The sequence below is a fragment of the Bacillus rossius genome, chromosome 10, assembly GCF_032445375.1.
Source record: "Bacillus rossius redtenbacheri isolate Brsri chromosome 10, Brsri_v3, whole genome shotgun sequence".
NCBI classification, from domain to species: Eukaryota; Metazoa; Arthropoda; class Insecta; order Phasmatodea; family Bacillidae; genus Bacillus; species Bacillus rossius.
This window is the reverse complement of record NC_086337.1, coordinates 33,545,241-34,030,693: the sequence shown is the minus strand read 5'-3', so window position 1 is coordinate 34,030,693 and position 485,453 is coordinate 33,545,241. Positions and strand designations below refer to the sequence as shown.

The 485,453-nt window shown below is 36.2% G+C and overlaps 4 protein-coding genes across 4 annotated transcripts; 1 reads left to right on the top strand and 3 right to left on the bottom strand.

Moving 5' to 3' along the window:
- Positions 1–19,938: 19,938 nt before the first annotated feature.
- LOC134536315 (alpha-(1,3)-fucosyltransferase C-like) lies at positions 19,939–21,045 on the bottom strand. The gene has a single exon (XM_063376067.1). The coding sequence runs from the start codon at positions 21,043–21,045 to the stop codon at positions 19,939–19,941; it is 1,107 nt and encodes a 368-aa protein (XP_063232137.1).
- Positions 21,046–44,462: 23,417 nt separating this feature from the next.
- LOC134535645 (alpha-(1,3)-fucosyltransferase C-like) lies at positions 44,463–46,029 on the top strand. The gene has a single exon (XM_063374831.1). The coding sequence runs from the start codon at positions 44,499–44,501 to the stop codon at positions 45,672–45,674; it is 1,176 nt and encodes a 391-aa protein (XP_063230901.1). The 5' UTR covers positions 44,463–44,498; the 3' UTR covers positions 45,675–46,029.
- Positions 46,030–59,332: 13,303 nt separating this feature from the next.
- Positions 59,333–441,401, bottom strand: LOC134536314 (hemicentin-1-like). The gene is made up of 13 exons (XM_063376066.1): positions 440,960–441,401; positions 289,207–289,339; positions 278,074–278,282; positions 131,772–131,882; positions 100,720–100,926; positions 90,103–90,254; positions 79,276–79,420; positions 66,335–66,465; positions 65,050–65,209; positions 64,211–64,504; positions 62,085–62,393; positions 60,177–60,467; positions 59,333–59,574 (listed from the first exon to the last, which is right to left on the bottom strand). Exons 1-13 carry the CDS (start codon positions 441,051–441,053, stop codon positions 59,333–59,335), a joined length of 2,478 nt encoding a protein of 825 aa, XP_063232136.1. The 5' UTR covers positions 441,054–441,401.
- Positions 441,183–449,248, bottom strand: LOC134536313 (uncharacterized). Its single transcript, XM_063376065.1, has 3 exons — positions 449,233–449,248; positions 447,142–447,769; positions 441,183–441,579 (listed from the first exon to the last, which is right to left on the bottom strand). Exons 1-3 carry the CDS (start codon positions 449,246–449,248, stop codon positions 441,183–441,185), a joined length of 1,041 nt encoding a protein of 346 aa, XP_063232135.1.
- Between the last annotated feature and the right edge of the window lie 36,205 nt (positions 449,249–485,453).

Here is a 485,453-nt window from a genome sequence, read left to right as displayed (position 1 = left end):
ATGAAAGCTGCAAGTGCGTGCATTGCGTGTTCATTTCATTTGATGAATTTGTTTCCAAATGCGTTACCTTATTTTGGTGCGCTTCTTCTTTCAATGGTGTTTTGACTCGAGTATTATAGTAATTGGTTCTTGATTTGACTAGAGTATTATTCCAACCGGTGCGTGTATATAAGCGAGTCCTGGACAGCAGGTCGCTCAGTTTGTTACTGACGTCGTCGGTGTAAGGATCACCTAGTTTGATTCTACTGGTGCATACGTCGTGTAATTGCCTGTTCTTGAGACTTCGATGGCATCTTTACCATCTAAAACGCCGAACTTGATGGACGACGCACCATCGTCTACGGGAACCCTGACGTCAGCTACGGTGGAGAAGGTGCAGATCCCGTCGGCAAAGACGACGTCATCAAAAGAGGAGATTTCAACAGTCGCGATACCGTCAGCAGGAGAGACTTTAATGTCGGTGGTGCTGACTACGCAGGAAAACTCGTCGAACTTCGTTTCGCCCTCGATGGAAACTTCAATGACTGGTGATTCAACACCGACTAACGAACATCGGTGCTGTTACTGTGACAAGATTTTCACAAACAGCAGCAATACTCGACGACATGAGAGGAGAGAATGCGCTAAGAACCCTTATCGTAAAATGTTTGTTTGTGAGAAATGTCACAAGCAATTTGCAAGACAAGATAATATGAAAACGCACATGAAGACATGCAAAGGACCTGCTGTGCGGCAGAAAGTAAAGGTTTCGGTGCAGCAACGATGTATTGATGTTCATAAGAGTATGCCTGGAGATGGTGTAACTGCTGCAACAACATCATCTGGTTCGGGTCTGAAAGGATCGTCTTCATCACCACGGTATCCTTGCAGCTACTGTGATATGTCGTTCGCATTTTCTCATGATGCACGAAGACATGAGCGGAGTAAATGCAAGAAGAATCCATCTCGTATAAAGTTTCGCTGTGATGGGTGTCATGAATGGTTTACACGTATTGACAGTTTGCGACGACATGTGAAAAAATGCAACGGTAAAGTCCGTGTGTCTACTGAAGAACTACCTGTAGAAACTTCGACTCCTCGCTTTAGATTGGAGACTCGTAAGAGAACAAGCAAGAAAACCGATGTGTAGCAACCGATTGGTATGACGTCTGAACATGAAAATAAACCTAAGACTGTGTTCGGCGCATTACAAGTGAATGATAATGGGTTCTACTTGGCGTAGTCTGCATTTCGTGGGACATTGAAAGACTACTATTATCCAAATACGTTAGGTGAGTCGAAAGACATTTGTAATTTTCTTGATGATATCAAAGAGAACATAATCAATCAGCTTACTGATGATGTAGCAACAAACGGTTCATTAAAATACAACTTGTGGTTGGACTGTATATATGGAAAGCCGTATCCATTCGAAGACGAAGTGAAGAAGTGTGCATTCAAGACATCGGCTGCAGTAATTTACAGTTCTAACGATGTGAAGCATACTGTTAAAAACGGTATCCAGAAACTCTGTCAAGAAGAGGAGGACTATGTCTGTAAAGGTTCTGGCTGGACTCTTTCTAGTATAAGCCGATTGGAGCTAAGAATTAGTCATTTCACGCCGCTGCGGACCTAAATGATTATAAGATTGCTGGCTTTCGCAAGTGTTCGTGTAGTAAAGTAGAAATTATGTAATAAAGTTTATTTTGTGAAAGAACTTGTGTTGTTTTCTTTCTCGAACCTGCCACTATTATATTATGTTTATTTTTTTCCATCTTCATTCCGAATCGTGTCAAGGGCCTGAGTCGACCTAATTAATCATTTTATTGTTTGCAAATTTATTTAATGAATTTGTAACTTTTTCCCGAATCTCTAGCAATATAATTACGAATTTTCCAAGATGTTGGTGTTGATGGCTTATAGGATGATGGTAGTAGAGGTTTTAAAGTCTCTTTAAGAATGTTGAAGATGGTTTATTGAAATTATTATTATTTTACATAAAATTAGACATTATTGCATCGATCAGGTATCGAACAAAGGACGGGAATCCAGCGATTCAATAAATAAATTGGTGATTTATTTAATAAATTTTGGAATCTTTCCCGAATTCCTAGCTAAATAATTATGGATTTTCAGGATGGTGGCCAAATGACAAGATGGTGGGTGTCACAGTAATAATAAATGATTACTGCACTCTAGCGGGTAAGAATTAAACTAACATGGCGTGAGCGCACTCTCACAAGATGGCTGCCTCCAGCAGACGAAAACAAGATGGCGGCCACCAGCAGACGAAAACAAGATGGCGGCCACCAGCAGACGAAAACAAGATGGTGGTTGATGTTTACATCGAATTTCAAAGTTCGAAAAAAAAAATTCAAATCCAAGATGGCGTCCGTGACACAAAGTGCAACGGTGACGTCACGATTCAAAGTTGGTGGAAATTTCTAGAAATACAAAAAATGGTGGATGGATTAGCATGGATTGGCATACAGATTAGTATGGATTAGCATACAGATTAGCATAGATTAGCATACGGATTAGCATAGATTGGCATAGATTAGCATAGATTGGCATAGATTAGCGTAGATTGGCATAGATTGGCATAGATTGGCATAGATTAGCATAGATTAGCAAGGTCAAAGGTCAAGTCCTGATAGCGGCTTAACAGTGGCTTGCGTTAGGGATGATTCAGCCACTTTTAGGACTTTTCTATCCACTGGGATTTTTACGGAATAAAACGGGAAATTTTCCCTCGAAACGGGAATTTTTTCCCTCGAAACGGGAATTTTTCCCTCGAAAACGGGAAATTTTGAGTCATTTTGAGTCATTTTTGAGGAATTTTGAGGAATTTTGGGTCAAAAATGACGTCATCCAAGATGGCGGCCGGCTCCTGGCTCCTGCGCCTGTGCTTGAACCCCCCTTTTCCAACTACTCTCGCTTCATACATTGCTAGGGCAGTGTTTCGGAATGATCATGAGACAACATCTTGAATGCGGGCCCGCCACGCGTTGCAAACTCGTCTCGTGAGACAAGGCTCTTACGCTTGTCATTTTCAAAGGTCGACCTCCCTTCTCCCTTCCTGACCAGCCTTCCTTCCAACCCGAATTACGTAGTTCACGAGCCGCGCGAACGCGATCTAATTACGCTAACTGGAAAGTTTGACGTCGCCGGACGCCAAGGCCGCTGCCGATGTTTTTTTATATGATTATATAAGTATGTATATGTGTGTGTGTTCCGCCAGGGCTACCGCAGCGCCTCTGGCGGTCGTGAAGTAGAAACACGGCGCGTTGCTCGCTGGCTTGCGTGAGCGCAAGCAAGCCAGTTCGCCAGAGCTCTCCTCTGGCCGTTTTCCGCCGAGGTTGATTATTCTCCCAGAGGTCCGACTTTGGCTGCATATGCAACAGCAGACCCTGTGCACATAACGAACCAGTCCTGCGCCTCGGTTACAACTCGCGCCCGGACGACTGGACCGAGCTCGTCCGTGTCTGCTAACCTGAACAGGTCGTCAACTCCATTCCCATAAAGTCCCAAGAGCATCTTCCGCAACGACCCGAAGGCATACGAAAAGGCAGTGCTTTCGGGAAAACATTCCTCGATTAGTTCGTCCGGCATAGGACGAAATTTCCGGGAGTCTGATTTATTTTCTGAGTTCGTTCTTGTGATCAAAATGCGGGACGCGTCAACTCCAAAATACTTCAATACGTTTCATGTCCCCGGTCGTATTTACTCTATGAACTAGTTAACCACTTGTATTAAACCCGTATTGGTTACACTGTCTGTCACAAATAATTTTTTTCTTAATGGACTAAAAGATGAAAACTTAAAACACACAGTAACAAGGCCACAATAAGCCGATGTAAATCATCATACGAGTAGATTGCACGCAGATTTACGTGAAAGTAAATGGTAAGAAACATGTCAAAGCACAGTGAACGGATAATCGGGTCTGGAAAACATTCCTGGTTTAGTTCGTCCGGCACAGAAACGACATTTCCTGGAGTCGGCTTTTTCTAAGTTTGTTCTTGTGATCAAAATGCAGAACGCATCAACTCTAAAACAGTTCAGTAAGTTTAAAAGTTTCATATTACTGGGAATATTTACTCTATGAACTAGTTACCCACTTGTTTTAAACCGTTCTTTGTTATACTGTATGTCACAAATAAATTTTTTTAATGGACAAAAAGATGATTTAAAACACACAGAAACAAAGCAAAAAATAAGCCAAAGTAAAAACAATTACGAATAGATTGCACGCAGATATACGTGAAAGTAAATGGTAAGAAACATGTCAAAGAACAGTGAACGGATAATCGGCTGGCAAAGCAGTAGTTCAGAACGACGTCTGACTGGCTGTTTAGTGTTAAAGAATAAACAGTCCTTTGCGAAAAAAAAAATAAGCAATATATAACATGTTCTTGGCACAAGTTCGTTTCATATTTTACCGACTGTAGCAAAAATGATCAACATGTAAATATTTTTTTGTTTTAAAATGTATGCTGACGGTATTTCTCAAACAGAAGTGATTCTATAAGTATGATTCACAACACATTTACTCGATTACAGAAGACAATCGGTTTAGGAGTAGAACATACTTTATGTTAACTGCCGTGTATCCGCACACGTTCGCGTTTGTAAACATGCATACTTAATTAAATCTGTTCACTTGAAGTAGTTCGGTGGTCCGCGTAACCTCACCCTTAGTTATGGAATTCGCACTGATTGCACGAATGCAGTAATGTAGCTCAGCTGAAACAAAATCACTAGAACCATCTGCAATAATCAAACCCACTAGACTCTCTGAGTAAGTGCAAGCGATGCCATACGCGTGGCCGATCCACCAGACTGCGTTTTCAGACATAAATCAACGTCAAATTGTAAATCTTCTGATTAATCGGTTCATTTGCGTTTCTGAACACTATTTGCCTTATTCAATTTAACATTTAAGAAATCCTGCTCTACAATACACACTCAAAATATAAACAACGAAAGCAAAACCCATCGACAAGGAAAAAAATGACACCAAAAAAAACTCAATGCAGCTTCTACATACTGTCTTCTTTGCGATGAATGACGACTTTATTAGTTAAACAAATAAATTTGGTAGTTGCAGGATTTCTCCGTTTATTGGAACTAAAAGGCCTATAATAAAACAAATTGTGTAAAATATTTTATACCTAATATTTATTTTTCAATGCGCAATGTTTTTTGGAGGACAGGTGATGACTCGGGCTAAGACACGACTGGCGCCTCATTATTGGATGGTGCGTCATTTTTTGATATTGGGTGGAGCTTACTTCCACTCAGAGAGTCAGCAAACGTTTGTTTGCAAATTGAACTTAATAAAATAAAAAAAATCTTGACTTTGAAGAAACAAAAAAAAATCAAGTGAATAATTTTTTTTCCCTAACACCACCTCTGCACACAAACAAGGGATATTATCGAAGTGGTAAAAAAAATATGTGGCATGATTATTTTTTTTTGTTTTCTCTGAAGATGCGGTGGGAAGCAATGGAATTTAACACTAGGGGACGTATACTCTCGAGGCAGGAGCTCGCCGAATTTTGAACCTTCAGCGCTGGGCATCTCCTACCAAGTTCTCCTCGGCTTGGTCCCCAAAACCCCTGGTCATCGTCGTCGTGTCCCCCTACCCCTCTAACCAACCCTTAACCCCCCCCCCCCCCATGGCCTTACCAAAGGACCACAGCAACGCTTCTGTTCACGGCAACGCCGCTCAAACAGACGCCCACGCTCCAACGCCCTACGGACCGAGACACGGCCCTAAGCTTGAATATTAAGCGAGAGCTTAGTTAGCACCTTGACCAGCGGCCAATCCTCCCGTCGCCCCCCTCACCCTTCTCATCCTTCTCCCCAACCACAGCAAGGGGGAGGAGGAAATAAACACTTCGCCACGTCTTGCGTGAGGCGGGGAGGAGGAGTCACTTCGCCGCCGCTCTGTTTAACTTGGCCGTCCACGTGGCTAGAAGACGCCTTGACGCCTGGTTTTTTGGTTTTCGAAAATTCTGTTTAAATTCATTCAGTAAGTGATTACAGAGGCAACGAGGCCAAATACATCCAATAATGAAAACAATAACAATAATAATAATACACACAAACCTGGTTACACGAGTGTCGCAATTTCAATCGTAAAAGTCTCTTCCTGCGAAATTGGTTACGAATAAACAAATAAAAAAGGATAAAATGATATACACGATGCAATTACACTATAAAACATGCAGACCAACATGGGGAAAAGTATAATAAAAAAAACCGCACCACGTTGTGGCGCTTGGACTGACCACTCACCCCTGCGATGTTTATTGGGGAACTTTAGAATCTTGAAGGGTGTACAACCCGTAAAAATTTGAAGTTATACTTCTTTAGGCGAGTTATGAAAGAAAAAAAATAATTAGAATGAATTTTCAACAAGCGCGTGCAAAATGCAAAAAAAAAAAAAATTGACATGATAAAAAATTTAAATATAAATAAGAATCATATGTGTGCACTTCAATCATATGTGTACTTTAGTGATTATAAATATATAATACTGAGCGTTTATTTTAATATATTTAATTTTATGTAATTTATACATTACCGACTTTATTTAGCCTATAATATAACTCCAATCCTTTTATTGTTTTATTTATATTAAATACTTGCATGAAAAATTAAAGTAAGTTTTTGATTATGCGTACTAAGTACAGGCAGCCATTTTTTGTGAGAATGGAATAGAAATATTCATGTAAACATACAGATACATGTAAATTTGTACATTTACAAGAATATAACTTTATCAGTACAAAATATTGTTCGCAGTATTACTATGTTCGGAATATTACCCGGGAATTTATGCTAAGTATATGAAGTCCCAGTATCTACTTCCAATAGGTAAATTTATTCGTAAACCGATTCCTGATTAGCTTTCCAGTATTAACTTCACATAATATTAAGCACGGTAAAAAAATTGAGTCATAATTGTTTAATATTCGATTATATTTTCTATTGTGTGAAAAAATGCATGACTTAAAAATGAATTAAACTATAAAATTATGCGCCAATTTTTGTAAGGAATACTAGGTTCTATCTTGGAAAACGTATTTAATATATGCAAAAATAACCATAGCCATGATTTGTAAAACAATTTTCAATATTTTTTTTAAGTAAAAACGATTTTTTAGCAACTGGTTCCCAGAAGAATCCTTTGTAAAAGTACCGAAAATTTTATTCTGAGAAGTGGATTAAACAATCAAGAGAACATAAGCTTGCATGTTGGAAATTCTTTAAGAACAAACTACAATAGGTGTCGTTTCAAAAGTCAGCCGTACGTCTTAAATGTCCTACGCTGCTAAATAATTAAAACTGAGAAAAAAAATTTTCTCTAAAAAATGCTCTCCAAAGTGATTACTACTTTATTGCTTCGTATGTAAAATCGCATCAAACTGACACATTATGACGGTAAGGTCAAATATTCAGAATGTCACGATTAAAATGTTTGTATAAGAATTCCGTGCAAACTACTTTTTTTCATAATCAAACAGAAAATAAAAAATTCGACTAAAATTTAAGTTTTATAAACAGAGTTAAAGGTCTTTTTATCCTAAAACATATTCAAACATTCAAAGTATAAAATAATAACATAATAAGAGTTAAAATAGAGCCTTTAATGCATGAAGTGCTTAAAAATGTTTTTGAGATATATACTCCGCCCTCAACCCCCAGCATAACACGGTTGCGATCTACTTATGTAGCGCCACTTAGATTAATGAAGTAAAAACGCATAAGTATCAAGTTCTCGTAAGAGTCCAGTGATTTCTAAAATTATATACATATTAGCACATACTGCCCATAACTATAAAGATTGTTTGTAAAGATAAATAGAATAGTATACCAGATAAAACAACATAATTATTATGTGACTATTAAATAATTTAGCGTTAAAAATAATGTTTTAATGGATCACATTTGATATTTTGTAATGGTAAACTTTGATATTAGTTAAAAATCTAAGGTAAATCACCTTTTTAATTGGATACTAATTAATACTTTTGTTAGTGTAATAACTTCGCAAATAACTAATTATTTTTGAACGAATTTTGAAAGTCGAACTTTTTTGTGAACCTTTTTAAGATCTACAATCTGTAGTACCTACATTAATTTTATGTATCTATAAAATATAGGTCAGCGTAAGCCACATAAGCGCTCTAAATGTGTCTTTTTACGACTTATTACAAAACATCGTAATTTTTCTACTATCTTTAAACATAATTTAAGGTTTATACATATGAGCTTTTCAAAATTAATTCTTGAAATGATGGTGGAGATCGCATCAAAATTAATTGTGTAGTTTAGAAGAAGGAAATAATCAGACAGACGTGGATAGCGACTTTGTTTAATATATTTAGAGATAAGATATTCAGTGGGTTGGGCTGTATACATCTTAGTATCATACACAGAAGTTGACTACAACGATACTAAATAATTGCAAGTAATTTCCGCAGAATGATAAAAACTCTATAAGGACGCCACGGTTTAATTGTGGCACAATTAGTAAACAGCTTTCTGGATCAGTACTGGTCATAATTGAAATTACTGATTTGTATTTATAAAAACGAACGTAAAATTTAATGAGGAAACGGTGTATAGAGAAAATAAACCCAATGCAGTCTGCCTAACTAAGTTTAATGAAATTCATTTAATATTATTTGTGTATTTCGACACAGTGTCACCTAACCACATTAACACAACAGGAAAGAAATACACAAAGGATAGAAGTACATGCAGACACACACGACGCAACGCTCGGAAACTATGAATAGAATTTAAATAAAATTATTACGTCTCTGCCCCTGTATTTATGTCAATTTTTTTTATATACATCTCATACACATACATTCAAGTTGGTTCGCGTATCAATCTCAAGATTTACGTGGGGCACAAACGGGATACACCAGTCCAACAACTAAATTTCGAAACTGTTCTCGTGAAATATGTTGCAATTTTAAAAAAAAATTCTCTTTGACGACTATAACTATCATTTAAGTCTTACTGAAATGTTTGTTCTCGACTGGGATTTTCAGAGTCGATGTCACATGTTTTAAAACGGACCAATGGATTGTGGACAATGATTTAAGTCAATTGATTTAAATTTTTTACCGGGTGCAAAATGTTTAATATTTCAACTTATTTGTCTTTAAACTTCAAAATAAAAAAAATGTAATTCTAACCAAATGTAATTCTGTACAAACCCTGCCATAATATAGGCTACATGTCAAGGGAAGGGTCTGTATTCAACTACGTTCATGCAATTGCTGATTTCAGCTTACCTCAGCCACAGATTTAGAAATTATTTTCACCACACATGGATCCAGTATCATGAGATACTTCTCCCAACGAACTATTTTCCATGCATCCCACTTTACCTAGGCCGTAGACTCGACGGATAACTAAAAAGATACATTTCCACAAATGTATATTCAAAACTGCACCATGATACGTCCAGACACCATGGAGGCCGGTTGGAGAAGACTCTTATGATCCTTTAGTACAAAGCAATAAATTTTTTCAAGTCACCATTCAAAACGATACAATGACGCTATTACGCCATACACAAACAGTTTCCAGTCTCTTAATCAAACGTAGATTCATAACAGTTTGTAGTCCAAACAGATATAACTAAAAATAATTACAAACTTATTACTTTTTAAAATAATCTCATTAAATTTGAGTCAGATGACATTTAAACATTCTTATAAGGAGATGTGGGTTGGACCACGTCGCGCAGCACAAATTTCCAAAAAAATGTCTAGATTGTTTCATGGCAACTTAAATACAAACACAAAAAATTTTAAAATTAAAAAAATTAAACTAATATAAATTTTTGGACGTGACTTACTGCACATTGCACATTTTCTCCCAAAGATATAATTTCCATAACTGTTAAACAAAAAAAATTGCATTAACCTACTCGTTGTAACTTACGTTTCATCAGAAATACCTTAAAAAAAATATATATATATATTCTTTGACTTTAGTTGTTTACCTGTGCTTACCTACGTATGGGTAGTATAGCCTACTATTGCCCTATTTATATAAACAATGAATATAAATAGTTATTTATCTAAAAATTAAGAATATCAGTTCAAAATCTTTGTAAAGATCCTTTTAATACTCTAGGTGTTTTAAATCAAAATAGGCTATATTTCCCTTTTGGATACTTTCATATTCTTATAACAATGCCAAATATTCAGTATCATCTTAATTTAAAGAATTATTTTTAACAACAGTTTATTTTTAAATGCTTCTAAATAAGTGTTATTATTTGAAAGAATTTACTAAAATATATATTGAAACCATTTATTACAATTAATGAATGAATGAATGAATATTTTATTATTATATAACCGTAGCCCCAAAATATTATCTTTATGAGTGCTAAGTTACGTGAAACAATAACGTTATGCATGACCGCGCTTTCTTCATTACGGTATTTTTCAAATAAAATAATAAAAAAAAATTAATTATATGAACACAATCTGTTGAAGTGTACCCGATTCCATGTGAACCTACGCGTGTAAATTAAAAAAAAAAAAAAAAGTATTTTTTTTTTTTGCTCTGATTGTGATGACACGGGCAATGGAACACGACCCAACCTCCAACACCAGATACATGATTGATATCGATCAGGACCAATATTGTTTTCAATTAACGCCATTAGTTACACCGCCAATTTTTAAATAACTCTGACGGATCTGTGAAACTTTTCACGTGTAAAGGGAATTGAAATTATTTTGGAAAAATGAATCTCTCTACCATGCAATATTCTTCGACGGAGGGATTGAACAAATAATGGCATAGTATTTAAAAAAAAAATGGGCGTAATTTTTTGAAAATTTCTGTATAGAAAACAGTATTTCAATCCATTATTAAATTTCATTCGAGATTCCATACACGTCTTTTTTTTAATAACTGAAGCATCATTGGAATTTTTTGTTCAGTGGAAACACACCCGCTTTTGTTCGTATGGACAGTATTCCATTATTCATTTTGGTACCGTTTAAATGAGAAATAGCACAAGAAGAGTTACACGACTATATTACATATAGCAGGAATGTGGTGCTATTTGATAGTATATTTATATTTAATGCAAGTTATGCGGGTATGTAAAGTTCTCAATCACCTTCCTCACTCGATGTGATAACGTAACGAAAATGTTAAAATATGGAATTTTTCATTCACCAGCTATTAGTAGTTTTTTTAATTAACGACATACCAGAAAGCTCGGAATAAAATATACGTATCTAAAATGACATATTTTTAGATAATAATAAATGTTTTATTGTTTTTTTTTTACTACACTTTAGTGAAACAGATATTACCTTATTTATGATTCCCTCCTTGGTCTCAATAAACTGTACGCAATGAATGCACTCTGACACTTTTATTTTTATTCTAGTACCTGCGTGGGTAATAATCTACAATGTCACTGACATATATGCATCTTCCTCCGCAGCCATAAACTGATATCATGGAGCCGGTGAATTACGACCTCTCGTGTGACGTGCGAATATTTTGTGACCTCGACAAACGGAAAGCGACTGTGTTGAAACAAACTTCTCCGGCACGTCACAAGAGTACATATTTTTCCAGACTCGTTTGGAACGAAAACAAACTCCAACAAATGCCACGAGCGTTAAGTGGCAGCTTGGCTTTCATATCTCTATTATTTTTCTTTTTCCGTCAGACCAAAGCAAGAGAGAAGCTTAGCTTAAAACGGCAGGATATAACTAAGCCGCAATTTCAAAATAAGTCGTCTGCAACACAAAAAAATGGGTTTTAACAGCTGTAATATTTCTACAGAAAAAACGTATATTTTTTACATTGGATAACAAGCACACATTTCTATTTTTTTAACTAATACAATTACGCGTAAATGTATCAATCTAGCTACGTGACAAGAAATAATTGTTTTGCTTAGTGTTCTAGTCAGTTATAAAATAATACACTCAATAGGGTTCCTTCTATTTAAATATATTTCAAGATTTAATATTTTAACTTCATTTATCTTTGCACAAAATTAAAAAAAAATAAACAAAAGTTTACGTAGCCCATTTATTTAAATTTTTTAAAATAATAGCAACATTTCGCAGTTTTCATAAATGTACATAAATAACGTGTTTCATATTGCTCACCAATAAACTGGATAAAATTAATTGATATCGTAAGAATGTACTTACGAAGAATATAAAAGATTTACTTTTCTTTTATTCATGGTATTTTTTGACAAATTCTTTCAATTTTAAACAAGAAAAAAATTACATAAATGCTTTCTTTATCAAGCATAACTCATTATCAATTTTTTTTGCTGCAACATATGGCAACCAGGGCGGCAATGGAATTCGCTGCTGCCTCACGGGCGAGTTGTACGCCAGTCCTATACAAGAAGTGGTGCGAAGTTAATAAGTAACAACCAGCTACACTCGGGACTGGATTTGGCTGGAAACTTCTGTGCGGGAAACCGAAAACAAACAAGACAAGAGCTCCGTTGAGGCAAAGCTTCCTTTCGCAACGTTACGGCAAGGAAAACAGAAGAAACTTCACCCCCGTGCCAGCCTTCGAGAAGTTGACATTGTTTCCCCGCGTGTTGTTTACTTTGAGCGTGGATTTAGTCAGGTGTTTCCCTCATTCCTTTTGCTCCTTTCACTTTTCTCCTCAAGCCTGCTCACCACTCAGAATATTCTTAAGCCCAAGGCTCGCACGTCCTCCTACGATATTTTGCTTTCTTTACAGTAGGCTACAATCATTTGAGGGCTTTCCCTGTAAATTTATCCCGATAGCTCTCGTATATTTTATATTAACGTTCAAAATTCTTCCAATATTAGTCTTACTACCATATCACAAAAGTGCCAAAAATCACTCAAAATATTTGTTATAAATTATGAACAAACCCGTAAAATTACACGCCTCAAAAATAAATTATCCAGTGAAATATTTGAGGCTAAAAAAATGCAAGTGAGCTATAGTAATACATTGACAGGAAAACCTATTAGTTGTGCGACTATATTGGACAGTAAAGTTTGAGGGTTAATATTGTACGAAATATAGCTTTCAATTTTGTCTGCCAAATAAGATAGGACAGATCACCTCAATTTTTTTTTTAATTGAGTCACAATTTCATATATGAAATTTAAAATAATGTATCACATTGAGAGACTAAAAATTCTTCATTTTTTAAAAAATTATTTACTGAAATAAAAACACTTTTTTATCTCAAGTGTTCCTGTTCAATATAAAAAAAGTGTTCTGCGATATTGTTTTTTGAAGTTTTAGATATATCAATTACTTTCTTAAATTAAATTACATTCAATACAAAATTTATATTTATTTTTAGATCAATAACATCGTTAATATCTCATGTATTCCTCAAAAGTTGGGGAGAAAAACAATATTTCCGTTTCGGTTCTTATTGACTGATTCCGGGAAACATACAAAAAAATTAGAAATACTCCCACATTCAAACTTGTCAATAAACCATGGCTACGCTATTGACGTCTTAGGTGTCGTCATAACACTACGACATTATTTGATCAACTTTATTGGAAAAAGGTGTAAGCGAAAGTTTCACAAAGTGAGAGGGCATCTAGTTTTACGTTATAATCAATAAACAAATGAAAGAAAAATTATTGTCCATAAACAGAGTTAACATAAAATTATATCAGAATAAATGTCGTATTTTCATATATGTTTCAAATCTTTTAAGTAAACTAAAGCGAAAAGAAGATAAAAAAAATATGTGTGTTTTAGGGAATTGGAAAATTCAGTATCACGCAAGTATTCATGACTAGAATTTTTTATGATTGATCATATTTATTTTAAGGAAAAAATCTAATATATTGTCAATATAGTTTAACAAAGAACTTGTGATATTACTTTCACTATTGGTCACAGAATATGATGACATCGCAACAAAAATGTTTGGCTTTAGGACACAAAATAAAATATAAAAATATATATTATTTGTATCTGTATTTATTAATAAATTTGTTATGATGTTAAACGATAGCTCATATCATCGTAGTAACAACTTTCATTCTATTAAACATATTACCCTTTGTTAATTAATAAAAATACCTCCATTAAACTAAAATACATGCATTAAACTAAAGTATCTAACGTAGTTTATATTGGTACATCCGGGTACAGGTTCCAGGCCCCGGAGCCGGGAGCCGGTCAATGACCGTCCAACCCCTGACGTCACGGCGGCTAACTTGTATGACGTTGGCGTTGCACTTTTATTTACGGTCACGATCTAGGTTACTAGAACGTTGCAGTTTTTCGTTACAGTCGCAACCGAGGATTCTAGATCGTTGCACATCTCGTCACGGTCGCCTTATTGAATTCTGATGCCACGTCCGCCATATTGGAGCTGATATCACAGTCACTTTTTTTTTCTATTCTGACAGCAAGTATACGCCATCTTTTGTTGTCCTCTTCTGGTGGTTGCCATCTTGAAAGACATCACAACCGTGATCTTGTATTTTTCTTTTTTTTTTTCTGGAGGACGCCTTGGACATCTACATCATTGTTTCTGCTGTTCGTATCTGGAGAACGCTAGCATTGCTCTGTCTCATGCACATAAGGTGTATGTTCTATTACCTGTCAATGTTGTTGTGGTCCTTATCGACATACTTAAATTTTATGCAAAATACATTGGAAACGCGGTGATTCAAACCATGGTAGCTATGACCTCTTTTTGTTTGAAAACATTCGCCTTTGACCGCACCGCCATCGAGATATTTACCAGTCCAAGAATTAAATAAGATATATAAAATTGCACACATACCTGAATTGTAATATTTTAAAATTAAAAACTAACAGCATCATCTGGTAGAGTGCGCTGCCGCCAGATTAGTTTCATTTTTACCCACTGGAGTGCAGTAATTATTTATTACTGTCGTGGCCACCATCTTGAATATCTGAATTAACTAGCTAAGAATTCCAAAAATTATAAACAAAAACCACCCGTTAGAATTTAAAGAAAAAAATACATTATAATAATGCCAAGCGTGATAATTGTATACGCAAATTGTATTTTCAAATACAATTTTTGACGCGAATCTCACGTAGTTTTCTCACCCGCCACTAGCATTCACTGCCGTAGCAGCCACGAAAAATATCTAATAATTCGTTTCGCAGACTAAAATTGTAAACTATATAACTAAACGGCTCCGATAAACGTGAAAAGACAGGAAAGAATACTAAACCCCGGTTTTTGGACCTGACTTTCGACAATAGATTTTATTAAATTACTGCCCATCTTGTTAAAATTCACTAAACAGTTAATACTTTAAAGTTTCCCCTTGGCTTCGTTAAATTTGTTTTGCTAGATGGCAGCACTGTGTTAGCACATTTACGTTCCATGCGACTTCAGTTCTATTCACGAAATTATTCCTACGAAATACCGCATACCGAGAGCTTAAGATATTTACAGATCAAAAATACCATCGTTGAAAACAGTTACTGCAATAACAAACGGTGTTTCTTTTTAAATTGTAAACACCAAGATTCGCCATATGACTTAGGCGTTCCGCAAACATGGGTGAGACCAACAGCTGGACAGAGAGTGGGTTGAAGAGTCATCCGTGTGGTAATTCATGTATGACAACTTAGCAGTTGCCACTTCGAACAGCGCTCTAGGCGTGTGGGCAATAACTGTTATCGCCTATGGCCCGGTCGTTGACACGAGCATGATATACTCAAACCAAAATACAGGCAAGCATAAGTGTAGGAAGTTCTCACGTCTGGGGCGTGACAGCTTTCCTGCATATCTCAACTTGCCCTGGAACGTGATTTCTTTGATAATTATGAAAATCTATAAATTTTAGCTATTTTCTGTGACGGAATATATTTTTTTTGAGTGTTTGTAAAGAAAAATATTTATTTTCTAAATTAAGCAAACAATTCAGTAACTTTGCAAAAATTCTTTTAAAACTACAAACTTATTGGTTTATTACATTTTAAATTTTAAAAACGTCGTGTTCTCTTACTATCATTGAATTAGGTAAATAATGAAACGGTTACATAAATAATTTTATGATTAAAGTAGCATAAATGTAAATTCTTTACGATACTTTTGACAGCAACACGTGACATCTAAGAAGCTTTGTGAAATTTCCCCAGTGACTACCAGCTTACGGTTTCGTTTCAATATTATTGTAATTTTGATGATTGTAAATTTGTGTTTCATATTTAGGAAAGTAATCGGTGAATATTCACTATCTGGTAGTTAGTAACTCAGTAGTAATCTGTGCCATACTGGAAAACTTAGCTAGATCATTTATTATTTATTTTCTTCAATTGAATCTCTGAGAATATTTATTCAATCATATAGAGTATTAAATTACCGACAGTTGTTTACGTTGTGTGCCCATCGTAGTGGCATTGTTGTCTATTTATTTTGATTAAAAATTTTAGAAAATATTTTTTAAGAATTTTGTTTGATATTATTTCCATTTGTAGTTTGTTTTTTTATAATTTTTTATTGTCATTGTGTATTATGTTCTGTTAATATATGTATGTATGTTTGTAAGTATCGAAAAAAAAATTAACTAGTTTTACCACTTTATTAATGATATCGCAGTTTTAAATTTTGAAGTAACTTTTTATTTTTAGTAATATTATTTTTCTCTCATTTTTAATTTCACTACAATGTATAACTAGTTTGGTAGTTAATGTTTGCTATGCGAAAGGCTTGAGTCAAATATATTATTTGCTGTTGAGTTATTTGTGTGTTGTACTTTGTATGTTTTATAACTCACCAAACATAATAAACCAGATGAGAGTAAAAATTATCAATTAATTTTTTTTTATAAATACAAACAAACCCTTGCCCATTATATACCTAACATTTATTAGCAACTGTTAAAAGTAAAGATCCAGAAGAATTAAATTATGATTCTGGCACATGCTACTTGTAACTGAAATCAAAGTCCTTTACAGCCACTAGGGAACATTGAGATATGACATAGTTAAAAGGTGACGGGAGTCAGTATAGATAACAGAGGTAATGGATATTGCTTGATTATTCTGGGGTTTGAAAAGAAGAATTTTTACAATTAAAGGGAAAGAACAACGGAAATATAAGAGAGTAAGACAAAGAAGCAGTACAGGTTCTTCATACCAGATTTGTTATAGTTGCGAGCATTCATCGTGTATTTTATTTACTACTAGCGACCCTTATATCATTTTTAATTGTGAATGTTCAGAAATAAAAAAAATATAAAAAATAATATTTTGTATTACCTACTTTGTATTGAAAATATGACACAAAATTGCCAAAACTTTTTTTTTATGTTGATACGATCGCTACCAAACTTTACAAGATCACCCGCTGGGCTAATCTGATTGCCTTAAAATTTCCATCAAAATCGGTTCAGCCGTTTTGGAGTCATAGGAAACACACATACGCACGTCGATTTATATATAAATAGATTTCATTCTTATATTGAATTATTTTTTTTTATTAAAATTCTTCATAACTGGTAATGCAGAGGATTTTCCTCGACATGCGTGTTTCAATTTTGAACCTTAACTGTGCTCTTCAATGTTAAATTTTATCGATTAAGTGACTTATTGAAGTAACACTGCTTTAAAACCACTGAGTTACGATTTGTCAGGAGACGACATGCTATTACGTAGTTGAAGTCACTTTGTAACCTAACCATCGCCATATTGTTCCACTCAAAACATTGCAAAAATGGTATATTTGATGAAGTCAGATGATTGTTAGAAAGTATGAATTATAATATCTGTTGTTAAAAACAGTCACTTACGTAAAAAAAATTAATCTGTTTACACAAAGCAAATACTATACTTCAGACAATGTTTTGGGCTTCTAACCAATATTGCGCAAGAATTAACTGGATAAAATAAAACGGCTTCACACATTTACCATGTAGTAATGCAGACGTGGCCAAATGCACATATAGAGAAGTGTTAAATTGTTGCAGTTGTATGTACTCAATGGATGTTGCTTTTAGCTATTAGCAATGACACGAATAATAATAAATATTGGCCATTTCAGTATTATTATGGAAAAAGTATTTAAAACTACCTGTACAGGCCACGTTTTGATGTGGGTTAGTCTGGTTAAATGGAAAAGAAAGAAAAAAGGAAGCACACGTTTCTGATATTATTAAATTCACAATTAAGTGAAACTTCTTTGGGGATAATGAGCCGAGGCTGAAATTGCAAAATAATTTTCACTTCTATCATGTGTAAGGAGTTACACGCACTCATCATTTTTTTCAATTTAATTTATTAAGAATTAGTTTTTTTGTTATATCAAAACATGCGCGTATACGAATCCAACATTTTGTCAAAATTTCAAAGCGATCGGTGAATATGTTTTGGAGATTAGCTACATTGTTGAATCCTAACCCGTTCTTTACAGTAGTTTCTTAAGAGGATAAGTGATCCCATTTTACAACTGTTTTTTTGGCAGATTTTATTTTTTTTATATTTATATACTTTTGAATTTTTATATTATATTATATTATTATTTTGTGGACACTTAATTTATTTCTGCCAAAATTATCGGTAAATTCACCGATGCATTTAATATACTTATTTATATTCATAAAATAATTCGTCAAATATTTTTTTATCATGCCAATATTTATATATATCTTCAGAAATTCTTTTCATTTGCACAGTACTGAGGCAACATAATTTTTTAAAAAAAAATTCGTGTATATTAAAGTTTTTGTTGTATTCATAATTTTGCAACGGATTCCTTTGGCGCCTTACAACAAACCTCATTTTTGTTAAATGACAGAAAAAAACTGTATTCTATGCGGGAATCCAACAGTTAACGGGGATGACAGCAGCCACGCCTGATCAGTTTGCCAATCGCTCGAGAAAAAAAATCATACTGCAAGCATTTATATATTTTACGGTCATGGGGTATTTTAAATAACGTTAACCTTAACGTACGTACTTCCGAAAAAAAAACTATTATTTATGACCGAACCTAACCTTATACTTCCGTAAACTTCGGAATTTATCGGGTTCTGGTTGAAGTTTTCGTCTCCGAGAACTGTGGGCTATAAATTCTAAGTAAAACAGCGTGTGTTGATCGAGTTGTACGATTATATCAGTCTCAGATAAATAAAATGTGTCGTGTAATGCTTTCAATAAAATAAGTAAGAAATTTTTAATTAACTTTGGACGTGACAACGTCTAATAAATCGATGAACGCTGGCTGCACGCACGAAAAAGTATTTCGTAACGCACATTGTCCCGTTAGAATCCAAGATGGAGGGTGTGACATAAAAAAGTTTTATTAAAATTTTATTTATATTGTAAATAAGAATTTTATAATTTTTTACTAATAAATAACATTTTAACTCTCGCCGGTGATCGAACCGTTACGCTCATCGTACGCTTGCGCCGCATATATCTCTCTTCCACTCGATTGGAACAACCATCAATTTGACTTTTTCGAGGCACTTTAAACTTGAAACAATCCCATTCGTTTTCTACTTTTCCTATCATCGTCCTATCCTTAACAGAATAACACAGATTGGAAGAAGTTAAATAGCAAACATGTATAAAAGTTTTAGTTAAAATAATCTCTTCGTTAAAGTAATAAACATATTTGAATTAATGAGTGCAAATAAAAGTAAATTAACAATTAAATTTTAGATTTCATTTCACTCCTCTGTATCCACACAAAATAGTGATATTTCAATAAAAATTATTTAATTTTATTCATAAAAGTATGCAATCATTTCATCAATGTTTTGTTATGACGTTGTCACTTTAAACTATCGTCCGTAAACCGACTTTACAGACAACCAATTTTTTATGGCTATCAAATACTTAGGCCATAAAACACTAAAAGTTTATTTCCAGGGTATAAGATGTTATGGCATGTAATCGTAACACGCATTGTTTTTTTTTTTTTCAGCGTGAAGGGGCATTGCGGCACACACCCGCGCCACTGTACCACTCGTGGATGCTGGGGTAGCTCTTCGGCGGCAGCGAAGGGTCGTTGAGCATCGCGCACAGCTGGCACATGGCGCGCGACATCGGCGCCCTGTCGACCCGGTACGAGCGCTTCCAGCTCAGGTACTTGGCGTACTCGCGCGGGTTGGCGTCCAGGTACTTGAGGTGCTCCGCCAGACGCTCGGGGTTCGCGAAGTCGTTTGTGTCGACGTACGACCCCGGAGGGGCGACCTCCCGGTAGTCGGCGCCGCCGTACACGACGGGCACCACGTCGTGCCGCATCACGGCGAAGAGCTTCTCCGTCGCGTAGTCGCGGCACAGCGAGTTCTCGAACGACAGGTAGAACTTGTACCGGCGGTCCAGCATGCGGTAGCACTCCTCCGACATGCGGCCGCGGCACTTCAAGTTCCCGCACTTGCCGTACACGTCCACTCGCACGTGCTTGCGTAGCTCCTGCACGTAGTCCTCGCGCCTGCTGGCGGTCTTGCACTTGGACACGAACCACGCCACGAGCCCCTTCTTCGCCGGAGCCAGGGTCGTGTTGTCCGCGCGCCCCAGGCTCCCGTTCCTCGGCAGGAAGATCCCGTAGGGCCGGTGCACGTCCGAGTCGCGCCGGTACGTCATCGTCCAGTTGAAGAACCCGGGGAAGTCCTTGAGCCGGGTGCGGTACACGCCCGGCGGCTCCATGAGGTAGAAGACGTACCTCTGGCGCGGATTGCGGCTCGCGCGGAGTTCCTCCAGGTCCCGGGAGTCAACCCGCAGGTCCCAGCCGTGCAAGACGACGGCGTCGAACCCGCGGGCTCCCGCCGGAGACCCCGCGGTCCGCTCGGCGACGAGGCAGTGGTCGACGGGGCAGCCGGCGCGCGCGAACCCGCGCCTGCCGGCGCCGAACCCCCACATCCCGGCGCGGAAGAAGCGGTTCCAGAAGAGGATCTTCTTCGGCGGGGGCCTGGGGGCGGTCCGCCGCTCGACCCCGCCGCGCTGCCACGCCGAGCTCAAGACGTACAGCGCCGCCCCCGCCGCCGCCGCAAACAGCAGCGCCGCCGCCACAGCGCACCGCCCCATGGCGCGACTCTGCTCGCCGCAGGTCCGCCTCGCGAGCGATGCGCTAATCAGCGAAGCACGCCGGTGACACGTTAGCGCTATCTGCACTCTCTCTTCCGGCGAACACCGGGCGGTCGTAACACGAGCATTGCTTTGTGCTACCCAACTGGCGGGAGCTTCGTGTTCACGTCGCTTTATGTCTTTTTTACCGCATAAAGACTCGTTAACCACGGAACAAAACTGATAACAGCCGTTAACGTTTGAAAAGTCTTGCTGCTGCAAATAATTACTCCTGTCGAGTCACTGATTTTTATTATTGAATTAACTTTGGAAAATTTCTAACGATACTGACAATTGACACTGTTAAATGGTCATATAAAATTTGTCTGTCTCGTAGTTAAGGAACATTTTTTAGAATTTATTGGGATGAATAAAAATTGCTATAACATACAAACTTTAGAACCAAAATGGCATTTCCTGGTCCCTATTTCTTTCCGTTAAGGCAAAAACACATCTAAAATTTAAGCTTTATTACGTTGTGAACTTTACGTCACACTCTTGTTTTGATGCTAGCCGCTCTGACTTGGCAATCCGGCGTTTTGTTAGAATGTAGGATCGTCTCTGCTGTGAAGGTGGTCGAAACGTTTAAAACAGCCACATTGAGTATTGAGCCCCATTATATTAGGAGAGTTAACATGCTGTAGCTTTCTTGCTAATCGGCTGTGTTGTCACATGCAGTGTCACTATGAATAATTCAAATTTAATGTGTTTTTGTGGGTTTTATATGGTAGTGTATGTTTAATATGTTTGATTTAAATGTGTCATTCTGTTAATAGCCTTCATTGTTGGATAGCACATAAAACAAAAGAAAAAACATTTAAATAAAACTAAACTAATTTATTTTTAGTTAATCTATAACAACCAGTAATGGTTCACATATAGTAAGTGAGTAGCGAAATAAGTAACCAGATTTAAACTAAACCTTCTGGAGCATAAATAGTGTTAGCAACTTTAAAAGCCACGATGTAAATCCACAGGGGAAATTTGCTTGTTTACTACAAAAGACGCCCAATTTTCATGGAGTCTCAACACGAGCTGACATACTGATTCTTCCATCCATTTGGAATATCATTAAACCCTCTGTGATACTGTGATAAACACGGTGTTAAAACAATATCCGAGCAATTCGTAGTTTGTTTTGATCTTAAGATAGAATTAATTTTTCTTTTGTAGGGTTTCACATTGTCTCATCGGTTCTTTACTAAAACTTTTTTTTAATCTGTATAAGGTTACGCAATTTATCATAATTATGAACACTTATGTGAAATTTTACTGCTGTTAAATAGCATTTTGTAAATTTCTATTGAGAAAATTTGAGACAAGACATAAATAAAAAGAAATTTATCGTGATAAATTTACAGGAAAATCATTCGAATGATAGAGAGGGCAAAAAAAAATTAAAATTATCAGTTTGGCTTGAGAGACCGAGAATTTAGATTGATTTTGATCAATAATTTTTAAAGTAATTTCGCAGGTAGTTGGCTAGAATTATTTTTATTTTTATTTTTAAAAGACATAGCTGAATTTTAAACTGTTTAATCAACACGACAGTAAAGTACAAATCACAAATTAACATGATGTAAAATGTTTTCACTTTACAAATATTTGTTAATGTTAATTTGCATTTTGTTTTACCAACACTTGAGACAATCGATAGTAATTCCTTGGAACACCTTTACTTGACGTTCCTCGAATCATTCTTGCAATTGGGAACATTGATTAAAATAATTTTTAAAACGTATTCCATTGCTTTTTGAACTGTTTGTCATAAGGAAAACCTGAAGAACTGACACAGAAAGATAATTACACAATCATACAGAAAAACAGCCAAAATAAGCCAGCAATGAGACATCTTTGCGTCGCTGTATTGTCAAAACATTTATTTGTATTGTCAAGTGTTTCGTCCAGATCATCTTTTTATTATAATCTTTGCATTCCTCTGTGTTGTCTAAACTTATTGCTTGTCTGTATTTAATGTTTTTGCTGCAACAGTCTCGTTTTTTTTCTTCACTCCACTGTGGCCGCTGGTGCTGTGATATTGTTGTCAATAATTATTTCCGCGGAGTTCTATCTGAGTTTTCTTTACATTTAATATTTACCATTGGCTTATTTTGTCTTGTTTTCTGTGTGATTGTGCATTTATCCTTCTGTGTATGTTCTTCAGGTTTTCTCTAAGACAAAAAGTTCAAACTAGTTCGAAATAATGATCTAAATGTACATATGTGTTTGTGATTTTTTTTTTCTTTCTCGAAAAAATTACTGGCGGTTATAAATCTGTGAAACATATCACAATACAATGGGTGACAGAATATACCAGCAAAGAGTTAAAAACAACCAACCGTTGTTCAGCCACGCGGGAAACCAGCAGTTGTAAACTCCATTTATAATTCACGTGCATCTGCGTTGCTGCGGCGAGGCCACGCGGGAACGCACAAATAGTACCGTCCAGTTATTCGGTCCGAAAACCAACGCGACTTAATCAGTAGTGCGGTTTACAACGTCCTGAAGTTGGCGTGAGCTGTATATTATTCGTATTTATTTAAATTCTTTCGGACATGGCATCAAATCTACTTGCCGAATTTCTAGAATGTCAACAAAAAAAAGAGTTTAAGTCAAGTTTAGACTTGTACAATTTTTCCTTATAGAGATTTAAATAGTATTGTTAATTCTATTTAAAAAATAATCTAACGTTGTAAAATTTTTTAACTTGTGGTGCCTTTTACTACAATGACCACATGATCTTCCTGTTAATAGACTGTTGACTTTAACCTATTTTTCCCGTTTTATGACTTGTACGGTTTTAACCCAAAAGCGTCATAAAATGTTAGTGATTGAACAAACGCAGGCTAAACGTATCGTTCGCATCGAGGCAACTGAAGTCGAAAGGTGGTAATCAATAGAGAATGGAGAACTTAGAATGTAGAATTAACGGGTTTTCAATTGGCGAGGAGAATTGGGAGCACCCCAACTGTCCACAGAAACGCCAATCACATTTCCCACTTACGGGGATACAACGCGGGAAAGAATTGGCAGAACATAGATATGTTCAAACTCTGAAAAAGTTATTAACCTACAAAGGAAAAATAAATTCTGGAGCTATTGAAATATATTTTATAATTGGCTGAAGATTATAATAAATCTGCATAAAAATTGCAATACTGCCTTTTCAAGTTAGTTAAGTTAGCAATAAATACTACTGGTCGGCGAAAATCTGTTGTGACGTATGTGAGCATCACGTTACTATCTCTGCGAGTCTCGATCGCACATGGTTAGTGAAACACTTTATTTTATCACAATAAATTTAAATATATATTGCAATTTAAATTTTTTCATTAATTTTCGTTTCTAGCTCCAAATATTAATTAACTCATAACTTTATTTTCAATTGTAATGAAAACGTATCTATTGGTACTATTTTTTTGTACCAGTACAACATATCGAAACTTCAAAGACTACGAATTGAGTAGCGAGATAATAAGGACAGTTTTCAACTCTGCCTACGGGAGTAAATGAGATTTCTTCCACATTATTCCCCCTCCCTTCACTCCTACCTGGTTTCGCATACCAGTGCATGGTAAACTATCTCGTTGTAAATGACGCTTGACAGGGACAGTGCTTCGTTCTTCAAAATTATTCACGCAATGGGGAATTTTGATTTAATGCCTTTTTTTTTTTTTAGACATACACCAAGGCAATGTTGCACTGCTTGTCATGGAAAAAATCCGAAACAAATTTATGAAGTTATAAAATTCAGAAGTGAATTCTAAAACGAAGAAATTTTTAATCTTCATTTTTTTTTTTTTTGTAATTTTTCCATGACAAAACAGTGCCAAACTGCAATGGCGTGTGTACAAAAAAAAATGCATTAAATCAGAGATAGTGCTTGTTTCGATGGTAGCTTTTGCATATAAGAGGAACTGCGATGTTAATAAAGGTGAGCTCCCTACCTTGCGACGCAGAGAAGTCGTCCGTCGCGTCCGGGCGGAGCTGCCCCGTCTGACGGCCGGTCGACTGCCGCACGCCACTCCGCACTGTTGCATGTCCAAGTGTCCACTGTCTCGCTGCGGCCACGCTACAGGGCATTCGGCCTGGCGATCGCGACGCCACTTCGAGCCAGCGGGCTTGACCGCGAACACACGTTCTGCGAAGCATGACTCGGTGACCATCGATGGTCGCGGTGATTCCCGCAAGGGGGGGGGGGGGGGGTGACACCAACACACGGACCGTTGATGACGTTCTGACGGTATTCAATCGCACGTTTTGGACGCGGTATTTATCGCAACCGGTGCTACGTGATATACACCACGTTTTTTTTTTTTGACGTGACAACGTCCAATAAATCGATGAACGCCGGTTGCACGCACGAAAAAGTGTCCCGTTACGCACATTCTCCCGTTTCGCTGTGTCCCGTTACGCTCATTTTATATTGATCTTCGCTAACCTAAACCTCCTATCACTGCGACCGAGTCCGTGGCGTAATTCTGTTCTCATGCATTTCAATGTAACATTTTCGTTGCTCTTTGCTAACCCGTTCCTCCTAGCACTGCTGCAGAGTTCGTGGCGCAAATATATTATTTTTGACTGCATTTTGGTGTTGGGTAAGCCATTTTCCTTCACATCATACTTGAAACACTCCCATTCGTTTCCTACTTTTCCTATCATCGTCCTATCCTTAACAGAATAACACAGATTGGAAGAAGTTAAATAGCAAACATGTATAAAAGTTATAGTTAAAATAATCTCTTCGTTAAAGTAATAAACATATTTGAATTAATGAGTGCAAATAAAAGTAAATTTGTCAATTAATTTGTGGATTTCATTTCACTCCTTCTTTGTATCCATACAAAATAGTGATAATTCAATAAAAAGTATTCAATTTTATTCATAAAAGTATGCAATCATTTCATCAATGTTTTGTTTTGACGTTTTCACCTTAAATTATCGTCCGTAAACCGACTTTACAGACAACAATTTTTTTTTATCCGCTGGTAGCCTTGAAACGAATGAGAGAACATCGATGTAATTTTACTAAAAAAAAAAAAAAAAAAATGTTTTACATAATGTGAGATTTTAATGGCACGATTCTGTTTCCCATCCTAGCTGGGAATGTTGAGGAGCCAAACCCATTTAAAATTAAGTTTAACGTGGACAATATTTGATGTAAGGAGCAGTTACAATAATATTTTCATCAGTGATTTTTTTATGTTTGCTATGGCAATACGCAGGTGTTGCTACATTGACGATACAAATTAGTTTTACTCCATTTTTAAATGTGTTTTTTTTTAACAAATCATGGATGGATTAAATTCCCGAAATAAAAAAAAAAACATATCTTAAAAAAGTTATATCGAATTTATCTTCATGTTTCACTGACACAATAGTTTATTTAATGCACTCATTCATTATCAGTGGTTGCTGGCCCTTTGACGTCACTGATTTAAACCGTGGCTCACAAGTCTCGCTGAGCATATTGTCTTTGAATGATTTGTGCAATGGGAGTGCATGACTTGATGTAAGCAATTGGAAATACGCCATTGCTAAGCCATTGTGTTTGTTTCGTCTTTTCGTTTTGCTGTGTTTTTGTCTCGTTTCAACTGTTGTGCTGAATTTTTTGGGTTCGGTATTTTTGTGCTGTCATCCTTTGTGGTTTTTTTTTCGTTCTGTTAGTCCATTTTTCTTTGTTTTTCTTTGTTTGTTTACCATATTCCTGTTGTGGAGTATTGTGTGGTGTTTATATTCTGAAAACAGCAATTTTTTGCTTAATTTGTGTTTTTGTCATTTGTGTTTTTTGTAGTTTTCTTCTACAGACATACATGTGCTTAGCAATGGCGTATGTCCAAAAGCTTACATAAAGTCTCGCTGAGCATAACGGAACACAGCCCGCATGTTGGCTCGTGATAACCTAACGCGGTACGTGTTTCGGTGGAGCGTGGAAGAACACCGCAAGTCTCCGCGAAGGTTTAATCAGCCCGTTGAGTCGAGTAGTTGGTCAAATCGCGGCGTATCCGAGCGAACAAGAACGCCTGATGCCTTTCTGTCGGTAAATTTTCGCGCATCAGAGGGCTCTGTCGCGACAGACTTTGTTCGCGTGGCTACACTTTTGCCACTCCAGTTGCAGCGGAGACTTAACACTACGAGCGAATCACCGCCCCTATCACCGCAGGCGCGGACTGCGATCCGGTTCGACGCCTGTCCGGACAAGAACTTCGTCTGTGACGGAATACAAAGTTTTTATCGCGACAAGCGAACATAAATGTTCGTCCGACAGTGTGGCCGCAGCATTAGAAACTACAGTAAAATTACGGTCTTTTTTTTTAAAGAAGATTTCATCACAAATAAACGAACAGTTATTTGTAGTTCCAGGTTACTACAGTTTCGAAGAAACTACTCCGAATTGGGACAAAAAAAGCCTGAAAAGACAGCACCATTAATCAAATACATTTTTTTTTTTAAAAAAATAAAACTTCTTTGGGTGCGAAAGATTAAAATTTCCAGGCCGAATTTTAAACCAACTTTTCGTTAAACATTGTTGTGAAACGTTTCTTACGCGAAAATGCCAGCGAATTGGTACTTGGTCAAAGATTAATACTAACGAGTCGAGGTTTTAATTGCTAAAGAAGTTTTACTTTAATCACGATTAATGAGTTAAGGTCCTCTTTTTTTTTAAATTGAAACTTATTTGCGTGCGATGAAAGTAAAATTTCAAGGATGGATTTTAATGCAACGTTTTCGTAAAATATTGTTGTGAAACTTTTCTGATGTGAAAATTACAGAGCATAAGTACTTGGCCAAAGAAATGTACAAACGACTCGAGAATTGAATTACAAAAGAAGTTTCACTTCTATCATGTGTATACAGAGTTGCACGTGCTCTTTTTTATTAGATAATATTTACATTAAGAGTTAAATTAATAAACTTTATGTGTCTGTCATCAAATTAGTCACCCTTACATTAAGTTTACAATATACTCTCTTCTCTGGAGCTCAGATCGAGAGTGGCTCTGTCTACTGGTCATCTCTAACGTACATTCTGTCCCAACACACCACCTCGCAATACTCATTCGTCCGCCGCGCACACAACACCATCCCACATGCACCAATCTTCGCACACCAAGCCCAACGCTTGTCGTCCGCTTTCGATCACCAAAGGGCCCACACACTTTCTTTACGTTACTGTCCTTGCAGGTCAACGTTGCCATTTATAAACCCCGCAGCTCCATCTCTGGAAATGTACCGCAGCCCTCAGAACTGTCGCGTATGCACAATCTCCGACTTACCACTGGAAGCTCCCAACAAACGGCGTCCTAGTTACGCCCCAAAATGGGGCTCTAGGAACGTGCCGAAACCCTCAAAAGACGCAGGAAAATCTACGGATTCAATGGGAAAGCACTTTGTAAAGGGGGGAGGGGGTTATTTTGGTGCCGCTGCTAATTGAATTAGGCGTGTAGCAATGATGGAGGGATGGTCTCGACCTGCATCGCGTCCCGGCCTCATGCAGACACGTGAACATGCCGGCCTGTCTCGTCGCTAGAGTCCTCGTAACGAAATGTACACCGTGATCATTCGGGCGAATTCTTGTTCAAAGAAATTTAACTAATAACTCAGTAAATCAACGACGAGAGCTGTAAACCGACAAAGACCCTTGAATAATTGTTAACCAGCGTTAAAACACCACTGCAATTGATTCATACTTTGTACGAATTATTTTGTTGTATCATTCTTCTATCTCCTCCTACGTCATTAGGACGCACAATTGCCGGGAAATTGAGATTTTCCAACGTGTTTCTGCCTATGTGTAATATTTTTGAAAATTAATCATTATTCTAATAACTTATTTTTTGGTGAATTTTGAACTTTTTTCTTTAAAATCGGATAAAAACTAAAGATTTTCAAGATGGCGCCTTTAACATTAATTGTTACAAGTGGTGACAATTCAAAATGTCGGGTGTGGAGTAAGATGTTTTTATTACTTTTTATTGAGAATTTTTTAAATATATTAATAAATTACTGATATACTCTCGCCGGAAATCGAACCGAGGACCGAAATCGTTTAAATAACTAAACCTTTAAAGTACACAATTTTTAAAATATTTTTTGGAATTTTTTCGGAATTTCTAGCATTGAAATTACGGATTTTCAAGATGGCGTCCATAAAACGAATTGCAACAGTTGTGACTTAATACAAGATGGCGGTTCTGTCTCAAAAAATGCTACTATTACTTAAAATTAAATAAAATTACAAGTCCGAATATGTATGTTATTTTTATTATATACCATCGTACTCAACCAAGATGGCGGGCGTAACGAAATATGCAACATTTATATAATCCAAGATGGCGACCGTAACGATAAGTGCAACAGTGGATTTTAAGTAGTATTTTATTACATTTTTATTATATAATTTGATTAATTAATTTTTTTAATGATTTTTAAAAAAATTTCCGATTTTCTAACATAAAAATTACGGATTTTCAAGATGGCGGACATGACGTCATACTAGGTGACGATATATATTTACTTTGACATAAGTGGTGCGGGGAGTCGGTATGCCAGCAGCTTCCTTGGAAGAAGGTTCTGTCGACATTTTAATTTTTTTTTGCCCTCACTGGGTTCGAACCGATGACTCCAGCTCCATGTCGAAAAAGTATGTTTTTTTTAAATATTTTTATTAAAATTTTATTAATTGAATTTTTTATAAATTTTAAAATTTTTTCATTAAAATCGGATAATAAATAAAGATTTTCAAGATGGTGGCTGTAACTGAAATTTCAACGGTGACGTCATACTCCTAGATGACGTCTGTGGCTTAGAGCGGCTAGCTCTTAGGACTTTTAAGCCGCTTTTAGGAATTTGTGTTCTTTCTAAGGCAACAGACTTTTCAGGTTTTTCGAAATACCAATTTTTGAATTTTTGTGGAAGAAAACGTGAAATATTTCCTCAAAACTGGAATTTTTGAGTTATTTTGAGTCATTTTTGAGGAATTTTTAGGAAATTTTGAGTCCAAAATGGTCGCCGTGACATCAGAGGTCGGTCGGCACCACTCACCACAGCCTGAAACCTGTCCTCGGATGAACTATTATATACTACTTGAGTGCAATAATAATGAGATATTGTTATATTTTGAGTTAAAATTTTCTAATTTTGTTTGTGGTTGTAAGAACTTAAAATGTTTCATCAACGACATTCAGCATTATGTAGTTTACGTGCACTAGAAAAATACCATGTCGTTCGCATACAATCATGATACGTCATAGATAGTTCCTCTCTCAAAAGTATTTAACAGAAAAAAAATTGTTAAGGATACATTACGTCTTGCCACCAGTAAACACTTGAAAAAATGAATTGGTAAAAGGAAAATGCTTTCATAAATTTTATGTAAAAAATATATTTATTCTCTTTTAAAAATAACACACGTTTTTGGAAACATCTTATTCTTTCAGTAGAACATTATTCGGATGACATTTTCGGTATAGTCATTATTATACAAAAAAAAAGTTCCTCGCATCACACACAACAGTCAATAGAGTTCTATTTTTTTTTGTTTGCATACACAGTATATTAACGGCCAAACATATTAAATCTATTTGGTAACCATTCTCGGCGAATGCAACACACACAGTTAACGATAGTGTCCGTTGTGCTTTCCCACTGCTTGGAGTCGGCTTCGCTGGGGGTTTCCTCCGCCTCTTCCAGTGGGATCTGCCTTCTTGAAGGCGGGATCTGCCTTCTTGAAGGCGGGATCTGCCTTCTTGAAGGCGCGAGTCAGTCAGAAGAAACGTTTCGCGCTGAGGTCACGGAATGTGCTACTTACCTGCAACCAAAAAAATTACGTTGGTTCAGCATCTCCATTTACAAAATATTTCTATTATTAAACTTGTAATTGTAACCTTACCTACTTTTTAAGGTAGGTATAACATATGTAGTAGACAAAAAGTGTCAGCTACAAGTTTCTTGTCTACAAATGTCAATAATCCAGAGTTCCTAGATAGCCTAAAAGTAAATGGCTTTACTAGTGAAAATTCACTTGTCGTTACTAAATTACAAGAGTCATTCTATAAAACAATTGTAACTGTTAATTTTAAAAACACTTGTGATATTTCTACGCGTTATATAGCAAACTTGCACTTTAGTGAAACCAGCACCTGTTCATTGCACTACTGACTACGGCCCTGTGAATCGCGGTGCTTTTTTGCTCAAGCCACTTTCTGCAATGTAGCTGTTTCTTAAAGAGACGGTGGAATGCCAATAACATTAAAAGCTTTTGCGACTGCTCCCCATGTACATCCGAAGGATGGCCCAGTCATGCATGACGAGAAATAACCGTCTAACAGACTGTCCCAAAGGTCCAGACGGTCCCCATACCTAAAGGGCATTATTTGGCTTTTATTTTCGGAACCTTTAAGGGCGAGCATGTATTTTAGACACCTAGAAGTTTATTTTTAAACTACAGGAATGAAATTCAACATTGTAACAGCTAATCAAATGTTCTAATCAAATTATCGTAAGTGCAAAGAACGATCAAAACTTTCCTGGGTTCTTGCAAAGACCACTGTTGAAGAGTGTAAAATACACCTTTTGTAGATTGGTCGCATAGGATTAGATGAATACAATATCGACAAAATTGTACTGCATTTCTTTTGCTACAGCAGCAAGACAAACAACTTGCTTTGTCCGAATCCATTTTTGTACTGGCGGAATGGAGTGGTGCATTCGGAGTTGCCCAGAGAAGAATTAAATTAATATAGTTCATATACATATTATATTTTGATAATTCTATTCCCTCAAATTTTTATCACAGCTTCTCTACTTCTGAAAATTTGTTGAAAGAAAAATTATGATGTTTTATACTCAAGTCAAAATAAGTATTTTATTTCAATGTTTGATTGCCTTTTCACTTGGATAACCCTGACCGTAGTATAATCATATGTAAGCTCCTAATAACATATATTTACAAATGTTACAGATGTAATGCAATTTTAAGGAAATAAGTATATTAATAAATATCGATTGAAGTATTTTATATTTTAAATTATTATTTATTTTCATGTTCGGATTTGGTTAGCGAAAGGGTGGAATTGTATTCCAGCCATCGCCAAGAGCATGTTTAACCATGGCGTGCCTGAGAGTAAAACGCGAGGTGAAACTGCAATGGTTTAGCGTTTCCTTCTGCGTCGTGGAGATCAAGAGACAACTGGACACTCAGTGCTTGACCCTGGAAAGGAAATATTCTAAAAGTGTAAAATCTATGACCTGATCAGTAAGCCAACGCGGGAAATTTGACTTACGAGACTTTTATTTTATAATATTTGGCTCGATTAAATATTTGCTACTTTGGTATTAACAAATAATTTGACACATCTTTAATTATTTTCTTTTTCATCATCTTATTATTCGTGACATGTTTTACGTACCGAACTTAGATATCGCACGTGCCTGCAACTTGAGCCCACAACCCATCGCAAAGAAGAAAAAAAAGGCGTCCATTCAACTGAAATACGCTTTGGCAGGCCATCAGGTGAGATATTTTGGTGATATCATAGCCAAATAAAAATTATTAATTTGGAAAAAATATGTTTAACGGAGTGATTAGCTTGCGTTGTAAAATAAACACTTTACTAAGTTTTTTTAAATATTAATTTATGAACGGTTTCGCAGTAACAGTTCTTTTCCTAACCAAGCCCATATTAAATAAAGTACATTTTTTTCATTCTTTAGGTTGTGGTAGCAAGATCATTAGTTTGGGTAAGTTTAATAAAAATCCAATAAATAAACAAAAAATTAAATAATTGAAATCATGATCGGCCCCGATCTGAAACTATCTTCTTCTATAAATCTTCACTTGCAAAATTATTTAATAAGATTCAACTGTTTGGACGTAAACAGAGCTGTTTTTAACTAACTTAAACTGAATGACTACGAAATCGATAGAAAATACCTTTGTCGCCCTGGTCGGTAAGATGAATTTCCAGACTATGGCAGTGGTTTAAATCACGTTGAAAACACCTTCCAATGGATGCGAAACCGGGTCTCTTCAAGCAGTAGCTTCCGTCCTCAGCAAAACTCAAAGAGCCACTGAACTGACCTCACCATCACTCTATTGTCAATCTTGAAACCTGTCACACATGAGCTTGTTGTGAGTGACATTCACACAATACCAATAAACTGACACATAACTATGCATCATTGATGAAATTCCAAGAAATTTACATCCCATAGCACTATTTGTTTTATTCTTTGTACACATTTATGATACGTTATATTAAAATGAGAAATGGAACAACTATTAATTTAAAAAGAAAGTATTATTTATTTCTAGTAAAAATAATTTTAGTCTTTAAATTTTAAATAATTTTAACGCAAAATTTAGCTAAAGTTTTTCGATCCACATAAATTAAGTATATATAAAATTCATGTTTAATTTGGATGCTGCGAGAAATGAAAATATGCATTTAATTCACTGTTTCTGGTTATGTGCATAGGCTTTCCCATAACAGGGAACGAAAACGCTAAAAAGTGGCTCAAAAATTATTCCGAAATGACTGCTGAAAATTGAATGCGGAAAATTTCTAGCCATTTCATTGCAGTCTGCATCGACGCCGGAGAATTGCTAATGAGAGGGTCTGCGTCGAAAATTTGCATTACAAACACGCGGCGTGCAAACGAAAACTGAATAATGGATAATCAAAATTCGAATGGTGTTGTGTGTGCTGCGACCGTAGCACAGTCCAACCGACATTCTGAACTGGTGACCGTAACAGGTCACAGCGTTTGCTAAACATTATTTTCCCCTCCGAAGAAAGCCAACGTTTGGAAAAATAACCTGACACTTCAGGCAAATTAAATGCTTTAAACACCGTGAATAGCCCAAGTTGAACGATTTACAATTATTTTTTTTTCCCGCACAAGTCGTGCAAGTAATATATATTTTTTTCCTAAAAAATTATATCATGTTTGACTATACGTTTATTTGTTATCAATAAAAGGGTTATTCGGGATTTCGTAGCAAAAATAATTTTTTGCAGGGTAGGGATTTGGAAATTAGAAAAGGCATACTATATTTTAATAAGTTCGAAATATTTTTATTTTAGAATTGTTATTTTATAATCTTATTTAATTCGACTATCATCTGTTTTCGGCTTAAAGTTCTGGGAGAATTTGTATACTGTCAAAGGTATCGAATAACGAGAGGCCTACTCCTAATTGTAACAATAAACGTTTATTTATTTTTATCCGGCAAACAATGTGCCACTTATGATTGGTATCTCATACGCTCGAGTCACTTTTTTATACCAAATAAGTTGAGACTTAGTAGTTGGTTAATCATAAGCCATTATTTAACTTCTAGGTGAAATTTTCTCGTCAATTGTTTGTATATATATAATGTACGAAAAGGACTTTTCTTGTCTTCTCTAGTCTTAATTATGAATTACTTTTCTCTGAATAATGTGAGTAATAAATAACACTCTGTTAAAAACAATACCTTTACAAATACAGGTAAGAGGCCAGTAAAGTGTATAGTACAACATCTATAAGTTTATGTTATTTTCACAGCTAAACCTGATAATTCTTAAGGCTTCGTTCCACTTAAGTACCTAATATATTTCTTTTACAAAATTGTCATGTTGAGACGAGTCTCTCGACCTCTATATTTTACTACGATAAAGGGAAACCAGTATGTATTCAAGACTCTATTAATAAAAGATCTATCACTGAGAGACCGATTCAAAAACCCTTTGATATAATTTTCACCTGCATGGTGCAAATATGAGGCATTCCATCTGGTGAAAACTGTATAAATTGACTTTTAACGTTATTTCTTTCTAAGGCTAAGGCCTCACGTGCGTGTTTTCACGCTGCAGCTGTAGCGTGTCTTCACGCAGCGTGAGATTCTGAGCTTGGCCTATGGCCACACGTGCGTGTTTTCACGTTGAAATCTAGCGCGTGATTTCACGCATAATGAATCTGCTACCCGACCACACGGGCTTTGTAGCGTGAACTGACACCACCTCCGTTGTGCACGCTTAATTGTGAATTTATCGAGCAAGAGCCAACATTTGATTTGTTTTTCTTCGTCTAACTAAGCCCATTTTATTCTCCCAAAACAGCCCGCTGTTACTTAACAACCAAGATTCTCGCATCTTTTCTCAGGTCTTTAAAATCTTTTACTTTTGGTTGTCATACAGACACAGGTGTTTTCGTACTTCCAAAAATGATGAGTTCGCTGTCTAGATCCATTACGCGGCATTACACAGTGTGGAACACCGCAGTATCAGAACAGAACGCGGCGTGTAATTCCCGCACGTGTGACCAGATATTAAGACTGAAACGCTGCGTGAAAACACGCCGACGACGGATTGACCGCGGTGCATTCTCGAGCGGGGGCGACCTTGAAGACGCGCCTTAAGGGGCCCGCCTACCTGGGCACACATACGGTGTGCAGAGCTTCAGGAAAAACAACGCGATTTCAAAACTACTCAAGATATCCGAGTAGGGACTATTTACGAATAGCATTTAAGAGTTCGCTGAGGACCGAAAAGTACTTTTAATTTCGGATTAAGTTTTTAAACTGTATTTTTAGAAGCTTTAAAATGCCTAAAACGCGTGTTTTCAGAGTAATTTTTAGGTATAAAACAATCCGTACAGATTCTTGAAAGCACTTAAGGGGCTTGCATAACACCTTTAGCTTCATTTCTCCGCCATATAATGTTATGGTCACCGCTCAAATTTCACATTTATTCTGTGTCGAGGAGACGAATGCGCGCCAGTTCAGAGACTTGCGCTTAGAGGCTATACCGCGCTGGAAGCACCAGCGAGCGTCGCGCTTATCATCCCGCCTCACTAACACACATACACCCCTGACGAGGCGGGCCCCTTAACTGTCCTCTCTCTACTCGGCGGGGAATTACCCGCGGCGTCTGGCCAGGTCTCATTCCCCTGGCTGCGGTTCATATTCCTGGCGTGATTTCACGCAGAACCTCTGCGTGTGGCCTTGGGAAGCCTTCATTTCACATACGAGAGAGCCAAACCTCCGATCATGCATCTTCGGGTTTTTTATTTGTTCATCGTAAAAGGTTAGGTTAGCTACATTATAAATACTTTAAATCGTTGTGGATGGTTGATTTGGTTAGGATAGCTACATTAAAGATACTGCTAAATCATGTAAACGGTTTTCTAGCCCTGGATAGCTACATATTAAAAAGTTAGGTATTTGCTAAGCAACCATGAAATTATTCTACAGTATTTTTAATGTAGCTATACTTACCTAATATAACCAACCATCCACAATGTTTTAAAGTATTTATAATATAGCTAACCTATCCTGATCGACAGCCAAAATTTAATGCCACACCGGTTTATACAATGAGATAGAACCGGGAAAAAAAAGCGAGCATGAACTTCGGGGAACTTCGGGTGTGGCTCTCTCGTCTGTGAAATGAAGGCTTCCCGCGTGGCCTTAGCCCATGAACTGCATGCGCGGTTAAGTTTGACCGTCGGCGATGGGACTGTGAAAGTATATATATACTGTACAGAAGTCGCCAGCCCAGGTTAAAATTTCTAATACGGTTTAGAAGTAGTTGGTTAATTCACCGCCGCAATCGCCACCATCTCTAGGGCATCGACGACTTGTGGGGGTCCCTAACGGACAAGTGTCGAACTCTTCAAACACCCCTTCCCCACCCTCCCTCAAACATGCGTTGTCCTCCACCCACCCTCTGACCCACCTCTCATCCCTACAGTTTTGTGACGCACAAACTACCCGTTGAACGACCTTGAGCTGCAGTGAATGTTGGGTGGTGGGAGGTGCGGGGGAATGACAGCGGGCGACAGTGCTGCGCTCTAACGTGTAAATAACAACCTAAGACGATACAGGGCGTTGCGGCAGCGTCCTGCAGCGGTGAAAGTTCCCAAGATGCTCATCATACGCTCCTGAAAAAACGTAGAGTAAATCCTATCCACTCGCGACTTCTATACAGTATATATAAATATTCAAAGGTGAAAGTAAGGTCCAGGAGAGCCTTACCTCGGCGCGCGGGGGCTGGAGGGGGGCAGGGACCCTCTACAGCCGGGTCACTAGTCAGACGCTGCTCTCCCGCTTGCTCGCCATTAGCGGCGTGTCGACGCCGGCTTCTTCGTCGGCCAAGGGCGTCGGCGGCGGCGCCGCTGCACACAACAGTAGCTCTCATGCAAGTGAGGCAGGGTCGGCCGGCTGACCTCTCGTTCCTGACAGCTTAAGAGAATGCGCGAGGTGAGGTGAAGGAGCGGTGACGGAATGAGAATGGCGGGGGCAAGCGGGAAAGCCCCGAGTAAACCCAGGCCACACGGCATCGAAACCCCAGTTGCCGATGGCAAGAGGCGGGTGTTCTAACCAATCTATCTATCACCACGCCACTTTTTTTTTTTGGTATTATTATGAAATAGAAACATTCATTCTCGCACTTACGGAATTAATGTATAATCATACATTTTTATTGATGTCCCACTCAAGCATGACTTGATGTAAGTTTTTGGACGTACGCCATTGCTAAGCACTTTCTCTGTAGAAGAAAGCTAAAAAATAAAAAATACGCAAAAGACAAAAAACACAAATTAAGCAAAAAAATTGCTGTTGTCAACAGGATAGAAACACCACAAAATATTCCGTTACAGGAATGTGGTCAACAAACAAAGAAAAGAAAAAAGAAAAATGTACTAAGAGAACGAAATAAAAAAAACCACAAATTATGACGACACAAAAATATTGAACCCAAAAAAAATTCAGCACAACAGTTCAAACGAGACAAAAACACGACAAAACGAAAAGACGAAACAAACACCATATTTTTTCCAAAACAGAAACAAGCGACGTTTCGGGAATTGCTATCTGCTCCCGTCCTCAGGCAGAGACGCACATGGTACGAAAACATAGGTGCGACTGATTAGGGGCTAGAAAAATGAGGGCAATGGAGTATGTCGAAAAACTTACATCAAGTCATGCACTCCCATTGCACAAATGCAAAGCATATATATATATATATATATATATATATACATATATATATGAATATAACATACCATATACCACTCAAGCATATATATATATATTAAACCATTGGTAAAACAATAAAAATAATCAATAAAATTTAGTTTTTTTCCCGATTGCATTATGCGTGATTAACCTGGAACGGTTTACACACTTTATTTAATGTATGTACTGGGACAACGCAGAGCATAAATTCTCGTGCAAGAATCAGAATCCAGTGATATACGAACATCTTTTTTGTAGCGACGGTTGCTTTCTTGTAAATGTACAAATTTACAAATATTTGTAGTTTTTACACGTAGAGTTACATTTACAAAAAAAAGCACGTTTAGACCACGCAAGACAAAAGTGAAACTTCTTGCTTTTTATGTATAGATAGAGATAAATTATTTTCATTTTCGATCAAACTATCCACATAAAAATGAATGATAATTATGAACTAAATTGCACAAATCAAAAACTCGTTACCACACTAATATATAAATTGTATATTCTTTAAATTAAACAAAATAAATATGGCAGCGTCAATAGTCAGCCGTTACGAAAACTGAGGAGTAGACAGACACAAGCAGCGTTACGAGAATTCCGTAGCATCGCTGCGGCGTCATTTCTACCTCTCCCTGCCGTCTCCCCTTCCGGCCGTTACAACTAGCATATAAAGCATGATTCACCTACATACCTATCCCCCTTCCCTCCTTTTTTTCGGTGTTCCCATTCGACCGCTAGTGCATGCGTTGGACTGACGCACTCTCCTCCTCTACCGGTTCCCCCACCACGTGCGCAGCTATTACCCTCGTGCTATCGGAATTTCCGTAACGCTCGGAAATTGTAGCCCCCTCAGCAAAGAAGTTTCACTTTCAAAGAAAATTGGTTGTCTGTAAAGTCGGTTTACGGACGATAGTTCAACGTGACAACGTCATAACAAAACATTGATGAAACGATTGCATACTTTTATGAATAAAATTGAATCATTTTTATTGAATTATCACTATTTTATATGGTTACAAAGAAGGAGTGAAACGAAATGTACAATTTAATATATATATATATATATAAATTTACTTTTATTTGCACTCATTAATTCAAATATGTTTATTACTTTAACGAGCAGATTATTTTAACTATAACGAATGGGAGTGTTTCAAGTTTGATGTGCCTCGAAAAAGTCAAATGGATGGTTGTTCCAATCGAGTGGAAGAGAGATAGATGCGGCGCAAGCGTTCAATGAGCGTAACGGGACAGTGAGCGTAACGGGACAAAGCGTAACGGGACAAAGCGTAACGGAACAAAGCGTAACGGGACAATGTGCGCAACGGGACAATGAGTCATCCTTTTTTCGTGCGTGCAGCCGGGGTTCATCGATTTATTAGACGTTGTCACGCCAAAACAAAAAAAACTTACCTTGCAGGAGCGGGGCCGCGATGCCCTCCGACGCCTCGGACGACGACGGCGGGCCCGACGAGGAGGACGAGGCGGGGAACGGGACGACGACGACTCCGCCCCCGGGCCTGTGCAGTTGCGGCACGCCGCCGCCGCCGCCGTAGCCGGCCCAGTGCTGGCGCGGCAGCGTGCACGCCGCCCCCGCCGGGAACACCCCCTCCGCCCCCGGCCCCACCAGGCTCTGCAAAACAGCACACCGCGCGCGCCACGGCGTTCAACCTTCCGAGTCTCTCCACTCCTCGCGTGTCTCTTGCGCGAGGAGCCTGAGATGTAGCCTACATCAAGTCATTGTCCCTGCCCGAACACGCCCGAATGTTCACCTTCGGCCAACCTCGGGATCTGTTTCACTTTTTGCGCAGGAAAAAAAATGAATTAAAATATTTAAAAGTGGTCGGTTAGGTTAGCTACATTAAAACACTTTAAAACACAATGGACGGTTAGTTAGGTTAGTATAGCTACATTAAAAATAAACAGAGATATATAAATATATATACAAGTTCAGTACAATTCCGCGCGGGGAAAAAAAATGTTTTTCTTTATCTGCGCATGCGCGTAGTCACCACGTTTTAGAAAAAAATTGCCGAGGACCAAACACCAAGTGAGAGCAACCTAAGATGTACATCAAGCTCTGTCCCTGCCCGAACACGCCCGAATATTCACCTTCGGCCAACCTCGGGATTTGTTTCATTTTTGTGCAGGAAAAATGAATTCAAATATTTAAAAGTGGTCGGTTAGGTTAGCTACATTAAAACACTTTAAAACACCATGGACGGTTAGTTAGGTTAGTAGGTATAGCTACATTAAAAATAAACGGAGAAATATATATATATATATATATATATATATATATATATTATAAATAAACAGAGAGGTTGGCCGAAGGTGAATATTCGGGCGTGTTCGGGCAGGGACAGAACTTGATGTACATCTTAGGCTTCCAGTCTTGCGCCTCGGAGGTTCTCAAACTAAAAACATAAGCGAGTGCGCAGCGTGGCCGTGCGCACTTGTGCCACATCGGTGCATGATTGAAATCTCACCGTTGATTTCAGCCCCTGAACACGACATCTCTTGACAGTGTTCGTACATTACTATACAAACGGGCGTTACCACAACGCCGAACGTACAATAACGCCGAATACCATAACGCCCAATGCCAAATTGACCACAACGCTGACAGCTAGGAAAAACTGCTGTGTACCACAACGCCGAAATACAGTAACACCGAAAAATGTTGTTGTGGGTTGGGAAGGGGGGAAGGGGGTACAGGAGCAAAATTAAACACAACAGAATGAATTTATGTGCTAACCTTACCTAACCTAACCTTTGTGGCAGTCCTGCAATGACATTTTTTGGGGGTTAATGTATTTCGGCGTTCTGGTAGTTCGGCGTTGTGGTACACAGCAGTTTTCTGGCTGTCGGCGTTGCGGCCAATTTGGCATTTCGGCGTTATGGTTTTCGGCGTTATTGTACTTTCGGCGTTGTGGTATTTTGGCGTTGTGGTGCGTCCCCCTATATTAACGAGCCAATTTATCAACATATATATTTTTTTATATATAGAGCCAGGAAATATTTTAAAATATTCAGATACTTTATGTGCTATTGATTTTTTTGTAAATAAAGGCAATTATTAATTTTTAAAGCTGGAATTACATACACCTGGGCATTGTTATATCTCGACAGTTTCTTGCCACAATGTTATTGATAATATTATAAACAGTCTTCTTGTCCCGCCAAAATTGCACCGTACTCTATCTGCTCCCGTCGGCTGTTGAGCCGTGCGTCCGTGAGAGAAATAAAATGTATTCATTTCTTTCCTATGCACACGACTATCTTATGTGCTATTGTGAATCAATATGTTCGGAAACACGGCGGTCAAATCTTGTCCACACGACCTACTGTTACTGTTACGGTTATTATTACAACTGAAAACTTAGCTTAAAGACACTATGTCCACTGCTGGTCAAAATGCACAAATAACCACAAACTTGACACCTTTTTGACGTTCTTTCTAGTTGTATTTAAACCAAAGTACTACGATATGTCAAAAATTGACATAGTTTTAGGTATAAAATTGTTGAATAATAATTTTGAAACTTTTTAATCTACTTTAAACTGCTTTCATAACAAAATGTTCTTATTTGTGATAAATTGTCTAATTCTTCAGAAAAGTATATTAATATAAATATCTAACAATAAATTTATGTCTTGATAAACTAAATGCAAAAATGAATTTCCTATTCTTTTAGTTATTCTCTCTTTAAGAACAACTGTTTATCCATGAAATAATGTCCAAGTTATAAATATTAATAATATAAACTGTAAGCGTTGTAGAGAGTTAGTTCAAGGTCACAATTAAATAGTAACAAATACATTTTTAGCTAAGCGCATGTGCGAGTAATGATTTGTTTGTTTCTAGCTTGCAGCGCCACCTATGTTACAGGAATGGCTCTTTACCCAATTAGTAGAGAGTGAAACTGTAAACTTTATTTGACAACAGGATGGAGTCCATCCCTAATGGAATTTCTTTTTTACGTGAGATAATGAGCATTGAAGTTTCCTGGCCGTTGGATTGGTCGTAATGGTCGAGATGACAGAGCTCATTTTCGCTGGACTCCAAGTTCACCTGACATACGCCATGAGATTTTATTTTTCCTTTGGGGCTTTATAAAAGAATGTGTCTACGTTCCGCCGCTACCTAATGATTTTCCAGAGATGAGACACAGAATTAGAGAGGCCATTGCTTCCAAAACTTCGAAATTGTTGACCAAAGTATGGGGAGAATTGGGCTTTAGGTTGGATGTGTGCCGTATAAATAAAGGTGCACATATCAAATATTTGTAGGATAAACTAGGTTAATAAACAATTTAAAGTAGGACATAATTTTATGGACATTCTATATATTAAGGTGATTACAGATTGAAGGTCCCTGTGATTTCTAAGGCAGGATGAGTTTGTGGTGGTTTACCATTGCCTTCCGCGGGATTATTTTATAAAATACTAATAATCTGCGATATGTCTATGCTGTGAATAGTTTCTTATTGCTTACTACTTGTAGATATAAAATAAACTCCCAGTACTCAGACAAGAGATACTTTATATAAAGTCATATTATAATATGGAGAATTTGGTATATTCTATGCTGATTATGCAAAAAAAATGTTTCAAAAACTGTGTTATATAGCCTTGTCGACATCTATGTCATGGTGATAACGCTGGACGGAAGAATGTTGGAATGATTTATTTCTGGAGAAAACAGGAATATGAAATTGAGCAGACTTTTTATTCCAGAATATTTTTAACACTTTTCTGAAGAATGTTGTGCAATCCTCATAACTTTATTAAAACATTATTACACAATTGCAATAACTTGCCTGGCTAAAGCAACTTGTGTGAGATAGCTAGTAGTCCATTTTTTTTTTGCTGTATTAATAATATTAATACTTACAAAGAAATGACAAAAACTTATTGTAAATATTTTATTACGTATATGAATTAAAAACTACATAATAGCCAAATAGATAATTATTAATTATACTCAATTATTAAATCTGATAAAAAGTAAAAAGTAATTCATGTACCGTAACATAATTACATTTTAGAAAACTAGAATTACAACTTTAAATATACATATGTATAAAATTTTCTGTAAATTATTCTATAATGCAATAGATTTTTATTTCGATGTTTGTTAATCTTACAGTATACAGTCTTTGAATGTATATACTGTATAGAAGTCGCGAGTGGATAGGATTTACTCTACGTTTTTTCAAAAGCCTATGATGAGCAGCTTGGGAACTTCACCGCTGCAGTGCGCTGCCGTAACGCCCTGTATCGTCTTAGTTGTTATTTACACGTTAGAGCGCAGCTCTGTCGCCCGCTGTCATTCCCCGCACCCCCCATCTATCTTTCACTGCAGCTCAAAGTCATTCAACAGGAGGGGGAAGGGTGGTTGAAGAGTTCGACACTTGTCCGCTAGGGACCACCACAAGTCGATGCCCGAGAGATGGTGGCGATTGCGGCGGTGACTTAACCAACTACCTCAAAACAGTATTATAAATTTTAACCTGGGCTGGCGACTTCTATACAGTATATATATTCAAAGATACAGTCATCGACGAGCATCGACTTTATATGTAGGCCTACCAGAGAAAATAAGCCCGGGGTTTTTTCGGTTATCGCCGTGATTCCATTTGACAATTTAGTAAGAAATAAAATACATTCTGGCTACTTAAAAAAGCTGTCTATCAGTAACTGCTCAAATTTCCTCTCAAGTAAAGCTTTCTTTAATCGTGTATAAACTGACAACGTATTAGAAAAAGTTGTTCCCTTGTACGGCATTTGGCAGGAGTTATTTTGTGAATGAATGGAAGACTGAGGTCACGGAGGTGAAGGTCAAAGGTCAAAGGTCAAGAATACGACCGTAACGAAAATTCCAATGTTGACATCGTCCAAGATGGCCATTGTGACGTCACAATTAAAGATGACGGGAGAACACGCAGCGCTGGCTACTAACTCCTGGCCTCGGAAACACATTCATACACTACTGATGGAATTTTAGTGTAATATATGACCTATGTGTTAACCCAGGTTATGAGCTAGCTACGTGCCATATCTCAACCAAATCCGTTCAGCCTTTCTGGCGCGACTGAGTAACAAACAAACATATTTGCTCAGACGTTTTCGTATTTAAAATATTGGCGCGACTAATCTTCATACAGCTACGATTTGTTTTGCTATCCAATTACTAACCGACTTAAGAATACACATCCTCTCCATAGACTAATGAATAAACCAAACCATACTATATTTTATAATAAATGTAAGCATACAGTCCGTCTCACCAAAACTGTTATCTCGCTGGCGATAAAACACCATTTACTTTTCCATATATCCCTTAAGCTTTCGAGATAGCCGGCTCAGTTGAAGCGTGGGGCTCCGCAGAGGAGCGTCGAGCTATGAAGAGAAGATGGTTAGCGTCGGGTGTTTTGGTGACGTTCACAGTGTTCATGCTTTATCTAAGCTCGCGGGTTGTAAGAAATAGGGTGGCGACGGTAAGGTTGGCCGGCGAGAAGGATAAAAACCCAAGATCGAACCGAGATCTGAAGAAAATTCTCTACTGGAACTCGTTCTTCGGGTATGAAGACTACGCATTCGGGTTCGGCAGGGCACCGTTCGTGAAGAACAATTGCCCCGTCGACAACTGCCTCGTCACCAACCGCCGAGACGTAGGCCCGAATCTCGAGGACTTCGACGCCATAATCTTCCACGCGTGGCAGCTGGGGTGGATCACCAAAAGGGCTTTGTCCGCCAGAAGGCGCCCTCACCAGAGGTACGTGTTCTTCCTGCTAGAGTCTCCCAGCATACATCGCTCGAGGCTGGACCACCTGACCGATTTCTTCAACTGGACCATGACCTACCGCCGGGACTCGGACATCTACAGGCCGTACAGTCTGTTCGTGCCGGTGAACGAATCGCGCTCCTACCTGGACCTCGACCAGATGCGACATCCCGTTTGGGCGGACCCTGTGAACGCGACTCCCGTGGAAGTTCCCTCGGGGAAGACGAGACTGGTGGCTTGGTTCGTGTCCAACTGCCGCACGCCGGGCAAGCGGGAGCTGTACGTCCAAGAGCTCAGCAAGCACGTGCAGGTCGACGTCTACGGCAAGTGCGGGTCGCCGGAGTGTCCCTGGCACAAGAGAGGAGAGTGCTTGCGCAGGTACAAGTTCTACCTGTCGTTCGAGAACTCGCTGTGCCGCGACTACGCGACGGAGAAGCTCTTCTCCGTGATGCGGCACGACGTGGTGCCCGTCGTGTACGGCGGCGCCGACTACCGGGAGGTCGCCCCTCCGGGTTCGTACGTCGACACCAAGGACTTCGCGAACCCCGAGCGTCTGGCGGAGCACCTCAAGTACCTGGACGCCAACCCGCGCGAGTACGCCAAGTACCTGAGCTGGAAGCGCTCGTACGCCGTCAGGGACGACGTAATGGCTCTCGCCATGTGCAAGCTGTGCGCGATGCTCAACGACCCGTCGCTGCCGCCGAAGAGCTACGGCGACATACACCAGTGGTACGGTGGCCCGCCCGTTTGCCGGTATCCGGTGTCCAAATGGAGTAGGTATCGGAGAAGGTAACACAACAAGCTGAACAGCGAAAGCACCAGTTTAGTTCCTTGGATTCAGGTATTAGTTAAAATTGGTTCTTATTTATAACCAAAGACCAAACCTGATCGTCTTGGCTGCAAGGAAACAAATACTTATGAACGGCAATAACTGTATTATAAAGTGCAATCTTACTAAAATAAAATATTTTATTAATTGTTAGCGTAAACAAATAATTTGATTGTATGTAGGTACTTTTGTGGTTTTGCATTTAATTTAATTTTTTAACTTCTAATATATTTTTTGTTGAATCTGTTATAAAGTATAAATTATTTTTCGTGGTTAAACATTTACAGATTTTGTGACGTTAAAAGTAAATATTCTGTTACCTCGTTTCTCCATTTATATTAAAATTAATTAAAAATTTTATAAGACAGTAATGCAGCAAACCAGTTTGCACATTTTTATATTTAGAAGTATTATACACATAAAAACTAATATTTTCTTTTAAATATAAACAACGTAGTGAGTTCTACCACTATAATGTTTTACAAAAGTATTTATATGATTAAAAGTATGTTAAGTTTTATATCTCAAATTCAGTAATTCTACGGAGATAATTGTCACAATGTTGTGCATGGATATGACCAGGATGATTGAAGTTACTTTGTTTGACACAGGCTTAAAAAGATTGTAATAGCTTTTATACATTCTAACTAGCCACAAGTATTGAATAGTTTGGTTTGTTTGTGAATTGTCGATATATTTATTTAATATCTCAAGTAATTTTTTGACGATTGTTCACAATTACCTGTTTTATTTTTTATATTGGCCAGTAAGCATTGAGTTAATATTTTTTAAAAAATAAAACAAGTCAAATTATTCTACAAAATATAGGTAAATAAATTTTGCTTCACTGCACGATAAAACATTAAAGGTAGGTAGTTTATCTCCTACAACTACAAATGAAATAACTCTCGAATGTGCATTTCTATCTGCACGTAAAATAAATAATACTTTAAAAAACTAAACAAAAACACGCTTTATATAGAAAACAAAACTAAAAAATAGAAAATAATTTTTTAAAAATTTGAATTAAGAACAGTGTAAAAAATAATAAATATAAATTAATAATAGTGCACATTAAAAATGTATTTTATTTTAAAAAAAGCATGGGGTGCGTTTTAAGATATTATCGAAATGATAATCCTCCTCATATATGTCAAAATATTTATAACTATTGACACCATGCACCCACGCTTTTTTTAAACAAAATACATTTTTTATACACACTATTATTAATTTATATTTATTAAAAAATTTTACACTATTCTTAAATCAAATTTATTAAAATTTATTTTCTATTTTTTAGTTTGGTTTTCTATATATGGCGTGATTTTTTTAGATTTTTAAAATATTATTTATTTTTTACTTTTTAGTTTAGTTTATTTATAATTTAAAGTTTGCAAATGTCTCACAAAATTTTTTCTCCTATTTGTTCCAGTCCGATTCCACTGTAAGTTTCATTTGCATGCAGTTGTACCAAACTACACTGGAGTATTCTAAGAAATGTTTTAAAATTTATATTTTCTTTCTGTCTTCTTTGATTAGGAAACGTTCACATTCTTTGTTGAAATCTTTAATCCACTGGTAATCATTTGAGTTTCTGTCCGTGAATTTCTCAATCATGAAATCTTTTGCAATTTTTCCCAAATTTTGAGTGTCAGATATAGTTTTTTTTTTTTCCTTCAAAATTTTTTTAACCGTTTTTCCAATTTTTTATTTGATCCACTAGGTATAGATTCAGCAATTTTTGTTTTTTCCTCAATTTCTTCTAGGTAAAAATCTTTAAAATGTAAGTTTTGCTCTCTATCCAAATATGTTTTTGATATAGGTATCATCTGTCAAACTTATCCATATTTTCCGTGTTTGATGTCTTTTATTTAATGATTTACTGACCTTGGCATAATTTGGAGTATTTGTAACTGCTTGGTGTAGATTTTCAGTTTGGTGTTCCAGTGGAATTTCAAAAATCTGCCCATCAGGTGTAGCTATTGAGGTTATGCATATGGTGTATGTTTTCCCATATGATGTTTGTTTCACGTCAAAATCAAACCTCAATTTTTCCATGTTTCGTGAAATATTTGCAGAAAATGTTGTTTTATAATAACGTTTCACTCTTGGTTAATTGGTAAAATGAAACAAAGATGTAATTGTGTTTCTCTATTTAACGAAAGAAACAAAATTTAAAGCCCTTATTTTAGGTTTTTTCCCATATTTTTACAAATATAGATAATATACTCTTCAAGAAAGTATATTGTTCACAATAATCATAACCCACTCTCACTTTTCATTTAATTAAATGTCACAATATTTAGTAGGCTTTGTTTATATCGCGCCAAAGATAAACTGAAAGAAAAGAGTTCGCACATGAGCGAAATGATTTTCTTTACAATGTATGAACTCTTTTCTTTCAGTTTGTCTTTGGCGCGATATAAACAAAGCCTACTAAATGTTGTGAAATTATATAAATTGACAAAAATCTTATTTTGCAAATTGAATAATGGAATAATCTTATCAAATTAGTGTATTGTCTTCGGTCCTCGATAAATCTATTGATGTTTGAATGAAATCTGGCCGTTTAAAGTGGGTCAAAATCGCACCCAAAGGAGTCGGTTACAAACATACAATCAAACAAACATACAGGTGAAGCTAATATAAAGCGTGTAAAATTTTATTAATTTTTATATGCATATATTGGCGTTTGCAACTAATTAGTTTCTATTACTAGGACAAACAGCACATATTCAGGAAAGTAGACGATTTTAGGTAGTTTCCTTAATGACTATGCAATTCAAATAGTTTAATACGATGCAATATACCAACGTAATTCCATAAACGTGCAGTAAAGACCCCACTTGGTTATGAATAATGCAGGCCTTTACAATATTCTAAAGTGGTATCATTGTCAATCTGTCTGCACCAAATATCTACATCTGGGGCATGCTTTGTGTTAATAAAGGTAATTTATAAACAGAAATAAATCAAATATATACACGTACATGTTAACAAAATAAGTCAACTAAAGTTATTGCGAGAGTAAAAATAATTATTTTCGTGTATTCCAAATTCAACTGAACGTATTGAAAATTGTAATTAGTTAACAAAACAAGCTCTTCAGAAAAATCTTAGTAAATATTCCCTATTTAATAAATCCAAAAATGCCATATGAATTCTACGGGTCAAAATATTTATAACTTTTTCTGTAATTGTCGAAAAAAATTAATAAATTGAGTGTGTACAAATTATAAAAATAATTGCAATATTATCTTCCTTTGGAAATAACGTAACCAAAAATGTATTTGTAAAATAAAATTGAAACAGCAAGTATTAAGAAAGTGTTTTTTTTTTTAGAAACTAATTTCTCATTACAAAATATTTTCAAATAATATTAACATCCATACACCTTTTAAAATAACGAAAAACTCATTTAATCTTAAAAAAATTACAGATTATGCATAAAAATATTACCGAAAAAATCAATATATATATAATTTTTAAACTCATGACACAAATAAATATATATATAGCGATGACATTACGATAAATTCTCCAGCTAAACTCTACGGCCTTACCTACGGTTTACTACAGAGTTTCCTAATATCAGATAGTGATTATTCACAGAATATTTGCCTACATATTAATAACAAATTTACAACCATCAAAATTACAAAAACATTGAAATTACATAGTAAGCTGGTAGTCACTGAAACGGGTCATTTCAAAGAGATTATTAGATGCCACGTGTTTCCACTGTTTCTACTACTTTAAATCTCAATAAACAAAATATTGTGGCAAACGAGGCAAGCTTGAAAAAAAACAACTTTAAACTAAACGCAAAACCGTTTAGGATAATTTTATACATTGATTTATCAAATTGACATAGAAATTATATTTGTGTACCAATCACGAAATTATATTTTTAAAAATGTATTGTTTTGGCATACCAAAATAACTAATAAACTTAATAAAGGCAAAACTATTGTTTTTGAAAGAAAAATATTTTTTTAATTTTTTTTTTTCAAGACATAACATGTAAAGTACTGAATGATTTATTAATTAGATTTTCAAAAATCACAAACTTGTTTAATGAATTATCTAATTCAGAGATATGAAGATAGCATACATTTTTTTTAAAATTAATATTGGCATAAAAACAATACATTTGTAATGCTGACAGAAATTCTGACAAATTTACTGAATTGTTTGCTTAATTTAGCAAATAAATATGTTTCTTCACAAACACTCAAAAAAATATATTCCGTCACTGCAAATAGCCAAAATTAATAGATTTTCATAATTATCAAAGGAAACGGGTTTCAGGGCGAGTTGAGATGTGCAGGAAAGCTGTCACGCCCCAGACGTGAGAACTTCCTACACTTATGCTTGCCTGTATTTTGGTTTGAGTATATCATGCTCGTGTCAACGACCGGGCCATAGGCGATAACAGTTATTGCCCACACGCCTAGAGCGCTGTTCGAAGTGGCAACTGCTAAGTTGTCATACATGAATTACCACACGGATGACGACTCTTCAACCTACTCTCTGTCCAGCTGATGGTCTTACCTATGTTTGCGGAACGCCCAAATCAAATGGTGAATCATGGTGTTTACAATTTTAAGCACTGTATTTTATGGCAGCAACTGTTTTCAACGATTGAATTTCTGATGTGTAAACATCTTAGCTCTCGGTATACGCCATTTTGTGAATGGAATGGAAGTCTAATTACCGGAAATGTGTAACCACAGTGGCGAATTCGTCAAAATGGCCGAACTAAGTGTAGCATCATAAACCCACATATAGTAACGTTCGTTAACATAAGGGTACATACAAAACTTATTGTTGTACCAAATGAAACTATATAACAGTGAAACTACGAAGGCATTTATTTGATTAAGAAAAAAGTTCATAGTGAAAAGGAATCTTATGAGTTCAGAAAAGTACTTCATTGTTGATACACCAGGTTATTTATCGTCGAAAGTATTCGGTTTTACTGTCAAGGCTTGTTTTCCACTTAATACCGTGGCCTTTAAATTAAATGACTCTTTGATTAAACGTGCATCGGTTAAGTAAACATCATTACTTGTCGGGAACTGCAATTGTTCACACCATCGTTGAGAGAGAAAATAATTCAAAAGCCGCTTCTCTAGGGCTTGGCTGAAAGTATGATGATCAGTTAGTGGCACCCACGTAGCACAAGAGAGGTTCCGTATGGGCTACAATAAAAGATTCCAACCGCTGCCTGAGACAGTATACCATCAACTATGATTGTTTTTATGTTTTAACCTCTTATGTAATACCTACTTTAGACACAGTAACTACCTTATTATTTTGTGTGCGGTGTAGAGTTAATTTAATGCGTAATCATAATTACTGATATTCACACAGAACATAAATATATGTAACAACCTTTCCTCACTCAAAGCTGTGTTGTTTTCAAATAATTTATAGTTATTTTAAAGCACACTTATCTCTTTAACGATATATTTCATCACTGTGAGCAACAATTTTCCCGCCAAAGAAACCTCCCAGACAATACTGTGCACAATCAAAAATGCCAAACTTTTTTTTTTGCTAATGATCTATGGACTATTTGATCTTTCACAGATCATTTTTAATTTGCTGCCAAGGGAGCTAACAAGAAAAATTCAGTAGGTACACAATTGTTTAAGATAGGAAAACACACAATACGGCAAAATCCAGCTTGTGAAATTTTTTAGTGAAATTTTTTTCCGAGTAAGTTGATGAAGTGGGGAGGTAATGGTAATTGCTTATCTTCTCACCAACAAGTTCATAAGAGACGGTGGTATGTTCAAAACATGAATGAAGACCGTGGAAAGTTCAAATCGTTTATTTGAACCAGAAAATGTACAAGTTCTCGCGTTTGTTCCACGACTTAAAATCGAGGAAATGACAGTCTAAAAGCTAAGCAGTTAGTGGGAGCCAAAAAAATTTTCTTTATGTACGGTTTTCAAAAAATTTAAACTATTGAAAATTTATAAGAATTTATACAGTGTTTTAAAATACATTGTACATACGTAAAAAAAATTATGAAAGAAAACTATATTGGCACCAGTTACCGTATATGTATGTCAGTGAAAAACCTGAAGAACAGACAAAATAAAATAAATATACAAATAAATACCCAAAACAAGTAGTTTAATTCAGCCGATGTCAAAAGATATATAACAATATCGCAGCATAGACGAACAAGATGGGCAGACAACGACTAGACAGTTGAAAAAAAGATCAGTAAATGCAAAAAAAATAACTTAGACAACACATCAGCAAATAGAGGAACACAACGATGCTACTAAGCAGATAATCTGGTCAACATACAGACTACAACACAGACACCGTATACCGCTACATAAGTTGAGTTACGAGCTTCAATTCTATGGTGATATTTGCTTGGCTTTTATCGTGTATTCCATGAATTTTAAAACATATTGTTTTTATTTTTATTTTTATTTTTAATAGTAAAATTCTGTCAAACTGCCAGTACTTAACGTTATCGCAATTTATTTTCGCACAAAAAAAAACTTCTGCTTACGTACCGACATACTTATCAGAAATATCTTATCTGTTTAACATTATTTAAAATATTTTATTGTAGAAAAAAATTGTCTCTTACGGCTATATTTCACAAGAATCTCAAATAACAACGATAAAAAGAAACTGAAACCCATACTCAGTTTCTGGAGGATGTAAGACTGTGGCCACAGCACGAAAACTAAGCCTGCGTGGTCCTTATCCGGGAAAAAAAAACGTCGCTGTCCTGGCTACAGGTTTATCGATCCTTGCCGTGGTGTTAGAGAGAGAGAGAGAGGGACGGAGGGCTTGATTGCGCGAAGCTAGCGCAAATTCATACAAGTTCCCGATACCTGGTGAAGTTTTGTTCGTTCGTTCGTTCGTTCGTTCGTTCGGCGGCGTTTTCACGTCGGCCGTTCCGCGCGCAGAGACGCTTCGTGGTTCCGAAACTCCTCGGCGGTCGCGAGTTCGAGAGCAGAGCGACTCGGCGCACGCGGCGAGCTATCGATCACGGCCGCTGCACCGGCTGGGGAAGCCTACGACGTACATTCTGTATTGCACAGACCCGAATACTCACGTTGGTAAGCCTTCTTTCAACAGACGAGAGAGCCGAACCACGAAGTTCCCCGAAGTTCATGCTCGCTTTTTTTTTTTTTTTTTTCAGTTCTATCTCATTGTATAAACCGGTGTGGCATAAAATTTTTCGGTCGATTAGGATAGGTTAGCTACATTATAAATACTTTAAAACTTTGGGGATGGAGGGTTATATCAGGTAAGTATAGCTACATTCAAAATACTGTATAATCATTTTATGGTTGCTTAGCAAATAACTTTTTAATATTTAGCTATCCGGGGCTAGGAAACAGTTTACATGATTTCACAGTATCGTTAATGTAGCTATCCCAACCAAATCAACCGTCCAAAATGTTTTAAAGTATTCATGATGTAGCTAACCTAACCTAATTGACCATTAGTTATCATTAGTTGTATATTTATTCATTTACAATGAACAAAAAAAAAAAACAGAAGATGCACGATAGGGAGTTTGGCTCTCTCGTCTGTTTTGAAAGAAGGCTTGCCAACGTGAGTATTAGGGTCTGTGCAATACAGAATGTACGTCGTAGGCTTCCCGCGCCGGTGCAGCGGCTCGATACCCGCGGCGAGCTATCGATCACGGCTCTCCCCGCTCAAACCGCCGCCGGGCCCCGGTGAAGGGCTAGGTCACGCCAGGCGGAGAGCCATCAGCTCTCTCCGACCGACGCTCGATTACCTGGCCGCGGTCAAGTTACCGATGTGGTTTTTTTTTTTCTCTCCCCCGAGTACGACCCACGGTTCACAGTTATGAAAGCCACAACCACGACGTCGAACTGATCCCGAAGTTTACCGAAGTAAAATATGAGGTTACGTCAGTGTTTAAGCTGTAGTCATAATGCTGCGACGGACACGAAAAACAGGGTCGCCGTAACAACACCACAGAATACCCGCCCCAACGGCCTGCTACAAGTAGATAATATTTCTGATTCCATCGCGTCATGCCGCACGACGGAAAGAAAACCGGTAAATCATACAAAAACCGAACTTCAAAAATATTCACCTACTTCGAAAATCTTTACGCTGAAAAAACGAAATTTTCAGTTCACGTGTGGGTACACTCTCATATTTGTAGTATCCCTTCAACTGTTTACATAAAAGAGCACATCATCGTCTTAATGGTTAACGTTTCTGTTCAACTTTTAGTTGATATTTAATTTTGATTCTCCGTTTTAGCGAACAGCCGAATTAATTTATCTAACATAACTATATCATGCTTCCTCATATCTAAAATAAACTTAAAATTATTTATTGCCAGAGACGACTAAATGTTATGTTTTTATACACGACAACTGTCAACAGGAGATAAAAGCTATGTACAGCGCCTGTACTGTTTTTAGCTCATTCTATACTGCATTTTATGGACGTATTAGACATATCAGACATATTAGACAGCCATATTAGAGTACGTATTGTTAATGTTGTCGTGGTATTGGTGGCCCTACGCTATTATCTCTGTCGTGCTGGAACGATGTACGACGTGTAATAGCTATGGTTTGTCGTGTGTATGTCGTCGCATTGTGACTCCAGCTTGATAATAGTTGTTTTTTTTTTTCGGGACGGCATGTTAGTTAGGTTAGGTTAAAACAAGTATAATGAAAAGTTGGTTAGGTTAGGTTAGCGTTATTTAAACTACTATGTGACCGACCGTCAAATATATAAATCTTTGCAATATGGTGATTTTTCACCTTAGATCGGTAGAATTCGGAGAACTTGGGAACTGTTCGGGTGTGGCACTCATCCCTGTGATATGTAGGCTTTCCTACTTTTCTAATAGCTCAATGCTAAATCAAATCTTAGGAAATTAAATATATTTTTTTAAACTATTGTATTTAACTTATGTTTTAGGACCTTGACTGTTTTAATGTACATATTTTAAAATAATGTTACGATTTACCGCGGGGTTCGTAAAGGGTAGCCCAATTAAAGATTTTGTCTCTAAACTGTTTTATTTATTGCCACTACTTATGGCACTTACAATTAATCTTATAAAATGGCAAATAATCAATTGCACTTAAAAATGTTGCTTCCCCAGTCACTCGTTTTCACACACCGCACAACTCGCTGGGCCGCACCTCTGACGCAAATCTCGTCGCAGCACCCTTCGTGGATCTCCACCGCGGGACTCTGTCGCCACACTCCACCGCCGCCGACGCACTTGCTTTCGCCGAGGATCCACTCAACGCCCTGCTCGGAACTTCGCTCGGAACTCCACCGCGGGAAAACTCCCGACTTCACTGAACTGAACTTACTCCCAGCCCTGGAACCTTCGTCCAAGGACTTCACCACTCTGTTGCACCCGCGGCACTATCGCCCCGGAAACTCCGCCGCGGGAAAGCTCCAGCCTGAACTCTCTCTACTTACTGCCTTGCTGAGGCCGATGTCCTCTTTTTATGTATCAGCCGCCATTTCTGGAACTCACGAGCGCGGCCGGGGCCAGTCGCGTCATTCCGTGCCGACACTACGGCAGAAATATCTCGAAATACGTGTCGGCAGCTCGCGTAACTCCGCAGCTGTCAGGTTTCAGTAACGTGTCAAAGGCAGGGCGCCGCGCGGGCAGTGGTGGGAAGGAGGAAGGAAGGCGACAATCCTTGTTATCTTCCAGGCGCGCGCGACGCATATCATGTTGCGGCAGCTGCCAGCTAACTCTGCACCTGCACGTGTCCCGGCCTTGCTCACGTTCGTAACAATAAATTTAGGAAAACCTCAAATTGTTAGATACCACTTCAAAAAAGAGAAACGGAATTATTGCAAATTTTAATCAAATGTTGCACGTGGTGAATCTTGACAAAACAAAGAATGTAACATGTCGTTGAGAAAGTGATCGTTGTGATGGCTGCAAGGAATATCATTCATTGAGCGGGAATTTTGTGAATTATGCGTGAATTTAATATTTACTATGTCCGGCAAAAAGACCTCCCGTATTTGGAAAGGGCGCTGCGTGAGTTGTGGTGGGGATACGTCGATGGAGGGGATATCGATCGATAGCGGTAAACGTGCCATTGTCAGTAGGTGTAATGGCGTGGCGTAGTGAACATCGTGCGTTTGTTGTGGAGGAGTTTATTCGTAACGGAAGTTCTGTGATTAATACTCAGCGAGCATTTCGCATTCGGTTCGAACTTGGCCGACATGATTCTGTTCCGGATAGAAAAACTATTCACGTTTGGGTATCAAACTTTAGAGCAACAGGTTCTGCACTGAAAAGAAAATCGCCTGGCCGACCTCGGACTGTTACAACGCCGGAAAATGTGGCACGTGTGAGAGCATCCATCCAGCAATCTACAAAGCGTTCAGCACTTAAACAGGCAGCTGCCCTAGGATTGTCTGATCGGAGTGTAAGAAGAATCCTGCACAGAGATATTCACATGCACCCATACAAAATGATGGTTTCCCAAGAACTAAGTGAGAGAGATTTTGAAACTCGTAGAGCTGTGTGTGAGGACATTCTTCAGAACATTTCCCCTGGTGCTGTATTGATTTCATCTGATGAGGCCCACTTCCACTTGTCAGGTACTGTAAATAAACAAAATTTCCGCTACTGGGCAGCAGAAAGCCCACAGGAACTTCACCAACGACCACTTCACAGCCCTCGTGTGACAGTTTGGTGCGCCGTTTCAGAATTCGGTGTGTGGGGTCCGTATATTTTTGAAGAAGATGGGCTTACGGTAACGGTTAATTCGAATCGCTACTGTCACATGATCGAGACCTTCCTCTAACCTAAGTTAAACTAGTTTCTTAGAGACCATGCAGAGGGAGAAGTCTGGTTCCAACAAGATGGCGCTACAGCTCACACTTCGCGGCGATCTCTAGCAATTATGAGAGAGTTGTTTCCTGGACGTCTTCTGTCTTTGCGAGGAGACATCGCCTGGCCCCCGAGATCGCCTGATTTATCACCTTGTGACTTTTTTCTTTGGGGACATTTAAATGCGCAAGTTTATAAACATCGTCCCACAACCCTGCAAGCACTTAAGGAGTCAATCACCCAGGAAGTGGCTGCCATTCCACCGGAAATGACATGAAGAACTATGGAAAACTTCCGGGAAAGGCTTCGTCAATGTGTCAACAATGGAGGACGCCATTTATCTGACATAATGTTTAAAACCAAGTAGTTTGAAATGGCATAGTATTTGTTGTTCACAATTAAAAGTATTTTTTCTGTATCTTTCTTCGTTTGTTTGTATCTGCCTTTTGAAATATGGGAGGTCTTTTTGCCGGACCCTGTACTTCAAAGACAGGAGACCAAACAACATTGATATGCTTTTCCTCACTTTCCCATCGCTACATCCGCTAAAAAAAATGTTACGATGCCCTGGAAAAAAAACTGCAGGGCTGCTACGGCACATGCTAACGAAAGAATCCATAATTATGTTTGTCATATAGATGTTTATGCATATAATAATTATTTACTGTTAATCTCCATCGAGATATAGCATTTGAATATTTAAGTTCATTAATAGGAAACACAGATCATTTGCTGACTTGCGGCACGTTTATTGTAAATCAAAAGTGTCACAAAGCCACCATTATGTTAGACAAGTTTGCGATCTCGTAGCACAATTACAAAGAAAATGGAGTAGATTAAATAGAACTGAGTGTCTACCCACTACTAATATTTTAAAAGGATAAATATTATAAAAAAAATATTTTTAACATTAAAATAACATCTTACAATCAAAAAGTATTTAAATTAAGACATTAAAAAAATAATAAATATACATGCCTTAAATTAATTTCTCTTATTCAATGTTCTCCGAAATATCACCTCTTAAGTTGTTACACAAAATAATATTATTAAAAAAATAAAAAATTAATGGAATCCATTAATCAGTTTTTTTGTTTGGTTAACGGATATTGCCATTATTAGTTATTTCTGCATTGTTACATTTGCGTCCGTTTGGAAACAGAGGAAAGGTGTAAAAAATTTCGAGATTTTGTTTAAGTAGTACTAAGCAAATTAAGAATATACTAATACTTTAGAGAAGAAATTTGATATCTGTACTCTACATTCAAATAAATATGCGATTATATCCAAATGTATATATGTCTTAAAACAGTGGGAGGTCTTTGTAATAAGGTAAACACATTAAATTATTCTAAGCATAGATTCAACTATAATAAATGAGTGTTAGTGTAAACGATGACATAAACATAGTTAAAATTAAATAGGTGCGTGTTTAAAACATTTTTTAATTATATATCTCATAAAATGGTTGGTAAATGTGATTTATTTAAGGTAAAATATATACTCAAACACTCTAAAACAAAGATTATAAAATCAGGTCCTCAATCCAAAAATTACTAAATCCTATGCATAAATACTTTAAACTATATAATTTTAGAATTTTTTTCATGAAATAAATGTTTTATGCACCTTACAATTAATCGTGTTTATTTATTTAGTAAACATGTTTGTAATTAATTACGTACTTTTGTTTAAATGGTGAGAATTTGGCAATACCCTGAAACTGCGTGAGTGTAGCCGCGTTTTACTAGCAAGTGTATACTAAATAAACTCTTTTTTAAATAATTATTTCTTTTTAATAACTTTGAATACATATCTGAGTCCGTAAGTTTGGTTATTTTAAGCTAAGCATGCACAGATTTTACTTATAATCGAATAAATATTTAAAAAAATGCTGAGCCGGGAGCCAGTTATTTTCGAAGTGCCCGCCGTGGGATGCGGGATGATTGTGTTTTGTTTCTTAACTGTGTTCTTCCCCTTCCGTTCAGCGTTTCTTCTCCCTCCCTACTACCCCCTTCTGATTCCGTTCCTTCCCCTGTGCGCATGCGTACGAATGATTTGATTTGGTTTTGACGGCAGTAATACATATGTATCTCAGAATCAAGGACAGGCAAACACCTACTGGAATGTAATTAATTAATGGTTCAAAGTAAAATGTTTTGCCAAAATTAATAGAATATGAGACAGTGATAAATTAAAAACGTCACTTGTATCATTCTCCAAGATTCACGGAATCAAGGTTAAGTGATCGTGCAAAGTAGTAGGTGATCCAAAGATGTTTCTTCAGCCTGTGCTCGAAGGCAGCTAGAGTACTTAGAATGCCTTTTCACCAAGTCCAGTTTTTTCGAGAGCCTGCTATACAAGGTTGTATGGCTGCGTGTGTGAGGGATCCACACAATACACTGACCTTGTCCCGGGAATAAATTAAGTTAATAACTTCACGACCCAGCAGGAAATAGAACACAGGTTCTTTGACTCATCAGTAGGGACACCAGTATTTCGCGAATAAATTTTATGTCAAGGTATTTCACAAAACACTGTAGCTTTTTCTGAGAGTCATGGCAAACTTTCAGGGTGCAGCAGTACGGTGACCACATTCTCATTGGCCCCGTCAAAAGCGGGACGACACCTCTCAACGACCTCAGCCAATAACCACAGGAGAAAAGCTACAGTATTTTGTGAAATACCTTGACACGAAATGTATTCGCGAAATACAGGTGTCCCTACTCATCAGCCAAAAGCTCTGAAATTACCAGCAGAACAAATCTCATAAATCTTTCAGTTCTTTTGGTTTCAGGACAGTGCAAGAAATAGGCACACTCACCATCTTCTGCTTGGCGCCGATGCTGTTGAGCTCCTGCAGAGGCATGCCGTTCCTCAGGGTGCAGTAGCCCGGGTAGCCGTGGCCCGGCAGGTCTTGCTGCAGCAGGCTCCTGGAGGGCGACATGGTCTCGATGGTTGATATGTGCTGCCGCTTGCGCACGAAGTCCGCGTGCTCCTCGCTATCCACTGCGACAACACGTCTGCTCTTACCATCGACTATACCACAACTACCACGACCAGGGTCGAACAGGAAGCGAACTGTCACGAGCTGTTTCGGGACAAACCACTGTAAACTGAGAGTCAGCACGGCCGAAATAGGATTCCCAACGTGGATGCTCTGGAATGCGAGAAACCGCACCGCTTCGCTAAGCCAAACAACTCATGGATGGTCAAACTAAATACTATAAGAAATTGGACTGATATCGAAACTATCATAAGCTAATTAATAAGCTTTAAAAAAATTTAAATAAAAGGGAATTTAATTAATTAAGCTGTTTCCGGACATGCATTCCCTCACACGTACCGATATGTTTGCTAGTCACCACTGCAAAATTCAATACGATGTAATTATGTACTGTAAAAATATTATCTCTCTCTCTCTACATGTTTGTTATTCACCGCCCAAGGGCTGCAGGGATATAATCTCTAAACACATGTTTACTAATCACCGCACCAGGGCTGCAGGTTGATACTGTTGGCCGTACAGGTATAATCTCCCTCGCTACATGCGCTGCAGAAATGCAGGTAGATATTGCTGGCAGCACAGGTATAGCACGCGCGCCACTCACCGCTGCAGGGCTGCGGGATGATGTCGGGGTTCTTCTCGTCGCTGTCGCCGCTCTCGTTCCCCCCGGGGTCCAGCTTGCTGACGGGGCTGCTGCCGCCCTTGTCGCCGGAGCTGCCGCTGCTGCCGCCACAGCGCTGCTCCGCCGCCTTGTGCCTCTTGCGGCGGTCCTCGTTGCGAGAGCACTGCAGCCTCAGCACCAGCACGATCACCACGGCCACGATCACCAGCGCCGTGAAGATGCCGACCAGCACGCTCATCATCGGCGTGAACCGGAACCCGGTCCTCGGCCGCTCTGTTGACAACCAGTCCCGTCCCAACCTCTATGGTACTAATATGATATACCAGAATTTACAGACTTTCGTTTTTGTAGAATGATTTAAAAACTTTTTTAAATGTTATATTAATATAATTAAAAATACCACTTAGATTTAAAAAAACAATGCATGTTTATGGTAAATTAGTTTTTTCTTTCTTAATTGTTTGAGAAATATTTCGTAAATATAAATGCGGTTTAATAAAAATAGTGTCCTATATATTTCCTTTTTTATTTATTTTTAAATGGCTTAGGAAAAAAACAATATAGTATTTGATGTTTATTGAAAAACAAGCTCATATTGCTCGTTAGATTACTCGGAGAAGACCTGACTCCTTCTGGAAAAGATACTAGACTTTGAAGCGTCGCAGCTGCTGCATTGTTAAGCTACGGAAAAGCTGCGATAAGGCAGATGATAAGAGTTGAATAGCTCTTTTTGTCAACCAGTACAACCTTCTACTTCCTCAAAGCACCGCCTGATAGTTAAAGCATCATCTACGGGATTTAATATTTCCTCAAGTAATTTAAATTGCTAAATTCTTGCAAACTGTTGTATCTTCTAATGAGTTACACTTCTACCACAAGCGAGAAGGGGGGGGGGGGGGTTATGACCTCATTATAATTGAATCCATACTCCCAAGTGCTTATGCCATGGAATTGGAATTATTGGGATCTCAGTGCTTCGGAGAAATGGTATTTGCAAGTGATTCCGCTTTGTCATAGCATGGGATTATGAAGGAGCTTGTGTGGATAACAGTAGGGATTCCCACCAGTCTCATTTAAATTGCCATGATTCATGTCCAAGAAGTATAAATTCTCTGCTAGGATTTCCTTTGCAATCTCTGATTAAGACTGGTTTAAATTCATTATGGTATTGGTTGGCTCCTATGCTGAGAGGCAGTTAAAGGTGACATTTAGTGAGCACTAACCAGAGAGAGTAAGGATGCATTGGATGAGATTTCAATGGATCCAGTTTTCTTTGGATGGCTGTAAGGGTATCAAAGTGGTCGTGAAGAGTGATTAAAGAACCACTGTTTCGGTCTTTTAATGTAAGTAAATTTACTAGGTAGCCAAAAGTCTTGTCGGAAATTAAATTACGACGTACATGGGTGCCCAATGAAAGTCTGGCTCGAAAGTCAGCTGAGGATGTATGAACGATATTTTGAAAAAAAAAAGAAAAACTGAAATTTAACAAGTTTTAATTGTTTTTGTACGAAATTAGAAAAAGGTAAATCATTGGTCCATGCAATTTTTTAATTTCAATTTCATTACGAAGAAAATGTACTAATACGTTCAAGAAAATGAAAACAAGAGCATGGACAGGAATTCTAACTGAAGTCATCCAACCACGAGCAAATCACTTTGATCCATTGGACCAAACAATAAAAACCATCACAGCACTCTACACTACATCTGTAGAGCAGCCATCTGACCACCCTTCAGACACTGCTGCTGGTCCCAAATCCAGTGACAGCACCACCCTCGAGACCCCGTCAGTCTCGCCAGCACCACACTGGCATGTCTTGGAAGAGTTGGACGCAGCTACAGGGTAAGGGGTAGAGGGTGCACGGTGATGCAAGCGGGGACGAGACGCACCCTTCTCGGCCGTGAGCTGCTTCTCGGGCAGCCGCAGCGTGGAGGCCTGCGTGACCACCGGCTCGCTGCGGCCCTTCAGGTTGAACGAGTACACGTAGACGAGGTAGTGGCTGGACGGGTCGAGCCCGGCGACGGAGAAGCGAGGGTAGGAGCCGGTCATGTTGACGCGCACCTCGTGGCTGCTGGAGTCGCGCACCTCCAGCAGGAAGGACTGCGGCAGGCCGCCGTTGTAGCCTTCCTGGCAGCGGATCGAGAACGACGTCATCGACGAGTTGGCGACCGAGCAGTTGCGCACCAAGTCCGGCCGACCTAATTTCAAATGCAATCAATTATTATCGTTTCAAAAATTATTTTTCTATTGCAATGTTTTGGATGTTATACACAGTAATAAACCTCAAAAAGATAATTTTAAGTTTCAAGTCAAAAACTTAGGAATAAACTGTGAGCAGAGTTACTCTATACTAATACAGGTATAATTTGTTTACATGTGAATTAATTCAAAGAAAGGTAAGAAAAAAATGTTTAGATTGTTTTCCATTGAACAATAAATTAATTTTTTTTTTTGAAAAATATCCGTCACTTGTTCGAGGTAACAATAGCATGGACTTTTGCACTGAGGTTAAAACGATGTTAGGTTTTTATGCCCAATTAATGAGATTTATGTGATTGTCATAGTTACGGTACTTATGTTCTTACCAAATTGTGTTTCGCTTCTCATTGTCGGGCTTTCTCTTAATTCTAAATAATCAAAAATTATTCATCATCAGAAAAAAAATGCTACATGTAAAATACAGATGTAATCCTTGTACATCCCTCTGATCTCTTGTTGGAACCAATTGTAAGTATTATCGCATACCACCGGCTATCTGTACATAACTGCTGCTCTTGTGGTAAGGTATATATAGGTGTTTACAGAAAGCAAGCCCACACAGACAGGTATCTACAGGCGAGTTCACACAACCCTCCATCTCAGAAGATAACAGTCATCTCAACTTTGGTCAACAGAGCTAGAGCCATTTAGAAGACAATGTTGGGGAAGAAATAAAACATCTAGCAAGTGCTTTTCAAGCAAATGGTTTTTCAAAATTAGTAATTAAGGAATGCCATGAAGTCACCTTGACAGCATAAGAAAGAGCATCTTCCTAATAAAGATTTCATTACTTATGTCAAAGGAATATCAGACCAAGTGGCAAGTTTCTTAGGAAGTATGAAATTCACACAGTTCTCAAACCTATAAATAAGATTGAGGGGTCTCTAACATCTGTGAAAGACAAAACTCCAGCCGATAACCTAGCTGATGTATAGAAGATTCCATGTTCTTGTGGTAAGGTATATATAGGACAAACTGGCAGACGAATAATCACAAAGGTTAAAGAACATATCAGCGACCATAAACATGGAAACGCATGATCAGCTGTAGCAGAACACTCATGAGAAACAAGACCGCATTGATTTCGACCAATTCCACACCATAGCCAACATCCTACAATACAAGAAAAGATAAATTCGAGAATCAGTAGAAATTTTAAAACACCCAGCAAACATAAATAGAGAAGATGGCAAAAAATTAGGCAGAATATGGGATCCACTCTTCAGAAAACCTCATAACCTAGCTCTGCATATAAAAAAAATTCAGGTAGCCTCTGGTTGACCAACCAGCCCTGCCAATCAGAAGAGAAGAGGCCACTGATTTGCCAGAACCCCCAGCCAATCACAGAAGCCCAGCTACGATTGACCAAACCAACAGGCAAACCAGACGAAAGGAAGGCTGTGATGGGCCCAGAGCTGCAACCAATCGGAAAACACTACTCTCAGGCGAGAATAATAAAGGCAGAAGAACTTGTAATAACCTCAGTAGATAACTCTACCCTGATGATGGCGACTGCAATGTGAATCGAAATGTGGGTGATATATTCGCCTTGGACACAGCTGCAACCCAGAAACCAAGCTACTTGCAACATTTATATCTTGTTAATAAAAACATATGAAGTACACTGAAAAATGATACAAGGGCAATATTCTTTGCGCCAAAAAAAGATTACTGAGTTGCTAATTAAAATGCCATGCCAAAGATGTCATCACTAAAAAAAAATCATGCAGTGATCACGTAATCAACGTGAACTCACCAGCGGGGATGATGTGAAAGACGCAGGGCTTGCGCTGGTTGCCGATGGTGTTGGCGGCCCAGCACAGGAGAGTGCCGTAGTCCAGGTCCGTCATGGGCGTGTAGGAGACCACGCTGGAGGTCCCCTGCAGGTGGATGTGCGCCGATGGAACATCCACCGCCTCCGCCGAGTTGTTGAACATCCAGCGGAAGGTGACCTGGGAGGGGTTGGCCTCCACCTCGCACGATATGTTCACCTTCTCCTGCTTGGCCACGCCGTGCACCCTCGTCTGGCTGGGTCGGCACGTCGGGGCATCTGCGAGCCACATTCAGTGACGTAGAAATCGTACATCGATAAAAAGAAATGTTGGCCCTGAAAGCCCAGAATCAGATTGGAGGACGTCCAAAGTGACATGCAACACAGTACATGCAGTAATGTACAAAGTGTTTTCCCGTTAAGAGAAAGGTTTGCCCTGAAAACCCAGGATCAGATTACAGCATGACCAAATGATGTGTGACACAATACATGCAGTAATTTAGAAATCGTTGATCCATAAAGGAAAGGTTGGTCCTGAAAGCCCAGGATTGATTGTAGCATTGTAGCAGAAGTATGGAAGTGCTCCAATCGGGCCAGGTTCTATCAGAGTGAATGGTTTCAGGCCTTTTGGGTCACCAAGTCCATCAGAAAGATTGACTTAAGTTTGGTGGGTCCGAATGTGTTGTTTGCCTTAAAGTCTTTAGGATGGGCGTGCCATCTCCTGTATCTATGTCTCACCGTGTGCCAAGTATTCACAAAAGGTTTCCAGGTTTTGGCACGTAACAAGCACTCCTCTGTCTGGGGTGTTGAATTCTTGTACTCACACATGACGTTCAGGTAGAAAGGTGCGCTCTCGCCGTCCCCCTCGGTGTTGTAGCCGACACACGTGTAGTTCCCAGCACTGGCCCTGCTCACGCCCTGCAGCACTAGGGACTGGTTGCTGATCAGCACTCTCTGACTGGTGTTGTGGCTCAGGGTTTTTTTCTGCAACACATAATCTTTGATACACGTAGAAATACGTTTTGCTCTCTTGAAGACAAATTTCGCTAAGAAACAAAAATATTAATAACCATCAAATATATTTTGGTAATCTGTTTACATTAAAAAAGATCTATAATAACGATAGTTCATGAACCCTTCTAATGTAAATTTTTCATTGGTGCATAAAAACATCAAACCGTTTAAAAACACCAACTTTTTTTGTAAATATGTTACTTATTTTTACATGAAATTTAAATAATAAATTACTTTTCTATGTTTTTATCTACCAAAAATATTTTAAAATTTTTTTGAAATATTCTTGGTTTTATAAAATAATGTTACTGTTTGACATAATAAGTGAACCTACAGCATTTCTTAGAGTAGTTCAGTCTCTAGAAATCATGATGAGTGTTACGCTAAAAAAAACTATTAAAAAGGTTTGGTGCATTAACAAATTTGTCCTACTCTATGTTACAGAAGTACTATGGTTTTACATAACGAAATTTAAATAGAAAATGCAATTCATTAATAAAAACCAAATTCCAGTTCTAGGCTTTTCGTGCAATGCTTACTGAACTTTATTCTATGAGATTTCCTCGCGAATTTTTTTTTTCTTTTAGGTGACGTAACACACATTTCACTAAGGTATTTTCGGTGATATATCATTTCATTAAATACATTTTACTTTTAAGGAAGAGGGAAAAGGACTGAGGCCCAAGTCGTTTTATATTTTAATTCAAGGAAATAATACTTTTATTTTTTTTATAGTTGAGGTCACATCCCTTGAAAACATTTTTAGCTTAAAGGTTTACATAAAGGGTTTTTAAATCCCACATTTTTAGTTAATCTGATAATTAGAAATTTTTTAAAAATTTTTATACGTCTAACAAACTATGGTTTAAAAATATTAATCAATGTAAAAAGAATATTTTTAGTGTACGTATTCCATTTTTTTTAAATATCTAAGCAATATCGACGGTATTATTGTTTAAGTCTGGGTTATAAACGCCTTTAAGCAGTTTTTATTGACACACTGACTGTGAGAAATAATTCAAAGATGTTTATAAAGATTGTAAAAGCAAATCCGTTTAAGCCCGTAGTGAGATGTCCATGTTTATGGATACTCACATTGTGCCTCCACTCAACCTTGTATATCGGTGGATGGGCATTGATCGTGCAGTCAAAATAAACGTCCGTCCCTTCTCGGATGGTGTTAGGGTTGAGCGACGTGCCCAAATTTATCTTGACCTCCGGAACATCTGGAACCCAAGAAAGTAATAATTATCAAAACAAGGTCTTTATTTGAAAAAGTTAACAAATTATTTCATATGATGTGTTAAACACTAATTGGTATACCCTTTACCTTTAAAGTTTTTAAAACTTTACTAAATGCTATCTCCGTACATTACTTTGTGAATAATACTTTAAAAGAACTTTAAAAGAATGTTGACTTTAAGACTTTAAAAGACTTTAAAAGAATGTTGGGTTTAATAAGCAAATACAATACTTATATGTAATGCTACTCCCGCAAAACTGCGAATACTGCCTGATAACTCATGCGACCCCAGAAAAAGAATTACTGTGGACTTACTAGTTTATGCTTCCTCTGAACTAAAAATTTTGGTATTACATTTGTTCCTAAAAGAGAATTCAGGAAAAATAAAGATTATGCAGAAAACAGCTGTTAGAATTTCACATAATGTTCAACGTGAAGTTAGGTAGTAGGCAAATTGATGCAATTTACAAAAATAAGTGTTCATTTAAAATGATTTCGAAAAAAAAAAATTAATCTAGATTCGTAAAGAAAAAAAGTTGCATCGAGTTCAAAAACCATTACATCGATTCTCAAAACCAAATAATTGATCTCTCTCCTCTACTAAGGGTTGTTGCTCTTGGTATATATTTGACTTTTGAGTGGAGGTAAAAATTCTAACTTACAGAAGATCTCTCCCTGGAAACATATTTTGTTTTCTGAGGTCATGTGGCTTGAAAGAAAAATATTACAGGAAGAAATTGGAAAACAACAACCAGAATTTTTAGTTTTGCTGATGAAAGAGTTCCGGGAAATTGCCTTTACCCATTAACTGAGCTTATGACCCGAAATACATAATGTTGGGTTCAAATAGTCTCTATGGCATGACACATTTTTAAAGTTTAATTTTGAAAGTTAGCCTTCGGTAAAGCAGATAACACTTGTGAATGAATTTGTAAAGACCATTACAAAGTATACATTGACAGATTTACTACAGCTGCAGTCATTATCAAAAACGTCTTCAATACTAAACATCAGTCACTTCACAGGATAAACTAATTGTAGCAGATAATGACTAGTAACATCACGCGTTCCAATTAATATACTTAATAATCTCTTGACACAGACTGAGAAACAACTCACATCTTGAACCGGTGGGTCTAGAGTCATGAAATGTTGCATAGGAGTTACTTATATAACGTAGGTGAGCTCTGAGAAAGGATATTTTAAAATTCAGCCTCTAAAGGGGTCAAATAGGGGAAGAAAGTATTTTACGGAAGTATGTCATTTTTGAAGTTGGAAATATGGAAATAGGCGTTTAAACTTATTTTTGTAAAAAAAAAGTCACTTGTAAAAGCGTTTTTGCTAATTCATCAAAGATGAGGATCAAATACTTTCCCATCGAGCACACGGCTAGTCTACTTTAAAAAACTCTTAATACTGATTGACTGATAGACAATGCACGGCCTAAATCTGTGGACCTAGAGATTTGAAATTTGGAGCAAATATTCCACGGGTGCCCTAGGGGTACACTAAGAAGGGATTTTTTTTTTAATTACATCCCTAAAAAAAGAAAATGGGTGGTAAATTGATTTTTTAAAAAGCTACTATGATGTAATTTCGTAAAGATACTCAAAATAAATAAGATAACACGTTGACGTTTCCTTCATCTCCATGACCACAGCTATTGGATTTTTTATGCATTCTTCGTCACCATTAAAAAATTTTCGGGGGCGTTACATTAGTTCCCAGTGGGGGTTTATCCCGGGCAACGCCGGGTACTTCAGCTAGTTACAAATAATGCTTTAACGAAGCCAAGTTTTGCGAATTATAAGAAAAAAGTTGTGTGCTGCCGCTGTCTTTCTTCTCCTCGGACGCATAGGCCAATCGAGTGGAAGAGAGATAGATGCGGCGCAAGCGTACAATGAGCGTAACGGGACACAGCGTAACGGAACAATGTGCGTAACGGGACACTTTTTCGTGCGTGCAGCCGGCGTTCATCGATTTATTAGACGTCACGTCAAAAATTATTTGGCCTGAAAGTTATTTAAACAAATATGGCGTCTTCCCATTTATATCTCTCCAGCTTAAGTGAACTGAGGTCCTAGCTCTGAACTCTCGGGGCATGCGTTCAGAACAAGCTGGCATCGCTGTGTCGAAGGAGGGGATTGGACACGCCACAGCCAAGAGGCAAGTTCGTATGGTCTGGAGCGAATAGCAGCCCGGCTTTGCTACAACTCACCAGCCGCATTTCCGCCCCGTAAAGTACAGCCTATGTCGTTGAATACGTCTCAAATTTGATCCGTTTTAAAAGTATAACGACTGTTGTTCTGTCAACGGTGTACGTGAAACAACTCGTTGATGCGGTTGTGTTCTGAAACTAACGCCATGTGTTGCTTTGCAAGTGAAAGTTTGGAAATGGAATCTATTGGCATTCCTTTTGAGAACTGTCATACATGTGTCAAGTTATGTAATGTTTTACACATAATTAAAGAATTAAACCTACATTCAAACACATGCCATATTTTTATACTTGACTGTTAGAGAATTATATTTTACCCAAGAAATCCGTGTGCAAATATCCAGCCAGTTATTTTCCGTCCCGACTTACTTGGGAAACGTATTCTTGTCGGGGCCACTTGCATAAGTTGTCACAAAGGATGTAACTTTCCGTAAGAGAAGTTTAAATTTTTCAAATTATATAAAATCTGCTGATTTCTACTGTTTTATCTGCTGTGTGAGATAATTCAAATGTTTTATACTAAAAAAATACTTTATTTCTACTGTAAAACTATCGATGAATTTTGTGACTACTAAACCATAGCTACTAAAAATTACATAAATTGTATTAAAGTAAAATATTTTTAATATAATTAATTTAAGAAAGCAAAACACCTAAAGAATGTTCTGAGTAAGATGTACACAACTTAATTTAAAAGCTGTTATTTATTTACTTGTGAACCCATCTTGACAGTCAACAGTAATTTCCGTGAATTATCACTCGTTTCTCTGGCGAAATTCAGCATCATGTAATCAACACTGGGATTTCAAGGAGGGCTTATCTACCAGGTACCAGATAACCTGGAATTTCAGACCCCCGACTATTATCAAGTGATAAATGGTTGGCGCGATATTAGCCAAGAAGGATCAGGCCATTAAAGTGGAATTAATAGAATAATAAATTTGGTTTTTCCTCACAGTAAACTCCTCTAATTGGAGAATCTTGTTTTACTCCAGTCTCTAAACTTTATCTCTGCTCCTCAGCCTAGATATCATAGAACTTCATGGGTCAACCTATCTTTTTATACAAAACGTGCTTATACACAAATATTTCAGTATATATTATAATTATGTGTAGCAAAGTTTGCAGTATGATATATTTCATTCTTTATATTATGACCACAAATGTTTTTTTGTAGATAAAATCATTTTTGGTACGTTTTCTCCAAACTAATTATGTTTGAAAATTTATTTAAAAATGTAGTTTTAATTTTTTGGTTTATAATTTTTTATTATTTTTATAGTAATTATATTTTAGTAACATAAAATAAAAATTTTCAGAGGTCCAGCACAACTAATATTCTAGTGTCGGTTAAGTTTTAGCGTACATAATCGACAAACTACATACTTTTTTTTACTTATCGTCTTTGTCGAAAATATGTTTTCTTTAAAGGTTTTAAAAATGCATTAACCTATAAAGATTAACATATGAAAATTACTCTACTTAAGAATTTACAATGAAAAATTGGAATTACTTTTAATAAATAAACTAATAAGTACAATCTAAACATAGGATTGCATTTTCATCAAGAATATTTATTTTTTATTGATCTATTTTAATATTTTATTTAAAAGGTTAAAAATGTATAATACTTGACAGTAAAAAAAATATTTTGTATTTTGGTTGTGTTCTAAAGTAGATACAAATATTGTTATAAACAAGTCTGTAATTTTGTGTACTATTTTACTGCTATAGTTTTGCTCAAATGCTAATTTAGCTGATACCATAGGTTCTGTTTTTCTTTTTGGCTGTTTAATCAATATTACTGAAATTTGTGCAGTTTGCAACAGTATGTTTCGCTAGTCGCTTCTTTGTAGGCAGTTGACACAAGGCTGTATTTTACGGTCGACAAAATGACTAGTGTGTTAAGTTGCTAGTTGAAGTTTAACTAACCACTTCCTGTAACTCGAATCCTTCATACTACAAATAATTCCGTATTGAATCACAATACAAATATATTCACATTCGTGATGATTTTTGTACATTAAAATATCACGTTAAGTAAGGTTTTGTTGTATATATCTTCCTGATATACTGTTAAATAAATACTAGACAAAACAATGAAAAATATCAATTAACTGTAGGAAAGTAAGGTTAAAAATAATATTTTATTATTTCTTTCTTATTTGGTATTAAATTTTACTACGTGTTTTTTGGACTGTTTGATGTTGTGTATTCCAAAATACGTACAAGATATTTTAAAAATTAAATTTTGTAATGGTCTTAATTAGTAATTCACAACAATATTTTGCATATTTTTTCTATTGCACTTTATCTTAGTGCCTCATGTGCAGCGAGATAATTTGAGACAGTAAACACACAACCACAGAAGAATCGGCCATGTTTTATAGTGAAAAGTTATTCCAGCAATGAAGTGAGGCATAAAAAAGGCGCAATTTACCCAAGGACTGCTGGAATTAAAGAACACGGGACTTCCAGAATAGTAGCCGTTTATTTCGGGACGTTTCTACGAGTTCTGTCACCAGTCGGCCACATAATTTGCTTTAAATCGTTTCGGTAAACTGTGGAAGGTTAATGTAATGTTAATCCAAAGATTTTTCGTTTTCTCCTCCGATGGCGTCCGAGATTCTGTTACACATGGCGCGATGGTAAATAGGTTGGCTTATTATTTTTTACGTACGATTGTTAGAGCGAAAATAATTAAGTACTAAAATGGTGTGTAATAGCTGAATCTATTGCAGGCTTCCGACTGTGGTTTGTGTATGGGGTTCAATGACCGACAGCTATCTTGGATGAATTTTGTAAAATGGTAAATTTTCATTAATATAGTTTTCGTATGTTTATTAACGATACAGAAAATCTTTTCTAATGCTTGATTATGTTCGCAGATAAAATTATGTATCTTACTGAATATTTACCTCAATTTTACCCCTTAGAAAAATAATTTCTCTAAATGGTAGAATTGTGGTAGGTATTATTCGTATATTTATTATTGGTACAGTATGGTTTTTTTTATTCAAACCCAATATAGTTTTCTTTGTATGAACATATTAGAAAATATAATTAAATATTTAAAACAACATTTAACTCTTTTTGACGCCTTAAAAGGATGAATTTCGCAAAATAGTTGAACTGTTTGTTGGTAGTTTTCATATGCTTATTATTGATGCCCAATATATTTTTTTTGATTCTAGATTAGTTCGGACATATAATTAAATATCTTATAACCTTAAGTACCCCTATTAAGGGTTGAAATTAGCAAAACGGTTTAGTTGTAGTTGGTAGCTTTCGTATGTTTATTATTGACACCCTATATCATATTTTATGGATGACTAGATGTATAAATATATTCTTCTAACTTAATACAATATTTATTTCTTTTTTTCTTTAGGGGTTGCACTTGGCAAAATGTAACTACAGGGGTTGGTTTTTTTGGAATGTTTATTATTGGTAATCAATATATTCTCTTATGCTTGATCAACTTGAGAGCTATAACTATTTGATTAAAACTATATTTACCCCTTATTTACCCCCTTAGACGTTGAACTTCAAAAAATGATAAAATTGTGGCCCATTGTTTTTGAATGTTTATTATCGGTACTCAATCTTTTTTCTTGTGCTTATTTAGCTTCTGAGATTTAATTAATTATTTTTAAACCTAAGTTACACCTTTCTTCACCCATTAGGAATTGAATTTCGCCAAATCTTAAAATTTCTAATTGGGTGTTTAGTTGTGATTTACTTTGGTACCTAATACCTTTTTTTAATCTTGATAAGCTTTGCAGATAATACCATAATTGCCCCTTTTTTTAATCATTTACAGGTGGAATTCTTTAATCATATATAGCCTAGTGTTTAAATTAACAAAAATAATTTATCAAATATTTCATCAAGTAGTTTACGTGTGATGCCGGAACAGACAAACTAATAAAAATTCCAAAATATCCATTTTTAATACCATAGAAGTAACAATTTTCAATATTTATATGTATATATATTAATTTCATCCAAAAGCTTTATTATTAGTATATATGTATCTACAAAGAACAATAGTAAGGTTAAGTCTTACATGTTATACTGATTTGATTTGTTTTCCCCGTCATTGATATTATTAAATTTCACACGATAATACGCTTTGTTTTGGTTGTCTGTCATTATAATTTTGAACGGATATTTACCTGGTGTAATAAATTGCGTGCAAAATTTAGCAAAATTTATTTTTTAAACAAATAATGGCACGACATTTCACAAGTTTTATAATAATTAACGAATATCTGTTTAAAATATCTGTGTGAGAACAATAATTTAAGAAAACCTTTTTTTTTGTTAAAATTAATATAAAAATATTTAGAACCGAGATAGAACTAAAGTAATTATTTAACATGTATTGCGTACGATTGGAGTGTGCATGTTATTCATTTTATATAGTTAAATGTGTATAAATTTTACTATTTATAATTCTGAAAAGAAAAAAAAAGAATTTAATTAGTTTCACAATTTTGGAAAATATGTGAAGTATGTATATATTAAAAAGGTATTGATTTTTACAAAGTTAATGCGACTATTAAAATTAATAAAATAAAAAAAATATCGCTTATTCATCTATCGTCTATTTTAAAACAATTCGCATGAAAAAAAATACACTCTGAAAAACATGTACTACATGAACGTTTATACAAGAGAACATATATTTACACCTGTGAAAATTTTCACACACAAACAATCTTCACAAAAATACCTATGATCTTCTTAAAAAAAATTTAAGCTGTGACGTGTCACTTTAAAATGTACTTATAATGTACCTTTAAATAATAATAATAAAAGTTGCACGAAGAAAGTAAGGAAGAAGTGTTTAGATAAAATTATACAAATGTTTCTTTATAAGAAGTATTAAATTTTTTTCGCCTGCATAATATTCATAAAATGTTGTTCCTGATATTTTAAGCAGATTGAATTGTTGTCACTTAGTATAAAAAACACAGATTTTTTAATGAAAGAAATTAAACTTTATTCAATACCAAAAACATTGTTAAAAGAGGCAATCTATTTTCCTCTTGAAGTAGCAGTAAAGAACGCCAGTCACACAACTGTGGTGCTAGCAAATTGAAAAAGTGCTGGTTAAAGTGACTCGAACGGAAACAGGAGGAAGAAGAAAAATCGCCTTTCCTCGGTAACAACACGTTTGATCGAGTAAGGCGCAGTAGAAGGCTTAGATGTCTCGTTCGAGGAGATATAAGGCTTTCTCCGTATCTGCTACAAAATCAATACTGGTGCTTCTTCAAGATCGGATATTCTGGTATCGTTTTACGGTGAATGTTCTTGGAAAGTTTCCAGCCACTAAAAAAAATCCTTAATTAACTTTGCATTACTCATACTTAATTTAATTTTATAGTATATATTAAATTAATTACTTCTCTAAAACTTAACACTACATATAATAATTAAAAAAACATAAAATATTTCGCAATAACTTAATTTTTCACAAAAAAATGTACATGGCTAATCATCACGAAGCAAAAAAAATGCAATAATCAGTGAAATAATAAAATTTACCTTTAAATCGAAGTAAATAATGGGGGGAAAAGGATCATAACCAAACATTTTTTTATGTAAGCAAATTTTTTTTGTTTGCAAAAGTAAAGGAGCATTAAAAATATTCTTATAATATATTCAGGAAGTTTTATTTAGTTGCTGTAATTTTCGATGAAGCCAGCTTTCCGCTAATTCTTTTCTTTGTAAATTAAATTTACGAGATCAAGGTGTAGGCCTATAGCTAGAGTTTTCGAGGATATTATCTTGCTCATTTGTATTATTTAAAAGAAAAACTGATGTAAGATTTAAAACTGCCTGCTTATCGAGCTTTCGATTAGTGTTTTTGTTTATGCCGGGAGAATTACTAAGTTAACACAATACAAATCAGTATTTTTTGGTTTAAAAAAAAAAGTGCCGTAGAGTGACGATATATATATATATATATATATATATATATTAACTTATGTTTGAAAGAAATGTTCAAGAAGAAATGTCAATAGTGAGACGAGAACATCTGAACTTAGTGCCCGTTGTAGTCTCTCCAATGGTAACTTCGGTGATGAATGTTCTGCGTTAGAGAACTTCGAGTAGTTGAGGTATTCTTTCCATTCGTGCGAACTTAAAGGGGTTTCAGCCGGCGCCGAACAGTCTTATGACGGCTGCAGTGGCAAATTCCATGACGGACGGTGGACTCCGGGCTGTAAATCGACAGCTCTCGGACGGGCGTGGAGCGGGTTTGTCCGGTCTCCGGACGGACATCCTGACTAGGCACGTATCTGGGACACCGACGAATTTCGTGCTTTCTTTGCCGACTTTAACCCCGTATACTTCCCTACCCTCAACACCCACCTTTTTTTTTTTTGGTCCTTTTCTCCCTCGTCCTACTCGAGAAAATTGCCCGATAAATCTACCAGTCACAACTCATTGTATTTCATTCCACAGCATTCCCTCTCCCGCGAACAAGCAGAAAGGAAGGTTAGAGAAGAAAGAAAAATTCCTCCACGCCCTTCTCCTCTTCGCAAATCCCACCTTGTCCAAACAGTTCCGATCGCCAGATTCCTTTTGTCAACCCTTTTTCGGACGAAAGAAAAAAAAATGGGTTAGGTAACAGCTGCGCCTAGGAGGTGGAAAAACGAACAAGGGACTTTTCGGCAGCACGACACGAGACATGAATGATTTGTTTCGCGCGGGACAGTGGGATATCGAAATTGATATCACGAAAAGATTGAACTGTAGGAATTCTTGAGAAAAAACATAAATTACTGTTTTTGAGGCTATAAAAAAAGAATACCACAGAGACATTTAATTTCGAAGAGATGAATAATTGTTATTGATTATGAAGGCTCAAATGTAACGAACGTTAAATAAAATTCGTTTTTTTTTCTATGTGTTAAAACCATCCCTAGGTGAGATAAAGCACAGTTTTCATACATAAAAAAAATTCTGAAATTATATAAATATAAAAAAATATATATTTTTAAGTGAGTTGCCTTATCCCGATGTGTGTGAAACCTTAATTGGAAATAAATCATATAAAGGAAACAGCGAAAACCTCTTCAGATAGTTCTTGATGAAACAGCAGGTCATAAGACAAAATATATTCACTTCGAATCATTGATTGGCTTTAATGCTTAGAATTTTTTTTTTCTTTTCAATGGTTTCCGTTCGAAAATGAGTGCGACATAAACTGTGTGGTCTATCGTCACATTAGAGCGTTCGTCACATGACAACCACTTTGCCAACTTGAATGTTTACATTGAGGCGTTTGCTACGCCTCCATTAGTTTCACTTTTATAATTAATTTGTAGTTTTAACGTCTTTTGTATTATTAACGTCTTTTTAAATTGATTTGGTTTAGATTATATTATATGATATTATAGATAGTTTGGCGCTTGTCTCAAACTCGCCCTGAAGTATGGTTAAAAAAACATTACGGACATTAGCGGCTCTGCGTTTGTTTTTCCACGAGCCAACACCGCGCCGCGCGCGGAGCGGTGTGACGTCATGGGGAGGCGTGAACGAGCGGACCACTGCGGCTGGCTAGCGGACTGACGGGGCTAGCGGCTGGTTGAGTGCACATCGGCTTGCGGGAGCAAGCGTCTTGGGCTGCAGCAAAATGGAAGCCAGTATTCCATTCACCAACGCTTCGAGCAGTGCCCAGCCCGGGGCTGTCATCCACCACGCTGCATGGACAAAAAGTAAGCCTCGACGCACTTGGTATTAACAATCAGACATCGGGTTGAGTTTTCGATGGAACGAAAAGAGAGCGACTATAGTGATCACAAACTGAGACCTTGATAGCATCAGAAATCGTTAACGCCGCGAACTAAACTCTATTGCTTTTTCATGTTGGGCTGTGCGAGAAAACTACATTTACTGCAAATGAGACTTAGACGTTTTTATGCTGTGGTGCGGGATGTTAGGCACGGATTATAGCGTCACAACTAGAGACCGATTTGACGAAAAGAGTTGGGGATGTGCAAAAAACATTTAAAGACAACTACGTTATCCATGATTACTTTTAACGGAGTTGTTAGGGAAAATCTAAACTTTCTTAAATGTTTGCAAAATTAAGTGTAAAATGTAGTTGTAATGATTAGTTATATTAGATGTGTTTTTTTTAATGCAAGATTGCGATCTGCAAATTTGTGTCAGTTGTCCTGTAGTCAATGTACCAAGCCAATACCAAGCCGTAAAATTAAATAGCAAACAGGCAGTGATGCACTTAATTATTTTCCATGCCGTCTTTTCCCACTTAGGGGATGTACTTTTCACTGCATTTACCCTTTTTACCCAACTGCGATTTCTGGCTTTAAACCCGAGCGCCTCAAGTAAGGCCTCAATATTTCATTCCACTACAGCGCTATAAGGCCCCTGTCATGCGGGCTTAGTATGCGCGAACTCTATTACAATGTGTAGGGTAGTCAGGGCCGGCGAACCCATAAGACGAGTCAGGAGACCACCTACGGAAGCCACATATTAGGGGCGGCAAAAAGGGAGGGGAAAAAAAATTCCAAATGTTAGTAAAAAAATTTAATGCAAAATTTTGCTTTCAACATTTATTTGTGTATTCATTTATAATTTTCGTTTTATTAAATTCATTGCTGGTCTTCTTATATTTCGTTTTACAGAGCATTGAAACTGATTTTATAATAAAGCGAATGTGAGCTCTGCTGAATAAATTTATTTGTGGAAAATATCTTGTTTGAGTGACTTTTTTTTTCTTATATACATTTTCCGGAAGATTGAATTCGCAAAGGTGGTCACCTTAGCTATGGGAGGGGTAACATGACACACATAATTTTTTTTTATTAAAAGTTAATTGAGTAAATTGTTTATGAATTTTTTAATTTTTCCCAAATATCTCGGATTTTCAATATGGCGGCCTAACGAAAAATGCAAAGTTCTAGAATCCAAGATATAGGGTGTAACATAAGCAAAATATTTTACTAACATTTTATTTAAAATGTAATAAATTATTTTTAATTTTTTTAATTTATAAAATACACCTTTTTTTTTTTCGGGAATCGAACTAAGGGCTGAAATTGACTAAGTAACTTAATATTTGAAGTAAGTATGTTTTAATTTTTTGGTTGTTTTTTTTTTTTTGGAATTTTTTATCAAAAATTGAAGAATTCCAATTTTACAGGTAAGGTCATGGTCGTGACTCGGTAGTTAGAGCGGTTTGCTTTTTGTATTCTTAAGCCTTTTTTGAGATTATTTGGTTATTTCAAAGGCAAAAATCTTTTGAGGTATTTAAATTTCTAATTTTAGAATATATTTTTTTAGGAATAAAATGGGTATTTTCCCCTCAAAATGGGAATTTATCTCTCGAAACAGGGAATTATTTAAGAATTTGGGAAATTTTGAGACCAAGAGGGCCGCTGTGACGTCAAAATACAATATGGCGGTATTGGCTCCAGCTCCTCGCACATGTACTAGGGCCAGTCAATTTGCCCATTTATATACTACTGCTTCTGGCCATGAAATCGGTTTAAAATATTTGGATTAAAGTTGCTTGACTTCTGGTTTAAAGTCATGTCGAAGTCAAAGATTTCACGGACGTTTCGGTTGACCTTGCAGTTGCCGTTACCAAAGGTAGCAGTTAGTTTCCTGATGGTGGTGACTTCAAGGTAAAATATTCGCATTCGATGCAGCTTCACCATAAAGGTATTTTTGTTTGATAACCCAGCTCTCTTAGCCGTTAGGCCTTACCGGCCTGGGGCCCCCACGGGTGTGGGTACGGATACACCGTACACGCAAAGGAGGTGTTATGACCAGAGGTTGAGGCTACCCGTCTCAACATAGTCACCACGATCCTCCCCCAGCAGCGGTGCCAACGTGGAGGCAGAGGGTTGCCACTTGGGTTGGAGAGGCTATATATTCGCATCCAACACCCTTTCCGCGAACCTGTTGGGTCATGTCTTGGATACTAGAGCTGGCAACAGCTCCGACACTTCAAACGACAATCGCCTTCCTAATCGGATAGTGGTAGCCACAGAGTTCAGGCAGAGGGGACCTCGGGGTCGCCTTAGTCTCCTCACCAACTACTAGACAAAGGGGGCTCCTTGTCGAGCAGTTTACAGCCCTTTTTTTTAGGCCCGGGTGCCCGACCTGCGACACCACTCCCAGATAGGTAAGGTCCACTCCCGCCTCGACGCAGCTACATAAGTAAGTCACGAATAAGGGTTTCCCCCCCCCCTTTTCTTTGATAACCCAGCGCTCTTAGCCAATCAGCCCTGCCGCCCTGGGGCCCCCACGGGCGTGGATGCGGATACGCCGCATACGCAACCGGGAAGAGCATTAGAGCTTTTGGCTATGCAAAGGGGCTGAGGCTACCCATCCCAGCTTATGCACCACCTCCGGCCCCCTACTCCACTCAGCTCACCAGCAAGTTGGATGCTCCCAATGCCCTCTGGAGTCATCACTTCTGGTGCCTACCCCAGTCTCCCAGTCGAGCAACTCCAAACAATTTCCGCAAAAAAAAATCTACGATTTTCATTTAACTGAAAACATGCAAACGTCTTGAGTCGCTGGACTCACACTGTATGTCGAGCTTCCAGCCGTCCTCCAGGGCCTCGCTGGAGAGGACCGTGTTCTCGGCGCGGCAGGACAGGTACCTGCCGGCGTCCTCCTTGGAGGGCCGCAGAGTCAGCGTGCTGGTCGTCGTGTTGCCGTCGCTGGCCGTCTGAAATCAGTAGAGACCCGTGAATTTCGCGGATTCATTTCGTGTTATGCTAGAATTCAAATAATTATACCTCAGTGCTGCTTCTGTCATTGGTTCTCTGTTAATCTGGAGGACCGAGGGCCAATTAGAGAGACCCTCACTCATAGAACTGTCGAATCACAGGCCCACCCAGTCGAGACGACTCACAAGTCAACAGCCAATGAACAGTGGCATTTATCCGAGTTTGTAGAGGATATTGGAGTCTATCCTGGAGGTCATTGAACCCGCGAAATTCACGGGTCTCTAGCAATCAGTCACACGGCAGGGCTCACGATGCGACTTTGTCCGCGGAGCCACAGGCAAAGCAATTTGCTGAAATTCCTTCAGCAGGCGGTATCCGAGTTCATCCCGAGGCCGACTTCAGCAGTCGACACTGCCTGCGAAGCTGTGTTAGCTAGTAATGGTTTTTACGAGTCTGTGTTATAACTAGGGGCCGGAAAAATTCGCGGATTCAATGACCTCTGGGATAGCCTCCATTAACCTCTGCATTTCTCAAGTAAACACGCGTGTTCATTTGGGTACTAAATTGCGAGGCGTCTCCAATGGGTAGCTTGTGATTCGACGCTTCTTTGGTCGATAGTCTCTCATTGGCCCAGAGAGCTCCAGTTAAACTGCGAGCCAATAGCATAACCAGCAGAATTGTACACATGTTTGAATTTCAGCCTATGACGAAATAAATCCGCGAATTTTTTCGGTCTCTAGTTATAACTAGAGACCCGTGGAATTCGCGGGTTCAATGACCTCCAGGATAGACTCCAACATCCTCTACACACTCGGGCAAATGCCAAACTGTTCATTGGCTGCTGACTTGTGAGTCGTCTCGACTGGGTGGCCTGTGATTCGACACTTCTTTGAGCGAGGGTCTCTAATTGGCCCTCAGTCCTCCAGATTAGCAGTGGACCAGTGGTAGAAGCAGCGCTGAGGTATAATTATTTTAATTTTAGCATAACACGAAATGAACCCGCGAATTCCACGGGTCTCTAGTTATAACTATGGGACATGTATAGGGGCAGGCATTTTTCGCGAATAAATCTGAACGCCTACTAGACTGCAACAAGGTATACGCGCACCAGTGGTTTCTTACGTGTGATTGGCGGCCGTCTGCGAGATAAATAGTTGACTTAGTTGGCTGAGCCACTCAGGGCGCGTTTGCTTCCGCACTGACCCACTGTGATTGGTGTTTTAACAATCGTCGTGTACCTGAAAGAAAGTCGCCCAATCACGAAACACACACGATGCTACACTGTTTTAACTTTTAGCTAGTCTCGGAATCTTTTCACGAAATATGCATGGCCCCTAGACATGTATTATTTCGGGAAAATATTCTAAGACAAACATTGCGTTGAAACATTGTAACACTATATGTGTTTAACGAATGGTTGAGATTCTTTCTGATTTTGACTGTCTCAGTACAACCTGGAAGTTTGTTCTTACTCCTTCGGGAGAATATTCCTGTCATATGAGGTGTTGAAGCAATTTTCCGCACTAGTATCCGAGACAGAACCCAACAGAACCACGTGAAGGGTGCATGGATGTGAATAAATAGCCTTTCAGCACCAAAGACACTCACTAACACTAATTCTACCCCTTTATTTTTCACCCCCCCCCCCTTTCCCAGCAACAATGGTTAGTTTTATCAAAAATGGTTTCATAAAACATTTTTAAATAAAAAATATAAATTTTTTAAACAATTCTAACGTATTTGATAATGTTTGTGCTAAGAGAGTTATGATTTTTTTTTAATTACTATTCATTATAATTTTAACCCATTGCAGCAACAGTTCGTTTAATCAAAAATAGTTTTAGACAAAAGTTTTAGATAGAAATTATAATATTAATACATCATTTGCACAAATTCGATATTTTGCCTACGAAGGGAGTTATAATTTTTTTATCCTTTGTGTTTTCAACCCCTTGCAATATATTTTTAATTATTTTTTCTGCAGCTGCACGACTTACGTTGAGCCATTTTAATCCATTTTTTTTGTTAAAACGGCTAGTCGCAAAACAGCATAGGGAATGCATGGTTTTGATTTAAGTTCAAAACCTGCTTAGTTTTTTTTATGAGAAATGAGTCTGTCTGGAATAGTTTAAGATTACATGTAACCAGTGGCCGAGTTCATATATTACACTTTATTAGGCCGGCTTGACCTATAACCGTGACCTCAATCAGTATACGTTACTGATAACGCACGTTGCTGTTGCTTGATAGAAGTACGTACGTAAATACTTTCCATAAAAAACATACAAATTATGTAATCTTTTAATATAATATTTTGAAATCAGAAACTCACGAAGTGGGACTCATTATGTTTTATTCGACAGTTGTTTTAAAACTATCACATTCAAATCTTGCAGGCAAATATTTCAGGCAAAATTTTAAACTGATGTCAAGCGTCGTTTATATTTCTGCTACTTTTTTTCTGTAGAAACTTCTAGAATGTTTCCAAATTCCAGTGATTGTTTGAACGTTACACCCGCTCAAGTAAAGTTAGTATATATTCGTTTATAATTAGTTGGTTCCAAAAGTTTTTTCATTAATAACCTTCTACTCCAGCAGTGAAAATTAACAGGTGTAAGGAACAACAAAATCATTTTTGTTTTCGAACGGTAATCTAATTTAACCTATCCAAGAGTTTATTTTTAAATGTCAATAAACATTTACGAGTACCAACTTTTGAAACATTTTAGGTTTTCATTAAAATTTAATTTGTTATTTTCATTTTTCGCTTGCATTGATTTTACTATTTATCTGCTTTTTAAACATCTGAGCGTTTCTCGGACTTGAGAAAATGTAATGTCGTTATTCTGGCACGCATTAGAAGACCTTTAACCAACGGCGAACTTTACTATTAGAATAAACATAAAATTTAATGCACTTTTCAACTAACGGACCTCTTATTAAAGATGAGTTCGTCGTGGATTCCAAAAAATAATGTCCTTCTTAAAACTTCGCTGGATTTCAGATTCCAAGTTTTGTATTCGTTTTCAAACAAAAATTAACATGCACGTGAAACTGGCAAAACTGTTTACTTGCTGTAACTTAAAATTACTTTTAAGCTTTTGATTTACCACTGCCAGATTTTTCTTGTTATTTCATGTCCAACGTAATTAACAATTCACGAAGATATTCGTAAACTTACGAATGTCACAGCATTATCAATAGGTAACTTCGTAGATTTAAAGTGGATGTTTTTAAAATTGTGCAAGGGTCTCAAAGGGGTGTTTGATATCCATTTGGCTGGAGCCGAAGAGGAATAGTCTAAACACACAGGAGGCAGCCGACGAGCAGTTTGTCATTTCCCCGAAAATGTCGACGACAGCCCATTCTGGCCTCGTGGTACAGCGGAATAGTTGGGCATCCCAGGTTGCACGGCGAAGCCTGAACGTGAGAGACTTCAAGGAGGATGAATGTCGTCACTTCGCGAACAAGCTCAACCCTCGCCGCGGTGACGTACGACTGTTCTTCACGACCGCGACAAAGAGCCGGTTCTGTTGTTTAGGGGGCAAGTTTAGCGTGTGAGCGATCGGGGCGTCAAACTTGGCACGGCCGCCGCAGTGCTGCAGGAAGGTCACCAAACAAAACCCCGAGTATTCCGACGAGCGAGGCACGACCCCGTTTAGCCGCAGTCACAGCGTCCACGGCGTCACGTAGCCCGGAGCACTACGTCACTGCTTCCTCCTTCCTCGCGTTCGCCTGTACGTCAGGCGCCATCCATCGCGAAGCGTGAGTCTCGGCCAAGCACGCAGGGAAATGGGTCGACGACGCCTCGCCTAGACTCGTCCATACGTCTGCATAATACAAGTTGTCCACAAAAAGAACGTCCCTGTTTCAGTGGTACATCATTAAAGCTTAACTTAGACTATTTACAACAAATCATACATCAAAATGAAGATAAAATAACATAGCTATTCTTGCGGCACACATCCAAACTATAAAGTAGAATTATTTCCACACTTTGGTTAAAACGTCCTGTGTCTCAACTCTTGCAAATCGGTAGGTAGCGGCGAAACGTAGCCCCAATATTTTTTAAAAAAATTCAAAGGAAAAAATATCGCTTGGCGTTATGTCACGTGAACGTGGAGATCCAGCGAAAAGAGCTCTGTCGTCTCTACCATTACGACCAATCCAACGGTCAGGGACTTGGACGTTCAATCATTCTCGTACAAAGAGATTCATATGGGGAGGGGTTTCATTCTGTTGCCAAATAAAGTTGGGTAAAGAGCCATTCTTTCGCGTTGCATAACGAGAAAACAACAAAGCAGTTTTCACGCATGCGTTTATCTAAAACTGTTTGAGTTGCTTTTTAATTGTGACCTTGAACCAACACACTACAACGCTTAAAGTTGATACAAATACTTCAGAATTAATAATAATTTAAATATTAGTTTCTATGGTGGTTCTTTAAAAAGAAAACCTGATGTGTTTAAAAAAAATTCTTTTTAAATGGTTGTAAGCTGGGTGCCACAGCTGGTTATGTATTGACATATTCTTGTTTCAGTGAATGTTGTCATCAAACCCACGTGGATCTGATTACTAATGATTTGACCACAAAAAAAGGGTTTTACGATAACAAAATTGTTCAAAGTTGTTATTTTTTTCGCGGAATCGATTAAAAATGAACTAGTTATTAATAATCAAACAGAAACTCAAACACAGAAGGTTTTTATGATTTAAGAACTTCTAAAATGCACCAATTGCCGTCCTTCGAACGGTATTGTTTTGACTACTTATTATATTGGTCCAAAAAGTCGATTTATTTTATAATAATTACTGATATAGAACGAACACAGGATTCTATGTACCTTGCCAAGATATTCATCACTGTGTAGGTAAAATAATGTTTATTCAGATATTTCACGGTTTCACGACAATGTGCTTGGGTGATTGTGTTGTTTGGTGAAGAAATAATGTGTCTTAGAGCATTTTTAATGTAAAGTTAGTTTAAATAGTGTTTTACAATTGATGTATTCACATAAAAATTATTTTTTCATAGACGCAGTTTGGTGAAGTGAAGGTGCATGTTGGCCATTTTCTACTGGACACACTTTGCGTACAATGTTGGACTAAAAAAAAAAATGTGAGCAAGTCTTTCAATATTCGCCAGATATGTGTAATAGGTAGATACCTGCAAAATTCGCGGATTCATTGACCTCTAGGATAGACTCCACAGTCCTTTAAATACTCGCGGAAATGACACCTGTTCATTGGCTACTGACGCGTGAGACGTCTCAACTAGGCTGTCCGTAATTCAGTACTTTCTTGGTTTAGTGTTTCCCATTGGCTCACAGTTCCCCGGATAAAATGTGGGCCAATCGCAGAAGCGGTACGAAGGTATAGTGGTTTTTATGCTAGCCTATCGCGAAATGAATCCGCGGATTTTGCATGTCTCTAGTAATAGGCTATATAACCTCGGTAACGAGCAAATTCATGTGTTCTCATTTTGCAAATACACTTAAAATGCAAAACTCTGACTTGAAAGTGAACGTAGTATACTTAGAAAATATATTGCCGAGTTTTATAAATATACGCAAAATATGTATTCAACTGTGTTTCCGGACGCGAATCAGACGTAGTTTCCAGACGCGTCGCTAGAATTCGCTGCTGGAGCAGCTACGTCAACTACTGAAAAATTTAATTAGCAGATCGAAGTTTCAAACTATAGAATGAAATGGCTGAAAAAAAAAACTAAATCCTGGATTTGGACGTGAATTTCAACAAGAAATATTTATTAAAATTCTGCTCATCTTGTTAAAATTAATTTAAAGTTTAAAAATTTTAAGTTTCCCTTTGGTTTTGTGAACTTTGGTTGCGGTCACCCGCCACTGATGGCAGCACCTTTGGTTATATATTTCCGTTCCATTCGTGAAATCACTCCTGCCAAATGTCTGTACCGAGAGCTGAGGATGTTACACGTCTAAAAAAAAATTCGACTTTTGCAGCTCACGCTTCGGGTCTGTAATCCTTACTTGGTCGACGACGACGTCCTCTATCCCCCCCCCCCCCACTTTTTTTCTCCACACCAAGTGTTACACCTCTTCGCCAGTTCCTCTTCGCCTTCCGTCGTAGTGAAGGCCCTCCACGCGTCACAAGGGCCTCGGCGGTCCCTCCCAGGTTCCTGTAGGGCGCGTAGTGGCTGTGGCACGTGTCCTCGCATAGCCCTTATGTTCCATAGCTCTCTTCGAACACCCCTCCACCTCCCGGGCCAACCCTTCACCCACCCTACGTGGTCGCGTCATCTCAACGGGTTACATGTTTGGTTTCTTCGACACTATGTGATCTCCGATGACTAGAGACCTGCAAAATTCGCGGATTCATTGACCTCTAGGATAGACACCACAGTCCTTTAAATACTCGCGGAAATGACACCTCTTCATTGGCTACTGACGCGTGAGACGTCTCAAATAGGCTGTCAGTAATTCGGCACTTTCTTGGTTTAGTGTTTCCCATTGGCTCACAGTTCCCCGGATAAAATGTGGGCCAATCGCAGAAGCGGTACGAAGGTATAGTTGTTTTGATGCTAGCCTATCGCGAAATGAATCCGCGAATTTTTCATGTCTCTACCGATGACATGGGGCATGTATTTTTCGCGAAAAAATCTGAATGTCCATTAGACTCCAACAATGTATACCAACATCAGTGATTTCATCTTGTGATTGGCGGTCGTCTGCTTGAGAAGCCATTGCCTTATTCGACAGAGCCATTGAGGTCATGTTTGCTTCTGCGCTGAATTGCTGTGATTGGTGTGCGGACAGTACGCATGTACCTGAAAGAAACTCGACCAATCACGAAACACAGACGATGCTAAAGTGTTTTTACTCCCAGCTAGTCTCGAAATCTTTTCGCGAAAAATGCATGCCCCTACCGATGACTTACGTAGGCACTTTCTACAGAGGCACGTAAACAGTGACGTGTACCCGGAAACATTTCACGCGTATATTTAACGTGCTCGGCATGATTTTAAAGATTTTTCAAGTTAAAACTTCGTGTCTAAGTTTCGTATTATGGGTGTATTTGAAACATGATCACTGGCGAGTACTATAACTAGGTATTTTACACTAATTTTTATACATGCAACCATTATATTTTGACGAGAGCTGACGATTAAAACCTAAATGAACGTTCTATCTTATCCGAGTCAACAGTTATACTGAATGGAAATCTTTAAACGTAGCAAAATGACCTCAAAATAGCGGCGCTTCCCCCTCCACCACGCGCGATGCTTCAATGACATCACCTAACGTAACGAATTCTTTGATCCTTTAGCTATCCAGTGGTGTAATTAAATTTCTGATGGAGATGATAGATTTGTAGCTGCAACACCAAACTCTATCCCCCAATTTTGTTATCATTCGTTTTTTGAATTGCCTCGCACTATGGAAGCAATTTTTAAAGACGTATTCACGTCAAAAAAAAAAAAAAAGCTCATATTTTTGTTCTTGCATAATGCCTGTGTCTATGGGATGAACAAGCTATTCCCATCGGAGAGAAACCGGGCGAAATAATAATAAAAAGAGAGAAAGAAAGAGTTGTAGACGGAGAAAGCTTGATGAGTGAAAGCTAAGTGACGAGTCTAGAATACAACCCCTTTGCGCCGCCCTGAATATCGTAGTTTTTTATTATCCACGCGAAGCTGAAACCATGGGGCTGTTTAATGCAAGAGAAGTGATTGAATGGGAGGTGGCCTTTTGGCCTACGGCAGGATATTCCTGGCATGATGGCTGCGCCTCCCGAAACAGGCTGCAGTTCGTTACACGAGCGATGTACGTAATTTTCGTGTGCATTCGAAAGCGACTCGCTACTCGTCGGCCGCGTGTACGAATAATTAAATTAGGTCATTTCAGGAGGTTGATGATTATGATTGGAACGGCGCGAATGAGCAGTCAAGAAATGTAGTGGTGAGGGAAACTGTATTACGCAAACAACAAAACACACCCACTAACTGATACGTCCGCCAAGTTCTTCAGTTGTGGAAATAAAAGAGTGCGTGTAACACAGTACACGTCATAGAAGTGAAACTTCTTTGGAATTAAAACCTCGCCTGGTTAATATATCGTAAGGGGTAAAGCAGCAGAGAGAGAGAGAGAGAGAGAGAGAGAGAAAGAGAGAGAGAGAGTGAGAGAGAGAGGGAGAGAGAGAGAGACTATATCTAAATAAATATTTCTCATTGTTTAAGTGCTTACACCATAACGAAAAAAGTGCGTGTTACTGTTTCTTCAAACAATTCTGCCATTTGGAACACGCCAAATCTCTGAACGAAATTTGAAATATATATTATAGGTAGCGCTATCTATGCGGAAAATGCAGGGACACTCTCAACAGCGCTCTCTACGCTGCTGGTTGAACAAGGAGGAACGCGAGCGCGCTCATCTGTCTCTTTTTGTTCTATTTTATTTTTTTTGGCAGGGGTCAAATCATCGCACAAAGAGGAGATCAAAATCTAGTATTTATATCTCTTGCACCTAATATCTATTCGCTGTCCTTGTTGCGTCAGAAACTTTTCACAGCAGTGTTTTACGAAAACGTTGCATTAAAATTAGACCTTGAAATTTTACTCGCCTAAAAAAACTTCACTTCAATTTGTGTGAGGCATGTGGGTAACATTAACACTTTACCAGTACCATAAATTTAAACAATGCAAGTAAACAAATAATGACAAAAATGAATAAAAAATATTTTTAGGACCTCGTTGGAGATTTCCGTTAGTTATGAGTAAAATAACTCTACTTTCTTGCAAAAAAAAAATAGTACCGGTCTCCTTGACCTATATCATAGAAGATAAATAATACAATCTAACTTTAAACCCGTAGCGATTGTAAGCAGCTTTTATAAAGCAAACTAGCTAAAAACCCACGGCTTCGCTCGCACAATTTCTGAGTATCCTAAAGTCTTACTATTAAAAAAGCTATGTGATTAATTCCAAACATTTTTACTAAATAAATATACAAAACAAATTGTTAAATGCATAAAATATTTATTTCAATACACAAAAGTTTAAGAATTATATTTTTGAAGTAGTTATACGTAGGCCTCCTTTTTTTTTAGTATAGATTAACTATCTGATTTTAAAACTACTTTTTCAGAGTGTTCGAAGATATATTGTACCTTGATGAAATCACACTTACCTCCTTTTCATTTCATGAGGTAGACAATTGAAATAATTTTAATCTGCACCTAAATGATTAAAATAATGATTATGCTATCGTTTACACTCAAACTTTCATTTACTATATTTAGAAGTAATTTTAGAATTATTAAAAATAATCCTTATTAAAAATACCTCCACATCTTTATTTGAAATATATAAAAAATTATCGAATTTATTATACAACATATTAGTAGACTCTTAGTTTTTACTTAGTTTTACTTAAAAAAAATCCCAAAAATTTTTTACCCCTCATCTCTTTTCCCACAGGGATGCCAATGTAAAAATTAAGAACTAAGTAAATATGACAATATCTACTAACGAAACAAAAACCAAACAGAACACTTTTCTTTCTTTTAACCGCATATGCGAACTCCAAACAATTATAATAAACTTATATTTATATTCAGTCCAAAACTAATTTTGCCAATAATGATTTAATAGATACCATAACTTTTTTATTTTATAAATACATAATATTAACACTTGTTAAATCTTAAGAGGTGACATTTTGGTAAAATGGTGAATAAGAGAAGTTAGGTTGACATGTTTTATAAAAATTATCCCCTATTCTTAAAATAAGTTTGGCATGATCAGAATACATTTTTTTTGAAAACTATTTTCAATATTTAAATTGTATTTTATAGTCAGATGGATCACAAGGAGTAATTACTATTTCTTTGAAGCCATCAAGATGGTGCCCATTTCTTCACCAGGTGATAGATACCATGCTTATTGGACCCCGAATTCTGGCAAACCAGGTCGTAGAGCCAGTTTCGGAAAGTGGCTGCACTGTAATAAGTAGGCATGGGGCTATTTATAGTCAGAACATTCACTAGCAGTAATCACTGACTAATTAGAGCCATCGAAATGGTGGCCATCTCTCATCCAGGCAATGCTATCATATGGCTTGGATCCCGAGGACTGGCACAGAAGGTTGTAGTGGCATTCTTGGAACAGCGGTTGCTCTGGCCCCAGTAGTAATAGTTTTTTTAAGTCAGAAGGTTCACAAGGAGTTCTCCTTTAAGCCATCAAGACGGTGGACTGTCGTACACCAGGCAATGCATAAATGCAGTTTGAACCTCGAGAACAGCAAGTCTTAGCGCTAATCATAGAAAAGCATCTACTATGGGCTCAGTAGTAATGGTGCGCTTTTTGGTCAGGAGATTCACCAGAACTAATAACGGTCTGCTTGAAGCCATTAATATGGTGGCCATTTCACCACCAAATTACTGACTCAGCAGATTTTTTTTCACCAGTATTGAGACAGCAGCTGAACTGTTCCACTCAAATTTGTGCGTTTTATATTGAGAAGGTGTAAAAGGATTACTCTCTGTCTATTTGGATGCTTCTAGACGGTGGCCATCCCTCCACCAGGTGATGCTGGCTGGTGGCCTGGACCCCGAGGACTGACACAGCAGGTCATAGCGCCGGCCTTCAGAAAGCGGCTAAACTGCCCCATTATTAATGGTGTGAACACTCAAGAGGAATACTCACTGTCTCTTTGGATCCTTCTAGCCGGTGGCCATCCCTCCACCAGGTGATGCTGGCAGGAGGTCTGGACCCCGAGGACTGGCACAGAAGGTCGTAGCGCCGGCCTTGAGACAGGGGCTGCTCCGCCCCCAGTATCCGCACGTCCAGCGGTGCAACTGCGGACAAGAGACGAGTTGCTGACTCCTAGAAGCTAAGAAGTTATCTTTCGTTAAAAGCAAATAACCTTCTTCTGTGTTTACATCTATTTATATATATTTCGTAGGCTTTATTGTCATTGCTTATCAAAGAAAATACGCTGTAGTAGTGTTCAATGTGGTGATTTAATTTTTAACCAGGAAATTATTATCTTCTCTGTTTTCATTTATTTCATTCTGTACGTTTAAATAGATATTTAAAATTATAATGTGAATTCTGTGTTTGACTGGCACCTTACTTTCAATGCCTTTTTATATTGGAATTCCAATAGTAGTCAACAATTCGAGGCCTGGTGTTTTGGCGCACATTTACTAGTGGAACATACATCAAGCTAGTCTTGGTTCATTTGTAAGGAAATAATACATTTTTGTAGATTTTCTGGCGTATCAGGTTCAGTCTTATTGCTTGGTGATGTAAAAAATTCTAGAATGGAGATCGTTCACGGTTAGGACAAAAAAAAATCATAATATGTTTTTTATCTATGCATATGATCTCTTCTGAGTTTAGTAGCACAGGCGTGGCCTCAACCCGAAAACACAAGAAGTAGTTAATATGTCGTATATTATTAATTTATCAATGATGAAGGTACGCAAAATTTTATTGTGGTAAGTTGAAACACAGTCGTTACTGATGTGTTGTAAGTGGTGATTTGTTTGTTGTTCTTGGCTGTAGAATCTTGTAGCTCGCACCAGGAGCTATCTAACCCCGCCGAGTTAGATAAAAGTAAAACAATGTGAACTATTTTTGAATAAGAAATATATTTATTTAAAATAATATAATATTTTAATATTTTATCAGTAATTTTTAATGTATTAGTTAAGAAGCCATTGCACATGAAATTAAACGCAAGGAAAAGATGGTAAAATCTTACGTTAAACTCCAGGTAAGTAACAAATGGTTCCCTAATGACTCCGCATTGCAAATTAAATAACGTGAACAGCACCCAGCACCACACGACGCAGATAAAACCGCGTTAAATATAATCCGCCCAGTTAAAGAAACGGAATGAGGTCGCATATAATCGCAGCGGCGAGGAAGAAGGGGGGAAAAGGAAGGACATAATTCAGCTGCGGAGGAGTTCTTGCGCGGCGTGTGGGACCGGGAGGCGGCCCTCCGCTGCAGAAGCTCGGGTCGTGCACGAAGGAGGCGATAACGTTAAGCACGGGCAGTTTGAAACCAGGAACAAACGCCGCAGGGGAAACGACGCTGCCGGCGGTATCGGCGAGGGGGGGAAGCGGTCGTAGAAACGGCCCGGAACCTTCCGGGAAAATGCGGTGTTTCGGGGATGTGACCTCGCGGAGGTCCTTATTCGGACACTGGAAGTTACTGCGGTTTCGGCGCGTTCGCCGATACCGGCGAGTCAAGGCAAGCGCAGACTACGTCGTTGGGACGCACCCCAACGCCGCAACGCCGAACGTACATTAACGCCGAAAACCATAACGCCGAAACGCCAAATTGACCACAACGCTGACAGCTAGAAAACTGCTGTGTACCACAACGCCGAATTACCACAACGCCGAAATACATTAACCCCGAAAAATGTCATTGCAGGACTGCCACAAAGGTTAGGTTAGGTAAGGTTAGCACACAAATTCATTCAGTTGTTTTTTATTTTGCTCCTGTGGCTCCCCCCCCACCCCCTTCCCCACAGCAACATTTTTCGCCGTTACTGTATTTCGGCTTTGTGGTACACAGCATTTTTCTAGCTGTCGGCTTTGCGTTTAATTTGGCATTCGGCGTTATGGTATTCGGCGTTATTGTACGTTCGGCGTTGTGGCATTTCGGCGTTGTGTTAACGACCCCTACGTCGTGCATAGCGACAACAGCAACGGCTTGTATACGCCCATGTGATGGTCTCATTATTTCATTCAGACGTAAAGTTAACATATTTCCATGAATAGTTTCGAAATGTTTTTATGTTGGCATTTCTTATACTTCGTAATCCTTCTTGCATTAAATGCCAATGACCCTCCAACAACAAGAAAAAAAAAATTTTACGAATATATTATTGTGAACAAATAAATGTATTTTTTTTTTCAATCTTATTCAACCTTGACTGATCCAACTTGAATGTAGACTTATTTATGATGCTTGCTTTTGTAAATTAAAAATATAGAGGTCCTTATAACGTCAGATGTAGTGTGTCTCGAATTTGACAGTTATTAAAAAAAGTAGCAACAAAGTACTTAATTATCAACCACCAATTGTAAAGCAACTTTCAGAATACAAACACTGTTGAAAGAACAACACCGGCAGGATGATATGTGCTAATTTTGAGAACTATCTGATTTGAGAAACTTAACATAATACAGTTAAAAAACTTTCGGTTACGGTCAGGTGTTACGTGTGTTCCTTTAATGCTTAAACGTTACGAGAGCACTTCTATGACAAGTAAATTTTACATCTTTTATGGTTTTAAAACTCAATATTGTACCAAAAATATTTTGAATATTTTGCTGCCCTTTGGAAACAATGAACTTGATTTTACTGAATCATTTGTGTGGAACGACTGCTTAATGACTCATATGAATCTGGCAGAAAATAGGATACGTTCATGGGATGGCCGTGAAGAGATGGTCACGCAAGGTGATTAAGAACCAGAGTTCCTGGTAAAGGAATACGCATTTGTACTGAGAGAGATCCCCGCAACAAGAGGAAAAGCGAATCTAGGACGCCCGTAAAAGTATTCTGGTATCCGAGGGCGGTATTCCAAGACGTTCGGGTAACGTGGCAAATAAGCACTGCCTTGTTGGGTTACAAACCGTGACCTAACTCGCGGGCCGTATTCCAGAACGTGTCTAAACTGAATCCCAGTTAGGTATGAGATCAGCAACCGTTTTAATAAATGATGTCCTGCACGAGGCAATAAACTGGTTCCAGCGCATCTGAGTGAACGTTTCGCATACAACGATGCAATACTTACGGCAAAAATCCTAGAGACAGCAGCACCATTTGCACAAAAATTGAACCACCTTGCTAGTTTCCTCAAATACTTTTTAAGTTGCCATTTTTTTTGACGTGACAACGTCTAATAAATCGATGAACACCGGCTGCACGCACGAAAAATAGTCCTGTTACGCACATTGTCCCGTTACGCTGTGTCCCGTTACGCTCATTGTACGCTTGCGCCGCATCTATCTCTCTTCCACTCGATTGGAACAACCATCGATTTGACTTTTTCGAGGCACATTAAACTTGAAACACTCCCATTCGTTTCCTACTTTTCCTATCATCGTCCTATCCTTAACAGAATAACACAGATTGGAAGAAGTTAAATAGCAAACACGTATAAAAGTTATAGTTAAAATAATTTCTTCGTTAAAGCAATAAACATATTTGAATTAATGAGTGCAAATAAAAGTAAATTTATCAATTAAATTGCATATTTCATTTCACTCCTTATTTGTATCCATACAAAATAGTGATAATTCAATAATAATGATTCAATTTTATTCATAAAAGTATGCAATCATTTAATAAATGTTTTGTTATGACGTTGTCACGTTAAACTATCGTCCGTTAACCGACTTTACAGACAACCAATTTTTTTTAGTGGTCATTAAAGTGTAAAAAATGCATTCCAGGATAGTCTCACTGTCATAAAGTTTCGTTTGGCACACCAATACGCTTGAAATGTACCCCGATGTTCACGAAAGTGACTATACAAAAATCAATGGCGCCAGACGCGGGTTCACTATCTGGACGAAATCTACGAAAGGTGAGCTTTGTGTATGCGCGTAAGTTTGGGCAAACAGACATGTCACGGCTAGGACACCAAAAAACGAAACGTGAAAATAAGGGACTGTTCGTGTCCTCTCGTGCATTAGTAATATGGTTTAGGTCTAGGTGTAGCATATTGAACACCTAATTCCGTATTTTGTGTCTTGGAATACCGGCCCGAGTTCATTGTCTTGCCACTACGCCTCGTAGATCCACTAAAATAGATTCGTGGTTCGTTTCCTCTTTTACTGGAACTATCCTGTCAGTCATTAAAGAGGCCCAAAAGAATTTCTTCTAAATAATGGGACAACAAAAGCATATCACCGCTTAACAATCAATCGCAAAATAAAGCCCTTTTCAAAAGCTTTAAGAATTATTAAACATAGGTAGACCTGGTTTTTGTATATATATATTTTTTTTAATTTAAAAAGAACTAAGTTATTTTTTTGTCTACAGACTATCAAAGGATTTTCATAGGGAAACAATAACGAAAATAGGAGGTTGAATATTCGAGTTCGGTTTCTAAACACGTCAGGATGTAGAGCCGTGTAACGGGGAACGGTACAAAGTCAATCGGTCCGGAACTGCCTGTAGCGCCACTTCCACTGTACACGGCAAAGCGCTCAGCGCGGACTGCCTACTGGCTTCCATCTCACCCCCTCTGGGACAAGAAGAGGGTTGGACGCACGGCAGATAAATTGATGCTATCTGCAGGATCACACGCGCGACAAAGTACAAAGTGAGGTTGAAGGCAAAAAAAAATACAGGGAGGGGAGGAGGGGGCGGTGTGATACCGTTGGCACCAATTACTTAGTGCCCCATCAAATTATACACGTGATGCTGCTCCGGGGTCGTATATCGACGTCTGACCTCTCCTTTTCCGGTCAAACGCGGTCGTCACGCACTATCCTCTCGCTCCGACTCCTTTGAGGTAAAAAAAAATTGCTTTGGACACGAGTATGAGTCTCCGTTGGTTAGCCTGCATTATTGTTGATATCCACGCAGTTTTTTTTTTATTTTCATCTAATTAATCTCTTGATCGGATTTCTTCAATCATGAGCAGTCTGAACGTCAACACGCTGAAAATTGAGCTGCAGTGCATAATTTAAGTGAATATTTCACAGATGTTGTTATGGGTAATCCATCATTAGTCAATCTGTTGCCCATACAAGTAGAATAAAAAAAACGTTGGCTCCTTATTTTGCTGTCGTTTCCATGTTCTCCAAGCAAATAAAAAAAATTCGTACAGTATTTCTGCATTTTATGACTTTGCTTGTTTATCAACTCGAACTTTGCCGTGGAGTTAAAAAGTAGTAAGGGAGTGATTGTCTCGTGTAGATACTGAAGTGATTTTGTGTTTCGGAACACACCCCACTCAGATGACCTAAACGAAGGCTGGGTTACAACCTGCGTTTAACGGCTGTAAATAATTAAATATATGAGAATCGTAGAAATTTTGTGTTGTGCTTATTCTTGTACAAACAGTTTAACTAAAATCAGAAAGGTATTACTTTTTTTTAATACAATAACAAAATAACGTATTTAACCTTTGTATCTGGCTTTACGTATATTTAATTTTGTTAAGTTTCAGAAACGTAAAATATTATTTTAATAATGTGTTCTTAGACAATAAAATTAGAATGAAAAACCATTTTACACATGCTTTCACTTCACTCAAAATATAACATTTCAATTAAAGAAAACCAAGCAAACTATTTTACTATGAGACAAGATGACTTCAAAGCGACTAGTAATAATAATCCATTTCCAGGTTTAATGTGATTTCCTCTGAATATACCTTTGTCATATAGGAAAAAAAAACAAAGTAAATTATTTTTAACAATCGTAAATTATCTATCCCTTTTAAGTCACAATGCAAAAAAAATGATTATGTGAGAGCAAATTAAGTCAAATAATCTACCTAAATAACACCTAAATTGCGTTCTGAGTAAAATAAAATATATTCTGTAATTTTTTTTGTATGAAATACGTGATAGTTTTGAAATTTATTTCTGAGGAAGACTTTATTGTGTTGCGAAATGCATTACATTGTCTATCGTACAATATTAATAATGTGAAACACTTGAGAATGAGTCAATAGTTTTACAACACTTATGCCAAGTTTAACGCCGCGCCGCCAGCAAAGCGAACGACCGCGCAAGCAGAAGAACCATCAGAACTTGAACCGTGTGACGGGCAGCTCAAGCCTGTCTGGTCCTCGGCAATAATTCTGAGGCAATCACACGCGCCACCGCACCCACGATTCGTCACTTGGCGCGCGAAATTGCGAAGGGATCAAACGAATTATCCGTCGCACACCGCCCACAACATCTTCCTCCGCCCCACGGGTAAAATCGATTGGATTCCAACGCTTAGGGCTGTTAACAGCCGAGTAAGCCCATGTTTCATTTTATTTTTTGACTAGATAGTGCCCGGCATGCGTTGCAATGCCTCATTCAAATTTTTATGATTAGTTTTAAGTAGGTACACATGCACAAAACATCTCTATATATCTCTCTATACCTCCCTATATATCTCACTATATCCCTATATCGCTCTAACTGTATATATCTCCATATATCTAACAATATCTCAATATCCATATATATCTCCATAGCACTATCTCGCTCTATCCTCTATATCTATCCTCTATATCTCTCCATCGCTACCTCTATCTCTGTACGTCTTTCTATCTCTATATTTTTCTCTATCCCACAATATGTCACTCTATTTCTCTATATTTCTCTGTCTATTTTATCTCTCTCTTTATTCGCGTGCTACCATTAGAATTCGGACCATAGAAATGATGAACTGTCATTAAGCACTCACTGATGATTATCCGATACTTATCCGATATTTTAATAATGCCATATTATAGTAACTTTAAAAGTGTTCGAAAAATTAAGTGTATTACTTCTTAATGAATTTGAACAAGATTAACAGTATTTTTATAAAACTCGTCGTCGGAAAGTTTATATGCAAAATGAACAACATGAGAACACATGAGGTTAGATGTTAACACAACACTGGCAAGTACTGGAAAACACGCTCGCTTTTTTAACAAAAATATATCAACTTATTAACTCTACTTACGTTTTAATGCACAACTACAAGCAGGAAAATCCAGCATTTTTATTGTTACTGACGCCAAAATATTTAATCTCCTTCCTTTTAATATCACATTACATTTCCTGATCATACAGCAATACACTATAAGCACAAATGAAAAATGAAATTAAGAGGATTAGACAATAGTAACAAAATCTAAATACTTAAAGTATCACCTTTACTAATTCATTAAATAAATGTTTCATAAATGTAAATATTGTTAAATTACATAATATTTAAGATTTCAAAAATTCAAAAAAATAAAATATTGTATCAAGTTTTTAATATGAATTTTTGTGTTAGTTTACAAAAGCAAGTTACTTTTAGAATGCCAATATTCCTATTCAATTGGGTTGGATATTTTTCTAATAAAAATAACACTGTTTTCTTATATCTCCGAATCATTGAAAAATAAATATACTTTTAATAATATAAACTTCTTCAAAGCTAAAAGCAGGCCAATGATTTGAATTTTTTTTAAAGAAAGTAGTTAAAATAGAGTTGATTAATTAGACAGTCGTAAAATATATAATTTTTAAAATGTTTTCATTAATTTTGCATATAAAACATTTTTAACATGACTAACTCATTAAATGTTAAAAGTTTTCTTTCTCAATTTAATAATCTTATAGAAAATTTAAATATCTAATAAATAGATTTCAAGAATTCAATAAGAGTGGCCTACAAAGAAAAAACTTGTATTAATAACATGTCAATTGCATTTATATATAATCGTCTTAAACATACGAATATAAACTAGCAGTAAAACCAAAACAAAACTACAGATATGTAAGCAATTATGTCATTATTCAAAATACCTCACATTTGCTATATTATATAACCTTTTATATTAGTTAAATTTATAGCAATAAGATTAATACCAGTTTAAAAAACCAAAACATGACACTAGCAAATGGTATTCACAAGATACATAGACGTGCACGGTGGCCTCTATCGGCTGTGTCCTGTTGTTGTTTCTCATTAGCACGTGAACAGTAATAGCAGTATATTACATAAGGAGATAGCAGCAGGTGGTACTCACAGTTCATGTCGACATGCACGGTGGCCTCCAGCGGCTGTGTCCTGTTGTTTCTCACTAGCACGTGGACAGTAAAAGCATTATATTACAAAAGAAGATAGCAGCAGGTGGTACTCACAGTTCAAGTCGACGTGCACGGTGACCTCCAGCGGCTGTGTCCTGTTGTTTCTCATTAGCACGTGAACAGTAATAGCAGTATATTACATAAGGAGATAGCAGCAGGCGGTACTCACAGTTCATGTCGACGTGCACGGTGGCCTCCAGCGGCTGTGTCCTGTTGTTGTTTCTCATTAGCACGTGAACAGTAATAGCAGTATATTACATAAGGAGATAGCAGCAGGCGGTACTCACAGTTCATGTCGACGTGCACGGTGGCCTCCAGCGGCTGTGTCCTGTTGTTGTTTCTCATTAGCACGTGAACAGTAATAGCAGTATATTACATAAGGAGATAGCAGCAAGTGGTACTCACAGTTCATGTCGACATGCACGGTGGCCTCCAGCGGCTGTGTCCTGTTGTTTCTCACTAGCACGTGGACAGTAAAAGCATTATATTACAAAAGGAGATAGCAGCAGGTGGTACTCACAGTTCAAGTCGACGTGCACTGTGGCCTCCAGCGGCTGTGTCCTGTTGTTTCTCATTAGCACGTGAACAGTAATAGCAGTATATTACATAAGGAGATAGCAGCAGGCGGTACTCACAGTTCATGTCGACGTGCACGGTGGCCTCCAGCGGCTGTGTCCTGTTGTTGTTTCTCATTAGCACGTGAACAGTAATAGCAGTATATTACATAAGGAGATAGCAGCAGGTGGTACTCACAGTTCATGTCGACGTGCACGGTGGCCTCCAGCGGCTGTGTCCTGTTGTTGTTTCTCATTAGCACGTGAACAGTAATAGCAGTATATTACATAAGGAGATAGCAGCAGGTGGTACTCACAGTTCATGTCGACATGCACGGTGGCCTCCAGCGGCTGTGTCCTGTTGTTTCTCACTAGCACGTGGACAGTAAAAGCATTATATTACAAAAGGAGATAGCAGCAGGTGGTACTCACAGTTCAAGTCGACGTGCACGGTGACCTCCAGCGGCTGTCCTGTTGTTTCTCATTAGCACGTGAACAGTAATAGCAGTATATTACATAAGGAGATAGCAGCAGGCGGTACTCACAGTTCATGTCGACGTGCACGGTGGCCTCCAGCGGCTGTGTCCTGTTGTTGTTTCTCATTAGCACATGAACAGCGATAGCAGTATATTACATAAGGAGATAGCAGCAGGCGGCACTCACAGTTCATGTCAACGTGCACGGTGGCCTCCAGCGACTGTGTCCTGTTGTTTCTCATTAGCACGTGAACAGTAATAGCAGTATATTACATAAGGAGATAGCAGCAGGTGGTACTCACAGTTCATGTCGACGTGCATGGTGACCTCCAGCGGCTGTTTCCTGTTGTTGTTTCTCATTAGCACGTGAACAGTAATAGCAGTATATTACATAAGGAGATAGCAGCAGGCGGTACTCACAGCTCATGTCGACGTGCATGGTGGCCTCCAGAGGCTGTGTCCTGTTGTTTCTCATCAGCACGTGAACAGTAATAGCAGTATATTACATAAGGAGATAGCAGCAGGTGGTGTTCACAGTTCATGTCAACGTGCACGGTGGCCTCCAGCGACTGTGTCCTGTTGTTGTTTCTCATTAGCACGTGAACAGTAATAGCAGTATATTACATAAGGAGATAGCAGCAGGTGGTACTCACAGTTCATGTCGACATGCACGGTGGCCTCCAGCGGCTGTGTCCTGTTGTTTCTCACTAGCACGTGGACAGTAAAAGCATTATATTACAAAAGGAGATAGCAGCAGGTGGTACTCACAGTTCAAGTCGACGTGCACGGTGACCTCCAGCGGCTGTGTCCTGTTGTTTCTCATTAGCACGTGAACAGTAATAGCAGTATATTACATAAGGAGATAGCAGCAGGCGGTACTCACAGTTCATGTCGACGTGCACGGTGGCCTCCAGCGGCTGTGTCCTGTTGTTGTTTCTCATTAGCACATGAACAGCGATAGCAGTATATTACATAAGGAGATAGCAGCAGGCGGCACTCACAGTTCATGTCAACGTGCACGGTGGACTCCAGCGACTGTGTCCTGTTGTTTCTCATTAGCACGTGAACATTAATAGTAGTATATTACATAAGGAGATAGCAGCAGGTGGTACTCACAGTTCATGTCGACGTGCATGGTGACCTCCAGCGGCTGTTTCCTGTTGTTGTTTCTCATTAGTACGTGAACAGTAATAGCAGTATATTACATAAGGAGATAGCAGCAGGCGGTACTCACAGCTCATGTCGACGTGCACGGTGGCCTCCAGCGGCTGTGTCCTGTTGTTTCTCATCAGCACGTGAACAGTAATAGCAGTATATTACATAAGGAGATAGCAGCAGGTGGTGTTCACAGTTCATGTCAACGTGCACGGTGGCCTCCAGCGACTGTGTCCTGTTGTTTCTCATTAGCACGTGAACAGTAATGGCAGTATATTACATAAGGATATAGCAGCAGGAGGCACTCACAGTTCATGTCGACGTGCACGGTGGCCTCCAGCGGCTGTGTCCTGTTGTTGTTTCTCGCCACGCACCGGAGCTGCGAGTGCAGGTCCTCTCGCCCCAGGTTCATGATCACCAGCTCACTGCGCACTTGGTCGCCGACATCCCCCGCCTCCTCTTGGGCGCTCTGCATCTCGTCGTTCCTGTACCACAGCACCGTAGGCTTGGGCTTTCCTGCAACAGACATATTATAATTTTTAAAAATTTTTTGATCCATTTTGGTCCGGTGTTACACTTTACAGTTGAACCGGTGATGCTCCTATTGCAGGAAACGTCACGGACACTACCATGAGCCGGTTTCTCCTGATTTAGAGTAACTCCTTGTCTCCCTTTTCTATCTTCATTAACACATGCCATGCCATCATTGTCTTGCATTTTCACATATTTTCCGCCTACGTTGAGAGATATTGCACCACGCACGGGATTTTTTTTTTGCTTGCCAAGACTTTATTTGTTGTTTGCTTCATTAACAGGAAGTTACTTCTTTGCTGCTACATAAAGTGGAATTTTTTTAAAAATATATATTTATAATTATTTAATTTCATATCATACTTCTAATTAACTATGGACTACTATATTTCTTATTTCACTCATATCATTCTTTTACATATAAGGTTAGTCCATTAACTCAAAATAACTTAAAATCAAGGAGTGTGTGAAAAGTTTTGATAAAATTAAAGTAATGAAAATAAATCTGCCATTTTTATTGTTAAATAAAATTAGTTTGCGACACTAGCTGTTTGAAATGTTATATCGCTTTGTTTTGTGTTTAATTACTTCTTTACGTAAATTTGTTTTAAACCAATTATAATTTGTAAGCAAGCGCACGCGAAAATGTTTACCACAATTTTATTTTGACATACATAAATCTGACAACATCATATCACTTAATTATGTCTCATGATTAAGTGTTTAACGCCCCGTCTTTGTACGGCAGACGCTGCAGCGCGAGCCAATCAGCGTTCAACTACAGTGGCCCAGTGGTACAGATGCGCCGTTTACCGTTTTAAATCGGAGAGCCAAAGATTCACTTGTCCCCGATCATTTCCGGAACGCATCCGAAGTTTTCGCCTCTCGCTTTGAAGTAGTAAGAATGACGATAATTTTGCGTGACATTACCCCTTGCATGGTAGACTCTTTTTTTTTAACCCTGACATACTCTTATTTTTGACAATCATCTTGTTCTGTGTTATCCTGCTTGCTAAATGTAATGTTTTCTTTGTGTCTATGCAGGCTTTTCCTGGGTCTAACTTAACTATAGGTAGTGTTTAGTCTGGATCTAAGATATTTAAATGGATAAATCGGTGCCAAGGCTGGCCAATTGCCTCTTAGTACACAATGCATGCAATCCTTCCTAGGGTTCCGCGGAACACCTTTTAGGAATCACTGCTTTAGAAAACCAACCAAATTATAAATATCTTTGACGCCATGTTCGTTGCAACACAATATTTCGGTTAATTTACTATCAATATTTTTAATTTTGCGATTATATATTGTTCTGACTATTCAGGTTTAAAATATATATTTCAAGTTAGTTTCACTATAATAAAGTTTAATTCGGCATACCAACACGCGTAGTACATCCCCCGATGTTCACGAGAGTTAATGTATACGGTTGCATGTTGCCATACATAGGTCTGCTATCCTGATGACATCGGGTCGTGGCTATAGTAGCTTCAGCATGCATGTGCATTAGGACTTTCTACCGGTTAATTGTTCGTTGTGTAGTATGCGCTAATTTCATTGTATTTCTTGTGCACACTAAAATTTCATCCTCAACGCACCAAAAGAACGCAGTTGATGACAATTCTGGTGTAGGAGGAAAGGTTACAGGTTCAACATTAAGGCATTTACATTCGAAGCGTTCGATATTCCTGATTTTCGGCTAGCCCTGAGAAATTAATAGCACCATCTTGTTAAACAGAATTATAGATAGGTTTTAAAAACGGGAAAATTTTTTTACCGTTTTTTCCTTAAAAGGAATTCTTTCGAATGTTTATCACGCTCGGCATTATTTTAAAGAAGTATACCTTCACTTTTGTTTCTGGGTTTCATTATACGTTTATTTGCAACATGAGAACACATGATTCAGCTCGTTACCGAGGTTATATGTTTAAGCATCACTGGCGAGTACTGAAATACTCGCACACAAATATAATTTTTATTTTTAATTGGCTGATCTGTCATTACCAAAAACTAAATTTAGTAATGATTACCTGAATGACTGAAAATATACCACCTCAACAAAGAAAATAAAATACATTGGTGCGAGAATCTGATTTATGACACTTTTACCTTATCCACCTTATCTAACTTTACTTTTACGATATCAAAATAAAAACTAAAATAAAAAGCGATAGAAGTGAAATTTTTTTGCCAATTCCAACCTCGACTCGTAAGAATATCGTAAGGTGTAAAACGGCAGAGAGAGAGAGAGAGAGTGAGAGAGAGAATGAGAGAGAGAAAACAATTTTATAAATAAACATGAATTAACATAATAATTGCTCACTTACTGCTCTGAACATTCATAATTAATGATCACCAAATAATGATTAATTAACAATAATTATAATTCACTGTAAAAACAATCACGCCATAAAATGTTGTATTAAAATTTTCAGGGCGCCTTATAAAGCACAAAAACAATTATAATAAAAATTTATGCACGTTTTAAACTCTAAATCAACTTTGATACATTTTATTCTCAACCAAATGTAAAGTATTACTTATTGTTACTCAGCAAATCCGTTTATACAATTTAATAACAAGAAAACCAAGCGGGGGGTAATTTGGATTTCATTTAATTTTCAAGATCCTCACATTTGTATTTACTTAAAATTTGATTAAAATAGAAAATGATAAACATGAATTAACAAAATTATTGTTACTTCAAAATAACAAATCAGGATATCAATAATTTTTGATCAATCAATATTGATTAATTAACAACTACTACTCACCTTTGAAATACTCACACCACAAAGGAAATGTTTTTAGTATATATAAAATGTAGGACTGAGTATAATATATTAGTTTTTAATTTAGTTTTATATTATGTTTAGGTTAGATGTGATCTAGTATTAAGATAGAATCTTTTTTTAGTCCGCAAATTATCACCTTATCATTGAGTTATAGTGCAACAGATTATATCAATACGATACATAGATATACTGCAATGCATTCGTAGGCACTGATAATGTTCTGCCGTCAAAGGAATGAAAACTAAACTGCACGGACCTACCTCACGGTAATTATTTACATTATAACCGTATAACCACAAAATAAAAATAAAAATAATTATCATCATCCAACGCACAGGATTTGCTTGAACATTATTAAATCTAGTTACTATATTCTTAATTGAAACCTTGAAATTTTACTTCTTTCGTGCTTCAAAAATGTTTCACTTAAAACAAACTGAAAATCCACTACATGAACGAAAGCGGATAATCCTAGTGTCTGAGTTACAGTCAATGAACAGAAATTTCCTTTTTTTTTTTTTTATCGCACACACGACCGCAACGGCAATAACGGACACACGGCTAAGGATCTCCATCCAATTGTCCTCTAACGAGATGCCGCGTGTTCTCACGTTATGGTAGATAAATTTTCCCCCCTCCCCCCCCCCCCCTCAACAAAAAAAAAATTCCCTGCTGCTAACTGAGCAGTGGTTCCTGTTCGCTGAACAGACATAGCGGCCTTTCGAAGTTACGAGAAAAGGATATTATGTATATATATATATATATATATATATTATATAAAGATTTGAGTTAGATAAACGGATGAGCTACTCTGAAAAATATAATTACGTTTATGAATGACAAGTTAATTATTTTAAAATAAAACATTGCGTCCATAATTAGTTTTTTTTTTTTTGTTTCTGGATTTTCTAATAATGTATTGTCTAACATAACACCAAAATATACTTTGAATCAACTGCAAATTAAATATTACTAACAATTCACTGAAATATGAGTTATTGGTTTCCAGGAAGACATTTATCCACTTTTAAAAAACTACATAACTTTCGTATTCCTGAAATATCATTCTGTATTTCATACTTAAATTTAATTAATACTTCGGCTTTCATGAACTTGAGTAGTATAGAAAAGGGGCTCCGGGCACAGGCTTCAGGCTGAGGTGCGAGGTGCCGAGCCACATCTCTGATTGTGAAGTCACGGCGGCGCTAGCGTACAATGAGCGTAACGAGACACAGCGTAACGGGACAAGTAGTACCGTGACTTTGACCTTGACCTCGGCGGCCATCTTGGATCCGCCAAAAGTTTTCTTTGATATCATAAAAATACAAAAAAATAATAAAAAGTTTAAAATAAAAACAAAAATTACAAAAACAAATTCTGCTAGCTTGTGACCATCTCATTGTAGTGCAAAGTTACAGTAACAGTTCAAGCCAGATTTTGTTTTTGTATTTTTTGTTTTTAATTTTAATTTTTTATTAATTTTTTTGTATATTTATGATATCAAAGAAAACTTTTGGTGGTTTCTCCGTGTGCTTCCGATTATTCTTGTAAATATTATGGTAGTTTTCTCCGTGTGCTCCTGATTATTCTTGACAATATTTTGTTGGTTTTCTCCGAGTGCTTCTGATTATTCCTGACTAGACATCTTATGGTTTTCTCCGAGTGCTTATGGTTGCAGATGATAAATTTATCTCTGCATGAAGGGATTTTTTTACTTAATGAGGCATGACATTTTATTCAAGGTTGCATTTAATTAGTGAATTTCTGCTACTTAATAAACGCTTGTAATATTTTTATCAAGTGGAAATTAAAAAAATATCATTACTCAGTCAAATAATAATAATCTCTGAGAAATCTAAGAAGCACTAACAGGAAGGACGGACTCCTTCTCCTTGGAGTCTAGTGAAGCCATCCTTCTTTTGCGATCGTTAGTGAGCATCCCGCATCCCGCATAAAAGAACTAAATATTATTTACCTGCAAGCAACATGTGGCGACATCTGTTGTTGAAAAGCAGAACTACATGCATAAAGTACTTTTGCATGAGATATATTAATTCTCGCTGATGAAATATGAAAATATTTCTATTTAAGTATTGGATCTAATTTAAAACACTCAATTGGTATCTGGCATTAGTCTCAGTAACTAATATGAATTCTGATTTGGGATCTGACGCTGTATCGAAAGAACATAGGTGTAAGTTTTGCAGCAAAGAGTTTATCTTGAGAAAGAATAAAAGACAACACGAGAAGAATGACTGTGTTAAAAATCCACTACGCAATATGATAAGTTGTGTTCGATGTAGTAAGTCGTTTACGCGGAGAGAGAGCTTAAAAAGACATAGCAGAACTTGTAACGCCAAGCCTGCGTACAAGCTAGAGGACAACGATTAATCTACTAGACTAAGGAAGAGTGATCTGCATTACGACAATAATTTTCCTGGCTCTTACGATCTCAACAAAGAAATTAAATTGAAGGAGGTTGATGATTTATGCAAGAATGAAGACAATGGAAGAATCCTTAATGTGAAAAGTGAGAATATATTCCAGCCGAATTTAAGTAGATCTTTCCTACTTTGTAAAAAAAATGATGGACTCCTAAAAAGGAAGCATGAAGACGATTTAGACACTTCGACATCATCAACATCGAATTCTTACGGTAATCTGGGTGAAGACAATGCCTTCTACGGTGATTGTTACAGTGACTCTGAGTCTGTTGACAAAGACATAGACTGTGATGAAGCACCTAAAGCTGACAAGATCGAAGAATTTTGCTGTGTCCTGAGACCGAAACGATGGAAAAGTCGTGATATATTAAATAAATCTGATCAAGATTGTGATGATCACTGTCTCAAAAATGAAAGTTACCCTGAGATTGGTGGTAAAACGGAAGACACCAGAGATCATAATATTTATTATAAACATGCAAGGAAGATAGTGGTAGAAGAGAATGATTACACATCATGGAAAGATCCAAACATATTGGTTGACCGGCTAAGACTTCTACATGGTTCGCTTTGTGCAGGAAACTATTCGTGCATCAAAGAAATATCCTTCATACTTAAAGAACTGAGGAAAGCTGGCTACATACAATAATGGTTTGTTTTACTTGCATTTGTATAATGTAAAGAAATAAAATAAATAATTTAAATTATGAAAATTTAATGTTTTTATTTCTTGTATTCTGATTTCTAACTAAGACTTAGTTCTCGTAACTTGCGCTTCATTTTTGCCTTTTTGTTGATGGAAATCCAAAATGTGCTTCCTTTTTTGATGATGCTTCCAAAATGTGCTGCCTTTATGATGGTGCAATAAAATGTGCTGCCTTTTTGATTATGGTGCTTCCAAATGTGCTGCCTTTTTGATGTTCCTTCCAAATGTGCTTCCTTTTTGTTGATGTTGCTTCCAAATGTGCTTCCTTTTTTTATGGTGCTTCCAAAATGTGCTTCCTTTTTTGATGTTGCTTCCAAATGTGCTTCCTTTTTGTTAATTGTGCTGCCTTTTTGATTGGATTCTTGGTCCTCTAGTAAGCGTAAAAACATGATCCGTTGGTTCAATTGAATATAATTAGCTGACGATGAGGAAGGTCGTGAGGTTCGGAAATAACAGGTCTATACGTCTGACATTGATTATGACCCGGTCTCTAGGTCCGAAGACGCGTTGTCTATATGTATGTATGGCTTTGTACATGAACGTTTTAGAGGTTACTCAGATTATCGAAAAACTAGACTTTCATGTTAGGCTTATCGGCAAAAGTATTTAATTCGTCGAACATTGTCGTACATTGACTTGTGTTTTATTTTTGAAGAGAGAATGATTTATAAACTCCGCGAAAGGTAATGGAAAAACAGAATATTAAATTTATTTAATATTTAGTTAAACTTGTTACTGTTCAAGTATCGAATCGAGCGCAGGAATCCAGCGATTCAATATGTAAATTAATTAGTGATTTTTTTGATGAATTTTGGATTTTTTCCCGAATTTCTAGCTAAATAATTACACGATTGCAAGATGGCGCCCAAATTTAAAAATTGCGGGGGGCACCTCGGTAATAAATGATTACTGCACTGTATCGGGTCATAATAAAATTTTCCAGATGGAAATGTACTCTATAAAAACGAGTACACACACAAGATGGTGTACTCCAGCATATGGTAGCTCCTGGTAGCATGTACTGAACATAAAATGTTGGATCCATGATAGTCGACAAGGACAAAGTCAAATTTAAAGGTGAAGCTCAAAGTCAAATTTCAAGGTCAAGGTCAAAGTTCAAGGTCAAATTTCAAGGTCAAGGTCAAAGTTCAAGGTCAAGGTAAAAGTTCAATGCCAACAGTTGAGGACAAAGGTATGGTAACCAGAAAATTATACTAACATGGTATCAGCACACTCTAGCAGACGAAAACAAGATGGTGGTCTCCCGCAGATGATGACAAGATGGCGGACATGACGTCATACCAGCTGACGATATATATCTTGGTATTGGTGGCAGTAGATCAGTCTGTAGGTGGCTTCTGTGGAGGAATATTCTGTTGTTTTGTTTTGCTCTTAGCGGTTTTGAACCAAGGACAGGAATCGAACTAATCAATCAGTATTCCAATGAGTAAATTTTTTGATGAATTTTGGAATTTTTCTCTAATCTCTAGCATTAAAATTACGGATTTTAAAGATGGCGGCCGTTACGAAAAGTGCAATGGTGTTTTTTTAAGATTTTTACTATGTAAATAAATTGATTAATTTTTTCATGATTTTTAAAATTTTTCCCGATTTTCTAACATAAGAATTGCGGATTTTCAAGATGGCGAACGTAACGATAATTGCAACAGGTATATATTAATACATGATGGTGGTTCAGTCTCGAACAGGTGGTGCTATTATTACTTCAAATTAAAAAAATTACAGTTCCGAATATGCATGTTATTTTTATATATACCTACCTTATTTAATTCTCAGTCTGTTAAATCTCGCGATGGTCGTGCGGTTAAAGGCGTGTGTTTTCCAACCTAGAGATTAGAGCTGCGATGGTTCGAATCACAGCGCTTCCAATATATTTTTCATAAAAAATTAAATTTAAAATGTCGATAAGGACCATAATAGCTATGGTAGGTTATGGAACATCAACCTTATGTTACGAGACAGTGTGACGCTGGCGCTCTCTAGGAACAAACAACAGAAACAAAGTCGACGGCATCCAAGATGGTGGCCTCCAGCGGAACAGAAAAAAACATGAGCGACGCTGGTGCTATCTAGGAACAAACAACAGAAAGAAAGTCGACGGTATCCAAGATGGCTGCCTTCAGCAGAACAGAAAAAAAATCAATATGGTGCCCATGACGAAAATTTCATCAAGAGTGAGTGGGGCGCTCGATTTAAAGATGGCGGATCCAAGATGGCGGATCCAAGATGGCGGATCCAAGATGGCGGATCCAAGATGGCGGATCCAAGATGGCGGATCCAAGATGGCGGATCCAAGATGGTGGATCCAATATGGCCGCCGAGGTCAAGGTCAAAGTCACGGTACTACTTGTCCCGTTACGCTGTGTCTCGTTACGCTCATTGTACGCTAGCGCCGCCGTGACGTCACAATCAGAGATGTGGCTCGGCCCCTCGCACCTCAGCCTGAATCCTGCGCCCGGAGCCCCTTTTCTATACTACTAACCTGTGTATAAGTTACTAATTTTAAATCCACCGGCTTCAGTCAGTAAATAATCCGTGCAAAACGTTTTTAGTGAAAAGAATATTAAAAAAAAAACTACTTTCGAAAGAAATTATAATTAATTTGATGACGTTGAGTATTTATTCTATGGTGTAAAATTATACTCTCAACTGAACTTATCTGCGGTAATTTAAATGACATTAGTTATTCATACTATTTATACTGATTTCAAAAAGCAAAATTATATGAAAAAGTATTTATTTACAATCAGACTATGTTAAGTAAAGTATTTCTTTAAATATAGTCTTGTTATCATATGATGTTGTATAGTATTTTTTAATTTATACTTTTTAAAGTTTTTGAAATTAATACTAAATTATTTCAATATAAATAAAAGTGTAAATTCTCGTACGTTCAAAATCTTAAACCTCCGAAATTCCTTGAACGTTTGCTCTGAAATTTCGACACAACTTTGCATTCGAATGCGCGCGTGTTTTTATGTATGCCTATGCAGGTAAAAATACAAATAAAATATAGATAGGTTAAAAAAATAATTTTTTTTAAAAAAAATATATTCATGGCTACATACAGATGTCTAGAGAGATATATAGATACAGGTATATAGAGGAGAGAGATAGAGAGCCATAGAAGGATATACGTAGAGAGATAAAGAGATGTGCATAAAGAGAGAGATAGTGCCATAGAGAATTAGAGACGGATAGATGCCTTTGTATCTGTGTATCTACTTCAAACAAATTAAAAAAGAAATTGGTTTCAGGAATCGCAACGCATGTCGGGCGTTAGCTAGTATAAAATAATTGTAACATATTAAGCTCGTGTCAAAAAAAAACTCTCAATTTATTTTATTTAGATAGTATACTTTACGTGAATATCAGTTTTTGGTGATCTCCACGGCGGTGGTTGAAAAGGGGGACGCACCAAAACGCTGAAATGCCAAATTGACCACAACGCCGACAGCTAGATAACAGATGTGTACCACAACGCCGAATTACCACAACGCCGAAATACACTGACGCCGAAAAATGCCATTGCAGGACTGCCACAAATGTTTGGTTAGGTTAGACTAGGTTAGGTTAGACTAGGTTAGGTTATACTAGGTTAGGTTAGACTAGATTAGGCTAGGCTAGGTTATGTTAAGCTAGGCTAGGGTAGGATAGGCTAGGTTAAGTTAGGTTAGGTTATATTACGCTAGGTTAGGTTAGGTAAGGTTAGGTTTGATTGTGGTATTTCGGCGTTAAGGTACATTTAAGAAACACACACAAATTCATTCAGTTGTTATTACGGCGTTGTGGTACACAGCAGTTTTCTAGCTGTCGGCGTTGTGGTCCAATTTTGACATTCGGCGTTATGGTATTTCGGCGTTGTGGTAACGACCCGTTGAAAAGGTGACCAGACGCGAGGCAGAGCAGGATAACGGCGCGACGTCAGAGAGACCGCGCGCGGGAGCGGCGAGGCAGAGGGCCTGGAACTACCCCCCCCCCCCCCCCGTCCCCTGGAGAATCCAGGCCAAACACGTGGCGCGCTCCTCGTCCCGTGCGGGCTCTGCGGGAACCCTCTCGGCGCGGCGACTCACGTCCCGTAACGCAGTCGCGGCCACGAGGAGGAGGGGTGATGCGTGTCCCTCCAACTCCTTACCGCGAAGTCATGAGAAGACAATTTTTTTTTTTTGACGTGACAACGTCTGACAAATCGATGAACGCCGGCTGCACGCACGGAAAAGTGTCCCGTAACTCACATCGTCCCGTTACGCTGTGTCCCGTTACGCTCATTGTACGCTTGCGTCGCATCTATCTCTCTCTCCCACTCGATTGGAACAACCATCGATTTGACTTTTTCGAGGCACATTAAACTTGAAACACTCCCATTCGTTTCCTACTTTTCCTATCATCGTCCTATCCTTAACACAATAACACAGATTGGAAGAAGTTAAATAGCAAACACGTATGAAAGTTATAGTTAAACTAATCTGTTCGTTAAAGTAATAAAAATATTTGAATTAATGAGTGCAAATAAAAGTAAATTTATCAATTAAATTGTAGATTTAAATTCACTCCTTCTTTGTATCCATACAAAATAGTGATAATTCAATAAAAATTTATTCAATTTTATTCATAAAAGTATGCAATCATTTCATCAATGTTTTGTTATGACGTCACGTTAAACTATCGTCCGTAAACCGACTTCACAGGCTACCAATTTTTTATTTTTTTTTTGCAAAACATCAGTGAAGACAAGTATGTTACTGTGCGGGAAGCCACGAAGCCCACGGCTAATATCGTCAGTGTGTTAGTGTCAATAGAAATGTAAGTTTATATATATATATATATATACACACGCGCGCGTGTTAGAATTTTAATTTTATTTTTTCGTTAGGTTGGCTTTATAAACGATTTTCAGGCCCTATTCAAACACGGCGATAATCACGCGGTTTCGGCATCGCAGTTCACGCACACGAGCATCTTCGTGATCGTCGAGACGTGACCGCCGGGAAATGGAATCGCGCGGTGCCCGCTACGATCATGCTGCTGTGGCATCCTCCTACGAGAGCTTTCAGCACGTGTTACACCGCGCGGTTCTCACCAAAGAACTGTTGAAGAGGGGGGGGGGGGGGGGGAGGAGGGCGTACAAGTGCGACTCTCGCAACGGAAACTGAAACCCGTGTTTCCGCGCGACATGTGACGCTATCTCTTGTTGGGTGGGCCCATAACCACTACCAAACGAAAAATACTCTCGGGAGAGAGGTTCTAATACAAAGTTTTAGGTTAATAATTTTTTTCTACTTGGTAAAAGAGATTTCAAACATGTGGGGAAAAAAAATTAATGTGTAATAAAAAAATTCACGTTATTTATAAATGAGTAGGATATGAAACAAAAAGTCCGGTATGGCACACAACAAAATATGTGACCATCAAAAGAGAGTGAATTAATTTTCATTGGTTTGTTTGCCTAATAATAGCTTAAGCATTACTTCTCAAAATCAAATGTAGCTGTGTTGGCGACATATAATGAAAGCTACTATCTAGCGGGTGGGCCCGAAACTACTTCATATAACTAGGTCTCAGTTTTGGGAATTCGGAGTATCTCCCCCGTGGTTCGGGCGTCTACACGCTTCGAAACTGACATCGTCCGTCGAACGCAGCGCACTCGTATCGCACTTACGGACCGCGGTCGGCCAGCGCTGTCTGGACACACAGGCCGCCATTTTGCGGTTCAAACAGCACGGTGTGCAACCGCACCGCGTTTTGAGTTCAGCTGTTTCAAACCGACAACCTCCGACTGCAGGGTCGCTGCGGAGCGTGAAGTATTTTTTTTTTTTTTTTTTTTTTTTTTTTTTTTAAGGTTCTCGCAATTGCATTGGCACGCGCCATCGCTAGATGTCATATGCGTGTTTATCAGGCTGCAGACCCAATGGACACTCAGAAGTAGGAAAGGTTTCCAGAGTCTTTTGCATCCAATGCGCGATACATCGTAGGTCCCGCCCTTTGAATAAACACTGCTGCAAATCGCGTGCACAAGATGCGCTTGAAACATTTTTTGAGTCCTTCAAACCAAACAGTTTATTTGCCGATTTGACGAGTTGAGTCGAAATTTGACACACAATCTTCGGCTGCAGGTTCATTACAATAACTTAAGTTAAAACATATATGACGTCAACACAAAGGAAAATATGAAAATGAGATAAAGATTTAACCCTCAATTATTTCAATGAAATAATTTAATGAAAGCCGCAAATTGTGTTTAATTGAATCTTATCCTTTCAATTTTCAATATTAAATAGATAAACTATTTTTATAAAAAAATTGTTCAGCTGCAACTTCAAAGGGTACACAAACCTTTGGGAAGAACTTCGCACCATAGGTCTGACGTTTGTTTTCAACTTAGTTTTTTCATGAAGATCTTGCAGCATATGTTTGTCCGTTAAATTCTGACTCACTGTTTATAACTCTTAATGTGAGCACAGGTATAAAAGGGTTCAAGTTATTAAATCTTTGAGCACTTCGTGAGTTAAAATTTTCATGCAGTAAGTGTTTTAAATTTCATAACTGATGCATTCAAATATGCTGAGAGACACATTCTGAGACAGTAACAGGGTGGGGCTGTGCCTACCTTCTAGAGCCAGCTTTATTTGCCAATAATAATGCATCTCATTAACCAGCTTCAAATGAATAAAGTATGGCTCTAAAATAACAGTCACCGAATATGCTTAAATTATCAGTAGTTGTTTCTTTAAACACGTATTCTAACTTTATCATTAGTGGTGGAAAGTATGTACATTACGTGGCAATTTTTGTTTAAGAATTTAATGTTATGAAAATAAAGGATCTAAAGTCCTTGGATAGACTAAAACTAGTTTTCAACCATCATCTTTTCAAAATAACTTTTATAGAGGCAGGAACTCTGAACCACCTGCCTGCCAAGTGGATACTGCAAAACACCCAGATCTCCAAGAGAACGAAAAGCAATTACCAAATGTATTTTCCGTCCCGTCTTTCACGTGTCTCCTGTGTTCGCCCATGTACATGATAACGTTAGTCTATGGCGCCTACCACGGAAATTTCCACTCCTGTTAGGTTATTCATCCCGTAGCCAAACTCGACTCTTTGCTCTCTGACTTAAAGGATCCGTCAAGGAGATTTTCGCGCGGTACTCGTTCACGGGCAAAAACCCCTCGCCGCTGCCGAGAAATAATAAATACCCTCTTCGCCGGGGGCAATAAGGCAAAAAATAAAAATAAAATATACGAAGGTAGTTTCACCCCCCTCCCGCGAAATGAAGGCGAAATGAAAACATCCATCCGTCTTATTGCGGGGGAAGCAAGCGTGTTACGCGCGCGGGGTCGTAAACTGCCAGGGTCTCTTCCACCTCCTTCGTGACAGAGCGGCGCCTCGCGAAGGGAAGTCTCGCTGCTATCTGCCTTTCTCGTTCTCCCTCCCCCCCTTTTCGCTGGCCCCACCTAAACCCATCCCCTCTCCATCCTTCGAGCATTAATAATTCAGCAGACTGTAGCTCCTTATGATATCCACCACCTCACCTCCTCCCGCCCAGCCCATAAGGCGAGGCCTGAATATGTGATGGGCAGTTCTCTCCTCCCAACAAGCCAGGTCGGTGGAAGCTCTTCCGTACCTCTTTGACTGCTCGCGTCTCGAGATTAGAATGAATGTTGCGGCCGATCGGGTGGCAGAATAAAAAAAAACTGCTTTAAGTCGTGCGGTTGATATTGCATCACCCGAAAAAAAAATTACGTTCTCTCAGTAGGTACATAAATACATATACGCGCAGGATGATTTGTGAAGAGCTCTTTTGTCAAGTATATGCTAGAAGGCTTTCAAAATGTTAGAAATTACAGTAAGTTACGGACGTTTCAACGAATAACTCGCCTGAAGTAAACGAAGAGTTATTCGTAGTTTCAGAGGACTGGATATTCGTATAAGCTGCCAGATTTTTAATTCTGAGTTTACTTTGTCTATTTTATCCCGTTAAAAACAGGATAAAAAACGCACGTGGATGAAATAATAGCGTTCTTTCTGGAGTCTTAGCAAGTTTTTGAAGTTTTCCTGATATTCCAAGATTATTCTTGTGGATTCATGCCCAAAGCAAGTGAACTTTAAACCCATAAATAAACGAAGATGACGGTGAATTTACGAAGATCCTTGGATAATTAGTAACAAGCATTCTTCGTAAATTTGAGATTAATACTTTTAATGTGTATCTTTCATCATTTCGAGAGACAAATGCCGTACAAAAACACCATTCTTTTTAGTTCAGCGAAACAATTTTAGGTCTTGTTGTTTATAGTTGAGCATCAGAATGGTGCCCGAAAAGCTTAGAAATAAAAAATTCAGGAATATTTGTGTCTGCTTCCATACATTTGGCTCTACACTCAGGAACTCCTCTAGGCTACACACGAATGTCATCGATTACTGCAGCCGCATGATTGGTGCGTCCACAAAACAGAATTTCTTATTCCATCCCCATAAGCAAGAATATTTTCACTGTAGAGCATTTCGGATTCGTCGAACTAACCCGCCAACATTATGAATAGGATCGGAATCAGATCTCTGAAACGTATGTTTGCTTCAAATGATGTAAGGCAAAAGCCTCTGGGTGTCGGTGACGCCTTCTGAATATAGATTTTTTTTAACCAATTATTTTTCCAATTCCTTGAATTACCTAGTGCGTTTGATATAACACATGAAATAACTGCGACAAGTCTTGTGGTTAAAGTATTTAATTACAGTAAACTAACAACATATGCCCTTAGTTGTCATTTTTGTCGTCTCGATTAGTTGTTTGTTTTTAATAGGTCCTCTGTAATTAAATTGTTCTTTTTACTGTTGTTGTTTATTTTCTTTCTTTTTGTTTTTAGATTTTTGTTTCTAATCTAAATTGTATGCGAATGAAGGGTTTTTTTTTGCTGTTGTGGTTTTGTGGTTTGACTCCGCAATTTTCTCGATGGCTATTTGACAACTACGGTCTCTCTCTCTCTCTCTGATAATATCATAGGTCGGTATCGTATTTTTTTTGCCTTATGAACTATTCAATTAATTGTTTTCTCTTATTCTTCGTGTATTTTTTGAATAACTGACAACGCGAAAAAAGTAACGAAATTAATTAATGTAAAACGATGTGATATCAGAGTCCTGTCTGACCCAGTGGAGATGCTGTTCGCCGCGGTTTCACATTAAAATAACGTGCCACAAGCACTTTTTGGTGGAGCGGCTTCGATTCAGCTCTGGCACCGCCATTAAGTTTGGCACTAGGTTTATTATTAAGGCTGGTGCCACACCATGCGGTTGAGCCAGATTGGTTGCCAGTTTCAACTCTGTAATTTATTCAAGATAAGGGGTGAGAAAACCGCAGCTCGCGAACCAAATGCGGCTCTTTTCATAGGATTTCACAGCTTTAAAGCTCACAGCAAAAAAAAAATCATACCGACCAAAATCAAACGGCCCAATCACAGCGCATTTCCTCAACCTCTGCTCGCGCCTACCATAGCACCGCCCACCAGCACACTCGACCAGGTGCTTTTTTTTTACTTTAATAATTAATTAATTTAAATAATTAAGGTTTTCTTGTTTTATCAGAAGAGCCTTTATTTTTAAGACTTTATGTTGACTCTGCACATAAAATATTTTGATTTTTTTCTCGTTTCTTCTTTATAGTCTTAAAATTCCACGAAGATACATGTCGCAGCTCTCTAATAATTTGGAGAATGTGTTTAATTAATATCTGGCTCATCACACTTGAAAGTCAGCCAACCCCTGTTCTAGATCAGTAGTTCACACGCTTTGATGAATTTACTACGTGTATTCTTGAGGGAACTTAAATTTGCTATTTGAGAAAAGCGATCGAAAGAATATTCAGCCAAAAATCACTGCGGAAATTTGAGCCTCAGCTCAGGAACGCACAATGTGACACCAGCCTAATTGGTCCGAAATCTCTTTTCTCATAACTTTCCTCCGTTAAGTCTGACAAATTAATTTTTGTTGTATGAATTTTTGAGACTGTTGCACCTATTATTACTGTACTTCTTCTATACAACTTTTGGATTCTTCCTTAGATTCTTCGGAAGTGGAAATAAAACATTAAAATTAATCATGATTAATTTTAAGCCGTCCTTAATCAATTCAATCCTCATCAATGTCAACTGTGTATGTCAAGTGCAAAAAAAATCCATCAGGAATTAATTGGGAATCGGGGCAGTTTCTCCTTTAAAGGTCAACGTTTTGTAGCAACTCCGCCATAACACTTTTGCGGTATATTACATCGAATATCGTTTGAGATATGAATGAACTTTATTTTTGTTAGCTGCTGGAGCCAAATTCTTTGATATGTAAGTATGTGATTCCTATACAACAGTATTTTATCATCTTAAGAATCACGCGTGCTGTGTGATGACTTCATTTGTTATTTTTTTTAACCAGAATTCGATGAAGTTAAAATTAAATAGACCATCCTTTTAATTTATGAGATATTTTTAGAAAAAAAATTAACTTAAATATTTTTGTACGCTGATGCGTTGATCGCTTTCAAGCTAAAGAGGTTTTTTTTATGTAAACCGATTTTTTTTTCTGTTTTTCTATTTAGAAAACTACACTAGGTGCTGACGTGGGTATTCGTTTATATTCAAAATGAGATATTTGCCACCATTTGAGCTGTGTTTTATTATTTAGCGGTGGCCTCGTGTGTGTTTTGACTTGTCAACATTTACCTATTTTTATTTAAGCATGATTTTTTTTTACTCGCGCAGTAATGCAGGGAGAAACACAATCACGCGGGGATATTGTGGTTGTTTAGCGTACCATAAACTGGAGCAGGTGTGGTTAAACTATGGGACTAATGCGTAGAGACCTGAAAAATTCGCGGGTTCATTTCGTGTTATGCTAAAATTCAAATAATCATACCTTAGTGCTGCTTCTGTCATTGGTTCACTGTTAATCTGGAGGACTGAGGGCCAATTAGAGACCCTCACTCATAGAAATGTCGAATCACAGGCTGCCCAGTCGAGACGACTCACAAGTCAACAGCCAATGAAGTTGGCATTTGCCCGAGTGTGTAGATGATATTGGAGTTTATCCTGGAGGTCATTGAACCCACGAATTTTTCCGGTCTCTACTAATGCGTCATAACTGAGGTGTGTGTTTCAGCGGCGCGCGCCGGAAGAGCGACTCCTCGGGCGAGTTCCTGCCGCTAGCAGCTGGAGACAACACCTTGGGGTGAGCGGGGTGCTCGATTGGAGGTGCGGGGTGCTCGATTGGAGGTGCGGGGTGCTCGATTGGTGGTGTGGACTGCGTGGCCGGGAGAGCAGCCAGACAGCCGGGTCGAGTCGCCCTGCCAGAGCCACGGACATTCGAGCGACACCCGGCCACGACGTATTTTCTGCGTCGTGCGCAAGTCTGTGCATGAAGACATTTTGACCCGTCAGGGTTTTTTTTTTTTTGACGTGACAACGTCTAATAAATCTATGAACGCCGGCTGCACGCACGAAAAAGTGTCCCGTAACGCACATAGTCCCGTTACTCTGTGTCCCGTTACGCTCATTGTACGCTTGCGCCGCATCTCTCTCTCTCTCTCTTCCACTCGATTGGAACAACCATCGATTTGACTTTTTCGAGGCACGTTAAACTTGAAACACTCCCATTCGTTTCCTACTTTTCCTATCATCGTCCTATCCTTAACAGAATAACACAGATTTGAAGAAGTTAAATAGCAAACACGTATAAAAGTTATAGTTAAAATAATCTCTTCGTTAAAGTAATAAACATATTTGAATTAATGAGTGCAAATAAAAGAAAATTTATTAATTAAATTGTAGATTTCATTTCACTCCTTCTTTGTATCCATACAAAATAGTGATAAATCAATAAAAATGATTGAATTGTATTCATAAAAGTATGCAATAATTTCAACAATGTTTTGTTATGACGTTGTCACGTTTAACTATTGTCCGTAAACCGACTTTACAGACAACCATTTTTTTTTCCCCACAGACAGTGACGTATGCGTGGAGCAGTTCAAGCATTTCTTTGCGCCCAAACTGTTAGCTGCTGTAGTCAAATCGATGTCACATTTGCAAGCATTATACATATATAATGTGTGAACCATTACAATTATATGCCGAGATTGAAGATTAATTTCACGTAGAGCTTTACTTTACTGCTTAGCTCAGCGCAGTAGCGCCGCGCAAGCTAAGCGCTCACTTCACTGCGACCACACACTCGCGCCGCTAGGGTAAGCATGACTTGCACACACACACTACAGGTCTCTCGGTGCGTCCCTGCTTTTGACGTGAATACGTCTTTAAAATGGCTTCCATATTGGGAGTCAATTAAAAAAAAAAAACGAATGATAACAAAATTGGGGGATATAGTTTGGTGTTGCAGCTACATATCTATCATCCCCATCCAAAAATTTAATAACACCACTGGATAGCTAAAGGATCAAAGAATTCGTTACGCTAAGTGAGGACTGTGACGTATCACGCGCGGTGGAGGGGGAAGCGCCGCCATTTCGAGGTATTTTTTTGCGTTTCCATTTAGTATAACTTTTGACTCGGAGAAGCTACGACGGTCGTTTGAGTTTAAATAGTCAGCTTTCGTCAAAATCTATCGATTGCATATATAAAAAATATAAGTTTAAAATAGTTACAGTGAATATAGATGTTGATAAAATAAAAAAATAGCGTATTTTATATTTTGTATAGAAAAAATATTACCTGTTACGAACACGTATTCACGTAAAACACACGGCCGTGTTCACGACACAGCCACACGCCATTTTTTTCCAGCTTGCAGGACAGATTTCACGAAAACATTCGTTACGTTCCGCGGACGAGTGTTTTTTTTTACTCGAATTTTGTTTAACGAATGAGAAGTATGTCGAGACTTGCAAAAACGACACTTTAAGTTCAGGAGTTTAAAACACTAAACTCTTAAAGAACATTTTTTTTAAAAAACTGATTAAAAATATTACAACCTTCAGCTAGTGGTCACAGAGACTCTCTCTGTACCTTCAATATGTTGCATTTTCGTTGATCGCACACTCGTGTCATATTTGCCCCGAGGTTACGAGAAGAAAATAAATTTTTCACTGTTACGAAATGGCAATTCCCGAAGCCATTAATTAAAATCTCATGAGAATCTTCATAGTGAGACCTTTAAGAAATTAATTCAGATTTAGTGGTATTTATAATAATACCGTTTTAGTGTTGTTTAAACAAAATTGGAGAACTGCACTTTGCAAATACATTTGTATTTTTTATAGAATAATAAACTGGATAATATTTTGTAGAGAGACAGTACGAAGCTCTGTTACTTATTTATTATGTTCCTAGGAAATGTTGCTCTCTGTTATTTTTTTAACCGAAACGCGAGTAAGAGTTTGTATTAAGTTCAGTTCTCTTAAAATTTTTGCATTTTAGAATTTCAGTTCTGATCTTTCTATTCACAAAGGGGATTACAACGGGTTGTTTCACATTACAAATTATGTTTCGTAATAGTGGTGGCTCATAAAATAGTTTATATCCCGGAGTCTTCATTCGTTACGCAATCATCGCTGCGGGAGAATTAACATGGTGTGGCCAGGGTAGACGTTAAAAAAACCAATCGCACTACAGATGAATAATTATATTCAAGCTAGAACACGCATAAAATAATTTCATTAAAAAATTTACTTTGAAATAATTTTTTGGTTTACATTTATGTAAGTTTTAGTTAATGTCTGTACCTGTGCCAAAAACATAATATTTAATTGCCTTTTGAATGCGGTTATTCGTGAAACACGTAAACCAGTGCAAAAGTCTCGGGAAAAAATGCAAATTTTGCCACTGTATTTTTTTTTTTTTACTTTGTGGTACTCTTCTGCAAAACAAAAAGTTTGCTTCTTTTTCTTCACAAGCTTTCTCTTCCGCACAAGCTTCTGGAAAAGCTTCCTGGATTTTGTCTACTTTGAAACGGTGTGCCTTTTGCCAAACTTCCTGTATAACGTTGTATAAATCACGGATCTGTGAGGGGGAAAAAGGAACATCAAATCCTATTCAAATATTTAAGCATTTCCGATAGGCCTACTTTTAAAAGTAAATGTTTTGTGAGCTTTATCCGAAAAGATTTATGGTCCTTCCCACTCTGTCAGGAAAACTGTTACTAAAGTCACTTCACTGAAAATGCTTGATGTAAATCAAGGATATGACCAACGATTTCGAGAAACTAAAAATGTTTAAAGTTAAACGTCACATCACGCCTTCATCACCAGACGTTAAAAATATTCATAAATAACTGCAAGTTTTTCTTATTGATAGCCAGATATGAAGCTAAAGTTGCCAATTTAACCATCTTTCCTATGATCTAAACAATACAAAATATTACTAAATCTATTCTCGTGACGACAAAAATATAAACGTTTCAAAATTATTTTTGAAAAAATCCACACACATCACGCAGGTATTTTAGAAACCTTATTTTTAATGCCTGTAAATAAAGTGGCCTAAATAATTACGCCTTACGTCTTACGTGAAACCAACTGTATGTCGAATGGATGCAGTCAAAACTACCAGGGTAAACTATACCACAAATACAACCGATGTTATATAGAGCGTAAATAGGTTTTTTTTTCCAGTGAAATTTGCCAGCAACACGACAATAAGTGGATATATTTTAATTAATCCTTTTTTGTTTTATACCATTATGACAATAAGAGTTTTCTCTCTTGACAATGACGGTGCGAATTTTTTTATATAAACACGATTAATTAAATGAAACCTTTACAAATGGGCTGCACCTTACAAAACCTAAGTTTATGTTAGTTTACATTCAATTTATTTTGGTTTTGTTTAATTTATTTTACTAAGTTTCCATTAAAAATTACTGCCAAAAATAAAATAAAACGTGTGTTTTTACACAGGTCAATAAATCTTTTTATGTTTAAATATACTCATAAAATTGAACATGCATATAAAAGCTTATATTCACACATATATTTCGTAATAGTCCCAAACAAAATTAATAGGGAATACGGATATAATTCAGAGCTAAGAATAAAACATGTTAAAAAAAATAACACAAAACCAATGTTGAAGAAAATTTTCCTCTAAATATCAACAGGCTATATACAAGTGGTAATCAAATTTACTACGTCATGTAAGCAAGCAATTTTCTTTGTACGGGAAAAAAAAAATTTATATATATATATATATTTCTCAAAAGGTGAAAATATTCAAAATTGAAGATGAATTGTAATTAAAAAAATAATAACTTAAATAGAAATTTTCATCATATTTTATCGCCATAAAACCTCAAAATTTATAGATTAACTTATACTTATAATAATTATATAATTTTAAACAACTTTTGTAGATGAAACCAGAATGAAATATACTGACTGACATAGTCTAATTAAGTTAACACGTGCAAAGCGTTTTTCTTAACAAACACCTTAACATACATTAAAGTCTTCCCTCTTATGAAGCAAGCAATGCTCATATGTCGGAGTTTACACACACACACACACAAATATTTGAATCACGTTGACTTAACAGCGTATGTTCTGACAACACAAAGAGTTCTGCAGTTATTTTACACCTGATACTTCCAATGACCTGAAATCCGATAGTATAAGCATTAAATGTGGTTCGGGTACGAAAATTGAGTAGACAAAAAAAATATTTTTTTTTTTAAATAAGTGGAATTGGATCCATGCTGGTCAACATACAATTTCTGGCAGCATGCGAGACCATAATTCTTTACCTGGCACAAAACTCATTTTTCCCCCACCACCCCCCGGGAATTTTTTTTGCAGGACTTTTTTTTTGTTCACCCCTCTTCGCCCCTGTGCAGACTGCCAGAAACAAATTATGTTCTTTCAACCGCGTCCGACGCACGCGGACGCAGGTAATAAACAGCCTCACCTGGAACCTTATACTCTGGGATCTGAGCCAAGCTACACCCGCGGACGGGGCTGGGGGGGGGGGAGGTTTTGCTTTAACTCCGTTCTGTGCTCGGAACGTTGCTAAAAAAAAATAGTACCAATTTTAAAAAAGCCATTCCGATGAATGTTATATTGCGCCTCTAAACTGCGGCGCAGGAACCGAAAGAGATTTGATATTAACGTGTGTTGGATAATCATAAATAATTGATACGCACTGACCAGAATACATTTTTTAATCAAAATAAAATGAAATAACGCAATGAAATGAAACAAAAAAATACTAATAAGCATCTACGTATGATGATGTAAATACATTCAACGTATAATGTAAAAAAAGTTAAATACAAAATGTCGGAATTATTCGAAAATTTTTATATTCTCATTTTCAATGCATGATTTCTATTCAATTTAACGAAAAAAATAACACAGAATAGTTTAAAGGTAAAAAATAAAAATAATTACGGGCAATATTAACATTAATAGTTTCTAGTGTATTTACTAGTGTGGTTGTTAAAATTTTCTAAAGCGTCCATTAGAGGATGATTAATAACAATCTGAAAAATTAAACAAAGGAAAAACAAAGTAACAAAAAAAAAAGTGTCGATGAAACAAGTAGGTGCGGGGCCGCTATTGCTGTTAGATGGAAATTTTGATAGTACACAAATATTTAAAACTTATGTACACGTGTGCAAGAATGCGAGTGTACATACATACATACATCGTTAAGGGATTGCTCCCCTTTTTGGTTTGTTGACCCAGCCCTCTTAGCATCAGCAGGGGACGCACTACAACGCCGAACGTACAATAACGCCGAAAACCATAACGCCGAATGCCAAATTGACTACAACGCCGACAGCTAGAAAACTGATGTGTACCACAACGCCGAAATACATTAACGCCGAAAATTGTCATTGCAGTACTGCCACAAAGGTTAGGTTAGCCTATGGTTAGCACACAAATTCATTCAGTTGTTTTTCATTTTGCTCCTGTTCCCCCCCCCCCCCCCCCCCCCCCGCGCAGCAACATTTTTCGGCGTTACTATATTTCGGCGTTGTGGTACACAGCAGTTTTCTAACTGTCGGCGTTGCGGTCAATTTGGCATTCGGCGTTATGGTATTCGGCGTTATTGTACGTTCGGCGTTGTGGTAACGACCCGCATCAGCCCTACCGGCCTGGGACCAACATGGACAAGGATACGTAATACGCCGTACACGCAACCGGGAGAGGTGTTAGACCTTCGGGCTATGACCAGAGGCTGAGGATACCCATTTCAGCATAGCCACCACCACGCCCCCCAACAGCGGTGCCACGAGGTGGCAGAGGATTGCCATTGGTGCGGAGAGGTTGTGTATTAGCTTCAGTGCACCCGTTCCGTGAACCTGTTGGATCATGTCTCGGATTGCTAGAGCCAGCAACGACTCCGACACCTCAAGCGACAATAACCTTCCCCGTAGGGGCAGGCCCACTCCCGCAAGTATGCGAGTGGGTTTTTTGTGTTTTTTTCCGACCCGAAGGCCGGCTTATCCTCTACCTCCCCTCCCAAGTATGCGCCCTTACAGGGTAATTTGGGAGCTAACCTACAGATCTGTAGTTAAACATTCCAGAGCCTATAAATAAAGCCAGAATTTTACAAGGGATTGCTCCCCCCTTTTTTTTTTAACAGGAAAGGTGTTAGAGCTTCAGCTATGACCAGAAGACTAGGGCTACCCATCCCAGCATAGTCACCACCTCGGCCTCCTGTCTCACTCAGCTGACCAGACAGTTGGCTGTGTCCTCAGCCCTCACACCTTATCGGCACTGCTGGAGTATGCGAGTGTACAAAAATGAGACGTATTTAAGTTTTCGAGTGCGCAAGTATGCGATTGTGCTGTAGCGCAAAAAATGCCATCATTAGCGGCTACTGCCATCCGTGTTTGACGGCGAAAATATTCATAAATCCAGTATTAACTTTCTGTTATCATCCGAACGTTAAATTATTTCTTTTTTAAAGCTCTGGCGGCGTCATGGCTTTGACTTAATGAATGGACGTAAGAAGAAAAAAACGCCGTCTGACTCAATACTCGGATAGAATCTAAACTTCTTTGGCAATTCAAACCTCGAATCGTAAGTAAGTATATCGTAAGTGGTTAAACAGCAGTGAGAGAGGGAGAGAAAGAAGGAAAGAAGACAATTTTATAATAATGTTTAACTAACCACAAATATTACTCACTGTTGGCAAACCCACGCCATAAAAAAACTGTGCGTGTTTCTGTTTCTTCAAACAATTCTGCCATTTGGAACACGTCAAATCTCTGAGAGAAATATTAAATTCATAAGAGGTAGTGCCATCTATGCGGGAAATGCAGGGACTGTCAACAGCTCTCTCTACGCTGCTGGTTGAACAAGGAGGAGCGCGCTGGTAGCAAATATACAATTCAAGGCATTCACAGCTGACTGTATAGAATACCTATATCTATTTTCTGAAACAAGCGCATGCCCACACTCCCTGTCTTATTTATTTCGTTCATCTCTCAGTTCTATTTTTTTTTTTTGGAGGGGGATAAATCACTACTCTAGAGGAGAACGTAAACGAGTCTAGTTACATATATATAGCATAGTGCTCTCTTTATATTTCTTTTGCCAAGAACCTTTTTCTGTACTTTAAGCGTCAGAAACGTTTCACAACAATGTTTCACGAAAACGTTGTATTAAAATTCGGCCTTAAATTTTTATTCTCATCGCGCCCAAAGAAGTTTCACTTTAATAAATATAGATAGTAAAACTAGCTTTTACCCGCGGCTTCGCTCGCGTTATGTCCTTAAGTATCAAATATCATTGCAAAGAAAATAAAATATGGTAATTGTTTTTTATTGCGTGACTGGAATCATCAGTATTTAAAATTCTAACACCCGATTTAGCTTAAAAAACTGAAAACATGTTTTATTGAAATATGTTTCACTATTACAAAAAAAATGTAATCCTAACATTTTAAAAAGTTCAAAAAAGTTGAGTAATTAGATCCACATCATTTTCACTAAATTACAAAATTCTCTTGAAAGTAAAATATAACCTTCAGCATCAATGTCCAAACAACACTCACCGAAAAAATATACACCTAACCTCAAAAATTTAAAAAAGTTTAAGTATTGCTTGGCGGTGACAGAAAAATAAAATTGAATAGTAAATTGACCACCGGTATTATATTATTAAATTAGCGAATTATTTAATTTACTTATTGAAACACCAGATGGCGTTAAATGTCATCCAAATTACTCGAACTCGCAGTCAGACGATCATACAAACAAATATCAATTTTTTTTGGAAAAAAAATATTTTTTTTTTTTTTAAATAAAAAGTATCCTATGTTACTTCTAATACCTTCAAGAAAATGTGTACATTGTTTCATGATGATCGGTTAAGTAGTTTTCGCGTGAAAGCGTAACAAACAAACTTACATTCACATTGATAATATTAGTAATAATAATATATTTGGGAAACTCACAGGTTAAACGTAACGAATTTTATAAAAGCAAAACACGTTGTTGAATGTTTTCACTCTCTCTCTCTCCTACACAATGTAAAGAAGTCCATCGAGATACCGGACGCGCTATTGAGGGGGTTGACGGGAGGGGGGGGGATATAATATGTGCGCGGAGGGTCGCTGCGCCGCTTCAGGAAGGGAGTTTCAAACTGATTAAACGCGGGGCGCCCCGGATGAAGTGCCCTGGCGTCGGCGCGAAGGTACTTAAGTGGGTTGGGGGGCCTCCGGCAACACGGACCCCACTCACGACGGCTTACCTTGTGCGTGCGCGCGCGGAAATATTAAATTACAACGCCCGCCTCTTCGCGCGCGCGGCAAACATGCGATCCTGACAGGGCAGCCATGCCAACATCGACGCTAAAAAAAAAAAAAAAAACTTTCTTATGTAAAGGCTCAACTTCAATCTGAGATGTATAGTCTAGTAATCACACACTGACTTTTTATCTGTTATGTATCTTGATATTTTTTATTTTAAAAATTTATTATATTAGTAATGCATATTAATAATAATGTAAAAAAAAAACAAAAAATACATGCTGATAAACACAACATTCTATAGCTAGGTACAATGGATTTATATATTTCCTGACTGCTCAAAGTTAAAGTAACGAGTAACAAATTGAATTTAAATTACAAAGCTACATAAAAATTTTAGCATCTATAACAACAGAAAAAAATTTGCCAGGTCCAGTATTAGTGAATACTGCGGGAACTGGTACAAATTTCGCTAGACTCAACAGACCCCAGTAATATTTCCCATATGTTTTTATTCAGTAATTTAGTTGTTTTTTTTATGATTTGCCCGACCTACAGTTCTGCCAAACGCAGATTTTCCAAAAAAATATAGTGTTACAATAATCTGTTTTAAAATTTTGTAATCGCATGAATACATATTTTATATCCAGCTGGAGTATTTGACTCAACGTAATCGTTAATAGACTTCTTTCATGTGGGATATGGATAAAAAAAATTTAAATCTCACGTAGACAGTAGATTTTGTTAGGAAAGTTTAGTATAATATGTTTTCTACCTATTATTGCTAATATGGAGAGTATGCAATATTTTTTTGTTCGTCCATTCGAAGCGTTAACAAACATCTGCGCGCCGACTATAAGAAAGCCACGTATAGTTTTACCATGCGAAAAAAAAATTATGCTTCCAAATTAATTCCTGCCACACAAAGGTGTTCCAATAATACTTCATTGATTATCATTGCGAATGCAGGTCGGATGTAAACTGCAATTGCTTGAGATCAAATAGCGTATTTGAATCACTGAGTATCAAAAGAATGCAAGCATCAACAATGTAATAGCCGTTGCCAGGAGATTAAGTAATCATATACAATGAAATCACGAAATTTTCATAAAGAACATCGAGATTTGAGGAGGGAGGATGGATTATTTTTTTTAACCTATTTAAACTATTTCTCTGGTTTTGTAAGTCAAGTCTGAAAAATGTCATTGAGATGTGAGTAAAACCGTAGAAATTTATGAGAACCAAACGAAAAAACCCACAAAAAAATGGCAACTCCTCTGTACATATGTAGATATATAAAAGACAACAAAAAATAAAAATATATATATTCATACTATATATAAATACATAGCTATGGTGAACGTAAATTAAATTGAATCTCACTTTTCAAAAATTCTCTTAAATAAATTTTTGACTTGATTAATTAAGGATTTGGGTATGGATGGTCATTTCATAGTTTGCGATTTTTTTGTTAACTGTACTTCTAGGCGCTACAACATTTGTTTTGGTGCCTGGTGAGATGACTCAGATAAGTTGACAGTTTCAATAGATTATTATATATTTATTTAAGATTTCTATGAATATTAATTTTAGCTTCATACTTAGTTATGCAGAGAATAAGCTTATTTTACCTGCCTAAGCCAACTATGTAGAACGTTGAAAAATATTTTGTTATATACTTTTAGCAGTTCATGACTTATGTAATGCTTATAGTTAGCGTAAAATACGGTTTTAATGTTCTTCGACAGAAATAATAAAGATAAGTTTAATTCAAAAATAACTAATGCATATACCACCAAAACATATATTTTTTTTTGTTTTTAATTTAACTTAGGAGTACTACAGACGAATGAAGTTCTACGTCAATTAAAGGAAATAACCTACAATTATATAGGCAACTTTCATATTTTTAATGAAAATTTATTAATTATAATAATACTACCAGAGTTTTAAATCTCTCGTTTATCAACATGACTAGCAAAATAATTATATGTTGAAAACCAGCAAACTATAAAGAAATCACTGGTTTCCACTAACTTTATTGTACTTGTAATCGTAATATTCCTTAATTGAATTTCCATATTTTAAATTTTGTACTGAAACGATTAATTATTTGCTCTTATTTTTAAGTATTTATTTTGATTTATTATAAAAACCGCTAAACACGTAATTTTCAAACACAATTATTGCCTGCTTTCAAATAAAATTATTTTTAAAAAAATGTTTCGTTCTTATTACTTCTAAACGTTAGTAGCAGTCGGTACATAACGCTAAAATTAATCAAGTTCAGTAGGGTTATTAAGATTAAAGACGATCAATTAAATACGACTTACAGGTCTATGTATGGTATGGGAAAATTTTAAGACCTATTGCTCCCTTAATCTCCAGCTTATATCCTGCGGCACCCCAAATACAATCCAATGTGTGGTTCATAGAGATCGTGGGCTTTCAAGGCCATTGTCTGAAGTTGCTTGGCTTCGGTATTCTAGTCGCGTCGAGGGTGAAGATTTCTCTGACGTTTCGGTCTAACTTGCAGTTGTCATCTTCAGGGTAGCATTTACCTACTGGCTGGTACCCTTAAGATGGCGACTGAAATGACGACCGAAACGTTAGTAAAATCTTAATATTTTTCTGTTTACGTGCCTCGACCCAACAAGATATTTGTTACAAAAATTTTCACAACCATTTTTACAGCATCAACCGACAATCTCGAATGTCTAATTTTCATTTTCATTCGTTATTGTATCCGGATTTAACTGTGCCGTTAAGGATTTCCAAGCTTACGCTCTCTTGCGTTGCTAGTTACGTCACGTCAGTCAACCATGGGTGCGATGGTGTGATACGTAAAAGCCGCGGCACTCTTTGTCGACGCCTGGCGGCGCCTCTGAGTACATTTCACGGAAACTTCAGCGAAGAATTTAACTGAAATAAACGAATAGTTCTTCCAACTTTCAAAAAAAGTGAATCATCTTATAAACTTATGCCGATTTGTATGTTTCGTTTTAAACAAAGGTTAACACACACGTGGACAAAATAACAGTGTTCTTACTGTAGTTACGTAATGTTTTGTCAATTTACCAAGAATATTCCTTTGGATTCATTTTTAAAGCAAGGGAACTCGGTGTCCGCAAATTTGCGAAGAAAGACGTAAATTTGTGAAGATCCCTGGATAATTTGTAACCAGTTTTCTTCGCAAATTGAAGGTGAAACATTTTAACACTGCACTTCGGGAACTCCCTGGCAGAAAACCATCTAAGAATTTGCCTGGAATGGTTTCTGAAAAACGAAGGGAACCTTAAATCATAATAGCCTGACCAGTTTTCGAACCCGGGTTCTCTGGAAAGTGAGTACAGTGTCTTGCCACTGAGCAATCTTGAGATATCAATTTTTAAGACTGGTGTAATATGTCCTCCAGAGAGCTATAACCTGGTATCAGCTTGTTTAAAACTATATAAATAATCATTTAAATATTATTTCATTCAAAATCTTAAATTTCCGAAAGTTCTTCACCATTTACTTTGAAATTTCACAAAATGTTGCGTTCGAATACGGGCGGGTTTTTATATACTTATGCCACGCCTATGACAAGTTAAAAAAGATAAATAAAATATAGATAGGTTAAAACATATTATTTAATATTTTTATTGCTATAGAGACATACATAGATTAAAATAGGTACATAGAGGAGATAAAGAGAGAAATATAGAGAGAAACGAGAGATAGGTGTAGATATGTTGGCCTATATGTAGATAGATATATAGTCAGATAGAGAAAAAGTTAGAGCGATGTAGATATAATATATGATATATATATATATATATAAAGAGATGCTTTGTTTTTGTGTACCTACTTAAAAAAATTAAAAAATAAGATTGATACATTGCAACCCATGCTGGGCATTAGCTAATAAATAAATTTATAAAATCTTACAAAGCTGGTAATGCACACATTTTAGGAACTCACGTGCCAATTTTTTTATTATTTAAGTTTTCATGTCAGCATTGTTTACGAAGGGATTTTCTTGTTAATTTAGTTTGATGGCTGTCCAGCATTTGTATTTAGGTCACAAATTATTATAACCAGATATTTGTTTTCATTATTTTTGAGGTGTATAGCCTATGTTTATGCAAGGAATCAACATGATTGAAAAATTGTGTGATATTTTACATAGTTAAATGAATTGTATTAGATATGTGATGAGAAAAATTATAATTTAAAATAACCACTTTAATAATTTGACAGGAAATATCGTGAAATGACATTTATGACATAAATAAAACTAAAACTAAAAACTTGGGAAGTGAAACCAAGCGTCAAAAAAAAATGCCTGAAAGTGTACACAGTTAATTCGCAGGAATTATCAGAGTGAGTAATTCAATGGCTGCATCCAAACACTAGCCTAATGGATCCCTTGCCCAAGGTAGCCACTAAAAGTGCATCGTAGTGGTCGCGGCCATCTTTGTGTTGCTTCCGAGTTCTCACAAGGGATGCTAGTGCATCCCAACCGGCGTGCCCTAAACTAGAGGTTTCTAGGGATGCGATACTCACATCCACTGATGCGTTCCAACATACATTAGCTTCGGAATCGTGTATATTTTGTTTGGATATAATATTACACAGATTTTTGACATAATATTTTTTTAACCTTATAAGTGTCAGTGATAACTATAATAGATACAAATAAAAACGTTAGTTAAAATTACCGAATGACGAACTTAAATTATAGCGATATTTAATGCCCAATATAAGTTTTTTTAATATTTTGAGATTCATAACAAAAATTTTATTTTTATCTCTAACAATTATATCATATAAGCCACATTATTATTATTATTTTAGTTGGTCGTTGTTTTTTTACGTTTTCTTGAATATTCGTAGATGTCATGATTCAAAACGGCTGCGTGTACGTTAATACGACCAACTGTCAATAGGTGGTGCTTGTCAAAGTATTCGGATACCATTCTTCCCTTAGAAATGCATCCTTTACATTGTGGCAGAATTTGCTAAGGGATACCTATAGGCTTGTGTGTGCTATGGAAGCATCCATGTGTATCAGGATACAGCCAATATTACGATGTATGTACTGGCTTGTGCGATGAATCAAGGGAGTATTTAGAAAGGTGTGCAGATTAGCTGGAGTGCACTGTTACCACCAATGAGATGTACTCACCCCCGTGTACGACACAACGCAGTTTCAGTGACGCTCCTTCGGCGTAGGGACCAACCACCGAAGTTCGCTCGACGCCATTTTCGTCCAGGATTACCAACTTTTGAGGTGGCACTGAAAAAAAAAACCAAAAACAAAATTCCTTTCGGCTCATCCTACAGACACAACAAATATCAGCACTTTGAAGCAGAAAGGGCTAAATGTCACTCTTGGCAGTAAACGATAGTCGTAAGAAAATTGTTTCAGAGAAAATTTTAGTTAAGATTAATAAGATTAACAATAACTGTAAACGGAATTTACAGTATTGCTACTAATAGGGTTGTTATTTTTTTTCCTTCCCAACTCCTAGTTAATTTTATCGAAAAACCATTTCAAACAAAATTGTTGTTAATACTCTAAGTAGGTACAATATTTCTAAACTTAGGTAATATTTTTCATAACTTAATAAGGAAGTTAAATGAATATTCGTATTTTTCATAAATCTTTCCCTTTCCCGAATTTGCCCATTAACGAAATCGACCAAAATGTTCAACCTTTTTATTTAATATGTCAGTCTGAAAGTAATTTGTGCAAAATTGTGGCCGTAATAGTGCCATAAAAGTGATATATATAGAAAGTTTTGAGGTGAAAATGGTTTGGGCGATTAGTGACCATGGGACGAAAAACTAGGTGTAAATTTTCTGGAAGTGTTACCATGGTAACAACTGTCATTGGTGGTCTTCCTTCTAAATCTACAAAAAAAATGATTTTAGGTCTGTTAAAGGAATATTCATTCTGTAGGTTAGTTGATTACACCCTTATTAGCATAACATTTATTTATTTTTACTTGTAACCAAGAAACCATGACCATAACTTCGACGTTCTTGGCTCATTAACTTCACATACCTACTAAGATAGTGAAAATTTCTACTCCCTTGAAACTACGATTATGTTTTTATAGGGCTCAAATTACACTGTATTAAATTTAAGTGGGGATAATTGGGCAGGTGCTACAAGGAACATCCATAATTTGACACCTGAAAATTGTCAAATAATAAGCTAAACACACAGAGATTTATCTGTATCAGACTGGAAAAGATAAATAAAACATTTTTTTTCCAAAATGTAATCAAAACATTAAGCTGTCATAACAGAAGTATCTCTAGCACAACCTGTCCAAAAAGCGTCTCATTAACTTAAGCACTTGGAATATCTGCTTGATTTTTTTTTTTTCTGAAACATGACTCCCCAATAAGGAAAAGTTTCTATAGACCGATTTTTTTTACACGTTTCTAATAACCTAACCCGTTGGTGTGCTAGGTTTACTAGCTCTTAAAGCGCGAAGAAGATAAGGGCGACTCTTGCTCGCGCATCACACGGCTCTTCGCCTCTACGCGCCTAGGCACCGAACTGGCGTGCAGTCTTCACGCCGGTAACGCGGCTCTATGGACTTGAAAATTTAACATTATCTGATGGTGGAATATTAAATATTAAGTCTCCCTGAAAATTCCTGTCCTACTTTCAATATTGCGCTAAATGTTTCATATTAAAACTTCCCTTAAAAAGTATCTGTTTATAATGGAAATATCAAAGAAACTTGAAACAATTGCTATGAGTAAATTTTGTAAAGTGATTTACTGCTATTAAAGAAAAAATATATATTATTTTTGAAGTGAGCATTATTGAACTGATAAAAACAGAGACGATTTTATTTCTGGTTTAAATTTTCATTAACTACTCAAGCTGTGGCCAATATTTGTTAGTACAATATTACTTGGAAACAAGCGTGTTGAACGTTTACAAATTAATTTACCTATAAGGGTGCCGTCTGGTCGGGGTGTATGTGTGTTAGTGAGGCGGGATGATAAGAGCGATGCTCGCTGGTGCTCATAGCGCGGTGTCGCCTCTAAGCTCAAGGCTCTGAACTGGCGCGCAGTCTTCTCGTCGTCACAGGAAAACTGTGAAATTCGAGCGGTGACTTGGCAGAGAAATAAATACAAAGGTGTAACGCAACTACCTTAAGTGCTTTCAAGAATCTGTACCGGTTGTTTTACGCCTAAAAATTACTCCGAAAACACGCCTTTTTAGCTATTTTCACTCTTATAAAGACAAGGTTTAAAAACCTAACCCGAAATCCAAAGTTCTTTTCTGTTCTCAACGAACTGTAAGATGCTTTTCATAAACAGATCCCCACACGGAAATTATCTTGAGCAGTTTTGAAATGGCGTTGTTTTTTCTGAAGCTCTGCACACCGTATGTGTGCCCGAGCAGACGGCGACCTTATAAAAGTGCAGTGGCTCTTAAATGTTGTTCGTAACCAAACATCTCTCGGAAATTTTGAGCTGTTTTTAAACGGCGCGTTGACGGCCAGAGCTGTCGCATCCTAGCCATGAGTCTGTTTGCACTCTCTCATGACGGCAGCTGAATTCACGGAGTTGGGAAATGTCGGGAGACGGTATGCTGTGACGTATTTCAGGTCACTTTCTTACCTCGTCATCGCCGTACTGCAAGGTCCAGAACATCGCGGGAATGATGCTTGATCACGACTGATGAGGTTAGTTGGTATTAATTAAAACATCCATCGTTGAAAATGGTTCACTTCCGGAAAATACTCATTCAAATCAGTTTCCGAAATTCAAACAATCATGCTTAATCACATTATTTGAATTATTCTTCAAACAGGTGAGATTTATTCAATACATACGCAATCTCTGGCATCAGCCAAAGTTTCTTGGGTGTCTCACTAACATGGCGCAGATAAAGAGCTAAAATTTAAAAACTGGTTTCACTTAGTTACCATGTAAAAGGGCCGTGTCCAAAGAAGGCAACGGGTTAGGTTATCAGAAACGTGTAAAAAAAATCGGTCTCTAGAAACTTTTCCTTATTGGGGAGTCATATTTCAGAAAAAAATAACCAAGCAATTCATTTTAAAAAAAATAAACACAATAGGTAAATATATGTCTCTCGGCCCCACCTCCTTCGTTCCACCCATTTATATTTATTAAAAATATATACGAATAAAACATTATCTCAAAAAAATGGGTGCGTGTACTTAGGTACGCGCGTGAGAAGTTATACTTATTTGGCATCATTAAAAAATAGTTTTTAATTGCATGCAAAAATAGTGCGTGGAGTCCCTCCGCGCGGAAGAAGTGAAACTTCGTAATGTGAAAATAAAAAAAGGAAGGGGTAGAAATTGATTTTTAGTGAAATCATTCGCACACCGAGAATAATAGGGCCACATCTCAAAAAAACTAAATTTTACAGGAGAGGAATAATTGAATGTTTATTCTTAGCCTCAGCAATCAGGAAGTGCATAATGTCGGCACTGTTTCTATGGCACAAGTCAAAATATGGCCATGGTGTATTCCAACCTACCCTCAGCTGTACGAATAATAAGGCCGCATGTCAACATGTGGCTGTATTATTCTGATTTCTGTTTTACAAATTTAAAATGTAATAAGGACATATCTCATCTCAGGTGAATATTTATTGTACTACATATATGGCCTTGTTTTACCGAATAGATATTGCCATAGGCATTACAAATATACAAAAATATTAAAAAAAAAATTTTTGAGATGTGGCCCTATTATTCTCGTATCAAATGAAACTAATAATACAAAGGAAATAAATTTGTAACGATTAATATATTTATTTTTATATAGAGAGATAGAGAGACACCTATTGAATGTCTATAAAACTAACTTTTTTATGAGAGCAGATTTTCATTAAATAAATCATGAAATCATTCAACGATAAAAGCTGTTTATTTATTTAAGCGGACGGGTTCGCCCCAAGGAGAAAATTGACGCGGCGAGACCTCGTGGACATAGAGAAATGACACACACTCACTATTTATGTGTCTATGAAACATGATTTTTTTCTGCAATTTGAATTGTAATATACAAAAAGGGTATTGAAAATTGAAACAAATATGGCGAAACTACAAACTGTCAGGATCTTTATTTTTTTTTTACTCTCTACTTAGTTCCTTACAATAGCATTCACTCTCGCTCTCTCTCCTTCTATACCCCCTCCCCAGGAGCGTTAAACGTTTAACACAACCTTGTTGGAAGTCGCATTAGAAGTATAACTTCAAAAATCAGATAAACACTTTTCCATTAAAAAAAAAGTACGAAACTTTTTTTGATAGTAGTTTCCAGCTTATGATCATGTTTTTTTTTTTTTTTTAATTTTTGAGGCCTACTTCTGACCTTGCAATACACTTCATTCAAAGACATTAAAAATTTCTCTCCCCTTCCCACCACTCACTTCTAAGAATAGTTGGCACGCATCCGTCACGTAATTATTCAGATCTGGCCACGCATTTGGTTGAAAATCGATCTTTTTAGATCAGCCGCAACGCTCTCTGACGTGGCGGAAAAAAAAAACCTGTGCTGCCTGTTGGCCGCCAATCATGATCATGTGTCGACGGATATAACCTCCACGAACAACAATATCCGAGTGTTTTTTTTTTCCACCCTGAAGAGTTCGTTCCTCGTCTCCTGGGGAAGGCTCGCGTCAGTTGCGCCGTTCATCCCCCAGTGACTCTCACTTCATGGGGGTGGGAGAGCGGTCGTCGTCGACTGCTTCCCAGGGTTGTTTGCCGACGGGTGGGCGTTACTGGGAGAAAGTCTGCGGGGTGTGGCGTGCGGGAAGGTAGCTGTCCCAAAGGGGTAGAAGGCAGGACCTGTTGACGACAGATCCAAACCCAAACCTTTTTCCCTCTCCTCTCATCTCCTCGTCGACCTGTTTTTTTATTTCTCCCCTTCTATTTCCTCCCTTCTCCCCTTCCTTTCTGACACCATCTTTCCTCCCCCTGGCAAAGCAAATATTTACAATTTTCCCCCCTACTCCGCAAGGAGAGAAATAAATCCTTCTGTCGGTTCGGAGGTTGTGTTCGCGCAAATGATTATCGTCACTCAACTTATTTATGTTACTTACTGGTGTCTGACACGAGCGCAGTTTTCGTTTTTTATTTTAGTTTAAGGAGTTTTAATATTGTTGCATTCGTGAAAACCAAATTTGTCCAGTTTATCTGTGGCATTTAGACATGTTATTAGTACCGTAACAGTTTTTATTTGTAACAAATAAGTTTTTTTTAATGTTTACCTTGACATCATTTTTATGATGTGTTTGTAATATCAGGCTAGTTTCTTGAATCAACCATATTTTAAGTCAAAAAATATGGAAAGAAAATTATTTTCAACTTCATTATGTTCATTTACAACATTATTCGTCCATGTGTCAATCACAGAGTTCGTTTTTGTATCAATTTTCCTTTTTAAATGAATGTGTCTTATTAGCCCAGGGAGAAAATCTACACACTGAGCGAGTAAGGTACAAAATTTCTAAGACTTATTAGTGAGGCGATGATAAGGTCGTGTTACTGGACATCGCAAACGAGCAACAGAGTAGGAAATTGTGGTTTCTGAGATTCTGTAGATTCTAACATACAGGTAATTCAGTGTGCGAAATTTTAAACACCCTGCTCATAATGTAAGTACACAAATTTAAGAAGGCTCAGAAAACTACAACTGAAAGACTTATGGGGTGAGTTAAGATGAAATTAGGTTATATTTTGATATACCCGAAAAACATTTAACTTTGCTATGTAGTGATGCATTGAGAGAAAACTGGTGTTACGAATTTGTAAGGAGCGTTATTGTATTAAGCAATAAGTTCATTTTTTATGTTATTTTTCTTATATTGTACCATACCAAAAACGAAAAACTAATTTTTTGGAGAAAAAATTGAGTAATTTGAAAAACATTTTACGTATTTTTTGTGTAATTGATTTAACCACACCAACTTTTCTTTACTTAAAATAGTAGAACAAATTTGAACTAGTCTTTCAGTACTCGAGATACGTCGACTACTGAATCATTTGACGAGCAAAGCGAATTTTTATAAACTTTATAATGAAACAGCTCCAATAACAGTGAAAAACACTTGAAATAATACTATACCTGATTTTCAAAAAAGGAATTTTAATTAAAATACTTCCTATATTATTAAAAAAAATGCACTGAACAGTCATTAATATAAGGTTTTATTTTGCTTTGTGAAGTACGTTTTACTCCATCCACCAACAGACGGGCAGCACCGTGGTTGCACATTTCAGTTTCCATGCGAACTTCGCTCCGTTCACGAAGTTACTCCTAGACAAACGCCGTACACCGATGGCTAGGGACCGGAAAAATTCGCGGGTTCAATGACCTGTAGGATGAACTCCATAGTTCTACGTACTCACGGTCAAATTTAACCCACTCATTGGCTTCTGTCTTGTGAGACGTCCCAACGTAGCAGCCTGTGATTCGATATAGCTTTGGTTGAGTGTTTCTCATTGGCTCAGAGTCATCCAGGTGAGTTGTGAGCCAATAGCAGAGGCAGCACTGAGAAATAACTATTTGTTTTTTAGCCTATCGCGAAATGAATTCGCGAATTTTTCCGGTCTCTACCGATGGCAAATAAGATGTCACACATCCAAAATACTGTGGCCCACGAACGCGAAATCATTCGGACGTCTGACTCTGACTCGGTGAACTGCATGTTAAACATCCTCCCCCACCCCCACACCTTTTTACATGAGGCAACGCCCTCCCCCCTAACCCCCCGGAAAACCCGACAAACTGCAAGGGTCGACAAACAGCGAGCCACCGCGAAGACGAGCAAGCGCGCTGGTTGGCTGTCGACGCGCGCCGTCGAAGTTTAACGGGGCAGGTCGCAACCCTCTCTGCAGCGGGGATGAACAAACATTCCAATGCGTCCGGGTGAGTTCAACCGGCCGCTATACAACTAAATATATTTTTAAAAAAAGAACACTCTTGCACCTTGTCAGAAGTTTGTATTGAAATTCTAACTCAAATATCAAACAGATTAATTATTGAATTTGATTCAATTATTTAAATATTAAAACGAATTCTTGCTAAGCTTCTCGTCGAAATTTCGAAACCCTAAGAGTTTTGACGAACTTAGATTTAAAAAAAAAGTGCAGTGAAAGCATTAAAAAAAAACATTCTGCAAATGTAAAGCAAAAATAAACATAATCAAATGTTTCAGGTCCAAATAAATGCTCTTATTTTGTTTTGCTTTATGTGCTTACATCTTTACTTAAAAATTATCTTTAGTAAAAGGTTCAAAAAATTAAGAAATTACTTTTGCTCGGCGTTAAATCATAGTAGGAAAATTCCGAAAGCTGAAAATATTCAGGAAAAGAAAGATAGGAGAACGAATTAGAAAATAATAATATTGAAAAATAAAACGATATAAACTACATGCAAAAATGAAATCACGTTTCGAATATTCTCCGGAACAATAAGAAGTTCTACTCATGGGACAAAGTTTTGATCAGCGGGGTGTAACTCAAATGGGAGAATTGTGTAGGACATTGTGATCGATTATGATTCCTTGAGTGACAACTTGGAGCGCTAGCGATGAAGACAAACGAAGTGAAATGTTGATAGTTTTTTTTTATTTTGCAAAATGGAAAACTGGAATTCAGATTTTGATTTATGGCAGTGAGCGACTAAAATAAAATATTATTATTGCTTCTCATGGTCGTGTAAAAATTCTCATAATATTTAGCAAAAATGAATCGTAATTATTTAACGGGGAAGAAATGTGCAGCCTTATGGTGCTCGTCAAATTCGAAGGAGGTGAAATTTTTTCGTTTTCCGAGGAATTCAAAAGAAAGGTAAGTTATGTAAAAACTATTTGTGTGCACATATTTTTTTATCACTTGAATACAATAAATATATGCGATCGTGTCCCTTAAAAATTTTCGTGGACCCTGAGAATATGTTGCGAAGGCTCTCTCATAACGTGATGCAAGGTTAGCAACGAACGCACGACACGTTCTTATTTAACTGATCTGATTTCTTCGGGTTTCTTGTTTGCTTATTGCAAAATTTTGTTGGTATCGCGAAACAAAATAGACAGGGTGGGCTCATTTTAGCTTCGTGATACCATTAAAATACATTTCCGAAACAACACATGTTATAAACATTTTACTACGTGAAAAACAAAATATAACTATAATGCTACTTATCATCCACTCACCATTCGTCTTTTAATTTTCCCTTCCCACGTTAATTCATACTCCGACCATAGTTTCTCTTGTTACTACCTCACTTATTTAGTTGCTTTTACATTCATTCTTCTACACAATATTATCTTTCCTAAAGTATGGGAGCTATACTAACCTAACAAACGAACCATAAATTTTTGTTTTTTTTACTGTAGCTGTTGCTACACTGACCTAACAAACCATTAGTAATCTCTTTACGTTTTTTTAATTAAGCTATACTAACATAACAAACCATCCTTTAAGTTTTTAGTTTTTTACTTTAGCTATACTAACCTAACAAACTATTCATAAAGTTTTTTACCACACGAGCTAGTCATATGAAGCCACACATACCCACTAACCTTTCTTAACTTAACAGAACTCAAAATATACTGATATCAATTCCTCTTATAAAACAAAAACTTTGTGTCTTTTCACTTATTATAAATCGCAATACACGTAACGTCGATTTCCTATTCACCACTACGAATGCAAAATTTTTTTCTCTATTCAACAAAATGTCCTCATCACAACACATTTCTTTATTTACTTGTTAATACACGTTAACTTCACATTCACTGAAAGTAATTTATTCAGTTCTCTCCGTTTTTCAACCGCCGCCACGTCTCCTACTTACACCACAATCGTATTTTTCTATACTAATTAATTTCATTGGCTTACGTCCATGACGTCATACATTTCCCCTCCATTTAAATTAAATTATTTACAGGACTGTTGTCTTGGAATCTGATTTAGTATTATTACGGTAGTGTAATTGATTCTGCTGGTCTCCTGTTTAAACTCCACTCTTAGTCCGTATTATAATTTATTGGCCTACTACGAATTCACAAAAATTAATGGAATGTTCTTTTTTTTTTTTTTTTTTTCAGATACAAGAAATGGTCTGATATAGCAAAAAACCCAAAGTTAGATGTTGACCTGATGACGTCTTCTTATCTATGTGCAAATCACTTTGAAAGTAACCAGTTTCGTGACAGTAGCAAGACTACCTTAATTTTTGGAGCGGTTCCAGTAGCAGAGCCCAGTTCTGATCAGCAAATAGAAGAGCCACTACCAACAGGAAATGACAGTGTTATTTCTGAAACATTTGTTCATTCTACTCCCAAATATAGACACAGTTGTGCAACAAAACTTGTATTTACAGAGAACATTGAAGAAACATCAATTAGTGAAACATTGTGTAGTAGTCTTCAAATGCAAATTTCAGACACTTTGCCAAATGTGGATAGTCTCTTAGAGTCTCCTAATGTAAGTGAAGATGCAGATTCCATTAAGAAGAAGAAGAAAACAGTAATGAAAGACATTAATTGTTCACGTTTTAAATACTTGACACCCAGGAAAAAACTGTTGGTTCGAAGATGCCAGAAAAAGGAAAGGTCATTGAAATTGCTGCAAAAGAAGTACAAGGATAAGAAAATTACTTTGGAACAGATGTGTGCTGTAGATAGTGATACAGTTAAACTTGCTGAATATCTTTCAAAATCAGTTTCATTGACAACAGCCCGGTTTATTGCATCTCAGGTTCGGTGTTCCAATGTTAAGTCGCAGGGCAGAAGATGGAGTGACAATGATAAATTACTAGCATTGGTCATTTACAAGAGGTCACCTAAAGCATATGCCTTTTTGAGAACGATATTTGTACTTCCTAGCAAGAGAACGTTGATCAAATTGTTGAATAAAATTCCTTTTTGTGCTGGTATTGATCAACGCATATTTGCATCACTCAAAAGTAAACTGTGCACTGCTGATGCCAGTGATCGTACAGTTGTGTTGACATTTGATGAGATTTCTATTCGAGAACATCTTCAGTACGATGCCACTACAGATAGGATAATCGGATATGAAGATTTAGGGAGTTTGGGCCGAACAGAAAGAGTGGCAAACCATGCTCTTGTGTTTATGTTGAAAGGGTTGAAAGGTAATTGGAAACAACCAGTGGCATATTTTTTCACAAGAGATGGAATGCCAGCTGCAAAGTTAGTAGTGATGATTAAGGATGTTATCGCAGCATGTCATGAAGTTGGTCTGCTTGTTGCAGCAACTGTTTGCGATATGGCTAGTAGCAATGTCAGTGCCCTGAAAAGTATGGGTGTTACAACTGAAAGGCCATATTTTATTTTTAATGACTTAAAAATTGTGACAATTTTTGACCCTCCACACCTGCTGAAATGTCTTCGTAACATGTTGTTCAAACATAATGTTCAAGTTAAAGTGAGAATTGGTGGACAGATGTCAAGTGGGACTGCAAAGTGGCAGCATATTTTAAATGCTTACGAGATTGATAAAAAGCAGACATTCTTCAATCTCCTATACAAATTGACGAAAGAACATTTAAATCCTACTGGCTTCAAAGCGATGAAAGTTTCACTAGCTGCACAACTTTTAAGCCATACAGTTGCTGCGACTATAGAGTGCTTGGTTGCAAATGGTAAGTGCTTTTCATGTTTTCACTGTGTTAGCTGTTGATATCAGTATGTTATGCAGGACATTAAGTTGTAAAGCTGGTAGGCCTTTTAAATAAATAGCATGTGTTGACGTCGCTGCTGCATTAGCAACTTTCAGCTTGAAAATTAGTGCTGATTAAATTACCATACATATTGTGGATAGGCCACTGTTTAGGACAGTTAAATGAACACAATAGTTACCTAAGTGAGTAAATTATTCTTCACCATGTAAGATTTAAAAAAAAAGTTCAGCATATCTAGAAAATGCTGTGTTTTATTTTCAATATATGCATAAATGTGTGATGGCCATTGCATATGCACAGCTAGTATGTTATACATTATGTTTGTGAATATATATGTCTAAATATAAATATTTTTGTGTTGTAGGTGCTATGTCTTCTGAAGCAATCTTTACTGCACATTTTGTCGGCTTCACAAACAAGTTGTTTGATAGTGTAAATGGAAGCAGTATGAAACCATCAGGAGCCCAGGGTTTGAAGTGTCAGTTGAGAAAAGAAAGGGAAAATCTTCATCTCAGTTTTTGGGATGCTGCAGTTGAAGAGGTAGACAGTTGGCAATTTGAAAGATTGAATGCCTACAAGCGTTCATGTAGTAATGACTCCAAATCTGCACAGTATTTTCGTCCGCCTTGTCAAGATGGCTGGATTATCACTCTTCGTGGTTTGAAGGAACTGTGGAGTAACCTTAACGAACAAAACTTTCTGTCTCTTAAGGTAAGATCTGTTAATCAAGATTCTCTTGAACATTTGTTTGGGTTAGTTCGTCTCCAGTGTGGGTCAAACAATAACCCAACAGTGCCACAGTTTGAAGCTGCCCTCAAATCTTGTATTGTAAATGGTTTGGCAACTGAAAAGTTGAAAGGTCACAACTGTGAAGCAAGTGTCACTTCATTTGAAGTTCTTTTAGATAATTTGCATAGCTTTCTTTCCGATACGTGCAGTACGTCGGATGTACCTGTACAAATAGCTGAATCTAATTCCAAACTAGTTGTCCCGAGTAAAGATGTTGATAATGGTATGAGTGTTTTATCAGTTTCATATGTTAGTGGTTTTGTTGCCAGTAAAGTTTTGGATGGAAACACCTGTTGTAACTGTAGGAATGCTCTCTCCACAACAGACCCTCAGGAATACATACACTCAGCAATAATGTTTAGGGAATATTCTGTACAGAAACATGGTTTAACATACCCAACCGAGAAATTTGTTACAACTATTGGCAAAGTAGCAAATTTGTTTGATGATGTTTTGCCATCTGTAGCTTCTAAAGATGGTGTTAGAGAGACCTTTACTAAGGTCATTAAAGAGTGTGTAAACTTCAGGTGGCTGCAGGAAATATGTGAAGTCCACTATGAAGAACTGTGTGAGAAAATATGTTATTCAGTGTGTAGAGTATCACTGCCCTGGTGGTGCAAAAAGAAGAATAGAGAAATTGCAAGAAGAGTAAGTGACAGGAAAACTAAAGATAGGAAACTCAAAATATTACAGCACACATGAACCTTGTTGACACATAGGAGTAGAACATTTCCTAATTGTAAGTATTGGAAGTTGTTTGGAAAAAAAAGGTTCTGTTTATAAAGTGTCCATATTTTTTGCCAAACATCACTTGTCACATTACCAAAATTTGTTGTGGTAGCTTCAGTTCTATCAGAATTACTAACAATTTTTGCAAAACCTTGTGTTCTGAATAAAGGTGCTACTGCAATATTTTTAAAGCAGCTTAAATCTATAAATGTCTAAAATCCGAGATAATTACAGTACACAAGTCAGACTACTGACAGTAATTGATAATACGAGGTTAAACTTCTGAAAACATTTAGTTTATTTAAATACCTACTACGTATTTTTGTCTATCATTAGAGGTTGTTATGACCATTTTCAATCCAGTTAAATATTAAAACAAGATATTCAAATAGTGAAGCATCAAGTGAGAAGATAGTGTACAGGCTGTATATTTATACAATTTAGTGGGTAGTGCCACATATCTGTTATCTGGAGATCAGGATTTTTTTTAACATAAATATTATGTCAATAATATATTTAGCCTGTATTTGAGTGCTTTAACTAGCTGAACTAATGAAGATACTTCGGTGATATAATGAAGTGTAAGTGTTAAATAGGCCTATATCATATTAAACAATTTATTGTTTTTTTTATGTGTGTGTGTGTGTATGTGTGTATAAGTAATTAGGCCCTGCTGATATTTTTCTTTGGATTATATTAACAAGTAACATAATGCCACTTGTAACTGATTGTCGTCACCTGGGCTGCCTCTGCTTCTGTAGATGATGATGATGATGATACTGGAAGTGATGTGCCTGGCGCCAAATAGCGTTGCAAACGTGCGCTAGTTCACGTAGCTCAGGGGTGTCCGTGCCACGTGGCACAGAGGCAGAGTGTGAATTAAGTTTGACTGAGAGAAATGAGAAGTCCGGCAAATGCGTTTTCGGTTGTTTATTGAAAATTCAGACAAAAACGTAGTCAGACCCGCAGCAGAATCGTTCTGGAGCGGAACTCGCCTGTACCCATGTACTTGATACGGTGGGGTGTGGGGCCCTTTTACGATCTTACACTGAAGTCTGTGTGTCCAGCGTGCGCATACATAACTACCCTAACAATTACACTACACAAACAGTTACCCTATACAGATGTACTTCGTCACAGTAGCGCGGACAACCCGCCACGGTTACGTCGGGGCTGAAGGCCCCTACAGTCCCGGTCAAGGTCTGGACAGAGTCCACCTCCAGACGCGGAAGAAAGTTTAATTGAGAGAGTTTACATGTTTAGCTCGTAAGCAACCCAGTGCGGGGTTAGCTGTGATGCACTGAGGCGCCGCGTGGTCAAGATGTTAGCAAAGAAACACAATTTACGTATTACGTGAAACGTCCCACGAGGGGCGCAACATTATTAGGTTACGAGGTCCCCGGGTTATGATGTACTCGGATGGGGTCAGCCACGGAGCCGATGAAAAGCGATTCAGAAGTACTTACACTATTGCAGCTACATGGAAGGTGATAAAATGCGGGAAGACTCCGTGCTGTGCGAGCGGCATCCGACCCCTTGATCCGCTGCCCGACACTACACCCGGCGCGTTTCTTACGCACACTCAGCATCCATGGCCATAACGGGCTATGCGAGCAAGGGGGAGCACCGGCTGCGGCGTCATGATATCACACCTTTTGCCAATGTAATCTTCCAGTTTTAAAAAATTCAATGGAATAACTTAACAAAATTGGTATGGAAAACTCGAAAAGTTAAAAAATATAGTTTCTGTGCCAACCAAAATGATTATTTCCTTTTTATAGGAAGGAACAGTATGTGATGCAGTTATTTGGGAAGGGTAAACACAAGTACTCAAAGATATGTACTACTTGTATAAAGTAAACGCACACACAATTTGGATGACACATATTTCCAAACTGTGTGTGTGTATTTACTTCCTACAAGTACAAATCTGTGAGTACTTGTGTTTCTGTCTTTTTATTATGTAATAAGTTGCCTAGCGGCCTTTGTCACGCCATGATATGAAAATGTAATCATCATTTCATTTGCTACCTGATTATGTATATACTATGACTAAATTGTACTCTTGTACATTCTTGTACATTCTTGTACACAACACTAAATTAAGGTGCAGTAACAATTAACATTTAATTTGAGAAGTGAACACAGCAAAGTTGCATTTTTCATGGATGTTTTACTATGTAACTTAGTTGTATGGTTGAATACTGTATAACTATTATTCATCATAACTAGTTATACAAAATTGAATTTACTTACATATCTTAATTTCATTTGTAAGTAATGGGTGAAAAAAATATGACCACAGATATAGTCCATGGATTGCATATATATAAAATAAATGTAATTAATCATTAAATGTGAACGATAAGAACACACTATTAATTGAAGTAATAATATAGTGTTACATGACAAATAGGCGTAAAACATGAAGCTGTGGAAATGTTTCTTCCTTGTTACCTACCAGACATCATACATAAAATAAAGGACAGCAATTATTTACAAGTTTGTTTTAAAGGTCTAATGTATGCTCAAATTATTGTACATATGTAATTAAATAATAAACTTAAGAAAGTAGTGTGATGTTTTTATCCTTGCAGCAAAATTGATATTGCCAGACTTCGAGTGCTTGCAGATATGGCAAAACTCTACAAATACATCCTATGTCACTATTTAATGTAAATAGACTCTATTGAATTTACTTTGACATTGCCTTTTCTTTTACATGCCAATTTACTTGTGTAATCACAATGCAAATTAATTATATTTTTGTGATCATGATGCTTAAATATGTTGGTAGGAAAATTGTACAGTGTAAGGCATATTTTCATTGCATTTTGAGGTATAAGAAATGTGCTGAACTTATTTTAATATCAAATTGTGTACTGGTTAGTGCTACACGTCCACATTTATAGGCCAAACAAAAGTGTAAGGACTGTCAAAACATTTTCTTATTTTTCATAAAATTCATGAAGAACAATGTAAGTGTAAGTTAGGCTATGTAGGTTATATTAAGGTTTACTTTTTATTATATCTGTCCATCTGTTCTGTTAAATTGGATTTAGCAATTCTTGTGTATGGTTGTATCAAAAGATATGAATATATTCATAGAAGTACTGTCTGAAAATTAAATGATGACAATTGTGTACTCTATTTGTTTAATTATTTTTGTTATATACTCCCTGCATTTTGTTTGATATAATTTTGCAACATTTTTTCTTATGTGTTTCGAAATACATTTGTGCACTGGAACCCAACGAAGGTAGTCAGAATTTCTAATTATAATGGCCGAATGACAATATAAAAACAATTAGGTTAACTTAAAACTCGACATGGCTATGATCACCAACGTTAAATTTTCTATCCCGCAATTCTCCTACATATTTGGCGAGAAGCCACCGATTGCGCCCTCGTGGTGCAGTGATCGACAGACTGGTGAATTCATGCCACTGTTTCCTCCACGCAGAGAGGAGAAGTCACATGACCTCACCGACCAATCACACGCACGCTTTATTCACACTACACATCACAAGCCAATAAGAATACACGACACAGCTTGAAAACAGTTTTCTACACATAGAGCCAGGGACTTTACATTCTCTCTCTCACACACACCGTGAGACAGTAGCTATCACTCAGTTCCAACGACCAGTGGGGAATCCCAGCTTTTGTCTCTGTTGGCAGGGAATCACAGTTTCTATCTCACTTGCACTTACAGGCCTCTTATGACTCTTTCTTTCTTCACATCACCTCAGACACAGTGCCTTGTTCTAGAACCTTATGTAACAGCAATCATAATACAAAATTAAACTTATTTAGAAAAACCTGAAAAAGTAGGCCAAAATAGGTAAAATTCCAGTACAACGACTTATTTGTGAATAATTACATAAAAAACAGTAATGATTAAAAATGTCTGTTAAAATACAAAGCACATTCTTAAAACACATAGCATGTGTAATATCAACCATTAAATATATAAAAATGGGAAAAGTATTTTTATTGAGACTTTTTAAGAATTGTTTACATTCATGAAAATAGTTAGAAGAATATTTAGCTAGGAGGGCAGAGGCAATGTTACATACTTCAGACAGTGGTATGGTGAAATTTCCTTAAAGTCGTGACTCGAGGAACTCCGCAATAGGTAGATTAGTATAAATCTACCTAAAATTAGATAAGTGTGTTTAAAAATTCAATTGGTAATGAGTAATCACAAATGACTGCATGAACCCCAAGAAAAACTGTTTACATCAATAAAATGTATATTCGAGTAATGGTACTTCAGCCATAAAATACTACAGTGTAATTAAATTTTCAGAATATATATTTAATATAAAAAATATATAATAATTATATATATAATATAATAAATATATATAATATAATAAAAATATATATTATTTACAAGCACTTGTATGCTTGTAATTTTTATGTATATATAAAAAAAGATTCACTTAAATATAGATATAAATATATATATGTATATATATATGTGTATATATATATATAAATTTGTAAGTTAATCTGTTTTACATATACATAAAAATTTAAAGTATATGAGAGTTTGTAAATAATTAATATGTTACATTTAAATTTATGAATAAAGCATAATTTGGAATAAATAGTAATTTGAATTTCCCGCCGCCAGTGCCGTTTTTTTTTGTTAGTAGCGCGAGTGACAACTTGGAGCGCTAGTGTCGAACATAGCGCACAGAAAATAGCATTGAGTTTCCCATCTTTCCGTATAGGTGGATAATCCTTGGTTTTGATCGAGCTTTGCAGACCCCACGGAGAGGCACGACAAGCCAAAGTAAACAAAAGAATTTTTTTTCCCCTCTATCCCACGGGGTTCCACTGTTTACGGAATGGCCACGCTCGATAAAAGCTAAAAGCTGTTTGTCCCTTCTCCCACTCCCCCCGCTCTTTCCACCTGTTCCCTCACTCCTCCACCATCCAGCAACCTGCCCAACAACAAACCCTCTTCGCCACCCCTACCCGATCTTTTCCGAGGCGCCCTGGACTGCTTTTACAGTAATTTTCCCCGTGCTGTTAGTTCCGGCAGCGCGTCGCAGTTTGCAAGAAACGCCTTTTTTGCCTTCCGCTGCGAAGAATCGCTTAACCTCCACAATCTCGCACAACTACAGCACTCCTTCAACCTCCACTTTCACGCTTCGGTATTAGGAAAAAATATCCATCGTCTGGTACAAAAAGTTTTTTACGTTAATCTTATAAAATAAGTACATTTTAAGTTTCTAAAAACATAATAATATTCTTAATTTAATTTTTTTTATTCCTCCATGTGTCACTTCTTTAGTTATTCTCCAGGAGGTATAAGTCTATTCTCGTGGCAATTGGTTAGCAAAACAAACCCAGTGCTGTATAATGGCAAACACTAGTAGTTTTTTTTTGATATCTTGGAAGGAGATAGCTGGCGAGATTCGTAAAAATGCCATCACAAAGTGAGAATCTTTACACAAAAACTTGGCTTTGAAATTCCCTTGACCAAAAAGAATTGTTCTGTTTTCCATATGGAATCGAGATTTGGTTTGTCGTTTGCTCACACCAACTTCCTTACTTGTTATCTCCGTGATTTTTCTCCAATGAAAGGATTGTTTGAAAAATATAATTACAATATTAGACCACAATTTAGAGATCTTATAAAATAAACCAGCAGTATTAGACCACAATGTAAATCTTACAAAATGACGTTAAATTTTGAGGGTGGGTGCATTAAAACATGAAGCAAATAATAGAAATTTAAATTTATAATGCAGTCAGTTGTCGAATTTGCAAAAGATTAATTGCAATGATTAAGATCATGACTCAAGCATACTGTGTTCGTTCGTCATATTGTCGTTGTATCGTCCAGATTATTTGTTTAGTCTCACTCCTGGATTCATCTGTGTGTAGCTGTTTTTTCAGGTGATATTTTTCTTTTGTTAACATTCACCGTTACAACAACTGTCTCTTCGTTGTCAGCGCACTGTGTTCGTATGTGTTAAAATATTTTCTACACTGAATTCCTTTCACAGACTCCTTTATGTTGTCCAAAATGTGTGACATTTGACATCACTTGATACTGGAATTTTTTCCCGTGGGTTTATGTTGTCAGATCCTGACCTTTTTCCTCTGACAACTGGCGTTAACTAGCAATGGCGTATGTACAAGATATTACGTCAAATATAAACCAGATAACTGCATAAACAAATAATGTGTAGTCTTATTTATTTTACAGTGTGATATGACGTTACTTCTCAAAATAATTTTATTTATATTTCTTAACAGACGATTTTTTTTTCGTTTTCAAGAAATAAAAGTGAGTTATATAAAAATTAATATCTAGAACACGAGTAAAAAATTAACCGAAAAACTTAAAAGTTAAGTGAATATAAATATAAAAGTAAAAATTGTGAAGGAATTATTTTGAAACATTTAACGGAAAAGTAAAATTCTCTACAAGCCATCATACCTCAGGCCACAATATATGTACCACTTGATAAAATGGTATGCTATTTACCGTACCTTAACTCCTGAAACATATTTCGGTCAAACCAAATACAGGTTTTTTTTTTTTTTTTCATTTTGAAGTGATATTTACAGAGACGGTCGTACAAATATTTTTTTTTTCCTTGGATTATAGATCAAACATCTGTGAAACTTAGTTACAAATTGATCTTCAAAGTGGTATAAAACTTTATTGTATTATCTATTTATCATAATTTTTTATTAAAATATAAAAGAGCCCCGAAATTGTTTTTTTTTTAACACAAAATCACTTTTTAGGAACCCCGTTATCATCATCAAAGTTATCAGCAGTTTCCTGTGTTTGCGGTCTTCTATCTTTGGTGTTAAAGACCCGTGCTAAGCTTCCACTGCTGTGTCGGGCCGAGAGCGGTGTTCTCTGGTTTCCTTTAACCCTTAATGAGGGAAGGCTCCCTTGACTGGAAAACGTACACCCTTATATCGGTCCTTCTCGGCTTGAAACTCGCCCACTGAGGTGCTCGCGTGAAATTGCTTTCAATTAAGGTTGCGCTTCGAGTCTCTGGTATTTCACGATTACCACTGTTGTGGTCGGCTAAATGATACCTTTCATTTTTTTCTGATATTGTTTCTTCTCTTTCATAACCAATATTTGCATGGAAGTTTGTATTTTTAGCGGGCCTCATCCTGAGTTTGCTGTGTGCACTCTAAATATCTCTCTTTCCAATACACTAGTTCTGCCATTAGCGTTGCATTTCGTCCGGTAAAACTACATCGAAAACAATACTTTAAGCGAAACACTAGAGTGTGTTCCTGTGAAAAAAAATTGTCACGGTGTTTTTTTTGTTTCGATGTAATAAAAAAAAGGTTTTCAACTATCTGAAATAGTTATTAAATGTAATACAATAATTAAATTAGGTTATGTAAGCGGTACATACATAGTAGTATTGGTAGATGTGTATGGTAATGATAGAAATGGGAGCTCATCGTATATTGGTTGCACTTGGTTGTGAAAAAAATGTGGTTTTATTGTTATATATCCGGCTCCATTATCGTAGCGAGATTAAATAAACACTGGTTTTTAGTTCTAATGATAAGCTTTTAAATTGGTTTAGCATTTTTTGCTAGATAATCGAGCCATAGAACAGACAAATATTCAATAATAACATAGAAATTCAATAAAAAATAATTAAGTAATAAACTATTTTAATTCAAACTATTTTTGACTCGATAATAAAAAAATATACCTAATAATACAAATTTGTATGGATTAAGTGCGTGGTTTTTGCTAAAAATAAATAAGTACATTTAAGTTCTTATTGTATTAATATACATTATTATTTTGCTATGTTTAAAAGGTTCTAACCAGGCATCGGGGGGCATACCTGCATAGAACATATATTTTACTGTATTAATTTGCCATTTCAGGGTTTTGATTGGTTGGTGACATCCTGTTAAACACCTTACGTTTAATCTTTATAACTACTGGCATTTATTTATATTTATTGTAATAGTTTTATGTTTTTTTTAATATATGATTATGGAAACAAAATAGAAACAGCTGAAACACAAAGAAATTCAAAAATAAAAATAAAAATAAATAAACAAACGGTAAACCTCCTACAATTTAGGTTTCACTCGCCGAGTTAGTTTCTTCATTTCCTTATCATTAATGTTAATTAATGAAATTTACTGTTAAATAATTCCCAAAGCTCTTTTGCATTGGTAATTGGGCTAGAAACACACTAACCAGATTAATACTTAGTTCTTTGGAATGTAAAACGCTATAATAATTAATTATGATCACTTTCATGACATAGTACAGCTGTTAGATCATGATTAGCACATTTGTGAAACGCATCTTTAACATTGTGTGTTGTTTAGGAAAATATTTAAATGATGATTTTGAAAGAGCTACATTTCCTTTTCGTTACTTGCAACGAAACAGTATTGATTCAAACCTTTTTGCCAAATAATGCTTATATAAATAATTTAAAATTTTTGGCTCGGTTTGTGCTATAACACGATTTAATTGAAACACTTCCATGAATAATGTTTTGCTGCTACAAAAAAAAATACAAAGCGTGATTTATTTAGGATTCAGTATTTACTTAATATTTGAAAATAACAGCCTTTGAAAAATATATATACATATATACTATATGTACTCACGTATTACCTATCACTGGCAAAACAGTACGCGCCAACAGTAAAATTATTTAAATTTTACCATTACGTATGTGCACCAGGTAGACTGGTACTTCTGTGGTCGTGAATTAGCGTTGGGGGGGGGGGGGGAAGGTTGTTCACTAACCTTTACCACTTAAGAATTCCAGCATTACCTTTTACCTTCCTCCTAACAACACTATTAATCACTCGGTATTCTTTAATCCCGGTTCGATAACGAAATAAATTTTAAGGCTAAAGGAAAAAGCAACAGAACAATGTAGCCTCCTTGACACTCAACTTTTGCAAAGAGAACAGCCACAAATTTTACAAAATTATCATTAAGTTACATTTTGTTTCCGCATTCACAATAGCTTTCTCTAGCTCACTAAAAGTCCGGATTGTTTTAAAAACACTTATTTTTAACAAATTAATAATTTTGAATTGCAGATAAATAAATTATGAATATAACTTTTTTATTGTAAAACCTTAAAGGTTTATTTTGCTTTACGAGTTATGTTGTTTACTTATATTGCTAGTAATTATTATCTTCTACACAGAGAGAAATGCAAACAATCTTTATTGAAATTCATATGATAATAATTGTAGTTCTTAGATATTTAATACTTACATAGTCCTTAAGACATTAGCACATAAATGTTTTATTACATTAATGAATACTGTCATGATTTTAAACTCTGTTTAATGCTATTTTTTTCTAATTTAGCTACTATGAACAATATAATAAACTCCAGAAAGTTATTTTAGGAATATTTGCTTATCTTTCTCATATTTCACGTGTTACTTTATCTCAGTTTTGTTAATTTTTTTCATCGTTCCATCATTTTATCTCGATAGTTAAGTTCAGTAGCGAGTTGACGTCATCTTCAAAACCCAACCTTTAGGTTACGGCAGTAGCTTGAGAGATAATATGACCATATATCTTAGAGAATTGCCTCGAAAATATTTGTCAATTAATTCTGTCAATGGAGTATATTTTATGATGTTTGAAACCCTCCTAATGTGTGAACTATGTCTTTAAAAAAGTAAAATTTGTAATATTTCGTGTTAAAAATTTTAATTGCATTCAAACTATTGAAACCAATATTGCGTAACTCTGTTCCTATTTGAATATAAACGGTAACTAAGTGATTCATTTGTCATAATAAATCAGTAACATTATAATTAGTCCGGTCAATTTAGACATCCGAGGGTACAAAAATTCGCACCCAGCTGAAAATTGGTAGGAAAGTTCAAAACACCATCATAAATGTAATCTAAAAAGTCCTCATCAATCCGATTCCTGGGAAAAATTTTACTCGGTGTCAAAGGTCACAAAAACGGGTTTTTCACGATTTTCAGCAAAACGGTAATTTTTATCATAAAATTAGCTAAGACAAAAATTGTAGATAAGATAATTATCTATAAAAATGTCTAAATACTTTTTTTCCTAAGAGCCACCAATTTTTATGTATAACGATTCAAAAAGTTGAAAGAGTTGTAATCGTCATAATATGCACACGTTTACACGCTACCTTTGAGGTAGTGTACTTAGCGCGTTTTTTTTTTTAATGTGGTTTATCCGGTAGGCCTATTCCACGGAACTGTTGTAATTCTGTTTAATTTGAAACTATTGAATAATTAAAGATATTGGCAAGGGTTGAAAATGATAAAAGTGATAAAAGCGGTGTAAATTGAAAAAAAAAAGGAAATTTATCAATCTGATTCATAATTCTCTAATACTTCTGCTTCCTCTTCTCCTTGTTCTTCTTCTTCGTCCTGGGTGCAAGTAAATTGCCCCAAAAATTAAACATAGCATATCTCCTCGTTAGTATCAAATGAATCTTCAATTGTTGGTGATTCAACATTGGAGCACGACCGGTCTTGACAATTTTTACATGCTACAGAACAAAACAGTCCAACTTTTTTGCAACCACATTCAGCACTACATTCCATTTTACAATTGCAAAAAAAAAAATTAAGTTTAGCAGTTTATCCGGCGCAGATTGGAGTAAAGTTTGAACTGGTTCTAATGTTTTGTCGACCAACTTCCAACCCCAGTCTTTTGAGTCTAGCTGATACCCAAGCCACACTTAAACTTGGTAATATACCCGATGTTAAAGTTACACTGACCGATAGATAAATATTTTTACTTGTATTACAGCTTCAGTGATGTATACACATGGTGTATACATATTATGACAATTACAACTCTTTCAACTTTTTGAATCGTTTTATCTCAAAAACGGTGGCTCTTAAGAAAAAATCTATTTAGACATTTTTATAGATAATTATTTATCTATAATTTTTGTCTGGGCTAATTGTATGATAAAACTTACCGTTTTGCTGAAAATCGCGAAAAACCCGTTTTTGTGACCTTTTAATCCGAGTAAATTATTTTCCAGGTATCGGATCGATGAGGACATTTAAATAGATTTAATTTATATTGGTGTTTTGAGCAATCCTAACAATTTTCAGCTGGGTAACTTCACTCCAATTTTTTTGGTCTAATTTGACCGGACTATATTACGTAGGATAAAAAATTACATTATTTATTCTTCTTTGATACGAATTAAATTTTTCCTTGTACAATAACGTGCTCACCTTCTACATCTCGAACTTATGGCAAACTTGTGTCTTAGGAATGATCTCCAAGTATCCTAGTGCCTAGAAAACAAGTAGGCCTACTCGTATACCAGCTTAAGTGATTAGTGTTTAAAGCGTGGTTTCACTGCCATTCTTGTACATGCTAAGTGCAAACATTGTACAGTGAACTCTTCATAACATTATTAGTAAAGAAGATTTGTATTCTTTTTAACGTGTAGAATTATTTCAACGCTGTTTCAGTTATCAATTTACACAGTTAATAGTCATAATTGCGTTTTAAAAATATTAAAATGTTATTTTAGATACATAAATTGTGTGATCTTTTGACTACAACCTAAAACCTGTTTTATGCATATCGTCTACCATCTTTATTGCACACCAGCAATAATTGTAATAAGTGATTACTTTCTTAGTTTTTTTTAATAATTTGTTCTCAAACAAGAGGTTTGCGTGTACTAATATTAAAACGATAAGTTTCTCGAGAAAACGTAGTTGCACTGCAAATGATGTTAAGAACATCTCTCTAATTTTAGGGGAGCAGGAGATTTTTCTCTGCGATTAACGTTTGTCTCTTTTTTTTCCAGCAGCAAAGGAGTCCGTTGATGCTGCTTTATCTTGTGCGTGAAAATCTCCAGCTGCACGATAATGAGATATTTTTTGTCTCCCCCCCCCTTTCCACTCTCTCTCTATCTCTCTCTCCCTCTTTGTTCCTTCTCTCACCCCTGTCTAGTGTCTATAAAGTTCATACTGGATGCACAGAGAGCATGCGTTTTGGTTCACACGGGAATATCATCTGCTGTTATCTAGGAACAGGAGCACTTTAACAACCAACCAATCTGGTTTCATTTGATTCTGTTGACTCGGGTTTCCACCGTGGAGCTCTAAATTTAATTTAACGTATTGTTTTTTTTAAAGAATCACATATTTTGAGCATTTTATAACTTAAATAATCTCTCTATAATAATAAAACGATAGAGTTTGTATGTTGGTCTGTAGTTCATGCTACGCGGGAACTAAAAGGCTTAGTTCCGTGAAATTCGGTAAGTGATGGTAGGTGGGACCTCGCACGGATTTATTAAAAATTCATTAATATTTTTTACAGTTTTTTTTTGTTCTTGATTCTCTGGCTATTTACATTGGCCATGCTATATGCACTTTCGAAACTTAATCTAGTCGTTCTGATAGTATCTTAAACATAGTACTGACTCAGTATTAATGAAATAAATATTTTAGGCCCTTAAATTTTTCTGTAGGATCTAAGATGGCGGTTATTTTTATTTTATTCCGGTTATCTTGGTTGTAAAGGCTTCTGTACTAAGCTAGTTTTTTTATAATTTTGGTTTGAGGCGGGTCAGTGACATTTATAATTAGCAGAGTCCTGCATGAATAGTGCCATAGCGAAGCACGGGTATATTAGCTTTTATATATGCTGTATATTAAAAAAATAGTTCAATTAATGTTTGATTTTCGCGACAAACAAATACTTTTCAATTACTTTCATCAATAACGTTTCACATGCCTAAAAATTTTACAAAGATAGAACTAATTTTTTTTTTTTTTTTTGGTAGCGTTGAGTGAACTGGAAACATATCATTGAACCTGTTAAATTTTTGCCTACTATTCACCCAGCCTTTTATCGTCGAAGGTCAATAAATTTAAAAAAAAAAATTAACGTGCGAAATATTGCCTGTGGCTTTATTTTTATCTCCTCCTCCCATGCAATGTTAAAAAGTCGTTTTGCCTAAAGTCATTTGGTATGCAAAAAAATATTCTTCATCAAGATGACTGAAAGATTAATGATTTTGCAAAAAAATTAAAAAAAAGACTTCATCAAATGTTAAATACAAGTGACTCCACTGGATATTTTGTGTGGCCCGAAATACGTCTCGAGCCACTGTTAATATTTCACCTCAGGGGCGGTAGTGCTTGCTTAGCGCTTCGCCTCCGTGTTCGTTTCAAGTGCGCTTGTAGGGGTTGTTGTGCAGTTACGAGGCGAGGCTAAGTCGTCAGCCATGGAGAGGGCAGTTTGCATAATGCACGCAACGACGCCCTAGCGCAAAGCGCGTTCGTACGCGGGCGCCTTTAACTCCGGGGCGATTTCCAAGTCGGCGCTAGCCAAACCAACAACCAAACCTTTTTTTTTTTGCTTCTTTTTCTGTCTGCTCGCGGGTGACTCGCTAATGTCTGGCATAAAATTTTTTTTATTACGGGCCTCTTAGCTTAGCGGACGTGCGTGAGGATTGGGAAGAGGGGGGGAAGGGTTAGGAGGTTATTCCCACGAGCAATATTCCACCTCGCTTCCTGGTTGTCTGCGAGAAAATATTGCCCTTCTAGTGGAAGTTTGTGGGCTCAAGTTTCGTGCGAGGAAATACATCAGACACCACGTTTATTTTTTTCTTTACTTTTGCGTGTCGTTTCGACAACATGTCTTATTTAGAACCCCAAGTACGCGGGAAAAAAAAGTTTAGTATATATTTGCACCTTTCTATCAAAAGTATAAAAAAATAATTTATTTATATACATATATATTTACAATTATTTGTGACAATAATTTAGGTAAAGACAACTTCTAGTTTATAGGTAGCTTTATTTAAACTCAATACCGAAATGAGACCAAAAAAATCCAGTAACATTGGTTGTCCTTGTTTGTAATTTATTTTTATAACTTAAAGCTTTATTTTCAAATATATAATAATCTAACTTACTCAAAATCAATTTAACTGTTTTTGAATTAAAGGTATTTATTATTTATTTTAAAAAAATAAAATTAAAATTAAATTTTTTATCATCTTAAAAAAACCTTTGAAGTAACATTAAAGAACAATCGTGTAAGAGAGATAATGATAAATAATAGTTTGTATCAACATAAAATTAATATTCCGCTGAAAAATGAAGTGAAAACGGCAAACATTGGAATTGAAGTTCCAACCGATCTTCAGTGTTTTATATCCGAACGGAATTGACCAGCTTAATGTGGCCTGACATTTCATTCCATGCCTCGCATGCTGTTCGCAATCATCATGTCGCAGTCGAGGACTATCGCGATGCCCTGCGACACATAATTGCCAGCGGATCGATCAACGACCCGCTTTTGTGTCGGCGGGAGCGACGGGTTTTGGTAACCAACAACACGCCAGCACGCCGATCGTACCTCCGCTGCGTTTCTATAGCGCGTCTCACCCTTAGTTAGCGCTGTGCAGTTCAGTTAATTACACTTAGGCCGGTATTCCAAGACACACATACAAAAAAAAAATTGGTAGTCTGTAAAGTCGGTTTACGTACGATAGTATAACGTGACACCGTCATAACAAAACATTGATGAAATGATTGTATACTTTTATGAATAAAATTGAACCATTTTTATTGAATTATCACTATTTTGTATGGATACAAAGAAGGAGTGAAATGAAATCTACAATTTAACTGATAAATTTACTTTTATTTGCACTCATTAATTCAAATATGTTTATAACTTCAACGAAGAGATTATTTTAACCATAACTTTTATACGTGTTTACTATTTAACTTCTTCCAATCTGTGTTATTCTGTTAAGGATAGGACGATGATAGGAAAAGTAGGAAACGAATGGGAGTGTTTCAAGTTTAATGAGCCTCGAAAAAGTCAAATCGATGGTGGTTCCAATGGAGTGGAGGAGAGATAGATGCGGCGCAAGCGTACAATGAGCGTAACGGGACACAGCGTAACGAGACAATGTGCGTTACGGGACACTTTTTCGTGCGTGCAGCTGGCGCTCATCGATTTATTAGACGTCGTCACGTCAAAAAAGTGTTTAGGTAAAGATCGCAGGCGTCGCGGCCATTGTCGTGAAGTAGCTTGGCTTCTGGGTTGTAGCCGCGTCCGAGGTGAACATATCACCGACGTTTCGGTCGACGTTGCAATATCCATCATCAGGCTAGACAGTTAACTCGGTCGTCGGTCGCCTTGGGAGCGACTACAACCCAGAAGCCAAGCTGCTTAAGGGTTTAGGTGTTGGTTATGCTACACCTGTAACCTGACCGAATTCGTAGTGCACGATAGGACACGGCCGTTCCTTTTTTTTTCAGGGGAACGGATTTTGGTGTCATATCCGGTGCCGATCTGTTGTTTGAATTCAGCAAATGTGCAGAGTTCGCTTTTCCGTCCAAATGGCGGACCCTTGCCTGGTGCCATTAACTCGTAAATAGCCTCATTCTTGAACGTCTGGGGACATACCAATAGGGTTGGGTGTGCCAAATGAAACTTTATGGTACCGAAATTATCCTGGAACATATTTCGAACAATTAAACGGTCGTAACAATAAATAATCGGTACTTAATAAGTACTTGAGAAAATTAAAAAGGCAGTTGATTATATATATATATATTTTTTTCCCCGATGGTGCTGATGTCTCTAGTATATTTGCGGTAAAATTTTTATAGATGTTTGCGTAAACGTACGCTGGAATGCGTTGGAACTAGTTTCTAGCCTCGCTGGGATTCGGTTTGGACACGTTCTGGAATACGTAACTGTGAGTTAGGTTGCCATTAGCGCTGTCCTGATGTCGGCTCTCTGGGAATTTTCTGTTTGGTCTCAGAGTTGTGACGGAATTGGTTAAGCGACTTGTGACGCTTGTAGGATGGGGTTTCCTCTGAGTAAACCACAGGTTAGCCGAATGGAAAAAAACTTAAAAAATTCACGCGGACTACTGCAACTGTCATGATAATCACACCAGGTCGCAAGTGTTGTCTTCGACATGTAGCCAAAGCTAAGTCCTATACCTACCATGTCAACCAAAAATAATAGCACGGAATATTTATCGCAAGTGGTTATCAACATATTAGAAATTGTAAGATGGAAAGGCCTTTGTTCCTCTTAAAACAAACTTATACATGAAATCTCACTTTCACAAAGTTGATGATTTATTCATCTCCTGGCCACGGCTATTGCGTTGTTTGATTTTTTTTTCCATTCGAGGCGCGTCAGTGGCGTACCCCCGAAGAAGGGCGTTATTATAAGCAGTGCGACAGTGTTCTGCTCGTAGACATCCGTAGGGAAGGAAGCAAGGACACATCATCCGATAAATAAATAAATCGTCATATCGAAAAAACTTTGCTACCTTCAAGCAGAGGCTAGCAAGGCTACTTACTTAACCAAATGAATCCTTGTGCAAATGTTTGTGTGACTGGTATTAATGCAACGATATTATTATTTTTCTTTAGATTGATAACGTGTGATGTTAATTTAATTGCACTTTTAATTAAATTGCAGCTGATTTATGATTTTATACAATTTTTATTAATATGTAAATAAGTCATCGGGTTTTAGTTTGTTCTAATGTTTAACACCCGAATTTAAACATTTAACCTTGTGTTAGTTTTCTTTTTAGCATATTACCCAACCTATCCTAAACGCTTACTTTTAGGTTTTAAGTTTTTTTAAGCAAGTGAAATTGTAGTTAATTTAAGAACGTGGTTAAGTTAATGAAAATGTACATTAAAAATTTTAATGATCCTTTCAGTACTTGTCTGGGTTGTTAAATCATTTAACCATGGTAACGAGCCAAATTAATGTGTTCTCATGTTGAAAATACAAATAAAATGCGAATCTCGGACACGAAATTTAACGTAGGAATCTTTAAAGTAATGCCGATCGTAATAAATATATACGAAAATTGTGTTTTCAAATCCATTTATAGACGTGAATCCTAAGTAGTTTCCGCACCCGTCGCTAGAATTCGCTGCCGGAGCACATACGTCGAACTACCGAAATCATTCGATTAGCGGAGCGTGTACGTTTGAACTACGTAACGAAACGGCGTGCTAAACCTTGGCTTTGCACCTGATTTTTGACAAGGAATTTTTATTCGAGTTTTACCCATCTTGTTAAAAAAAAAAAAAAAAAAACTCTGGTTCGCGCCATCCGCCCACAGATGGCAGCAGCGTGGTTACACATTTCCGTTACGTTCTATTTCCGTTTCAATAGCGAAATTACTCCCGCAAATGACGGTGTACCGAATGTCCAAGACATTCAATATAATGGAATAAAAAAGAATATTATGGAACGTGATAATCGTAGGCCTGCATAAGACGACGACGCCAGTCCGGTAGAGACGCTATCCGGGTGGGACGTCGACTGGGGAGTCGTAACTCATGCGACCAGCCAGGGAACAGTGAAGTATGGACGCCCTTGCCTCTCGGCTTGTTCGACCTGGGCGTTCCGCAAGGTAGGGGAGGAGAGTAAGGGGGGGGGGGGGTGGATGGAGAAGGAACTAATGGAGAGGGCAGTAGGACCTGGTGAGTAATGCTACGATGGCGTCGCCGTTTGTTTTCCGGGAGTTAGGCTCCCTCCATACCCCCACCGCACCTTCTAAAAAAACCATTCCGCAACTACTTCAGTGCGATTGGAATCGGAAGACTGCGAACGAGCGGAACTCTTTGACGAGCAACAGGGCCAAAACGATGTAGAAGGGAGTGGGGGGGAAGAGATATCAGGGATTAATGTGGTCGTTTAGCTGTGCCGCCAAATAGTTTGCAGAGCTATTACTGTGTTAATACGGCCGTATCCTTCATTATTTCGCATTAAAAATTTCATGCTTTTTTGTTTTTGCAAAATTTCACTAGACTTTATAATTACATCACCTTAAAGGTAAATCAACAATAAAAAACTTCAATACCTATGGTTTTCACGTTAGGCAATTCATTTATATGTGAAAAATAATTTATTTCCGTGACTGCTAAGATAAAATAAAAAAAATTATATATGTTGTTTTTTACTTAATTTTTAATATTAAACTTTGGAATAAGTTTTAAATGATTTTTAAAAATAGTGTTCCTCGATTATTTTTCATAGTCTTACCGATAGTCTATGGTAGAAACTGCGTTAGTGGAAACATTTTAAAAGACACGTTCATTAAGAACTTTACTGCATATTTACTTTGTAACGTACAAGTTGTGCGGTAGTTGACTTTTGGTATGCTATTAAGCAAAGTCGCCTCTAAGGGCGGTATTCTAAGACGTTCGGGTAAGGTAGCGAATAAGCACTGCCTTGTTGGGACACAGCCGTAACCTAACTCACGGGCCGAATTCCAGAACGTATCCTAACCGGATTCCCGCAAGAGAACAGATCGGCAACGGTTTTAATATAAGGTGCCCTGCGCGATGCTAAAAACTTGTTTCCAACGCATTAAAGTGGACGTCTTGCATCCATCGATACAATTGTTATGGAAAAATCCTAGAAATTTCAGCACCATCGCAAAAAAAAAACCGCCTTTATAATTTTCTGAAGTTCATTTTAAGTTCCAATTGTTTCTTGTTGTGAACATTAAAGTGAACAAAATATACTCTAGGATAGTCTCGCTAGGATAAAGTTTTATTTGGTACTCCAATACGCTTGGTATATCCTCTTATGTTTAGAAAAATTAATACATAGGCATTAACGGTGCCAGAAGACACGGGTCTGCCATCTGGATGAAATAAGCGAAAAATTGAGCTCTGCGCATGCGCGGAACTCGGGCAACGAATCGGCTACGGATACGTCACCAAAATCCGTTTCCTTAAACATAGGGACTGGCCGTGTCCTATCGTGCACAAAGTATACGCTCAGGATAGGCCTACAGGTGTAGCATATTCAACAAATCGACCCTTTTTTATTGTGTGTGTTTTGGAAAACCGGCCTTAGTTCACTGGTTCTCACACGGCAAGTGTAACATTGAGTTGCTATCATATGCATTACTTCATTTTACGAGGGAAAATTGTTATTTTTCTTCAACCCCCCCCCCCCTTCCCCGCAAGGTTCGCACGGAAATACGTTGCCGACGAACGCATTAGCCAATCCGCGGGGGAAATTGTTATTTTTTTTTTTTGTTTTCCCCTCGCACGCGCCTGTTCGCTCCATGCGTCGCGCCGGTCCGCGGGACGAATGGTGTCTCGCCGGGTGCGAAGAGGAGGGCGGAACAGGGGTACGATGGGGCGTGACGTCACGTTCTTTCACGGACAACCCCCATCCCTCCCCCCCCCATGTCAACCCCCCTTAACCAGGGGTGAGCCGGACGCGGTCGGCACGCCCTAGAATACGCGATGAGGTGTGAGGTACGACGCTTTCCTCCTTTCAGCCAGGGGCGTGTTACCACCCATCGTTCAACTGGCCACGAGACACGCCACTCACTCTACCTCTCACGATAGTCCAGGAAACAAAACACCGAAAAAAGCCCAGATCAAGGAAAAAAATTTTGGTCCGTAGCTGAATTTTTGCAAAGTGTTAGGTCGGTATTCCTAAGACACAATAATATCAGGGTTGTGGTGTTGAATATGCCACACCTGTACTCCAACAGAATTCCAAGTGCACAAAACTGCTCCCGAACCCTTTTAGTATAGGACACGTCCTGTCCCTTACTTTTAGAGAACTTTATTTTGGTGTCCTACCCGTGGCCTATCTGTTGCCCAGATTCCGCGCATGCGCAGAGCTGTGTAGTCAGTTCACGTCATGAAAATGAAGATATTTTATAGTTCTGAGTGTACGGCTACACTAATTGTACGGGAAAATACGATTTATTCATCACTTTTGATTACCTTGTGAAGAATAATAAACTAAGAAGTGGGTCACCCAAAGTAAAATGTCAGAGAGCCAACAATAAAACCAAATATATAAAAAAAGTTATGTTTGTCAAGTTATTTCATAAAGATTAAAAATTTGTTTGCTTGCTTAAAACAAATTTTCTGCTAACTTACGTATTTATAGTTTAAAATATATAAAATCTTATATTTAATTGTTAATGAAAAATTTTCCAAAAATATGTGAAAGTTTTTTTTTTCATAGGAAAATATATTACATTTTTAGAAACAAACCAACTTAAATTTCAAATTTATCTTTCAAATGATTATGCTACATAAAGAATATGTGATATTCAATTCGCTCAAGAATGCTACGTCAACGTGAAAGTATATTAGAAAGACGCTATTTATCCAATACCGATATTATCACCATAATTTATGTTCATTTAATATATTAATTCAAATTTAAAATGATTTAATTATAAGCTATTAATTTCTTTGAGATAAATCAAACATGAAAAAAGTATTACATTTAAGAAGTAATTCCATGAAGATTAACTGAGGCGAGTATTTATTATATTAAATGACATATATTTCCAAGCAGGTTAAAACCACTGAAACATGAAATAAAATTCTGAGTTTAACCACTATGCGTTGAAGAAATTCTAGCTTGCACTGTAAAAAGTGTTACAAAATTTAATAAAGAATTTGTGATTATTATATTCGTGCGTAATAATTTTTTTGTATTTTAATTTAACACACACTTTTCAAAAAGTCAAATGTGTAGGTTAATTAAAATTAAATAAAAACACATACGCCAGTTATACATGTGCTGTTATGTAACGCATGACGAAAAGAACACCTCTGATTCAACTTACCTCAAGAATAAGAGCCAACCCTGTGAAATATATACTATTTTGCTGTATAAATTCATGCTTTAAAAATGGTTATAATTTCAAAAAAAAAAACCTTTTTCCAATGAATATTATTTTTTCATGCACGTTTTTTTCTGGTTAAAATAATTTTAATCACATAAGCAATACCAGGTTATTGGTTTCTTGCCACCAGGTTATATATTAGGCTATCGCTCTTGCTAAATGAAATAATTCATTATTTGGTAGCAACGGATAACCGAAGCAAGGTGCAACTAATTTTTTTTCCGTAAGTGAAATTATTCATATTAATGCAAATGGTTATAATTATTGGGTCAAAATAATATTTTTTACCACATATATGGCAAAGGGAGAAATTCAATAACCCTGCCTAAATGAACTTAAACATCTTATTGCAACAAGATGCTGTTGTTAGATGAAAATAATTTTTGTCAAAAAAATCATTTATTTTTTTTATCAAACTGTTTCATTTTTTTGGTCAAAATAATTTCAGTCTTCAACGAACTTATGCACTTGCATGTGCAATAGAGCCCAAATAAGTATTTCCAGCTTAATTACTAAATTCATTTTATTGCAAATGATTAAATATGTTCGTTGAAAATAAACTCTATATTCAGTGAAGAAATGCATTTACATGCAAATTGATACGTTTTCAGTTTGAGGATGATTTAAATTACCAACTCAATTTTGCCCGTTCCTGGCAAAATTCACTTAAATTCCACTTGTGGAACATCTGTTTTCAATATAGGCCTACTTGGTTACGTGCACTAAGTTAAATTTTTCACGCAATTCAATGAACGCCTTTCCGGGAAACAAAATGAATGCCTACCACAGATAATCCTTTTTCATCCAAAACTGGCTAAAACATTTTAAAGTTAACTGTTTTTTCGGGAATGTATATATAGGTATGACCATTTACATGCATTAAGCTTTTAATGCATTGTTTAAAATTACAGTATGAATAAAAATTGTAACTCAAATAAAAGGAGAGTTCTTCGTTTTTCACAATAACCGAATCTTCGTCAACACTACGCCGTATTTCGACTTCCGAGTTGTATTTTTCATTCTAAGCAAAGGTTAACACACAAGTGGATAAAAGAGAAGTGTTCTTGCTATAGACGTAACCGGTCTTTTTAATGTTTTATCAATTTACAACATATATTCTTTTGGATTCGTGTTCAAAGTAGGTTAACTCAGTATCCGCTAACTTACGAAGTCATACATCTACGAATATTTCTAGATAATGGGTAAATAGCGTTCGTAAATTTAAAGTGAATATATTAAACAGTGTGATGGTGCATCCAAATCAATTGCTGTTAAATGGATACATATATTACTTTTTTATTTCCGTTAAGTCATAAATCTTGATAAAAATGAAATAGCTTCCATTATCCATAACAACTGAAGTAAAAAATATTTCCATGCAGTAAGAGGATGCCATACCAGCAATAAATGAACAAACGGAGATTTTTTGTTAAAAATAAGTTTCTTTATCGAGTATAAAACACCGTAGAAGAAACACTATCTCCGGGATAATTTTTGTAAATTTTAAAAAATTTCTGATATTTTGCCTGGAAAAGATCTATAAAACGCAATTGAGATAAGGCTTTTAATGGCTAACATAAACCATATGCCACCATGCCTTATGTAGTCTTCATAATCAGGGCCATGTATTTTTCGCGAAAACACCTGTTCGCACATTAGTCTACGAAAAGTTTCGCCTGTTCTAGCGATTGCTCCCTTGTATAATTGGCGTCTGTCTGCAAGAGCAGTCATTGCCCCGTTTGACCGGGCCAATTCATGACGCGTTCGCTTCAGCACTGGATAGCTGTGGTCGGTGCGCCGACAGTATGGACATGCACATTAAATTAACACAGCCAAGTTTTCACACGTTGCATGTCTGCAAATATTTTTTTTTGCTAAAAAAAAATACATTGCCCCAGTCACAAGGAAATATTTATTTCGATTGAGCTTCTAAAGAATAAAAAAAAAAAATCCTATTTACTTTAAGAACCTCTGGTGTTTACTAACGACAAAACAAACGAAACATCTGCTTGGCGTTACTTTGCCCCCACGCACAGCTGAAATGGCACAGCGCATTCCACTTCCGCATTGCAGCTTCAAATTGCTATTCACGTTACTCCCCCTCCCCACCTTTCCACGCCCTCCCCCTCCCCCCCCCACCCAAACACCACACCACCTACTGTAGTCCGGCCGGAAAGCTGGACGGGACGGAAATTGCGCGTTGCGTTCGTTTTAAGGCCGGTCCTCGCCCCCACGGCTCCGGCCTTCCGCGCGCATCGCGAAACTATTCCAATTTTGGAGAATTTAACGGTCAAAGCCGCAGCCGCACCGCGGCTGAAGGCCGTGAGGCTAGAATCTCTCCGCGTGCGAGGCGCGCAGCGGTGGGAACTAGAAGGGGAGGGGGGGAGAACCGAGTCATCGACCTGCAGTCAAACACCAGGAGCCCATTTCACAAGAGTACAAGTACACTTGAAGCCGTGTTCACGCCCATTTTATATATATATATATATATGAACATCGAAAGGCGCCGTAGATTTTTCTTGAAAACGTCGGGTTGAAAATCATAACAAGCGTTTCGTACTAACGGGTAATGACTTGTAATTTGCTAATGGGTTGTCCTAACGAACAAGGACCGCAGTGGTTAAGTGGTCACGGTCATATATATTTCGCCATTTTAGGTGATCTGTGTTCAATTCATGCCAGGGTCCGCACCTGAAATTTTTTACAATAAAGGAAATGTCATATATATATATATATATATATATATATATATATATATATATATATATACTAGATAATGCCCGGCATGCGTTGCAATGCCTCAATCAATTTTTTCTGTAATTTTTTAAACGTATACTAAGCATCTCTCTTTATCTCTCTAATTCTCTATCTCTCTATGTATATCTCTATAACTCTCTCTATCTTTCTATTTATATCTCTATCTCTCTATATATCTTTCTAGCGGACCCGACAGACATTGTCCTGCCCAAATGTACTTTTTCTGAGATATGGATATGGCGGTAAGTATTTCTACGCTGGACATTTTGTATCTTCTCATTATGCCCTCCTCTTGGGCACGCCACTGCCGTTACCAAAAACCTTTCCCATGGTTACGCAGAAGGCAACAACAATGCAAAATCCCGTTGCCATGGAGGCTAATTATCAACAATGCTTAGTTTTTTTGCTTTTAAAGCGTGTTTTTTTAGTTTTTCTTAACTCAGAATCGAGATAAAATATCCAATTGTGAATCTAAACCATCCTCGAATCCCCGTGAACTCACACACAAAATTTCATCAAAATCGCGTACAAACAGACAGACAGTAAAAGTACTGTTTTATTATAGTAAGATAGATAGATTATTCTTACATGTTCGCATCCATGCAGTTTATGAAAAATCAGCATGCATAGCCCCACACCTATAACTATATGTTTCTGCTGCCCACGACTTTTTCCGCATGGAATTTTGTATTATCTTGCACCATTTAGAAATTTAAACATTATAACATAACAGTTGATACAGTTGTATTAGTTTTCTTATGTTCAAAAATGATAATTTTTCTCACCTCTATTTTAGTCTTTGCAATAAAAATATGTTACTACCTAAATTTCGAGTAAATATGTTTCTACTTACAAATGTAATGACGGGAAGACACTTCTTAAAATGTCTTTGTAAACCACATTTACTGTTTTTTCCGTTTTGAGCTAGAATGTAAAGATTGTCTGCATTACTGACCCGCGAGCAAGCTACATACATTTCAGAGAGAGAGAGAGAGTGAGAGAAAAAGACACCTATTGAATGTCTATCTAACTAATTTTTTTTATGAGAGCATATTTTCATTAAATAAATCATGAAATCATTCAACGATAAAAGCTGTTTATTTAATTAAGCGGACGGGTTCGCTCCAAGGAGAAAATTGATGCGGCGAGACCTCGTGGACATAGAGAAATGACACACACTCTCTATTTGTGTGGCTATGAAAAATGATTTTTTTCTGCAATTTAAAATGTAATATACAAAAAGGGTATTGAAAATTGAAACAAATATGGCGACACTATAAACTGTCAGGATCTTTATTTTTTTCTTACTCTCTACTTAGTTCCTTACAAAAGCAAAACTTAATGGCTTCTAATAATGCGTTGCAATTTTTGCTTTTAAAGCGTGTTTTTTTAGTTTTTCTTAACACAGAATCGAGATAAAATATCCAATTGTGAATCTAAACCATCCTCACTATTTGTGTGGCTATGAAACATGATTTTTTTTCTGCAATTTAAATTGTAATATACAAAAAGGGTATTGAAAATTGAAACAAATATGGCGACACTATAAACTGTCAGGATCTTTTTTTTTTCTTACTCTCTACTTAGTTCCTTACAATAGCAAAACTTAATGGCTTCTAATAATGCGTTGCAATTTTTGCTTTCAAAGCTTGTTTTTTTAGTTTTTCTTAACTCAGAATCGAGATAAAATATCCAATTGTGAATCTAAACCATCCTCGAATCCCCGTGAACTCACACACAAAATTTCATCAAAATCGGTCCAGCCGTCTAGGAGGAGTTCAGTGACATACACACGCACACAAGAAATATATATATAAAGATATATATATATATATACGAGTCAGTGTGTTGTTCCTTTATTTTCCAATTTCCAGTCATTAACTCATTTTATCATAGTCGCTAATGACCACATACTATCAAATCTCTTCAATAAAACTAGCATTTTCTGCATTTCCGAGCATATTTAAATGAGGTTACATCAGACTACATCTTTCGGCGAATGTTTTTACCATCTCTCTTTTTGGGGTCCTAGCAGTGGCGGCCCCGCGATCTCTTCTCAGTGACACCGGAATCAGTTTGTAACTTGACACACAGCTGATTCGTAACGATCACGCGCATGCGCCTACGCTGTTACGTTGACGACGCAGGAAACACAAAATAACTACGCGAGAAACACGTACCGACACGATCCATCCGTTGTGGGCCCAACGGTTCTTGACGCGTTGTCAGTTTCGCAGTTACCAGCGATTCGAATCTGACGTTTTTTTTTGTCACACAAGAAAGTTCGGCCGACTATCACTGTAAAGAGCGAATGGTCGTTTTTCCACGTTAAAGTGTTGGCGCCGAATACGACCAACGGCGTGAAAATGTTGTGCTTGCGCGGGAATTTCCGTAAATGTGGACGTGGCAACGCACGCAAGTGGCAACGCACGCAAGAATTTTTTCCCCCACATTCAACACGCACGTTCCAGACTGAGTCAGGTTTTTTTTTGTCAGGAATCAAAAATACCTTGATGTGGCCGCCTCTTAACTTCCACGTTTGTGGATATACAACTTGAGCAACTACACACGCCACACGAAGAAAAAAAAAATTATCTGGAAATAATATTTTTGTCATTTGAAGCGCAAACATTTGTGTTGAACCCGCTCGACGAAAATGTTTATCGGTGTTGACACTTTATAGCAACAAGTAAAATTTTTACAACTTTGTAAAAACATACAGTAAAAAGGTTTTCGCAGAAGCACTCTTGCTAACTTGTAAGGACAAGTTTATTATATTAGTTTTTAAATGGTCTAATTATTGGTTAAAAAAAACTGCGGGTTTATGACGATTGTATATCTTACAAAACTTGTAACTGAAACTTGTTGCTTGCGACACCTAACTCTAAAGTAGGTAGGTTACAATTACAAGTTTTTTTAATAATTGTCCCCTACAGAGTTAAAATAACATAATTATAAAATTAAAAAATAACACTAAAAACTATTTTTTTTAAATTGACTTAAAATTATAAAATAATTTCTCCTAGACAAGTAAAAATTTATAACGCCGTAAAGATTTATAACGCTATACAGATTTCCCTAAAAAAATTGTGTGTTATTTTAAACACCAATGAATAAACTTGGAAGATTTAAATCGTTAAATGTGGGGAGTATGCGATCGTTAAAGAGTGAAGGGAGCATCTCCCTTGGAGAAAACTCTCACAACATTTCATATCATTTGCAGTGCAATAAAATTTTTAGTGACCTATTCATAGATCAATTATCTTTTGCACGCACCTTTGCTGGCGGCTGCGCGATTTCAATAACTAAGTAATCAGGAAAGTGTCCAACGTTATAATTTGAAGTGAAGCATGATCCCGCATGTGTTTTCCTCCCTTCGGACTTGGACTCGGCCAACGCATCCTCGAAATTCAAGTTAAAAGATAAAAAAGAAAAAAGAGTGCATTATCATATTAAATTTAAAAAGCAAATATTCCTTAAGAAAATTGTTTGTCAACTTCACATAAACGTAAACATTGTGTGTTTCAATCTGCAACTTAATTATCTATTTATATATACATTTATTTGTGGGGCCCCTAGTCATTAAATTTGTATTAAGAATAATTTTAAGAAAAAATACCAATGTTTAAAATACTCCTGTCTCTTTTGCATTATTCTTGTTTTATAAAAAAATATATGGCATGACCTCCGAATTATTGTATTTATCATTATATGTAAATTCATTTATTAATTTTTATTTTGTGCAATCTTGAGAATTACCTACCTATTTTATTATAGTTATTTTTATAATTTTTTTATGTGGGGAGATGGTAGGTCAGTCAGCCTTATTTTTTTCTTACGATTTTACTCTACACTGCAGGTTGCAGAACCATAGAGTCTAGGGTCCGTGGAACTTCCTTGAAACAATTTTTTTGGGGAGGTTAACCTAACCAACACATAGGTGTGTGGAAGAAAATTAACAAAGATTACTTGATACAACGTTATCAGGATATTTCCGGATATTTAAAGGTGTTGCTTTTATTTTCTTCAAAAGTAAACACTCAAGAATTATCCAGACGTGTAAACAAATACTTCTAGAACTTGTTAAATCAACAGCCAACACATTTTCTCTTCCAGGCACTTGCCTTGTTTACCTTGTTTACATGGGAAGAGATAACATGTAAGTCGTAATCTTGCGAGGTGTTTACGAAGATTCTGTTATTTGTAACTTACTACAAACAACCATGAATTTATTTAAGATGCATTACTTGTTGCAAGGTTAATTTAGTTACTATAATTTCTAACAGTGAAGAGATAGATGATCAGTGGGGAGATCAGTAATATAAATAACAAGGAATAAATAATTGTCAAATGTAATAAAACATTACAATTATTTATTTCTTAAAATGCGGTTTTGAAATTTTAGGCCACATAACACATAAGTTTTTAATTAACATATCAAAATTAGTCATACATTGAAAATAAAAAGAAATAAAACTTCTTATGGACCAAAATTAGATTAAATATTTTTATTAGTAAAGTGCAATAAATGATCATATTGAGAGGACAATACTAGAATAAAATGAAACGTTGTCACTGTTGAAAAAAAAAATTAGAAAAATGTCAATAAATTATTAATATTTTTTTTATGTCGTATAAGTCCGTATTTTAATTGGTGGATTTTTTGTTGAATGGACACGTAACCATTTTTTATACAAATAAAATGAAACTTTTCAGTAAAATTGATTTTGATATTTTGTGTCCAACGAAATTCAGAGCATAACCAAATAATAAATTACAGACTTACCCCTTTATTTTTTACTTTTAGTAAACTAAGTTGTCTAATGTACTTATATAAATTTTAACATATGTAGCGACAAAAGTAAACACTTTCAATTTTATAAGTTGACTTTTATACGTAAATTAAATACTTTTTATGACTATTCCTACAAAGAGAGTAAATCGCAAACTTAAATAAAATTATTTTGAGGCATTAAAGAGATGTGGGTATAAAAATAGAAAAAAAAATGTATTCCTGGGGATTTAATAACTTATATTTTTAATATTTAATATTAACCTAATGTGACTTAGAAGTGAAAAAAATAAATCATATATGTAACCTATTTGGAAATAACTAAAGAAAAATTCCAAAATAACTGATTGACCGTTAAGTACATGGTTGAGGTAGACATTAAACAAACCATTTTTGAAAGCACTGAAAAAAAACAGTAAAACATAAATACGAACTGATATTCTACGTATGTTATGCATTATGCTGATATTTTATAACGTTTCATGTTTACATTCTTAAGAAAAACCTGTGATTTAAGTTAAAATATTTATGTATCTCAAAATAGTAATAAGAACTAACGCAAAGTTTTCATTTAATAATTTTTTTTCTCTGAAAATCTTTGATGATTAAAACGACAACCATCTTAAGGTGACTTGAAACAAAACTTTTCTTCAAATAATAGGTTAATATTTTTTCACAACTATTGTTATAAAAATTATAATGTGTATTGTGGTTGTAAACAAAAACGTTTGCGATGCTATATAAATTTACTATAAAATATTAAATTTGTATAAATTGTACAGTAAGATATTTGAAGAATGTTTTTCGAAAAAAAAATACTTGTGAATCACCTACCCAATTTTAAATGAATGAGAATTATAGTATTTAAACCACATAAATATTCATTAAATATTTTTACGGATATATTTCAATAGGCTAGATAGAAATAGCTAGTTGCAAATAAAAGCGAAAACACGCTCACAATTAATTAGGAATTGACTACGTTTCCAGGTCAGTAAAGCACAATAAAATCCCAAACGGAGAGAGAAAATTCACTGCGTCCCAGATAATTAGCAATTAAAATGTTCCCCATCAAAACTTCTTTAATAATGAAATCTCATTAAAGGGCTGCAGTGCTAATTTCGTACTGAATATTTATGAGAACAGTCATTTTGGGATGTTTGAGGACATTTGTTCTGTTGGGTGACGAAACCATTTAAAATATATTTACGTTGTCATGATTACTTGTATGTAAAAAGTACTGTTCATAAATATTAAAATTACTCTTTTCCCAAATATAATCATATATTGTATATTCATGTTACTATATGTCTAAGGCTGGGTTCACAATTGAAAAAATAACAGTAACAGTAACAGTATGTCGTGTGCATAGGATATGAACGCCATGTTTCCTAACCTAACGATTCACAATAGCAGAAAGTTGGTCGTGTGCATGGGAGCGAGGACGTGCGCATAGGAGTGAATTGAATATATTTTATTTCGGTCGCGTACGCATGGCACAACAGCCAATGAGAGAAGAGCAGGGTGTTTTTTTTTTTTTGGCGGGACTAGAAATATGTTTATTTTTACTAACCATATTGTGGTAAGAAATTGTCGAGATAATAATAGTACTATCGTTAATTTGAAAGTTAATATGTTTATTTACTAACACTGCTAACAGATGTCGCATAGTTCGCGAAATTTCATTGGCTGAAACTAACAGTCATAATTCAATTGTGAACCGATTTCGCAGTTCGCACAGGTCGTGTGCACAGGTCGTGTGCATGGCTTGCTATGCACTCGCTTAATTTTTTTTAATTGTGAACCCAGCCTTAGTTTAACACCAAATTATTTACTCTGAAGTGAGGAAAAAAAAATTTCTGAAGCAATTATTTGCAATGCTACAGTTGTTCAATAAGAATTCTTTGTAAAACAATGTGCAGGCATGTACACAGCTAAAGATATAACGTTCTGAAACACATATAGTTATACGAGCTCTTCATTAAATACTTTTAGAAGCATGCAACTTTAAATCGAGTGGATGTTACAGGAGCCAGAACGTACGTGAGTCAAAGGTAGTATGTTCGTATCTTTGTCAACTTGTCGATCGGTTGGCAATTAAAACTAACGTAATATCACTAAGCTCCATTCATGTAAGCCAAATTAGTAAGTTCGTGTGTAAAAGTTTAGGTAAATCTACAAAGTTAATGTATTCAAGGAACATAATATGCGTATTCGGAAGGAATTGAAATTAAATAATAATTTATGTTTTTGAGAGATTTTCTGAAACTGTCAAAAACGCTATTTTCATACATATGTACTAATTCATTTATTCATTGATTTATTTTGTAAAACACCACTTTCATGAGAACAATTAACGGCTTACATCATTTACCCACTAAATAACGTAAATATACGAAAACCAAAGGTTACAAATTAATAACAGTTCGTAAATTTGAGGATATCTTATTTAAATTATGGATATTGAGTTTAACGTTCAAATATTTTATTAAACCTTCCAATGAACATGAACATAATTCCACGTGAAATTTTTGATGTTTCCTCTGCTTGAAATGGGAAAAATTTAATTCAGAATTTTTGAATGAATCGTATTTTCTACCAAAATTAAGTTATGTAGACACACGAAGACTAACTTTTGTTTGTTACATGTGCGTTTATCGTTTAGAATTTCTTTAAAAATAAAAATAAATAAAAAATAAAAAACTAACGGAGGCGTGGACGACCGCCGCGCCGCCACGTAGATTTTAGTCAACTGAAAACGCGTGGCGCTGCCTTGAAAGTGCGGCAAGTTCGGGAACTAGCTGCCGCTCGCGTCCGCCGTTGACGGCGCTCTAGGATCTGCGGATTCCGGAGCAGACGGGCGAGATAGGGAGAGAGAGAGAGAGAGGGAGAGAGAGAGAGAGAGAGAAACAGATAGAGAGCTAGGGATGAAGGTACGGAAGCCGTGACTGCGTCAGCGAGAAGAAAAGACGTCGGTTGATGTCGGCCGTTACCCCCGATGTTCATTTGCGCTCTTTGCCCTTCTCCCCCCCCCCCCCTGCTTCCACGAAACCCCTCCCACCTCGCTTGATGGCTTCTACAGCCGACCCGTCCTGGCTTTGACGCCGTCGCGTCGTAGGGACCACGCAAACATACTCAGCAGGGAGGTGAAAACGTCGGTGCCATATCATGGTACGAGGAATTCAAATTAATGGTACACTATCCAAAAATAATGGTACACAAGCAAAAAATAATGGTAAATTTTTACGAAAAAAAAGTATTCACTGAAAGATAAACAAGATAATTTTATGACGATACTAGATATGATGTTCATACTTAAGTAATATTTACTAAAAAAAAGTCACTAACTAGTTTTAAACACCAACGTAAAGTAATTAAAATATTTTTCTGTGAAAAAAAAAAAAACAATCTGTAAAACAAAGCGGTTAGCGTGTTCATTTAACGTTATTTAAAAAATAAGGAAAGTAAATACAAATATAATTAATTTAAAATTAACGATTATTTGGAGCAGGCTGTGTGCAATTTTAGAACTATATTCTACACTAACAAGATTATTAAAAATTAAAAATATATCTTGTTTAAATTTATTAAAGTTTCTGCACACCTTATACGTCATTCTTCTATGGTATCACTAAAATATTAACCTGAAACTTTTTTTAAACAAATATTATAACACTAAGTATATGTCTGTAAAATTGTTTATGCTTAAACGACTGAAATAAGTATCTAAATTATTCCTACAAACTAGTCTAAACCATATGGATCTGATTCGACATTATTATTACATAATATTATATTAGTATGTTATTAAAAAAGTTTTAAAAAAATTTGCCCTTAAGCTCTACAAGCTCGCACTCAACCGCTGTGTTACCGAGCCTAATGGGATTTTGAAGAGACAATATGTACTATAATCTTGGTAATGCCAGTTTTATTCCGTATTCTATAACTCGAGATTACTTTTTACTATGACTATTTTAGTTAACCAAATACCTATATCCAAGGGTAATTTCACTATCATAGTGTTCAATGTGGCACACCGATACGTTTGGTATGTTCTTAATGTTCATGAAAGTGACTGCATACTGGTTTATGTTGCTACACGTGATTTTGTCATCTAGACGACTTTGTGCACCGAGCCGACGAATTTCCTTTCATTCGACTTCCATCCCATTCACGAAATTACTCCTATCAAATGCCGTATAGGTACCGAGAGCTAAGATATTTGCAAATCTAAAATTTGCAGCGTTTTTGAAAAACACTTTTCTTTTTTTTTTTTTTCAATATAATAATTGTAAATCTCCATGTTTCATGGATGTCAAATAATTAGTTTTTTTTTTTTTTAGCGTACCATGGCTGATTTAATGTAGTGTGGCACACGGTACACAAGACTCGATAGTGGTACACGTACCAAGATACCGGTACGTTTATCAAGCCTATCAGGTTTGTAGTCCTTCCATTCCCCCCCCCCTCCCCTTCAAACCCCTTCAATCTGAAAACGGCCGTAGACGCCCGATGCGGCACTTCAACCCTCTCCCTCGCTGACTGCGCGCTCGTAATCGGATTACGAGAGGGAATCTTTCTCGCTTCGCTTCGCTGCGGGGAGCAGACGGCGCGGCGAAGAGGTCACGTCCCGCATCTCATTTGGGTCGCGGGCCAGGTGCCCGATATCTCTCGTGACGTCAACGATTCCGGCGGGTGGTTTCCTTCGATTGAAACTCGGGTCTCGCAGCTGAATGTCGTACTTACCTCAAACCAAACGTAAAAAAAAAAAAGGTACTTATAATATGTATATATAAAACCGAGTCTTAAAAATGAAAGAATCGATTTTTAATTTGTTTTCTACGTATCGATTCTTAAAAATGAGAAACTGTCCCAGCCTCCACTAACATAATTTTCTGTTTACTGTTTACTGGAACCCAGAAATCCTAACTAGCGCAAAAAAATATTTTATACGTAGTAATTTTTTTTTTGTAAATTTAAACTCACATTATGCTAATTGCAATTTTGATCATTCAGCGGACCACCTAGAATTTTAATTTAAAATCATCGTCAGCTGTACATTCAATACAACTGACTATGTTTACTGTAATATTCTTTTGGTAAGAATTAGTAAGGTGAAGAGATAAGTTTATAAATGGTAAACTATTCGTCCCCTCTTATTAACATTTGAAGGCTAAACTTGACAGCTATATGTATATAAACAGTGTCAATATTTAAAGTTATGTACAGTCGTTAGCACTATTTTAAGTTTACACTTGTAAATTACAGATCCGAACACATTGTTTATTATAAGGCTCAATTACATAAAGACGAAAGTATTTATATATGTTTGTCATACCTATTTAATTGCGAAAAGTTTTAGATCGGGATAAAACTTAAGCTTTTTTGTTTAGCGTTTATTTTTTCGCAACTTATTTCTATATAAGAAATCATTTAATATTTGGAATTTTTTCCCAAGACATTAACAAAATACTCTAGATTTGTTAAGCAATAATAGTGTATTTTAAATGCAGCTTTTTACTTAAGTATTTATATTTTAAAAGTTTACAAAACCACGTCGCTCATTGTAGAAACTTTAATTTTGTAAACAATCGGAGAAATATTTTGGTAATTTTCAAAGAGTTATAATATCTACCACGTACTTTACTCATAATCTCTTTTCCTGCATAACTGGCGATCTGGAGTAGTTTGTTTTTTTTCTGGGCAACACCCTAATTCCCCACAAGTTAAACGTGTCGCACTTTGCTGTGAGCCAGTGTGGGATTTCTCTGGACATTTCACCCTCACCCTTCTTATCATTTTATCAATGATCCAATGTCGTCTCATCATCGGGCGAGACGTGCAGAGACAGTCTCCAAAATGTTGCACTGTGAGCAACAGATTGCAAGAGACGAACGATAAAAAGACATCACAGTGGGCAGATGAAAAATACATAAAGTCATATTGCAGCCATTTCTTCCATACATCAAAATATGTACGCTGGACTCTTATACACAGTGCCAATATTTATGCTGATTTAAATTCCTGAATTTGTTTTTATCACAATACTTTTTGCATGCTTTTTATGGTTATTTTAAGCTAAAAACAGCGCTTAGCGTCCTAATGTTTCATTCTAAAATTACGTCTCAGAACCGAATCCATGGCTCGAAGTTTCTTCTTTAATGGATTTTTACGGCGTAAAATAAATCTGATAAAAATGGAAACTATATCGTTTTAATGCGTCTATAAGTTTCATATTAATTGAAAAGTTAATTTCGTTCCTTTGATATATTAGTTTCATTAACATGTGCTCACTTTCGAGAGAATGCAAAGTGAACATGATTTAAGAAGAGACTAGGCACCGCTTATGGTCTTTATCACCTTCCTGGAAAAAAAAATTAATATCTACAAATTACATACAACGATTCCGCGAAGTCAAACCGACGTTTTTAAAGCCTCTTTCAACACCGTCACGCGGAAACGGAAGCTCATAACGTCTCCGTTAATTTGCTGGCCCCCTTCCCCGACCGTTTCAAGCGGAGACCTATGTTTATAGCGCCGGAAAAGGGCCTGTTGATGAGCTGCCCCTGCCCTCTCTTATTTGCGGCCCATGATTGCCCGATGCGAATTTGCATATAAATTGGGCAAAAAAGACCCACGCCAAACATACTTTTTTTACGCTGTTTGACCATCACGGATAGTAATTGCTCTTTCAGTGTGAGTTCAATGCGTCACTTTGTAATAAATGCAGTTTTTTTTCCAAGCTGAAGTATCCATACAAAAAAAAAACGCTGTCTTTTATTTTTGGACCCGTTTTTCTATTTTATTTGTAAGAGCCGATATTTGCAAGCCGCAAAATCAATTTTACTAACTACTTTGTAAATCTTTTTTATTTCTTAATATGATCCAAACAGTTTTCGCTACGAATAAATACGTTAATAAATAGGCCGCTGATCAAAATACTGTGGTGTCTGATTTGTTTCCAACCAAAGGAATGTTAATGTTCCGGTTTGTGTGTCGTTTCGTAAATAAATTAATCTTGACAGTCGAATTTTGTTGGATTTGTTAAATTCCAACCATAAACTAGAAGAATCGACAGTTGTGTTGTTTAGCACAGATTAAAAAAAATAATCACCTTTTAAATGACGAAAAGTCTGGTTTAAAATTATTCAGGGGTTTTGTAAGTAAACATATATATATAAAATAATTTTCCTCAGTTAAATTACTTTAAACACAAACTCACAAGAATCACTTTGTAGTTCAAACCAAACCTTCAAAGTTTAAAGCAAAATAAAAGTTTTTTTTTTTTCAAGTTGTATATATTTACCTGGTTTGCAACAGAACACTTTAACTGGATGTCAAGTACCTTGCGTCAGTTTTACGGAAATCCATTTAAGTCTAGCTATAAAGATATCTTAGTTTATCGGAGGTAAATGATTCGTTGATAAGTCCATATCAATGGTTATTTCTGAAAGTACATATACGAATGACGAACGTACAATGGTTGTGAGGCATATCATAGGCGGATTTTTTTTTAAAGCCATGAAATGGGGTACTGTGATACTCTTAATTATTCAGGGGGTTTAAGATTAATGATACTATTTTTTCGACTGAGGTAAATTTCAGTTTTTTTTTTCAAGTTATTTTCTCAAGTCTTCTTCACACACCGTTCGTTCGCTTGGCGTGTACGTGGCTAAAGCGGTGATCACCGAGGCTGTTATCAAGTTCGATTCGTTGGGAAGCAAGGGAGGGGGGGGGGAGAGAGAGAGAGAGGAGAAGGGGAAATGTGGCGGACGATTCTGTGGGCTTATATTTTCATTATTTTAGTGTCGTTCCCTCCTTCATCGTTAAACTGTATTCAATTATTATTTAGCCTTTTGTTTGCTATATAGAAAAAATAATTCTTTTCCTTTAAAAAAAGATTCCTGTGGAACGCTTTTACCAAGAAATATTTAATAGTACTATAAGAGATATACGGTAAATTTGTACATTACTGGGGTATTGTTATTTTCGCATGTATGAAATATGTTTTTCGAGATAATACCGAGTATTTCTTACTGAAATTGCGCAAAATATTATAATTTACTTGATGTTTCATTCAAGCATAATTTTTTTCAAACCATGAAAAATATAATGTTTTATTTAATAATTTGACTTTAATTTGTTTTTAATTTTCTAATTAATGGGCGCAATTAACACTGGAAAGCTATTGAGGGAACGTTTAACAAATAACTTTGGATAAATTTCCGGACAGGAAACCGAACCCAGTAGAACAGCGAACATTATTATGTAGAGATACAGTTTTATTTTTGTGTAAACGTACAAATTTACAAATATCTGTCAGTTTTCGTTTACGAACAAAAAATAAGTCAGTCATGGGGACAACCGACAGAAGTGAAAACTTTAAATTATGTTTGTTTTTAAATGTGTAATATCAAATTATTTCTACGTCAAATGTACGCAAGAAAATGATTTTCGTATTAAATCACTAGCATGTCGGTGACGCGAACCCATAAGTTTTGTACCTACCAATAATAACTTTAAAACTAGAAAAAATTTAGTTTTTTTCTTTGAAAGAATAAAAAATCATTAACTTAAATCTACATATAATCAACATTATCTCTAATAAATCAATAACCTGACATTTGAAGAAATTCACATCGTAAATAAATAAACAAAAGAAAAAAAACATAACCTCAACTTAACTACTTACTAAAAAATTATCAAATACTCGCAATATGTACCACACAAAAAAAGGTTAAAATTTCATTGGAAAATAAAGATAAAATTAAAAACTTGTATTTTTAAAAAATACACCTAATAAATTAAGTTTTATCCTTGAAATATAAAAAAAAATTAACACGTCACGTGACCATGTCAATGACGACTTACGTGAATTTACTCCCTATCCAAACCTTCCTATAGAAGTTTTCACTTGAAAAAAAAAATCGTAACGTGGTGCTCACGTCCAATAGCTGGTTGTCTCTCGCGCCTCTCGTGGGAAGACCTCGCCTGACGGGGGAGGGTGTTACGTCCGCGGTGGAAGGAAAGGGTAGTTGATCACAATGCTTCGTGAGTGGGAGAAATTAGCGGCGGCCCCCGCCTTGGCTCGGGCCTATGCCCGACCCCACAATGGGCGATGCGGCCGACAGATAAGACCGGACCCTAATGGCGAAGGGCGCTTGGGTAAATTCCTCCTCTCGAACCACACGAGGGTGCGAATAGGTTGAACGGGCGTACAAACCTCGACCGGGGAAATACCGCGGGCAATATCTGTTTTAACAGCGTTAACTTTATTTTTTATTTTTTTTTTGGTAAAGGGAACCGAATCATTCATGTAAAATTACAGTATATTTGAAATATTTGCACGTTTACATGAAAACAACTCTAATCACTACTAACAAGTATGTTCCAGTAATACCGGGTTCGGATTCTTACCCGGCCATTTATGCTTTGTGCTGTCCCAGCACCTACAATAGTTAAAAGTTTTTTGATAACCGTTGCTTGAATAGCGTACCGTTATTAACCGCACACATGAATATGCAGAATAAAACTGAGTAAAGTCAAATGATTGAATATTTGAAAATCTTTTCTGTGGTTTAAAAATATTTGGCTTGAATGAAAACATTAATTAAAATATAAAATTATGCGCCAATTTTCGAAATAAATTATCAGTAATATCTCGAAATACGTACTTCATATATGCGAAAATTACCATGGCCACGTGTTTTTATATTGTTACACTATCTTTATTGTAGTATTACAAACTGGTTCCCAAAGTAAAATTTTGTAAAAGTATATACAATTATTTTTCTGTGTGTGACGAATTTAGGCTAGGTTTGTGAACCACGCAACGAACGTATCGACGCAACAGCGCAACACGTAACCATTGCAAGGAAAAAAAAAAAAGTGATTGCATATTAAGCACGTGGCCTGGAGACAAATTATTACCATGATCGATAAAAGCCTGCTGTACTGCCCAATGAGCCTAGTATAAATACTGTTAAGACATGGTCTCATACGCCATATTATTATTTTTTTTTTCGTTTTTTCGTCATTACTTTTATTTAAAAGCCACGGCAAAATTTTTAACTCGGTATTACCCTTGAATTTGTTGTTCTTCCACAAGTAATTTCAACAGGTATTCGCTTAGTGTTACATTATCGGGTGTAAAAAGGCGCGCATTACTTGCGGGAATTTTTACACCCATAATATTAGACTACGTGAATGTATTTTGAAATTACTATCAACTATGAAACTTTATATTCTGTATATTTTTTGAAACTGCTGGCAATAACTGTAAACCCCCCATCGGTTAACTCTATATAGATGACTGGCTGCACATTTATTTACACATCCTTTATAAATAATATATATATATAAAATACTGGAGTTTAATTAATCTTGCTAACGTTAATAATATTTGAAAGAAAAGATAAAATACCAAAATATACATACTAAAAATAATTAAAAACGTGCCACGTTAACCTTTTTAAATACGAACATGTAGCATAAAATAAAAGAATATAATATGTATCAACACCCTAAACATAGCTGTTTGGGACAGAAAAAAAATTTCTATCATCCGTTCAATGTTAATTTACAGCCGCAAGAGAATCCTTTGCTTCTCATCTCTGGATACTTTGCCAGCTTTAATTGGATAATACGGTTAATATAATTAACTCAAACAACAAAGTATTTTCATTTTGTCCCTTTTATATCCTAAGGCGTAACGATAGCTCAAGGGAAGCGGAAATTAATTACTTATTTAATTTAACTGCTCTATACAGACATTAACAAATTTTAATCATTTGCAAAAGACAGGTTTTATTTAAAATCAACGTGATAAAGGCTATAGGTACATAGTTAAAAGAAAACCAGCTTTAATATAGCAACGGTTTCTCTTGTATGTTGCAGCTGGAGATGTAGCAGCCACGTTTCTCTTTATTTTCTGAGCCCCTTTTTTGTGAAGGAGGATGTCCAGTAAAACCATTAAAACATTTTTTATGTGTAACTTTTCATTTGCATTGAGTTTTAAAAGAAAATTGTCATATGAAAATCTCAGGGAACAGTAGACTCTTGGAAATCCCATCGTTCACACATGGAAATTTAAGTAGTGATTCTGCTTGAAAAAAAAAGAAAACATAACATTTTATTATTTGGTTTTTGTTTAATCGTTTTTAATTTTTCATAGGTCAATTTGTTTGATGTTTTCATTGAAACGAGTCATAAATAAACATGTATTAATGTTATTTATTACATGAAGCAGACATGTAAATTTTATATTGAATACATACGTACAACTAACACGTGTGCGAACCGGCATTAAGTATAGACTTCTTGCAAATACGATTTCTGAACTCCCATGATATGGAAAATATAACATCCGTTTAAAGGGTTATAACTCGTAGGGATAACACCAACAGGTTTTCGATACGACCAACCATAACTGCAAGGTGTTGAAAGCACAAGGGTGGGAGTAAAAACAAAATCATAACTCCCTTGGTAGTCTCAACACCGATTTGGTACAATATGTGTGTTTGTTAATCTTTAATTTTTATCTAAATCTTTTATCTGAAGCAATTTTTTATTAGACGAACCATTCTTGAAATGGGTTGAAAAAATTCGGGTTAGAATCAAAACAAAATTCATAACTCCCTTCGAAGAGGTACTATAAAATCCATTCAAATTGTTTGTAAATTTTATAATTTTTTCCTAAAACTTTTGTCTGAAAATTTTTTGATAATATAAGCCATTACTGCAATTGGTTTAAAAACCCTGGGCTGAAATAAGAAAATAAATAAAACTTACCTATCATGTAATCAAACGAATAAATGTTAATTTTTGTTAACTTTTTAAATATTGTTTAACATATTTTGTGTAAAGTAAATTTTATATCACAAATCTTTACTACACGGGGTGTGAAAATCAATGGTAGAAAGCAACATGTCATTACTTTTTTAAAACAGATATACTATCAAATACATTATAATATATTGTAAAACTCCATAAATTTATCTAAAACCTTTGGCTGAAACAATTTTTAATAACACGAACTACTATCGTAACAAACATAATATAACTTTCTTCGTATCATATTCCTTGGAATTTATTAATAACCATCTTAATATTACCTTAAACCTTTGTCCAAAAAATTTGGTTTATATGACCACGCATCAGTGTAAGAGATGAAAAATTATGTTAATAGGTCAAAAATAATTGCGTAACTACCTTAGTAGGCAGAGCATAAAATTCATTAAGAAATGAAATGCTGGGGGCGTTAAGTTAAAATTATTCAAATTATTTTCACTGCATGGACTATGAGAAAATATTAAATAGATTTTTTTTTACATTGGCGAACATATTGGATATTATGCAGGCTACATTAAGTTCTTAAACTGTTCCAAGAGTTTATAGAAGTTTCCAAAATATTTCCAGATGAAATAGGTACTTCGAAATCTACACGCCTGTAGGCTGTGCCGGAAAAGGTATTTTATTTTTCATTTAAACCCTTGAAGGGAGGTGTCCGAACCCATCGTATCTTTCTCCCTGGCTACGTCTTTAACCTTAAAAAGTGTTCCTTCAGGATATATTTTTTAATTTTTATTTTTTAAGTGATCCTTGGTGCCTCAACCTGATGGCTTGACTGACGCGTAATAGGGGCGGGTAGGCCCGTCTTTTCAGATGCTGGAGTGTGCATCCGCGATGACGGATGGATCGAAGGTACTTGTTGCCGGCCCCACCGGAGGCCATTTCTTGCAGGATTGGTGAAACGCCGTTTGGTGCTCAGGGTCAAGCGAAAAGTACAGATCGTAAAATAAAATTTGCCTATTTGTTTCGGAATATGCCAAAAATTAAAAAAAAAAAAAAATACATAAATTTTTATACATTTGTGCTTCTTCACCTATTGGTCCGCTGTTGATCTGGAGGACCGTGGGCCAAAAAGAGACGCTCAGACAAAGAAGTACCGATTCGAAAGTCACCCTGTTGAGACGCCTCACCAGTCAGCAGCCGATGGACATGCGACGTTTGCCCAAGTAGGCAGAGGACTTGGAATACATCCTAGAGGTCACTGGACCGCCGAATTTCCCCAGTCTCTAGAGATACGGTGTTACAAATGAATCAAATAAGGAAAAGTAACGTTTGCAAAATCTCGTTTACTTATGCTCAGCCAGAAAACTGTGTTAATCACTTACCAAAAAAAGTAAGCTTAAATATTTTTTTTGAGAAGTGCTATGTAAAGGAAATCCATGCTAACTGTCGTGTCATTAAAAGTTTGCCAAAAAATTATTTCTTTTTATAAATATTATCTATGTCCATATTTATAACGTTTGAAGTTATTAAATATAATGTGTTGAAAACCGGCCCTCAGCCAAAGTGTAGGTTGGAAAAAAAGTATTAAATAAAAAATACATAAATAAAAAGAGTAGGCAGTCTGAACTAAATAAAAACAATTTTAACGGCAGTGATTTTGATATTCGTCAGTAGTATATAATAGGGCATACTGCGGCAGGATGCAGGATGTGGATTGCGCGGATTGTGATTGTCTGTCCGCCATCTTGGATTGTGATGTCACGGCGGCCATCTTGGACGAGCGTAACGGGACACAGCGTAACGGGACACATCGTAACGGGACACATCGTAACGGGACATAACGCAACGGGACATAACGCAACGGGACACGGCGTAACGGGACAAGTAGATCACGGCGCCATATTGGATCCGCCATTTTGGATGACGTCATTTTGTTTTCTAGAAAATTCCGACATTGTGTTGTCCGCCATTTTGAATGATGACGTCACCGTTGCAATTATCATTATGGTGCTACTGGAGGTTAAAAATATTTAATGTGAGGTCTAAATTTTTTTGAAAACGTAGTCACAGCTACCAGTTACCACAAGGTTAGTAAAATCTTGAAAAAAAATTATTTAATGTTTACTAAAACACGTTGGGCATGTTCATGTGGCTTTATGCAACCTGGCTTTTTTTTTGGCCTACTTATGTCATATAAAAATTTCTCATGGTGTAATAAGTTTCAGTGTTCATTTTTTTATTTGTGCTTCAGAAATGAAAGATATAGTTCTATATAAAATCATTAAACAAATCAAATGAAACTTTTTAATTTGCGGTTTGACTCTGATTTATTACACATTCGCTTAAATATGTGTTCGATACAAAATCAAACTAGCAATATAGTAATGGAAATTTTTTTAATGGTAATGATGTAATAAAAGGAAGTTAGATAACCAATTTCGGAGTTAACCCATTTTGAAAATTTAATAATGAAAACATTCAGATTAAGTTTCTCCTTACAAACGCATGAAATGTTCGCTTGACTAATCATATTCATCATCAAGGACACATTCCAATAAAAATAAGCATACATAATTTCTTTGACATAAGAGGACAAAGGTATTTCAACTGCTAAAATATACTTATTTTACTATTTCCTTTTCTCTCCAAAAAAAATGTATATCTAGTCAACAAAAAAATAAACAATTGTCAAATGCCTGGCAAATAACTTTATTTACCATTGTTTTGCACGAAATTGACAATTATCGAAGGAAAGAAATTATTTGTAAACAGTGTACTGAAACTGAAGCTCGTTAAAGCCATGCAAAATGGTCAAATATAAAGAAAAACTATAGGATATCAACTTATAACATGATATCTATGTTGCCTCAACAAGGATTATATAACAAAGACATTTTTCGCCCCGTATGTAAATACGTCGCGATTGAACACCCGGAAGTACGACGTTTATTTTTTCCAACTAGATTGTTCCGACATGTAAAGCGACTAGCTTCCATTCCAGTGACACGGAAAAGCACGCACGTCACAAACAAAAAAAAAGTAAAGGAGTTGACTGGTTAAATATTGCACGAATGCTCGATCTGATGTGAATGCCTGTCATGTGGCTGAAACACAACGAACACGTGACTTCTGACGGGTTGGATGATAGCATATCCTCTTTAATATTTTTTTTTGTCATACAGAATCGAAAAAAAAAATACACTTTCCTCTTTTTTTTCCCTAGTTCTCTCATTTCTCGATATGAAATGACTTCCGAGAATATCTTTTGTTCGCGAAATTATTGCGGTAACAGTTCCGAGAATGAGTTTGAATATTTTATAATTGTAATTGCAACCCAAAATATTAATTTCAATTTTTTTTCTTTGAATATTCTACGTTTCTGGGTTGGAAATTGTCAAATTATTTTCAGGTACTTATTCAATGCTATGCTCGTTGAAGATTTTGGGGCTGAGAAACTAAATGATGTCGTTTGATGTGAAATGAACGATAAGTTTTTTCACATCGTATACAATTTTCTGCTCTATTGAAAGTATTCAGTTCAGTCAAAGCCTCTCATGGGAAAACGAAAACAGTTTCTTGATATTAGGATCTTTAAGGTATTTTTTTAAATGCTCGTTATGATTTCCAGCAGTTGCAGCGGTGTCTATTTACACAAACACACATAGTTGTTTCCTAAAAACGTAATCAACTTCAGAAAGTAAAGTGTGGTTAAAAACCAAAGTAAAAAATAGTATTTTTTAAAAATAAACAGTTTATTATTTCAGGCATTGCACACGCATTGTAGGTATATTTCTTATAACATTTATATTTGTTTAAACTTGGCCAGCAATATATTTTTCCTATAATAATAAAATCGCCTAGCCAACTTTTTGGTTCGTAACTATATATATATATATATATATATATATATATATATATATATATATATATATATATACACACACACACACACACACACACACACACCACAAAGAAATCGTTCATAATTTTGCTATTTTGTTGTCCAATGTGTATGAAACTCAGCTCAATTGTGTTTTTTTGTCAAGTTTGCTTTGTAGCCAAAGCTAGGTAGTAGTTATATATTTTTATTTATATTTTAAATATATTTAAACATAATTATTGTAATTATAATTTTGCTATTTTACTATATATATTCATACATAATTTATGCATTTTTATTTAATTCATATAAATATTCAAGTATAAATACAGGAGTATTTATATTTAATTTATATCAAGAACAGCATCCCAAGTGTTTTCTTAGTACTAAAAACTATTAAAAATAGGTTAGATGATAGACCTACAGTATCTTTAAGCGTGGTGATCCAACCTCTTTACACACATCCTATAATAAGGACCTTACATCGTGACAGGTGTCCTCATTTGCATATTACAAGAAATGCTACGACTAAAATTTTTTCTTTAACTTAAATTTTATTTTTTTTTTGCTTTATTGAACCAAAATCATAACTTGGAAGCTTTAAAAACACACAAAATAGTTGATAAAGATTTTTTTCCAGTTCGTCTAATCACAGGAATTTAACACATATGAATAAATTTCAAATTCAACGTAATTGAGTTGAGAAGGAGGAAAAAATTATAGTGCTGAACATCTTTATTATTAAAGTAAATAAAATTTATTATTAGGTAGAATATCTTCCACATAACATTACGATAGGCTCTGATTATATTATTCTGATCTAATAAGTAAAGAGAAATGTATTAAAAATAAAGAGGGCAAAAATTATTTTCAGCTGATCATTAGTTCGAGAGGTAACGTCCAAAAAAAATTAAGTCATGGTTCTGAGGTGTTTTAGCATGAGCTCAAAAATATCACCTAAAAGTGTTTGCATACCATCATCCAACGTTAAAATTATTTAACTTACTTGTCATCGATGAAGCTCCTACAGCAAAATTTTTCAAGTGAAAATATATGTAGGTTGGACAAAAAATGATGTTTTTATTACTGACTAAATTTATTTTAATTGGTCATCATATTGGACTAAACCTTTTTAAAAATTAATTCTGTGTGGAGTAGACGTTATTCAAAAGATGTAGTTACATGTTACGAATGAACAGCAAAAAGAAAAAGAAAAAAAATCATAATTTCCGTAAGACTTGGGGCAAATAGCCTTATGTATGTATGATGATAGCGCGCCGAGCAAACCCCTCAGCTGAATTAAGCATCTGCCCGCGGCAAATGCTGGGCCTACGAGATCCAGCTGGGGGTTGGAATCTTCGAGACGGAAGCACTGTGCTCGTTGGTAAAGAAAAGGCACTTGCGGGGTGGTGGGGGAGGGAGAGACGAGGAAATGACCTGAGTAATAAGAGATTCGTTCCCTCGCTAGGGGGGTGAGGGGAAGAAAAAAAAATAAGGAGGGGTGAGAACGAGACAGAGAGAGAGAGAGGAAGAACGGCAAGTTGGAGAGTTGAGCGTGCGTAAGTATGCCCTCGGGAACTTCTTGGGGAAACTTACGCTCTTCTTCCTCTACAACCCCCTCCTCCCCTCCTTCTCTTATAACAAGTTCTTCATTCCAGCATTTCCCTTCTGGGACGACGCGTGGTTCATCTTCCCTGCAACGTCTTCCGCGCGCGCAGTTCATTCCGTTTTCCAGCTGGCAAAACAACTGCTGGCGTAGCGAAACGTTCCCATGCGTTCCGAGCGCCGCGCGAAAGTTTTCGTTCCCAAAACCCCACCCGAGGTTGAGCAAATATTCACGACGCACCGTTAAAGATGTTTTCCAGAGAGACTTTGCACTCGTGATGAGACAGCAAGTGTTAACCCTCTTGCCCCCTCCTCCCACCATAACTTCCTCATCCAACACTAGCAATGTGAAAAAAAAAAAAAAAAAAAAAAAAAAAAACCTTTAAAGGGGCTGACCAAACCGAAATTATTTTTTTCCCTTTTTTATTCTGATTTTCACAAACCAATATGTTTAAATTTTTGTAACAGCTGTTCTAGTTTACTTTTATTAACGACAGTGGTTAAGATGTTCAGAAGAAAATTAGATCAAAATATTACTGGTTAATATGTTCATATATATAAATATATTAAAATTCCAAAAAGAATCTTTATAACACAAATGTGATGATGAAATTTGAACCTTTTTCTCCAATTTAACCTACTTTACACGTACAGCTGATGCATATGTAAACAAACGGCCGCCATATTGGCTCTCCCCTTTTAGCTTAATCCACTTCGCCTGGATTCGGACATTATGGTCCATCTTTACATTTCCCTAATCTCTTGTTTGTGTCGTAATTTCATGTTGTAGCAGCATCCAGTGCCCTTTCCCCTCTGCGAGATAGTCCGTGCGCGGGAGTGCAGACATATCCTCGTGCTGCTTGCCATGAATCAACTTAACATAACATTGTCTTGTTTATGAACGTTTTGAAATTCCTTATTAATTTTTCCCATAACATACCTTAAAAATATCAAGAAAACAAAATTTTGCATCATAGTGAAACCTACTTGTTGCAAGAACGCGGTATATTTTCTAAATCTTTTTTTTTGTAAAGAAATCTCTGTAAATATATTTTCCGAGAGATATTCTTATTATATATTTTATCATTAAATATCATTAAAAAGTAATTTATTCAAAAACATCATTGTGTTTGTAGAAGATACGCTATTTACGTACATGTGGTTTCAGACTTTGAAATTACTCTACAGCAAAGAATCACAGAAACCATGCTTGGAAACAAAATATTACTTTATTAATTTGTTTCGATGATATTAAACTTAAACTCTGTCTTTTTTCGTTTGAACGAACGCAGCAAAGTTGAATGCAGATGCATTGGTTTCAATTTTTAAATAGTTAGTTCGATGTTAATTAGTTGAAGCAGTGTGAATATGCCATTTTTTTTGTTCGCCATTTTAATAACGAAAATCTTGGTTCAAATCTTAGGACCGATGGCAGCAGAATTAACAGAGTTTAAAATAAATTAATATGAACCCAGTGGTCATGACAGTGATGCTTCTGCTATGGCCTAATTGATTAAAAAAAAGAAAGTGACTAAATGATTAGGTTTGGTGAGAAGTTTAGTTTGGGGGGAGGGGGGGGGGGGGGATTTGTGGAGGCGAGTGACATTACAACTTCTTAATTCTACTAGCTAACGCCCGGCGTACGTTGCTCTGCATCTTTCAATTTTTTTTTGTAATTTTTTTGAAGTAGGTACACAGATACAAAGCATCTCTCTTTATTTCTCTAGATATGCCCCTCTATAAATCTCACGATTTTTCTCTATATATATCAAAAATATATCTATATCTCTATCTCTGTACATTTCTATACATCTCTATTTATCTATATATCTCTATCCATATGTCTCGATATAACTCTTTCTGTTCATCTCCCTATACATCTATGTTTCTATCTATATTTAGATCTATCTCTCTATTTTATATATATCACTCGTTTAACTCTATATATATATATATATATATATATATATATCTACACATATGTATATTTCCCTCTCTATATCTCTATCTCTCTATGTCTATATTTTTCTATCTATATATTTATGTTTACAAAACGTAAGATGAACACATTAAAATTCATATATATTTTTTTACCTATGCTTTTGTCTATCTTTTTCATGTCACCGGTGTGACATAGGTATATAAAACACGCGCGTATTAAATTGGAACGTTGTGACGAAATTTCAAAGTAAACGGTGAAGAATTTTCGGAGATTTATGTTTTTGAACGAACAAATATTAATATATTTTTATTTTTAAATATTAATGGCATAACAGCTATTTTGACTGTCACCAGTGAGCCAACTATCCCCCTTCCCCCCACCTTTTTAAGGTTGTATATTATATGTAACCCATAGTCCTTTTTGTAATTGTAATTGTTGCTGTATGGATAAGCACCAAGGAGACGTATTGGACAACAGAAATTACATACCTGTTTTACCCGGGTTCGAACCCACAGCCCCCGCACTGGAACCCTGTGCGTTGCTGACTGCATTACAGAGGCTGATACCACCCAATCACCGTGCTGAAGTGCTTTAAATAAATGTATTTAAAGTAAATATCCCGAGATGTCTGATTTATTTTTCTTGTGGAAACTTATTGCAAGTAACCTCAGCAGTTGCCTGTAAAACCGTGCTTTTAAAAGTTTTTATAGCTTCATTTAGCTGGGAATTAGTTAACTTGCCACTGTAAAGAATATTTATGATATTTTATAATTCTTTTTGAATTTATTAAATAATCTGTATCCATGCTATAAAACGAAAACGCGATTTTATATGTTTAAAAATATTACAAACTCAAAAACCACATCACATAATTAAAAATTATTTCGCTGTTATAAATCCACGTTTTAAACATCTATATAAATCTGGATATCTATTTATTATGAATTTCTGTTTCCGTAAGATAATGCAATCTCTCTAATTAAAACCAGTACGATGATTGCATTATTTGTTTATTCTGATTAAACCGTTACAGATGTAACTAAAAAACCTGTACCGGTATTTGGTGCACACGTAAATCTAATATGTATATTTATCTAATATAACTTTACATTTGTTTTATAGCATACATATTATTCACCAGGTAACTTTTTTTAGTTCTTAATCCAGTATTACTTTAATTATCTTTGCCTTTTTGTAAAAACACACTATTGGAAAAAAATTATTTGAATTCTAGACAAGAAAAAATTATTTGTGAGAACTTGTCATTTTTGAATATATTATCTTGTTAATAGGAATTATTAAATAAAATTTCGCTGTTGAATATTGTTATCTATCACTACTAGGCGAAGTACCACAGCTAGACATTTTAAAGGTATCATACACGTTTTAATGTAAAAATTCTCATTACGTTATTTAGTAAAGCGGTGTTTGATTTATTATACAAATAAAAATATAAAGCAGTCATGTGGTGTTTGAGAAACCATACTTTAATTTACTTTTGACGTTATTTTTGGTTTAAAATTGCAATGGAAATAACAAGTAGACTTAAGGTGCTATTATTTTATAATATTCAAGAATATCTACAATTAAACGAATGAATCCTTTAATAGAAACAAGAAAATTCAGTAAATATAAGCTTAAAGTTCACAAATTTAACACCCTTATTCATTTGAGTGTGGTCGCTTTTCGATTATCAAATACAAATTCTATAAATTTGATTTACGGAGTTTTGATAAACAAACCCAAATAAGATTTATACACTTTTAGATTAAAAATTGTTTATAAGCACAGAAATTCTTGAATTTAACTACAGCAAATATTTAACAATATACATTGTGTAGAAAATATAATATATATTTTCTATTTTTATCAGGTTACATAGATTGTTCAAAAATAATAATTATCCATGGCGTGCTGGTGTGTAAATGTGTTTTCGAATGTCTTACTTTAAATGAAAAACTTTTAAGTGCAGTAGATACCATTTTAATCATTATCTTGGAGAAGTTTTCGACAATGCAGAACTTTAATTATCCCGTCACGCAAGAGTCGTTCACGTCGCTTTTTCTTTGGGCGTTCCTAGACGACACGAAACCACACAAATAACTTTGACGAAATCAGAGACAAGTACTCACAGGATGTTCACGGCTTAGGATCCTCGTCGATCTTGATCGCTTGAACACATCGCGCTCACGTGACGTGTCAAGAATCACGAATCCAAGCAAAGGAGTGAACTAATTTCAACTTACAAGCTCCAAGTTTGTTCATCAGATGAGTTTGGTAGTTGAATTAAAGATTCGGAGTCCCGTCGCTTGGGGTATGATAGTTAGACGCATCTTTGCTGCCGCCTTTCATCACACACTCTAGAACATTAATTCGTCACGTCCCTAAACGTGTAATGGAAGGTATCCAGGCGGGCGGGATGGTTAAGTGCGACCCTCGCTGGTGCTTCTAACCCAGTGTCGCCTCTAAGCTCAAGGCTCTGAACCAGTGCGCCGTCTACTCGTCGTGCATATAGTTAAAACTATGAGATTTGAGTGGGAACCACTTTATTATATAGAAAATTTAATGCAAGATTTAATGAAAATCCTTCCAGCCTTGCAAAAATCTCTACTGTGTATTTTATGACTAAAAATTATTCTGAAAACCCACGATCTATCCATTTTCACACTCTTAAGAATAGAGTTTGATAACGAAATACGGAAACGGAACCACTTATCGGTTCTCAGTTCATTCTTAAATGCTTTTTCGCTATTAGACCCCACTCGTATATCTCGAACAGTTTTCAAATCACGTGACTTTTTTCTTCTGAAGCTCTGCACGCCGTATGTTTGCCCAGGCAGGCGGGGAAGACATCAGTCTGTACAGTTATGTGGGAAATTCAATATGCATTTAAGCGAATGTTAATTAATAAAGTCGCGACTGACTGATGCGTCGGAGGTGACGGTGCAGATGTGGACATGCAATTTGTTTGGTTCGCGTGACCTATGACGTCATATGCTGATGGTGAAATAGCGCGGAGTGGATCTGTTCCACCAGATCTGGCGAACTTGAACTTTCGAGTCAGACAGGTCGGTCAACACCATCAGCATCTGGAGTCATGTACAATATTCGTTAATGAGAATCGAGTTGGTCTCTTCTTTTTTTAGTATTTTATGTGTTGTTGTAGGCTGAGTGGGTTGTGAGTGTGATCACTCACCACCAGGGGCGCTTGCGTCGCTGGTAACAAAAATCCAGACCCGGATAAAAATATGAAAGCGGATCTCTAGTCCAAGTGTCCAACCCCCGCATGGTAGACGTCACTGAAACCCCTCTTGAGAGGAAATTTTCGTAAAATCCTTTTTTTTACCGTATGTCTACGCATCAAAAGAAATACACGTGTCAAATATCAGTCAGTAGGTATTGTAGTTTCGGAGATCCTGGAGATGCCCCCGTGAACCCTTATTAGATAAGGTTTTTGAAAACAAAAATTAATAACTTTCTCGTATCACATCGAATATTCATTGGTTAGTTAGAGTGGAGGTTGTATGGTTAGAAAGATGAGTATTTTGATTTTTTAAGACCCACAAAAATCTCGAAAGGAGTCAATTTTGCTATAAAAAATTTAATTTATATTTTTGTATTATTCTAACAATTAATCATTTTTAAAATTTCTAATCTGTGTGTCTTATGGTTATGAAACCCCGGAAAACCCTTACTTACGCCCATGTAAACCCTAATAGTAGTAGATTATGGGAAAAATTAAACAAATAAATATATTTTAAATAAATTTATATTAATGCCCAACTTTCATAAATTTAGTACATATTGTTAAAGAAAAAAGTCGAAAAGTTTAAATAATTTACTCCCAGGCAAACTCCTATATGGTACTATTATGTGAAAATAATTATTAATTATTATATTCTATTTTAAAGAATATTCAAGCCAAATAGTTCCGGAGAGCTCGTCAAGGAACCGTTACTCTCCTCTTCTCTCTCTCTCTTTCTCTCTCTCTCTCTCTCTCTCTCTATATATATATATATATATATATATATATATATATATATATATGTATGTGTGTGTGTGTGTGTGTGTGTGTGAACGCGGAATATTCGAACGTCTGACTCAGGGTTAGTGAATTATATGTTACCCATAGTCAAAAGGTACCCTCTGCACCTTGCTGCACCTTGCTGCACCTTGCGCAAGAGCATGAATGGGACGGGGCAGAGGGTGGGCAGAAGGGCTGGAGTCGGCGTTCTAGAGTTTCGCCCCTTTATGGGCTCCGGCGTAGTTCGCAAGTTGCCGATGCACGGAGGAGAACCAGGAACGATAATCGAACGCCCGAATGCTATCTGGCGCTAGTGCGGGCGAGCAGAAATTGTCGGCGGAAGCTGCGCCCGAGGGCAGGATTCGCTTGCTACGGGTTTCCGGTTCATCGCCGGTGGGGAAATCTCGGCGAGGGGACCCCGATTACGAAGTTGATGACGTCACTCACCGGCGAGTCGTGAAGCCCCAAAATGAGACTAGAAACCTATGCATGACCAGCTCAATGCCTGGTAGCACTTACCACACCAGTGCAGTGAATGGCAGAGTGTGTGTAAAGAAAAATTGACATTTTACTGTCGCGGGACCAGGTATGCTAAGGTTAATGCCTCTGTGTGCTGGCTTACCCGCTTTACTCGTCTGCACTGCGAGTAGGCGCGCTTCCTGGCGCGAGACACGCCTGATCGCTTCGGAGACCCCAGAGACTTGCTGCTGTTGCTGCTGTTGCTGCTGTTTGCTGTTTGCTGGACAGTCTCCCAAGATTTTCCCGCAGCCGCTTTGGGGGTGACTACAAATTTTTCTGCGTCAAGCTGACGACGATGAAATCAAGCTGCCGCTGTTAACTCGTTTGTTTCCCAGGCGGCGAACTTAAATGCCGAGGGCTCAAAGAAACCGGCGCCGCGTTACAAAATAGTGATTAGAACTGAATGGCGATTATGTGGGAAGAATATTAAGTAATATAGGTAGTAAAACAATGTGTCAATAAAAACCTTTTTTTACAAGTTTATTTTTAATGGCCAAACTTACTTTATTTTTAATAGTCCTCGTATATTTATCAAAATAGTATGAAATAATAGACCCATAATATTACAAATATTTTTCAAGTGATTTAATGAAAAACATTAAAGTGTTTATATATTCTACACTAAATGGGGTTATAGGAAAAATTTAACTCTTTCGTGATTTTAGAAATGAAAACTGAAAATTCTTCCATGCAAAGTGCCAGAAAATATGTAAAAAATATATATATTTTTTAATTATGTTTTTTTATTGTGTAACTTTAACTCTTAATAATAAATATTTTATTATTTTCAATGACTCAGGCATATTGTTTCTAAGATTTCAGGTTTTGAGACCGTTTCTTTGATCAAACTCATTTCAGTTACGATTTCCTTAGTGAATTCTGCTCCCACTGGTGTGACTTCATGATGTTTCTTAGCAGAACAATTTTACGCGTTACAATATTTTAAGTTAACATGCATGCAGGCTTTCTTAGATGTTTGCTCAAATTTGAAATCGTTTATGTTGTTCGATGCTAAGTCATTTGCTGTTCTCTAAATAAAATCAGTTACCTCTTTATACCTAGATTTTATTTGACAGCTTAATATAAATGCTTGATTGAAGGCATCATCTCAAAATAAATTATTCATTATTTTGTTAGTAAATGTCAAAGTTTTGGCTGGTTATAGACATGTCTATTAAAAACTATAAAAAATATTTAATAATGTTGTCAAAAGAAACAAGGTATAGTAAAACAATATTAAATATAAAATCTTTCCATGAACATAAGTTACAAAATACGTAAGATATTTAAAATAAATTGTTTTCTCATTAAAACAGAATAAGGAAAAAAATATTTCTGCTTTATAAGATTAAATTTCACTCACATGTTACTATTGATCATAAAGTAAAAGTCATTTAAGCGTTAAATATATACCTTAGACATCAAATAACAATATATTCAATAATTGTAGCAAAAATTAAATGTTGCTGTTGGTTCCATTATTTAAGTAATAATCGTTTGTTATAGCTTAAAAACTGAGTTTAATAGCTATACTTATCACTACGTGCTTGCATTGATTTTTTTACCAGCACTTGATGAAAAATTTTCCAATACTACTACTGAATCTACACAAAAAAATTATTGCAAACATTCAAAAGGAATAGGATTTAACCGTGAAATAACTCGCCTAGTGCCAACTGAACGAAATATCTCAAAACATTTCATTTTAAGCTAACAACAAATGCTTTTTAATGTTTCGATTGGCATTTCAACAAACGAGAATTAAAGATAAAAGCAGTACTTTGTAAAAAAAAACAATATAACATGATAACTTTAATTCAAATTCTTGATAGAAAAACTGCTAGATTAATACACAGGGGTTATACAGTTTCACAATATCTTAGGATTAACACAATGACCGAGCGAACGCACAATACCAGGTCGGCCGCCGCGACGAGATGAATGCGGGAACAATGCCAGACAGCGCAGGTAGTCCCGACGAGCATTGTGGCTTACGGTCGGGTTGATCACGATCAAGATCACGACCACATCACAAGGAAATATTAATGTCCGAACCCTTGGAATTACAGCGGCCTCGGCCCCTAATTACATCACAAGGCGAGGAATCCACTGGCTGAGCAAACAAAGGGCATTGTTAACGCGAGTCTCGACAACGCGCCGAACAGACGCGAACAAGACGCAAGCATTCAACCTCGGGAGCTTACTTCAGATTACTGCGTGCAGCGATAAACAGGTCAATGTTCATAGTTCACGGAAAGCTTGCTCTCCAGAACTCTGTCAATTAACCTGCACTGGAACAAACGTTGATTCCGAAATTGTACAAATTCCGGTGAGCTGCCATACTTCTGAAACAAGCTGAAAATTAAACGAACCTTTGAACTTATTACCATGTAAAACCGAGAACCATCAATATCCATACTTAACGTCGATGTTGATTGCAGTACAAGAGGGTACACGTTACACAAAAATAAAATAAAAAGAGGTTGTATGTAAGAGTTTTTAATGGGCAGTTCAAGAAAGTACAGGTAAAAAAAAGTGTCGGCCTTGTAACGCGGTGAATAATTTACTCACGTGTTTTTTTCCCTCAAAATCAGTGTGCTCTGAGGTTTGAAAAGAATAGACCTGGCACAATTAGAAAATAACAAAAATACCCTTTGGGATAGCTTCCAATAAAATAAAGGCAATTTAATATTAATGATTCCATCGATAAAATAATTTAAGTTTTTAATGCTCACTACGCTTCTTTATTCTTTATGCTGTTGTACAAATTAGCAGGTAGGTCCCTACGTGAGTAGACTAAGCTTAAGAAATAATAGTGTAACACAATATCCTTAACTTTTATTCGGAACTAGCTACATGTCTCAGCTTCACTCGGGTAGACAAATATTTTTTAAAAGAGTAAAATTTCTTTCGAAGAATCCTAATACAAAACTGACACTTATGTTATTGCTAATTTTCAAATAAATACTAAATACAGTACACAAAAAAGTAAGAATAGGTAATTAATATGAATAAGTTAAGACAAATAATTGGTCTGTTTTATTTTACAGACAAATATGTCAATATTCCTGAGTACACTACATTTGTTATTCTATTTCTGAGTGGATTCAAAATACACTGATTCTTCGCAAGTCCTGTTCTAGATAGACCAACATACAGTTGTCAATGTGAACAATCGTTCTTTTCTCATATCAACATCAATATATTTGTATGTTTTACCGTGAGATATGTTCACTGTTGATCGCAAATAAAATTTTGACTGAAAATTGAATTCGCTGAAATTGAAAAGTTAAATAGGTTGGGATCATCGGAAAGCGATAATTGTGTGCCATTTATTTTACCAGCTGTTGTGAGGAAGTTGGTTTCAATTTTTTTTTGTGTCTGAGAGCCTTTATTTGAAATCTTGTCCCAGTGCACAGATGTTAATGTTGTTTGTTACGCATCAATAAAATTGGAATTATAAGGTTTATTTTTAGGCAGTGTGATGGAAATCCTTTTGGTTCGAAGGAATTGATAAATTATTGTTTATTATTAAAACCACACGTCCCTTAGTTATTGGATATCAAACTCCATTTTTAATGACAACGCACGGTTAAAATGTCCACAATAGCGATTGCAATATCATACTACCAATGTTTAAAGTTTTAATAAAAAATTTTATATGTTAAGGGACCATAACTATTTAAATATTTAAATTGAAACATAGCCTATGACCATTATTTAAACCACAAGAAAATTAAGTACGGATTAAAAGGGAACTTCTTATAACGGAGGTTCGTGGTCCACATAGCATGTTGGAGCATTGAAAGCTCCTTTTGACGAGCAGTTGTACCTTTCCGAATGTCCTGCATCCACGAATTCCTCCTCCTACCATTATACCTTTTCCCTTGTATCTTCCCTTCAATGATGAGCTGCAATATCTGGTATCTCTCGTCTCTCCTAATGTGTCCTAGAAATGAGGTTTTCCTTTGCTTCATAGTGCGCTGCAGTACTTTTTGCTTCTTCATCCGATGAAGAACTTTGATGGTTGAAATTTTCAGCGCCCAGGGTAAGCGTAAGAGACGGCGACATAGATTAATTTCAAAAGCATCAATTCTTTTCTCTAGTTTTGTCAAGTGTCTAACTTTCACACATCTCTTTGGTGTAAGTTTATTTTTTCTGATATGCATGTCTTCAAGATAAACATTTATCAATGGTGTACATATATCTAAACTAGTATTTTTTAAAAAAAATAATTATTAATTTCTAAGTATTTAAAAAAAACATAACGTACCTATGTCCATCTGAAATAATGTAGCTTTTTAACAGCAAAAGTAATTCTGGAAATTGGTTCAAAAGGGTTTGAGCTTACTTCGAACAAACAAACTAACATTCTCTCTTTGTAATAATAAGTACTATCTGATGCACTTGTGCTTCGCTACGGCAGTCACACTGCTCATTATGCATGCCTCTCCTCGTGGATACACCACTGTCACGTCTCGAATAAAGTATTAATAATGAAATTTCAGCTTCAACGGGTGGTTTTCTCGAAAACACAAGCAGACAGTGTGACCTATCTCGTGTTTCGAAGGTCAGGAGCGCAAAATTTCGTCTAGATCGGAGTACAGAAACAAACAAATAAACGGATACTCTTCTACTTTATATATATATATATATATATATATATATATATTTATATTTATATATGTATATATATATACACCCTCTATATTTTAACTGTGTCTGGTGATTAACGATTCTTGAGTGGCATTAGCCTCAGGCCAGACTACGAACATGGCTTCAGTTCAACCAAGGGCTAGTTAACTACTGAGTTCTTAAGTATTTATTGCAAGAAAACGTTCTGTCCTTAAAATACGAGTGTGTATACGAGGCCAAGATATAAAAATTGTCGCATGGCTATTTTTTGATTGAGTATAAATCTTATAATTAGTCATGTCCAATCACAGCAATAACCCTTCCAAAGCCAATTATTTTTATTTATAGAGCGTGGATTTATGTTCACTTAAATATTTAAATACAGGAATTAAACATTTAATTTTTAAATAAATTATATGAAAACATAAAAGTTCTGAGACCACAAATTTGAAAAATTTACAAAGCCATTATCTGAATTATTTAATGCCATGTTTTGCAAATACATCCTTCTTTATTTCGATGGTCCCTCCTGAAAAGTCTTCCCGGAGCTGTCTCTGAACCTGTCCATAAAATATGTCCGTGTAAACGAGTGCAGCGTCTCATGATTGTCGTTGGGGTAGTTTATGATTGAGTTCTTAGGAATTAGCAGTTACAATCACAACTGGCCTTACAGTATTACTCAGAGAATGCGAGATAAATGAATGATGGTTGTAGGGATGTGGTTATTTTTTGAGGTGAGCGAAGCATAACAAGAAAAATTAAGGCTTAAATGGAAACTTAAGCAGCTAATAGAGCCTAAATTGGCCGCCAGAAGGAATGTAGATATCAGGGTGTTAACGCGCCAATGACATTCTGACCAAGATTTCTGGAAAGTATGTGATTCCGAATAGCTTTTAAGAGTCATTACACTTGTATGTACAAGTTTAGTTTCATGGCTTTTTTTTTTTTGGACAGTGAAAAATTCTAAAAAGGGTGTTTTGAAGTGCGTTTTTTAGTATTGAAAAATCTAAACATAGTTTTGTAAAAAGTAGCGGGACGTATGCATGGATACTTTGTTTTTAATTCTCCAGCATAAAGTTATAAGGTCAACCACTTAAAAGTCCCAAAAAGGCGCATTACCGACGAGGAGACGCCACACCAGTTCGGTGCCTGGCCTGTAGAGACGAAGAGGCGCGTGATGCGAGAGCCAGTGTCGCCCTTAGCGACGATCATAAACAATAACCCTCGTAAACTAAGAATATTGTTTTTTTAAGGCCAGGAATAGTTGTTAAAAATGTTTAATAAGCATTAGATCGTAAATCAGCTTCAGCGGACCGTTCTGCAAGCAAGTGTGTTTCACTGGGCGTTTCCGAGGAAATTTCCAAGTGCCGTCGCTGAGCGAGTAAAGGGGTGTTTCGAGATAAAGTACAGTGGTGGGGGGGTTTGGGGGCAGCAGATAAACGCTTGTCAGACCGCCGTCAGCGAATAATCAGCGGGATAGAGCTAGCCCGGGCGGGTCCAGGGGGGGGGGAAGGGTGGGTGTCGGTGGGAGGTTCTGGTGGGTGTTGGAGAGGACAGTTGACCAGGAGGATGGGGCAACCCTTTATGACGGCTCGCGGGCAGCTGCGTCGCGTTTTGTTTCTGCGCGCGAGAGTCCGTCTATTCACGTCGGGGAGACAAAAGGTTTTCCCCGCGCATGGCTGGGGGAAGGGAAGGGGGGGGGGAGCTCACACCACCACCAAGTGTTGAAGGAGAAAGAGAGAGGTGCAAGGGGAGAGAAGGCCAGGGTCGAGTAGCAGTTTCACACGTGCTGCGGCACAGAACTCTGCCGGGTCCGGCCGGGATCAAAAGGGACCTGGAAGGACCGACGAGAATGTAGCCGACGCTCAGCGGAACAACTGGCACTCCAAAAGGCCACGACAACCCACACTTCCATACGCATACCCCAAAGCGAAACAATTCTGGGCGTGGTGAGATCGTGTTTTGATGGATGGTACGTTCCATAAAGAACTTACCTTTCGTGAACTTAAAAAAAATCCCATCTTTTAAATGATTCTTGCGATGAGAAAGATTGATATGGTATATTTAGGCCATACCTACTACATTTTTTTACAATAGTTTTTATAATAATTATTATCAGGAATGGACAGAAAATATAAATACATAAACATGCGGAAACAACGCCAATATCAGCTGATGTCAAATGTTACATGATGAAAGACACCGTGAATTCTGTGGAAATGATAACTTCAGAAGAAGAAGAAGACAAAATACAGAACTACGAGACAGTTGTAGCAAGAACAGCTAGTTCAAAGAAGAAACCAATCCGGCCGAAAAAAATTGCGGCAGGTTAAACCGATGATGAAACTGAAAACCTAATTTGGATGACATAACGATGACAGCACAGACAAACACAGGAGACATTATATGATAAACCTTTGCAACTGTTTTAATGGCAACCGGCGTTAACTAGCAATTAAATTAGTCCAAAATATCAAGTTAAATCAAAATATGACAATATTTTCGAACATATATTGTATGTTAAAAATGATGTTACATATATCAGACACATAGTTTATGAGTTAGAAAATGATACAACTAATGTGTCTAATACACAATTAAAATAATTATAATAAAAGTAAATCTCTCATCTTTTTTATAGGAATCTAAACCCCAACGTTCGGTTTCAACAAGCAAGTTAAAAAATAATACAAAATATTGCAACAGGATTGGGAATATTATAGAAGTTGACTCTGAACTGGATTATATGAAGCATTTGACAGATGACTTTTAATTGAATGGATTCTTAAAAATCAGAATTTAGACATCTCATACAAAGGACCATAAATATTTATTCCTGGCAAAGGTTTAATTTACTGAATTAAAATATTGTTACGAACGCGAGAGACCAGACTGTGATGCCAGGCTCGGAGCTGGCTGGTGGCCCCGCACGGCCACTGACGTCACGCGCCGTCCACTGACGTAAGGCATGCCACGCGTGCCTGGCAGTATTACAAGGGTCGTCGCTACCCCCTACCCCCAACGCTCCCCGCGCATACGTAGTCTTTCCTCGGCGCTGTTATCTATCGCTGAGCGGTCTTGGAAATTCCGAGGGGCCGCTGCGCGAAGTGGCGTGAAAAAGCGACGCTGTTCTCGAGGTTTCGGGCGTCGGCTTGGCCTGGGATGACGCGACTCGTCACAGCTGCTCTCGTCGGTTCCGGAAAGATGACCCACCAGTACTTGCGCAGCGACGTCGGCCTACACGAGAGTTCCGTGACGATTGTCGCGTGAGTGCCGGGTTCCCAGAGTGAAGGGAAGTGCGACATCGACGAAGAGGGTGAGAGACCCCCTCGAGAGTGGCGCGACGTGGAGCGACGGGATCGAGAGAGTGCGACCGAGTGGCGCGAGACTGTGTGTGTGTGGACAGGCGCTGGGTAAGGGGCGAACCACTGTCGAGCCTGGCTCCAGTGAGGAGTGCAGAAACTGCGGAACTTGACAGACTTTGAGGGACTTGCGAATAAACATTTTAAGTGTCAGTTATTTGTGATCCGATTTTTTAAGTATAATTAGTAATTTAAATATTAGTAATTAATAAAACTTAACTTTAGTTAAGTAAAACCCAGTTCTCCCCACATAAAAACTGAGTGAAAAGTTAAATACAAATTATACAGATGTAGTTTAAAACCTTGATGAAGTCTTGAGAAACTCAAATGTGGTAAACTTTACTTAGAATAATCAACGAAACGAAAAAAAGAAAACATCGTCGACAACAAACACAGAAAAAATACGATTTCACCCAGAGCATACAACTCCTTTGAAGTGAGTCCTGGTATTTTATAATATGAATTAAAATCGATACAAATTATATTTGATTACACGATTAGCTATATTCGAGAATAAACATATTCCAGTAGTAAAGAAAAAAGATACATGATCTTAGCAAACTTAGAACACCTATGCTTTAAAAGGTGCCAGTAGAAATAAACACACACAGACAAACAATTGACCCGACAGATCAGCATACGGAATCCATAATTCACGGATTGGCCAATAACTTATATAAAATTACTTGAGCTAGTCACTGAATGATTAAACCATCCAGAAAATTAGGAGGAAAGTGGCTTGCTATTCCATACAGTTTAATTTATTTAGGAAGCACATCATCCATCATATACAAGAGAAAAATTAAGCCCTGGAAAATTTATAGGACCACAGTTAGACACTGCCACCCTAAAGATAGTGACTGCGATGTTGACAAACTTTGGTGGACTATTCTTCAGTAGTATATTGTATAAATCATGCATTATGTGAATATGAATGTGAGTGTTTAATTTTATCGTGTTGAGGACTTAATTACTGAAGCTGTTAATTTCTAAGGATAAAGTGTTACATTTAGAAATCATGGACATAATTTAGATACTTTAGCATAAAATCGTTTCCTACAGCAGGTACTTGGATTACTATAGGACGATCGGTACGATTAACAAATGCTATTGTGGCCATACTGGTGATATAGTCAGACAAATAACCTCTCACTAAAACGATCTGGTAGAATTTCTTTCGGAGTTCCTCCTATTCTGTTTGCAAAATAATAAACGCAGCTGAATTTCCCTCGCAGCTTTGGAGCTTTTTGAAATACCTCTTCGCATTCCTCTGGATCTTCGTGCTAATGAGATTTTCTTCTTACTTACTTCTTTATTTGGCTGGGTGTGATTATATATATATTTATATTCCCAGGCTGCACTCATTTTCCAAAGTCAAAGAATGGCATATTTATATATTTCATAATATTAGAAATTATAGACAACAATCCAGCCTAACTTCACAAACACATATTTAAAGCCAATAACATTAATGATGTATATAGATAACATAATTGTAGACCTAATTTTTTTAAACATTTATTTTTAATTTTTTTTTCTCCTTTCGTCGGAGAGCATGTTAAAATCCTAGTAGTAAGTGACGTTTCACCTGTAAACGCAGTTGCTTGGCCTAGCTTTTGTTTCACTGCTTACATTCTTGCTATCTTGAACACAGCCTACCATAGCCACTTTCCAAATACTCAGAAAATAAATACGTTAAAGTTAACTGTAAATTCAAAATTTCCATTGGATATATTTTTTTTGACAATCGTGAATCTTTTATCGTCGGTTCCCAACAGCATGTGAAGAATTCCGCGTTGCTGCTGCACTTGACAATTTGCATACAAGATGCGGCGTTTGTGTGATAGGTCCACGAAGTTCCTTCTGGGGCATTTCCCCAGAAATAAGATCCAGCAGCCCGCTTCCCTGCCGCCGATGATAAGATGTCCCCATTTTCCTTTCCCGGCAGGCCTCGGGAACCTCCGCAAGCAGTTTCTCCCCAAGAGAGGATTTCCTGGAGGCGGGTTGCCGGGGCCATTGAGGGGCGGGCACTGGTTGTGTATCTTGTTTGGGACTCTGTAGGAGGTCCTTCCGCACCCGTCCCCCTCTCCCTCGTCCTTCAGGACCTGCCCTCGTTCTTTCGCCGCGCCTGCTCTGGGGGAGGGGAGCCCTCGCGACCATTGTAACCGAGTGTTGTAAACCGCCGGCGCCACGCCTGGAGGGACACTTACAAAGCCCGCGTCCTCTCTCTATCTCTCTCTCTCTCTTCCCCGTCCAACCAAACCCTTCCCCCTCCCCGTCAACCATCCTCCACGAGGCTCCTCCGCAGGACTTCCTTCCTTCGCACCAGCCGCTCTCAGTTTGGTCCTTTGTCGCGGGGCGCCGAGCGCGATGATACCGGCGAAGGATCCTGGCAGCAGGACCCTTCACAGAGTTCAACACTGTTGTGTACACACTCGCGGTCGGCTTCATTCCTCTCTGAACTCTTCAAACACGAGCATTTGCCGACAGTTGTCGATGATCATGTGACGATTGTCGAAGTGACAATTAAGGAAAAATATATCACCAACATATTTTTTTTTGTTATTTGGAGGTAAGAGCTCGACGCGTTCGGTCGCGGGAACTTTGAGCGCTCTCACTCTCTCTCTCACTCTCTCTCTCTCACTCTCTCTTTCTCTCACTCTCTCTCTCTCCCTCTCTCTCTATGTGCTTTGTGGCAGCTGCAAACATTCACCAGTATTTTATTTCGCTGTTGAAAGTCTAACGATCTCAAGAACACAAGCAAAATGGTTGGATCTCCCATCAAGACTCGCAAAGATGAAACACTGCAAACTGACAATCAATTCAAGTCATCGCAACAAAATAAATCATCCCTTGGTTCACCAGTAAGTGGTTTAAATCGACCAAAAAAAATGTCTTACGATTAACAGAAGGTTAATGGTGACAAGAGTTAACTGGAAGGAACTTTACTCATCTCCACTAGTAAATTGGATTTTCTGATAAATAAAGTTGCAGAATTGAAAGAAGTAAATAGTTTTCTCTGCGTCTGGATGGATAGTGTGAAGCTTGTGGCGGCTTCCAGGCATTATTGTGAACACTGTGACTCCAATAAAACGTGGTACTGAAGCAAGCGGGCCTCCTACAGTCAGGTGGCTGGCAGTCAGCAAGCTAGCACGAGCGGTACATTGCCCCAACATGCAGCAACGACAATGCACGCTCAGCAGTTGTTCAGACAGCAGCGCGCCAAGTCAGAGGGCATACACGGGAGTTCTTCAACACCACCAGTAACTGGGTCAGCAAAAGGAGATGCTGACAGCGCACGGGCTCACACTGACGTGCATGAATTTTACTGAATTCCGTAACCGCCGGAGTCCACAAACGTTGACAAAAACCAGCCCAGGAACAGGCTTTACCTCGTAAGCTCGTGGTAAGAAACAGTGTCACTTTAAAAACTACTGTAAAGCCGTTTTGCCTCTCTGAAGTCAATGAACAAGAAATAACAACCTACACGAACAACGATCTCAGCCTGGAACAACATCAATTCACGAAGATGCGTACGAAGCTTGATTCGCATGCAACTTTCCACATAGCTGTTTCCAAACAAGATTTCGAACATATCAACAACACAATGTTCTGGCCAGCCGAATGTCTTATCTGTACTTTCTACGGACGAATCGAGCCTGACCAAATCTACAATCACCAAGCAGCTCAAATCTAAAACCCTATCATGGTGACGGAAACAAGAAAGAACGAAACGCCTGTAACGTCGGTACCTAGTAACGAACCTCCTGCCAAACTATAAAGTTTATAGTAACGTTCGCAACATACAAACTACAGGTCTAATCAAAGGTAGCGGGGTCCTTGCTGCAATAGATACTAACATATATCCGAAATACTCACTAAGATATGGTTTTATTACTGATGAAGTTGAATCAATATGAGTTTATATATTTGTACCATCTGGTAACAACATTTTTATTGTGTCGATGACATTTATAAACATTTTTTTTTCTAAAATCCAAATTTAATTTTTAGTAGAGTAAACTATATTTGTTGGAGACTTAAGTGTTCCGAATATCAACTGGATTAAAATACATGCTCTAGACATTACTTATTACAACACAAAAATAAAATCACAATACCTGCTTTCTTACACGAATGTATAAAATTTACATCAGTTTAATTTTTCTATATTTCACACAAGTCTACTTGATCTTGCGGTTACCTCCATTTAAGTAAGATAGTTATCATCATGCATTAATGTGTACTTTTCTTACCAAGTGCAATCCGTCACAAGATAGTAAGAGCATATTTTTCTTATCGTCACTTTGAAAAATAAGATTCCTTATCTTTGAATTTTGAAATAAACGTTTTTGACTAGGAACCTCTTTATGACATGCTTGAGGTCAATCAAATGGTCAGTTATCAAACATCATAGATACCAACCTGTATTAGCAGAATATCCCACATTTTACTTGTAAAACTACTGAATATCCAATATGGTTCGCTAAGTCTTTAATGAAATACTGTAAAAAAATCACCTCCACAAACTAAATAAAAAACACCTAACATCTGTAGCTTAAAATAGATTTTCCACACAAAGTTAACTTGTTAAAAATATTATTTTTTTTCAAATTTAGCAGAAGATGCTGGTTAGATAACATAAATACATAATAAAAACAAGCTTTATCGAAATCTTTTTAGAATCATGTATAAACTATGATAAATGGATATATAGGTATAAATAAAATCCTAATAGCCAATTAAATGCTAAAATAATTACTGAACAATTAATAATATTTTTGGAAATTTACTTTCGAATATGTTTGTTAAATCTAGAATAAATAGTAAACTAACTGAAATTTCACCTAAATCATTTCATTGTTTACCCATATACACAATTTCAAGTAGTTTATTTCTATAGGCGACATAAAGATACAAACTCAGCAAATCAACTGGTTGTGATTACATCCCTAATTTTATTATTAAAGTCTGTGTTATGTGTTAACGCTTGTATTAGTACATATTTTAAATAAAAGCCTATCCACCGGGATCTTTCCTAACCTCTGGAAAATTGCTTTAGTCATTCAGATTCATAAAATAGAGACAAATTTTAACACGACTAATTATCGTCCAATAGCACTTTTATGCTCCATTTCCAAAATTTTATAAAACTTTTTGTTTGTAAATAAATTTTGTTTTATATAAAATTAGTTCAACAACATTACAATATGGTTTCTGAACTAGCAAAAATACTGTTCGATTTTATGTTGAAATATACTGTATCATCTTGCTATCAATAGAGAACAATATGATGTAATATATTTTGATTTCTCTAAAGCATTTGACATCTGTCAACATTCATTAATTATTCTAAAGTTCACAGCTTTGGGTTTAGATCTTATACTCATTGCATGTTTTCAATTATTTATATGATAGATTTATAATGGTAATAACCGGCAAATGCTTATTTAATACATACCATGTTGTTTCTGGTGTTCCCCAGGGTACTACTTTGTCACTTCTTTTTAATTGTTTGTAAATAATATTGTAGATGTTATAGCTTATACCCTGGTTTTATTGTATGTCGATGACATCTAACTACATGAAACTATTTCAAATTATAATGATCAGTTATAACTGCAAATGGACATAACATATAATAAACATATTTTGCTAGTAATACTTTCTCAATAAACTATAAAAATTGTATTACTTTTAAAAGAAAAATAATTAAATATTTGTACACTTACGCACTGAATGATATTTAAATTAAACGTGTAATTGAAATACATGAATTAGGAGTGGTTTTCTATTCAAAACTACTCTTTCATGATCATACTGACAATCTAATATGTAAAACATCATTTCTATGGTTCATAAGTAAATATGCTAACGTCAGTGATTCTCTATTGTGGCTCTATTATACTCTCACAAGATAAAAACTAGAATATGGTTCTGTAGTTTGGAACTCAGTCACGGAAAATGACTCTCAGAGTTTAGAAAAAAAATGCAAATTATTATTTTTAATTATATTCTAAATATTTATTTTAAAAGGTGCACAGTTTAACTATCATGATACTAGGAGATTGTAAGACGCCTAAAAGTCAAAACTGAAAAGTAATGCCCAAACAAAAATCAGAGCGACCTACAAAGATATTTTTGTAACAGAAAGAGTTAGATCATCTTCGAAACAAGGCCTGTATTATGATTGTGTTGGTAATGTTAAAGTTGGACATCATATTTTATAATAACCCATTTTATATTTGTGCCTAGAAATCATCAGTACTATATCTCTGATGATATGTATATTAATAGTTTCTTTTGCTACAGAGTAGACGGAAGCAAATCTGAAGTCTTCAGTTTTATGCTCATAAGTGACAGTGAATAAATAACTTTAACACCCAATGAAATTTAACAGGCTAAAAATTGCAGGCAAAAAATTTGCATTACAATAATTGTACCTGCACTGTCAATTAATGTAATTCAGCTGCCACTTATTTTAACAGTTAAACAAAATTTTTTTTAAATTTCTTTATCTGAAAAAAATTTGAGCTTCTTGTAAAAATTACCCTTTGAAAAACAGAGAAGTTTATTTTGGCAATAAAACGTTAACTTTTGTCCAAAATTTTTTATCCTTAAACCTGCCAATTGTCACCACTCCTTATTTTATATTTGCCTTAATAAACGAATGTTTAGGAATGAGGTATTTAAATTTATTATAATTTTAACTTTTTTAGTTTGATGGTTTTTAGTTGCTTTATATTTTTTTTTTTTACAGAATCTTAACTTATTCACAAATCTTCGTATCGTTGCATAAACATGACAACTTTTCAGTAAATCGGTGTTACGTTCCTGAAATGCATCTGGAACATCGTGGCGACGTACGGGTCAAAACTTCCCGATTCATTATCATGATCCGGGATAGGGAGTTGACGCAAACTTCGCCGCCGAGGACGGTCCGAGTCACGTGTCTGGCAGCCGTGAAACAGGGGCCCGCCAGGCGAGGCTGTATTCGATTACGGACGCTTCGCGCGAGGTCCACAAACGTGGGGCGGCGTCTGCCGGCCGACAACGGAATAACGGTAGGTTGACATCGGGTTGGGTTGGATAGGGGGGCGAAGGAGGCAAACACGACCCCCCTCCTCTTTCCATAAATTCCCTCCCCCTCTTCACTCAGAGCACTACACGTCACCGCTAGTTCACCGAAGTTGGAGCGCCCTGCTAAATTGGCCACTCTGTAACTACCAGCCGTCGAGTGATGGGGGGTTGCACTCCAGGAGTTGGGTTTCGCCGGATCCAAACTTCGTTACCGCTCAGGTTAACCAACTCAAACTCTGCTGCGATCCAAACAAAAATAAGAACGTTTTATTCCCATACCTCGAGGACACGTGGACTGTTTTATGAACACCATTCAACGTGGAATTCCCCCAGTGGCATTTACATCGCTTTGGGCTAAGCCACAGTCACTGCGGAATTGCCACTCACTAAAGGTTTATATACATCAGACAGGTTATAAAAAGGTTTTAATTTTTTTAATATAATTTTAAGCGTGATACTGTATAAAGAAGTAATCATTGCGTAAAGCCTATGTGTACAATTTTTTTGTTTGTTTTAAGCTGCATGTATATGGTGATAAAAATACCTGATTACATTCTCTGATAAAGCATTTGTGTCGGAGCAATTTTCAAATTAAAAATCTAGTCTTTTTTTATTTTTTGTACAGGAACTATTGACCAACGTATTTTTTTTTTGTAAAATAACTATTGACCAACCTAATTATTTAAAAAATGCTATGCGTTAGAAATAAAAATAATTGTTTTAACAATTTTTTTTTTGCTCTGAATACACTAAATTTCAATTTTTTTTCACCCCAATGTAGTTTGATAAAAGATCGAAAAATGTTTTATTTCGTTGTGATCCTTGCATTATAATTGTTTTCACTTGATTTAACGCTCAACTGCATTGTTTTACCTTAAGGCCTTTTAATAATACGTATTGGTATTAAATATGAAAGTAGACGTTTGATCAAAGATTAATTAAAGTTAAACTATGGAACCAGTTGACACGCTTCGACTATACTGATTTCGGTCTTCCAGGGTTTACAGAAATCAGTACAGGTAAATTCTGGGATGGGTCCTAACTATTTGTAATTGCTAATCCATTCCGAAGTTTTCTGGAAGTAGTCCTTTGGTTTATCCGTCTACAGTGACTTTGCTGTCAAGAAGACAAACTACAAATTCAATTAAATTTGAAAACAAAATGCATTTTGGCACGATTCATGTCACCATTTTGCGTCACAAATATTTTCTGCACAAGTTGTCTTCCTACACTTAATAGTAAATTGGTTAGAACTTATTTATTCCTGAAGAACATTTGCAGGATTTAAATAGTTTCATATCGTTGGAACTGGGTTGATGTAACCAATGTATTTCGATTCATTTGCCAAAAATTATTCAATTCACGCTTAGTATTTTCTTTCAGTCATGAAGACGTTAAAGCATAAATTTAATAGTTATTTTATGTTGCTAGATGATACGGGCATAAGACAGGCTATGATTAAGATAATAAAAAAAATTAAAAGTCATTTGAAATTAGTTCAGGTTACCTAAAATATTTTAGTAAGGCCAATCAAAAAAATGAAGGGCTATGGTATGGTTAGCATATTAAAACTGCAAACAATTTACAGGAAAAGTTCAAATAAAGAATTTTAACTAGTTTAAAATATTTTCAGATGCTGAAAATTACGTTAACAATTCAGGTAATAATTTTTGTAGATAGTAAAATACAACGGTTTTGAGGTTTGTATGAGTTTCTAAACAATACATTTATAATTCCAAGGGTGTCTGTACAGGAGGTTAAGAGAATTCGAGTGGTACTGTTTTCAAGCACGTATTTTGAAGTGAATTGTAAACAAGGGAATTCAGCGCATATTGCTTGACCGTACTCGACTCTTTCAGCCTGTTAACAAAAACTACTACATCGTACTTCATCGTTTAAATATTCAAAAAACAGTCAAACAAAAACTTTTTAGCAATTTGTACAGCTAATTTCTTCAAATAATGCTTGATATGCACAGCCATTTATGTCCAAAATAAATTAATATATTTTAAAATATATAGTTTAAAAAAATTTAACAATTTATAATTAATTATTGACACGTAAGATTCACAATTTAATTTTTGTTTCGTTATTAAGAAGTGAATGTATCACAAGCAAGAATATTGTTTAAATAGATGACAATAGTTTACTTTTGTTTTCATAATAGGTAATAATATTCTACTGCATTCTGTTAAGGTAGTCAAATTAAAAGTACAGAATGGTACTTAGTTTTTTTTCCATCAGTCTCTGCATTTAAATAACGTATGACTATTTATTACGATGAGTTAGTAGCTGTGAAGAAAAATAGTTAAAAAATCAAAAGCAGTGAAATAAAAGCAAATGTCTACTTAATTGTGTAGTTTAATATCAGACAACTCAATACGATTCCGGTCCAATCACTCACAGAGTGATAGAAACTATAAAGCTCATTGTATTATTGTTCGTATTGCAACTACATTGTTACTTAATGATTATTAAAATGAAAATTTGGCTATGAAACATAATTTGGTTAAAAATGGAATTTGGTTAGAAAATTGTCAAAGGGAAGACAAACTAGTAAATCCCCTACAGTAAACCTCTAAAAGTCATAATTTTATGATTCTCTGTTGTAAAAATTATTTGTTTATTTTCTTTGCCCATTTTAAATTCACATTTTCCTCTTCAAAGCGTTAAAACAATTATGTTTTTTTACCACAGATACTGCTAAAAAATTTTGAACTTATTTAAATAATGCTTTTTTATATAGAACATCTTTCTTATTTTTTTGTAATATAATACATTGTCTTTTACTACTACAACATGCACAAAAAACGTTTGGTACCGCTAAAAAAAACCTAAAAGTGCTTTTTTCAAATTTCTGTAATCTGGGTAAACGATAACATGTAGGCGAAACCACTGTCAGAGGTAGCAGTTAAAATTTAATATTGGATTTTTTTAATTGTAGGAGGTCGTGCTGAAGCAGTAAAAGTAATATTATATTCGTTAAAATTTGATCTTTAAACGCCAGAGCACAAATATATGAATGTTAGTGTTATCTCGTTGTGAATGCGTGCTTGTTTGTATATTATTGAAATCATTATACCTACATGAGTAAAAACCCATTCATTTATTGCAATTTAATACAGATCGTTTGGCAAAAGCTTTTATCAAGTCAGCAGAAACCTTGCGTGAGATTTTCCACGATTTGGTGTATTATTAACAATTTGAATATTTTTGATTTCAGAGCTTGGCTTAACGGCATCTGCTTATACTTCCCAGCAATGCAAAGTTTCATTCACTAAAAGCGTATCAATTGAAAATATTGGAAGCTTAATTTTCAACTTTGTAACACTGTACATCAAAAGCACGATTCCATAGGTCTATTAATTGATTTTACGAATGCTTCACATAAAATGAAAACCTTCACGCAGTTACAAATAACAAATATTTCGATCACGTTAAAACTTATCAGGTATTTTGCACACAAAAATAAAGTGGCATTTCAATAGCGACAACCAATTAAAAACATTTTTTTTTTTGCCTAATACAAATAACACGTAATCTTACTGGTTGTCTATGAGACGGCAACACCATAATTTATTTCCAGTGGGATGGGAAAATATCCATCTCAAAATTTAATATTTAAGTATTAAAGAACCGACGTATCAACTAAACACCTATCTCAGTGTTGATATGAGAAATGTTGTGAATTTTAACAAAAAAAAAAAGGAAAAGAAACGTGGGTATTATATACGACACAGTGGTTCGAGGTCTTGGCCAATGGACCGAATATCCCGGGTACACTTAACGATCATTTATCTTCCTGGGTTCAGGATCGAAAGTCACTGGCCAACATCATCATCTCTCCCAATTTTGATGGCTGCATGTCCCAACCTGCTTCCGGACAGTTTCCCAAACCATCAACATCAACATCATCATAATCGGCTATGGAGCGAGACGGCGCAATGCTGAAATACTGGACTCGCGTTCCGGAGGGTCAAGTATTGAGACCCGGTCAGACCTCAATCAACCCGGTTTCCCGTGGTCGAGCTGCCTGAAGTCACACCATGTTAATGCACGTGTGGTTCCTTGCTGTGGAAAATTGACATTCCCTTCTCCAGTTTCCTTGAACTGCAATTTTAAGTTTATTGGTCTTAAGCTGGAGTCTCACGTGCCATGATGGAATCTTTTTTATTATTTTCTTGTCATTGTTACTAGTAAATTTAACTCTATAACTAGATTTCATTTGTTTTTATGTTACAAAAGATTCCACGGATATTTACTTATTTAGAGTGGATAAAGTTAACAATTGGCAATTTGAATGACAAAAGACAATGGCTGTTCGAATTTTTGTCAAACCTTTTTAAGAAAATAGATACTAAAATAATTTATGAATAAAAGATGTGAGACATATAGGTAAATTTTACGGAGAATTTTACAGTTATTAATTTGATTTGCATAGGTAGTATATATTGGAACCATCTGCTACAGGAGTAGGAGTGAGGTGCTGGTGCCGATGTCCGCCATCTTGGATTGTGACGTCACGGTGGCCATATTGGATAACCTTGACCTTGAAATTATATAATGGGTGTAAAAGGGCGCACAAGTGTTATTAATCGCTATGATCTGCGCACATTTTTACAACCATTATATAACATATGGGAAATATCCGTGTAAAATATTTGTGACAGAACAGAAAACAACGGCTTGTATTTAGTTAGAATTTTATTACATTATTCAATAATTTTTTAACGCAATCTTTCAATTTCAAAAATTTTGGTTTTGAGTAAGCTTTTAAAGACCATTTTATTTTGCACTTGCCATAAATATTAACAGTGGCGAATTAGTGAACGCATGAGCTGATATTTTGCCATCACCGCATGAACCATTTGTGTCTAGAGAGACGCAGCCAACTTGAATTATTTCAACTATCTGCCTAGAACTATAATTATTTGACCAGAAAGAAAGGATTTGCATAATTCAGCTTATAAAAACTAACCAAAATTTCCATCATTTTGCAGCTTTGTACAATTAAATGAACTTGCGTTATACGGTCTTAGGTATTAAAAAATGCCCAGTTTATTTTGGCGCAACTTTCGAACCAGTAATGTAAAGATAACTTTTGAGCCTACAACCGTGAAAATATGTCCAAGGTCACCATTGCGCAACTGGCTATTAAACTTTATATGGGTTTTATTGCATTAGTATTGACGTTGAGTATGTAAATTTTGTGTCGATTATAATTTGTTTTTCAATGTATAGCAGATATTATAATGTCCTCTTTATTACCCAAATATTTAAATTTTAAACCTTATATTATTTTATAGTTAAACCTTTTTTCTTTTGTAAAGTTAATTTTAAGGCCAACTGGAAATAAATAGTATGATGCTTAAGTTTATTATTTTCTGTGCAGAATATACTTTTTTGAAAGTGAAGAGAAACATTCATTTCTATCCGTTTTTGTTTGGAGATTATTTAAACTATGCACTTGTGCTTAAATATGTCATAAACAAACATAATATGTGGTAGCAGGCATATATATTCATTGAAATATGTACGTATTGAATTGCAATATTTGTCACAAAAAGTTTTTTTTTTCAGTACTTAGTAAAAGCACTGTAACAAACACTCACATGATGAAGAGTTCCTTACCCGTTCTAATCTCAAAAAATTTATCCAGCCTAATTTTTTGGCAGTATTTTGAAATTTTAGAAGCAATGAAACTGTGCCAGATTCTTTCTTTATAGTTTTCTCTTTCCCGTTTAAAAGCATGCAATGCGTAAGGAATGAAATTCTTTTTGCAGTAAAATTAAAAACTATTTTAAGATTTTCATAATACGTGAAGATTATTCTTTTGCGTGTCATGTTCGAGATAAGTAAACCCAGATACCGTGAAATAATTAATATCCCCAGATAGTTTGTAATAGGTGATCTTCGTACACATTATAGAAACATGTTTTTACAGTTAAGGTATCTAAATTATGTATCCACAACCTTAAACACCTTTTTACTGCACAAACACGCACAAATATTTACATACGTATGTTGTTGCTTTTTTTCCCATAAAAATTATTTTTCTTTTGAAATTGACCTCAAAACCAAGAAGAAAGTCACTGTCTACGTGAGATTTCGAAAAGAAAATATACCCCTATCCTCCTTTTATGACGATTGAAGCACATTTTTATGAAGAAATTTTGAACACTTTTTTTTTTTCAAAAATAAAAAAAGGAAATTACTATCTCTGTATCCAGACACTCGGTACAAGCCAACTTTAAAACATTGTTTGCCTTTAAGCACTGCAATAGAATTTTTTGAAAATATTATAAATAATGTTTTTTTGCTTGCTAGTTTTATATATAAATTATATAAAGAGCGTTATTAAATTTTGATGAAATTTTACGCAATCGGTTTAAGTACAAAATAGGTTGAAAATCACCGTAAACCTTAGATTCAAATAAAACACTACCCACATTCCACTTAATAAAGACTCTTCACTATGCGTAAAGCTGGAACAAAACCGAGTGATTCAGTCAGTGTACGAATTAAACGAGCCAAGAAAAATTATAGATCACACTGTCACAAAATTTGATTTAAGAATGTTTTTGCATACATATCTGTTAACTGTACTGAAGTATGGTTACTGGTATCATGTCGAAACAGAACTTATCTGTGGTCGTTCTCTTGTTTGCATTTTTTTTTATTTAATAACATGTACTTTTTTTTATGTGTAACATATTAGATCTCGGATTGCGGCATTTAGCGTGAGTAATTTCGTAAATGGGACGGAAGTCAAAGTACGGAAATGTGTAAACGCCTCGGTGCTGCCATCTTTGGCGGATGGCGCGAACCAAAGTTCAAAAATATACAGGGAAACCTATTAGTTTTAAATGCTTAATGAATTTTAACAAAATGGAGAGTGTTTTAATATAATTCCTTGCGGAAAATCAGGCGCAAAGACAGGGATAAGTATTTTTTTAAACTTTTTTTTTGCTTTTATAGGAGCCGTTTGATTGCTTATCAAATGATTCAATAGTCGACGTGGCTGCTCCGGCAGCGAATTCTAGCGGTGGGTGCGGAAACTACGCGTGTTTCGCGTCCAGAAATGTAGTTTAAAACACAGTTGGCGTTCATTTATCACGCTCAGCATTATTTTAAGGAGTTCAAATTTAAATTTCGGATCAGAGTTTCGTATCGTAAGTGTACTTGCAACACGAGAACACACGAATCAGCTCGTCACCGATGTTCGATGTTACACATCACTGGCTGAAAACAGTAAGAATCTTAAACATTTTTTTCATTAAAAATCCTTAGAGAGGAATTTATCTGCAACGAACAGTCACCACTAGCCCAGTCTCGTTGACACCTCGTGACCTCCCCCTCCCCCTCCCCACCGTGTGTTCCACAAGCAGCCAAGCGCGCCAATCGATAAAATCGAGGGCAAGTACTACGGCAGGGCGACAAAAAAAGGGGGGGGGGATTATATATATATATATATATATATATATATATATATATATATCCGACCTTAACTTGTGAAAAATCAACGGAACTGATGAGACTGAGGTACCACGTTACACGTCACAAGTAGGGATGGGCCAATCAAACACTCAAATCCTCAAATACCATCATATTCTCAGTATTCGAAGGATTCAGTACTCCAGAAAAAATATTAGAAAAAAATTTATAAGAAAAAATAAATAAATTTAAAAACAATTAACCAGGTAAATGATTATATTGTACTTATCACATGTAATTATATAAATAGTATTGTAATACCTATTGATTCTAGAAATTTAATGAACTAAACAACCGTTTAAAGTTTAGACTGTTTCAGCACCACATTAAATATATAAATATATTTTTTTCATTTCATTGTAAATTACTTTTACTTTGGACTTTCGACACCTAGATTCAAATTCAAAGGGTATATGTGAGGTACTCTCTGGGAGCCGAATTCGAGATTTGGATTCAAAAAATTTGGGATCTGGCCCATCACTAGTTAAAATAAATACTGTAAAATGTACGAATTAAGTGTCAGCCTAGTAAACATCACGTTCAACGACTCTTTGCCAAATAAACTGCAATCACATTAAATTATAAAGTAAAATTTGTGAGCCCTTAAAAATTGTTATTTGTTTCATGTAACTTTTTTTTTAATAAATATTTTCTGTATGCTTATAAATAGCCTATTGCGTTAAAAGTTAAACTATAGAGGTAAAAGTGATATGTAATTATTTGATTTGGATTAATTAAGGTTTTTTCTTGTTAATTTAATACGAGAGCATTTAAACATTTTTAATAAGTCACGAATGATCTCACTAGACGTTTTCTAAAACTATTGTACCTTATGGCTGTTTTTTTCACGCCAAATTGATTCTTTAAAATTTAACTATTAACCTCTCTTGAATTTTTTTGTTCTGGCACAAATATGTTCAACGGATATTTACTAGGTGAAATATGTTAGTGCAAAATTTAGCGTGATAAAAATAAAAAAATAATTGCGACATAAGCGACTTTTACAACAATTAAATCACAGGTAGAATATATTGGCTGAAAATAAATATGCAACAGGGATGTAGTGGCGTGAAATTAACAGAAATCACTCATAGCTGATAGTAAAAAGAAGGGGCAGGGGAATCTACATGAGGTGAGAAACGCAGCATTAAAAGACTTTGTTACTTTGAATCCGACACGTAAGCGTGGTACTGTATATATTTTGAACCTGTTTCGCACGTGGGTGACACCTATGGACTTCTTTTCCCTTCATATTTTTTTTTTTTTACGCTCTTTGCCATTGAATACTGTTTAACCTTGCCACTTTTATCTTCGGTGATCCTGGCGAAGAAAAACTTCCAGCTAATCTGTTATGCAAATGGCGCCTGGTACAACATGGCCTCGGGTGGCGTGTTTTAATTAAAAGCCTCTTTTGCATTCACAAAAAACACTTAATCTCCGCTGGGGAAGCTAGGCTGGCGATTCAGTAAAAAAGTTTCTTTTCAGGCGTCTACATACATACTCTCTCAGCGTACGAAACTACTGGTAAAATTTGACACGTGCCTCATATCAGAACGATGTATACTCTTTTGAAGTGTCATTTTCAAAGCTTGTATGAATGACAAAATCCTATTAAAATTACGAAACATTAAAAAAAATTAAAATCTACATTTATTTATTTAATATTTTCATACATGAAATGGAGTTTAATTTAGTATAAAACGTTAAATACACAAAATCCACCCTTTAGCTTTGTATGTTTTATACAAATTCCCTAAAAAAAAAATTATATGTAAAAAGCCTCATTTGTACATGAATGCATCGTAAACGATCTTATCTTTTACAATTTTTAACGTACTTTAAGCAACAGCTTTTAAACCAATTTTAGTTAAACTATTGTATTGATGATTCATATATTTATTAATTTTAAGCTATATTTATAATATTATTTTAAAATTTAAAATTACCTATAACATAAAAAAGTAATTTTTCCCCAGATATAGAGTATTATTTGGAAAAGAATGTACGCAAAAAACCATGTTATCAATTTTTGATAAAGTCCCTGTATCATTGAGATATGTATTGTCCACTTCAGTGTACGAATAGACTGAAATTATTACTGAATGCTGCGATCACCCTATATCAATTACATTATGAAAGCCTTTCTGTCCTATAAAACTCCAGGTATAAGATCATCCTTGAATAAATTCAACTACACTATAAAAATAATTTTAACTTTTATAAAAAATTTCGTAAAAAACTATTATGTGTTTGAAAAATTCATCCTAATACCCAAAGATCAATCAAAATTTGTTATTATTGACAAACAAAAATCTTAATGAAATGTGATATTTTCTAAAAGAAATAAATAATAAAAGTTGTTTTATTATTAAAACTATTTTACAACGTAAAATTTCCAAGTGAGGGTTTACTCACGACTTAAAATTCTGTTAGTTAAATCAATTTTATTGGGATAAAAATTTTAACTTCGATTACTAGTTACCTAAATAGAATAGTCAGTGTTCACTAGTCAAAATTTAAATCTTATTTCTTTACGGACATTAGAATAACTCCTCATAAAAGGTGTTTTTGACGGCTGATGGTGGATACCTCAATATAACCTAACGTTTGAAATATATGGATATATATAACTTTAAATGATTTTCCTCTATGTAACATTATCATCGCTATTAAAATAAAACACTGGACAAAATGAGGGTACAAATTAATTTAACTTGATATGCATAGAAAAACGAAATACAGTTTTGGGTATATACGCAAACGACCGAGATGATTTAGCATTTTAGCAAGTTAAATTTTCATGGTATTTTGGTGGGACTGGCCCTTCTTGGTACCACATAATTTTTTTTCAACCACAATTTTTTTTTCTAACTCATGGTGATGCTGCGCAAGCAGTTCGCAAGGTTTGCGGCAATCAGAACCAGAGATCGATCAGTCCACAGAAGCGTCCAATTAGCAGAGCACTCGGGCTCGATTTAGAGTCATGCATTACGTACAAGGCCTACAATTACCTTCCCGCCCCACGCTTAACCCCTTTCCCAGCCCACCTTCTCCCGCCCTCCATACATTTCAGCCCTCTACTGCACCCTAGCTCTATGGGCACGGACGTTAGCTACAGATTCAAGGTTTTGCTCTAGCGTCGATTCCTAATGCCTACCTAACGTATTTATCTTCCTTCCCCCCCCCCCCTCCACCATCAGCGATTGTCCTAGATAGAACATTTCCAATTTAAATTCTCCCCTCCCCACTCATTATTCTCAGACAACAAAAAGAAAACGACAAAAAAAAACTTTTCAGCCATTCTACGAAACACAATGCTTTGCTACCGAGTCAGCAATCATTTCACTAACAATGCATCTCACATTTTTTTTTTCTGCTTACGAAACATTTTTGTTTGGTTCCGTTATCCTGAATAAACGTAGCATATTACTTTGGCCGTTATTAAAAGTTACGATTCATGTTTCTAGGACGCTTGCTATTTTAAGAAATTATATATTCCAGGTAAAAACACCTTTGAAAATGGCTCTAGCTTATTTTCCAGACAAATTATTGTTCTGGAACTATAAAACATAACCCTGCAGGTAATTAATTTCTAAAAAATAAAGCAAAATTCAGGGGGGAAAAAATAAAAGAAACTTTATATTTTAGAAAATAATGGCTACACGTTTTCAAGAAAACGACATTTGCTCAAGTTCGCAGACAAATAATATGCGTGTTGTGTTTTTTTCCTTCATTTAGTGGCTTAGATTTACAGCTAGCCTACTTAAAATATTTTCTATCCTAAAAAAATGGTATAAATTACTTAATTGGCAATCGAATATAAATAAGTTTGGGTCAAATTTATCCTAAAATTGATTTGCGGGTTTTCTTGGAATCATTTTCACTCGATTTTGGTTTTAAAAAAAAATATTTTTGACCCTTTTATATTTATAGAATTTCTAACTCTATTTTCATTTAAATGTGTTAAGTATAATATGAAATTTATTTAAGATATTTGTTCACAATATATAAAACATACGTCTTAACATTTTTATATACTTTAAATATGTATCCATAAAGAACTGCAAATTCAATGAATAATAATATGAAGAACAGTTTAAATATATAGTCTATTCTGGTGGCACCAATAGAAAGGTTCAACAGTGTTACTGTCAAATATCATTGCTTTCCAGCAGTTACTATAGTTTTATATTTTTAGAAGGTCTATAAATATAAAAAGGCCTTTTTATACCAACGTAGTTTTTATAAAAGTAATCTGTTAAAAAATATTAAATTACTTTACTAAGAGGGACTGTGATTTATGTGATTTATTTTTAATAAATAAACTTAAATACTATTGGATGTATAACAAGAATAATTATTTTAGTGATTCAAAGCTACATTATACCAGTGTAGCGTCACGGTACTAAACGACAGACTATAAGCTGCGACAAGCGACGAGACAATGCTGTAACGTTAAGTTCTTTTACCTTAAATTACAGAGCAATATCTTTGTGAGGAACATCATTAAATTAAACTAAATGCAAAGGTAAATAGCTCTCTGTTTCGATTCAATCGGTTAAAGCTTTTTATGCATTTAGCTCTAGAGGAAAATTAAAAACATAAATTGCACCAAGTACTTTTAAGCTGCACAATAGACAGACTATTAAAATGTTGACAAAGCTATGATTCCTAAGGCTGCATATAATTACGTTACTGAAATAAATTACTGGCAATGAAATTCATCCAGTAAAACCCTATGTTACCTGTACAAAAAAAATGTCATAGTTTGATTTCACAGAATCATATAAATAATAAAATGTTTACTTTTGATTACAAGTAATACCATAAAATACGCACGTAAAAATGATTACTGACAATACGGGATTTAACGCATTTATGAATGCGCGACATACAATTACTAGTTACAAACGGGAAATACAATATTAAAGAAATTTGAAATTACGACGCAACACATGCGTTTAAGTGTATCAATCAAAGATACTCGTAACGCAGTACGTAAATTACAAACATTAAACTAAACTGGCTCAAATACAAATGGATATACGAGCCAGCCTAGCTGCAGGGAAAGATTATTACAGCAAAAATGACACTAATCAGTTTGACACGCAAAAGCGTCACAAATGAGTTTAAACCGTATGCCTTTGACCGCACGGCAATCGAGACATTTACTAAATCGAGAATTAATTAAGGTATATAAGAAATAACATGAACTCTGTACTATGTGACACTAGCGCTCCTGGTTTAGAGTATTGAAAATAAAGTTGACGACAGTGCCCTCTAGCAGGAGATGCTCTTATTTCTTCAACCAAAAAGAATTACAATTCCGAATATGTGCGTTATTTTTTTATACCTTAATTAATTCTCGATCGGGTAAATGTCTATAATGGCCGTGTGAACAAATGTGTATGTTTTATAATTTAATGTCAGATTTTTCTCCGTAACGAAAACTGCAACGTTCCGGGAGTGGGGTGATCGATGTCATGATAGTAGAATTCAAGATGGTGGGAACCAAGATGGCGACTGAAGTGAAATTCAAGGTTAAATTCAAGGTCAAAACAAGTAAAATTTCAAGCGGAATGGTCAAATGTTTAGCACAAGTTAAAATTTTAAGGTATAAATGCTAAAGGTCAAGGTCATAAAATATGGCCACCGTGAAGTCAGATGGTGGTCGCTCAATGACCCCACCACACACAACGACCTAGGACCTAGTAGCCGGACCGACTATGTCCTACAACTCCACTCACTTAACAAAAAGAAAAAATGGGCAATTTATAGATAAGAAAAACAGTAAAAATTAAAAATTATTATCAGTATGCTCTTTAATTAATGTGTTTTTTATTAATTTTTAATAAGCCAGCATTAATTCACTGAGAGATGTAAGAATTTAGGTTTCAAATGGCATGGGTGGAATTCATAGTGGCCATTGGACGAAACTAGAGACGAGAGGTAGAGCAGAGAACTAAACTGAAGCGATAATGAAGAGAAGAGAAAAAAAAATAGGAAATGAGAAACTAGAGAATATCGCTCAGGCTCTAAGCGCGAAAGGGGGTAATGCGAAGACGCTGGGAACGTGAAACGGCGTTGTAAGACGAACGCGAGGAAATTAACGAAGAGAAGGGAGCAGAAAATAAAGAGAAATGGAGACAATTCACCCCGAGCAAGAGGAATGAACAAAAAAAAATTATCTGCGAAAGAGAGTGTCATTTCAGGGTCTCAACTTTCCCGCTGACTCGCACGATAAAACTCATAAGTGAGTTTGATGTTGAAGTTGTGGTTGTCACGTCACAGGCTAAATCTAACTTGGTGATGTAACCTAGGGATTTATATTCTTATCTCAACAATGATAAAAAAAAGCGTAGGTAGTAGGTACTTAATGTTTTTACATCTCAAATAAAAAAAAATATTTTTTAATTACCTTTGAAAATGTATAGTATGAATTATAATATAAATAAAAGTAAGTAGTATATATTGGTACCTCATGCTACAGGAGGAGTGAGATGCTGGTACCAATGTCCGCCATCTTGGATTTTGACGTCTCAGAGTCCATCTTAGATTACCTTCACACTGACCTTCAAATTGGCAAAAAATGATTCAAAATTCCTCAAAATTTTGTCAAAAACCTCTACAATTACCAGTTTGAAGAGGAAAAAATCGACCAAAAAAATTCCCTATTTCCAGAGGAAAATTCCCGTATTGAGGGACAATTTTCCGTTTTAATCCTCAAAAATATCAACGGCTTAAAATGTCCTGTGACTAAAGAGTCCTAAAGGCAAACTGTACTAAGCCGCCGAGGTCATGATCTTGAAAATTAGGATGTCAAGGCCGCCATTATGAATTATGTCATCGTTGCACATGTTGTTATTTTCGCCAACTAGAAAATTTGTATTTTTTATAGATATTGTATGGCAAATATTGTATTTAAAGGTCTAGGTCAAAGATCAAGGTCAGGGTTATCCAAGATGGCCCCCGTGACATCACAATACAAGATGGCGGACATCGGCACCAGCAACTCACTCCTACTCCTGTAGCAGATGGTTCCAATATATACTACCGATGTAAATATAATTAATAACTGCAAAATTCTCCATAAAATTTACCTATATGTCTTACATCTTTTATTCATAAATTATTTTAGTATCCATTTTCTTAAATATTTTGACAAAAATTTGAAAAGCCACTTTCTTATGTCAATCAAATTGCCAATTGTAAACTTTATCCACTGTAATATTTTAAGAATTTTTAAATTTATTTTCAAAATTAAAATAATATTATGAAATACCAATTTACAAATACATTAATTTATATTCAACTAATAGGTGCTGAAATATTTAATACATTAGCAAAATCAATTTTTCCTTTTACATACGTAATATATGTATAAAATAACACAAAACATTAAAAACAAATTGATTCATCATTTTCTTTTTTAATCAAAGCGTGACGACATATTTTCCCGTGTTTGGGTTGATAAATATTTTAAATTGCAAAATTATTTTTTTTTTTTTGCATTTGGTTGAGTATCAATGTATATAAGTGTATATTTCCTTATGATATCGAGGTGGATGATGAAGAGAGGTAGGGAAGGGGAAGCTTAAAATGCTTTTAAATTATTACAACCGTCAAATGAAGAATCGTAAATGGTATCTTTGTTTCTACTTAATTATGGTTTTTCTTTGGTTCACTTCACCTGGCCACTATTCTTTGTTCCCAATTCCTAAACCTAAATAAGTGAGTTTAATCTATAAAATATATAAAACTTTAGCTATCGACTAACAACTAAATGTATATCATTGAGTATTAGTAATTGGAGTTGAGGCATTTACAGAAAATTATAGCAATATAAAAACGTGGCGCAGTGATTAAACACTGGTGTGGTATTCCGGAGAACAGAGAATGTTATTTTAATATACCAAGAATAATATTTGGGATCATTTTAAAAGTAATTAAACAAAGTGTCCTTAAATTTACGAATATGCGTGGATGATTTTCAATGGTGGATACAGGAATTTAAATTTTTTTCGGAAGGGGTAGGGTTTGAAAAAAAAATGAAAAAAAAAATGGAAACATTCAAACATCTGTATTCAACATAAATGACATTAGGTACTATTGACACCTACACACTGACATATGAGCATACAGTAGTAGCTGTAGGCAAAGTGGCTTCTCACACACAGAATGACTGCATAGGGATATTGCTCCCCTTTTATTTGTTAACACAGCCCTCTTAGCCGCGTGGCCTTACCGGCCTGGGGCCCCCACGGGCGTGGATACGGAATACGCCGTACACGCGAGACAGGAGAGGTGTTAGAGATCCGGCTATGACCAGAGGCCGAGGCTACCCATCCCAGTATGGTCACCACCTTCACCCCCCGCCTCACTCAGCTAACCAGACAATTGGCTGCGTCCATCAGCATTGCTGGCGCCTACCCCGTTCTCCCACATCACACTGGGACCGGACCCCTCAATCACCCGGTGAAACCGTGGGCCGGTGGAGGCCTATCCAACCTCTACTATCTGCCCAGGCTAGTACCGGAGCTGTGTCGTCGCTCACAATGTCGATTTCGCATCGGGCTAGAGAAAACCTTTGGCTTCTCATACACAGTAGCAAGCCATCTTTTTTTTTTTTTTTTTTTTTTTGCGTCCGCCACAGCGTGCTTCGTAAATTGAAGCTGATGATTTATATCAGTGTACATTGCAATCTTTTTTAATGAAACAGAACAATTCACGAAAAATTACAGATATTTGTACATTTACACGAAAACAACAGTACCTACTACTACCAGATAGTGTTTGCTGTAGTACTGTGATGGAATTGCTATCCGAACATTAATGCTTTGTGTTGTCCCAGTACCTCCAATAGTTATATTTATTTGTAAAAACGTTCCCTGAAGAGTCTTGCAGTATTAAATGCGCACATAATACGCATGGTATAACAAAATAAGTCCAAATTAATGAATATTAGAATACATTTTCAATGGTTGTAACAAAATAATATTCTTGAATGAAACATGAATTAAATTATAAAATTAAGCCCCGAATCCCGTAAGAAAAACTCAGTACTATCTCTTATTTCATGAATGCGAAAAAATAACCATGTCCATGTGTTGTAAAAAGCTAGAATATCAATATTATGTAAAAGTACATTTTTTTTTTCTGTATGTAGGATCTCGGTCTGACCGACGATATTTCCCCCCCCCCCCCCCCCCCCTGCAGCGAGTAATTTTTGGACGGTGGAAGAAGACACGGGAGAGCAGGCCGCGTGAACACCCTGTGTCAGGTCTTCGATCTGCCCGGAGGAAGCGAGACGGGAGAGCAGGAGGAAATGAATACGCGCCGACCTCGGAAGCTCGCACGCGATCGGAGCCGCCCTGTTTCGAGGCCGGTGATTAATTACCGACGGCCCTCGAAACCCGGCCCGGGCTATTTACGCGCAGCAACGCCATTTAAAACGGTTGAACGTCCACTGACCAAGCCCCGTAGCCTCAACACCCCCAACCTCCCCCTTATTCACCTTTTCCGACAAAACCCCGCGCCGAAAGTTCTCTCTCCGGCACGTAACACAAGTTGGGGCCACGTCCTCCCCATTGTGAACGTTTCGAGCACGTCCCGTTTGTGCGACGGAGATGCGTTGGCGCTTAATAACCATCCTCCCCTCCACCCCCTTTTGCATCGTACCCCCACGCTTGACCCTTCTTCGTACTGACAATTAAACCCACGCGGTTGGTCGAACGAAACATACAGCCTTACTTGTCTCCCCGCTGCTGCAAAGTTTGATTCGTTAGCACAATTATGTCGTAAGTATTTGTAAGGTTTTTTTTTTAAATTTCATTATTTACAGTTTTTGATGTGCAACATCTTAACTCTCGTTACACGGCATCTGGGTGGGAGTAAATTTCGTGAATGCGATGGAAGTGAAGGAACGGAAATGTGTAACAGCCTCGGTGCTGCCATCCGTGGCGGATGGCGCAAACCAGAGTTTACAAAGACAAAGGGAAAATTTAAAGGATTAACATTTTTAATAACTTTGAAAAAAAAACCCAGGCAGTATTTTTATAAAATTAACTTCTCGAGAATCAGGTCAAAACCCGGTGTTCAATATTTTTTTCAAGACTTCTTTGCTTTCATCGGGGCCGTTTCGTTACATAGTTTTAAATTTTTCGGTCTGAAAATTGAATGATTCGATACTCGACGTACCTGCTTCGGCAGAGCTGCTAGCGGCGGGTGCGGAAACTACGTGTGATATCGCGTCTAGAAATGTAGTTGACATCACAATTTGCGTATATTTATCATGCTCGGCATTTATTCAAAGAATTCTATGTTAAATTTCGTGTCCGAGTTTCGCATAACAAGTGTATTTACAAGATGAGAACACATGCATTGTCTCGTTATCTATGTTAGATGTCACACACGAGTTCTCAAGATTCGCTCACATTTTGTTGCTCCTTGCGCCTGTCCCAGAGTTCATCTCGACGACTTTCAACCAACGAAAAACTCTCAACCAGAATATGGTATTCCTAGAAAATCAGTTGGAACTTCTAACGGGTAAGTTGTCAATGAAAACGTAGATTTTTTTCTGAGTATACAGAGGACTTTATAGTTCATCCTGAAAGTCAATAACATCAATTATTTTCCATTTTACGTATATTTCAGCTCATCAACATAGCGAAAAACATTACATATTAAATGTTAGGAGTCAACCAAAATTACGAATATGATACATGCTTGTGTGATGGAAGTCATCACAGGAAAATTTCCTAGAAAATATATATTTTTTATTTCAAGCAGCTAAGTATTTCGATAAACAATTATTTGTTAAAACAATGTAGGAAGTTAAATAACTTGAACAAACAAATTTATATATGTACATATATATTTTAACATTTACACAAAAATTTACGAAAACTATATAACAACGTGCTCAATTAATACTTCAGAAATGACTATAAAATTTATTTTTATTTGTATTTGTAGAAATACAAATTAAGACAGTATTAATTTTAAATACTTATTTTTAAATCTTTTTTTCCACTTAAAACCAAATTTATAAACTATGACGTATTTTTTTAAGTTTATTATATTTTAACCAAAAATAAATTTATGTAAAATTAACAAAAAATAGATTTAATAATTTCAAGTTGCTTATTCGTGTGTTCCATTGTTGATGGCGCCAAGTTATTTTGAGAATGTCATCGTTACCGTTTTTGTCAGTTACCCGTTTCGCGTACGAAATCTCAAAGAGAAGATATTTAGCTGGTTGCGTAACAGCTCGTCAAAGTTTGAAAGATGAGCGCATTCGAGCATAATTATGCTGGCTTGTGGTTTTAGTGTTCACGTGTCTGTTTTGTACCCTCCTTCTTGATGAGAATTTCGCTTGCAAGTCACAAGGGCTGTTTCGTTCAGGATCAAGGGAAATAATTTTAATTAACTAAATATTCACTCGCTTCAGTTATAATTACCTTAAAATTATTTGAGAAATATTTTATGATCAATATTTCCAAGTGAATAATACTTTCGTACATGATCATAAAGTAAAATTTTTATAAAAGAAATTCAAAGAGCAAAAGTTACGACTATTTGTTATGCTGAGTATAATTTAGACTGTTTAATTTCTAAAGTATGGATCTAACTGCTCATCCACATATAATTGGCATCTTAAAAATATAAGAAAATATAGCCTACCACTTATCTGTGTACGTGACTATTAAAAATAAATAAAAAATTTAATCAAGGACTAAATATTAAATAAACATAACCAACATCACAACTGACTTCATTTGCGTCTCAAACTTTTCAAGATGGTGAACTGAGTTTATTTAGTACTCATGAATTAAGTTTCTATATGCAATATCGTCAAAAATATTTTTTTTTTACAAGTAGCTGCCTCCAAAATTTTGCATTTGCTGTTTAACTGGATGATATAATTTGTGTGTGTATTAATTTAATGAAAATAATTTATGACTGCAAATACAAGATATTTTCTTCTTCAAGAGCTTGTGTTAGCTGTATGTAGGTTGAATTAATTTCTACCGCAAGTACGTAGCTTCAAATAAAAAGAAGAAAAAACTTTTCGAATGAACAGCAATTGAGCTAATCCTGAGAATAATTTAAATTAAATACTTATGGAAAAATCTTAAATCAGGTGAGAAAAATCAAGTTTTTATGGATGAAAGTACTTGAATAGAAATAAATCTCAGACTTTCATTGCTAGTTGGATTGAGTACTCCACACTCAGACTCACACACAGACCCTGCAGACCAAACAGGCACGATATTGTATTTCTTCGGTCCTATAACACGACTCTCTGTCGTTTATTGGCCGTTTCGCATTTCTCCTTATATTGCTTTTTCCTTCCTCCGACTATTACTCTACTCTTCTTTTTTCCTCCATAACCTCTCAGTAATGACAGGAATTTTCGGAAATAAAATTACCCATTGTATGTATAACCTAAACCAGAGAGACTAAATAAAATAAAACTTATTTTGAAACACGATTTCGTTAGGAGAGCTTAGCTAAGTAAATGCTTCAATTTAAAAAAAAAATGGAAGGATACACTACGCAGAGTTTCCGATAGGATAGTTTTAGATTATTACAAATCTCTTTAACCAGGGCTCCTTTCCAGAAATAGCATGATCGAAGACTCTTATTACAAAATATGAGTGAAACAAACTTACATTAAAATATCTTTATACATATTAGCTTTGCGTCCGAAAAATTTAGTCAAATGAAAAAAAAAAATTTGTTTTACTGTGCACATTTAAAAACATATAAAAAAAGAACCTGAAGTTGTTTGTGTTTAGCTAACAGTGCGTGTTTGGTAAATCATAACATTTTATCTTAAAAAACAGTTATAAGAATACATCTAAGTTATTTTATTTCAAAGTAATTAGAAATAAAACACTTTATAAAATAATAACAAATAAATTTTTGTAGTATTTTATTGAATAACTTGGAAAGCACACTTTTGTAAAAAAAAATTCATTCCCAAGTAAAATAATTGTATAAAAAATGCTAAGATTTTTTTTACTAATGTTTAAAGAGGGAAGTAAAGGATAGTCTTATATGGGCTAAATGCATGCTCTGTTTTCTTTCTTGTTCATACAGATCGCTTCTAGCACATGATAAAGATTATTTTTTTTTGTAAAATGCTAAAAATATTCATTTCTCAACACAAGCCACCCCTTCCCTAATATTTCCCACGAGCTTCTAGATAAACCAGTGTATGCATTTGTTTTTTTTAAATGATCTCAGATTAACAACACATAGATGGCGGAGGAATGTTATGCTCCACGGTAATGCACACAGGTTAAATTTGACAATACTCCAGACTGTAGAGTTGGCTTTAAAGCGCTTGAATAAAGACTCGGTGCTAATAAATTTGAGTTGTTTCGCGCGGTAAAGGCTTAATTTTTTCAAGTTTAATATTCACAATAAACACATATATTTTTTTTCAATATATATTAAGAGCAAAATTTCTGTCAGCATTGATATCAGTTGCTAACTTCAGCACAACGAAAGTTACTAAAATCACCAGGTAATTTTTTTTTTTTTTAATATGACAAATGAATTTGACTATTTGTTGTGCGAAAATTTACTTAGGTAAAACCTACAATTTAAGCTAATAATGACTGTAAATTTACTATAGAGTCACGAGGACAATTTTTAAATAAATAATTTCGTATACTTGATTTGTGAAAGTTAAAAAATTGTAAAATTATAGTGGCTAATATACGAAATCAAGAAAACTTATACATCTATGTAGTAAACAAATGATCAATAAATAAAATGAATAGTTTTTAGTTTTCCTAAGGCAGTACGATTAGCAGTACGTGTGTTGTGATTTGTAAAATCCGAAGTATAGTATTTTCCCCCAAAATTCTCATAAGTTTATTTGTGATAATATATAGCCCTAGATAATTCTTCAAATATGAAATATTGTATGTTCAGATACATATAAAGTTATTTAAAATTGATATTTAATAAAAGTTTAGAGGTTATCGAACCTTGATCTCCTTAACCACAGGCAAGGCTCTTCGGTAGCTGTGATCGCTAAGGCTCTGCCTTACAAGGCTTCTCCGGTAACTCCCTGAGCCCAATTTCCGGCACAACTCATAATTAATGAGGATCGATTCACAGTTCAAGTAGTTCCAGGTCCACACTAATCAGGAGGCTTCGAAGCTATCAGCCTTCCACCCTGCTACCTTCGTCATGTCCGAAGTTCAATGTAAGGATGGAATCCTGAATATAAAGTTACAAAAATAGGGCGGTGTAAATGTGCTGGAGTAACCACATTTGATTTGGTTAAGCTTCAAGGTCTCATCCACATCAAATCAATTTAATTTGTTTCCATTACAAAAAGAAAGCTTTTCGTCTGCAACAAAATACTTAAGTCAACAGAGACCCTACACAATACTTTATGTTAGCCAAATAACTTTGTAGTAATCATGAAGTGCCTGGTTAGTGATAAGGATGTTTTTGTGTTTGTAATAAAGGATGCTGTTGATACAAATTATTTGATTGGCAACACAAAATGTTTTAAAGGTTGTATGTTCACAAAAATAATTCGTTTGTATTCAGGGCAATGTTTCTGTCGACGCTGACTTCAACTTCTAGCTTCAGCACAAAGGTACCAAAGACAGCAGGTAACTCTGCTTCTTACTTGAAGATGATGACTGATATATCGATCGAAACTTGTCTATTCTTAGCCCAAAATTCAACGCGTTGGAACGCTCAAGTTGGATCAAGATTAGCCAATACAACAATTGGAACGTGCTGAAAAGTCAGCATTTACAAAAGCAGAAGCACTTTATTTTTTTATTTTTTGATATGAACTTTAAGTAACTTATTAGCAACTTTGCTCACTAAATGTTGTTTACTTTTAAATGAAATTCATTGATAAAGAAATTCACTAATAAATACGCAAAAATAATCAGTAAATAAGACTGAAATAAATCTAGGAAGATCGAAGTACAAAATTTGTAATATTTAAGTAAATATATTATATTTCTGAGTTCCTAGTTAATATCATGGCGAAATAAATGGTTTGTCCCGATATCAGAAGGAATGCGAATTAACTTCCCGATGTTTCAGTAAGCAGGGGACGGACAATAATTTTCTGGAAACGATTGAGGGAATGTTTTTTTCGACGATAATATTTTAATATCATTGACCTTTGCTTACTTAAGTTGTGTCTTGCGTATTTATCAAACCCCAATATGGCCAAATACCACGTAAAATGTTATTATTATTGTCTATCTAATGTAGCTTGTCTCAAATTTGCCAGTTTTTAATAGTTGTACAGTAGTATGTGTAACATTCTGTCACTATTGATCTGTAAAAGATGTTTGTTAACAACTTCATGTAACATTTGACTAAAAGTTATCAAAATTTAAAACTCTTTTGAAATTATCGAGTTAGTTACTACACTACTTTTTGCTAAGCTCACAGGCGTAATAAAAATTAATTTATCTTGTTGTCTTTCATCTTGAAAATATCTGATTGTGTCCAAGAAAACATTTATGTACTAATAATATTGTTTTTTTTTTTCGATAAACAAACAATGCTCTAGGGCATAGTTGTTTGCTGTCACTAAAAGAAAATACCTGAAAATACTTTTTTTTTTTGTGTTTAACGTCTGTCCATCACGTCTGAGGATGTAAGGAACCTCATAATAATATACACTTTTTAGTTCTCAACTAGAAATATTTTTTTTTCCACTCTTTAACATACAAAGCTCCATGTCGGAAGTTCTTTCTTTTGGATTGTACTCTCTCTCTATCTCTCTCTCTCTCTTTCTCTCTCTCTCTCTCTCTGTTGCTCCGACATTTCTTTCTAGACAAAAGAAACACCAAAGAAAAGACCTGTTTTCACTACCTCTCAACACTTCCTACGGTCTTAGTTTTTTTTTTCACTCTGCTTCTTACAAATGTCATTATGATACACAATTAAGAGAACAAACCAAATTAAGGCTAACGGGGTTATAAATAAGGCCATGCCCTTTAGATATTACGGCCAAGGGGAACCAAGCGAAAACCTGAAATTAAAAGCGTAATAGAACAGAATGAAAGAAGAGTAATGTACTAAAGAAAATAAGACTTTCCGTGTCTTCGTTTAGACTTCGCAGTTCATAATTGCTGCGTGCTATTAAAATGGAAATGAGGTTGTGTCGGGATTATTGAAAAACTTTCCATTTTTTAAAGCATACTTCCTTAATAAAAGGAGCTTCATGTCTGATAAACGTAAAATGAAATAAAAATTATTTTTAAAATTTTTTTAGTATGTACTGCAGAAATGTCAAATATACAACAAATTCGTAAAATAGATTCAAGAAAATACAACTTACAAAACACTTTTTAAATTTCATCAGCTCTATTAAAAATTTACGGCTATGTTAATCCATGAACGGGTACTATTTAAGTTACTTTTGAAATGAGCTTAAAAGAACCATCTTGGTTCGGCAGCAAAACCCTTCAAAAAGTAATTATTCCCATGTCCGTGTTCACCCTTATTCAGAGAACTAGCTAGTCGGAATACGAAGTAGTTATTTAGAAGATTCAATTACCTGGATCTGTCTAGTTTGGCGAATAGTCATCATATATGTAAACATGTTGATCTTGGAAGTTACAAGATAAACATGGGTTTTTTCGTACTTTTTAATTTTCGGGGGAAACGCAGATACAATTTGATTACTGACAAAATATAAACGATAGATTACGAAATTCAAGAATCATCTTTGCTGCTAAGCTTAATGCAAAGTCACTTCTTTGGAATTTGCCATACCTATACGGATAATAAGGGAGAGCTTGTAAATCTTTTTTTATTAATGAATTATTTGGAAGTTCTGAATCAACCATGCACCATGGCATGTGTCACCAGCTCTTAGGCACATTCTTAGTTGAAACATTCATTAAGTCAGTTTAAAATCTAACAGTGTCTTCGGCTTGTATTCATCTGTATTAATACACGAGAAAGTTTGTATAAATGTCTGGCTTTAGCTATCGAAGATGATGTAAAAATGTATATATTCTCCAGCTTATTTCTAGAAAAAATTTTTTTGGAAATTTGTTTAAGCTTTTTTAATATATATATTTTTTTAGTGATTTTGGAACACATTTTCCCGAATACCTACAGGACAACGGCTATCGCATTTAATGATTTATTTTTTGAAATATATTTCATGGAGAAAATTGAAAACCATTGTCCATCCAATACTTCCTCCTCAACTGTATTGTCAAATATATTGCAGCCGTATTTGACAGTGTGAAGACGCGAGCGGATACGCCAATTCAAACACGCGTTAATAGTTCTCCCAATTTCTCTCAAAACTCAGACTTTTATCATGGACTTAGGGTTGTGCTACATTTCGGAGGGTTTAAATGATTTTTTTTTTATAAATGTAACAGCCGATTCTGTTGAATTCACTCCCTGTCGCCCTTCCCACCCCTTCCACCCCTCTCAAACCAAACTTTGCAAATACACACATCCCATTTCCTCCTGCCTTCGTTCGCCCTATAACCGGTCACTTCATCCCGAGACCATAATGGGAAATCGAAACCTCGGCTTGTCCGTGACGTTTGGACGCCTGCCAGATGCATTAAAATGTTACGGATGTTCGCGAGGATGCTGAGGTCGGGGCCGGATTTACTTCGCTGAATCTCCGCGGACTGGCGCTCTCAAATGCTGGATCCGACAGATAGCGGAGAATGCATTTCCCTCGCTCCCAAATAAAGAGATAACACATTTGCACGGAAATCGCATCTATTTAGCGTATGTTAATTCGCACGCTTTAAAATAAAATGTGGAATTAAATATTATTAATATTGTAGAGATTTTAAGAATTTTAACATCAAACTTTTAGAGATAAAAGGTAGCAGCAGAAGATATCGCTAGCACATCGTTAATTAACTGATTGGTGGGCTGGATGAAAAGGTTATTGTTTCGCATAAAGTTGGAAAATTATGTCACCGGAAAATAAAAGTACTATTTACAGAGATCTAATATTGGCAGAATTTATAGAATAAACAAAATAATTGTTTCCTTATTTTTTTATGAACAAATACAATATTTATCAATAAATTATTATAATTAAATAACATTTTCTTACCTTAACTGTTACAGTTATCTTCCCTTGAGTATGTATGGAAAGCATTAAAGAACACTTGCATGCTATTAAACAGAGTGTTCATTTGTTATCGCTTAACTTATTGAAATCACTTACCTGTAAGTATAATTTATTTTATAATATGAACAAAACGTCTGCATGGAGATGAACAGGCTAACTTAATGTTCTGCGCACCGGATAACGACCGAAGGAACCAGGCTTAATCCCGTTATTACCATCTACGTGATAAGTTGTTGCATTTTGTAACGTTAGTATTTTAATTATACTGCAATTAATAAGGATGATTCACTGTGTCATTTTCCCTAATCACCTTATTTTTGTTAAATTTTAGCGCCTTATTTGTTCAACTAACTTATATATACCTACACACACACACATATATATATATATATATATATATATATATATATATATATATATATATATATTTGAAAAGTCAGACATATATTATTATTTATTACATAATAATTATCATCCGGTTACATATTTTGTATTCGTACAGCTGGGGAATGCGTTGCACATAACTTTAGTTCTTTAGTCCTTATTTCGGAACGTATATTTGCAAATCGGGGCTTAACAAAAGTAAATAAAAACATTCGCTTTTGGGGAAGGGGAAGAAGAGTTTTTAAAGCTCAGACTCACTCATGTTGCTCTAAGGTTGGTTTTCCAAGACGTTTGGGTAGGGAAGCCAATAAGCACTGCCTTGTTGGGACACAACCGTAACCTAACTCGTGGGCCGTATTCCAGAAAGTGTCTAAACCGAATCACAGAAAGTAAGAGTCCAACGCATTATAGCGGACGTTCCGCATCCATCAATACAATTTTTGGGTCAAAAATCCTAGAGATAGCAGCACCATCGCACGAAAGAAATGGTGTTATCCTAATTTTCTCAAGTAGGTACTTTTTAAGTTGCGATTATTTCTTGTTCTAACCGTTAAAGTGTCACAAAGTTTCAATTGGCACACTAACACGCTTGGTACTTCACCGATGTTCAAGAAAGTGACTATATACGAGTTAATGGCGCCAGGCGCGCGTCCGCCATCTGGAAGAAAACAACGAAATATTGAGAGATCTGCGCATGCGCGAAGTTTGAGCAAAAGATCAGCAACGGATAGGGCACAAAAATCCGTTCCCCCAAAAATCAGTGTCCGGCCGTGTCCTGCCATGCACTATGAATACATTTAGGGTACAGGTGTAGCATATTCAACACTGTAAACACTTATTTTTTTGTTTTTTGGAGTACAGGTTTAATAGCTATTTATGGTTATCTCAACATGATGCATCTCTTATTTTTGTTTTTACTTCACAAATATGTGCAACAGGTTTAAATTTGTAAAATATCCGTTGAAAATATTTGTAATGGAACAATAAATACGAAAGCGGTATCTTGTTTTTTTTAGAGAGAAAAAGACGAAAAAGGAAGGGAAAAAAATGAAATTGGCGTATCGTCTCACGTGCCATGATAATTTTTTTTTTTTCATTTTCTGGTCTCTACTGATATTAAAGGACTATTTCTGATATTCTAACATTATATCTCCTTTGTATGTGCTGTTCTGTCACTAGTATTTTCACCATATATTAACATAAGAGTCATATAATGGGTGTAAAAAGTCGCGCAAATGATAGTAACTATGAATAATTGGGTGGGTTTTTTAACATGACTTTTAGAGGATATCTGCTGAAAGTATGCGTGACAGAACACCAAATGTAAGGGAGTTATCGTGTTATAGTTTCAGAAAGATTCCTCAAATAATAGCAATGACGATGACATGATAAAATCAAAATGGCGCATGAGACCGAGTCATGTCAGCCTTTGCCGACAGTCGAGAGAGGTACCGGGGCACCCAACTTCAAGGCGATGCAAAAGGACGAGTGAAAAGGTAAAAGGAAAGAAGGGTGCGAAATAATGCGATATCTCCGCACGTGACGCAGGCCAAAAACACGTAGGTATACTCTCCCCCTTCTACCTTCACCAAACCAGGGACTGGTTAACTTCATTCCTCGTCGCCTCAGATCACCTGCACTGGCACAATGGCGGCCTTTTTTTTTTTTTTTTTTTTTTTTGAAAGCGCACGACCTGCCAACTCTTCAGCCTTTTCCCTTTTGCTTTCTTCGCCAGTATTAATAATTCCTTTTCTTTCCCACCTTCTCAGCACTGCCACTACCCATCCTACCATTCTTCTTTCTTTTTTTTTTCCTTCTACGAACTGTACACCCAATGCAACCTCCATCATTTTCGCCAACGTAACGCGCGCACACGTATATTCCCACCTACTCGTTACGTCTGAACGTCTCTCTCTGTGTCTATCTCACTCTCTCCACCCCCCCCCCTCCCCTCCTCTTACCCGCTCACTCGCCACAACTCGAAAAATTTATCTCCCCCCATCCACCCCTTCCAATTGCCATGACATCATGCACGCCAGTAATGCAAAGAGCTACGTTTCCATCTTTCATTTTAATATTTGAGGGCATCTTTTGCTGTAGGGCAAAGCCCTTGCTTATTTTTTTATTTCCCTACTCGTGATTCCCTTGGGACCGAATGCATACCACTAAGAACTGCATGGCAGTCGATTTTACATGGATAGTGATGTGTGGTATTATATATATGTGTATATATATATGATGAGTCTAAATTCGACCAAAATACTACAGCTGCAGGTTCATCACAACAAAATAAGTTGGAAACCTCCATATAGATACGACTCGTGGTCTGAAGTGCTTCCCCAAGCTGATATACGTTTTTGCTGTTGGGATGAAACAATATTGTTATTGTTTATATATCACGCTGACTTCTAGATTATATTCGATTGAATGAATTTCTTCAACCACCGCGAGTGTTGTCGACGTATCAAAATTATTTCGTTTAAATAATTTCGGGTTGTAACACGCCACAGAAATATATCGAAAATACAGGTTTTGCCATAAGTCGCAAAAAGGTTATTCCACAAATTTGTCGTGAAACAACCAGAAGCAGAAAAGTTAACCGGTAGAATTAAGACTCATTCTGTTTATACTAATGAGAGAGCTTGTAAAGTCGGTTTGTCCGTCTGCCATTCACGTAGCGCAAAATTGGTGAGGCCTAGAGCCGTAGATTTTCCAAGAGGAGGTCTTTTGCATCTCAAAGAGATTTTTTTTTTTTAAATTAAAGAGTCTCTTAAATACATTATTGTTAAGGAATGCTACACAAAAAAAGTCTACAATACTGACGAAACTGGTTTGTACTGGAAGAAAATTCCAACAAAATTCTTAATTAGAATTAATTAAATACCAGCAGCTGGTTTTAAGGCAAACAACTCTCGCATCGCTGCTATGGTATGCGGAAATGCTACAGGGACACTAAGGCTACCATTACTTTTCATAGAGCAGTATTAATATTTGTAGTACTTAAAGAGAATAAACAAATGCTGGTCACATACAAGAGTCGCAATAATGCATGGATGTTTACTTTCATATTTAAAGAATGGAATGACTCAGTCTTTGTTTCTGAACTCGAAAAGCATTTGCTTTCAACTGGGAATTCTGGAAATGTTTTGTTGTAGATTATTAACGCTCCGAGTCAACCCTCAAACCTCTCACTGGAAAGAGAAAACGGAAAGTTTAAAGTTGGTTGTTTTTTTTTCTTTTTGCCCGCCAACCTACACATGAAACTTTTCTGTCCTTTTACAAAAGATTCCTTTGAAAACCAGTTGCCAAGAAATAGTTTGTGAAAGTTCAAGAATACATGGCAAATGTTTATTTTTGCGTATAAGAATAATATTTTTCAGAGAAATTATTCAGTAGTTCTTACAAAAAATGGTGCTTTATTTTATATATTCATTAAAGATTCATTCAAGCATTTTTTTTAAACAAGGGAAAATATAATCGAATTCTAAACCATTTTGAATTTATTTTGTTTTATTATTCTTACTAATGCACGCAGTTAATACTGGAAAGCTATTTAGGGAACGGTTCACAAATAACATTAACAATTGGTGGTACTGAGACAACACAAAACATAAATATGCGGGTAAGAACCAAAACCCAGTATTACTGCGAACACTATTTTGCAGTGAGACATATGTTCTCATGCAAATGTACAAATTTACACATATCTTAATTTACAAGAATAATTTTTAAAAAATTAGACTTGAAAGAAACATGAATTAAAATATAAAATTATGCGTCAATTTACGTAAGAAATACTGAGTATTACGCAGAAAAACGTATTCCATACATGCAAAAATAACCATTTCCGTGTGTTGTACAAAGTAACAATATTTTTCTTGTACTATTACGAGAGACGTTCCCAAAGTAAATTTCGTCTTTCTTTTTATTATTTGAAAGAGCAGATGGTACACCATGTGAAACAAAAAAACGCCATAAGAATACACACCCGTTGTTGGTTCAGCGGCGGAAGTAGCGTCTAGCGGAGGAGGAATGACGCATGCGCAGAGCACCGGAGAAGAAAAGAGTACCAGCAGACCGGCGCGCGTGCCCGAGGTTACTCGAGAACAAATCACGATGGCGGACAGACGTGTACTGAACACGCGGTAGCCATTGGAAGTGCGTGCTGCTAGTCGGTATGAATGGGCACGCGGGACTAGTGTGTCGTTCATCCATGAACGCCTACAGACCGTGTATGGTGAAGAGGTCATGTCTAGAGACCCGGAAATTTCGCGGATTCTTCTGGCCTCAGGATAGAATCCGAAGTTATAGGTGTGCTCGACCCATGTTTATTTTACCACTGGTTGATTTCTTAGCGAGAACATTTTTATCCTTGTTATTAGGCACCACCTGATTCGCTTACTCCTCTCCTAGCTGGGCATCGTTGGCTAACGGTCGTAGACGGGCGTGTCCAAACAACTGCGGTCCAATCATGAACACAGTGCGAGAGTGTGATGGTTTGCATTCTAGCTTGCGAGTAAATGAAAGCGCGAAAATTCCGTCTCCCTATTCATGACGCTGGTGCTGCGTGTTCAGTGGAGGAAGGCAGAGTGTGGAGGATGAAAGTCGAAGAGGGCGTCCCTCCACATCCACGAATGAAAACAACACTGCTAGAGTAATAGGACGTGGTGTTAGCAGACAGACGCATAGCGGTGTCAGTCGTGGGGTCCACACGGCCTGAGCCCTTCACATGCTCCGCGATGAAGCATCCCAGTCCATTCAGTGAGGAAAAAATTGGTTGTCTGTAAAGTCGGTTTACGGACGATAGTTTAACGTGACAACGTCATAACAAAACATTGATGAAATGATTGCATACTTTTATGAATAAAATTGAATAATTTTTTTTGAATTATCACTATTTTGTATGGATACAAAGAAGGAGTGAAATGAAATCTACAATTTAATTGATAAATATACTTTTATTTGCACTCATTAATTCAAATAGGTATGTTTATTACTTTAACGAAGAGATTATTTTAACTATAAAGTTTATACATGTTTGCTATTTAACTTCTTCCAATCTGTGTTATTCTGTTAAGGATAGGACGATGATAGGAAAAGTAGGAAACGAATGGGAGTGTTTCAAGTTTAATGTGCCTCGAAAAAGTCAAATCGATGGTTGTTCCAATCGAGTGGAAGAGAGATAGATGCGGCGCAAGCGTACAATGAGCGTAACGGGACACATTTTCGTGCGTGCAGCCGGCGTTCATTGATTTATTAGACGTCACGTCAAAAATTCATTCAATCAAATATAATCTAGCGTATCTAGGAGAATCACACTTTTCGCGACTCACAACACTGTGCCAGACGCGGGTCCGACAACTGATAAAAATCACCGAGATAGGCAACGGATGGGAAACCAAAATCCGATCCCTAAAAATAAGGGACTGGACATGTCCTATCTAACGGTTAGGGATAGGTTTTGTGGTCTAAGAATACGGTTAGGGTACAGGTGTCTCATGTTCAACATCCAAACCCTTATTTTTGTGCATTGGAATACCTGCCCCAAGAATCTTTTCTGAAAATATATCACGATAGCTCATATTAACATTTTGCTAAGTCACAAATTTTTTCACCAAACATTTCCTAAAAAATTTTTTTTTAAGCTGTCAAATGTCACGCAATAAAAAGACAAGGGGTCAAGTAGTCAGAACACACACCTCGCAAAGAGGTGATCGATTTTCGGTGTAAATGGTAACGCAAATATAATAGGTAATTACAAGAACACTTGCGTGACTTTATACAGCTATCAGATAACTTTTAGTAACTGTTATTTAGACTTAGAAATATCTTTAAATTTATTTTACTGCATCATTTGACCTATCTCGAATGCATTAAATATCACTTACTTGCTGCATGCGACTTTTGCCTAATGGGTGTTTTCCTAAGCTGCGATGCATGTTTGTAGTCGAAGTAATATTTATTCTAAAAATCGATACTTTGACGTGGCATTTCTTATTATTTCTCCAATAGATACTGTTGACTATACCTGTATATGGTGGGTGTTATCTATCTTTGTTTTCATTCCTCCCGTAACCACTGACTTTTTTTTCACTTTCTGTGTAAAATTGCATTCCTTTTTTTCCGCAGCGAAAAAGTTAATGTAGTAGTTAGTTATGACAAAAAATGTAAGCGACTCTTTCAGTACTCGTCAGAGATGTGTAGCATACTAGCCTCAGTAGCGAGCAAATTCATTTGTTCTCATTTTGCAAACACACTTATGATATGAACTTTGTACACGACAGAAGGACAGCGCTAATAACAGAAATCGTGCATTGGAAAGAGAACGTACGTGCCCACTTAAATGGACATTACAATCTAAGTATGAGATGCGCTACACGTAAAGAAAGACATGCCTACAATGAAAACGAGAAAGACTTGAAAAAAAAAATACTAAACCCCGTGGCTTTGGACCTGATTTTCGACAAGCGATTTTTTTATTAAAATACTTTTCATTTTGTTAAAAATTCATCAAACTGTTCATAACTTAAAATTTCCTTTGGCCTCGTGAACTTTGGTTCACGCCATCCACCATAAATAGCAGCACCATCTTTTTATTTGCATTTACATTGTTTTACTTCCGTTGCATTCACGAATATTTTACTCCTACGTAATGCCGTACACCGAGAGCTAAGACACATTAAAAAAAAAAGGGTGGTGTCTGTAAAGTCGGTTTACGTACGATAATTTTACGTGATAACGTCATAAGAAAACAATGATAAAAAATTGCATACTTTTTAATTTTCAAATATTTTTTACAGTTTATGCAAATTTAATTTAAATAATTTGCTTAAATATATTCACGAACAATTAGTTTTAAAAAATCCGCCTTAACCTGTTTAATATTATAGAAGATTTTCCTCGCACGGTGGTTGGCCGGTTCTTGCACGCTCGGCTCAGGCGAAACGTGACAATGAGTCATGCTTTTTCGTGCGTGCAGCCGGCGTCCATCGATTTATAAGACGTTATCACGTCAAAAAAAAAAAAAAACGAAATCCCCAAATGGTGTGTAAGACCAAGGAGGTTGTAATCAGCGGAGTTTCGTGCTGTTTTTTTTTTTTTTTTTTTCCGTCTTGCGTCGGAGCAACGGAAAAGAGGTTGCGTTCAACCGCTCGAAATCCGCTAGGGACAGGACGCAATCGCGAGAGGCCGGGATTTCGCACGTGCCAGCGCGCTTTGTCCGAGAGAACGTTCCCGCAGCCGCCGTGTAATTATCCTCGTGAGGCTGCGGCCCCGCGGGCGGCCTGGAGAGAGAGAGAGATAGAGAGAGACACTTCCCGGTCCCCGTGGCTGGAGTAGCAGGCCCCGACGAGACCGCACATCGTCCCCCACCTCACCCCCCCTCTCAAACCTAATCCCGCTCGACCTTTCCAGAGCCGGCGGACAATCCTGGGGAACGCCGCAGCATCCGTTCCGGTCGCTGCCGTCGCGTCGGGAGCTAATGGCTGGTCGAGAAGTCGCGATACAGCGGTCGCAGCTCGCGCTGACCCCCCGGCCACTCCGATGTCGAAGCGCGTGCGTCCCCGTTTCAGGCCACCAATCGCATCTTACGTGAAACACTATAGCTTAATTTTTTACAACAAAAAAAAAAATAGTTCCCTACATTCAACCGAACATGGTATTTTTTTCTAACATTCTATGGGTGTTCAAATAAGGTTAATTAAAATTAATTGAGTGATTTTTTGAAGTGTAAAACTTATTTAGCCGCGTTGAGCGATTATTGGTAGGGACAAAACGTATGGGTTCGCGTCACCGACATGCTAGTGACGTGTTGCGCCAGACTGGCGACGCGCAGCGGCCTGTGTACATGTATACGCATATGCACACTAATACATTGTATATATACTCGACTGTATCATGTGCGTGTTGGACTCTTTTTTTGGATGGGTAAAATCTTGTGAGTTCGCGTCACCGACATGCTGTAGTAGCAGTAAGTGAAGTTAATTTGACCACGTGAATACATGACCTAGGTCTGACATCACTGGTAATTCATAGCTAGGTAATGAATTTTTACGTAATATTTACATACCACTGACATCTGTTGTGACTAAAAAATTATGTAAGGATAAATGATATCATGCTAACATCGTACTGATATAATACCAAAATCTTTTTCTTACGTACATTTGACGTGGAAATGATGTCATATTACAGATTTAAAAACAAAGCCTCGCGCTTTGGAAGCTAATATTGAAGACATAAACAATCCCACTGAGCGAAAATTTTATATATTCGAAAGTTCACTTAAACGATTACCCTGGCAAAATAAAGTACACAACAGAGTTCCACCCTGTAGGCACCCCATCATTACAAACATGATGACATGTTACAGTTGTCCGACTCTCCATTTCATTAGTTATCCTCTCTAACCCAGTTATCAGCGGTGCTCATTTTCTGTTACGTTCTGATGGGCCATCGACCTTGTAGTTACCCAACCAGCTGTTTAAAAAGTTTCACTTGAAAAAAAAAAATGTATGTATCCACACAAGCGCCGTGACTTGCCCGGTTCTTACGCCAAAGAGTCCCCTCGCGGCCAATCTCGAGGCTCGTAGTCTTCACTTTAACGTGTTCGCTCCTCGTCCAAGTGACGCCTCTCGGTTGCCAATTTGTGACGAACCTCCCGTCGTTTTGGCCCCTGAGGTTGGGAAGGAAGGGGGAGGGGGGTGTTGAGGTTGGGTTTCCTTCGATCTGGCCGGACATCAGGAAATGATAGACCCTGGTTGTCGGAGGTAGAGGATGAGGTCAGCGGACGGACTCACCCCTCTTCTGGGAGAACTTTCCGACGTCCCTCGGGGGCTCTCTGAAAGTTATGGACACTTCTTCCTCCCCTGCCCCCCTGCCAAAAAACTACGCCGCCAAGCTCCGCCGTCTTAACGGCTTCATCCGTCGTCGACGACAGGCCCTGCCAACCTCCTCGCGAAACACCGCCGGCAATAAGCCGTCAGCTCGCGGCGGAGTGGCTGGGACTGAGCGCCGCGCGGCATCAGAGCTCGGCTGATCCTACCCGCCATCTTTCTCAGGCCACTCTCACTTCCCCCCCCCCCTTCCCACATAACTCCCGCCCCCTCTCCGATCACGGAAAACAATTTTTTCCAGATATATTTCCGTCTCTTTTCGAACTGACAAGTTTTTATTTTAACATGTTGGTCACTTGATCCGATTTATTTTACAAAAAAAAATTGTACAATCGTTAGAAGACACGCTTTTTTAAAATTTTATACACTTAACTTTTTGGAAATTATTTTTTTTCTAGATTATAAAAAATTTTGTACCATAACTTTTGTAACAGAAAAATATTTTAAATAACAAAGAGTATAGAGTAAATATATGTTTATGTGGCCCGGGCGTCACACAGAGAAAAATTAAAAAAGAAATATCGCAATTCTGCTGTAAGAAATGGGGAAAGAAGGATGGGAGAAGTTTTTTTTTTTAATCTGTTACAGTCATGTTTCGTGTGTGAACATTTTCATATAGAAATACCAAAATTCTGCCTTAATGGGTGCGAAAGGGGGCTATGGGTGATTTTGCAAAATTGCATGCAAACAGTGACTTTCATTTTGTTTGAAAGGTCATGTGTGACAAATCGGTGTAAAACTGTTGAATTAACTACAGACTAACCAGAATTTATATCTATAATGTGGATAGCCCGTTTGAACACATTCAAAAACTAATCTCATAGATAAGTATTTATTTGTATATCTAAACTATCAACTTCATGTTAGCAAATTTTTATTTCATATTTGTATCCATTTAAAACAACCGTTAGTATGATTTGACTTGGAATAAATTTATCCATCATCACCATATTTACCGTATTTAATACTATTGATCAGTTTGAAAAGAAATTGGAATCTACACAACCCTAAAATAACTAGACAACATTTAATCTATACTAATATTATAAAGCTGAAGAGTTTGTTTGTTTGTTTTTTTGAACGCGCTAATCTCAGGAACCACTGGTCCGATTTGAAAAATTCTTTCAGTGTTGGATAGTACATTTATCGAGGAAGGCTATAGGCTATATTATAGTATCAATAACATTGGGGATCCTTACTAAAAGTCCAATTTAGAATCAAATGCGTTGGAGGGGGTTAGATACAACATGCAGTACACGTACGAAGTGTGTGTTGACAATGCCGCAGGCGCTAAAAGTTTATTTCCTATTGCCTATTAACATTGCTGCCACGCACTAGATGCCTTATCATTCTTAATTTTCCCATACAAGTAAAAAACACCCGTGTGATATTAACAACGAAGCAATCAGTATCCTCATAAGAGTTCAATTAGTATTTAAATACTTTTTATCATTTTAAATCGCAAACCTAAACTCTTGTTTTTTTCCCTCTCTCTGTGTTTATTTTGTTTCTTTTCTTTTACTAGAATTATTTTTATTATTTTTAATTAATTTTCATTTTTCGGACCATCAATAATTTTCCTCTCCCCTTATAATTCTGACAAGGACTTGTATGTGTGTGTGTGTGTGTATATATATATATATATATATATATATATATATATAAGCGAAATACCACTCACTGACTCACTCATCACGAGATCTCTAAAACTTTACACCCGATTGAGTTGAAATTTAGCATAGTTACTCATTTTGTGATATAGATGCTCACTAAGAACGGATTCTGCGGAAATGCGATCCCAAGGGGAGTTTCGGGGGTGTAATATATCAAAATTTCCAGTTTTTGGTAAAGGAAATCACCATGGCAACGGCTGTTGCTTTGTTGATGCTTCATTGGTCTATATGGCAACGACTATTTCATTGTTAGTGCAGTCCTCATCACCGTTGAAATTTTGCGGGTACTTTAAATATCAAAAATTGCCCTTTTTTTCAAGTATATATATTTTACAGACTTGAAACTTCACAGTAATGTTCCTTATGTTACGCAGGATGACATTTTCCGAAAATTAGATCCCATGGGGGGTTAAAACCAGGCAACAGTGGGTACTTTGTCTGCATGAGAACAGGATTTTGCATTGTTCATGCCTTCTGCGTCTCCATGGCAACGAGCATCGCGCGGCAGTGGCGTACCCATAAGGAGGGGCATGTATAATGAGCGGTGCAAGAGTGATCTGCCTGTAGACTGCTGTAGCGAAGTACGTGTACATCAGTTTTACGTTGCGTGCACGAGTCGGGAAACCATCGGGGCGATTCATTTTCTCTCCGGTACATTATACAGCATTGTAATAAATTTTCACAGAATTTTTTTTATTTACCATTACTGTAAATGGTAGATGTGGCTTAATTTTTTTCCATTAGTATAGCCGTGCGAAGCCGGGTCGGGCAGCTAGTTACTACATATTAACGCCCACAAAACACTCTCATAAGTCCATACAGTTATAATGATTACACATTGTAAGTTAGTATAATGTATATCGTTCCTTTCCAATTGTAATTATTTCAAAATCCTTATGCTATAGCAGTTTTTAATTCGGACACCTTAAATAACAAACATCTGTAGGAAACTATTTTATTAATTAACGAGTTTAAAAATCAGTTCAAATCGTTAATTATTCCATATATCGAAGTTATAACTACTGTTATTTACTGTTCTTGCCATTTACTAGGCTCTCTGCTTTTCTTTCTCTTATATTGATCAGGACTACTGAAATTATCGAACTTTTACCTAACGTAACTTCAGGACAATTTTTTGTGTTTCATTTCATTGTTGCAATACGTAAACAGTTTATCTATATTTTATATTTAACGTAAACGTTATATCCAGGCTTACTAGTTGTAATATGTAATTGAAATGACCGTGGAACTAAACTTATATTTTTTTTAAATAATTTTAACTGTATTTTTTTATACATCTTTAGATATATTCTCATATATATGGATTTGCTTGCTCTCGCTAAGGCTCTAAATGTAGACTTTTTTTACTTTCAAACATTTATATTTGAAAAAAAATATATATTTTAATAAATATTTTAAGATGATCTGTACTTAAAATATTTTAATTTTGTTTTGACATTTCTTGCATTATTTTATCATGAATGAAGGACCACATCAATTACACCAAAAGTACGAAATGTTAGTGCTCTTTTTTGAATTTATATTATAATAATAAATTCTCCTTAATTTCTTTTTAAATTTTCATTAATATTTTATCATAGATTAATATATCAAAAAAGAAAATCTGGGTCTAGGTCGTGGTCACGAAATATGATGGGGCAGTCTCTTAAAATGCTTTTAATTATTTTGCACAGTATTAAAAACGAATATTATGTCCTACAAAACGTAAGGTATCGGGGAAAAAAATAATGCTAGCTATTTTAGTTGATTTTCTACCAAAAATGGAAAACTTTCAATGCCAAGGTCTTTGAAATCTTTTATGGTGGCTGGTAATAAATCTGCACCCTATTTCCCATCCTGAAGCCTGTACTGGAATTAGACAAACTTTACTACTATAGTCGTTTAATTTTTATATAAATTGAATAATAAATCTCTAGTTTAATTAAAAAGTAAAATTTATTATTACAGATAATATTTAACTTTTAGATAGTTTATTATAAATAAATGTGCTACATTTTTGTTTTATATTATGCTTAGATAATAGAAAATCACTTATTGCATGATGTAAAACCCAATTTCTTTCGAAAAATTGTTATTCCCACTTGGTTTCAACTATTCAAACGCTTGTGAAGTGATTTTGGTAAGTTCAGAAATTGCAGACAAAATTAAATTTATAATATTTATTGTAGTTCATTACTTATTATATAACGTTATTTATAGTAATTTAATAATCACAGAATTGCACTTTGTAATTTAAAGCACATACTACAAAATTATAAACATTTGAAAAAAAATTATATATTACTATCAAATACACATTGAAGTCGAAAAAAAAATTATGTGTTTTAAATGGGCCATGTCAGTTCCTATAGTAACGCTCTTAAAGCCAAAAAATTACATTTTTATATTCTAGGCCCATCGCGATTCATTAATATTCGCGGCATAAGAAAAGAAAATCATGAATCTATTGAGTGCTTTAAAATAGAACAATCAGCTATCTGTATGTCTAGCATGGTTTCAGTTAAGAATTTCATGCCTATAGGCAAAATTATATTAAAATTTTTATATTTTGATTAATTGCGTTATTGAAACATTCAAGAAAAAATTTTTTGAAGGCACAATCATTCATTGCGTTCTAACGTCTGGTTAAATGTGTCACGAAAAAATTTCATGTGCATTTCCCAGGATTAAAACAAAAATGAAGCAAGAAATTCGCATTGGATTTGTTATGGAAAATATGTTCACGGATATATGCGCTCCGGTACTCTGCGTTGGATATGAAATATGCGACCATGAGAGCTTTAAGGAAATATTGGAATACGCACTCCTGGCCTATGCATGAAACATGACCAACCGTATGTCATTAATATTCTAGGCACACCTCTTGAAAATAAACGGAAAATAAATTTCGGCAAAAAAAATTTCCAACGAGTGCATTTCGTTTCTTCCATTTAATCCCCAGTTGTATGATAGTAGTTCATGACAAAGTTTAAAACACGTTCTCTGCTACAAGACACGAATAAATTCCCAGGAGAAGAATCTTTCATTTGTGGAATATTTTTTAGGAGAATCGTGAGATGAATTTTTAATTCCTAGAATAAAGGTGCATTTGAAAGTTACTAAATGTAAAACTGTAAACCCAGTCAAAAAGCTCTCAATTTGTCTGCATGTTATAATTTAATCAATCAGAACCAAGTTGAAGTTTTTCTTTTAACTATGAAGATTTTACATACATTTTTAAAAAAAAAATATTAATAGACTGACCAAGTTCTAAAAAAAAATTTGAAAAAAATATTTTTAAAAATTTTCAAGACTCAATTTACAAACTTTATTTTTAAGTTATCATTGAAAGTTTTAGATGAAATTGTCTGAAACTAACAATAAAATCAGCAGATACAATTGAATTTGTCTGTAATACTTTTAACGCATGCAAAAATACACACGTAAATAATGAACAATAATATTTGTTGCCATAAAGTGGTCAATAAAATTTGTTAAAATATTTATGGCCATTTAGTTGCTGATATATATTGCTTTGATTTTAAACCTCTAGTACACATACCTTCAATAGGAGTACAGAAAATGTAGGGTCATAAAGTATTTTTTTTATTATTTTCTCCCTACATTAGTATTATTTGTCACAAATGTGATCTTTGCTGACAACGGTGCAGAGATAAAACGTTGACAACAGATACATACGAACCTAAATATGAATAAAATAAAATTAATCTTTTTTTTTTCGATGATAAACGTGCTTTGAAAAATTTGGTTATCACTATTATAATAGAAAACATAAGATTATTGTGATCACCAAAATATTTTAAAAACTTGAATAAAAAATTACTTTTATGTAAGCATGCATGTTAAGAATAAACTTGTACTTCATTTTGAAAGGCCAACACAAAATGAATTCTTGTGATCAATATAAACGTTTATTTTTATAAAGAGTAATTAGAGAGTTCATTAGTAGAGAATGTCCATAAATGAAAGCGGTAGAGGAATTTGAAAATGGATACCAGAAATCAATTTTGTCGCACAAGCTGTAGCTTCAGTGCACAACTTCTGTGGACCCAGGTGAAACGTGTTTCTGTATTCGTGTACACCGTGCGCAGAGAAACGAGGTCCAGGACTCCAGAAAAGTTAGTTTCGTGCATCATTCGCAAGTTATTCGATGTACGAGCTATCCATGTGCTGGCGTAATTAGGGCACGAACGTTTTACTGGGCAGAAACGATATTTAGGTTAAAATTTTATTAATAATCTATTGCAGATCTAATACGTAAAAACGTTTTAACTGCTCGATACGGAATAGCAATCATATTCACATTCAGATGATTCTACAGATGACGAGAGAACATAACTAAAATAATTTTTTATAATAGCTTACAAAACCACAGGTAAATTATTATTAAGATTATGCTTTCTGCATTTTAATGGAAAACTTCTTAACTAGTGTACGAGAGCCATTGAGATAAAGTCCTCACACATTGCATCGGTTTGGACTATTTTAAGCAATTTGATGGCAAGTGAAGTCAATAAACCGCCATATCTTCTTACATGCAACTGGATAGTATGCATTTTTCATAATTTTTTTTTTCAATTAGAGTCCCTATAAACGTTTTGTTACAGCATACAGACAAAGTTGCAGCTGAATATGTATTGTTATATACAATTTTAAAATTAATAATTATTGTTTTACTTTTAAAAATTTAATTAAATAGACAGGTAAAATACTGAATTTTTTAATTTGTGAGCATAAATTACATTGAAAGTTATAAATAAATTTTACAAATTTATGTTCCGCTTCTGAAACCTTAACATATTGTGCAATAAAGTGATAAAATTGTTTATCAATGCAGCTGTAACCGGATTAGGAGCATTTTGTACTATTCATAAATGTTGAGAATGAATGTCTAAAATTTGTTATATTGTATATGGTTGTAATTGAATTAATTACAGCTGTTTAGATTCCAGTTTCCAAATCAAATTTGTTCTGTTTATATGGGCTAATGCATTTACTGCGCTTTTATGGCAAACACGATACTTTAACTTAGATAATGTGCGAGATCCTTAACAAAACATAGTATAATTACTTTTAAAAAATGTGAGTGAGTATTTTAGTAGTCGCCAATGATGTGCAAACATCTAACCACCATAACGAGCAAATTAATGTGTTCTCACGTTGAAATAGACTTATATTATGCGTTACTTACGTTACTGCGTTTCTTGCGTAAATAAACACGGCCTTAGAAAAACCACATGTTAATACGTCGCACTGTTCAATGCAGAGTGTGATAAGTATTCTCTTTTCAAGTACGTACTTTCTCCATCCGCCGCTAGAATTCGCTGCCTGATTCGTAAAGGTGATTGCCACCATCACTCGCATATAGCAGCACGGAAGAGCACGAAAGAGGACTTTTTTCACTATTAGAAACGGCTCCGATAAAAACCAAAAAAAAAATATCGAAAAAATTCTAAATCCCGGCTTTGGATCAGATTTACGACGCGGAATTGAATAAAACACTGTTCATCTAGTTAAAATTCACGGAACAGTTAATATTATTACGTTTCCGCACACGTTAGATGATTATAAATTAAAACAAACTATTAAAGGATAGTTGTACAATTAAAAAGTGTTATGTTTTGATACTTATGTGAATTAAATGCACATTAACTTCATTATAAAATTATTATTTTTTATTTTATGTAAAAATATGTTATATATGTCTATCTAGTACGGAGTTATCAATTTATTAGGCTAAGCTGTGTATTAAACATTATATACCAATATGATAAATTAAATATTTTTTAACCTAGAGATAAGATACATATAAACTATCAAATAATTTGAATCAAACATAACTGAAACAAAACTGTACTTCAAACAGAGACGTTAAGAATCAAATTTAAAAAAAGTGTCAGATGACTTTACTCTTACATAAATAAACATAAATAAACTATGGAATGATATTCGCGTTGTTGTGTGTTTTGTGCCTTCGTGCGAGTAACGCAATGGGGCCTCAGTTCGGCACAAAAATAGCGCAAAGAACTTGAAAGCGTTTAGGAAAAGCTGAAGCTACATGCTGGGACTAAGAATATCCTTTGTCCAGCTTGCACGCCAAAGTAACATTAGGTCTCTGGCCGCAACGGACAAGCCAAACACAACATTGTTATAAATAAAAGCAAAATTTACTGCTTTGTCAACGAAGAATGCACATTATGTACACGAAAGGTTTTTCCTAGTTCCAGATATATCCGGCCGTACACACAGATTATAAATATAATTTCCCCTATTTCTCTTGACTTTCGTTAACTAAAACTTTAAATTTTCCTGACAATATTTTTACAAAACACCTATTTTGCGATTTAAAAAAAAATAATGAAAATGCAAGATCAAAAATTCCCATAGCTGGCCTGGAATTATGTATAAAAAATGAAATTTTAAACACAATCTTGTTAAAATAGGGTTTACATAAAGAACTGAAATAAAAGTTCCATGAATTTTCCAGATTTTACGTAGCCAAAACATTTAAATTTTCTTTTTTTATATAAAAATTGATTTTCGATTTCTAGAATGAAATAACGAAAATACCACCGCCAAAATTCCCGTAGTTGGCCTTAAATTATGTAACAAAAAATACATTTCAAACGAAACCTTGAATACGCAATTTTATAGTGTGTGAGACTCAGCACTTTAACACTATATCAAAAATATTTTTCTCAGTCTAGATGATGGCAGATAAGATCTTTCAATTTTCCCATTAACTTACTACTACTGTGAAATTTCAATGAATTTTCTGGTATTACAAGCGTATTACCTGACTTTCCCTGACCATTTCCAGCTTCCCTGATTTTTCCCTCACCTTTTAGAAAATAAACACGCTGTAAATGTATCAAATCGTAGGAACTGCCTTGGATTTCAAATTCGCACGTGCACGGGGAATCTAGAAGATAATTTGGATTGTAGAATGAAGTTTTGCAAGTTTATTTTATTACTCCAAATATTTTTTTTCGCGTTTTCACGCAAAATTATAGTACAATCATTCATATCTAATTTACGAAAACAACTAAATCAATTGTAACAAAAGTTCTTCAATAACACGGTAAAACGTGTTGAATTTTGGTGAGGCTGAAATTTCACAATTTGCATTTTTATCACATATTTGTGAGTAAGCAACAGGAAAATCAAATCGAATAAAATTCCGAAACGTTTTAAGGTTTCAAAGCATCGCTACCGGCTATTTCATGATAATATTTTTATTTCTTTCAGAATAAAAATAAATATATTTTTTACTAAGCTGTCAAATACCCCACGATTTTGATAGTTTTAAAGGCTAGGTAAAATTAAATAAATTTTCTTTAATAAATTTAAACTACACCACGGAGAATGCAGTAGCATTTATTTAACACCTGGAATGTTTCAATTCAATTTAATTCTCATAATAGGTAGTGCACGAAAAGTAAGTATGAAATAGCTTCTTTGGCAGCTAATCGTATATAAATTATTCCATGTATAACTATCTTTTCGTTTTGTGAAAGTTAAGCTACTAAAAAAGTTAAAAAAGTTTAAAACTGTTCCAATTAAATACAAAATAATGACCTCGAACGAGCATACCCGCTTAAGGGAAAACCTTTTAAAGAGTAGGGGAGGTCACATAAGTGAGCGCAAAATTGATTTTTGTCACCCCTGTCCACGATGTATACGAATGAAAGCAGCGCTGGTATACAAAATTATAACAGAACAGTTAATTTTTCTTAATAATTAATTTCGTTAATGAGAAAAGTCGGCTTTCGCAGCCATTGCCTGGTTGGCCAGCAAGGTAACCAACTAGAAACGAAGAGGCCACTGATTGGCCAGCGGCCCCGACCAGTCACAGAGATCAAGCTCCGATTGGCAAAAAAAACCAGCATACCAGAAGAAAGTAAGGATCTGATTTGCCCACAGCTGCCATCAATGGGGCGACTGAATTGTTGCCCATTGGAAGGGCCGCCCTTCAGGATTTTTCTGACAGTGGTTTATTTGTACAGAGACTGGAAGGGCAGCCTATCCAATTTCTGAAAACATGCTCCTTTAAGAGTTTAAATATTCCTGAAAACTTACCCCTTGGATGGGCAGCCCATCAGGATTTTTCTGACAGTGGCTAGTTTGTAAAGTGACATAACCTAACCTAACCTAAACTAACCTAACCTAACCTAAACTAACCACTGTCAGAAAAATCCTGAAGGGCTGCCCATCCAAGGGGCAACAATTCAGGCAACCTTTCAAAAACACCACTGTCAGAAAAATCCTGATGGGCTGCCCATCCAAGGGGCAACAATTCAGACAACCTTTCAAAAACACCACAGTCAGAAAAATCCTGATGGGCTGCCCATCCAAGGGGCAAGTTTTCAGGATTATTTAAACACTTAAAGAAACATGTTTTCAGAAATTGGATGGGCTGCCCTTCCAGTCGCTGTACAAACAAACCATTGCCAGAAAAATCCTGAAGGGCAACAATTCAGCTCCCCCCCCCCCCCCCATCAATCAGGTAACAATCTTCATTCAGGCAAGAGTATTTAAAGACATGAAAATTTACAAAAACCATTAAAAAGAATACTTTGTTACCAAACAGCAGCTCACTGTCGGAGAGCTGCACTTGCATCTTACTTTCTGTGCCCAATATAGTTTTACCCCATCGGAGAAATTCTGTAAGTCTAATTCCACTGCATTACTTTATTGCCAAGCTGTGCACTTAGTGTTACAGGAATTTTTAAACATATTTTCTCGCGTGTTAACAAACTTATTGTTTCACTGTCAAAAGTATTACTCAGAACGTAAAGATCCCATAACATCAGCGATTGTTACTTAAAACACATTTCAAAAGTTAATTTGGAGTTCATACAAATAATTATTATATATCGACATTGACGTTTACTTCGACAAAAAATTTGAACGAACTACGACGTGGTTCTAGTCAGATTCGCCAAAGATCAAGTTCGCTATTCCGTATTATCACAGCAGTTTCACGCGAATGCTGAAAAATTTGTGAAATTTTTGCAACCACTCATTTTAACATTCACGTGCACCGAGGACGCCAATGACATTAATGGGTTGTCTCCAAGCTCATTAAAATTAATGCGATTCTTGCTAATTAGAGAAACCATCCTTTAAGAACTATATAAAAAGAAATAATTACTCCAGGGATTCCGTAATTTGCGTAAAGAGTTCATCTGAAAGAAAAATTAATTCAGTGGAATTATACATTCTTTGGCATATCTTGCTTAACATGTTAAGAAAATTATTATAATTAATACACAAAGCAATACCATTTTACCTTGAAACATTTATTATTCATGTATGGCTGGTTATGTTTTTTTTCTTTCGAAAGAGCTCATTACTAGTTCTTACACAACTAGAAATGATTCTGAACTTAAGAGTGATTAGTAGTACATAAATGCAGGTCCAACTACTGGAGTCGGAGTGAGGTGCCTGGTGCATGTCCGCCATCTTGAAATGTGACGTCACAGCGGCCATCTTGGATGACCTTTGACCTTTGGCATTTGACCTTGTCCTTCAAAATCTGAGAAAAGTCGCAAAAATTTCCAGTTTTTAGGAAAAAAATTTCCGTTTTAGTCCTCAAAAAATGTCAGAGGCTTGAAATGTCCTCAAAGTAACTTAAATACCACATCTACAAGCCTCCAATAAACCTCCGAGGACACTTTTTGTCCTAGACTATCTTGATTATGACGTCACCTTTGCAATTATCGTTACGGTTGCCAATTTGAAAATTCTGTATTATGTTTTTGGGATGAATGGGAAAAATTATAAATTTATATAAAGTAATTGATAACAAATTTAGTAAAAACATTCCGCCGTCTTGGTTTATGAAGCAACGTCCAACATATTCCAATTTCTTAATTATTATCCAAAAAAAATTGAAATTTTTTTAAATTTATTAAAAAATATTTAAATACAAATTTCTAAAATATTTATTTAAAAAAGGTACTTAATTCATGGAGTCTGCGTATCAAACCCGGTGAAAGTAAAAAAAAAGTAACTGATACTTCCTCCATGGAAGACATCGTCAGACAGACCTCCTAACACTAATACCAATGCATATATTGCGCCACGTAGTATGACGTCACTTCCGCCATCTTAAATCCACCGTATTGTTTTTGTATGCTGGAGGCCGCAATCTTTGATTATAACATCACAGGTGCAATTATGTTTTCGCTTCTGGATACCGCCATCTTGGATTATGACATCACAGTCGCAAACATGTTTTCGTCTGCGGGAGACAGCCATATTGGATGTAAACTACAAAAATATTCTTAGAAATGTATTGTGTTGGTACCTTCACGAATAATTTAAAAAGCATGTTGAGAACAACATGCGGAGGTTTCGGATAACTTTTCGACAATTGTAAAGAAATCGTTAGTAGAAATCATATTTCCCTATCTATATAAGTTTGTCTATTTACCTTTGTTCGCTGAACTACAAAAAGACTCTTATTGAATCTTAAGGCAAATAATGTAAAGTAAAATACACTATTGGGTTCAAGAGTTTTAGTATTAACATTTTTTTTGTTTATAATAAATTTACGTATTTTTTCGAAATTTAAGGCAGAAAACCAAATTTAATGAAATTTTTTAATATGTTAATTAATTATTTACGACATATTATGAATTTAAACTTATTTATCATGCTTATAATTAATTCAATAATGAAGGCCATATCTTGCAAAAATTAAATATATGTTATAGCTTATATTGGCAATTAGATACCATTCAAATTACATATAAATTATGCCTTAACAAAAAAATAAAATATATAGATTATATACAACAAACCTGTAAAAACTTGTAACGACCAACAAATAACAGCATACCTGTTTTTATTTGTCCTTTTTCACACCTTCAAAATCCTCAATTAATTTTTTTAGGAATATATTTTTATTTTGTTTCAGCCAAATACGTTTCTTAAGTTTGAAAAAAAATACATTTACTCTCTTGATGGTACCTGTTTTACCAGGCGAAACATTTGGCCAGGGTACGTCAGTTAATTAAGTTTTCAAAAATGTTCGAACACCTGAGACTCTATTACCGTTTTTTTTTTCATTCTTATTAAATACTTTTCTCCGAAAAAAAAAACATATTCGAATTTAATCATTTTAATTGTTTTATGAGAACAGTAACACATCGTACCTGAAATTTTTTAAAAACTAGTATTTTTTTCAAGATAATCATAAATGTTGACCAGTTTAAGTATTATTTTATACTGGATTAAGAAAAATATTTTAAATGGGACTTCGTTGTTATATTATTCGGGTAGAACAACATACATGTCTGTTCAACAGTATTTACCATTACTAAGGTTATAGGAAAAAATAATGTTGTAAAATTGAAAGGGGTTAATTTATGAGAAAACAAACTTATATTTCACATTTCAGTGTCTTAGGAATCATTTAATAAATTAAGTGTCACTATTGAATAGTTAATTTCACACGTGGTAGAGTTAAATCTGTCTGCAATTGGGCGAGTAAACAATTGTTTTTGAATTCAATTGGTACAACAGTTGTTGCAGACCGAGCTAAACCTTCACCGAGGGAAGCAGTTGGTTGGATAAACAAAAGTGCTGGAAGAGCCAACTGTGCATTGAAATATATTCATCCGCTCGGTTTCATTAGCTGGGATTGTAGGCTCTTAAAAGTAACACTTAAAAACACTGCAAAAAAAAGGAGAGAACTATTCCTCGCGGTTCTTTTTAAAAAAAAAGTATACTTTTACTTTAAATATTTGGCAGCAACCGAATTCGTCACAAAGACACATTACTCAAGTCTTGTACTAACCCCCCCCCCCCCCCTTTTCAACTCCTCAACCCAGTCGTAAGGACTGAATTTGTAACTAAAATCGTAAAATTTAAGAGCTCCAGGAAGGCACCAACTGCGAATGTCTGCGGAAGTTAAAGAAACTGGTAGAAGGAGGATGACTGTAAGAAGTTTGTTGCGATGTGAATGTTCTGTGCATCAAAAGTTTTAAGCAGCTAAAAGAAATTCGGGACTTGTTATGTGTCTTTAAATTTAAGACATTTAAATAATAACTATTTTTGTGTTTGATGCAAACAACTGGAAACAAAACAATATTGAAAATAAACTTTTTCATACAGTGATTATTTCAAACATCTGAAAATTTCTTCACATGTTTATGAATTCACAAAATAATTTATTTTTAACGCATATTTATATGGTATCTTTTAAACCGTTTTTATACCTAGACTTACACGTATAAAAAGGAATTCCATTCGACAATAGGTTAAGACCTCAGACTGAAAACTCAAATGTGGTGAATAATTTAAAGCCGTCTTGGTAAACAGCTGAGCTTCGCGAAAGTTTTAAGAGGGGTAAAAAAAAATAACTTTCACGACATACCACTATCTCATTGTTATTTTCGACAGCCAAATACGATAAAAGTGTTGTCAGGCGGGAGCACACAGTCTTCTATAGAGCGTTAGCGTCATTCTGCTATTTCCGGGAATAAAATGCTTGTTTCGTTGCTTACTGCACGCAAATACCATTCTATAAACATACTGGTACCTGGAAATTGGCGATAAACTGATCCCGCGTTGCAGGAAACTCGTATATTGAGGTTAAAGAAACAAATTTAAGTGACAGTGAAATACGAAGTTACCAACTAACGGATAATGGGACATTGATCATGCCAGTTACGGCGCAAGTCATATCAATATGTGTCTTAACATCAGAGAAATCTTAATTAGAGCCCAAAAACCGGCAGTAAATCCTAAGATATATATATTTTTTTATAAACGTAAGTCATTTAAAAAAATATAGTTTTAGTTTAAAATAACCGTTCACTGGAAAAAAAATATATTAAAATGGCCACAAATCATTTTCGGGTCGCAAATTTAAAGGTAAATAAAATTATTTATTTAAAGTTTTTATAAAAAAAAATATTTCAGTATTTTTACATATAAAATCGAAATTGTTAAAAATATCTAGTATATAATGTCGTTTCCTTTATAACATATTTAACACATAAAAAAATTATGCACAATTTAACGTATTAAGCTATAGTAGGTATGATTGTATTTAGAGCAAGAATAAATATAATATCCGTTTTTAAAAATGGCATTAATGCTCATTCTTATTCAGCATCTTAAATGCCATTCAATATTTTTATACGATCAGACACAAATAATGAATAAAAGAAAAATCACGGTTTGAAAAATTAATTTAAAAAATCGTTAAAAAAAAGTTGTATCAATTGTTTTCGTGTTGTTCAATACACACATTCGATGAAGTTATATTGGCATTTTTATCAATAAATTCATTTCTGATAGCAGCAGTTAGCAATCTTCTCATTGACTGAATTCCAATTTCCTGACGGATTATTTTGGTAAGCAGTCTGGTCCTACAAGTATAAGGTCGATCTCTGATCTCCTTACTACGACTCAGTTTATTCGTGTTAATGCAGTTAGCTTCTAGAATTTAAAAGTAATTATGATAGTCTATGACGTTTTCCAAAAAACCATTCATTCAAAAAATATTTTATGTCAATTTCATAACTTTAAGACACCTATTTTGTAAAGCCACATAAAATAAACTCTAAAGTAAATTAAATTCTTATGTATTTAAATGTGTAATAAAGTGAGTTTTTTGCATGTTTTAAACATTTACCATTAAATAAAATAATTTTAATTCACAAAATTTATGTGATTTTTTTATAAATTTAGGGAAATATTTAAGAAGTAGTAAGGAATTCAGAGTACTAAATTAACTCGCAAATAACTAGAAGTAAAATTTCAATTCACATATCTTGGCTTATGTAGAATGAAGTCAGTAACAGCACAGAAAATTTCAAAATATTTTATGAAAGTAAAATTTTTGGTTGTATCACATAATCATCTAAATAATTTTAAGAGTGGTAAATTGACATCAAACATTAAGTAAAAACTTAAAATAAATAATAGAAGTATTGCATGAGGAATGGATGGCGATTTGCCTAACGGCGGTTTGCCTAAACATGAATTCGTTACGGCGATTTACCTAAAGTCATTTCGCCTAAATGCGTTTTGCCTAACGGCGATTTGCCTAACGGCGATTTGCCTAACGACGATTTGCCTAACGGCGTTTTCCTTAACGGCGTTTTCCCTAACGGCGTTTTCCCTAACGGAGTTCTGCCTGACGGCGATTTGCCTAACGGCGTTTTGCCTAACGGGGTTTTGCCTAAAATGTTACTATGATGACAAAACCTCGTTTTGCCTAACGGCGAATTGCCTAACGGCATTTTGCTAATGGCGATTTGCCTAACAGCGCTTTGCCTAACCTAAACCTAACCTAACCTAACCTAACCTAAGCTAACCTAACCTAACCTAACACAACCTAACCTAAGCTAACCTTACCTAAGCTAACCTAAGCTAACCTTACCTAACGGTGTTTTGCCTATCAGCGGTTTGCCTAACGGTGATTTGCCTAACGGCGTTTTGCCTAACGGCGAACGGCATTTTGCCTAAACGGCGTTTTGCCTAAAATTAGGCAAAACGCCTTTAGGCAAAACGACACATCCCCGAGGAATGACGCTAGATATTTGTATGGTTAACACGTAGTTTTTATACAAATTTTTTCAGAAGAAGTGCTAGGAAATGTTGCAATAGCCCTTTTTACAGCGATTAAGGATGTATGATTTGATTTGTATCATTCATGCTTGCTGGTGAAGAAAAGTGCTCACGTGTCTGTGATTTACGTTAGAAATTCGCCTTTAAGGCGGGGCGTAATTCGACTCGCAGGTGTCGTAGGCAAGGCAGCTTGGTTTCTTTCTGTGACTCGTGTCTGGGATAGGAGCATCGCTTAGTTATACTCGGAGCAGAACTGGAAAGTTCTGCAGCACCGCGCCAGACTTGCCCTGCCGTCAAATTGTAGACCTCACACACGAACTGTGTCCCACGATTTCCTTCGTATCTCACTCTGTGCTATTTCGTTGTGTTCCTCAAAAAATATAATTAATAGCAGCAATGTACAAAATATGAAAAATAGTTTCGAATAAAAATCTTATATAATATCAACTTTTGTTGACTGTGGTATTGACTACGATCACCCAAACAAAATTGAATGCAACAGGAGACAAGGTTTTCGTCATCTGCCACATAAAACTGTTATCCAATTTAAGTGGACCAATCGTAAGTGCCAGGCAGTTCTTTATTCGTGCTGCCCTTTCCGGCACTAACTAAGGTCAATGATTCTATCTTCAGCTCAAATAATCTCCAAATATATATATATATATATATATCTTCTAAATATCCATCTCTTCATCTCTCTATATCTCTATCTATATATTTGTATCGATTTATCTATATCTCTCTTTACCTCTCCATATCTATATATCTATGTCTATATTTTACTATCTTTATCTCCATCTTTGCAAATTAAAGACGAATAGACAAACATTTATTTACATATATATTCACCTGTCTATAGGCCTATTTTAGCTCTCTCTTTCTTGTCATAGGTGTGACATAGGTATATAAAAACACGCGCGCGCATTCGAATGCAACGTCGTGTCAAAATTTTCAAAGAAATCGTTGAAGAACGTTCAGGAGATTTAAGATTTTCAACGAACAAATATTTACTTTTTTATTTTTAGGGATTAAAATGCTTTTTCAGGGGAACTTAAGCCACGTCATTAGCCTTGGGAAGCATAACTCGTATATTTTTTTTCGACCTATTTAGTGTTTGATGAACCAAACAGCAACGTTCGAATTCAGACTCATCCTGTACGTCTATGTATCCACCTTACCCTTTCCTGGACCTGCCCGGTGTACTTCTACACGCAGGTCTACGTGCGGCTGCGGCGTACCACGCGTGGCATGAGGCCACTGGCGCGGCGTGACGTCACGCGCAGTGTGGGAGGGAGAGAGAGGGAGAGAGAGGGAGAGAGAGGGAGAGAGAGGGTGAGAGAGAGATCTCTCCAGCGCAGCGCTCTACGAGTGACGCCGGCGCCCGGATCAATAGCTCCAGATGGGACCGCGGAGGGGGGGGGGGGGGAAGGGGTGCGTAAGGCTTGAAGGGAGAGGGAGGGCGGGCGATGCGCTAGCTGCCGGAAGTGAGGAATAAAAAAAAATTACTGTAGAGCCAAAAAAATTTTTCCCCGGATTTTTCGGACTGCGGATGGTGTGTGTGACTATATATATATATATATATATATATATATATATATATATATATATACACACACTTTCTTTCGTTTGGCAATGCAGCGCGTTCTTTCCTCCCTGGAGTTTTCTTCTTCGGAAACCACTCCCCTTCCCCTTCTCCCAGGGCACTTTCTCCCCCCCCCCCCGCCCTCAATCCTCCCTTCGCTCTTTTACCGACGGGCTGTGAGTTCTCTGCTCGTATGTCTCCAGCGAGTTAAGGAGGTGACGTCCCGAATGGATGAGACGCGCCAAAAGCCGTCAGATAACACTTGTGGGTTCTCGTGGTGATGGATCACCCTACTCTTCGCACCTACCCATGATAAAGGTCCATATATATAATATATATACACACACACACACACGCACAAACTAGATAATTAGTTTTACCTTCTGGCCACATGCATTAATTTACCTGTGGTTGTGAGGGGCACAAAGAAAAAAAAAGAAGCGAAATTTTAAAGTTTTTCTTTACAATAACCTCATTTTGATTAATTAATTTTTAGGAAACAAAAACTTATCATTGACTGAGATACAAATCGTATTATGCCCCGATCAACTGTTAATTCATATTATAAAAAAATACCATATTAACTAAACAACCTCACAACCAGCAAAGTCGTTTTAGTCTTAACAGCTATTCCATAAACCTTTTTCCATAAAAAAAAATAAGGACAAAAACAGACAACTGAGCTACATTATAAATATCAGTAGAATTTTCACTAGCAAAGGAAAAACATTTTTTTTTAAATTTCAAATACCATTTGACAATTCATTTTATTTACAAGTTCTTTGCAAAGTCTGGTTTCAGCGTCGTTCGATAAAGTAACTTTCTGGTAGTTTTTTGACAGTCTCATCACCATCCGCAACCATAAAAGTTTTAAGAAGATACTCTTCCACAACTTCGGCATTAGTAAAGGGCACCATGTTTTTACACAATTCCCAAGATACTCTTAGAGAAGATTCTGTACATTTATCTCGAGCTGAACTTCCCCCACGTATTATTGAACTTCCTTGTTAGTACAATTAAAGCTACTCCCCCCCCTTCTCCCGACCAGAAGAAGAATCACACGGATACTTGCTCTGAAACTGCTTGTGTTTATTAATACGCTTCATTGCACATTAAGCACAATGGTTTATTACTATCCACCATGGCGAAACAAAATGGGTCCATCCACTCATTCTTGATCGGAAGGTTTTCTGTTTTCTCGTTTTTACTACAAGGCATTATTTTCACTGTTCAGTTATATGAAATTTTAAAAAAAAGCTTCAACTACTTTTATACATTACCAAAATCACATAACACCGAATCAGCATGCGTTGCGATTTCAACACATAAATAGAGACCGGAAAAATACGCGGATTTATTTCGTGAAATTCTAACATTCTGGATAATTATAACGTTTTGCTGCTTGTGATTTTAGTTTGCTGGCACTTTGGAGAAATAATGGCCAATTAGAGACCCTCAGTCAAAGAAGGATCGAATCGCCCGTTACCCAGTTGAGACACCTCACCAGTCAGCAACCGGTTTCTGCCCAGTCCCTATACATACAAATCCACTACCTCGTCACTGGACTGCCGGATTGTACACTGTAATTTTTGTTTATTGAATTGGAACAGAAATATTAAAGTAAAATTACGGATATTTGTAAATTTTTACATTTACATGGAAATAATTATATCACTACCAAATAGTGTTCACAGAAATGCCATTGAATATACACTATTATTTATATCAAATGGTAATGCTGGGTTCGGGTATTTACCCGCTCATTTTGGCTTTGTGTTGTCTCAATAAGTACCTCAAAAGTTAAGGTTATTAGCAAACCGTTTCCTGAATAGCTTTCCAGTTATTAACTGCGCACATTAAAAAGAATGGTAAAACCAAACAAAGTCGAATTATTTAATTTTTGATTATCTCTCCCTTTTTTCTAAATAAAAATATTGCTTGAATAAAATATCAATTAAAATATAAAATCATGGGGCAATTTTCGTAATATAAACTCAGTTTAATCTGCAAAACATATTTCATATGTGCAGAAATAACCATAGGTATGTGATGTATAAAGTTACAAATATCTTTCTTGTAGTATTACAAACTATTTCTTGGCAACTGTGTCCAATACAAACTTTCGCATAAATGCAGATTTTTTTTTCCTGCTTACACATGTGACAACTCCACTGTTCTGCCGGCTGTAGTATAGCTAGCCTGTCCAGTCTCCAACACCACACGTGTCGATAACGGGACTGCTGTCTCGAGCGCGGTTCACAAAGGTGCGCTAAGCGGAATCGCGGTTCACAAGGGCATTTTCATTATGCTTCCTCGTTGGCAAAGAGCAAAAATTTAGAGTGTGCTTATTGAATGCAAATGCGTATAATCTCATGCCGGTTAACGTGCCCCGGTAAATACAGAGTTGATTCAACTGACATTAGAGTAATTTCCTTCTAACTATTTTCCTATTTTTTTTATCATTGTCATGGAATTTCTCCCCGGGGAGTATTTTGCCCATCGTGAAGGCCTTCGCTCTATTATGTGACCATGCATGCTTCGTTGCGGCAGTCCACAGGCAGAACACTCTCTCGCACTGCTCATTATATACACCCCTACACGTGGGTACGCCACTGCAGAGCCCCAGCAAGAAAATACAAGTATAATTTTGAATATTTTCAGGGTGAAATCGGACCATGCCTGGATAATAAGCGTACCTAATTCTCACGGCTCTAGGCCTCATCATATTCGTGCTGCGCGAACTACGAACAGACAAGCAAAGTCTCTCTTTAATTAACATGATGGTACAAAGTTTGTTTTTAAAAGACGAGGGAAAGTTATTAAGTAAGTCACAAAGTACAATTGAATGAAAATAACACATAGTTATAATTATTAGAGGCAGACATTTTTCGTGAATAAATCTGAACGCATATTAGAACGCAACAAGGTATACACGCATTAGCGTTTTCTTCCTTGTGATTGGCGGTTTTCTGTGAGAGAAGTAGTTGCCTTATTTGGCTGAGCCACTCAGGACGAATTTACTTCCGCAATAAATTACTGTGATTGGTGTTTTAACAGTTGTCATGTACCTGCAAGAAACTCACCCAATCACGAAACACAGACGATGCTACAGTGTTTTAACTTTCAGCTAGTCTTGGAATCTTTTCGCGAAATATGCATGGCCCTAGTTATAATTAGTGACCGGGAAATTTATCGGATACTTTTTGCTATAAGGTAAAATTCCATTACGTATACCTATAAGTAGCTTCCGCTATTGGCACACAGTTGATAGGGAAAACTATTGGCCAATAAAGACCCTAAACCAATAGAGTACCGAATCACAGGCTTCCCAGTTGAGACGTCTCACCAATCAGCATACAATGAACAGGCATTCACCCGAGTGTGCAGAGGACCTGTACAACGGACCTTAACCACCAGAGAAAACTTAACAAGCATTTCTTCTCCCGTTTTGGAATAGTGCCTGTCACAACCTCCATTCGCGGATGGTTTTCTTTAGTCCAAACCATGCACAAGTATTGCATTTCGTGAAAGCATTATCTGTCTGTTAATTTTCAAGTCGTTATTTTGGTTATGCGCCGTTGCTGCACAAATCTGTCTGATGACAGGAGTGGATCTCAGTTCCCGAAACGTCGCAATTGTTTGTGTCTTACGTAACCTACTGTGTTCGTCTGATACTGTTCTAATTCCTTCTATGGAATCATCCGTGCTAACTTTACATTTAACATTCGACACCCATCCTTTCGTTTCAATAGTGCCCCAACACCCATAACTTTTTTGAGTTGCTCTCTCATTATCAGCCACAGTAAGACATGCTACGATTATATCGTGCACTCAAAGAATGAGCGCCACCTAGTCGTTGTGAAATGAATGTCATAGAGCTAAATTATGATGCCATGAGTTTACTTTCTTGGACAAAACTTGCCTTTGCTTTGAGATATATAGTTTTGAATATTGTGACTTACTTTGTGAATTTGCCTCGTAAATCTGTGTATTATTCGCCCATTTAGTTAAGTATTATATTGCATTTTTGATTTGGGCCCTAACTACGTTATTTTTTATTAAAGTAAATGTTACTTAAATCTGAATTGTTAACTTATGACAAGTAAACAGATGTAACATAAATTACATTAATATATTTTTCTGAACTGTTCAACCAAATTTTATTTGATTTTCACAACATTCGTTAAAATCTTTAGCTAAGTAGTCATAATTCAGGGAAAATAGGCAATTTGTAGAGTATGGAATTGTTCAATTTTCCCACTTAACAAGCGAATTTTTTGTAATAAATAATTACATTTTATGACATTTAAAATCTATAGTTCCCCGGTAATATATTGTTACGATTTACCGTGGGTTCGTAAAGGATAGCCCAATAAAAGATTTTTATCACACACACAGTTTTATTTATTACCACTACTTGTCACTTACAAATAATCTTCTAAATTGGCAAATAATTAATTACACTTAAAGAAATGTCAATTCCCCAGTAACTCGTTCCACACACCTCGCTGGGCCGCACTTCCGGCGCAACTCTCGCCGCAGCACCTCTCGTGGGTCTCCGCCGCGGGACTCCGTCGCCACACTCCGCTGCCGCCGACGCACTTCCCCTTCGTCGAGATCCCACTCGACGCCTCGCTCGCAACTTCGCTCGGGACTCCGCTGCGCCCGCGACTCTATCGCCCGGAAACTCCACCGCGGGAAAACTCCCGACTTCACTGAACTCACTCACCCCCTGCCCTGAAACCTTCGTCCAAGGTCTTCGCCACTCTGCCGCACCCGCGGCACTATCGCCCGGAAACTCCGCCGCGGGAGAACTCCCAACTGAACACTCCGAACTCACTCAGACTCAGACTGACTGACTCCTGACGTCCTCGGACCTATATATAGGCCCCAGCGCAATTCCAGAACTCACGAGAGCGGCCGGGGCCTGTCGCGTCACTCCGAGCCGTCCCGACGGCAGAAATCTCTCGAAAACACGTGTCGGCGGCTCGCGCAACTCCCAGCTGTCCGGTGTCAGTTACGTGTCAAAGGCAGGGCGCCGCGCGGGGAGTGGTGGGAAGGAGGGGGGAAAGCGACAATCCTTGTTATCTTCCAGGCGCGCGCGGCACATATATTGCGACAGTCGCCAGCCAGCTCTGCACCTGCACATGTCCCGGTCAATGTCACGTTCGCAACAATATATTTAGAAAGTAAATTCAAGTTGAAGTTATTAAATCAAAGTTTTTTTTACAGTGATTCTTAGCACGTGGCACATAAAAAACTTGAATAATAACTCTTATATCTATGATACAAATTCAAGGCATGAAAACAAAATTTTAATCAATAATTTTAGGTGGAACAATATATCTTGGTTAAATAACTATGTAAATCTTTTTTGAAATACTGAATTGACATTTAATAAACTTTTGGATTTTGGATTTTTTTGTAAAGTTTTATAAAGTAGCTTCACCATATAATATAATGTTACTAATAATCTTCACGTGAAAAGAGGCAAGACATAAAAATAATTTTGTGTTGAATTTTGCAGAAGACTTACTTCTATTTGTAAAGCTCCTTACAGCATATTTTTTGACTTAATCATTTATTTAATAAGTTTAAAAAAATTTGTTTTAATGTGGTTTTTGTAAACGAAACCAAAACATATAAATATTTTTTTTGCCATATCTAATCAGAAACAGCTGCATCAATTATGTTGCAAACAAATAAAACAACCTCATCAATGCGACGTGTCGCAACGGTGTATAGGTGCCTGCTGACAGACCAAATTAGCACGCGATGTATCTTGTCACGTAGGATGAATCGGTTATGCAATCCGCAACACTTGGACCGCCGTCGAACAACTGTGCACGTGTGAAATGAGATCGTTCCCGGGTATTGCAGTACCTCCGCCAGACTGCGGCAAGCTCGGATTCACTCGGAATAACTCGGAATAACTCGGAACCACTCGGAACCACACGCCAAGCGAGAATTAATGAATTGCAGAAAATAATTTCCGATGAAATAACTCTATGGAGGAGCAGCCAATGGGAGACGAGAGTTTCTCAGCTACAGGTGCAATATGGTAGCACCTGGAGTATGACAAAGCGATTCCTTCATAAGACAGATAAAATACCTCCGCTACAAACTCCAACTGGGTTCGCTTTTACACCGACAGACAAGGCACAAGCCTTCGCGAATACCCTTGAATTAGCCTTTCAACCTAATATCGAACCCTGTGACCCGCAATTTAATTCCAGAATATACAGAGACCTTACAATTAAACTTAATCAGCCTTTAACCTCAAAACCTTACTTAACTCAATCTCAGGAAGTTAAACAGGCTATCAGGCGTATGAAACCACGTAAGGCACCGGGAAACGATGGCATTCAGGCAGTAGTCCTTAAGAAACTGCCCGATGAAATTTTGGAATACTTAGCTCAATTAATAAATGGAATACTTAAACTACAGTATTTTCCATCGCAGTGGAAAGAAGCGAATGTGATAGTTTTTCATAAATCCGGAAAAGATAAGACACTGCCCCAAAATTATAGGCCCATTAGTCTGCTTAGTACATTGTCAAAAGTAGCCGAATGCATAATTCTACAGCGACTAAATGCTCACATTAAAGAAAATAACGTACTGCCGGACGAACAATTTGGTTTTCGCAGCGCGCATTCAACAACGCATCAACTGGTCCGTATGACAGAACAAATAATAACTGCGTTCAATCAGAATAGCTATAATCTCGCAGCGTTTTTGGACATAGAAAAAGCCTTTGATAGAGTACTTCATGAAGGCTTAATTCATAAATTATATAAAACTGGCTTCCCCGATTGTTATATTAAATTACTGGCCTCGTATTTAGAAAATCGATCGTTTAGAGTCACGACAGAAGGAGCACAGTCCGATTTAAAAATAATTAAAGCAGGAGTCCCACAAGGCAGCATTTTGGGGCCGGTTTTATTCAATATTTATATCCACGATATGCCTAAGCCCGCACACCGATCGGTTCAGTTTGGCTGCTACGCGGACGATACGGTATTGTTTAGCAGATCTAGTATTCTAGGACTCGCAGCAGACAGATTACAAACCGCGTTAAATTTAATAGAACAGTGGTGCTCAAAATGGCGAATTAAGGTAAACCCTACTAAATCAGAAGCTATAGTTTTTACGCGTAAACATCTCCCGCCACTCGAAGATAGACCACGACTAACACTTTTCAATGAGCAAATTCCTCACAAAAATGTGGTTAAATATTTAGGCGTGCACATGGATAGGAAACTACTATGGCGCGATCACATAGAGGCGAAAAGAAAAACAGCTTTCACTAGGCTCATGGCCCTCTACCCCGTCATGAGCAGACGTTTAGGTAGCTCTGTTAAAAACGGAATAATAATTTATAACGCACTAATAAAACCAATAATCACGTATGCAGCGCCGGTGTGGGCAACAGCAGCGGAATCTCACTTAATCAAGCTACAGAGAATTCAGAATAAGAGTATTCGTATTGCGACAGATGCGCCTGTGTATTGCCCCGTAAGGGCTATGCACAGAGAGCTCAAACTCGAACTTTTAAAACATTATTATTTCCGAACTGCGCAAAAATTCTATGATAAATGTGCCATAAGCAGAAACCCATATATTTCGTCACTGGGCAAACAAGATCCAGAGTTGCATGGAAAATATAAAATGCCAAATTCGATCTTGGCTCACAGACCTCCGTAGTGTGCTGTGGCTGGCTGAGCGATCGGCCAATCAGTCTCCCGCGAGTTGAAACTTAAATTATAGACATTAATGAAATAATTTGCTGATTCAAAATGGTCCGAAGCACGCAGGTGTAGGTTCGGCTCCCGGGAGTTCACTGCCTGTTGTGTTAGGGCTGACTCCCTATGTACGATGGGCATGGCCCGCCTGGCAGGCTTCACCTCCAGTGCCGGTTGTGTTTCTGAAAGACATGGGATTTTGAATTGCAAGCTTGCAACAAATACCAAAATGCGAAATGGTCTTGACTTAATTCACCTGTAACTTTATACACCGACAGTTCCTCTATATTTAACTAGTAGTATAGCAGTAGATATTAGAGATTTGTAAATTAGTAATAAGTCCTAGATACTAAGTAATAGTCATCAAAAATATATATTTCAAAAATAATAATAAAAAAAAATAAAAATAAATGAAAATAAAAAAAAAATATTTATAGTTATTATTTTAGTTTTATCTTAAGCACTGCACGTCCATCCCTGAGTTGGGTGTTTGCATATTTCGTAACGAAATGCCTAGTTTGTAAGTCATTTATCTTTTTTGTCTTAGTTTCTTAGTTTTTTAGGTGCTGACTGGCGGCGGAGTGAGTGGTTAGTGCAACCACTCACCACCAGGGGCGCTTGCGTCCCTGGTCACTAAATCCAGTCCTGGATAAAAAGCAAAGCGGACCACGAGTCCAAGTGCCCAACCCCCGCATGGTAGACTCTTTTCTACTCTGTCCAACTCTTCATCCAGACCATCCTCTGTCTCCTGTATTCTCCTACGCTTAATGCATGCCAAATTGCATCCCGCATGAATGTGCCCAGGGTTTTCCCTGTGTCTATGCAGGTTTTACCTGGGCCCAACCTATCTCTAGTTATAGTCTAGATTTAAGAGTGAGGGGAGTTCGTCATGGCGCCAATCGCTGCCATGGCTGGCCAATCCCCTCCTAGCACATGATGCATGCGACCCTCTCCCTGCATGGCTAATCCCAGCATGACTAGGCGTATAGGCTTCGGCCTGAGACGCACCTAGGTCCCTCCCTAACCCGGACCCCTCCAAAATACACTTAGTTTTAGTTAGGTTAGAAAAATAAAAAAAAATTGTGAAGTGACGCCTTGCTCTCTCTCCTCATGTCCCTTCGCAAAATCATGGCGGAAATGAAGGAGGGGTGGAAAGAAGAGGAACTAAGAGGGAGAGAGGGAACGTAAAAAGAGATAAAACTATTATGATCAGTTAAAATGACATTTTTCACAGATTTCAAAACAATTTTTATAAATTGTAGGCCTATATGAATTTTTGTGATAATGGTTTAACAGGAGTAAATAAAAAAAATCACGAAAGCATTGCTGAATTTTTTTTTGTAACTCATGTTAGGAAATTAAAAATTTTGATTTGTCCTCATACTGTAGCCATACAATATATTTTAAATAAAAATAATGTATATAAATATATATAAACTTTTTTTTTCATAAAGAACTTAACGCATACAAAACACACGTTCTACCACACCGTGCAGGAATACAGGGAACAAAACCGAACCATAAAATTTCTAAAAATGATAACCAAAGATATAACACTATCATCTTAAAAACTAATCATTACACAAAAAAAAAATGCACGCTTGTCACATTTGATTAAAAAAATTACTAAAAAATAATTTCAGGAGAACGCAAATTAATATAAATCTAAATATAAACGCAAACTATATTAATTATATAAGGGGTTTACGTTAGTACAATTAAATGAGTATTTAAAAAATATATATATTACTATTCTTACCTTACTAAAATCTCATACTTTTTCTTTGATTTCTTACCATTTTCAGTACTAGCCTTAGATGTAATTTATTTAAAGAACTGTGATTGTTTTCGTTTCAACACATAATTTTACTCGTAGGTTTAAGAGAATACTTTTAAATATAAGTTACATATATCATTTTTAAAAACCTAACAACTTAAACCAATTAAGATTGTAATAAAATTAAACATTTATTTACCATAGTGAAAAACACGATGCAACATATCCAAACTGCAGATCTCATTACGCAAATGAAAATTATTGCAATGAACACTGGTAAGTAGTGGAATGTTGTTTTTCATTCTTTTGCGTTACGAGTGGCTCATACGCAATAGCAAGGGATGGATTAGAGCGATGCCATCGGTTGAAACACGCTTGAAATTAATTTTAATAAATAAACCATGAGAATACAAAGATATATATATATAAAAACACACACATCTTAGAAATATGTTACTTCTATAGTACAAAATTATAGTTTTGACTTCATGATGCCTCAGATTTCAATTTAAGAAAAAAGTTAAATAACAGTATAAGAACCGGATATATTATTTTTTTCTTAATTTTTATATGTGCAAAAAAAATAAAAATAATTTATTTTAAACTATCATCATAGCTGACTTTTTAATTCTTTAAAATTACCTAAACTTGTCCCAAATTTCCGAAAAAAATATTAATTTTACATATTTTTTTACTTATTTTGCAATCTAACCACCATACACAACCATACAAAAATTATATGTATTGTCAAAACAGGGCCAGATTTCGATAGTAGCCTTTTGGAAATTCAAGTGATTTTGGTTTATTTGTTAATATTTTTATTAAAATTATTTACTTTATATATTGTGAAATAGTAAAGACCAGAAATATCTACATATTAACTCATTTCCGAAAAAAAAATTTAATTATTTAAATTCTTATAGTTTAAATATTATAAATAAATGGAAACATACAAAGATGTCATTAGTGCTGTGCATGCACTGTATATAGTATATTTATAATATTTTGACATTTAAACGGAATTATTTGCACATATTAAAACTTCTAAAACATTTTCAGAAGAGAATAATTATGAAGAAAAGCTTTAACACTGCGATGTTACATCAACACCGGCCTGTATTCCATCATTATTGGAAAACCGTTAGAGTCATGTCAGGCTGCTTAACATAAGTGATGTATGAGCAGTTCCTTCTTCATTCAGGCCATTGAAATACTACCCAGATATTTTTACGTACGATTGGCTTCTCGAAAAACGTATTCATTGAGAATTTTTTCTTATAGAAGTGCTCATTGTTTTACAGCTTCGTATTTATCAATGGAACTAAAGGGAACATTTTATATAAATAGCAATGAAATTTTTTTTAATATTTTCATATTTTTTTAGAGGAACAGTCTCCAACATCTTCTCTTAAGATCTCTTTCACATAACACAAAATTCAGAAGAATGTCGACCGAAACGTCGGTTATATATTCGCCTTGGACGCGGCCACAACACAGAGGCACAATGGCCGCGAAAGCCTGCGATCTTTATTAAGTTATGTTCTGAAAATTTAAGTTCTAAAAATTTTCGAGTCGTCAACATTACATAACACAAAAAACAAAACCACTGTTGTTTTCTTCAGCTTTGATGAATATTGTTTAATGTCACATGGATATAAGGTGAGAGTTCTCGTACTTAGATAAAAAAAAAATTATTATTAAGAATAAAGGGAAATTTATGTAGTTTAAATATCACTTTTAAGATGCATTTTGATATGCGATAAACACCGTGACACTAAGACAACATTTGGAAAAATATCATCCTACTTTGATAACCATCGTAAATAAAGTCCAAGAGTAAAATTTATTTGATGGGCTAAATGTAATGCACATTGTAAAATGTATTAACTTGGAATCTCACGGACTAGAAAATTCTAAATTTTATTGATGAAAATTTTTATTTTTTTCCACATAATTATTACATAATTAAAACATTAATTATTTAGATTGGTTTATTTTTGATTTTTTTTCTACAAACATACTGAAATGGTACTGAAATGTAAGGGATAAAGGAAAATGAGTGCTTCAAAATATTTGGTAAGTATCGGGTTTAAGAAACTTATTGTCAGCGATGTATTTCAGCACTTAAAAATATCAAATAAATATTAATTTTACATAATTGATAACAATTTTGACGTGGTACCCTGAACAAGATTTTGAAAAGTATCCTTTTTTGGACCAAAACCAGAAATATCATTCCAATTTGGTAGGTTTCGATGGGCTAGGTACAACCTATAGCTAGGCCTACGCAACCTCCTATATGTATTCGCTCATTTTCAAATATTATTTTAATAATGTTTTATAAAAGATTTTATAATTTTGAAGAATTTAAAATCCTTAATTTTTTTATAATGCTAAAAGTTAAATTTTATGAACGTTGATGTTCTCTAAATTTATCTGTTTTTACGTGAATCATGCTGTTAAAAAAAAGCTTTAAACCGTTCACGAAAGTTTTTTTTTTTATTATTACACGGACTACATTCATTCGCGGGACATTCAGATGAGGATTTAATTTTTTTATTTTTTTTACATAAACGCCGGTCGCGTGAGAGACAGTTTATTGAGCGAACTCTCAAATCCCCGTCATTAATTCCCTAAACTAAACGGTGGAAATTCCAGTTGGAGCCAGCGTATCCCTTTCAGCACCGTCTGATTTTCTCACCCCCTGCTTCCGTTCAGGATTAAGGGTTGGTTTTAAATGGGGTAAAATGGAAAGGGGGGGGGGGGGGGGGTTGAATCTCAACGCGCTGGTCACTGGTATTATCAGACTAGCGTGAAGGGAAATGTTGGGGAAAGGGAGGGGGGAACCAACCGCTTCTCTGTGGGGTACACCCTAACTTCTCCTTGACCTTTAGCCGTCTGTGATGTACCCCGACCTAGTTCAAGTTAAAGAGTCGGCCCCCGTGTTGGGTTGTCAAGCTTGGGAGAGTCATCCATGCTGTTTAATTACGTTACCAAGTTTATGCTCGTGTGTTAAGGGGCCCGCCTCGTCAGAGGTGTATGTGTGTTAGTGAGGCGGGATGATAAGCGCGACGTTCGCTGGTGTTTCAAGCTCGGTATAGCCTCTAAGCGCAAGGCTCTGAACTGGCGCGCAGTCTTCTCGTCGTCACAGGATAACTGTGAAATTTGAGCGAGTGCTTTCAAGAATATGTACTGGCTGTTTTACGCCTAAAAATTACGCTGAAAACATGCATTTTAGCCATTTTAACTCTTCTAAAAATACAGTTTAAAAATTTAATCCGAAATCTAAAGTACTTTTCGACCCTCAGCGAACTCTTAAATGCTTTTCGTAAACAGGCCCCACTCGGATATCTTGAGTGGTTTTCAAATCGCGTTGTTTTTCCTGAAGCTCTGCACACCGTATGTGAGTTCATGTAGGCGGGAACCTTAAATGTTAATATACATTATGTCCAAAAAAGAATGTCCGTAAAAGAATGTCCCAGTTTCAATGGGGTATTATAACAAATCATACATCAAAATTGAAGGTAAACTAACGAGGTTTTTCTTACAAATGTTCAATAGGTGAACCTTTAGTTAAACGGCACATATCCAAACCTAAAGTCCAATTATTCTCACACTTTGGTAACAAGTCCGGAGTAATGGAAGCAATAAAGCCTTTAAATCTGTGTCACAACTATGGCAAATCATTAAGTAGCGGTGGAACGTAGACACGATCTTTCATAAAGCCCCAAAGGAAAAAAAATCGCACGGCGTTATGTCAGGTGAACGTTCAGTGCAGCGAAATAGAGAACTGTCGTCTCAACCATTAAGACAAATCCAACGGTCATGGACTTCAACGTTCAACCACCGTCGTACAACTCAGGTAAGATACTCTGTCATGGGAAACATCATAATCAGAAACTTATTAAAATATGATAATATTTTGGTTCACTAGGGCATATTCAACGAAATATATTTACATGAATCGTTCTGCTACGAATGGTTATGGCAGAAATGTTCTTATTTATGTAGATTTCAATGAAATACTACCTTTTGAAGCCGTTACCATGGTGCGACTTTCGGAAAATTTAATATAATTTTTCATTTCATGGTCCATAGACCCCAAAACCATCGTGGACACGATAACTACCGCAATTTTTCATAAATCACTTCCAAATCATTACATAAATTATATTTGTGAAAAATCTCGGTCCAGTTTGTTCATGAGCAATATCTGACCAAAACGGTCAAAATGGGGAAGGTTTTTTAAAAACCAGAAAAATCGCTGTAACTCTTATAATATACAAAATATCACATCCATTTGAACGTATCATAACTCGTAGGAGTAATGACAAGAATTATTTTGTCTGAATAAATATTTTATACAACCAAACACAACTGCAAATGTTTGTAAAAACAAGGGTTGGGAGACAAAAAAAAATCATAAATCCCTTAATAGACACATCGATTTCGTACAAATTGTTTGTTAATCTTATAATTTTCATCCAAAACTTTTGTACGAGACCCCCTCTGACATTCGCACATCCTGCAGAGCTCTCTGATTTCCTCTGCTCCGGCTGAATAAATATCGTTAGAGACCTGAATTATTCGCGGGTTCATTTCGTGTTATGCTAAAATTCAAATAATTACACCTTAGTGCTGCTTCTGTCATTGGTTCACTGTTAATCTGGAGGACTGATCGCCAATTAGACACACTCGCTCATAGAAGTGTCGAATCACAGGCCACCCGGTCGAGACGACTCACAAGTCGGCAGCCAATGAACAGTTGGCATTTGACCGAGTGTGTAGAGGATATTGGAGTCTATCCTGGAGGTCAATTGAACCAGCGAATTTTTCCGGTCTCTAAATATCGCGGGAAACGCGACTCACCTACGACGGTGAGGTTGACCTTGCTGTTGCGGGTCTGCGCCACCTTGAAGTCGACGCGGCAGCGGTACACGCCGCCGTCAGCCTCCTGCACGTGGTCGATGCCGAGCTCTGCCGGCTGCTTGTCGACCATGAAGTAGGCGCGGTTCGCGAACACGCGCTCGTCCGACCAGCGCTCCGCCTGCGAGAAGTCCTTCTCGCGCGTGTCCACGCTGGAACACAACACCGACTCTCTGTGAACAACCGTTATACATGAGAGGTATGTTGCTTTTCAAGAATAGTTCGTGAACAAACGCCTGCAAGAAGTCTTTCTCGCACGTGTCCACACTGGGAAACAACACCAACTCTCTGTGAACAACCGTTATATATATGAGAGGTACGTTGCTTTTCAAGCGAAGTTCGTGAACAAACGCCTGCAAGAAGTCTTTCTCGCACGTGTCAACACTGGGAAACAACACCAACTCTCTGTGAACAACCGTTATACATGAGAGGTATGTTGCTTTTCAAGAGTAGTTCGTGAACAAACGCCTGCAAGAAGTCTTTCTCGCACGTGTCCACGCTGGTAAACAACACCAACTCTCTGTGAACAACCGTTATACATGAGAGGTATGTTGCTTTTCAAGAGTAGTTCGTGAACAAACGCCTGCAAGAAGTCTTTCTCGCACGTGTCCACGCTGGTAAACAACACCAACTCTCTGTGAACAACCGTTATATATATGAGAGGTACGTTGCTTTTCAAGCGAAGTTCGCGAAACATGCTCGACCGACCAGAGTTCCACGTGTCTACACTGGAAAACAACACCAACTCTCTATGAACAACCATTATATATGAGAGGTACGTTGATTTTCAAGCGTAGTTCGCGAACAAATGCTAGACCGACCAGTGCTCCGCCTGCGAGAAGTCCTTTTCGCGCATTTCCTAGCTGGTAAATAACACCATGCCTAAGTAAACCTGTGCTGTATATAGGCCAATATATATCCATATTCGATGATACTTGCGATTATGGAAGCCATTGTGCACATGGGATTTTTTTCCCAGGGTGATTACGCAGATGTTTAGCTTTCCCTTCCCAGTCCTGGATCCTGGAAAGAAGCTTGTCAAAGGCGAAAAATCCCGTATCCAATTGGGAATCAAATACAGTGCTCTGTACTCACCAGTATGGAGATATAGCTCGTGAGAAATTAGTTCAGAATTATATAGATATACATTTATAAGAGTATGTATGTATGATGTATGTAAATTTTAAGTTAAACTTTATAGGAGGCAATAACTTCCAAGAAAATAGGTCCGTACATGCTTCTGTTTATCGCTAGAATCTTGCATGGAAATACAATGGATCTATTTAATGTGGGATGCCATTTCGGCAAGATGAATATCACAAACCATAAGCATGGTGTGTTTCGCACTATGCACACAATTGCGCCTACTTCTGCAGGGATGACCAGAGAAACTATGGGCCACTGAAGCAAATGGTTTTGCCATCCCTCCTCCTTTCCAAGAAGTTATCAGTCGGTATTCGAAAACCTCCTTCCTCTACTTCTTTCAGATCCCGTACTTCCATAGAATAAAGGACTATTTCTTTAATTTTATTTTTATTTCGAATTGTCTGCGATATTATTCGCAAGTAGGCCTATCATTTCTAAAGTGATTTTTAAAGTAGAAATCACTTTTGGGAATGGGAATAGAATCTAACCTTATATAAACTAAATCTCAATTTCGATGAGGAAATATCTCTTGAAATATTTCGGAGCAGCTTCTAACAACTTCTTCATAAAGTAAGTGTAATAAATGTGAGCTGGTAATTTTTTTTAATGAATTGAGTTAATTAATTATTTTAGTAAATAAAAATTAACCTTTGACTTTCTTCGCCTTCATCCCAAAACCTTTATTTAAATATGGCTAAAATTGATCTTTGCAATATTTCTGATGTTTTATTTGTATTTTTACTTTGGGTATCATCATTTTTAAAGTGTTTATAAGCTACGTTATAAATATAAATATTTCTTCCTACGCCAATAAAGACCAAATTGACTGCATTACCTAGTTACGCCTATTAAAACGTTACAGTTATAACAAAATAAACACGATTAGTCGGTAATAACGTGCGAGCCAGCACGTGTTAAACAGAAAGTTTACATATATTTTTCCATGCAAAACTGGTACAAACTGCAACTATTTTTTTTTGTTGGAATATCTGAATAAAACGTTTCACAATTATAAAAATAATCTATTATAACCCAAAACTAAAATAAAAAATATATATTTAATTTCTTAGCAGCTCGAAGTGGTCTAACCTCAGGATTTTTGTTTTTACAAATAAATAATTTCTTCTCTCTATGTATTGCAATTGATAAGGTTTTCCATATAAGTCAAGTTTTAATTTTTTTCCACAATATCTGGGACACAAATTGCGATTCAAACTACCACAATATAAAAATATTTTAACACAAAGCAAAATCACATAGAAAAAAACTATTTATTTTAATTAAATATGACACTGGATAAATGAAAAGTATTATTTCAGGGAAGTAGAACTGAACCTTTTTAACTTATGATATTAATCTTTTTAAAATATATTTGTAAGTCGGTAATAACGTGCGAGCCAGCACGTGTTAAACAGAAAGTTTACATATATTTTTCCATGCAAAACTGGTACAAACTGCAACTATTTTTTTTTTGTTTGAATATCTGAATAAAACGTTTCACAATTATAAAAATAATCTATTATAACCCAAAACTAAAATAAAAAATATATATTTAATTTCTTAGCAGCTCGAAGTGGTCTAACCTCAGGATTTTTGTTTTTACAAATAAATAATTTCTTCTCTCTATGTATTTCAATTGATAAGGTTTTCCATATAAGTCAAGGTTTAATTTTTTTCCAGAATATCTGGGACACAAATTGCGATTCAAACTACCACAATATAAAAATATTTTAACACAAAGCAAAATCACATAGAAAAAAACTATTTATTTTAATTAAATATGACACTGGATAAATGAACAGTATTATTTCAGGGAAGTAGAACTGAACCTTTTTAACTTATGATGTTAATCTTTTTTAAATATATTTGTACATAATACTTTAACTATATCTATACGTCTACAATTGAAGTTTATGTGGCACTTCTTTTCAATTAGTTACATTGAATGTGTATTTATATCTGATAACGTGTATAAATTTGTTATTTTATTTAAAAATGATTAAAACTTGGTTTAACATGTATGTGTATGTGGCAAATAAGATACTTATATTTTTAGGCAATTTAAGAATTTTGTGACCAATTAAAATTAGGATCAATTTTTCTTACTTCCACTTGGGAACATTTCAAAACCTTCTGGATTATTATTTTAAGAAAAAAATCATTTATTTCCTGTATGTATTTCAATTGATTAGGTTTTCCACATCAGTCAATTTTTTTTGTCGGAATTTCTGGGACACAAAAAAAATTACCAATTTACAGCTCTCCTCACACGGCTCGTATTGTTTTTTTTTATGTGCGGACTTACTTCCTACACCTCGGTAACTTTTCTCTATATGTTTGCAAGTTGTTTCCCTCCCCCCCTCCTTTTTTTGTTGACCCGATGAGGGCCCAGAAAGCCTTTTGTTCCGAGTCGGAAGAACTGAGAGGCTCAAAAGGAAGTCACCTCGCGAGACTCGCAAACAACCTTCTTTTGTTTCTGCCAGAGAAGCGCCCCACCCCCCTCCACAAACACACCCTCTTTCTACATTTCCTCTGCGCCAAGGCCGACCAACCAGCGCCTACCCAGCTGAGCCCCCAGGGTACACTCACTTTAATTATCTGCAAGCCCCCCTTTCTCCTCTTTTACCTTGTTCTTGCCCCAGACGGCTGGATAAGGCGCTCGGTCCCAACCCGCCCCTCACCACCAAACTTCACCCTCATACTCTCCCAAAACTGAAAAAAAAAAAAAAAAAAAAAAAAAAACGGAGCCACCATTGTTTCTCTCCAGAAATTTAGTTTTGTTTATATAATATACCGCGCGACTCTTGATAGAAAGAGGGGTTTGGTTATGTGCGAAATTTTCGCTAGTGCTGTTATTATACCCGGCACAATGCCGGGAATCACAATAGCGAGACTCGTGCCAGCCCATGTGAGCTCACTATATTAAAATATTTTCTCTTCCTCCGCGCAGAGTCTCACAGTATTTACATAATTTAAAATGCTGAGAATTTTCATCCAAACAATAAGACACCGCCCCGACATGAGAAATTCGCATGGCTTCCTTTAGGTATTTAATATGCTCCGCACCATAAAAAACAACGTTTTATTTATTTATTTTTTCTTAGCGCATAACTGACGCTCAGTCTGGAACGTCTACTTTAAGTTTATTTAAAAGTCAAAAAACAGAAAACACGATAATTATTTTTTTCTTTAGTATCACAGGTTGTAACGAAGTCATAAAGAACACATTTTGTAATTCATAAAGTACTGATGCAAACGTTTTAAATATATATATTTGGCCAGATGTAGTTCGTTAAGATTTATACTACTAGCCGTTTGCCCGATGGGAAACAATTTGATCACCAATTTTGATAAATTTCCAAAAAAACGCTGATACAACTAACTTTTATTTATAAACAGAAGCCTCAACACCAATTTCCATATTTATAACTTCAAAAACGACAAATTTCGATACAAAATTTCATCCCAAATTTAACCCCCTTATGGAATGAATTTTCAAAAATCCTTTCTTAGTTGTCACCAACGTTACATAAGCCTTTCATGCGTCTAGATTCACCGGTTTAAGCTGTGAGTTGTCGGTCAGCCAGTCAATGCTAGAAATTTATTAAGTATGTGGTAAAATACTAAAAAGTACCAACGTTACATAAGCCTTTCGTGCGTCTAGATTCACCGGTTTAAGCTGTGAGTTGTCGGTCAGCCAGTCAATGCTAGAAATTTATTAAGTATGTGGTAAAATACTTAAAAGTGTCCGATGATTACATAAACATGACTGTAAAAAATAACTGCTCATTTGACGGGCATTAAATGCAAGTTAGAAAAAGAGTTTCCATTCCGCTTTGGCCAATTCTTCATACGTAAATATTACTTATGATTAAGACAAACGTAATAATAACAAATGAGGGGCTCGGAAACACAGCAATGTTAATACATAATTTTGCAGCTTTGAGGTAGCTAAATATTTCGCCTCTGAAAGGTTTAAGTTATTATTTGGTCAAGCAAACTCTTATCTGCAAAATTTGGACTTAAACCAATGTGTTTTGGAGCCCCTGCTTTAATAATGGAAGGCGTTTATAATTTTAATTTTTGTTTCATGCATTTGAAAGGAATGTAAAAATAAATGGCCTGAGAAATTCACGAATTAGAATAATTATTAGCAGTTATTACGTAAAAAAATAAATAATTGTTAAAGTAAACTGAGGATACACTTAGCATACAGATCTAAAATACTGATGTTGTTATAAGGAAATTTATTCCTAAATAAATTGATTTCCCTGTTATCTGTTGAGTGTAGCTACTTTGTTTCCCATCCATTCATTTTTAAAGGACTGTTTTCTTTGGATATGACTATGTTAAATTAAGGAAATTTAACTTATACATATTTAAATTGCTGAAGTACCCGGCACTGCTCGGGATAAACACATAGTTATATAAGAATAATCCTTCCCAGTTTAAACAACTACGATTTGTTTTGCTATCCAACTGCTGAGTTGACTTCAGTTTCAGAACAGTCACCCACTCCACAGACTAATACCTCCATGGATACGACCCGCTCACCACCATTATTATTCGGACCATAGAAAAGAGGAACTGTCATAAAATATTTACTGGTAATAATTCGACACGACTCGCGCGCCACCTATTGTACGTTATCTCACCAAATCTCCCTCGTATTTCAAAGATCAAGTGTGCAAAATCTCATAGAGATCGGACGAACGAAGCGTTAACTATGAAATGGCCAAATATCATAAATAATAATTAAATTCTGCTTCAAGGATTTGATTTATCGAAATCTCAACTAGATAGTGATCTTCCTCGCGTTTCAAAAATCAAGTGTGCAAGGTTTCAGGGCAATCGGACGAATGGTTTATTATTGTTCTTTTAACATTACGGTTCCCTGGAATTGCCCCGAACTTTCTAAAAGCTAAGAAACTCTTTTTTTTTTTTATCTTTCTGAACTTGGCATTATGTTTGTTAGCAATGTGTTTTTATCTGCCACTCCATTTTTCGTTCCTGTGAGGGTTACTTTTTTTTTTTAACCTAAATAATACGTCGCATTCGTGGTGAGAAAGGTGAAAAGGGGGGGGGGGGGGGAGGGAATGCGTGAGTGTTAATATTGTTCCGAGGACTTCCAAAGCTACTATAGAATTTAAAAAAAATAATATTCTATGCTGGTCTCTGCGTGGTTGAAGATGAAGATGAGCAGGACTGGAGTTTTTGACGAGCACCACGGGAGATTAATTAACGCCGGCGAAACGACAATGGCTTCGCAGCTTTGGACTTTGGGGGGAAGTGAACAGAGAATTTTTTGTGTGTAAGCGGTGGGGGGAGGGGAGAAAGCGAACAGGGAATGGGGAGAGGGGGAAAAAAACATTCGGACTGATAAGGGGACCGCCGCGTGTCGTGAAAAATGGACGCCTCCGCCCGCAGCAAGAAAATGGCTATTAATGACCGCGAGGCCTATATCGTGCTAGCTTGGGGCGTCGTCGTCGTCGTCGTCGTGTTGGGCGCGAGCTCGTTCACGCTCGGCGAGTCGCCACGCTTCGGCGACGTACAGTCTCGGAAGCAAAATAAATTGATCCTCGGACCAACGTTGGACTGTCGGGTACACGAACCAGCATCCAGAGGCGCAGCCAATGACAGTAAACACGGACATTCCGACAAAGAATTACGCTTTAAAATGAACAAAGCGTTGTTCGTAATTTTCAGATTAACAATATCTCCGAAGAAAATACGCTTATGTCAACTTCGAAAAAAAACGGTCATAGGTTTAAATGGGGTATTAACAAACGTGAAAGAGTTTGAGTACACATCTTGGAAAGATCATATCACATTGGTTGACATGTTAAAATTTCTGCTTGCTTCGCAAAGTTTTGAAAATTTCATGAACTATTCTCCATTAACTAATAGATGCGGACTACGCATAATGAATCACTTGCGTTACCTGCCTGTATATAAAATTGAAAACTTAAATATGTTTCGGGATTTAAATTTTTTGCTCTCGTAAACTTACTTCTAGTTTAAGGCTGTACAAACAGTACTGTCAATGACTTACGAAATTGAGAGTAATGAGAAGGCCATTCGAGCCATTGAATCCAACTGCAGCCAAACGTGATTAAAATCAGTTGGAACATTTGGAGCCATTGTACCCAATTGGGGCCACATGTAGTTTGAGTAATTGCAGCAATTGGAGCCATTCAAGCCAGTGGGAACATTTGGAGCAATTTTCAGAAATTGTAGCAGTTGGAGCGTTGTAGCCAAATGGAAAATTTGGAACAGAAAGAGCAAATGGAGCATTTGGTACGATTGAGTAGTTGCAGCTATTTTAGCCAGCTGGAGCAATCGGTGCCATTATACCCATTTGGAGCAATTGGAGCTTATGGAGATATTTAGAGCAGTTGTAGCAGTCGGAGCCATTCGATCAATTTTAGCCAGTTGGAGCAATTGTGACGATTGGGGTAGCTAATTGGAGCAATGTTCATGCAAAAATCCTTAACATTTATATTTCAATACAAAAGTTAATAAAAATTATCTTTGTCTTCACTAACATATTGTACTAGTCTCTGCGATTGTTTAAGCGAGTACTATCAATTCACTTAGCGCCTTGGCTTTTGCTGCATTACCGATAATGGATTTTGGGTTGCGTGAATCATCATTACCAATTTCGGCTTCGATGGCAGTATTTTCATATTAATCGGACATATTGATCCAAGCAACGCCGACAACCAAGAATATCTCGAAGGTAGCAGCTTGAACATTGCTTCTCTTTTAACAGTAACAGACGACTTCAACGAGATTAGTGTCGCCCACAGAATAATAATTGATGCCTACAATGACATAATCATTGGTGACTTCTTCTTCGATGACCTCCGGAGGTCCACCAACATCTTAAGACCATCGATGTCGTCACTGAGGAAATATGTTCTTCAACAGCGGTAATGCTTGTCGACATGAGAGGTAAAAAATGTGCGAAGAATACGCTTCGAAGAAAGGAAGAAATTTGGGCTAAAAAAATTGTCACAAACAAATTTCTAGAAATGATAATATGAAAATAGACTTGAAGAGATTCGGGACCGTGCTATGCGACAAAAAGTAAAATTCTCGGCAAAACAGTGTTGCATCGATGTGCAAAAGAGTACTTCAGGAATTGACACTACAGCAGTAACATCAACAGGTTTGTCTTCTTTAACTAGACATCCTGACAGCTACGAAGACCCCAGGGGATCAATTGCGTGAAGAATTCTTTCGTATGAAGTTTTTCTGCGATAAATGTCATGGGTTTACTCGTATTGATATTTTAGACGACATGCGAAAAACTGTAAATGTAAAGCCTGTTTAACTACTGTGGAACTACCTGCGGAAATTTAAAATCCTAAGTTTTAGTTGAAAACTCGTATGTGTACAAGTTCTACTAGCAATACAGATGTTCAGCAACCGATTTCTTTAACGCCTGGACATGAATCTAAACTTAATACTTTGTTAGGTACATTACAGGCATGTGATAATGGGTTCCACTTGGTAAACTCTACGTTTGTTGGAATTTCGAAAGGCTAATATTATAAAAATATATTTAGTGAGATAAAATATTTTATCACTTTTCTTGGCGATATCGAGCAGAACATAATCAATCAGCTTAATGGTGAAGTAGCAACGCACGTGTCTTTAAATTTAACTTGTTGTTTAAATGCATAAACTTTTAACCGGAGTCATTAGATTGCCAAGTGAAGATGCGTGCTTTCAAGAAAGTTTATTCTACCATCTTCAATTACTACGAAGTGAAGCAGTCTGTTAAACACAGTAACAATAACATTGTAAGATAAAGACTAAATGGGAAAAGTATCTCGGACGCTGTTAGACTGCTTACATTTGCAAGTGTTCCTGTAGTAGTATAGCATTATTGTAATAAATATTTTTTTGTAAAGATGTGTTGTTTTATTTCTTGATTCTAATACTTTGACTATCGATGAAAACAACCATTAAATTTGTATAAAGTAAGGTACTATTTAAATAAATAAATAAATATATATATAAATATATAAATATATATATATATATTAAGCTACATTACATTTTTGTACTCGACCAAGTATCATCAATTAGTATATTAATAGGTAAAATGTATTATTGTTCAATTTTGCCCAAATTAACTAGGATTAACAATTTTCAATACGACAGCCAAGATGGATGATAAGAGGTCGGTCGCTACAATAATTGACGGTCTGGTGATTTGATACTACAGAAAAATACTAAGCAAAATAATAAACCTATTTTGTTTTGGCCAATTTTTCTTAAGATATAAAAGCATTTAATGCGTTCGTTTTAAGACCAAAGTCACTAACAGTTCTTGGCTTGTGGGTTAGGACTGCTTCCGTGGACATGAGTACCTACTGGTGACTGAAGTTTCAGCCTACCTTGTTGCAGTCATCTTCAAGGGTGATTAACATTTGAAGGCCTGGTGTTCCGGCACAGGTCACTCGAAGCCCAGCGGTGATTGGTCCCTCTGGGTGGTCGTAATCGGAGAAGGGGTCTGTCTGGGGTATTTCCGCTGTTTCGCACAGACCCTCCCACCAATCATTTTTGCTCACAGTAACAAACCACAGCTCGGTTGCGAATGCTCCTTTAAAAATAGTCTTAATTCAATAATGTTATTACTCGTTAGGAAAATGTTGTAAAACTATAAAAAATATTTTAGTGAATTTTTATTCGTAGTCCATGATTAAAAATGGTTCTGAAATTTAACTCTTTATATATATATATATATATATATATATATATATACACACTCAAAAACAAATTAAAATGGCCCAAATACTTTTTGATTCCTTGAAATTTTTCTACATTTTTGTAGTAAAACATTCAATTCATACGAAAATTGCTACGTAATTAAATGTTAATTTCCCAAAAAAGTATAAATGTTAATACCTTAAAAAAAATGTTTTTAAACAAAACAAAGTCATTTTAGAGTGCAGTTATTACACCTACCACCAGAACAAAACTCTCATAAAAAAAAGAATATTTTGAGCAGACTGGTGTTAAATTTTAAAGTTTCCCAGTAAATCGCAGTGGTTAACTTTAAATTGATAAATAATCACCCGAGAACACATAAGTAATGAGTAGAGACCTGTAAAATTCGCGATTTCACATCCCTAAAGGAAAGACTCCATGATCCTCTATGCACTCGTGCAAATTACACCTGCTGATTGGTTACCGACTCGTAACACCTGTTGACTGGAATGATACCGATTCGCTAATTCCTTCTGTTAAAAGATTTTTCCATCGGCCCAGAGTCCTTCAGTTAAACTGTGGCCCAATCACCGAAAGCAAAATAATGTCAAAAGTATTTGGACTCCATCCTATCGCGAAATGAATCCGCGAAATTTACAGGTCTCTTGGTAATGAGTAGGGATAGGAAAAATTCGCGGGTTCATTTCGCGACAGGCTAATACAAATAGTTACACCTCGGTTCTGCATCTGCTATTGGCTCACAACTCACCTGGATGACTCTGGGCCAATTAGAAACGCCCGACCAAAGCTTTATCGAATCACAGGCTGCTACGTTGGGACGTCTCACAAGACGGCAGCCAATGGGTGGGTGGCATTTGACCGAGTGTACGTAGAACTATGGAGTTCATCCTGCAGGTCATTGAACCCGCGAATTTTTCCTATCCCTAGTAATGAGGCTTTTAAATAATGCATTTGTTGATAAATGACAAAAAAAATGCTACGTAAATATAACCTAATAATAAATATTTGATATTATTAACCCCGTCTTAATGTGGACAAAGAAATAATACTGTTAAAAACAAAAATTGTGGTCAATGTTTTTTTTTTCTTTTTTTTTTCGCCGAAATATTTCAGCGTGGAGCGGGAATGAAGTGAATGTGGTTTAACGAGCACGTGAACTGCAATCATCTGCTCGTAACAGAGGCTGACCTGTATATCGGGGTGCCCAGGTCCTCCCTGTACCACAGCACCAGCAGCACGGCGTCCCCGCGGGCGACGGTGGAGATGTCGCAGGGCAGGTAGACCGCGTCGCCCGCCACGGCCCGCACGTGGTACAGCGGGACTGCGAACAACAACGACAACAAAAACAAATAACATTTACCCGTTCGGCCGCGCAAGTTACAGCGTGTTTGCCAAGCTACATCATCTGCGTGTTGGTAAAAAAAAAAAAAAGGCCCAAAGTAATTTTTCAGTCGAATTTCATCCGTTACAATTAGTGTTGGTCATATAAAAAAAATCATAAATTGTTACATAAGAAAATTTTGGAAAACATCAAAAAAGGTGAAAAAAAAATATGAAGCTAAATTGATACCGTGATTAAGAGAAAACAATAAAATTTATCATTCAACCCTTGTTTTTTTTATTCTCTTGGTTGGTGTTAACGAAAAAAAAATAATTTCAATTAAAAATTATAATTGTACTTTTATCAAAAAGTTCGATTCAGTAAACCACTGAAAAAATGTACCTATACATTGTTTTAAGGTATAAACAATTATATTTTATTATTTTTGAATATTTCCCCTTTTCAATACCACCTAGCCGATTTTTCTCATTAAAGAACACAGTAATGATTTAGTGTCTTACTGTCTGGAAGCTTTTAAAATAAAATAAAAATTGGTGCATGTACTTATGCACATGCGTTAGACGTTAAACATGAAGAAAATATAATTTGTAATTTATTAAATAATCGATATGAATATGAATAAATAATGATATTCGTTTTATTTTAATGTATTTTTTCTAATGACTTGTTTATAAATTACGATTGTATAATTTGTAATGCACCTTAATTATCTTTACGGGAACATAAATTCACAAACACTCACATGAAAATGGCCAGCAGACTACTAAACCTTTTACAGACACTCCCTACCGGCGACAATGGAAGCTTACAAGCAAACCTAACATCGTTATACATACGGGGACATAACCTCACTCATATAAATACACTGGAAAATACATTTGAAGAGTTAATATTCGCAATTTCTTTAACCAATATTTACAATAAATAAATATTTTTTTTTATTTAAATTTTATTGTCAGCAGAAACAAGGAAATCTGCTAGATAAATAATTTAATATATGGACAGTTTATTAATGACGTTCATAAATAAATGGAGTTTTTGTTTCGTCGATCCAGATTTCGACAACACCTGATTTCGACTTCCGAGTTAAGTATTCAGTTGTAAAAATAGTTAAAAGACACGTGGATGGAAAAAGCGTGAATTTTTTTTATAACAATTTTTCGGAAGTACATAAGAGTTATTCCCGTGACTACATGTTGAAAGGAAGTAAAACTCATAAACCAATTATTTACGAATATATCCGTAAATTAAAGAATATCAGTGGATAATTTGTAACCAGTATTCTTTTCGTAAAATCAGGTGAAAATTTTTTTGAAAGATGTAGAAGTCGCTATCTTCAATTTGGATCCAGTTTCATTTATAGACAGGTAATCCCCGTCAGAGTTTACATTAAAAATCGTAATTATCAGCCACGACGCACTTGTAGGTAAATTATTTTTCAACGTTATCTTCGTCTAAGTATTTTTTTTTATGGAGATGAAATTCGCGTAGATTATATCGACTCGTTCCTAACATTCCCCGAAGATAGCGGGACTAATAAACGGTGATCGTACGTGAGCTCACGCACAACCGCACGCGAGTTCAACTCCGAAGTAAACAACTTTGCGAGTGTGCGGTTGCGAGAGAGGGGGAAAAAAATTACAGGAGCGACAGATGGTTTGTCAGGGGGGAGGGTTGGAAAAGAGTGTGATGAAGGAGTCGAGAAGGCCGTGATAAGGGAAAATTATCCCCCCCTGCGGTGAAAAAAAAAACCTTGGAACGTCTCATTTTTAGAGCCAGTAACAACAGGCTGTTTTGTTACCTTTCTCCCCCTCCCCCACCCCCATCAACCCTTCACTCTTCTAGCCTCGTGAGCGCGCTTCCATGCGGGTCTTTTTAGCTCGTGTTTTACGAGACATTGCGACAACTCCGCCACGGCTTTACGAGCGAGCCCTTGGGTTTGGCGTGAGGAGGGGGGAGGGGGAGGAATGGGGGGGAGGGAAAACCAAGGTACGAGCCTCCTGGTTCGTTCACGGTTTATCGCGTGGCCCCCAGAGGGGAAGCATACAGCCCAGACCTTCCCTCCCCTACAGACATCGAACGACAGCCTCGCCACAGGAAACTATAGGTACTAACTACACGAGTTCGGTCTTCGGGATGGCATCCTGTAGAAAAAAAATAATAGCTAACTATTATCTCAAGCACGTATGAGAAAACTTATCGTAAACACAACAAACAGGACAAGGAAAAAAAAAATTTCGAAAAATCTGTATGTGATTTTTGATTAAACATTAAATTATTCCTTTTTTCTTTTGTTAAAAAATTATAAAGCTCAACAAAATTTAAGGTTTAAAAATTATTGTATGTCTATACGAAATTCTCTTACTTGAAAACTGCTCATGCAGCTTCAAATTCAAACAATTTTTGCATATTGACCACAGAATTAATTTAATTTGTATTTAATTGTGATACTAGCTAATGTTCCGGCATGCGTTTTGCAAAGCTTCAATAATTTTTTTTTAAATTGTTTAAAGTGGGTACACATATACAAAGCATCTCACCTATTTCGCTCTAATTTTCTATCTATCTCTCTATGTATCTCTAAATCTCTCCCTATATTTATAACTCTCTATATCTCACTACTGTCTCCTCTATATACCTCTATATATATATATATATATATATATATATATATATATATATATATATATATCTTTATGTATCACTCCATAGCAATTAAAATATTAAAATATATGTATCACCTGTGTACATTTTAATCTATCTTTTTGCCTGTCACAGGTGTGACATATGTATATAAAAACACGCGCGTATTCATTAGAATGTTGAGTCAAAACTTCAAAGCAATCGGCGAAGGACTTTTGGAGATTTAAGATTTTGAACAAATGAACATTTACATTTTTATTTACATAGCTGTATAAAATATTTTCAAATATTAAAGGATTGTAGTTATATACCAATAATTGATATTCGCAAGGCTTTCTAACTGTACGCGTGTGCGCTAGTGAACGCATCATCGCTTGATGGACACTGAACAGCCATGGACAGTTATTATCACAACATACTGATTGAACTTAATTATTAATACCTGTTTCTAAACATAAAACTGAAATTGAAGTTTACTATTAAGCTTTAATGTAGGTAACGTTACATTTATATACAGAAGTATGTTTTTAACGGTGAAAATTAAAAACCACATTAACTTTAAATCAATTCACTTATTCGCTTGCTAGTAAAAGCACATAGGGAAAGTTAGATTTACATAATATGACTTGTAGATATTGTTTAATAGATATATATATTTTTAAATTTGGTTTTATTATTCAATACAATATATAGCTACCTGAATTTAAAAAAAATTGTCAACCTGAAGGGGGGATGATAGCGGATATTTACTGCTCATTCTATGTAGATTAAAAAATACAGCGTGTTTTATTTGTGTCATAAAAGCCGCTATCAGTACGCAAATGGGATAATAACTTTAACAATAATTAACTTTTAAACGCAGGTAAACAGTTATTCGATAGTTTTTACAAATATATGTATTCTATAGTATTTGTATAAGCAGAATTAAATTCTTGCAATAGCTAAAAAAACAGTATTTAAAAAATTCTAAAATTTGGTAATTTTAATATTATTCTTACAGCAAGTAACCGTTTCTTACATAGAAAAAATATTATAGTGCACAGCTTGATGGGATTTAACATTTACAAGAGAAAAAAAATTCTAGCTTAATATTAAAATATAAACAAATGTCAATTTTTTCGTTACTCTTTTTTTCTCACTTTGATAAGAATTTTTTTTTAATATTTAGATTTGAAATTTTTTTTTTATGATTTGCATATCTTCTTAAATTATTTAGACAAAATGATTTAGAAACTATTTTTAAATATCAATTTCTTATATATTGACACCGAATACGACAAATAAACCAAAATCATTACTTTTTGCCTCAATTACATTAGGAAAGCAAAAAAAAAAAATGTTAAAACAACTTTACGTGATGCTCCACGAATTTTTCGCTCGATGTAATTTTATTGCTTGAATATATGTTATGATATTTTTTTCCTATAGAGTGGCCGAAAATAGCCACTTGCACCCGCCTGTTTCGTTTCCCGACACCGTCACGGACAAAACGTTTGCGGTTTTATTTGTCATTTGAATGTTCGCAAACAAAAAAAACGTCGAAAGTGCAGATGGGGAAGAGGGTTTGGAAGTTCCGGGAAGAGCGTGATCATTGTGGACGTTGAGGGACGGGGGGTGTGGTCGAAACTATGGCTCAATAAATCAAGCCCGGCGGATGGCTGGTTTAGTTCCACAACATTTCGCCATGTTAGCGGTTCGAGTTCGGCTCCGCGGACAGCAAATAGCCTTCCTCCTCCTAGCCCCTCCCTCCCTTTTTTATCCTTCTGATTTTCAGAGCCCCCTCCCCTCCCCTACCAACGTTGGGGCGCCAATTCTTCATGCCGGGCGTTGTGGAATGTCCTAGGCCCGATCTGGTTTTTGCGTCCGCGGGTTGGTACCCCTGGCTCGCGGCTACCGCTGCAGTAAAACATTGAATGCCGTCCCGGGCCTAAAATGGAAAAACGGGGTTTGTTGAAGGGGTAACAAATGGGGGGGGGGGGGGGTAGGAGGGGAAAGTAGAGTTGTTTGGCGGCGCAGGTTCGACACGCTCCAGCGAACAGTATATCGCAAAACCCGATACACGTTGGTGGGGGGGGGGGGGGGGATATGTCAGAATAGGGATGGGGAAGAGGGGTAAAGCGCGTATAGCGGTCACAAAACCGCATTCCGCGAGCGAAAATGTTGAGTCAATTGTAGCGTGCTGGAAGTTGCTATCCGATTAAACCGAAGCTGTGTGTGTGTGTGTGTGCGTGCGTGTTAATTAACTGGTGTTGTACTGAATCTGTCACTTATAGGATTTTACACGATTTGATTTTTTTGGGAAGCAAATGCTTTTAGTTCGAAAGCATCTGTTTAGTAAAATAAAAAAAAAAGTAATATTTTAACACATCTATAGCTATTCACTTGGATTTCCGGCTAGGAAATGTTATTTTTTGTGCATTCGAAGAACTACTAGAATTGTTATGAATCTGTTTGTTTATAAAAACTCTACAGCTATTTATTTATTAACCTTCTGTAAAATCTATAAATTACAAAAAATATATACATTTTTTAAATTAAAATGTAAATTTTCTTTTCAAATAAAATATTATTTTATTCCAACTAGATTTTTTATATATTTACCGGAAGATACTTATTATTGATTAAATATGCTTGTGTAAAAATGCGAGAAGGTAGTCAGAGAATTATCAAACAATTTTTATCAATAATTTTATGAATGATAAAATTACAAGAAATTCCCTATATTATGTAATAATACAGACTGTGCCTTGATGGTTGTTATATTTCAAAAGTTATTTTATTGATTTCAATATAATATTTAGGGTTTGTTATTATTATTATTATCTTTGAACAAATTTGGCACATAAGCAGCTATTCATTTTTAGATTTAAATGAGCGCATAAACTAAACATTCCAATCAAATTATTTGAAACACTTCAATACTGTACTTGTTTTCAAGTTTTCACTACACAATACACGGCAAGTGTAACGGATGCAAAAGCACAAAAAGAGTAATAACATTTTAGAAAGGTATCATTTAATTATATTGCTATAATACCTACAGAATTACAACTATATATATGTGTATATATATGTATCTATATACTTGAGTATATTGAGTCTATCCTCATATACTAATAAGGTTTAAAAAGTACTAAAAAAATATTTGTTAATTTATAAGTTTCCATCTTACTCAAGAATGTCAAAAATAATATTAAAAAACAGGTGTGTTTTACTGTAGTTTTTGGTCCATCAAAAATACGAACTATAAATATTTTTACAATTGTTTGGCAACATATTGAGGCTTTTAAATTTTTTTTACTTAAAAAACTTAGATAAAGACGATACTTGAGTTTGTTCTGAGGTGTAGATAATTTATTTTTACAGCTCACACGATATCAGAAAAATAATTTATTTTTATGTAACAGGCAGACTTATCGAATACACTCCATTGTACAATAAACAGTTTATGCAATCAATTATGTCTGGGAGCGTTTAAAATAACGTTATTATAGTCAATAGAGACTCCAATCCACGAAAAAAAATTGTATTATAACATTGGTTAACGGTATAAAGCTGTATTTCAGAAAATATAACCGGTTATTTTTATATAGCTAAATTATAATATTGTGGCACGTAACACACTTTTTAAAGCAATCTTTGAAGGTTGACATTACGTTAGTATATATTTTATATTGTTCTTCATGTTTGCTTCTCTTCAGTTTCACGTTCACAGTAATGTTTATTTACAGAAGCGGTTGTTTATTCTATTAAGTCACCTGTAACGCTGGCGAGGACCCAACAAGCGGAAAGGTTAATAACGTTTGAAAATTCTATTTCACGTTGAAATGAAAAACCCCGCGGGCCAAGCCAAACACAGATGTTTATTTTTGTGTTTATTTCGTGGAAACGCTCGACTTTCCACACGCAGCGAATCTCGGGGGAAATTAATTGATAAATTACGCCGGAACGAATGCAGCGTGGAGCTAAATCAAATTTGATGAGTCCCTATGCTCGCCGAGACTGTGACGTAATTCTGTACCAAAAAAAATAAATTCAGAGTAAAATGCGGAAAAATTAAACATGGGATTTTTAAGATTACTTTTTGAGGTTAGCTAATGAGTTTTATTCGTGCATCACTTGGCTCTCAAATTTCAAACCGTAGCATTTGAAATAAATTTCAGAACCACTGTCCGTGTTGGCACATTCACTTTCATCGCTCTACTTAATTAATCAAAATGAATAATAATAACAAAAAGGTTTCACAGGAAAATATTTTTCCTGCACGAATCTATATGTAGTTATTATCTAAAGCACCATTAATTAATAAAACACAAAGAAATTTGCAAATAAATAATAGGGTCAATCAAAGCTTTCGTTTGAATTGTTTCTGTTTGTGCTAAATATATTATTATTAATTAATTGTATAACAAAAAATAGGTATTACCTTTTCTAAATTTTTCATGCTCATACTTTGACACTTTCGTACATCAATAATTTTTGTCACATTATAAATTGTTTTATTAAGTGCTGTATTTGAAACCACACAATTCTTTCTCAAAAAATCAATTTTATAAACAAAATCTTTTTTTCTAATTTTTAAACCAGAAACAGTTTTATTTGAGTGTGTAGCGAAGTTTCATTCGTTGGCAGAAAGAAAATAATGAATTTTTAAAAAAAAAGAAAATATAATTTTATTTATATCTTAGGAATTAAAAAAATGTTTCTACTATTTTTCATTTATAATTTCTTGATTATGAGCTCACTGGAGTCTTTCGTATTTCTCTCATCTTCGTTTGAATGTGGATATGCTAAGTTAACTTTTTTCCATCGTTTTAACGTAGAGCTCCCAAGAATAATTAAAAAATTCGAGTTGGACACATAACATGTCAATTATAACTCTCCGAGCAACAAACATGTCGCAAAGAACGAATTAAGTTGAATCGTTAGTTTTGTCTCATCTGAAATACAGGAGATACAATTAACTTATTTTATCAACATATTTTTCCTTCTTACTTTTATTCTGTTTCATTCTAATACTTTTAAATATACATATATACTATGGGTGGTACCCAGCTTCACACAGACAGGTTAAGTTTTATAAACACGGAAAGTTATGTTTAATAATAACATCAAATATCATTTAGAAGTTAATAATAAATTCCAACCTTCTTTTCGTATCTGGTATTGAAATGCGTGTCTATTTTAACAATTTGGTGTCGGTATTGTAGTAAATATAATTAAAGAAAGACTGGATAAAGTTCAAAGAATTTTGATCACTTGCAAGATAAATATAAGGGTTAATATATATAAAGATACATGAGAATATATATATATATATATATATATATATATATATATATATATAAAATGCACGTGAGCACCACGTGCCAGCGAAAAATGGTTATTTTTTATAAGTGTAACTGTTTGTATGGGAAAGCCAAAATGTAGTTATTTTGTAGTTTTTCTCTGCTTTTGGTTATAAACATTGTTACATTTTATTTTAAAAATTATTTTAAATTAACATAGTCAACCTGGAATAATAAAGCTTTATATCAATAAAAATGAGCCCAGTCCAGTAGTTTTAGAATTAACGTTAGAAACTAGCTCACACAGTGTCTCTTTTGAAATTTATATAAATTTATATAAAATAAAAACTTTGGTTTGTGCAATGATGATATGATCCAAACTTGTACAAGTCTTTGCTGTATTTATAACAGCTGTATTTTAATTCATGTCTGCTGAAATTGGTTTGCGCTTTATTTTGCGCATGTTGGGGTAGTTATTTTAATACATTAAAAAATTGTCACTTTTAAAACATGAACCTTGTATTTTAATTAGAAAACCAAGTAGGAACTTTAAGAAATATAACATAAATGCCCTGAAGAATATTTTTTTTAGTAATATAATATCATGGATGTGTCTCTTTTATTCCTTTACCAACCGGCTTCGTGCTTTGGTATTTTAAACCAAAATGAATTCATTTGAGTTAACAAGATATAACATTTAAATTTAATGAGAAAGAAGAGGAAATCGTGAGAGAAAAGAAAAGAGAATATGAAATGCTATGAATTTTTTTACAACACAGACGAGAGAGAAAAGTTATAAGAACATTTTAAATTTTATTGGTACTTTTAAGCCATAAGATAACATTTTACCCGTTTATATTAGCTCCAAACTGGTCGAGATAATTACCTCATTAGGGAAACACACACAAAGAATTTTCCTAATTATGTAATGCACAGGTTGCAAATTTATGCTTTAAAAAATGTTGCCTTTGAAAATATTTGCGTTAAGATTGTGATAAGAACCATGTACGAATTTCATGCAAAGCTCATTTTTGGGGATATCCTCCGAAAATGCTCGCAGTTGTAAATAATAGGGCAGTAAAACTTATCGAATGTATCTTTATGCAAAAAATGAATCTTTATTCAACGAACGAACTTTGGTAGAAGGTTTATCTCGACAAAATAGATTTGCAAACCTATACCCGACTTATGGTCTAAAGTGCTTCCCAACTCGAAGTTGTGGTTGAACCTCAGTTTTTATTGTAAATTACAGAAATTATTTTTAATGAAATACTGAGCGCTTGAATTATGTTTAAATGAATGAATTTATACAAATCCGTGGAATTAGTTGCTGCTGCAAAAAAAAATTATTTGAAATAATTGAGGGCGTTAACACTTCACAAAAATATGTAGAAAATAAAGGTTTACTCCCAATTATTTCAATGAAATAATTTTGCTGCAGCCTAAATTTGCGTGGTTGCAGAACACCATTCAATCAAAAAAAATCCTGAAGCTCCGTGTTTATCTTATGTACTTTTTTTCTATTATTTACAATACAAAATTTTTTCAGCTCCAACTTCGAAGACGTATGGCCTTGGGAAGCACTTAGACCATAAAACGTATGTATGTTTTCAGCCTGTATTATCGTGATGTGCCTGTACCCGAAGTTCTAAGTTCCATTTCTGACTCACTTTGTGCATGATATGCGTATTACGAGAATTACTTTGCTAACACAAAAACATAGTCCAAATGGAATGAGGACCAGCAACACGACGGTGGTGCTGGTGGTGGTTGTGGTGGTTATTACTGGAATAGGGGAGCACCATGAGAAAACTCGATGCCTACCGGCTACATTGAAAGCGCTTTCCGTCAAAAAGAAACTGGAAAATTGCCGTCTAGAATAAAAACCCCAAAGATGTAGAGAAATTACTGTCCGCCACATCTCTGTTATCTCAATCATCATCATCATCATCATCATCATCATCATCATCAAATGCTTCCAGCCGGTGGCCGAGCAAGCAAAATTAATTGCGTCCACCTTTCTCTTCACCTCCACCAATCCTCATCCTTCACTTTATTCCAGTATTCTCCTCTCTCCTGCATTCCTTTAACTATTCGCTCTTCCCACCTCCTCCTTGGTCATTCTTGGAGTCTTCTTTCTCTGTACTTCAACTCTATGTTTTTCATGCCATCTCTTTCTTGTACCACATTCCGTTACCTCAATACGTGTAATTAAGGAACTTTGGCTAGAATAATTACCTTTTTAAAAAAAATTATAAATCCATTGAATATAACAGCCTATAAAAGGAAACAAAAGTTAAAATATATATATATATTTTATTTATAAAATGTTTTACAAATACATCTACTTGATAAAACTGTAACATTGGCTGACTGACAGTTAAGGCACAGCCTAAACCAGTGGACCTAGAGATTTCAAATTTGGAATAAATATTCTTTGAGTACTTTAGAGTTTCACTATGGAGAGATTTATTGAAATTCTATCCCTAAAGAGGTGAAAATATGGAATAAGTGAAATACCACTCAATGGACTCACTTATCACGAATTCTCCACAACTAAAAGACCTATAGACTTGGAATTTGGAACGTGTATTTATTTTTCTCCGTAGACATCCGCTAAGGAAACATTTTACGAAAATAAATACCGAATGAGGGTTCCACGGGCGTTAAAAGATCAAAATTTCCCTATTTTTCCGATGCTATTGCATTGTTGATATTTTCTTCGTCTCCATGGTAACGACTATTGCATTGTTTATGCCTTCTGTGACTCTTTGCGACGTCTTTTATATTTTTAATTCTTTACTCACCTTTAGATCTTAATCAGCTTCCAAGGTGGATTGCAGGGGTATTAAACATCAATAAAAATTTAATTAATATAATTATTTTTTTATCTAATATAATATTTATTTACTTAAATAATTTAATTTAAAATATCAGCTTGTGGGTCTGAATAATTATATGTCCTACAGACTTGACCTGATGTGTCATGATGTGTAAGGCTTGGGCAGCACCCGGTACTGCAAATAGTATTATATAAATAAATATATAATGTTATGACAATAAATACTTATTTTTGCTTCATAGAAGATTTATTTCTCAGTGTAGCTTTATTTTGTAATTTGTGTAAATGTTCATTGTATAACAAACACTTTATTTTTTATATGTACGATCAATTTCCTGACTTTTTAGAAAATATTTTCCTTTTATTTTTTGTAATGTTTGACAGTGACTAAACAAAATAAAACTCTCGCATTCCAAAACTTTTCAATCTGTACGAAATACTTTGCTATCCGTTAAAAAAAAAAGGGGGGGGGGGGTATTTTTTTTAACTTCCGTCTTATCGCGGCATGACGTCAACGTGGAAAAGGCAGATACTCGTCGCCGTTAGTCTCCCCCTCCCCCTCCTCCTCTTTCTGCGCCACGCTGCTACTGTATAAATTAACTTTCTCGCACCATTACCCTTGGGGGCTCGGCCTTATTGAACTGCGTGTTCGAGTAAACGACTTTCTCCGTTCGTAGAACTTAAGGGGAATGGATAGCAGATTAAGAAGACGAGAAAAAGAAATTCTTTTATCACCAGCAGACTCCGTGACCTCCTCTTCCCCCACCCTCCCAACAAACCCACGGCCATTCTCCTCTTCCTTTCCCTTTTTGCCATCCCTTGAAACAATCGCCGATTTCCTTTAATTACCAAAAATCTGTCGTATTGCCGCAAGACACAGTGTCCGAGATAACAAAGCGACGTAATAAAAGGGACATAATAAAATTTTTGGTAACCTTTCACTGAACTTACGAGGGTGATTTGATACTAAGGAATATAATTATTTATTTTTGATCTATATAAAAATTATTAATAAATAATTATAAAAAAAATTTAATGGAAACTTCATATCTATGCACAAATCAGGCTAGTACTATTCTATTAGGATGTGCAACCAAATTATTTGTAAAAAATACCGCCGTAATTGAAAAATTACAATTTTCTGCAATGTGTATACAACAATAAATTATATTGAAGTGTCCGTCTGTGAGTTTTAAATTATATATATTTTTTCTGTCAAGTTAGACATAAACCAAATCTTAAGTGAAAAAAAAATATCTGCTTGTTAGTAAGAAATTTGTTCAATTTTAAAATTACTGATGATTTTTATTTATAATTTTATTTTATATCCGAAAAAAGGGCCGAAAATATGATGATAATATACCACAAAATGATTTTTGCAAAGCATTACAATTAGAGACCGGAAAAATTCGCAAATTCATTTCACGATAGGTAGGCTAAAATACAAACCGTTATACCTCAGTGCTGCCTTTGCTATTGGCTCCTAACTCACCTGGATAACTCTGAGCCAATGAGAAACACCCAACCAAAGCTTTATCGAATCACAAGGTTGCTACGCTGGAACGTCTCACAAGACAGCAGCCAATGAGTGGGTTGCATTTGACCGAGTGTACGTAGAACTATGGAGTTCATCCTACAGGTCATTGAACCCGCGAATTTTTCCGGTCCCTAATTACAATGCATTTGAAGGACATACGAGTACATCGTCTTACTCCAAGGCTTCATATATTTTGCTTGACAGATATAAGGGAAATACTGTGACATATTTTTATTATTTTTTTTTAAATCTAGCTTCAATTGGAAATTCGTTCGTGTAATGGACAGGACTTAATCATATGTTGACAACACAGAACTAATTTTTAAATCAACCACCTAAAACTCCGCGATGTAATGCTTTTCGTAAATCTGGAAATTTACATAGTCGTCACTAAAAAAAAAAGGCCACCTTTTTATCATGTTAAAATATTCACTACGCAATGAAGTGACATAAATAATATTATTTTAACAATGTATTATATTTATCGCAATTAACTTAAACGGGAAATAAGAAATTCGCCACTTAGAAGATTATAAACTATCGCATATATTCATTACAAGTGAAGCAATGCGTAGTTAAGTAAATTCAATGTTATGTACCAAAGCAATCAAGATATTTCTTTTGTATAAAATCTATTTTAAATTTAACTTTGGTTAGGCAACCAAGTAAAAAATTCTGTTGTCGCATCATATTTCTGAGGCTTAAATTAACTAAATTAAAAAAATATAATTTACTATCTTCTAAAAGCTTTCATGTTTCCAGAAACAATTAGTCATCTAAGGAGATTAGTGACAGTATGATGTTTTGATAACAGAATAGTTTAAGTCGTGGTATTTAATTCATTACACCTCCACCCACCAGCCTGCTAAAATTTTAATGTGTTTAATATCGAATACCCAGACAGCCCTTAAATCTCACCAAGATTTTCGAATTACAGTATATTCTTTTCATTCATCTCGCTATGATTTACCACTCTCACTATGGTTGACTTAAGGTGGAGTCTACCACGACATTTTTTTCCCTTCATTTTCTCGTCATAACTATTAGCCATTACCAAACCTCTCTTGCGTTTGATCATGGCTTAAAAATAATTCAATTTAACTGCTTCGAATTTTTAAGTAGCTGATGTATTTTATTTTTCAGGAAATTATTTGTTATTTTATCCATTTTTCGAACAGAATAATTTAATTAATTTGCAAGCGCCCGAAGCCCTAAAACCTTTCAGTCGAAAAGCGGAAACAAAAAATTCATCAGTTTTTTTAATGGTGGGAGAGTTCATTGACAACATCGCCAAACGCTTGTTGTGAGCCGGTTGTACATGTGACCGTTACCAGAGGGCTTCAGCCTGCCAATGTTTTGATGGATGGACACAGAGGATTATTTGAGGACCACCACTTGGCCGGTGTTTCCGCGTTTGATGGACGCACGAAGGCCGGGGGGTGGCCGTGTAAACAATCCTCGACGCACCTGCGAAATATCCTCTCCAAGTTAAAACCTTTCCATTTATTAAACAATTGCGCTAAGTAAACTAGCAACTGTTACATGTTACCCAGGTTTAGTACAGCCAGTTGAAAATACTTATCATCTTGTTCGAGTCCAGCAAAAAAATAGATAATATATGTGTAAAACAATGTTTAGTAAAGCCAAAATAAAACAAACCTTATCACATAATCAACACTAAATAATAATAATACAAAAAATATTTTTTTTGTACTACTAGAATATAAAGTTCCTAATAGTTAGTGTTAATTTTTTTATACAGTAAAATAATCTTATTTTTAATTGATTTGTTGTTATTATTTATGTACTTGATTACAGGCAACACCATCATCAAATTATTTATACTAAGCATATTATTCTTATGACGCAATACAATAAGCATACATATTATATTATTGTAACTGAAGCCAGTAAAATTTTTTGTAGTAAATTTATATTTCATCTAACTCTGCTGTACTTACGCCAATCCTTTCCTTTAAACTGCTATGGGGATATAACTTCTTGCTCACAACGCATTGTTGTCGTCTCTATTTCAGCCTATATTATAAAGGGCATAACGAATAGAATGATACGGAATTTGTAGTTTAGAACAATTTACAGCTACAAATTATTTTATAACTAAATATTTATATTATCTCTAAGGTGTTTAATGTGTTAATAAAAAATTCAAATAGATTTCTTGAGTTGCGTTTTTCTATAATGAACTACCTACATTCACTTGAACCGTTTATTATTTTAGATAAATAAATAAAACAATTATTTTATTTTGTATGTCAAAAACTTCTCCGGCAATTATAAAACGCTAAGATATATTATAAATTATGCATGCGACCACATTTCAATTGCAATAATTCAAAATTCACTCAAATATCGTGACAAATTTTAAGCCTTTATTATATAAAGGCAGTGTTAGACAATCCATTTCTCGCAGGCAATTATTTTTTGAAGGTGTGGATAGGAGTAACTAATCAAGAGCAAAAACATTTGAGAATTTAAATTAAAAAATATTTATAAAAACTTTTATTTAGCAATAATCAAACATTTCAGTTGTTATAGACGACAGTGGGTTTTAGTAATAATTTGTATAGTAACATTTAGTTAGACTATATACTAATAACATTTTTTTTTAAATCAGGTGAAAATATTGCCTTTTTATTGCAGTTAAAAATTATAAGACCATTGAATCTACAAATATCAACCTCTTAGATTTTATAGTTAGTTGATATTCACCATCAATATTTAAATGTTGGCGTGTTATCACATAATTTTTGTACTTAGTTACATTTTGACCTTTTATGAATATTCCTCCAAATCATAATCATCGTTATAATCATGCTTCGATATGAAAACTTCGACGTTCAAGAGTGTCCACAGCACCCCTATCGCAAAAGGGGTTCGTTAATTAGAGTGCTCAATTCGAGAACATTTCACAACCACAAAGGCGCATCTCCGTGTAATATTTTTTTTTTACGTTTCGGGAGTGGGTTTCAACCGCTTCGTTCTCTGGAAGCTAATGCCGATGCGTGCAGCTCAACGAGAACACAGGAGAATAATATTAAAAAAATCCCTTTTCTTTTGAAGCGCATGAATGACCAGAGGAACACTTTCTCACAGATTCTGACAAGCGCACGAAGAAGTTCTTTCCTGTTTCCAGGAAGGAGGAAGTGTGGTTCCCAACGGGTGTGTGAACTCCAAACGCCGGTACGTCGGTGGCTCCCATAGGTTTTTTGCAATCTCAGATCCGTCCCGAATTCCAACGAAACCCCCCCCCCCCCCCCGCCCTCCCCCTTTTCGCAACGTGGTCGCAGATCCATCACGCGCCCCTCCAGCAAGCTGGGGCCAGCACAAATTAAATTAGCCTCGCTCACCTCGGGCGCCTAGCGCCCTTCAGCGAGACTTCTTCCTCAGCCGAACGTTGACGAGCGAACGAAACGACGGGGGAGGCACTCGACGCTTCTGGAAAGGCGAGTGTCTCGCAGCTGCCGGCGAGGATAGGCCTCCGCCGGACCTTGGGTTCACCGGGTGTTTTGAGGGGTCCCCAGTGTGATGTGGTAGATCGGGGTCTAAGGGCTGAGGACACAGCCAAATGGCTGGTCAGCTGAGTGAGGCAGTGGTCCGAGGTGGTGACTATGCTGGGATGGGTAGCCCTAGCTTTCTGGTCATAGCTGAAGGTCTAACACCTTCGCTGATCAAAGAGGGGAGTAATCCCTTGACATCTCTGTCTTAATTTTATTTGCTCTGAAATGTTTAAACTGATATGTAAGCCGACTCCCAATCTGCCCTTACGGGCGCATATTTGGGAGGACAGGTAGAGGGTGCCGACCTTAGGTTGGAACACAGAGAGAGAGAGCGAGAGAGAGAGAGAGAGAGAGAGAGAGAGAGCTACCGACGAAGGGATTTTCGATGTGTGAACATCTCAGCTCCCGGTGTGAGGCTTTTGGCGGGAGGAAAATTTCGTGGATGGGACGGAATGCAAGTGAACTTAAATGTGTAAGCCCGGTGCCCGAATTCGTCAACATGGCGGACCCATCGTGTAGCAACATAAACCCGCGTATAGACAATTGACTTAACATTAGTTAACCAATCGTAATGGTGTGCCAAATGTAAATTTACTACTGTGGAATATATTTGGTGAGTTTAAATAATAATAGTTGAAATTTATCACAAATTTTAAAATACGCAACAAAACTGGCATTGCCTTTTTGATAATACATTGTCTCTTTTTAAATCTAACATAATCTCGGTAGCGCGTTGGCAGAGTGCGTAGTTGAGAAGTCAAGGGGTAAATTTTGACGTGGTTCAAACCACTGTTTTTCATGATTGGTCGAGTTTATTTACGGCACATGTCTAGTGTCAGAACACCAATCACAGTAATTAAATGCGGAAGCAAACGCGTTCTGGATTGCCCGATAAAAAAAAGACAAAGGTTTCTCTTGCAAACGGCCGGCAATTACAAGGAAGAAAACACTTGAGCGGGCATACGATAGTAAATTTTCGCGGAAAACTACTTCCCCTTTAATCTTATTAAATAAGTATTAAAACTATCTTTATTACAGTCTGTTTACGTATAAAATTTATTATTTTTTTGGCCATATAACTCTCCACTCGTCTGTGTCGTCAGGCTAATCGCAGGCGGACTAAAAAAATAGACTTCATATTATTTTACGATTAAATAAACTTATAGTTTAAAAAACTAATAAGCTCCGTTTTATCGTTCAATGAACTAAACATTTATTTTATTTAAAATAAAGTGTTATGTCCAACATTTAAATAATGTACCACAACTCTGTAAAACTAAAAGCATGGCGTGCCCTCTACTTTCATTTTCGTAATGACTATATCCTAAAATTTTCGTAAAACTAGTGATAGAAAATTTAAGAAAAATGATATCAAGCACACAGAATGCTTTAAAACGCCTACTAAGGTAGTCTTATGCTTCTCTACAGTACATAGGCTATCATAATAATTAAAATAATTGGCTTGTGTTCTCCTTGTGGAGATAAGTTAAAAGTTTGTGCTAGAGCTGGCTACGCCATATTTGTTTTCCTTAATACTGTGCCACAGCTTCTTCTGAGGTATTCGTTTTATATTTCTTGATTTGATGAAGCATTGGACACAGCTTTGGTACCTTCTTTATATAAACAATCGTGAGCTCGTTTAATGATTATGAAACTTGTTGCTGCTTCCAAAAAAAATTACCATTGTTTTATCTCTTCAGGCGGTCACAGACATAACCTGTTGATATATCAGGCAATATGAAGTAAAAACGTATTGGAGATATAATTTATGCATGTCATAAAAATGTTTCATTATATTACACAAATATTAAATTATAGCAAACATTTCAAAAATCTTTCAATACGAAGCCTAATTCCCCTTAACTTTATAATTTTCTTTTTAAAATATGAATGAACATAAACATAAATGTATATACCTAGCCCAAGGCTAAAATTTTCAGTTTGGAGTATCATACAAATGAATTCCAATGAAATGCAAAATTAAAAAAAAAATTTACAGGCAAACGATGACATTTGCAGAAATTCCTTTTCGTCATGGGTTGAGTTTTTACGTGAAATAAATCCCTGTTTGTCAGTGCAAATATTTTAAGGAAATAACTTGCTACAGGTTACCAAATGAACACACGTCATAATTAATTTTTTTTCATGTATCATACTAACATATTAGGAGAATTATCTATGTTTTTTTTTTCGTCTACTTCTTCGTCCAAATTTTGTAAAGAAATTTATACTTGCTTTGACATTCTTTTTTTTTTTTTTTGTGGTTTCATGATTGAGTGCATAGCTAAGATGGATGCATTGTACGTGAGATAAAGTTTTTTTTTGTACCGTCCGTAACAAAACCGTTATAATATATCACTTCCAAAGCGAAAACTCCCACACCAAAGTAAATAAATCCCCAGGCTGAAGTTAGTCGGGGTGAACATTTTCTCCTCGCTGGCAATGTCACAACATTGACGGATGAACGAGATATTACCTACACTTTGCACAGTGACAGTGACAAATATGTAAAGCAAATAGAATCGGCACACGAATTCCACGACCGTAAAATGTCTATATCTCATTCACGATATCCTTATAATGACACATTAAACTTATAAAAATGTATCATAAATAGTTAGTTACCAAATATTTGTGCGTATTATTAATTACAGTTTTCTATTCCACGCTGCTTTGAGAACAGTTTGATATATTTTTATTTTTATTATTAAAAATATAATATTTAAAAACAAGATTTTAAATAATTAAATCATTGCAATTAACAACAACAATTTACCGTGGCATTTTAAAACTATTTTATAAATATTTTTTAATTATATGTAAAGTCGAAAACGAATGCGTTTTAATCTTTTTTGATCCGAAATGAAAATATTTTATTTTGCTTTTGGCATGTGATTAATTTACAAAACTGTCAAGCATGTCTCCTTTGCTCCTTTGGCCAACAATATATTATTTTTAATCTCGAATACCTACTTATATAAGCTTTAACTAAAGGCCTGTGGTAATAGAACACGTTTCACTTTATCACTCTAACCAAATATTTAGTTAATATTTTACAATTATTTTGAAATTCAGCCAAGTACAAAGAAGTTAGAAACACAAAATTATAGAGGCTAATTGCTTTAGCAGTATTTTAAAAAAAATCCTTCTTTTATTCTCAAAAATGTGTTGCTGTTGGCATAAAACATAAAAATAAAGAAAACTGTTAAAATAAATGTTTTTAAGTTAAAATCATTATTTACATTTTAAAAATATCCATCGCTACGGTGAAACAATTTTTTTTTCTAGATATAATTCTCATACGGAAGCTAATAATTTGTTTTCTACAGCTAAAATATTGCCCGGCGTAAACAATAAATTCTAGACTTTTTTTCCCCCCTCCCACTAAGCGAAATACAGAAGTTGGCTGATGTGACAGATAGCTGTCCCCGATGAGATGCAGAAGCTGAAAGGAAACAAGAGGATAATGGAAAGGGGGGTGGCGGGAGGAGAAAATAGGAGATCATCCTTCATGGGAGGCATTATAAGGGAAATCAATCAGGTCTTGATGTAGGGAGTTCCTTTTTTTTTTCTTTCCCCCGGGCAGGGAAACGTAGAGGAAGGGTTGTGGAGACGGTGAGGAGTTTTTGGTTTTTAAGGGAAGGGGATGAAGGGGGAGACCTGGTCACGTGATCCGGGGCGCAGCGTCTCGGCGCTGCTGATATGGCCCGGCGACGCGCGGGCGTCCTTCTTGCCCCGCAGGAGGAGGGCTGGAGGAAGGACCCGTATCCTTGTCTCCAGCGTGACAAATTGGCGAGCAGGTCCTTCCGCAGTCGCCCGCCAGGCGACGCGCGCTCAAGGAGAAAAAAAAAAAAAGTGTGTGTTCGCGGAAAAAAGGGAAGGGGCGAGTCGGGGCGAGCAAGGATATGGTTTCGTCAAAGGAAAGAAGAGGGGGGAGGGGGGGGAAGTAGTGAAGGGGTTCAGCATGGCTCCGTGCCACACGCAGCTCTCGGCTGGTTGTCCTCCCCTTCCCCCCCCCCCTCCTTCACCACAAAAAACTCCCCGATGAAGCATCGTTTCTACGTCGTGAGAGTCACAAATAAAACCCGAACCACGTATTCCAGTGCGTTTCGAGTTAGCGTGATCCGCGCAAATTTCAATGAGCGATGATGCCAGAAGGAAGGAATAATAAAAAAAAAATCCTTTTTAGCTGAAAGTAGTTCTGCCTCGAAGAAAATTATGAGTAATATGGTGCCAATCAAACAGATTCTTTCTGCGACAGTGGCTTTTGAAAATATTAAAACAAGATGACATTTTCCCGAAATGTTTTACTCTTACTTGATTTCTTATGGTATGGTTCGTAAAAGAACAAAGGGCATACTATCTTAGGGAAAAACATTCTCAAATAATGTACCATGTAAAGAGCTTTTGTGGATGATTTAAGTATATGTATGTTGGTGTGTGCGCAGCGTAAATATTATCGTGCTATGATTTCTGTGTGTATAGTGCAAATGTGTGCCTTTTGTAGGTTACTTGTAAAGAGTTGAATTTTTTTTCCACTGGTATTCTATCAAAGTTTACATGTTGAAGATGATAAAAAGTTAATATTTTTATTCAAATGCATAAACTCAGCTTGACAGTTGTACCATTAAAAATATTTATACCATTCTGTTTTATTCTAAACTCGATATAGATTATTTCAATAATTTTGACATTGTTTCAGTTAGGTTCTTTACGAAATTTGTGTGTTTTTGGTGTGATAAAATATGCACATTCATACACTGTTTGAAGTCTACAGTTTCTCAAGTGATTGCACAGAAAAGCAGGTGGTGCAATATCTAGAACTAAAACTTAACATGTATGTAAATATTTATGTTAGATAATGTGCTTCTTTAAAGTATTACATTATAAGTAAAGTTAAGTGATATTAAAATTTTTGAGGCTCTATTAAACTGCGAAAGTTATTGCAAGTCGAGATAATATATAAATTCCACTAAGTTCTTTCTTGTAATGAGCTAAGAGGAATTTTTCATCATTTTCTCCTTTTAAATTTAATTTTTTTTTGCACTAGAAAATGGCTCACAGAGGAAGAATAGAATGAGAATTTATGGTGAAGATAAAAGCTTTATGTAGTGTGCTTTAGGGTGGTAAAAACAAATGCTTTGTTCAAAATATGTTTATAAAAATAAGTAAATATTATTAAAATTAAAATTAGATCTATATATTTTATTTTATAATATTATGTGCTTTATATATAACCACAAAAATAAATGACCACTATCCATAGAAATAAAAATGTAAAATTTACCTTAATCAATATTTTCTTTATAGTTCTTTAATCTAATACCTTTAATGAATATAAAGGGTAAAGGTTTTATTCAAATACTATTATCATTAAGTAACATTTAATGACAATAATCCTATTGGTTTTTATAGGCCACCATGCTTTTAAGAGCAGTATCAAATGGGTTTTCTTAATGTCGTCATTATTTTATACCTTTATCATTACAAAGTTCATATATCTGACGACGTATGCACATGCAATTTATTTATTAATTTGAATGTACACGATTAAAAAGTGTTACTTAAAATAAAATTATATAAAAATTCTAATTTAAACTTGTTTACGAAATTTCTTGACTTTTTTTTATTGAAAAACATTTTTTGATAGTAAATGAATGTTAAACTAAATTTTTATACAATATCTTAAATTGAGGCAGTAATGTCTATAAATTTGGTTAGTTTAAAAGAGGGCGAATTGGTGCACATTACGTTTTAATTGCTAATGCAAATTGTACGTTCATAAATTTGAAACCTTATTCTTTACTTGTTACTGCCACACTTAATCTTTATGAAAAATGCCTGATATCCGAAATATATTGAGTCGAATAAAAATGTATACATGTTTTCAAAAGTAATGCATCTCTTCGTGAACCTCTAGGTTATATTGTGCAGGGTGTGAGACAGATGGCACAGGTATTTATATTTATAAAAATATAGTTAAATAATTATATCTAAACACAGTACATACAAATCAATTTTTCTTTGCCAACAATAAGGAAAAAAAGTGTGAAAACTAATTAATCTAAAAAATAGTTTATTTGTAGTAGTTCCAGCATTAATTTGGACGAATAATGAGAGAAAATTATGTGTTTTATTATTAAATGCAAAAAAAATTTTGAAATGTTTAAAGCCAATTTTCAGTGTAAAATAGAGCACAGAGACACATGTAAATAAACACAGCCAAAAAGTTTCAGTTTATAGACATTTTAATCACATTATAACATAAACGTGCTTTTGGATCTTTAGATTCATTTCCTGACTTCATCTCTACCTCAGTCGCGTCAGCTACTTACAGACACAGTGAATGTCTCTTGCAGCATTTTTTTTTCGCTTTTACAACACAAAATCCTGTCTGCGTAGCAAAATTTTTTTTCCAGTACTGTGCACAGTCATTTGTGTCAACCAAAGGCACATCACCGGATTCACTTGGTTCGTCATTGCTATTGAAAAGTGTGTGTTGCTGAGCTCTCAATCTTCTTTCATTGCATTGTCTCTCAAAATCTTCTCTTCTTTGTATTTTTTCCATTGAACTGAGCACTAATGCAGATTACTTTCTTTGATTTCACTTTGCCGTTTTCATCTTGAACAATTGACTTTTAGTGGGTGTATAATTGTTACTTGAATGTTTTAATATGTAGGAGGAGAATGTCGATCAGTCGGAAGAGTTGATGGACCTAGCTGAACTGTAGAGAGAAAAGTGCGAGTGCTAAAAAACAGAGACTGGTAAATCAGGTTCTGATTAGGAATTACGCTGGACTGCTTTGGGAAGACATTGAAGAAGTTTTCATAGCATCTGAAACGGCAGATATGCAGCCTACAATTGCAATGGGTTTTAAAGGATGTATCCAGCAAACTCTGGAACCACTAACAGCTTGATAAATTGCTACTATACTGTACCGATATTTGACGAACTCTGAATTCAGCGAGTCCGTCTTTAACGTTTTGTTCCATTACAACCTGTTTTACATAACTTATACCTATGTATAAATTTTTTCCTTCGTGGAGACAAACTAAGATAATGTTATGTTAAATGCGCTTTCTCACCTGGTGCACCAACTCAACCTGTTTTACCTTCCACAGAGACCTATCTCGTCTCGTGTACAGACGGTGCAATAACAAACTGATCTTGAAGACTGCAATAATAAAATGCGAGTTCAGTGAATCAGGCGTTAAACCAATAAAAGAAAATTTAAGGTGTTAAAAAGTCTTAACTTTTCCCGATGGTAACGAGCAGACATTCGTACTTTCTAAACTAAAATATATACATATATATACCACCCTACATTTTTTGCGTCACTTGGTTATCTGTGTCAGCATGTGACCGACACTTAAAGTGCGAACACATTTTATGAAACCAAAACATGCTCTTTAATGCGAATACATAACCTAATCAATGCCAGAAATCTGTTAATAGTTCACATTACCTACGTCTTCAAGACAACTCAAAGGTGCAAAACATTTTTTTTAGTAGTGCCCTTTACTTAATGAACTGGCGTGCCGTCCTCTGCGTCGGGAATACGCCTCTAAGGGACTTGAAATAGTCACAACGTTATTTCATTGGGAAATACAAAAGCTTTAGGCCTCCTGCAGGTACTCATACCTACAAAATGTGTACCAAATACTTCATACCTAAAAACAGCCGCGAAAACCTTTTCCCTTGTCCAAAACATCTACATTTTTAAAACGAAAACCACGAAACGAAACTACCACTGAGATCATGAAATCGTTTGTTACACATTTTCAAATTGACTGTTTGTATATGGTAGAATGCATCGTAAAACTCTTTGTTTGAAGGATATTAATAATAAATGATTAAATATATAGTTTTTTAAAACAGAAAAAATCATCCCTTCAAAGAATGTTTGGGGGAAAAATTTTTCTTAATTTACGAATGACATTCTAAACTAAAACGTTCTACGACAGAGACTACACACAAACCAAATCGATTACATGTTAATGGTTTATTCTAGGCACAGAAACGTAAAATGGTATTTAAAATTCTCAACAGTTTTTTTTTTCCAATGTGATTTTTAAAAAAAATTATGTAACAATAAACCAAAGTCATGTTGCAAATTTTCATGAAATCACAAACAAGACTATGGACGTGCGCAGGTGGCGCGGGGTCAGCCGTATCGATGCGTGACAAGATATGGAGGATCGATTTGCTGGAAGATCGAGTTCTTCCGACCGTCAAAGGGGCTGAGGCGTCCGCGGAGCGACGCAGGGCTAGGGAGTTTCAGATGAAAGTTGCAGGGTTGTGATTGGGGGTTGGGAGAGAGAGAGAGAGAGAGAGAGAGGGTGGGAGGCGGTTAATTGCGGTCTCTGGTTCCTCATTTGTTACGAGGCCCGTCCCGAACACGTGACCCCACCCCCCGCCGGAATCAAAGCGCGCCCGAACGGCAGCGTTAACGAGGTCACGACCGTAAAAAAAAGAAAATAAAAATAACGTGTTCTTGTATTCTCTCGAATGGTCTACAAGGGACATCCCCCTTCCTCGTTTGTCTGGACGCTGAGGAAAAAAAAAGTTTTCTGTACTTTTAACAAAAGATTCCTTTGGAAAGCAGTTGCCAAGAAATAGCTTGTAATACGAGAAAGATAGGGGACGCGACAATACGCCGAAAATCACTAGGCCGAAAGGCACTAGACCGAAATTTCGGTCAAATGACTACCGGCCTAGTGCCTACTACCCGAAAGATATTGCATCATTGTACAACACATTGATATGTTTTTCGAGATAGTACTGAGTATTTCTTACGGAAATTAGCGGAAATATTTATCTCTTGGTTGAAGTTTCATTCAACATAATTTTTTTTCTAATCAATGGAAAAGATAATCAAATATTAAATGATTTGAATTAATTTTTTATTTTGCTTATAAATGTACTAAGTTAAGACTGGAAAGCTATTCAGTATTACAAATAAGTTTAACTTTTGGAGGTACTGGGGTACACAAAGCATTAATTCCCGAGTGAAAATCCAAACCCAGTATAAACTGCGAACACTATTTTGTAGTGATACAGTTGTTTTCATTTTAATGTTAGGTGTTTTTAAAATAATGTGTATAGAAAAATTATTGTTTTATTATTTTTATTTATTTTCAGAACAAAATTTTAAAATCTAAGTTTAACAATATAAAAAAATTGAATAGACCATATGTGTAATAAGCTTCGAAAATAAAAAAGAACACTTCAGAATGAATTTCGTTACGCTTATTCTTAAAATATTATTTAAATAGGTTTTTTATATAAATTTGTTCTTGAAAATTAATTCAATGTTCTGCTTTTTTTTCTTTTTAAACCTCTTAATCACTTGGGTAGTGATTAACTTAATGTTTTGCATGCCTTACATAAGAAAAATTAAAGCACTTAAATTAAGAGCATTTTTTAATTCTTTTAAATTTATTATTTCTCCTAACGCTTCATCAGTTCTATTAAAGAAACGGAACCCATTAATAAGATTTTCAGCGCAGATGTTATAGGGTGATAAATCTCCGCTTTATTCAGATTCCTTGCAAAATCCACGGAATACCAAAACTTCCGTTGGACCAAAAGATCCGCGCGAGTCTGGAAAACCCAAACGTCCCTGGCAAGCAAGCGACGAAGTCATCCATTATGAAATTAGAAAGATACATTTTCAAAGGCTACCCCCAGAGAGGCATTTAATTTGAAGTATTTGTCCGGAGGAAACTTTAAATATTCATAACTTGCAAATGGGGGAATTGAACCTCGGATGGGAACGAAAAGGCGCCAAAGGAAGGGCGCGTGAAAAGCGAACGAGCGGCGAAGCAGGTGAATAGCAGAGAGAGAGAGAACAAAAGATAGCAGGAAAAGCACCCTCAGAAGACACTTTTCCGACGGACGAGGGGTGGACGGGGGAAGAGAATCAGGAAACTTTTGTCAGCTTCGGAATGGCACAATTGGTGATTGGAGCAGGCGCGCAGGAAGTTCATTAGTGAGAGTTTGGAGGTTTCCGTGCGCGGAGAGGCAGATGAAGTACAGTCAACGTAAAAAAAAAATTAAAAAAATGAAACCACACGTTTATGCTTTATACTGAACTATGATTATTTCGCGGATTCGTTTCAATCCTGGCTAGACTCAACTAACTTTTTCTCAAAAAAACCTGACTTTTTTTAAGATTTCATTGTGCAATGACAAGGCCACATCCTTTGGCGGGTGACGTCAAACTGATGGATAGGGGCATGTACTTATATTTTAGCGAAAAGATTTCGAGACTAGCTGGGAGTTAAAACCACTGTAGCATAGTCCGTATTTCTTGGTTGGTCAAGTTTCTTTCAGGTTCATGTCTAGTGGTCAGCAAACCAATCACAATAACTGAGTGCGGAATCAAACTCGTCCCGAATTGTCCAGTCGAAAAAAAAAAAAAAACGAAATAAAAATGGCCTCTCCTGCAGACGTCTGCCAATTACACGGAAGATCAACCGGCTGGCAAGCGTAGACGATATTGCATTCTAATTGGCGTTCAGATATATTTTTTCCGAGAAAAATGTCTGCCCCTAAAGATGGTAGGTAACCACTTGTTCTCGTTGTTTACAACTGGCTCAAGGTTTTCAAAGGGGCGTGTCAACAGCACTGTGGTCCAAGCATCAACGTGAAGCATATGTACGTGCGTGTATGTGCTTTAATACTTTGCTACTCAATAAATCTGCGAAATTATCATGGCTATGTTTATATGTAATTATGTATTGGCTAGAATCCACAAACGTTGCGTCCATTGGCTGCTTTAATGTTTCATCTTCTCTCCCCGGAACGCACATGACTCGGTAAGATGTTTCACTGGGTGTCATTCGTTTGTCGAGACCAGGAAATTTTCCGTATTCGTTTGGCTTCATGCGGAAATTCAAAGCCTTGTGTTTGCTTTACCAACGTTTGCTTTTCCATTGGCTGATTTCTAAGCGAGAAATTTTTTTTTTTGTCTTTTTAATATGTACGACCTAATTTTTTTTTTACCTTGCAAATTTTTTGTACGTAACTAACACATTATTTTTTTGCTCTTTAGTCAGAGATATTCAGGCGTCAGTCAAATATTTTATTTTATACACATTTAGGTATTAGATTCTATGTTTTTTATAAACTATGTATACACTCGAGTTTTGGAATAAACAGTTCTTAATGCATTTGAGCTTGGTATTTTTTTTTTTTCAATAATTAACCTTTTAACTAAAACAAAACATAAAATCTCTGATGATGACCAATGACTTTGAAATTACATGGTTTCCGCCAAGTACGCAAGGTCCTGCGTATAGTGTGTCATGGGATTAATAGGGACTTAATATATGAGCAGTACCATTTAATAAAATTAAAAAGATAGAGTTTCAACGAAAGTTGATGTATAGATACATAACTATATATAAGAGTGTAATTATTTTGTGACGTTTTGTAGTCAAATTCCAAAATTCTTTTTGATTTATACATACATTATTAAAACCATTTTGTAATATTAAACATGAGTCATTGGAATTATATAGAGTAAACACACATTATATTTATATTACAATAATTCTGAATAATTTCTGAAAACAAAGCAACTAAATATAATTATATAATTTTTTTAACTACAAACCTTTTTTTGTTACTTACAATTTGTGTTTCAAAATGCATGTACTGGTTTTTTTTATTAGTTAAGTCTCAGTAATAAATTAAAATCTTCATTCACAAAATGTTGGTCACAAAGTTAAAAAAAAAATCCTCACTTGTAAGCATTAAAACATTTTTGCTTACAGAGCAGCTCTTTTCTCCAGTAAAAAAAAATAAAAAATAAAGCGAAACCATTTCAAAAACAAAATAAAACCAAGCCACTACACTTCTTATATGTTTTTGCAAAGTATACGATCTATTGTTGTATTCGAGTAGGCTAATTAATCATTTAAGTTGATCTTTTCATAGCCATGGAACTATAATTTCCCAGCGATCTTGTCTTTATTCGAGCAAGTTAGCGGTTTTTGACATTGAAGCACGTTCCAATTTGCATTTAATGAAAGAGGCGAACGACAGAAAACAACAGCCTGAAACTTGGTTCGTTTCAAAACTTTATTGTTCGTGTCGGAGTAAAAGTTTCAAAAGAAGTTTATGGTAATAAGGAAACTTAAAGAGATTCTCTCCACAAACTGTTCTACGGTAGTGAATGTGTCAAAAAGCAATTCCATCCCCCCCTCCCTTAAAGATAAATTTTTCGTCTAATAAGCCGAATTAAAAAACTTAAAGAATAATATCTACTAATTTTAAATGTAGTAAGTTAAAAAATTATCAACCTTATACTTGTTTTTTATAATTAAATATTTTGTAAAACATAATAATACGATGCACAAAACAAAAACATGGAGATACATAAGACGTAATTTATTTTTTTAGAAAAACGTACAAATCAGATAGACCGCAAAGAATACTTCCAAAATATTACCAAAAAAAAATTGGCACATCTAAACATTACCTAATTGTTATTAAATAACAAAATTGTATGTCCCGTAAGCTAAATAATTATACAATACACGCATTTCAAATAATTTGGTTACATTAAAGTTTTAAACTGTTGGAAAATTAATCTAATAATTTTGCAATTTTGATGTTACAGTTAGATATTTTTATGAACAAGTTTTAAGTTTAACATTGCATTATCATGTCCTGTTGTGAATTTTAAACAAGCTAAATGATTGATACAAAATTTAATTTTGAGATTAAAATAAATATTGTTTTTGTCATGATTTCCCATCAAGAAATAAAAAGTTAAGCGCTCCAGTGTGCTTGTGAAGGCATGGATCGTTCCGGTTAGTTGGAGCTCGCATGCCGAATACAAAAACCAATTAGCGAAATTGAATTTTCATCTTTTTTAAATTGAATATTGAAACACAGCCAATGCCAGAAATATGCTTTGGCATTTTGGCTGTTTTTTTTTTATATCTCATGCGTAACCTTCAGATTTACATACATTTAAAGTTCAAAAAAGTAAACGGAAGTATGAAGGAAAACTAGCTTAAGTCCTACATATGTAGCTTTATTTCTAAGTTCTTGCAAAGCGTTTCTTGTTAAGACGTGTAAACGTTGCTTTTGACTTATTAAACGCCCGTAGTTACGGAATTGAAAAAAATAAATATCTTTGTTAGCACTCGTTCCATTCTTATTTAAAATTTCTTTAAAATAATGCGCCAAAATATTCTTATCCAAAAATCGGAACGAGACTTATTTTCTCTTAGTTTCCCTTTGCTTTTGTGTCTTTATGACGACCAACTTTAAATCAGGAATTCAGAGTGTTCAGTCTTATTTTTTCTCTTTAGCATTATTTCAAATAATATTTTTATAAGTGACAAAACTGATGAAAAATTACTAATAAAGAAAACATAATTAATTGTTTTTCATGCAAACAAAAATAAAATGTAAAAAAGTAAATACTAAGCCATACTACTCACAAAAATAATTGTGATTTTGGCCAAATATGAATCGAGTAACGATTAAAAATTTTGGTTATGTAGTAATTAAGAACCTCGCAAGTATCTCTTTTAATAGATGAATAGAGTAAACCATTATAATGATAATAACAGGAACATCGCTTCATTACTTTATTATTTTTTAATGAGTTACTGGCATTTGTTTTTTACCCGTAACATCGGGTGTATAAAAACAATAACAAAAAGATATAAACAATTTAATATGATATTTTGATTTTTTTTAAATATTGGGAAACAAATGTGAACACCAATGCATCTATTATGTTTATCCTACTGCAATTCAGCGCTTAAAGTAAAGTAGGTGACTCTGAGGTGGTCATACCTAAGATTTCAATAACTTTTATATATTTCTTTAAGAATAAAAAACTCTTCATTGTATTTGTATGATCTGTGGTTCATTCTTTACAGCTACAGAAATTATCAGCCACGTATTAGTCCCCACAGACGAGTAAATTGTCAAAATATAGGGACAATCAAATGGGCCACCTTCAGAACCCAAGATGGCTCATACTTGTTTTAGACATTTAAAATCAAAACAAAAGTTATACCAGAACAAAATACCTTAATAAATGGTTCTTTATTTATATCAAGTGTGGTAAATATGTACATAATGTGTCAATAATTATTAAAAGATAAATCCTCAATAACAAAAATAATGAAACTCATTTTCTAAGTATGACACAGCACAGATGGTAGACATTATAAAAATAAGCGATATGTATCTAAATAACTCACATTCGGTTTGAATCTGGACAAAAAAATGTACGAGCAATACCTGCTCAGGCTTCAGGCACAAATTGCAAACATAGATAGCATAGTTTTGCATAGGTGGCAGTAGCAGTTACCTTTGGAGAAGCTGTATTGGTCGCTTCATGTGTTATTTTGCTGGGTGAATAACATAGTGTTATCTCATGTGCTTCTGCAGCAATAACAATGTTTGTATCAAGTTGTGATGATGGTCCTTAAAAATTTAAGAGCACAGGTTTAAGAGTCTTGTATTTTACAAAGTATTTAATTCATTTGACAAAAGTCTGGGAATTTATCGAGCCTTTCGGAGTCATGAAAACCTGATTATTTGTGGATAAATTTTCGTTCAATCTGGTTTCAAACGATTTCCGTTGTACTGGTTGACAGGAGGCACAGCATGATCTAATGCCTTTACACAGGCTACTATTGTACTCAGATTTCACAGCACCCATAAGCTACATTATGTACACATATAGCTCTTTTTATTTCCGCTAAAAAAGAGTTCGTGCTCTATTATTAGAGACCTGCAAAATTCGCGGATTCATTCGGTGATAAGCTAGAATTCAAACACCTATACCTCTTAGAAAATTTTGCTATTGGCTTACTGTTCATCTGGACAAATCTCAACCAGTTATAAACCCTCAACCAAAGAAGGATCGAATAACAGACAAACCAGATGAGACGACTTACAAGTCGGCAGCCAATGAACTTGCGTTATTTGCCCGAGTGTACAGGGGTATGTGCAGTCTATCCTGAAGGCCATCGAAACCGCGAATTTTGCAGGTCTCTATCTATTAGTAGAAGTGAAATGGCTGCGCATCTACCGACACTTTGTCCTTTGAAATTTTATCCATAGCCTTAGTCAGATCATCTTGTGTCCATGATATTCCTAATTTTATTTCCATGATGAACAAAATAAAAAAAAATCATGTTACCGAATGGGATACTGCCACCAAATATTGACATAAAAAATTAATGATTTGTAAACAGTTGTAAGTCATATTTGAAATAAGTTTGTTAACATTAATGTACCTTGTAACTGGTATATTGATTTTGAGAGATGCCGAACTTAATTACCTCGCTAAATAAGAGTAAAATTCATATTTACTCTGTACAGCTCTCTGTATTACTTTCATTCCAATAATTTAACGAAATTCAAACAAGGTTATCAAGGTGGGCTACACCACTATGGTCACCTTTGGAACTTTTGAATCGAGAACGTTTTCCAAAGTATTTTGGTATCGTGCAGGAAAAATAAAACTGACATATCTAAGATATGCAAAACTCCCCTTATGAGAAATTTAAGAAAAATATATAACATGAATGAGTGTCTTACGAATGACTAGTTTTATTCAAGTTTCAAACCCACTTGGAAAATAACAATGGCCTGACTGAATAAAGGAACTCTAATATTTTGATTGTTACTTAATTATTAGTCTTAGTTAAAATTGCTCTTTTGAAAGCTATAGTTCTTCGAAATAAGCATATTATTTAAAAAAACGTTTTAATAATATCAAAATGCAAGTACAAATTTTTTAGTAAAAATTATTGAAAGAAAAAAACTCACACCAATGTCTAAAGGGTAAAGTAAACAATAAAATTAATAGTTTATTTACTTACTCAGGAAAAAATGTTTGGCATTAAAAATTTTTGAAACGTATTTTATTAGCTATTATATACAAATGATTTGGTATGTCAAACTAGCAGGTATCAGTACCTTTGAGGAGGTAGTTATGAACACGAAATTCAATGCAACAAAATGTTTTGAAGCACAACCTTTTTCCTGTAATATATATTAAAATATGTTATCAAGACATTTCTGAAACGTGTATTGTTATATGAAATGTGAAAAACTGTGAAAAATGCTTTCAATAAATTCCAATAAAATCAAGTACTTTTAATTAATTACGCGACTGGTATTTACGTTATTTTGACTTTCAATTTTGTGGAGGATGTGAAAATGTTCAGCTAAAAAAAATTTATTCTTGTTTCTACACATGACAGAATACAATATAAACATTTTTTACAGTTCCCTTTAATTAAATTTATATGATACTAGCGACCCACCCCGGCTTCGCACGGGTGCAATGCTGATACTAAATTAATATACTAATTTCAAATATGAATATAGACTAAAAACAAAAGATAATCAACAAATATCAACAACAAGAGATACCTATTCTATTCAGTTCCTTTTTGAACTTATTTACCTTACCTTAAACTACGATTTTCGATAATTGAATAAAAATATTTTACTTACTATTCGTTTGACTAAAAACAAAAGATAATCAACAATTTTCAACAACATGATCAATCTCGTAGGGTTCAGCCAGCGTTTGCAATGTAAGCGCAAAAATGTGTTTATTTACGACATCACATTAGAAACCTCTAAAATTGTCAGTGTTTCTCTACTATATTATGCATGTTTTATGCATATAAACCTTCCTCTTGAATCACACTATCTACTTAAAAAAAAACGCATCAAAATCCGTTGCGTAGTTTTAAATATCTAAGCATACACATGGACAGATAGAGACAGCGGGAAGCGACATTGTTTTTTACTATGTGGTGAAGTGTCTAAACAGATAAAATAATAAATATTTTTGAGACGTTAGTATATGTATATATATAAACTATCTGTTGTACCCACGCTTCTATTCGCGTATTTATGGGCAGAACATGTCGCACTGCTCATTAGGTCCTATAAGTATTCCAACTCTTGAGTACCACACTGCCGTGCCTAGAACGGAAACTAATTAAATCTAATTATGGAAATCAAATCATGAAAAAAAATCATCAAAGCTATGAAAAAACGGGAAGAAATATAAATCACAGAGGCCATCTGTTTTCAAGAGCCTTCAAATCCTCATTTATTTTACCTATTACGTGTTAATATCATGGCAAAAATAATAACTATAGAAAGGTTGGATTGCGATCCTTAAGCGAATTTAGGCATCAACATTTAGGTACCCGTTGCCATGGAGAAAAAGAAAGCATCATCAAGAATGCTAAAGCCGTTGCCACGGAGACGAAGAAAGCATAATCAAGAATGCTACAGCCGCTGCCAAGGAGATCATCGGGAAAAACGTGCTCCAATATCGGCGAAAAAAATTCAATTTAAAAAGAACCAAGACTAATTTCAGAAATATCTCTTCGAGGTGCAAGCGGACCCCTCTCCCCTCACCCTCATCTTACCATCCACCGGAATAATATCCACGTATCAAATTTCACTGCTCAATGGCACTCCGTCTCTGCGCTACTCGAACTGCAGATAGGCAGAGAGAGAAAATAACTAAGTTATTAATATAGATGGAAACTTGAGTGTTATTTGTATAGGTGCCTTTGTGAGATATGTGTGTTTTTTTTTAGCCCGTAAATGCAAAGTTTTGTTAAATTTCAATATACAGATTTAATTTTATTTTTATGTTTGAGATTGCCAAAAGAGAAGTATAAAATACCTGGTCATCCACAGGAAAATATATTTCTAACATAGTTATTTCTTTATGAACTATTGTTTTAATGTAGGTATAACTATACTTTATGTATTCATATAGGCGATTCAATATATGTATAATATGTTTATCTGGAATAAAGCTCTTGATCTGAGCGAAATATTTTTTAAGTAACGAATAAAGCTCGCTCTTCCTTCTCAGCAACAAAACCGTCTCGCGTGGATTTCATTCAACGCAATCGTTTGAATGTCACAGGACGTCTCTTTATAGGATAGGTATTATTTATGACGCGTAAGAAAAACACCGCAAAAATGTCTCCTATAACAGATTTTAGAGAAACAATCACGTGTTTATAGTATTTTCTTAAAAGCTTTCTTTTTCCCACGGTTCAGTTGGAATAGTTTTTTGAACAATGTATTTAGTTTCTTAAAGTCACAAAACAAATTTCACCGTAATTTTTTACGAATATTATACATCGGTTACAAACGACACGGGTATCTTCATAAATTTACTTAAAAATAAGATCACTTTTTTGAATATGAACTTGCAAGAATCATCTTGGTGTATCAAATTGTGCAGAAAACTACAAACACAAGTTTCTTCCTTTTGCTTCTATGTTAACACGTTTTTTGTTACAACGGAACACCAAACTCGGATGACGGAGATGTTTCAGTTGCATGGCAGTACAAACAATCGTTTCAGATCAATTCTCATTTTTTTAAAAGTCTGTAAGTTTGTTGTTATTACTCGAAGTGATTAAATTTATTACATTTTGCTCCGAGGTTCATTTTGAAATTTTATTTTTATTACTTCAGAAACGGCCGAGCATAAACTATCACTGCGTACACTGTTGAAGTTTCTTACGGTTTGTCTCCGGTGGGCAAATACTGGAAATTAATCAGCGGGGAATTAGTTCCCATTATGACCCTTCCACAATGAAATGGAAACGAAGGAACGGAAATGGATCTGGCCCCGCAAGATATTTAAGTATGGCTGTTGCCTCTACAATACACGGAAACGTAACAAACTGCAAACAGTGAAATTGAACTTCACTATTTCAATAAATAAATTTAATTGGAGAACAAAATGTGCGCGAGTTTTCCAGTGCTTGTCAGAGATGTGCAACATCTAACTACATTTCTTTACGCGAATCACACGTAGTTTCCGCTCCCACCGCTGGAGTTCGCTGCCGATTTATTCGATTAGCAGAGCGAAAATTTTAACCAAACAATAGAACGGCTCCGATAAAAAGGAAAAATACATGAAAAAATACGAAACCCCGGCTTTGGGCCTGAATTTCGACAAAGAATTTGATTAAAATACTGCCAATCTTAATAAAATTCACTAAAAAGTTAATTCTATCAAGTTTCACTATGGATTTGTAAACTTTGGTTCACGCTGTCCGCTACAGATGGCAGCACCGTGGTTACATATTGCCTTTACTTGCAAGTTCCGTTCCATTCACGAACTAACTTCTATTAAAAACCGTCAAAAATAATAGAACATCCGATAGCAAAACATGGTCAGGATATACAAATGTATATTAAAATAAAGCCACGTAGTAATCATAGAACACTAGATATTATTATACTTGTAAAAAATTTTTCACGTGTTTAAAACGTGGCTACCGGCCGAATACTAGGATTCTATTGGCCGCACGTAAACGGAAGAGCTGGGCATTTTCGAGCTAAGTGTCCGTTCGTGCCGTTGCATGGACTCCGTTCCGTGAATTCCCGTCTCCGTTCACGTGATCCGTCTCCATTTCTAATGACATTGCAGGACGGGCCTTAGTCGTGATCACTAACGTGCCAGGCATTTGCGGAGAGGATCGTGAGTTCGAGCCCGACAACCTGTGCGCCGCGAGTTCGTGAACACAGAGCCGATGACCGAGCTTTTCCGAGCGCATCGCAGTCTGTGAGATCCCGTAGTCTCAAACCTATAGCTAGAGACCCGTGAAATTCGCGGGTTCAATGACCTCCAGGGTAGACTCCAATATCCTCTACACACTCGGGCAAATGCCAACTGTTCATTGGCTGCTGATTTGTGAGTCGTCTCGACTGGGTGGCCTGTGATTCGACACTTATATCAGTGAGGGTCTCTAATTGGACCTCAGTCCTCCAGATTAACAGTGAACTAATGACAGAAGCAACACTAAGGTATAATTATTTGAATTTTAGCATAACACGAAATGAACCCGCGAATTTCACGGGTCTCTACCTATAGCTAGGGCCATGCATATTTCGCGAAAAGATTCCAAGACTAGCTGAAAGTTAAAACACTGTAGCATCGTCTATGTTTCGTGATTGGGTGAGTTTCTTTCAGGTACATGGCAACTGTTAAAACACCAATCACAGTAATTCATTGCGGAAGCAAATTCGTCCTGAGTGGCTCAGCCAAATAAGGCAACTACTTCTCTCACAGACGACCGCCAATCACAAGGAAGAAAACGCTAATGCGTGTATACCTTGTTGCGTTCTAATAGGCGTTCAGATTTATTTTCTAAAAATGCCTGCCTCTACCTTTAGCTGTAGTACTGCGTAAGAGCTGCTGAAGTAAGGCGAGAATCTTTGTTGGCAGGTGTAGCAACGAACATTCAGCCTTTCACATAAAGATATTCTTGTATAATTATCAAAATAGTTAATGACACGTAATAATACAGTCATGTGCTCCCTGTGTTAAATTTATACGTGACAACATCCAGCTGTCACAGACAGAATGTTTGCTGAAACGCACCTGTTAAACACTGTAAAAAATTGGTTTGTACTTTTACAAGGATAGTTCTCGGAAACTTAGTTGCCATCGGTATCACTTTTAAAATTACAAGGCCTAACTTTGTACCATTTGAAAATTTAAAGAGCTCTGTCTTGCAGATTTACACGTGATATCGTTGGCAACTGAGTTTCCAAACATTTTCCCTATAAAAAGTAAAAAAAAAAAATTGCAGTGAACAAATTTTCCCCTTAGCTTGAAATAGTGTAAAAACCTTCTTATCTATGAATGTGGCCTTAGCAATTTTATATTGGTATGATTATCCCCGCTGTGATGAGTCGTGACCTAAATCAAATAAATGTTTTATACTTCATGTGATTAGCCTATAAAGTTTATAGCTTGGTTATGTCTTATGTGTAAGGGGCCTTAAAGTTTAATTTCAATAATAGTATAGAACATAAAGTCCTTAATAGAAGCGGTTCATATATTAAAATTAAAAAACCGTAAAAATATGGTTTATTACGTTTAAGTGGAAACAATTTTTACAAAGACCCCACATATAGTTTTAAAAATCTACTCTGTGTTACCAAGAAATATGATAAAACCATTTTCTTTAGACTTTTGTTAGAAGCCAACTTATTCAGTACCTATACAGTAAACACGTTCTTCTTTCTTCCACTTTACTCTTTACCGTGTTTAAAACGAAACATAAAAGTCAAAATTAGGATTATAGTTTAAATAGAACTATCAGGGACTAAGAAGAACACTTCTTGTATTTAAGGTGAATTTTCTCGTTGGTAATTCCATAAATTTACTATAATTTCTAACAGGGAATGACCAATGGCTGATGTTGGCGGAGAAAGTAATCACGGCTGTTTTTATTTATATCAGAAATCTTAACTTGAAATGCATCGCATATTGAAAAAAAAAAGTATGTGTTGCCACCATGCACGTTAGAAGTGGAACGCAAAATTAAAATTATCCACTTGAAAGATAAAACAAAATATTTTATATTTTACTGGAACGATAAAACCAAACTATTAAATTTTTAAAACGATGGTGGTTTGCATCAGATGTTCACAACTTTAGCAAACACAGTGAAGAACATACCTTCAAGCAGTATTACAGTTGACTGACGCTCTAGTTGATTTGTTACTACCAAATGTATGCTACCCGCGCTTGCCTGCGCAAGTATACATGCACGACACTCCCGCCCGAATATTTAGAAATGAACTGTGTCAAAAAGTTCTTATTGTTAACATGATATCAAATTGTACTTCTAAACGACATGACTGTTCACATTTTACCCAAAAATAAAATAAAAAAATTTGAAACTCTGAGATTTATATGTTTTGGACTTATCCTTATCCAAAAATTTTAAGTGCTGAAATAAAAAAAAATTATTCTTTGTGCTAGTTTTGAGCCTAAGCCTAAGGTAAAACTATTTACAAAATTTCAGCTTTTATAGGTCTTTCTAATACAGAAAAAAAAGTAATATCAGACATTTTCCTGATTCCTGTGAAGTCAAAACAAATGATATTCTAACTAAAAGTTGATATAGTTACACCACGTTGACATAACTGAGTTTTACATTCAAACATGTATAGAAAAATATAATTTTTTTTCCACAGTTCGTGCTTTACCCGAAGGCCCGACGTCACTCTTAAAGTCTGTCCAATTTTCAATTTTCAAGGCTTTAACGTTGTAAGATTTCCGGATGTTCTTTAATATAGGAGAAAAATGTATTAGGGAAAGGTTTTCAAAAAAATTTTAAAATGTCATATGAGTAGTGGTTAATTAAATAAGAAATACCGAACAGACTTCGTTTTATTCACGCCATTAAGGTGGACCTAATGGAATTATGATCATCATCTGGCAATGTTCAAAAGTGGAGGTCATTTAGAAAATGTGGTCTAAATAGCTTAAAAAAATTAAAAAAAAAATCGCTTAGAAGTGCACACGGAACCCCTGAAAGAACTATGCACAAAACGTTTCACGGATTTAGGCGTCGCTATCTCCGCGTTATACGAGCGACGGACCGACAAGAACAATACAATTCTTCGGACAAACGCCACTGATAATGTATAAAATCTGCAATCGCTTAGGTACACGGAATTTCACTAAATAAAAAAATCCCCATTGCATTAATTATTGAAAGCAAACTCTGTCGTATACTATTATAACTGTAGATATATACCCCTTCTCCGTCCATCGAGTGCCCCAATCCTCAGTGTTGCAATTTCCGCTACGCTGAGATTAGTTACCGCCTCGACTTATCCTACCTTCTGTGAAGAAGGGCTGGTACCGACGGCACGGGAGAGGACACAGAGCGACGCTCTCTCGCTCCGTGGCCGAAGAGCACGAGAGTCCGCGAAGGCAAATCGGATCTGGCAAATCGTCCTTGGAGGCTCCCTCCTCCCGATGTCTGCGTGGGTGTCTCTCTCTCTCTCTCTCTCTCTCTCTCTCTCTCTCTCTCTCTCTCTCTCCCCCCCCCCCCAACCAGTCTCTCACGGTCCGTCGGCGTGGGGGTTAAGCCCGTGACGGTCGCCGACGGCGGGTAGACGCGGAAAGAGGGATTAGGCGCGTGAAAAAAAAACCTTCACCCATTCTAAAACCCCTCTGATGGAACGTCCGCTGCTATCTCCGACGGTCCGCCAGGATCCCGAAGGTACACTCCCTCTTCCAGCGAGCGCCTGCTGAGATCTGGACCAAGGTAGATACCGACACTAGGCAGAGGCTACGAAGCACACATCTGAAGTTAGTCCCTGTGCTATTAGCAAATCTCCAAATGAAGGCACCGACCAGTACATCAGACTTGCAAGGGCATCGCAGACGTATGTCATTGCTCAATCTCGTGTGGCTAGAAAGCCACCTGTCCCCTCTGAGAATATCGTTTTTCGCCGGTAGCACGAAGGCATCAGCAGGCCAGAGTCTCGTTCGTTATCGGGATCAACCAGAAAAATCCCTCCACCAACTATGAACGGTCATGCACCACCACCCACCGAGTCAAGAAAAGCTCTTCTTCCAGTGTCCGGGCCTGGTGAGGTTCCTCGTGTTGTTGAGTCAAATTAAGCCTTGCTCCCCTCGTGGTGGTGCCCTTCCGTCAGATTTTTAAGTTTCAGCTTTGCAACCTAACTTCCAGCGGAACCCAGAAGCTCTGGTTTCCCGGAAGCTTCCCATGGAGTCATCGGAGGAACTTCGGTGGTTCGCTTACTGGCATCATTTATTGTTTTAAATCCATGCTTCATGTTCGAAGGAAAAATAATTATTTTTAAGACACGCCGAAAATTTTTCCTTTGCATTTTTAAATATGTTATTGTTGTAAAGCTCGTTAGTTTCAGTGTATCAAAAGTATAACCTTTATTTTGGACATATATAAATCTGTTTGAAAAGTTGGTCACGCTTTTACACTCGAGTTTGGTTTTGTGCCAGATGTAAATTGGCATATACATGTGAATACTTCCGTCATTATTGTTGCAAGATAACTTTAAATAAAAACTTGAATTGTTTTCAGAAATATAAATTTGGCCCTGAAAGAAGTCCGGTGTGGGTTATAAAAAAAATTTCACCGAAACGAGTGTTTCACTCAGGCTCGTCTTGGTAAACTCGTATGAGATAAGGCAACGCTGGGTAAACTCGTATGAGATAAGGAAACGCTGGGTAAACTCGTATGAGATAAGGCATAATGCTGGGTAAACTCACATAAGGCTTTATAAAAGAATCCTGTCAAGAGGTGGATACTGTTGGTGTCACACAAATTTTACTATGTAAAACTATGTTATATTCTATACATGTGGCCAATTTTGGCACAAAACTTTACCAGCCTCCAAATACAGACATCATAACACTTACAAGCATCAGTTAGCCAACCAACTGAGGGTAGTTAGGGTGGCCTGCCCCCTCCCGACATCTACGCTAATTAAAATAGAGCCAAGCAACAAAGCGACAGCTATCTTACCTTACTACTCTACTGGAACGTGAGCCACTTTCATTCTTAAAACCGCACAGTTAGCGCCCCGCTGCCGTTTCTAATGGTTTTAACAAAGACACGGGGTCGCAATCTTAATTTATATCCAGCATAATAGTTCCTTGTATCGCAGTTAAACGATCTCAGCCGAGAACGTGGAGAAACGGGGCGGTCTCTTCCACATTATCTGTTGGTCTCTGAACGTGTTCTACAGTTATTGACGATAGTGCCGCGAAAACATTCTTGGGGGGAAGTAACTTGTTCATTTTTTTTTGGGCAATGTAGAGTCATTTTTTGGTTGTACTTATCTTCGTTTAAATTGTTTTTTGGCCGCCACAGAGAAAATTACGTTTCCTTTTATGTGTTTATTGTCTCTCTTCGTTAAACTGTTAGTCTGTCTTGTGTTTGACACCAATGATCTGTGACCTGTCATGCACTCGACGGGGAAGCCTTCATTTCACAGACGAGAGAGCCACACCCGAAGTTCCCCGAAGTTCATGCTCGCTATTTTTCTCGCTCTATCTCATTGTATAAACCGGTGTGGCATTAAATTTTGCGGTCGATTAGGATAGGTTAGTTACATTATAAATACTTTAAAACATTGTGGATGGTTAGTTTTATTAGGTAAGTACAGCAACATTAAAAATACTGTAAAATCATTTTATATATGTAGCTATCCAGGGCTAGGAACCCTTTTACATGATTTCACAGTATCTTTAATGTAGCTATCCTAACCAAATCAACCGTCCACAACGTTTTAAAGTATTTATAATGTAGCTAACCTAACCTAATTGACCATTAGTTATCATGAGTTACAATGAACAAAAAAAAACGAAGATGAACGATCGGGCGTTTGGCTCTCTCGTCTGTGAAAACAAGGCTTCCCCACTCGACAAGTCCGTACTCTTGCCTTTGAAGGCTCTTTGATTTGCATAGGCTTCGCCGTTTGTAAACAACCAACCAGTGTCTCACTGGTATGTTCGTCCACTATATATGGCAAAACTTACCTGGTGCATAGTTCGTATAAGCTTTGATGTTCCTATTTACTGATCTGCTATTATATTAATGTAACTTAATATTTAAAAACCGCTATTTACAAATTGTAACGCTGAGAAATGTGTACTAACATTCTACAATTTTTGTCCTATTTGACGATCATATGATCAGCTGTTGTTAATGTATCTTATTCTATAATATCAAATATTTTTTTGCGACATTATATGTATCTGGTTTTTTACACCACCTGAGTAACTCTAGATTCGCATTTCACGTAATATTTTTTTACATATTATCGTACCTGTTTCCTATTTATGTTCTTGGAAACATTTAAATCTGTTGTCTTTATTGGAGTTGAGCTCCCATATTAATCTTTATTTATATGGTAAAAGTATCTCGTTCTTTGAGCCCTGTTTATGATTCTTAAACAGCACATTACTTGCTGCTTGTAAAAACCCCCTACCAGAAGGGAATTTTTTTTCTGTTCTGGTTTAATTATATCTCCGTCGCAGGCTTAAGTTTCCTCTGACGGGGATACCGCCAAAGTATGCTTCAATGAGATACAAGGAGATGGAACCTAGGTTATGGTTACAACCGAAAAAGAGCAAAGGATATTTCTTGGTATTAATCAATTGGTTGCATATTTCATGGATGTAGATGGGAAGGGTTTCTTTGAGGTACTGCGGAACCAAATAGCGAGGGGAAAAGCAGAGTAAATTGAGAACGACCAAATTAATATGCTTCGCTGTTCTGCGGATCGTTTAAATTTACAAGATTTTTGGAAATTGAGATTGGTGGCTTGAAGCCTGCAATACTCTTGATAGTAAAATAAACTAGTCGATAAAACCAAGTACCTAACATAAATTTTGCAAGTTGTTTCAAGCCATTGTGCTAAGATTGTGTATCTCAATCCCAAATAAAAAAAATATTAAAAAAAATTGTGTTTTGAGTTGACTATTCATATGTTACGTACCTTTCGAAACAAAAATTAATATTAGGCTTATATTATTTTTCTTAATGTAGTAGCCGCTCAAAAATACACACAAATATTTAAAAAAAATATTCTTGCATAGCGAAAAATTCAAACCAAGATTTCCTCAGACTCCGTTCGGCCAGACGTTAAAACCTGAAACAGAATTCCGATGGCTTAAGTCGCATTATGTAAAAATATTTAATTAGCTGCACGTGTCTGGCAATTTTTTTTTTCAATCCAGATATGGAAATAATTTTTTGTCTAGTTTCGTTGTTTAAAATATAACATTTAAAATTATGCGCGATATCGACGCGACCAAACTTAGTTAAAATATAACTATAATGGGTAAGTCAACTTTCAAAATATACTAACTTGACTTAGTTTATATGCAATGAAGATACAACTGCCAATTCCTAAATTGAGAATTACGTTTACATATTGCATATAACATGTCAATACGCAAATTAAGATGTAAATAATGCAGTTTTGGTACTTTGCGATAATGGTTTTAGAAAACGAAAAGAAATTTTTTTTAAATTGTTTCTAATCGCCCATATGCGTTCAGTTGATTCTATAAAAATTATAACATATTTATAAAAAGTAAACAAAGTTATTTTCTGCGAAACATGTATCACAAAGCTGAATGGTGGCTGGTCTTAGAAATCATAATTTATTATCACTGCGTGAAACTCATTTTTGAATAATGGCTGATGTAACGATAGTAATTTCTTTTTTCTCTTCTCGGTTTGCACATCCTTTCGTCTCCTTTGTGTGGAAGCTATACGTGTTATTTTCTGGCGAGAATAGCTGTTGCTAGCAGCTGGCAGTGGGCCAGGAAGAAATAAAATACTTTGATATCGTACGGTGCAGCTCAAGAGAGAAACGATGAATTATTATTATTATTTTTCAATATATTGCTGAGGCTACAGAATAACATTACAGAACAAGTAACACTAGAGAAATATTTCTTTGGGATAGTGCATGATGTCAACTTAAATTTCCACAAACAATGTTGAAAGAAAAGCAAAACGGAAAATAAGGCACTATTTCAATTCTTAAAATAATATAAAAAATACTTATGTAGTTTGTAAGATGCATATCTACATCTATACTTGTATTTTAAGTAAATTTTCTACGAATAATTCACCTCAAATAAACAAAGAGTTCTTTGTAATTTCTGATAACCGCATCTTCGTGGAAACTACACCGTATTTCGACTTCCGTGTTTTGTTTTGAGAGTAAAAAAACCCACGTGGAAGAAATTTGAGTGTTTTTGCAGGAGTATTATCAATTTTTTTTTAAATTTTTTGACAGAATGCCAAGATTATTGTTGTAGATTTATATTCATACCAAGCAAATTAGTAGGCCTACTAGTACATTTACGAAGATAAATATATGAAGATCTCTGGATAATTTCTATCAAACGTTCTTCGTAAAATTAAGGTGAAAATTTTTAACAGTGTAGTAAATTCTAAAACTACTGGATACATTTTCATAAATTACTTTATTGTTTTAAAGCTATACATTATTTCAGATATAAATAGTGTAAGCAGACAAGATTACAAAACCATTTTAAATAGGTATTTTTTTTTTTTTTTTAAATCATCTACGAATTCTGTTTTCATGCGCTTATAGTGTAAACTTTTTATTACTCTTTGCTAATCTGTTCCTCCAAGCATTGCTGCCGATAACGTGGCGCGAAGACAAAATTTTAAATTATTTTTTTAAATTTTAATATTGTTTGAAGATTGCAAATTTTCTAGTGTGTCTTCTTGGCTTGCATTGCGGCATAGCTTTATATTTTGACGAGACCGATAGTTTCGGCATTTTTCAATGATAAAGTAGCGAGTCGTGGCTTATTTCCCCACGTTTTGGCCTCTGACGAGTCTCAGTATTTAATTTACTATTTTTGTGGTATCAAAAGACGTATAATCAGGCCGATAGGCAAATTAAACTTCAGTACCTACGTCTTGGTATTGGGTAAGACACGTTACTGCACAACATTCGCTACTAAATAGTTGTTTCATGTGTGTTTATTGTCCCATGATTGACAGCAGTAAAGTTTTATTGCAGATCGTGAGCTAATAACTAAATACTTACTATTATAACATAGTAAGATTTTGTAGGTTCCAAGCTTATTTTCAGAGGTCTTGAGAACTACATAAATTTTCAAATGCTTTGCTGATATTGGCCTAGCGTGGCATACTAAAACGTTTTCCCTCAGGTCTTAATGTGGTGTCATATGTAATTTTAATAAACATTCCTGAATTTTATTGAAAATATCGAATATTGTTTATATATCTCGAAATAAACTTGATATTTATAACTCAATAAAAAAAATAATAATTTGAATGCCAGAAGAGAAAAAATGATTAATCATTAAATGTTTTGTAGTGATTTTTAAAATATAAATTGCTTTTAAACATTTTTCTTACTTTTGCGAAGCTGAGTTACACAGCTAATACAATTCAAGGTAAATATTTTTACTATCGAAAGCTTGAAGCAAATTTAATCAGACTAAATAATAATAGTGAATTCTTGTAAAAACTTGGTACGAAGGTAATAAATAGCCCACAGTTTAAAAAAATTGCGTATACAACCGTCAATTGATGGAACCACTCTAAAATACAATCAATTTTACAACAATTAAGTGAAAGATTTACATCATCATAACATGTTAGTCCAATTTAAGCAATAATATATAATCGTATATTACTTACAATGCTAGAAGTTGTACATTAGTGGCATTGGAACAGAAGCACTGTATGCAAATCGTGATTTTTTTTGCATTTAAAATACATTCGTTTATTTTTACTTTGAATTATACTTTATTTTTAACTTTATTTACATTTGACTAGTATTTATTAAAATGGTTTTCTTTTCAAAAAGACAAAATCATAATTATCGAGTGACATATTGCCCGATATAATATGTAATAAAAAACCAGAATATGATTTTAAACGGTTACAGTAATTTGTAACAAATTTTAAAACCATTTTTTAATCTGCTAAAAATCCAATTGGGTCAAAAATAAAATTAAAAAAAAAATGTTAAACGAATTTAATATACTTATTGTTGTTAACGTTGTAGTATTTTTGAAGAGCTAACGCCATGCAAAATATTTACCGTATGAATAATTTTTTTTTTTACGATGGGAACTCGTATTTTAAATTGTTGACATTTTTTTCTCCTTCCCCCTCGTTAGCAAACGTGAAATATTTTTTCCCCCAGTGTTTGTGACTGGTAATTGCCCTCCAACAATGAAGTACGCATGCGCTCTCGCATATTTAAACTGACGGCGGATAGAAATTTTTCATCGACTGGGACGGCGGTGCGTTAATTAACAAACCCTCTGGGGGAAGGGAAGGGAAGGAGTGGGGGTGGGGGGCAGGGGCTGCAAAATTTCATTCCAGGGTTCCCACGCCGCTGGCACGCTGGAAAGAATACAAAAAAAAAACTGACCGCGCGTCGCCCGGGCGGAAACAGTATCGGCAAGCGCACGGCAAGACCCACGGGTACCCACCCGAGCGCCACAGTACCGGACGGTATCGGCGATGAACGCTCTGGGGGTATACAAGTCCCCAGCCTAGCCTGAAAATACGCAAGCGCGGTTCTCCTTAGAGAACGAACTGTAAATTTTTTGTTGTTGTTGTAAATGGAACAGACAGGCAGTCAAGTTAACTTAAAGATATTTGTAAATTTTGTATACCTACTTACACGAAAACTATTGTATGACAAAAAAAAACCAAAACAACAACATTGTTCGTAGTAATGCTAGATTCTATACTCACCAGATCATTTATGCTTTGTATTGTCCTAGTACCTCCAATATATAGTTATTTGTAAGTCGTTCCCTGAACAGCTTTACAGTATTAACTGCGGACATTAATTACCACATTAAAATAATATACTATGGAATATTCGATTACGTTTACCATGGTTTAAAATAAGTTATGCTTGCATTTCAAAATCTAAAATAATACCCACACTCAGGATTATTTCGCAAAAGGAATTTCGTGTATGCAAAAATAACCATGGCCATGTGATGCACAAAATTTAAACATCTTTCTTTCAGTAGGCCTATTACCAACTATTTCTTGGCAAATGGTTTTTCCAAGGAATATTTAGTAAAAGTACAGAATTTTTTTTTCAGTGTAGGATCTAATTTTAAATACTGATCGATATATATGTCTAAGGGTAAAATGAATTTGATTATTTAATGATCGCATGTTTCGGAAATATTTTTTATGCGTCACAAGAGCAATAGAATAAAATTTAGTATTACAGTTATATATTTTGCATTGAAAAAATTAGGACATTTAATTTATCCAAAATTTGCATCGTCCCCGAAGAATTCACTTATTACAAGTTTACTTGTAACTTGAGATTACATGAGATTCCTCGTTACCGAGGTTAGATATTTACACATCAATGGCGAGTACTGAAAGTCTCGCTTACAATTTTTTTTCTCTCCACCAGATAATTGTTGCTTCTTATTTGGGTTGGACGCTAAAACATTGGATGATGTATAGTGTTTGCATTTTTAAAATAATGTTAAATGACTCTTTTTTTTTTAAAGTGGCTGTTTTTAACGACGGAGAAACCAATTCATCTGTCGTTATCAAGCACCATTTCCAGGATATGTTTTGGGCGGAGGAACATGGTGATGTCGAGGTTAAAAAGTGACTTCAACTACGTCGCAGCATGGCCGTCTTCTGACGATTCCCAACTCCGTGTTAGCTTACAAACGGCGGATATTCTTACAGAGGGTGCAGCTTAGCATCAGCTCCTCGTGCGGCGCCAGTAGATAGCAGTCCCGCCCTGGCCCCGGAACAGACGTGGAATACAACTCAGATAACAGTTAACTCGGCAAGTGTTCGCGATGTACGAGCGTACGCCGCGCGGTCGTCAACAAACTTGTCTTGTTCCCGGCTCGGCCCGAACGCGTCCGGTGCCGGAAGACCTGGCGTTGTTTGTGGCACCCTCCTGCCCCAATCCCTCCCCCCCCAAAAAAAAAACCAAACTACGGAATTACTAATCAACAGCGGGGTGGGTCTACGCGAGGCCCGGAAATTCTGAAGCGAACACCGAACCTTGCGGCCGAGAGGGATCACTTGGCAAAGCCGTCTCATAATTCATTTTGAAAAATTTTGTGACGGGTCTTTTTCAGTACTCGCCAGAGATGTGTAAAAATCTAACCTCTGTAAGGAGCGAAATCCACGTGTTCTCATGTTGCATCAACGCTGGACCCGTGACGTTAACCACCCCATTCCCCCCCTTGACCGCAATTACCGTTGCCTAGTGAAATGAGAGCGCAATACACAACGGAAATTAAACAGCCGAAGTCTTGAATATGGCGGACCCACGTGTGCCAACATGCACAGGTGCATGTTTCGAGAATATCGGCGAATGCACTAAGTTTATTGGTGCGCCAAAGTGAACTATAGCTACGGTAGTGAAAGTATTCTGGAATACTTTTAATTTTTAATTTTAATAGTCATAACAAGATATAATCGCAACTTTAAGAAATAACTATTATTTATTAACCGGAAAATTGTGGAATCAAACCTGGCGACAAAAATATTTAACATTTTCTTGGTTCTTTAAAGCATTACGAATGCGGCGCTTTTTTTTTTAAAGTACTTTTCAAACCTAAGTTTGCAGTCCAGTAGATACATTGAAACTAAATAAACATAAAATATTAATTTCCTAAGTGTTTGTATGTATTTTTTTAAGAGATAGAAATACGAGATAGGAAATACTTCCTACAAAACAAAATTTAACCGTATTGATCTGATTTGAAATTTAAGATCTAACAGTAAAAATTTCATAAAGAAATTATTTTATTCAACATGGCGTCTTATACATGTAGGCTAACAATTTCTTGTTCTTCTACAGTATGACGGACATTGCGCTATCTCTACATTAAATTGTTAAGTAAGGATTGTCAAAATTGTAACACATTGATATATATATATATATATATATATATATATATATATATATATATATATATATCTTTATATATATATTTCTTGTGTGCGTGTATATGTCACTGAACTCCTCCTAGACGGCTGGACCGATTTTGATGAAATGTTTTGTGTGAGTTCACGGGGATTCGAGGATGGTTTAGATTCACAATTGGATATTTTATCTCGATTCTGAGTTAAGAAAAAACTAAAAAAAACACACTTTAAAAGCAAAAAAACTAAGCATTGTTGATAATTAGCCTCCATGGCAACGGGCTTTTGCATTGTTGTTGCCTTCTGCGTAACCATGGGAAAGGTTTTTGGTAACGGCATTGGCGTGCGCAAGAGGAGGGGTATGTATAATGAGAAGATACAAAATGTCCAGCGTTGAAATACTTACCGCCATATCCATATCTCACAAAAAGTAAATTTAGGCAGGACAATGTCTGTCGGGTCCGCTAGAAAGATATATAGAGATATATATGTAGAAATATATATAGAGAGATAGAGATATAAATAGAAAGATAGAGAATGTTATATAGATATACAGAGAGAGATAGAGAATTAGAGAGATAAAGAGAGATGCTTAGTATACGTTTAAAAAAATGACAAAAAAAATTGATTGAGGCATTGCATCGCATGCCGGGCATTATCTAGTATATATATATATATATATATATATATATATACAATCCAATATTGGCACCTATTATGGATTTATAAATCTGATATATATATATATATATATATCAGATTTATAAATCCATAATAGGTGCCAATATTGGATGGGTAGTTTCTGGTTGTTTGTAGTGAGAATATAAAGCCACTTCGGGGAATACTTCGCCACTTTGGGGAATACTAAGTCACTTTGAATAGTTCTGAATTTTTTTATTTTATTTAGGGAAATCGTTCCCTAAATCGGTAATATTTGCCACAACCTAAGAAAATATTTAAAAATTTTGGTGAATTTTTTTGTTGTTTCTGTTTTAGGTAACTGTCAGACATGATGGTGGGATGATGGCCATGACGTCATCTAACAGGCTGACCCTCCTACAATTCACAGTCTACACACACACACACACACACAAACACCTACACACAAAGCCTTAAACATAATGCTATCACATTATTTCCATCACGCTTCAAATACTTTACAAAAGTTTTTACTTAATATTTTTAATGTTATGAGAAATCCTTGTGTAGAACTTTGCAATAACCTAAATTTTTCCAAATAAAAAATTTAAAACTTTATACACAGTGCACTAAACCACATGCACCAATTTTTATTAATAATATCGTATGTACAAAAACAGTCGCTTTAAAAATAGGTGGAGTAATTAAGAGAAGAAATCTAAAAACAACTAATTATGTTTGTGACTAGTGCAATAAAAAAAATCATTGTTCTCCATTCAGTGAAGAGATTTTTTTTAAATAGACTAGTTGTTTATGCTGGTTCCACCAGTCGCATGAATAAATACAAAATTAATTAGAGGGTTCGGGTAATTAAGCCGTGTTCTCATTTAGAAGGGAGCCGAGCAATTAATAAGACAAAAACCAGGCATTGTCGAGGAAATTAGTTATGGGAGGTGCGGCTGGTAGGTAGCAGGGTGAAGATGACAGAAGCCAAGGATGGAGGTGCGCAAGAGTAAGATAGGGCCAAGAATCCAGAATCTTGATAGTCTCGTCAAACACTGTAAAAAAAGTAAGTAATTTTTTACAAGGAAAATATTTGGAAACTCAGATGCCAACGATATCAATTGTAAAACTAAAAGACAGAGCTTTGTAAAATTACAAATGGCAATTTTACAAGTGATGTCGTTGGAAACTACCAAAACCTAATTTTTTGGTGTTAAGTATTTAGTGTCTTTCTATTGTCTATATATATCATATACATTAACAAAAAAATTTTACGGCCATGCAGGGTGGGTTGATGAATGATTTTTTTTCTGACATAGGTTAGTTATTTTCTCAATAGTATTTTGTTTCGGGAAGGTTTGGTGTGTATATAAGCTCGCCAATATCTTTTACGGTCCATATTTTTTTTTTTTTACGAATCAAATAAAATTAGAATATTCACGTAATGTAACATTATGTAGCAACTTAAACCACATCCGCCACAAAAACAAAAACAAGTGTAACGGCGCCAACAACCTTTCGAATAGTTTTATATTTGTCCACCAAAAATAAATAAATAAATAAATTCGATGCATTAAAATTTTTTTAAACTTTACAACCATTTGATATTTAAAGATTCAAAAGAGCAATTTCTTTGCTGAAAGTAAATTAATATTTTCGCTCGAATACGACGCATTTCTTTGAGACATACGGCCAGGAGCATTAATTCGTTGTTGGAAATGGCATCGGCCACAACTACAGATAAGAGCTATTCTATTTGTCTTGTGAAATCTACCCACGGCTCAATATTCTTCCCTTAGACTTCCCCCAAAGATTTTCCCCCCTCCACCCCCTCCCTCGTCGCACGCGTACACGAGACGGCCGGGTGGAACACGCCGTCGCGGGTAATTAATGCGCCAGGCGCTCATTACGACCTTAATTAACCCCGTTTGCTTCCAGGCTCCGGTCGGTCGCGTCCGTATTTACCGCGCGCGCTCGCTTGCAGGGTTTTCATTATCCTCGCGAGGACGCATTACACTAGCCGGCCTTCCTCCGTTCTTGACGGACCTCTCAGCTTCTTCCTCGCGTCGGTTGTTTTTTTGTTTTTTTTTTAATTTTTTTTTCAAGTGCGCGAGATAAAAAAAAATAAAAGGGGGGAAAAGGGGGGGGGGGTAGTATCGGAGATTTATATATCAGACTCTCATGCACCGTAGCTCAGTGGACATCGCAACATTTTGAGGTATGGGTGGGGGGAATAGGAAGTTTAAAAAAAAAATTCCTCTCGGCGCAGGCAAAAGGGGATGGATATTAGTTGCGTCCCGAACCCCCTTCCCCTTCTCCCTGTTTCATCGCGATGCCCGCTCGGCGCGGGAACATATTACGCAATTACGGGACGCCGCTCCTTGTGATTCCACATACATCGCGAGTTATTTTATACTTTGCCCGGATAAATAACTCTCGCTTCTTGTGACAGCTATGTAATTTCTATCCCTCTCCCCCTCTATCCCTCTCTCCCTCTCTCCGCACCTACGTAAATAAAAACACCGCACGCCAGAGCAACATTGAAAGAGTTATATCAAATATTTCTTGCCAAATTGAATACGTTTTTATTAAAAATAAAGGCAAAAAATTCCCGACAGAAATATTTACTGTGGTTGAATTATTGACTTTGAGTTACTCGCCTTTGAAGCAAACTACAAAATTTACAGTAAAAAAAATATGTAATTTTTTTTCACCGATAAAAATCTAGTCAATACATTTTTTACTGAGACCAACCAACTGTTCGGGATATGTGGGTCGTTTTCAAGAACCCACATCAACATTTTCGTAGAAGAGGTAAACAGGTAAACATAACCAGATACTTTAGTTCAAACAACTACCTCACAGAATGTGAATGTGTTTGTCTGTGCTTCCGTCGTTATGTTGTCCATAAAACCTGTTTAGTTTCATCGTTAGGGTCCATCAGCTCAACACCGGCTGATTTAGGCTTGTTTTCTGTAGGTGTATATTTTTTATTTTAATTTTCTTATTTTGCATTCTTAATTTTTTTTTTCCTTGGCAAACATTGGAAGACTGCAATAGCATATCTTCAAAAAATTGCATTAAATAAAAAAAAATTCCCACATCATGAATGATTTAATGAACGTATACCTAGGGGCATGCTGATTTCGCGAAAAGATTTCGGGACTAGAGGAAAGTCAAAATACTGTAGCATCGTCTCTGTTTCGTGATTGGGTGAGTTTCTTCCAGGTACATATCGACTGTAACAATACCAATCACAGTGATTCAGTGCGGAAGTAAACGCATCCTGAGTGACTCGGTCAAATAAGGCAAAGACTTCTCTCACAGACGGCCGCCAATCACAAGGAAGAAACCACAGGCGCGGGTATACCTTGTTGCAGTCTAATGAGTGTTCAGATCTTTTCGCGAAATCTGCATGCCCCTACGTATACGTCTTAAGTTGTTAACCCTCCTTGAAGATGCCTGCAACATGCCAAGCCGAAACGTTTGGCACCACGAGCGTGACCTATTACCCAATCGCTGAGAAGCATGTAATGTGGGTTTAACAATATGCATTTCATGGGATATTTTGTATTAAAATGTATTGATTTTCCTATGAATATAACATATTACTGAGCAAGTATAAAAGAGGCACCATGAATTTATTGCAGATATATTTATTATGCTTTTCTTCTGATTAACTCGTATACAATGGTACGAAAAATCTCCGAACAATATCGTTAAACATACAACAGGAAAACTAACGAGCATATGTTTTATGTAGTGTGCAATCTGTATGTTCCTGGCATTTATACGGTGAGTTCGAGTGGGCATTTCTCAAACTATTGAACCAAAATGCCAAAATGCACGTATTTTTACCGATAAAAGTGCTGGAAATTGAGTTGTTTTGAGTCTAATCGTTATATATCTGAGAAGGATTTTGCCTAGCACCTAAAATAGTGTCATGACACATAAAAAGATACGGAGCTAGGCTAGGTTCATAAATTTCGCGAGAGACGCAAACGTAGAAATAAATTAAGGTCATCGTCTGTCTGGGCACACATACGTTGCGCACAGCTTCAGGAAAACAACGCAATTTTAAAAGTACTCAAGTTTTCCGTGTGGAGATCTGTTTATGAAAAGCATTTTAGAATGCGCTGAGGACCGAAAAGTACTTTTGATTTCGGATTAAGTTTTTAAATTGGGTTTTTAGAAAAGTGAAAATATGTACAATGTATGTTTTCGGAGTAATATTTAGGCGTAAAGCAACCGGTACAGAATCTTGAAAGGGCTTAAAGGACTTGCATTACATCTTTATCTTCATTTCTCTGCCATATAATGTTACGGTCACCGCTCAAATTTCAAAGATTTCCTGTTCAACTTGACTTTGGTCTGACTTCTGCAAGGCTAGTGCAGATTAATAAATAATCATAAATTATGTTTAAAAAGTAACTTATCTGTTAGCTTCAGTTACTATATTAGCAAGAGTTCTCACATGGTTTCCCCCAAGAAAGTGCTCACTGTCAGATGGCGTATCCACTTAAGCGTAAACGCTCATTTTATAACAAGCTGGATGTAACTTCAACGGTCCGAACTCTTTTCGCTTACAAGTAATTTGCAATATTATAAAAACAAGATCCAACCTAAAATATTAAATTGGAATACATTTCATAAAATCATAAATTTAAAAGATCTTTCATATACTGAATATAATCCCCAATTATTTTGTTACCTTGCAGGGATATAAATTCTGTAGATGATTTAAAGAAAATAATTTTAATACTATATCTTAGAGACATACATTAGTGACAGCCGCATTTCTGCCTTGTTCGAAGAATAAGATTGAAAGCATCTCGTAGATAAAAGAACGTTTTGTTGTGTTGAGCGAGTCACCTGGATCACCCCATCTTTTTTTTTTCCTTCATCCGTGAGTGAACTACAGACCAGCTACAGAAAGGCCATCACAACTGTCCAGCCGCAGATAGCATCTCTCTTGAAGGGCAATCTCGGGAGGAAATACGTGACCCCATCACGGGGGTGGTCCAGGGGAGCTGCCTTCCGACCCGCTTCTGGAGCGGAGAGATATCCTATAATTCCCCGGGACCCTCGTCCACGAGAATGTCCTGCTCCATCTCCCAGGACCTTGCAGGACCTCCCAGGACCTCCCAGGACCTCCCTGTGACCGCCCTGCTTTCTCTCTCGTTTCAACTCTGTCGTTCAGCGCGTTTAAAATAAACCACCTCGCACCTTTTCAAAGCAAGATTTACGGCCCGTTTCCCCAAGAGCCTCCCACACCTGACCAGCTATTTTCTGCCTGTGACTCGGTACTGGACTCGTGCGCACGCCGGGCGCGGGGCGTGGTAGAGTTCCGAAACTCCATCGAGGGGCATCGGTGCGAGCGCTCGCAGTCCAGCCAGACCTATCGAGAAACTCTTCTGAAATCGACTCTGGGAAATAAATCACTGCGGGTAAACTGGGGGAGTAAAAACATTGTTCAAACGTTGGTAACCTGTTTCATGTACGCTGTCTCAAATTTGACAAATCTCATCCTTCTGCCACTGTTTTTCTGCCATGTCATTTTATGTGGCTGTCTGTTTTCTAAAGAAAAAAACTTCACGTGATTGCTTTGCAAGTGACAGCTTCGAAATACCTACCTTTAAAAGTGAAATGACGCGGGCTATACACAACTACTATTTTTTTTTTTAGTTTACGTCTTAAAAAGGTTTCCTTGCTTAAAGATTGATTATTTTCTTTCAGTTACATTGGACTACGTTTTCAGGTTAGTAAAACGTATTTAATATATATATTTCCAAAAATCTTACATATTTACCGAACTCGACGCTTGCCATATGCCAGTGATATTAAGAAAAATCAAGGAACCATCACGCCAGGTATCGATTTTATCTTGTCTTTATGGAAGGGGAGTGGTTTGACCTATTTTTTACTTTATATATTTTTATTTATTGGTAATTATTTTTAACTTAAAAATTATTATTTTTTATTTTGAAATTTTTGTCTCATTAGTGATTACTTTTTAACACCAACGAGCCAACCCTTACACCCCTTTATGACTTATTGTTGAATTTTTGATAGTTTTTTTTTTACTTTAAAGTTTTTTGCAACCAATTTTTACAATTAAAAATGTACACTTATGCCTTATACGAGACTCGAACCCTTGCACCGGGAGCCCGCATGCACCCGACTACTCTACAGAAGTCGAATCAACCACTCTGGCCTCGTGTTTCACGCGATGTTAGATCGTCATACAGAGAATAATACATCCAAATAAAGCGTATAGTAAAGTATTTAGAAGAAATAAATTATCCTATTTTCGATACCTTAACTCTGGCCATGTGAATCGCGTGGTGAAAGAGGGATGAGGTATACCATACCCAATGAGGACACCAACCTTTTTTTTTTTAAAAAAAAAAAATGAATTTAGGCTGATACACAAAATTTTTCCGTAATAAAAACAATGCTTATAGAAAGAATGCCTTAATGATCTGTAACTGATCCTTTGAAATAAATATATATTATCTAAATGGCAAGGACCACGTATTTTTCGCGGAAAGATTTACCAGACCAGCTGTCTGTTAAAACATTTTAGTACTCTCTGTGTTTCGTTGTTGGCTGTGTTTATCTCAGGTACAAGTCTTCTATCAGCACACAGATCCCAGCCATCCAGAAAGGAAGCAAACGCGTTCTGATTGGCCCGCCCAAATAAGGCAGTGGAGTCTCTTGTAGACGGCTGCCAATTACAAGGAAGGAACCACTGCCGCAGGCATACCACATTGCAGTCTAATAGGAGTTCAGATATTTTTAAGCGAAAAAATGCTTCCCTTTATCTGTGGCGAACATATCTTGCGACAGAATCGCCTGAAGGAAATCAACTGTAATTTCATCCGGCTTTTATGGTTAGAATGAATATTTCCTAAACTGTGAAGCTATTTAAGTTTATATAACGTATACTCTGCGTTGCTGTAGCTACGTGTTTCCTCATTGGCCAAGTTAAGTGCAGAATGAGCTTCTTTTTCCCCATCACAGCCAATGAGAAAATGAATATTTCGTTTATGGACGTAGTGTGTCAAGGACTACTAAACCATTTAATTTTTTTTTTTGTGATAAATAATTATTTAAACTATTCGTGCATTCGTGATAGATAGAATGCTCTGAACATGATAATTTTAGTTCAAGTTAATGACGATGTATCTGCTGGAACTTTAGGGCACTGGGCCGGATTGCAGGTCAAATAAATTTCGGGATCACAGAATTCCTGGTAAGGTAACAAATAGTACTCACAAATTCGGGCGCGGATATTCACGATTTGCACTTAGCCAAAACAACACCGACAGTACTAAAGGGAATTTGTGGCAGCGCATTGTACTGCCCTTAACTTAGTTACCGTTACAAACTGGACATTGTACAAGTTTAATGCGCCTAGTTACTAATTACGGACATATCTGTCATGGTTGGGCGGTTTAAGCATTAACATCCCTTAATGTCGGGAAACTGGAACCAATTACTTAAGGGGATTGGTGCAGGACAAAAAACAGTCATTCGCCAGAATTTGTTGGAAATGAGCTTAAGTGTTTCATAAATGCTTGTTTATTACTACTGTAAGGCCAGCCAGCACGTATATAAGCTAGCGGGTTAGATTTGGCGAGTTAGTGGCGAGAGAGCTTCTGTGGGTGGAGGTTGTCGAAGGTCGCAGCTCTGAGGCCTGCCATCTAGCGGGAATCTTTCGAAGGTCTTCCACAATATCGCCTTTCTCTCTCTCTCTCTCTCTCTCTCTCTCTCTCCAACACGGACGGAAAGCGAACCGCGATAACCAGCTATTATCTTCGCTTCCCATCTCGCCCTATCCTTCATTCTCGGATCAGGTAGCCGCCCTACCCCGCGTAGACTTTCGTGTTACTCCAGGAAACCAAGACTTAAAAATGCACAAACCTGTGAAAAATTTGTCCAAAGCTGAATTTTTGTACTGTGGTAGAGTTGACTATGCTTAATAACATACAGAAAGTTTACCGCTGTAGACTTTGTACGTTATCACCGAAAATTTGCATTTAAGTCCTAGGTGACAGCAACTTGCATCAGTCCATTAAAATGCTACCCATTTATACAGTTTTTAATTTTGACTGTCCGTAAACTTACCAAAATAATCTAGAAACTGTAATACACCCATTAATGTTAGAAAATAAATAAATTTTTAATATTTAAGATATGATATAAAGCGATTAATTCACGACATATATTTTTTTATATTTGCCACCCAGATAAAAATACGATTTACACCGATTTGAAGAGCCCAATGCGAAAAAATGTCTAATGTTTTTTAATTATACTTTTAGCTTTAAGATAGTATATTATAAAGAGTCTAGCATAATTATTTGCCTCATTAAAGCTGCCCGAGCGTTGCAGTGTACTGCGGCCGTACTGATCTTTCACGGCCGGCGGGCTTTGAAACACGCTGCGTACTGCGACACTCAATAAACTTAGTCTTATTTACGGATTACTTAAAATATATTTAATGCATATGATATGGTGTATTCATGTTACATCTATTGAGATATACATATTCTTTTTTCTTATATGAATGATTTTTGATACAATAAAATTAATAATAAACAATTTCTGCTTGGAACTTGTAAATCAAAATTCTAGAGGACCTCTGGTTTTATATATATGTGTGTTCGTATTTTGTTACAAAAATTTTATTATTCAAAATGATTTTAATACCAAAAAATATAATTATTTTTTATTTCTAATCTTAATATATATAAATCTCGTGTCACAATGTTTGTCCTCAATTGACTCCTAAACCACTTAACCGATTTCGATGAAAATTGGCATTTAGGTGTAATATTTTCCAACTTGAGAGATAGGATGGTTTTTATTTCGATTAATGGTCTTAATCTTATAATTTTAGAGTTTTCTAATGTGATGTATGTATGAGTTGGCAGAAAATCACCACGGCAACGGCTGTAGCATTGTTGATGCTTCATTCGTCTCCATGGCAACGACTATTTCATTGTTAGTGTAGTCCTCATCACTCATTAAATACAGACCACCAATTTTTAGATATATACAGGTAAATAACTATACACTGGTAGAACAAAGTCGGTCGGGATTTGAAAGTGATATAAATTATTCAAATTAAGAAGACAATTACTAACTACATCTGATTTCTAAAAAGGTCCAGTGAACTCTTTACCAAGTCAACCGATTTCGATGAAAATTGGCATTTATGTGTAATTGTTTCCAACTTGAGAGATAGGGTAGTTTTTATTTCGATTAATATTCTTAATAATTTATAATTAATAATAAACTGATTATCAATGTTGATTGGTGTTTAAGCCCGGGAAACAGTGGGTACTTCGTTTCCATGACAACGTTGCGTGCTCGAGAGTCGGGAAACCATCGGTGCTATTCGATTTGGTCTCATTTCCCCCCCCCCCCCCATAAATACAACCGTGCGAAGCCGGGTCGGGCAGCTAGTACACTATATTATTTTCGATCAGAACTATGCAAAATTTTAATGTAGCCTATATTATAATATATATATATTTCATTGTATAAAATTAGTTTACTACATAACAATTGAAGAAAACCATACACCGTAAATGTACTTATTGAGTTTTGTCACTTTTATAACATAATTCGTATGATAATATTATTTTTTTTCCAGAAAATAAATAAAACATAAGTTGTGTTGTAAAATGTATTGATAGAATTACATATTTAGTATTTTTTTTTTCTAAGTTAATTCATTGGAGGGCTGCGCCTAGCTTACTTCGTTGAATTGCTAGTGGCAAAGAGCGGTGGTGGATGTTTTTGCAAGAGTTTGACCGTATTTTATGACCCTAGCTGTGAGAGGGTGTTTGTCCCAGAAATCCTAACGGTCAAGGAAAATAGCCTTTCTCTGTAGTCACGTACGGGTCTGCTACTCGCGCAATATCGTCAGTTTATCACAACTTTCTGGGAAGTTCTATTGTTGTTATTTATTAATAATTTAGAAATTAAAGAATTTATCATACTAACACTTTTACCTAAGCAAATCGCATCCTGGAAGATTTTTATCTACGTTTGCAGCAAAAATCACTTGTAGTTAGGAAACTTTTATTCTTTCAGAGTAAAATTCAGTCTGGAATTACCATACATTAAAAACCTTAGTTTTCTGGAGCAAAAAACGTCCCAGCACGAGCGACTTTAACACTGCTGCACACACACTACGCAGCTTGAAATACATCAGTGGTCAGACTATTGTACCAGACACTCAAAATATACACATTTAAACCTTTAAAAAAAACACACACACACAGACAATATTTATGAAGTGATTTTGACGCTACGCTCAACATATTTAATTTATGTAACATGTAGTCAAATTTCTATAAAAATATATTTTTTTCTTACCTTTTATGATTAAAATTACCAATTTAATAATATGACGTTTAAACTTTGAGGTGTTTATCACAATTACCATGTAGGGCATTCTTTTATATTACATTGGTGTCATAATGAGAACCGACTTAAAAAAGTATTAAAGTTATTAAGTTTACGAAACATTTTTGTGGATCATTGTATAAATTATCATTAAGGACTCAACTGCTCATTATTGGTGTGATCACAAGGTTTCATCGGTAAACGTTTGACGTGTTACTAAGAAATGTTCATTCTACTACTGTACAAAATTTTTGCTTTGGGATAATTTTCCATGTATTAAAAATTTTTGTTTCTTAACAGCGAAATTCGTCCCGACCCGAGCCTACTTCGACAACCTCGCAGTAGTATACACTACGCGCTCGGATCGCTTTAGTGGTCAGACTAATTGTATGAGACACTTAAAAAATATACCAATTTAAAGATGAATAAATATGCAACAACGTTTACTTCAAGCGATTTCCACGTTGGGCTCTTTAAGTTTATGTAAGATGTATTTATATTTCCTTAAAATTGAATGAAAGTTAATTCGTTACCTTTAATGATTTAAAAGGTCTATTTTATAGAAACATGTTTAAACTTTGTGCTTTTTATCACTATCCTCAGATAGGGCAATGTTTCTAGATTATTTTTGGTTCCATACTGACGGTCTACTCCATAAACTGCATTAGCAATATCCATTATTGTGGATCGTTTTAAAAAATTGTCATTTTGTACTTAACTGCTCGTTTTTGGTGTGAGGCAGGGGCGGAACAACTAAATTTCCAAAGGGGGGGGGGAATATACCTTTTTATAAAGAATCATCGATCCTCCCTATTGAAGCGTGGGGGTCCGGGGGTCCTCCCCCTAGAAAATTTGTATTTCAAGGTGGAAAATGGTGCTATTTAAGCAGTTTTATTATCTAAAAATTGATTACACAGCACTTTCTTTGCCCCCGTTTGCCCCCACTTCAATGTTTCATAAGGGGGGGGGGGGCCAAATACCCTTGCCCCCCCCCCCCCCTTGTTGTTGCGCCCCTGGTGTGACGCACAAGGTTTGCGGCTGTACTTAAACTTTTGACGTGTTACTAAGAAATGTTCATTCTACTACTGTACAAATTTTCGGCTTTGGGATAATTTTACATGTATTAAAAACCTTTGTTTCTTCACAGCGAAATTCGTCCCGACCCGAGCCTACTTCAGCAACCTCGCAGTAGTATACACTATGCGGCTCGGATCGCTTTAGTGGTCAGACACATTGTACCAGGCTCTCAACAAATAAACTAATTTAAAATTTAAGAACTAAATCGTGATCGTAAAATGGCCGCCATGGTGATTTGCGAATTTATGGAGAAATAAAAGCAGTTAAAATCTTATGTAGTTTCCAAGAGACATAATTACATCACCAATCATCTAAACAGGTTTAAAAATTTTAAACATATTCAGTAACTGGTCAGTTTTTTCAAATGTGTTAGTATTAACAATCTGGACCATATCTAGTCGGTGAGGTCTGTTTTGTTACAGACTATCTGTATTCTGGTATTTGGATTTTGAAGCTACTTAATGATTCGCTTTCAATGTCTATTAAAATATACCTAATGCTAATTGCAGGAATATTTCTACTCGATTTCAAAATTATAATTCCTGAACATTTGTAGCGGACACATTTCAATGTAACACTTAGTGATTTTCGAGTTGTGTTGAGGTTTCACATGCCACTTCGTATATACCTGCTCTGGTAACAATGAGTCATCACAACCGGTGCCGTCTGTACGAGCGTCTTCACAAGTTATCCTGAAATATGTTCTTAAATATTAATTCAAGTGAATTCTTAAAATCCTACACACCTTATCTTAAGTGTCGTAAATGAATCGTTATATTTTGTAAATCCATATAATATAGTAGCCAACATGGCGCGAAGCGATGGACGCGATACGAATAATATTTTTTTTTACCAACCACTACATCAGTAAATATTTGTGGTTTCCATTCGCTATGAATTCAAGCATGTAACATTTGTACTGCTTCTTCAATTCGGCCACAGTTAAATGGGAGGCTCTGAATCACTGAAAACTCCTCAACAAAATCAACGATGAATCACAGGCATTACAACAAACAGTTGTCACAAGTCAAGTAGCCAATGAGCAGGTGACATTTTTCGAGTCCGTAGAGGATTGTTGAGACTATCCTACAGGTCATTGGCAACGCGCCCTTACGCGCATGGTTAATACCCCGCATGAGTAGAGTGTAAAGGCGTAAGCATGAGACACATCTAGGTCCTCATCTAACCGCGCACACTTATATTTAACTCAGGATAGGGTGAAAAATGTTTACTAATTTTGCAGTCCTAACAGTCACCAACGAAACGCCAGCAAAATAAATAAATAAGCTCACGAATATTGTTCGTGAATGAAGGCGAAGCTGATACTTTGGAAACGTTACCAGCAGATATTAAATAATGTTTAACTATTATTTACGTAGCTTACTTCTTAAAACTGCATTCATGTAAACTGATTTTGTGTGAGACTATGTTGAGTGTTTTCTGCTACACTTATTTTTCTGAAAAAAGTCTATTGTGGCTTAAAAAACTTGTTAACATTGATGCCTCTCATAAAAAAAATTCAAACGTAATTATACGTATACATGTTGAGTATAGTTTATGAATGGTTCACGCATTGCTGGAAAAAAAAACATGTTTACAATTGTACACATCTTTTTGTTGTCGCATCGCGTCCATCGCGTTGTACATACGCAACTCTGAAAAATAAATGTATGGCAAAAAAATCTATAATAAAATAATATCTTATCTTTCTTTATTCTTTTTTCTAAGCGCTCTAATGGCTTTCGATAGTTTTGTTCTTTTGTGTACTCTGCTTCTTCGGCATTTTATTCCTGAATAAATCTCACGCTTACAACAAAAAACATCTAGCTAAATCACTGTGCTCAATAATAACAGAGAATAACCATTCAATTATACGCCGAGCTAGACCAAACACGTTCTCTTATCTACTGAAAATGAATACGTTGACTTCATATCAGTTTCACGCGAAATCCCGTCTCCCCTTCGTAAACAGCAGACAGCTGTGGCAGGGTGGGAACGGGCTGCAACAAGTTCGGGAAACTGTCGCAAGATGTCACTACTGTCCAGCGCGCTCCATAATTTCTCGTATCCGAGCTTGCACGCGGCTCAAACATCTACAGCTACGTTTTTACTTTAGGTCCGACTGCAATAAGCTAAAGACTAAAATAAAGTCAATCATTCAGCCGACAGATATGTAGGCGTTTGAATTACAAATGAAAACGCGAATGTTATTAAATTCGCAAATGAATATCACGCAATTTCGTAGCAGCTCATTTATTAAAATTTAAATTGTAAATACGTTAAATTAATAATGATTACAGATAAAATAATGCTCACAGTCATATCTCCCGTGTCTGAAAATTTATCTGCGAAAGTTTTACCACTGAATTCTTTATAGTTTTTTAATAAAGCTTGAATTTAAAAAATTCCCGAAAATCAGCAATAATCTAATTAAAATAAAAAAATAAAAAAATAAATTTTACACCAGAATGGTTCAAATCTTCTCTAGCAGCTGAATCATTCACAAATATATTGTTTTTTATAATACGATGCTGGTGCACCAATCCCCTTAACAGTAAAATCTAATATCTGAATTCAACATTCGTCTACATAGAGGCTTGTTCCTAAGTTATTAGCTTTAAATAAATAAAAGTAACCAAATTTGCCTTCGTTTAATAGTCTAGTCCCTACCTAGCTCTAGATACACTAAATGGTGTTAAGTAACTGTTAATAACTTGCGTATAAAATAAAATAGTGGGCGGTTACAATATTTGAAGAAATTTTTTCCATCAATATCACCAAAAAAATTAGTGATATACCTACAGTTATATTATAAGTATATAACCTATAAGTAGTTCAATTATTTTGGAGCCCTCTTTGTTTTCGAAAGGTATGAAGTAGCGCCGAAGGTGTGAAATCTCTCGCATGACAGTTCCCAATAGTAATATGTAATTGATACAACATTTAATTGAGTGAAATTTCCCGGTTTTAAAATATTTTTGTTCATGAATTTATACACTTATATACTAAGGTTTGATTTTCAAACAGTTATTTTTCAGTTAACTTTTACAGTTAATTTTTAGGTTTTTAGTTATTTACATAAATAATGAAATATCATCGGTGGTCACATAATATTTTTAATATTATTTTTGTCACAATTTCAACAATATTATTCAGGTGATTGTATAAATAGTATTGTTGTGTTTTCTCAGACAATATGGGAGTTCAAAAGTTTTTTGAAAATAATGTCAATCTTGGGATTCTAACATGATTCAATCACTTTTATTTTCCATATAAAAATTATCTGTTATAGCACTCTTAATTTTATAAGTTTTTATGTTTCAAATATCGTGAATAAATTAACCTTGTCTTCAGATTAAAAAAAATGCAGTTCATTACAGATTTTATTTACCTATGGTGTTACTAAAATGTTATTTCAAAAATAACTTTAATGAATTGTTCTGTTTGTGGCTGTGTTATTTTGAACCGCGTTGATGTTACTAGAAAATAATATTATTTATCTTTAGTGGTTCTATAAATCATAAACATATGACAAAATAGAGGCAAATATATTTCTCTTAAAATGTCACTCAAAAACACAATTAAACATAAGTAGTATAGAAAAGTATTAGCTGGGACACGGGTTCTGGGTGTGGAGCTGTGTGTACAGGGTTTTTTAGGTGGAGCCGTGAGTCGGTCCGACATCTTGGATTCTGACGTCATGGCGGCCATCTTGGATGACCTTGACTTTTGACTTTGACCTTGACCTTGAACTTTAACCTTGACCTTGACCTTGAAATTTGACCTTGACCTTGAAATTTTACCTTGACCTTTAAATTTGACCTTGACCTTGAAATTAGACCTTGACCTTGAAATTAGACATTGTCCTTGAAATTTGACTTTGTCCTTGTCGACCATCATGGATCCGACATTTTATGTTCAGTACATGCTACCAGGAGCTACCACCTGCTGGAGTACGTCATAGTGTGTGTGTACTTGTATTATAGAGTACATTTCCATCTGGATGATTTTATTCTAACCCGCTACAGTGCAGTAATCATTTATTATGGAGGTGCCCTCCGCCATCTTGAAATTCGGCCGCCATCTTGAAATCATGTAATAATGTAGCTAGAAAAGCGGGAAAAAATCCAAAATTCATTAAATAAATCACTCATTAATTTACATATTGATTCGATCGATTCCCGTCCTCGGTTAGATCCCTGGCCGATACAAAACAACTTTAATTAAAAAAATACTAAAAAAGTGTTAGGTTTGAGAAAATAAAAACACCACAAGTTCTATTAAAAAAAATTTTTATTAAATAAATTCAATACACTACTACAAGTACAAAAAAACACTGACAAATTACCAAAGCCTTTTGGATTCCTCGATTCAAACAGTCTTCTTATTGTACGGACTAAGCCTTTTACATGACTTTAAATGTCTATCCGATCCGTTCATCACCGCAGCCAGAGACGGACTGAAGTTCATAGCACCTATATATAGTCTCATTAGCCGATACAACACATGAGTCAAATCAATAACCATGTTCATTATACTTCTCGGAGCATTTTTTATAATGACGATGTAAGCTGTCGAGACGTGAAATTAGTTTATTACATTTTATGCACTGAAATTGTATTCTTTGAACATTATAAGAACAACCGCTTCTTTCATGTCTGCGAGCATTTGAGGTGATAGTAAATGATGCACCACAGTATTTGCACTGATGCGAAGTACGCTCTTCATTAATTGAAGTATTCAATGCTGATGAAACTTCAGCTGATGGTGGAACAGCACATATCGAAGTCTCCTCCAGTGTAGTCAGAGACGTTGCCAACGGGATCTGCTCCAACATCGTCGGCGCCGACGTCATGGTTCCCGTAGTCGATGGTACATCATCCATCGAGTACGACGTTAAAGTCGGTAAAGATGCCATCGAAGTCTCAAGAACAAGCAATTACACGTCTTATGCACCAGAAGAAACAAACTAGGTGATCCGTACACCGTCGACGGCAGTAACAAACTAAGCATCCTGCTGTCTAGGACTCGCTTATATACATGCACCGTATGGAATAATACGATAGTCAAATCAAGAACATTTTACTAAAATACTAGAGTCAAAACAACATTAAAAAAATAGAAGCACCATCTACAAAAAAAGGAAGCACCGACAACGAAAAGGAAGCACCTTCAAAAAAGGAAAAACAAAAGGAAGCACCGACAACGAAAAGGAAGCACCATCAACGAAAAGGAAGCACATTTGGAAGCACCGACTACGAAAAGGCAGCACATTTGGCAGCACCGACAACGAAAAGACAGCACATTTGGAAGCACCGACTACGAAAAGGCAGCACATTTGGAAGCACCGACAACGAAAAGGCAGCACATTTGGAAGCACCGACAACGAAAAGGCAGCACATTTGGAAGCACCGACAACGAAAAGGCAGCACATTTGGAAGCACCATCATCGAAAAGACAGCACATTTGGAAGCTCCATCAACTAAAAAAAGGCAACAAGGAAGCACAAGTTACGAGATCTAAGTCTTAGTTAGAAATCAGAATACAAGAAATAAAAACGTTAAATTCTTATAATTTAAATTATTTATTTTATTGCTTTATATTATACAAATGCAAGTAAAACAAGCCATTATTGTATGTAGCCAGCATTCCTCAGTTCCTTGAGTATGAAGGATATTTCTTTGATGCACGAATAGTTTCCTGCACAAAGCGAACCATGTAGAAGTCTTAGCCGGTCAACCAATATGTTTGGATCTTTCCATGATGTGTAATCAATCTCTTCTACCACCATCTTCCTTGCACCTTTATAAATATTATGATCTCTGGTGTCTTCCGTTTTACCACTAACCTCAGGGTAATTTTCATGTTTGAGACGGTGATCATCACAAGCTTGATCAGATTTATTTAATATATCACGTCGTTTCCACCGTTTCGGTCTCAGGACACCGCCACATTCTTCGATCTTGGCAGCTTTAGGTGCTTCATCATAGTCTATGTCTTTGTCAACAGCCTCAGAGTCACTGTAACAATCACCGTAGAAGGAATCGTCTTCACCCAATTTACCGTAATAATTCGATGTTGATGATGTTGAAGTGTCTTCATCGTCTTCATGCTTCCTTTTTAGGAGTCCATAATTTTTACAAAGTAGGAAAGATCTACTTGAATTCGGCTGGAATATATTCTCACTTTTCACGTTAAGGATTCTTCCATTGTCTTCATTCTTCCGTAAATCATCAACCTCCTTAAATTTAAGTTCTTTGTCGAGATCGGAAGAGCCAAGAAAATTATTGTCGTAATGCAGATCACTCTTCCTTAGGATGATAGATTCATCGTTGTCCTCTAGCTTGTACGCAGGCTTGGCGCTACAAGTTCTGCCATGTCTTTTTAGGCTCTCTCTCCGCGTAAACGACTTGATACATCGAACACAACTTATCATATTGCGCAGTGGATTTTTAACACAGTCATTCTTTTCGTGTTGTCTTTTATTCTTTCTCAAGATAAAATCTTTACTGCAAAACTTACACCTATGTTCTTTCGATACAGCGTCAGATCCCAAATCAGAATTCATATTAGTTACTGAGACTAATGCCAGATACCAATTGAGTGTTTTAAATTAGATCCAATACTTAAATAGAAATTTTTTCATATTTCATCAGCGAGAATTAATATATCTCCTGCAAAAGTACTTTACGCATGTAGTTCTGCTTTTCAACAACAGATGTCGCCACATGTTGCTTGCAGGTAAATAATATTTAGTTATTTTATGCGGGATGCGGGATGCTCACTAACGATCGCAAAAGAAGGATGGCTTCGCTAGACTCCAAGGAAAAGGAAGTTCGTCTTGCATGTTGGTGCTCCACAGATGTCTCATGGCATAATATTAATTTGACTGAGTAATGATATGTGTTAATTCCACCTTATAAAAATATTGCAAGTTTTGATTTAGTAGCAGAAATTATCGAATTAAATGTAACTCCAAATAAAATGACATGTCTCATTAGACAAAAAAAAAATCCATGCAGAGAGCGGTTTCTCAGAATAGTCAGAAACACTTGAAGAAACCACAGGAATGATTGCAAGAACACGGGAAAACCCATCAAAATACTGACAAGAATAATGAGGAGCACACAGAGAAAACCATCAAAATATTGACAAGAATATTCAGGAGCACACGGAGAAAACCACCATAATATTGACAAGAATAATCGGAAGCACACGGAGAAAACCGCCACAAGTTTTCTTTGTTATCATAAAATTACAGAAAAAAATTAAAAATAAAAAAACACAACAAATTCAAAAACTGATTATGCTAGCTTGTGAACTTCTCATTGTTGAGCAAAGATAGAGTTCTAGTCCAAGCCAGAATCAGTTTTTGAATTTGTTGTGTTTTTTTATTTTTAATTTTTTTCTGTAATTTTATGATAACAAAGAAAACTTGTGGCGGTTTTCTCCGTGTGCTTCCGATTATTCTTGTCAATATTATGGTGGTTTTCTCCGTGTGCTCCTGAATATTCTTGTCAATATTTTGATGGTTTTCTCTGTGTGCTCCTCATTATTCTTGTCAGTATTTTGATGGGTTTTCCCGTGTTCTTGCAATCATTCCTGTGGTTTCTTCAAGTGTTTCTGACTATTCTGAGAAACCGCTCTCTGCATGGATTTTTTTTTTGTCTAATGAGACATGTCATTTTATTTGGAGTTACATTTAATTCGATAATTTCTGCTACTAAATCAAAACTTGCAATATTTTTATAAGGTGGAATTAACACATATCATTACTCAGTCAAATTAATATTATGCCATGAGACATCTGTGGAGCACCAACATGCAAGACGAACTTCCTTTTCCTTGGAGTCTAGCGAAGCCATCCTTCTTTTGCGATCGTTAGTGAGCATCCCGCATCCCGCATAAAATAACTAAATATTATTTACCTGCAAGCAACATGTGGCGACATCTGTTGTTGAAAAGCAGAACTACATGCGTAAAGTACTTTTGCAGGAGATATATTAATTCTCGCTGATGAAATATGAAAAAATTTCTATTTAAGTATTGGATCTAATTTAAAACACTCAATTGGTATCTGGCATTAGTCTCAGTAACTAATATGAATTCTGATTTGGGATCTGACGCTGTATCGAAAGAACATAGGTGTAAGTTTTGCAGTAAAGATTTTATCTTGAGAAAGAATAAAAGACAACACGAAAAGAATGACTGTGTTAAAAATCCACTGCGCAATATGATAAGTTGTGTTCGATGTATCAAGTCGTTTACGCGGAGAGAGAGCCTAAAAAGACATGGCAGAACTTGTAGCGCCAAGCCTGCGTACAAGCTAGAGGACAACGATGAATCTATCATCCTAAGGAAGAGTGATCTGCATTACGACAATAATTTTCTTGGCTCTTCCGATCTCGACAAAGAACTTAAATTTAAGGAGGTTGATGATTTACGGAAGAATGAAGACAATGGAAGAATCCTTAACGTGAAAAGTGAGAATATATTCCAGCCGAATTCAAGTAGATCTTTCCTACTTTGTAAAAATTATGGACTCCTAAAAAGGAAGCATGAAGACGATGAAGACACTTCAACATCATCAACATCGAATTATTACGGTAAATTGGGTGAAGACGATTCCTTCTACGGTGATTGTTACAGTGACTCTGAGGCTGTTGACAAAGACATAGACTATGATGAAGCACCTAAAGCTGCCAAGATCGAAGAATGTGGCGGTGTCCTGAGACCGAAACGGTGGAAACGACGTGATATATTAAATAAATCTGATCAAGCTTGTGATGATCACCGTCTCAAACATGAAAGTTACCCTGAGGTTAGTGGTAAAACGGAAGACACCAGAGATCATAATATTTATAAAGGTGCAAGGAAGATGGTGGTAGAAGAGATTGATTACACATCATGGAAAGATCCAAACATATTGGTTGACCGGCTAAGACTTCTACATGGTTCGCTTTGTGCAGGAAACTATTCGTGCATCAAAGAAATATCCTTCATACTCAAGGAACTGAGGAATGCTGGCTACATACAATAATGGCTTGTTTTACTTGCATTTGTATAATATAAAGCAATAAAATAAATAATTTAAATTATAAGAATTTAACGTTTTTATTTCTTGTATTCTGATTTCTAACTAAGACTTAGATCTCGTAACTTGTGCTTCCTTGTTGCCTTTTTTTAGTTGATGGAGCTTCCAAATGTGCTGTCTTTTCGATGATGGTGCTTCCAAATGTGCTGCCTTTTCGTTGTCGGTGCTTCCAAATGTGCTGCCTTTTCGTTGTCGGTGCTTCCAAATGTGCTGCCTTTTCGTTGTCGGTGCTTCCAAATGTGCTGCCTTTTCGTAGTCGGTGCTTCCAAATGTGCTGTCTTTTCGTTGTCGGTGCTGCCAAATGTGCTGCCTTTTCGTAGTCGGTGCTTCCAAATGTGCTTCCTTTTCGTTGATGGTGCTTCCTTTTCGTTGTCGGTGCTTCCTTTTGTTTTTCCTTTTTTGAAGGTGCTTCCTTTTCGTTGTCGGTGCTTCCTTTTTTTGTAGATGGTGCTTCTATTTTTTTAATGTTGTTTTGACTCTAGTATTTTAGTAAAATGTTCTTGATTTGACTATCGTATTATTCCATACGGTGCATGTATATAAGCGAGTCCTAGACAGCAGGATGCTTAGTTTGTTACTGCCGTCGACGGTGTACGGATCACCTAGTTTGTTTCTTCTGGTGCATAAGACGTGTAATTGCTTGTTCTTGAGACTTCGATGGCATCTTTACCGACTTTAACGTCGTACTCGATGGATGATGTACCATCGACTACGGGAACCATGACGTCGGCGCCGACGATGTTGGAGCAGATCCCGTTGGCAACGTCTCTGACTACACTGGAGGAGACTTCGATATGTGCTGTTCCACCATCAGCTGAAGTTTCATCAGCATTGAATACTTCAATTAATGAAGAGCGTACTTCGCATCAGTGCAAATACTGTGGTGCATCATTTACTATCACCTCAAATGCTCGCAGACATGAAAGAAGCGGTTGTTCTTATAATGTTCAAAGAATACAATTTCAGTGCATAAAATGTAATAAACTAATTTCACGTCTCGACAGCTTACATCGTCATTATAAAAAATGCTCCGAGAAGTATAATGAACATGGTTATTGATTTGACTCATGTGTTGTATCGGCTAATGAGACTATATATAGGTGCTATGAACTTCAGTCCGTCTCTGGCTGCGGTGATGAACGGATCGGATAGACATTTAAAGTCATGTAAAAGGCTTAGTCCGTACAATAAGAAGACTGTTTGAATCGAGGAATCCAAAAGGCTTTGGTAATTTGTCAGTGTTTTTTTGTACTTGTAGTAGTGTATTGAATTTATTTAATAAAAATTTTTTTTAATAGAACTTGTGGTGTTTTTATTTTCTCAAACCTAACACTTTTTTAGTATTTTTTTAATTAAAGTTGTTTTGTATCGGCCAGGGATCTAACCGAGGACGGGAATCGATCGAATCAATATGTAAATTAATGAGTGATTTATTTAATGAATTTTGGATTTTTTCCCGCTTTTCTAGCTACATTATTACATGATTTCAAGATGGCGGCCGAATTTCAAGATGGCGGAGGGCACCTCCATAATAAATGATTACTGCACTGTAGCGGGTTAGAATAAAATTATCCAGATGGAAATGTACTCTATAATACAAGTACACACACACACTATGACGTACTCCAGCAGGTGGTAGCTCCTGGTAGCATGTACTGAACATAAAATGTCGGATCCATGATGGTCGACAAGGACAAAGTCAAATTTCAAGGACAATGTCTAATTTCAAGGTCAAGGTCAAATTTCAAGGTCAAGGTCAAATTTCAAGTTCAAATTTCAAGGTCAAGGTCAAATTTCAAGGTCAAGGTCAAATTTCAAGGTCAAGGTTAAATTTCAATGTCAAGGTTAAAGTTCAAGGTCAAGGTCAAAGTCAAAAGTCAAGGTCATCCAAGATGGCCGCCATGACGTCAGAATCCAAGATGTCGGACCGACTCACGGCTCCACCTAAAAAACCCTGTACACACAGCTCCACACCCAGAACCCGTGTCCCAGCTAATACTTTTCTATACTACTAACATACAAAAATTGGTATAATTTAAATGGGCTTATAATTTTGAAAATATTTTAAATAGGCCTATGTCCATACAGCGTTTACAGGTTATGAGAATTAACCAAAGTACGGAAAACACTATTATCTGAAATAAAAATTGTTACTCTGAAACTAAAATATGGAACGGCAAGATCAAACATTCTTATGCCGTTCACGGATGGTTCTCACAGAAAGAAAATTATTTGATTTAAATTCTTATTAGAATTTGTTTTAACAAATAACGTTACATTTAGCTGAAGGCATTGGTAAAATGTATTAAAATATGAAATAACGTTAATTTTTGACGTGACAACGTCTAATAAATCGATGAACACCGGATGCACGCACAAAAAAGTGCCCCGTTACGCACATTGTTCCGCTACGCTGTGTCCCGTTACGCTCCTTGTACGCTTGCGCCGCATATATCTCTCTTCCACTCGATTGGCCTATGCGTCCGAGGAGAAGAAAGACAGCGGCAGCACACAACTTACATCTACACGATAACTGTTACGTCGACAGGTTATAAAGTGAAGTGAAAAGTTAATGTGGTTTTCATTGCTTATTACAACAACCATTTCGGCAATAACGGTTAATTATTCTTGCATTTTAAAAATCTGATTGCTAGAATAATTGAAGTATTTATTCTTTTATTATTTAAAAAGTATCATCTGTCGGCGAGTGCAGTAATAATAGGTTATGCTAGATATTTGATTACAGTTTATTTATATGAAAAGTTGTTCATAATTATATTTAAACGAAAAGTGTGGTTTTCATTGCTTATTACAACAACAATTTCGTCAATAAAGGTTAATTATTCTTGAATTTTAAAAATCTGATTACTAGTATAATTTCAAGTATTTATTTTATGTTAGATATTTGATTTCAGTTTATTTATATGAAAACTTGTTCATAAAGTGCAGTAATAATAGGTTATGTTACAATTGACTAAAAAATTATGGTGATTCATATAATTGATAATAGATATTAGTAGTATAGGAAAGTATGTCCTGGCACACGGGTTCTGGGTGTGGTGCCGGTGCCGGTGTCCGCCATCTTGGATTGTGACGTCACGGCGGCCATCTTGGATGAGCGTAACGGGACACAGCGCAACGGGACACAGCTTAACGGGACAAGTTTGACCTTGACCTTTGACCCTCAAAATCCGCCAAAATTGGGCAAAAATTGCCCAAAATTCCACAAAATTCGTCAAAATTTACATTTCTGTGAAAAAAATTCCACCAAAAATTCTCAAAAAATTCCACAATTTAAAAATCAGGATTTCGAAAATCCTCAAAAGTCGTTTTGTCCTAGAAAGAACCCAAATTCCTAAAAGCGGCTTAAAACTCCTAAGAGCTAGCCGCTCTAAGCCGTAGAGGTCATGACCTTGAAAATTAGGATGCCATGACAGCCATTTTGAATGATGACGTCACCGTTGCATTTTTCGTTACGGCCGCCATCTTTAAAATCTTGATTTATTATCCGATTTTAATGAAATTTTTTTTAAAATTTATAAAAAAATTCAATTAATAAAAATTTAATAAAAAATATTTAAAAATCATACATTAACGACACGGAACTCGGAGTCCTCAGTTCGAACCCGGCGAGCGCAAAAAAAAAATAAAAATGGCGACCGATCCTTCCCCCCGTGGTGACTTTTGGCAGACTGACTCCCACCACTTTTTTTCAAAGCATATATATCGTCACCTAGTATGACATCATGTCCGCCATCTTGTCTTCGTTGCTGGAGACCACCATCTTGTTTTCGTCGGCGAGAGTGCACTGACGCCATGTTAGTTTAGTTCTTATCCGCTAGAGTGCAGTAATCATTTATTACTGTGACACCCGCCATCTTGAAATTTGGCCGCCATCTTGAAAATCCGTAATTATTTAGCTAGAAATTCGGGAAAAGTTCCAAAATTCATTAAATAAATCACTCATTAACTTACATATCGATTCGATCCGCTCCTGTCCTTGGTTCGATACCCGATCGATACAAATCAACTTTAATTAAAAAAATACTAAAAAAAGTGTTAGGTTTGAGAAACTAAAAACACCACAAGTTCTTTTAGAAAAAATTTTATTACATAAATTCAATACACTACTACAAGTACAAAAAAAACACTGACAAATTACCAAAGCCTTTTGGATACCTCGATTCAAACAGTCTTCTTGTTGTATGGTACTACAATTGTGTATTACATAATCCCGTAATTTCAAGTTTTTGATCTTCTCACAGTACGTACAGTCGGGTGATGGAACACCGATGGATGCTCCTTCCTTCATCAATGCCACTGGAACTGTTGACAACCATTGTAACACTGCTGACATGCTAACTTCTGAAGCCTTTGAGGTCTGCTCTGCAGAAGATGTTGCACGCGTCGAAATCTCCTACTGTGCTGAGAGAGCAGGTGTAGCTGTAGACATCGTTGTCATCGTGCTCTGCACTGATGATGGTAGACCTTCGATCCAGGTTGGTATATATAGTGGTAATGATGCCATCGAGTTCTCAAGAATAGCTAGATACCGGTCTATTATGTTATACAAGTCTAACTATCCGATCCGTTCATTACCGCAGCCAGAGACGGACTGAAGTCCATATCACCAGGGTCTCACTTATATAGACTCATCAGTCGGTACAACACATGAGTCAAAACAAGATTCATGTTCATTATACTTCTCGGAGCATTTTTTATAATGAAGATGTAAGCTATCAAGACGTGAAATTAGTTTTTTGCACTTATTGCACTGAAACAGTATTCTTTGAACATTATTCTGACAACTGCTTCTTTCATGTCTGCGAGCATTTGAGGTGATAGTAAATGATGCGTCACAGTATTTGCACTGACGCAATGTATGCTCTTCATTAGTTGAAGAATCCATTGCCGACGATGAAACTTCGGATGATGGTGGTATCACATCTGTTGAAATCTCTTCCAATGTTGACGCCGTCGTTGCCAACGGGATCTGCACCTTCTCCATCGTAGCTGTCGTCAAGGTTCCCGTAGACGATGGTTCAACCTCCGAGTTCGACGTTAAAGACGGTAAAGATGCCATCGAGGTCTCAAGAACAGCTAATTGACACGACTTAAGCACCAGAAGAAACAAACTAGGTGATCCTTACACCGCCGACGTCAGTAACAAACTGAGTGTCCTGCTGTCTAGGACTCGCTTATATACATGCACCGTATGGAATAATACGCTAGTCAAATCAAGAACCATTTACAATAATACTAAAGTCAAATCTACAAATTAAAAAAGAGGATCATTTGATCGAAAAAAATATCGATCTCTCCAATATACGCCAGGCTCCAAGAGCTACAATTCACGTCATCAGATCCATCTACATTTTGCTCCTATGCTTCAATTGACCATTAGCTGCAAGTGCTCCAACAGCTCCATCAGCTTCAACACGTAATGTACGCAATGTACGCGCAATACATGCAATTTACACGCAATAAATGTAATGATTACACATTACACACAGGAAACGGAACGTACACACAGTACACACAGGAAACGGAACGTACACACAGTACACACAGGAAACGGAACGTACACACAGTACACACACAGGAAACGGAACGTACACACAGTACACACAGGAAACGGAACGTACACACAGTACACACACAGGAAACGGAACGTACACACAGTACACACACAGGAAACGGAACGTACACACAGTACACACAGGAAACGGAACGTACAGAGTACACACAGGAAACGGAACGTACACACAGTACACACAGGAAACTGAACGTACACACAGGAAACTAAACGTACACACAGTACACACAGGAAACTAAACGTACACACAGTACACACAGGAAACGGAACGTACACACAGTACACACAGGAAACGGAACGTACACACAGTACACACAGAAAACGGAACGTACACACAGTGCACACAGAAAACGGAACGTACACACAGTGCACACAGGAAACTGAACGTACACACAGTACACACAGGAAACGGAACGTACACACAGTACACACAGGAAACGGAACGTACACACAGTACACACAGGAAACGGAACGTACACACAGTACACACAGGAAACGTAATGATCACACATACAGTAGCGGAAACACACACAGGCTTAGTTGAAAATCAGAATACAAGAAATAAAAACATTAAATTTTTACTTTCAATATTTTATTACTTCTCAACATTACACAAATACAAGTAAAAGAAGCCATTATTGTATGTAGCCAGCTTTCCTCAGTTCTTTGAGTATGAAGGATATTTCTTTGATGCACGGATAGTTTCCTGCACAAAGCGAGCCATGTAGTAGTCTTAGCCGGTCAACCAATATGTTTGGATCTTTCCATGATGTGTAATCAATCTCTTCTACCACCATCTTACTTGCTTGTTTATTATAAATACTTTTAATATCACAATCATCCCAGTGATCATAATAAGCATTATCAGATTTATTTATTATAACACGACGTTTCCATCGTTTCGGTCTCAGGACATCGCCACATTCTTCGATCTTGTCAGCTCTAGGTGCTTCATCACAGTCTATGCCTTTGTCAACAGCCTCAGAGTCACTGTAACAATCACTGTAGAAGACATCCTCTTCACCCAGATTACCGTATGAATTCGCTATCGATGATGTCGAAGTGTCTTCATCGTCTTTATGCTTCCTTTTTAGGAGTCCATCATTTTTACAAAGAATGGAGGATCTACTGAATATAGGCTTGAATGTATTCTCACTTTTCACGGTGTTGATACTTCCATTAGTTTCAGTCTTCCCGAAGCCATTAGCATCCTTCAATTTATGTTCTTCCTCACGATCGGGTGAGCTAATACCATCACGCTCAGGACAAGGAAAATTATTGTCATAATGCAGATCACTCTTTTTTAGTCTAGTGGATCCATCGGTGTCCTCTATGCCGTAAGTAGTCTTGACTTTACATGTTCTACCATGTCTTTTTAAGCTGTCAATTCGTGTTAACAACCTGCTACAACGATTACAGCTTAACATGTTGCGTAGTGGGTTTCTAGCACAATCATTCTTCTCATGACGTCTAGCATTCCTTCTCATGACAAAATCCTTGCCACAGTATCTACAGCGGCTTCCTTCCGATTCAGCTATAGATAACAAACCACGATCCATGGTAGCTTCTGTGACTAATGTTAGATACAAACTGTCAGTTTTCTCCTATTGGAACCATTTCTTAAATAGAGTTTTTGAAATATTTCATCAGCGAGAGTTAAGTTATCTAATGCAAAGCAAATTGATGCAAGTAGTTCCGGCTGTCGTCAACAGATGGCACCACGTGTTGCTTGCAGGTAAATAATATATATATTTCATTAATGTGGGATGCGGAACGCTCACTATCGATCGCAAAGGGAGGTTGGCTTCGATAGTATCCAAGGAGAAAAAAGTTCGTCCTTCCTGCTAGTGCTTCTCAGATTTCTCACGGTCCGCAATCTTGGATTGTGACGTCACGGCGGCCATATTGGATGGTTGTGACCTTGACCTTTGACCTTGACCTTTGACCGAAACCGCAGGAATGATCGCAAGCACACGGATTAACATTCAAAATATTGATAAGAATAATCAGGAGCACACAGAGAAAACCATCAAAATATTGATAAGAATAATCAGGAGCACACGGAGAAAACCGCCACAAGTTTTCTTTGATATCATTAAAATACAAAAAAATAAAAATTAATAAAAAATTAAAAAAAAACGAAAAAAATTCAAACATTCTGCTAGCTTGTGAACTTCTCATTGTTGAGCAAAGATAGAGTTCTGGTACAAGCCAGAATGTTTGAATTTTTTTCGTTTTTTTTTTAATTTTTTATTAATTTTTATTTTTTTGTATTTTAATGATATCAAAGAAAACTTGTGGCGGTTTTCTCCGTGTGCTCCTGATTATTCTTATCAATATTTTGATGGTTTTCTCTGTGTGCTCCTGATTATTCTTATCAATATTTTGAATGTTAATCCGTGTGCTTGCGATCATTCCTGCGGTTTCGGTCAAAGGTCAAGGTCAAAGGTCAAGGTCACAACCATCCAATATGGCCGCCGTGACGTCACAATCCAAGATTGCGGACCGTGAGAAATCTGAGAAGCACTAGAAGGAAGGACGAACTTTTTTCTCCTTGGATACTATCGAAGCCAACCTCCCTTTGCGATCGATAGTGAGCGTTCCGCATCCCACATTAATGAAATATATATATTATTTACCTGCAAGCAACACGTGGTGCCATCTGTTGACGACAGCCGGAACTACTTGCATCAATTTGCTTTGCATTAGATAACTTAACTCTCGCTGATGAAATATTTCAAAAACTCTATTTAAGAAATGGTTCCAATAGGAGAAAACTGACAGTTTGTATCTAACATTAGTCACAGAAGCTACCATGGATCGTGGTTTGTTATCTATAGCTGAATCGGAAGGAAGCCGCTGTAGATACTGTGGCAAGGATTTTGTCATGAGAAGGAATGCTAGACGTCATGAGAAGAATGATTGTGCTAGAAACCCACTACGCAACATGTTAAGCTGTAATCGTTGTAGCAGGTTGTTAACACGAATTGACAGCTTAAAAAGACATGGTAGAACATGTAAAGTCAAGACTACTTACGGCATAGAGGACACCGATGGATCCACTAGACTAAAAAAGAGTGATCTGCATTATGACAATAATTTTCCTTGTCCTGAGCGTGATGGTATTAGCTCACCCGATCGTGAGGAAGAACATAAATTGAAGGATGCTAATGGCTTCGGGAAGACTGAAACTAATGGAAGTATCAACACCGTGAAAAGTGAGAATACATTCAAGCCTATATTCAGTAGATCCTCCATTCTTTGTAAAAATGATGGACTCCTAAAAAGGAAGCATAAAGACGATGAAGACACTTCGACATCATCGATAGCGAATTCATACGGTAATCTGGGTGAAGAGGATGTCTTCTACAGTGATTGTTACAGTGACTCTGAGGCTGTTGACAAAGGCATAGACTGTGATGAAGCACCTAGAGCTGACAAGATCGAAGAATGTGGCGATGTCCTGAGACCGAAACGATGGAAACGTCGTGTTATAATAAATAAATCTGATAATGCTTATTATGATCACTGGGATGATTGTGATATTAAAAGTATTTATAATAAACAAGCAAGTAAGATGGTGGTAGAAGAGATTGATTACACATCATGGAAAGATCCAAACATATTGGTTGACCGGCTAAGACTTCTACATGGCTCGCTTTGTGCAGGAAACTATCCGTGCATCAAAGAAATATCCTTCATACTCAAAGAACTGAGGAAAGCTGGCTACATACAATAATGGCTTCTTTTACTTGTATTTGTGTAATGTTGAGAAGTAATAAAATATTGAAAGTAAAAATTTAATGTTTTTATTTCTTGTATTCTGATTTTCAACTAAGCCTGTGTGTGTTTCCGCTACTGTATGTGTGATCATTACGTTTCCTGTGTGTACTGTGTGTACGTTCCGTTTCCTGTGTGTACTGTGTGTACGTTCCGTTTCCTGTGTGTACTGTGTGTACGTTCCGTTTCCTGTGTGTACTGTGTGTACGTTCCGTTTCCTGTGTGTACTGTGTGTACGTTCCGTTTCCTGTGTGTACTGTGTGTACGTTCCGTTTCCTGTGTGTACTGTGTGTACGTTCAGTTTCCTGTGTGCACTGTGTGTACGTTCCGTTTTCTGTGTGCACTGTGTGTACGTTCCGTTTTCTGTGTGTACTGTGTGTACGTTCCGTTTACTGTGTGTACTGTGTGTACGTTCCGTTTCCTGTGTGTACTGTGTGTACGTTTAGTTTCCTGTGTGTACTGTGTGTACGTTTAGTTTCCTGTGTGTACGTTCAGTTTCCTGTGTGTACTGTGTGTACGTTCCGTTTCCTGTGTGTACTGTGTGTACGTTCCGTTTCCTGTGTGTACTGTGTGTACGTTCCGTTTCCTGTGTGTGTACTGTGTGTACGTTCCGTTTCCTGTGTGTACTGTGTGTACGTTCCGTTTCCTGTGTGTGTACTGTGTGTACGTTCCGTTTCCTGTGTGTACTGTGTGTACGTTCCGTTTCCTGTGTGTACTGTGTGTACGTTCCGTTTCCTGTGTGTACTGTGTGTACGTTCCGTTTCCTGTGTGTACTGTGTAATCATTACATTTATTGCGTGTAAATTGCATGTATTGCGCGTACATTGCGTACATTACGTGTTGAAGCTGATGGAGCTGTTGGAGCACTTGCAGCTAATGGTCAATTGAAGCATAGGAGCAAAATGTAGATGGATCTGATGACGTGAATTGTAGCTCTTGGAGCCTGGCGTATATTGGAGAGATCGATATTTTTTTCGATCAAATGATCCTCTTTTTTAATTTGTAGATTTGACTTTAGTATTATTGTAAATGGTTCTTGATTTGACTAGCGTATTATTCCATACGGTGCATGTATATAAGCGAGTCCTAGACAGCAGGACACTCAGTTTGTTACTGACGTCGGCGGTGTAAGGATCACCTAGTTTGTTTCTTCTGGTGCATAAGTCGTGTCAATTAGCTGTTCTTGAGACCTCGATGGCATCTTTACCGTCTTTAACGTCGAACTCGGAGGTTGAACCATCGTCTACGGGAACCTTGACGACAGCTACGATGGAGAAGGTGCAGATCCCATTGGCAACGACGGCGTCAACATTGGAAGAGATTTCAACAGATGTGATACCACCATCATCCGAAGTTTCATCGTCGGCAATGGATTCTTCAACTAATGAAGAGCATACATTGCGTCAGTGCAAATACTGTGACGCATCATTTACTATCACCTCAAATGCTCGCAGACATGAAAGAAGCAGTTGTCAGAATAATGTTCAAAGAATACTGTTTCAGTGCAATAAGTGCAAAAAACTAATTTCACGTCTTGATAGCTTACATCTTCATTATAAAAAATGCTCCGAGAAGTATAATGAACATGGATCTTGTTTTGACTCATGTGTTGTACCGACTGATGAGTCTATATAAGTGAGACCCTGGTGATATGGACTTCAGTCCGTCTCTGGCTGCGGTAATGAACGGATCGGATAGTTAGACTTGTATAACATAATAGACCGGTATCTAGCTATTCTTGAGAACTCGATGGCATCATTACCACTATATATACCAACCTGGATCGAAGGTCTACCATCATCAGTGCAGAGCACGATGACAACGATGTCTACAGCTACACCTGCTCTCTCAGCACAGTAGGAGATTTCGACGCGTGCAACATCTTCTGCAGAGCAGACCTCAAAGGCTTCAGAAGTTAGCATGTCAGCAGTGTTACAATGGTTGTCAACAGTTCCAGTGGCATTGATGAAGGAAGGAGCATCCATCGGTGTTCCATCACCCGACTGTACGTACTGTGAGAAGATCAAAAACTTGAAATTACGGGATTATGTAATACACAATTGTAGTACCATACAACAAGAAGACTGTTTGAATCGAGGTATCCAAAAGGCTTTGGTAATTTGTCAGTGTTTTTTTTGTACTTGTAGTAGTGTATTGAATTTATGTAATAAAATTTTTTCTAAAAGAACTTGTGGTGTTTTTAGTTTCTCAAACCTAACACTTTTTTTAGTATTTTTTTAATTAAAGTTGATTTGTATCGATCGGGTATCGAACCAAGGACAGGAGCGGATCGAATCGATATGTAAGTTAATGAGTGATTTATTTAATGAATTTTGGAACTTTTCCCGAATTTCTAGCTAAATAATTACGGATTTTCAAGATGGCGGCCAAATTTCAAGATGGCGGGTGTCACAGTAATAAATGATTACTGCACTCTAGCGGATAAGAACTAAACTAACATGGCGTCAGTGCACTCTCGCCGACGAAAACAAGATGGTGGTCTCCAGCAACGAAGACAAGATGGCGGACATGATGTCATACTAGGTGACGATATATATGCTTTGAAAAAAAGTGGTGGGAGTCAGTCTGCCAAAAGTCACCACGGGGGGAAGGATCGGTCGCCATTTTTATTTTTTTTTTGCGCTCGCCGGGTTCGAACTGAGGACTCCGAGTTCCGTGTCGTTAATGTATGATTTTTAAATATTTTTTATTAAATTTTTATTAATTGAATTTTTTTATAAATTTTAAAAAAAATTTCATTAAAATCGGATAATAAATCAAGATTTTAAAGATGGCGGCCGTAACGAAAAATGCAACGGTGACGTCATCATTCAAAATGGCTGTCATGGCATCCTAATTTTCAAGGTCATGACCTCTACGGCTTAGAGCGGCTAGCTCTTAGGAGTTTTAAGCCGCTTTTAGGAATTTGGGTTCTTTCTAGGACAAAACGACTTTTGAGGATTTTCGAAATCCTGATTTTTAAATTGTGGAATTTTTTGAGAATTTTTGGTGGAATTTTTTTCACAGAAATGTAAATTTTGACGAATTTTGTGGAATTTTGGGCAATTTTTGCCCAATTTTGGCGGATTTTGAGGGTCAAAGGTCAAGGTCAAACTTGTCCCGTTACGCTGTGTCCCGTTGCGCTGTGTCCCGTTACGCTGTGTCCCGTTACGCTGTGTCCCGTTACGCTTATCCAAGATGGCCGCCGTGACGTCACAATCCAAGATGGCGGACACCGGCACCGGCACCACACCCAGAACCCGTGTGCCAGGACATACTTTCCTATACTACTGATATTTGATTACAGTTTATTTATATGAAAACTTGTTCATAATTATATTTAAACTTTATAGCTAAACGCCAGATTTCAAAATTAATTACAAGTCATCTACACGTGAACTGTTTCGTCGACTGTTTATAAAGTGAAGTGAAAAGTTAATGTGGTTTTCATTGCTTATTACAACTACATTTTCGGCAATAAAGGTTAATTATTCTTGCATTTTAAAAATCTGATTACTAGTATAATTTCAAGTATTTATTCTTTTATTATTAAAATAAAAATGACTCAATTTTATTCATAAAAGTATGCAATCATTTCATCAATATTTTGTTATGACGTTGTCACGTTAAACTATCGTCCGTAAACCGACTTTACAAACAACCAATTTTTTTGCGAATATCTCGTTTCCTATGGGTTTTTTGTTGCATTTTAAAAATTATAAAAAAAATATTTCCGAATAATTTTTATAGTCTTAGCTTTATGTAAATAGTTTTTCCTGGGTGTGTTTAAAATCATTCAAGTAAAGGATTCTAGTAAATTTATAATGATAAACAATTAAACAATCTAATAATATGATTGTAACACCATAATATTTTTTTAAACAGTAAGTTTATTGAGTTTCAAAAGTCCGACAGAAGTTCATAAATGAAACTATTTGAAAAAAAAGTTTATTGTTTTAATACAATTGTAGATGACAATCTAAGACTACAAATTTGCATTCGTAGAATAACTTTTTTTATTAATATTTAACAGTGGTATTACTGTTTTAATGTACGAGAAACAATTTAGCATCGCTAACCTTGTACATAAAATGAAGCATAATATTTCTTAACTGACGTACATACCAAAGAGATAAAGTTTAAAAAATATTTCAATGAATAAACGTTTACATTATTTGAGAGGTTTTAAAAGTATTTCAACAAATAGGAAAAAAATATAAATACTTCCGTCAAATTAAAACAATGTCAATCTTATGGTATTCAAATTTCAGCAGATGTAACTATTCCATCAGTTCTTTATGAATCCAAAAGTTATTTTTAATAACTATTACATACTACGGTTTGCATAGAAGCAAGCTTGAACTACTAACAAAATTAAAGGAATGTTTTTCAAGAAATTTTAATATTATGCGGGAATTAAATAGCGCAACAGATAATTTCGAAGGATTTTATGTGACAGAAAAATATCGCATTATTGTGATCATGCGGCTTTTAACCAAGTAGCAAAAAGACAGAAACCACTTTATAAAAAACCTTTATAGCTATTACAATCGCACTACATATAAAACAGCATTGAATCTTTACAAGTTGGTTTTAAGAGACTTATTTGAGATTATTTTTAATAAAAAATTTTATTGTTTTGCAGTATGTAAATATATTTTAATAATCACTAAAATAGTTTACAAAACAAAACCTTCAAAAACACACGAATAATGATTTTACTAAAGCACCAACTTCATCATTATCAGTAAACGTAAGCATGATGCTCATTAAAATAACTTCGCACGTGCGACGCAATGAAAATAAATAAAATTATTATTTTTTGAATAGACCACATGTATATTTTTAAGTTCCTATTACTATGACATATACTGGAAATGTCTGGAACTTACTTAAAAATTCTAGACAAATTTTGAAAACGCAATGAACATAACATCCCAGATGTTCTCCAATATTCAAAAAAATTTCTATCAAACATTGTTTTCAAATTCCATGCAGCGAAAATGGTTCGCATATTATTAGTTCAATGCATTCAGCACTGAGTAACTTAGAATGAATTTCATACTATGTCTTTTAAGGTAGTTAGGAAAGGTTTTCACATTCAAATACAAGATTTCATCCTTTGCATTAAAAAGTGGTCAGATAAAAATTAGCTTTGGACTTAGTTTTAAGATAATATTTAAAATTTATAATAAGGTAAAATTGATTTGGTAGTGTGTGTAATAAAGAAGTTTTGGAAAGATTTATTTCAAATTTTTTTTTTCACTTTCAGAAAAATGTTTCGATAATGTTTAAAAATTATTTTAAAAATTGTAACGAATTTGATAGGTTTTATTCCCAGTAATGACATCATTTTGTTTCCTTTGCCCCTGGTTATTTCCAACCCTTGCATTAATGATTGGTTGTATCAAATCTTATTTCAAACAAAGTTTAAGATAAATATTTAAAAGGTTTACAAACAATATGATCGTATTTGACAGTGTGCCTACTAAGCGAATTTTTTTATTTTATTGTCTTTCAGCCCCTAATTTTTCCACGCCTTACAGTAGTAGCAGATCGTAAAAAAATAATTTTCAATCAAATTGTAGATAAAATATTGAATGTCTACAATACTTGGAACGATTTTGATAGTGTATATTGTACGAAAATTACTATTTTTTTGTATTTTAACCCCTTGCAACAATGGTTCGTCTTATCAAAAATGTTTCAGACAAAATATGTAGTTAATTTTTATAACGTTCAAAAAACTTAACAGGTTTGATGTATCTTCCAGTCTTTGTTTTTTCCACCCTTTGCAGTACGTTTTCTTGTATCAGAAAATTAAACTTTTACGCAAGTTTTGGTATTACTATGTTGAGATAAGATAACTGTAAATGGATAAAAAAAATTCATATTAAATAATTGAAGTGAACTGAAGTTCACCCCTTTGATCGGGTTTGGCCCATTAACATACTCTACCGAGATTTCCCAAGTCACTTGTGCAAAATTAAGGCTTTTATCCTTCCCAAATGTATTTAAAAATGGTAATTTATACGAATTTGTGGTTTATGAATAATAAAATTAACTACATTAATTTTTTTAAGAAGCACCATGGTAACGGCTACAATGTGTGCTCGTTCTTAAAAATTTACCCATAAGAATTTTCTAATCCGAAAGGATGTTGAGTCCGCGAAATTTGTCCCGCTGGCATCACAGAGGCGTCAAACGTCATTGGCTAGAAAATTACTTTTTTCTGTTACAAACGCTTGGTTTCGTCTCATTAGCTTCACGGTACTAATTTGTATGAAACACGTAGAGTCTCTTGAGCGTTCTAAATACGAATGCAAATCTCTGTTTTTCTTTGCACACTCCAGATCTGTGTACTTTACGCTGGTAATTTTAAGTGGGCAACGCTGCTGTGTTCTAAGCAATTGGATACGCCTTGCTCGAAAAAAAAAATTACCACTCGTGCCATTAAAGGCCTCAGCTTCCTCCCTTGAGGGCCAAAGGTGACTATCAGTTTTCACCGCTAATGGAACCGTAGCCAACGGGGGTAATTTTATCTTCCCCGATCTTTAGCTCTGACTTCGTGTTGGATTACAAGCAAAAGAAAAGAATTTTCAGTAATTTTATTTATGCTGCAAACAGAATTTACTAAAACAGAGATTTCTGTACTATGTTAAGTGAAAATTTGTATAAAAGAATAGTGTGAAATCCCAAACTGCAATTTCTTTGGAAAATTTCAGGTTTCTGGATTGTGGGAGGTTTAAAAATGTAGCACCATCAAGTAAGAATATCACAAGTGAAAAAACCTAGATTTTTTCACAAGCAAACGTTTATAATCAAATATTCATTGCAATATTACAACCAAATGTAGCATAAGTATGGGGGGGGGGGCATGTATTTCTCGTGAAAATATTTCGGGACTAGCTGAGAACTAAAACACTGTAGTATGGTCTGTGTTTCGTGATTGGGTTAGTTTCTTTCAGGTGCATGTCTATTGTTACGAACAACAATCACAGTAGTTCAGTGGAAGCAAACGCGTCCTGAGTGGCTCGGTCAAATAAGGCAATGGCTTCTCTTGCAGACGGTCACCAATTGCTATGAAGAAACCACTGGAGCAGTCATACCATATTGCAGTCTAATGGGCATTAAGATTTTTTTCCCGAGAAAAATGCCTGCCCTAAACATAAGTTATTTTAATAAATCTTTTAAAGTATTTGTTTTTATCGTTTATTTGTTTGTATAAAATTTAAAAATAAAAGGATAAATTAATTATAAAATAAATACTTAAATATTATTTAAGTAAGACAATACATTTTATCAATACTGCCAAACGCAAAAGTCTTTTTGTAAAATACGCTTCTTAAATATTTTTCTTCTTGACTTTACAAGAAAATGAATAACAGATTTGATACTAAGAAAAGTTATACACAAAATCAATAGTGGTCAGAAAGACAGATCAAGCTTAGTTTCTTTTTAACTAACCCCCAAATTCTTGACGAAATGAGGCCGTATGGTGGAGCAAACTCAAAATCATTATAATGTTCACGCTGGTTATAATATTTTCATAAAAACTCAAAAAAAATAATTATTATTAATCCAGGGATTTTCTCTATTCTATAGATAGCTTAGCCGATTTACCAGTACAGAATTAACTTAATTACAAACTCAGAAAATCATATTTCTTGTAGTATCAAAACTTCAGAAAAATCGTTTTACCCATAGAAAATAACACTATTCTTCTTTCAATGTACTTGTTAAAATTTTTAAATACAGAACACAGAACTCGTCATTTGGAAAGCCCTAATTAATACACTGATTCATTGGGTAGAAAAAAATAGTTTCAAGGCACATGTATACATACATAATGGTTCATGTTGATCATTGGACTACAGTACTCTTAACCACCCTGAGCGTTATAGACAAGGAGAAGAAGGGTTTAACGAACCACATGTAACCCGCCAAAAGATGGGACCTGTTTATCGACCAAGCGAGCCCTTTAATTGTGTATAGGCATGTTGAGTCTAGCCTGAAGTGAAATAAATCCGGTAAATGATCGTACCTCTAATAGAAATTCTGAATCCGGTTTAGTGTGTACGGATGTCCAGTCATTTATAACTATGCAGAACACTTTCGTTTGTTTGAAGTGCATTCTTCATCGTAAAGTTCTCCAATTGTCAGCATAATCTAACGTTGCAGCCATTACATTTCGTTTGATTTTATTTTTAACATAAGACAGTTAACAAATTGTTTGGTAACAATTTGCAAGCATAAAGCTTGTTTTTTTGCCCCTTAATTTTGTGTGTGTTATATCGAGCCGCTGTTGGCGAAGTTCAAGCTGACAGAACGAATATATTTATGAACACTGAGTCGCTGCCAAACAAAAAGTACAGTTAAATCCACAAACGTTTCACGTTAAAACCCTACCATTAAATTCAACTTCAGTCATTAAAAAAAACCTTTAAACCCCCTTTCCCACTTTTGCAAAAAAAAATTAAAATATCTTCTTGTATATGAATTGTAAATGAAAAACTGGTTTTAAAAAAATGTATACATGAGATAAATAAAAATTTTTAATCATTCATCGTACTAATGAAAAATTTTTTGAACTGCAATATGTATGCGAGTAACTTATTCAAACGTTTTTAATTCGTATATTTTTTCAATTGTCTTTCATAGTTTCATAAAAATAAATAAATTTAGTATACTGAGGTAGGTATCTGAACTAAAATATATAAATATTTTTAAAGAATATTATAGATCAAAATGACCGTTAATTTTTTTTTCCCCCTTATCGTTGTGAAACTACGGAAAAAATTTTCCGTGCTAGCTTAGAGGAGGAAAAAGATGATAATAAGGTGCAGGGGAAAAAAAAAATCTCTCGGCGAGGAATCAGCGCTCGCTTGAGATAAAGCCTTGTGTCCCGGGCGGAAAGTTTGCGAGTGGCAGTTGAGCGCGGGCGAGGAAGGGGGGGGGGGGGGGGAAGGGAAGGGGTTAGCTCCGCTAGGGGAGGGGAGGGGCGAGGAAACACCGAAAGAGAGACGTGCAAGATCTATCAAACGGCAGTAAACTTAATGACCCGAGCATGAAGTGTGGGAGCGATCGAAGCTGGGAAGTTGTGCGACCGGACGGGTTGCGGCGCAGGAATGATTGAAGCAGGGTTGGTGGAGGAGGGGTGTTGGAGGAAGCGACCTCCCGGAGGGCGTCAAGGAAAAGAGTCTCTCTTCGAGGAACTTCGGACGAGCAAGAAGTTCTTCCGGCCGGGAGAAGAGAAAAATAAGAAGAATAAAAGGTGTCGTCAAATATTAAACGACCCGGGGGGAAAAACACACGCGTGGCAACTGGATACGCGGAGATTTGATGAACATCAAATAACAATACCTACCTCGGCGGACGTGAAAACGCTCTCAAACCTGTAACTCGTATCCCATCAAACTTCCGTCACTTTACAATTCTTCAGCGATCCTCCATCAATGGCTCTGAAACCTTTTAAACTTTGGGAAATAAAAATGTCCAATTGTATTGTCTAAATTTTTGGATTAACCTCCCCTCACCCTTTTTTTTCCCGTAACGTAATTGGAACTATATACGAAGTCTACTTACATTTTTTTAAAGGTTTTCTAAAGTTAAAAGAAACAATAATTATTATATATATATTCATTTTTAAATCTTATAATTTTTTTCTGCATCAAAACTTTGAGCCATTATGATGAGTATAGAGGGACGGAACTTTGGCGTGTTCAGCTGGTCACAAGCTTTAATACAAATCTTTGCACTCTTGCGCTGTGTTCATGGTGTGACTGCAGTTATTTGAACACATCCCTCTGATACCTTGAGCTGACTGTGCCCCATGGAACGTTACTTTTCTATTTATATCAAACTAATTTTACAACAAATTTCCAAAAAAAAAATATCTCTGGTAATTCACAAAATATCCTTCGCAGAGTATTACAAGTGGTGCGCAAAAGTGAAGCATCCGTACGTTTAAAAGAAGAACAAAACAATTGATTTTAAAATAGCGTGGGGTGCTTGATATCAGTTGTCTTAAATTTTCTATCACTAATGTCTATTCGTTAGGACAGGGTCAATATTAAAATGAAAAAAGAGAGCATCCCACGCTTTTATTTCATTAAAATAATTGTTTTTTATTTACCTATTACTTTATTCTTATTTAAGCGTATTAAATAATTACGTCATAAGGAATTGTAGTTCATTATGTCTCTGTTAAAAAAACTTAAATTTAAAGAATACTTCACCCTTTTTATTTCATACAACATAGTAAGTGTGTTTTATATATTTTTTTTTAATATAATTATATTTTTAGTACATATTGAATTAAATTTTGACGTGGCAACGTCTAATAAATCGATGAACGCCGGCTACAAGCACGAAAAAGTGTCCCGTTTCGCTGTGTCCCATTACGCTCATTTTATATTGCTCTTTGCTAACCTGAACCTCCTAGCATTGCGACTGAGTTCGTGGCGTAATTCTGTTTTCATGCATTTCAATGTAACATTTTCATTGCTCTTTGCTAACCCGTTCCTCCTAGCATTGCTGCAGAGTCCGTGGCACAAATATATTATTTTTGACTGCATCTTGGTGTTGGGTAAGCCATTTTCCTTCACATCATCCTTGAAACACTCCCATTCGTTTCCTACTTTTCCTATCATCGTCCTATCCTTAACAGAATAACACAGATTGGAAGAAGTTAAATAGCAAACATGTATAAAAGTTATAGTTAAAATAATCTGTTCGTTAAAGTAATAAACATATTTGAATTAATGAGTGCAAATAAAAGTAAACTCATCAATTAAATTGTAGATTTCATTTCACTCCTTCTTTGTAGCCTTACAAAATAGTGATAACTCAATAAATATGATTGAATTTTATTCATAAAAGTATGCAATTATTTCATCAATGTTTTGTTATGACGTTGTCACGTTAAACTATCGTCCGTAAAGCGACTTATTACCCAGTATTACTGCCATAAGCACGCACTTTAAGTTAATTTGAGCATCAAGGATTCTTCGCTAAAGAGGCTGAAAAAAAACCTTTTTTTTTTTACTAAAGGTTATACAATAAATGCTATCGTAATTTAGAGACGTTTGTTAACTTGAAAATCAGATCCGGACCGCTGAAATATCTTGCTGAATAGTTTCACAAACATATTTCCCAATAATATATTTTTCTCCATTCAGCATCTTATCTTGAAAAATTGTGATTACAGTTGGAATATCATTTATTAAATATTAAAGAGTAGTTGAGATAAACTACTACTTTGCGGAACACCTAATACCATGAAATTGCATTTGCAAATTTGACTGAAAAGTGTCTATTTGTAAAATAATTAAAACATTTATACTAAGCATTGCTTGATGAGGCCTAAAATTGACAATTTGTTAATCATAAGATTATGTTGGAAAGTATCAAAGGCTTTGCTCATGTTGAAATAAATAAAATATTTTATTTACATCTGGATTTATTCTGGTACACACACACAGACATATATATATATATATATATATATATATATATATATATATATAAGCGTGTGTTGAAGACGATATTCCTGATTGAAAACTATGTGGTTTTACAGAAAAAAAAATATTTTTAGGAATAAAATTCATATGCTTATAAATATAAATACTACTACTAGAATTTAACCGGCTATAATACTTCAAAAAATATATACCGATAAATGGTTGTACACACAACCACTCACTGACTGATGCACACTTAATTAAAATATTTTTGTACAAAAGCAAATGAATGTTTTAAATGTTTGTTTGAGCTTTATTTATAACATGTTGGAATGATAATGCTACAGTTACTAAAAACAAAAGGACATTATATATATATATATATTATATTTGCAAAACTCCGTTCCCCCGGAGAAACCCTCGGAATGGCCACCACATGGGGAGCCCAAGAAAAGAAACGGGCTCCCCATTTGGAAGCCACCTGGAAGGTTTTTTTCTGTTCCACCCACCGTTTCTTTGGTAGCCTGACTTGTTACAAGGGATTGTATTCCTACCAGAGAAAATGCCACCATTTTGTCTGGGTAATCCGCCTTGGAGGAGCCGAGGCGCGAACCCGGGTCATACAAGTCACAAGGCAGGCGCTCTACCCCAGAAACAGAGTGGTAGAGCGGATACTAGCAGGCTTCTTTAACACTGACGTGATATTCAACGAGTTTACTGTAGTTTGGTGTCTCATTAACACGTGCAGTATGTACAGTAGGTAATATCTAACCTCGGTAACGAACAAATTTATGTGTTCTTATGTTGTTCATTCAGGATGAATCATGTAATTTCATAGCAGTGAAATAGAATTTTTATAAGTAGTCTGGCAATTTTTTAAGTTGATTTTCTGCAAGCAAACTTACAGTCCCGCTGTACATATGTAAGAGCTTACATTGTCGATGGTAAAGTTATTTTGATATAAATGTTAGATATTAAAAGAGTGTGTTTATTTAAAATATGTGTGTGCTTACAAGCATGAAGTTATTGTATAAACATTTTATTTATTTGGTTTTAAAGCCACAGAAAAGTTAACTTTTTGACGTGACAACGTCTAATAAATCGATGAACGCCAGCTGCACGCACGAAAAAGTGTCCCGTTACGCACATTGTTCCGTTACACTGTGTCCCGTTACGCTCATTGTTCCGTTACGCTGTCCCGTTACGCTCAATGTACGCTTGCGCCGCACCGACAGAATTGAAAACTTAAAACATTGTTTATAAATGTGTAATATGAAATAATTTCTACGTCAAATGTACGTAAGAAAATTAATTTGATTACTAGTATAATTTCAATTATTTATTCTTTTATTATTAAAAAAGTAGCATCTGTCGGAGAGTGCAGTAATAATAGGTTATGTTACAATTGATTAAAAAATTATGGTGATTCATGTAATTTATGATATATATTTAATTACATTTTATTTATATGAAAACTTGTTTTAATTATAATAATTATATTTAAACTTTATAGCTAAACGCCAGTTTTTAAATTTAATTACAAGTCATCTACACGTGAACTGTTTCGTCGACTGTTTATAAAGTGAAGTGAAAAGTTTATGTGGTTTTCATTGCTTATTACAACAACAAATTTCGGCAATAAAGGTTAATTATTTTTGCATTTTAAAAATATCATTACTAGTATAATTTCAAGTATTTATTCTTTTATTATTAAAATAAAAATGATTCAATTTTATTCATAAAAGTATGCAATCATTTCAACAATGTTTTGTTATGACGTTGTCACGTTAAACTATCGTCCGTAAACCGACTTTACATACAACCTATTTTTTTTTAGTAAAGTCCTTGAAATGCCCCACAATATTAATATTCAAAATCCCAAAAATTTCGGGAGCAATTGACCCCCATCCCCCGAAGGGGTCTGATGGTGCCCGAAAGCCTTTGAAGCACGTCAAAATCAACGTACTTAAATTTTCCCGGCTTAAAAAGATTCGGGGGCAAATGGCCTCCCTCCAAACACGAGGTATAGCAACGGTCAACACAACACAATCGCCGTAAACCTTTTTGTGTGGTCCGGTGAACGAAAGCACGTTTTAGACTTGAAGAGTGACCCAGTAAACCTAGCGCTGGGGGGGGGGGGGGGGGGAGATTGGTGTATACCCACCAACATCCGACTTCTTAATACTCCTCGAAGTGCACCACAAAATCAATTTTCAGAGTCCCGAAGATTTGGGGGGCAATTAATCCCCCTCTCCCCCCACACACAAAAAAAATACCGAGGCTCCACTTAAGTCCTTGGAAGTATGTAAAAAAAAAAGTACTTCAGTTTTCCTGACTTTTGAAAAATCGGGGGCAAATGACCTCCCCTTCGAGTGTGCCACCGGGGGGGGGGGGAAAATTGAATCCCTGAATAATTTTACACCATGTGGACCTCTTGGATCGGAACCACTCCAAATTGAAAGAGAATCGATTTTTTAAACTTTCGAAATTTTGGTGGTTGACTCCCTAGGGGTGCAGGGGGGAATTCGACCCCCGGACTCATGGATACACAAAATGTATGGTTATTGCCCATAGCTCGAAAATAGTTGTCTTTTGCCCATAACCTTAAATAGAGGTTTTGTTTTGCACCTATGATCCCCGGGTTACACACACAAAGTTTCAAATTGATGCGACAATTAGAAGTAGGTTTTACATCGACTTTCAAGATTTGATTACATAGATACAAGTGAAGCTTATAAAAAAGCGTGTTAAAAAAAGTATAAATTTCCGAGAACAATAGGTTCGTCTGGCTGGAAATGCTAGCACACGGGCGTTTTATTTTATGTTCGGCCTACGTCCTCGACATACCATCCAAGTAAATGTTGTTTTGTGGGATCGTTTCTGAATTTAAATTTGACATAAAATCTTTCGTTAACAAGAATTTATTGTCCAGTATAACTTTACCTTAGCGCAGGCACCACTGTATTTATTTATTACTCTATAATTCGTAGCGGCCCTAAGTACTTAACGTGATTGTTAGTTTTAAATCTCTATTATCTACAACTTAATAGTGTGGTTATACCTACTTAAAAGAGTGAATTTCACGTGTGTTTTGTGTTTACGAGAAATTCCCGTGTAACGAGTTTCTGTAGCCTATTAAAAATTTAATATTCGTTGCTTTGATCGCTTGTCTTACTGCCATGAGGGTGTTTATTTACGGTTTGCCCTTTTATGAGTATTATATGTCTAAAATAGACGTTGCAATAAATAGTATTTAACCATTTTCCTATAATGGTTGGTTTGGAGTTAGTTCCATCATCAATTAATTTTCTTATTGCATCATTTTCCAGAACGGGTTCATTCTGTCTCCGTACGTCTGTGTACTTGCACGAGAAAATGTAACTTTGTCGTAGCGGGTCTGGTTTCAAGAAGTTCTTTGCACCTAAAAAAAAAAACCAAGAGCTGGCACCTTTGCTCGGGAAGGGGAAGGCTCTGAGGATAGGCGGAATGCGCCGTTAGCGGTGTCTGCAGACGGCAACGCCAAGCTTTTAGCGATATGAAGTTACAACCGTGCGAGCGTCCGTCGAGGCGAGCAATAGTGGCACACGTCCGAGAACAGCGAAGCTAGAGGAATGCTATACATACTCCTTCACGAGAAAATCATCACAGTTAATTTTTTTTTTCTCGAAATTCTAATGTAAAAGATTCTTTGAGTGAGTGAGTGGCCTATAGGTTTCCTGTTTTTGAAGTGATAGGTACTTCTTTAGACGAGTTATGGAAAAAAAAAAAAAGATGATAGTGAATTTTTAACGATGCGCGCGCACCATGCAAAGAAATATTTACAGGATGAAAAAAACGTTACATACAAATTAAATTTATAAATGTGCTTTTAAATCATATACTTTATTGATTGATATTGAGTACTGGTCCACGCGATCAAAAACATTTATTAATTGTGAATAATAGTGACAAATCGTGTTTATAACCTTTTTAATTGTATTTTAAAGTGTATTTATATAAGTGAAGTTATACTCCCATATGTCAGGTTGCTTGTAAGCTTCCATTGTCGCTGGCAGGGAGTGTCTGTGGAGGGTTTAGTATACATATTCCTGGACGTTTTCAAGAGTGAGTTTGTGAGGTTATGTTCCAGTATGTATAATTTATTTTGATGTTAAATTATAATATTAATTAATAAATTATATTAAAACACAGCATATTTATTAATTTCCATTATTAATTAAAATTAATTTCAATTAAATTAAAAAATTTAATTAATTATTTTATACATGTTTACTATAGTTAGTATTTAATACTAATGCAGATTTATTTTTTAATTTGATTTAATTATTATATTACCAACCGTATAATAAATGTACTCAAGTTATTTTATAATTTAATTTATATTAATTATTTGAATGCAAAATTAAAGTTAGTTTTTTACTACACCAAATAAGTATAACTTATAACGCGCGTGTATTAGTTCACGCGCACATTTGTTTTCAATCTTTGAGAGAGAGGCTTATAGGTTTTTATTTTATCTTTGTGCAATACCTTTTATACATGTGTATATATGTGTGTGTGTGTAGTTCATGCTTAAACAATCAGCTTGGTAAGGAAAACATTTTTTAGTTTTCAGTATTTCGTTTCCGAAAGCACGTATCGGACTGTACTTACTCAGTAACGAATTATTCGTGGTTTATTTTTACATTTAGATCTCTTTCCGGTGACCTAAATTATTTCAGTATTTTGTTTGAGTATAGTTAGAAATGTGTAACTGCAAAATAAATATTTTTTAAGCAATATCAATTGCTTTTCAGTGCTTGGTTTATTTTTGTTTTGTATATACAAAAATGTGGCCGCTATGTAAACATACATATCAGTTTATATTTAATGTGCAACCTGCAATTAAATAAGGTTGGCTAACAAAAATCCACTTATACATTGGTGACGTTGCCAGCATTTACATTTATTTATGTTGAATATAATTTTCGATACTGCATTAAAAAAAAAACATTGCTTCTTCTGTTTTACTGTAGTAGGTATGTTATAATTTTTTCTACAGAAATGACACTTGTAGCATATTATTTTTAAAATAATGATTTTAAAAATATTATAAATAAATAAATAAATTCATATTCTTTGCCAAGAAGCGTTATCATTGCTAAGCGAGAAGTCGAATCCAAGAAACTTCAAGACAACCAAAATGCAAACAATTTCTACATAAAACCAGATAATACCTAGCACGTATTTTTATCATTCTTTTGTTATTTGCCATTTCATCATTATTTCACTTCATCGATAAATGGATATTATTTATTCGTACACGATTTAATTTATTTATTTAGTAGGCTTATTTCGGTAAACAATGAGTTTTATGTTTGGAAAGCGGAGAGGCATTTCCAATTATAATACCAACATATTGCGACTCCAAAGAAGTTGTGGTGTTCAGAATTGAAACAGTTAAAAGTAAACACATTTGTAATACTACATATCTATAGCTTCATTAATAATGTTTCGGCTTTTCAAATTTTGGGTAGATTTCGAAGAAATGCTATCTATTTTAGCCATTACCATGGTGTGACTTCCAGAAAATTTATAAATAGTTTTTGGTTTCATGGTCCGTAGACCCCAAAACCATCGTCAACTCAAAATGTTTTTGTAAAATTGATATATATCATATTTTTAGTAACATGATGTTTGCCATAATATTTCACAAATCATTTCCAAACAAATACTTAAAATATAATAATGTAAAATCTCAGTCTATTTCATTATTGGGCAATATACAACCAATGGTGTAGAAATGGGGAAGGTTTTTTGAAAAGCAGAAAAATCGCTATAATTCCTAAAATACATTACATCCGTAATTATTATAACGAAGTATTATAACTTATAGGTTAGTACCAAAAACGTTTGTCAAAATACATTTTAAATTCGATTATCCATTACTGCAAGGGGTGGAAAAAATAAGGGTTGGATGACGAAAATTTCATAAATCTGTTAGTAAGAATACTATAAAATCCGTTCGAATTATTTTAATGTATAATTTTTATCTACAACTTATGTCTAAAACAATTTTTGACCAAACGAACCATTGTAGAAACTAGATTAAAAAATCACTCTAATATAAATGTTGATTTTGTGATTTTTGCACTTAAAGTGAAAGCTATTTGATTTGTTTCATTAACAGTTTTTGAGGTAAGTATTTTGTGTATCTTAGAGTTATGTCCTTCAAATGGATGCATGGCGGTAGACCGGAAATCATTTTATAGGCAGGCAGTGGAGGGAAATTCTTTTTGCCAAAATTCAAAACCCTGGGAATTTATCGTGCTAGGAAATTTCTTAACTCTAACGAAAGAGAGTAGGCCACCAATCACTGGAATTTGGCCTTTTCCCAAACGTAATTAACAGAAACGTCATCCGACCGAAAATCACTTCAACTAAAGTATTTTCCTTGACATTTAAAAAAAAACTTTAGGTTTATTGACTGCTTCTTGTTCATTTCTATGAAATAGTTACGTACTATGGTTTACGAGGGTTGTCTGAAAAGTTTCCGACCTCAACATGAAGATGGCAGCACTTGTCAACATAAATTGGGAAATGTGTTTGTTCAAAATTTGGAATGTACTCTTTGAAATTTCAGCCATTTTGTACGTGCAGTTTTTATTTAACAATCGCTTGCGTGAGTCGATACGCATCTTTTTGTGAAAATAAAAAATTGATTATCGAGCTGCCATTGAATATTTGTTTTTGAAAGGCAAAGCTCCTACGCCAATTAAAGAGAGTTAGACGCTCTGTACTGGGATTCTGCACCATCATTTATCACAGTGATATTTTGGGTAGCTGAATTCAAACATGGCCGTACCAACTTGGGTGAGGATAAACGTTTGCGACACAAAAATTAAAAAAAAAAAAAATAAATATGACTGTTCCTTTTGCCGGGAAAGCGGTAATGACTGTTTTCTAGGATAGATATGGAATTGTCTTAATCATCTTGAAAAAGGGAAAAATATTAATAACACACCAGGATCATACGAAGCATCATTACTTGACAAGCTGAAGGCATACCATTGCAGAAAAAGGTCACATTTGCTTGAACAAAAATTTTGTTTCTCCGAGACAATGCACCAGCTCACACCTCAGCGGTTGCCATGGCGAAAATCTACGAATTGCGGTCTGAACTGCTTGACCAACCCTCCTTACTCGCCAGATCTAAACAGAATTTTTTGTTCCCTAGACTAAAAATTTCGTTCGGAGGACAATTTTTTTTTTTTGTCGAATTAGGGAGGCCATCACTTCCGTTAACAACTATTTTGTAGGGACTCGCCCAAACGATTGTTAAAAAAACCACTGGGGATTCAAAATGGCTGAATTTTTTAGACAGTGTATTACAAAGCATGAGAAAAAACATTCCCAAATTTTTTTGACGACTGCTGCCATCTTCATATTGAGGAAGGAAACGTTTCAGATATCCCTTCGTACGTAGCTTTTTTTTTCTTTCAAATTAAATCAATTCCCTCGCTCGGCTTACTGGCGCTGAAATAAGCAAAGCGCGCTCTCGTACACACGCGTCATCGCTGAGACATCCAGCCTGATGACCGCCATTTGAGGGGCCCGCCTAGTGAGAGGTGTATTTGTGTTAGTGAGACGGGACTATAAGAGCGAAGCTCGCTGGCGTTTTTCTAGCGTGGTGAAGCTCTGTATATTTATTTATTTTTTTGACGTGACAACGTCTAATAAATCGATGAACGCCGGCTGCAAGCACGAAAAAGTGTCCCGTTACGCATATTGTCCCGTTTCCCTGTGTCCTGTTACGCTCATTTTATATTGCTCTTTGCTAACCTGAACCTCCTAGCATTGCGACCGAGTCCGTGGCGTAATTCTGTTTTCATGCATTTCAATGTAACATTTTCATTGCTCTTTGCTAACCCGTTCCTCCTAGCATTGATGCAGAGTCCGTGGCGCAAATATATTATTTTTGACTGCATCTTGGTGTTGGGTAAGCCATTTTCCTTCACATCATCCTTGAAACACTCCCATTCGTTTCCTACTTTTCCTATCATCGTCCTATCCTTAACAGAATAACACAGATTGGAAGAAGTTAAATAGCAAACATGTATAAAAGTTATAGTTAAAATAATATGTTCGTTAAAGTAATAAACATATTTGAATAAATGAGTGCAAATAAAAGTAAACTCATCAATTAAATTGTAGATTTCATTTCACTCCTTCTTTGTAGTTTTACAAAATAGTGATAACTCAATAAATATGATTGAATTTTATTCATAAAAGTATGCAATCATTTCATCAATGTTTTGTTATGACGACACGTTAAACTATCGTCCGTAAACCGACTTTACAGACAACCAATTTTTTTTGTAAATGAAACAAATATTAATGTAAAATTACAGATATTTGTTACTATGATCACTTACATTAAAACAACTGCATCCCCAACAAAATAGTGTTCGCAGGAATACTGGGTTCGGATTCCTACTCGGGCAATTTATGCTCAGTGTACTCCCAGTGTTTCCAATAGTTCAAGTCATTTGTAAACCGTTCCCTGAATAGCTCTCCTGTATTACCTGCGCATATTATAAGCATAATGAAAAAAAGTACAACTATTTAATATTCGATTTTCTTTTCCCTGGTTTTGAAAAAAAATCCTGTCGGAATGAAACATCCATTAAATTTTTAGTTATCCTCCAATTTTCGTAATAAATTCTCTGTATTATATCGAAAAAATGTACTTCAAACAAGCAAAAATAACCACATCCATGTGCTGCACAATGTTACAACTAAATTACCTTGTAATATTACAGTCTATTTCTTTATAACTGGTTTCCAAAAGGTATTGTATATTAAAGTACGGAAAATGTTTGTTTTTTTCGTGCTAACTGGCGCGCAGTCTTCTCGTTGTGCATAGGGCAACTGTGAGATTTGAGCGGTAACCATGGTATTATATGGCTGAGAAATTAAAATAGTAATAATAAAAATTTAATAAAATTTAATAAAACTAAATTAAATTAAATAAAAATTAAAATGAAAGTCTCTTGAGTGCTTTCAAAAAAAAATTCACTGGGTCTGTTTAAAAATTACAACTTTTCTAAAATACTGAAACAGAACCTTTAATTCGCCCTGAATTCTTAAATTATTTTCGTAAAGCAGGCACCACTCTGGATCTAGAGTATTTTACAGATCGCTTCGGCCTTGCGTGAGACCAGGTAGGCGAGGGGCACAACTCCTGCGTCACCTCATCCAACGCGTGTGGACCGCGCACGAGCGACTTCGGGACCCGACTGTACTAATTAGCCGCGCGCCCTGGTTTGCAATCAGGCCGCTGCTACGACCTCCCTTTGATCAGAGCCCTCGAGCTGGGATAGAGCCAATACCACGTCTTCGCGCGTCTTTTCAAACCTGGCGGGCTTCAGCGTAAAAGCACTTCCGGGTCCCGTCTACCTGCGCAGAGCTCCAGTACCTGAAAACTGCTGAAGATATCATATCTGTCTCAAAGCCTTAAAAAAATTCACCGAGATCAGTTGAGTAGTACTACGTTTTTGAACTGTTTTTTTTATGAAAGTCATAAAGGCTAAAACAGGTGTTTTCTGAATAATGCTTTTCCCACTGAAGTTTCTTGAAACCACTCCAAGGACTAGTATTACGCCTTTATCTTCATTTCTCCACCATATAATGTTATGGTCACCACTTAGCTCTCATAGCTGTCCTATGCACGACGAGAAGACTGCGCGCCAGTCCACAGCCTTGCGCTTAGAGGCGATAACGCGCTAGAAGCACCAGCGAACGTCGCACTTATCATCCCGCATCGCTAACACAAATAAAACCCTTACTAGGCGGACCACTTAGGGTAGCAGTTCTCTCCGTTTATTCCGATTATATTATTTTGTATGTTTTTCGATGTTTTTAATTAAATTCATTATAAAATTATGCGCAGAATAGTGGAAATTATGTTGTGCCCTGACGTTTCGGATTGCCTTGTGGCAGGTATCTTCAAGGGTGACTCACAACTGAAGGCCTGGGTTTCTGGCACAATATTAACACAAGACAATTTATAGCCAGGCATTCATTGGTCCCTATGGATGGCCATGATTGGAGAAGATCTGTTTCAATCCTTATGAATCTGCGTACGTATTTGGTTCAGAATACTTGGCTGAGGCCATTTCTTAGATGATGACCGTTCGTCATTGTTATGAAACAAAGGATGCTGGATGTTACTTCGCCCGTACTCATCTTCTCGGTTGTGATAATTGATTTTTTTTATTCAAATGGCTTCTAAGATTAATCTCTGACTGTAGTTGGAAATATTTACAATGTGTTTCGCTTGGTCAATGTGGGTTGCATGTTCTGTTTAACTGTAGTGCTCAGATATGGCTGAACTATTTCGTTGTATATGATATGTACTTGATGTTCTTTTAGATAGATATAGATCTTACTAGCTTCTTTCAACTTTGATCTTTTTTAGAAGCATTGCGTTTTATAAACAACTGGAAGTATCATGGACCTAGGATACGTCATTATTTCCACGTACTTTGCCGCAATGCAGACGCCTAAAATCAGATAATGATGTATGCAACGAAAGCTTATGATTGAAAATTTAGTTGTTGTTTCTTGAACTTTGTTAAATATAAAATGAGATCATTTGACAGGTGCCTCAACGAATATTCATAATCTGACAGCTGAGCATTGTAAGGTAGGCTCAAAAAACATATTATCATGTAGCAGAATATTAGCTACTACGTATCATAAACAATTTGGTGAGAGTTATGTTTTCAATGTATTTGCATTTGAGGAAGTTATACGATAAATTAACATGCTATTCTACCGGTAGACTTATTCGTCACATTTGTATTACTAATTTAATACTAAAATATATTGAAATTTATTTCTGCGAGTACAAAAAGAAGTGACTGAAGATAACATCAGAATGTAACCTGCCAAATCACAATTATAAAATACTAGCTGACCCGGCGAACTTCGTACCGCCTTAGCGTAGCAATGATGCACTACTTTATTTTGTACAGCTGACCTATCTTAGGTATGAGTACCTATTCAATTTGAATCACTATAACTGAAAAGGACCTTACTAATTTAATAAAATAAAAAACAAAATATATATTGTCAAAATAGTGTTTATTCCATAGGATTCAATAATTCCACTAATGTTTTTACAAATTGCTATTGAACAACTTGGCATTTTTAAGTAAACAATGAGCTCAATACCACGCGCGCTCTATAAATCAACTAATAGTCTCTGTACCCCTCACTGCTTCTCTCTACTCTAATGCTTTTTGATAAACTATATATTTAGTTTTATGTTCTGGCGCGTAAATAAATAATGTTGATGGTTTTCCGACACGGGAACAGGCGACATATAATTGGCCATGTGAAAAACATGGATTTTCTAGGTTGATGCCACATACACTTAGCGACTGCCATTGCGATTTATTTATTGACATTGCAAATGCAAGCCGCACTGGAAACTGTAAACGCTTAAAGCTGAATGTCATAAGGTTACTTTAAAAATATTTATATTGTACAATGTGTTGGGTTAGTTTGGAAATAATTTTATATATGGTGGTTCAGTATTCTTAAATTTTCTAATTTTCCATTAAATTTTTTCTTTCATAAGAACCTTCTCGTGACAATAACAAACACAACAAAAAAAGAATTAGTGAAATCGGTTCAGTCATTTACGCGTGATGGCGTGGCCAAGGGAAATAGGAATTCATTATTCTTAAATTTTCTAATTTTACGCACAATTTTCTTAATTTTTTCTTTCATAAGAACCTTCTCCTGACCATAGCAAACACAACAAAAAAAAAAATTAGTGAAATCGGTCCAGCCGTTCACGCGTGATGCCGTGACCAAGGAAAACGGGTTTCATTTTTATGTATATAGATGAATTCACCGATTCGTACACATCATTCAGTGTTTCGTCTTTTGATTGTCACTGAACATTCGGCAGCGTTCATATTATTTGCACTGTACCTTTATGGATCTCCACTCAGAGTACATAAGGGTCAGAATAATCACTCAAACATATTCTTCAGCCGCCAATTTATTTTGTAATTTCTATCTATACCAACACATTAAAACTTTCCACCTTTTTGCGTTTGGTGTGACTGTTAACAAGTATCATAATTAAGGAATTATGTAAGACCAGATTTAGACCTATAGCAACGTTCTCTTTTGGCTTCCTTTCGTTTATTTCCATTTCAAATCCAGATTTTCCGAGTCCATGAATCCTGAACTTTGAATACTAAGTGAGCTTCAAACGTTTTTAATTTGTCTTGAAAATCTCCAAGACAAGAAAGTACACAGTAGAATATAAATTTTACTTTGCAGACGCTACAGAATATACATTATTTAATGAATTTTTTTTGTAATTTAAACATTTTTCTTTAACTATCCATTAATTAATTTTTTTTTCTGTAGACTTCTATACAAATAAGAAGTAGGAAATTTTGCTAATTCATTTGGTCGTAGGCTGAAATGCAAACCGTCATACTCTTGCACAGTGTTAATGACTGGAACGTAGTTATTTGGACATGCCTCTCTGCAACCGTGACTAACGATGCCTAGCTAGGGGAGAATAAAGTTATTCATGTAGTGCATATCAATGAGAACAAAAACAGCCAATAAAAAAGCTTTTAGTTTTATCCTGACGCTAAACGAATTTATTATTTATTTATTGCCTTATTTTAAGTGGCAAAGTTAAGGCGTACCACCTTGTCTTACACTTAACCACATACATATTTACTAACTAGCTACATGATAAATAGGTACTATAGCCTAGTAGTACCAAAAATTGTTACAAATACATTAAATTAAAACTGAATTAACATATCAGTTCAAATATAAAAAACACAATAAATTAGCACATAAGATACACATTATATATTATTATATATATTATATGTATATTTATTAATTATATATTAAACGTGCAATTACCGGCCTCTTCGTGTATATAGCTATTAACAAAATGTGGTAGTAGTATAGTTTTTTAATAAGTTTCTTTTCAATACCACTATTTTGTTTTAATACTGAAGGTTGTCGACATTTTAAAGCGTTTGGTTGCTCCCATCCTACGCCGACCACAGACCAAAACATCACCATTAAAAAAAGAAAAAAATCCTCGCTGTGTCAGTGCTGGCTTTCACATCACATTTTCCTCTCCGGACAAGCAATTGGTAGAGGGGATGACGATGTGGGAGAGGGAAGGATTGTGACGAGATAGAAACGGGCGAAAACGTAGAGGGGCATATTTCCAGTTTTAATCCTTACGACACACAAAACTCTCTATCTCTCTCTTTGTCTCTGTCTCTCTTTGGTCCCGCACGCTTCCATTGTACTTGCGGGAAGTCGTGCTCACGGCACTAAACCACCCACACTTCAACCCTCCCCCCCTTTTCCCACTACTTATCATTCCACCCCTTTCTCATATCCCACCTGCGGTAAAAAGCTTTTGCAGAATTAAAAAATTTACCGCCCAAAATTTGCGCCATTGTTCCACACCTCGGCAGCGTTCTGCGTAAATATTATGCGATAGTCGGTGTAATGTTTCTGCGGTGGCAGCCCCGTTGAAAAAAAAAACTTTTGGGGGAAATGTTTGTATCAGTTCCATCGTAAATGTGGAACCACAAATTTTTATGCACTTTTTTTTTCACAATTTTTTTTTAACGTTTAGAAGTGATGCACCGGATTTGAAGCTATTTGTTGAATTTAATAAAAGTTTTTGCAAGTTGCAAATGTTTTTTCGTAATACCTGATTGAACAGTTTTTTTTTCTGCTAGCTAGAGCAAAATCGTTTTGAACTTTCCTTTTTTCTCATAAAGACAAGTTCTAATACTTAAACAATTATCTTTCAGCTCCGTAATGTTAGGTGAATTTAGTAAAAAATATAATCTGAATTAATCTTCTTTAAAATTTCGCATAATACTTCCATAATATAATAAACTGGAAAAGTGTGAGATGCGCATACACTAACGGTTTTATGTTATTTTGCCGTGTTTGATTGGAATTAAAAATTTTAATTCTAGGTTTTTCAGAATTTTTTTTACAAAATAAAATTAAACATATATAACATAATTATAAATGCCATTTAAAACAGTCCTTTTCAATGTGGCCTGAAGTAATAATCTTAGAATAACTCTTACGTCAATAAATTTAGTGTAACACATTAAATATTTAATTATGTTGCACGTGAAAAATCTCTAAAACATTTACCACGTGACTGCGTAGAGAAGAAAATAAATTACTTATCCATTACTTATTGCATGATGTTTCCCTTAGAAAAAAAGGCAAACAAATTATGCATTCAATATTAACATTTTTTAAAAGGCAGTTACAGTTCATATATAAATTATTTTAAATATTTTCTTCAAAGGAACTTGTGTAATCTACAATATTATTCTTAACATTTAAACCGTCAGCAAAATTAACAGTATTAAACGGCTCTACCGAAAACTCTAATTTTTCATAGTGATTCACATACTTTGCGTCTTAAAATAGCAGGAAATAAATAAATGTGTGTAAATATTTTGGATGAATATTTACGCAAATGTTTGGATTCAGGTATCGGCTGAACGAGGAAATTGCGGAATTTTATAGAAAAATCATCAATAATATCAATAATCTTAGTGGTAAGTAATTAAAACTTAAATGTTATGTGCTGACGAATTTTACATTCTTGGATAGTGTTACAATATCTCACAAATTATTTTCTGTGTTGAATACGCGAGTTGGACATATTAATGTGTTTCGTTTTTTTTTATATAATTGTTTGATGTGCAAACATTTTAGCTCTTTGAATACGGCATTTTGTAGGAGTAATTTCGTGAATATAAAAAATAAATTCGTAACCATAATGTTGCGTCTGCGTGGAATTCTCAGAAACCTGAAAAAGATAGCGGACCCACGTGATGAATTCGTATGTGTACATGTATGTGTGTGTGTGTGTGTGTGTATATATATATATATATATATATATATATATATATATATATATATATAGCTTTACATAAATAAAAATGAAAATGTTCGTGCGTTCAAAATCTTAAACCTCCGAAAGTTCTTCACCGATTGCTGTAAAATTTTACACAACGTTGCATTCGAATACGAGCGTGTTTTTATATACCTATACAACAGGTAATAAATATAGTTAAAAGTATAGATGGGTTAAATATATAAATGTAGGTTTGTGTGCTCGTCTTCTGTTGTGTAAAGATAAATATATAGATAGGAAGATTTAGACAAGAGAGATAGATGTACAGAGAGAGATAGAGATGTATATATAGAGGGATATATGTATATATAGATATATAGAGAGATAGAGGAATGGATATTTATATAGGTATATAGAGAGACGTAGGGATATAGATAGTGAAGTAGATTGACATATAGATAGAAACAAAGATAAATGCAGAGATGGCTATATATATATATATATATATATATATATATATATATATATATATATATATATATATATATAGCAAGAGACCTTTTGATATATTTATATATAGTGAGATTTATAGGGGGGCATATATAGGGGAGACATACAGTACCAAACACCTTAAAATGTTTACGGTAATTAAGGTAATATATTTAAATATCCCATTTTAATACATTAATTTTTACCTTAACTAGTTATTTATTTATATTTTTTTCTCTGGAATTATAATAGAAATCATTTTTATTTCTAAGTATAAAAATGGGTTTTATTTTGTAGAATGAAAAAAAATTGTCGTCCAGTACTGACTATCCATTATTTCAGAAGTTTTAAAATCTCAATAGCTAATATGTTTTACTATAATATTTTAATCTAATAAAATAAGAAGAAAAAAACAATTATTTGACATTAAAATTTCTTCAACGAAGTTCGTGTGGTAATAATAACATTTTTCATAAAAAAATTCATAACATGACAACATTTTATTACAATAACTTAAGGATAAGATAACTTTCTGCAAAGGTCGCTTTTAATATATAATTTGCCTTCTTGAGATATACATTTAACATGTGCCCAACGTTTACATTCGACACACTGCACACAGTATTCTTCATTTGATTCACGACAATGATACACTCTATTATGTCTTCTGTAGGTTATTTCCTGTTAGAATTTTCACAAAATTCTTCACCTAACTTTCTTATTTTCTTGATTTTTTCATCCCTCTTTTCATTTCTTTCAGACCTTCTCTTCTCTGCTTTTATCCTTTTCTCTACGGTCAATTTTTTTCATCCACAAGTAGATCTTTATAAGGTGTTAAACTGGTGAGGACTTGAGATGCTCACCCAAATCGAATGCTAATTTTATAATTTCTCTCCTACTTGGAGGCACGAATCTGTCGTCCTTATAAAAATCAAGTTATTATTTTTTCCATTTCACTTTCAAAAGTCATTTTAAATTTGCGCATCTGAGGGGTTGGATTCACGGTATCACCAGATGTAATGGCTCTCAGCCTATCTTCTAACGTAGTTTCAGTAACAGTCAACATCTCAGCTACTCGACGCTCTGTCATTTTGTGCGAAACCAGTTCTTGTATGGCCGATCTCGTATCGTTCTCTTTCCATTTTCCTTTCTTTCGTCAATCATTTTCAACCATTTTTCTCCGAGAAGAAAAAAAAAAAGTTTTACTGTGTTTATTTTGTCGGTACTGGAAGACAAATGGGTGGTTGGTACGACAGCAACGTGATGACATTAATGCGAGCTGCACATTTATATAAAATAATACCGTGGATTTAATGCCGTGTAATTTGACCTTATACTCAAGACATTAAGTGAATGCTAAAAAAGAAACAACAACTTACCCCAGAAAAGGATACGCCTTCGCCAAAACAACTTATCATGCAAGAAATGTAAACGAACGCCTTCACCGGGTCAAAGTTTCCACAACTATGAACAAAGACGGCAGTCGCCAAAGAATATGGACTATGAGTAGAGACTGGAAAAATTTGCGAATTCATTTCGCGATAAGCTAAAATACAAATAGTTATACCTCAGTGCTGCCTCTGCTATTGGCTCACAACTCACCTGGATGACGCTGGGCCAATGAGAAACACCCAACCAAAACTTTATCAAATCACAGGCTGCTACGTTTGGGACGTCTCACAAGACAGCAGCCAATGAGTGGGTGATATTTGACCGAGTGTACGTAGAACTATGGAGTTCATCCTGGAGGTCATTGAGCCCGCGAATTATTCCTGTCCCTAACTATGAGTTACAAGTTATTCATGAACGCCTAAATTGCTTCTACGTAGTGTCAGAAGTGAGAAATAGGAATGGTTGGTACTGTAAGACGGTCGGTACTGTACGACCTTCCCCATGTAAGATATGTATATATATAAACTACTGGCTGTACTGTAAATGCGTTGCTGTGGCTCAGTATGGTTAAATAAAAAAGAAAAAAACGAGAGAGCACATTTTTTTGTATTTGTTTTTGAATAATGCACACATATATACAGCGCAGATAAATAGAAAGATATGCACTGTATATATGTGTGCATTCTTCAAAAATAATTACAACAAATGTGCTCTCTCGTTTTTTTATTTTTTATTTAACCATACTGAGCCACAGCAACGCATTTACAGTACAGCCAGTAGTTTTATAAAAATCGTGGACATCCATCAACATAGTCAAAACTATAGCATACGTCTTTAACCGCTCGGCCACCATGAATGAAATAACAATGTCTAATAAATGTATATATAAAGTAAGAATATCTCCCAAAAAAAAAATTACGAGTCCATTAACTGTACTTTTGGTTTTTTAAGCCACCCTGCCTACACAAGCGCATGAACTGCATCATAACTGCTCCGAAACTATCGGACGCGCGTCAAATGCACACAATACGAGAAATTTTTTAGGAAATTATCAATATTAGCCTAACCTTGGTTGGGTTGGGTTCGGATAGATTAGGTTATTACCACAATGTCAAACAGAATTATAGTTTTCTGTTAAGAAGGGGAACATTTTTACTTTTTTCCCCTTATACTTTTAGTATATTTATTACCCTTTGAAATATTTTTAAGAATTCTACGTTAAATTTCGCGTCCGATTTTCGAATTATAAGCGTATTTATAACATAATAACACATGTATTTGCTCGTTACCGAGGTTAGATGTTTACATATCACTGGCGAGTACCAAAAGACTAGCTCACTTTTTTTTTATATATTTTTTAAGCTATTTATGTATTCTCTTCCATCCCTACTGCAGACTAGAGAATAATATAGAAAATATTTTTACAATAGAAAAGAAAACAAATTCAGATATAATTTCATGAATTTGCGTAGGAAATAAAAAAACAATAATATTAATTCCTAAAACAAGGAATAATTACGTTCCAGGCCACACTGTATGCTATACGGCTATATGGCTACACTGTATGCTACAAGCGAGATAAATCCAACGACGCGACAGTAAAAAAAAAAAACATTTCAATCACGATACATGAATTCGCTACGATCCGCTCGGTGTTGTACATGCTTCTATTGATGACGTGTCCGAAACGAAGTGTTTGATCTGTACTTTCTGTGCCGCAATGGGGGAAAAAAAAAGTATCGATAGTCACAAGGGGGGGGGGGGAGAGTGTGAAGAGGAAAGGGTTGAAAAAGGGGGGGGGGGGGGAACTATCTGGGCCTCCTGACCCCACTCGCGGGCCCTGTCATTACGATTTGACAGTTTCCAACGAGGACACGTTATTTTTTTTTGTCCACCCCACTTCTTTTCGCACTCAGCACTTTGCCCTCCTCTTTCGAACACACACTCCTACTCCCTCCCCTTTCCACCCCCGCCCACTCTTCGGAACACTCTCCACTGTGACAGCTGACACTCGTCAACTGCGCGGACGATGATTTCGCCGAGGACTCACCCGGTGCTTGACCTATCGGTCTCTTCCGGCCAGACCTGTTCCCCGTCACGTGGTCTTCCGGTACCTCTCTCTGTGCGCTCGTTTCGGCCTCGGGAGTCCTGAAGATTCACAGACACCTCCTAGATGCCTAACATTTCCAAACTTCGCCGCTCTAAAAAAAATTTACAAAATAAAAATGCGAGTGAGTTTTTTTGACGTGACAACGTCTAATAAATCGATGAACGCCGGCTGCACGCACGAAAAAGTGTCCCGTAACGCACATTATCCCGTTACGCTGTGTCCCGTTACGCTGTGTCCCGTTACGCTCATTGTACACTTGCGCCGCATCTATCTCTCTTCCAATCGATTGGAACAACCATCGATTTGACTTTTTCGAGGCACATTAAACTTGAAACACTCTCATTCGTTTCCTACTTTTCCTATCATCGTCCTATCCCTAACAGAACAACACAGACTGGAAGAAGTTAAATAGCAAACATGTATAAAAGTTATAGTTAAAATAATCTGTTCGTTAAAGTAATAAACATATTTGAATTAATGTGTGCAAATAAAATTAAATTTATCAATTAAATTGTAGATTTTATTTCACTCCTTCTTTGCATCCATACAAAATAGTGATAATTCAATAAAAATGATTCAATTTTTATTCATAAAAGTATGCAATCATTTCATCAATGTTTTGTTATGACGTTGTCACGTTAAACTATCGTCCGTAAACCGACTTTACAGACAACCAATTGTTTTTTTTCCGGTACTCGCCAGTGACGTGTATCAACTAATCTAATCAACGAGCCAATTCACGTGTCGTCTTCATGTTGTTGAATATGCTTTTAATGCGAAACACGGAAAACGAAATTGTAAGTAGAATTCATAAAAAAATTATGCTGAGCGTGGTAAATAAATGTAAATTGTGTTTTCAATTACATTTCTAGACGCGAATCACTCGTAGTTTCTGCAACCGCCACTAAAATTCGTTAGAGTAGTAGCTACGTCGACTATTGAAAGATTTTAAAATCAGGCCTAAGTTTTAAACTAGGTAATGATAAAAGTGAATAAGAATTGAAAAAAGAAATTACCCAACCCGGTTTTGGACCTGATTTTCGAAAATACAATTTTAACATTATGATGCCCATCTAGTTAAAATTCATTAGAAAGTTAATACTATCATTATTCCCTCTGTTTTTGTGAACTTTGGTTCCCACCATCCGGTGTAGATGGTAGTAGCGTTGTTTACACATTCCGTCGTATTTCTTCCATCGCATTCACGAAATTACTCCTACCAAATGCCGTATACCCGAGAGCAGCTAAGATGTTACACAGCAAAAAATAAAATATTTTAGAGCACAATTTATATAGACTGTATTTTATGTATACATATAAGATGAAGTACCTGGTATTACCCAGGCTTAACGCAGTATTAAAAGAGACCTTTATTTTTAGAACACTAAGATTTATTGGAACACCAATATGCTTGTCACTTCTCCCGTTGTTCAAGTAAAATATACATAGAATGAGTCTGAATTTCCTCAGCTGCAGGTTCGTAACGACAAAATAAGTTTAAAATATACACACACACATACATACATACGAGGGATGTCCGTAAAATAGGTAACGCTTGGTCATTTAAAATATAAACGCGTGAAAAAAAGGTTTTACTGACAGTTTTAGTTTACTGCAATCCTACTTCACACTACCACACATTTACCACACAGTTCCAAGCATTTTTCGTAAATCTGCATCAGTTTATTTAACCCATCCTAACAAAAGCTCGCCGACTGCGAATGGAATGGACGCCTTGACCATGGGCATCATGGACTTCGAATACCCAATGCGTGTAGCCTAAGTGCAGGCGCTCAATTAATAATAAATATATATATATATAATATATGTATATATATATGCGCTCCATCTTCAGAGACCTTCAACCAGCCTTGAGAATAACTTTAGACCATTATTTTCTACTAATTTTGTCGCAATGAACCTGCAAGGAAAGTTTGTTTGTCGAATTCAGACTCATTATATCAGCCTCTCGATGTTTCAGCGCTTGCTTATTGGACTTCGTAACGTTACACCTCCATCCATGGTTGGCGCGCGCACTTAATTTCATTTCCACTACTTACTAAAAAAATTATATCCTCAATGTGCCCAAATATATATATATATATAATATATATAAAAATTCATTACACATTTTTGCGTGAATTCATTTGTGTAACTCACCTAACCTAACATGCTTCGAAGTCGATGAATCGTAGATTTATCTTCAGCAATAGACTAAAGATATATATTTTTTTATTTATTGCGTATCTGTCACCCAATGTCATTTGAGACGGGAACACACAGCGATTAAGAGTAGAGAGGTTGGAACAAGAAATATCGGTGAAAGCCTGGTCGGAAAGGAGGGGGGGGGGGGGGGGGGCTTTTTCGTAAACATACGAAATAAATTTTCTCACGGTAAACTTGCTTAACCCGATACTTTAATCTATCCGTCCCAGGTACGTATATCCCCGCGCATTCGTAGATTAATCCGGGTATATCATACAAACCAAAAACAAGTGGAGAATAAAGCTTAAGAAAATTAATAACACCTTAATTGCAAACCAGTTTGTTTGTTTGTCGGTATCATGGGGAGTGTTGACTAAGTCTCGTATTCCAATACATAAAACTCTAACAATGGCTGATTGAAAGACAACGCACAGCTCAAACCGTTGGGTCTAGAAGCATGACATTTTGCGTAGGAGTTTATTATATAACTTAGGTGAGAATTAAGAAAGGATTTTTAGAAATTCATTCCCTAAGAAGTTTAAATAGCGGATGAACGTTTGTAATTTTTAGACGTTATGAATATGGAAATTGGTGTTTATGCTTCTGTTCATAAATAATAGTCAGTTCTATCAGCGTTATTTTTTTTTCAATTCATAAAAAAATGAGGATAAAATACTTTCCCATCGGGCACATGGCTAGTAATACAATAAAATTAATAGTTGGATTAACGGGTTTTGTTGAATAGATCGGGATTACAGTTTGAAATACGCATTTGAAAATGTTTCAAAAAGCTCGTTTTGAAAGTCCGACAGTTCCGTGAGCTCACGACGTGACAGGCTGCAGTGGTTTCGCAATATTTCCCCGGAGAGTGACACGAGACTCCGGCTCGATCCGTCTCTCATGGTGAGGGGGGGGGGGGGGAAATGGCGACGCGGAGACGACGAAATAATTCCCCGACATCGAGTCTCGAGCTGAGACCGAGATTACAACCGACCAACCCCCTTCCTCCCCCGGCCCTTCTTCCAACGCTCTCTCTCTTTTTTTTCCAAGGGCCAGAAAGTGCGGAATTTAATAAGACTGTGGAGGCGTCCAAGACGGTGAGGAGGAGGGGGTAGACTCGAGGGTGATATTTATACCGGCATCCATCGCACGTCCTTGTCCCGCCACCACCTAGGACTCTGCAGCAGGGGTGTTGGAAGGGGAATAAGAAGGTTTGGAGAGGGGGGGGGGGTGTGAGATGTTCCACCCCGGAAGTCAAATTTAATAACTCGCTCTCGATGGCCGGGCGGTAATAAGACTCGTCGGAGGAGCTGTCTGTCGCTCAGGCTCCTGCGGCAAGTCAACCTCGTGCGGCAGACTCTTCCCCGAGGGAAGCCTACATTTCACACCCGAACAGTTCCGGAGTTCCCCGAAGTTGGTCGATCGCTCTTGAATTAAACAACGTTTACGGGACAAAGAGTATTTTAAATAGCCCCATGACTAACCAAACCAACCTTCCAAATTGAGTTACGATAAACAAACTAGCTTACCTTCCCAGGGAAAAAAAAAAGAATATATGAAACTTTTATTTATTACACTGGCCGAACCTAACCTAAACTTTTACTTCGGTAAACTTCGGAAATGTTCGGGTTGTGGGTGTGGCCTTCCTTCCTGTGGACTCTAAGGCTGTCCCGTCCCCGGACACTAGTCCTCTGCGCTCAAGAGGCGCTTACGGGTGAAGGTTAAGGGTGTGCGTCGCGTTTACGGTCATAATTTTATATTTACGTTAAACACTTTTCAAATTGAAGACTCTTTGACTCAATAAAGCTAGTCACATTCTCGTCATCAAGCGCAGACAAATTTTGGTAATATTTCTTAGATATTTAGCAATGTATTAAATGAGGTTAAAAAAAATTAATAAGTATTTTATACCGGACGATTAAAACTTAAATATAGTCACTCTAATTATACTGATGGTCTTAAATTTTTTGCTATGAACTGTATGGACTACAAAACATTGTTTTTTTAACTGTATTTTAAATACTGCCACCACAACTGCAAAGAAGCATTCTCGCATGCAAAAAGCGTAAGTAAGAGCGGTATTATGTTCTGTTAAGGCTGTAGGAGCATGCAGTTACGGTGTAACTATCGGGTGTAACGTTGTTTTAATAAACGGAACAAACGAGAGTTAAGTGACACCATATATCGTAATACGACAATATGGGAAACACTGGCCAATTATCATTGGCGAAGTGCGAATCAATTTACTGCATTTCTTTCAAACTATTTTCATTCCACGCCGCTAGATACCACTACTCTCACGCACTTAAAATACAGTGTGAAAAAAAATGTAGTTACACTCCACGCCGCCAGGTTTGCTGACATCACATTTCTCGCGTACTAACGTAATTCGATTTTTACTAATTAAATACTAATTTTTATTCTTCTGGCTACGGCGACACATAGAGATTGTCGTTACATGTCTACTCTAGTGTACAGTTTAATTAGAATACCTAACTTTTTTTTCTAATTCCTTGCTAATTTCGTCCTTCCGTGTTTTTTTTTTTTTTTTTTTCGAGACTCAAAAAGTTGAATACTATTCAGCCTCGCTAGCTGTGACAAAGCGAGTGGCAAATTAACTAGAAATCTAGATAACATTTAAAGGTTTTTAATCAGCAAGTGATCTTGTTAGCAAATAGAAGGTAAAGTCGCCAATGTAATCGCCAAATTATGAGCCAGAAAGGACTCAGAAAACCAACTAGAATCAGCGAGTAGGTTATGAAAAAGTAATTAAAAGATGTTTGCCTTCCTGAATTCTTCCACCGAAGATTGAGATTGTGTTAGAGAACTATATGGTATCAAATTTAATGTTGGGAACACCAAAAAAGGCACATTTTTGTATTTAACTCAGCGAAAACCATTTCATTGCAGCTATGATTCAAAAATGTAAAATTATGTTGTTTTTTTTCTTTTAATTTCGATAGTTTATATTTTTTTTTAAATTTACGGCTTGCGTGTTATGTACTCATTTATTTATTATTTGTATGAAAGCTAGTGTTGTAGAACAACTCGCGGACTTATAAAAAAAATTATTTTTGTTACAGTAAATATTCCATCTCATCAAAAACAGTTTGAAAATGATTTTATATTGGTACATTTATTAATTCGTCTCGTGTTCTAGAGTGAACATACAGCAACAATATTTAAACTACTGCGAAAATAAGTTTTGCATTAATGTGTTACAATATCTATTTATTTTGTAACTTTAGAAGTAGGATAATTTAAAATTTCGAAGAAAAAATGCCATAGAATATTAATAATTACTATAGCACCAAACAATGATAAAATTTATAAATATATATTTTAACCTTTTTTGCAATTGGTATTTACATATAATACTAGCTGAAGTAATCGTGCTTCGCTACAGCAGTATACTGGCAGAACAATCTCGCACAGCTCGTTGTACATGCCCCTCATTGTGAGTACACCACTGAAGCGCCTCGAATGAAAAAATATCAAACGATGCAATGTCCGTTGCAATGAAGACGCAGAAGGCATCAACATTGCAATAGCCGTTGCCATAGATACGAAGAAGCAACCGATGCAATGGCCGTTGCCATGGAGACGCAGAAGGCATCAACAATGCAAAAACCCTTTACCATGATTACAAATAAAGCTTCAAACAATGCAATAGCAAAATCCGTTCAGCCATTTTGGTCATGAAGAGGTGATTAAAGAATTACGCTATGGATCTATTCCTCAGCAACCGTCCATTTTACCGGGATAAAAAGTAGACAATGTCACTCTCCGGCCCATAAACTATTTCTAAGCAAAAAATCATGTCGGCCCGTTGCTCTGTTGATGCATGGAAGAAGGACAAACGAACACATCAGCAAACACACTTTCGCATTTGTGATATTAAGTAAAGATAAATTTTGTTAACGATTTTCCAAACAATTGTTTGTAAAATTTACATTTTATTTATATGTACCTTGTAAGGTACGTGATGTCATAAACTATATTTTGTTTTCAAAGCACGGCTCCTCGTAATTGAAATACGTAAATTAAATATTTATATGTACGTAATGTTTGTAATCAGATTCATTATGATGACATGTGTTAGACATACTTAAAAAATAATACTGTAGACTCCAGATAGATCTCATTTGTCCTAATGTTAAGTCAAAGGTTTAAATAAGTATCATCGACTTTCACGCTCATTTTCTGGAGTCGCCTTGCTTTTGGGTTGAAGCCGCGTCGAAGGCAAAGATTTAGCTAAATTTTCGGTCTAACTTGTTTGTAGTTGCCTTCATCAGAGTAGCAGTGGGTAAACTACAAACCTGATGATGGCGAATACAAGGTCAACCGAAACGTCGGCGAAATCATCGCCTTCGACGTGGCTACAACCCAGAAACGAAGTAACTCGAGAGGTTTTTTTCCCCTTAATTTCTTTTATCACTCTTGCATATAAAGCACCCTAAGCTCAGCAGAAGAGTACTGAAGTGAAAAAAAAAATACCACACCAACGGTGGTTATCAGAAAGGAACGAGAAATTAGTCTGGAATTGGACTGAAACCTTAGAAAAGAAGTGCACTGACGCCCGGACACCACATATACCGTAATTAAGTCTCCACTTCCCTCCTTCCCTCCATCACCCCCCCCCCCAAAAAAAAAATAATAACTCGAAACCCCTAACAACCCTTGGAGCCAAGTCACCCTCGCTAATAAGATCTCTCACGCTCACCTCAACTTCCCCCCTTTTGCCACCACTTTCAATCCCTGCTAAATGTTTCCCATCCCCTGCCTTCAAAAACTCGTTTATCAACGGTAACCAATTTACAATTTTCCTGTTCCCTTATTTCCTTCTTCACAATCCATTTCCAGCACTGAAATTTCGTTCGTACCGTAAGTACTTTTTTTTTCGCATCGAAACGTGGCAAAGCAATGTTGCGTATAAAGATATCTCCTAGCGTTTTTTTTTTTCCTTCTCTCAACCAAGAGTGAAAAAAATCGTATTTTCATTGGAAAGATCTTATACTTTCACTAGCTAAACCCGGCCACGCTTTGCTGTGGCACAGTTTAATATTAATTCATTGTTTAATTTAATATTTTACTGTGCATGGCTGTGGAATGTAATAGAAGAAATAAAAATGTGTTTAGCTTAAATATTTTTATTGTAAAGCTAATGGAAGGACTACATTCCTTGTTTTCCCATTTTTTGCATAAACATATAGATCAGATGGTTTACCGACTCTGGAGCACCCGACATATAACTGTCCATGAGAGAAGCATTCATTTTCTAAATTCAAACCGCACACTTGCAAAGATTGTCCTTGTGCTTTATTGATGGTCATAGCGAACGCAAGGCGTATTGGAAATTGAAGTCGTTTGAACTCGAACGCCATATCTGTCGGAATAAGTGGCATTCGTGGAAGTAATACGTCTTCACCTTTATGAAGTCCAATCAAAATTGTTGCTTCAATAAGATTATCCATTAATTTTTTAACTACTAATCGTGTACCATTACATAATTTAGGCTGACAGATATTTCGAAGCAATATAATTGGCACACCAATTTTCAAATTCAAAATATGTGGTGGTAATCCTGGAAGATCGAGTGAATTGAGAAATTCCGTTGGAAAGTTCACTGCTTCATTTTGGTGCACTACTGAATCAATAGATTTGTATGTCATTGTTTCACCTTCGATTCTGTTTATAATACTATTGTTCATATCGTGTACGTCAACATTTTTAGCCGCTAGAATGGCTCTTTCGCTCAACTATGCATGATTTTTGAATTTTGTTTCGATGTTTTGGAATACCTTGTCTACTAATTCCTCTTTTGAATCTACGATGTTGCATAAATCAGATGATAAGCTGATTTTTCCTGTTTCTGGATTTGTAGGTACAGTGCCGTTACCAACTTCAATTAATTGTCTTGAAAATATGACTGCTGTTGGATCGTTCTGAAGTTTAACTCGCATATTCGTGGTTAAATGCATTTTTTTTACTGTGCTCCAAAAATTTGAATATTTTTTAATTTAAACGTATTTTTATCAATAGAATCGAAAGAATATACTTTCAAATTAAATAAAGTTTTTTATTCTTTATTGAAATATATATATATAAACATATGTGTGTAAATTATAGTCGTCAAGGCACAATGGTCGAGTAGCAGTCGGCCTCCGTAGCGCAGTCGACGGCCCACCGGGCTACGGTGCGGGGGCTCCGGGTTCAAATCCCGGGTAAGACATGGCTGTAATTTGTATTGTCTTAATAACAACCTTCAACCAACACTACCATTCCTCCATGACTCGGGGTGACTTACAACTACAACATTAAGGGGGGGAGATTGTTGCACACTGGTGACTGTCCAAACTTGCCAGTGTGCCATCAATCTTTTAAAATTAAAAAAAAAAAAAAAAAGTAGCCTGATGTGCTTGAACTTCGACAATATGGTACAGCATCGTCGAGCGTGGTCACAACTAAGTTGGGTGACCATGATATTTAGTTATAGAAACTTTTTTTCCGACTTTTCCGGTGGATTTTCCCAAACTTTTATTTCATATAAACACTCTTCTGTTAAGATGCAATGTTCTGTAAAAATTTCAATCCAAACCATCGTATACTTTCCGAGTTTTGCGGCCAAATACATACGGAAGCTAAATTTTTATATATATAGATGAGCTGGGTTCTTTGAATGCTACTACGTTTCGAGTGAATAGCTTGTTATATATTTGAAACTTAATCAATTATTTTTATTAGGTTGTGAAATGTTATGTTTTAGTATAAAAAAGCCGACATTTCGACATTTCATTTCCTAAACTATATATATATATATATATATATATATATATATATATATATTACTTTTTCGAGGAAATTATTTCAATTCAAGAACCGCAACGTAGGTTCAATAACTATTTTCGAGTTCAAAAAAAGTTATTATTATGTACAGTTACAATAAATGAAGAGACACACAAACGTGATAGAGTCCAAATTAAAAATTACTACAAGCATTTCATTACAATTTTTCTAGATATACATTTTTTTCAGACACTTTTATTTAATTCACGCTGACACAAAATAATAATAATTCAATTAAAAATTTTAAAATAATTTCCAAAAAGTTTTATTTTTTTGTTAGTCTGATTAGCAGTATAGGTATGAAAAAAAACTGGATAAATGATGGAAGAAGTTCTAAATTAGTCACACACTTGTCATACAGTCGGTCAACTCAGCAAACTGATTATTTTCCAGAGACATGTAGCATACGTCAGTCGTTGGACTATCGGAGCTGATAGATTAAAGATGACTTTTTAAATTCAAGCAGTATATCCCCGCCCCCCCTGTTTTTCCAAATGGATGCCACGGCGTCACGTGGGACGTGATGAATTACCCCATTCCCCACCAATTCCATTTTCTCTCCGGTCCTACACCCTTTCTCTCTGTGACAAAACCTTTTTTTCCGCGAAGTACAAAAAGGTCCCGCCGAGGTGTACAGGGAAAGGGAGGGCTTTCAGGCGGTTGTCGCGCAGAGAAATTCGTCGGGGGGATGTGTTGGTAGGCGTGCCACCGCGGGCAAAATGGCGGACTGCTGGCGCCCCCGAGCCCGCTGCCAGGCGGGTTCACACGTCCGTGACAGCCCGCGGGAACAAAAGCCCACGTACACGGACAGACACGTGAATGGAACGAAAAAGAGGGTGGGGGCAAGGGAGAGAAAGAGAGAGATTTCGTATGGACGACGTTTGGCCAACGCTCGCTACGCAATTTGTATTTTTCTTCCTGTTGATTTTTTTTTTCTCACCCTGCAGATGAGGGAGAAAGTTCCGAACTTTTCGCGTTGTGTTCATGACAGCTTCGCAATGAGAAAACTTTTTTTCTCGCTCGCTTTTTAGAAACATCGCCACGTTTAGGTTACTTTGTTATTGGGGGGGGGGGGGAAGCGACCTTATAATCACTCCACAGGCCAGGTTTCGTGGAAACTAGTACTTTGTTCATGTTAGCCTATCTTTGACCTTGAAATCCGTACGGTCATATTCAAGGTCACGTCACGCCCCGTGGATGAACTACATTAGCAGGGATTTTGTATTTTCATCCAAGAAAGTGATTATGTTCTCGCACGTTCGATCACATCTGGTCCTGAAACGCTTTTCATTTCAGGGAGCTGTTTTGTAAATTATGTTGCATGCATATTTTCGTTTTATTTCTGCCAGTGATGTAGGTTGAATAAATAAAATTACAGTATTTAATAGTTTATAAATGGCTTTATAACTTTAAAAAGGGTTATGCATTGATTTTGAGAACATTAAATGCCAATTTATACTTAAATCTTAGTATGAATTTTGAGCATGAAATTTTGTGTTTAAGGCTACAATTTTGATTAAACCGATATTATGTAGCCTTATGCTGAAATATATAAATTTTAAAAAATCTATAAGAATCGAAGTTTCTAGATTTAAAAATGTGATTTCATTCCTTGTTTTTAGGCTACGGGGAAAATATACATTATTTAAAATATCACAAAACCATTATTTAAATACTCTTTAGTTTGATAAAAACTTTACAAACAATTAACTAAAGTGAAAAACCAGGAATTTCCTGACCTACTAAAGAATTCATGTTTCATAAAGAAAAGTAGTAACTCATTTTATTTCGTTTTTGTGAATTATAAATCTATTAATATTCTTTAAAAAGTAATTATAACTTCTAAAACGGCTTCATCAGCACAGAATACAGATGGGATTGCTTTCGTAGGTCTGAAAAATCGCTTTGATTGCTTAGACTGCTTATCTTCGTTTAGAGTAAAAATATAAATTACAGTTTTTTGTTTTTATTTTTCCTCGCGGATATCAACAATTTACTCTCGAAAACGTGAAATGGCAATATCATTCATAAAAGCAGGTAATCGAAAAATATTACCCTCACGTTTAGTTACAAATAAAGCATCAAATTAATAATGTTTTCAATAATTTCTTTCTTGCTCACATCCGTTTATGTGAACATTTCACATAAATTAACATCATAGCTACATATTAGGTGAAACTTTTCTTTTAGTAAATATCCTTCAAGGGGTTTTTGCAACAAACTTTTATGCTGTAACATATTACATAAAATTTCTAATAAATTTTATTTTTTTAGAAAGTAAATAAACACAAGCAGCATTTTTTAAAATAAGATTTCTTTGTCAAAACAGAACACGTGTACTGACACAAATAAAACGCTTCTGTACTAAAAAATTTAACTCTCATAATAATTTTAATTATAAAAAGGCCTTCATAAAATATAAATTACTTAAATGTTTAGTCCATTATCAAATAATTGCCAGTAGTGATTTCAGTGGGATACCTATTAGGCAGCGATCACTTTTGTTCGTATTTGCCAATAAGATGTTAAGTTATATCTTTTAATTATAAAGTAATATCATCAAATACAAAAAAAATATTGTGAGCAAGTATTTCAGTACTCGCCAGTGATGTGTACATCTAACCTCGGTAGTGAGCAAATTCGTGTGTTCTCATGTTGCAAATACACTTATAATGCGAAACTCGGATGTTAAAGCCCAAACTAAAATATTTGATCAATTCGGTAACAATGATAGCGAATATCACCACGTGACTATCGTAATCGTTAGATATCTGTTTTAATATTGCCTTCAGAAAAAAAATTTTCTGACAGCCTTATAATTAACTACCTGTATAAAAAATATTTAAATTTCCTAACACAGCATTTTGTCCATTTTGGAATATGGTATCATTCAATTTATTTTTTTGGTGTATGTATTAAAGCGAAATTGTCAAGAGAATGCTAAATAATATTTTTTTCTGGTGTAAATAATCTTACGAAAATGCGGCCGAAATAAAAGAAATCCCTAAAAAAGATGTTAATCTTCATTGCTGTAAATTAAGCCAAAAGACAGCTCTTGAGTACGTTCAACCACTTTTTATAGTTTTCAGTTGTAACAAAATTGTTCAACAATATTATCATACAAATTAAATTTATATTACTCTGTAGGTCATTTTAAACGATTTTTTTTAACGAAGTAATTTCTAGCGGACATCAAGTTTACAAGTATGAAGATTGAGGATGTAATCGGCCATGGACTGTATTCGGAATCCAAAAAAGAATTTTCTGGAAAACTGTGGGTAAAATAAATCAGGATGGATGGATGGGCCCGGTTTCAAACACGAGTTGTACCAAACGAGAGTGTAGTGACTTCACTGCGCCACTTTTGCGCCTCGTCAGCAGAAGAATTGAGAATAGGAAGAAATATCGCTTGAAGAAGTGATCAATGTGAATAATGTTCGTTTGAAGTTTTAAAACAATATTGCAGTAAAATACATCCGTAGTAAATTTCAACCGACGAGCCTTCATCGAGAGATGAAAGTGAAAAATATTATATTATGCTTCGGATATAACTATGTCATACAAACAGAGAGAGAACGAAGAAGAGGTCGTTTTTACAGATACTAAGAGACGGATGGCTTTAATTTCATTTTATCTCAAATTAATATTATTAAAAATAATTATGTCGATTAATAAATAAAATAAAATTGAAACTGTAATCTTGAAAGGGAAAAATACTATTCGCTTCAATGTTTTTTATGCGCCAGTTACTTCGTAATATTGTACCATCAATAATCAAAAACAGACTTTTTAAATCAATAAAATCTAAAGGTGATGTTCCACCCAGATAAAAGTGGGCCGAAATCACACTTGTGTACCGATTATCGTACGTTTAAGGCACGCCAAATAAATTGGGATTGAACCCACGACCACCGGTTCCGTAAGCGTGAAGCGTCAGTGATCACTGATACAAAAAACCACTTCCCAGAAAACAAAATGCAGTTCAGCCATGGAGGTAAGTACTGTCGGAAAATGACGTTCTGTGGCATAGCTGATGTTACTTTTTACCTCGCAAACAGCATTTTGCAACGACCAAAAACTTGCGAATATGAAGCTTTTCAATGCCTGATGATGGCTGAGAAGTAAAATAAAATTGGTTGTTTGTAAAGTCGGTTTACGGACGATAGTTTAACGTGACAACGTCATAACAAAACATTGTTGATATGATTGCATACTTTTTTGAATAAAATTGAATAATTTTTATTGAATTATCACTATTTTGTATGGATACAAAGAAGGAGTGAAATGAAATCTACAATTTAATTGATAAATTTACTTTTATTTCCACTCATTAATTCAAATATGTTTATTACTTTAAAGAAGAGATTATATTAACTTTAACTTTTATACATGTTTGCTATTTAACTTCTTCCAATCTGTGTTATTCTGTTAAGGATAGGACGATGATAGGAAAAGTAGGAAACGAATGGGAGTGTTTCAAGGATGATGTGAAGGAAAATGGCTTACCCAACACCAAGATGCAGTAAAAAATAATATATTTGCGCCACGGACTCTGCAGGTTAGCAAAGAGCAATGAAAATGTTACATTGAAATGCATGAAAACAGAATTACGCCATGGACTCGGTCGCAATGCTAGGAGGTTTAGGTTAGCAAAGAGCAATATAAAATGAGCGTAACGGGACACAGGTAAACGGGACAATGTGCGTAACGGGACACTTTTTCGTTCTTGCAGCCGGCGTTCATCGATTTATTAGACGTTGTCACGTCAAAAATTATACCTTCCCGTGGTTCAACTCAGTCACTTCCATAAAATGCAACCCTTTTAAAACGGTTCCCACAATGCATACACTTCACTTCATACACAGAGAAAATTGTCGGTACTTTTACAAATTGCTGAAATGGGCCGTATTTTAATAAAATTCCTTGTCTAAAATCAGGTGCAAGGCCTTTTTTTCCCCTTTGGTTATATAGTAAAACCTTTCGCTCTGAAAATCGAATGATTCGATAGTCGACGTATGTAGCTGCTCCGACAACAATTCTAGCAGCGGCTGGAGAAACAACGTTTCGATTCGCGTCAATAAATATAGTTGAAAAACACACACTTTGCGTATGTATGAATCACGCTCGGCATTACGTTAACACTTTCGTGTCAAGAGTTTCGTATCGTAAGTGCATTTACAACATGAGAACACATGAGAGATGTCAGATGTTGCACATCTCTGGCGAGCGATGGAAGACTCTTTCACGAGATTTTTTTTTTGACGTGACAACGTCTAATAAATCGATGAACGCCGGCTGCACGCACGAAAAAGTGTCCCGTTACGCACATTGTTCCGTTACGCTGTGTCCGGTACGCTCATTGCTCCGTTACGCTGTGTTCCGTTACGCTGTCGGCGAGTGCAGTAATAATAGGTTATGTTTCAATTGACTAAAAAATTATAGTGATTAATATAATTGATGATAGAAATTTGATTACAGTTTATTTATATGAAAACTTGTTCATAATTATATTGAAACTTTATAGCTAAACGCCAGTTTTTAAAATTAATTACAAGTCATCTACACGTGAACTGTTTCGTCGACTGTTTATAAAGTGAAGTGAAAACTTAATGTGGTTTTCATTGTTTATTACAACAACAATTTCGGCAATAAAGGTTGATTATTCTTACATAATAGTATAATTTCAAGTATTTATTATTTTATATTTAAAATAAAAATGATTCAATTTTATTCATAAAAGTGTGCAATCAATTTCATCAATGTTTTGTTATGGCGTTGTCACGTTAAACTATCGTCCGTAAACCGACTTTACAGACAACCAATTTTTTTTTTTATGTGCTCATCGCCTAGATGCTTTCCAGGTTTGCCAAGAAGCGCAGTCTTCGAGACAGAGGACGATCGCCGGGAGACACACACCCCTTTTGCGTTTCCCACCCAGGGCCGCAACTAGGGGGGAGCAAGCGGGGCATACGCCCCGGGCGCAAAGCTGTGGGGGCGCCGAAATCGCTTGCATTGTAATTCCTACTACAACTGGTAACTGGTAAAAAGTTTTTTAACTTGCATGCCAGGAATGTCTAATCTGATTTACAATATAACGTTAAACATATTGAATGAAGAAGTCTAGTGACTATACGGACTACTTTATGGACATAGTGGGTTCATGCATGGAAGGTACAGTAGCACATAAACTGTTACATGTAGGTATGGAAAATGCTTAAATAGCACCATTTTTCCGTGGGAGGGCCCCCGGACCCCCCGCTTTATTGGTGTGGTATGTGCAAAAAAAGAGGGGGGGAGGGGCATGAATCCATTCATACCCCGGGTGCCAGAGACACTCTAGTTGCGGCCCTGTTCCCACCACCGCCGCCGCCGCGACAGCCGGTGTCTAGACTCTCGGTTTCCTCTCCGGACAGTTCAGTTCGAAAACCGTCCCTTTCGGTTCGCATCGCTCGAGCGCGCCCTGAGAGGGGTTTCCCGGGTCGTTTGCCCGAGCTCCGGCGAGTCCCTTCCTTTTGTTTGCCCGCAGCACACACCGCGCCCCGCACGCCAGGTCCCTACCTCTTGCCCGCTCCTGAGCGCCTGGTCCGGCCCGTGCCAGAGGCGCAGCTTGCAGCTTGCCCGGGACGCAGGGAGACGCTCTTTCTTTATTCACCCCCTCCTTTTCTCTCTTTCTCGGGAAGCCTTCTTTTCACAGACGAGAGAGCCAAACAAACGACCGATCGTGCATCTTCGGTTTTTTTTTTTTTTTTCATTTCATTGTAAATAAATATGGCGGTGTTCATAAAAGGAAAGACCATAAACAAGGCAACGGTATTTATTTGTAATTGTTTTTTTTAGAGGAAAACACATAATTGAAGAAACGTACTTCGTGGATTTGTTATATTTTTCATGCCGTATAACATCTAGGAAGTCTTTGTCTTCACACAAATATTCTCGGCACGCCCCATATTCCGTGAATGTTTATTTTGGACCGCTCGTGATAACTAATGGTCGATTTAGGTTAGGTTAGCTACATTGTAAATACTTTAAAACATTGTGGACGGTTGATTTGTTTAGGATAGCTACATTAAAGATACTGTGAAATCATGCCAACGGTTTCCTAGCCCTGGATAGCTACATATTGAAAAGTTATTTGCTAAGCAAACAAAAAATTATTTTACAGTATTTTTAATGTAGCTATACTTAACTAATATAACCAACCATCCACAATGTTTTAAAGTATTTATAATGCAGCTAACCTATCCTAATCGACCGCAAAATTTAATGCCGCGCCGGTTTATACAGTGAGATAGAACGGAAAAAAGAAAACGAGCATGAACTTCGGGGAACGTCGGGTGTGGCTCTCTCGTCTGTGAAATGAAGGCTTCCCCTATATCTCGCTTCCTCTTTTTCTTTTGTCAGCGACCTCTTCCTGCGCTCCGTTGAGACGTATAAATAACTCCCTCCAACCAGTGTGGACACTGCGGGGGTGGGTCGAATACGGCTCAAAAACATTCTTGCAAATTCCACGTGTTCTCATGTTATTTATTCATTTTGCGATTAAACCTACAGTACTAAAACTCGGACACGTAAATTTTAGTAGGATTCTTCAAAAAAAATTTGCCGACCGTGATAAATTATTACTTACTGATCGATAAAATGTTCGATTTTCAAGCAAATGCCGAAATTTCTACTTTCTGCGCCCACCGCTGGAATTCGCTGCTTGAATGACAAACGTCTATTGCCACCATCACCCGCACGCAGGTGGCAGCACGAAACAAACTGAAATTATAAACTGTTACAAAAAAGAAGCCTCCGATAAAAGCGGAAAAGACATGCGAAAATCCCTAACCCGGTGTGTTACCTGATCTTCGAGAAGGAATTTTATTAAAATACTATTTATCTTGTTACAACTCAAATAGTTAATACATTAAAGTTTCCTGAAACGTTAGAAGTAATTCATTTATGGCATTAGTGAAATATTAAACTGAAATATTTTAAAACACAAAGTAAAACACTGAGTACATTTTGTTATATTTGTTTTTGCTTGAACGAATGAAAACTGTCCCTATCTAATTACTCCAAACAATTCTAACCTTATTGAGCTGATTAAAAATCATTATATACTATTGTAGTATAATTTTATTAAAAATGATAATAAAAGTTAGCAGTGACGAGATTTTAACCACTTCTCCTGAGGTTAACAAGCGCGCTCTCTATCTCTGTACTACCGAACAAGTTAACATACTGGAAGGAGAATATAATTATGATAATTGTAATGACACTTTTCTTAGATATTTTGAAACTTGAGGTTACGTTTTATTTTGACTATTTTAGTTTAACAAGTATATTCCGGGGTAGTTTCACTATAATAAAGTTTTATTTAGCACACCGATAAATATAGTACGTGTCATAATATTTATGAAAGTGACTATGCACGGGTTTATGTTGCAACACGTGGGACCGCCATCTTTGTGTCACTTTTACATTCAGTGACTTCCGTTTCATTTGCACGAAATTACTCCTACCAAATGCCGTATTCGGAGAGTTAAGATGATAACTAGGGGTAGGCATTTTTCGCGAAAAGATCTGAACACTTATTAGACTGCAACCAGGTTTGCCCGCACCTGTGGTTTCCTCCTTGTGATTGGCGGCCGTCTGAGAGAGAAGTCGTTGCCTTATTTACCGAGCCACTCAGGACGCGTTTACTTCCACACTGAATCACTGTGATTGGTGTTGTTACAATCGATATGTACCTGGAAGAAACTCACCCAATCACGAAACACAAACGATGCTATAGTGTTTTAACTGTCATCTAGTCTCTAAATCTTCCCGCGAAATCTGCATGTCCCTACATCATCATAAAAAAATTGAAAAAAACATTATGCTTAAAATATTCGCGTAAAAGGCTACAATTTTGAAAACATGCCATACACACCATATTTAATCGTTATGCTCCAAACGAGTTTATTTTAATTTGCCTTCTTAATATAAGAACCTGTTGGTGTTTTTTCTGAATATCCTACGTTAGAATTTTTTTTAGTAAAATCAATAATTCCATTCTCTTTTAGAACCACTATTGTGAACATCGTCTGAAGCCTTTCCAAGAAAGTGATACGTGTTCTATGCCATACGGGGTCCCACCTTTGATTTTTTTTAAAAGTGATAGACATAGCGGAAGTTGTAGACAACCAGTGCCGCACATCTTCCACATTCTCAACTCGTCCCACTTTATCATATCTAATAATTGAAATGTCGAATAGACTCACTACCTACAGGCGTAGGAAGGTTTCGAAGTACCGACATATTTTGGAATTTTTCCAAAAACTTCTATAAACGTTTGGAACATTTTGAAAATTTAATGTACAATTTTTTTTTCATATTCCATGCAGCGAAAATATTTCGAATGTTTTTAACTCAATGCACTCAGATTTCAGTAACTTAGAATGATTTTTCATATTATGCCTACTATAGCAGTGGATTTTATTTGATCATAAGATCGTATTTTTCGTCCCTTGCACTAATACGTGATCGTAAAAAAACTTTTTTTGGACAAAGGTTTAAGGGAACATTATAATGCTTAAAAATTAATTGTATGCTAAGGAAGTTTAATTTTTTTTTATTTTAACCCCCGTTTTGAGTTTCATTTACAATTGTTCCAGCCATAGTTGAAGATTACGTTTAGGATTTTTACAATAAATTAGAACGCATTTCATAGTAGTATACATAGCAAAGAGTTATGACTATTGTTTGTTTTTAAACCCTTTTAAATTATACCCCTTGCAGTAATGGTTGGTTACAGTAAAATTTACTTTATACAAAAGTTTTAGATCAAATTTAGGAAGATAAGATAAATAAGAACGGATTCAATAGTACTGTAAAAGGTACGGAAGTTTTATTTAAATTTTTGTTCCAACCCCTGTTTTTTTCAACCTCTTGCAGTAATGGTTTGTCTTAAGATAAATTGTTTCGGACCAAAGTTTTATATAATTTTTAGAAGATTTACAATTATTTGTTATATTATATTCAATAGTTTACCTAATAAGGAAGTCATATTTTTGTTCATTAGGCCCTAACCTTTTTTTTCTACCCTTGAAACAATAGGCCTATTTGGATTTTTAAAAAATAGTTTCATACAAACGTTATGGTTAATATTTTTAAGGTTTACAAAAATTATGAACGTACTTGATATTTTGCTTCTGAGGAAGTAATGAAAATTTTGTCATTCGCCTTCTGTTTATTACACCCATTGCAGTAATGATTAGTCGTATAAAAATATTTCAGAAGAAAATTGTGGATAATATTAAGGTTTCAAATAAAGGCGGATTTAATAGTGTACATGGTACAGAAAGTATAATTTTTTTCCCCCATGTTATTTTTTAAACCTCTTGCAGGAATGGTTAGTCTGATCGAAAATTGTTTCAGACAAAATTTTTAAATGAAAATTATAACATTAACACACAATTTGAACAGTTTTGATTGTGTGCCTACTAAGGAGTTATAAATGTTTTGTCCTCCAAACTTTTTTTCCCAACCATTGCAGTTATAAAATTTTTCCGGAAGTCGCACAATGGTTACGGTTACAATAGGTGGTCTTTCTTCGATATATTTGAAAGGCCAGAAACGTGAGCAGCGAGTTCGTATACAAATGATGAATTAAAAATTTTCCGTTCTGACAGTGTGATGGAAAGCGGCAACATGTATTGTTCCTATCAAACCCTAATCCCATTTTGTGAAAGAAGGGCTATTAATTTTTTTCCTTCTATATTTTTTACAAATGCTTACTAAAATAATGATAACAAACTAATCACTTTTAAAGTACGGTTTTAATGATTCACAAAAAAAAATTAGTAGTATTGTTCGACATTTGAAATTTTAACTATATATCTGTTTTACTGTTCAATCTAAAACCTTTGCAAAAGCAAAAGCGTTATTTTTGACTAGAAACACTCTTAACAAAGTTTTTCCTGGCAGTTGTTAGTGATTTTTCTCAAATATTTTGAATTTTCAATACAGGTTCGATCGTCACAGCTTACAGTGAACAACGTTTATGCCAAACTTTAATTCGTGTGGGTGTTGTTATTTCTGCAACGGATTTCTTTCAAACGTACTTCTACGCTTGTATAAAGTGATAATACAAGCGTAGGTACCACTTCGAATCTAATTTCCATTTATTGTGTGTAATTTTGCCGCATATACAAATAAATCATGTCATGGGTCTGATAATTTTTCAGACAGGAAACTGCAAGGTTAATAAAAGCGTGCTACAACATTATCCAATACCTAAAAAATATAAATTATGGAATGAACTCCTTATTGGATAAAAAAAAATACAGATGTAATATTTGTGTGTACCAATAAATTGTATAGGTTTTTACATATTTTACGCAGTGAAGGTAAGGGAAAACTTTCTTAAGTTGTTTCCAGGAGTTTTAGATGTTAGGAAGGCACAGTATCGCGGATTAAACCGCAGTAAACTTGAATGTTTGCTCCGATGGAAAATATATACGGAGACTCAGAACCATGGGATCTGACGAGCTTCCAACTTGGGGGGGGGGGAGAGAAGTTCCAGAAAGTAAGCACCTAGGTTCCGTGGAAAAAGGTGGTGGGGGGGGGGGGGGGGAATAAACATCGTCGGTGCAAAAGGCAGCAATATTCTTTGGAAAGAAAAAGAAGAAGTCCACGAACTCCGGCTGAGATTATAAGCTCGCGCAATGCCCTTCAGATATTCCAAACATTCCGGAGTGGCGCATATTGAAGGATTTTTATAGCCGTTGGGGGGTGGTTGGAGGGGGAAGAGGAGGAGAAGAGGTGTTCAGCAATCGATGGCGCCCTCAGAGGTTGACGGGAGAAGGCAGAACAGGAACAGGAACGGAGGGAGAGGTTTTTTCAAGCGAATTATTATGGAAACCATAAGATTCCTTCAGTCTACTGTGGGTAGGATAGCGAGGAGTTGGGGGGGAATGTCGGGATGCTGGAAGGACCAAGAAGTGGAAAAAAAGGGGAGGGGAGGAGGTTGGAGCACCCGAAAGAATGCGAGTGGCATATCAAGAGGGAGAATCAAAGCGAAAGAGTCGGTTGCCTCGCGCCGAAGAACAGAAATCATGGCCGAAAAACTGAGCTTAAGACCGAACGACAAAAAAAAACCTTTGAGATTCTCACACAGAATATGGGGTTATGACCATGTTACATAAAGTGATTCCTTGACAAGGTGGACTAAATTGAAGGGGTTTATAGCTGAGATTATTTCAATGGTTCCCAGGCTTTGCATCAGATGTTAAAACACACCATCTTCGGCAGCCATTCTTTCAGGCGCCGCACGCGTATGAACGACACGTGCTGCGTTGCTCACACGCCTTTAGTTCTGCGGCGATTACCAGTCAACGCTACGAGCGCGTGCGCTTCACATTAGTTATTTTCTGCGCGTCATTGTAACTCCACGCGTATTACGACTACACCACATTTTGATGTAACATTGTTTTTAACTCCAAACAACTTTAACGTTTGTCCCACTTCGTCACAAATCTGTATTTAAATGTGGCTTTACCTCTCGTCAATTTCGAGGTGGTTATAGTGTTAAAACTCGACGACAAAATCCAAGTATTTTGGGGAACGAATGGGCTATGGCAAACAGTAAGGAACCATTCCCGTTCCATTGCCTGCAGATATTTCGGGAGCATGCGAAAAACCAAAATCAGAAACACTACACCAGGAAATTCCAGCCTGAATAGTCAGGATCGCGAGTCTAGTGTCTGGACACTTCCACAACACGCGTCTTTTGTGCTATATACAGAGCTTGTGATCAACTGTGTAATGGTGATAATTAGGAAGATGATTCACATAATATGATGATATTAAAGAAGATTATGAAGAAGATTTTAAAGAAGAGTATGGTGATGAAGAAGATGTTGAAGGATGATGATGATGATTATGAGTTAGGGTTTGTACATCTATTTCGAAGACGAAATAAATTAAGACCAATTTAGTAGGGTTGGGTTTGAGGTAACGAAGAAATGTAGTAGCGATTAAATGCATTACCTCAGAGGAAAACCACCAGCTCATACCAAAGTCTACCACTTTTCACGCTTGTAAAAAAAAATTCCGTTTCAGCTCTACTGTGAAGCGAATGTGGATTGCCACGTTTGGAGGAGGATGTTGTGCGCTCGCAACCACTGTGCCCCTTTGATAGAGTGTACCTAATGCATGAAAATTTGTACAAATCATTTACATGAAAGTGGCACTTGGCCATGTCACATTCTTCTAAACAAGGAATTCAATATAAATACTCTCCCACTTGGTAAAATTCCATAAACACTCGCCATGAACACGTTTCACTCTCCAAAGTAGACTTTATTGCCGGGGCCGATAAAATATTATAGCAGATTCGCTCCAACGATAGAAATATTGTATTTTTAAAAATAAAATTAGGTTTTTCGTCGATATAAATACAAAAATCCGTCAAATTTAGCCAAGTACATAAAATATTTTTCCAAAGTTTCACTTCAAACGCACGTGGCGGCTACGCACCTATAGATACATAATTTATTTTGAAACATGTTACTGGAATTTTTATTTCTGTTACTAACCTATAAAGCATAATAAATTTTTCACTGAATTACTTCCGAATACATACCTTTAAGCCTTATTTTAGCAAGCAAGAGATGTTGCATGAACTGTGTTTTTTTCTCTCTGCATGATGGTGTTCGAAAGTGGGCAATATTCTACTTAAGATGCTTCAATACAAGTTTATATGGCCAGTTTTGATATATATACATTTATTATATAATATTTGCTATATGTTACACAAACTTGCCCTCTCAAATCCTGCAAGTTATTATGATGGAACGGTGCAATCACTGAGGATTATCAATCGGTACTCCGAGTTCACTGAAACTGTTGTATGCACTGTGTTTTCCGGTCGTTGCGAGAACAGGATGCACGAGGCTGATGTCCGTCCGGCAGAAATCTTCAAAAACCGCCGTCAGCCGAAGTTTGGGACTTGGTGCGAATGCGGCCTCTCCGTAGAGAACTTCTGGACCATGACGTCGCAAGCTTTACTGCCCCGGCTGGCTGCACTTAAGAGCTCTCTCTCTCTCTCTCTCTCTCTCTCTCTCTCTCTCTCTCTCTCTCTCTCTCTCTCTCTCATTTAGCGTAGCGGTGCTATGGAGAATCCTGGCCGGCAGATACACAGCCCACAAGATATACGAATACCGAGAACCCAGCGGCACTTGAACCCCCAGAGCTTCTTTCCGCTACTTCTTCATGCTCTCCAAGTGATGCTCTCTGAGGCCTTCTCAGAGACTAAGCGGGCTCTGGACGTTCCTGGGAATAGATAAACTCGTCGTTTTTGAGAGAATCCTCCACTAAGTGAGTTTCCCTCTCGGCCCGTTTACGGTACCAAAAACGCAATTTCCTGGAAATATTTATTGCAGCAGACACAGCAAGTGTTCACCTATTATTCAACAACATATTCGCCACCGGAATTGAGATTAGTCAAACCGTGGGACAAACTTTTGAATACATGTGCACCTGTTTTTTTGTAAATGGAACAGAAATATTCATGTATACTTACAGGTATTTGTAAATTTGTATATTTTACATGAAGAATAAAAATTGTACCACTACAAAATAGTGTTCGCAGTAGTACTGGGTTCGAATTGTTACACAGACATTTATGCTTTGTGTTGTCCCAGCAGCTCCAATAGTTGTTGAATATTCGAGTCTATTTTTTTCGTGGTTTCAAAAATTTTTAATGAAATGAAATATAAATTAATGTATAAATTATAAGGCAATTTTCGCAATATATACTCTGTTTCATCTCCAAATACCGTGTTTCGTTGAAAAAAATTAACCATAGACATTTTTTTTTTTACAAAGTTACAATATCTTGCTTGTAGTATTACAGAACTGATTATCGGCAAATGGATTTCCAAAGGAATCTTTTGTAGAAGTACAGAATTTATTTTTAATCTCTGTTTGCCGCAGAAGTCTGCCGCATGGGATTGTAACCACTGCGTAACAACTATCTCCACCTCCCTGTCGATCTTTACTGTGAGTTCCTGTGTGTTACTGTGTATTCCCGCACTAGCTCCAGCAGGTCGTCGGTAGTGACAGATGGCCTCCCACTGCGCTTCTCCATCACGCACACTCTGTCCGCCTGCTGGCGTCTGCCATCTTCTTGCTCGTGACTTTAGGCTTGGTCTGCGGTGAATGTTGATCGGCGCTACTTATGCTCTGGGCGTTAAAGATTAGGTGGGGTTCTGTGTCGGGGCACACGGCCCGTTGGCTTAACGTGAAACGTCTATGCCAGCGAGTCGCTCTATCTTCACTCGATGTGTCTACTGGTGCAGGCACAACAGCGGTAGTCCAATTATTCCCCTCCAACTCTATTGTCAAATATATTGGAGACAAATATTTTAAGTGTAACAGGGCCTTAAAACAGGCTTAACAACACTTGAGTTTAGTTTATTAAAGAATTGTATTCAATCGAATATTTACTTTCGTTTAAGATAAATAAGCATTGCGTAAATTTAAAATACCGATTTCGGTCGTTTAACTCTGTAACGGTAATTTAGAACACACCAAAATGGCCGCTCAGCACGCCGTGGCGGCTGTGCGACGCTCCAGAGACAGACTCGCTCGCCCAGAGCCTCCTCTTTCCGACGAGAGGCGTGATTTATATTTCCGGCCGGCTCTTGCACGGGCTGAGGCTGGCGTATTGTAATTTAATACTTTTTATAAGCACATTTTTACATTTTTACATATAAATAATACTGTCCGAGACACACAATTTTTTTTTACTTAACTCGATCGATTAAAAAAAAACTCTGTACTCGAAAATACGAATCGCCGCGCAGTCACGTCTTAGTCGTGAGCTGCACTGAGTAGAAAGGAGCGAGACCGCCGGTTTTTGACCAATCCGCGCGATTCCCCTCCCCCGCCAAACCACCCGCCTGCTCGTCGACACAAACTCAAGGTCGTACCAGAGAGCTGACTATGTACGTTAAATAATGACACCGCACTTTCGACTCCAAGACTAATAGTTACAGAATTTATTAAGGCAAGACGACATTGAGCTTTTCGTTACGGTACAAAATTCTGTTCTGGAATGGAGTTAGGAATATTGACACGTGACTCCAACGCCACATGTTTCCGCCCGAAAAATTTCGGAAATGGTGCTTGACCAAGTCTAATGAGTGTTATTATGTAGTTGTGGATTAGAATCTCCGTTGTTAAAAACAATAACTTAAAAAAAAAGAGTAGTTTAAAACTGTTTCCACGCTACAAACACTACACTTCAGCCCATGTTTTTGGACGTATAACCAACATGGCGCAACAATCAGCCGAAGGGGGGAAAAACTGCTTCACACACTTACCATGTAATCATCCAAAAGCGGCCACACCCTGTGTTCTGGTACACGTATGATTCACGACAAAAAAAAAACAGACCACAGTTCACTGTCGATGGGAGTTGGAACAAGAGCCTCCAACTCAAACAGCTGCGACGATGCCACTGTGTGTAGAGGGGGGGGGGGAAGTGGGAAGTACCGTTAGCGCATGCCCCATTCTGCGTCACTGCTCCGTCACAAACGCGCAGTCTCTTCGCGTAGTGTAAAATGTCTGCTGGTCGTGGGACGAGTGGGGGATCTTATCATGTGTACGCGTGCCGTACCTGTCGCTTCAGAAAGCCTAGTTGAGTTTTTTTTTTTACTTTTTGCGGTCCAGAAGCGCGAAAAGCTGGGATCATAAACAGTCAACGGCGGCGACGCGAGGATTTCTAACCAATCACGTTTGACACATCTATGACGTCAGCGCAAAAAAATCTCCCGGGCACGCGACAGACTTCCCCGATTAGAAATATTTTATATTTCCAAACCGTCAATGAAATGCCTATCAGGATTTTCTTTTCGAAAGATGGTTCAAAAAAATACGAAAAAAAAAAAAATTATGTAATGACAAAGGCAAGCAAGTATGTTATCACCCAGTTCGCTTCGCCGTGGCCAGAGATGAATTTTACTTGTATATATTATTTTATGTGTTGAACAAACTAAATGTATACTACCAATACATCTAGTTTCATCTTGAAGAGAATTTCCCAAGTTGTGCCTTCCTCTCTTGAATTGTTCTTAAAATTATCCGTCTGACACGTTATGTTTGTTATATCATTTCTTGCCATTAGAATTATTTAAGAAAGTATCTTGGCAAATTCAACATTATAGCTTTCATGAAATTTAACATTAAAATAAAAGTTTCTCGACAGATAGTTCTGAATACTATCTAGCAAAGGTAAAAATTCATGCATTTATTACTATGATCGTTTTCGTGACTTCTTACTGCTAAAACATAATGTCAAGTAAACGTTTAGTGAGAAAATATGTGACACAACACAATTTTTAAAATTATTGATTGGAACTTTTATGTCTATAAATAAATATCTGGGAAGAAAAACAATTTGAAGTTGTTTTTTTGAAAACAGAATAATTTATAACGAAACTCTGAAGTTATATAAATCTAACAAAAATATTTAACTCAATGTTAAGTGAAAATAACATTTAAAAAATCCAAATGGTTCTGAAACTTATAAAACAATTTTTTTTTATTAATGATTCTGTAAAATTTGTTCATTAGCTGCTTCCGAATGAACTGACTTAAGTTTCTGTTACGTTCCTTCACGCGCAGTTTTGTACTTGGTTAATAAACCGAGAGAGGTTTCGCAGTTGGTGAAATGTTGCACTTGCATTCGGGAGTAGCCTACCTGGTTTTGAATCCAAAAAACTTCTAGGATTGTTACTTACCACAATCTAAGGCCGATTTCTTCCCCGATTTCTTTTAATTATGTCTGTCTCTAACGCAATCGCTGTCAACAAGAGAAGCTACGTCTACTATCACATCATTCGATTTGCAGAGCGAAATGTTATTTATACTAATAATAAAACTGTTCGAGACAAAACGTCTGTACATTGGTTGAAATGATGAAAATTGTATTGGAAATTGATATTTACATTATCAAGAAATGAAAAATAAAGTTTAAAATTTTTTGTCTGTTTGTCTGTTTGTCCGAGCATCAATAGAAAACTACTTGACGGATAATGATAAAATTTCTTTTATTTAAAGGCTCTTTCGCAAACTTAAAAACCATAATTTCACTACTAAAGGGGTGAAAACAGTTCGAAAGATAATTAATTAAGATTAATTAAGTTTAAGATAATTAATTGTATCTCTGGAACTAATCAAGCTAAAGTAACGATATTCACTGCCAATATTAACATACAAAAAAATTAATATTTTACGAAAATCGATCTATAAGTTGTGAAAAGGGGATAAGTAGGCATATGTTATTAAAAGAAAGAAAAAACGAACACTTCGTATGCAATTGGAATAAGAAGTTATAAACTAAAAAAAAATGCATTTAAATTTACGTATCGCTTATATTTTATCGTTTTTGAAATTCGTCTTTTATTAGGGGTGAAAATGGGGTAATTTGTTAATTAATAAATAATCTTATCTCCGAAACTAAAAGGGTAAGACTTAAATTAATGGTAAAAAAATTAACAATCCAAATGTTACTAATTTTATTTCCAGATTCCACCCCATAGGGCGGTAAAGGGGTTAATTTTGGTTCAAAGAAAAAATAATAATTTTTACGAATCTACATAGTAGATCTAAGGGTTATAATTTACAAATGAACACTAAGCATATGGAGACACAAATAATATATTTAAAATTTTTTTATTACGTCTTTAAAGAGGTAGTTTTGTTTTATCACAAAAAATTTATTTCTGAATAACAAACAAAGCTGGATGTAAGAATCTTAGCATAAATAACTTAAATATTTAGTTACATACGTAACTAAATAACATTATACCAATTTTTTGACATTCGACGCCAAAAGTAGTGAAAAGGAGGCATGTTACTTTTTATCGTAATAAATCAAATATTATTAAGTTTGAGGTACAAAACTGAGAAAGATTAACATATAAAATTATGATTTAATATAATTTTTTCTATGTTCGCACAAATGAAGTTAAAAGGCGGTCAATTTTTATTTTTACTTTTAAAGTCGTATCCCGGAAAACAATAAAGCAGGATATTATTATGTGGTATGACTTATAAACATGCAAAATCTACCAACTTATTTTTACTATTTGCTGAAGTTATACTTTTTGAAATATTTAATATTGTAAGTATGGTTTAACATTAAAAAATAAATTCTGATCAAATTAATCTTAATATAAGATATTGGAAATTACATAAAAATATACATTTCGCTACCTTCTCTTATTCAAAGTTTTCCGAAATATCACCTCTTAAGTGGTTAATATGTTTTATAAAATAAAAAAATATTTGAATTCCATTAAAGCATTCTGGCAAGATAAATTTAAAATTAATATAAATATAAGTTTATTATAACTATTTTGGAATTCACATATACGGTAAAAAGGAAAATACGGGATGAGTTTTGTTTTTGTTCGGTTAACGGATATTACTATATTTTTTATTACTGAATTTTTACATAGGCATCCGTGTAGGAAAAGAGAAGAGGGGTATAAAATGTTGGGATATTATTTTAGTTACATTTAGCAAACTAAGAATCAACTAATATGTTGGATAATAATTCTGATAACTGTATTTAAATGATAGGAGGTATTTGTAAAAAGGTAACATTATTTAATTATTCTAAGCATAGCTTTAAACCATAGTAATTGAAAGTTTTAGTGTAAACGATGGCATAAAAATTGTAAAAACGAAAAGTGTGTTTAACAATTTTTAAAAAAGTTTACCTCGTGAAATGAAATAGAGCTATGTTGTGATGTCTTCAAGGTAAAATATATACTTGACACTCTAAAACAGATGTTTTAAAATCAAATAATAGATAAAGCCTATTCTTCAAATTAAAAATGCCTACGCATATCCACTTCAGGAAATATCATTTTTAAACGGTTATTTTTAATAAATCTTTTATGCAATTGACAAATATTTTGATGTCTATTTATTTAGTAATTTTTTTGGAATTAATCATACTTTTATTTCAAAGGTAATACTTCTGCAATACTCTGAAATTGCGTGAGCGAAGCACAGGTTTTAAGCTAATTAAAATATATAATTAGACGGCACCTTTAACATGACAAAATACTTTAAAAAATTCCTAAACCCAGGTTTTGGAGCTAATTTCTGACATGTTAAAATTCAGTAAACAGTTAAAACTATAATGTTTCCTTTTCTCCTTGTGAACTTCGGTTCGCGTCATCCGCTAATTGAAGACAGCGCTGTGGTTACACAATTCCGTTCCAATCGACTTCCGCTCGATTCACGAAATTACTCCTAACAAAATGCCGTATACCGAGAGATTAGATGTGATGTTACAAATAAAATAAAAAAACTAAGTGTCCGAAACGAGAGGCTTCTTTATCTTGAAACGGGCTTTATTGGCAGACTCATGTAGGGAAAGTATCTACGAGCAGGAGAAAAGGTATATATATATATATATATATATATATATATATATATATATATATATATTCTGAAGCCTCATCGATGTAAAGCTAACCTCTCACGAGCTCTAGCGAAGAGTTTGGAAGCACTCTGATGGATGTAGAAGTATTTGGGGGAGGAGGGGGGATTGGTTGCTTATCTCTTTCGGAGACTTCGGGCGCTATATTACTCGCGCTTCTCGGCGGATAAGGAGGACGGTCTTGTGACAAGTAATCATCACTTTCGCGAGACGGCGAAGGAACATGATGAAGAGCCTCGAAAGACTATAGAGAGAGAGAGAGAGAATGATAGAGAGAGAGAGAGAGTCAGACGAGCAGCAGGTATAGCGCGTCTCATCCTTATTATCTGCGTGCTTTTAAACGGGCATCTACTTTATCTTTCTAATGCACGATTTCTGCCATCAGTGCTGTTTCTGTGTGCCCTGTGACCTGATACAAGCCATAGAGCATAGAAGTTTTAGACAAAAACTTTGTTTTGTAATGAAAGTATTTTGAAATGCACCTGAAACATTGTATTTGGAATGAAATTATTGGACAAAAAATTTAATGTATTTTATTAAGATTTTATGAAGATCTGATAATATTTAATTATTTCTAAGTAATCGTATATTAAAGACGCCATGCTGGTTTAGACTGTTTTTGTCAACTAATTCTTAAATATTATTTCATAATAAATTTTTTTGATCTTTTGAGCAAAACTTATAATTGTATGGAATGTCATGTTATAAATAGTGACCGCCAGCTAAAAATAGTTTCTCTTGTAGGTACTGCAGTGTAAGCGTGAGACAGACTATAGAATGAACGTTCCGAGGCCCGGTGGGGGTAGTCGAGGCGATGACGTCATCAGGGCGTAACGAAAGTGCAACTCTCAGAGGGCAACTAAAAGTGAAACGGTCAGGAGCGAGACACTCGGGATGGCGGAGTAGATGAATGGACTCGGGAGTGGGGCACCGGGTTACATGTTTGCATTACAGCAATCTTGCATATTCGTACAACCGCGATCTCGCAACTGGCTGTACCTACACCAAAAATTATTTTTTTTTTTTTCCAGAAAAACTTTTGACGTGATAACATCTTATAAATCGATGAACGCCGGCTGCACGCACGGAAAAAACATGACTCATTGTCACGTTCCGCCTGAGCCGAGCGTGCAAGAACCGGCCAACCACCGTGCGAACTGTAAATAATACATATTTGAAAATTAAAAAGTATGCAATTTTTCATCAATGTTTTCTCATGACGTTATCACTTAAAATTATCGTCCGTAAACCGACTTTACAGACGACTCACTTTTTTTTTTGAATTTTTTTTTAGGACGTGGGTAAATTAGAATCTTTACTGCGAACAGTGTAGCAAATCTTTTTTTCTTTTTCATAAAAAAGTTAACGAGCTTGACGTTCAAATGTATCAAAGAATTTTTTTTTTATTATTATGTAAGACATCCGCTTTGTAGAAGGTTTCTTCCTGGAGGTAAGGCCTCCCGCCGCTGCCGCCTCTTCCGTTCGACGGGGATTTCGGCCGCACCGTTAGTCGCCGGCCAAACGGCTTCGCGGGCGCGCGTGGTGGCCTGCCCCGGTCGTTAGGCTGTCCGACGCCGGCAAACCCTGTTGTTTCTCGCAGGGCGCGCGCGCACACACACACACACACACACGCACGCTTCGAGACTATTCCGGAGGGAAAATCCCCCCACCCCTTTTCCTCCTCGACTATACGCTCAGCACGATTCCACCCCCGCGCGATTGCAGGGTCTTGTGGACTCTAACCAAACATGCTACAGCCGAATAAAAACCCGTGCTGAAACAACAGCACGGCTAAGATGGCCTACGTCTGTTTGCAAACTATGTTCAGACAATGCTTTCGTAACTTCAGCATCAACGGTATTTGGCCAAATAAAAAAAATAATAAATTCCGCTCTATATCAATCATACTCTAGCACATCACGGAGTATGCCTCTATTTAAAATTGTTCCTCCCAATACGAACTTTTAAATTTGGAATCATTTAATGAACATTTAATATCAATTTTTCATGTTTATTTTTTTAACTGTTAACAATTATATTTTTGATTTGGTATAACGTGTGTGTGTGTGTTGACTCTGAAGTCATGTGACCGGGACAGCAGCACCAATCGTGGTCGTTCTAGTGAAAGAACTGATGTTTGAAGAACAATGGAAAAATATTGGTTTCTGAAGAAAACAAAATTGCTAATGAACGTAGCTCACGAGTGCTGCCTGCATAATTCGGTGAAATAAGATAGCATACGTAAGGTGTTTAGAGAGTGTTAGGTGTGTTCTATTTAAGCTAAGGTGATAGTAGAATATGACAAGGTATGATTAACAGTAAATTACTGCATTTAAGTGATTCCAGTTAATTCCTTGGCCTGACCTATAACCACCACTGTTATCGATCGTTAAGAGATTGTGAGTCACTTATTTAAATTCAAGTGAATCGAGAGCAATGAATTGTAACGTAAATAAAAATTTAATTTGTTTTGTGAGAATTTTCACAATCAGCACAGTATAAAACTTTTCACCTGCACCATGACTATTTCAAACTCATGGAAATATCTTTCTGATGAAGATTATTCTAGAAATTCTACCAAAATGTTTAAAACATAGAAAACATTTGAAATTTTTGCTGCATGAAGTATGCGAAATTTTTTGGAGTTCATAAGAATGTTTTGAACACTAAGTTTTAGCATTATTCCAGAATTTTATAGTTTAAAGATTGCCACGAAAGTTTACAGAATGTTCCAAATGAATTAGAAACTTTGTAATCTACCCGTGCATGTAGGCTGTGCGTAAAGGAAATTTTTTCAGTAGACTTCCAGGTATTTAGAGCTGAAGACAGTACACCTCCACCAAATATTTCCTGTGAACTACTTACTGGTTTGCTAATTACAGTTTATTTGGCATGTATATGTAGGCCAATACTATTCATTCATATTTGATAAAAATAAATTTTAATTTTCTATGTGGGAAATGGTGGTTTTATACATTGGCACGTATTTTGAATACTATAATATCTTACGTTTTTTAACAAGTTAATTTTGTATAAATTATAATTTACCAAGAATGACTGCCCAAATCTAACTTTAATTTATCCTAACACTAGTATAATTCTTCTAGAAACAAGAATATATCATTGAATACCATAATATAATAAATAGTTGAACCAAGACAATTACTTTTTTGAAACCCTCTTAGTTATAATTAGTCGAACATACTAATAATTTCGTAGCTGTATGCTAATAATTAACCACATGAAATATAAAATGTCGGATGCCTGTTAGTATAGTGTTCTGTGCTAAAATGTGTAGTTACTAAAACGAATACGGTATGCATTCAAAGAGATAGATAGTTTTGAATACTGGAAAGTATCGTTCCCAAAACTACATTCCAACAAAATCAAATCCACCTGCTTACGAAAACTTTCCAGGCGCCGATAAAACTCCAAAAAGGAATTCCCTATAGATCACTTCACGACGCGAAGGGTATCGTAACGATGACCATTACAACTTCCGTTGCTGATTTATCCCCTAGCAGAGAATGCATTTGTTGAGAAACATAGTGGAGAGGGAGATAGACTGTTACAAGTTAAAGCGATCTGTAACTCCTTTCAGCCTCCATAAAAAGAAATGTCCTCTGTGGAATGGTGAGAAATATTGGTTTACAATAAAATATTTTGTTACTTTGAAAAATTAAAACTAAATATTTTCGTTGCATATAAGAGACGATACGCTTTCATATGTTGGTAAATAATTTGTAAAATCAATTTTTCGCTTAAGCTTAAAATAATGATGAATATGGTTTTTGACAACGTTTTATTGATGAGACTGAAATAAAAGAAAATTAGCTATACAGAACTTAAAATATATACTTTTAACCTTTCACTTGGATCCAAAAAGCATCGGATTGTAAACACTAGAAATTAACACAAAACCATGGATAAACACTTAAATATTAAGGATGGGCATTTTCTCTTCATCTCAAAACAATAGTCACAGAGCAAGTATTTTAACTTGTTGAAAATCTAGAAGTTTCGAAATGAGCAACTAAGCTTCTAGCTCTTTTAAAACACCTACTTAAAACACCACTTAAAACACTTTTTTTAATCTTAAAGAAAAAATAAATCAGTTTAGAAGAAATGTTTAGTTGTTTAAATTAGTTAATAAAATATAACAAATTAAAAAATTAACTTTAATTTATGGATAGTTTTTATAGTTTTTTTTATCCTTTAATTCACTTCTGAATAACGCGTGACGGTTGAAGTTTCCTGCCACAAGGAATGAGCTATTAAGCAGCTAGCGAATTTAAGCACCGCGTTCAAAAACATGGTAGCGTTCGTCCATATCAATATCTGGGACGAACCACACCCACTGGATGTACCCTGAGTCCGGTTTATTTTTGCCGTAACGCTAAACTATTAAATGCATCAAACATCGCAATGAGAATGTAAAAAAAAAAAGTATATGCAAACATTTTAGGCCCTAGACCGAATGTACAGCACAGCTTTATGCTGGCTTAAAAGTCGACTTTCCCTAGGCTTACACAGAGTTAGTTTATCTTATTCATTATTCAAATCTTTTAATAGACATATAACCTATTTAGCAGTAAATGCGAACATGCACATGAACTTGTTTTAAGTTAAACAAATTTATAATACGCTGCTCTACAATGTGTTCATTAAGTAAACCCAAATAATGGAAAGATAAGCATATTTCGCTATTTTTAGTTACCTAGATGTAGTACTCACCCCCGGATAGTTTGTTGTTTTCCATAGTTTAACTGCACGGAAACGTCCTAATGAAATAGGTCCAAAAATACCATGAGACCCAAAATTCATAAAAAACGTTTTTAACAAAAATAACTCAAGTTCTCATGTTCTCTTAAAATCATGAAATATATATATATATATATATATATATATATATAATTTATGATTCATCTTGAAACAGCATTTTTTTTTTAGTTACCAAGTTGTAGTGCCCACACCACGATATCGGTACAAACTCAAACTCATACTTTATTAACACTAGGTTATGTAAACACAATTTAAAACTAACATATAATTGTTACAAAATAAAATTATATGTCACTACCCAGAATTTATACAGGTGTACCTCAATTTAATAATAGGTTCTCATGTTTCAGACTACGCGTGGGTTCCTCAGTTAGGTTTGCAGCGCTGTGACAGAATCCGGTTAATTGTAGCATAGGTGACTTGAGCGTCTGTTGTGCTGATAGGCCTACACAGCACTCCGATGTCTGGGGTTGGCTCAGCAGCGCCATATAACAAGAAGGTATGTATAGAAGTGCGACTCTTGCAGTGGAAATTGAAGCCATATTTTGAGCAAGTGACGCTATCTGTTCGGTGGGTCCGTATGTGCTAGCAATAGGGCGATATGTTCAAATCCACTGAGTTAGCTTATAATGATAATTTTCGTAACTACTTGACGATTTATTGTTAAGTAGAAGAAAATTACTGTGAAAATAAACCTAAAACTGGTTTGTAATAAATAAAAAAAGTATTCTATGTAAATTTGTGGGAGATGTAGTATTTATGGTATGACACACCATAAAATATGTGGCTACCACAATAAAGTGAACTAATTTTTCACTGTTTTTTTTGTGTAATTTATTAGAAATAGCTGATACATTACTTCTCACAATCAATGTAGCTATGTTGGTAATACATTATGAAAGTTACTATGTAGGGTGTGGGCACAACATTACTTCAAAAAAAAATCAGGTATCAGTTCCACCCCCACCCCCCACCCCTCCCCTCCTTCCATGGCCGGCACCTGCTAACGTTATTTTGTGGTCAGCTCAAGGTCCCATTTGCTGACTTGAATAGAATTTACGAAATTTAGGTTGGTGGCACTGATCGTTCTGTGATATTGGACGGTAGGTTTGTAAGCTGGTGGTAGCCATTGATAAATCGAGGTCCAATTTGCTGGCTTTAATCGCATTTACGAAATTTGGGTTGGTGGCACTGATCGTTCTGTGATATTGGACGGTAGGTTTGTAAGCTGGTGGTAGCCATTGATAAATCGAGGTCCAATTTGCTGGCTTTAATCGCATTTACGAAATTTGGGTTGGTGGCACTGATCGTTCTGTGATATTGGACGGTAGGTTTGTAAGACAGTGATAGTTGTTGGGCGGATTTCACTCGCGGGCCGATGCCCTTGTGGAAACGCATCTTTATGCACGAATCTGAAAATTTCATCGATTTAAAGCTAAGGGATTTCATCATAATCTTGTTAGGAAGGGTAATGAGTCCGGAATCGCAGTTAGCTGAAGTTAATGCCATTGAATTAAAGTTAAGTAAAGCTATGATGTAGGTAACGAGTCCTAATTTGGGTTTAAAAAGTTAAGTCAACGTTAATGTTATGTTCACTCGGTGGACGTGGCGTACATTTAATCGAGTCTTGTGTCGGAGCTCTGTAAGATGTCGTTGGTGAGGTTAAAGTTCTTTAGGCGCACTTGGGTAAGGAAGGGTAAAGAGTTTAAATTTTTTTGGAGCGTTAAGAGACTTCGTCAAGAATTTAGCATGTTTAATCTCATTACGACAAGACCGCCCAAGGGAACGATTACATGGTTCTACACGTATATGGTGCTGTCAGCATGTGACCGTAATTTTCACGATAAACTGATAACATATTTTGGTATTTGTCAAATAATTTTATCTTAACGAAATAAGTATTGCTACTCTCTGGCGAAGTTCTTGCCTTAGGTTTTGATTTGAAATGTGGTAAGTCCCTATAAAAAGAACAGCCAAAATGATTAATGAGTAAGCGTTATTAAATTGTAACGGAAATAGGCTACTTAATAAATTGTTACATTTGTTTATAAAAATTATTATTCCAAGAATAAATGTTTAATTATTTTATATTATGGTTTATTTTTTTGTCCTCCAAACAGAAAGATCCCGAAGGGGATAGGAGAGGCGTGCTCTAGAGTTGTTTCCACCAAACCTAATTCATAAATTGCTAAGTCAAAACTTAATTTATTTGATTCAATATTCCCACAATTTGTTTCAACCCCAGCGTTACATTATCTTGAAGTCACTGGGCAACTTCTTTTTGAAATATTTAATTATATATTTTTTATTTCTCGCCATCGTCACTATTTATATATATATGTGTGTATATGTATATACACACACACATATGTGAGTGTGTTTTTGTGTGAGTTTTCAGGGCTTTTAGTATTCTATCGCTAATAACATTTTAGTATTTCGCATTTGAACAAAGCAAACGTTAGGAACACGTTGTTAGCGCAACCACTAGTTAAACTCCGTCCGCTCGCAGTGTTCGATGCTGACGCTGTGTTTGCCGTCTCATTACAAGAGGTCAAAGGTGAAGAGCGGAAGTCATGGTAGTCGGGATTGAGGCGCTGGCTTCTCTGTGGGCTATTTCCGAACACACTCTCGCATTCACGTCGTTTGCAGGAAGACAATAGTCACTAAGCTGTTTCTGAATACGTAAGTGAACTGAATCTAAGCGGATGGTTCCCAATAAGGTTTTGTTTCTCATTCGCTGCTAATTAGTTAAAAACTTCACGCTAGTTTAGTTGTTTATTTTAGTATTGCGGAAACATGATACAAACACCGAAATCTTAACAAGAATATAAAATCGCCAAAGCACGTGTTTTTTTTTAATTGTACATTTATTTCAAATTCTGTTATAATTTACCAACTAACAAAACTTTGGCAAATTTAAATTTCTTAATTTCACACTTAGTTCGGCGCTATTAATTCGTGACGGGCTAGTTAAGGAAAAAAGCAAGTGAAAAAAAAAATATTTTGATTGACTATTATTCACTTAACACGAAAATTGAATATTTGTCGATGTTCTTATGTTTGCAAAGATTTTTGAACAAAGTTTTAAGTAAAACAAAATAAATTTGCGTGATATTACGTAGCAAAATAAGTTTTGAAATTTTTTTTTAAAATTTCTTTTAATGGCTTTCAATGGATTTTGCAACGGGGAAGATTGATTTTAAAAAAATTTTGAACACACTCCATTGCTGGCTACACTGTAAATCAAATAGATCTCAATGAATGACAAATATATATATATATATATATGTGTGTGTGTGTGTGTGTGTGTGTGTGTGTGAATGTGCAAACACGCAGGAAACCAGCCAAAATCAGACGACGTCTAAAGTTGTGTATGTTTTTGACTTTTGACATCGGCTGTTTTTTTTTTTTGCTAGTTTTCGGTTCTGTTTACAATTACATTGCAATTTTTTGTACGTTGTTGAGTTTACCTACGAAAAATAGTGTAAACAGCAAAAGAGTCCTATGTCTAAAAAATATTGTAAATCAATATGTTTTTTTTAAATTTGATATTTCACACGCCTGTCGACCGGTTTCGGAGAAAGCCGAGGGTGTTTCTGTTTACAGGCCACAACCGGAGGAAAGAGGGGTGCGGTGATGCCGTTAAGTGTCCCAGATTCCTCATTCTCTTTCGCCGCCTCGGGGGGGTAAAATTTCCACCGCCGCGCCGGTCCGCTTTGATGTGATAATTAAGTTCTGACCGGAGTCGGCGACCGGAGGGGGTCCCGCGTGGAGCCCATTAGGCCTTCACGTGGCCACAGACGAGGCGCCCCTCGCAGTCTGCGACCACCCGGAGTCGTCCGTCGACACCGTCGGAGATGTCCCCGTCAAAAGGGGGAGCAACACCGGGAACATCAACTCGCAACACTCTCTTCGTCGCTCGCCACGCTCGAGAAACGGGGGACACTGGCGTCGAAACGTTGGAAAAGTTTTAAAAATCACTGTTCCTTCGCTCGAATTCTGTCGTCGTCGTGTTACGAAACGTGTCAATTCAGTACACCAATTTATGGTCCAAAAGCGAAGACTTTATTCGGGCCGAATGCGCCGCCCCGCCTACACTGTTAGAAATGTCTGTAAAATTAAAGACTGTCCAGCGATGAATTCACCTCAAATAATAGAATATTTCTTCTTCGTAATTGTATATAACTGAATCTTCGTAGAAAATACGCCGTTCTTCAAGTTCCAGTTGTTTTTTTTTTTTTTTAAGATAAGCACTCGTAGCAGAAATAAGAGCATTTTCTTACAAGTCTTAACAAGTTTTTGGATGTTTTGCTAGTATCCCAAGATTATTTTCTTGTATTAATGTTCGAAGTCAATTACTTAGTACCAGTGAATTTTAAGAATAGGCCTATATAATGGTAAAGTTACGAAGAGAACTGCACAATTTGTGACCAGCGTTCGTCTTAATTTTAAAAGGTGAAAATATTTAACTCTGCACCAATGAAAACATAACACTGTGCAATGCTTCAGGAACAAAAACCAAGCGATATGAAAACTGCTCCCGATACCCGGGTCATTTTTTTTTCTTCCGTATTTAGTTTTTCACCAGATTGAAAATGGCTAGAACGCGTATATTAAGAAAAACATTTAGGCATGAAATATACAGTTAACGTGATTCTTGAAAGCACTCATTGGACTTGCTTTACAGAAGTTTTAATATCAGATATTTGATCTACACTAAAAATTAAAATGCCTATGTATATTCACTTCATGAATAACATTTGTAAAAATTTTTTAATACATATTTTATGCACTTGACAAACATTTTGTTTCTATTCATTTAGACAAATGTTAGGAATTAATCACATACTTTTCTTTCAATGGTAAGATTTTAGCAATACTCTGAAATTTCGTGAGGAAAGCACGAGTTTCAAGCTAGTTAAACAATATAATTAGACGGCTCCTATAAAAAAAAGTGGTTTTGCCCCATCCACGACGAGAAAGACTGCGCACCAGTCCACAGCCTTGCGCTTAGAGGCGATACGGCGCTAGAAGCGCCAGCGAGCGTCGCACTTATCATCCCGCCTCGCTCACACAGATAAGCGCCCACACCTGACCATTCTCATCTACAGTGAGGTCATTGGATACTATTCACAGAAATTTGCCAACTCAAACTATTATAGTAAATTTAAGTTTCCGTGCACGACCTTCTAAACGATTTGAAGATATCTAGTTATTAATGCTGAAAACGACATGAAGTGCTTCAAGGTACAATAAAAAAAAAATACTTCATTTCCTCTCCCTTTTATGGTGTTCCTTAAAATATAACTTACAATAATAACGAAGATAAAAGTAAAATTTTGTTACAGTTAACAAACATCTGAGAAGCTGTAATACCAGTTTTTGTTTCATAAAGATTTACTGAGTCATTTGACTAAAATTTCCAAGAACATAAAATGATGTTGTTGTATCATTTAATTTGCGCGAAAATTATCCGTATTTAGGAAATAAATTTCCTCATATTGCTTTAAGTAAGTTCGATGCCGAAAATCCTGCATATTTAAAATAATTAAATGTCATTAAATGTTACTGTTGTCCTTTATAATGATAGTTCTGTGATACAACAAAGAAAAACACTTTTGTATTACTTAAATGTGCCAATTTTGTCGTGTAAAAATTATTTAAAAAGTAAAAGCTGATGGTTTTTAAGGCGATGCTCAGGATATTTATGAAAAAAAAACCATGGATAGGTTAATTGAGGCTAGAGTCGTTAGACATATCTTGGCTTCTGTAGTGAAGCCACGTCTGTTGGTAAATGCTGCTGGATTGTTGCAGCCATTTTGAGGGTAGACTGTAAATAACCTTAAAACCTGCTTTTCTACACCTTATAAATATTATCAGGGACATGAATCTCACTAGTGATTTGTTTACTTGAGCGATATATTTGATTTGCGGAAGGGCTCTGGCCAATCAGGTATCAAGTGTCAACGCTGCTGCTGTAAGCACAGAATAGTATCAAAATTTGATAGAGAATTTTTTGCATTTAATTTGCAAAAATAATTTTTGCAAATACGTTTGTGTTTAAAGAAAACGTTTTGTCACGGCATATATGAGTAAAAATATCAACACAAGTGATGAGTACAATGGTCAGAAAATAAAACAGACATTTGTACCGAATGATGGTTTTAGTGGAGATAGCGAAATACCTTCTAAATTTGAAATGCGTCGATAAACAACTACCAGATATGTCAACATCTGAAAGCAATGCTATATCATTGAACTACCATGCATATACATACTAATAAATTAATGAAGTTTTTAAGATTTACAAAATAAATTCATTAAAGACGTATTTTAATATTTTATAAATGTTTTCTTCCTCAGAGTATTGTATAACGGATATATATGTATTTTTTTTTAGAAATTTTTCATGTTTAGAGTAAACAGTGAAATAATAAAAAAAATCCTGCCTTGATTGCCAAAGAATAAAATTTTATTAAATGAGATGAGTATGACATCATTGACTTACTCGATTTGTGATATTTAAATATGAGAAAAAACAGACATTAGATTTGGATACAATATTACATATTGATGACTTTTCCTGTTAACACCATTTGTACACAGAGATCGACTGGATCATGCCATCGCACTTTAATATCTGCTTTTAATTGGCGAATAAATGATAGAACTTCAGTTTAGTCGGACACAAGGGTTGAGTTCCTCTTTACAAATCACCTGATTAAAAAAAAAATCGAACTATGAAATTCTTAATGGAAACATATTTTTGCATGTTGAATCTTACGTTGAAACGATGAAAAAATAATAATTTTTAGCAATACCCCTAATTCAAGAAGGCAATTTTGTGTTGAACAAGAGACGGGCGTCTTTCCCTTCACTCCGTGAGACGTTGGAAAAATCTGTCTCACCTGTGGATACCGGAGGAGCTTATTTTATAAGAAGCACTTTTAAATCATGCACTTTAAATAATATTTATCTTTATATTGTTACTTTGGCGCTACTATATTTAATATATTTCAATCGAAAATCAAGGCAAGCAATTTTGACATTATAAGTAATTTATTTATTGGCAGTCAAGATATATCGTAAACAAGGCACGTGTATTTCTTCATTATGAAATATTCATTAAAACATTGAAATACTTACAAGCATATTGGTTTCCTGCTTTTGGGATTCATGCTGGATTAAACCAATGGGGTCACGAGCGGTCACATCGGAGGTTAACACTGAGAACGTTATATATACCGCTGGCAAAAATCCAATAATCGTTACTGCAGGCATTCGCGACGAAGACGTTGGTGGGCGGGATATTTAAGTCAAACTCTTCTTTTGGATCAATGGTATGGCCACCAAAATAACCAACCTGAAGTTTACTTTAGACAACTTCGACACCCTTTCATCCCCCCACTAAAACTGTAGGAGTGCCTTAATGAAGGGAAGTTAAAAAAATAAATTAAAAATACATAACTGTTTTACCTTTATTTTGCATCACACGCACATAAATTCATGCAAGCGATTCGAAAAAATACAACTGAATCTATGCTAAGACCTCAGGTCTTTTTCATGTTAATGTGGGGATTAGGGATACTCAAGTGTACAATTTTAACGAGAAAAAAAATCCTTCCTTAGTGAAAAGTCTTATAAACTTCCGTTTATTTGATTTCATTGCATTTGGTTTAAATTGTTTAATTATTTTAATTATTAGTTCGTAAATGAAATTAAGTAATAAATAATATTGACTTTGAGGACTCGCAGAATACTTTAAGGGTAGGTTTCACACTTTTTTTTTTTTAAATTTTATCTTCATTAGTATTATTTAAAAGCTATTCCTACAATTATAGCACAATACCTCCGCTTGAACGTGCTTTCGTGTAACAAATATATTCAATCGATATTCACAAGGTGTAACATGAATGGGTGAAGAATATTATGCAAGGGATAATAATTAAAAAAAAAACTGGTGCGACATTTTAGATTCATTACATTGCACTTAGTGAATATATCGTGTAAATATTAATGAGGAAACAGCGCCTGCAAAGGGACGAATCGAGTTGGAACATCAGTTTTAGACGTTGAATAAGAGTGATGACGAGGAAATGAGACCACGTGCGAGCGGCACTTGCAGCACTCACCGTCTTTGGCCGCGAGCGTCAGCCGACTCTCGGTCACCAGCACCGCCAGCAGCGACGCCAGGAGGGCGGTCCAGCCCCTAGTCGTCGGCCGCATGTCCGCTAGGCCGTGTCCGCTGCTCTCGCTGCGTTGTCTGCGGCGAACATTTCCCGGAGCCCTCCTACGAGCGTCCCGGCATCGCGCTCCTTCCCCTGGACACTTTATTCCGCACCGTCGGGAAACCTCCTAGCTACCCGTCGACAGCCGCAGACATCCCAACCACGTCCGTGTTTCAAAATCCGTGAAGTCCGCCGCCACTGGAACACTCGATGTCGTGGTTCGGGTGAAGTGTACCGGAATCGACGTGATATCTCTACTTGGTTTCGCGATCGCGGCGATTAACGTTTCGAACGCGGCGGCGGCGGCGGCCGGCGTCAGCGACGTCCCGTCTCGCGACGCGCAACTGAAGGGGGCGTCCCGGCGAGATCGACGCTTTCCCCTCTCTCTCCCCTCTCTCTCTCTCTCTCTCTTGTCTCTCGCCCCCCGCAGGAGCCCCGGCGCAGCCCCCTGCGCGAGGGGTTGGTCGCGCGCATGCGCCCGGCCGCTGTGCTCCCGCCAGCCGGCCGGGCGGGCTTCGATCCTCCTGCAACCCCCCTACGGCACCTCACCCCCTTCCCTGCCTCCTTCCTCGTGCTCGTTAGCGGGCGCGGGCGTGTTTTGTTTCCTCCTCGGGACTGCGTTGGCCATCACGCGTGCCGAAAGTGAAACTTCGCCGACGGAGAAATGCGAAAAAAAATTTTAGGACACACAAATGCAGGATTACTGGTTTCGTATTTCATTTTTAAACATCTTTGCTCTCGGTATACGGAATTCGTAAGGAGTTATTTTGTGAATGGAACGAACGTCGATTGGAACGTAAATATGTAAACACGGTGCTGCCATCTGTGGAAGTTTCAGAAATCTTCAAAAGATACGCGTTTGGTACACCTGTTGTTCGCCTAACCAGGATAAATAGTACGCTTTTCATTCTGTTAAACAGTATAATAGTAATATCTTTAAAAAAGGGGGAAATATTTTACCGTTTTTCAATAAAAAAATAATAATTTTCGTAAATTTATGACGCTCGCTAATTGTCGCGTCCGAGTTTTGTATTATGAGTTTATTTGCAGCATGAGAACAATATGAATTGGCATGTTACCGAGGTTAGATGTTTACATATCACTCACGATTACTTAAATATTAATATTTTTATAATTTTTATGTTGTCATATTACATTATTGCTGTAATATTTTTTTTTCCCCTTCATTGTATCGTTATTGTACCTGGTTACTGAACCTACTTTTTTTCTTGCTTTTGTGCGTGTTAAATTTCATAAAAATTTTTGTTTAATACTTAAGACCAGATATTCTCTTATTCTCAACTCAATTCCATATGTGGCGGTAATGGGCCACACAAAGGGCCACAATTGCGCGCTAAATGATAGCACGGGAAAATAACAACGATCAAAAATTGAATAGCCATCACAGCGTCATGTACATGTTACATACTTTACAAGAAATACTATTAGAGGATGCTTCAATTTACTGTAAACCATGCGAATTTGCTTATGATAAATATGTATTTTATAATAAGCATAAAAAACACATGTAATTTTTAAAGTGGTAGTACTTTGGGGTGGAATAAATTTATAAGAATATGTTTCACCGACCACCGGTGACAATGCTCAGTGGTATGTCATTTCTAAGGATGCCAAAACTTATTTATAATCTGTCGGTTAAAACATCCAAGAAGAGAAAGGATTTCAAGAAGATTTTGTTTCCGCTATATTTTATTTATAATGACTTAAAGTTTAATTTTTTGTTCAAAGAACCTGTGTATTGTATTGAGCAGAAATTTGAAATTAAAATTTATGAACTGATGTTAAAGTTACAAAAAAAAAATTAAATACTTGTAAAAAAATCTTATTTTCTCCTTGTTGTTACAGAGCAGGGACTACGAACAAATATCAGATCTCAACAGGGTACAAAATCTTGGGAAGATAAAATCTAAAACCTGTCGTAAAGTAAAATGTATATGAAATACTCAGAATATATTATACAGAAAGGTAAAATTTGAGAGACTCTCATCCTGATTTTCCCACGAGGTTTCCCGAAATAACTCCAGACTAATTAATGTTGTACTGATTCTTTACAGTAGCCCAATACCGATTCTATCGTCGATTTTCCGGACTTGAGTCGACTAAGTCCGTCTTTAACGAGATCGTTGTAAACGGGATGTGGAACCGAAATAAAGAAAATTGCACGGAAGGGATGGATTTTATTTCTTTCTTTTGAATGAGAGTTTGGTCCGCGAGAAGAAGTGAAGTATTGACTGAGGAATACGTCCCGCCTGCACATCCACGAGGTTGGATAAGCGCATCGTCCGCACGAGAGAGCGTTCCTTTTTCTCTGCGGTTATGCTACGCTATACACACAACGGTGCGCATCCCCTAAGCGAAATCAGTACGTACATTAAATTATTAAGTATTAATTATAGCCAATGAAGTCCAGCCGATACATCCGACCATCTACTGGTAATGTAGGTAAAAATTATTTTAACTAATTATATGGAAAGTTGTTCATGGCAGCTGACCAGCAGCTTATGAAAAAAATTTGCCAATATATAAATTAATTGAGGTAATTACAAATGACGTTAATGTGTTAGTGAATAATTTTAACCTCGCAAAATATTTTACAATTTTTGGTCGGCTCACAGCATTTGGTGGGAGTGATTTCGTGAATGCGACGTAAGTCAAGAAACGAAAATGTGTATCGTCGCTTTCTCTTATTTGAAAATTCACAAAGACAAAGGGAAACTTTATAGTATTGTTACGAACGTGAGCAAGGCTGGGACATGTGCAGGTGCAGAGCTGGCTGGCGACTGCCGCAATATGAGACGAGCCACGCGCCTGGAAGATAACAAGGATTGTCGCTTTCCCCCCCTCCTTCCCCCCGCTCCTCGTGCGTATCTGATAGCTACGACACCTGACACCTCACAGCTGCGGAGTTATGCGAGCCGCCGACACGTGTTTCGAGAGATTTCTGCCGTCGGGTCGGCGCGGAATAACGCGACTGGCCCCGGCCGCGCTCGTGAGTTCTGTAAATGGCGGCTGATATATAAGACGAGGATGGTGGCCTCGGAGGGAGGTCAGAGCCAGAGTGAGAGTTCAGGCAGGAACTTTCCCGCAGCGGAGTTTCCGGGGCGATATTGCCCTAAGGAATAATTTCAGCAATATAATATCCCGTCAACTTCTTGTCACTAAATTATAGATGAACATAAAGTGTTAATAACTCCCACCAAAAGGCCAACCTATTCTGTTTTTATTGGCTGTTGCGCCATGCGATCGTAACAGATAAAAAATATTAATTTCCTTCATATGCCCACTCCCATGAACACGACCTTCACTATGCGTTGTTGCGAAACAGTAGTTTCAAAACACGACACACGTTATATTATATATATAAATTTTTTTCAACTTTGAATCTAACTTTACTTAATTGTCCAAACAGCACTGAGGGAACGGGAATTGTTTATGCAAATTGCACTGGGGAAAAAGAGGGTGGATAACCTCTTGGAGTGAAATGGTAAGGGGGGGGGGGAGGTCTTCATCTTCCTACCCTTCCCCCAACCCCACCGTCCTTCGCGTTTTCCGAATCATCCCTCACTCGTTATCACTCCCCCACTTCCTCTTCCACCGTCTTTTGCCGCCTCTCCCGAAACCACCCCTATTTCCCCGGCTGGCCGACCAACCCCTGTCCTTATTCCGTACCCGGGACTCAATTGAGCAAATAAGGGAGCTCGTTTAGAACTATTCCGGCGGGGTCTCTCGTCCAATGTCGTGCACGTCTCAACCCCCCCCCCCCCCTATTCCACCCTTCACTAGACAACCCCGTCGGCCAAGGGTTTTCCCGCTTAATAACGACAGCTGCGGACGTGTTTGGAAATTCAGGATTGCGTTGGCCTTCGGTGAAATCCGTCTGAAATTTCCCCGCGGATATTGAGTGTCTATGGCAAGTTTAGTTTTTTTTTAAATTTATACACTGACACAATACCTCAGGCACTGCCTCAAACATAAAAAAATCGTTTAGAGTCGTAATGGTTGTTTATTTAAACACAAATAACAATAAAATCAAACATAAACTCTAACTGAAATGGTAATATTTTTAAGTAAGCTAAATATTTACCCAAGAGAGGTGGCGATACTGTAAAAAAGTCGGATTCTCATTTGGAAGAAACCAGTTTCAATGCCCTGACCATAAATTCCAGTTTTGGAATCCCATTGTGTCCCTAGAACATGGCACTCAAATTTTATAATGATTCCTTCTCCGCTCGGCCTTGTTTGGTATACATCCATCTTTAATTACTTATCACCTACAAAAAATTAAAATAAATATAAAAGTAAATTGTTTCAATCAATAAGATTGATTTTAAAGTGCTAGTCAAAAGGTAAGAATAAATATCGAATTAAGTTGTTGTTGCCTAATAATAGATTTAAAAAATATATATATTTTTTGAAGCAATTATTATTATTATTGTGTTTATAGGTACACGTATACTCAAATAAGCAGCTATTTTCCAACTAGATAATGTTTCCACGTAACCAGCATCATGCTGACACGTTTCTGTTTTTTTTTTTTTTTTTACGTTGTAACATAATTTATGACGAACACGGCTATAATGGGTTAACGATCACCACAGGAACGAGATGAAGTTCAAACTTTTCACCCCGTTTATTCAATACTTAGCTTTATCTTTGATTTATGAGACTGTCATAAATCAGAAGGACGAAAGTTTCTGGAAATAAAAAAATAAACTAACGATCGTGCGTTCGAACTCTGAACTCCTGCAAAATTAGTCCACCGTCCATACAAAAAAATGTTCTTTTACAAAACATTACAGAAAATATATATACTTCGGGGATTAAAATTTTTTTTAAACTTATACAAGTGAGGATAATGCATGAATTGATACATGTAAATTGATTCTAAAAGCTTTCAGACGACATTGAACTGCTGTAAAGAAGATTTTAATTTGCGACTAAAGTGTAGCTTATATTCATAACTTCTTAATCGAAATGCGTATATGTATGTGTACTTAGCCCAATATCTCAGATGCTCGTTCTGATGAGATATTACAGTTTAATTTACTAACTTTTCAAGGAATTTTGAGGGATTAACCTCAAATAAACGAAAAATAGTTCTTGATATCATATAACTGGTTCTTCGTATAAATTATGCCGTACTTATTTAAACTTCGTAGTCATGTTTTCGGTGTGAACAGGAAAAAATACGAAAAACTATTAGTGTGTTTTATTTCAATAGTCTTATCAAGAATTTGAATGATTTGCTTACATACCAAAATTATTATTGTGGATTTATGTTTAAAGTTCAGTGTAGTCAGCTCCCGTACATTGACGAAGAAAATGATAAATTTACGAAGATCTCTCGATAATTTGTGAAAAGCGTTTTTCGTAAGTTTCACGTGAAAAGTATCACTGTCAACACCTGAAAATAAACTTTTTTTTTAATGACTTCAGAAAAATTACACGCAACCATAATGCCTCACCATGCCCCTTTGCTCGGCGTTGACGTTAAAGGGCAAAATGCTTTTAAGTTAATGAACGCCACTCTTATATCGTGTGTAGTTTTAAAATAGCGTGTTTTTTTTCTGGAGCTCTGCAAACTGTATATGTAGGCGGGGGTCTCAATCATAACAAGTCACTGAAACAGTGGAAGGAAGTGTCTCAGTATTTTCCCTGAAGCAATTTTTGAGAAATTCAAATAGATATATGTCAATCATTGGTAGTTTAATTTAACTGACGAAGAGATTTCTTTCATATTCAAGCAAAGTACTTGCAACTTTTTCATTGTATTAATTTTTTTTTAAATTTCAACTATATAAAAACTAACGTAAGAATTTAATATGTTGTTTTATGTATTTGTCAGATTTTAAATTTATAAAATGTTCACAAAGTCAAAATACCACACGTAGATTAAAGTGACTAAATGCACTTATTTGCAAGCTTGCTTTAGTAAATGCTAGATTTCCCGTTTGATTTAGTGAATCATTGACGAAGTATTAAACAAATAGGAAAATCAAATAATTAAAAATATAAGTTAATTCGCTGTATGGAAGAGAGGGCGCCGCCGAGTGAAGCAAAGCCACGGAGGCGCGCGTCTGCTCGATCCTTGTGCGGCAGGGGGCACCAGGGTGTAGCACGGGGCAGCAGGGGTCGGCAGGGGTCGTTTGGAGTCGCCAGGGGGCGCCAGGGGCGGCAAGTCCCCAGGGGTGGCAGGGGGCGGCAGGGGTATGTAAGGGGTTGTAGGGGGCGGCAGGGGTAGCAGGGGTAGCAGGAGGCACCAGGGAGCTCCAGGGGCGGCAAGGTTCACCAGGAGGCGGCAGGAGGCGGCAGGGGGCGGCAGGGGTATGTAAGGGGTAGAGGGGGCGGCAGGGGTAGCAGGGGTAGCAGGAGGCACCAGGGAGCTCCAGGGGCGGCAAGGTTCACCAGGAGGCGGCAGGGGGCGGCAGGGGTATGTAAGGGGTAGAGGGGGCGGCAGGGGTAGCAGGGGGCGCCAGGGAGCTCCAGGGGCGGCAAGGTTCACCAGGAGGCGGCAGGGGGCGGCAGGGGTATGTAAGGGGATGTAGGGGGCGGCAGGGTTAGCAGGGGTAGCAGGAGGCGCCAGGGAGCTCCAGGGGCGGCAAGGTTCACCAGGAGGCGGCAGGGGGCGGCAGAGGTCGCCAGGGAGCGCCAGGGGTGGTAGGGGCGGTTGGGGGGGTAGGGAGTGGCAGGAGGCTGAAGGGGGCGCCAGGTGTCGCCAGGGGCGGCAGTAGGAACTCAATCATCGGGACTCGCTGCGCGAGTCTGGTCGCCGAGGAGGGACACACTCGCTCTGGTGGGAGTGCATAGCGAGTGTAGCTCAGACCAGCGCCACGCACCACTCGCGCTCCATGAAAGCCTGTCACCAGACACGGCCTACGCTGCGCTTACTGTACACTACACGTCTGTACACGTCTGTACCAACTTCAGAAAGTTGTTCACATTCAAAGCTAGTTAATAAAAATACATCTTTTTATAATGTCACCCATGATAAAACTATAAGTATACTTCCTAAGACGGAATGTTGTGATTCGTAGAACAGCTTAGTGTTGAGGAAACAATTTTTATTTTGAAATACAGTTACCAGTCAACAAATGCTACACCGTCAGGTGTCCTTGTCTCTTTAATATTGCTTGTCGAAAGACACTTGCGTTTTGCTCGTCTGATGTATTTAAAATTATTAAGTAGGGTGCATACAACTATTTAATAAAATGTAGCACCTCAATTGCGAAGGTGACCTCGGTAAACTTTTATGTTTAAATACAATATTTAAATAAAAATTGTACATTCATACTTGCATTATCCTCAACTGCAGCTTTAATAAATCAATCTTGAGTGTATTTCATAGATGGACACACAGCTATGTAAATTAATATTGTAATTCTAGGAGTCAAAGACGCATATGTATTGCAAATAAGTAAGATAACCTGGAATTTTTATAAAAAAATCCCTAATGAAAAAAAAATCCCTATGGAAACACAAATGAGACAATATTTAACTAAAGTTTGTGTGTGTTAATGAAAAATTGCCGAATAGCCTTATTACCCTGGAACCAATCGTTGAAGGAATGTCAATAGCAAGAATCAAAATCGCCTCACCACTAAGATTTAATTGTACTTTTTGTGTCAGGTAAATTAACCACGAACTTCAATACATCCATACACATAAAGACTTTATTTCACGTTACACTTTGTGCACAAGGTTAAAAAATATAATAGGACTTTGCACGAAGAATACAATTCAAAGACACTAAAGGCTCTTCATAGGTCCAGATATCTGTATCTTCGTAAAATCCACGCCATATTCCCAATTCCGAGTTCGGTTTTTTTTTGCAAAAAAAAATGGTAGGAGAAAAAAAAGATGTTTAACTGTTTACTTGAAACGCATTTTAATATTTTTGTTAGCACTAGGAAATAATTTTTACGAGTTAATCTTTTAAAAGCAAATAATCTCAGTATCCGCATGGTATTTACGAATATATCTCGAAATTTACGAGCATCGTTGGAAATTTTTTTACCAGCGTTATTTGTAACTTGAAGATGGTATTTATTAGCGATGCAGTCAGGTAATGTGGTTATTTCCGTCAGTGCATTGTATATGTTTGAAACACGATAACGTTGATTTTAATGTCAGCCATCTTATTGCTACACACTACTGACCTTCCCGTTTCAACATCGGCTATAATTCATTGAGCCAACGGCGTTTTAGGATTGGTTGAGCGAACACGTGAAGTTCCTGGACGGTAAACAACGACAAATCCATTATAGTCGAATATGTCTCATTTAATTTAAACTTTTAGTATAAATAAATAATTGCCGTTTTTATAGGGAAGAAAACTGATCTTCATAAATTTCTGCTGACAAAGTATGGGGGGAAGATTCCACACGCTTACAAACCATAAATAATAAGTGAATGCGATGTAGAACAATAAATTAAGCCAGTTTTGTTCCAAACAAGACTTGGAAGAATAATGTTCCCGAAGGCTTATGTTACTTTTGTAGTTTGAACAACGTTACAAAACGGCGACCAATAATTCAAATCTAACAATCGCTAATAACTTATAAACACACGGAGATCCGGTAAAACCTCGGAATGGCTTCTAAACAGTACGGTAGATAAATAGCAAACACGCTTTGCGAAAACATTTGTAAACTATAACGAAAGCACCGCTACTGGATATAAATAGACATGCGAATAAATCTAACATTAATCTTTTTATAAATTATCTCGTTAGGGTAATTAAATTCGGTACTAATTATGTTTCGAAACTTATCATTTTCAGGTCTTAGCACGTGAGTCACTTTTAATGATCTCAACGTTATTTTTTCCACCGTCTCATCACTACATAGTGCATTTATGGATATGTTATTCAATAAAAAATAAATATACGCTTTATATTGGAACAAATTTGGAATTTTTTTCATCAGCTAGGTGGGTTAAAAGCAGTCATTTGAATTTTCAATTAAAACCTTGTTCGTTTAAGGTTATACTGAAAACAGAAAATTTATATGATTAAATAAATAATATTTATTTTCAAGCTTACATGAAATTTTGTTTTTGGATATGAATCATTGAACAGGTAATAAATCGAAAATTATTTAGTGCGATTTTTGTGACTGTGGGTTACTTTATGTAACCTTTACAATAGTTAATAATTTAAATAATACTCACCATTTATATTTTTGTGCTCATATTACTCCTTTGTTAGACATATGAACATTTCCTATTGCAGAAGTAAGCAAGTGTGCAAGTTGTATAAGTATGCACTTGTACATGTACCCATGAGCGAAAGTGCACAAATGCTCATGTATACAAGTGCGTGAAAATGAAAACATGCCATCGTATTCTACTGCTACCATATTTTTTTTTGCGGCAAGTAATTTCACAGCCAAAATGTGATACATAAATTCGCTATGAATAAAGTACCGGAGGTTCACAAGTGTCACAAACATGGTGATGAAAAAAAAAAACATGCTCGGGTGTCTTGCGTTGGCAGAGACCTGAAAAAATCGCGGGTTCATTTCGTGTTATGCTAAAATTCAAATAATTATACCTTAGTGCGGCTTCTGCCATTGGTTCACTGTTAATATGGAGGACTGAGGGCCAATTAGAGACCCTCACTCATAGAAGTGTCGAATCACAGTTTACTCAGTCGAAACGACTCACAAGTCAGTAGCCAATGTATAGTTGGCATTTGCCCGAGTGTGTAGAGGATATTGGAGTCTATCCTGAAGTTCATTGAACCCGCGAATTTTTCCGGTCTCTATGCATTGGTATTTTCTTTCTAATTTATTCGTCGCCACTTTTCCTACTTCCGATCCCTAATATAGATCTTCTCACTTAAGATCATCGAGATTTTAGTTCTCGTTACATTGCGATCTCATCTGTAAAGAAGAATAATTTAAAATAAAATTTAAAAAAATTAATCATTTAACGCTCGGACGTGTTGTTGGCACTGTCATTCCATCACACCCGCGGTGAATATATCCCTCGCCGCTTCGCCCCAGGCTGGCGCCCGGGCACTGAAGGTTCGATCTTTTTTTTTTCCTAACCCAACTAAAAACTAAGTGTTGTTGGGGAGGGTTCCGGTTTAAGGAGGGAGACTAAGTGCGTCTCAGGCCGAAGCCCCATACGCTATTATAAGTCATGCAGGAGAGGTAGCATACATCATGTGCTAGGAGGGGGATAGGCCAGCCATGGCAGCCAATGGCGTCATGACTAACTCCCCTCACCGACTATTATAGACTAAAACTAGATAAGTTGAGCCCAGGTAAGACCTGCAATGACACAGGGAAACCCCTGGGCTCTGACATGCGGGATGCAAAAATTTCATGCATTAATATCGAGCAGGAGGCTTACGAGAAACAGAAGGATGGATCTGGAAGAAGAGTTGGACAGAGTAGAAAAGAGTCTACCATGCTAGGGGGGCTAGGACATTGCTATCCGCATTGTTTTGGGGGCGCTGGTTGTTTCGGGGGCGACTTTTGGTCGTTTCCCGCTGGGCTGCCAGGTTCTCTCACCCAACCGTGGCCTGGTAGGGGAGGGGGGGGGGTGCTCTCAGCTCATCTAGCTCCTTCACTCCCGGGTCATTTGCATCCCTCCGCTTTGACGCTCAATTTCTCGCACGCCGTCGTACGGGCGCCCGGTGTTGCATCAACTTCTGTTCCGCAGCTCGCCAGATGCGACTGGATGGACGGCGCTTTGGTATTCCACGCGACACGCCCATTTTTTTTTTTTTTTTTTCCTTCCGCGCGGTCTCTTGAAAAATGCCAGTCAGGTCCTTCTGTCTTTACGTTTCTAGCCAAGTTTCTCGTCCCCTCCCCCCCCCCCCCAACTCACCGAGGTATATTTCCTTTAGTAAGTTAATTTTATTTTGACAACGTACACCGCATAAGAATAAGCGAAGCATATAATTAAACAAAACAAGTTTTTTTTTATGAAATCTCAGAAAATATTTTTTAATAAAAGCAGTTTATTTAATCTAACAGCATCACTTTTTTTACAAAATTAAATGATACAAAAAAATTCACCGGCTTTTTAAAAAACATTTACTTAAAGCTTTAAATTATAGTGTTATATTTATATACTGCCTATTCTTTTGTGTAGTTTTAATAGTGTTCTGCATTTTTTAGAACGATTGTATTAATATAAATAGTATGTTTACATTATTTTAATTCAGTGGCTTGTTTGAAATGTCAAAGCAAAAAAAAAATTAAAAATTACCAATAAACATCTGTAAATTCGACTATGTTTACTGTCCAGGTTTGTAACGACCTCATAATCGTACCCAAAGGCAACATATTGTGTTTCACCTGTCACACAGCTGTTGTGTAATGCTTGGACATGAAGATCACAGCAATTTATATATAGCTACTACCATATTATTTACTTTAAATAATCCGTATAAATGTGAACATGTTTTCCTAGCACCAATATATAACCAAAAGTAAATATTATAGAGAAAACGTTTTTTTCCCCTTGTGTTTGACTTATTCGGGGAAAAAATAAAGCTGACACTTAAAACATAATCATCTATTTATTACTTTTGTAATGTTTTAATTTAAAAAGATTTTTCTTCTACTACCTTTAATCTAGATCCCCACGTAACTATTATTTTCCTTTACGTTTTAAAAAGAGATGAAATTATGTCATCACTTAAGTTCAATAGTTTTCGTGGCCCACTAGCATTAACTATAGTGAATTGCTTCGGTAAATTATCAGTTATAGGTGGGTATGCATGTCAAAAAAAATCTAACATCGAATTAAACACTAGAATGGAATTTAACTTGTATGTGTTTGTCATAGTGTCGGAACTTAGCAATACGAACATCGTGGCTAATTATATTGTATTTTTCTCCCGCGTATTATTGATAATGATTTTTCGATTCTTAATATCAAATTTGTCTCCCTACAAGGTGATCTGAGTTCATTTATCTGCAGGATCAAACCTAGACTTTTCGTTAGTTGGGAAACGTGGCGGGCGTTTCCGTACGACAGTAAGTTTTATCGAGGTACTCCGTGAATGCTCCTTCAGCAAATCTTCATGTTTCGCGGTCACTAAATGAAATAGTTGTCGACGAGACATTAAGTTCAATTATTATTCCATTCTTTGCCACGGATTAAAATATTGTGATTGTTATAGGCGTAGACATATAACTCGTCTCCAATCAGAAAGTTTTCAAAAAATACATCCACACTTGACCATAACTACGAAAAAAAAAAAGTAGAATTATTTAAGTAAATTTCTGTAAATTCGCGTGTAGTTAGTGAAGAGTTGAAAATAACTAGTTTATTTTTTAAAAAATATATATTTTTATAAGAAATTTTTGTGGAGAAAAAATATTAACAATCAGTCGTCTGACTGGTACCGCTTAAAGAGGTAAAATTTCGAACATGTCCGGATTCGTCAAGTACGCCACCAGGGCAAGTGAAGTACGCAAGGTCGCAAATACACAACTGCGTACATGGATTCGGACAAGGTCCCAGGCCGGCCGCACATTGCGTAGATCGGCGCAGCGAAGGGAAATTGGCGAGCGATAACGGGACGACACTTCGTGTGCGGAGACTGGTTGTATCGGGGACTGAGTCGCAGGCGCGGATGAGAGAGTAGTGCGAGACAGCGAGGTGAGAGACGAGCAGTAGAGAGTGCCACTGCCGACCCGAGCTCCGCCGAGAAGAGTGAACGGTGAACTGAACGTAGGTGTCGTCAATTTTTTTTTTTGTTTACGGGTATTTTCACCCCTCACATGTTTATGTGACAACGCCTCCAACTGCTGCGATACCTCCCACACGCGTTCCACGGGACGACTTTTTTGAAATGACAACGTCTAATAAATCGATGAACGCCGGCTGCACGCACGAAAAAGTGTCCCGTAACGCACATTGTCCCACTACGATGTGTCTCGTTACGCTCATTGTACGCTTGCGCCGCATCTCTCTTCCACTCTATTGGAACAACCATCGATTAGACTTTTCAATCATATTTTCGTCGTTTGAATTATTAATATTATGTAATTTACGATCGTCCACCAATTTTCAGCACAATAGGTACGGTTATTTAAAAGTAATGTTGAATTTTCAAATACGTTTTTGTACGAACAATGGTGTTTTACAGTTACACATAATAATTCAAATTACACCCGGGATCTTTTGCACAATGTTTTAAAAAATATTGTTACACATTATTAATAAGTTTGGTGTATTTGGGATGCGTATTTGTTATCAAATCGTATTATTAAAACGAAATAATGTTATTCCCCTACGGTGCTTCCATCTACAGTGACGGACGCGAACCGAACGAATCGCGCTATCTACCCGCTTCCGCGGCAACCAGGCACTCGTTAATACATGCTTTCCTTTGTTTATCGCGAGAGGAGTTATTATCAATGGATTATAAATAAAATTTCGTGCCCGGGGCCACAATTGCATATCATTTTGAGCACTCGAAGACATAAAAACGTAAAATATTCTCGACGAATTTTAATGTCGGCCCCAGCGCACCACGAGCGTCTGGTTTGGAGATTAAAGCCGAAATTCTTTCTTAAACTTACTAATACTTTTTTATTAACTGAAAAGGCATTTTTATTAAATTCTACGTTTAATTTCACGACGAACAAACTTCGTCGTTAAATGTATAATTGTGAAAAAGCGTTAAACATTCTAGACGATATTGAAGTTAAATAAATTAATGTTAAAATAAAAGTTATAGTTAAAATAATCTCTTAGTTAAAGTAATAACATATTTGAACCAATGAGTGAAAATAAAAGTAAATTTATCAATTAAATTGTAGATTTCATTTCACTCCTTCTTTGTATCCATACAAAATAGTGATAATTCAAAAAAAAATTATTCAATTTTAGTCATTAAAGTATGCAATCATTTCATCAATGTTTTGTTATGACGTTGTCACGTTAAACTATCGTCCGTAAACCGACTTTACAAACAACCAATTTTTTTTATCCGCCCACGCGGCGATGGCCTCGGTATTCGTCGGTCAGCTTCGGGTGACTTCCGGTCATCGAGGACGTGGCCGGAAGTCAGCCATGTTAAACCGAGTTGCTGCTTAGGTCTGGACAATTCTCTATCAATACAGAAAATCGTCAGAAGGAATATAAACACCCCCTCGCTGCGAGACCCTGGGAGAGAAGGCAACGAGTCTCCACCGCTGAGGACTCCGCCGACGCTACACCGTCAAACTACACCGTCAACAGTCGCCGCGAGAAGTTGAGTTGGAAATTTGGTAAGCCCGTTCTGAGTATTCTTAAAACGCTCATGCAAGTGAAGTAACTTGTCGTCAGAGAGCTTGGAAGACGTCCGGTAAAATTTTCACCGCAAGACTACTAGTAGAATGTGAGTGGTAATTTAGACTCGCAGGGCGAAAATTTTTATTTTTGGGCATTTAAGACAAGGGTCTGGATGAAGGTCAACGAGGTGACATTAAACTTGGACTTCGACAATTATTGAGATAATTACCAAGTATTACGACAGTTTCTGGAGCGCCAACTTGTGTCTGCACTTAGACATGAAATTACGTCGCGGAGGTGTGTTGAACATTAATAGTTACGTGTAGTAATTAGGTGATTAAAACTTGGTTAATGCTGCGTTCGGCGAACTAAGTCGGGAGATAGAACCATCGAGAGTCGCAGAGCATCGATAGTCGACGAGTGACCACGCCAGTTAGCGAGGCACGAACTTCCAGATGCAGCTGTCAGAGGTCGCAGTGTGACCCCCTACTATGTGACCCCCTACTACGGGCTACCACAGTGACGCCGGGTGACGTCAGCTATCAAATAAAACAAGGCCAGCCCAATCCGCGGTTGAGCCAAAGGTGTGTTCACCGCCTGCGAATCAGCTTTGAAACGAGTACCACCGTAACGAATGCTTGGCGGTGACAAGCGACGCCGGAACAACGAACAGTACATGAGCATCAGAAGTTGGTCACCAAGGTTCCCAGCAGTAAACAACAAGGCACGTAAATAAGCAGCATAAATTGGTCAACATGGTCCCCAGCAGTAAACAATAAGACGCGTAAATCAGCAGCAGAATTGGTAACCATGGTCCCCAGCAGTAAACAATAAGGCGCGTAAATCAGCAGCAAAATTGATAACCATGGTCCCCAGAAGTAATCAATAAGGCGCGTAATGCAGCAGGAGAAATTGGTCACCATGGTCCCCAGCAGTAAACAATAAGATGCGTAAATCAGCAGCAGAATTGGTAACCATGGTCCCCAGCAGTAAACAATAAAGCGCGTAAATCAGCAGCAGAATTGGTAACCATGGTCCCCAGCAGTAAGCAATAAGGCGCGTAAATCAGCAGCAGAATTGGTAACCATGGTCCCCAGCAGTAAACAATAATGCGCGTAAATCAGCAGCAGAAATTGGTCATATGGTCCCCAGAAGTAAACAATAAGGCACGTCAATCAGCAGCAGAATTGGTTACCAAGTTCCCCAGCAGTAAACAAAAAGGCGCGTAAATCAGCAGCAGAAATTGGTCACCATGGTCCCCAGCAGTAAACAATAAGGTGCGTACATCAGCAGCAAGCAGAAATTAGTCACCATGGTCCCCAGCAGTAAACAATAAGGCGCGTAAATCAGCAGCAGAAATTGGTCACCATGGTCCCCAGCAGTAAACCATAAGGCGATACATCAGCAGCAGAAATTTGTCACCAAGGTCCCCAGCAGTAAACAACAAGGTGCGTAAATCAACAGAATTAACTTATGAAATATAACTGATGGAGAGAGGAGGAATTTTCGTTTTAATTCTGCGATAGCTGAAATTCAAAAAATGTTACCGATTATTCTGCTTCTGAGATTGGCTCACAGTTTATGTGAGGGACTGAGAAATAATTAGAAATTTACAATTAAATAATTAGGACTTATTAATTGACACACAACAAGGTTATGAAATAAATAACTTCATGAGAGGGCAATGAACTGGACGCATTTTTATCATTAAGTAGATGATTGTGAGTTTTATACAATAGGGGTTTATTTGCAATTTATCACTTTCCATTGTAACAGTTTTCTCACCATTTAGTAGCTGTCATAATCAATCACACCATTTTTTAATCCTTTTTTATTTAAGTTTCATGTTATAATAACAATTTTGTATTTTTGAAGCATTAAAAAAGAAGCAATTGATATGAAAACAAATTCCACACATATTTGGTCATACATTCTCTCTTTATACATATGATTCACTACAGCAAAACGTTCCTTAAATAAATAAATAAATATTTATTTATATATATAATTTATTTTACGTCCGAAACAAGTAACTCAGAATTTTTTTTTCCGGACTTGCAAAATCAATGCATGAGCTCCGTATTGGGAGTGAATCTAATACACTCAATAAACATATTAATATAGTCTTATTAAATCAAGTTTTGTCACAAATTAAGTCAATTTATTGATAATAGGAATTTGATAACTTACGACATACATTTTAAAGATGTCACATTTACAATTTGACCTCTATTTATTTGGTCTCAGCCATTGTGTTAACAAGGATATAACTAACATTGTTTGCAACATGATAAATGAAAACGTAATTTATTTAATTTTATAGCAATATTATTTCACATTCGTTTTACATTTCATTAATTTCGGAATAAAAGTTTAATAAATAAAATTACTTTAAATCAGCACAATAAAGGTAATTTACTTAAAGATCTGCGTGTACATAACTGATGGAAACGATCTATGTTACGTACTTCGTTAGCACAAATTTTCACTTGAAAAAACCACATGAAAACTTAATGAAAAATATATTTCATTAAATAAATTGTGTTATTTTAAGACTTGGTCGTACGCGGTGTTGGTTATTTAATTTTCTGTTTAATTTTCAATTTTTTAGCACAATTTTTAGAAATGATCACGACAATCATCTTACGATTGTGGTTTAATCGCCAATTATGACAGCAGTGTTATTTAGTAGCTTAAAAATTGCCATGTGTTCATAATTATGATCACTTACGTGACGTTTCACAACACGTAAATAACTTTCAGTAAATATATGTTGACGAAAATGGCGATAAAATAACAAACGAAAAATTCCATCGGCGTGACGAGTAAGATATAACCCAAACGTATATTTACTACCAACTTGCTCCTTCCTTGATTTTTTTTTATAGTCACGTGTTTGGCTGGAATATATTTCAATACTTTATGGTTTATGTTTTAGTCTTAGTGTACGTGTGTGTATGTTTGTGTGGGTCAGTATCTTGTCGAGTGTGTGGCATGGAGGAATTCGCGCAAGAATTCCGCAACCAAAGCAACCAAGGTTAAGTTGACGTTGAACGATTTGCCGAGTTTGTAATTACTCACAGCTTTATCGGCGCCGGGGTGATTCAATATTTGCCGTGGTTAAGTGTATAAGAAATCAGAGACTATATATATCTCTCCAAAACTACGCTCTCTTTCTCTCTGCGTGTGTTTATTTTCGTGCGCTTGAAGTTTGTTCAGCACACGAGAGCGGGCGAAAATATTAACTGCGTCGCGAGCCGTGGGACGGTATATCTCGTAGTTCGCCGGCGAAGTATAATGCGGCACGCAAGCTCGTTGCCGTGATGAATGTGTGCATTCATCCGAGTATACGGACGGCTCTCTCTCTCTCTCTCTCTCTCTCTCACACACACTCTCTCTCTCTCTCTCTACTCGCGCCAGATATCTACAGCGCGGTGAAGCTGTTTAACTCGTAACCTATCACGTGAAAAAATTCGTAGCCGAATTGGTGGATAAATGAATGGGTGCCAATCGCTTTACAGATGATGTTTTTTTTTTTTTTTTTTACTTGACAACGTCTAATAAATCTATGCACGCCGGCTGCACGCACGAAAAAGTGTTCCGTTACGCTGTGTCCCGTTACGCTCATTGTACGCTTGCGCCGCATCTATCTCTCTTCCACTCGACTGTTTATAAAGTGAAGTGAAAAGTTAATGTGGTTTTCATTGCTTATTACAATAACAATTTCGGCAATAGAGGTTAATTATTCTTGCATTTTAAAAATCTGATTACTAGTATCATTTCAAGTATTTATTCTTTTATTATTAAAATAAAAATAATTCAATTTTATTCATAAAGTATGCAATCATTTCATCAATGTTTTGTTATGACGTCACGTTAAACTATCGTCCGTAAACCGACTTTACAGACAACCCATTTTTTTTTTTTAATTTCACCAGGGTCTCACACTATTTCCAAACTGACCCCTTATTTTATATCTATGGAGTTTCGCATTACTGCACAGGGAAAAAAAATATTTCGTGTTTTTTACAAGATAATATTCCTTTGGAAACCATTTACCAAGAAATAGTTTGTAATGGTACAAGAAAGATATTGTTAACTTTGTACAACACATTGCTATGGTTATTTTTCGCAGAAATGATATTCGGTTTTCAACAAGGATTATTCCTTACGAAATAAAGCATAGTTTTATATTTTAATTCATGTTACATTCAAGTTTTTTTAACATGGAAATAATAATCAAATATTCAAACAATTTTGACTCAATGTTGTATTATGCTTAATATGAGCACAGTTAATTCTGGAAAGCTTTTCAGGGAACGTTTTACAAATAACATAAACTATTGGAGGTACTGGGACAACACAAAGCATAAATGCCCTGGTGAGAATCCTAACCCAGTATTACAACATACACTATTTTGTAGTGATACAGTTATTTTCATGTCAATGCACAAATTTAAAAACATCTGTAACTTGACATGAATATTTCTGTTCCATTAACAAAAAAAATATTAAAGTGTAGGAACATACTTATTTTTGTAGGTATAAAATAAAAATAAAAATATCGTGTTTAAGCTTGCATGAATTTGTGAAAAATCAGTGTGTATAAAACAAATTATGCCACAGGAGAAGCTATATATTGCTCCGGTCAAATTTAATTTTTTTAGTTTAAATCAATGCTCAAATTAAATGAAAAATTTCATCAAATAATTTTCACTTATTTTCATTGTAAAGAACTTGCTGTACATTTTCAGTAACGAAGTTGTAGTTGGCTTCATCTGCACAGTAACTTTGTTGTCTGAGTTAATTTCTTTAAGCTTTGTGATTCGACATTTTTGAAGTTAAATTGCTGACAGATGTCTACTTTAATATTTGTCAGCTCAATTTTTAAACAGTTTTTCTTATACTACATGTTAATATATTTTTATCTCCAAATTTGATTACTTTTTGATGATAAGCTATGTATATCTAATGAATGCACAAAATGAATTTAATATACTTTTCAAAATCATAATTTTTTTATGTATTTTTATACGCTTCATGAATGTTTATAATATTTACTAATGGTAAAAATACATTAATTAATTTTTTTTATTGATTTACAAGTAATAAACGAGTATTTTCATTGTAGACAATAATACGATTCCAAACATTTTTAAAAATTTTCCGAAGGTTTTGCTGCTATACCCGATTAGGTGCTCAGTATTTAAACAATATAAGATTTACAATTAAAACATAGATAAATTTATTCGCAACGTTGTGTTTCAAGAATTCTATGCATTTACAATATAAAAACCAGTTCTCAATGTTCCAAAAACTAATATTGCAATTTTTTGGAGTAAGGCGAGAACCGTGATTCGAAAGGGAGGGAGGGGGAAAAAATGAAAATAAACAAAAAGTTTGGACACTCGAAAGAATGACCAGGCCACTGATGATAACGTCGACGGTACATGCTGGAAAAAAAAAAAAAAAAAGCTAGCCTGCATCGTTGTTTTCTCCCCCTCCTTGCGGGCGGGTCTCTTCTTACATGGGGTTGGCTTGGACCCAGAATATTTCTGCCATCCAGTTTAGCTGCAAATCATCTTCAGTATATCAAAAACCCGTAGGCACTGTGGATTCACCCCGCCTACTTCTTCTTTTTTTTTTTTTTTACTGTCTTCCAAAACAAAGTCTTGTGCCAGCATGCTGGATCTACTTTTATTTTTTTTGTGTGTGTGTTTTTTTGCGCGGTGCGGGAAGCACCGATTCTTCCAATCTTAATGACGCGTCGTCTGTCATGAGTCTACTTACACTCTCTTGAATAGTGTTAGTGTCGCCATAAAAAATAAAATACGACACTACACTGTCTCTACTGCAGGGAATTCCGGGTGTTAAAATTGTATATATATTAAATGACTTTGTATTTAACGATGACATTAACGAAACATCTAGATATTTGTCTTTAAAATTTATTTTTCTAATTTTTTTTTATTCATTGTTAGAAACAAGTAAATTTACGCTGTAAATTTCTAAGTACTTTCATGCTATTCTCAGTTTAGTTTAGTGAAATAATAACAACAAAATTAAAGTCAATTTGAGGAAACCATAAACCTTTACTCCCCAAAAGTTTTAGCTCATTTATGGTAGACGTTTCTTAATTAAATTTATATATATATATATTTAACATTTCTAAAAAAACGTTATTTGTGTTTTTTATTTCGTAAACACTTTTCTACTGGTTTTTTCTTTGCTTCTTAGACTATACACAATAATCGTAAATAAGGGAATTGTCACATAATTCCTGAGTGTAATATTAAACAGAAATCCTCTTAATACGAAAAAAAAATTATACACCCAGTCATTAAGTGCATTCCAGTTAGTTTTAACCATGAATTTAAAAATACTGCGACTCTTACCAGTTCCTGTTCATCGAACCTCATTCCACATAAGAATAGTATTTTTTTTATGGAAATAAAGTAATCATGTAAAAAGATTGATACTATTAAATTTATATATTCACATGAAAGAAACAGTGTTGCTACAAAAAATGTTTGCAGCAATACTGGGTCCGGATACTTTCACGGGAATTTAGTCTTCGTGTTGTCCCAGTAGCCTGCCTAAATTAGTTAAAGTTATTTGTGAACTGTTCCTTGAATAATTTTCTAGCTCTAACTACCATATTAACTATCCAAATATCCAAATTAAGTATAATTGTTTATTATTCAGTTATATTTTCCATGGTTTAAAAATAGAGCTTCATAAAACATAAATAAAAATCAAATATTTTGCGCCAGTTTTTGGAGTGCGACAAGATATATCCTGTTTTGTTTACAAAACGTATTTTATGTACGCAAAAATGCAATGTGTTGTATTAATTTAGAAATTTTACAAACTGTTTCCTAGCAACAGGTTTCTATAGAAAAAAATTTTTTCTGTGCGGCTTACGGTGCATTCCAGATGATTTGAACACATTAAAATATTAACTGTTTTCATTCAGAAGAGAGTACTTTAAAATTTAAAGTTCTATTTAATTTATTTTATAATTGCGTTCCACCTGCGGATTCTCTTTCACTAATTTCAGGATTGTCCTATCGCCATAGCATTGAAAGTAAAGTATATAACTACCTAATTCATAAATTCTTTAAGGAATGCGATAGATCCTGAGCTCACCATAAAATAATTTTGTAAGTACAAAAATATTATCAAATTATTATTACATCGTAATTTCCGTGACTGTGATAAGCTGAGGACTAAATTATACTATGATAAGTCGTGGCTTTACGTCGGTGTTCTGAGGATTCAGGTGTTGTATATGCCACACTTGAGCCCTAACCGCATCCCCAGTGCAAGACAGGACACGGCTAGGCCCTTATTTTGTAGGGAACAGATTTTGGCGTCCATTGCGTTACCGTTCCGTTGCCCAAATTCCGCGCATGCGCAGAGCGTACTTTTTCGTTGATTCCCTCCAGATGGAGAACCCACGTCTAGCACCTTCAAACCCCGTATAGTCATTTTTTGTGAACATCGGCAGACCTGCCAAGCGTGTTTCTGGTGCCAAAATTATACTTAATGATAGCGAAACTATCCTGGAATACATTTTGCACACTTCAAATGGTCATGACAAGAAAAAAAAATCTCAACTTGTAAAAGTACTTGAGGATATTAGAAAGGCCGATTCTAGTTTCGTACGATGGTGTTGCCGGCTCTAGACTTTTTTTTTGCCGAAACAATTTAATTGATGGTTGCGAAATAAAACCCCGCTAGAATGCGTTGAAACCTAGTTTATAGTCAGGCGCAGGGCACCGTTTATTAAAAATGTTGCCGATTTTGGTTAACTTTTCTGGGATTCTATTTGGGGAAAGTTCTGGAACGCGGCCCGCGAATTAGGTCGCGGCTGCGTCCCGACAAGGCTGTGCTTATTCGCTGCCTTGCCCGAACGTCTTGGAGTAACCGCCCTTAAGTCCGTGGAGAATAAGGTCCACGCCAGGGAACAACGGCGAGTTACGAACCCGCGACGCGGTAACAAGGCGACCGGCCGTGAGGCACGTACCAGGGAAACGGTCGGCTCATCCTCTGCTGGAAATATCACCGCAGACACTGGGTGTGTGAACGGGCGGAACCTCCCCTGGTTACTAGACAAACCCTCTTCCCTCGCCGCTCCTATCCGCGATCACCGACCAGGCTGAGAATGCGAATGAAATGGGGGCGGCCACTTTTTCATTTCGTGTCCTGGATCCTCAAGGCGCCCGCCTCGTCAGGTGTGTGTGTATGTTAGTGAGGCGAAATGATAAGCGCGCCGCTCGCTGGTGCTTTTAGCGCGGTATCGCCTCTAAGCGCAAGTCTCTGAACTGACGCGCAGTCTTCTCGTCGTCACAGGACAACTGTGAAATTTTAGCGGTGACCGTAACATTATATGGCCTAGAAATGAAGATAAAGGTGTAATCTGTAAGGAAAGTCCCTTATGCGCTTTCAAGAATCTGTACTGGTTTTTTTTACGCCTAAAAATTAAACTGAAAACATTCGTTTTAGCTATTTCAGTTTAAAAACTTAATCCGAAATCAAAAGTACTTTTCGGCCCTCAGCGAACTCTTAAATGATTTCCGTAAACAGACCCCACTAGATTTTATAAATAGCTTTGTTTTTCCTGAAGCTCTGCACATCGTATGTGTGCCCAGGTAGGTGGAGCCCTTAAGGCCAGAAATTCGAGCGCATGGCTTACGTTCTAGTATTCCCGAAATGGAAGAAGGAAACTGTTAGGAGTGACCTTTCTTGAGGCAAGAGCATTGGCTTGCCGAAGTTAAAACATGCACAGAAAAAAGTTTTCTTAACTTTTACAAATGATCCCTTTAGAACCCAGTTGCCAACAAATAATTTGTAATACTACAAGAAAAATATTTTAACTTTGTACAACACAATTCTATGGCTATTTTTGCATATATGAAATACGTTCTTCGAGATAATTCAGAGTATTTGATAAGATTTTTTTATTTTTTTTATTTTATTGAAACACAAATTAAGAAAGATAATCAAATATTCAATAATTGGACTTTATTTTGTTTTATCAAGCTTACTTATGTATGAGAGTTAATACTGAAAAGCTATTCACAAAATGGTTTTTTTAAAAAAAAGTTTAACTATTGGAGGTAACTGGGAAGCACAAAGAATAATTGGAACCCAGTAATACTGCGAACTCTTAATTGTGTAGCGATATAGTTGTTTTCGTGTGAATGTAGAAATTTCACTAATATCCGTAATTTAACATGAATATTTTTGTTCCGTTTACAAAAATAATAATAATAATAATAATTACAGAGTGGCGATGAGGGACGGATGGGAGGCATATTTCTTCTCAAAGAAAGTCACCGTGTCGTCCGTAAGTGATGAGAATGAGAGACACTGACGCATGCGCAAGACGAGCAGTTTGCCGGATACCCAAAGCACTAGTAGTTCACCCCGAACTGAAACCACGCCACGTTCGTTTTAAGTGTAGGTAAACATTGATTAAGGTTAGTGCCTCCCTACTTGTGAGAAAAAACCAAGGCAACAGTTTCATTAAAATACTTATAACCTATTAAGGAATTTTCAAATTAAATCATAAAACCATTCCGAGGAAAACTGTACATTTAGATTCGTTGATATTAGTTCTTAAAAGTTTGCATAATGTATATAAAATAATAGGGATGGACCAATCAATTTCTCAAGTTCTTAGCATTATAAGGATACAATTTTCATGCAAAGCAGTCACGTAAAACTGTAATATTTCTCAGCTATTGAAATATCCCATCACAAAATACTCCCCTAAAACTCGAGCAATGTCTTTGTTTACATAACCGACGCTAGCTGGTGCATGGAAGGATAATCGAGATCATACCTAACTTGCTTCGAAATATAATTTTTTTTACCATCTCACTGGTGCTGGTAGTCAATAATGACCACTTAAAGATCATTTTAAAAATGTTAAAGCACATGACATGCAAAAACTGCTTTGAAGATTATTTTCCAAGACGTGTACCTATCTAATACCTACATACCTACCTACCTTAAAGCCAAATATAAAAACAGTATTTTATCTGCAGTATCTGTTTAAGAAAACTATTAATTCTTACTTTGTGTGTTTGAAAATATCGTTGTTTCGGTTTAGATAAGTCAGTATTTATAATATTACAAACACAATTTTATTTATTCTGCTCTTAATTATTGCCGGAAATACCTCATTTTCACTATCGTTTTAGGTATTCTATTAGACCACATACTTGGCTTATGTGTCTGCGTCATAATTTTACCAAAATCTTAATCTTTACATTCTGTAGAATCAAATAACAGCTAATTTTTGAAAAACTGTATTTGATTGCGTTCAAAAACTCTTCGGTAAGTTTTTAAACCTCTATTACATTTTTTATCGTGAATAGCAATTAAACGTAAATATGACATGAAATGTGAAGAAAAAATGGATGAATTCTGGGTAAGGAATGTCCTTGATGAGACCTTTATTGTCTACGACCTAGTTCACCACAATTATTTCAACTTGTTTCACTGTGTTGTGGGGATTAGTCTCATTGAAAGAGAAAAAAAATTTCTTTGTTCCATGACGAAACACAATAAAACGCAAGAATGAAATAATTCACTGTGACTCGACACAGCCAAGGGGTCTCGTCGTATTTTTTTTTTTTTTTTTTTTTGTCTGTCAGAGGGTAACTCGAAGAACTTAACACTTGACGGGAAGACACTATGCATGTCCCACAGAAAGCCTTGCGTGTTTCGGCCTCTGCCCATCCTCACCAACAAGATCGAAGTTCGCGACGTTTCCCGGGCTGTCAAGGTTTGGAAAACTTTCTTTCCCCCTCCCTGCCAGCAGCTACTCGAAATAATCCCTCGACTTCGTGCTCGAGTCCTTGAGCCGTTTCCTCCAGCGCCGACTCTCCTGCAAGGAAGATCGAGAGAGAAAGAGAGAGATAACAGACCTGCCGAACACAAACTACGGCGGATTCCACAGTCTAAGTTGCTAAATTCAGGAAGAACAAGTGCTGCGAACGTGCAGTTTCACAGGCGATAGCTGAACAAAGAACAGAATGAGATTCCTCGAAAGACTAACAGAATGCTGAAGTAAAGAACGATTGTTTCTCTAAATATTTTTTATTTAATATGAAGAAACAAAACTCATATTACAACAAATATGAAACCTAGCTATTTTTTTATGTAGTCACCATACAAATTCAAAATTTGTTGTAGCATATCCCCATCTTCCCTATGCCTTCTACATACTCAGTTACCGCCAAGTTGTTGAACCAGTCATTAACCTCCTCTTTCAGTTTTATGTTACTTCCATAGTGATTCCCGGCCAAAAAATTCCTTTGAATTAGGGAGAACATGGTAATCACAACTTAAGGTCGGCCTGAACTTTCTTCACCATGAATATTCGTTCGCCTGACATTAAGCCTGATGCACCATTTTCAGAATCCAGCTTCATTTATCACATTACCATAAACCTCGGTCTCTATGTAAATTAGGATAGAGTGGACTTTTTCGCATTCAGAAACCATATTACACTATGTACCACACGCATGGCCGATTCTTTAATTTTGTGACACGTTTTAAAATCACAATATATACAATAATACGTTCTTTACTTTTAAAATGGCGTTCCTCTATTCACACAAACACGCACACAAGTAAACAGATATAATATATTATTATATATACACACAGGGTAAGTATGAGTCTAACAGATAAAATTTTGGCTGCGGGTTCATCACGAAAAAATAATAATTGAAAACACTAATACAACTTATGGTCTAAAGTGTTTCACAAGGCTGGTATAAACTGGTCAATTTAGCAAAAAAGAAACCATAACCTAAAAACCATTTCCAACAGCAGCTCTATGAACGGTTTTGGTCTCTACCAAGTGTATTGAACATTAAAAAAAATTCTACCAAAATCCGGTAACCGAAAGTTGGTTATTTTTAAGAAGTATGCCGATAACCATTAAAATCGGACAAACACTTACAACATTCTTATTTCAATTTTAATGCTTAGAACAATTATTTGTTTAGAAAACTTAAGACATTTATGGTTAGTATTTCATGCAAAACAACCAAATTTGGCTTATGGGATTTAAATTGTAACGAACAAGGAATAATATAGCTAAAATACCTGTAATTGGATCTTTTAGGACGGAACTTTGTGACTTCCAGGAATTTATGTAAATTGTTACATAACTACTTTTATAAACGGTTCGCAACATTCCAGTGTACCACTCTAGTCCAAAAAGGCTGTTTACAGTCTACACATGAGTTTAAAATAATGTACGAAAACTCATGGAAGCAAGATGACGGTAGATCAGCGAGTGTTGTTGGCTGTCAGCCTTATATGCCTGCATTCAAAATAGCCACGCAGGATTTAACTGGAATCACTTACACCACAAGTTAACAATAAAAGGACCCCAGTACAAACTATCAATTCTTTTTGTGTGGTAACTTTGACCTCAAAATTTCACGTTAATGTTCGTAGACAGGCTGGCCTTCATACCTTGTTTAAAATTTAATTTGATTTATATTCGTTAATTGAACATAAGTTTTTATGCGCTTTTAAAAACAATAAATTTATGACTTAATCCCATACAGTTTAGGAAAAAGGTAAAAAAGAGTTCGCAGCCAAAGAAAAATCCACATCGACTTTATCAGGCACAAGTTTGTTGGACCTTTCCTGACATAAAAAGCATAAAAAAAGTTTTTAGAACAAAGCGAGAATTGTCTTTTTTTTTCCTGAGTTCGATTCCTGACAGAGCCCGGCTTAGATTTTCCGCACATGCAAAACATGGCGGACGTTGGCATGGACCGATGGGAGCTTCTTCGAGGGCCTTTTTTTCTCCCCTGCCCCTTAGTTCCGTCAATTCTCCAAAATCATCGCTTTTACCCTCCCCCAAATTGTCTATAATTCAGTTGACTAGACTGAAAATCAACTTTTTTTTTCCTTTGAATGATTATTGAATGCTGATGATTAATTTAGAATGTTTTTTTGACATATTTTTTGCTTGATTACACTGTATGTCACCGAGAAACCTCAAGAATGAACAAAAAATTTAATACACAATTGTATAAAAAAAACCAAAACAACCCATGTCTAAAGTTAAATACTAAGTGAGCAGAGAGAATTCCAGGAAGAAAAGAGTCATAAAATTGTCCCAGCATAAACACAGCCTGTGGAAATCAGCTTGTTTGTGCCTGATGATGGCAGCAAATATCAGTCTCCATAACCTCGATTGTTTTGTATTAGGAAGCCTATTGCGTTTGCCTGGGCTGTCGTCGCTGGGTTGTGCAGAATATCGTTTTAGTATCAACGTAGGGTTATTCTCTTTTTTTTCAATGTATTGTCCATTTTTTTTCTCTCTCAATCCGCTGAGTTCGTCTTTGCTGTAGTATTATTCTGATTAAATTCCATCCTCGGAAATCTCAATTTGGTCTATGCATTTAACGTTTGGCTGTTTTCTTCTTCTTATTTTCTTTTTGTTTGTGTATTTATCTGTTTTGTCCGTCATTGAGGTTTTATCTATACGTGCAGTGTAAAACAGCAATAACATAATGCCATTAAAAATAAATTGTTAAATGTAATAAATTAATTGTTACCATGAATTTCAAATCTACGCTGAGTCACCTGGTAGTGCAACCCGCCCAAAGTAAATGCTGATTTCGCGAAAAGATGTCGGAACTAGAAGAAAGTCAAAACACTGTAGCATCGTCTGTGTTTCGTGATTGGGTGAGTTCATAGGCGTGCGCACGGTAGGTGCCACAGGTGCCTTGGCACCACCATTAGGGTTAATGTTATTTTGTTTTTTACAAGCAGAAATAATACATAGGTACTTACAAAAAACCGTATTATTTCCAAAAAAAAATATGTTTTCAAATCGTGTCGAGTTACAGATATGTGCTCATAACACTATAAGTATATCAATTATCAATCTAACCAACTATACACACGGAAACAAGCCAGGTGCAATTACTTGTGTTGTATACGCGGGCCGCGGCTACGAAACTTCTGAAATGTAAATACTTCTCCTAGTTCTCCTCGAATTACATAGAATGCGCGCTCGGTGTCCACTGTTCACTCTACTCGGCAGGCGTACGGAATAATAGCCGCCGTCCGCCAGGTAGCACTACTGTGTAGTGTTTAGTCTTACTGTGTACTCATCAGTTTACTGTTCTAATGAGTACACGAGTACAGCCTGTGTTTGTTACGTGGATCACTCATTGATTAATTATCATTTTATTTTCACTAGTTGACAGTTGTTATGGTTCGTTAATTGCTGTATATATATATATGTCTGTATGATGTATAAATGGGTGATTAAAATTAAAAAGCCGGATCCCGAAAAGGATTACTCGATGACTTATATGCAGTCGCCGACAAAACATTTTTGTTGTATTCCAAAAGTTATACTTTTGCCCACTCTTATTTGTGTATTTTTATTATTTTAATATTTTACATATTTGAGGTATGTTACAAAAACTCCCTTGATTTGTTGATTTTAAAACTTAACATATGAGAATGTTTTTTCTATCATTTATTTGGCGTCTTCAGAAAACATGTAAGTACGGTTTTTCAAAGCCACCAGCATGAATTCCGTGCAAACAATTTGTGCAATTTACTTTATGGCTCAACAAAGCTTAAAACTGTAAATAGTTTAGTAGTTTTCCTGGCGATTAAAACGTTCAAAGCAATAATTTGTCATAAAAAATGTTAAAATTTTTACATCTGTGTATTTAATGTTTTTGTTCGGAAACACCTTAAATAGCACCATTTTGCGCTTTAAAATCCAAATTTTTCCGGGGGTCCTCCCCCGGACCCCCCGCTTTAGGCTCGGGTCTGTGAATGACAGGGCTGTTGTGTAATGTGGCACCACCACTACTGAAGTCCTGCGCACGCCTATGGGTGAGTTTCTTCCAGGTACATATCGATTGTAACAACACCAATCACAGTGATACAGTGCGGTAGTAAACGCGTCCTGAGTGGCTCGGTCAAATAACGCAACGACTTCTCTCACAGACGACCACCAATCACAAGGAAGAAACCACATTTGCTGGTATACCTTGTTGCAGTATAATAAGTGTTGAGATCTTTTCGCGAAACCTGCATGCCCCTACTAATAAGATATTATTATTTGGGGTACATTTTATCACCCGGCTGCCTTTAACCGTGTTAATGGACAGTTGTTCATTTGACACGCCAATGTAGACATCCAGCCCATGGTAATAATCACGTGTCCCATGGCTGAACGTAGTGCATTTTGTTTTCGTGTCAACGAGAAAGGGGCGAACGAAAAAGTTTACAAATTTCTCGACTAGGTGTTGGATGAAGCAAAAGTTTCAGTGCAGAGAAACTGGACTCGAAATCCAGAACCAGGGTTTTTAATTCCCGGTACGGTCATCCTGATTTCAGATGTTTTTTTTGTTTTGTTTTGTTTTTTTGTGACCAAAATCAACTCCAGCGGATTGATTGCGAACTCTCGCGTAGCCACGCGATATCCTCCACGCGCTACCAATTCACGTACCGCATTTGGTGATTACGAACCAACACGCGGCGAGTATTCCGTTATAACTCGCGGGACTTAGGATCCACGATAGAATTCAGTGACGTCAAAGGAAAGCAACCTCTGAATATTCAATGTTTGCGTTAATGAACCATTTTTTTTTGTTTCACGGTTATATAAATAAATATTCATTTTTTAATTTAATTTTTGTTTCGAGCATATAAAAATTATCTGGGATTTGTTTCATTTAAACATTTAGTAAAATTTATTTGTGTCGTCAATATTGCAATACCTGTGTTTTGATACAGCAAACATAAAACCATACATAGATATAAGTACTGCGGTAACAACTCCTAACATCAAATTCTGTTTACGTTTATTTCATTGTAAACAGGTTAGGCTCCTCACACGCCCAGCTATGTTAAATGAAACTCGTGCAACTAAAATTTCACATTATTTAATATTTATTATAGATAAATTACATTGCTAACATTTTATTCGTTCCACACGTGCGATAAATACCGTTCAAAATGTGTTTGAATACTCAAACGTCATCAATAGTCAAGAGTTTAACGGGAAAAAATGTCGTGTTCGTAATCACCCGCAGGCTAATGCTGGGATGCAGGTGTGTGTTGGTTATGTGCGTGTTGTGTGTGTGTGTGTGTGTGTGTGTGCGCAAGATCATGGAGTGCATGCATACTGGCGGTTCGAATTACGCACCGCAAAACGGTAGTTCTGTCCGACGATGATTCAGTTAGTCAGACGCAGTTCCCGGTCGTAGCGAAAGCTATTCCGCGTGCTAGCAACGCAGCTTCGAATTCTTGGCGGGGTTCGCTTTGTTATCGATTTGCAGCTGGATGGGAGCTTGATCAACGGGATGGCTATTGGTCGAGGGGGAAGGTTGCATGGAAAGGAGTGTGGGGTAGGAGGTGGGAAAAGCGGCACGGCGTGGGGATGAAGAGACAACTCACCCTTTCCTCTACCACCCTATATATTTTTTTTTTTCCAAAATCTCACCCCCTGCCGGACCAACACCATTCGATCGCGTATCCGGGCGAGTACCCCCCCCCCCCTCACCTACTTTCCCTACTGGTCGGTGCGCGCTAATTGGGCCTGATTTATTTCCGGCGGTAAAATGCCGCACCTGCGGCGACCACGGATGATTCCCTTTTCCCTTCATCCCCCCTACCTTTCACCCACCCCTCGCCTCTGAAACTTTCCGCCAATCCTAACACACGCCAGCAGCTCACCCCCTTCCCCCCCCCCCCCCCCCCCCCCCCCGTCGCCAAAGGGATCAGCGCGTGCGGCCGTAAGCGCACACAGCTTCCACGCCTTCCGCACCGGACGTCCGAAATGTTGACTCGAGTCCACGGGCGTTTTTTTTTCGTGGGAATAGGGGAAGGGGAAGGGGGTGGGAAGGATCGTTTGTCGAAAACGCGTCCATTGACACCGCGAGGATTTCAAAAGTTTCCCCGCGTTCACGTCACTTTCGCAGCGAGGCCACAAATCATCCGAAACGACTCGAAGAGCCGATGACAAAACACGCAACAAAAAAAAACTGGAGATAACGTACTAAATCAGCCCCGATTTGAGGTGGGGGAAAAAATTTGTCAAAATACGGGAAAATTCTGTGTGTTTTTCTTCCAAAACGTTTGTACATAAAATTTATAAAAATACCTCGAGATTTTTTTTTTTAGTAAAATATACATTATTTTGTCCTTTTTATGTGGTTACTAAAGAGAAACGGTCAGTGAAAAAAAAAATAACAGAAATATCGGTAAAAGCAATATTTTCTTTTCGGTGGTGCTAAGTGAACTGTTAACACTGAAATCACGAACCACACAGGAAGTGATACACGTTGAGAATGATAATGCAACTGTCCGAACCCCTTTAAGACGTAAGTGTTTTGAATACACAAATTATTATTATATTTTGATTCTTCCCAAAAAATTAAATTATCTGCACTGGAATAAATGTTATTTTTGCTAGAGAAGTGCTGAATATTATCATCAAACATTGTCTCCGGTAAATTTTGGGATCTGAACACGAACGTAACTTATAATGCTTACGAATACCATTATGAATACGGAATGATTCTTATAAGCATGGCAATGCAGTGATATTAGCATGATTAAGTTGGACTTATATTCCTTTCTAGCTTCGCTCGAGCAAACATAAGGATAGTATTAATATTGTACTCAGGATTTGAAGAAAATAATATGATTAATAACAAATGCTTTTATTAAAGCAATAGAGTTAGTAAAATCACTTGCGTAAGAATGTGATAAATTATTCATAAAATAAACATTCAGCGTTTAAATTTTTTTGAAAGGGTAATGCATTATTTCTTTATTTTAAATATAGACTAGGCCTAGGATACGTGTGATCATTTAGTATCTTCCTTTTAAATGTGTGCAATCTTCATGAAATCACACGTACAACCTTTTTGATTTTATAAAGAGCTAATTAAAAATATTTTCTCACGCGTCGTTTTAATATATTTTTAGTTTAATTTGTTTGCCGGGATTACATAATTTAAATAAAACTTCCGTTTTTCTTTTTAAAGAAATCATTTTTTAAAACATTTTGTGGCATTTGCATCTTTATTTGAAATGTATACAAATGTATAACATTTTTATCTAATGTATTTGTAGATAATTAGTTAAAAATTGTACTTAAAAAGATAACAAAATTGTCATAACTACAAAATTCGCATATTTAACCACTAAGTAGTAGAAGTTATCGAAGCGTTGAAAGTCCTAATAGATATATTTAATCATGGTGTTCACACCAAATTGTTTCTGTCCGGTTTAAGTAAAATCAGGATGACATTTTTTCTTATAAAAATTTTCCAATAAGAGAGCGCAATTCAAAAAAGTTAAAAATACAGATTACTCTTTTTTTCACTTCCTTGGACGTTAAATTGAAAATTGGTGGAAAAAATGGTTTGCAATTTTTTAATCGTAACTATTAATATCCGATATTTTAACTTTTGTTTAATTTACTGTATTTTTTTGTACTTTTACAAGAAAAATACTTGTAAACTCAGTTGTTGACGATATTAATTGTAAAACTAATAGGTACAGCTTTGTAAAATTCCACATGTTATAAAGTTCTGCCTTATAGTTTTACAAGCGATATCAGTGACAAATGAATTTCCAAAGACTTTCCTTGTAAAAGCACAAAAAAAATACAGTTTTGTTTCAGATAAAATCATAGTATTTGTTATAAAACTAATCCAACCTAATTTTTACCAATTAACTAAAAATAGTTTTAAAATGGGATAAGCATACTAAGAACAGACATTTTTATGTACGTTATTCATGAAATATTAATTTTCTCATGCTTTATTTAATTCGGAGACATGATGTATCGGAAAAGGGTAGATTGAAGTTTCAAGTTGAGTAAGTTTGATATTTTTACCTTAAAAACTTACCTCAGCCTTGTTAAGATTATGAGATACATTTTTATTATAAAACCAAACTTACTCTATATTCATGACATAGCAGTCAAATCTCGGAGGAAATTTTCAAGTTTTAATGTATGTTATTTTTTCTTGAGTTGTTACCTTCCCCTTAAAAAATAAACAAGTTATATTAAAAACTTCTAAAACGCCGCATACATCCATGCTTTACTCGATATTCGAACAAATAATATGTCGATCGAATTGGACGTTTTAATCAATTACGTTACGGTACAGAGGTTGTCATTTTTTATTTTTAACCAACTGGTCTATATAAAACAATTGATATTCGACAACAATTATTGATTTATTTATATTTATATATATATCCATGATTAAAAGGAAGTAATCATGATCTCTTATTTATATTACGTGAAAAATAATGGAAGTTAATACTTCTGCTTTGGTATCAGAAAATGTTTCAAACGATTCTCAATGATATGATGGGTTTCGATTCCCAAAAATGTTACCTGGAATATTTTACAAAAAGTATGCATAGATTCCAGTAGAAAGGAATTCCCTAACCTAGGTTCTGTGTAAAATATTTAAACTGCAATACGAAATTTATACTGCCAACCAGTTTCTTAATATTAAAAACATTATTATTATTTCCGAAATCAATACTCCATCAGTTCTGAAGGAGACAGATGTTTGAGTGGCAGTTGGATGCACTTATTCTTTCAGTGTGAGAGTGTACTTAGCATTTTAAATATAGCCTATATAAAAAAAATTCAACGAAGAAGCCAAAATATGTCATCGCCGTTAAATATAAGTCTGGGTGAATTTTGTGTTTGTAGCTAATGAAAAAAAAAAATTCAACGAAATAAAACATTATAAATTGTAGTCATATTAGGCGCATCTCATTAAGATATATAGATATATAGATTGAATTCCTGGAGGAAACACACATAAATAAATTTTTTTTTTATTTTTTTTTTCTTTGCATTTCGTCGCAGCTCCACCTAACAGTATCGACAACGTCACCGAAAAGCAAACTCCCCGACTTTTTTTTTTCTTTTCGGCACTGAAACGTTGTTCAGCCCCTGAACCGCCAGAGGGCTCTGCCGGCTGATAGACGGATCCGAAGCGAAGCGCAATCCATTCCGCCCCGAGGCAACGCTTTATGCCCCCTAACCCCCACTCCCGCACATCCCCCCCCCCCCCCCGTCTCATCCCTTTCCGCAGGTCGCGTGGTGCCCCTGAAGCCCGTTCGCCGTCCCCGTAATTCCCTCCCTCACACCCTCGAGCGAACCTCGGACAGGTCGCCATGTTATGCAAACAACGGAGGAGGGGGGGAGGGGGGAGAAAGGAGTGGGGGGCGGAATGGCAAACAAGAGAGTCACAAATCAAATTACCACTCCCCTCAGCAACCGACCAAACCACCCGCCGCCTTTTTCCCGAAAACCGAGCGCCGCGGCAGAGGTTCGGCGTGATCTGTTCCCTTCGCTGACACGCTGAGATTCTTCCGCGTTCCCTCCGCCATGATAAGGATTTGCTTGGCGAAGAGACAGCTTTAAAAAAAAATTATCTCTTGATAGTTGTATATAATTTTTTTTTTAATTTTCGTTTTAATACAGCTGTACTCAAGTTTACAAAACAGGGATGTCTGGAAAGTAGTAACCCGCGCCCTGCTGCAAGGCGCCATCAACCATCTGCCTGGAGTTGATAAGGTAAAACTCGAAGATGAAAAAAAAAATTCCGACGCGCACAACTCCCCACTGAGCGCTACGATCCCCAAGCGTGGCACCTAGCTGGAGGCCCACGTTTCGAATATGCACGAGCGGACCGGATAATTTTGACCCCGCCCATGACTGACGAAGGGCTTATCGCGATAGCGTCCACGCAGTCACCCCTCGAGTACTGAACGCAACGGCGCGGCCGCACATTCAATGAGGTGACGGGGGAACCACGCATAACTTAGAAAGTCACAACTTACAACTGTCATAACTTAGAACACTTGGAAAAATCCACGTAACTTAGAAACACACAACTTAGAAATATCATAACTTAGAAACACACAACTTAGAAACACGCAACGCAGATCCACACAACTTAGAAACGTCATAACGTAGAAAGTCACAACTTAGAACTATCACAACTTAGAAACACACAACTTAGAACTGTCATAACTTAGAAACACGTAACTTAGAAACACGCAACGCAGAACCACACAACTTAGAAACGTCATAACGTAGAAAGTCATAAAATAGAACTGTCATAACTTAGAAAATTCTAAGTTATGTGTTTCTAAGTTATGACAGCACCCGAGAGGACGGGCTTGAGGGAGCAGTTGTTGTTTGCTCTCCGATAGGTTGGAGAACCTCAGCCTCTCGCGGTCCGACCAGGAGGAGACAGACAAGAGACGCTTCCTGCCAGAAGCTTCACGACAGCGGGGAAGACCGACAGGAGGCCATCAACACTCTGCGCTGGGAGCGAGAAGAGAGAAGAGGCGCCACCTCGCCAACAGGCAAGACTTCAAGAACCGGTCCAGGTGCAACATTCAACGGTCGAGGTGTCGACCGAAACGTTCCACTCGTGCAAATACCTGGTGGTTGAACAGCAGTGGACATCACAGCTACAATTAATAAGGTCGCAACCGCACCAACACGCGTTCTTCCTTGTAATCGGCGGACGGCTGCGACAGAAGCCGTTGTGTTATTTGACATTGGCCATTCAGGACGCGTTTGCTCCAACACTGAATTATTGCGACTGGTGTGCTGACAGTTGACACGCGCCTGAAGGAAACGCGAGAAATCACGGAACACAGACGATGCTGCAGTGTTTTAACTCTCAAAATCTTTTCGCGAAAAATACATGTCCCATACACAGAGACGGAAAAAAATTTCTGCGGTTTCATTTTATGAAATGCTAAAATTTAAATCAATATACTTTTGTGATGCTTCTGCTTTTAGTTAACTGTTACTTTACAGGAGTCTTTGCTAATAAGACACCCTCAATCAAAGAAGTATCGAATCATAAGTTACCCAGACGGGACGCCTCACTAGTCAGCAGCCACTCATCCGATGGTTTTTGCCCAAGAATTCAGAGGATCTTGGAGTCTACACTGGAGGTCATAGACACCTCGACTTTTCCCAATCTGGACAGGAAACATTCGCGGGTTCAATGACATCCAGGATAGACTTCACGACTTCAGTACTCGGACAAACGTCGCCTGTTTCATTGGCTGCCGACTGGTGAGGCGTCAGAACTGCTTCACTTATAACTAGAGACATGCAAAATTCGCGGATTCATTTCGCGATAGGCTACCATCAAAAAAACTATACCTTCGTACCGCTTCTGCGATTGGCCCACATTTTATCCGGGGAACTTTGAGCCAATGGGAAACATTAAACCAAGAAAGTGCCGAATTACGGACAGCCTAGTTGAGATGTCTAACGCGTCATTAGTAGAGACCGGAAAAATTCGCGAGTTCATTTCGTGATAGGCTAAAATACAAATAGTTATACCTCAGTGCTGCCTCTGCTATTGGCTCACAACTCACCTGAATGACTCTGAGCCAATGAGAAACACCCAACCAAAGCTGTATCGAATCACAGGCTGCTACGTTGGGACGTCTCTCAAGACAGCAACCAATGAGTGGGTGACATTTGACCGAGTGTACGTAGAACTATGGAGTTCATCCTACAGGTCATTGAACCCGCGAATTTTTCCGGTCCCTAGTCATTAGCCAATGAACAGGTGTCATTTCCAGGAGTATTTAAAGGACTGTGGAGTCTATCCTAGAGGTCAATGAATCCGCGAATTTTGCCGGTCTCTACTTTTACTCGATACTTCTTTGGTTAAGAGTCCCTCAGTGGCCAAAAACCATCCAGATAAACGATGAACCAATAGCATAAGTAACACAAAGGTATAATTACTGAACATTTTAGAGTATCACGAAATGAATCAGAGAATGTTTCCGATATTTACTAATTTAGTACAGTTTGCAATAGCTTTCCCAGCCTTAATAATGGATTTACAGAGAGAAATCCGAACATTCACTTCCGCGCCACAAAAAAAAAAGACAACTTTAATCCAAACCTCGACCCACATTTTACCCCACGAGCCAAACCCCAGGTAGCAACAGGGGCCGGCTCTGACCCTTGCACGGTCCACACCACGTGGGATGGAAGGCTGCGCAAAAAAAAAAAAAAAAATACTGTACGCTTCTGCTCCCGCCGTGACGTCAGCACGGAGAGCAGCGAACCCGCGCGAAGGAAGAGCGGACGGAGGCGCGCCCTTCCAGGGATCGTCCATGCATTTTTTAAAACTCCGCCCGCGACCTGCGACCGGTCAATTGTCGACTCGTTGGCCCGGCGCCGACGTGACCCGCCGCGGGGGAAAAGAAATAAAAAAATATAAAAAAAGGCCAGAAGCCGAGGGAATACCGCGCTTGGGTTTATACTCTTTCTCAGTGGGATTCATTCTTCCATAAATTGTAAGCTTGGGCTGGTCGAAGGATGGAAAAGGGAGGATTTGTGTTTGTGTTTATGAACATGGTAAAAAAAAGTTATACTTTAGTTTGGTTTTAGAGCACCAAAATAAACGTAATACACGTAACTTTTGGAATGCAGCATTTAGTTTAACTAATAAAATTTTAAAAAATAGCACGGCGTTTGTAATATTGAAGAGAGCCCACAAAAATGACAAATTCGTAAACGCCATATCCTTTATAACACAATTTTCTTAGCACATAACTAACAAATATATATTTTTTATGTTGTTATTTTTTTTCTGTTTTTGAACATTACATTTTATAAAGTGAGGTGTACGGTTTTTTCACTATCAAAACGCATCATTTTCAGACCAATACGCCAAGTAGGTATACGTACCGCGATGTTCAAGAAAGCGCGTTACCACACGTGGGTCCGCCATCTTGAATACTTCGGTCTCTTGGGTGTGGCGGAAACGCGCATGCGCACCGGACTCCAAACCGCTTAAATTTCCGTTGCATTGTTCCTAGATGCCTAGATGGTAACTATGATTCCTATAGAAAACTTAAAAATAAAAACTACACACAAATACGTGGTATACGATTGCAATCATTATTCAATTATCTTTTGACGATTTAAATTTGGGCATAACGTCTCGTCGATGATGAGTCCATAACAGACCAGTATTTTTGGAAGGTTGATCGGAAATTTTATTTAGTGAAGGAGCCATGCCAAAATTATTCCTTAATTGATTTCGGGTAAATCTACTGAAAATAAAATCAAGATGAATGGATCGGGACTCGAACAAGGGTCATCATAAATGCAATCTAAAATTTTTACCGTTGCGCCACGCTCGCTCGGGTAAACAGCACACTGCACATAAGAAAAAATTACTCCAAACCTCGAAGTTAACGCTGTGCAGGTGAAAATATCTGAAGAGGAATTTGTTGCACTCGAGTAGACTACATACCCCCCCCCCCCCCCCCCCTCTGAATAAAAACTCTCGCATTTAAACTCGGTTTCACTCACCATCGTGTTTTTTTTGTTTTGTTTTTACATCATTACTTTCATTAAAGAGCCATTTCTAAAATTTTAACTCTATAGCTCCCTTGCTTCTATTGCTCTGCTACAAATATTTTCAACGGATATTCCCTTAGTGTAATCCAATGGTTGTAAAATGTGTGCGCAAATGTTAGTGTATATCGCTTTATACTTGTTGTAACGTACGTAGTCCAGGCAGGGCGCAGTCATGTCGAGATATAAGCAGTCCAGCAAAGAATGAAAGGGAACTCGCAGAAGGAGGGAAAAAAAAAGGGAACGAACACTCGGTATATTTACGTTGACAGTTAGGAAATGTTGGAACAGGAGAGTGAGCTAGGAGAACGAAGACGAAAAAAAAAAAAGTAAAAAAAAAACAAAGAATGTGAAACGCTTTGTTGATGAGCGGGAAAATAAAGAAAAGAGGGGGAAAAAAGGGTGTTTCGTAACGAAGCGACTTACAAGCAGGCAGTGGCAATTTCTTTTTCTGGCTTTTTCTCTCTTATTTTTATTTTCATTTAAAACCTTTTCTCAGGTGTTAGATGGTGTCAGGACGTAGTTGAAGAACACTTTGATATGGAGAGCGCTGGGCCTGAATTTTCAACCCCGGACCCTTTTTCTCATTTAAAACCAACGGTGTGTTGAACCTAGAACCGACAGTGCGCGATAACTCGTTGCCAACATTCTCCTCGGCCGGACGTATCGTTCGTCCGCGAATAAAGTACTACGAGAGGTACACTTTCGTTTTCTTACGTCATATATAGGCCAGATGTGAACGACTTAAACCCCACTGTCCCTCATATATCCCCCCCCTCCCTTTCCCAATTTTTCCTCTTTTCCATGTCACAAGACTAAGACAGTGGTCCACCACATTTGCAGTTAAACCACTTTACTCGGCTGAACGCATAAATCTATCAGTAATTTCAATTTTTTAAATTAAAAATGGGTCGATGTTTTCGATTATAGCTGTATTGTCTCTGATATATACGGATTGTTTCAGAATTTTAAATCAAGCCAAAAACAGAGAATAAAATTTAAATAAGTGTGTCTTGATTTTAGATTTATAGGCATTTTTCCAGTGTTTTAACATCCCTACTCCGCACTAAATTATCACATACTGTGACTCCAATCTGGTTTGTGCAAGAACTCTATCCTTGCTGAACAAAGGAGAAGTTCACAAGTTGACAGAAGTTCTTTTGTAAATTTTTTCTTCTAATTTTTGTGAAACACAGATTTTTATTTAGCCAAATTTGAGTTGGTTTTCTCCGTGTGCTCTTGATTATTACTTTCAAAATATTTTGATGGTTTGCTCCTCATTATTCGTGATAATATCATGTTGGTATTCTCCAAGTGCTCTGGTCATTCTTGAGAAAACAATCCTTGCATGTATTTTTTTATATAAAGAGACAAGTCATTTTATTCAGAATTACGTTTAGTTAATGAATTTCTGTTTTTAAATCATCCTTGACAATATATCTTATCAGGTGAAATTTAGACAAAGAAAGATTATTTACTCAGACAACAAATTTGTCTTAAAACAACTGGGGACACAACTAGGTGGACTTCAAAGAAAAAAAATAAATTACTCAGTCAATTACTTTGCCTTAATACAGTTGAGAACTGCTATAATGCAAGACGAACTTCCTTCTCCTTGTCTAGCGAAGCCCTACTTCTCTTGCGATTGTGAGTGAGCATCCCACATCCTACATGAAAAATAAATAATATTTACCTCAACACAAAATAACACTGCAATTGAATTGCAACAGATGAGTATAAATCATCGTCATTTTAAATAGTATACTATATATTTAATATTTAGCGTTTTCATATTTCTATCTTGTAATAAATATTCGAATGGTATTGATAACATTGTAATCTATAATTACAATGCATATGTTTTTATCAGTCATATTTTTAATGCTCATCATTATTTTTTTTTATTTTTAATAATCGTTGCATGTAAATAGAAGTTAAATAAACATAAAATTAATATATGCGAGAATGCAAAAAAAAAATTTATTTTATAAGCATTAAACTGTATTAATTTTTTATTGCAACACTGTAATGAAACCAAGACCTTAAATTAATTACTCCAACTCAATAAAAACTTATTTTCAAATAAAATTACCATGGTTTTGTGTACAAATAAAATAACCAACTATAGGTACAGAGCTGAGCCAATCAAGTGAAACTGTATCTTCAAATATTATTTCTTTGCACGTTGGAAAGGGACTCTTAGGTTCCAGAGTAAACGCGCCACGTTTCTAGACACGTGTACCAAGAGTCGGACGCCGTCGCTCAAAATTTCCGGTGCCTCGTCTTTGTAACGATGCTCGCTGTTTAAACAGCGGAGAGAGAAAGAGAGAGAGAGAGAGAGAGAGAGAGAGAGTGTTCGTGTGTCGTGGAAGCTAAATTGCCTAACGTCAAGGGGCAAAGGACACGACGTACATTCTGACAGACCCTTGAAAGGAAAGCGATTCAGATTAAATTCTAACTGCTGCAGGCAACCACTTGGTTCTTTTATCAGTGACGTTCCAAACCGCCCCCTTTCCCTTTTCCTTGCCCCCGTCATCCACTGCGTCACCTGCTCGCTCCACCGTCCCACCCCCATTGTGTGCTGCTCGCAAATTAAACGCGCCTGGCTGTCACGCCTGGCTGTCGGGATCCGACGCTACGTATTGCATACGGCTGCGTGACCACGTCTGAATGCTATATCTGCGGGTATGCAGTACAGGTAGAGGCTAGGATATTATAAGTGCTAGGTTGAGTCAATATAATAATTGCATTCGCGAGATTCCGTGCATTTTCTTCATTAAAAAAAAATAATTAAGTGCTGATAAATCTTGTATGTGACGGCCTTTTATAGGCTCGTTTGCCATAAATAAAAATTTTATTATAAGAACTTTGAATGTTCCTTATGTGCTATTTCCTACATATAATTCACAAAAATATAGCTTAGTGCCATGAGAGCTGATACCTGGGAGACCTTCATACACGTGTTTTACTAAAAATAACAAATAACACATTTCTTCCATATGTACAAAAGGAACATACCACAACGTGATTTAACATTAAATCTCCAGATCCAAAAACCTAAAGAAGTTAAACTTTATACTAAGATTAATCTCGTACCCTAGTGGTACGTTCAGTAATAATAATAATAAAAAATCAGCTTTTGAGTGGTACTAAACTGGCTTTGGGTTAAAACACATTTTCCTCCTTATTTCATATCTTAGAGGCCTAAAAAGCTGAAATTTCGTTCATATGTTATTTCATATTAAATCTCTATAGTTGCACTTAGACAGGATTTGAAGTTTTTGCAAATCCTAAGTGTTTTAAATTGAGTTAGCAATTTTTAAATGAGTCAGAAATCACTGCTTTCTAATTCTTTAGGTAAATCGATAATTAAACGTAATATATATGTTCGGTTTTAAATCATGTAAACAATGACGACATATTCCTTACGAAATTACATCATCAGGCTTCATCATATAGGATATTTACTAGAATTTCAATAACCACACTCTCATCGTGGTATTTATAGGTTAACGATAAGAACTAAGCAATTAATCACAATCTTTCTCATAACGTGTTCGCTACTTTACACTAAATTCCGCGTTCAATGTACAATTACATAGGAAAGCACGGGTCCATTAGGTGTTACAACACATGGCTGCACGAATATATCTGCAGACTATAGTTGCCTGGATGCAATGATCATAAGGTTAGAAGAATTTATTGGTGGTGTGAAAATTAAAATCCTTGTAGAGGTTATGTCCCCTCAAGAAGTATAAATATTTTTGCTAAAATCTCAATTTAAAGGTGTCTGTCCAAGACTTTTACATGACTGTGAGTCAATAATATCTTCCCGAGATTATTAACCTTGTTACAGATTGATATTTAAAGAGGTTGGTGGACGAAAGTGTTGTACTACAAAGTTTGCGAATATATATATATATATATATAGAAGATGTTTTTACGTGATGCATTTACTCATGTTAGTTTCAGCTTGGTGTTAAGACGCTGGTAGGAACAATTGTGAATTAACGAAAATCCTTTACTTTTGACTTAATTCACCTAAGAAATTACACTTTCTACATAACACATTCATCTTTTAACCCCATGAATTTATATAATATGCCCCGATCTCAAACTGTTGTAAGAAAAAGACAGATTTGTTTATTCTCACGGGTGACTAAATCTTTCAATATAATCACACCAATCCCAAGTTTTCATATTCCAGAAAGTTCCGTATTCTATGTTCTATTCCCGATCGAGCCAGGAATGCACACTTCGAAAGTTGTGCTCCTAGCTGCCGCCTATAACTGGTATGTTCCAAAATGGGGGCGCATAAGCCCCTTAATGTCTCCTCAATATTGAAGTTAATAAGAGGTGAAGAGCTAAACATATGGATACTGAGCAGCAAAAGGAATACTGTTGGTGACGGGAACGGAAGCGCTCTGAGAAAACCCGTGGCAACGTCCGTCACGTTTCCCACATTACAAAAATTCGGAGAATGACTCCACTGAAAATTTTACTTGGATCGTCTTGGTTTGAAGGTGAATGAAAGATCTGACCACTCAACCACTGTGTCCCTGGTTGAATAAAAATTTGAGTAACTGATCATGGAACAGACATAGGCCCTACATAACCTATAATTTCTGTAACAATAAGCCTTTACTGACTCATCAGAAACAAAATACACAAATATTATAATGTACAGAGCTTGAAACTGATTTTATAGAATGTTACCATTTAATTATATTTATGATTATGTAGCCTCTCGTGTTAAACACTCGAGGGGAACAAGGAGTAGGAATGGAACAGAGTGCGGCGAAATGTCATCTAAAGGTATTACAACTCTATGGTAACAACACATTTGTTATCGCTTGTACATGAAATTATTCATTACTACTTCATTTATGACAAAAACGTAAACAGTTGATATTTGCGGCGTGGTTCTGATCCAAAAGTCTGTGAACAGAAACGTTTAAGAATTATTGCAACGTGAGTCACGTGAATGCAGCTTAACAAATTCACTTCACAATTGCCCATGCTCTCATACTTGGCACCGCGCTTGGCGCTGGGTACACCGTCAAAACAAAAGCTAAGTTACAAGCAATTAATGTACATAAATTTCCAGAGTACAAATGAAAATATATATAGCAAGACCCCTCGACTTATGGAATATTATGTGACACACCTCTGTCAATGCGCAAGTTAGCAAACATCAGCATAATCATTAATATAATTTAACTAAAATGCTATTTATACACAACATGACTAATACATAAAGGACCACTATACATGTTTTCACGAGGGTACGCAGACCTCTAATTATTAATATAACAGGTCGTCGACTTATATTACTCTTGTCGACACGTATTTCTGCGGGCAAGTTCTTATTCGTCGATGCAGGGGTTACCAATGACTATCTCCCCAAACTATCGTAGCGGGAGAAATGCTCGTCGGTGTGGGGACTGGCATTATTCTTCACGTGTCGCTGCCGGGATTCGCACCTAAGTGTTGTGTGTCCAGTCAGATGTAAAGTCTTTCATCGGGACTCACAAGCTCACACCGCCGTCTCCAAGCCTTGCCTCCGTCACCACTGCCCCTCTTCTCACTCTAAGTTTTCTACCCACTCGGTCTATAGGTGTCTACGACGAAATAGTACTTTACCAAGTGGTAGCTTCTTCCAAC

Excerpts from the sequence above, each read along its gene's own strand:
- LOC134536315 (XM_063376067.1), bottom strand. The coding sequence starts at position 21,045 with ATGGGGCGGTGCGCTGTGGCGGCGGCGCTGCTGTTTGCGGCGGCGGCG.
- LOC134535645 (XM_063374831.1), top strand. The coding sequence starts at position 44,499 with ATGAAGAGAAGATGGTTAGCGTCGGGTGTTTTGGTGACGTTCACAGTG.
- LOC134536314 (XM_063376066.1), bottom strand. The coding sequence starts at position 441,053 with ATGCGGCCGACGACTAGGGGCTGGACCGCCCTCCTGGCGTCGCTGCTG. Across the intron at positions 62,394-64,210 it reads CTTTCACATCATCCCCGCTG|GTCGGCCGGACTTGGTGCGC; the intron begins GTGAGTTCACGT and ends ATTTGAAATTAG. Across the intron at positions 59,575-60,176 it reads CATCCCGCAGCCCTGCAGCG|TGGATAGCGAGGAGCACGCG; the intron begins GTGAGTGGCGCG and ends GTGTTGTCGCAG.
- LOC134536313 (XM_063376065.1), bottom strand. Across the intron at positions 441,580-447,141 it reads TCGAGCAGACGCGCGCCTCC|GAGGATCGAAGCCCGCCCGG; the intron begins GTGGCTTTGCTT and ends GGGGGGTTGCAG.